The sequence below is a fragment of the Hemitrygon akajei genome, chromosome 19 (genome assembly GCF_048418815.1).
Source record: "Hemitrygon akajei chromosome 19, sHemAka1.3, whole genome shotgun sequence".
Taxonomy (NCBI): Eukaryota; Metazoa; Chordata; class Chondrichthyes; order Myliobatiformes; family Dasyatidae; genus Hemitrygon; species Hemitrygon akajei.
In genome coordinates, this window is record NC_133142.1 from 63,762,254 (window position 1) to 64,338,969 (window position 576,716).

At 41.6% G+C, this 576,716-nt stretch overlaps 2 protein-coding genes across 6 annotated transcripts; both read right to left on the reverse strand.

Annotated features, from left to right (window-relative positions):
- Positions 1-2,299: 2,299 nt before the first annotated feature.
- Positions 2,300-75,074, reverse strand: traip (TRAF-interacting protein). Its single transcript, XM_073072651.1, has 16 exons — positions 74,950-75,074; positions 73,689-73,840; positions 70,996-71,053; positions 70,577-70,657; positions 60,518-60,557; positions 57,518-57,645; positions 57,306-57,400; positions 52,566-52,679; positions 44,109-44,196; positions 40,258-40,347; positions 35,363-35,451; positions 32,113-32,268; positions 28,087-28,132; positions 20,315-20,428; positions 12,800-12,850; positions 2,300-5,146 (listed from the first exon to the last, which is right to left on the reverse strand). Exons 2-16 carry the CDS (start codon positions 73,784-73,786, stop codon positions 5,030-5,032), a joined length of 1,365 nt encoding a protein of 454 aa, XP_072928752.1. The 5' UTR covers positions 73,787-73,840; positions 74,950-75,074; the 3' UTR covers positions 2,300-5,029.
- Positions 75,075-85,269: 10,195 nt separating this feature from the next.
- LOC140741998 (caM kinase-like vesicle-associated protein) lies at positions 85,270-290,820 on the reverse strand. 5 transcript variants are annotated; one of them, XM_073072652.1, is made up of 11 exons: positions 290,365-290,817; positions 201,212-201,325; positions 195,183-195,314; positions 180,617-180,691; positions 139,061-139,199; positions 128,250-128,370; positions 113,428-113,503; positions 102,312-102,448; positions 95,539-95,617; positions 95,359-95,455; positions 85,270-87,333 (listed from the first exon to the last, which is right to left on the reverse strand). In XM_073072652.1, exons 2-11 carry the CDS (start codon positions 201,304-201,306, stop codon positions 87,073-87,075), a joined length of 1,212 nt encoding a protein of 403 aa, XP_072928753.1. In that variant the 5' UTR covers positions 201,307-201,325; positions 290,365-290,817; the 3' UTR covers positions 85,270-87,072. The 5 variants fall into 5 exon arrangements, with proteins under 5 accessions (XP_072928753.1, XP_072928755.1, XP_072928754.1 ...); XM_073072654.1 differs by having other exon boundaries at positions 95,368-95,455; positions 290,365-290,815; XM_073072653.1 differs by lacking the exon at positions 290,365-290,817 and adding an exon at positions 290,234-290,305.
- Positions 290,821-576,716: the final 285,896 nt, after the last annotated feature.

The window sequence follows — 576,716 nt, forward strand, 5'->3', positions numbered from 1 at the left end:
GCCTACTTCCCAGTTCTGTTATCATCTAAGATAACCTCCTTCACTATCTTATTGAATAGTGGAGCAGGCCTGAGAGAACATATAGACCACATTTTAAAAATATATATATTAGAGATATTCATATTTTATGAACATCTTGGCATAAGTTTTATTCATATTTACCATACTGTGCTCCACCCTTTCATCCATATTTACACTGTCATTTTGAGTTTGAAAGTAGCCTTGATTTTAACTGGAGGGAACAGGGCAGATTTAAATCAGAATACTCAATTGGGATGGAGGTACAGAGGCCTGAAGACCTACACACTTTAGAAACAGCTTCTTTCCCTCCAAATCTTGGTCTTCTAAGAAGAGAGTTCCCAATATGTGCTTTATAAATTGTATTTGGAAGCTAAAAGTTACACATATTTGACTCCCTGAAATTTTAAATTGTAAAAGTTCACATTGAACTGTAAAGTGCTGTTCATCGTGCACCTTTAAATTGAAAGCAGCACCTACCCAATGTCCCAACAAATGCATCCTGCCAGTTCTGATCTCTTTTATGTCACAAATCATATACATCTTCCAGTACAGTGCAGTTTTGTCTCCTAACCCAAGAAAGGGTACAGCATCCATCATCAGGATTCCCACTATCTGGGCTAGGCTATCTCCTTGCAGGTATCAAGGAGCAGGAGGTACAGAAGTCCCACAATACAAAGAACCCCTACTTTCCTTCAGATATCTTGATCCAAATTACACAACCCTAATCACTACCTAAGTATAGCAACACAATGAACTCTGCATTATAATTGTCTTGAGTGCTAATGTATTCTATCTTGTAAAACTTGTGTATAATTTGTTTTTCTTGTGAATATTACGTATCTGATGATGTACCCATGATGCTGCTGCAAGTAAGTTTTTCATTGCACGAGGCCTGTACTTGCACATGACAATAGACCCGACTTTGATTGTGAGAGACAGGCGGTCCTGAGAAAATTCATGAGGCTAATTTCAGATAAGAGGATGGCCTATCAAGTGACACTAATAGGCATCCGTTAGTCTCGAGAGACCATGGTTTTGCACCTTGGAAAGTTTCCAGGGTGCAGGCCTGGGCAGGGTTTTATGGGAGACCGGCAGTTGCCATGCTGCAAGTCTCCCCTCTCCACATCACCGATGTTGTCCAAGGGCTGATACAGCTTGGCACTGGTGTTGTCGCAGAGCAATGTGTGGTTAAGTGCCTTGCTCAAGGACACAACATGCTGCCTTAGCTGAGGCTCGAACTACTGACCTTCAAATCACTAGACCAATGCTGCTGGTTAGAAAACTAAGTGATCTTATTGAAACATACAAAATACTAAGGTGGATTGACAAGAGAAGATGCCAAGATATTTTCATTAGTGGGAGAGTCTTGATCAAGGGGGCACAATTATATGATAAATAGCTTATCATTTGAAGGGAGAGGGGAGGTTATATAGAACTTTCATCCTTAAGAGGGTAGTGAGTCTTTGGAATTCTCTACCCTAGAGAGTTCCAGAGGCCAGACCATTAACAGTATTTAAAGTGCAAATAGATAATGGTTTTGAAAGATCAGAGGAATATGGGGATCTGGGTTTGAAAAGTTGATGCTGGGACAGATAAGCCATAAACACATTGAATGAGGAACATGGCAGGGTGGAGGGTGGCTGACTCCTTTTTTTTCCTTGTGCCTTTGGCTGTCTAAGTCCTAACCTTTGAAGTTCAACCCCAGTCCTTGTAGCCACATGCTCTCTATTCCTCCTTGACTCTACACTAACAAGCCAATCTTGTCAACACTTCGGATAACAGCCCTATGAAGATTGTTGGGACATACACTCAGTACACCTGCTTGTTAATGCAAATATCTAATCAGCCAATCATGTAGCAGCAACTCAATACATAAAAGCATGCAGAAATGGTTAAGTGGTTCAGTAGTTGTTCAGACCAAACATCAAATGGGGAAGAAATATGATCTAAGTGATTTTGACCATGGAATGATTGCTGGTGCCATTCAGCGTGGATTAAGTATCTCAGAAACTGCTGATCTCCAAATTTCTAGAATTTACAGAGGATGGTGCAAAAAATTTAAAAAAAAACATTTAGTGAGCCGCATTTCTGTGGGCAAATACACCTTGTTAATGTCAGAAGTCAGAAGAGAATAGCAAGACTGTTTCAAGCTGACAGGAAGAAGGCAGTAACTCAAATAACCACGTGTTACAACAGTGGCATGAAGAACAGCATCTCTGAATGAACAGTACATAGAACCTTGAAGTGGATGGCCTACAGCAACAAAAGACCATGAACATACATTCAGTGACCACTTTATTAGATACAGGAGGTAGCTAACTCAGAAGAAAAAAATTATCACCACTTCGCAAAGTAAAAAAACTGATGGAGAGAAACTTAACTGAGTCCACCAATTTCAACCTGCTGATCTTCACATTTCAGAATCCATAGCCACACACATGAAAGCCCAGAACAATTATAAATCCAAAATGGGAGGTTTTGCTCATTAATTGACACACAAAGTCTTGCCAAGATCCACTTCACGGTATTAGGAGATTATCAATATTGATGATTTTCCACATTTTAATTGCTTACAAACAAACCCACTTAAAAATCTTTGTGTCAGACTGCAATTATTTTTTGTTGCTGTAGCAAGATCTTGATAAATGTCTAATCTTTCTAGCTGTAATAGCTCTGGATTTGGAGAATGAATTATTGAAATGCAAGACTATAAAACAAAGTGATAAAGTGTGGAGGAAAAGGCATTGCTTGTTCCAAAAGTTGACACCCTATTTAGCTAGCTATTTCTCTACACAGTCAAGAGGGAAGTAGTAAACAGTGACTGGTACAGGAACAATGGCCTGAATAGCGTAATTTGACTGCAGTAGCATTCTATATATTAAGGCAAGATTGTCAAAATAAGAAGCATTCTTTGATTTGCAATCCACTACAAGGTTCCCCTAAAGTACTCAAAATAGCACCCTCAGGAGCCTGCAAGGGCACATGCTCATTTAACTGGTCACCATCAGCTTAACAGATGGGATGTCTCAGTTTGGAAGAAGAAACCAGGTTGATAGCTTGGACAATATTACACAGAGGTAAAACATTTTAAAACCTTATCCTGCCCATACATTAAATTGGAAGGGGTAAGGGAGATGGGTAATTGCAAAACAGATAAATTTAATTTCATTAAAAACAACAGCAAACTCATTGTGCTCCCAATAAGTTGGGCCTCTAGATTTCCATTGTGACAATAATGGAACATTTCGGAAACAATTCATGGTTAATAAACAGGTAGATTCTTATTTTCCTAACTGCACTTTGGATAAGTGCTCTTTTATATGCAGTATATACAAATATTTAGTCTTCCACACATTTGCCATCAACTTGAAGGTTTCAGTTCAGTCTCTGGAATTCAATTAGTTTAACACTTTTAACATTAGAGGTGGGTTTTGAAAAACTCTTAAAGAGTGGTCAAGCTCAAGTTAAATCTTATGATGTTTTATAAATGCCCAGCAATGCTTAAAGTTAGTTGAAAGAATACTTCAAGTCAACAGATTAAAGAAATTGCAAGACTATGTACACATAATTAGTTACAAGGTTGTTAAACCCCTATTCCCACTACCAGAGGTATTGAGTTACGCCAAGAATGTTTTGCTTGTTTATGCACACCATCTAATCTCCGTTAATGCCATTGACTGTCACATTTAAGGAAAAAGAGAGCAAAAACAAATGAAGATCCTTTGTAGGTTATAAACAAGCTCTTCTTTTGAATTTGCTGAAGGCTTTTAAAAATAGACTTAAAGATCAAATGCAAAGATAAGGTACCGATCAACATACATGGACAAGACTTTTGTTTGATTATGTGGATCACTGTGCATCATGAGAACTAGTGCTTCTGCTGTGACACTGTACTCAAATATCTTACAAATTCAAACTCCTATATCACTGACACCCACAGTAATTGATGGGAGATTGGATATCAACACAAATTGTGGAGATGTCAAGACATAAAAAACTGCATTCAAAAAGTTATCAACTTTATAGTCAATAACAGGAATTTGAAGAATTCAGTTTGAGTGTTTCAATTCAACTTTTTCAATATGTAGCACTGTTTAAAGTATGAGAAGAATAATTAGGCCATTTCTAGGAATGACTTGAATGGTCAGGATAGTGTAGTCCAGAGAAAACTAGACTGAAGGAAACACGTATCTGAATAATTAGTTAAATATCAGTATTTCAAATCCAGCCTAGAACTGAAATGAAATCTTCTATTTGGTGGCAGCATGAGTGAAATAAAGTAGGGCTGAGTACAAGATGTTCAATACAATGGTGTTCAGTAATTCTTGCTTAGTCTCTAAAAATATGTGGGCTCAACCCAAGTTGTTGCTAAAAGGCCAAATATATTTAGTGAAGTATGTCTGATGAAAACAGAAAAAAGTAGTATATGATGCTTGACAGTGTAAAAGCAGTTTCAAAGGTGCAAAGATTTATTCGACAACTAATGTGCCTTGGAATATTTTACTCTGATGCTGAGCGGGTAAAATATTACCATCTCTTAGCTTGAAGAGGCGAAGTCAAGGATATCTGTCACTTGTCACAATACAAGAGTTAATTTCATTTGAAGTCTTCCCCCTCCTTTCATTCCCTCTTCTCCTGTCCATGATAGTTTAAAATAATATCACATTGCTCCTTTCTCTCGGTATTGCCATGTGGTTTCTACTCTCGATGTCCAAGGCAGCATCAGTGGCCTACCTACTGCTGAAAGAATTCAATTGCCCTGGTGAACATGAAAAGCCTTTCTGTTTTTAAGATCATGTGTTTGATCATTTGTCATACTGGATGTACTACTGCTCCTGCTATGACACATTGTACAGGCCATCTTCACCCTTCCTGAAAGGATCAATCAGTGCTATCAACACCAACAGACGACTGCTGCTAATACAAGATATTACCTGGCACTCATTTCAGTTCTAGTTCATCCCATTCCAGTGCCTCATATCCCTGAAATTTGGGGATCATTTTTGGTTCATTTAAGGAAATCTTTCAGTTTAGGCTGATTACAGATGGACCTTTTAACCGTTACTCGTGTAACTTTCTTTCTCTTTGTTTTTAATGGCAGTGGACGTATTTCCGTCATTTTAGTCTGAAGGAAGTAATGTCAAGGATGAACTTAAAACAAATGGCAATATTTAAAACAAAATTTTTCTTATAGTTGTGAAGTCACATCTGTGATGGACAACGTTGTGGACACTGATGTACAATTCATGGTGGAACACAAACACTGAAAATGTAACCATGAACTTTGATTTTTAAAATATGTTATGCTGTAAGCAGACAAATCTTAAGATTGTACAGTATCACTAAAACATTTTTTGATAATAAATGTATTTTGAATTTTGAATCTCTGTCCATTCTTAACTCTCCGATAGTAACAAAATTTTCCAGCACTTACTTATACCTGCTTTATGCCTCTGAACTTCCCCCAACTCTATTCCTTGGTCCTTATTCTCATCTACAAGCTTTTCCAGTGATGTGACCTACCCCTGTCTGGCTCTACGGACTACTTGTGTGACACGCAGTTTTCAATAAAATCTGACTTCTATATAACCGTAATTCTAATACACCATTGCCTCTGATTGTACATGTTCTCCCAGCTACTGTTTTGGTTAAAGCAGAGAGGGTGTGGCCTCAAAGTCTCATCCAACTTTGAGCCAAGTTTGACTCAATAACCTTTACAATGCAAGACCTTTAACATTTATGGTATCTTCTTCTTAAGCTAAAGTCCCCAGTTATTTTTCCCAATTTTAGAAAAACATAGAAAGCCCTTTATAACAACATAAGCCCTTTGGCCCACAATGCCGTGTCAAACATGTATGTATCAAACAATTACCTAGGGTTACCCATAGCCCCCTATTTTTCTAAGCTCCATGTACCTATCCAGGAGTCTCTTAAAAGACCCAATCATATCTACTTCCACCACTGTTTCCGGCAGCCGATTCCACGCACTCAGCTCTCTGTAAAAAAAACTTAGTCCTGATATCTCCTCTGTACCTACTTCCAAGCACCATAAAACTGTGCCCTCTTGTGTTAGCCATTTCAGCCCTGGGAAAAAGCCTCTAACTATCCACACAATCAATGCCTCTTATCATCTTATACACCTCTCATCCTCCGCCACTCCAAGCAGCACATGCTCCACAATCCAGGCAACATCCTTGTAAATGTCTTCTGCACCCTTTCTATAGTTTCCATATCCTTCCTGCCTCTCAGGTGACCAGAACTGAGTGCAGTACTCCAAGTGGGGTCTGACCAGGGTCCTATATAGCTATAACATTACCTCTCGGCTCTTAAACTCAATCCCATGGTTGATGTAGGCCAATGTATGCCTTTTTAACCACAGAGTCAACGCGCAGCAGCTTTGAGTGTCCTATGGACTCGGACCCAAGATCCCTCTGATCCTCCACACTGCCAAAGAGTCTTACAATTAATAATATAGTCTGCCATCATATTTGACCTACCAAAATGAACCACCTCACATTTATCTGGGTTGAACTTCATCTGCCACTTCTCTGCCCAGTTTTGTATCCTATCGACATCCCACTGTAAACTCTACAGCCCTCCACACTATCCACAACACCCCCAACATTTCTGATATCAGCAAATTTACTAACCCATCCTTCCACTTCCTCATCCAGGTCATTTATAAAAATCACGAAGAGAAAGGGTCCCAGAACAGATCCCTGAAGCACATCACTGGTCACCGACCTCCATGCAGAACATGACCCATCTACAACCACTCTTTGCCTTCTGTGGGCAAGCCAATTTTGGATCCACAAAGCAAAGTCCCCTTGGATCCCATGCCTCCTAATCTAATCTAATATTCCTAATTGTATTATGCCTCTACAAATGTTCATAAATCCTGCCTCTCAGGATCTTTTCCATCAATTTACCAACCGCTGAAATAAGACTCACTGGTCTATAATTTCCTGGGCTATCTCTACTCCCTTTCTTGAATAAAGGAACAACATCTGCAAACCTCCAATCCTCTGGAACCTCTCTCATTCTTCTTGATGATGCAAAGATTATTGCCAGAGGCTCAACAATCTCCTCCCTCGCCTCCCACAGTAGCTGGCGGTACATCTAATCCACTCCCACAGAGTTAACCAACATGATTTCTTTCAAAAGAAAGAAATTTCGTCTAGCGAAGCAGCCATCGTCAGAGCTTGAGAAGGAGAGGATTTATCAGTTTTTTTAAACAGCCAACCAATTGGGAGCGGAGGAGCTGAAGACAGCCAGTCAGCTAGCGCACTATAAAAGAAGTTTCCTCTAGTGAAGTGGCCATTGTCGGAGTGGACTGAGTCAGAGTGGTACGGCTTTGGCTCAACAGGCTTCAGTGTGAACAGGCAGAGGCGAGGGTAGGTTCTGGTAAGTTGTTGTTTTCTTTTCTCATTCGATATCTTTTTTAACTAGTAAGTTCAGAGAGAATGCCAGGCAGGATGTTGGAATGCTCCTCTTGCAGGATGTGGGAAGTCAGGGTGACTTCCGGTGTCCCTGACAACAACACCTGCAGGAAGTGCATCCAGCTGCAGCTCCTAACAAACCGCGTTAGGGAACTGGAGCAGGAGCTGGATGACCTCCAGATCATTTGGGAGAATGAGGAATTTATAGATAGTAGTTTCAGGGAGGTAGCTACGCCAAAGGAGCAAGGCACAGGTAATTGGGTAACCGTCAGGCGAGGGAAGGGGAAAGGGCAGGCAGAGCAGGCCCGTGGCCATTCCCCTCAACAACAAGTACACCGATTTGGATACTGTTGGGGGGGGGGGATAATTTACCTGGGACAAGCTGCAGCAGCCACATCTCTGGCACTGAGTCGGGTTCTGCAGTGCAGAAGGGCGGGGGGGAGGGGGGGGGGGAGAAAAGAGCGGTAGTGATAGGGGACTCGATAGTTAGAGGTACAGACAGGAGGTTCTGTGGTCATGACAGAGACTCCCGGATGGTTTGTTACCTCCTGGGTGCCAGGGTCAGGGATGTCTCTGATTGCTTGCACAGCAATTCTGAAGTGGGAGGATGAGCAGCCAGATGTCATGGTACACATTGGTACCAATGATGAAGGAAGAAAGAGTGAGGAGGTCCTGAAGAATGAGTGTAGAGAGCTTGGTAGGAAGTTAAAAAGCAGGATCTCGAGGGTAGTAATCTCAGGATTGTTACCTGTGCCACGTGCCAGTGAAGGTAAGTGTAAGAGACTAGTGTTGAAATTGCAGGGACCCTGGCAGATATATTTAAAATGCTGGTATCCACGGGTGAGGTGCCGGAGGATTGGAGGATAGCTCATGTTATTCCATTGTTTAAAAAAGGCTCTTAAAGTAATCCAGGAAATTATAGGCCGGTAACTTTGGCATCAGTAGTAGGTAAATTATTGGAAGGAGTACTAAGAGATAGGATCTACAAGTATTTGGATAGACAGGGACTTTTTGGGAGAGTCAACATGGCTTTGTGCGTGGTAGGTCATGTTTAACCAATCTATTAGAGTTTTTCGAGGAAGTTACCAGGAAAGTGGATGAAGGGAAGGCAGTGGAGGTTCTATACATGGACTTCAGAAAGGCCTTTGACAAGGTCCCGCATGGGAAGATAGTTAGGAAGATTCAGTCGCTAGGTATACATGGTGAGGTAGTAAATTGGATTAGACTTTGGCTCAATGCGAGAAGCCAGAGAGTGGTAGTAGAGGCCTGTGACTAGTGGTGTGCCACAGGGATCAGTGCTGGGTCCATCGTTATTTGTCATCTATATCAATGATCTGGATGATAGTGTGGTAAATTGGATCAGCAAATTTACTGATGATACAAAGATTGGAGGTGTATGGACAGTGAGGAAGGTTTTCAAAGCTTGCAGAGGGAATTGGACCAGCTGGAAAAAATGGGCTGAAAAATGGCAGACAGAGTTTAATACAGACAAGTGTGAGATATTGCACTTTGGAAGGACAAACCAAGGTAGAACATACAAGGTAAATGGTAGGACACGGAGGAGTGCAGTCGAACAGAGGGATCTGGGAATACAGATACATAATTCCCTAAAAGTGACGTCACAGGTAGATAGGGTCGTAAAGAGAGCTTTTGGTACATTGGCCTTTATAAATCAAAGTACTGAGTATAAGAGTTGGAATGTTATGGTGAGGTTGTATAAGACATTGGTGAGACTGAATTTGGAGTATTGTGTGCAGTTTTGGTCACCTAATAACAGGAATGTTATTAATAATGTTGAAAGAATGCAGAGGAGGTTTACAAGGATGTTGCCAGGACTTGCGAAACTGAATTACAGAGAAAGGTTGAATAGGTTAGGACTTTATTCCCTGGAGCGTAGAACAATGAGCGAAGATTTGATAGCAGTGTATAAAATTGTGATGGGTATAGATAGAGTGAATGCAAGCAGGCTTTTCCCACTGAGGCTAGGGGAGGTTAAAAAAAACCCAGAGGAAATGGGTTAAGGGTGAAGGGGGAAAAGTTTAAAGGGAACATTAGAAGGGGGCTTCTTCAGACAGAGAGTAGTGGGAGTGTGGAATGAGCTGCCAGTTGAAGTGGTGAATGCAGGCTCACTTTTAACATTTAAGAAAAACTTGGACATGTACATGGATGAGAGGTGTATGGAGGGATATGGTCTAGGTGCAGGTCAGTGGGACTAGGCAAAAAAATGATTCAGTATAGCCAAGAAGTGCCAAAATGCCTGTTTCTGTGCTGTAATGTTCTATGGGTCTATGATGATTTCCAAAAGCTCTAGCATATGCTCTTTCTTAATGTCAATGTGCTCAAGCTTTTCAATCCGCTGTAAATCATCCCTACAATCGCCAAGATCCTTTTCCATAGTGAATACTGAAGTAAAGTATTCATTAAATACCTCTGCTATATCCTCCGGTTCCATACACACTTTTCCACTGTCACACTTGATTGGTCCTATTCTCTCATGTCTTATCCTTTTGTTCTTCACATACTTGTAGAATGCCTTGGGGTTTTCTTTAATCGTGCTTGCCAAGGCCTTCTCGTGGCCCCTTCTGGCTCTCCTAATTTCATTCTTAAGCTCCTTCTGCTCGCCTTATAATCCTCTAGATCTCTATCATTACCTAGTTTTTTGAACTCTTCTTTTCTCCTTGACTAGATTTTCAACAGCCTTTGTACACCACAGTTCCTGTACCCTGTCATCCTTTCTGTCTCATTGGAACGTACCTATGTAGAACGCCACGCAAATATCCCCAAACATTTGCCACATTTCTGCTGTACATTTCCAAGAACATCTGTTCCCAATTTATGCTTCCAACTTCCTGCCTGATAGCTTCATATTTCCCCTTACTCCAATTAAATGTTTTTCTAACTTGTCTGGTCCTATCCCTCTCCAATGCTATGGTAAAGAAGGTAGAATTGTGATCACTTCTCCAAAATGCTCTCCCACTGAGAGATCTGACACCTGACCAGGTTCATTTCCCAATACCAGATCAAGTACAGCCTCTCCTCTTGTAGGGCTATCTACAAACTGTGTCAAGAAACCTTTCTGAATACACCTAACATACTCCACCCCATCTTAACCCATTGCTCTAGGGAGATGCCAATCAATATTTGGGAAATTACTATCTCCCACCATGACAATCCTGTTATTATTACACCATTCCAGAATCTGTCTCCCTATCTGCTCCTCGAGGACCCTGTTACTACTGGGTGGTCTATAAAAAAAAAACCCAGTAAAGTTATTGACCTCTTCCTGTTTCTAACTTCCACCCACAGAGACTCAGTAGACAATCCCTCCATGACTTGGCAGCATATATAAGGAGAAGCACTGTCGATGTTTCGAGCCGAGACCCTTCCTCAGGACTAACCAAAAGGAAAGATAGTAAGAGATTTGAAAGTAATGGGGGGAGGGGGAAATGCGAAATGATAGGAGAAGACCGGAGGGGGTGGGATGAAGCTAAGAGCTGGAAAGGTGATTGGCGAAAGTGATACAGAGCTGGAGAAGGGAAAGGATCATGGGACAGGAGGCCTCGGGAGAACGAAACGGGGGGGTAGCACCAGAGGGAGATGGAGAACAGGCAGAGTGATGGGCAGAGAGAGAGAGAAAAAAAACCAACTAAATATGTCAGAGATGGGGTAAGAAGGGGCATTAACGAAAGTTAGAGAAGTCAATGTTCATACCATCAGGTTGGAGGCTACTCAGCCGGTATATAAGGTGTTGTTCCTCCTACCTGAGTTTGGATTCATTTTTACAGTAGAGGAGGCCATGGATAGACATATCAGAATGGGAATGGGACGTGGAATTAAAATGTATGGCCACTCGGAGATCCTGCTTTCTCTGGCGGACCGAGCGTAGGTGTTCAGCGAAATAGTCCCAGTCTGCGTCGGGTCTCACCAATATATAAAAGGCCACACCGGGAGCACCAGATGCAGTATACCACACCAGCCGACTCACAGGTGAAGTGTCGCCTCACCTGGAAGGACTGTCTGGGGCCCTGAATGGTGGTGAGGGAGGAAGTGTAAGGGCAGGTGTAGCACTTGCTCCGCTTACAAGGGTAAGTGCTAGGAGAGATATCGGTGGGAAGGGATGGGGGGGACGAGTGGACAAGGGAGTCATGTAGGGAGCGACCCCTGTGGAAAGCAGAAAGGGGGGGGGGGGGGAAGGGAAAGATGTGCTTGGTAGTGGGATCCCGTGGGATCTCGGCCCGAAACGTCGACAGTGCTTCTCCTTATAGATGCTGCCTGGCCTGCTGTGTTCCACCAGCATTTTGTGTGTGTTGTTTGAATTTCCAGCATCTGCAGATTTCTTCGTGTTTGCCCTCCATGACTTCCTCCTTTTCTGCAGCAGTGACACTATCTCTGACCATCAGTGCCACGCCCCCACCTTTTTTGCTTCCCTCCCTGTCCTTTCTGAAACATCTAAAGCCTGGCACTCTAAGTAATCAATCCTGCCCCTGAGCCATCCTAGTATCTGTATTGGCCACAACATCATAGTTCCAAGTACTGATCCATGCTCTGAGCTCATCTGCTTTGTTCATGATGCTTCTTGCACTAAAATAGACACATCTCAAACCATCAGTCTGAGCTCATCCCTTCTCTATCACCTGCCAATCTTCCCTCTCGCACTGTCTTCAAGCTTTCTCTATTTGTTAGCCACCAGCTCCTTCTTCCATCTCTTCAGTTCGGTTCCCCCCCTCCCCCCCCCCCCCCCCCCCCCCCCCAGCAATTCCAGTTTAAGTTCTCCCCAACAGCCTTAGCAAACTTCCCTGCCAGGATATTGGACCCCTCGGATTCAAGTGCAACCTGTCCTTTTTGTACAGGTCACACCTGCCTCAAAAGAGGTCCCAATAATCCAGAAATCTGAATATCTGCCCCCTGCTCCAATCCCTCAGCCACGCATTTATCTTCCACCTCAACTCTATTCCTATACTCACTGTCGCGTGACACAGGCAGTAACCCTGAGATTACTACCTTTGCGGTCCTGCTTCTCAACTTCCTTCCTAACTCCCTGTAGTCTGTTTTCGGGACCTCCTCCCTTTTCCTACCTATGTCACTGGTACCAATATGTACCACGACCTTTGGCTGTTCACCTTCCCACTTCAGGATATCGTGGACATGATCAGAAACATCCTGGACCCTGGCAACTGGGATGCAAACAACCATCCATGTTTCTTTCCTGCATACACAGAATCGCCTGCCTGACCCCCTAATTATAGAGTCCCCAAGTACTGTTGCCTTCTTCCTTTCCCTATCCTTCTGAGCCACAGAATATTTCACCAAACAGAATTTCTAAATCCAGCAAAAGATACAGGTTCAATGAACTTGGTTCTTCCTCCCAATCCATCGAAGCCCGTTCGCACCTAAGGAAACAAAAAGATTAATGAAAGTTAGCAGCCTGAACTCTGCACAAGGGTGAGGCTATTGATGCATACTGCAATTAAGGAATAAACTGAACAGCAGCGACCCAACATGGTGATTTTCAGCTGAAAGTCAGAATAACACACACAAAATGCTGGAGGAACTCAGTAGGTCAGGTAGCATCCATAGAGAGGAATAAACAGTTGATGATTCAGGCTGAAACCCTTCTTTCTACAGGACTAGAAAGGAAGGGGGAAGATGCCAGAATAAAAAGATGGGGGGAGGGGCAGGAGTACAAGCTAGAAGGTTATAGGTGAGGCTAGGTGAGTGGGAAAGGTAAAGGGCTGGAGAAGAAGGAATCTGATAGAGGAGGAGAGTGGACCATGAGAGAAAGGGAAGGAGAAGGGGCACCAGGGGAAAGGCAAATGAGGAGAGGTAAGAGGTTGGAATGGGGAACAGAAGAGAGAAGGGGAGAGGAAAAGAAAAATGAAAGTATGTTGCAACCTGATCTGCTCTGTTGCTCCACAAATTCAGGTGGATTGGCGCATCACCACATGACTGACCAGTGTGTATTTCTCGCCTTGCCATCACCAGCTAAAGTCAGCACTCAATGCAAGTGAATTTTTTAAACACGGCAAGCCTTAATTATTTTATTTAGCAATACAAGTCCTTCTGGGCCCCTGGTTCAACCCTAACTTAATCACAATACAATTTACAATGACAAATTAACTTACTAACTAATACGTTTTGACTATGGGAGGAAACCAGAGCATCTGAAAAAAAATCTAAGGGGAGGATATATAGAGACTCCTTACAGAAGATGCCAGGAATGAACTCCAAACTCCAACACCCAGAGTTGTAATACAGTCACACGAACCACTACATTACCGTTACACCCAATTACTGCTAAACAACCACTTTTTGTTTACTGTGACTCATTCCATAACATATGGTACGCTGCAAGGTTGTTACAAAGGCTTTGTTATCCCTTCTTTTCAATGTCCCTTCTCGTATTTGGTGATGGGACTGAGTGTCAGCATCTATGATACTAAAGAATGTTGATGAACTGAGACCTAGGGGTCCAAGTACACAGCTTTCTGAAAGTGGTAACATAGGTGGACATGGTGATGAAGAAAGCATATGGCATACTTTCCTTCATACATTGAGTGATGAGTTGATAGTTATGCTGCAACTTTACAAGGCCACACTATAGAAAGGAGGTTATTGCACGGGATGAAGTGCAGAGCAGATTCAACAGGATATTGTCCGGACTTTAGTTATGGAATGAAATTTGGCCTTGTTCTTGTTGGAGTAAAGAAGACAGATAGAAAGAGACAAGAGTGTGAGTGGCATATACAGGTACTTAGATGTGGATGATATTCACACTTGGAATATAAAAAAAAGACAGCATTTGTGCCATCAAGCTTATGCAGCTCTTATACACCAAAACAAATACTTGGACTTCTCATTAGGGCAGAGTGGAGTCAGACCCAAAGTGGAGTACTCTGTAATAGCCATAGCTCAGTTATAAACACAAGAGACTCTGCAGATGTTAAGGGGTCAGACAGGCGATTCTGTGGACACAGGTAAGAAACTCAGATGGTAGTTTGCCTCCCAGGTGCCAGGGCCCGGGATGTTTCAGATCGCGTCCAAGATATCCTGCAGTGCGATGGACAACAGCCAGAGGTTGTGGTTCATATTGGTATCAATGACATAGGCAGGAAAAGGGAAGAGGTCCTGAAAAAAGACTACAGGAAGTTAGGAAGGAAGTTGAGAAGCAGGACCACAAAGGTAGTAATTTTGGGATTACTGCCTGTGCCACACGACAGTGAGAATAGGAATAGGATGAGGTGGAAGATAAATGCGTGGCTGAGGGATTAGAGCAGGGGGCAGGGATTCAGATTTCTGGATCATTGTGACCTCTTTTGGGGTAGGTGTGACCTGTACAAAAAGGACGGGTTTCATTTGAATCCCAGGGAGACCAATATCCTGGCGGGGAGGTTCGCTAAGGCTACTGGGGAGAGATTAAACTAGAATTGTTGGGGGTGGGAACCAAACTGAAGAGACTGGAGAAGAGGAGGTTGGCTCACAAATAGAGAAAGCTTGTAGGCAGTGAGAGAGGGAGGACAGGCAGGTGATAGAGAAGAGACACGCTCAGACTGATGGTTTGAGATGTGTCTATTTTAACGCAGGGAGTATTGTGAACAAAGTGGATGAGCTTAGAGCGTGGATTAGTACTTCGAGCTGTGATGTGGTGGCCATTACAGAGACTTGGATGGCTCAGGGATAGGAATGGTTATATCAAGTGCCGGGTTTTAGATGTTTCAGAAAGGACAGGGAGGGAGGCAAAAGAGGTGGGGGGGGTGTGGCACTATTGATCAGAGATAGTGTCACAGCTGCAGGAAAGGTGGACGCCATGGAGGGATTGTCTACGGAGTCTCTGTGGGTGGAGGTAAGGAACAGGAAAGGGTCAATAACTTTACTGGGTGTTTTTTATAGGCTGCCCAACAGTAACAGGGATATTGAGGAGCAGATAGGGAAACAGATCCTGGAAAGGTGTAATAATAACAGAGTTGTTATGATGGGAGATTTTAATTTCCCAAATATCAATTGGCATCTCCCTAGAGTTAGGGGTTCAGATGGGGGTGGAGTTTGTTAGGTGTGTTCAGGAAGGTTTCTTGACACAATATGAAGGTAAACCTACAAGAGGAGAGGCTTTACTTCATTTGGTATTGGAAAATTAACCTGGTCAGGTGCCAGATCTCTTAATGGGAGAGCATTTTGGAGATAGCGATCATAATTCTATCTCCTTTACCATAGCATTGGAGAGAGATAGGAACAGACAAGTTAGAAAAGCGCTTAATTGGAGTAAGAGGAATTATGAGGCTATCAGGCAGGAAATTGGAAGCTTAAATTGGAAACAGATGTTCTCAGGGAAAAGTACAGAAGAAATGTGGCAAATGTTCAGGGGAGTTCTTCATAGGTACGTTTAATGAGACAGGGAAGTTATGGTAGGGTACAGGAACCGTGATGTACAAAGGCTGTAATAAATCTAGTCAAGAAGAAAAGATTACAAAAGGTTCAGAGAGCTAGGTAATGTTAGAGATCTACAAGATTATAAGGCTAATAGGAAGGAGCTTAAGAAGGAAATTAGGAGAGCCAGAAGGGGCCATGAGAGGGCCTTGGCGGGCAGGATTAAGGAAAACCCCAAGGCATTCTACAAGTATGTGAAGAGCAAGAGGATAAGACGTGAAAGAAAAGGACCTATCAAGTGTGACAGTGGGAAAGAGTGTATGGAACCAGAGGAAACAGCAGAGGTAATGAATACTTTACCTCAATATTCACTATGGAAAAGGACCTTGGTGATTGTAGTGATGACTTGCAGCAGACAGTAAAGCTTGAGCATGAAGATATTAAGAAAGAGGTTGTGGTGGAGTTTTTGGAAAGCATCAAGTTGGATAAATCGCTGGGACCACATGAGATGTACCCCAGGCTACTGTGGAAGGTGAGGGAGGAGATTGCTGAGCCTCTGGCAATGATCTTTGCATCATCAATGGGGATGGGAGAGGTTCCGGAGGATTAGAAGGTTGCGGATGTTGTTCCTTTATTCAAGAAAGGGAGTAGAGATAGCCCAGGAAATTATAGACCAGTGAGTCTTACCTCAGTGGTTGGTAAGTTCATGGAGAAGATCCTGAAAGGCAGGATTTACGAACATTTGGAGAGGTATAATATGATTAGGAATAGTCAGCATGGCTTTGTCAAGGGCAGGTCATGCCTTACGAGCCTGACTGGATTTTTTGAGGATGTGACTAAACACATTGATGAAGGAAGAGCAGTAGATGTGGTGTATATGGATTTCAGCAAGGCATTTGATAAGGTACCCCATGCAAGGCTTATTGAGAAAGTTAGGAGGCATGGGATCCAAGGGGACATTGCTCAGTGGATCCAGAACTGGCTTGCCCACAGACGGCAAAGAGTGGTTGTATACGGGCCATATTCTGCATGGAGGTCAGTGATCAGTGGAGTGCCTCATGGATCTGTTCTGGGACCCTTAATCTTTATTATTTTTATAAATGACTTGGATGAGGAAGTGGAGGGAGGGGTTAGTAAGTTTGCTGATGACACAAAGGTTGGAGGTGTTGTGGACAGTGTGGAGGGATGTCAGAGGTTACAATGGGACATTGATAGGTTGTAAAACTGGGCTGAGAAGTGGCAGATAGACTTCAACCCAGATAAGTGTGAAGTGGATCATTTGGTAGATCAAATATCATGGCAGATATAGTATTAATGGTAAGACTCTTGGCAGCGTGGAGGATCAGAGGGATCTTGGGGTCTGAGCCCATAGGACGCTCAAAGCAGCTGTGCATGTCAAAACCATAGAACATTACAGCACAGAAACAGGCCTTTTGGCCCTTCTTGGCTGTGCTGAACCATTTTTCTGCCTAGTCCCACAAACTGCACCTGGACCATATCCCTCCATACATCTCTCATCCATGTACCTCTCCAAGTTTTTCTTAAATGTTAAAAGTGAGCCCGCATTTACCACTTCATCTGGCAGCTCATTCCACACTCCCACTACTCTCTGTGTGAAGAATGTTCCCTTTAAATTTTCCCCCCTTTACCTTTAACCCATGTCCTCTGGTTTTTTTCTCCCCTAGCCTCAGTGGAAAAAGCCTGCTCGCATTCACTCTATCTATACCCATCATAATTTTATATACTTCTATCAAGTCTCCCCTCATTCTTCTACGCTCCAGGGAATAAAGTCCTAACCTATTCAACCTTTCTCTGTAACTCAGTTTCTCAAGTCCCAGCAACATCCTTGTAAACTTTCTCTGCCCTCTTTCAACCTTATTAATATCCTTCCTGTAATTCAGTGACCAAAACTGCACATAATACTCCAAATTCGGCCTTATACAACCTCACCAAAAGATTCCAACTCTTATACTCAATACATTGATTTATAAAGGCCAATGTACCAAAAGCTCACTTTACTACACTATCTACCTGTGATGCCACTTTTAGGGAATTTTGTATCTGTGTTCCCAGATCCCTCTGTTCTACTGCACCCCTCAGTGCCCTACCATTTGCCTTGTTTTCTTCCTTGGTTTTTCCTTCCAAAATGCAATACCTCACACTTGTCTGTATTAAACTCCATCTGCCATTTTTCAGCCCATTTTTCCAGCTGGTCCAGATCCCTCTGCAAGCTTTGAAAACCTTCCTCATTGTCCACTACACCTCCAATCTTTGTATCATCAGCAAATTTGCTGATCCAATTTACCACATTATCATCCAGATCATTGATATAGATGATAAATAACAATGGACCCAGCACTGATCCCTGTGGCACACCACTAGTCACAGGCCTCCACGCAGAGAAGCAATCCTCCACTACCACTCTCTGACTTCTCCCATTGAGCCAATATCTAATCCAATTTACTACCTCACCATGTATACCTAGCAATGGAATCTTCCTAACTAACCTCCCATGCGGGACCTTGTCAAAGGCCTTACTGAAGTTCATGTAGACAACATCCACTTTCCTTGTAACCTCCTCGAAAAATTCTAATAAGTCCCTGTCTATCTAGTACTCCTTCTAATAATTTACCTACTACTGACGTCAAACTTACCGGCCTATAATTTCCCGGATTACTTTTAGAGCCTTTTTTAAACAACGGAACAACATGAGCTATCCTCCAATCCTCCATTGACTCTTTGCTTAAGAAGGCATACGGTGAATTGGCCTTCATCAATCGTGGAATTGAATTTAAGAGCTGAGAGGTAATGTTGCAGCTAGGACCCTGGTCAGACCCCACTTGAAGTACTGTGCTCCGTTCTGGTCCTAGAGGAAGGATATGGAAGCCATAGAAAGAGTGCAGAGGAGATTTACAAGGATGTTGCCTGGATTAGGGAGCATGCCTTCTGAGAGTAGGTTGAATGAACTCAGACTTTTCTCCTTGGAGCGACGAAGGATGAGAGGTAACCTGATAGAGGTGTATTAGATGATGAGGTGTATTAGATGATGAGGGGAATTGATCGTGTGGAAAGTCAGAGGCATTTTCCCAGGGCTGCAGTGGTTGCCACAAGAGGACACAGGTTTAAGGTGCTGGGGAGTAGGTACAGAGGGTTAGGGGTAAGTTTTTTACTCAGAGAGTGGTGAGTGCGTGGAATGGGCAACGGTGGTGGAGGCAGTTATGATAGGGTCTTTTAAGAGACTCCTGGATAGGTACATGGAGCTTAGAAAAATAGAGGGCTATAGGTAAGCCCAGTAATTTCTAAGGTAGGGACATGTTTGGCACAACTTTGTAGGCCGAAGGGCCTGTACTGTGCTGTAGGTTTTCTATGTTTCTATGTTACTAAATCCAGAGCAACACAAACATAATATTGAGAAACTCAGCAGGTCAGGCAACAACTATGGAAATGAATAAATAGTCAACTTTTTAAGACTGAGACCTTTCATCAGGACTGGAAAAGAAGGGGGAAGATGACAGAATAAGGAAGTGGGGAGAGGGGAATGGGTACAGCTGGAAGGTGATAGGCGAAACCAGGTGATAAAGTGATAGGCGGGAAAGTTAAAAGGCTATAAAAGGAAACAGATAGGGGAGGGGAAGGGAGGGGAGGAGAGGAAATTGGAGAAATGGAAGGAGGAGGGGCACCAGAGGGATGTGATAGGCAGGTAAAGAGAATAGAAGGGGTAAGAGAGAGTCAGAATGATGAATGGAAAACAGAGAATGGGTAGGGGTTGGAATTTCTAGAAGTTAGAGAAATCAATGTTCATGCCATCTTATTGGAGGGTACCCAGAGATATGAAATATTGCTCCTCCAACCCAAGAGTGGCTTCATCATGGCAGTAGATGCCATAGACTGGCATGTCTGAATGGGAATGGGAATTGGAATTAAAATAGATGACCACCAGGAAATCCTTCTTGTTGTGGATGACAGAAGGTGCCTAAAAAGCAGTTGCCCAATCTATGTCCGGTTTCACCGGTAGAGAGGAGGCCACACCTGGAGCACAGATATAGATTTTTAACCAAGCCAGAAATCTGTGCATTCAAATTCAATGCTAGAAACTTGAGCACCAAATTCTAGGCTGACACTTCAGCAAAGTACTGATCTACAAAACTACTGAACTACCAGAAGCACAATTTTTATTAAAGATAGATCAAACCAACACAGTTTCCTTTCTCAGATGGATGCAAGAAATCCATTGTACCAATTTGTAAAGGAGTCATGGAAGTATGACAGTATCCTGGACATAATTTATCCATCAAGAATACAGTAGATTATCCAATCGATAACACATTGCTGCGTTGTCTAGTGTACAACTCTGACTAAAGTTCTTTCATTGTTGTGAAGTAGTTTGACATCTCACAAGGTTGTGGAAAGTGTCAAATGAAGGTTATAATTTTTTTCCCCTTTACATCATTGTATTGTTTTGGAAATTATGCCTCCTACTGAGGCACACTCACTGATCCCTGGTTTCTGTGTGGATCCATGCAGCTTCCACATGATTTCTTTTGGAATAACAAGGAATTTCGGAGGAATGTTGGGAGAATATTGTCATCCTCATCTCGGTTTGTCATCTTAAGGATAAAAAAAAAATACAGATTACAATTCATATACTTAATACTCACGTTAATATGAATTGAAAGTATAAATTTCCTATAAAAATCCCTGTCCTGACTGTAACCTATACACACCTGCCAATTCTTGGGATCTGTAAAGTTAGCTTTGTGAATCTGAACTAGATCTGCCTGACTAGTAGCAGGTTAGAATTTTATTCCAGATACACAGAGCAGCAGAACAGCCCAATAAATTCAAAAAAGCTTCTTTTGTACTAATATTTTAAATAGTTTTTCATGACATTCATTAGGAATTATTGTTTATGAACCTACAAAACTGTGGGGACATACAGGTAGCAAGACTATCAGACTATGCAAGAGAGAACTTCTTGTAACATTAATTTTAATTAATAACCATAAATGGACAAATCATCATATAACTATGGAAGTAAATCAAATAATGGATCTTTGTAAGTGTTAATACATTCAGTTTGAAAGCTCCAGTGACAAGTACATGTCACAGGTATTTTTATTAGATAGAACTACAATTTCAGCACTGAATTATCACGTTGGCAACAAAGCTCCAAGAGGGTGACTCAAGAGGCAGAGGCAAGCAGGATTGTCATCTATTTCTCTCCCACACACATTTATTCAGATCAAAAACTAATGGCAAGAGAAGAAAAATTGAGGGTGGTGTTTTAACTGTTACAGGTGTAATCAGGGAGTGAGCTGCACCAGAAAGATCATGGTTTGGAATTGATTTTACACTTAATCAAAGTATGTGATCAAGTAAGAAATCAATTCCAAAATAGTTTCTAAAATTATAATCAAGAACCAGTGAGGAACTTCACAGTTCCATTACTAGAGGAAGTAGCCGAAGCAGGTACTATAACAATGTTTAAAATGCACTTGGGCAAACACATGGATTGGAAAGGCAGAGGCATATGGGCCAAATGCAAGCAAATGGGACCGGATTCAGTGGGAATCTTGAATGGCATGGTCTTGATGGGCCAAAGGGCCATTTCTGTGCAACACACACAGTGGTCACTTTATTAGGTATACTTGGACATTCGTTTGTTATTGCAATATCTAAATCAGCCAAACATGTGGCAGCAACTCAATGCATAAAAATATGCAGACATGGTCAAGAGGTACAGTTGTTGCCCAGACCAAACATCAGAATGGGAAAAAATGTGATTCAATTGACTTTGATCATAAAATAATTGTTGGTGGTTTGAGTATCTCACAAACTCCTGGACTCCTGGGAGTTCACAGTGTTCTGTAGAGTTCACAGAGAAAGGTGCAAAAATACCAAAAAGCATCCAGTGAGCAGCAGTTCTGTGGGCTAAAGCACCTTGTTAATGAGAACTCAGAGGAGAATGACCAGATTGGTTTGAGCTGACAGGAGGGAGACAGTAACTTGAATAGAAACATAGAACACAGAAACATAGAAAATATAGAAAAGGCATGCTCCCCAATCCAGGCAACATCCTTGTAAATCTTCTCTGCACACTTTCTATGACTTCCACATCCTTCCTTTAGTGAGGCGACCAGAACTGAGCACAGTACTCCAAGTGGGGTCTGACCAGGGTCCTATATACCGTAGATTCCGGATTTTAAGCCGCTACTTTTTTCCCACATTTTGAACAGCTTTGAACTTTGCGGCCAATAATCCAGAGCGGCTAATACATTATTTTTTTCATGCCGCCTCGTAAACATTTTGCCTCGTAACAGTAGACCAATAAAATTGATGAGTAGTTCACAGAGGTCCAATGAAATTGTACGATAAATCAAGCGCACTTTCACAATTAAATTATTGTAAATCAGTCATTTGTACTCACCCTCATCAACATGGAAAACACTCGAAGCATTGTGCTACCTACCCTACTTAGTTTAAACTATATTTGTTTTCTGTACTACATCGCGGGATGCTATGACGTCACACCCGGTTTCGCGGCGTCTTGTGGGAAAATGCCGTTTGCGATGAAACGGAAAGGAGGGGGTCGAGCGGCGGAGCGGCTTTGGATCTGAGCGAAATCTGCTTTTAAATGCCGTTTGCGATGAAACGGAAAGGAGGGGGGGAGCGGATTACGCGAGCGGCTTTGGATCCGAGCGAAATCTGCTTTTAAGTTAAAGGTATCAATAACTTTTCCTGGTAGGCTGCAGTATATATATTTTTTACCAGTCGTTAGGAGATATTGGAATGTTGTTCAGTAAAGAAGTATACGCAACGTATATTTAAAAGTAGCCGCGTACGGGCACGGTTCGAAAAAAAGCATTTGCAATATGTATTTGTTTTTGTTACCATATGGATTTAATTAAAAGTTAAAAAAATCCTCACGTGTAATATCTTTCTGTGTAAATATCTCATATTACAACGTGGGACACCTGCGGCCGAAAATCCGGTGCGGCCTAAAATCCGGTGCGGCCTTTACAATTAAAAAAATGATTTTATTTCTAAAATTAGTGCCAGCGGCTTAAAATCAGGTGCGCTCTGTAGTCCGGAATCTATGGTAGTTGCAACATTACCCCTTGGTTCTTAAACTCAAACCCATGATTGATGATTGATGTATGCCTTCTTAACCACAGAGTCAACCTGCGCAGCAGCTTTGAGCGTCCTATGGACTCGGACCCCAAGATCCCTCTGATCCTCCACACTGCCAAGAGTCTTACCATTAATACTATACTCTGCCATCATATTTGACCTACCAAAATGAACCACTTCACACTTACCTGGGTTAAACTCCATCTGCCACTTCTCAGCCAGTTTTGCATCCTATCAATGTCCCGCTGTAACCTCTGACAGCCCTCCACACTATCCACAACACTTCCAACCTTTGTGTCATCAGCAAACTTACTAACCCATCCCTCCACTTCCTCATCCAGGTCATTTATAAAAATCATAAAGATTAAGGGTCCCAGAACAGATCCCTGAGGTACTCCACTGCTGACTGACCTCCAATGCAGAATATGACCCATTACGACAGTGATGTTGACAGTGAACATTATGACAGTGGTGTGCAGAAGAGCATCTCTGAATGCACAACACTTTGAAACTTGAAGCAGATGGGCTACAGCAACAGAGACCACACTGGGTTCCACTCATGTGGTCATTTTATTAAATACACTCCTGTGCTTAATAAACTAGCCACTGAGTTGAACTTGATTTTTGAACATGCTCACTATATTATTAAACATACAGGTAGCATATAGCATGGGACAGGAGGGTGAAAATTGCCAGACTATATTGCTGCTTGATAAAACTTCAGGAAAGGGAAGTCAAGGGAACACACTTCCTTTTCAAGGGATCAGAAGGGGTGAGCAGGTTCAAGTTTCTGGGTGTCAAAATCTCTGAAGATCTATCCTGGGCCAAATATATTGGTGCAATTAAGAAGAAAGCTCAACAGCAGCTATACTTCATTAAGAGTTTGAGGAGAATTGGCATGTCATGAAAAATACCAGCAAATTTCTACAGATGCATCGTATAGAGCATTCTAACTAGTTGCATCACTGTCTGGTACGGAGGGGCCATTGCACACGATCAGAAAAAGCTACAGAAAGTTGTAAACGCATCCAGCTCAATCATGGGTACTAGCCTCCCCAAAACCCAAGGCCTTCAAAAGACGATGCCTTAAAAAGGCAGCATCTGTCATTAAGGACTCACATCATCTAGGACATGCCCTCTTCTTATTGCTACCATTAAGGAGGTGACACAAAGACACACACTCAACATTTCAGGAACAGTGTTATGTATGTCAGAGTTCACATAATATGGCTCAGCTACCAGAGGTGAAAGACATTTACTGTATTGGTGAGTGGACCATACATCAGTGATGATGGCTGAAACATGTCTATAAGGACAAAATTACAACCACAGTATTCAGCACGGAATGGCCACTGAGTGTCTAGTCCAAGTTATAAATTTACGATGAGCTCTCTAGATGTCACCCCTTAGAATATGCCATTTAACTTCTTCAAAATACATCCAAATACCCTTTTCATTTTCTTTACAGCACACTTGGCAGGTGGTTTTCATAACATTATGTACAAATGTTTGTATATAATCTTAAGAGATTTAAAAAAAAATGTACTTAAAAGTTATCCACTTACAGAATCTGGCATTGAAAGTCTGAACCTCATATGCATTGCAGCACTGAAATACAAACCCCATTTCCAGAAAAGTTGGGATATTTTCCAAAATGCAATAAAAACAAAAATCTGTGATATGTTAATTCACGTGAACCTTTACTTAACTGACAAAAGTACAAAGAAAAGATTTTCAATAGTTTTACTGACCAACTTAATTGTATTTTGTAAATTTACACAAATTTAGAATTTGATGGCTGCAACACACTCAACAAAAGTTGGGACAGAGGCATGTTTACCATTGTGTTACATCACCTTTCCTTTTAATAACACTTTTTAATCGTTTTGGAACTGAGGATACTAATTGTAGTAGATTTATAATTGGAAATTTTATCCATTCTTGCTTGATATAAGATTTCAGCTGCTCAACAGTCTGTGGTCTCCGTTGTCTGATTCTCCTCTTCATGATTCACCATACATTTTCAATAGGAGATAGATCTGGACTGGCAGTAGGCCAGTCAAGCACACACACTCTGTGTCTACAAAGCCACGCTGTTGTAGCCCGTACAGAATGTGGTCTGGCATTGTCCTGCTGAAATAAGCATGGATGTCCCAGGAAGAGATGTCGCCTTGATGGCAATATATGTCTCTCTAAAATCCTAATATAAGCCTCAAAGTCAGTGGTACCTTCACAAACATACAACTCACTCATGCCATGGGCACTGATGCACCCCCATACCATCACAGATGCTGGCTTTTGCACCTTTCGCTGATAACAATCAGAATGGTCGTTTTCATCTTTGGCACAGAGAACTCAACGCCCGTTTTTTCCGAAAACTAGCTGAAATGTGGACTCATCTGACCACAGCACACAGTTTTCGGCCCATCTGAAATGAGCTCAGGCCCAGAGAACTCGCCGGCGTTTCTGCATAGAGTTGATGTATGGCTTCCTCCTTGCGTAGTACAGTTTCAAGTTGCATTTCTGGATGCAGCGACGGACTGTGTTTAGTGACAATGGTTTTCCGAAGTACTCCAGAGCCCAGGTGGCTATAATTGTTACAATAGCATGACGGTTTCTTAGGCAGTGCTGCCTGAGGGCTCGAAGATCACGCACATTCAACAGTGGTTTCCAACCTTGCCCTTTACACACTGAGATGTCTCTGAATTCTCTGAATCTTTCCACAATATTATGTACTGTAGACGTTGAAAGACCTAAATTCTCTGCAATCTTGCATTGGGAAATGTTCCTTTTGAACTGACTAATAATTCTCTCACGAATTTTGGCACAAAGGGGTGAGCCACAACCCATCCTTGCTTGCAAAGACTGAGCCTTTGACGGACGCTACTTTTATACCCAGTCATGATACCTCACCGGCGACCAATTAGCCTGCTTAACGTGGAGTCTTCCAAACCGATGTTACTTGAATATTCTGTGCACTTTTCAATCTTATTTTAACTCTGTCCCAACTTTCGTTGAGTGTGTTGCAGCCATCAAATTCTAAATTTGTGTATATTTACAAAATACAACTAAGTTGGTCAGTAAAACTATTGAAAATCTTTTCTTTGTACTTTTGTCAGTTAAATAAAGGTTCATGTGAATTAACATATCACAGATTTTTGTTTTTATTGCATTTTGGAAAATATCCCAACTTTCTGGAAATGGGGTTTGTATATATCTGATTAAGGAAAGTGCATGATAATTTAATGATCAGAGTTCACAAGTGACCCAACATCCACTCAAAATGGAGAAATAATCAGCATATTGGGTAGAATCCATTCCTCTCTTAAATTTAAAATCTAACAACTTGAAAAGAAAGTTATATAGGACCCTGGTCAGACCCCACTTGGAGTACTGAGCTCAGTTCTGGTCGCCTCATTACAGGAAGGATGTGGAAGCCATAGAAAGGGTGCAGAGGACATTTACAAAGATGTTGCTTGGATTGGGGAGCATGCCTTATGAAAACAGGCTGAGTGAACTCGGTCTTTTCTCCTTGGAGCAACTGAGGATGAGAGTTGACCTGTTAGAGGTGTATAAGATGATGAGAGGCATTGATCGTGTGGATAGTCAGAGGCTTTTTCCCAGGGTTGAAATGGTTGCCACAAGAGGACACAGGCTTAAGGTGCTGGGGAGTAAGTACAGAGGTGATGTCAGGGGTAAGTTTTTTACTCAGAGAGTTGTGAGTGTATGGAATGGGCTGCTGGCAACGGTGATGGAGGTGGATATGAAGGGTCTTTTAAGAGACTTTTGGATAGATACATGAAGCTTAGAAAAATAGAGGACTCTGGGGAAGTCTAGTAATTTCTAAGGTAGGGACATGTTCGGTACAACTTCGTGGGTCGAAGGGCCTGTATTGCGCTCTAGGTTTTCTATGTTTCTATGTTAAAGCATGGAAATTTATGGAGAAAATAGGCAATTTACAGTTTTTGACATGCTTAAAATATTGCTTAGCTTTTGGATGGTGGGGTGGAGATACATCTCTACCAAAGGAAGTCTAAGGCACTTCTTCCCTTGCTAGCCTATAGGTCACCCTTGGACAAGGTGTATCACGAGCTTAGCTACCCCAATCAGGGTCATGTGAACCCACGGGTGCAGTTAGTGCACAATTATGAGATGGTCGTATGAGTAGTTGGTGCATATCACAAATCCTGGTTACGCGACCACTGACGCTAGGCAGACAATCTCTGAAGAGTATTGATAATGGCTGGGGTCATGTGTCTTGTAAAGACACTGTCCAAAAGGTAATGGCAAACCACTTCTACAGATAAATTTGCCAAGGACAATCATGATCATGAGACCATGATAGCCTAACATCATATGACAAGGCATTTAATGAACAAAACTATTGCTTAGGGTTTGGAGATAAGGCTGGGAATACTGTGCAGACCGAGGGCAAGAACAGGGCTAAGCAATGCAAGAATCTATCTCCCTCCCTTGTTTGGACTAAGAAACAAGAGCAAAACAAAAGCTCTGATCAAACATTGGTGTAAAAAATCTGTCACAAAAATTTATTCTGGCTCAGTATATTTCCCAGACATTGACAGCTTATTGATAAATGGGACGTAATGTTTATGGGTTTACTGAAAATCAACTATGATCAGTAAACAGACCAACAGAAAAATGCGATATTGTGGCGACCCAGTGCACTCGAACCGGCTCACAAAGTGGCGTGGGCCAGTATTGAGGCCAGTCCCAAAGAGGGCGCCAAGCCTGCTTCACCAGCAAGGGGAAAAGCCCGCGCGCGGGACGGGACTGTGAATACAGCATTCTAGGGCGGGAACAGGAAGGCTTTAAAGCGAGGCTGCGAAGTTTGAATAAATCTCTTTTGCAACTGCAACTCACCAACTGCGTGTCGTTATTTCAGCGCTGTGTGTAGCACACCGCTACAATATCACAGTATAATTAAAATTAACACTAGAAGATTACAAGGAGGCAGTTTGATCATTGAATATTCTGAATTCCATGTAATTTGGCATAAACTGAAACTGCTGACTGGGTTACGTGCAAATTTTGTTTATTTTTCAATAATTTAGAGAATTCAGTCTTTAATGCCAGCATTAGTACGATTAGCTACAGAAAGGTTGAAAGTACTCACCTTTGAGTTACTCAGAAGTTTAGAGGATCGATTTGGCGTGGATGACCTATAAAAGAGGGGAAAAACAGGTTTGTAACAAATAAGGTTATTTTAATCTCACAAGTTCCAATAAGAATTACTTCTCAGAAAACACTACTTTCAGGTCAATGCACCGTCTGTAAGATATTAAGGTGCTGCACAATGTTGAGTAGAAACTGATCCAAAAAATTCATCACTTGTATAGTTCTGTTATTATTTCCTGTACCAATAACACTGCGCTCATTCTGAGCATGATGACCAGAATTTGAACTACTTTAATAGCATGAAACAGCAGCCCCTCAAGGTTTACCAGTCCTTTCTGAGTACAGAGAGATGGGGTAGAAGTGCAGTATTGCCAGTGTTAATGTTACAAATGGGAGGTAAATTAAAAGAGCACGGTAGGTCTTTGATTCTCAATATTCCTGGATTTCAGTGCTTTGAAAGGGATAGAGAGGGGAGAAAAAGGGGAGGACAGTTGGTAATACTGGTCAGGGATACTATTACACCTACAGAAAGGGTGGGTAATGTAGTAGGATCCTCTTTTGAGTCAGTATGGGTGGAAGTCAGGAACAGGAATGGAGCAGTTACTCTATTGGGAGTATTCTATAGGCCCCCTGGACCAGCAGAGATAGCGCGGAGCAGATTGGGATGCAGATTTCGGAAAGGTACAAAAATAACAGGGTTGTTATTATGGGTGACTTTAACTTCCCTAATACTGATTGGCACCTGATTAGTTCCAATAGTTTAGATGGTACAGAGTTTGTTAAGTGTGACCAAGACGGATTCCCGTCACAGTATGTTGACAGGCCAACTAGGGAAAATGCCATACGAGATGTAGTATTATGCAACAAACTGGGTCAGGTCACAGATCTGTCAGTGGGTGAGTATCTGGGGGACAGTGACCACCACTCCCTGGCCTTTAGCATTATTATGGAAAAGGATAGAATCAGAGAGGACAGGAAAATTTTTAATTGGGGAAGGGCAAATTATGAGGCTATAAGGCTAAAACTTGCGACTGTGAATTGGGATGTTTTTGCAGGGAAATGTACTATGGACATGTGGTTGATGTTTAGGGATCTCTTGCAGGATGTTAGGGATAAATTTGTCCCAGTGAGGAAGGTAAAGAATGGTAGGGTGAAGGAACCATAGGTGACAAGTGAGATGGAAAATCTAGTCAGGTGGAAGAAGGCAGCATACATGAGGTTCAGGAAGCAAGGATCAGATGGAGCTATTGAGGAATATAGGGTAGCAAGAAAGGAGCTTAAGAAGGGACAGAGGAGAACAAGAAGGGGACATGAGGCCTTGGCAAGTAGGGTAAATGAAAACCCCAAGGCATTCTTCAATTATGTGAAGAACAAAAGGATGACAGGAGTGAAAGTGGGACTGATTAGAGATAAAGGTGGGAAGATGTGCCTGGAGGCTGTGGAGGTGAGCGAGGTCCTCAATGAATACTGCTCTTTGGTATTAACCAATGAGAGGGAACTTGATGATGGTGAGGACAATATGAGTGAGACTGAAGTTCTGGAGCATGTTTATATTAAGGGAGAGGAGGTGTTGGAGTTGTTAAAATACATTAGAACGGATAAGTCCCTGGGGCCTGATGGAATATTCCCCAGGCTGCTCCACAAGGCGAGGGAAGAGATTGCTGAGTCTCTGGCTAGGATCTTTATGTCCTCATTGTCCACGAGAATGGTACCGGAGGATTGGAGGGAGGTGAATGTTGTCCCCTTGTTCAAAAAAGGTAGTAGGGAGAGTCCGGGTATTTATAGACCAGTGAGCCTTATGTCTGTGGAAAAGCTGTTGGAAAAGATACTTAGAGATAGGATCTATAGGCACTTAGAGAATCATAGTCTGATCAGGGACAGTCAACATGGCTTTGTGAAGGGCAGATCATGTCTAACAAGCCTGTTCTTTGAGGAGGTGACCAGGCATGGATTTTAATAAGGCATTTGATAAGATTCCACACATAAGGCTTTTTCAGAAAGTCAGAAGGCATGGGATCCAGGGAAGCTTGGCCAGGTGGATTCAGAATTGGCTTGCCTGCAGAAAGCAGAAGGTCATGGTGGAGGGAGTACATTCGGATTGGAGAATTCTGACTAGTGGAGTCCCACAAGGATCGGTTCTGGGACCAGTACTTTGCGTGATTTTTATTAACGACCTGGATGTGGGGATAGAAGGGTGGGTTGGCAAGTTTGCAGATGACACAAAGGTTGGTGGTGTTGTGGATAGTGTAGAGGATTGTCAAAGATTGCAGAGAGACATTGATAGGATGCAGAAGTGGGATGAGAAGTGGCAGACGGAGTTCAACCCGGAGAAGTGTGAGGTGGTACACTTTGAAAGGACAAATTCCAAGGCAGAATACAAAGTAAATGGCAGGATACTTGGTAGTGTGGTGGAGCAGAGGGATCTGGGGGTACATGTCCACAGATCCCTGAAAGTTGTCTCACAGGTAGATAGGGTAGTTAAGAAAGCTTATGGGGTGTTAGCTTTCATAAGTCGAGGGATAGAGTTTAAGAGTCACTATGTAATGATGCAGCTCTATAAAACTCTGGTTCGGCCACACTTGGAGTACTGTGTCCAGTTCTGGTCACCTCACTATAGGAAGGATGTGGAAGCACTGGAAAGGGTACAGAGGAGATTTACCAGGATGCTGCCTGGTTTAGAGAGTATGGATTATGATCAGAGATTAAGGGAGCTGGAGCCTTACTCTTTGGAGAGGAGACATGATAGAGGTATACAAGATATTAAGAGGACTAGATAGAGTGGACAGCTAGTGTCTCTTCCCCAGGGCACCACTGCTCAGTACAAGAGGATATGGCTTTAAGGTAAGGGGTGGGAAGTTCAAGGGGGATATTAGAGGAAGATTTTTTACTCAGAGAGTGGTTGGTGTGTAGAATGCACTGCCTCAGTCAGTGGTGGAGGCAGATACACTAGTGAAATTTAAGAGACTACTAGACAGGTATATGGAGGAATTTAAGGTGGGGGGGATATATGGGAGTCAGGGTTTAAGGGTTGGTACAACACTGTGGGCCGAAGGGCTGTACTGTGCTGTACTATCCTATGTTCTATGTTTTATGTTCTCTATTCTGGATCATGATTCACTGATTGATGTTGGGTAGTGACAGTCATCAGAGGTTTACTTTTGGAAACTATTACAAATTTTTTGCTGAACTGAGGTAATAAATTAGTATATGAATCAAGCAGGCAGAAAGATATTGTGCTAATGGTGTGACTCATGATGAAATTTATAAGAGTACATAATCACAAAATCTCCACCATGGACAATCCCAAGCCCAGCTGAGAAAGGAGGAGGGTTGGGCACAGGGGCAGCAACACCATCACATAAAAACCCAGAGCTACCGAAACGCCAGCAGAAGTTCCAAAGACCTCATCCCTGAGAGAAGAAGGACCTTTGATGGGCTACACATTGAATGACTGTAAGACTGACCCAGGACAGAGGACTCTTTCTGCTGCTGTTAGCGGTATATACCCCAGTGGGGCAATGGACTAAATAAGAATGATCACAAAGGCTTAGACTGACTTGCAAAATATATTCGAGATTGATCGTGTGGTTAGTCAAGAGGCTTATTCCCAGGGCTGAAATGGCTGCCACAAGAGGACACAGGTTTAAGGTGCTTGAGAGTAGGTACAGAGGAGATGTCAGGGGTAAGTTTTTTTTTATGCAGAGAGTGGTGAGTGCGTGGAATGGGCTGCCAGCAACAGTGGTGGAGGCGGATACGATAGGGTCTTTTAAGAGACTTTTGGATAGGCACATGGAGCTTAGAAAAGTACAGGGCTATAGATAACCCTAGTAATTTCTAAGGTAGGGACATGTTCGGCACAACTTCGTGGGCTGAAGGGCCTGAATTGTGCTGCAGGTTTTCCATATCTATGTTTCTAACCAAATGAAATTAATTAGAACTCCAGAAAATAGCATAGAAAGAAAAGTCAGTCTGTTGTTCATAAATATTCTGCAAGATCCAGCCTTTGATGAGCTTCTGCACTTACCCAGCTGTGTCCAGTCTTATTTTCTTAGATGTGGTACAGATAGATGTTGGAGGAATGCAGTCAGGTGTGTTGAAATCATACATCTGACAAAGTTCGATATCCTCCCCAGTGGCCGGCTTGTGAAGTTTAGGGAACTGTAAATCCACAGGAGCAGGGCTAGAAACACAACAATTATTTCTGTCTATATTGCAAACAAAGTATAGCATTGTACCCATGTGACCAAAGAGGATCCACAGAAAGTTCATGAGAATGATCCCAGGAATTAAAGGATTAATGTACAAGAGCAATTGATGGCTCTGGACCTGTGTTTGCTGGAGTTTATAAGAATAGGGTGGGGGCAGGATATAACTAAGACCTACTGAAGGCCATTCAGTATTCAATAGGTTTTAGTAATATACTGCCCCTCCCACCCTATTCTTATAAACTTCAGTGAGCACAGCTCTGAAGCCTTCGTTCCTATAATTGGGGACTCTCAGACCAGAGGGCACAGCCTTAGAATACAAGTTTGTCCCTTTAAAACAGAGATGAGGAAGAATTTCCTCAGCCTGACAGTGGTGAATCTGTGGAATTCATTGCCACAGATAGTTGTGGAGGTCAAGTAATTTGGTATATTTAAAACGGAGATTGATAGGTTCTTGATTAGCAAGGGCTTCAAAGGTTATAGGGAGAAGGCAGAAGAATGGGGTTGAAAAGGATAATAAATCAGTCATGATTAAATAGCAGAGCCGATTCGGTGGACCAAATGGCCTAATTCTCCTCCTATGTCTTATGACAAATAATCTACTTTGCTGATTAATCAAAATTATTTCAAATAAATGCCATTTCATTTGCATGACAGGACTTTGAAACAAACCAGTTCTTTAAATGCAGGTATTTCCAAGTTCACACAAAAGGGAAAGGGCTAACATTTTGAGGTGGTGATTAAGGAGGCAACAGGTTGCAATAGTGTTGAAACAAGGATACTGCGCAATTGTACTGCAGGGGAAATCCATTTTGATTGTCCTGTAGGTACAGGCCCTTGCAAAGAGCTATCCAGTTTATCCCCCCTTCTCCTCACATGTTGCTCTAGATTTTCACTCCCCTGTTAAACCTTGCTACTGTGACGTTTTTTATTTTTTTGTGCAAGTCTCAGAATCAAGGAACTTTGATGGATCAAGTAAACAGTATTTTCAATTGCAGATACAAGTTCAAGTGGTGAAATTGTTTCCATAGGAACATTGGTAAAAGGAGAAGGGGAACTGTGGAAAAATACTGTGTTTGATAATATTTACATGGACATCATTGCCAAGCCCAGGGAAAACGGTAGGCGCCATGGCACTATACTGGTTAGTGAGACACTATTACAGCTTAGGACATCAGAGTTTGAAGTTCAATTCCGATGAAAACTGTTAGGGGCCTGTACATCCTCCCTGTGGAATGCATGGGTTTCTTCAGGATACTCTGGTTTCCTCCCACCGTCCAAAGACATACCAGTCAGTCGTTTCATTGATCATTGAAAATAGTCCCATAATTAGGCTCGTGCTAAGTGGGTGGTGCTGCTCGAAGACCTAGACGGGCCAGTTCTGTAATGTATCTCAAAATAGAAATAAAAGGACATAAGATGTGACATCTTGAGAAATATCAGGAGTAGTCTATTTGGCCTCTCTGCCTGCTCTGCTATTCAATAAGATCATGGCTGGTCTTTCACCTACCATCATTAACCCACTACACTCGCAAGCATCCTTAGTCTTTCAATAGAAAATTCCATTACCACTTGAGTAAAGACATTTTTTTTCTACCTATGACCTGAAAGCCAACTTTTATTGTGAGACTGATTCCTGGTTTTAAATATCCTGACAAGTTTGAATAAAATCGCCTCTAACTCTTGTAAATCCATGAGAATGTAGGCCTTGTCTGCTTAATCTCTTTTCATAATACAAACCCGCTGTCCTAGGAATCAATCTGGCTAACTTTGATGCATTCCTTGCATGGCAAGTTATCCTTCCAAAGGTAGGGAGACTAGAGCAACATAATATTCCAGATCTGGTTCCACAAGGGCCCTTTATAACTGGAGCAATATGTGTCTGATCTTGTACTCAAATTCTCTTGAAATAAAAACCAATAGAGTGGATTCTGGTTAATCAAGGCATCTACTGGGATAAATCTTAAAGAACAAAAAACTAATTGAGAAAATAACTGGGATTTTAATCATTTATTTGAGACCCTACTGTGGTTAAATGGGATAGGAGACTGTTTTCAAACAGTTTCTGAGTCAGTCGCATAAACTGACGCATGCTCATTAGATACTACACCTTGCTTAGAGTGATCAGTTTTAAATAGAGTCAGATATGTGTGTTTGTGTTCAAAAAGCAAGGATTTTTGTCACTGATAGTTGGTGACAAATAAGCAGCAAAATAATTCAGAACCATTTTGTTCACTGCAGTTTCAAGTATTCAAGCTTAGAGATGCCAGAAATGAGTGGGAGTCAAAATGAAATGATTTCACTACTTCACAAATTAGGAACTACAAAGAATTTGAAGGTATCAAAAATTGTCTTGAATGTTACAATGAAAATGAAGATTTGGAGGTTGTAAACATCAAAAGCACTAGATGTCTGCACTGAATTTGTTCATTTACAGTCTATCAAAAGAAAACGGCAGTACGTATGCAATGGCTAAATTCCTACATTGATAACCATTAGGAACTAAAGCACAATTTTATAATACAGTAGTATTGGTAGTGCTCTAATTTGTTCTGTACTTCATTTAAATACATTAATTTGTTACTCAGTTTGTCTTTTTTTATACCTTTTAAACTGATTTCATTAAGCTTTGACTAATTGTGGCAGCTGCTTAACTGGACCAAAATGTACTGGTCCTGAGGTGTCTAAATTAATCAGAATCTATTATATATGGTCTCTCTTCCTAAATTCTTGCTGGACCTCATGTTAACATTCAGTGATTTATGTGAAAGGATAGTCAGGACTCTCTGAACATTAGCACCCCCCCACCATTAAAACAAAAGCCTTTCTATTCATTTGCCAAAAGGGATGACCTCACCTGGTTTCACCTGCAATGTTATTCCATCTGCAATGTCCTCTATTCAATTAACTTATAATCCCTTGAAGCCTCTCTGTATTCTCATAGCCCACTCTGCCATCTAGTTTTTAAATCAACACTTGAAGAAAAATGAATTTTAAAACATTTATTCATACAGTCTATAGAATATTTATAAATACTATGCCACAAGGTGGGAGAGCTAGGTCACCCACCTCTCAAAGATTAGACGGCTGATTGCTTCATTGGTTCGATTTGGTGTACTCAGGGACTTCTGTAGGAATTCCACCTTCTTCTTCAAGTTCTGTAAAACCAATATTGAATGCACTGATGAGACGAGAATCTCAGATGTCAGGAGCAGAGAAGATGACTGTTAAGGGCAAAGGCACACTATAGCTCCTCATAAAATAGGAGACAGCCATTTGGTTAGCTCTCAAAGCAATGCCATCTAGCCATTTCTTTCACTTATCTCCATGTGATCTTAACAGCGACTCCTTCAAGTTCATCTGCAGAAACAGCTTAATTTCTTCATTTTCCTCTCTTTTTCCTTTTCGGGGTAGGCAGGGTTATATTGGAGACCCTAACCTGGAGTTACACTCATACTTCGGTTCCTTGTGGTGGTTAGACCTGCTCCCAGGGACTCACATCTGGCCACTTTTCAAAATCCCAAGGATGCGGCCTAGAAGATGAGCATGCCTTTGGGGTTCCAAGTCCTTGCCGTCCCGTGGAGAGCTGTTTCAATGTTGGTGCCGCTGAATGAAGCGCCATGGGAGAAAACAGAACATTAGGGTGATCTCCTTTTCCATCTTTCTCATTGGTGGGAAAGAGTTTGCTGCTGATTACCGAGAACTTGGGGGGAGGAAAAAAAACAATGCAACAGACTTTAGCATCGCAAATCAGCAAGCTGTTTAGTTATATCTCCCCTCCCGCTGTGAAAGGGGGACACCTGTCTTTCCCTCTATTAGGGAGAGAGAGCCTGTGGTATGTCGGATTATTGGGTGAATGATTAATTTTCGTTGTACTGTAGATCACTGTCTTTCTCAGGGGCCTTGCTACTGCTTGCCTGGTGGGCGGAGGGTGCAGGTGCTTTTTTGTGGAAGTAAGTGGGGGTGGGGAGGGTTGTTGCTTTGCTGCTGCTAGTGTGTGGGGGGGAGTAAGGGGGCTTTTGGGGTTCTAACATTTTTACTGTCACTCATTTTTCAGGGCACTCTTCTGTTTTATGGATGTCTGTGAAGAACAAGAATTTCAGTATATATATTATATGCATTTCTCTGATGTTAAATGGAACTATTGAACTATTTCCTTGCAGATACTTATCAACTCCACCCTGATAACCACCTACATCAATGAAATTTAAAGTGACCATTTATACAAACCAGCAAGTGTTTGGGATGTGGGAGAAAACCAGAGCACCTAGGAAAACCCAAGTGGTCACAGGGAGAAGGTGCAAATTTCAGATGGCTTGAGCCTGGGTCAGTGGAGCTGTGAGCCACAGTACTGTAAAGAAGGGAAAGGGTGAATAATTTCTGGTGCATTCGATGAACAACATGAACAAATGAGCAAGCATAATATACAGCTTCAGAGTGCAGAGAAAATTTACCAGGATGTTGAGGACCTGAGTTATAGGGAAAGGATCAAAAGGTTAGGACTTCATTCTCTGGAGCATAGGAGAATGAGAGATTTGATAGAGGTATACAAAATATTGAGGGGCATACCTGTAAATAAAGTAAATTCCACTGAGATTAGGTGAGACTACAAATAGAGGTCATGGGTTAAGGGTGAAAGGTGAAACATTTAAGGGGAGAACATGAGAAGTAACGTCTTCACTCAGAGGGTGGTGAGAGCGTGGAACGAGCTGCCAGTGCAAGTGGTGGATGCTGGTTTGATTTCAACATTTGACAGAAGTTTGGAAAAGTACTGTACATGGATGGGAGGGGTATGGATAGCTATGGTCTAGGTGCAGAGTAATAGTTCAGCATGGACTGGATGGGCCTAACAACCTGTTTCTGTGCTGTAGTGCTCCATGACTCCATCCTACACCAACATAATTAGCTGCTGGTGAATTACTGGAAGACACCATTCTGCAGTACAAGTCCCTAGAGCACATTAGCTGATATTCTATTAATAATGAGCTCAAAAGCATTGTAGCACAGATTGTGGTCTATGCTTCAAATCAATACTCACATATAATATTTCATAACAAGGTATGGAATAGAAAGAGTAATAATTGTAGCTTCTATTCTCAGTATTAATTTTTTTTAAGTAGACAGGAATTAGAGTACAATATACAGCAGATACTGCAAACTGCCATACAGTCCTGATGCAGAGAGTCCACCCCAATGTCCTGTTTTTGTACTACGATGGGGGTAAAACCTCTTCAACAATTTGATGCTTCGAACTGCTTCTAGAAACATAGAAAACCTACAGCACAATACTGGCCCTTTGGCCCACAAAGCTGTGCCAAACATGTCCTTACCTTAGAAATTACATAGGGTTACCCATAGACCTCTATTTTTCTGAGCTCCATGTGCCTATCCAGGAGTCTCTTAAAAGACCCTATCATTTCTGCCTCCACCACCATTGCCCACAGCCCATTCCATGCACTCACCACTCTCTGTGTAACAAATTTACCCGTTATCTCCTCTGTACCTACTTCCAAGCACTTTAAATGTGCCCCTTCATGCTAGCCATTTCAGCCCTGGGGAAAAACCTCTGACTATCCACATGATCAATGCCTCTCATCATCTTGTACACTTCTATCAGGTCACCTCTCATCCTCTGTCAGTCCAGGAGAAAAGGCCGAGTTCACTCAGCCTATTCTCATGAGGCATGCTCCCCAATCCAGGACTCCTCTGCACCCTTTCTAAGGTTTCCTCATCCTTCCTGTAGTGAGGCCACCCAAACTGAGCACAATACTCCAAGTGGGGTCTGACCAGGGTCCTATATAGCTGTAATGTTACCTGTAGGCTCTTAAACTCAATCCCATGATTGATGATGGCCAATGCACTGTATGCCTTCTTAACTACAGAGTCAACCTGTGCAGCAGCTTTCAGTGTCCTATGGATTCAGGCCCCAAGATCTATCTGATCCTCCACACTGCCAAGAGTCTTACCACTAATACTATATTCTGCCATCACATTTGACCTACCAAAATGAACCACCTCACACTTAACTGGGTTAAAGTATACTATTTTTCATTTTATCGATAGATACTAAAAGTACTTCTCTTTGGTTGCATATTTTCACTTTTGAATATCTTTCCAGTATGACCTTTGAGGCTCAGCATCAATTTTTTTCAATATTCCTCTTGAGTTTTGCAACTTTAAAGGCACAAGGTTACAAAATAAACAATGTGGCATGCTGGTCCACATTAGTGAGTAATTTTCCTCATGGTCATCATGGCAATGTAGCAGCTAGCTTAATGTTTTTCAGCACCAGTGGCTGGGGTTCAATTCCCACCGCTGACTGCAAAGAATTTGCATGTTCTCCCCATGATCACATGGGTTTCCTCTCACATTCCAAAGACATGAGGGTTAGTGGATTAATTAGTAGTATTGATGTAGTATTAATGAAGTAGTAAAATGGATTCAACAGTGGCTGGATGGGAGATGCTAGAGAGTAGTGGTGGATAACTGTTTGTCAGGTTGGAGGCCGGTGACTAGTGGTGTGCCTCAGGGACCTGTACTGGGTCCAATGTTGTTTGTCATTTACATTAATGATCTGGATGATGGGGTGGTAAATTGGATTAGTAAGTATGCAGATGATACTAAGGTAGGTGGCGTTGTGGATAATGAAGTAGGTTTTCAAAGCTTGCAGAAAGATTTAGGCCAGTTAGAAGAGTGGGCTGTACGATGGCAGATGGAGTTTAATGCTGTTAAGTGTGAGATGCTACATTTTGGTAGGAATAATCCAAATAGGACATACATCTTAAATGGTAGGCATTGAAGAACAGAGTGATCTAGGAATAATGGTGCATAGTTCCCTGAAGGTGGAATCTCATGTGGATAGGGTGGTGAAGAAAGCTTTTGGTATGCTAGTCTTTATAAATCAGAGCGTTGAGTATAGGAGTTGGGATGTAATGTTAAAATTGTACAAGGCTTTGGTAAGGCCAAATTTGGAGTATTGTGTACGGTTCTGGTCACCAAATTATAGGAAAGATATCAACAAAATAGAGAGAGTACAGAGAAGATTTACTGGAATGTTACCTGGGATACAGGGAAAAGTTGAACAAGTTAGGTCCTTATTCTTTGGAGTGTAGAAGGTTGAGGGGGGACTGGATAGAGGTATTTAAAATTATGAAGGGGATAGATAGAGTTGACATGGATGGGCTTTTTCCATTGAGAGTAGGGGAGATTCAAACAAGAGGACATGAGTTGAGAATTAGGGGGCAAACACGAGGGGGAATTTCTTTATTCAGAGAGTGGTAGCTGTGTGGAACGAGCTTCCAGTAGAAGTGGTAGAGGCAGGTTCGGTATTGTCATTTAAAGTAAAATTGGATAGGTATATGGAACTGAAAGGAATGGAAGGTTATGGGCTGAGTACAGGCCGGTGGGACTAGGTGACAGTAAGCGTTCGGCACGGACTAGAAGGGCCGAGATGGCCTGTTTCCATGCTGTAATTGTTATATGGTTACATAATTAGTCTATCACATGAGTGTAACTGGGCAGCGCAGGCTCGTTGGACTGGAAGGGCCTGTTACCCATGCTGTAAATAAGTAAATTTCAAACAACAAGTTCTCTTTTACTGTTTCTGCTGTTGGATTCAAACACATGTATTTGAATTGACAGGGAGGCCAACACCTGCTTGCTTCTAACAGTGTTATCCAGCTCTGCAGTTCTAATAAATCAGCTGGATTTGGCACAAAATTTAATGACAATATTAATTAGACACCAAAATTATTACCCAAGTCTTCAATTGTATTAATTATTTCCAGGAGATGCAGATTTAAAGCAGTCAGAGTTATCAACCTGAAGTTGGTTCACAGAAACGCCTTAGAAATAAAATATCTTTTATGTTAAAATGAAACTTGATAAGAATATAGTGTTGTAAATCAATTTAGTACAATTTGGATCTAGTACTCAAAGTCACAATGCACTAAAGCCAAACGTACCATAATTTCCCTGTCTGCATTTTGCAATTCCTCCTGTGATGACTGCAGTTCGCCTTTCAGGTTCTTCAGTTGTGACATATACTTTTGCAACTAAATTAAAACAGAAACAGCAATTTCAAACTCAATACAGCATATACACTAGCTAAAGGAATTCAACAATAAAAGGGACTAGGAAAACAAATCAAGGAACATATTCAGCTTTTGAGGTTACCCTCACAATTCCTCTTAAAATATTGAATGTTTTAAAAAAAATTTGTTCTACCCACATTGAAAGCAAATTTCTAAATATCTCCTTTTTAGGCCATAGATGTACAAAAGCCTGAAGAGACACACGTTTCAGGAACAGCTTAATCCTCTCCGCCATCAGATTTCTAAACTGTCAATGAACCTATGAACACTATCCCTTGCTTTCTGTACTACTTATTTATTTAAATTTGTACACATACACACACCCACGCACACAGCAGTGTACAAAAGTCTTGGGATATATATTTGCAATTTTAAAAGGTAAAGGGTCATCATACCAAATATTGATCTTTTACTATTTACTGCTCTTTACGGTATTTTTTAATATTTAGAAACATTTAGTTATTTTTGAAACATCATTGCTTTACAGAATGTTTTACCAAGTGCCTAAGACTTTTGCACAGTACTGTACTTATTGCAATCTAGTTTTTATTATTACAATGTATTGCTGCTAACAAAACAACAAATTTCACGATATATGCCAGTGATTTTAAATCTGATTCTGATATTGCTAATTTGAAGTTTCATTTATCTTAGTTGCTCAGGTGCACTGATTTGATAGTTGTCTATCAAAGAGGAGCAACATTAGAAGTAGTTTTTACCAAACCTCGGGAGACAACAGTAGTAGTTTTTAACCAAACCTTCAAGATCAAGAAATTTCAACAGGGCCAACCAGATATTAGAAATGTGATCAGAGAGAGGATTCATCAGCTTCCTACAGGTGCATGTAGCCATGAAGTCCTGAGGCCAACTTTAGAGTAGCTGATTGCTCTGTGAGGAAATTGTATTCAATATGCCAATCATGCCCTAAGTGTTCTGGTCATGATGGCTTAATATCAAAACAGTATAGGTAAAAATATATCAGTGAAAGTTGTTCCTTAACAATTCCTACCATTTGAAACATTATGTAATTCTCAACTGAACAGATCTCTCATTATTTTGTTTCAAAAAGAGGGTGTATTGAGATATAATCAGCTATAATTGACTTGGAGAGGTACAACAAAGTTAGGTATACTATTGGCAAGAAAAATAGGAATAGTGGATTCCAGTTAACTGGGCCATCAGTTAATCAGAGCATCCGATTATCACTCTTAAAGAACAAAACCTAATCAGGAAAATAGCTGGATTTCCCTTTGTTTATTTGGGCCACTTAATTGCGATACGAGACTGTTGCCTATCAGTTTCTAACCTGTCAGTCGCAGGGCCATTAAGACAGTACACTGTGCTTAGAGTGAGGAGTTTTAAAAATAGTGTCAGTTATGTTTAAAAAGCAGTGATTTGTGTCACTGATAATTGGTGAGAAATAAGCAGTAAGACAATTCAGAAATGTTTTGCTCAATGAGGTTTTAAGCATTCAGGCTTGGAGATGCCAGAAATGGCCAGGAGTGAAAATGAAATGGATTTTACTAATTCAACAATGAAGAATTTGAAGGCATCAACAATCACCTTGATCATTAAAACGAAAATGAAGATTTGGAAGATGCAATCATCAAAAGGATTGTATCCTTTATCTACACTAGGTGCTTGTTCATTTCCAGTTAATCAAACGAACAGCAGAGTACACTGAATTCCTCTGCTGATAAATATTAGGACCTAAAACAATTTTATAGTACTGTAGTAATATTGATAGTGTTTTAATTTGTTCTGTTTTTCATTTAAATCCAATTTTTTTAATACCTTTTTAACTACTTCCTTGAAACTTCAGCTAATTGGAGCAGCCGCTTAATTGGGCCAAAACTGTCTGTTCTTGATGTGTCCCAATTATCTGCAATCCTTTGTATTCTCCTTCCTAATGTGGGGGCCTCTGCCTATCTAACTTGATTAGATATGAGACTAGTTCTGCTCAATTTTAACAACACAAGACTCTGTCCAGTTAAAAAGACAGTAGGATAAATTTCAAGGTCATCATCTTTGAACGAGGAAGAAAATCTTTAAGCAGAGTCACAGAGAACATCTTCTGTTTTTATATTTGGAGTTTGGAAGGTGAAAGGCAATGAACAAATTGTTATCTTTCTAACACAGGACTTTACCTGCATGATATCTGAAAGAATTGTGTAAACAGATTTAATAGCTGCCTACTTATAGAAATTAGTTAAAGACAACATAGAAAGAGCAGGTCATGGGATTAATACAAGTCTTTTGAAGCATTGGCATAGGCAAATTGACCTAATGAAGAAAGAAAGATATTTTCTAAGCTTTTTTACTAAATCATTTTAATAAAACTGAACTGTTATGATTGATAGGAAGTATTTCCTAGATTCTAAAATCCATGAAAGAATATATTTTGTGTATTTTGTAAACTGAAGAGATAAGAAATAGAAGACCAGTGATTTGCAAACACGAGGAAACCTGCAGATACTGGAAATTCAAGCAACACACACAAAATGCTGGTGGGACACAGCAGGCCAGGCAGCATCTATAGGAAGAAGTACGGTCGACGTTTCGGGCTGAGACCCTTCGTCAGGACTAACTGAAAGAAAAGTTAGTAAGAGATTTGAAAGTGGGAGGGGGAAATCCGAAATGATAGGAAAAGACAGGAGGGGGAGGAGCTGAAAAGGTGATTGGCAAAAGGAATACATATCTGGAGAAGGGAAAGGATCATGGAACAGGAGGCCTAGGGAGAAAGAAAGGGGGAAGGGAGCACCAGAGAGAGATGGAAAACAGGCAAGGAGTGATTGTGAGAGGGGCAGAGAGAGAGGAAAAAAAGAGAAAAAGTGGGGGGGATAATAAATAAGGGATGGGGTAAGAAGGGGAGGAGGGGCATTAACAGAAGTTAGAGAAATCAATGTTCATGCCATCAGGTTGGAGGCTACCCAGACGGAATACAAGGTTCCTCCAACCTGAGTGTGGCTTCATCTTGACAGTACAGGAGGCCATGGATAAACATATCAGAATGGGAATGGGACGTGGAATTAAAATGTGTGGCCACTGGGAGACCCTGCTTTCTCTGACGGACTGAGCAGGATCTCCCAGTGGCCACACATTTTAACTCCACGTCCCATTCCCATTCTGATATGTCTATCCATGGCCTCCTCTGCTGTCAAGATGAAGCCACATTCAGGTTGGAGGAACAACACCTTATATTCTATCTGGGTAGCCTCCAACCTGATGGCATGAACACTGATTTTTCTAACTTCCGTTAATGCCCCTCCTCCCCTTCTTACACCAACCATTATTATTTATTAATCCTCATCCCCCTTTTTCCTCACTCTCTGCCCCTCTCACAATCAGACCTTGCCTGCTCTCCACCTCCCTCTGGTGCTCCCCTCCCCCTTTCTTTCTCCCTAGACCTCTCGTCCCATGATCCTTTCCCTTCTCCAGCTGTGTATCCCTTTTGCCAATCAACCTTCCAGCTCTTAGCTTCATCCCTCCCCCTCTAGTCTTCTCTTATCATTTCGGACTTCCAGGTCCCCCTCCCACTTTCAAATCTCTTACCATCTTTTCTTTCAATTAGTCCTGACGAAGGGTCTCGGCTCGAAATGTCAACTGTACTTCTTCTTATAGATGCTGCCTGGCCTGCTGCGTTCCACCAGCATTTTGTGTGTGTTGCTTGAAAACCAGTGATTGAAGCTTTCCATCTATTAATCTTGAGGTATAACACTAACCTTGCAGTTGGAGGCAAAATTTTCTTTCTTGAGCTTCTCAGACGTATCAACAAAGGATTTAAATGTCTCCTTCAGGTTTTCATATTCCCTGCAGAAAATTTACATAATGACAAGGTGGGTCACTGAGGATAGCTCCCTGCACCTCATAAGGTGGACAGGGATTTTATGAAATAAGATTATAATTTATCTTAACATCCACAACAAATTTCTTTCATCAGGCTATTCAGTTGAAATAGAAGAATGCTTTTCAACACAGTTATTTGCCAGTTTGACACCAATGTAGATGTATTATGAACATTTTATCTTCAACCAACTACAATTTCTGGCCAGGCATTGAGAGACCATAATGGTTCAATCTGCAGATTATGCTAATTTAACCAAACTAAGCTGCAGTATTTTTTCAAATTGAATTTAGATACAGCATGGTAACAGGCTCTCCTGGCCCTACAGGTCTGCACCACCCAATTACACCCATGTGACATTGATCTACCAACCCATAAGTCTTTGGTATGTGGGAGGAAACCAGATCACCTGGAGAAAATCCACAAGAATGTATAAATTCCTCTCTGACAGCTGTGGAATTATACACAGATCACTGGCACTGTAATCTTATTCTTCTACATGTCAATCAAACCCCCTTTGATTCATCCCACTATTCACCTAAGTTAAGAGGCAATTTATACAGGTTGGGTACCTCTCATCCAACATACCAAAATCTGCAAATCTACAATATCAAAAAAATTTTTGAGCACTAACATTAAATCATGAATGGAAAATTCCACAAGGCGCTGCAAATATTCCCAAGCAATGCACAGCCCTCTGCGTACCATAGACAGTTCTGAGAAGTAATCCTCACATATGCAATGACCAGAAGTTAGTGAAAAATAGAATAAAGCGATAAGTGAAGATCTTGATTGTGGATTGAGTGAATTCAGTAGTGTCGGAGTGAACATATGCTGCTTAATCAAGAAACAAAGATCAATCATGATCAACTGAAAATTGAACGCAATTGTGAATATTCAGCAGACTTGTTGCAGAACTTGCAACAAGAAAATGCACTTTCTTAATCAGAAATTATTACTGCAAACAGTAGCCAATAACTTCGTTTTTAGAGCTAAGCTTTAGAACTCCCTGTATGACCTGGCATTTTTGTGGTGTGAACTGAAATCTTGAAGAATGGTGGGTACGTACTGAATTGAGGCAAGTGGGTCCGGGCCCAAGAGCGGGGAATGATCCAATGTTTGGCTACCGCTGGAGTGGACTTGGGAGCAATTCAATGTAGCAGAACCGAGGTGAAGCAGAGTCAAGGCGGTGGAGCCTGGGTCCGAGAGCGAGGAATGACCTGTTGTTTGGATGATTTTGGAAAGATCAGGTATGGGTCAAATTGAGACAGCAGGTTCCTGGCTCAAGAGCGCATCGAAGCGTCAGGGCCTAGGCTTGAAAGTAAGGAATGACCTGAGGTTTGGTCAATTTAAGCATTGGAACAAGCCAGTGTTCAGCTTGCTACTCTGTGAGGTTTACTCATCTCTGTGCTGAAATGAGGCTGTGGTCTGCAAATAATGGGCTCCTGGATCAGATGCAACTGGCTTCTTGGCTGTGGACTCATGTTCGTAAACTTTGGTTCTGAATGTCATTTGTTTACTTATACTGTTTACATGATTTGTTTTTTTTACACTTTGGGTATTTGATGGTCTTTTTTAAAAAATGGCTTCCATTGGATTTATTTGTTTTGTGGCTGCCTGTAAGGAGATGAATTTCAAAGTTGTAACAGTATACATACTTTGATAGTAAATGTACTTTGTCTTTCACTTGTTCATCGCACTAATGTTCAAATACTGCTTACTGACAGCACACAAACGCAGAGTTGGGAACGATGGTGATACCAAACAGCCACTGACTATCCAACTGGGTGGCCGATGTAGTGATAACTTACCTTTGTGATGGTTCAAATTATCAATTATATGCCCATTGAACCACAAAATATTACATTAAACTAACTTCAAAGTATATGTATCTAAAACTATCTTCAGGTTTATGTATAAGCTGTATATGTAATACAAATAGATTTTGTATTTAGACTTGGGTCCCATCCCCAAGGTACCTCAGTATAACAAATATTCCAAAATCCACAACACTTCTGGCTCCAAGTATTTCAGATAAGGGGTGCTCAACCTGTAGTAACATTAATTTGCCTAACAGCACATCAAAGGAGTGCATTTAGGAAATGCATGATGTTCTGCAGTCTCTACTTCCTGAGGAGATGAGGTCCTTTAACATCTGCCGGACGATGCTGAGGATGTTCTACGAGTCTGTGGTGGCCAGTGCTATCAAGTTTGCTGTTGTGTGCTGGGGCAGCAGGCTGAGTGTAGCAGACACCAACAGAATCAAAAAACTCATTCATAAGGCCAGTGATGTTGTGGGGGTGGAACTGGACTCTCTGACGATGGTGTCTGAAAAGAGGATGCTGTCCAAGTTGCATGCCATCTTGGACAATGTCTCCCATCCACTCCATAACGTACTGGCTAGGCACAGGAGTACGTTCAGCCAGAGACTCATTCCACTGAGATGCAACACTGAGCGTCATAGGAAGTCATTCCTACCTGTGGCCATCAAACTTTACAACTCCTCCCTTGGAGTGTCAGACACCCTGAGTCAATAGGCTGGTCCTGGACTTATTTCCACTTGGAATAATTTGCTTATTATTTAATTATTAATGGTTTTATATTGCTTTATTTCTACACTATTCTTCGTTGGTGTGACTATTGATTCCCTTGGGATCAATAAAGTATGTCTGTCTGTCTGTCTGTCTATCAAAGTACAAACTCAGCAGACAGCACCTGAGGTTGGGTTTGGATCTGAATCCCTGAGGCAACAGCATTACTGTGCTTAGCTCTGCTAAAAACTGTGTCTTTGAGTACGTTCTGGCTCACATGCGGTAATGTTCAAAAGCAATGGTTAAAAGGCCTTTATTACTAAATTATGTTTAATTGATGTTTTTCCCATGAATACTGTGTCTTAGTGCCATGTGCTTGTGATGCTGCTGCAAATAAGGTTTTCAATGCACCTATGCATTGTGCAAATGACAGTAAACTTGACTATGGCTATATTAACTGGATGCATAAGTTAAAAACAGGTATCATGGACAGATCCAAGACTGTGCAGTTGGATTTAGTATTTTGCGGAAAAAGGAATATAAAAATCCTGTGTAGGCACATGTGGAAATGTAGAAAAGCAGTGGTTATCTTAACTATAGATTCCCACAGCCACTATTAATTCAATGCCACATCAGCATTTCTGTACTTAAGCATTCACTATCAGATCTTGAATTTTGCCCAATAAAAATGTACACATTTTAGAGATTTCAAAGGGAGTTAGAATAATTTAGGATACTTAGATGCAACTGTAATGTATGTGTTGATCTAACTGAAGCAAAGAAATACATTACAAGTCAGAAGGTGCTCCAATGACAGTGAAGAACATTAATCCACTTTTATAATGCAGGAAGTACAATAGCCAATTAACAGCAAGGGAATACTGAATATTTATTAATTTACTGAGATACAGCATGGAATAGGCCCTCCTGGCTCTTCGAGCCATGCTGCCCTGCAATCCCTGATTAATAGAAACATAGAACATAGAAAACCTACAGCACAATACAGGCTCTTCGGCCCACAATGCTGTGCCAAGCATGTACTTACTTTAAAACTTATCTAGGGTTACCCATAGCCCTCTATTTTTCTAAGCTCCATGTACCTTAACCTTAGTCTAACCATGGGACAATTTACAATGAGCAATTAACCTACTAACCGGTATGTCTTTGGACTGTGGGAGGAAACCGGAGAAAATCCACACATTCCACGGACTCCTTATCAAGGACATCAGAATTGAACTCTGACACCCTGAGCTGCAATAGTGTCATTTTAACCGCTAAAAATGTGTTTATGACATTCATTATGGAACAACCAGCAGCCTGGCATTGATTAGATTTGAATAGGCTGGGCAGGGTGCCCAGGTCAACACTGATGTTGGGATATTGTAACTATGAGAGCAGATTGTTTGAGTCTGAGTAGTTTTTAATGGATAAGAGACTAAAGTGAATAAAATAATGACTCGAGACAGAATTAATAGGAAGTGTCTATTCCCTTCAACAGAGGGGTCAAAAAGTAGAAGGTTAATGGTGGGAAGATGGAGGCATCTTTCTATAACCTGAGTAGAAGAGATCTGGAACTTGCTGCTGAAAGAGTGGCAGACACAGATATCTTCATCACATTTAAAACATGTTTGTTTGCCTTCTTGAAGCGCTGAGATCTTCAGGGCTATAGCTATTGTTGTGGAAGGGATTAGACTGGAGAGCTTTTTTGACCAGCATAGTGACAATGGGTTGAATAATTCCTTCTGTATCATAAATTTTCTTTCATTCTATAACTCCACTTGATCCCTAAAACAGGCTGATGGGAAATTTTTTATATGACCATTTGGGGAAGCAGACAGGGCTTTGATTTAATATCTCACCTGAAAGATTACCTCAATGACAGTATGGCATTAACCCAACTTTGCAGAGAACTATCCATTTAGATATCTATGCTTTAGTCTCTGGACAGCAATTTGAACCTACAGTGCTCCGAGGAAAATATCAGCAATTACACCACAGCTGTACACTTTTAACATAGTCAGTGTTAGTTATCCATATTTCTACAGCTACTTCAATGTTTTCAAGGAACTATGAAAGATGTAATCCCTAGTACGCACTGTAATGATTCTCTGGCTCTCTTCTTATGACAGGTAATCTAATTCCAAGTTAATTTCTTAGCCATTCTGTGTAAGAACTATTGATCCCAATAATAATGGCTGTCAGTGCATTAAATGCACTTTCATAAAGAATCTCCTCTCACCTCAAAGGTGTTTCTACTCAACTAGCTCTAAAATGCCAGCAAAGACTATCGATAAGTTTTATTCAAATAGTCATCACTCTTTTGTCATCCCAATTAAAATACAGATTTGTTCATTTATTATGCTAATTATTTAGTTAAATATTTATTGGTCAGCTTTATTGTATTGATAGTTATGGTGCTTTCTCTTACAATACCTGGTCAATATAAAAAGATTGAAGGAAATGTCATGTTTGACAAATCTTATTGAATTTTTTGAAGAGGTTACTAGGAAAGTTGACGAGGGTAAAGCAGTGGATGTTGCCTATATGGACTTCAGTAAGGCCTTTGACAAGGTTCCACACGGAAGGTTAGTTTGGAAGGTTCATTCGTTAGGTATTAAAATTGAAGTAGTAAAATGGATTCAACAGTGGCTGGATGGAAGATGCCAGAGAGTAGTGGTGGAAACTGTTTATCAGGTTGGAGGCCGGTGACTAGTGGTGTGCCCCAGGGATCTGTTCTGGGTCCAATGTTGTTTGTCATATACATTAATGATCTGGATGATGGGGTGGTAAATTGGATTAGTAAGTATGCAGATGATACTAAGGTAGGTGGCATTGTGGATAATGAAGTAGGTTTTCAAAGTTTGCAGAGAGATTTAGGCCAGTTAGAAGAATGGGCTGAAAGATGGCAAATGGAGTTTAATGCTGATAAGTGTGTGGTGCTACATTTTGGTAGGAATAATCAAAATAGGACATACATGGTAAATGGTAGGGCAATGAGGAATGCAGTAGAACAGAGTGATCAAGGAATAATGGTGCATAATTCCCTGAAGGTAGAATCTCATGTGGATAGGGTGGTGAAGAAAGCTTTTGGTATGCTGGCCTTTATAAATAAGAGCATTGAGTATAGGAGTTGGGATGTAATGTTAAAATTGTATAAGGCATTGGTGAGGCCAAATTTGGAGTATTATGTACATTTCTGGTCACCAAATTATAGGAAAGATGTCAACAAATTAGAGAGAGTACAGAGGAGATTTACGAGAATGTTACCTGGGTTTCAGCACCTAAGTTACAGAGAAAGGTTGAACAAGTTAGGTCTTTATTCTTTGGAGCGTAGAAGGTTGAGGGGTGACTTGATAGAGGTATTTAAAATCACGAGGGGATTAGATAGAGTTAACGTGGATAGGCTTTTTCCATTGAGAGTAGGGGTGATTCAAACAAGAGAATTAAGGAGCAAAAGTTTAGGGGTAACACGAGGGGGAACTTCTTTACTCAGAGAGTGGTAGCTGTGTGGAACAAGCTTCCAGTAGAAGTGGTACAGGCAGGTTCGATTTTGTCACTTAAAAAAAATTGGATAGGTATACAGACAGGAAATGAATGGAGGGTTATGGGCTGAGTGCAGGTAGGTGGGACTAGGTGAGAGTAAGCGTTCAGCACAGACTAGAAGGGCTGAGATGGCCTGTTTCCGTGCTGTAATTGTTATATGGTTATATATGGAATATTAAAATATTAAATTGGAGCACAAGGATTTTTTGAGAACATTTAACTGTATCTTTCCATAAAAATACCGCATTGTGATCAATTCCATTTGTCTATATATTTGACTACTTATATATATTGTATATTGCTCATACTTCAAAGAGCAACATATGCTGAATTAATTTTGAGATTCAGAAAACAGCACGGGAAAAGGCCCTTTGGACCCAGGATATTGTGCAGAACTAATTAAATGTAATTAAAAGCCTAATAAACTGGGCCATTCTACCTACACAGGTCCATATCCTTCCATCTCTGCACATTCACGTGCTTATCTAAGAGCTTCCGCAGTGCACAGCACACTTCTTCCAGGCACTCTTATTCTCTGTGTAAAAAACTTGCCTTGCATATCTCCTTTTAACCTGTCTCACCCTAAATGCATGCCAGTTAGTATTAGACATTCTTCAACTCTGGGGAAAAGATATTGGATGTCTGTCCCATCTAATCCCTTCAAAATCTGATAAACTTCTATCAGGTTTCCCCTTTGTTCCTACCACTCCAGAAAAAACCCAAGTTTGTCCAACTGCCCTGGCGGCATCCTGTAAACATGCTCAGCACCCTCTCCAAAGCCTCCACATCCTTCTTTTACGTCAAATACCAGGAGGCACAATTTTAAGGTGATTGGCGAGAAGTATGGGGGGGGTGGGGGATGTCTGAGGCAAGTTCTTTATATACAGAATGTGATGGATGCTTGGAACACGCTGCCAGGTGTGGTAGATTGGTAGGGACATTTTAAGAAACTCTTAGATAGGCATATAGATAATAAGAAAATGGAGGGCAATGTAGGAGGGAAGGGTTAGATTTATCTTAAAGTAGATTAAAAGTTTGGCACATTGTGGGCCGAAAGATTTGTACTGTGTTCTAGTTTACCAAGTTCTATGTTCTAATGGGGTAACCAGAACTGACTGTCAAATCCAGAGCTCTATAAAGCTGCAAAAAGAATCAAATTCTCATTATTAAAAACAATGTGACTGTTCAACTTAAAATGACTGACTGCTAATGTGCTAAGTAGAGTGATACAGTATACTGCTACATTCATTCATAGGCTCCATTGAGAGACTAGGATTTGTACCCTAAACAGTGTTTCCAATCTGCTGGATAATAGCACTGTACAGTTTTGGAGACCTGCATGGCAACAGCAGACCCTGTTGTATCTGTAAATGGAATTAACAGTGTATGTACATTGTTCTTCTCTTCCTTTAAGTGCTTACTTCTCTCCATATTGTTTGGAGGTCTCTGCAGAGATTTTTAGGTTGTACTATGATCCTAAGGCATGGGAAGTTCAGTCATCTTTGTTTCTGAAGAGTCTCAGCTCAGGAAAGTATAAATACTTTTCAAAATTTACTAGTGTTGTCCAAATGAAAGGAGATCTATTATCAAAGTTTATTTAATGCACTGACAGGCATTATTATTAGTAACCTTTCTAAACTCAAATAGCCGCATTAGAACCTTTTTTTTTCTTGTTTCTCTTTCGTGCATCTGAAATAAGCTCATTAAATTAAAACATAACTACCACACATGATCCTTTTAAGAGTTTGAGGATCTTGTTGGTGGACACTTGGACTGTTATATCTTTTATTCTCCAAGTCCTTCCACTTTATACTTTGAGGGCATAGGTTTACATGGGCAAAGATAATGTGTGTTTCTCCAAAGTTTAAGGAACAATTTTGTTGAACAAGACAATTGCATTGATGATTGAATCTCCTTCAATCCCCATAAACAAGTGTTCTTAGTTTGTTTATAGTCAAGGTAAGATCCCCCAAGAACAACTTTTTCAAATCCGTTTTAACCACCTGCCTTACCTCACTCCAAGGTGAAGCACAATGACATTTCCTACAGCAACTTTCACTGCAGATTCTGGCTGAAGATTTCCTTAATGTATCAGAGCTGGTAAAAAAAATAGTAGACTGCATGGATTCGTTTTAGTGAGGAACTGCATTGTATGGACTCAAAACTTAGGGTCTGCCACAGCTTAAAAAAATAGATTCTCCATCCTTAGTCTGCTGACTAAACCATTCGTATTATTTGAAATAGAAAACTTTCTTTCTTACTTTTTTAAGGAAATACAGTAAATGGACAGCTGCTCTATTGCGGATTGTCCTACTCCAACTTCCCGGATCATTTCTTCAACTTCTGGCCTCTGGGTTTGAAGCAACAGCTGAATACTGGAAAAACAAACATTGGCCAGGTTACGATTTCATGATTTGACAGTTGATTTCACCAGCACAAATAAAAGTGGAGAAAGTTACTCAATTTTGTCTGTCAAATGTTACTTAACCGTATTGACATGCAGATTCTCAAGTTAGAATTTTGGGCCACACTGGATTAGCTTATCTTATGAATAAATGGGAGCTGCCAGCATTCCTAAATTGCATGTCACCTGAGCCTCTTATTCTTGATTTAAGATTTTGTCTATGAGAATAATCATAGATACAAGGGAAGAGGTCAGCAATCAGGATGGTAGCTCACACCATTATGCGCGGAACATGTGGGTTTTCTGGCCATGAACAAGGCTTTAAGTCTTCAGAATAAAATGGGGAAAAGTTGATAAAGAACCGGATAATAGGTGGAGCATTGTTCTAACTGGGAGCAAGAAATAAACTTAAGACACCTGACCTGTCTCAAGATTTAGGTTTACTTATTCAGTCTATTCTACTGTGCATTATTAATTATTTAGCAGTTACAATAATTTCTTTTTATATAAAATTAACCTCCACATATAAACCCTCCTCTAAAGTGCTTAATTTACAAGGTGCTTACACCGCTGACACACACTTGTCCTTCTCAACCTCATACTCCTGCCTTTTATCCATAACCTTTGACACCCTCATTATCAAGAATCTATCAACCCCCTCATTACATATACCCAATTACCCTGGCCTTACCTGAGGTAATGAATTTCACAGATTTACCACCCTCTCACTAAAGGAATTTCTCTGCATCACTCTTCTAAAGCGATAGCCTTATATTCTAAGGCTATGTGAGAATTGTTTTATGTGCTTAACAAAAGCTGCAGCTTTTTACTTCCATTATGAACAGACCAAAAAAGCAGTATCCTTACACTGACATGTCAGACATTGTCTCTTAAAGTGAACACAACAACTCAATGACAATGTTTGTGAATCATGTAGAACAGTTTCTATGATGAACAATAGGTTTCATCTGTCACCCATTCATTCCCCAACACCCTCTGTCCAACACTCCGCCACTACAGGAAACATCCTCTCCCATCCACTTTATATTTGATAAGTTTCAATGAGATCTCCCCTCATTCTTTGAAATTCTAGTGAGTAAAGGCCCATCAACTGCACTTCATACATTAACCCTTTCATTCCCAAGATCATTCTTGTGAACTTCCTCTGGACCCTCCCTAATGCCAACACATTCATTTGTAGATATGGGGCCCAAAACTGCTCACAATACTTCACATCACCATGTCTTACAATTTGCCAATAAAAAGGGCACAAAAATACGCTTCATTATTTTGTGACAATAAAGACCAACATACATTCCTATAGTATGTCACAATCTAATGTGCCTCACAGCTGTAAATGATGTTACTGCTGTAATATAGGACACAAGACAATTGACACACTGCAATCTCCAGCAGAGCAGTTTAATAACAACTGCATGAGCTGTTTATCAGACACTGATGTACCAGGGAGAGCTCCCATGATCTTTTTCAAATTATTGCTGCACGATCTTGTACATCAGAGAGCAGATGGTGCCTCAGTTTAAAGTGGTTTTGATAATTATTGTAAAAAAAATTAACTTAATTATTCTAAAACTTTCCTCACTCTTATTTTTGGCAGAGGAAAAAAATTCATAGCATTTTGAAACAGGAACAGAAAATCATGGCAACACTCAGTAGATTAGACAGCACCTGTGGAGAGAAAAACAGAATAAATCTTTCAGAGATATGATCTATTGTCAAACTAAGAAAAGTTAGAAACCAAGCACAGATTAATTGAAGCAGTAGAGAGAACAAAGATGATGTTTGTGATACACTGGAGATGAAGAATGGGACAAAAGGCAGCAGAGACAGCTGAGAATGGTGATTTGTTTGATTTACCTGAATAAAGACAAAGAAAAAGAACTAGGATGGAACTATGTGATACAAGATCTTGCAGTTGCCAGATGACAGAGAATACTTTCACTATCCCGTAGTTCACATAGCATTTTCAGAGAAAGTAAAATAAACATTAGTGGAGAGATAGAGAACTGAAGTGAAACAAGTAGAAGCTAAGGATTATCCTTGCAAAGCAAGCAGAGGTACTTTACAAACTGCCATCTGACGTGTTCAGTTTTTCCAATGTAGGGCAACCAACATTATAAGCACTGAATTCAGTACACTAATTTGGAAGAGATTCAAGTGAATCTGTCTCTTACCTGGAAGGAACATTCAAGGTAAAGGGGGATTTGATATTTAGAGAAAACAGAAAATGTTTGGAAACTCAGTAGTTCAGGCAGCATAAGCAGAAAATGAAACAGGTACCATTTCAGGTCTGAGGCCCTTCACTTGAACTGAGGAAGAGAGAAATGTGTTAGTCTAGGTAATAGGGAAGCCAGGAGAGGCCAATGAGAAGAAAAAGGATTTTGTTGTTGGTGAAGAATGAAGCATGAACCAGGGTGTCACAGAGAGAACCAGCCCTATGGAATGTTAAAAGGGGAGAAGGAATGATACAAATGCTGGTGATATTGTATTGAATGTGGCAGAAATTAATGAGGACTGCATGGGGAGGCTGGTGGGATGGAAGATAAAGACATGGAAAACTCTATCCTTGAACTCAGCGCAAGAACAGTGAATGGTATAGCCAGTACAGGCCCATCGGTTTTGTGCTGAACCTTTAACCTACTCCAAAATCAATCTAACACTTCCCTCCCTCATTTCCCTCCATTTTTCTTTCATTCATGTGTCCATCTCAGAGTCTCTTAAATTTTCCTAATATATTTTCTTCTACCAACACCTCTGGTGCTCTGTGCACCAACTTGTGTAAAAAAACCGACCTCTGACATCTCCCCTACAATTCCTCCCGACACCTTAAAGTTATGCCTCATTGTATTAGACATTTCAGCTCTGGGAAAAAAAAATCTCTGAATGCCCACTTGATTTTTGCCTCATGTCAATTTATAAACTTCTATCAAGTCACCTTTCATCCTCCTCTTCGCCAAAGAGAAAAGTCCTAGCTTGCTCAACCCTTCCTCATAAGATATGCTTTTTAGTCCAGGCATCATCCTGGTAAAACATGTCTCTACCCTTCCTAAAGCTTCTACATCTTTCCAATAATGAGGTAACCAGAACTGAACACATTACTCCAAGTAAGGTCTAAACACAGTTTTATAGAGCTGCAACATTACCTCCTAGGTCTTTAACTCAATCCCCTGACTAATAAAGGCACCATATGCCTTCTTAACCACCCTATCATACCTTCAGTTCTAATCAAAAAGCTCCAAAGCCTCCTTACTTCCCTCTGCAACTGGATCCTTGACTTATTCATCAGGAGACTTACAGCCTTTGCAGATCAGAAATAACACCTCCTCGCTGAAAGTCAACACTGGTACCCTCAAGGATGTATGCTTAGCCTACTGCTCTACTCTGTCTACACCCATGATTGTGTGGCTAGGCACAGCTCAAATACCATCCCTAAATTTGAAAATGACACAAGTATTGCAGGTAGAATTTCAAATGCTGAGGAGGCATACAGGAGCAAAACAGATCAACTGATTGAGTGATCACAGCAACAACTTCAGTAAGACTAAGAAGGGATTTATGGACTTCAAGAAGTAGTAAAGGGAACATGCATCAATCCTCATCGAGGGATCAGAAACAGAAAGTGTGAGCAGTTTCAAATTCCTGGGTGTCAACATCTCTTAGAATCTATCCTGGACCAAAAATATTGATGTGATTACAAAGAAGGCATGGCAACAACTATATTTCATAAGGAGCTTAAGAAGAATTGGTATGTCATCAAAAATACTCTCAAACTTCTACAGATGAACCATGGAGAGCATTCTAACTGGTTGCATCACAGCATGGTATAGAGGGGCCACTGCACAGGATCAAAAAAAGCAGCAGAAATTTGTTAACTCAGCCAGCTCCTTCACGTGCATTAGCCTCCCCCAGCATCCAGGACACCTTCGAAAGGCGATGCCTTAAAAAGAAGCATCTATCATTAAGGACCCCCATCACCCAGGACATATCCTCTTCTCATTGCTACCATCAAAGTGGTGGCACAGGAGCCTGAATAGCTTCTTCCCCTCCACTATCAGATTTATGAATGGACAATGAACTTATGAATGCTACCTCTCTTTTTGCATTATTTATTTCCATTTTTTATATATACTAAGTACAATTTTTATTATTAAGCATTGCAATGTACTACTGCCGCAAAACAACAAATTTCACGACTACGCCAGTGATAGCAAACCTGATTTTGATCTTGATATCAAATTGCACTTCAACTTTGAACAACATCTAAGGACATGGACCACAAGACCCTTCTTAATAAAATCACTACTCAATGTGACTTTGAATTCAAAGTGATTTACAAGCAATGCATAATAACAAACTTCAAATGCTTAATTAATAAATTAATATGAAGCTAGACAACTGTAAGGGGGAAATTAGTCAAGAACTGAGCCGAAAAAAAATTGATAGAATGATGGGAGAGTCCATGTCCACCATAAATACAAGCAAAACCTGTTGAAGATAATGAGGATAATATGCTGTATGTTTGGCACAATTAACCAAAATAATCTACAAAGCTGTTATAAAAATTGTGTCTCCGTACTTCTGCACAGTTTTCAATTTCTGTTGAAGCCTGCGTGCCTCCTCCTTTGCAGATTTTGAGTCATCTCCCTGCTGTTCCAGCTTTCTCACCTGCTTCTGTGAAAATAAAACCCTTTGTCAATGTAAAGAAAGATTAATGCACCAATGAATCAGTGCATGCAGGTGGATCACAGTCCAATAAGGCAAGTGAAAACAAATGTACGTATAGAATACCTTGAGAGTTGAACACAGTATTTCTGCCTCATTCAGTTCCTTGGTTAAAGACTCTATTTTTTCATTGCGTGTATCCAGTGTGCTCCTCAGTGTATCAATAATTGATTGTTGGTCCTTCTTTTCTTTCCCTGAAACCAAATGTGAAGGTCAAGAGCAGACAAATACTCTAACTTTCCTAATGCAAAACACAAATAATATCATTTACACAATGAACTTTACTTAGGACACACCATTTAACACATCCCTTGAAGGCAATCCTTACAAATTCAAAAGAGCTTTCGGGTATCTGCTCTAATCTCTAGCAAGTCAAATTTTATTTGATATCACTCCTGCAAAGTGCCCTCGTTGTTGTTGCATTAAAGATGTTGTAGAAATATGAGTTGTATGCAACAATACCATAGCACTATTAAAAAAAAGTGCACAAGATTGTTTGGTATCTTGAACTGACGCCCGTATCTCAAACAACGTTACCAGAGCTATCTCATGTTATTTCCTGTCTTAGGGATATTTAATTTCCTTTTAGTATAATTTGAAAAATAATTTAGTGTTTTGAGGCAAAATGAGTTCACCACCACAAAAAGATCAACTGTATGTAAATTCAATCTATTTTTATTCCTCAGATCATCGCTAAGATATCAAACTAGACATTGCTAATTCACTGCTCAAGAATCACAAAGGCTGGGTGTCCCAAGATTTAGAATAGAAAAGTACCAGATCAGAAGATAATGAATGAAGATTTATGTATTCATGATGCCAATCACAGAATGGGAAATCTTTTTCATTTACAAGGACAGTGTCCAATTTTCAGTGCACCAATAAAAACATGTCAAAAGCATTACAATGGTTATGAAATATTTCAGAACACCATTGGAACAAGAAATGGGCTTTATGAATAAAATAACCCTCTTTGATGAAACAACATTGCATATAGATTCTGATCAGCCTTCTTTGTGCCTAAACTACAAAGAGCCAGTTGTCAAATTCGAAGTAAAAATGCAAATTCAAAGTAAATTTATTATCAGAGTATGTATATGTTACCATATACGGCAACACCTTTGCTTGCATCTTTGGAAACAGCTCATTTAATATCTCTATTTTTCCCTTTTAGGGTTCCTTTGAAGACCCTGACCTGGAGTTACACGCTGACTATGGTTCTTTGCGGGAATGGGACCTGTTCTTGGGGTTTCACAACTGGCCATTGTTCGGCATGCCAAGGGCTCAGCCTAAGAGCTCCACTGGCCTTCAGAAGACTGATTTTTCGTGGCTCTGAAGATGGGAGAATCGGAGGTCAGTGTCCTACAGAAGACTGGCATGTCGTGGGAGATAGAAGATCTAAGGCTGTGAGCTCAGAGACCCATGATATTTGGGCACAGAGTTGGGAAAAAGCGACACAATGAGCTTTTAATGTCGTAAACCAGTGATTTGTTTGTTAAATTTCCCCTCACGCTGTGAAATGGAGACACCTCTTTCTCCCTTATTAGGGAGAGAGAGGGAGAGCCTGTGGTATGTCAAATACCAGGTGAACAATGTAGTCTTTGGAATACTGCAAGTCTGTGTCTTTGCTGTTGCCTTGCTCACACTTGAGTGCTCGGTGGCGGGTGCTGATGCCTTTTTTTTTGCCGGTGGGAGAGAAGGGAGATTGTTGCTTGCTGCCACTTACGCACGGGAGGGAGGGGAGCTGGGGGGGGGGGGGGGGACTTTGGGGTTCTAACGTTTAACTGTCATTCATTCTTTGGGGGCACTCCACTGTTTTTGTGGATAGTTGCAAAGAAAAACTATTTCTGGATGTATACTGTATACATTTCTCTGACATTAAATGTACCTTTGAAACCACTGAGATTCATTTTCATGCAGGCATTTACAGGAAAAAATATAATAAAATTTTATGAAAAACTATACAACAATGGACAACGACTGACAAACTGTGTAAATAAAAATAATACTGGGTTGTAAATGAGTTGTGAAGAGTCCTTGAAGGTGAGTCTGTAGCATGTAGAACCAGTTTAGAACAATGGTTAATGAAGTTTCGAAACCTGATGGTTGTACAGTAACAACTGACGAAACTATGAGACAAAATTTGAATTGTTAGGTTATCAATTAAAGCTAAAGCATTTGGAATTTGGAATAACTCTTGGAAATATATAGAAGTCCCTGAATGGTTGAAATCTATCGGTATTTGTCAAACTTAGGGATGGGTTATAAATATTAAATTGGGTTTTCTCAGGATTATTGTTTCTAATGTGAAAGTCTGATTGTTCTTACTGAGTTCAAAATGACCAACTGAAATAGAAATTAAATCAATAGAACCAATACTATATGATATTATGTGGTCAAGCTCAAGAACACAAATCAGAGAAGATCATAATTAAACTGCAATGCCAGGTCCAGATTACGCTTTGAGTACCATACTCTTCTTTGACTGCTGTTTTATACCCTACTCCTTGCAAATCAGAAAATAAATATTAGTAGGGATCTGCCACTTATGCACAGATAGAGCATATCAGAAAAGTGGTTCAAGCTCACCATTCTCCACATGGCAAGATTAAGATGTGACATTTGTCATTTGACGGAGTGTACTGGACAGATGGAACTTCCTACATTTTAAAGCCAGTAACATCAACAGTATTATCGGGTTGCATTATCAGCCTTTTGAAATACTAACAAGTAGCATATTAAATAAATAAATGCAGAAGCAGTAATTAAATATAGGTTAAAGGCTTCAAAGATTTAAGGTGCATTCTATACGTCATAACTTTTCATCATTTTTAGTCAACGTACCATATGTAAAGACAAATCAGTCTTTAAAAAAATCAACTTAAATGGTCACTATGTTTAGATAGACATACCTCTGTAGATGTCATATCCGTATTACTTAAAACTTAAAAAGCATGTGGCACAATTTACTGGATACTGTAGCCCATTCTATTTTGTATTTGTTGTACATTTCACAATTATGCTTCAACATACTGAAGAACATAATACAACAAAATGTGAGCTCACCTTTCAGTAACAGCTGAGTTTTGACACTGTCCAGCTCATTCTGAAAGTTTACAAGAATTAAGATTTCAGTCAATACACAGAACACATCAGTAAGGATTTCACAAACTACATATTAACTTTGAAAACACAAATCAAATTACCGTATATGCTGTAAGTGCTTGATGACACCATGCTGTCACATTGGTCCAAGTAAAACTGACAACCAGGCCTTAATTTATATTCAGCAAATTATTTCAGATTTTATATAAAAATTGTTACATGTCTCTACAACAATTAAATTGAGAAATAAAATATAATAGGGACATTTTCATTATGCACAGCTACTATTTCTTTATTATTTAAAAATCTGAATACTGAAAAATCACAAATTAAAATAACTTCTAACCAAGTTGACAAACGAGAAAATCTCCAGATGCTGGAAATCCAAGCAACACACACAAACTACTGGAGGAACTTAGTAGGCCAGGCAGCATCTATGGAAGAAAGTACAGTTGACGTTTTGGGCCAAAACCCTTCGGCAGGACTGGAGGAAAAAAGCTGAACAGTAGATCTGAAAGATCGGGGGAGGGCAGAGAGTAACACCTTATATTCCGTTTGGATAGCCTCCAACCTGATGGCATGAGCATCAATTTCTCAAGCTTCCAGTAATGTCCCTCCCTCAACATTTCCCATCTCCTTGTCCCTCTTGGTTATCTCCTTGCTTGTCCATTGCCTCCCTCTGATACTCCCCCTCCTCCTCTTTCTTCCATGGGCTTCTGTCTCTTTCACCAATCAACTTCCTAGATCTTTGCTTCATCCCTCCCCCTCCAAGTTTCACCTAGCGCCTGGCATTTCTCTCTTCCTCCCCCAGCCTCCTCAGCTTTTTTCTCCAGTCCTGCTGAAGGGTTTCGGCCCAAAAACGTTGACAGTACTTTTTTTTCCATAGATGAGGCCTGGCCTGCTGAGTTTCTCCAGCATTTTGTATGTGTTGCTCTAACCAAGTTGAGTGTGCTAGGCAGCACCTGCACACTTTTCAGTAAAACTAAATCAAATTCCGAGTCATTGACTCAGTTTCTCTAGCCATTTGATATTTCCAGCAATAACAGTTTATATTTCAGGTTTTCAGCATTTGCCAGGTGTTCAATTTATTACTTAGTTTTAATTAAAAATTCCCAATATTCACATTTATTGCTTCAACATTAGACCTCAACAATTATTATTTGATTTCCTTGCAATAAATGTACTTAAAAGCTAATGTATAGAAATCACTACGTGGCCATTTATTTTCACTCCTGCATCCATCCTTTGAATTGATCCATGTACAGTTCACAGCTCTATGGAATCAATCCAGTTAGAAGCAGTGACCTTTCCTGTAAAGTGGACCAAATGGTGCCCAGGCCTTTGATGCACATCCACAAACATTGTCAAATATCTTTAAATCTTTTTACTTCTCTTTGATGACCAGAGATGTTTAGAAGCAATTCAGATTAATAGAAAAATAAATAAAAAATGTGCTTAAATAAATAATTAGTTTAAAAACAGAACTAGTGAAATAAATAAACCCCAATACCTGCACCTGTGGTCTCTTTTAAATGAATGAGACCATGGTACTTCTACCATCTCAGCACATTTGAGCTTTGTGGCTGGATAATATGTGTGGAGGAGCAGACACCTTTTATGTTTCAATGTATAGACTCAGTAGTCAGATACAAGCTGACCTGCAAAGAGGACATCACCAACCAACTTCTATGGAAATTTCAACTGGGGGGGGGGGGGGGGAGGGGGGGTCAAGTAGATATTTTCCCAAACTGCCCATTGGAAAACAAATTAATTAAAATCAACTAAAATTTGAAATGAATACCAGAACCCTTTTCTGGTCACTGCAGGATTGTCACTACATCAATCTTACAACAATATGCTGATTTCTATTTCTTGAACATTAGGGTTCCTTAATTGTAAATTTTTGCCAGTGTAAAATCAATAAACTTGACTTTGAAAATCAGTTAGTTTAATTATTTAGTAAACTATTTACACGGAAAGACACTTTCTTAAATTCTTAAAAGGTAATTTTAACATAAAAATAGCATAGCTGATCCAAACAAAAGTGGCACCTTGCAAGTTGATCTTTACAGAATTTATTGAAAGTTAGTCATAGAACACTAGTACAGAAACCAGCCTTTTAGCCCATCTAGTCAAGGCCAAACTATTAATCTGCCTATTCCCATCGAATGCACCAGGACACAGAGCCCTACATACCTCTACCTATCCAAATTTCTCTTAAATTTTGAAATTGCCCTGAATCCACTGGCAGCTTGTTCCACACTCTCACAACTCTGAGTGAAGTTTCCCCTCATGATCCCCTTAAACATTTCACCTTTCACCCTTAATTCATGAACTCTAGTTGTAGTCTTACCCAATCTCAGTAGAAAAAGCCTGCTTGCATTTACCCTGTCTACACCCCTCATAATTTTGTGTACTTCTATCAAATCTCCCCTCAATCTTCTATGTTCTAGGGAATAAAAACTTAACCTATTTAACCTTTCTCTATAACTCAGGTCTTCAAGCCCCAGCAACATAAAATTTTCTCTGCATTCTTTCAACCTTATTTACATCTTTCCTTTTAGGTAAATAGGAAACTGCAAAACTGCATATAATACTCCAAGTACAGCCTCACCAATGTCTTTTACAATTTTGACATAACAACCCAACTCCTGCACTCAATACATTCATGAAGGGCAAAAACTTTCTTTACAATGCTTTCTAACTGTAACATCACTTTCAAAGAATTATGGATTTGTATTCCCAGATCCCTCTGTTCTACCATACTCCTCATTCCCTACCTCTCGCCATACCCTGGTTGGTCCTCCCCAAGTGTAACATTTCACACTTGTCTGCATTAAATTTCATCTGCCATTTCTCTTTCTTTTTAAATCTTTTTATTAAATTTCAAACAAACATAAGAAGAAAATCAGCAAATACAGAGAGCTTGAGAGTACATAATTAATAAGGCTGGAATGCAAATACAAACAGTTAATAACCCAAATATAATAACCTCCCAAACTCATAGTGTATTACAAAAATGGAAAAAAAACAAAAGAAAGTGCTAACCTAACCGACAAGGGCTATTGTATCATATCAGGTATACACAGTAGTGTCAAAAACTCCACACCTCTATCCAAATAACTAAAGGTGATGAGAAAAAGGTTCGGGAAAGGTCAGTTTAACTCATATGAAAATGTTGAATAAATGGTCTCCAGGTTTCTTCAAATTTGACCGAAAAGTCAAAAATGATGCATCTGATTTTTTCTAAACTCGAACAAGATATAGTTTGGGAAAACCATTGAAATGTAGTTGGGGGATTAGTTTTTTTCCAGTTCAGTAGACTGGATCTTCTAGCCGTTAGCATGACAAATGCAATCATCTGCCGAGCTGAGGGGGATAAACAACTGTTATCCACCATTGGTAAGCAAAAAATTGCAGTAAATGGATGAGGTTTCAAATTAATACTCAGAACTGTTGAAATGATACCAAAAATATCTTTCCAGTATTTTTGCAAGCAAGGGCAAGACCAAAACATGTGGATCAAAGAGCCTACTTCAGAATGGCATCTATCACAGATTGGATTAACATGAGAATAAAATCGAGCGAGTTTGTCCTTGGACTATGTACCACCTTGAATTGTATTAAGGTATGTTTGGCACAAATAGAAGAAGAGTTAACTAATTGTAAAATTTTCTCCCATTGCTCTGTAGGTAAGGGACATTGAAGTTCTTTTTCCCATTCCTTCTTAATTTTATCTGACATCACTGGCTGTATTTTCATGATCATATTATAAATGACGGCTATTAAACCCTTCTGATAGGGATTTAAACCTAGAATTTTTTCTGTAATGTCAATTGGGCATGAATTTGGAAAGGACTGTAACATATTATTCAAAAAATTTCTAATTTGTAAATTTCTAAAAATTTACAAATTAAAAAATGGGCTCTAGACAAATTATATTTATTAGACAACTGTTCAAAGGACATGGAACAATTATCTGAAAATAAGTCACGAAAACACATTATACCCCTCATTTTCCACAGCACAAAGGCTTGGTCCATAAGAGAAGGCTGAAAAAGAAAGTTAGATATAATAGGGCTTGATAAGATGAACTTATTCAAACCAAAAAATTTACGGAATTGAAACCATATTCGTAACGTATATTTAACTATAGGGTTAGTCATTATTGTTTATTCAGTTTAGAGAGGACAAAGGGAAGTGAAGATCCTAAAATAGAGAACAATGAAAAACCTTGTACAGATTTAGACTCCAAATTTACCCATTGTGGGATTTGTATTGCCACTGAGTCTTGTGTCCAAAATATTAAATATCAGATGTTAACTGCCCAATAATAAAGTCTTAGGTTTGGCAAAGCCAAACCACCTTTCTTCTTAGACTTCTGTAAATATTTTTTACTTAATCTAGGATTTTTATTCTGCCATACGAGGATATTTTGGAGTCAATAATATCAAAGAAGGATTCAGGAATAAAAATTGGTAATGCTTGAAATAAATATAAAAAATTTAGGTAAAACTATCATCTTAATAGCAGTGATTCAACCAACCAATGACAAAGGCAATGGGACCATCTAGTAACAAGTTGCTTAATCTGGTCAATTAAAGGTAAAAGTTAAATAAATCCTTATGTTTCTTGGTAATTTTAATACCTAAATAAATAAAGTTATCTGTAACTACTTTAAATGGTAGATGTTTATAAATTGGAACTTGTGTATTTAATGGGAATAATTCACTTTCATTAAAATTCAGTTTATAGCCAGAAAAGCTACTAAACTGAGCAAGCAAAGATAAAACAACAGGAATAGATCTCTCAGGATCAGAGATATATAGTAACAAATCATCAGCATATAGTGATAGCTTATATGTCCCTTCCCCACGGGTAATACCAAAAATGTTAGGTGAATCACGAATAGCAATGGCTAAGGGTTCCAAAGCAATATCAAATAGTAGAGGACTTAAAGGACAGCCTTGCCTCATGCCACAAAACTACTGAAAAAAGGGAGATCTTTGATTATTGGTAAGAATTAGAGAAATGGAGGCTTCATAAAAAGATTGTGTTAATTTACCTACAGTTAATGCGTCCTTAAAAATTTTACATAACCAAGGAGAGAGTATAGAAGAAAAGGATTTAAAAAATTCTGCAGTATAACCATCCGAACCAGGGGCTTTACCTGAATTCATTGAAAAAAATAGCCTCTTTTATTTCAGCTTCCGTAATGGGTGCATCTAATGATACACAACCCTCGGCTGTTAATTTCAGGATATTCAGTTTCCTTAAAAATTCATCCATTATGGAAGAATCATCAGAAAATTCTGATTGATATAAAGAGTTATAAAATTCTTGAAAGACTTTATTTATAATCTTTTTATGATCAATCATCAAAGTACTATCTCGTTTACGGATCTTAATGATCAGACGTTTAACTGAAGCAGTTTTCAATTGATTAGCCAATAATTTACCAGATTTATCCCCATTATATAAAACTGAGTCCTAGATTTATTTAATTGATTTTCAATCAAAGAGGATAATAGCAAACTGTGCTCCATTTGAAGTTCAACTCTCTTTTTATAAAGCTCTTTACTAGGAGTCACAGAGTAAGTCTTATCAATTTCTTTAATCTTATCAACCAACATAAGTATTTCAGTGTTAATTTGTTTTCTGACCCCATCAGAGTATGAAATAATTTGTCCACGAATAAATGCTTTAAAAGTGTCCCATAATATTCCACTAGAAATCTCTTCTGTAAAGTTTACGGAAAAGACAAATCAATTTGTTGTTTAATAAAGTTGAGAAAGTCTGAATCCTGAAGAACAGTAGAGTTGAACCGCCATGGTTTAACACTTGAGGATGAATCTGTTGTCTTAATAGATAGTTTCAAAGGTGCATGGTCAGAGATAGTAATAGAGTCATAGTTACAGTCAATAACGTCTGTAAGTAAACGATGATCAATAAAGAAATAGTCAATTCTTGAGTAATTATGATAAACATGAGAGAAATATGAAAATTCTTTATCCTTAGGATGTAGAAATCGCCAAATTTCAGAAATTCCAGAATCAACCATAAACGAGTTAATGAGAGAGGCCGATTTATTCCGAAGAACCTAAATAGACTTAGATCTATCCATTGAGGGATTTAAACAACAGTTAAAATCTCCACCCATTATCAGCATATGCTCATTTAAATTAGGAAGGGATGTGAATAAACACTTAAAAAATTCAGGACAGTCAATATTCAGAGCATAAACATTAACTAAAACAACTTTTTGGTTAAAAAGTAAACCAGTGAGAAGCAAAAATCTACCTTGTGGATCTGAAATTGGTTTATAATGAATGAAAGAGGTTGAAGAGTCTATAAAAATAGAAATGTCTCTTACTTTAGCTTGAGAATTTGAATGGTACTGTTGGCCCTTCCAAAACCTAAAAAAAGTTGACTATCCTCTTTCCTCACAAGTCTCTTGTGCAAAAATAATATTAGCATTCAATCTATGAAATACTTTAAATATTTTTTTCCGTTTAATCGGATGGTTTAGACCATTTGTATTCCAAGAAACAAAGTTAATAGTCTTATCCATATTGTTAATATTTATCGTAGTAAACGCACAAGGCTAAACAAAAAGTAAACTCATGAATCCGGAAGAGGAGAGCAGGTTCAAAGAGGAACCGGAAGTTACGACCCTTCGGACATTTTGGTAGTTTCAAGTCAGCCCATGAAGGAAAAACTAAGCAAAAAGCAAAAGCAAAAGAGAAACCCCCTCCCCACACCCACAAAAACCCAAGAAAAAGCCAGAGAAAGGCAAGCAAACAAACTAACAGTAATTTTACCCCCATCTCTCAAGACGGCAGCTCAAAAAAAAAAGAAAAGGCACAAACCTTCTTAAAAAAAACACAAAGGGTTAGTATAACAGGAAAAAGACTATAAAATTAATATTAAAAAAAGACAAGATTAAAAGAGAAAAAAAACTAAGCTGTTAGAACCTAAAACAGGGTAGCATTATACTAATATTTCGATAAGACACCAGCACTCTTGTTCAGAAACACCCAAACGGATGTGACGTGTTCAAGAAATTAAGGTCTTATGGAAAGAAGAAACGACATCTTGAAAAAAGAAATTTTAAAAAAAGACTGACTGCTTCAGCATAAAAGATATTTTAAAAAATTCAAACTTAAAAACATTTAATTACAACACAAGTGAATCTGCAGATGCTGGAAATAAATAAAAACACAAAATGTTGGCAGAACTCAGCAGGCCAGACAGCATCTATGGGAGGAGGTAGTGACGACGTTTCGAGCCGAAACCCTTCATCAGGAGTGAAGTAACATGGGATGGTCGAGGGGGGATAAGAAGTGAGGGGAGGGATGAAGTAGAGAGCTAGGAAGTGATAGGCTGGAGGGAAATGGGCTAGGGGGAAGGTGGAGAATTATGGGAAATAAAAGAGAAAGAATGGTAGGGCTGGGGGGAGATTATAGAGAGGGGGGAAAAAAGAGAGAGAAAGAGAACCAGACTAAAATAATAGATAGGGATGGGGGTAAGGGGCAGGGGTATCAACGGAGGTCTGTGAGTTGAATGTTCATGCCGGCAGATAGGAGGCTACCTAGGCGGGAGATAAGGTATTGCTCCATCGACCTGCATGTGGCCTCATCTTGACGGTAGAGGAGGCCATGGACAGACATTTTGGAGTGGGAGTGGTCTGTGGAATTTAAGTGTGTGGCCACAGGGAGATCCTGCCACCGCTGGAGGACTGAGTGCCGGTGTTCGGCGAAACAGTCTCCCAGTCTGCGGCAGGTCTCCCCAATGTATAAATGGCCACATCAGGAGCACCGGATACAGTATATCACCCCAGTTGACTCGCAGGTGAAGTGGTGCCTCACCTGAAACATTTAATTAGTAGCTTTTGAAATCAAAAGAATGATAATAAAAAAAGTCTCAAAAGAAACCGAAAACAAACCTTTACTTGAACATGTAAAAAGTAGTTACATTGTCAGTCATCACATACGGATCTTCAAATTATGAGAGATCTGAATCTATAAGCTAATTGTTAGCTTAAAAGAAAGAGCAAAGACAATAAAAAACCATTAAAGACAGATAATAAAAATACAATACGTTAATCAACTCGTAGCAGAAAGATGATGTTCCTCGAGAAATCTTTGGGCATCAGCTGGAGATTTAAACAGCTGACTAGAATTATCGGGAAGAACAACTCTCAGATGCGCTGGGAATAACAGCACTTGTTTGAAGCCTTTCTGATTGAATTCCGACATCACTGGTTTAAAAGCCATTCTTTCCCTCAAAACTTCAGGACTAAAATCTTCCACGATAAGAAATTTGAATTCTTGAAAGTTGATCATGCCCTTCTGTTGGGCAACTCGAATCAGGCGATCTTTAATATGAGCATAGTGAAGCCGGAGGATTACTGGCCGTGGTTTTTCACCTGGAGCTGGTTTTAAGCGAGAGATGCCATGCACGCGGTCGATCATTGGAGGGGTATCCAGAACATTTGAGCCGAACACATCCATTAAGAATTTAGAGACAAATTCAACTGGATCTCCCTTCTTGACATTTTCCGGAAGCCCGATTATCCGCAGGTTCTGTCTTCGAGATCGATTTTCAAGATCAATAATTTTGGATTTGTAGCGTTCCAGCACTTGAGAAGTCGAAGACAGTTTTTGTTCCAAAGTTTCAATTTTATGATCCCTTTGACAAGCGGCTTCTTCAAGAGCTGAAATTCTTGCTTCTTGTTGTTGAATTTCCGACTTAAATGATTGAAGATTTACGTCGACCGTCTTTGAAGTTTCATCAAGCAGGAAAACATTTTGGGCTAAGTTTATCCTCCAGTCTCTCATCCATAAGTTTCCCGATTGCATCCAGAGTTAACAGTTCTTTAGCTGCTCTCACTTCCTTAGTTTCTTGTGGTCTCCCAGTCATTTTAACAAGTTGAAAATATAACTCAAAAAGTATATCTTAAATATCAACTCCTTTAGTGTAGGTATAAATAAGTTAGTTAGGGGGTGATTGCAGGTGAAAGTAGTAAAAGGATTGGAGCGAAGCCTAATTCAGCCTCACACCATGAGCGCCATCTTGAGAGTTCCTCATCTGCCATTTCTCAGTCCATATTTCCAGCCATTCCAGATCCTGCTGCAAGCTTTGATACTAATCCTCGCTGTTCACTACACCCCAATCTTGATGTCATCCACAAATTTGCTGATCCAGTTTATCCCATTATCATCAAGTCATTGATATAGATGACAAACAAAAATGGACCCAGCACCAATTTCCACAGCACAAAACTGGATTCCAGGCAGACACACAACCATTTTCTGGGTTCTTCTGCAAAGCCAATGTCTAATCCAATTTACTACCACATCTTGAATACCAAGTTACTAAACCTTCCTGACAAACCTTCCATGCAGGATCTTGGCAAAGGCCTTGCTAAAGTCCACATAGATAACATCCACTGTCTTGCCTTCATCAATCTTCCTGGTAACTTCCTCAAAACCTCTATTAGATTGGTTAAGCACTACTATCTATGTTGACTATCCTTAATCAGTCCCTGTCTATCCAAATACTTAGACTATATATACAGTTCCTTAGAATACCTTCCAATAACTTACCCATAACCGACGACAGGTTCCCTGGCCTATTATTTCCTGGCTAATTTTTAAAGCTTTTCTTAAACAACGGAACAATATTAGCTATCCTCTAACACCTCACTCATGGCTAAAGATGTTTTAAATATCTCTGCTAGGGCCCCTGCAATTTCTGCACTAGCCTCTCACAGGGTATGAGAGAACAGCTTGTCAGACACTGGGGATTTACCTTATTTTATGTTACTATTTAAATGTCTATTTTAAGTAAATTATGTTAAACATTTCATCAATTCATTTCAAGAAATTACCTTAAGTGTCTTTAGTGAAGAACACTTGTTAAACATAAAAAGACTTGGTAACATAGGACCATAGAAGTTTTCTGCAAATGTAATCTGCTTAACAAAATCTAAAATACTGAACAAAAAGGCAAGCTTACCTGGAGAGTTTCTGCGTCTAGGACTTGCTCACTCTCACCTATGTCAAAGAAGAGCTTGTTGATGATGTATCTTCCACTGACCTATCAGAAACAAGAACTCATTATGCCATAATTAATAAATGATGTCCACATCCTCTCTGTGACTGAAAGGAATTTCACTAAAGTGAGAAAATAAAATAGCAACACAATAAGAACATATACCTGAACACAGTATTTCTGTTGTGAACACTATCATAACAATATTTTTTTACTGAAAATCCATAGATAAGTGTCTTTTCATTCAAACTAAATGCCTACAAGTGTTAAAGACTGTAGTGAAGAAAATATCTTTTAAAAAGTTCTCCCTCATGTTACCCCTAAACTTTTGCCCCTTAACTCTCAACTCAGTTAAAATTAGTTAAAATTATCAGTTACAGTACCTGTATTCTACATTGAGGGCAGGTCCGAGAAGGAGCACTGTGGAACCACTGAGCAAGACTATGAAAATTATAAAAATGAAAGGCAATCAGCTAAAAATAAACACTTTGAAATGATAACTATATACTCTGATGTGTAATTAATTAATTCCTTCCAATAGCTGTAATACTGTTCTTTATAAAATTTATTTTAAATTGATTAATGGAATGCTACTGTTATCGACAAGACCAGCATTTAATCCCCATCCCCACGGACCTTGATCTCCGGTCAAGAACAGTACTGATGTAAGAGATGACATCTTATTGCACTCAAGAATTGAAATACAGGCAGTCCCCGGGTTACGTACGAGTTCCGTTCCTGGGTCCGTCTTTAAGTCGGATTTGTATGTAAGTTGGAACAAGTACATCTGGTATTATTTAGCGTCAGTTAGTCAAACGTTTGTCTTAGTTTACAGTATTTATTTCACCTTTCTATGCATATAAAACACTTAAGAAACATATGTATTCCAAGAATTAAACCACTGCATTGCTTAGTAATAATTGTAGCTTTCATCGGGGCAGGGCCTTTCATATGCTCCATTATTCTCACTTTATCCGTTATCCTTTAAAATTGTTCTGATTGTTGACTGACTATAGCCTAATGATTTTCCAATGATGAATGGCATTTCACCTCTTTCCAAACGCTTTATTATTTCCACTTTAATTTCAATCGCGATCACTTCCCATCAATGGAACAGAAACACAGTGGGCTGCAGGTCCCGAGGTCCGCTGGGTCCTAAGGACCACCACACTGAGACAGACTAAATGGGACAAGTGGGAGCTGTACTGGGATTGGGTATTTGATCCTCCACAATATTCTGCGTGGGAATTTAAACTGGAGGTGGCAGTGTTTTTTTTTAACGAGGTTGAGTTGCGAGCTCGACATCAACCCAGCATGGATGGTACGGGAGTCACTGGATTGACATCAACCTGGCACGGGAGCAGTCTCTTGCTGGATTGAACTCGGGAACCTCCGTTCTCCAGCCCGGCTCTGATCTTACTGCGCCACCAGCCGACCGGAACAGTGGGAGGTGGGGTCAGCGTGAATCTTACTAAGAAAAATTTAAGCCAAATACAAAGTTACACACTCAACACAGTGTCAACGGTAACGACTTAAAATGGCCGACGGCATCGTGATCTGACTTAAAATGGCAGACGGCGTTCTCCTTCCTCAGTTCGTAAGTACGAGTTGTCCGTAAGTCGGACGTTCGTAACTCGGGGACTACCTGTATATACAATTTACACATGGCTGTTAATCTCCCATTGAAACAAGCTCATCATTTGATTCACATAGAGTATTACAAAAGTAATTACAAATAACAACTGATTCACATTACTTTTAAACAGGTTGCACATCAGTGGAATAAGGGAACTTTGAGAATCTGATGGTACAAGCTATTAGAATGAGGATTTAACTAATTTTCAAAGCTAGACACTCCTGATACTACAGATAATTGCACCGCAAGATATTTGTAAATCCTCAATTTTTACATTTTGTAAGTAACAACCCTACCACCTGAAGTTCCCCTCTCCCATCTCCACCTGTAAAATGGTAAGCAGCAAAGATAAAAGCACCTGGTCAGGAGATATACCAACTTAATTTCCTTTTCATCTTCTCTCCGCTGGCCATGCAGCAGCTGTGTTCAGGAAGAGACTTGCCCTTCATCTCACTATTGTTCAATCAATAATAAAACTGGGATACCTTTATCTCTCCAAGCTGACAGGAAGAATATGGATCTCAGTGGCTTCTCTAAGAATAAACTCTAGTATTCCCTTACTGAAATGGGGAACATTGTAGACTGATGGGAATCAACCTTTCACCACTGTACTATGCACTATGCTGCAATACACTGCATCATGTGGGAATGTAACACCATCCTTGAAAACATTATATACACAATGCATATCCATGAAATTGTCTAGGAAGATTTAGGGGCAAGGGCATGGGGGAGTTAGAGGTCAGGCCAGAGTCTAAGCTTCTGCTCTGCATTTGAAGGTCAGCAACGTGGATGCACGGCAAAGGGCATATTGCACATGGACAGATGTCAGACTGGCAAGAACTGTGAAGGAAGAGCACAGACAATACTTGAAGGCTGCCACTAGCACATCTTTAGGTTGTGTTGGTTGTTAATACAAATGACGTATTTCACTGTACAGTATGTTTCAATGCACGTGTGGTAAATAAATGAATCTGAAGACAATTATATTAAATCTTATAATAAAGAACTAAGCCAATAAACGCTGAGCTCCATTGAAATCTCCATTACAGTACCATTAAAGAATGGATCTCCACTGGTGTGGTTTGCACTGTGTCAGTATATACAATGGCTGTATTTTGAAAATACAAAGTGAATCAAAAAGCTTTACTAATAACCCACTTAGAATGGAGAACTCGGTGTGTTCCTTTTCATGTTCTGTTCCAAGCTCTTTAAACAATCCTGACTGTCAACTGTGAGCCCAGATATACAACTGATCTTCATTTAACTTAGTGGATAACACAAAGCTGTTGATAAAGAGTGTGTCTAATATTAGTGGACTCTAACTTATCAAGCTGAATAATGCAGATTGTAAAACAACACAAATCCTCATTTCAAGAGTTACTTTCTACAGCTTGTCTCAAAGTCAACGTATAAAACAATTTTTTTTTCAGTACTCACCACTCGCTGTGAAAAGTGTGTCCACAATGAATGGCTGCCACATCCTTGTAATTATTAAAGTAATCAGAGCAAATTGTACAATAGGCACGAATTGGCATACTCTCCCCCCTACATTAACAATTCTGTTTATCTGTCTTTGCTGTGGTCCTATCCTGTCAGTTCAAAGACAAAAAAATGAGGCTTTAGTGGACAAGAGGTCACAGACTGAAGGTAACACACATTCCTCATCTGGGACAATAATGTAAAGATCTTAAAATTGTTTTATGTGCTAATGCTTAAAGAAGATGAAGGATCTAATTTTCACAAGGAACAATTAATTCACAAATTATTTTTTAAATGTTGAATACCAGTGGGTTAAGGAAATATTAGGAATTTGATGAATGAAGAAATGATCAACATTTCAGAAGATCTATCCTAGACCCAATGCATTGATGCAATTATGATAAAAGGCACACCAGCAGCTCTACTTAAATAGTTCGAGGAGTTTTGTTCCGTCACCAAAAACATATTTCCACAGATATACACTGGAGTGCATTCTGAAAGGTCACATCACCTCCTGGTTTGAAAACTCCAAAGCACAGGATCACAAGATGCTGCAGAGGGCTGCAGTTAGCTACCTGCATCACAGGCACAGCGTCCTTTACCAGCAGGGACATCACTCCTATCTCAAGCAGCCGGTATCCATCAATACCGACTCTCACCAAATCGAGCAGGGCTGCCGGATTTCCCTGCCTGAAGTGCACTATTGAACCAGATCTGCTTTTACAACAATTTGGTAGTTTAACAGTTATCTTAAGTATCTGCTTTCTAATTCCAGCTTCATGTAATTAATTGAATTTAAATTCTCCAGTTACCATGGCAGGAACTGAACTCTTGTTTCTCGATCAATCATCACACTGTTTAACCACCACACTGCCAAAACCCTTCATGAACACTTAATTTACTCTTTGACTGATCATACACAGCTCTTGGAGGAAGAGATGCAGACAGATCAGGCTGCAATCAACTATAAATTCGAGGAGCCCAATATTCTAATTCTGTTTGCCTTCACTGTGCAGCATGAACTCTGAAAGCCTCCAAATATGAAACTTGTTACAACAGCCTGTTTGCGAGCAGAGAAGGGCGAAAGGGGAAAAGGGGAAGGGGAACTGGTGAGGAAAAAGGAGGATGGAGGAGGCGAGAGCAAGGGCAGCATGGAGCTAATGTGAGAGACAACGCACCTCATGACAATTATCTACACTAGAGAAATAAATGCACCGACCTGAGGTTGTCCGAACCCCTCTCTTCCGTCCGCCCTTTCCCGGCACTCAGCAGCCGCCGGGCGGTTTGAAATCTTCCCGTCACTTCCGGCCGGGCTGCGCGGTACTTCCGGTTGCTGAGGGGGAAGTTGTGAGTGGCGGAGGAAAGAGATACAATCGTTGGCCAGACTTTCTTCAGCTGTTGAAGCTTGTGTATCCAGTTTTTTATGGGTCTCTGCTCATGTTGGAGTGACAGACATTCTAGCCAAGCAATCATTTAATATCAAGGTTATTGGGAAGAGCTAGACGAGGGAACACACACCAATCCTCATAGAGGGACCAGAAGTGGAGTAAGCAGTTTCATGTTCCTGGGTGTCAGGATCTCTGAGGACCTAATCAGGTCCCAACATATCGATGCAGTTATAAAGAAGGCAAGACAGCGGCTATACTTCATTAGAAGTTTGAGGCATTCTGACAGGCTGCATCACGTGTGTGTGTGTAAAAGTGTGTGTGGGTGGGGCTACTGCATAGCACCGAAAGATACTGCAGAGGGTTGTGAATTCAGTCGGCTCCATCTTGGGTACTAAGCTACAAAGTACCCAGGACATCTTCAAGGAGCGGTGTCTCAGAAAGGCAGTGTCCATTATTAAGGACCTCCAGCACCCAGAGTATGGATTTTTTCCACTGTTACAATCAGGTAGGAGGTACAGAAGCCTGAAGGCACTCACTCAGCGATTCAGGAACAGCTTCTTCCCCTCTGCCATCCGATTCCCAAATGGACATTGAACCCGTGAAGACTACCTCACTTTTTAAATGTACATTATTTCTGTTTTTGCACGATTTTAATCTATTCAATATACGTATGCTGTAAGTTGATTTACTTATTCATTGGTATTTTTTCTGCTATATTATGTATTGCATTAAACTGCTGCTGAGTTAACAAAATTCACTACATATGCTGGTGATAATAAACCTGATTCTGATTCTAAATGTCTCGACCAGAAATGTCGACTCTATTCATTTCCATAGATGCTGCCTGACTTGCTGAGTTCCACCAGTATTTTGTGTGTGTTGCTCTGGATTAACAAATGCAGAACCTCTTGTGTTTATTGCAGAAGGAGGTGAAAGTCATAATTAAAACGTCTATTCGATAACTCTGGCAACAAAATTGGGATAAGAAAAAGAAAGGACGGTATTTATATAAAATTCAGAGAATAGTGGGAATTCATCTGGGAGACGGGTATAATAGGAGGGAAAAAGTTACACTTACATGCGTACATATTGGACATACTAGGTTGAATAATTCCTTGTTCAGAATTAATATTCCATAAGGCATTTGTAGGGAGTGCATTTGTCAAGAAAGGGTGCAGCAAGTATTGTTTGAATACAGTCCCTTTGAGGTGCAAAGGGAACATCTAATTGCTAAATTGAGATCCTTGAGACACACAGTTTAACATAGAAAATTTGTTGAGATATCACTGCCTTATAAGTGCATATTTGACTTTCCAAAAAGCATTAGACTTTTTGATATTACTAGAGTTTTCTGGGAGGGGGAATTTAGTGGGTCTACTTCATGTCTCTTTGCTGTACACTCCAAACCAGTAGGTGGTGGTAATGTATCTTATTTGGTCTGCCAACTGCCATTAAACATTAGTTGTAGTCGTAGTAGAAGTAGTGGAAGAAGGGAGTGGGGAGTGGGAAGGGTTTGGAGAGGAGGAAGGTTTGGGGAGGGAAGGGTTTTGTGGGATGTGGTTGGGGGTATGGGTGAGGGTGGAGGATTCTGGGGGATGGGGATATGAAGGGGAGAGAAATCTTTGAGATGGGGGTTTAGGGGTTGAGGATGGGAAAAAGGAGGTTTCAGGGTGAGGAGGAGGGAATTTGAGGGGAGGGGTTTTGAGTGTGAAGGAGAGGGATTAACAGTCAGGAAGTGATGAGGATTGGAGAGAAGCCGGGCAAGATTTGAGAGTGAGTGAGGGCAGGGGAAAGTTTTAACTCCATTATCTGAAGAAAGGAATTCGGCCTGATGGCCTCGCCTCCAATCACCTGTCCTTTCAGTCTTTCGTAGAGAATGGGATTAGGTAGAAGGGAGAGGATAAAACAGAGGGATGAGAGTGGGGATGATAATGAGGTATTTAGGTGGGGGGGGGGTCAGTAAGAGCTCTCATGGTGGGGTTGCTCTTATGGGTTAATGATAGAGATAGTGAGCTTTCGAGAAGGATATTAGGGCAATAATGGTGTAGAGTGCAATGACAGTGGCGCACCAGAGTGGATCAATAATAAGACAATGGAGAAATTTTTGAGAGCAAGAGATTGCAGATGCTGGAATCTGAGACCGAAAAACAAAGGAATTCAGCCAATTGAGCAGCATCTTGTGGGGTAAATACAGGGAAAATACAGTCCCAATGCAGTTAATAATGTCAGTAATACTTTCCTCCTGCAGATGATGCTGAGCCCACCAAATTTGTCCAATAGTTTTCTTTGTTAACTGAAAGCTGCCTTGGGGTATTCTGAAAGGGACATAAAAGTTGCTATATAGATACAAAGCTGCAGAACACTTTTTTCTCAAACCCATCAACCTACTGACAACACCTCGCCAGAGTCCTTTATCCTTTGTCCTTCAGTCTTTCATTGAAGATTCTTCTTCTCCCAGGAATAGGGTCTTTGGAAAACTTTTGTTGGCTTTTCTGTAGCTCTGGGATGGGATGGCATTGCTAGCCACATGCTCAACCTTCCTCCTTTCAAATCCAGATTTAGGACTTAGACCTACAGAATACAGAATCCTGAATTCAGCCTTTCCGTCCCAAGAAGTCTTTTCTCAACTTCTTAACTAGACAATGATCCCTGCTCCACAACAATGAGATGAACTGTCATTCTCTGCCCTGCCCTGCCCCAGGCTATGCTCAGACCTGCACTTCAAATACAGGCTCCATACTACTAGACACAGCAGTAGGATATGCTTGTTTATTTTAGCTCAGAATGGCAAAGGCTTTAATTAGATTTTTTTTGTGTTTGCTTTAAAATTTGAATTCCACTTAAGAGTTTGAATAAAAGGTCAGGGATTATAGTTTTTTATATAAAATATAAACAGATTAGGCAGTTGAAATCAAAGAAGCAATGCATTTATACCTAGACTGAAAAGATTAAAAATACAATGACTAGTAACCATAACAACTGCTGTGAAGGTTGAAGCTGAATCATCCCTTCACTGGGGTATTAGATTTTATTTGGTTGCTATGGGACAGGTTGTTTCCAAGGCAGCTTTCAATGCATTTTGTTGGATAATATCTTAATAATTGAGCCTCTTCACCCCTCCCCCTATTTCTACAAAACAAAACCCATAACGTCTTTTTTTGTATTTGTAATTAAATTCAACTTCCCAATGTGCTTTATACCAATGAAAACAAATAACTGGAGGCAGAGGAAGGGTAGAAGAAAGTACAATAATGCTGATCAAGGCAGGTAATTCTATTCAAGAATGAATTTTTGTATTAGTTCCAAGGATAATGAAAACAAACTTGTCACGGAAGCACTGTCAGTACTAATTTATGCAGCTACTTGAAAATGGCAAGAATTTTTTCCTTAGTTAGCAAGTATGCAAGATAGTAGAAGTTATGTAGCCTACTATAATCATAGAGTTAAACATCATGGAATAGACCCTTCATTCCCACTGAGTTGCCCACCTGAGCTGGTCCTATTTACCTGCATTTGTCCCAGATGCTTCTAAACCTTTCATATCCATGTGCTTAACTACATGTAAATATAAGTGGAAAAACCAGTTCCCTCGCTTACCTACCTTCCACCTCACCTGGACTCACCTATCACCTGCCAGCTTGTATTCCATCTTCTCAACCAGCCTTCATATTCTGGCTTCTGCCCCTTTCCTTTCCAGTCATGATGAAGATCCTCAACCTGAAATATTGACTGTTTATTCCTCTCCATAGATGCCTCCTGACCTGCTGAGTTCCTCCAGCACTTTGTGCTCAAGATTTCTAGCATCTACAGAATCTCATGTTTATAATATCATCTTGCAGTTTTTTACAAAGAGAAACTAGAAGAGACAGGATTATTTCAATTGTCACGTGTTCAAGTTTGTTTTTAATAAAGAAATTTTTAAAAAAGGATTTTAAAAATAGATGCTGTCATCTTTGTGGTTTCCCTCAGCACTGTGTTTTGCATCATTCTTTGGCTGAGAGAGCAGGCAGTCTCATTAGCGTAGCTTTTAAGAGACAATAATGGTGATCAAAACACTATTGATGGATGCTTCTTTCATTTTGCGTATTCATTTCCTATTTCTACTTTGTTTATTCTACGTCAATGAATTTTGCCTCGGTGAGTGAATAAATTCAGTCCTTGCTGGGCTTTTCCACTGGTTTGGTGACATATCAAACAATATTCCAGCTGATATTGTTGTGTTCGATCAGGAGAATCACACACATTCAAATATTACCTTGGCTGTGTGGAATACTTGGAGAATTTTGGGGACCACATTCTATCATTTGGCCCATTTTATTCCCATGTCTCCAAAGGGATGGAGCCAGTCAAGCTTTTCCAAGACATAATGGATTGAGTGAGTTAGATTGAAAGCCTGAGTTATAGACAGGTTCATCCTTTTTCAGCATTCATGGTCCTCCTCCTTTCACATTCATGTCCTTTCCTCCCATAGGCTGGCTCTATTTATCTGTCCTGAATTCATCGTCTTTCACCAGTAAGGTCTCTTCATTATTTACCAGAGTTCATATATATTGTCATATATACCTTGATAATCATTTTCTTGTAGGCAATTACAAGAGAAAGAAAGAAATGAAGTAGATATTATGAAAAACTGTACATAAACAGAGACTGACAAATAAGCAATGTGCAAAAGGAAGGCAAACTGTGTAAATAAATAAAAGTACTGAACATAAGTTCATAACAGTGTTCTTGAAATTAGTCTATCGGTTGTAGAAGCAGGTGGTGGATCATTCACTTCAGTCAACATCCTCAACTCCCCCCCCCCCCCCCCACAATACAATTCATGTCCTTCGTGTTGTTTCAACTGTTTCAACCTACATGTCTGTGATGCTGCTGCAAGCAGGTTCTCATTGTACCTGTACTTCACCGTACTTATACACATACCTTGTCCTGCCTTTGACTCCCTGAATAATCAAGAACCTATCAACCTCCACTTTAAATATACCCAATGCCTTGGCCTCCACAGCCGCCTATGGCAAAGGATTTCACAGATTCACCACCTTCTGACTAAAGAAATTCCTCCTCACCTCTGTTCTAAAGGCATTTATGCCTCTTCTCCTATGCACTTCAAAGCTATAACTTGATCTGGATTAAAATACAAAGTATGAAAAACTATTTTTGATTAGTTTATTAGACAGATAATGAAAAGAGCATCTTACAATATAGTAACACAGCAGGACTTTCTTCATTGGAACAAGAATTTTGAAAATCTTGCTGCAGTGCGAGCTGCTTTATGGTGTCTTTCCCTTTCATTTTCCAGAGAAAGTCTCAGCTGCTTGGTCATATCTGAGGCAGATAAATCTCTTCACGTCCCTGAAGGAGGCCGGTGACCTTTTAGAAAATTTTGTTTTCATACTTCAGGATCTCCTATTGCCTGTACACTGGCAATCATTCCTCATACTGATACCAGTATTGTGACTCCATCACCAAAGGCAATCTTCATGCAGAGCTGTGCTCCCACAATCTCTCCAGGACTTTTCAGGTATTATTGTGGTGTTCACAACAGTAAGTGAAGAAAAATAAACAGCTATTAGATTTGAATGCCATCTTATACATGAGGGGGAACTCTTCAGCATGTAACAAAGAAAATCCATTTTGCAAATGTCAAACTGAACCGACTTTCCTTGTTATGATACTTTACCTGTCAAACATGAAGATACCACTTTTACCTTGTCCCTTCTCGCCTTCCAGATACTCAAGCAATCCTCATGAGTTTGTTTAACTTGTTCACCATCCAGACACCCAAGCAATCTTCAGAAGCTTGCAGCCAACACGTGGTTTTTGACAGATCAGGGTCAGGGTCCAGTGGCATGGAATGCAAGACAGCTGGGAACCCTTCACTGCTGCAGCCTTCCTCCACCTTTACTTCTATTGTTATGTGCTATCATCTTCTGCCATCTTCACCGTTGAGATCATTGCTTGATCATTCTTTCGCTGGAACCTCCCCCTTGTCAGTCTTTGTTAGTGTGAGTTTTTCATTGATTCAATTGTATTTCTTTGTGGTACTGTAAATGCCTGCTAAAATGAATCTCAAAGTAGTATATAGTAACATATGTGTACTTTGATAATAAATTTACTCTGAACTTTGAACTTCCAGTGAACCAGTGAAGATGTCCTGATGCAGGGTGTAAATCTGAAACTTCAGCAGTTCCTTTCCTCCCACAGATGCTGCTCGACCCGCTGAATTCCTCGCTGCACCAGATTTTGGTGTCTGTGTCCAATCTAGTCTAATGCATTCAACTCAAATGATGTCATCTCCACTACGCTGAAGAAGCCGAATGTAGAATAGGTATCACTTTGTGAAGCACCATGTTCAGTCCGCAAGGATGACCTTGAACTTCCATACATCTTTCACTTTTCTCTTCCATCTTATCCCCCACACTGATCCAATATGGTAGTCATATTGTGATCATTGCACTCAAGTATGATGTTCTCCTAAAAGCTTGTCTATTGGTCTTTAGGTGGCTGTAGAGTCTGATCCAGTGAAGGGTGCCCAGTTATTCTGCATTCCATGCCTCTGGACCCTGATCCCAATCTGTCAAGGAATATGTGGTGGCTGCCTATGCATCAGTCTCCCTACATTAAACAAAGTCATGCACAGGCATACTCCATTCAGTGATTCCACCCAAAATAGACAACCACAAGCGAACATCATACTCAACTCAAGTGATCTCACTACTAGTACTACCTTCCATGTACACTATATATGATTTACAGTAACTAATTAACCAACCCACCAGGGCACCTTTAGGTGTAGGAGGAAATCAAAGCAGCCAGGGGAAACTCTCACAGCCACTATTTAATTAGGGCTCAAAGTCCAAATTAAACTCTTATCTCTGGAAAAATAACGCACCAGCACTACCTTCTTGTGTCATCCAATTGCTGTGTCTTTCACTTGAGGTGAGGTGGTTGTAAATGGTCCAGTGGTGTTGTTTTGAAGAAAACAGGAGAATTTTCACTATACTTGTTACACCTCTCAAATTCCAACCTTGCAACTTCTCCTTATACCAGCTTTAATATTTTTCCATGTTGGTTCGTGACTCATTTGATAAAACTCACATGAAGTGTTTAACTGGTATTGCTAACTATAATGAAAAGGGAAAAGACGTCGCAGATTTGTGGGAATCTGCACTAAAAATGGAAAATATATTGTGGACATGCTATATTGGCACCGGAATGTATGGCAACACTTGCAGACTGCCCCCACCATACTGTAAGGTTGCATTGGTTGTTAATGCAACCTACACATTTCACTGTATGTTTCAACGTACTTGTAATAAATAAATAAAGAAACAAATAAATAAAAACATACATACAGACAGCTTTTGCAAAGTTCATAGATTCCTGAAATGTCAACTCTATTTCCCTCTGCATAGATGCTGCCCGACCTGCTGAGTATTTCGTGTTGATGTTCCTCATCCAACGATATTACGTGCAGTGTGAAAAATGTCTTCCCTATTTCCTTATGGAGACATATAAAGTACTTCTGGATGTGTTCTGATTAGGAAAGACTACATAAAAACACAAATCCAATCTTTCTCATAAGAAGTACAACACCATCTGTCACTTCAGTTGCCTTACATTTAGGGAGAGTTGGCACACTTCACAGATCAAAACATGGGTAAAAGGTGGAAGTGTCAAATGCCAGAGGGCACAGATTTAAGGAGATCGAGGCAATTTTATTTTACATGAAGAGTAGGCATCTGAAATACACCACCAGGAGAAATGGTAGAAGCAGATGCGAGAGGAATATTTAAAAGGAATTTAGGCAAATAGGGAACAAATACAGAGTGGCAAATCACTTCCGTAGAAAAATTTGCCAAGAACAATGATGGTCCCACAGCATACAACATGGCACATAATATGATGAGGGAACGGAGGGATGCAGACCACATACAGTCTGCTGGGATTTGATTTGCATCAAGGTTGGCACAGGCTTAGTCGGCTGACCAAGAATACAGTTCCATTTTTGGTGATGTTTTCAGGACTTATTTTTGGTAAAAAATATTTTCAACAATGAAAAATCCTTTTTTGGATATAGTCTGGAATTTACTATTAGAGGTGTTTTAAACAAAATCAGTAAGCACTTGGAAATTGGAAGTGCACTTCAATAAATAATTGGCATAGGTATGGGTCAAAAGCAGAGAAATGGAACTTACAAAATTGCTCTGCTGGGATTTGGCAAAGTCACAATAGGTTCAAGTGTGTCTTAATTCTACAATTCTTTTTCACACTATATCATAAATGAAGTTATTCCATCCAAAATAGAACAGACTAAGACTGCTATCTTCAAAATCATTTGTATTATGTATTGCATTGAACTGCTGCTGCTAAGTTAACGAATTTCACGTCACATGCCAGTGATAATAAACCTGATTCTGATTTGTAGTATTTAGGTTCTTAGGTATCTCCACAGAGGAGAGTGTTAATAATAAGGATTTGATTTCCCTTTGCCCATTAGGTTCTGTGTGCATGAAATTTATTTTGCAACAGCATTGTAAAACAGCATTTTGGTAGGAATAATCCAAATAGGACATACTTCCTAAGAAGGTACTTCCTAAGAAGGTTGGTGTCATTCAATGTCTGTAGTGAGATGCTGAAGATGTTCTATAGGTCAGTTGTGGAGAGCGCCCTCTTCTTTGTGGTGGCGTGTTGGGGAGGAAGCATTAAGAAGAGGGACGCCTCACGTCTTAATAAGCTGGTAAGGAAGGCGGGCTCTGTCATGGGCAAAGTACTGGAGAGTTTAACATCGGTAGCTGAGCGAAGGGCACTGAGTAGGCTACGGTCAATTATGGATAACTCTGAACATCCCCTACATAGCACCATCCAGAGACAGAGAAGCAGTTTCAGTGACAGGTTACTATCGATGCAATGCTCCTCAGACAGGATGAAGAGGTCAATACTCCCCAATGCCATTAGGCTTTACAATTCTACCGCCAGGACTTAAGAACTTTTTAAAAGCTATTATTAATGCTTTTTGAGACGGTGATTTAGATGCATATCATATTTTTTTACTGAGTTAAGTATTGTATGTAATTAGTTTTGCTACAACAAGTGTATGGGACATTGGAAAAAAAGTTGAATTTCCCCATGGGGATGAATAAAGTATCTATCTATCTATCTATCTATCTACATGGTAAATGGTAGGGCATTGAAGAATGCAGTAGAACAGAGTGATCTAGGAGTAATGGTGCATAGTTCCCTGAAGGTGGAATCTCATGTGGATAGGGTGGTGAAGAAAGCTTTTGGTATGCTGGCCTTTATAAATCAGAGCATTGAGTATAGGAGTTGGGATGTAATGTTAAAATTGTACAAGGCATTGGTGAGGCCAAATTTGAAGTATTGTGTACAGTTCTGGTCATCGAATTATAGGAAAAATGTCAACAAAATAGAGAGAGTACAGAGGAGATATACTAGAATGTTACCTGGGTTTCAGTACCTAAGTTACAGAGAAAGGTTGAACAAGTTAGGTCTTTATTCTTTGGAGCGTAGAAGGTTGAGGGGGGACCTGATAGAGGTATTTAAAATTATGAGGGGGATAGACAGAGTTGACGTGGATAGGCTTTTTCCATTGAGAGTAGGGGAGATTCAAACAAGAGGACATGAGTTGAGAGTTAAGGGGCAAAAGTTTAGGGGTAACACGAGGGAGAACTTCTTTACTCAGAGAGTGGTAGCTGTGTGGAACGAGCTTCCAGTGGAAGTGGTAGAGGCAGGTTTGATTTTGTCATTTAAAAAAAATTGGATAGGTATATGGACAGGAAAGGAATGGAGGGTTATGGGCTGAGTGCGGGTAGGTGGGACTAGGTGAGAGTAAGCATTCGGCACGGACTAGAAGGGCTGAGATGGCCTGTTTCCGTGCTGTAATTGTTATATGGTAAAGGGAGTGGGAAGTGGTAGACGTACTGAATGTGACAGTTCAACTACTCAAGCCCATGTTTACACTTCCCTTGGCCTTTTGTATTCCCAGTTGAGAATGAGGGTCAAACTCTAAACAGGTTCTTCTTAGTTCAAGGTAAATGTAGCATCAGAGCAAAAGGCAGCAGGGAAGGGGAAAGAATGAAATTGTGTGGGAATCCAGCATGTGTCTCAAGTGAAGAAATAATACACATCAAAAATTTTCTTTTGTTTATTTTTTAAGAGCCAAAATACCTTTTCTTCAAACAGCAGTTGTTCAAATTACAGGCTTAAGTTCTTCAGCAAATTTTAAACCATCTTTTAAAATTGACCTGATTTATTTTACATGTTACAGCACAATAAATTACACCATGTTAACCCCACTGTATTTGTGTGACAAAATATAAGCATGCAACTACTTGTACATGTTACAAATTGGCTCGCATGCAACAGACTTTCTCTGTGTGCTTTGACTTCTCTGCAACACAGAAGAATCTGCACATATCTGCCACTGATATTTTTAATCTCTTAACAAATATATTTCCAAATACATACACATTCTTACAAATTTAGTTTTTTTTTAAATTTTTTAAATGCTTTTATTCCCATTATTCTGCAGTTTACCTGTTTGGAAATAACTTTGAGCAGTTTCTAATCTGTGTGCCTTCAGTCTGTGCCAGCAGTTTTTAAGGTACTCCAAGCAAGCCATCTATGGATTTTTACACAAAAGAACTGCATTGCTAAAAATAATGTTCTACTATAGCCAGCGTATAAAGCTAACACTAGAAAGTACTGAATGCCCTTCCTGCCTCTGTCTACCTACACCATCCCAAAACTTTCAAAATAAATATAATTTAAATCATAGAACATCTGCCAAACTATTGCCTTTGTAATCTGCATTGCAGGGCATGAATTCAAGGACAGTTGGGACGTGGGAACATGGTATTACGTACTGGTGTCTTAAATACTAGTAACACAATATTAGGTTCTATGTCTAATGCTATGAACTCTATGTCACTCATGTCAGTGGTAAACAAAGCTGAGAGACAATTGGGGTCCAGCTAGTTTTGGCACTGAGCATTTGACAAAATGATACAGTGGAAGAAGCAATGAATAATAATTCAAACAACAAGAAAACATGCTTTTGATTTTATTGGGAAAGCAGATGAGTTTAAAACCCATAATAAACTCTCCCATACTTGTTGGTTGTACAAATTCTGATGGGGATAATGGTGCATATTGTAACAAGGAGCTGTTTAAAACTGTAAAACTTAAAGTCAGCTGAAATCTTGCTGATTGCCTTTGGTTGGTGATTCTGATAGGAGACTAATGTACATTTATCTTCTACAGGCCATTTATCAATGTTGTAATGTTTAGGAGGCCTTCATGGCTACGTTTGGGCGCATTACCAGCTAACTATGGAGATCAGGAAACTGAGAACAAAGTCGCTTATGTGATTCCTCGGTGGGAAATCACAGACACTGCACCTGTCTTTTTTAGCACAGGAGGCAGAAGGTAAATTTCCCAAACAGAAACACAACCTAAAAAAAAATGGATGGCAGGTCTACTTAAAGCAAACAGATACCAAACAGCTCAAGCAAGGTGTGACCGCAGACTGCACTGAAGTGGGATTCGATGCGTTGCAAGAAGCCAATATGTAGCATGTGGTTTCAAAGTAAAAGTTGTTATGCAGGTACTTTTTTCTAACACAATAAATAGTCCGTGTAGCAAACACGATGAGTGGCACATAGAAGGTTTGGCCATAGTTCTTTCTCCTGCTTTTTCCATTTTTGCAAAAATAGTACCCACGGATGCCAATTATTGCTTCAGAATTTCACAAACCTATTAACACATGCCTTGCTGGATTTTACCGCGGCAATTGTCGCATCCGAATAACACTTTAATTTTTTTTATTAATGTATATGATCAGTTTGGATCATGCCTGCCATTTTAATAATATTTAAAAATTTTTAGCTACTTTTTATTTTACACGGTAAGTTCACTGTGCAGGCCAGTAAGTCTCAGCCATTTTGTTCCTCCCAAGCTTCAGCGGCAGGTTTGTGAGGGCTGGCTGCTTCTCCGTTACACCTGGGGGAGGCTGTAGCTGTTATGCCGATCTTTGCAGAGTTGTCTGTCAGACTGTCCGGGGCAGGAGCACTACTGGCGGCCTTGTTCTCGGGCTCCCCTTGAGGAGTGGGTGCTGAGGCTGGTGAGGCATTGGCTGTCTCACTCTGTTCAGGTGCCCGAAGGCGTTTCATGATTGTCGTTACTCTCACCGCTTTCTGCATGTCAGAAGTATTAAAGGGTAACAGAGATTAATCTAGGGAGTTGGTGTGATGAGCAATGGATTAGTGGGATGGTGGGTGGAAGAATGGGGATGAGATGGAGTATTGCACTGGAGTACAGAAGTACTTAGCTAAGATATTGGCTTGTAACCAATTTTCATTTCAGTGGCTTCATTTCAACACTGGACAATCATTATTGCAGAGTTGTGAATACAACTCAATTATTCACACATACCAGCCTCCTCTTCATGGACTCTGTCTACACTGCCCGCTGCCTCAAGAAAACAGCCAATGTTATCAAGGACCCCACCCTTCCTGTTCATTCTCTCTTCTTCACTTGGGCAGGAATACCTGAGATCACATACTCTGACTCAAGGGCAGCTTCCATCTCACTGTTATTAAGCTCTCAAACAGGCCTCCCACATGCTAAAAGATGAACTGTTGAACTCTTAAATTAAATAGTACAGCATTGGACAGGTCATTTGACCCACAAAGTTGTGTCAATTTTGATGCCAATTTATACAAAATGCCCTTTTTCTCTGTATCATCTATATCTCTGTTCTTTTCATATTGATGAGTCGATAAAATCACTGTCAATAAAGAGATAGTGAGGAGCAAACTAGAGGGCCTGAAGGTAGATAAGTCCCCTGGTCCTGATGGGATGCATTCCAGGGTGCTGAAGGAATTGGCGGAGATTATAGTAGACGCATTGGTAATCATTTATCAAAACTCTCTAGGCACTGGCCAGGTCCCAGTGGATTGGAAGACCGCAAATGTCACGCTACTTTTTTAAAAAGGATGCAGGCAAAAGACAGGCAACTATAGGCCAGTTAGCTTAACATCTGTAGTCGGGAAAATCCTTGAAGCTGTCATTAAGGAAGAAATAGCGAAAGATTTAGAAAGGAGTGGTTCCATTAGACAGATGCATGGATTCAGAAAGGGTAGGTCCTGTTTGACAAACTTACTAGAGTTCTTTGAGGACATAATGAGTGCAGTGGATAGAGGGGAACAGGTGGATGTCATATACTTGGATTTCCAGAAGGCGTTCAATAAGGTGCCGCACAAGAGACTTATAAATAAGATACGATGCATGGAGTCAGATGAAGTGTATTGGCATGGATAATGGATCGGTTAACCAATAGAAGACAGAGAATTGGTATAAATGGGTATTTCTCTGGTTGGCAGTCTGTGGTGAGTGGAGTGTCGCAGGGGTCGGTGCTGGGCCCGCAGCTGTTTACCATTTACATTGATGATTTGGATGAGGGGCTGAGTGTAGCATAGCAAAATTTGCCGATGACACTAAGCTGAGTGGAAAAGCAAATTGTACAGAGGAAGTGAAGAGTCTGCAGAGGGATATAGATAGGTTAAGTGGGCCAAGGTCTGGCAGATGGAATACAATGTTGGTAAATGCGAGATCATCCACTTTGGAAGGAATAATAGAAGAACAGACTATTATTTAAATGGTGAAAGATTGCAGCATGCTGTTGTGCAGAGGGACTTGCGAGTGCTTGAAGTTGGCTTGCAGGTACAACAGGTTATTAAGAAGGCAAATGGAATGTCGGCCTTTATTGCTAGAGGGATTGAATTCAAGAGCAGGGAGGTCATGCTGCAACTATATAGGGTACTGGTGAGGCCACACTTGGAGTACTGTGTGCCATTCTGGTCTCCATACTTGAGGAAAGATATACTGGCTTTGGAGGCAGTGCAGAGAAGGTTCACCAGGTTGATTCCAGGGATGAAGGGGTTAACCTATGAGGAGAGATTGAGTTGCCTGGGACTGTACTCACTGGAGTTCAGAAGAATGAGAGGGAATCTGATAGAAACATACAAAATTTTGAAAGGGATAGATAAGATAGAAGTAGGAAAATTGTTTCCATTGGTAGGTGAGACTAGAACTTGGGCACATTGCCTCACCATTCAGGGAAGAAGATTTAGGATGGAGATGAGGAGAAACTGTTTTTCCCAGAGAATGGGAAATCTGTGGAATTCTCTGCCCAGGGAAGCAGTTGAGGCTTCTTCACTAAATACATTTAAGAAACAGTTACATAGGTTTTTCATAATAGGGATATTAAGGGCTATGGGGAAAAGGCAGGTAGATGGAGCTGAGTTTACGGACAGATCAGCCATGATCTTATTGAATGGCGAGGCAGGCCCGATGGGCTGGATGGCCTACTCCTGCTCCTTTATCTTGTGTTTTTGTGTATTTGAAAGCCTCAAACTCTACCAAATCGCTTCACTACTACCCCTGGTAACACATTCTAGGCCCTTTACATTCTTTATGTAAAAAACTTCCCCCTCATGTTGCCTTTAAGCTTGCTCCCTCTAATATTAAAAGCATGTCCTTTGGTATTGTTCATTTAAAAATCTGATAGCAGAGGGAAAGAAGTTTTTGCTGAAATGTTGAGTGTTTCTCTTCAGGGTCCTGTATCACCTCCTTGATGGTAGCAATGAGAAGAGGGCATGTCCTGGGTGATGAAGGTCCATAATGATGGGTGCCCCTTTTTGAGGAGTCCTGGATGCTGGGGAGACTAGTGCCCATGATGGAGCTGGCTAAGGTTACAATTCTTTGAGGAAATAACAGGCAGGAAAGACAAAAGAGGGTTGGTGGATGTTGTTTACCTGGATTCTCAGAAGGCCATTGACAAAGAGCCACATGTGAGACTACTTAACAAGGTACTACAGGAAAGATATTAACATGGATAGAAGATCGGCTGACTGGTAGTAAGTGAAGAGTCAGAATAAAGGGGGGCAATTCTGGTTGGCTGCCAGTGACAAGTGATGTTCTGCAGAGACTGGTATTGGGTACGGTTCTTTTCATGTTATATGTCAACGATTTGGATGGCAGAATTGATGGCTTTGTGGCCAAGTTTGCAGACAAGACAAAAGACAGGTGGACGGACAGGTACGTTGTGAAAGTAGGGAGTCTGTAGAAGGTCTTAGACAGATTGGGAGAATGGGCAAAGAAGTGGCAGATGGAATATAGTGTTGGGAAACGTATGGTCATGAACTTGGTAGAAGGAATAAAAGCATAGGTTATTTTCTAAATGAGGAAGAAGTTAAAAAATCAGAGATGTAAAGGGATTTGGGAATGCTTGTGCAGGATTACCTAAAGGTTAAGTTAGTGGTATCGCAAGGAAGGTAAATGCAATGAATGCAATGTTAGCATTCATTTCAAGAGGCTTTATAAAGCATTGGTTAGACTGCACTTGGAGTATTGGGAGCAGTTTTGGACCCCTTATGTAAGAAAAGATGTGCTGGCAGTGGAGAAGGTCAAAAAGGTTCATGAGAATGATTCCAGGAATGAAAGGTTTAAGGTATGAGGAATGTATGATGGCTCTGGGCCTATACATGTTGGAGTTTAGAAGAATGAGAGGGGATCTCATTGAAACTTATGAAATATTGAAAGGCTTAGACAGAGTGGATGTGGACTGGATGTTTCCTATACTGGAGGAGTCTAGGACCACATCCATTTAGAACAGAGATGAAAAAGAATTTCTTATGCCAGAGGGCGTTGAATCTGTAGAATTCTTTCCAATGGATGACTGTGGGGCCAAGTCATTGAGTATATTTAAAACAGATGTTGAGAGATTCTTGGTTAGTCTGTATGTCAAAGGTTGTAGGAAGATGGCAGGGTAATAGGGTTGAGACAGATAATAAATAAGCCATGATAGAATAGCGGAGCAAGTTCGATGGGCTGAGTGGCTTAATTCTGCTCCTGTGTCTTATGGTCTCCAATCCTGTACCTAATAAAGAGGCCTCTGTGTATATTCTGCTTTCTGGCAGGAATAAATGTTGGTGCATTGATGGATGATCCATTTAAGCAGATAAATTGGCTTATTATTTGTTATTATGTGTACTGATCACATCAGAACATTTAGATAGTACAAGGGGAAAGTAATAAAAAATACCAAATAAAGTGTTACAGAACAGGAAAAGTGCAGTACAGGCAAGCAACAAGGTGCAAGACCATGACAATCTAGATTGTGAGGCCAAGACTCCCATTTTATCATACAGGGATATCTGTTCAATAATCATAATAGTGGGATAGAGTGTGTTGCTACATGCCTTCAGGCTTTTGTATCTCCTGCCTGATAGAATGTGGGGGAGGGGGTAGAAGAGGGAATGTCCAGGGTAAGAGGGGTTTTTTGCTGAATTATGTTGGCTGTTTACTGGAGTAGCACAGAAGATGGTCCAATCCCTGGCTGTGAAAGGAGGAGGGTTGGGCATGGGAATAGCAGCCTCCTCCTGTAAAACTCCAGAGCTACAGAAATACCAACAGAAACTCTAAAGACCTTATCCCTGGGAGAGGAAGGATACACCAAGAAGATGGGCTCACACCTGTAGACAAAGTAAAAGACTGGCCTAGGATAGAGGACCCTGGCGAGATATACTGTCGGCACCCTATTCTCCAGTAGGGGTGATGAGGCTTAAGAAGGTGATGATGTTGGTTGTTTTACTGAGTATTGAGAAGTGTAGACAGTGTTGTTAGCGGGAAAGCTGGTTTCCATGCTGTACTGAGCTACATCCATAAGCCTCAATAGTTTCTTGCTCTCAAGCAGAGCAGTTGCTGTACCAAGCTGAGATGTATCCAGGTCGGATGCTTTCTATGGTACATCTATAAAAACAATAAGGATGAAAGGTGAAATGTTGAATCATTTGGATTTGTGAGGAATTAGAAGCTCTGGAGTGTTTTTTTTTGGGCCATGGCATCTACAGTTGTACCAGGATGGGCTACTGTGATGTTCACTCTTAAGAACTTGAATTCAAGTTTTTAAACTCAGCATCATTGACATACATAAGAGCATAAGAAATAGAAGCAGGGGTAGCCATCTGGCCCATTGTGTTTGCTCCACTATTCAATAAGATCATGGCTAATCAGGCCATAGACTCAGCTACATCTATGCGCTTTTTACTCATAACCCTTCATTCCCCCATATTCAAGAATCTAACTGTGTCTTAAATATACTTTCAATGTACATTTATTATACAGGAGTGGAAGCTGGTGTGGTCTTCTGCTGCTGTAGACAATCCTCTTCAAGGTTCGATGTATTATGCATTCACAGATACTGTTATAGTTTGTGGTTATTTGGGTTACAGTCACCTTTCTATAGCATGAACCAGTTTGGCAGTTTTCCTCTGACCTCTCTCATTAACAAGATGTTTTTGCCCACCAAACTTCTATTCACTGGATATTTTTGTTTTGTGCACCATTCCGGTGTGTGTGAAAATCCCAGGAGATCGCAGCTCCTGAGATATTCAAACCTCCCCCGTCTGAACCAGCGATCATTTAGATCACATTTCTTCCCCATTCTGATGTTTCATCTGAACAACAACTGAACCTCTTGACCATGTCTGCATGCTTTTATGCTTTGAGTTACTACAACATGATTGGGTGATTAGATATTTGCATTAACAGACAGATGTACCTAATAAAGTGGCCTCTGTGTACTTAACGAGGTAGCCTGTACAGTCGGCCCTCCTTATCCGCGGATTCAACCAACCGCGGATCGGGAAAACCCGGAAGTTCTCTCTCCAGCACTTGTTGTTTGAGCATGTACAGACTATTTTTTCTTGTAATTTTTCCCTAAACAATACAGTATACCAACTATTTACATAGTATTTACATTGTGTTAAGTATTATAAGTAATCTAGAGATGATTTAAAAGTACAGGCAGTCCCCGGGTTATGAAGGAGTTCCGTTCCTGAGTCCATTTTTAAAACGGATTTGAAGTTGGAACAGGTACATCTGGTTTATTTACCGTCAGTTAGTCAAATATTTGTCTTAGTATATAGTATATATTTTACCTTTCTATGCATATAAAACACTTAAGAAACATATATATTTCAATAATTAAACCACTGTGTTGCTTAGTAATAATTGTAGCTTTCATCGGGCCAGGGCCTTTCACATGCTCCATTAAAATAGTTCCGATCGTTGACCGACTGTAGCCTAAAGCTTTTCCAATGATGTTTCACCTCTTACTGATCACTTTATTATTTCCACTTTATTTTCAATCGTGATCGTGATTATTTTCGTGAACAGAAACACTGCGGATTCAGAGCTGCACCACCAGGTCCTAAAGACCACTGCACTAAGACGGGTTAAATAAGGTCTGGGGTTCCGCTGGGTCCTAAGATCCATCGCATTGAGACAGGTTAAATAAGGGACGAGCATCTGCACTTTTTGGTATCCGTGAGGGGTCCAAGAACCAATCCCCCGCGGATAAGGAGGGCTGACTGTACTCCCATCTCCTTCTGCACAACAGCATGCTGCAATCTTTCCCCATTTTAAATAATAAAGTGTGTGCACTGTTCCCCCTTGATCAACTTATTGTTGCCATGACAACACACCTCTAGACTCTATCTTCTTGAACATATAGGCTCTCCATTTATTGAACATATCAATCTATTATTCATTAACACCGTTTATGATCTTTCAGACATGCAACAGATGCAATGCAAATATTCATTAATCCTTTTGGTGATGATTAATAGAACATTTTCAGTATAGCTGGCTGGTGCTATAGATTGTGGATCCAGATAACACTGTGCACTCCAAACTGATACTCCAGTGCAAGATGGTGTCAAGTGTCAACCTGCCTGGTTTCTAGACCATTACTTAAAAATGGTAGCCCCTCTGCCAATAACTTCTTAAAGGAACAATGTGATAAAAGTACTGGAGAGTTTAACATCGGTAGCTGAGCGAAGGGCGCTGAGTAGGCTACGGTCAATTATGGATAACTCTGAACATCCTCTACATAGCACCATCCAGAGACAGAGAAGCAGTTTCAGCGACAGGTTACTATCGATGCAATGCTCCTCAGACAGGATGAAGAGGTCAATACTCCCCAATGCCATTAGGCTTTACAATTCTACCGCCAGGACTTAAGAACTTTTTAAAAGCTATTATTAATGCTTTTTGAGATAGTGATTTAGATGCATATCATATTTTTTACTGAGTTAAGTATTGTATGTAATTAGTTCTGCTACAACAAGTGTATGGGACATTGGAAAAAAAGTTGAATTTCCCCATGGGGATGAATAAAGTATCTATCTATCTATCTAAAGTTACTTAGCTTTTAAGACCATAAGATATAGGAGCTGAATTATGCCATTTGGCCCGTTGAGTTGCTCTGCCATTCCATCATGGCCGATTTATTTTTTCTCTCAACCACATTCCCCTGTGTTTTCCCCATAATCTTTGACTTGGCCTCCAGAGCTGTCATTGGCAATGAATTCCTCAGATTCACTAACCTCTAGCTAAAGAAATTCCTTCTCATTTGTGTTTTAAAGGGACAATCTTGTATTCTGAGGCTGTGCCCTCTGATCTTAGACTCCCCTATTATAGGAAACATCCTCTCCAAATTCACTCTATTCTAGGCCTTTCATTATTTGCTAGGTTTCAATGAGATCCCCCTTGTTGGGATCAGTGAACACTTTGTTTGTACTGCATTACAATATGTGATCATACCACTGGATTGCTTTATCCATATATATTCTTCACTTATGTACATGAACTATTCAGCAGCTTGTACCCCAGTAATTTATTATCCTGTTCACTTCAAGTTTTTGTTATTGTTTGAGTTATTACTTTACTTTCTGCCAAAATATTTTTCTGATGGAATTATTTAAGGGAAGAATGTAAGCTTGGATGCCATGTGAATTCTTTCGTTATCTACTGTGAATACTTCAACATTTATCTGAATCTATGCAATAGTCAATGTCTCATCCAAAGGGTGAGATTCCCTCAGTAATAAATTTCAATTGGTAATCAACTCATTATGTTATGAATCCCTTTACATTATACATATATAGAAAAGAACTAAACTTGATTACTCATACTGTGGGAATGGACTGCTTTGTTAAGTTTCTAATATTGGTTTTCTTGGTGTTCCTGCTTTTCCAGGTAATTGAGGCAATAGAATGAATAAAATGGAGAAATGTGTAATTACGAACACACTCACAATGATATGATTAGAGTTCATGCAACAAATAATTAGAGCCAGTAAAAGTGGTATTTACTTCAAGTACCTTCCATTTCGCTTTGGCAAAGTTCTTTTCAATTTGAGCACAGACACCGTCCTTTATGTTCTTGTCTGAAGCAGCATTTCCTGAAATCCTGAGAAGGAAAGTATAATCAGGGTTCTTAAATGTAAACCAGCATATTCTGAAAGGCCTTGAACATTCTCACTTCACACTCACCATTCATGATTAATGGCTTCTTGAGCTGTTATCCTGGAATCCTGATCGACCTCCATTAAACGGCTCACCAGATCTTTTGCTGGTTAGGAATAAAATATATCTTTAGATTAACCAAGCTTACATCTGTGATAAATCCTTACAGTTTGTTGCCTTATTTTGCCAGGATTTGGCAATAATTTTAGTCCTATTAAAGTTATGTTTTTTCAATCAAAGTTTTCACCCTTCTGTACTGTATATGCTTCAAAAATATATGCTTCAAACTTGTATTTTTGAATTTAATTATACATATTTGTTAACAAATCAAGTATCATAAGAACAAGAAAAATGTCTTAAAAGGGGATTGAATTACATTGATGCACCATGATCAAATTATTTGTTGCTTGCTCTTTTATGTCAATGAACAACAATCATGGAACAACAATCTGTTGGAAGAACTCAGCAGGTTGAGCAATTTCTACGACAGGAAAAGAATTGTTGCTCTTTCAGTTTGAAACCCTGCAATAAGACTGAGAGTGGAGAGGTGAGATGGCCAGTTTAGAGAGAAGGGATGTGGCAAGCATTTGTAGACTGAGGAACGGTGTAAGATGACAGGCAGATAGTGCCCAGACGAGGAGAGCTCACAACTCACTAACCCTAACTATATGTCTTTAGAATGTTGGAGGGAACTAGAAGACCCAGAGGAAACCAATACAGTCTTTGGAGAAACATACAAACACCTTACAGGTAATGATGAGAATTGATCCCTGATCTTAATGCAGGCTGCTATAAATTGTTAGACCATAAGACCATAAGACAAAGGAGCAGAAGTCAGCCATTCGGCCCATCAAGTCTGCTCCGCCATTTCATCATGAGCTGATCCAATCTCCCCTTTCTCCCATTCCCCCCCCCCCTTCTCACCATAACCTTTGATGCCCTGACTACTCAGATACCTAACAACCTCTGCCTTAAATACACCCAATGACTTGGCCTCCACTGCCGCTCGTGGCAACAAATTCCATAGATTCACCACCCTCTGGCTAAAATTTTTTTTTCACATCTCTGTTCTAAATGGGCGCCCTGCAATCCTCAAGTCACATCCTCTCGTACTAGACTCCCCCACCATGGGAAACAACTTGGTCACATCCACTCTGTCCATGCCTTTCAACATTCAAAATGTTTCTGAGGTCCCCCCTCATTCTTCTAAACTCCAAGGAGTACAGTCCAAGAGCAGACAAACATTCCTCATATGTTAACACTCTCATTCCCAGAATCATTCTGGTGAATCTTCTCTGAACCCTCTCCAACGTCAGCACATCCTTTCTTAAATAAGGAGCCCAAAACTGCTCACAGTTTTCCAAATGAGGTCTTACCAGTGCTTTATAGAGCCTCAACATCACATCCCTGCTCCTATACTCTATTCCTCTAGAAATGAATGCCAACATTACATTTGCCGTCTTCACCACCGACTCAGCCTGGAGGTTAACCTTAAGGGTATTCTGCACGAGGACTCCCAAGTCCCATTGCATCTCAGAACTTTGAGTTCTCTCCCCATTTAAATAATAGTCTGCCCGTTTATTTCTTCTACCAAAGTGCATGACCGTACACTTTCCGACATAGTAATTCATTTGCCACTTCTTTTCCCATTCCCCCAATCTATCCAAGTCTCTCTGCAGACTCTCTGTTTCCTCAGCACTACCGGCCCCTCACCTATCTTTGTATCATCAGCAAACTTAGCCACAAAGCCATCTATTCCATAATCCAAATCGTTGATATACAATGTAAAAAGAAGCGGCCCCAACACGGACCCCTGTGGAACACCATTGGTAACCGGCAGCCAACAAGAACGGGATCCCTTTATTCCCACTCTCTGTTTCCTGCCAATCAACCAATGCTCTATCCACGTATGTAACTTTCCCGTAATTCCATGGGCTCTTATCTTGTTTAGCAGCCTCATGTGCGGCACCTTGTCAAAGGCCTTCTGAAAATCCAAACACACATCATCCACTGCATCTCCCTTGTCTAGCCTACTTGTAATTTCCTCAAAAAATTGCACTAGGTTTGTCAGGCAGGATTTTCCTTTAAGGAAACCATGCTGAGTTCTGCCTATCTTGTCATATGCCTCCAGGTACTCTGTAACCTCATCCTTGACAATCGACTCCAACAACTTCCCAATTACCGATGTCAAGCTAACAGGTCTATAAATTCCTTTTTGCTTCCTTGCCCCCTTCTTAAATAGCGGGATGACATTTGCAATCTTCCAGTCCTCCGGAACCAGGCCAGAATCTATTGACTTTTGAAAGATCATTGCTAATGCCTCCGCAATCTCCACTGCTACTTCCTTCAGAACACGAGGGTGCATTCCATCTGGTCCAGGAGATTTATCTACTCTTAGACTATTCAGCTTCCTGAGTACTTTCTCTGTTATAATTGTGATTGTGCATATTTCTCTTCCCTGACACCCTTGAATGTCCGGTATATTGCTGATGTCTTCCTCAGTGAATTCTGATGCAAAATACTCGTTCAGTTCCTCTGCCATCTCCTTATCTTCCATTACAATTTCTACAGCATCATTTTCTATTGGTCCTATATCTACTCTCACCTGTCTTTTACTCTTTATACACTTGAAAAAGCTTTTAGTATCCTCTTTGATATTATTTGCTAGCTTCCTTTCATAGTTCATCTTCTCCCTCTTAATGACCTTTTTAGTTTCCTTTTGTAAGTTTTTAAAAACTTCCCAATCCTCTGTCTTCCCACTAATTTTTGCTTCCTTGTATGCCCTCTGCTTTGCTTTTACTTTGGCTTTGACTTCTGTTGTCAGCCATGGTTGCATCCTTTTTCCATTCAAAAATTTCTTCTTCTTTGGAATATATCTGTCTTGCACCTTCCTCACTTCTCGCATAAACTCCAGCCACTGCTGCTCTGCCGTCCTTCCCGCTAGTGTCCCTTTCCAGTCGACTTTGGCCAGTTCCTCTCTCATGCCACTGTAATTTCCTTTACTCCACTGAAATACTGACACATCGGATTTTGGCTTCTCTTTCTCAAATTTCACCGTGAATTCAATCATGTTGTGATCACTGCCTCCTAAAGGTTCCTTCACTTCCATCTATCTAGTCACTTCTGGTTCATTACACAATACTCAATCCAGTACAGCCAATCCCCTAGTGGGCTCAACAACAAGCTGTTCTAAAAAGCCATCTCGTAGACATTCTACATATTCTCTCTCTTGAGATCCAGTGCCGACCTGATTTTCCCAATCCATTCACATGTTAAAATCCCCTGCAATTATCATAACACTGCCCTTCTGGCAAGCTTTTTCTATTTCCTGTTGTAATTTGTAGTAATTTGGGCCATCACTGCAGCTGTTTGGAGGCCTGTAGATAACTGCCATCAGGGTCCTTTTACCCCTGCGATTTCTTAGCTCAACCCATAAAGATTCTGTACCTTCCGATCCTATGTCAACTCTTTCCAATGATTTTATATCATTTCTTACCATTAAAGCCACACCACCCTCTCTACCTACCTGCCTATCCTTCCGATATACCGTGTATCCTTGGACGTTCAGCTCCCAGAGACATGCATCCTTTAGCCATGTCTCAGTGATGGCCACAATATCATACCTGCCAATCTGTAACTGTACAACAAGATCATCTACCTTATTCCTTATGCTGCGTACATTTAAGTATAACCACCTTTAAGTCCAGTATTTGGTACTTTTTGCATTGATTGCACTGTAACTTTATTGCACTGTAACTCATCCCAATGGCTGAAAATTTGCTCCATCACCTGCCTGTCCTTCCTGACATCCTTACTGCTCACTACCTTAGATCTATTTCTGTTTTCCCTCTCTTCCACTCTATCATTTTGGCTCCCCTCCCCCTGCCAAATTAGTTTAAACCCTCCCTTACAGCTCTATTAAACCTTCCTGCCAGGATATTGGTCCCCCTAGGATTCAAGTGTAACCCGTCTTTTTGTACAGGTCACACCTGCCCCAAAAGAGGTCCCAATGATCCAGAAACTTGAATCCCTGCCCCCTGCTCCAATCCCTCAGCCACGTATTTATCCTCCACCTCATTCCATTCCTACTCTCACTGTCGTATGGCACAGACAGTAATCCCGAGATTACTACCTTTGCGGTCCTTCTTCTCAACTGCCTTCCTAACTCCCTATATTCTCCTTTCAGGACCTCTTCCCTTTTCCTACCTATGTCATTGGTACCTATATGTACCACGACCTCTGGCTCCTCACCCTCCCACTTCAGGATATCTTGGACGCGATCAGAAACATCCCGGACCCTGGCACCAGGGAGGCAAACGACCATCCGGGTCTCCTGATCGCATCCACAGAATCGCCTATCTGACCCCCTAACTATCGAGTCCCCTATTACTACTGCCTTCCTCTTCCCTTCCCTACCCTTCTGAGCTACAGGGCCGGACTCCGTGCCGGAGGCACGGCCACTGTTGCTTCCCCCAGGTAGGCCGTCCCCCCCCCCAACAGTACCCAAACAGGCGTACTTATTGTCAAGGGGTACAGCCACTGGCGTACTCTCTAGTACCTTCCCCCTGCTAACCGTGACCCACCTGTCTGCCTCCCATGGCCCCTGTGTGACCACCTGCCTGTAACTCCTTTCTATCAACTCCTCACTCTCCCTGACCAGATGAAGGTCATCAAGCTGAAGCTCCAGTTCCCTAACACGGTCCCTTAGGAGCTGCAGCTCAGTGCACCTGGCGCAGACGTGGACGTCCAGGAGGCTAAGAGACTCCAGGACATCCCACATCCGACACCAAGAACAACAAGCTGCCCTCACACTCATACTTACCCTTTCCTCAAATAGCAGGAAAAACTGAAACCTAAACCTACCTTGCCTCGCCCACTTCCGCCTAAGCCCGTTGAGCCAAAACCCTTAAGCCTACACTCTGCTCCCGGCTCACTCCACTGCCTGAAAATGACGCTGCTCGCGGTTTAAGGCTTTTTAAATCTTTCCCACTTCACTGCCTGACATCACACGCCTGTGCAGTCCCGACTCTCTTAACTCCGATGAGAATAAGAAAAAATCAAAATGGCTCCCACCGCACTCCCGTTCTGCTCCTCCGACTTCCTTCTCCAAAAATTGTGCTAACCACTATGTTGATGGTCCACTCTCATTCCCAATTCAGGGTTTTGACCTGAAATATTGACTACTGCCCCTTTCCCTTACAGAAGCTGCTTCACCCACTGAATTCATTAGAGCAGATTGTCTTTTGCTCCATCTTCTGGCACCTGTGGTCTATTGTGTCTCAATTATTAATCATTGCTCCCCAATGGCATGACCAATGAATTAAGTCAAAGATGACCCATAATCCTACTGAGGGTTCTGCTACTACACCAATTTCCAACCTTAAGCCACATAAGAAGATATTAGGATTGATTAACGAAAGTTCGTTTAGATTGGTAGATGTTATTAAAGGAGGAAGAGAAGTTTAAGAAGGAGGTTTTAGTGCTTAGGGCCTGGGCTGCTGAAAGTTTGGCTGTCAGTGGCTTAATGAATATAATGCAGGTTAACCGAAGGGCCAGAACCAGAGGAAGTCAGATTTTTGAAGACTTGAAATAAAATCAGTAAGTTTTGGGGATTTCTCAGCAGGTTGAGCAGCACCTGTGAAAAGAGAAACAGATTTAATGTTTCAGACCAATGACCTTTCATCAAAGCTGGGGAAAGTTTTGGGATTCAGAGAAGGAGAGGAAAGGAGAGAACACAGAGGAAGGTCATAGAGTCATAGTCATAAAATCATAGAACACTACAGCACAGTATCAGGCCCATCTAGTCTGTGCTGAACTGTTATTCTCCTAGTGCCATGGACCTGAATGTGGACCATAGCCCTCCATATCCCTTTTGTTCTTGTACCCAACTTCTTATGTATTGCAGTCATACCTACATCCACTACTTGGCTTCGTTTTGCATACCATCCTTTCAGATGAAATCATTTCAGCAATGCATTGAGGTAGTACAAGGTAAAACAATAACAGTGCAGAACAAAGTGATACAGTTCCAGAGAAAGTGCTGTGCAGGCAGACAATAAGGTGAAGGTCACAATGAGGTAGATTGTGAGGTCAATATCCCATTTTATCGGTCTAGGGAACCACTTAATGGTATAATAACAATGAGATAGAAGCTGTCCTTGAGCCTGGTAATTGTGCTTTCAAACTTTTCTATCTTCTGCCTGATGGGAGGGAGGAAGAGGAGAGAATGTCTGGGTAGGAGACATCTCTGATTATACTGGCTGCTTTACCAAGTGCCATCTGAATTTGGAAACCAGCATTCCTTAAGTAAATTAGAGAATGGTGGAGATCCTAATTCATTCAAGAGGTTGAAAAGGCGATGTCAAGAGACAGTGTCGCAGGAATTGCCAGTCAGCATTAAACACAAGGACTGCCTTCGGACTACAGCTCTGGATTTTTCCATCGGGGTTTACTCCCAAAGTCTTCCCCAGGAGTGGGTACAGCTGCAAGGCAGTGGAGGTTTGAGATCAGTTTTCCTTCTGCTAGATGAGCTGACAAGCCACATCTACCTGAAGTGCCTGGTTTTAATGCACACTTTTGCCCCTTCTCCTGTCAGTAGTCATGGTTCCACTAGGAGCTGGATTTGGTTGTCAGAGGATCTTTCAGGTGCATGCCATTGGAAGCATTTAATAGGTAGTGGGAGCTTGTCCCCATTACCACCCCCCCCCCAGCTATAACATTGACCAGATATAATTTATCTAAAATGGTGGAGCAGGCTCAGGGCCAGAACCTGAGTTCCCTAGCACAGACTTAATGCTCACCTGCATCTGAAATGTCATCCCAATATGGGGAATCAAATTCATAGTCTCCAGCCAGAATTTTTCGGAATAGGTTTTTGTCGTGGTTTTCATAATCCTCATCGTCATTTTCATCATAGAAAGGTGGGTTCCCTGATAATCTGAGAGAAAAGAGGCACAGACTGAGGACTGAACCAGACTCCACAAGATTTAAAATTAATTTATTTACCAGTTAGCATGAACAGTTTCCACTACAGGAGTTGAGCATTTAATCTATACTGTACTTCAGTGTGAGAGTGAGGAATACCACCATGTTCTGGCATGGAGGAGTGGGGGCAGTACTGTGATGGTGGGGAGGCATCTCCTGAAAAGGGGATTCTTATTGTCAGAAGAGCTGGGGGGAAGGTGGGGGTCCTTCACATCAACACTCGATATTGGCAATAGCCACATTATTTATTTATTTATTTGGAGATACAGAGTGGAATAGGCTTTTCTGGCCCTTTGAGCGATGCCACCCAGCAACCCCCGATTTAACCCTAACTGCATCATGGGACAATTTACAATAACCGATAAACCTACCAATCAGTACATCTTTGGAATATGGGACAAAACAGGAGTATCTGGGAAAAACAGACACATTCCATGGGGAGAACCTGCAGATGGCATCGGAATTGAACTCTGAACTCCAAAGCCCTGAGCTGTAATAGTAATGTGCTATGTTACTTTGGTGCCCAAAAATCTAGTGTTACAGGCTGAGTTTTTCAGTGGTTTCATATGGCTCTGGGTTTTATTATACCTGGGGCAAGATCCTGGTGCAGTCATTGGTCATTCCCTTTACCCTAACCACTTTACGTGAATGGATGAGGTTCGGGCATTCCTCCAATTGATGAGGAACCTGAATGTGATTTTTTTGAGAAGCGTTGTCCTCGTGGGATTTATTTATTTAGAGATACTGCGTGCAATGCCACCCAGCAAGCCACCTATTTAACCCCAGCCTAATCACAGGACAAGTTACAAAGACCAATTGACCTATGTCTTTAGACTGTGGGAAGAAACTGGAAACACACAGAATAAACCCACGCACACACAGGGAGTACAAACTTGCTACAGGTGGCAGAATTGAACTCTGAACTCCAATGCCCGACGCTATAACAGCACTAACTGCTATGCTGTCGTGGTATCCCAATCTTGAAGTGCCTTCTGGAGAAGTTCACCTGGCATTTGAAGAAATCACCTTCTTATAAATTAAATTGGAATAAACATACTACCCCAGCAGATTGATTGTTAATGCAAACTATGTATTCCACTGTTATGTTTCGATGTTCACATGATAAATAAACTTGAAATTTGAATCAGCATATTCTGTACTAATTGACCTTAAGCGGGCAGGTCCATAGTTTCTTTCTTTTCTCTCATTTCTTTGGCAGTTATGGGACTACTTTCTGAACGGTGGGAACATTCTATGGGAACAATATGGATTCTGGAAGGTGGCAACCATTGTTCTTGCCATCTCCTGAGCCACCATTTTTCAAAACGTTGCCATGCAAGGATGAAGTATCACTGTTCAATGCTATTTATATCTCTAGTATTACTATTTTCATGAATGGTAATTAATTTCAATGCCTTATTCACTCCAGAGTACAAGGCATTTTAAACTTTTTTGAGGTATAAAAATGATTAGTTAACATCTGTGCTATTATTCTGCATAGTATTTAATTTTGGCTTATTTCTAAGCTTTGAAAGTTAAAAGGAAAAGATCATACAAACTGAATTTATTTTTTTAGGTGATTATTTTTGTATTCTACTTCCCCTTGTCAATGAATCATACATTCTTTGCTGATTTCTGATTTACTTTCCCCATCCCCAGTCTTACTGTTTTCTTTGTCAACACTTTAAGCCTTTCCTTTTGACTTAATACTATCATCTACTTCTTTTTCTGCCCACACATGGAGAATTTTCCTGTTGAGCTTTAGACATCATTATATACACTCAGTGGCCAGGTTATTAGGTACCTCTTGTTCACGGTCTTTTGTTACTGTAGCCCATACACTTCAAGGTTCAATGTGTTGTGCATTCAGAGATGCTCTCTGCGCACCATATGGTTATTAGAGTTACTGTCACCTTCCTGTTAGTTTGAACCAGTCTGGCCACTCACATATGACCTTTCTCATTAACAAGACACTTTCAACCACTAAACTGACGCCAACTGGATGCTTTTTGTTATCTGCACCATTCTCTGTAAATTCTAGAGGCTGTTGTGTGTGAAGATCCCAGGAGATCAGCAGTTTTTAAGATGCTCAAAGCACCCTGTCTGGCACCACCAATCATTCTACAGTCAAAGTCACTTAGACAATATTTCTTCCCCATTCTGATGTTTGGTCTGAACAACAACTGAACCTCTTGACCATGTCTACATGCTTTAATGCTTTGAGTTGCTGCCTCAAAATTGACTGATTAGATATTTTCATTAACAAGTAGGAGTACAGGTGTACCTAATAAAGCGGCTAGAGTGTATTTGTTGTAAACTATTGTTGGCCCAGAAAGAACTACTGTTTACAAATAAGCAAATTTGAATGAATCAAGACAGTAGAGGCAGACAGACCAATTAACTTTGTTTTTGCCATGAGGGAGAAGATTTTATTAAGAGACTCTGTGTTCTCCATTTTGTAAGCTAAAGCCACTCAATGTTTTAAAGTAGACACAGTGATGCTGAACTGGGGATCATTTTCAAATAAGAAGTTATCTGTGAGGTGCTCTTTGGCTGGATATACTGTAGGTTTTTGACAGTCAGGGTCTGTATCTGTTCAGCGTGACCAAGCTGGTTGCTGATTCAGAACAAAGAGCCATAAATTACAGATTGTCACTTGCTGGGAAGAGGGCAATAAATGGAAGTAGCCTGGAGCAGAGCCAATAAAAAGGTGTTAAAGGTCAGACACATGACCTACAGCCAATGACAATGGAACGTAATATTTGAATTGATAAGGAATAAATACAAAAGCAGATGTTTCAAGTGTGCTGCAGGGTTGACTCAGTAAGAGGTTCACCATCGTGAATGTGAGTTGGCCCATAGATATGTGGACATGGGATTACATGGGATTACAAATTTTCTGTACTCTATCTGTTCACAGAAGGTCAGAAAAACTTAATAGGTGTGCACACAGGTACTTAGTTGTGTAAGTCCTTGTGCTTTTCCATGGAGACAATAAAGGTACTTATCGGTAATTACAGATACTCTCCGTGCCTCCCTGATTATTATTACAAGGGGTGGTTATTGTCGCACAATGCATTAATTTGTCAAATGTGGGCCATTGCTTGTCTATTGCTATAACTTTTAAGAAAAGGTTCTCAGCTTCTTAGCTACATCATATGTCATTCATAGTCATAGTCATTCATATCTTTGGGACTCTCGTCCGGATACTCTGAACAATTATGGTATAAAAATTCCTGTCTATTGGCCCATTCCAGTTTCAATATACTCAGTTATTATTATCTGGATTGACATTTATGAAATGATATAGAAGGAAGCTGTCTTGGCCCAATAAGTCAATGCAAGTTTACAGAGCTACCTCTTTAACTTTGTAACTCTGTCAACTAATTTAATTTCATGAATTTTACTATCTATCTACACTATGAGCATTTTACAGTGGCCAGTTAACCTAGCAACCCACATGAATGTGGGAAGAAATTGAAATGGCTGGAAAAAGCCACGAGGTCACAGGGAGAATCTGCTGACTCCACATGGAGTGCAGCTGAGCTTGGAAATGAAGTTGGATTAATGGAGTTGTGAGGCAGTGGCTCCAGTAACTTCGTTGCTATCACTTTAGAAAGTTTTCTTTGTTTTGGTCTATCTACAACGTTTGTAATAGAATGTGGAAAACAGTATCGCACGTGGACCATTGTGAGCAATTTTGGGTCCCTTATCTATGAAAGGATGAGCTGACATTGGAGAGGGCCAAGAGGAGGGTCACGAGAATTATCGCTGGAATGAAAGTGTTAACGTACGTGGAGCGTTTGACGACTCTGGGTCTGTAGTCGCTGGAATGTAGAAGAATAAAGCCTATCATATCTCATTGAAACCTATCATATATTGAAATCCCTAGTGTGGACATGGAGAGGATATTTCCTATAGCAAGGGAGTCCAGGACCGAGGCATAGCCTCAAAATAGGCTTTCTCTTTAGAACAGAGATGAGATTCTAAGATGAGGAATTTCTAGAATGCCTACAAGATGGCTTTTTAGAGCAGCTCATAGTTGAGCCCACTAGGGAATCAGCTATTCTAGATTGGGTGTTATGTTATGAACCAGATTTGATTAGAGACTTCAAGGTAAATAAACTCCTAGGGGCAAGTTAATCATAATATGATCGAATTCACACTGAAATTTGAGAAGGAAAGCTAAAGTCAGATGAATCAGTATTACAGCGAGTAAAGGGAATTACCCAGGCATTAGAGAGGAATTGGCCAAGATTGGTTGGGAAAGAACACTGCCAGGGATGATGGCAGAACAGGAACAGCTGGAATTTCTGGAAGCAATTTGAAAGGCAGAGAATATATATCAAAGGGGAAAAAGTATTGTAAAAGGCAAAATGACACAACTGTGTCTAACGAGAGAAGTGAAAGTCAACATCAAAGTCAAAGAGAGGGCAAATAATAAGTCAAAAATTAGTAGGAAGTTAGAGAATTCGAAAACTTTTAAAAACCAACAGAAGGCAACGAAAAAGTCATGAAGATAAAGATTGAATATCAAAGTAAGCTAGTTAATAATATTAAAAATGGCTACCAACCGTTCCTTCAGATACATAAAGTGTGACAGAGAGGCGAGAATAGATATCAGGCTGCTGGAAAATGATGGTGGAGAGGTAGTAATGGGGGACAACAAAATAGTGGATGAACTGAATAAGTATTTTGCATCAGTCATCACTGTGGATGATACGAGTAGTTTTTGTTTAAATATACAGTATTTCTGTTTTTGCACATTTTTTAAACCTATTCAATATATGCAATTGATTTACTTATTTATTTATTATGTTTTGTTTTATTTATTTATTTTCTCTCTGCTAGATTATGTATTGCATTGAACTGCTGCTGCTAAATTAACAAATATCACATCACATGCCAGTGATAATAAACCTGATTCTGATTCTGGTAGAAGGTCCAGGTGTCAGGGGTCTTGAAGTGTGTGAAGTTATCTGTTCTAGAGAGAAGATTCTTGAGAAACTGAAAGGTCTGAAGGTAGATAAGTCACCTGTACCAGATGGTGTACACCCCAGAGTTCTGAAAGAGGTGACTGAAGAGATTATGGAGGCATTAGTAATGATCTTTCAAGAATCACTAGATTCTGGAATGGTTCTAGAAGACTGGAAAATTACAAATGTCAACCACATTTTAAGAAGAGAGAGAGGCAGATGAAAGAAAACTATTGGCCAGTTAGTCTGACACCTGTGGTTGGGAAGATGTTGAAGTCGATATTTAAGGACGAAGTCTCAAGCTATTTAAAGGCATATGATAAAATAGGCTGTAGTCAGCATGGTTTCCTCAAGGAAAAAAATTGTCTGACAAAGGGGGATAGAGAAATGGGTCACAGTCAGGAGGGTGAAGGAGAAGAGTCAGGTACTAGAGAGTACTCTTGTGGCTGTACCCCTTGACAATAAGTACTCCTGTTTGAGTACTGTTGGGGGGAACAGCCTACCTGGGGCAAGCGACAGTGGCAGTGCCTCTGGCACAGAGTCTGGCCCTGTGGCTCAGAAGGGTAGGGAAAGGATGAGGAAGGCAGTAGTGATAGGGGGCTCTATAGTCAGGGGGTCAGACAGGCGATTCTGTGGACGCAGGAAAGAAACTCAGATGGTAGTTTGCCTCCCAGGTGCCAGGGTCCGGGATGTTTCTGATCTTGTCCAAGAGATCCTGTGGTGGGAGGGAGAACAGCCAGAGGTCGTGGTACATATTGGAAAAGGGAAGAGGTCCTGAAAGAACAGTACAGGGAGTTAGGAAGGAAGTTGAAAAGCAGGACCTCAAAGGTAGTAATCTCGGGATTACTGCCTGTGCCACGTGACAGTGAGAATAGGAATAGAATGAGGTGGAGGATAAATGCGTGGCTGAGGGATTGGAGCAGGGGACAGGGATTCAGATTTCTGGATCATTGGGACCTCTTTTGGGGCGGGTGTGACCTGTACAAAAAGGACGGGTTGCACTTGAATCCCAGGGGGACCAATATCCTGGCGGGCAGGTTTGATAGAGCTGTTGGGGAGGGTTTAAACTAGTTTGGCAGTGGGGTGGGAATCAGAATGTGAGTGCAGGGATTAAGGTAGAAGGACAAGGGCATGATGCTAAGAGTTCTGAGTTGATGAGGAAGGACAGGCAGGGGACAGAACATAATTGTAGCCAGTTAAAGGGGTTGAAATGTGTCTACTTCAATGCTAGGAGTATTAGGAACAAGGAGGATGAACTTAGCGCATGGATTAGTACGTGGAACTATGATGTTGTGGCCGTTACTGAAACTTGGTTGGATGAAGGGCAGGATTGGATGATGCAGGTCCCGGGGTTCAGGTGTTTTAAAAGGAATAGGATGGGGGGTAGAAAAGGGGGAGTGGCATTGCTGGTCAGGGATAGTATCACGGCTATAGAAAGGGAGGACGCTGCAGAAGGAGTGTCCACGGAGTCAGTCTGGGTGGAAGTCAGGAATAGGAAGGGATCAATCACTGTGCTGGGAGTAGTCTATAGGCCCCCAAATAGCCCTTGGGACACCGAGGAGCAGATAAGCAGGCAGATTTTAGAATGGTGCAGGAAATACAGGGTAGTAGTTATGGGTGATTTCAACTTCCCTCATATTGACTGGCACCTCCTGAGTGCAAGGGGGATACATGGGGCTGAATTTGTCAGGTGTGTTTAAGAAGGATTCCTGACACAGTATGTGGACTGGCTGACGAGAGGAGAGGCTATACTGGATCTAGTTCTGGGTAATGAACCTGGTCAGGTGACAGACCTCTTGGTGGGGGAGCATTTTGGTGAGAGTGACCACAACTCCCTTAGCTTCAGCATAGCTATGGAAAGGGATAAAATCAGATGAAATGGTGAAGTGCTTAACTGGGGAAGGGCTAACTTTGAAGGGATGAGGCAGGAACTAGCGAGAGTAAATTGGAAACAGATGTTCAAAGGGGAAAGCACAGAAGTAATGTGGGAGAAATTTAGGGACCACTTGAGCTGGGTTCAGGATAGATTTGTCCCACTGAGGCAAGGAAAAAATGGTAGGAAAAGGGAACCGTGGCTGAAGAAACATATGAGGCAACTCGTCAAGAGGAAAATGGATGCATATGTTAGATATAAGAAGCAGAAAGTAGGAGGGGCTTATGAGAAATATAGGGTAGCCAGGAAGGAGGTAAAGAAAGGACTTAGGAGAGCTCGAAGGGGGCATAAGAAGGCCTTGGCATGCAGAATTAAGGAGAACCCCAAGGCGTTCTATGTGTATGTGAAGAATAGGAGGATGACAAGAACGAAGGTGGGAGCACTAAAGGATAAAGAGGGCAACATGTGCCTGGAGGCGGAGGAGGCTGGTGAGGTCCTAAATGAATACTTTGCTTCAGTATTCACAAGTGAAAAGGATCTTGATCAGGATGAGGTTGAAGTAGAGTGGGCCTGTGTGCTGGACAATGTGGAGATTAAGGAAGAAGAAGTGCTAGATCTTTTTAAAAACATTAAGATTGATAAATCTCCAGGGCCGGATATGATACACCCCAGGTTGTTGTGGGAATTGAGAGAAGAGATCGCAGGAGCATTAGCTATGATCTTTGAATCCTCTTTGGCTGCAGGGGAAGTGCTGGAGGACTGGAGAATAGCAAATGTAGTTCCCTTGTTTAAAAAAGGTAATAGGGAGACACCTGGGAACTATAGACTGGTGAGTCTTACGTTGGTGGTCTGCAAACTACTGGAAAGGGTTCTTAAGGATAGGATCTACAAGCATTTGGAGAAGTACAGTCTACTCATGGATTGTCAACATGGTTTTGTGAAGGGAAGATTGTGCCCCACGAGCCTGATTGAGTTTTTTGAAGAGGTAACAAAAGAGATTGATGAGGGTAGGGCAGTGGATGTGGTCTACATGGACTTTAGCAAAGCATTTGACAAGGTCCCTCATGAGAGACTCATCCAGAAAGTCATGAGGCATGGGATAAGTGGAACCTTGGCTGTTTGGATAAAAAATTGGCTTAAAGGAAGAAAGCAGAGGGTAGTTGTGGAAGGAAAGTATTCTGCCTGGAGGTCGGTGACTAGTGGAGTGCCGTAGGGATCTGTCCTGGGACCCCTGCTATTTGTGATTTTTATAAATGACCTGGATGTAGAGGTGGAAGGATGGGTGAGTAAGTTTGCGGATGACATGAAGATTGGAGGAGTTGTGGATGGAGCTGTAGGTGGTTGAAGGTTACAAGAGGATATAGACAGGCTGCAGAGTTGGGCAGAAAAATGGCAGATGGAGTTCAATCCGGACAAGTGTGAGGTGATGCATTTTGGAAGGACAAACCAGAAGACTGAGTACAGGATTAATGGTCAGTTACTTAAAAGTGTGGATGAACAAAGGGACCTTGGGGTTCAAATCCATACATCCCTCAAGGTCGCTGCACAGGTTGATAGGGTAGTTAAGAAGGCCTATGGGTTGCTAGGCTTCATTAACAGGGGGATTGAGTTCAAGAGTAGAGAGGCCATGTTGCAACTCTACAAATCTCTGGTGAGACCACACTTAGAGTTCAATTCTGGTCACCTCATTATAGGAAGGATGTGGAAGCTATGGAGAGGGTGCAGAGGAGATTTACCAGGATGTTGCCTGGATTGGAGAACAAGTGCTGGGACTTTTCTCTTTGGAGCGTAGAAGAATGAGAAGGGATTTGATAGAGGTCTACAAGATTATGACAGTCATAGATAGGGTGGATAGTCAGTACCTGTTTCCCAGGGCACCAATAGCAAACACCAGAGGGCAGATGTACAAAATTTAGGGGAGACATAAGGGGTAAGGTTTTTACACAGAGGGTTGTGAATGCCTGGAATGACTTGCCAGGGATGGTGGTGGAGGCTAAAACATTAGGGGTATTTAAGATCCTCTTGGACAGGCACATGGATGAAAGAAAAATGGAGGGTTATGAGGTAGTGTGGGTTTAGTACTTTTTTTTAAAGGATTATATGGGTCGGCACAACATGGAGGGCTGAAGGGCTTGTACTGTGCTGTAGTGTTCTATGGTTCTATGGTTAAATCTGTTGGAATTCTTTGAAGAAATAACAAGTACAAAGGAGAATTGGTTGATGTTGTGTACTTGGATTTTCAGAAGGCTTTTGTCAAGGTACCACATATGAGTCTGCTTAACGAGCTATGAGCTCATAGTATTATGGGAAAGGTTCTAGCATGGATAAATTAGCAGGTGGCAATGAGTGGGAATAAAGGAAGGCTTTTCTGGTTTGCTGCTGGTGACTAGTGGTGTTCTACAGAGTCTGTGTTGAGACTGAAACTTTTTACGTTCCATGTTAATGATTTGGATGATGGAATTCATGACTTTGTTGCATAGTTTGCAGATGATATGAGGATAGGTAGAGGGGCAGGTAGGTTTGAGGAAGTAGAGAGACTACAGAAAGATTAGGAGAATGGGCATAGAAGTGGCAGATGGAATGCAATGTTGGAAAGTGTATAGACATGCACTTCAGTAAAAGAAATAAAAGGGCTGACTATTTTCTAAATGGAGAGAAAATATAAAAAACTGAGGCACAAGGGGACTTAGGAGTCCTTGTGCAGGGTTCCCTAATGTTAACTTGCAGGTTGTATCTGTGCTGAGGAAGGCAAATGCGGTTTCAAGAGGACTAGAATATAAATGCAAGGATATAATGTTGGTAACTATAAAGCATGGGTGAGGCCTCACTTTGAGTACTGAGAACAATGTTGGGGCCCCTCATTTTAGAAAGGATATGCTGAAACTGGAGAGGGTTCAAAGGAGGTTCATGAAAATGATTCCAGGATGAATGGCTTAAAGAACATTTGATGACTCTGGGCTTGTATTCACTAGAATTCAGAAGAATGAGGGGTTATCTAATTGATAGTACAGCACATGAGCAGACCCTTTAATGTATGGAGTCTACACTGACCATGATGTCAATTTAATTAATTCCATTCACTTCCACATGGTCGATATCCCTCTATTCCTTTTCACCATATGATTGTCTAAATGCCTCTTAAATATTGCTAATGTGTCTACTTATAACATTTTCGGTGCCAAAAAAAAAAACCTTATGAATGTTCTTAAAACTTTCCCTTTCTCGCTTTAAACCTATGCCCTTCAGTCTTTGACATTTCCATCCCGAGATTGAGTGAGCTGGGCTTTTCTCTTTTGAAAAGTTGAAGAGAAGGAAGATGAGAGGTGACTTGATAGAGGTACATAAAATGGTAGACAGAGATAAAGCCAATGCTTTCTCCCCCCAAGGTGCAAATGGCTAATACAAGAGGACATAATTTTAAGGTGATTGAAGGAAAGCATAGGAGGAGATGTCAGAAGTAGGATTTTTATATAGAGAGGCATTGCCAAAGGTGGTGGTAGAGGCAGATACATTATGGGCATTTAAGAGACTCTTAGAAAGGCACATGGATGATAGAGAAATGAAGCCTATTTAGGAGGGAAGGGTTGGATTGATTTTGGAGACAGTTAAAAGGTTGGCACAATATTGTGGGCCGAAGAACCTGTATTGTACTGTACTGTTCTATGATCTATGTCTTTGCCTCTCTTAATTTTATATACTTAAAGTTCTTGAGAAAACAATCAAAGTTTGTTCAACCTATCCTTATGGGTTAATGCTCTTCAGTCCAGGGAACATCCTGCTGAACTTCTGCTGCATCTTCTCCAAAGTCTCCACATCCCTTTTGTTGTGTGGCAACCAGAACAACACACAGTGCTCAGATATGACCGGACTAAATTTTTATACATCTGTAGCTTGAACAACATTCAAACTAAGATAGCACAAAGGTGGGGATGATCAAAAATAAAATTAAATTGGCAATATTGCTATTTTAACTTGTGAAGGTCTTCCTGGGAAGCTTTATACACCTCACTACTAAATGCTAGCAATTAAAAACCATTTCCCATTCCCTCCTCTAATGATGAATCTAAGTGATGTCATACGTACAGTATATACATGATCACTCCAATAGCCCAGCAGTCCACTGGTCGTCCATATTTCTGTCGTCCAACTACCTCAGGAGCTGCAAATAGACATAACACATATAAAACTCTGAGCAGTTTGGGGGAAGAAGTACCTCTACACTACTTATGAACGTGTTCAAGACCCTTCACTTAACAAAGCACTCTTACCAATTGTAACCTTTGAATCAGCACATTGATAAAATAATTAATTCATTAAAATTATGAATTGTATTTACAGACAACATTCACTCTGTATGTTTTTGGTCTTCATCCACTTCAAGGTTCAATGTGTTGTGCTTTTCTAAACACCACTGTTGTAAAACGTTTATTTGAGTTATAGTTGTCTTCCCGTCAGTTTGAACGAGCCTGGCCATTCTCTTTTAACCTCTCTCATTAACAAGGAATCTTTGCCGACAGAACTACTACTCACTGGATATCTTTTTGTTTTTTGCAACATTCTCTGTAAACTCTAGAGACTGTTGTGCATGAAAATCTCAGGAGATCAGCAGTTTCTGAGACACTCAAACTATACTGTCTGGCACCAATAATCATTCCACAGTCAATGTTACTAAGATCATATTTCTTCCCCATTCTGGTGTTTTTCTGAACAACAAATGAACCTCTTGACCATGTCTGCATGCTTTACTACAATGAGTTGCTGCCCCATGATTGGCTAATCAGATATCTGCATTAATGAGCAGGTGTGCCTAATCTTGACTTATTAGGTACACTTAATCCATGTACCGGTAGTTTGTGTAGGTAGAGAGAAATTATCTCCATTTGCAGAGTGTTATTGGATTCAAGTTATAGCTTTAAGCTTTGGGCAGAACGTACGAGGTGATTGTAAAGAAAGGTACAAAGTGGTCATGAGCTGGATCACTCCCCCTATGGTTAAAAGAGAGTCAGTCAAGGATTTCCAATGGGAATTGGACAGGCAACCGGAAAAAAAAAACAGGGCCGTGGGTGAAGAGAAGAGCAAGGGAATGGATAGGATCACTCCTCTAGGAGCTAGACTAGTTTTGATAAGTAGAGCAGCCTGTAATGCCATAAAAAAATCCATGCTTTTATGTTAAGGTTCCTATGTTCTGCAGCTGGCCACCAAAATAAGTATTGGTTAATGTTTAAAGAGGAGTTCATTCTAACATTTATAATAGGAATTCAAAAAGATTAGGACAAGGATAAAAATATTTCATCTGTCACATCAATGCTGACAGGTGACGTGACTCACCAGCTCAGTTTGTTGCTCTTGTGCACACAGGCACCTGATGGGAAATAATTTGGAAAAATGAGAGGGAAAGAGCAGAAAAATGGGACCTTGCTTGGGACTAGCACAGACTTGATGGACTGAACAGCCTCACGTGCTGGAGTGATTCTTTTATTTAGTGATTCACTAATCATAGAAAACATCTCCAGAAGTAGAGTGACAGAAGAAGAATCAAAAAGATGACATCTATCATTAAGGACCTCCATCACCCAGGACATGCCCCCTTCTCATTGCTACCATCAATGAGGAGGTACAGGAGCCTGAAGACCCACTCAATATTTCAGAAACAGCTTCTTCTCCTCTGCTGTCAGATTTCTGAATGGACAATGAATCCATGAATACTACATATTTAAATTATAAATATACAATACAGTATATTTCTTATTGTAATTTATAGTTTATTGTGGATTGCAATGTACTGCTGCCGCAATACAACAAATTTCATGACATATGCCAGTGATATTAAATCTGATTCTGATTCTGGTAACACAGTGGCTCTGATCTGCAAGTCACTTCTGGAACACATTTACATGGAACCATTGAGCACATCTACATGGAGCACTGCCACAAGAAAGAAAGAAGCATCCATCATCATGGACCTCCACCACCCAGGCCATGCTCTCTTCTCATTACTAGCATCTGGAAGGCAGTACAGGACCCACCAAGAACTACCAGGTTCAGGAATGGTTATTACCCCTCAACCATTGTGGATAACTTCGCTCAGCACAGATTCCACAACCTATGGATTCACTTTCAAGATCTCCACAACTCATGATCTCAGTATTATTTATTTTTTATTTGCACAATTTGTCTCCTTTTGCACATTGGTTGTCAGTCTTTGCTTATGTAGAATATTTCATAAATTCAATCTTTTTCCATATTTTCCTGTATATGCCTGCAAGCAAATGAGTCTCAAAGTAGAACAATGCAACATATTCGTAATTTGCTAATGAATATACTTTGACTTTTAAAGAGTAGTAGTACCAGATTCATTTATAACTTTTGAAGATAAAATAGCTAAATATGTAAAAGAAAAAAGTAAGTTAAGTAGAGCTAAGGTGAAAGGGTGTAAATACTTGGCATTTTCAAAGGGCTGGCACAAGTATAATGGCAGCCTTCTTTTATGCTGAATCACTTATGATATTATCTAGATCCATTCTACTGAAGATATAATGTGCAGTTAACAGAACTCTGTTGGATGGGGTAGAGTTGGTAATGCACAAAGGTCCAAGGTTACCAACAGTTTTCATCGAGTGGTCAGCAGTGGGAAGAGTGAACAGGTTCAAGTTCCTGGACGTCAACACCTCTGAAGATCTATCCTGGGCCCAACATATTAATGTAATTACAGCAATTACAGCACTTACATTGCATTAGGAGTTTGAGAAGATTCGTCACAAGCAAATATCTACAGATATACCATGGAGAGCATTCTGACTGGTTGCATCACTGGCTGGTATGGATGCACTAATATACAGGAGCGAAAAAACTGTAGAGAGTTGTAAACTCACCTATCTAGAGTTGTAAACTCTACCGTGGGCATTATCCAGCATTGAGGACATCCTCAAAAGGCGATGCCTCAAGAAAGTAGCATCCACCATGAAGCACCTAACCATCCAGGACATGCCCTCTTCTCATTACTACCATCTAAGAGGTGGTACAGGAGCCCAGAGACACACACTGAACATTTTTAGGAAATCTGCCATCATATTTCTGAATGGACAATGAATGTATGCATGCTCCCTCACTATTTTGCTCTTTTTCAAGTATTTTAAAAAATATTCTTTTTGTAATTTACAGTTTAGGGTTACTCTGCACTACTGCTGCAAAACAAAAAAGTTCATGCCATAATGTCAGCAGCAATAAACCTTATTTTGATTCTAAATCAGGTTAATAGGGACACAAAGTTCACAAGAAAGGGTGATATTGCTGATATTAATGTTGGTCACATTTGTATGTTTTTTTTAAATTTCCTGTCGTACAGCCAATCAGATGAAATTGCCAGGTATTGAGGAGTGAATACCATGACATTTTTGGACTTCACAACAAGGAGGACGAGCCTTCACTGCAAGGAGATTGTGACAATGAGGAAGGATTTGGGTGTAGGATATGCAGGCATATTGGTAAGAGATTGGCACATTGGTAGGAGTGCATAGTTGTTGGAAGCAATTGAGGGGATCAGAGTAAGGAAATTGCTGGATATAGTCGAAGGGCTGAATGTCTTCCAGTGTAGAGTTTTTGAAATGATGACAATTAGTTAGCCTGAAATAATAGCTCTGTTCTTTTCTCCACGGGTGCTCCCTGACCTGCTGAGTATTTCTAGCGTTCTATGCAATTACAGGATTATCCTTTTGGCATCCTGATTTACTTCAGTAAGGCTTCACAAAGATCATCACATGAAATTTGTTATTAATCCCCAGTCTTTGTATATCTTCATTTCTGAGTGCTGTATGTGACAATTAAACTCTCCCTACATCTAGGAGATCTCAGTCAATGCACAAAATGTGGATCTTTCCCTGAAATTTATTTTAAAGTGAGATATGATAGGCTTTAAATGTTTTTCATCCATGTTTTACAATCCTGCCTTAAAAAAACATCAGTTAGTTGAAATCTCCCAGTAAGCAGAGAACAACAATGTTAAAAACACGTGTTTTCAGTTCAGTCCACCATCTGCTCCCTCAGAAAATGAACTGTAACAACACATACAGAATGCCGGAGGAACCCAGCAGGCCAGGCAACATGTGCAGTTGACATTTCAGGCTGAAACCCTTTGGCAGGACTGGGGGAAAAAAAGGCTGAGGAGTAGATTTGAAAGGTGGGGGAAGGGGAGAGAGAAACATCAGGCAATATGTGAAGCATGGAGGGGAAGGGATGAAGCAAAGAGCTATGAAGTTGATTGGTGAAAGAGACAGAAGGCCATAGAAGAAAGAAAAAAGTGGGAGGGGGAGACCACTAAAAAGAGGCAATGGGGTGGAGGGGCAAGGAGATAACATGAGAGGGGGAAAAGGGGGTGGGAAATGGTGAAGGCGGGGGAGGCATTAGAGGAAGTTTGAGAAATCGATGTTCATGCCATCAGGTTGGAGGCTACCCAAATGGAATATAATATTCCTCCAACCCAAATGTGGCCTCATCACGACAGTGGAGGAGGCCATGGATGGACAAATTGGAATGGGAATGGGAAGTGGAATTAAAAGTGGTCTCCCAATCTACGTCAGGTCTTCGCTGAGCATCAATGCTCCGACCGCCAGAACAAGCGGCATCTCCCAGTGGCTACACATTTTAATTTCACCTCCCATTTCCGTTCACTTGCCTCACCGCTAAACTAACTCTACAGCCTGTAGACTCACTTTTAGGAACTCTGCCTTTGCTATGTGTGTTTTTTCATGGATGTTATTGTATTTCTTTATTTACCTGTCACTGCTTGCAAGAAAATTAATCTCAAGGTTATATATGGTATACCCACTTTGATAATAAATGTAGTTTGAACTTTGAACATCCTTTAACATTTAAGAAAATTATTTTGGATCCAGTGATCCTAATTTTCTCAATCTGTTCATTACTGTGAATGTTGGGAGCCACGGAATCTAAAGGTTCTGATGCAGATTTGTCCCATCAATTTTTTTTGCCAGCTGTTTTGAGGAGCATCCAGTTATTCTATTCTGCTGCTTTGTCTCTGCATCTGAAGTTATTCTGAATAATACAGTTATTCCATTCCGCTGCTTTCCCTCTGTACCTCTGAAAGTTACTCTCTTTCATGTATTTTTACGGCTCCTTTCTGAAACTCCTCTTGAAGCTCAAGATTTTTTTTGTAAATTGCTGAAGAGGTGGGCACCAGCCTTAAGATAAAGGGTGAAAATTAGCTTTCTCTGTCACATGTACATCAAACCATACAGTGAAATGTGTTATTTGAGTCAAATCAAATCAGTGAAGATTGTGCTGGCAGTCTCAAGTGTCACCATATATCTGGCACCAGTGTAGCATGCCCATAACTCACTAACCTTAACCCCTATGTTTTTGGAAGGTACGTGGAAACTGGAGCATCCAGAGGAAACCCATGTGGGAAACATACAGACTCCTTAAAGGCAACGGTGGGAATTGAACCCCGATCTTATAGCTGCTGCTGTAAAATACTGCAGTAACCACATCACTACTGTGACACCGATTTTGTATGGTAATAGAAAAAAGGCCACAAAGGAGTGAAGTGTCAGTATTCTCAAAAATAGTGAAACAAGGTTACATAGGGACAAATGAGAGACTGAGAGAAATACAAAGACAGGTTTAGGAACTACCCGTGTAAATGCACAGAGTGGCAAGTAAGGTCAGTGAACTGCATTCAGAACTCGTCCTGTGGGATTATGATGTAGAGACAATCACAGAAGAGTTTGTGGAATAGAATCAATCTGGCCTTTCAAAAGAGAATTGGCTAAGCTTTTGGGAAAGAGGCATAGAATACAACTAAGAGACGTTCTGTTGGAAGCTGCAATGGGCTGAATGGTACAGAATCAGAACGAGGTTTAATATCCCTGGCATATATCATGAAATTTTCTGCTTAGCAGCAGCAGTACATTAGAGTACATAATCATAAACTATAAATTACAACATATTGTATATTAATCATATTATTAATATAGGAATAGAAAATATATAAATTAAATAAAGTAAGTAGTGTAAGAAGAGAGCAAAAATAATTAATGGACCATTCAGCAATCTGATGGCAGAGAGGAAGAAACTGTTCCTAAAATGCTGAGTGTGTGTTTTCAAGCTCCTGTACTTCCTCCCTCATGGTAGTAATGAGAAGAAAGCATGTCCTGGATGATGAGGATCCTTAATGATGGATGCCATCTCTTTAAGGCATAGCCTTTTGACGATGTCCTTGATGCAGGGGAGGATAGTGTCCATGAGGGAGCTGGCTGAGTGTATGAATTTCTACAGATTTTTCTGATCTTGTGCAGTGTTCCCCCCTCCATACCAGTTGGTGATGAAACTAGTTAGAATGCTCTCCACAGTACACCTGTAGAAATTTGCTTGAGTCATTGGTGACATACCAATTCTCCTCAAACTCCTAATGAAATATAGTTGCTGTTGTGTCCTTTTGTAATTACATCAATATGTTGGGCTCAGGATAGATCTTGTGAGATGCTTACACCCAGGAAATTGAAACTGCTCACTCTTTCCACTTCTGATCCTTTAATGAGAACTGGTGCGTGTTTCCTCAACTTCCCCTTCCTATGGTCCACAATCATTTCCTTGGTCTTACTGACATTGAATGCAAGGTTATTGCAACACCATTCAACCAGCCAATTTACCCCACTCTATGATATGATATAATCAGATTAATGATATAACCATATAACATATAACAATTACAGCATGGAAACAGGCCATCTCGGCGCATCTAGTCCGTGCTGAATGCTTACTCTCACCTAGTCCCACCGACCTGCACTCAGCCCATAACCCTCCATTCCATTCCTGTCCATATACCTATCCAATTTTACTTTAAATGACAATATCAAACCTGCCTCTACCACTTCTACTGGAAGCTCATTCCACACAGCTACCACTCTCTGGGTAAAGAAGTTCCCCCTCGTGTTACCCCTAAACTTTTGCCTCTTAACTCTCAACTCATGTCCTCTTGTTTGAATCTCCCCTACTCTCAATGGAAAAAGCCTATCCATGTCAACTCTGTCTATCCCCCACATAATTTTAAATATCTCTATCAAGTCCCCCCTCAACCTTCTACGCTCCAAAGAATAAAGACCTAACTTGTTCAATCTTTCCCTGTAACTTAGGTGCTGAAACCCAGGTAACATTCTAGTAAATCTCCTCTATACTCTCTCTATTTTGTTGACATCTTTCCTATAATTCAGTGACCAGAACTGTACACAATACTCCAAATTTTGCCTCACCAATGCCTTGTATAATTTTAACATTACATCCCAACTTCTATACTCAATGCTCTGATTTATAAAGGCCAGCATACCAAAAGCTTTCTTCACCACCCTATCCACATGAGATTCCACCTTCAGGGAACTATGCACCATTATTCCTAGATCACTCTGTTCTACTGCATTCCTCAAAGCCCTGCCATTTACCATGTATGTCCTATTTTGATTATTCCTACCAAAATGTAGCACCACACACTTATCAGCATTAAACTCCATCTGCCATCTTTCAGCCCACTCTTCTAACTGGCCTAAATCTCTCTGCAAGCTTTGAAAACCTACTTCATTATCCACAACGCCACCTACCTTAGTATCATCTGCATACTTACGAATCCAATTTACCACCCCATCATCCAGATCATTAATGTATATGACAAACAACATTGGACCCAGTACAGATCCCTGAAGCACACCACTAGTCACCAGCCTCCGACCTGACAAACAGTTATCCACCACTACTCTCTGGCATCTCCCATCCAGCCACTGTTGAATCCATTTTACTACTTCAATATTAATACCTAATGATTCAACCTTCCTAACTAACCTTCCGTGCGGAACCTTGTCAAAGGCCTTACTGAAATCCATATAGACAACATCCACTGCTTTACCCTCGTCAACTTTCCTAGTAACCTCTTCAAAAAATTCAATAAGTTTTGTCAAACATGACCTTCCATGCACAAATCCATGTTGACTGTTCCTAATCAGACCCTGTCTATCCAGATAATTATATACACCATCTCTAAGAATACTTTCCATTAATTTACCCATCACTGACGTCAAACTTACAGGCTGATAATTGCTAGGTTTACTCTTAGAACCCATTTTAAACAATGGAACCACATGAGCAATACGCCAATCTCCGTTTCTAATGACATTTGAAATATTTCTGTCAGAGCTCCTGCTATTTCTACACTAACTTCCCTCAAGGTCCGAGGGAATATCCTGTCAGGACTGGGAGACTTATCCACTTTTATATTCTTTAAAAGCTCTAGTACTTCCTCTTCTTTAATCATCATAGTTTCCATAACTACCCTACTTGTTTCCCTTACCTTACACAATTCAATATCCTTCTCCTTAGTGAATACCGAAGAAAAGAAATTGTTCAAAATCTCCCCCATCTCTTTTGGCTCCGCACATAGCTGTCCACTCTGATTCCCTAAGGGACCAATTTTATCCCTCACTATCCTTTTGCTATTAATATAACTGTAGAAACCCTTTGGATTGATTTTCACCTTACTTGCCAAAGCAACCTCATATCTTCTTTTAGCTTTTCTAATTTCTTTCTTAAGATTCTTCTTACATTCTTTATATTCCTCGAGTACCTCATTTACTCCATGCTGCCTATATTTATTGTAGATCTCTCTCTTTTTCCTAACCAAGTTTCCAACATCCCTTGAAAACCATGGCTCTCTCAAACTTTTAACCTTTCCTTTCAACCTAACAGGAACATAAAGATTCTGTACCCTCAAAAGTTCACCTTTAAATGACCTCCATTTCTCTATTACATCCTTCCCATAAAACAAACTGTCCCAATCCACTCCTTCTAAATCCTTTCGCATCTCCACAAAGTTAGCCTTTCTCCAATCAAAAATCTGAACCCTGAGTCCAAACCTATCCTTTTCCATAATTATATTGAAGCTAAATGAATATCTAAATATCTAAATGATCTAATGAATATACTTCTAACTTCCAGTGAGGAAGTACTGTGCATTCCAATTCAAGTTCAAGTTTAATTGTCATTCAGAGACACATGAATACCTATGAGTACAGCCAAACAAAACAGTGTCACTCCAGAGCTAAGGCACGAAACACAGAATCAACAGTCACACACAGCACAAGGCATATGCAGTAAACATACAGTCACACAAAAAAAGGTAATTTAGCCCAAGTCCCTGAATTCATGAGGCCTAATTCGCACTACAAAAGAGGCCATGGTCTTTCCAATAAACCATTGAACTTGCACTACGTTACCAATATTCAACAAGGTCTTGTGATCACCAGAAAAATGTCCAAGACCATCACTTGCTGTTATACCTGTCCCTACACCTCCTCTCTTCCCACCATTCAGGGCTCCAAACAGTCTTTCCAGGTGAGGCAACACTTCACTTGTGAGTCTGTTGGAGTCATCTATTGCATCCGGTGCTCCCAGTGTGACCTACTCTACATCGGCGAGACCCGACGCAGATTGGGGGACCGCTTCGTCGAGCACCTCCGCTCCGTCCGCCACAACAGACAGGATCTCCCGGTTGTCACCCACTTCAACTCTGCTTCACAGTCCCATTCGGATATGTCCATACATGGCCTCCTCTACTGCCATGATGAAGCCAAACTCAGGTTGCAGGAGCAACACCTCATATACCGTCTGGGTAGTCTCCAGCCCCTTGGCATGAACATTGAATTCTCCAACTTCGGGTAATTCCCTTCCCCCATCCCGGTTTCACTCTGCCTCCTCTTCCAGCTGCCTATCACCCCTGATGATTCTGCCTTCTACTACTACCCATAGTGCTTTCCCCTTACATTCCTTCTTCACCTTTCCTGCCTATCCCCTCCCTGTTTCCCCTCCCCCACCCCTTGATCTTTCCTCTGATTGATTTTTAACCTGACACCTACCAGCCTTCTCCTTCCCACCCTCCCCCCACCTTCTTTATAGGGCCCCTGCCCCCTCCCTCTTCAGTCCTGACGAAGGGTCTTGGCCCGAAACGTTGACTGCTCATTTCCAGGGATGCTGCCCAACCTGCTGAGCTCTTCCAGTGTGTTATACATGTTGATTTGACCACAGCATCTGCAGTGTATTTTATGTTTACCACTCGCTGTTAGACTGGTACTTGCTGAGACTCTTTGCCAATGAGTAATCACCTCTTACTGCAATTGTCCATCCATTAGTTAATTGGATTGACAGGGTCAACTTTGGAGCCTGATAGACTGGTAGTATCTAATAAAAACTCATCTCTAGTGCTCAGTGCATCATTTAAGTGGATGGGAACACCTGTGATATATGTAGATATTACGACCAAATTCCTGGTATACATTTCTAGTTCAAGTTCTTTAAGGTTGTCGTAGCCAAGGATTGGGGGGGGGGGGCAGGTGGTAGTGGGGGAAGCTCCCGCGACCTATTAAATACTCTGAATGGCATGCATCTCAAATAGCCTCTGACAACCTAGTCCAACTCCTGGCCTTTACTTGTGACTTAGCTACTAAGCCCTGTGGAACTGTTTCTACTGACAGAAGGGGCAAAGGCAGATTACTGGCACCTTAAAATTAGTTGTTCCTGACAGATGGGGCTCATTGGCCATGGTTGGCAGCTCATCTAAGAGAAGGAAAACTTTGAACTTAAACCTCCACTGCCTTGTGTCCATACCTATTCATAGGGAAGGCTTCATGAGTAAGCCCCGAGGGAAAATCCAGAGCTGGAGTTCCTAAGACAGTCCTACGTTGAGATCAACACTGACTGACAACTCTTGTAACACTGCTGGTGCCAAACTGTATCAGTCTCTGCTGTTCCTTTGGATTCATCAGGTGCATGGAGAGGGGGAGCCTGCTACACGGGCAATAGCTTGCTCTCCATATTGCATTGCCCTGGCTTGCATATCACATAGCTTGTACGTCACATCCATTATCAAACCCAACCAATGGAGACCTTAATTTCCAGTACACAGAGGTCTGTGCTCCTAGAGGACCACAACCTTGTTGTGGTTTGGAGGTTTGTGTGCCTCAGTGACCAAGAGTCAGGGACTTATGCTTTGGCTCTTGGCAGGGTCATACAAAAACAGGACAAAGGGTAGAGGACAGACTAAGAGTGGTCCACCAGTCCTCCAGGTTCAGGTGTTCACCTTGGATAAAAACCCTGACTAGTCAAAGAGTTATGGAAACAGCAGTGAAGAATCCTTCTTCATCTACTGTATGTGCAGCAGCATTCTTGAGTCTCCATGACTGACAGTAGTGAAAACTGAGGGGAAGCTCAGCATTTTGACGAAGCACTGAACATGTCAGAGATGGAACACCTTCATTGCTGCCCTAAACACCAGCGGCATAACAGGTAGTAAGTAAGTAAGAGCTCTGTGCAGGACATGTGACTACTTGTAAACCGTTCCAAGGACTTGATCAAGGCATTCACTGAGAAGGTTTATGAAAGAGAAAATTGGAATACCATTGCAACTAAAAGTCAAGTCTGGAATATTTTTATGTATCCTAGAGGATAAAAATATAATAGAAGGAGATAAGTATGTCAAAACAAAAGAGACGGTGGTGAAAGTGAAACCCGACCATAACAACACAAAAAAGTGAGGGTAAATCAAAATATCCTTGTACATCCTGTGTAATAAATTTAATTTTCTTAAGAATTTACAGAAAATTAGGACAGTGTACAAAATAATACACATTTGAGCCAATGTTAAATTTAACCTGAGATCCAAAATCTGCTGACCAGCCCTGAAAATATGTGGACAAAATGGCGGAGAGGCTTTGAATATAGATCAGTGCTGTTGGAGATGGTGATATTTCATGATAATGGAAAATTTCCATCAGGTCGCAGCTTAGATTTCCGACTGAAGATCTTGACTGACACTTGAGTGCAAGCCTTTTGGCTGAGGCACTAGACCAAGATCTTACAGTTGAAGTCATAGAGTCGGATGGGATACAAACGGGAACTTCAGTCCGTCAAGTCCATGCTGATCATCAACCATCCTTTACACTAATCCTACAATAATTACATCATTCTTTTCCCCATACCATACCCCCCAAGTTCTATCACATTCCTATACATTAGGAGCTTTTTACCTATGGCTGATTAGCCTACTTACCTGCACTATTGAGATTATCTTTTAAAATTTTATTTAGAGATACAGCGCAGAACAGGCCCTTGTATCCCTTCAAGCTGCGATGCCTAGTGACACACCAATTTAACCCTAGCCTAATCATGGTACAATTTATAACAACCAATTAACCTATGTCTTTGGACTGTGGGTGGAAACCCACACATTAGACGAGAAGCTTGACTGGACTGCCAACACAGATGCCTTGTGCAGGAAGGCACAGAGTCGAATGTACTTCCTAAGAAGGTTGGCGTCATTCAATGTCTGTAGTGAGATGCTGAAGATGTTCTATAGGTCAGTTGTGGAGAGCGCCCTCTTCTTTGTGGTGGCGTGTTGGGGAGGAAGCATTAAGAAGAGGGACGCCTCACGTCTTAATAAGCTGGTAAGGAAGGCGGGCTCTGTCGTGGGCAAAGTACTGGAGAGTTTAACATCGGTAGCTGAGCGAAGGGCGCTGAGTAGGCTACGGTCAATTATGGATAACTCTGAACATCCTCTACATAGCACCATCCAGAGACAGAGCAGCAGTTTCAGCGACAGGTTACTATCGATGCAATGCTCCTCAGACAGGATGAAGAGGTCAATACTCCCCTGTGCCATTAGGCTTTACAATTCTATCGCCAGGACTTAAGAACTTTTTAAAAGCTATTATTAATGCTTTTTGAGACGGTGATTTAGATGCATATCATATTTTTTTACTGAGTTAAGTATTGTATGTAATTAGTTTTGCTACAACAAGTGTATGGGACATTGGAAAAAAAGTTGAATTTCCCCATGGGGATGAATAAAGTATCTATCTATCTATCTATCTATCTATCTATCATTTCATGGGAAGGATGTACAAACTTCTTACAGAGGATGCTGGGATTAAAGTCCGAACTCCGATGCCCTGAGCTGTAATAGCATCGCGTTAACTGCCACTGTGAGTGAGGAAACTGGTGCACCTGGAGGAAACCCACATCATCACAAGGAAAACATGCAGACTCCACACTGACAGCAGCCAAGGTCAAGAGTGAACCCGGGTCTCTGACGTTGTGAGGCAACAGCTCTCTCAGCCTGACATGAATGATCACATGGGATTGCTTTAAAGATCAGAGTGATCCCTGTTCAGGACCAGTGCATCCTCAACTAACCTCACTCACTGATTATTTATTTGTTTGTTTAAAGATACAGTGCAGAATAGGCCTTTCTGCTCTTTCTAGCCATGCTACTCAGCTACCGCCGTCAACCCTTGATTTAACCCTAACCTAATCACAGGAAACTTACAATGACCAATTAACATACCCGGTAGGTGTTTGGACTGAGGAAGGAAACCAGAGCACCTAGAGAAAACCCATGCATTCCACAGGGTGGACATACAGAGACTCCTCACAGCTATGCCAGGATGGAACTCCAAACTCCGATGCCCCGAGCTGTAATAGCATCATGCTAACCATTACACGACCATGGTGCCCTGCTTTTCCACTGTTATTTATATGTACAAGTTACTGGCTGTGTTGAAATCTATTTATTTATTTTGAGGTACAGTACAGTAACAGGCCCGTGTGGCACAACAAGCCTGCACTGCCCAATAATACTCATGTGGTCAATTAACCTACTGTGAGAGGAAAGCAGAGCACCCTGAGTCATGGTGAGAACATACAATCTTCTTACAGACAGCAGTGGAATTGAACTCCAATCAATAGTCACACACACAAAATGCTGGTGGAACACAGCAGGCCAGGCAGCATCTATAGGAGAAGCACTGTCGACGTTTTGGGCCAAGACCCTTCGTCAGGACTAACCAAAAGGAAAGATAATAAGAGATTTGAAAGTAGTGGGGGGAGGGGGAAATGCGAAATAATAGGAGAAGACAGGAGGGGGTGGGATGAAGCTAAGAGCTGGAAAGGTGATTGGCGAAAGTGATACAGAGCTGGAGAAGGGAAAGGATCATGGGACGAGAGGCCTCGGGAGAAAGAGGGGGGGGGGGAAGCACCAGAGGGAGATGGAGAACAGGCAAACAACTAAATATGTCAGGGATGGGGTAACTTCCATTAATGCCCCTCCTCCCCTTCTTACCCCAGCTGCCTGGCCTGCTGTGTGTTGTTGTTTGAATTTCCAGCATCTGCAGATTTCCTCGTGTTTGCTCCGATCAATAGTGCTGTAATGGAGTTACTGTATACTAACCACTACTTTACCATGCCACCAAATTAAGTGAGTATTTCGTTGGTTTGTGAGGTGCTTAAGAAACACCTGAATAGCCCTCCTGACCATTAAGCACATCTACATGGAGCGCTGTCTCATCAGTATCTATCAAGGGCCCCCGCCACCCAGGCCATGCTCTCTTCTCACCGCTACCGTCAGGAAGGTGGTACATGAGCCTCAGGATGTGTATCACCAGGTTCAGGAACAGTCATTACCCCTCAACCATCAGGTTCCTAAACCAGAGGGGTTAACTTCACTCACTCTATCACTGAACTGCTCCCACAACCTATGGACTCACTTTGAGGAACTATCTCATCTTCTCTTTTTGTTTTGCTTACTTATTTATTACTATTACTTTCTTTCAGTATTTGTATAGATTTTGTCTTTTATGCATTGGTTGTCCATCCATCCTGTTGGGTCCAGTCTTGCATTGATTCTATTGTGTTTCTTGTATTTACTGTGAATGCCCACAAGAAAATGAATCTCAGAGTTGTATATAGTGATGTATATGAACTTTGATAATAAATTTACTTTGCACTTTGAAAATTTACATCAAAGATGTTAGGTAAACACATTATTACCTCTCGCATCTTTACCTACGAGATCTCACCTAGATACTCCGGAGTGCCACAAGGCTCTTTAATCAGCCCGTTCTCCATCTTTGCCAGGTGAAAGTCGCTTATTACAATCTTGGAGTTTTTTAGGCGATTGAAATAAACTAAGTTCTCCAACTGAAAGAAGCAGGGGAAGAAAACAGATTCAAAATTGATGGAGAGAATGGATAATTATTGTTAGTAGTCACAGGATGTCATGCACATCAGCTGTTTGGCTCCAGCTAAGGCTGAGAGCCACCACATAACACCACACTGACAATTTAAAGACAACATCAGAAGAATAACAAAAATGGATTTTTTTCCTGGGTTAATGACCTGAGTTACCCAAACATTGGTGGAAAATGTTGTGCACCCTCTTTTCATTGTTACCATCAATGAGGAGCTACAGGTGCCTGAAGATACACACTCAATGTTTCAGAAACAGCTTCTCCCCCAAAAACCATCAGATTTCTGAATGGATATTGAACCCATGAATACTACCTCACTATTTTTTCTTACTGTAACACATTTTATTGTAATTTATAGTTTTTATTACTATGTATTGCAATGTACTGCTGCCACAAAACAATAAAATACACTACATATGCTAGTGATATTAAGCCTGAATCTGATTCTAGGAAAAATAACAATCTATTAAAAGCAGTCAAAATGTTCTGGGTGCAGTCAATCTGGCAATTTGACTGTACTGGGAAAGGATGTTGGTGGAGGTGGGGTTGTTAGGGGCTGGGGTTTAGGAAGGAATTTGTAGCTAATGTAAATAACTGTTAAAGGCAGTTCCACCCCCCCACCCCCTTTTAAAGACATATACTCATAGTCAAGAGAGCATTTCAAAATGGAATCAATCCCTTTGGCCCATCTAGTCCATGCTAAACTGTTATTAACTGTTGACCTACACCTGGACCACAGCCCTCCATACTCCTCCCATCCATGTACTTATCAAAACTTAATTGTTGAAATTAAACCTGTATCCACACTTCTGCTGGCAGCTCATTCTGCACTCTCAACACCCTCTGAATGAAGAAGTTACCACTCAGGTTTCACTTAAATATTTCACCTTTCAGCCTTAACTCATGACTTCTAATTCTAGACTCACCCAACCTCAGTGGTAAAAGCCTATCTGGAAAATCACTGGGATGACCCTATCTATATCCTTCAATGTATTGTATAACTCCATCAAATCTCCCCTCATTCTCCTTCACTCCAGGGAATAAAGCCCTAACCTATTCAACCTTTCCCTAGAAATTGGGTCCTCAAGTCCCAGTAATTTCCTTATGAATCTCAAGAAGGTTTAAAATTGGACCTTTAAAACAATTTAAACACGCTGTAGAGAGGCTGTCACTTAACAATCTTAGGATACTAAGACCATAGACCATAAGACAAAGGAGCAGATGTCGGCCATTCGGCCTATCGAGTCTGCTCAGCCATTTCATCATGAGCTGATCCAATCTCCCCTTTAGTCCCATTCCCCCGCCTTCTCACCATTACCTTTGATGCCCTGTCTACTCAGATACCTATCAATCTCTGCCTTAAATACACCCAATGATGGCCTCCACTGCCGCCTGTGGCAACAAATTCCATAGATTCACCACCCTCTGGCTAAAATTTTTTTTTTGCATCTCTATTCTGAATGGGCGCCCTGCAATCCTCAAGTCATGTCCTCTCGTACCAGACCCCCCCACCATGGGAAACAACTTTGCCACATCCACTCTGTCCATGCCTTTCAACATTCGAAATGTTTCTACTTCTAATGATATTTAAAATTAAATTTAAATTTAAATTTAAATTTTTGCATTCTCACCAGCCCAGGCAACAAATGAAACTAAAGAGTCCAAGAGGAAGTACATTCTTCTTGGCATTTTATAAAATGGAAGTTATTTTATTATTTCTCCTGTCTCTTTATCCAGTGTTTTTGATATAACTTTGCTGTATCTTCCAGGATTTCAGTAAGGTCATGACTCTTTCTAACTTCCCAGATAATTCACTTTCATTACAGTGCAGTTTCCCAGATAGTTTCCTTATAGATTGATTTCTTTAGTGTCCAGAAGCATGATACTGACATTACTGAGCATAAACTATCTGAGTTGAGAACTTCAAAAATACACATTGATCTAAACAACAAAAGTTTTAATCTCACAATGTGATAAACTATTTTCTCCATTAATCCTAAAGGTCCCAGTTATCTCTTAGCTTCAAAGGTGCTTCCAGCAATTTATCAGGCAAAAAATTTACGTTTACTATGAGTTACTTCAACTCACACAACCATAGTGATTCATATGTTGGAGAATACCATATGACAAAGGAGTAGGATTAGGCTATACAGCCAGTCAAGTCTGTTCCACCATTCCATCATGGTTGACTTATTATCCCTTTCAACCCCATTCTCCTGTCTGCCTGCCATAACCTTTGATGCCCTTACTAATCAGGAAGCTACCAACCTTTGCTTTAAATATACCAAATGAATTAGCTGCTACAGATGTCTGTAGCAATTAATTCCACAGATTCACAACCCCATGGCTAAAAGAATTCCTCCTTATTTCTATTTTAAAGAGACATCCTTCTATTCTGAGGCTGTGCCCTCTGGTCCAAGACTCTTCAACATTTGAAACATCCTCTCCTCATCCACTCTATCTCGGCCTTTCAATATTCGATAGGTTTCAATGAGATCCCCCCCCTCATTCTTCTAAACTCCAGTGAGTACAGGGCCAGAGCCATCAAATACTCCTCATATGTTAACCCCTTTATTAAACAGAAAATGCAGCTCAAAATGCCTCTATGAAGTAGAAGATTAATAGAGCCATAGAACAGTTCGGTACAGAAACAGGCTCTTCAGCCCATATAGTCCATGCCGAATCATTTAAGCTATCTACTCCCATCAACCTGTACTGGGACCATAGCCCTACATATACCTACCCAAACCTCTTTTGAATGTTGAAATTGAGCTCGCTTGCACCACTTGCTCTGGCAGCTTGTTTCACACTCTCATGATCCTCTGAGTGAAGAAGATTCCCCTCATGTTCCCCTTAAACTTTTCATGTTTCACATTTAACCCATGACCTCTAGTTGTAGATCCACCTAACCTCGGTGGAAAATTCCTGCTTAAATTTACCCTAACTATACCCTTTATAATTTTGTACACCTCTATCAAAACTCCCCTCAATCTTCTATGTTCCAAGGAATAAAGTCCTAACGTATTCAATCTTTCCTTATAACTCAGATCCTCCAATCCCAGCAACATCCTTGTAAATTTTCTCTGCACTCTTTTAACCTTATTTTAAATCTTTCCTGTAGGTAGGTGACCAAAACTGCACACAGTACTCCAAATTAGGCCTCACCAATGTCTTATACAACTTCAGCAGAACAGCCCATCTCCTGTACATTGATTTATGAAGGCCAAATGTGCCAAAAGCTTTCTTTATGGCCTTATCTGCCTATGACACAGTCTTCAATGAATTATGGACCTGTATTCCCAGATCCCTTTGTTCTACAGCATTTTTCAGTGCTCTACCATTCACTGTGTAAGTCCTACCTGGTTAGTCCTACCAAAGCTTTTCAGACTGTTTTTCCTGCTGGTTCAATTCCAAATGCAAGGTTTGGTAGTCTTCCTCACTGTCCACTGCATGCCCAATCTTGTCATCCACGTATGTGCTGATCCAGTTAACCACATTATCCAGATCATTGATGTAGATGACAAACAACAGTGGACCCAGCACTGATCCCTGCAGTACTCCACCAGTCACAGGCCTCCAGTCAGAGAGCCAATCACTCTCTGGCTTCTCCCACAAAGCCAATATCTAATGTTTTCAGTTAAAAAAAGCACTTCGTTGGAACAGATTAAGCTGCCAGACTTGATACACCAGGGCTGTTGACCCAAAGACAGGAAAAAGGTACTAAAAATGCAAAGAAATTTAAATAAATTGAGAATAAAAAATTGGAATTAAAGCAGAAAATGCCAGAGGCACTGAGCAGGTCCTGCAGCATTTAAGGAGCAGGAAACTGAGTTAATTTTTCACCTGTTGACTCTTCTTCAGATCTCCTGTACATAGGACAGTACTGCACAGTACAGGCCCTTCAGCCCACAATGTTGTGCTCACCTTTTAACCTACTTTAAGATCACATAGCCCCCCCATTTCTGATTTTATTTCAGATTTCCATGTTCCAGGGTACTTTTAATAAATAATTAATTTTGCTATGATTACTAATACATAATTGTGAACTGCTCTGAAAATTCTGTTTTAACATCAATCATATATCACAGCAAGAATACAAAATTGGAGGATCAAAGGAATATCTTTCAAGAAGTTCTTGTTTACGCCAGTGCGAGGGTTAAGTGGGCTGAGAATTTCAGGTTGCTGGAAGTGAATGTCACCAATAGCCTGTCTTGGTCAGAACGTAGATGCCACAGCCAAGAAACCTCACCAGTACCTCTGTTTCCTCGGGATGCTAAAGGCATATGTCATGTCCCTGTTGACCTTCACCAATTTTTATTGATCCTCACCAGTAGAGGGCATCACAGCTTGATATGTCAACTACTCTGCTCAAGAGTAAAGAGTCGTGGAAGCCGCTCAGAACATTGTGGAAACCAAACTTCTCTCCATGGACTCTTGTCTACACTTCTCACTGCCTTGGTAAAGTCAGCCCACATAATCAACCCCACCCCCTCCCTTGAAGATTTTATTTTTTCCTCCTTCCCACAGAGCAGCAGTTATAAAATCCAGGAAGCACATAAGAATAAGCTCAAGGACAGCTCTACCCTAGAGTTCTAAAGTTATTTAACAGTCCCTTATTATGACAAGATGTACTCTTGACAGCGTCTACCTTATGACCAAGAACTTTACTGAAGTGATCTATATAGATGGCATACAAAGCAAATACTTTCACTGTACCTCGGTACATGTGACAGTAGTAAACCAATTTACCAATTTAAATTGATGATCTTATAAACTGTTAACTAGTTCTGGATATAGAAGGAAGGATGTAGAAGCCTTAGAGAGGGTGCAGAGGTGATTTACCAGGATGTTGCCTGGATTAGAGAGCATGTCTTAGGTTGACATAGGTTGAGTGAGCTCGGGCTTTTCTCTTTGGAGCGAAGAAGGATGAGAGGTGACTTGACAGAGATGTACAAGATGATGAGAGGCATAGATTGAGTGGATAGCTAGAGACTTCTTGCCCCAGGGTGGAAATGGCTAGGAGGCATAATTTGATGTTGATTGAAGGAAAATATTGGGGGGGGATGTCAAAGTTAAGTTCTTTACACAAAGAGTGGTGAGTGCATAAAATACCCAGCCAAGGGTGGTGGTAGAGGCAGATACATCAAGGGCATTTAAGAAACTCTTAAATAGGCATGTGGATGATAGAAAAATGCAGGGCGATGTAAGGGGGAAAAGTTAAATTAATAGGTTGGCACAACATCACGGGTCAAAAGACCAGTACTGTACTGTGTTGGAATATTCTGTGTTCTATGTTCTAACTGCAAAATGGGATAAAATATTCTGGGCCACTGTGCATACTGTGCAATGCTTATACACCAAAGCATGGGTTAAGGCTCCTGCATCATCACTGTGTGTAGCATATGGAGCTCTTGATTATACAGAAGAGTGAGATTTAGAGCTAGTCATAGCACTTGTTGTGTAGACATATGGAGTTCTCGTTTATCGAGTTGGGTATATTTTGAATGCTTTTGTTTAAATCATGAGCATTCTGACGACAATGCAGATTGGCTTGAAAGAGCTTTGAACAGAAAGCTGGTGGTCTGAATAAAAAAAAATGCATGGCTCGAACATTTGTTATAAGTTTCTGAATAAATATCTTCACTGATGTCACAAAATCTCTGTAACCGTGGGCTTGGCAACCTGCCAATCTCTTTCTGTCATCAACACCTACCACATACAAAAATAATTGGGGAGAAAGTCTACAAATAGAAAGTCGATGTTAATATTCATCTTAAAGAATTACTCATCATGAGGACCCATCAAAAGGACATATTTTAAACCCACCATTTAATAACCATCTCTTTAGCTGACACTATGTGCCTGTGATGTTGTTGCAAGTAAGCTTTTCATTTACCTATGCATACATGTACTTGTGTGTATGATAATAAACTTGACTTTGATTTTGATTGGGTAACCAGATCATTTCAGAAGCACCTGATAGTCACAGAGTGAAAGTAATACAGGACAGGAACAGCTCAACTCGTCCATGCCAACCAAAGGGGCCCACCTAAGTTGATGCCATTCACCTGTGTTTGGCCCATAGTGCCCTAAACCTTTCCTATTTATTTACTTATCTAGGTCTTTTAAATGTCACAATTATATCTGCCTCAACTACTTTCTCTGGCTACCACACTGAATCTGGAGTTACATATATGTCAGACCAAGTAAGGATAGTGGATTTCATAAAGTCATAGATTAATAGTGTTATTTACTTCCCTTAGTGGACACCTACTGAATATTGATAGACCTAGATAGAATGGATGTAGAGAGAACGTTGCCTATAGTGGGCAAGTCCAGGATCAGAGGGCGCGGCCTCAGAATAGAAGGATGTCCCTTTAGAGCAGAGATGAAAGGATTTTTTTTTAACCAGAGGGTGATGAATCTGAGGAATCCATTGCCACAGATGGCTGTAGAACAGTGGTTCCCAACGTGGGGCGTACGCCCCACAGGGGGGTAATTTGATTTTTAAGGGGGGCAATTCGAGAATGAGTTATTAACAGTGAATTTTTTCTAGTAAGTCTGTGTGAGTATGAGTGTGTGTGCGAGTTAATACATATGTGTATTTACAGTATGCATACATAAAAATACTTGTGTGTATGTACATGTGTAATTGCGTATGTACTGTGTATATATAGTGTATCACCATCATTACAACCATCAAATGGCTTTCATAATTAAATTAATGAATTGACTGATGTAGGAAGGAACGAATGAACAAGTCCAAACGCGTAAGAAACTCGTACGAGGTCGCGCCAATGCTGCTTTTTGCAGTAGCTTTCGGTTCTTGGTGGTGTGAAGGTGTGTACATTGCGTCATCTCTTTTAAACGGTGTATCTGTCTTTGTATGCTGTAGAAATGAATCGGCATTGTTTTATTTATTTATTATTATTATTATTTTAATATCACTTAATGTTCTTTTTTTTTACAATTTCTTAGTAATTTCTTCCTCAGAACTTTAACAGTACTTTGGTTCTTTTATTTTTCTCTTTCATGAATGCCATGTTCTTTGGAAGCTTGTTTAAACCAAGTTAATGGTCTTTTAGGCTTCCTCCAGGTGAATAGGAGTTCACTCTTTGAATAATAAGAATTATATATCACCACAGGGGGCATCAGGATTTTAGAGGTGATTAGGTGGGGCATGGCCAAAAAAAAGGTTGGGAACCACTGCTGTAGAGGCTAAGTTATTGTTTATATTTAAAGAAGAGATTGATGGGTTTTTGATTACTAAAGGCATCAAAGGAAGAAGGGGGAGAATAGGGTTGAGAGGGAAAATATATCAGCCATGGTTGGATAACAGAGTGGATTTTATGGGCCAAATGGTATAATTCTCCCTCTGTGTCTCATGGACTTTTAAAGATAATACTCAGCATTTAGAAACATAGAAAACCTACAGCACAATACAAGCCCTTCAGCCCACAATGCCGTGCTGAAATGTACTGACTTTAGAAATTACCCAAGGTTACCCATACCCCTTTATTTTTCTAAGCTCCATGTAGCTATCCAGGAGCCTCTTAAAAGACTCTATCGTTTCCGCCTCCACCACAGTCACCAGCAGCCCATTCAACACACTCACCACTCTCCATGTAAAAAACTTACCCCTTACCCCTTACCTCTGTACTTACTTCCAAGCACCTTAAAACTGTGCCCTCTTGTATTAGTCATCTCAGCCCTGAGAAAAAGCCCTGACTATCCACACGATCAATGCCTCTCATCATTTTATGCACCTCTATCAGGTTACCTCTTATCCGCCATTGCTCCAAGGAGAAAAGGCCAAGTTCACTCAACCTATCTTCATAAGGCATGCTCCCCAATCCAGGCAACATCCTTGTAAATCTCCTCTGTGCCCTTTCTATAATTTCTACATTCTTCCTGTAGTGAGGTGACCAGAACTGAGCACAGTACTCCAAGTGGGGTCTGACCAGGATCCTATAAAGCTGTAACATTACCTTTTGGCTCTTGACCTCAATCCCACAGTTGATGAAGGCCAATGCACTGTATGCCTTCTCAACCACAGAGTCAACCTGTGCAGCTGCTTTGAGCGTCCTATGGACACGAACTCCAAGATCCCCCTGATCCTCCACACTGCCAAGGGTCTTACCATTAATACTATATTCTGCCATCATATTTGACCTACCAAAATGAACCACCTCACACTTACCTGTGCTGAACTCCATCTGCCACTTCTCAGCCTAGTTTTGCATCCTATTGATGTCCCACTGTAACCTCTGACAGCCCTCCACACCATCTACAACACCCCCAACCTTTGTATCCTCAGCAAGTTTACTAACCCAACCCACCCAGGTTTCTTGTGGGTTGCTGGCAAGTAGAAAGTAATCCTTCACTTTGCCGACTTGTCCTTGAACCAGATCAAAAGGCTTTGGGAACTCAATAGAGGATATCCAACCTCTGAGCTCTTCTTTTAGCCACAGCTGTGTGTCTGATCAACAGGGGCCCTCAGTATATGGAGGACTGGGGGCATTCCCCTAGAATGTGAGGGATTGGCTAAGGGAATGTTAAGGCTAGGTGGTTCCATTTTCTCTTGTAGTTGATGGTCATTATCTGAGACATTTGTGGCATAAGACCTATACCCACATCACCACTAGCCTGAACACTGTTCACATTTTGCATCAAGCTAGCTCTTGCACTGTTTCAGTTGCGGAGAAATTGCACATGGAGCTGAACGTTGTGTGGCCAACAATGATCACCTGACCTTCTGATGGATGAAGATTATTAATGAGGCAGTTAAAGGTGATGGGGCAAGGGTTTGGCCTGAAGAACTCTGCAGTCATGCGGTAGGGCTGGAAAGATCGAATTCTAACAATGGCAACCATCTTCTTTTGTGCAAAGTGTGACTTCTGACCTTGATGTCGACAAACATCAGTTTAAACTGTGCTCCATGATGATGCGCACAGTCAAATGGTGCCTCATTGTCAAGGGCAGTAACTCCAGGAGTTATAGAACACTACAGCACAGAAACAGGCCTTTGGCTCATCTAGTCTGTGCTGAACTGTTATTCTGCCAAGTCCCATTGACCTGTTCCTGCACCCGAGCACTCTATGCCCCTCCCATCCTTGTACTTAACCAATCTTCTCTTAAATGTTACAGTTGAACCTATACCCACCACTTTCATTAGGAACTCATTCCATACTCTTACCACCCTTTGGAGTGAAGAAGTTCCCTGTCAACTTGCCCTTAAATATTTCACCTTTCACCCTGAACTTATGACCTTTCGTTGTAATCTCACCCAATCTCAGTGGAAATAATCTCCTTGCATTTACCCCAACTACACCATAATTGTGTACATCTCTATCAAATATCCCCATATTTTACCATGCTCCAGGGAATGAAGTCCCAACCTATTCAACCTTTCCCTGTAACTCAGGTCCTCAAGTCCCAGAAACATTCTTGTAAATTTTCTCTGTACTCTGTCAATCTTATTTATATCTATCCTGTAGGTCGGTGGCCAGAATTGCACACAATCCTCCAAATTAGGCCTCACCAACATCTTATACAACGTCACATAAAATCCTAACTCTTACATTCAATACTCTGATTTATGAAGGCCAATGTTATCTTACCCATTCACTATCAGAGATCCAGGCCTACAACATAGGAATATTAATTAGCATAGGAATAGGCCACTCATCCCCTTCAGCCTGGCCTTGTACTCTAAAATATTGCGATTGTTCTTCCAACTCAGTAGTGTTCGTTTTGCACTATCACCTTATCCTTCAATTTGTCTAACATCCAAGAAAACTGATCAATCTTTGTTGTGAACAATTGACCCTCCACAACTTTTTGGCATAAGGAATTCCTTTTGTTCACCAACCTTTGATTGATTCTCTTTTCAATGTGCAAGATTTCTTAAAAGGGCAGTGAGCAATGTGCCAAGAGTCTCATAGAATCACAGAGCATGACAGCACAGAAACAGGCCCTTTAGCCCATCTTGTCCATTCTGGCTTGTTTTTCTGCCCAGTCCCATCTTCCTGCACACGGATCATAGCCCTCTATACCTCTCTCCTCCATCTACCTATCTAAACTTCTCTTAAACTGAACCTGTATCGACCACTTCCACTGGCAACTTATTCCATACTCACATGTCCCTGTGAGTGAAAAACATTTCCCTTAAACAGTTCACCTTTCACTGTATACCTATGATCTCTAGTTCCAGTGCCATCCAACCTGAGGAGGCTTATGTGTTTTGTTGGGTAAGCAACCAAGTGACATGAGCAAAGATAGTTTAAGGAGGTACAGGTTAGCCCTGTTCTAACTGAATACTTGAACAGGACAAAGGAGCTGAGTGGATAACTCATCTACTGGATTTCTTACCTTCAGTTGAGGCAGCTGGTTGTGAGATAACACTGGCTAATTGTAAGGTAGTATGGTTGTAGAGTTACCACACAGAGTTCAGAGGCACAAGTTTGAATCCACTCTACATTATCACTAACAATGCAGTGAGGATGGTTGGAAGGGATTTGAACATTAGTCTCTTAAGGGACAGTCATACTGAGGCTCTTCTTACTGGTGAAAATAAGTTAATGCAAATCCACTTTAGTAAAGGACAGTGAGAGGCACTGGTTAATTTAGACATCCGTTACCTTCAGATTTCTGTGCACAATCTTGAGGGAATGCAGGTAGGCAACAGCCTCCAGTACTTGTCTGATCACGTTGCTGGTATCCCGTTCTGAATAATATCCTTGGTCCAGAATCCAGTCAAAAACCTCCCGACCTGTGGCACTGAAGTAAATACTAAGAGTTAATAATGGACTTCAACCAAAATTTTGAAAGTGGCATCAGGGGATGTGTTCCAAATTTCCTGCATGCTGTATGCACTTTCAAAAAGAAATCTCAATAGTTAATATTTATTTCGGCACTTTTGATAACCACTTAAAAGAAAATTAAAACAAGGATAAAAATAATTAATCCATCACACCGGTTGTGACAGGTGACATGACTCACCAGCTCTGTCAATGTGTCATTCCTTTGCACACATCATTGAGTATCATGTAGATTTTGTTTCCATGACAACACCTGCCCTTTCAAAATCACCAGTGTCATTAACAGTAGCTGAGCAACAAAGGGTAGAGCTTTATTCCACATACAAAATGCTATAGGAACTCAGCAGGTCAAACAGCATCTATGGAAAGGAATAAAGAGTTGATATTTCAGTCTTTTCAAAATTTAAGAGAAATTTGCTTAGGTACTTGGATGGGAGAGGTATGGAGACCTGTGACCTGGGTGCAGGTCAATGGGACTAGGCAGATTAATAGATCAGAAGGACCTGTTTATTTGCTGTAGTGTTCTATGTCTCTGATATATTCTTTATAAACACAAGATATTCTGCAGATGCAGAAAATACAGAATAGCACACTCAAAGTGCTGGAGGAACTCAGCAAGTCAGGCAGCAGCCACGGAGGGGAATTAACAGTCAACATTTCGGGCTGAGACCCTTTGACAGTACTGGAAGGTAAAGGGGAAGAAGCTAGAATAAGAAGGTGGGGGGAGGGGAGGGTGGAAGGAGAATAAAGTGAGAAGCTGGGAGGTGATAGGTGGAAAAGTTAGAGTTGAAGAAGAAGGAATCTGAAAGGAGAGGAGAGTTGACTATGGGAAAAAGGGAAGGGGGAGGGGCACTCGGGAGAGGTGATGGCCAGGTGAGGAGAAGGGAAGGGGTAAGAGGGGAACCAGAATAGGAAATGGAAAAAGAGAGGTACAGAGAGGGGTGAAATAACTGAAGTCAGAGCTTAGCTCAAGTGAACATTGCAGTAGCTTAAAAGGTGCCAATCATCCACCAGCCAGTGACATTATTTACATTTATAAGGTATGGGCATTGCTGACAAGGCCAGCATTTAATCCCTAATTACCCCTAAGAAGGTGGTGGTGGGTGGCATGTAGAATGCACGCTTTACACCACGAGATTCAATTCCCACTCTTCCCTCTTACTGTGTGGATTCCCTCTGGATGCTCTGGCTTCCTCCCACATTCCAAAAGTGTACTGATTAGGGTTAGTGAGTAGTGGGGATGCTAGGATGACTAAATCTCAGTTGTTACACGTGTGAAAATAAATTATTGTTGCTGGCCCATATCCTGACCTTTGGAGAACAGTAGTGATAGGAGGCTCAGCAGTCAGAGGAACAGACAGGAGAGTTTGTGGATGTGAACAGGACACCCAGATGGCATTTTGCCTCTCAGGTGCCAGGGTCAGGGATGGCTCGGATCACGTCCCTAGCATTTTAGAGAGGGAGGAAGAGCAGCCAGACGTCTTGGCACATATTGGCACCAATGATACAGGAAGGAAAACAATGATAAAGAGAGAATTTAGAGAGCTAGGCAGAAAAACGAGAAGCAACGCCATCAGGATAGTACTTTTTGGATTTCTATATGTGCCACTTGTTAGTGATTTGGCAGATAAATGTGTGGCTGAGAAGCTGGTGCAGAGAGGCCGGGCTTCAGGTTCTTGGATCATTGGCATCTCTTCTGGGGGTGGTACAACCTGTACAAAAGGGGCAGGTTACACCTGAACCAGAGGGGAACCAATATTCTCATGGGCAGGTTTGTTAGAGCTGTTGATGAGGGTTTAAACTAATTTGGCAGGGGGTGGGAAGCAGAGTGAAGGGACTCAAGATAGGACAGATGGTAAAAAAAAGCAAAGATAGCCTGCAGTCAGACTGTCAGGAAGGGCAGGCAGATGACAGGACAAAATGGCAGCCAGCAGGGTGAGTATCAGTGCATTAAGGATGAAGAATCAAAAAGGGTAGGAAATACAGTACTCAAAGTGTTATATCTGATGCACCATCAATAACTCTCGGAGACTGGAAGTGAACGATAGGCTTTTATTAACAGCAAAAGGGAGCACGACATCTCGAAGACTGAGGGAGGAGTAGTGCCCCAATCGCCTTTATACAGGGGTCTGTGGGAGGAGCCACAGGAGCAGTCAGCAGAGGGGCGTGTCCAGACAGGTATGCATAGTTTACCACATTCACCCCTCCTTTGTTTTAAAAGAGAGTCCCACGGGATGAAGACCAAAGTACACATTGCGGTCGGTGGAGGGAAGGGGGCCCTTCAAGTCGACACTCAGTCGCTCAAAGCCTTGATAAGCTGTGCCTTTTCAGGACAGTAGAAGTGTGGTTTGCACTTAGCAAAGACTTGGCAGTCCCTGGTCATCGTCCTGATTTCCTCAAGGGAGTAAGGCAGGTTCTGGGCTTTCACGAAATGGAAAAGCTGGGTGACCCCCGGGTGGCAAAGATCTGCATGGAGGGTGTATAGCTGGTCGAGCTGTGCGCTGGCACATGTTCCCCGAGATAGGGCATCAGGGGGCTCATTAAGCCTACCAGGCCAGTACAGGATGTCATAGTTGTAGGTGGAGAGTTCAATTCTCCACCTCAAAATTTTATCATTTTTTGATTTTGCCCCACTGTTGGTTGCTAAACATGAACACAACTGAGCGCTCGTCGGTCAGCAAGGTGAACCTTTTGCCGGCGAGATAGTGCCTCCAGTGTCTAATCGCTTCCACTATGGCCTGGGCTTCTTTCTCCACCGCGGAGTGCCGAATTTCAGGGCCTTGAAGGGTACGAGAGAAGAATGCTACCAGCCTTCCTGCCTGATTGAGGGTAGCAGCCAGCGCAAAGTCGGAGGCGTCACTCTCTACTTGGAAGGGAATGGTCTCGTCCACCGCATGCATCGTTGCTTTGGCAATGTCCCCTTTAAAGCGGCTGAAGGTGGACTTGACCAGGGGGCGGGCCTTGTCTGCGTAGTGAGGGACCCATTGGGTGTAATAGGAAAAGAAGCCCAGGCACCGTTTGAGGGCTCTGAGGGTGTTGGGAAGAGGGTGTTCCAAAAGGGGGCACATACGGTTGGGGTCAGGACTTGTTATAGGTAAGGTTAAGAGCTTTGGCCACTTGGAAAAATTGTTGGAGGTTGGTGTCGTGATCCTGCCAGTCGTGACTGCAGATGGTGATGTTATCCAGATATGGGAACATGGCCTTCAGTTGGCACTGGTCCACCATCCGGTCCATTTCCCTCTGGAAGACAGAAACACCATTTGTGACACCGAAGGGGACGCACAGGAAGTGATAGAGCCTGCCGCCTGCCTCGGTGGTGTAGGGGCGGTCCTCAAGGCAGATGGGGAGCTGATGGTAAGCGGATTTCAGGTCTATGGTTGAGTACACCTTGTACTGAGCTATCTGATTGACCATATCCGTGATGCGGGGTAGGGGGTACGTGTCAAGCTGTGTGAACCTATTGATGGTCTGGCTGTAGTCCACAACCATCCTATTTTTCTGCTCAGTCCGAACAACGATCACCTGGGCCCTCCAAGGATTTGTGCTTGGCTCAATGATCCCCTCCCTGAGCAGCCGCTGCACCTCCGACTTAATGAAGGCCCTGTCCCCCGCGCTGTACCTCCTGCTTTTAGTTGCCACAGGTTTACAGTCGGGGGTCAGGTTGGCGAACAGCGTTGGGGGAGGGATCTTGAGGGTGGAGAGGCTGCAAGTGGTGTCCGTAGCACGGAGGTTGGCATGATGTTGGGTGGTCAGTAGCGGGGTATGTGATGAATTCCCACAGAACTGAGGATTTCTGACAGTGAGTGGTGGGAGGGGCCTGTCATACTCCATTGTCACACTTTTCAGGTTGCTCTGAAAGTCGAGCCCCAATAGCACAGGGGCACACAGTTGAGGCATGACCAGTAAGACAAAGTCCTGATACTCTGTGCCCTGTACCACTAGTGTCACTACACATTCCCCCGGATGTCTGTTGTATGCGACCCAGAAGCTATGGTGACCTTCTGGCTTACTGGCCGTGTCACGAGTCCGCAGCATTGCACTGTGTCCGGGTGAATAAAACACTCAGTGCTGCCCGTGTCAAACAGGCAGCTGGTCCTGTGCCCCTCCACCAGGATGTCCATCATTGACCTTGCAAGGCGGTGTGGAGCACTTTGGTTGAGGGTCACGGAGGCGAGGGTTGAATCGCTGTCTTGGTGCCCGGTAAGCACCCGTGGGTCAGAGGTGGGGCAAGGTGGCACCGACAAAGATGGCCACCCCATGCCACGCACGCGGCGGGCAGGCAAGGTGGTGGCGACCAAGATGGCTGCTCCTGTGCCTCGCACGTGGCGGGGAGGCAAGATGACGACCCCCATGCCTCGCATGCGGCGCTCGTGGTTTGGACTTACAGGCCTTGGCGAAGTGGCCCTTTTTTCTGCGGCTGGAGCAGATAGCTTCTCGGGACGGGCAGCGTTTTCAGGGGTGCTTCTAGAGTCCGCAGAAGTAACACTTCGCGGACTTGCGACTGGCAGCAGCCGAGGTCGATTCGCCAGCGGGTTGCGGGGACTTCACGGACTCGTGACTGGTAGCAGTCGAGGTTGATTCGCTGGCGGGTTGCGGGGTCTGCGGCATCCATGAGGTCAGCGGGAGATCGCGTATCTGGAGAGCATCAGCGTTGTGCAGAGCGGCCTCCAGCGTGTCGGCCAGCTCGATCGCTGAATGTAATGTAAGATCGGTGTGTTCCAGCAGTCGCTGGCGCACGTTCACTGACCTGATCCCCGTAACGAAGGCATCTCTTACTAGCAGCTCCGCATGCTGTTCCGCCGTCAGTCCCCTGCAGTCACAGGCCTGAACGAGTGTCTGTAGGGCCCGGACAAACTCAGCGCTCGACTCTCCGGCCCGCTGCTGCCGTGTCGCTAAGCGATGTCTTGTGTAGACTGTGTTCACCAGCCACAGGTATTGTCTTTTGAGGGCATCCAGCATGCCCTGGTAGTTCGGTTGGTTCCTGATCATGGAGTAGACCCGTGGACTGACCCTGGAGAGGAGAACTCTGCGCATTGTGGCAGGCTCGGTCACTTGAATCTCCTCCAGGTACAATTCGAAGCATGCTAGCCAGAGTTCGAAAGCATTGCTGGCTTCCTGGGATTGAGGGTCGAGATCCAATCTGTTGGGTCGTAAAATGCTCTCCATGTTTTACCACAATATCTCGATGTACAGAGTATAAGAAATAAGGTGGATGATATTGTTGCACTATTATAGATTGTCAGGTATGATGTTGTGGCCATCACTGAATCATGGCTGAAGGATGGTTGTAGCTGGGAGCTGAATGTTCAGGGTTACATGTGTATTGAAGGGATAGGAAGGTAGCATGGGGGTGGCGTGGCTCTGCTGTTAAATATCAAATCAGTAGAAAAATGTTACATAGGATCGGAAGATGTTGAATCCTTGTGGGTCGAGTTAAGAAACTGCAAGGGTAAAAGGACCCTGACTGTAATTATATACAGGTCTCCCAACAGTAGCTGGGATGTGGACCACAGATTACAACAGGAAATCAAAAAGGCGTGTCAAAAGGGCAATATTATGATTGTCAAGGGAGATTTTAACATGCAGATTGTTTGGGAAAATTAGCTTGGTAATGGATCTCAAGAATTTGTTGAATGCCTACAAGATGGCTTTTTAGAGCAGTTTGTCGAAGATCCCACTAGAGGATCAGCTATACTGGATTGGGTATTATGTAATGAAATAGAGGCAGTTAGGGAGCTTAAGGTAAAGGAGCTCTTAGGAAACAGTGATCACAATATGATTGAGTTCAACTTGAAAGCTGAAGGGAGAAAGTAAAATCTGATGTAGCAGTATTTCAGTGGAGTAAAGGAAATTACAGTGGTATGAGAGAGGAGGTGACTAACGTAAATTGGAAGGAGCTACTGGCAGGGGTGGTAACAGAGCAGCAATGGCGTGAGTTTCTGGGAAAAATGAGGAGGTGCAGACAGATGTATTCCAAAAACAAAGAAATTCTCAAATTGCAAAATAGTATAACCATGGATGACGAGGAAAGTCAAAGCTAATGTAAATACAACAAAGCAAAAATTAGTGGGAAGATAGAGGATTGGGAAGCTTTTAAAAACCTACAGAGAGCAACTAAACGAATCATTAGAAAGGAAAAGACAAAATATGAAACCAAGCTAGCAAACAATATAAAAGTGGATGTTAAAAGCATTTTCAAGTAACGTAAAAAAATAAAAGGGTGATGAGACTGGATATTGGACTGTTAGTAAATGAGGCCAGAGAAATAATAATGGTGGACAAGGAGGTGGCAGATAAACTAAATGAGTATTTTGCATCGGTCTTCTCTGTGGAAGACACTAGCAATGTGCCAGATTTTGTACTGTGTGAAGGAAGAGAAGTGGGTGCAGTTACTATTATAAGGGAGAAGGTGCTCAAAAAACTGGAGCCCTAAGGTTAAATAACTCACCCAGACCAGAGGAACGGCACCCTAGGGTTCTAAAAGAGGTGGCGGTAGAGATTGTGGTGGCATTAGCAATGAACTATAAATCATTGGATTCTGACATGGTGCCAGAGGACTGGAAAATTGCAAATGTCACTCCAATCTTTAAGAATAAGAGAAAGGCAGTGGAAAGGAAATTATAGACCAGTTAGCCTGACCTTAGTGATTGGGAAGATGTTAGAGACAATTGATAAGGATGAGTTTATGAAGTACTTGATGAGACAGGACAAGATAGAACAAAGCCAGCATGGTTTCCTTCAGGGAAAATCCTGCCTGACAAACCTGTTAGAATTATAACCATATAACCATATAACAATCACAGCACGGAAACAGGCCATTCCGGCCCTCCTAGTCCGTGCCGAACTCTTAATCTCACCTAGTCCCACCTACCCGCACTCAGCCCATAACCCTCCACTCCTTTCCTATCCATATACCTATCCAATTTTACCTTAAATGACACAACTGATCTGGCCTCTACTACTTCTACAGGAAGCTCATTCCACACAGCTATCACTCTCTGAGTAAAGAAATACCCCCTCGTGTTTCCCTTAAACTTTTGCCCCCTAACTCTCAAATCATGTCCTCTCGTTTGAATCTCCCCTACTCTCAATGGAAACAGCCTATTCACGTCAACTCTATCTATCCCTCTCAACATTTTAAATACCTCGATCAAATCCCCCCTCAACCTTCTACGCTCCAATGAATAGAGACCTAACTTGTTCAACCTTTCTCTGTAACTTAAGTGCTGAAACCCTGGTAACATCCTAGCAATTCTTTGAGGAGATTACAAATAAGATAGATAAAGGGGATGCAAGGTATCACACATGATGCTGCTTATCAAGTATTATAGGAAAGTTACTAACATGGTTAGAGTATTGGCTGATTGGTAGGAGGAAATGAGTAGGAATAAAAAGATCCTTGTCAAGTTAGCTGCCAGTGACTAGTGTTGTTCCACAGGGGTCAGTGTTGGGACTGCTTCTTTTTTTTTCTGTATATCAATGACTTAGATGATGGATTAGATAGCTTTATTTTTCAGTTTGCAGATGATAACAAAGATTTGGTGGAGGGCCAGGCACGATTGAGGAAATAGATAGGCTGCAGAAGGACTTAGACTGATTAAGAGAATGGGTAAGAAAGTGGCAAATGAAATGTAATGTATGATCATGCACCTTGGTAGTAGAAATAAATGTGCAGACTATTTTCTAAACAGGGAGAAAATCCAAAAATCTGAGATGCAAGGGGACTTGGAAGCCCTTGTGCAGAACATCCTATAGATTAACCTGTAGGTAGAGTCAGTGGTGACGAAGGCAAGTGCAATGTTAGCATTCATATCAAAATGTCTTGATTGCAAGAGCAGGGATGTGATGCTGAGGTTTTATAAAGCATTGGTGAGGCTTCACTGAGTATTGTGAACAGTTTTGGGCTCTTCATCTAGGAAAAGATGTGCTGGCATTGGACAGTGTCCAGAGGTGGTTCACAAGGATGATTCCAGGAATGAAAGGGTTATCATACGAGGAACGTTTGATGGCTCTGTGTCTGTATGCTGGAATTCAGAAGGATGAGGGGGGATCTCATTGAAACCTTTCGAATGTTGAAAGGCCTAGACAGAGTAGATGTGGGAAGAACTTTTCCTATTCAATTTGATATTATTTGCTAGCTTGCTTTTAGATTTCATCTTTTCCCTTCTAATGATTTTTTTAGTTGCTCTCTGTAGATATCTAAAAACTTCCCAATCTTCTACCTTCCCACTATTTTTTGTTTTGTTGCATGCCCTTTCTTTTGCTTTTACATTAGCTTTGACTTACCTTGTCAGCCATGGTTGTACTATTTTTACCATTTGATTATTTCTTCATTTTTGGAATACACATGTCCTGTACCTTCTTCATTTCCCCCCAGAAACGCAAGCCATTGCTGTTCTGCTGACATCCCTGCTCCTTCCAATTTACTTTGGCCACCTCCTCTCTCATACCACTGTAATTTCCCTTACTCTACTGAAATACGGCTATATCAGACTTTACGTTCTCTCTGTCAAAGTTCAAGTTAAACTCAACCATATTGTGATCACTGGTTCCTAAGGGTTCTTTTACATTAAGCTCCCTAATCGCCTCCGGTTCATTACATAACACCCAATCCAGTATAGCTGATCCCCTAGTAGTCTCAATAACAAACTGCTCTAAAAAGCCATCTCATAGGTATTCAACAAACTTACTCTCTTGAGATCCATTATCAACCTGATTTTCCCAATCAACCTGCATGTTAAAATCTCTCATGACTACCATAACATAGGCCTTTTGACTCACCTTTTCTGTTCCACTGCTCTATTCTCTCTATAGCCATGACTGTGTGGCTAGGCATAGCTCAGATACCATCTATAAATTTGCTGATGATACAACCATTGTTGGTAGAATCTCAGGTGGTGACGAGAGGGCATACAGGAGTGAGATATGCCAGCTAGTGGAGTGGTGTTGCAGCAACAACCTGGCACTCAACATCAGTATGACAAAAGAGCTGATTGTGGACTTCAGGAAGGGTAAGATGAAGGAACACATACCAATCCTCATAGAGGGATCAGAAGTGGAGAGTGAGCAGCATCAAGTTCCTGGGTGTCAGGATCTCCGAGGATCTAACCTGCTCCCAACATATCGGTGCAGTTATAAAGAAGGCAAGATAGTGACTGTACTTCATTTGGAGTTTGAAGAGATTTGGTATGTCAACAAACACACCCAAAAACTTCTATAGATGTACCTTGGAGAGTATTCTGACAGGCTGCATTACTGTCTGGTAATGGGAATGGGGGCTACCGCACAGGACCGAAAGAAGCTGCAGAGGGTTGTAAATTTAGTGGGCTCCTTCTTGGGTACTAGTGTACAAAGTACCCAGGATATCTTCAGGGAGCGGTGTCTCAGAAAGGTAGCTTCCATTATGAAGGACCTCCAGCAGCCAGGGCATGCCCTTTTCCCACTGTTACCATCAGGCAGGAGGTACAGAAGCCTGAAGGCACACACTCAGTGATTCAGGAACAGTTTCTATCCCCCTGCCATCCAATTTCTAAATGGACATTGAACCCTTGAACACTATCTCACTTTTTAAATATATATTATTTCTGTTTTTGCACAATTTTTGATCTATTCAATATACATATACTGCAATTGATTTATTTATTATTATTATTTTAGTTTTTTTCTTCTATATTATGCATTGCATTGAATTGCTGCTGCTAAGTTAACAAATTTCACAACACATGCCAGTGATAATAAACCTGATTCTGATTCTTGTTGTAATCTGCGGTCCACCTCCCAGCCAGTGTTGGGAGACCTGTATATAACTGCCATCAATGTCCTTTTACCCTTGCAGTTTTTTAACTCAATCCACAAGGATTCAACATCTTCCGATCCTATGTCACATCTTTCTACTGATTTGATGCCATTCTTTACCAGCAGAGCCACATCACCTACTCTGCCTACTTTCCTATCCCTCCGATACAACATGTAACCTTGGACATTCAGCTTCCAACTACAACCATGATTTAGTGATGGCTACAACATCATACCTGGCAACCTGTAATAGTGCAACAAGATCATCCACCTTATTTCTTATACAACGCGCATTTAGATACAACACCTTGAGTACCATATTTGCTATCCTTTCTGATTCTGCATCCCTAATGTTTTGATACTCACCCTTTTGGCTGAAACTAAGTCCCATCACCTGTCTTTGTCTTTTTTTTTTGCACTGAAGACTTTTTTTTTGTAGTCTTATTTTCACTTAATGGTCTAATTTATATTCCATGAGTTGTCTGTACTAAATTGTGTGTGATGCTGCTGCAGGCAAGTTTTTCAGTAAACACGAGGAGTTTTCAGTATACTGTACCTCACTATGCTTGTGCACAGGGCAGTAATAAATGGTAGTGTAGTAATAAATAGTTAGTGTAACGCTATTCAGCACCAGCAATCCAGGTTCAATTTCTGCTGCCACCTGTAATGAATTCGTACATTCTTTCCATGAGCGCATGGGATAGATATACAGGTTACCATTAGTAAGTTGTGGGCAAGCCATGTGTGTGCCAGAAGTGTAGTGACATTTAAGGGCTGCTCCCCAGAACATCAACAGACTGTGTTGATTAATGACACAAATGATACATTTCACAGTATGTTTCAATACTTCAATGTACATGTGACAAATAAAGCTCATGTCTTTAAACATGACTTAAATTGACTTAACTGTCATGATAACATCTGTCTACTTGGGCATAGCTGCAACTGTTTGGAAGTCAGAATTTTCTCCCCTGTTTCTTCTGTTTAGTGTATAAATGGGATTTCCAGCCACTATCATTTCTGTTGCCTGTACAGTATAAATACACTTGCACATGATTTTTTGTATCTGTTAATGTAAAAGTAATTGTTACAATTGTACACACAAAATGTACAATTTTGTGTAGGTCAGGCAGTATCTATGGAGAATGATAAAGAATCGATGTTTCAGGCCGCGTCCCTTCTCAGGACTTAATAAATGTATAATAGTTACAAGTAATTGTTTTTTCTTCAGCATCTTCCAAAAGGCTATGTGAGCATGCAGTACATGTTCTATACACCTGTAGACTGCCTGTTACAACTCTATATGGCACAGATTATGTTTTTAATGATGTGCATCATTTATAGACAATTTATTTGTGAGAAATTGACTCTACCATCAAAGGAGGATCACTTAAACAATTTAACTTATAGCCCAGTGTAAATAAAGTCTTTGACCTTTACTCTCAGCACTTATCACAGTTCTGTTTGGCAATGTAATTCATTTGAAAGGTTAAGCTGTGGCACACTATATGAATGTTCACTTTGAGTTGATGGAGAAGTATACTGTTGGGGCACATCTCTGTCCATTAGGAAGTGATTTAGATAATTTAGTATTTATAGCACTGCACTGGTGTTAATAGTGTGTTATAAAACATTGCCTAAGAGTGAATTGTCTTCAGTTCATTGCTTATTATTGGTAAGTTATAACAACAAAACTTCTTCCCACAATGCCTCTATGTAGGGCAGGTTAGCACTTCAACCAGGAATGAATTTCAAGGCAGTTGATTTTGGAACTGTGGTCCCTTCACTCATGTCAATTGCATTGAGGTTGACACAATAATTAATTCCATTATCATTAAACCACATGATTACCAGGATAGTAAAACTGGATAGTTTTTATTCTTTATTTATCATTAAGTGATGTGTCTCGTAGTCACGTGGCTTAAATGATAATCAGAATCATAGTTTTTACACAGATATACAGTATTTTGTGAAATTTGTTGTTTTGCTGCAGCAATACATGGCATATGTAAAACATACCATAAATTACAATGAGCAATATATATTGTTGTTGTAGATATAGTCCAGATCCAGTCTTAGAAGCGTCTTAACAACATTACATAATGCCAAACTCAGAAATTCTTTAGTATCATGGACATCTGATTTTAACAGCTTCAGAGTTCTCCAATTACTGGTGTCAGAACAAGAGGCTGAATGGTCAAATGCTGTTCAGTTCCTTATGTCTTATTATCTACATTATGTTTCAATCATTAATAACCTGTCTGCTTATTTCCATACATTCACCCTTGCTTTACATTCAGATTCATATCTATCACATGTACATTGAACACATATATACATACTAGTTTCGGCACCTAGGTGCAAAAAGAAACAACTACTTGCAATAAATAGCTGGCATTGCAGGTGGGACAACGTGCAGACCACCAAGTGAATCCAGCTGGTGCTGGCAATACACAGCGATGTTTAGCAAGCATCTCACAAAATACTTAGATATGTTTCTTCTGAACTACTTGGTTCAGAAGATTGTTAATTGGTTGTTTGTCCATTTTCATTTGTAGTTTTTCATTGATTCTATTGTGTTTCATTTTTATCTACTGTGAGATCCCACAAGAAAATGAATCTCAGGGTGGTATATGGTGACATATGTGTACTTTGATAATAAACTTACTTTGAACTTTTTCTTTCACCATCATCACTAGTGAGCTAAGCTGTCTTATTCAGCAAAGAACTTACAATCTGATGAAAAGGATCTAGTGTTGTCCTGATGTATAAGACTAATAATGACTAAAAAAATTTTGTGACTCCACATGCCCAGGCCTCATCCCCGATGAAGATGGCAGAGTTGGTCATTGAAATGTCAGTTATAATTGATATCTGTACCCAGCTGGAAGTCTAAGAAGAGTTTATTCATCTTAACTTACAAACTATTTTTGACAATTCATCAGAAAAATAGGCTAAACTGTGAATAGTAATGCTATTAACTATTGATCTGTAACAATCACCAACAGTAGTTTTTGTGCTTTTGTAGCTTGAACTGGCTTTAAATACACACAGTGGCTACTTTATTAGATACTGCCTAAAGTGGCAACTGAGTGTATGTTCATAGGCTTTTGCTGCTGTAGCCCATCCATTTCAAGGTTCAACATGTTGTGCATTCAGAGATGCTCTTCTGCACACCACTGTTGTAATGTGTGGTTATTTGAGTTACTGTCGCCTTCCTGTCAGCTTGAACCAGTCTGGCCATTCTTGTCTACAGAACTGGATGTTTTTTTTTGTTTTTCACACCATTCTCTGTAAACTCTAGAGATTGTTGTATGTGAAAATACCAGGAGATCAACAATTTCTGAGGTACTCAATCCACCCCATCTAGCACCAATAATCATTCCACAGTCAAATCACCTAGATCACAGTTCTTCCCCATTGTGATGTTTTGTGTAAACAACAACTGAACCTCTTGAGCATGTCTGAATGCTTTTCTGTATTGAGTTTCTATCACATGATTGTCTGATTAGCTATTTGCATTAATGAGCAGGTACTGTATACAAGTGTATCTAATAGAAACATAGAAAATAGGTGCAGGAGTAGGCCATTCGGCCCTTCGAGCCTGTACTACCATTCATTCTGATCATCCAACTCAGAACCCTGTACCTGCTTTCTCTCCATACCCCCTGATCCCTTTAGCCACAAGGGCCATATCTAACTTCCTCTTAAATATAGCCAATGAACCGGCCTCAACTGTTTCCTGTGGCAGAGAATTCCACAGATTCACCACTCTCTGTGTAAAGAAGTTTTTCCTCATCTCGGTCCTAAAAGGCTTCCCCTTTATCCTTAAACTGTGACCCCTCGTTCTGGACTTCCCCAACATTGGAAACAATCTTCCTGCATCTAGCCTGTCCAATCCCTTTAGAATTTTATACGTTTCAATAAGATCCCCCCTCAATCTTCTAAATTCCAGTGAGTATAAGCCTAGTCGATCCAGTCTTTCTTCATATGAAAGTCCTGCCATCCCAGGAATCAATCTGGTGAACCTTCTCTGTACTCCCTCTATGGCAAGAATGTCTTTCCTCAGATTTGGGGACCAAAACTGCATACAATATTCTAGGTGCGGTCTCACCAAGGCCTTGTAGAACTGCAGTAGAACCTCCCTGCTCCTGTACTCAAATCCTTTTGCTATGAATGCCAACGTACCATTTGCCTTTTTCACCGCCTGCTGTACCTGCATGCCCACCTTCAATGACTGGTGTACAATGACACCCAGGTCTCGTTGCATCTCCCCTTTTCCTAATCGGCCACCGTTCAGATAATAATCTGTTTTCCTGTTCTTGCAACCAAAGTGGATAACCTCACATTTATCCACATTAAATTGCATCTGCCATGAAGTGCCACTGAGTGTAAATTTTTTCTGGAATTGAATTGGAAGCTTATACTCACACAAAATATTTTTAGGAACACTTTCTCCCTCACACCATTAGATTTCTAAAGGATCCATGCAGTCATTAATACTACCTCATTCTTCATCTTTTGCAATATCTTTCGATGTTTCAATGTATATGTGCCAAATAAAGTAATTCTTTATTTTTCATCCAGAGAATTAGGGCAAAGCACAAATTTATGTCTCAAGAGTAATACCCACATTCCTTAAATGAATTAAAATAATACCTTCCAAATACTGTTTTAATCATTTAATCTTTAATTCATTCAACTGGAGGGTATCTGTTTCCACAGTAACTCACTGTCTGTGAATTATGGCAACATTTTTATATAAGTTAAGCTCTTACAGCTTGGCCTCCTCTCATGGTCTTCCATTAATCCACTCCATCTGTTCCATTGCATTTTTGGAAATCTTCAACAATACCTTCCAAATCGATTTGAAATAAATGCTGCCAGCAACCAACACTCCATCCCCATGGCAACATGATAATTTTAGCTCTTGAGAAAATATTACTTCCCAAATTTACATTTTGTCCTCATTAAGATGACGGATGTCAGTCGTGAGAGAGGGAGCATATATCTTCAAGTATCGTAGGCTAACTTGGGCTATCATTGAACACACAAGACAGAAACACAAAAATGTTGACAACAGCTTTGGCACTCCTGAAACAATCATCTTTACCATGGAGTGAGATTGGCTATTTATTCTGAGCTGAAACTGGTCTGACCTACATTTCTGGCTCTTGGTAGGTAGGACAGCACAATGGCATAGTGGTAGAGTACTCCCTTACAGCTCCAGAGACAGGGCTCAGTTCTGATCTCTGGTGCTGTCTATGTTGAGTTTGCATGTTCTCCCTGTGACTGCATGATTTTCCTCTATGTTCTCTGGTTTCCTTCCATCTCCTAAATATGTGTGGCTTAGTACTTGAATAAGTGAGTGATAGAATCATGTGGGAGCTTATGGGAATGACGGGACAATAGAATCAGTGTAAACAGATACTTGATTGTCAAAATGGTTCAAGCAGCTTATTTCCATGCTGTATGGCACTATGGTTGATTCCTGCAATCTCCTGAAATTGCTATGTAACCCACTCAACTGTACAACTGGAGTTGTCTCAATATGAATTCTCATAAGATAAAAATATTCAGATTCAGAATCAGAATCAGGTTTGACATCACAGGATATGTTGTGAAATTTGATAACTTAGTGGTAGCACGACATTACAATACATAATATATAGAGAAAACAAAAGTAAATCAATTACAGTAAGTGTATGTATATTAAATAGTTAAATTAAAAATTTCAGGTAGATAGAGCTCGCCAGCCTGGGAAGGCAGTCCATCTAAGAGAGGAAAAACTCTGATTCCAAACCTCTGCTGCCTTGCGGCCATACCCACTTATGGGAAAGGCTTCGGGAGTAAACCCTGAGGACAAGTCCGGAGCTGGAGTCCCTAAGGCAGTCTTCAACCTCGTTCTGGCAACTCCAGCGACGTCACTGGTGCCAAGCTGTATCGGCCCTTGCCCTTCCCTTGGACAACATTGGTGGCGTGGAGAGGGGAGACTTGCTGCTTGGGTAACAGCCAGTCTTCCATACAACCTTGCCCAGGGCTGCGCCCCGGAGAAGACTTTCCAGGTGCAGATCCATGGTCTGGCGAGACTAACGGATGCCATACATACAAATTAAAAATAGTGAAAAACAAATAATAAAAGTGAGGTAGTGTTCATGGGTTCAATATCCATTCAGGAATCGGATTTCAGAGGGGAAGAAGCAGTTCCTGAATCACTAAGTGTGTGCCTCCTACCTGAAGGTAACAATGAGAAGTGGGTATGTCCTGGGTAATGGGAGTCCTTAATGATAGATGCCACCTTTCCGAGGTACTGTTTCTTGAAGGTCTCTTGGATACGGATACTATGGAGGCTAGAACCCAAGAAAGAGCTGACTGATTTTTCAACTTTCTGTAGCTTCTTTTGATCCCGTAGTCATATGCCTCCCCACCCCCTGCCATACCAGACAGTGATGCAGCTTGAGAGAATGCTTTACACAGTACATCTGTAGAAGTTTTTGAGTGTTCTAGGTGACAAACCAGATCTCCTCAAACTCTGAATGAAAGATAGCTGCTGTTTTGCCTTCTTTATAGCTGCATTGATATGTTGGGACTAGGTTAGATCCTCAGAGATCCTGACATCCAGGAACTTGAAATTGCTTACTCTCCCCACTTCTAATCCTTCTTTGAGGATTGGTTCATGTTCCCTCATCCTACCCTTTCTGAAGTCCACAATCAGCTCTTTGGTCTTACTGACGTTGAGTTGAGCAAGGTTGTTACTGTAACACCACTCAGCTAGCTAGTATATCTCACTCCTGTATGTCCTCTCATCTCCATTTGAGATTCTGCCAACTATGGTTGTATCATCTGCAAATCTGAGCTATGCCTAGCCACACAGTCATGGGTATAGAGAGAGTAGAGGAGTGGGCTAAGCACACATTCCTGAGGTGCTCCAGTGTTGATTGTCAGCAAGAAGGAGATATTATTACCAATCCACACAGACTGTGATCTTCCAGTTAGGAAGTCAAGGATCTAGTTGCAGAGGGAGGTACAGAGGCCCAGGTTCTGTAGTTTATTGATCAGAACTGTGGGAATGATGGTGTTAAACACTGAGCTATAATCAACAAACAGCATCCTGATATAGGTGTTTGTATTGTCCAGGTGATCTAAGGCCATGTGAAGAGCCACTGAGATTGTGTCTGCCACAGACTTATTGTGGCAATAGGCAAATTGCTGTGGGTCCAAGTCCCTGCTGAAGCAGGAGTTGATTCTAGCCATGACCAACCTCTTAAAAACATTTCATTACCATAGATACTAAGCCCTTTCCAACAGTATATGCCACTTGAATTCAGTTCAATGACTTGGATGCACCTGTAAGTAGGTACATCTGTAAACCTACTTGTTAATGCAGATATCTGATCAGCCAATTATGTGACAGTAACTCAATGCATAAAAAGCTTGCAGACATAGTCAAGTAATTCAGTTGTTGTTTAGACCAAACATCAGAATGGGGAAGAAATATGATCTAAGTAACTTTGACCCTGGTGCCAGAAGGGGTGACTTGAGTAACTCAGAAACTATTGATCTCCTGGGATTTTCATGCACAACAGTCTCTAGAATTTACAGAGAATGGTGTGAGAAACAAAAAACATCCAGTGAGTGGCAGTTCTGTGGGTGAGAAAGCCTTGTTAATGAGAGGTTGGAGAGAATGGCTTGACTGGTTCAAGTTGACAAGAAGGTGGCAGTAACTCAAATAACTACACGTTACTACAGTAGTGTCCATAAGAGCATTTCTGAACCATCAAAACTTGAAGTGGATGGGCTACAGCAGCAAAAGACCATGAGTAAACACTCAGTGGTCACTTTATTAGGTACAGGAGGCAGCTAATACTGTGGTCACTGAGCATAATTTTCAATAAAATGTAGCTTTCAATAGTGCATGGTTTTTAATGTCGGGAGTACTCTTATACAGTTGATTAATATTTAGGAGGTTTAATACTTGACCACACAATTGAACCTTAGGTTTTTTAAAATTTAAGTTAAGGTAAATCCCAGGAGAAACAGATTCAGAACAGTGGAAGGTGTACTGCTAAACCAGTAGGTGGCAATATACATACCTATCATATCAATGTACAAGGGCAGAACTCTCCTGACCCATAAGAAACTATCTCTATTCCTTCTTACTGGCAACAATCCAAAGATTTTTTGGAGTTCCTGGAAATTAATCTTCAGGCTGCTGCAAGTAACACAGAAGGCTTAAAACATGCTGTAGATGCTTCTGTCTTACAAAGCCAAATAGAATCACTAGCAGTGAGATAATGCTCTGAGGATTATAGTGTGTTAGGTATGGGATGGATGTGTTGGCTGACTAATGGCTAATATGAGGGGGCATAAGTTTAAGCTGACTGGAGGAAAAGTACAGGAGTGATGTCTAGAGTACAATTTTTACAGAGAGTGGTGGGTGGTGGAATACCTTGCCAGGAGTAGTAGTAGAGACATATACATTAGGGACATTTAAGAGACTCTTAGATAGGCACAAGAAAGATGGAAAATGGAGGTTATGTAGGAGGGAAGGGTTAGATTGGACATAGGGGCCAAAGGACCTGTATTGTGTGCAGTGTTTTATCTTCTATGTTCTTGGTATCGGTGGGGGAAAACTGGAAGAGAAGATGATGTGGGTTGAAAGTCCAAACAAACACCATCAGGCTTATCATGAGTCATTGAATCATAAAGGTAAAATATACCTTTTCTTCCAGTGATTGACATGGAAAACACTGTTAACAATTTGCAGCTTATTATTTAAAATGGGACAGGCTAAATACTCCTGTACTGAGAAATATGTCCAAGGGTTTCCCTGTGTCTCAGCCGGGAGACCAATCATTATGTATCTCAGTCAGTAGGCAGAACAAATCCTAGTACAGGATGTATGCAGAAGAGCCTCAGAAGGTGAGGTCAGTTGCTGTTCCTCAAATCTCCAAGGCCGAGTTCAATCTCGACTTCAGAAGTTGTCTGTGAAGAGTTTGCTCATTCTGTCTGTGACTGTATGGGTTCACATCCATGTCCTGAAAATGTGAGGGCTTAATTAGGCACTGTAAATTGTCTCTAACCTGTAGATGAGTGGTTAAGTCTGTGGAGAGTTAAGGCAATGTCTGAAGAATAAAGCCGAATGGAAATGGATTGCGGCTCATTTGTTAATGTGGACTCAGTCTGCTGGTTTGTTTCTGTGCAGGATCTCCCTATGACTCCAATTGCAAAGCAACAGCAATTCCAACAACTATTTAGCGATGGGTATGTTGGTGCTGTGACAATGTTACTGGGATAAAATACAGAGACCTGGACCAGTGCCCTAGAGACATGAGTTGGAATCCCATCACAGCAGGGAGTTTAGTCAGATAAATCTACACAATCCATCATTAGTGACGGTGACCACAGAGTGTTATTAAAACTCGGCTGCTTCACTAACATATCATCCCTGTCCCACATTGCACTCCAGGTCACTACAAATATTGGGCTCCAGATCCCTACCCTATGTTGAGCTCCATATCCCCAACCTACATTGGACTTCAGATCTCTGCCCCACATTGGAATCCAGATCCCTATTCTCCATTAGACTCCATATCCCCGCCCATATTGGAACTCCAGATCCCTGCCCGATATTGAACTCCAGATCCCTGCCCCACATTGGAATCCAGATCCCTATTCTCCATTAGACTCCATATCCCTGCCCATATTGGAACTCCAGATCCCTGCCCGATATTGGACTTCAGATCCCTGCCCCATATTGCACTCCAGAACCCACCATCTCTGCCCTACATTGGACTTCAGAATCCTATCCTATGTTGGACTCCAAATTACACTATCCTTGCTGTACATTGAACTCCAGATCCCACCATCCCATTCCGACATCAGACTTTAGATCCCACAATCCCTGTCCTACATTGGACTTCAGGCCCACCATCAATTTCTACACTGAACTCTAAATTCTACCATCTCTGTCCTACACCAGGTTCCACCATACATGACCTACATTGGCACCAGGTCCCAATATCCCTGCCCTGCATTGGACATCTGACCCAACAACCCTGCCCTGCACTGGATTTCCAATTCCATCATCCTTGCTCTACACTGGACCACAGATTCCTGCCCTGTATTGGACTTCAGACCCACCATCCCTGACCTACATTGATTATGTATGGGCAATAAGTATCAGCCATCTTTGTGATCTTCATATCTAGTACTAAATAGAATGAGTCAGCCATTTGATTCCTAAGCCTACTCTCTCATTCAAAAAGATCATTGTTGATCGACTTCTGTACCATTTTCTTGACTAAACTTTTGATTCCTGTCATATCCAGAAATCTATCACCGAGTGTCAGGTTCTCTGGAACAGGAACTTAGAAAGATTCATCAGCCTCTGTGTGGAGAAATTTCTCCTTATATTGGTTCAAAATAGTAAACCCCTTATTTAGAGACAGTAACCACTAGTTGCAGTTAATGGTCAATATTCTTCTTGGGTCTACTGTAAGGAGCTTTTGAAGAATGTTGCATGTGTATGTTTCAATATGGTCATGTCTTATTCTTTTGTCACTGGTCTACACGGTCTCTGAGCAGCATGTTAGTGTTGTGATTAACATAATGTTTTACAACGCCAACTGTAAGATTGGGTTTCAATTCCAGCTGCTGTCTGTAAGGAGTTCTCCCTGCGACCATGTCAGTTTCCTTCAGGTGCTTTGGTTTTCTCCCACATTCCAAAGACATACGGGTTAGGGTCAGTAAGCTGTGGGCATGGTCTTTTGGCACTGGAAGCATGGCGACACTTAGAGGCGACCCCAGCACATCCTTGACACAAACAACACATTTCACTGTATGTTTTGATGTTTCAATGTACGTGTAACAAATTAAGTTAATAAGACCAGAAAACATAGGAGCCATTCAGCCCATTCAGTCTGCTCCACCATTCCAGCATGGCTGATCCCGGATCCCATTCAAACTTATGCGCCTGCCTTCTCCCCATATCCTTTGATGCCCTACCAATTGGGGAAACTATCAACTTCAACTTTAAGTATACCCACAGATCTGGCCTTCACCACAGTCTGTAGCAGAACATTCCACAGATTCATTACTCTCTGGCTAAAAAATCCTCCTTACCTCTGTTCTAAAAGGTTGCCCCTCAGTTTTGAGGCTGTGCTTTCTAGTTTTGGATACCCCCACCATAGGAAACATCCTCTCCACATCCACCTTATCTAGTGCTTTCTAGATTTGGTAGGTTTCATTGAGATCCCCCTGCATTCTTCTAAATTCCTGTGAGTACAGGCCCAAAACTGTCAAATGTTCCTCATATGTTAACCCCCCAAATCATCCTGGTGAACCTCCTCTGGACTCGCTCCAATGACAATACATTCTTTCTGAGATATGGGGCCCAAAACTGTTGACAATACTCTAAGTGCAGCCTGACTAGTGTCTTATAAAACATCAGCATTATCTCCTTGCTTTTATATTCTATTCCCCTTGAAATAAATGCCAACATTGCATTTGCTTTTTTTACTTAACCACAGACTCAACCTGTAAAGACTTCTTGCACAAGGACTCCTCTGCACCTCTGTTCCCCATTTAGACAATAGTCTGCACTGTTGTTCCTTTTACCAAAACGCATCATATATTTCCCAACAGTGTATTCCATCTGCTACGTTTTTGCCCATTCTTTCAATTTGTCTAACTCGTGCTGTGATCACATTGCTTCCTCAGCACTACCGACCCCTCCACCTATCCTCATATCATCCACAAACTTGGCCACAAAGCCATCAATTCTATTCTCTAAGTCATTGACAAACAATGTGAAAAGTAGCGGTCCCAATACTGAGCCTTGACGAAAACCACTAGTCACTGGCGGCCAACTAGAAAAGGCCCCCTTTATTCCTACTTGCTCCCTCCTGCCTGTCAGTCATTCCTCTATCCATGCCAGTATCTCTCCTGTAGCGCCATTAACCAATCCCTCCTCTTATGGCAGATCTGGTGAGTCTACATTACACTTTCTCTATAAACTCCCTTTATAGCAAGTGTATTGTTTTTCATTGTGAGAGTCCAATATGGTACAAAGTATTCCAGGTTTAGTCTAACTAATTTAATTATAGATATCTCTCCTCTACTGAAATCACCTTGTGCTAATTTAAAAATAAAGCTATTGTGATAAATAGCAAACTCCCAGAAACAAAAATGAAATAAATTGCTGGTTGTAGTTTAATTATCGGTACATTTATTTAGTTGTTGAGATAAAGCATGGTATAGGCTCTTCTGGGCTTTCAAGTTGTGCCACCTAGCAACCACTGATTTAACCCTAACTTAAACACAGGACAGTTTACAATGAATCTACTAACCTGTGTATCTTTGGACTATGGGAGGAAACTGGAACACCCAGAGGAAACCCACACATTCCACTGGGAGGACGTACTTTCCTTACACTGTTTCCGTACACTGTTCCTTATCGAACAGCACTGGAATTGAACTCCAAACTTTGGAACGCCACAAGCTGTAATAGTATCACACTAGCCACTATAGTGTACGTGGCCTATCAGCAGCGTCAACACAGCTCTACCAAGAGGCATTTCTTGCAGGTTGGCAGCGGTTATTTAAAAAGGGAGCTTCGAGGACGTTTGTCCATTGTACGTGGCCTATCAGCAGTGTCAACAGAGCTCTGCAAACGAAATGAAAGTACAGAAAGGATAAGTGGAGTGGCCCTTGTCGGGAGTAAGCCAGTGGTGAGAGTAGAAGTGACAAGCTTTGGCTCGGAAGAGGCATCGGCTCTGTGTTAAGATCTGTTAAGGTTTCCTTTTTTTTAATCTTTTTTTCCTCTCTTACTGTAGCATTTAACTGGCTGTGGTGTGTTCTTTGTGTGGATGTTGGAGTCCCAGAATCTCCCAGGGAACTAAATCTGTGTGAAGTGCATCTGGCTGCAGCTTGTTGAAGTCCATGTTAAGGATTTGGAACAGCAACTGGATGATGTTTGGCTTGTACGGGAGAGCAAGGATATAATTGATCAAAGTTACAGGGAAGTAGTTACCCCAAAGTTGCAGGAGGTAAGTAGCTGTGTGACTGTCAGGAGAAATGGAAATAGGCAGTTAGAGCAGAGCACCCCTGTGGCCATTCCCCTCAAAAACAAGTATACTTCTTTGGATACTTTTGTGGGGGATAACCTCCTGGGAAAATGCCATTGCAACTGGGTTACAGGCACCGAACATGGGTATGTGGTGCAGAAAGGACAGAGAGAGAAGAGAGAGTGGTAGTGATAGGGGACTTGATAGTGAGGGAAACAGACAGGAGATTCTGTGGATGTGAACAGGACACCTGGATGTTATGTTGCCTCCCAGGTTCCAGGGTCAGGGATGTCTCAGATCGTGTCCACAGCATTTTGGAGAGGGAGGGGGAGCAGCCAGATGTCTTGGTACATATTGGTACCAATGACATAGGAAGGACAAGCAATGAGATCCTGAAAAGAGAATTCAGAGAGCTAGGTAGAAGGCTGAGAAGCAGGACCTCCCAGGTAGTAATTTTTGGATTGCCGCCTGTGCCACGTGCCAGTGAGGGTAGAAACAGGATGATTTGGCAGATAAATGTGTAGCAGAGAAGCTGGTGCAGAGGGCAGGACTTCAGGTTCTTGGCTAATTAGCATCTCTTCTGGGGGAGGTATGACCTGTTTAAAAGTGACGGGTTGCATCTGAACCCGTGGACGACCAATATTCTTGTGGGCAGGTTTGTTAGAGCTGTTAGGGAGGGTTTAAATTAACTTAGCATGGGGGTGGGAACTGGATTGAAGGGACTCAGGAAAGAATGGATGGTAAAAAGGTAAAGATAACAAGCAGTCAGATTGTCAGGAAGGGCAGGCAGTTGATGGGACTTAGTTACAGCCAACAGGCTAAGCATCAAATCATTAGGGATGCAGAATTAGAAAGGATAGCAAATATGGTACTCAAGGTGTTGTATCTAAATGCGCATAGAATAAGAAATAAGGTGGATGATTTTGTTGCAATATTTCAGATTGCCAGGTATGATGTTGTGGCCATCACTGAATCGTGGTTGAAGGATGGTTGTAGTTGGGAGCTGAATGTCCAAGGCTACACATTATATTGGAGGGATAGGAGGGTAGGCAGAGGGGGTGGTGTGGCTCTACTGGTAAAGAATGGCATCAAATCAGTCGAAAGATGTGACATAGGATAAATGTTGAATCCTTGTGGGTTGAGTTAACAAACTGCAAGGGTAAAAGGATGTTGATGGCAGTTATATCCAGGCCTCCCAAAAGAGGCTGGAAGGTGGACCACACGTTACAACAGGAAATAGAAAAGGTGAGTCAAAAGAGCAATGTTATGGTAGTCATGAGAGATTTTAACATGCTGGTTGTTTGGCAAAATTAGGTTAGTAATGGATCTCAAGTGAGTGAGTTTGTTGAATGACTAAGAGATGGCTTTTTAGAGCAGTTTATCATTGAGACTACTAGAGGATCAGCTATACTGGATTGGGTGTTATGTAATGAACTGGAGGCTTAAGGTAAAAGAGCCCTTAGGAACTTACGATCACAATATGATTGTGTTCAATGTGAAATTTGATAGGGAGAAAGTAAAGTCTGATGTATCAGTATTTCAGTGGAGTAAGGGTAATTATAGTGGTATGAGAGAGGAATTGGACAAAGTAAATTGGAAGGAGCTGCTGGCAGGGATGTCAGCATAGCAGCAATGGTGTGTGTTTCTGGGGAAAAATGAGGAAGATGCAGGACATGTGTATTCCAAAAGTGAATAAATACTCAAATGGTAAAATACTACAGTCCTGGCTGACAAGGGAAGTCAAAGCCATTATAAAAGCAAAAGAAAGGGCACACAAGAAAGCAAAAATCAGTGGGAAGATAGAGGAGTGGGAAGTTTTTAAAAAGCTGCAAAGAGCAACTAAAAAATCACTAGAAGGGAAAACATAAAAAATATGAAAGCAAGCTAGCAAATAATATCAATTTGGATAGGAAAAGTTTTTTTCATGTATGTTAATATAAATGAGAAATGAGAGTGGATATAGGACCACTAGAAAATGAGGTAGGAGAAATAATAAGAGGGGACAAGGAGATGGCTGGAGAATTAAATAAGTATTTTGCATCAGTCTTCACTGTGGAAGACACTAGCAGTATGCCTGATGTTGTAATGTGTGAAGGAAGAGAAGTGGGTGCAGTTACTGTTACAAGAGAGAAGGTGCTCAAAAATCTGAATGACCTAAGATACACAAGTCACTCTGACCAGAGGAACTGCATCCTAGGGTTCTGAAAGAGATAGCATTAGAGACTGTGGTGGCATTAGAAATGATCTTTCCAAAATCATTGGACTCTGGCGTGGTGCCAGGGGACTGGAAAATTGCAAATATTACTCCACTCTTTAAGAAAGGAGGAAGGCAGCAGAAAGGAAATTATAGACCAGTTAGCCTGGCCTCTGTGGTTGGGAAGATGTGGGAGTCAATTATTAAGGATGAGGTGATGGAGTACTTGGTGAGACGGGACAAGATAGTACACAGTCAGCATGGTTTCCTTCAGGAAAAATCCTGCCTGACAAACCACCTTTGAGGAGATTACAAGTAGGATAGATAAAGGGGATGTAGTGGATGTTGTATATTTGGACTTTCAAAAGGCCTTTGACAAAGCGCCACACATGAGGCTGCTTAAAAAGTTAAGAGCCCATTGTATGACAGAAAAGTTATGAACATAGTTAGAGCATTGGATTATTGGTAAGAGGCAGTGAGTGGGTATTAAGAGATCCTTTCCTGGTCGGCTGCCAGTGACTAGTGGTATTCTGCAGGGGTCAGAGTTGGGACTGCTTCTTTTTATGCTGTATATAAATGATTTAGATGATGGAATAGATTGCTTTGTTGCCAAGCTTGCAGATGACACAAAGATTTGTGGAGAGGTGGATAGTGTTGATGAAACAGGTAGGATGCAGAAGGATTTAGACAGATTAGGAGAATGGGCAAGAAAGTGGCAAATGAAATACAATGTGGGAAAATGCATGGTCATACACTTTGGTCGTAGAAATAAATGTGCGGACTATTTCTAAAACAGGGAGAAAATCAAGGAATCTGAGATGCAAAGGGACTTGGGAGTCCTTGTGCAGAACACCCTAAAGGTTAACTTGCAGGTTGAATAGGTGGTGAGGAAGGCAACTACAATGTTAGCATTCATTTCAAGAGGTTTAGAATAAAAGAGCAAAGATGTGATGCTGAGGTCTTATAAGGCACAGGTGAGGCCTCACCTTGAGTATTGTGAACAGTTTTGGGCCCTTCATCTTAGAAAAGATGAGCTGGCATTGGACAGTGTTCAGAGGAGGTTCACAAGGATGATTGCAGGAATGAAAGGGTTATCATATGAGGAGCATTTGATGGCTCTGGGTCTGTACTTGCTGGAATTCATGAGGGGGAATCTCATTGAAACTGTTCAAATTTTGAAAGGCCTAGACAGATGTGGAAAGGAGGTTTCCCATGGTGGGAGAGTCTAGGAGAAGAGGGCACAGCCTCAGGATAGAGGGGTGCCCTTCCAAAACAGATGCGGAGAAATTTCTTTAGCCAGAGGGTGGTGAACCTGTGGAATTTGTTGCCACATGTATCTGTGGAGGCCAAGTCATTGGGTGTTTTGATAGGTTCTTGATTGGATGTAGCATCAAAAGTTATGGGGAGAAGGCTGGTTACTGGGGTCGAGGAGGATATTAAAGAAAAAAGGATCAGCCATGATTGAATGGCGGAGCAGACTTGATAAGCCAGATGGCCTAATTCTGCTCCTATGTCTTGTGGTCTTACACTACAATGGCAATTAGTGTGACATGTACTGTGAATTCTCTTCTGATCTCCTTCAAAATAACACTGTGGTATCTTACACATGTGCCCAAGAGTCTACGGGTGGCTTTATTGATTGTCTTATATTAATATGGTACCTCTGTCATGGTTGTATTCTCTCAGCTATTCAGTGGAGATATATTTGAGATAGAACTTCCTAGGAAAAGATTAAAATTGGGTGCAATTTATACTTATGTCTCTGTCAAATGCAAGAAGCAACTCTGTACTTCACAGAGTTCCAGACTCGAGATTTGAGGTAATTTATTATTTGCGGAAGCAAATCTTTCTGGAAGGAAGAACAATAAAGCATTTTGACAGATTAACACAAAATGCTGGAGGTGCTCATCAGGTCAGGCAGTATCTATGGAAAGAAATATAAAATCTTGCACCTCACCCTTCTCTCTTTTTCCATTCCTCATTCTGGCTTCCCTTCTCTGCTTTTCTGCTCACCTGTCTATCACCTCTCTCTGGTGCCCCAATCTCCCTTTCTCCTATTGTCCACCCTCCTCTCCTATCAGATTACTTCCTTTCCAGTCCTTTACTTCTCCCACCTATCACTTCCCAGCTTCTCACTTCATCCCCTTACCCCATCTTTCCTCTCACCTGGTTTCGCCTGTCACCTTCTAGATTATACTCCTTTCCCTCCCCACCTTCTTGTTTTGGCTTCTGCCCTCTTTCTTTCCCATCTTGCTAAAGGGTCTCAACCAAAATGTTAACTCTTTATTCCTTTCCATTACCTGACCTGCTGAGTTCTTCCAGCATTTATTTGCTTTGCTCTGGGTTTCCAACATCTGCAGAATCACCTGTTTATATTTTAACATCTGGGGCTTAACTTCTGCAGAGGAATTGCTTGGTATGGGAGGAAGACTAAATTTCAGAATGTATTTCAGTATTAACTGCACAGATTGGAACCTAGAAAAAAAAGTAAGATAATAACCAGAAGAGATTCTGCAGATGCTGGAAATCCAGGTGGGAGAGGGGAAGGAGTACAAGCTAAAAGGTGAGAGGTGAAGCCAGGGAAAGACTGAAGAAGAAGGCATCTGATAAAGAGAGGAGTGGACCATGGAGAAAAGGAAGAAAGGGCACCAGTGGGAGGTGATAGGCAGGTGAGGAGAAGAGATATGAGGCCAGAGTGGGGAATTAAAATAAGATAATGTTCTCAATCTGGTATTGGTAGTGTTTTCTCAGAAGCAGATGTTTTAATGAAAGACTGAGGCAAGGAAACAGATCCTGGAAACATTGGAACAGAAGCACTTTGAACTTGCAATGAATCATACATCAAGACTGTCAGACTGAAGCTGCCTCCGTATTCTTGCTGTAAACAAGCAACTTCAAAAGCTTTCCTGTGCTTTCATTGCTCTGACACTCTGGGACTTCATTTGTACTAACGTAAGCCACTGCACAACAAGTGCAAGTTACGAGTCAGACCAGATTTATCTCTCACTCTCATGAACCTATTTCAGTATGGCCCCTTGGGCAGTTTTCAGTACTGGAGGAAGCTATCTGCAATACAGAACTTATTCAGCAAATATTTAATCAAGCCAGATGGCTGTGAGAAATTAAATAAAGATGAGTCAAGACCTGGCATCTGAAAGAACAATAAAGTACAGGTCCAGTGTCAGTAGTTACATTTGGCTGCATCCTCACCTCAGAATAGCTGTAAATTCTAGTCCCATTCAAGTCATACAGTCCATCAGCCCATTTATTCAGTCCATTTAGAGAGAGTACAGAGGAGATTTACTAGAATGTTACCTGGGTTTCAGCACCTAAGTTACAGAGAAAGGTTGAACAAGTTAGGTCTTTATTCTTTGGAGCGTAGAAGGTTGAGGGGGGACTTGATAGAGGTATTTAAAATTATGAGGGGCATAGATAGAGTTGACATGGATAGGCTTTTTCCATTGAGAGTAGGGGAGATTCAAACAAGAGGACATGAGTTGAGAGTTAAGGGGCAAAAGTTTAGGGGTAACATGAGGGGGAACTTCTTTACTCAGAGAGTGGTAGCTGTGTGGAACGAGCTTCCAGTAGAGGCAGGTTTGATATTGTCATTTAAGAAAAAATTGGATAGGTATATGGACAGGAAATGAATGGAGAGTTATGGGCTGAGTGCAGGTTGGTGGGACTAGGTGAGAGTAAGCGTTCGGCACAGATTAGAAGGGCTGAGATGGCCTGTTTCCATGCTGTAATTGTTATATGGTTATATTCATAGAAACATAGAACTCTGTCAAATCATGGAGTGGATGGGCTACAGAAGCAGAAGACCACACCAGTATCCACTCCTGCAGTTAAATGGAGGCCATTGAGTGTATATTCCAAGTGAATATACAGCAACAGAATACCACAAACACACTCTGACAACTTTATAAGGTACAGGAAGTATACTGTATAATAAAGTGGCCATTGAGTTTATTCTCAGATTCTGAAGGTGGTCATTTGGCCCCTTAAGTTCTCAGGAGATGTCAGAACAATCCCATCAATCCCACTTACTTCCCAACAACCTATTCTCTCTCACATGTCCCTCAACTTCCTCGGAGTGTATTATTTACAGTGAACAATTAACTTAACTACCAGAATCCTTTTTTTTGCGTGTGGGAAGACATCTATGTTCATCTCATGTGGTCATGTGGAGAACATGCAAACTCCACACAGACAGCAGCTGGGAACCTGGGACCCTGCTGGGATGAGGCAACAGTCCTACTAGCTTTGCCACTATTCTGTACCATTGCTGAGGCTTCAGTGTACTCAGAGTGAGGGCAGTCGGCTGGTGGCATCAGCATGTGTTATCTTTGGGAGAGGCACTATGCCAGGCCATGCCCTCTTCTCACTACTACCATCAGTCAGGAGGTACAGAAACCTTGGATCGCACTCCACTAGGTTCAGGAGCAGTTTTTACACTTCAACCATCAGGCTCTTGAACCAGTGTGGATAGTCACTCACTATCCTGAACTGAATCTACAACCTGCAGATCCACTTTCAAGGACTTATTACAATAAGTATTATTTTTATTTGCACAGTTTGCCTTCTTTTGCACATTGGGGTTGTTTGTCAGTTTGTGTGTAGTTTTTTTGTAAAAGTCTATTGTATTTTATTTTTCCTGTAAATGCCTGCAAAAAATGAAGCTCATTCCATGAAACACCCTATACTGCTTGTGTTTTGCTTTGTGATGGGTGTGATATAAGTGAACCCTATTTCATTATTGCATCAGAGTAGTGCATTCAAAAATCCCATAGCAAAAGGGCAGGAAACATTTTCCCAACACTGTGATCAATGTTCTTCCATGAATTCTAATACCAGAGGACATGCTTGTAAGATGAGAGGGGATAAACTCAAAGGAGATGTGAGAGGCACATTTTTGACAGGCACAAGTTGTAGGTGTCTGGAATTTATTGCCTGGGATGGTAGTAGAGGAAGATACATTAAGGACTTTTAAGGGATGTTTAGATAGGCACATGAATGTGAATGAAATGGTAGGAGATGGACATTATATATGCAGGAGGGATTCGCTTAGTTGACCATTTGAGTACTAATTTAATTATTTCAGCACAATATTGTGGGTTGAAGGATCTGTTCCTGTGCTGTACAGTTCTATGTTCTAATTTGTTACATGTTGTACTTCATGGGAGCTTGCTATGCACAAACAGGCTCTTTGCTTTTCTCATGAAAAACTATAGCTATGCTTTGAAAACATCTCATTGCGAGAGAAGTGCAGTGGGAGATATGGATTGTTCAGTAAACCTAGAATACATAGCTTCTTGGATATTGTCCACAATTGGCTTTTCTCTTCGGGGCCGATAGAGAGTAGAGCTGTCCCCAAAGACAAGTACCTGGTAGCAGAATGATGGCATGGTCATAGACCTGGTGAAGTGGTAGAGTGATGACCTCTTCTGGTTGAAGACCTCCAGCAAGTCTGAATTTTCTGGGGGACCTTGAGACAAATGTGATGCACTGAGATTAGAGGTGGAAGGTTCAAAAGCTAATTCGGGTGGAATCCAGGGGTACTCTCAGAAGTAAACTCATGAGGTAATTCAGAGACATTTCTTTCTGCACTGCCTTGATCCACTCAGAATAACACCAGCACTTCAATTGACTCTAGGGTTGTGGGATGACAACCAGGGATGACCCAGAACGAGTGATATTCTTGGGAAGCAAATGAGATGGAGCTGAATTGCTGGCCAGTCTTAAGCTTAAGTAGCGTTGTTTGATTGTTGATCTGCTCTGATACCAAAAGTCTTCCATCCAGGGCCATGGCAACGAGCCGCTGGTTGAGATGTGAACAGAGCATTTTAATCAGTCTGAGGTCCAAAAAACTTCCCGCTGCATCTGAGCCAATAAAGGCATATAGGGAATGTTTTTGATCTCTCCATGAAAGTGACACATGGAGCACCACTCCACCACGGAGGGAGATGAAATGGGAGTGAGGCCAGCAACCATCACCAAACTTCCTATGCTGGATGGTCCCAGGAGTTTCCTGGCAGCTTGGGACAAGAGGTACAATAATGTTCGGCCTCTCCACAGTAAGTGGAGTAACCTCTCCCTCCTTCACTCCTGCAGCTCGAGTGAGCTTGGTCCAGCCTGATTGCATAGGCTCCTCAGAGGCTGGGATCAGCAGTGGTCAAGGAGCAGTCCTAGCCCGGGGGATTGGAGAGGACAAAGTATAGTCAGGGGCAAGAATCTTCAGCATGTTACTGAACCTACAAGGGAGTGTGCTATCTTTAATCTGGTCCTGTGCAATGAGAAAGGTAAAATTAGTGATCACAGTACAATTAAATTTCTCATACAAATGGAGGCTGTAATAGCTCAATCTAAAATCAGTGTATTATGCCTAAACAATGAGATTACAATGGGATGAGGGAGGATTTGGCTGGTGTAGACTGGGAACACAGGCTATATCAAGTCAAGTCAAGTCAAATCAAGGCAAGGAAAGTCAACTTTTATTGTCATTTCGACCATAACTTCTGGTACAGTGCATAGTAAAAATGAGACAACGTTTTTCAGGACCATGGTGTTACATGACACAGTACATAAAACTAGACTGAACTACGTAATTAAAAAAACAGAGAAAGCTACAATAGACTACAGACCTACACTGCATAAAGTGCACAAAAAACAGTGCAGGCATTACAATAAATAATAAACAGGACAGTAGGGCAAGGTGTTAGTCCAGGCTTCGGGTATTGAGGAGTTTGATAGCTTGGGGGAAGAAACTGTTACATAGTCTGGTCGTGAGAGCCCGAATGCTTCGGAGCCTTTTCTCAGACAGCAGGAGGGAGAAGAGATTGTATGAGGGGTGCGTGGGGTCCTTCATAATGCTGTTTCCTTTGCGGATGCAGTATGTAGTGTGAATGTCCGTGATGGCAGGAAGAGAGACCCCGATGATCTTCTCAGCTGACCTCACTATCCGCTGCAGAGTCTTGCGATCCAGGATGGTACAATTTCCGAACCAGGCAGTGATGCAGTTGCTCAGGATGCTCTCGATACAACCCCTGTAGAATGTGATGAGGATGGGGGTGGGAGATGGACTTTCCTCAGCCTTCGCAAAAAGTAGAGATGCTGCTGGGCTTTCTTTGCTATGGAGCTGGTGTTGAGGGACCAGGTGAGATTCTCCATCAGGTGAACACCAAGAAATTTGGTGCTGTTTACGATCTCTACTGAGGTGCCATCGATGTTCAGCGGGGAGTGGTCGCTCCATGCCCTCCTGAAGTCATCAACCATCTCCTTTGTTTTGTTCACATTAAGAGATAGGTTGTTGGCTCTGCACCAGTCCGTTAGCCATTGCACCTCCTCTCTGTAAGCTGACTCGTCGTTCTTGCTGATGGGACCCACCACGGTCATGTCATCGGCGAACTTGATGATGTGGTTCGAGCTGTGTGTTGCAGCACAGTCGTGGGTCAGCAGAGTGAACAGTAGTGGACTGAGCACGCAGCCCTGGGGAGCCCCCGTGCTCTGTGTGATGGTGTTGGAGATGCTGCCTCCGATCCGGACTGATTGAGGTCTCCCAGTCAGGAAGTCTAGGATCCAGTTGCAGAGGGAGGTGTTCAGGCCCAGTAGGCTCAGCTTTCCAATCAGTTTCTGAGGGATGATTGTGTTGAATGCTGAACTGAAGTCTATATGGTGGGACAGTTGAGGAACAGTTGAAGACTTTCATAGAGATTTTTTACAGTCCTCAACAAAAATGTATTCCAGTTAAAAGCAAGTTCAGTAAAGGTGGGGAGAGTCAGCCTTGAATAACTAAGGAAATAAAAGAAGGCATCAGAGTAAAAGCTCATGCATACAAAGTTGCCAAGAGTAGTGGGAAACTGGAAGATTGGGAAAACTTTAAAAAGCAGCAAAGTACCACTAAATGAGCAATAAAGGAAGGGAAGCTAGAACAACATATAAACTAGCACAACATATAAAAACAGATAGTAAAACTATTTATACTTATATAAAGCAGAAAAGGGTGGCTAAAGTGAATATAAGTCCCTTGGAAGATAAGGAGGGGGAATTGATATAGGGTAATGAGGAAATAGCAGAGGCTTTGAATGACTATTTTGTGTCAGTCTTCACAGTGGAGGACACATCTAACATACCAAAGAGAGATGCTATGTATGCGATGGGAGGTGAGGACCTCAGCACAATAGCTATCACTAAAGAAGTAGAGCTGAGCAAACTTGTGGGCCCGAAGATAGATAAGTCCCCTGGTCCTGATGGAATGCATCCCAGGGTACTGAAAGAAATGGCAGATGTTATAGTAAAGACTTTGGTGATGATTTACCAAAATTCGCTGAACTCTGGGTATGTCCTGGTAGAGTGGAAGATGCGAATGTCACTCCACTGTTCAAAAAAGGATGTAGGCAAAAAGCAGGTAAATATAGGCCAGTTAGTTTAACATCTGTAGTTGCGAAAATGCTTGAAGCTATCATTAAAGAAGAAATAGTGAGGCACCTGAAAAGAAATGGAATTTCCAGAAGGCGTTCGATAAGGTGTCACACAAAAGACTTATTCATAAGATAAGGGTAGTATCCCCTTATGAGTTGGTAGTGTATTAACATGGACAGAGGATTGGTTAACTAATTGAAAATAGAAAGTCGGGATACATGGGTGTTACTCTGGTTGGCAATCAGTGGTGAGCGGTCTGCCACAGGGGTCGGCGCTGGACCCGCAACTGTTCGTGATATAAATTAATGATCTGGAAGAGGGGACCGAGTGTAGTGTATCTAAGTTTGATGATGATACTAAATTGGGTGGAAAAGCAAATTCTGCAGAAGATACGGATGGTCTGCAGAGAGATATGGTTAGGTTGTGAGCAGGCAAGGGTCTGGCAGATGAAGTACAATGTTGGTAAATGCTAGGTTATCTACTTTGGAAAGAAAAATGAAAGAGCAGATTATCAAAAAATTGCAGCATGCTGCTATGCAGAGGGACTTGGGAGTGCTTGTGCATGAATCACAAAAGGTTGGTTTGCAGGTGCAGCAGGCTATCAAGAAGGCAAATGAATGCTGACCTTCATTGCTAGAGGGATTGAATTGAAGAGCAGGGAGATTATGCTGCAACTGTACAGGGTACTAGTGAGGCCGAACCTAAAGTATTGTGTGCAGTTCTGACCTCCTTACTTGAGGAAGGATATACTGGCTTTGGAGGTGGTACAGAGGAGATGCACCAGGTTGATGCCAGAGATGAGGGGGTTAGACTATGAGGAGAGATTGAGTTGCCTGGGTGTAGTCTCTGGAATTCAGAAGAATGAGAGAAGATCTTGAAGAAATGTATAAACTTATGAAAGGGATAGATAAGAAAGAGACAGGAAAGTTCTTTCCACTATTATGTGAGAATAGAACTATGAAACATAACCTCAAGATTTGGGGAAGTAGATTTAGGATAGAGATGAGGAGGAACTACTTTTCCAAGAGAGTGGTGAGTCTGTGGAATTCTCTGCCCAGTGAAGCAGTGGGAGCTACCTCTGTAAATATATTTAAGACAAGGTTGGATAGATTTTTGTATAGTAGGGGAATTAGGATTATGGGGAAAAGGCAGGTAGGTGGAGGTGAGTCCATGGCCAGATCAGCCATGATCTTATGGAATGGCCTACTCTTGCTCCTATTTCTTATGTAATAATCTCCTTCATCTATCCCTTCTCTTTACTGTTACTCACTTATCGAGTCACATCACCAGATCCAGAACACCCTCTAGATCCTCCACAAGGTCTTGGGCACAAGGGCATCCTTTAGATTGTCACTCGATACATTATGGAATAGAGCATTTTGTGCTTCCATATTCCAACCTTTGTGGTCAAGGAACAAAATTCTATGGAATCATTGACCACAGACCAATTCCCCTGAATAAGTTGTCCCATGTCCTCCAGTGGGATGATAGAACACCCTCTTCGAAGTCTCTGAGAAAAGTCTCTGCACTGGCATAGATGCGTGAACCCTTTTGCCAAGGCAAGGTCTCTTACAGTAGGGAGCCAGATGATATAGGCTGTCTTACTGCATTCCAACAGGTACTTGGATGGCTGTAACTTAAAGGCTAAGGATTATTGTACCATATATCCTTGGCATTCTTTGGAGTTACCATTATACCTCTCGGGAGTTGTATGTGTAGTGATCCTTCATGAGTATTGACAGAGTCTCCAGCTTGAACATGCCAGGAACTGGCGCCCCTCTGGCTGAACCTGAATCCTGCCTACTGGAGTTGGAGTGTTTCTAGAGGCTAGAGAGGATCTCCTGAAGCATGTTGTCATGTCTGCCAACAGTTGTTTCCTGGTAGCCCAAGGCAGGCACAAACTTTTATACTCTGCTGGGTTCATGAGGGCTTAGTCATGCTGTAACAAGAGAGCTATGGATGGAGATAAACCCAAATGCAGAGTAAGATCTAGAATTGACTCAGACTCAAAATAAACAAGATGACAAATAGTAGTACCAGAAATAGAACACAGCACAAGGCTTTTAAGTACAGAGTTTCCATGCAGGAATGTGGCAGGTGATAACTGACAGTCTAAGTTTTAAAGGGACAGCGGCTCCTAACCATAACTCCAGGGAATTGGAGAGCCAAAACTTGGATGCCTGCCACTGTTCAATTGGGACCGTGACACCTTATGTACATCGTAGCATCACTTTATGAACATGCAATCAATCTATGTATATAAGCTATCTTGTGAATTTATTCTTACTGTGTGTATTATTATTGTTGTTGTTCTTTATCTTTGTGTTTTATTTGTGCTGCACTGGATCCAAAGTAACAATTATTTCATTCTCCTTTACACTTGTGTACTGGAAATGACATTAAACAATCTTGAATCTTGAATAAAAGATGGGATGAATGTACGATTAGAGTAAATGATTGATGTGAGGATGGACTTTGACAGGTCAAGGGACCTGTGTCAATGTTTATTTTTCAATAAACACAGGATTGTTGAAGATTGTCTGCACTCATTATGCTTGAGTTGAAAGCACTTTATGGATTCAATTCCTGTAACATGTGTACACTCATAATGAAAGTAACTGATGTGATGGGATGAACAAAGGAAGCCCCCTATGCTATTAGTACAGTGCTGCCAACGCATGTCAACTGGCACTAAAGTCTGTGCATCAGCAAAGACAATTAAAGCTGCAATAAGATGCTGACATCTCTTGGGTTCTGGCCAGTGCCAATTCTCAACTAATCTTGTGATCAGAATGGTGATTAAGAAACTAGGCAGTGAGCAATCCCTGAAAATCCTTTCAGCTAAATGTTGACAGACTCTCAGCCACTAAGCACCCTGCAGTCTTGTCCAAATACAATATACAGCTTTGCTTCAGGTGCTGCTGTTTCTTCCAGCTTCCTTAATGCAAAGGATTATGAGCTCTTGGTTGCCTTCCAGAGTGATGACTGCATCAAAGCCTCCTCCGGGACGTTGGCCTATGCTAAATATTCCTCCTACAGAATCAAACCCTGGAGTTTTTAATACCAGCCAGTGAAACTGCAGAGTACAAAGTGTCAGACTAAATACATTTCATCTATTGGACTGCAACTCTGTTCTTGATATTCATCACATTAGTGGCCAGTAGGGGCACAACCCACTACTCACATAGATATCCAGCAGAACCTTAAACTTCAAATTATTAAATAATGTATTGACAACCTCTTCACATTAACCTCTTCAACTTCTTGATGTGACAATCAAGAAAGCTCACCAATACCTCTAAAGAAATTTGCCATGTATCCTTTGACCCTTACCTGTGTTTATAAATTTATCATAGCAAGCATCCTACTTGGACACATAACAACTTGAAATGGCAACTGTTATGCCTGTGATATGCAATAAACTGCAGAGCGCTGTGAACACAGCTCTGCACATCATGGGAACCAGCCTTTCTCTCTGTGTACTGTCTATACTACACACTGCCTCAGTAAAGCAGCCAGCATAAACAATGACCCCCACCCACCCAGGACATGCTCTTTTCTCCCCCTCTCCTATCAGGTAGAAGATACACAAACCTGAAAGCATGTACCACCAAGCTTAAGGACTGCTTCTATCCCACTTTTATCAGACTCTTGAATGGATCTCTTGTATAGTAAAATGGATTCTTGATCTCATAATCCACCTCGTTACAATCCTGCGCTTTATTGCTTACCTGTGCTGCACTTTCTCTGTAGCTGTAACACTTTATTCTGCATTGTTATTGTTTTACCTTGCACTGTGTAATGATTTAAACAGCATGCAAGACAAGCCTTTCACTATAGCTTGGTACATGGGTAACACCGACAAGTAGTTACTGATATTAAAGGAATGTATAAAATGACTGTAACACTAAAAGATGCAGTCTGGATTGTCAAGTCTGTGGTGGCTCCTTGTTGAGTGATTGATATCAGTTAGTTGCAAATTATTTTCCAATATGCCTGTTCAGTTCCCCTGTGAAAGTCCTAATGATGGTATGGTGATAGAGCTAATAGAGCTGCTGCCTCACAGTTCCAGTGCATTCTGTGCGGAGTTTGCACGTAAACACTAATAAATGCTTTCACAGGAACAAAAGTGAAGGAGATTGACTTGGAGTTGCTCAATCACCTTCTGTAATACTTACACATCATAACAAACTTGCACGCCATTTGATATGTCACCAAAGACTAGCAAATTTGTACAGATGTACTGTGGAGCACATTCCAACTGGTCACATCACCATCTGGTATTGAGGCTCCAATGCATAGAGTGTAAGAGGTTTCAGTGGGTTGTAGACTGAGCCAACTCTATCACGGGCACGCCTCCCCCATATCAAGGGCACCTTCAAAAAGACATGCCTTGAAGAGACAGCATCCATTACTAAGGATCGCATTCACCCAAGACATGCCCTCTTTTCATTTCTACCATCAGGAAGGAGGTATAGGAACCTGAAGACACACACTCAATGATTTGGGACCAGCTTCTTCTCCTCCACCATCAGATTTCTAAACAGTTCACGAACCCATGAACACAACTTCATTATTTGTGTTTTGCACTGTTTATATAGTATTGTACATTATGGTAATTTGTTATGCCAGCATATACTGCTCAACAAGACAACAAATTTCACAACTAATATCAGTGACAATAAATCTGATTCTGATTCAGAAACCTGAGTATAAAACCCTTGTGCTCACTGCTGATTCTTAGCACAAAGAATTCATTTATGTGGAAATTCGGAACTGGTCAAAGCAACCTGTAATTAATGAAGAGGATTTGAAGCAACAATCTTAGAATCAGAATCAGAATCAGATTTAATGTCACTGGCTTGTGTCATGAATTTGTTGTTTTGTGGCAGTAGTACATTGTAATACATAATAATACATTGCCACAGTAGCATGATACTGTTACAGCTTGGTGTTCTGGAGTTTGGAGTTCAATTTTGACATCACCTGTAAGGAGTCTGTATGACCTCCCCATGGAATTCATGAGTATTCGCCAAATGTTCCATTTCCTCCCACAGTTCAAAGATGTACCCTGTAGGGTAATTTGTCACTGAAGACTCAGAAGGACCTACTCAATGCTACATCACTAAATAAATAATAAATAAATAAAAATAAGTAATAAAAACTACAAATTATGATGGACTTTACATTGTCTCCATGGACTTTAGCAAGACCTTTGACAAGGTCCTGCATGGGAGGTTGATTAAGAAGGTTTAGTCACTTGGTACTCAAGATAAGGTAGTAAATTAAATTAGACATGTGGAAGAAACCAGAGAGTGGTTGTAAATGGTTGCCTCTCTGTCCGGAGGCTTGTGACTAGTGGCGTGCTGCAGGGATCAGTGCCGGGTCTATTGTTCGTTGTATTTCTATATCAACAATCTTGATGATAATGTGATAAACTAGATCAACAAATTTGCTGATGACACCAAGATTGGGGGTGTAGTGGATAGTAAGGAAGACTATCAGAGCTTGCACGGGAGCTGGACCAGCTGGAAAAATGGCTGATGTGATTTGAGGTCTTTGGGAGGACCAACCAGAGTAGGTCTTACACGGTGAGCAGTATGGCACTGAGGAGTATGGTAGAACAAAGGAATATGGGAATACAGGTCAATAATTAATTGAAAGTGACATCACAGGAATATCTGTTTGTAAAGAAATCTGGTGGCACATTGGCCTTCATTATCAATGTATTGAGTATAGGAGTTACGATGTTATGTTGAAATTGTATAAGTCTTTGGTGAGGCCTAATTGGGAGTGCTGTGTGCAGATTCAGTCATTTATCTACAGGAAAGATGTAAATAAGATTGAAGAAAATTTACAAGGATGTTGTCAGCGCTTGAGGACCTAATTAAGGGAAATGTTGAATAGGTTAGGACTTTACTCCTTAGAACATGGAAGACAGAGAGGAGATTATGAGGGAAATAGATAGGGTAAATGCAAGCAGGCTCTTTCCTCTGAGGCTGGGTGAAACTACAACTAGAGGTCATGGGTTAAGAGAAAAGGTAAAATAATTAAGGGGAAAAGAGGTGGAACTTCTTTTCTCAGAGTGTGGTGAAAGTGTGGAACGAGTTGCTAGCACAAGTGGTGGATGAAGGGTTGATTTCAGTATTTAAGAGAAATTTCAATAGGTACATGAATAGTAAGGGTATTGAGGGCTGGGACAAAGTAGATTAATGGCTTCGCACAGACTCGATGAGCTGAAGGCTCATTTCTGTGCTCTGGTGTTCTATGACTCTATGACACTATGTACAGCCTAGCATCACTTAAGCACATACAATCAATCTATGCATGAAAGCTATCTTATATATTTATATTTATTGCATTTTTATCATTAATATTTTGTTCTTTACTATTGTCTTCTTTTTGTGCTGATCGAATCTGGAGTAACAATTACTTTGTTCTTCTTACACTTGTGTAAAGGAAATGACATTGAACAATCTCCAACAATTTTAAACAATCTTAATGTATTGGTACTTGACACCCATTTTGAACAGACCATATGATCTCTCACCCTACCACCCCAATTTCTGATACAGTTCATTCAAAGATGATCTCCCCCATTCTCCCACCCCACTCTCTGATACAATACAATCACAGGTGATCTCCCTCACTCTCCCACCTCTGTCTCTGATACAATTCCCTCACAGGTGATTTCCACCCCCCCCCTCCCAGACCTGAATATGTTGCAATTCACTCACAGGTGATCTCCCCCACTCTCCCCACCCTTCTCTGATACAATCCACTCACAGGTGATCTCCCCCACTCTCCCACCTGTCTATGATCACAGGTGATCTCCCTCATTCTCCCACCCCTGTCTCTGTTACAATTCGCTCACAGGTGATCTCCCTTACTCCCCCACCCCTGTGTCTATTACAATTCATGCACAGGCAATCTCCCTCACTCTTCCACCCGTCTCTGATACAATTCACTCACAGGTGATCTCCACCCCACCTTTCTATAGAAACATAGAAAACCTACAGCACACCACAGGCCCTTTGGCCCACAAAGCTGTGCCAAACATGTCCTTACCTTATAAATTACCTAGGGTTACCCATAGCCCTCTATTTTTCTGAGCTCCATGTACCTGTCAAGAGTCTCTTAAAAGACCCTATTGTATTTGCCTCCACCACCGTCACCGACAGCCCATTCCACGCACTCACCACTCTCTGTGTAAAACAATTTACACCTGACATCTCCTCTGTACCTACTTCCAAGCACCTTAAAACTGTGCCCTCTCATGCTAGCCATTCCAGCCCTGGGAAAAAGCCTCTGACTATCCACACAATCAATGCTTCTCATCATCTTATACACCTCTATCAGGTCACCTCTCATCCTCCTTCACTCCAAGGAAGAAAGGCCGAGTTCACTCAACCTATTCTCATAAGGCATGCTCCCCAATTCAGGTAACATCCTTGTAAATCTCTTCCGCACCCTTTCTATGGTTTCCACATCCTTCCTGTAGTGAGGCGACCAGAACTGAGCACAGTACTCCAAATGGGGTCTGACCAGGGTTCTAGATAGCTGCAACAGTATCTCTTGGCTCCTAAACTCAATCCCACGATTGATGAAGGCCAATGCACTGTATGCCTTCTTAACCACAGAGTCAACCTACACAGCTGCTTTGAGTTTCCTATGGACTTGGACCCCAAGATCACTCTGATCCTCCACACTGCCAAGAGTCTTACCATTAAAACTCTATTCTGCCATCATACTTAACTTACCAACCCTGAATTCCACCCCTGAATCTGTTACAGTTCAATCACAGGTGATCTCCCCCACTCTCCCACCCATCTCTGATACAATTCACTCACGGTTGATCTCCACCCCACCTTTCCACCACTGAATCTGTTACAGTTCACTCACAGTTCCAGGAAGATGAAATATTCCTTGCGCGTTTCGAAGACATCCACCAGTTGCAGTATGTTAGGATGCTTCACCCTGGGAGAGAGAACAAAGGTTTGAGGATTGTCTGATGACACAGAAAGCAGGAATCTTATGTTCCTTAAGGACAGAAAGAGACAAATAAGTAGGGGAGGATATAAAACAGTACCTGAGGGGCAACTTTTTTGCACTGATGAGTCTGTGGAATGAGCTGCCTAAGTTAATGGTTAAGGCTGATATAATAGTATCATTAGTTGGCACTGGAATGAATGGGAATGTGTTGTCTATGCTTTATGCTGCACCGAAACAGGCTCTTTGGTCCACCTAGTCCGTGCTGATCTATTAATTTGCCCAGTCCCATCAACCTGAACCTGAACCAAAGCCTTCTGTACCTCTCCTATCTGTGTACCTATCCAACTTCCTCTTAAACGTTGAAATCAAACTGGCATACACCACTTGTTCCACACTCCACCGCCCTCTGAGTGAAGAGGTGTGCCCTCATGTTCCCCTTTCACCCTTAACCCATGACCTCTAGTTGTAGTCCCACCCAACTATGGAAAAAGCCTGTTGTCATTTACTCTATCTATATCTCTCATAATTTTGTATAGCTCTATCAAATTTCCTCTCAATCTATTCACTCTTTCCCTGTAAGTCAGGTCCTCAGATCCTGGCAACATCCTTGTAAATTTTCTCTGCGCTCTTTCAGTCTTATTTTCATATTTCCTGTAGGAAGGTGCCCAAAACTGCACACATACTCCAAACTAGGCCTCACCAATGTCTTATATAACTTCAACATAACATCCCAACTACTGTACTCAGTACAGTGATTTATGAAGGGCAATGTATCAAAAGCTTTCTTTATGACCCTATAAATCTGTGATGCCACTTTCAAGGAATTATGGAACTGTATTCCCAGATTTCTTTGTTCTACCAGACACCTCCATGCCCTACTGTGTAAATCCAACTCTGGTTTGTCTTCTGAAACTGCACACCTGGCTGCATTAAATTCCATCTGCCCTTTTCAGCCCTTTATTCCAATAATGTAAGAAAGGATACCAAAAGGTTTTTCAGATATATAAAGAGTAAAAGAGACATGACGGGATATCAGACCACTGGAAAATGATGCTGGATAGGTAGTAATGGGGGATAAAGAAATGGCAGATGAACTGAAGTATTTTGCATTAGTCATTATTGTGGAAGACAGTATGCAGAAATTTCAGAGAGTCGGGACAGAAGTGAGTGTTGTTGCTATTACTAAGGAAAAGATGCTTGGGAAACTGACAGGGCTGAAGGCACAGTGCTGAGAGAACATTTCTGAACCCTGTAGAATTTTCTCTATTTCTGCATAAATATGGCCTAATATGTGATCAGACCTTCAAGTAAGTCCTAAAACTAGACAAAGGCAACCCAATTAAATAAATACACAAAAACTTTATGCTTGTTCATTTAAATCGAGAAAATGTTCCAATATTACATGTATTTGTTGGAAAAAGTATGTGAACCTTGGCTTTCAGTAACTGGTGTGACCCACTTGTACAGCAATAACTTCAACCAACTGTTTGCATTAACTGTTGATCAGTCATGCACATCGGCTTGGAGGAATTTTCGGCCATTCCTCTTTACAAAACTGCTTCAACTCTGGGATGTTGGTGGGCTTCCTTGCATGAACTGCTTGCTTCAGGTCCTTCCCCAACATTTCTATAGGATTAAGGTCAGGACTTTGACTCGGCCATTGCAACAGGCTATTTTTCTTCTTTTTAAACCATTCTGTTGTTGATTTACTCTTATCTTTTGGATCATTCTCTTAATGCATTATCCAACTTCTATAAAGCTTCAGGTGATGTTTCTCTTGTAAAATGTCTTGATACAATTTTGAATTCATTCTTCCCTTAACGATTGCAAGCTGTTCAGGCCCTGAGGCAGCAAAGCAGCCCCAAACCAAAATGCTCCTTCCACTGTGCTTCACAGTTGGGATGAGGTTTTGGTGTTGGTGTGCAGTGCCCCTTTTCCTCCAAACATAGCAATGTACATTTCTGCCAAAAGTTCAACTTTTGTCTCAGCAGTCCACAGAACATTGTCTCAGAAGCATTTGTAGTGCATCCAGGTGGTCTTTTGCAAACTTGAAAAGTGCAGGAAAGTTTTTATTTGGAGAACAGTGGTTTCCTCCATGGTGTCCTTCCATGAATACCATTCTAGTTCAGTGCTTTTCTTATAAGGATGTATGAACAGAGACTTTAACAAGTTCTAGAGATTTCTATAGGTTTCTGCTCTGACCTTTAGGTGCTTTTTCATCTCCTTCAGCAATGCATGTTGTGCTCTTGGTGTGATCTTTGCAGGATGCCCACTCCTAGAGAAATTTTCCTCCATTTGTAGACAATTTCTCTTTCTGTGGACTAATGAACACTCAAATCTTTAGAAATGCTTTTGTAGCCTTTTCCAGCTTCATGCATCTCTACAATTCTAAGGTCCTCTGAAAGTTGTTTTGATCATACACAGATATTTATTGAGAAGAGCAGGTTCTGACAGTAATCTGACTTGGTGTGAATTTTTGATTTTCTGCTTCCCAAGTATAGCCCGGTCATTAAACGTGTGAAACCCACAATGAAGACTATTAAGATCTGGCTGGGAGGATTCTCTTGGGGAACTAGAGGGAGTAAGTCATATTTTGGCTTTTCTCCATTCAGTTTTCAATTTTTTTACCACCCTTTCACTATTTATATTAAAGTGTTTATAACACTTTTATATGCCTGAACTTTGATTTTTAATTGCTGAAAATGAATACCAGAGAGCAAAAGGCATCAGCTGAAGGCAAGGAAGCTGGTAATGAACGTGGAAGAAAAAAAGGAGATTCTAAACAACTTAAACAGTCTCCACTCACTTTGGAAGCTATGTCGAAGCTCCTGGATGATAAATTTGATAAAAAATGTTCTACTTTGGAGGTAGTTTTAAAGGAGATCGAAAGCAAACTGGGAGCTCTTAAGCAGGAGAGTGAGAAAAACAGAGGCAAATAGCTGAACTCGATGAAGCTGGAAGACAGAGAGCTCACAGATTGGATGCGCTGGAAAAGAATTTAACTTTGACTACTCAGACACTGGAACAGTATAAAGTCAAGATTATTGACCTGGAGTTGCAGTCGTAGACAGAACCTGCGAATAATAGGGCTCGGTGAAGATGTTGAGAGTGGTGAGCTTACTAATTTTTTTTCTCAATTTTTAATGGACGTGTTTGGCTCTGAAGCTTTTTCTACTACCCCATACTTGACCGCATGCATCGCACTCTGAGAGTCAAACCCCCTAATGAGCTGAAGCCCTGACCTGTTATACTTCAATTCCACTATGTGCAAACCAAGAAGCATTTAATTTGAATTGCCTGTCGGAAAGGGGTTATTGTACATGGGGACCTCAAGTTTTGACTGGTTGAAGACTAAAATCGCGAGGTGATGCGAGAAAGATTGCTTTTTAAACCGGTGATGTCCAAGCTTTATCAAAGAAATTTTCAACCAGCTCTGCTATTCCAGTTTGTTTAAGGGTTGTTCTGCCTGACAAATCACATAAATGGTTTAAATCCATGGAAGAAGCTCAACAATTCCTTGACGACCAACGTTCGATCCCAGCTGTCTAATAAATTGAATATCTCTTCATGTCTGTATTCATTTGGTTTATAAGTTAATAATCAGTTCAAAGATTTAGACTTTTGAAGTTTGGAGATTTTTGCCATTGGTTTGATAACACTCGTATTCTGTTTCAGAATATGGATGTTTATTATGCTTTTATGTTTAAGTTTCTTTTTTTTCCATTACTTTATTATTTTCAATTGTTTGTCTTTTGAAAATAATTAAGAAATTGATTTGGTGGTTGACTTTTTTTTCTCTGAAATATTAATAAGATTGTATTCCGGTGTTGTTTCTAGCATTCCTTTCTCAATGCTTTGACTAAGGTAGAAGCTTGCATTTTTCTCAATTTTTTCATGTCTGTATTCATTTAGTTTATAGTTCTGACTGTTAGGGTTTGAAGATTTTTCTGATCTGGTGACTGAATGTTTTTTTTCCTGAAATATTAATAAGATTGTATTCTGTTTTACCTTTTTAAGATTTCGCTTCTCAAAATGTTTTGCAAATATGGCATTCCTTTATCAATGTTTTGAGTGGGTGGTATTTTAAATCATTTTTTCAATTTTGGAGACTTGCCATCAAGAGAGTGGGGGTAAGGGATTTCTAGTTATCTTTCTGCTGTCTGTTGGCCAGTTTTCAGGTCTTTGTGGGTGGGAGGTGGACTATCTTTAATTTACTTTTTTTCATTTGGGCTGAACTGAAACTACAAACATATTTGAATTGTTGTAACTTTTGGTTCCCCTTTAAACCTTTTTCCCTCTTCCTGATTCCTGAGTTTCCTATGCAGGAAGGTTAACCCTTTACATACCATATGGTTTATTCAAATAAAATGGATAATATTACTAACTTTGTTTCATGGAATATGAATGGTTTGAACCATCTGATTAAACAAAAGAAGATTTTTAAAGTTTTTCATAGATTGAATGCTCAGATTATCTTTGCCCAGGAAACTCATGTGAGGAAGGAAGATAAACAGCGTTTCTTAAGGTTTTGAAAGGGACAGAAATTTCATTTTAATTCACAGGCTAAGGTGAAAGGTGTATCTATTTTTATAGACTCCTTGATTTCATTTGTTCACTATGAAACAATCTCAGACCAGAATGGTAGATTTCTATTAATTACTGGTTTACTTTATAACCAAAAAGTTGTTATGGTTAATATCTATGTACCAAATGTCGACTATCCTGAATTCTTTAAACATTTATTTGCATCTCTTCCTAATTTAAATGAATATATGTTGATAATGGGAGGGGATTTTAACTGTTGTTTGAATCCTTCAATGGACAGGTCTGCATCCAATCAGGTACCACTAAACAAATCCGCTATTCTTATTTGTTCCTTTTTAGTTGACTCTGGAATTTTAGATATCTGGAGGCTTTTACATCCTAACGATAAAGGGAGTTCTCATTCTTTTCTCATGTATATCATGATTATTCTAGAATTGACTACTTTTTTATTAGTTCTACTTCTTGATTAGTTCCATCTGTTAATGCCTGTGAGTACGATGCAATCGCCGTTTCCGATCATGTGCCCTTGAAACTATCAATCAAATTAACTGATGTAACTTTTAAAAGCAATGGTGGTTCAATTCTACTCTACTTCAGGACTTAAACTTTGTTAACTTTATTAAAGAACAGATTGCCTTTTTCTTTTCAACTAACTTTACAGAAGAAATTTCCAGTGGGATATTATGGGATACTTTTGAAGTATACATCCGTGGTCAAATTATATCATATTCTGCTGGATTTAAAAAATGAATTAATAATGAAATATGTACATTGGTTGATAAGATTAAAGAAATTGATCAAAAATATTCTGTTGCTCCTAATCTGGAGCTTTATAGAAAGAGAGTTGATCTTCAGATGCAACACAGTTTGTAGTTAACATACCCGATTGAAAATCAATTACTTAAAACTAAGAGTCAATTTTATAATCATGGTAATAAATCGGGTAAATTATTGGCCAACCAATTGAAAATTGCTTCAGCTAAACGTCAGATTATTAAAGTTCATAAACAGGATGGTAGTTTGATGGTTGACCATGACAAAATTAAAAAATCTTTTCAAGAATTCTATACCTCTTTATACCAATCAGAATTTCCTGATGATTCTACCATAATGCATGAATTTTTAAGGAAATTGAATATTCCGAAATTACCACTTAATGAATGTTCAGCATTATATGCACCCATCATGGAAGAAGAAATAAATAAAGCAATTTCTTTGATTAATTCTGGTAAAGCACCTGGTTTGGATGGGTATACAGTAGGATTTTTCAAATCTTTTTCAAATCTACTTTCTCCTTGGTTATGTAGAATCTTTAAGGATGCGTTATCTGTAGGTAAATTACCACAATCCTTTTATGAAGCATCTATTTCTTTAATTCCTAAAAAAGATAACAGACCCCACTGAATGTGCATCATATAGACCTATATCCTTGTTGAATGTGGACTCTGAAATCTTTTCCAAAATATTGGCAATTTGATTGGAAAATGTATTGCCACAAATTGTCTCTGATGACCAGACAGGATTTATTAAAAATCGTTATTCTTATTTTAATGTTAGGAGGTTAATGAATATTGTATATACCCCTTCATCTGAAACCCCAGAATGTGTTATTTCACTTGATGCCAAGAAGGCATTTGATAGAGTTGAATGGGAATATTTATTTAATATGCTTGAGAAATTTAATTTTAGCCCAAAGTTTATATCTTGGATTAAATTGATATATCATACCCCTTTGGCTTCTGTACTTACCAATAATCAGAGATTGCCCCTTTTTCGCGGTACTAGATAGGGCTGTCCTTTAAGTTCCTTACTATTTGATATTACCTTGGAGCCCTTGGCAGTCGCTGTTTGTGATTCACCCAATATATTTGGCATTATTCGTGGGAATGGGATACATAAGGTATCACTATATGCAGATGACTAGTTATGATATATCCCTAACCCAGAGAAATCATTCCCTGCAATAATATCACTACTTGCTCAGTTTAGTACTTTTTCTGGTTATAAATTGAATCTTAATAAGAATGATCTTTTTCCAATAAATATGCAAGCTCCAATCTATAGACAATCACCATTCAGACTGGTTACGGAATACTTTACTTATTTGGGCATTAAAATTACTAAGAAGCATAAGGATCTATTTAAAGTTAACTTTTTACCCTTAATTGATCATGTTAAACAACTGCTTCCTAAATGGTCCTCATTATCCTTATCATTGATTGGTAGAATTAATAATATTAAGATGATTATTTTACCTAAATTTCTGTATCTATTTCAGGTGGTACCAATTTTCATTCCTAAATCCTTTTCATATATATGGCAAAATAAAAATCCTAGATTAAGTAAGAAATACTTACAGAAATCAAAAAACGAGGGCGGTTTGGCAATGTCGAATTTTAGATTCTATTATTGGGTAATTAATATTCAATATTTAACATTTTGGACACAAGATCTGGATGAAATTCATTGTCCATGATGGGTGAACCTCGAGCGCGAGTCTGTACAGGGGTTTTCATTGGCTTCTGTCTTAAGGGCCTCGCTTCCCTTTGCACTTACTAAACTGAATAAACAAATGACTAATCCAATAACTAAACATACAATATGAATACGGTTTCAATTTCGTAAATTTTTTTGGATTGAATAAATTTATCCTATCAAGTCCTATTATATCTAATTTTTTCCTCCCAGAATTAATCAAGCTTTTCCTTCCAGAATTAATCAAGCTTTTCTTTTATGGAGAACGAAGGACAAATGTTTTTGTGACTTATTCATGGATAACTATCTTTTGAACAGTTGTCTAATAAATATAGTTTGCCTAGATCACATTTTTTAGATATTTACAGATTAGAAATTTTTTGAATATTATGTTACCTATTTTTCCGGTGTCACATCAAACTGAAATTACAGAAAAAAATTAGGTTTAAACTCCTATCAGAAGAGTTTAATAGCAATTATTTATGATCTGATTATGAAAATATGTCTAGGTACATCTGATAAAATTAAGAATGAATGGTAAAGAGAACGGCAGGTACCTTTACCTATAGAGAAATGGAAGAAAATTCTCCAAATAGTTAATACTTCTTCAATGTGTGCTAGACACTCCTTGATACAATTTAAGTTAGCTTGTTTTTATTGCCATATAAATCCTGTCTGTGACAGATGAAAGTCTGAGGTAGCTTCTTTGACACATATGTTCTGGCCTTGCCCTCTTTTGGAAAAATATTGGAAAGATATCTTTGATACTATTTCAGCAGTTTTGCATATTGATTTACAACCTCATCCTATTACCGAAATTTTTGGATTACCGGTGATGGACTCTAATCAATCACCCTCTTCAGCTTGCCGTTTGATTGCATTTGTTACGTTAGTAGCCAGAAGATCCATTTTATTTAAATGGAAAGATTCTAATCCCCCTACTACATTTCAATGGTATTCCCAAACTATAACATGCTTAAACTTGGAAAAAATTAGGAGTGACTCTATCGACCTTTCGGTTAAATTTGAAGAAACTTGGAGATCATTTATTCAACATTTTCATATGATGTAAGCTGACCTTTTCTGAATCCTTCTCAATAACTTTTTGTTCATGTATAGAGGAGTGGAGTTAATGACAAATAATGATTTTAACCGATGAAACATGGAAGCCCAGCTTTTGTTTTACTTTGTTTTTATTCTGTTTTTTTTTTGTTAGTTTAGGGTTTTTTTTCTTATAAAAGTCTTTTTTCTTTGAATCTTTCTCATGCTTAGTTACTAAGAGATTGGGAGGCTTAGATTATACATGTTACTCAGAGTCTGTTTATGTATACGTTAACCGTTATTAATGAAATCCCAATCTTTTTGTATCACTATCATTATTATGTTTATCTATTTGAAACTTAATAAAAAGGATTGATAAAGAAAGATCTGGCTGGAGGGTGCTGACTCTGCTCTTCAGCACCAATTCCAGCACACAGACTGGAGCACATTTGTTGCCTATGCCACCACAGACTCTCAGATTAACATTGATTTATATACCAACTCTGTCCTTGACCCCATCAACAAGTGTGTAGATAGAGTAACATCACAAAAACAAATACAAATTTTCCCCAACCAGAAACCATGGATGAACAGAGAGGTTCACCTCCTGCTCAAAGCCAGAGATTCAGCCTTCAAGTCTGGAGACCAGGAGGCTTACAGCTCAGTCAGGGCCAACCTGAGGAGGGGAATCTCTCAGGCTAAACACATATACAAACAGAAAATCGAGGAGCAATTCAACTCCTTGGACCCCCAGCGCATGTGGCATGGCATACAGGTCATTACAGACTTCAAACCACCTAGTACTGTGCCCCCTTCCAGCTCTGCTTCCCTCCCTGATGAGCTCAATTACTTCTATGCTCACTTTGACTGAGAGAACAAGGAGATCACCCTCAAAGTGGATCTCCCACCTGGTGAATTGTCTCTCTCACTTCCCATCTCCGATGTTTGTGCCACCCTGAGCAAGGTGAACGTACGGAAGGCAGCTGGTCCAGATGGAATACCTGGCCGTGTGCTCAGAGTCTGTGCAGGGCAGTTGGCCGGGGTCTTCACGGACATTTTCAATCTGTCCCCGGCCCAGGCAGTTGTCCCCACAAGCTTCAAGATCACCACCATCGTGCCAGTACCGAAGCATTCCACTGCCACCGGCCTGAATGATTTCCGCCCTGTTGCATTCACCCCCATCATTGCACAGTGCTTTGACAGACTGGTTCTATCACATCTGAAAACCTGACTGCTCACTACCCTGGATCCCCATCAATTTGCCTATTGGCCCAACAGGTCAACAGAGGATGCCATCTCCACAGCACTTCACTCTGCCCTGACCCACTTGGACAGCTCCAACTTTTACGTCAGAATACCGTTCAGAACTTTAGTTCGGCATTTAATACTGTGATCCCCTCCAAGCTGATTGCCAAACTTCGCCAGCTTGGTATCAGCTCATCCCTCTGCAAATGGACCTTGGACTTTCTGACTAACAGACCCCAATCTGTTAATTTAGCCAACCTCTCCTCCTCCACTCTCACCTTGAACACCGGCGTGCCTCAAGGCTGTGTGCTGAGCTCTCTTCTGTACTCCTTTTTCATCTATAACTGCGTTCCTGTACATGGTTCTAACTCCATAATCAAGTTCGCAGACGACACCATGGTGGTTGGCCTGATCAGAAGGAATGATGAGTTGGCCTACAGGGACGAAGTCCAGCACCTGGCTGCATGGTGTGCCTACAACAACCTGGCCCTTAACACCCAGAAGACCAAGGAGATCATTGTGGATTTCAGGCATGCTAGAAGCCACACTCACATCCCCATCCACATCAATGGAGTTGTAGTGGAGTGTGTATCAAGCCATTAAATTCCTTGGTGTCCACATTTCCAAAGATCTCACCTGGTCCCTGAACTCCTCCATCCTCCTCCATCGCAACAGAGCCTTTATTACCTGCAAAGCATCAAGAAAGCTCACCTCTGTCCCAGGATACTGACGGGCTTTTACCGCTGTACCATTGAAAGCATACTCACTAACTGCATCTCAGTGTGGTATGGCAATTGTCCCATATCGGACCACAAAGCACTCCAGCGTGTGGTGAAAACTGCCCAGCTGATTATCGGCACCCAATTGCCCACCATTGAGAACGTCTACCATAAACGCTGCCTGGGCAGGATGAAAAGCATTATCAAGGATGCATCTCACCCTAACCATGGACTTTTTACTCTACTCCCATCCAGTAGGCACTACAGGAGCCTCCGCTCCCGCACCAGCAAGCACAGGAAGATCTTCTTCGCTGAGGCTGTGACCCTGCTGAACCTCACATCACAGCGCTAAGCAGTATTGCACCCATATTGTACTGTCTCAGTACTTTTATATTTGTGTGCTGTAGCATTTAATTTTTATTCGCAGTTATTTGGTAAGTAACAGTATTCTTTGCATTTCATTTGGTTTTGTATCTGTACTCGGCACAATGACAATAAAATTGGATCTAATCTAATCTAATCTAATCTCTACAACCTACACCTCCAATCTCATCTCCTTGATTGGAACTTCTATCTCCAAACAATTTTTGTAAAGGCATTACCCCAGAGGTCATGTACTTCTCTAACAAATACATGTAATATTGGATCATTTTTCTTAATAAATAAATTAACAAGTATCACATTTTTGTGTTTTTTAATGTAATCGGGTTCTCTTTATTTAGTTTTAGAACTTAAATGAATATCTGATCACATTTTAGGTCATATTTATGCAGAAATAGAGAAAATTCTACAGGGTTCACAAACTTTCTATCCCCACTGTAGATAAGTCGTGTGGACCCAATGGACTGCACCCCAGAGTTCTGAAAGAGGTAGCTGAAGAGACTGTGGAGGCCTTAATAATGATCTTTCAAGAATCAGTAGATTCCAGCATGGTTCGGGAAGACTGAAAAATTGAAAATGTCACTCCTCTCTTTAAGAAGGCAGGGAGGCAGAAGAAAGGAAATTATAGACCAGTCAGCCTGATTTGAATGGTTCAGAAAATGTTGGAGAGCTGAAGGATGAGATTTTGGGGTACTTGGAGGCACAAGATAAAATAGGGCAAAGTCAGCATGGTTTCCTTAAGGGGAAATATTGCCTGACAAATATGTTGAAATTCTTTGAGGAGATAACAAGCAGGATAGAGAAAAGAGAATCAGTGGATGTTGTTTACTTGGATTTTCAGAAAATGGACATTGCTGTTTCAGGTCAGGACTCTTCATCTGAACTGAATATGTGGCTGTGGGACTCGGCAGGTTTGCAGTAAATGCCTGTGGATAGTCAGTCTTTTGAGATGGAGACAAATCAGAAAGGAGAGAGTTGTGTTGGCAATGTACCAAGTGAATTTGAGGGTGAGGTTGGAAGTTAATTGAATTAATGAGCTCTGTGTGGGTGTAGGTCAGCATGTGAGAGCCAACCCTTCATACACTACAATGTGCATTCTCCTGGTGAACTTGTGTGAGAATTGATCTTTGGGCATGTAATTTGTTGTAGAATCCTTCTCGTGTAGCTTTTTACTTCTGTAACACTTATAGAATATCATAGATAAAAATGCCACCTCTCCCCAGAATGCATATCAATTAGCATAATAACAAGTGACCTCTGAGTGGGATGAATGCTGGTGATTATCCTTCATAACAACTTGACTATGTTGTACCTCAACACACTGAGAGCAAGAATTTGTCTTAACTTAGTAACGATCCATTAAGATGGCGTAGTACCTGAATTAGCCTTGATGGTAAGTTATTACTTATACAACATAGTCTTCATAATATTCAATCGGTTTCATCCCAAGCTCCAAGGAGTCTTGGTATTTAAGTAAAATATGCACCACAATATTATTTAATATTCATTAAAGGTATTGAGAAAAAAAGAATAGAAATGGTACCAGATGATTGGACCTGCCATTGCAAATGGCCTAGAAATTCATCCTGGAATTCGCCCTTGAGGTGCTTTATACTCTAACCTCTTAAAGTCTCTCTAATGAGTTCAGTGCTTGAGATAGAAGATGCACACTGATGCTATCATTTAGCCCAGTAATGATGTCAAGTCTCAGGATTTACATAGCATGTTTAACTTGGCTTACGAATGTGGTATCAGACACAAATTAACACCAGTTCAGAGATGGAGACAACTAGAAAGGTTAACTTTGAATAAGTGAATCAAAGAAGGAGAGATGGTCTGAAACATAGAGGGTTCAAAGGAGGGGGTTCTAAAGCTTTAGTCTGGATGTCTGAAGGCAATAGAGGACTATTAGAGGACAGAAAAGGTCACAAGAGTAGTGCACAAGAGCCTGGAAGTGGCAGAATGCAGAATGTTCAGAGGTTTGTAGGACCAGAGAACGCTGCAAAGAACTGGCTGGGGGTGAGGGGTCAGTTGTGTGTCAATAATAAGGTTTGCATGCAAATAGACAATTGGTGTATTTATTCATGAAGTTTTATTTAAACACAGTCTTTAGTAGGCGGAGCTTAGGAGGGATAATGGCGCCTAATGGCGACTCCTTTGCTTGCATCTTTGGAAACAGCTCTATTTCCATCTTTGATACCTCTATTTTTCCCTTTCAGGGTTCTTTTAAAGACCCTGACCTGGAGTTACACGCTGACTATGGTTCTTTGTGGGAATGGGACCCACTCTTGGGGTTTCACAACTGGCCATTGTTTAGCATGCCAAGGGCTCGGCCTAAGAACTCCACTTGCCTTTGGAGGCTCGGGATCCTGTGGCTCTGGAGATGGGGGGATTGGAGGTCGGTGCCTCTGCAGGAGATTGGTATGTTGTTGGATCTGAGATCTTTGGGCACAGAGCTTGGAGAAAGTGATGCAATGGACTTTTAACATCGTAAACCAGCAAGTTGTTTGTTATGTCTCCCTTCTCGCTGCGAAATAGAGACATCTCTTTCTCCCTTATTAGAGAGGGAGAGAGAGAGAGAGCCTGTGGTATGTTGAATGCCAGGTGAACAATGTAGTTTTTGGGGTACTACAAATCTGAATCTTTGCTGTTTCCTTGCTCACGCTTGAGTGCTTGGTGGCGAGTGCTGATGCTTTATTTGCTGGTGGGGAGAGGGGGTTTATTGCTTGTTGTCGTTTATGCACAGGAGGGAGGGGAGCTGGGGGGGAACTTTGTGGTTCTAACATTTAACTGTCATCCATTCTTTTGGGGCACTCCTCTGTTTTTGTGGATGGTTGCAGAGAAAAAGCATTTCAGGATGTATATTGTATACATTTCTCTGACATTAAATATACCTTTGAAACCTTTGAGTATTAGCTAGTGATGGTGGTAAAAGAAAAAGAAATTGAAAAGAGGTGGGGTTCCAAGCCCTTATGTTGTTTCCTTGTTCCTATGAATAGTGATATTACCTTCTCTAAGGTTAAATATTGTTGGTCTTACACATGGATTTGGGAGAGTGGATGGCAAGAACTGAATTGGAACACTACAACACAGCTGAATATTTCAAATTGTTGGCTGTGAACATCATCAATACCCTGTCCTGGTCCAACCGCAGAGACACCATGGCAAAGAGAGCACACCAGCGCCTGTACTTCCTCAGGAACCTGAAGAAATATGCAAGTCCCTTTTGTCCCCTCCAATGTTTATACATGCAGTATAGAAAACATACTATCCAAATACATCATAGCTTGCTATGTCCAAGTGCTCAAGAAAATTTTGAGAGCTGTGGCACCAGTTTAGCCCATCACAGTAATCAGCCTGCCCACAATGGACACTGTCTACACTTCTTGCTACCTCAGTAAAGCAGCCAATATAATCAAAGACCCTACCCACTGCAGACATTTTCTCTTCCTCTCCCCTTTAGCTGGGCAGAAAATATAAAAGCTTGAAACCCATACCACCAGGCTTAAGGACAGCTTATACCCTATTGTAATAAGACCATTGAATGGTTCCCCGGTGCAATAAGATGGATTCTTGACTTAAGAACATACCAGGGGACCATTCAAGAGTTGTATGGTTTTAGAGAAACTGTAATAGAGGCAGACAGACATATGACCTTTCACCTTATTGTGCTTTGACTGCACTTTCTTTGTAACTGTGAGCCCTTATTCTGTAGTCTGCTATTGTTTTATCTTGTACAACCTTAATATACTGTTGTAATGACACTATCTGTATGGATGGCATGCAAAACTAAGTTTTCCACTGTACCTTGGTGCATGTGACAATAGTAAACCAATCTACTAAGTTTTATTCTTTCATATTGTAGCTAAAAAGAGCATGGTCTTTGCTTTTTAAGCCTATTCAACATTCATTCTGAACTACAAAGAAAAGAATGTAATGTTGGCTCTTCTTATACTGGGCTCAATATTAGGCAAGCAAGTTCAAATGGATATTGCATATATCTTAAATATTGTATGACGGTGAGGGATTAACTCCACAAAGGAAGTGATGACACGATTGTAGGGACTTACATGTTCAAAATCATGATTTCATTTTTAGCCGCCTTTCTAACTTTTCTTCCATCTTTCTTTAAAAACTTCTTGCAGGTGTACATTTTCCCTGTAGACTTCTCTTTTGCCCGTAATATTTCGCAGAACTCCTCCCTGTTTTAAAGAGAGAGAGAGAGAGAGAGAGAGATGAGAGAGAGAGAGGGAGAGAGAGTGAGAGAGATAGAGAGAGAGAGAGAGAGAGAGAAAGAGAGAGAGAAATAAAGTGAGAAACCATATTATCTCAGCAGTTAATTTCTGGGTTTCTCTAAATAATTCAGCTTCATAAAATCAATGCTGCCAGAACAATGCATTCATCAGAATTTATAAGCAACCTGTGCGTGGGTCTTGGTGAAAACTTATGAAACTTGTTGAAGTGGTAAATGTTGAGGAATTAGTAATTGAGTTTGAGCCACAATGTCATAGAGCAATACGCATGGAAATGGGCCCTTTGGCCCAACTCATCCATGCTGACCATCTAAGCTTGTCCATTTATACATATCAGGCTCATATGCCTCTCAACATTTTCTATCCATGTATTGAACCGAATGTCTTTTAAATTGGGTGATTGCACTACTTTAACACCCACCGCTCTGTGTGAAGAATTTGGTACTCAATCCTCTTTAAGTTTTTCCTCTCTCACCTTAATCCTATGTCCTCTAATTTTTGATTCCCTCTCTTGGAAATCCAAGATGGCGGCGTGACGCAGCTTGCAGCGGCCACTCCGGAACTGATTATCTGTTATTTGTGAAGTGGGGTGCCGTGCGCAATCATAATCAATTGAAAACAGACGTGGGAGCACGGAGGAACATCGGGAACATCTCCAGGAAGACCTTCTTCATTGCTGCTGCTGCTGTGAGGTCCGGGACTCTGCTGGGAAGAACAGGCCCCCAGTCCTCGGGGTCGCGTTGCCGATGGCCGTTGGCGGGGCCGTCTTAATACGCTCGGCAGAGGATGGTGCTCGGAGAAGCTGTGCCGGAGGGGATGGTCGTCGGCTCGGAGGTTCAACGGACTCCGAGTCCGCTGCGGTCAGGTCGCTTTTGGTGTGTGCTGCGTCAGCGAGGCTGAGTCGGGTGGCGCCTTGGAAGTCCATAGCGGGGGTATTCTCTTATGCCGCCGCCATGGGATGGCGAGTCTGTCGGAACCCTGGGGACTTGTGGAAACTGTGTGGTGATTTCTTTTGAACTTATAGTCCTTTAACATCTTTGGACTATTTTTACTGTGCCCATGTTCTGTTTTTTATCAATTATGCTATTGTTTGCACTGTTGTAACTATATGTTGTAATTATGTGGTTTTGTAGCTTTAGTTTTTGGTCTTGTTTTTGTCTGGTGGATTTGGAGCTCCTTTCCGGGGAACGCACTAGACGGTAGCGTGATATTAATATGCAGCAGCCTCTCCGGACTCTGGATTGGGGATTGCCAAACATTATGTGGATTTTCTGGTGTAGTTTGTTTTATCATATGCTTTTGTGATATCATTCTGGGGGAACGTTGTCTCATTTTTTAACTGCATTGCATTAGTGGTTTCTAAATGACAATAAACTGAATCTGAATCTGATTCTTGTGAAAAACTGTATGCATCCTATCGATGCCCAACATGATTTTATACACATGAATTAGAATCAAAATCAGGTTGAATACCCTTAACTCTGAACTGATTCCACGGCCTATGGAATCACTTTCCAGATCTCTACAACTCATGTTCTCATATTATTTATTTATTTGATATTTATTTTATTTTCCACATTGGTTACTTGTCAGTCTTTCCATGCATAGTTTTTCATTAATTCTGTTGGATTTCTTTGTTCTACTGTGAATGCCTGCTGGAAAACTAATCTTAGGTTTGTATATGGTGACATATACATACTTTGATAATAAATTTACTTAGAACTTTGAACTGTGATTCCCACTATCTGAACATGAATTGATGGAAGCCTTGACCGAGTGCCATCTCCATTACTGTTATCTGTTGTGGTACAATGGCCTTGAAGCTCCTTCTCCACTCATGCTCTACACTGTCATGAATTAGCCTCCGTCTCAGAAGTTCATGAGACAGACTACTGCAGAACTTGCTCATTCACAAGTCAGGAGTTAAGGGTCAGGTCTATGACACCTAACAAAATGCTTTGATTTCCATTTCAGATCCCCGATATTTGTGGATTTCTTTTTCTTTTTACTTTATTCCGATATAGTGTGGAATAGGCCCTTCCAGCCCTTCGAGCCGTGCTGCCCAGCAACCCCTGACAACCCCAATTTAACCCTAGCCTAATCATGGGACAATTTGCAATGACCAATTAACCATTAAATCAGTGTGTCTTTGGACTGTTGGAGGAAACTGGAGCACCTGGAGAAAACTCACAATTCTACAGGTTGTACGTGCTCTTTACAGAGGATCCTGGGATTAAACTCTGAATTATGGCACCCTGAGCTGTCAAAGCATTGCGCTAATTGCTACACTACCGTGGCACTCAAAAAGCTAAATTGGGATAGGGAGTAATGAGAAGCCAAGTGAAATTCTACTCTTCTCCAGTCTGAATTTCAAGCAGATTTCCTCAGGTTATCATTCCTTTACAAAGGATAAAGAAGACAATAGGTAGCCTATAAAAGTCAATTGTTGAGTAACATTAGAAATTTTACTAATCAGTGAGTTCAGTGGAATTTCCAAAATGGTTCTGAATTTAAATTTAGATTTGCATTGTACATATCAATTGGAATTTCCATTAACCTTTGCTTTTCAGAGATGTATGTTTATGCAGGTAATATTTCCATTTTCAAAATCAGTGGGTTAGAAAATCCATACTGGAACAAGAAATTTAACAACTGGAGCCCGCATTCCTTTGCTGCATCTTTTTTTATACAGATTGAAAAAGGATTAATTTTTAAGAACAAAAAGCCATTGATTTGGAATTCATCATTCCAGTCAGTCAGGAGTTGACAATTCTTTCTTGGAATCAATGTAGCTATTTCTGACAGAGGCACCTCAACAGCCCCCTCTATTAAATTATTTCACAGTACTTTTGCCATTGAGAGCAAAACTTAGTTTCTGAAACTTCTAATTCCTTCCAATTTTTGATTGGAAGCTTTCATCATAATAAAAACTCTGAATTTAGCGAGGGATCTTTCTGATTTATTAAAAACATTTTAATGGGATCACTTTTTCCACAGGTAATAACTTTTTTCTTTTATAATTAATATCCTTCATACTAGAATCTTGCTGATTGCCGCTGTGATCTCTATGGGGCAATAATTTTGCTTCTATGATCAGACAACTGAAACTTCATTAAATAGTCTACAGCAATAGTTCAGCCCCTTATCCATCTTTTTTCTTACACAGTCTTAAGTCCTAACTTTATGCTGGAAATACTCAGTAGACAAATTGAGTTAATAGAAACATAGAAAACCTACAGCACAATACAGGCCCTTCGACCCACAATATGTCAGGCTGATCATTTTTGCCATTAGAACTAGAAGAAATATAAATAAACAGTTTAAGATACGGAGAAGGGAGAAGGGTGGAGTGAAGAATGAGAACCTCTGTGATAGGGCAAGGATCAAGGGAGACAGTATCATGAAGTGGATCTGGCTGAACATGCTGCTTGTTCAAAGCAAGATATTTCTGGGACAAATAGACATAGAGGGGTTCTCTATGTGCTATGACTGCCAGAGGACGTGGTCGAAGCATGTACATTAACAATACTTAAAAGACTCTTGGCTAGATACATAGATAGAATTGGAAAAGGCTGCAGAAGATTATAAACTCAGCTAGCACCATCATGGGTACAAGTCTCCTCAGCTTCAAAAGGTAGGTGATGCCTCAAAAAGGTGGCATTCATCATTAAGGACCTTTCATCGCTCAAGACATGCTCTCTTGTCTACCATCAGGAGATACAGACTCAAACTCAATGTTTTAGAAAAGGCTTCTTCAGCTTTGTGTCAGATTTCTGAACGATGAACCAATGAGTACTACTGGGGTAGCTGGGGGGCAGGGACTCCAAACCTAACCTGAGCTGCTTTTAAACAGCCTTATGTGCTGCACCTTGTCAAAGGCCTTCTGAAAATCCAAATAAACAACATCCACTGATTCTCCTTTATTTATCCTGCCTTGTTATTTCCTCAAAGAATTCCAACAGATTTGTCAGACAAGATTTCCCATTTAGAAAACCATGCTGACTTTGGCCTATTTTATCATGTGCCTCCAGGTACCCCAAAACCTCATCCTGATAATGGACTTCAGCATCATCCCAACCACTGAAGTTGGGCTAACTAGACTATAGTTAACTTTCTTCTGCCTCACCCCCTTCTTAAAGAGTGGAGTGACATTTGCAAATTTCTATTCCTCAGGAACAATTCCAGAATGTAGTGATTCTTGAATGCCTCTACGATCTCTTTAGCTACCCCTTAACATTCCACCTTTCCCCATTAGCTCATGGCCTACATTGTGAGCAACAAATCTTGAATAACGAAAGGTACAATCATAATCATGGTCTCCATTTTGTATCAGGACAGGCCAGTTGGAAATTAGTTTCTCTCTCTCTCTGCCTGACCTGTTTAATATTTCTGACATTCAGCACAGAAACAGGCCATTCAGCTCAATTGATCCATGTTAACCAAGATTCCCATCTAAGCAAGTCCTATTTTGCCCAGATTCCTAAACCTTTCCTGTTCATGTATCTGTCCAAGAGTGTTTTAAATTTTGTAATGTACCCACCTCAACCACATCTTCTGGCAGCTCATTTCAAATATGGATCACCATCTGGGTGAAAACGTTGTCCTTTGGGTTCCTATTAGATCTCTTACCTTTAAATCTCTCTAGTTCTTGGTTCCTCGCCCTGGGAAAAAAGATAATGTGCACTGACCCTGTTAATTCTGAGGGGCATAATTCAGACAACTTTATGATATCACTGCTTATCCTTCTACAGTCAGAGAATAAAGTCCCAGTCTGTTTAATCTCTCTCCATAACTCAGTCTTTTAGCAACATCCTTGTAAATGTCCTCTGCACTCTTTCTAGCTTAACGACACCATACTATTCTCTTTTACTTCATATTTCTATTGACTGTGTCTCTTACAGATTGTATTTCCCTCTGCTCAGTTCCAATTCATCTCCCTTGATTTATTCATCCTCCACTCAGAACAGCTACGAATAACATATCTTCCACACTCATTCATCCGGCACCACTACTTGTATCACTCAAACTCTCTCGGTCTCCACCCATTGCAGAAATCTTTCTCTCTCTGTTCTCTCCCCATCTGAAATATAAATGCTGTTTCATCCACCAGCAACATTGCCCAACCTCCTGAGCAATTTGTACACCTTCTGTTTTAGCCTGTTTGTAGCTCTTTTATGCTTTTCAATATCTCACTTGTCTTTTTCACTGTTCAATGAAACCAATCATCTCTTTTTATGTCTGCATGCCTTAATATGTTTCTTCACCAGTAATAGCTGCAGAAGCAGTAATTGTCTAAAACAAGCCCTTTATAATTGGTAGACAAAAAGGACTTTCACTTCATTGACTGGATTTAACCGAACAGGCCAGGAGTGAAGGAACATATTCTACATTCACCACGTCTTGTTCAATTATCAGTGTTACATCCTAATAAAACCACATTACATCTTAATAAAACTCTGCTACCAAATATCATTCACGTTCACCTACCTCTGAGCTCCAACAGCCAAGCTTTGTAACATGCAATGATTACACTGATTTCTGCATATTAATTAAACCCAGGACATTAGAGTTTGGAGTTCAATTCCCACATCATCTGTAAGCTGTTTGTACATCCTTCCTGTGGAATGTGTGTGTTTCCTCCGGGTGCTACAGTTTACTCCCACAGTCCAAAGCCTAGTAGGTTAATTGGTTATTGTAAATTGTTCCGTGAATAGGTTAGGGTTAAATCGGAGGTTGCTGGGGCTGTGCAGCTCCAGGGGCCTTTTCCGTACTGTACTTCTAAATAAAATAAATTAATTAAAGTGGACCTAATATTTATAACCTCATTGAGAAAAGTGTGTACTTACGTCTTGACTGTCTGTCCCAAATCATATTTGTCTGTTACATCTGAAGGGTTGTTATAATCCTTTTTGTCACCAAGGGTTATGCAGCCAAAAGGCATCGCTGATGTTTGCCTTTGCCTGTGTGGGAAGCAAAACAAAGACATTTGGTTAAAACGTGTAGTCCTACCAAGGTCCATGTAGATGTAGGGTGGCACTTCAGATTCACCATCTAGAGAAAAGCATCGAGGCCATGCCAGCCCAGGTCTTTGCTTGGTGGATCAAGCAGCCCAGAGCTGGAATGTGGCATCCAGCATCTTGGAGAGCAGTTGGGTCAGGGAGATTTCCTACTGCTGTGGTGTCCTACTACAATGTTTGTACATTTGTAATACTGTGATATTTATTTAGAGATACAGTATAGTAACAGGCCCTTCTGGCCCAAATAGCCTGAGACACCCAATGAACTTACTAGCCCATATGTTGCTGGAATGAGGGAGGAAAGAGAGGAATCCTACATGATCTTGGGGAGAATGTACAAACTCCTTACAGACAGCAGTGGAATTGAACCGGGGAGAATGTACGAACTCCTTACAGACGGTGGTGGAATTGAACAAGGGAGAATGTACGAACTCCTTACAGACAGCGGTGGAACTGAACCGGGGAGAATGTACAAACTCCTTACAGACGGCGGTGGAATTGAACAAGGGAGAATGTACGAACTCCTTACAGACAGCGGTGGAACTGAACCGGGGAGAATGTACAAACTCCTTACAGACAGCGGTGGAATTGAACCCAGGTTGCTGATGTTGTAAAGTGTTTTAGAAAATATAAAGTGTTTTCTAATATTAGAAATATTTCCTAATATAGGTGGCCAGTTTCATGGCTTGCAGAACTGAATCAGAATGAAAATCTCCAGCTTTTTGGCAAAAATACCAAGGAACCCAATTTGCTGACACAGTGATGTCAAGTGGCAATGGATGATTTGATGCCACAGTGTATTGCAGCCTGAATATGGCATTGCTCAGTCCCACTGAGCACTCTCAGTGCTGGTGTTAGCTGGGGGATGGGGACTCCAAACCTAACCTGAGCTGCTTTTGATCCTCTCCACCCTCCCAGTTTCCAGCCAACAATGCTAATCACGTTTCTGCTCGTATCTTAGGCTGGCCTCCAGCTCGACCACCTACAGCCAATCACAACTTTACCTAACACCTCATCTCTTGTAAGAACAGTTACATTTTGGGGACAAGATTTTTTTACACTAGAGAGTAGTAGGTACCTGGAATTGGTGAAATGGTGAAAGCAGATACAACAGTATCTGCATTTAAGAAGCTGTTAGATAGACACATGATCATCCAGAGAATGGAGGGATATGGATTATGTACAGCAAGATGTGAAATAGGTTAATTCTACATTGTGATGTGCACAGATATGATGGGTTGAATGTTCTATGTTCTATGCTGCTCCACTCTGTGCCTCTAAGTAGGGAAATGGAATTGATGGGATTGCTTTTAGAGCTGACACAGACTTGAAGGGCCAGTTGGCATCCTTCTCTGTTGTAAGACAATGTAAGAAAAACTTGAGAATATTACCAAAAGTAAATGACTCCCTGAACCAGCTTATTTGTTAGCTTGAATATAACATGAGAATGTGGCTTCTATCGATGCCTACATCCTTAATCCAGTCAAATACTCCAGAGAAGAATAAAAGAAGATTTACAGATTTGTGCAGTGTCACCCATTACTTAATAATGAAAATCTAAATCATGCTTGTGACAGAAAGATTGCCACTCGCAAAGCCAGTACACGACAAGGTTATATTCATTCTGCAGAACAAGACAACCCACAATTGATTGCTTGTAAAATGGGCAACATCAAATTGAGCTATGATTGTTTGCCGAATAGAGCATTCTCCACTTTTAGTTTTGCCTGGTCAGCAAACAGGTGCTGATAGAGGCACTGCTCGGATGAAAAGTGTCAGGCCAGGCTTCACTAAATGTCCACTTCTACTGCGCTGACTTTCCTCACAGTATTTCAGACTGGCCACCATCTCCTTCAGGAGATCTTCAAGTTTCAAGATTGTTTCAAGTAATTTCCTGTACACAAATGTAAGGAGAATGAAATAATTGTTACTCTAGATCCAGAGCAGCACAAAAAAAAACACACAAAGGATAAAGAGCACAATAATAATACTAAAGCACAGAATATATATAAATACATAAGATATTTTAAATCCATAGATTGAATATGTCCATAAAGTGATGCTAGACTGTACATAAGGTGAGGCCCTCTGTTGGTTAGGGTCGACCATGGATATTGCATCCCGGCTGTCTACGTGATATGCAAGCCAGTGCAGTACAATATGGAGAGCAAGCTGTTACCCATGCTCATGCCCCCCCCCCCCCCCACACACATCTGATGAATCCAAAGGAACAGCAGAGTTCGGCACCAGCAGCATCACAGGAGTTGCCAGTCAGTGCTCAATTCAACGGCCTTAGGGACTCCAACTCTGGACTTTTCCTCAGCGCTTACTTCCAAAGACTTCCCCATGAGTGAGGATTGCCCCAAGGCAATGGAGGTTTGAAATCAGAGTTTTCCTTCTCTCAGATGAGCTACCAACCATGGCTGATGAGCCCCATCTGTCCAAAGCAACTGGTTTTAAGACATCAGTAACCTGTCTTTTCCCCTTCTCCTGTCAGTAGAAACATTTCCACTGGGTTTAGTAGCTAAGGCACACATGCAGGCCAGGAGGAGGACTTGGTTGTCAGAGACTATTTGAGACACATGTCATTGGGAGCATTTATTAGGTCATGCGAGCCTTTGACAACCTTAAGGACCCATAAGGTGGCTGACAGGAAATAATAGTGTAGTGGTGGAATTAGCAGGTGGAGATGCTGATCAGTCTTACTGCTTGGGGAATGTAACTGTTTTTGAGTCTGGTGGTCCTGATGTGGATGCTATATAGTCTTCTCTGTGATGCGAATGGGGCAAACAGTCCTTGAACAGGGTGGATGGGATCCTTCTTGTCTTGTCTTGTCCATACAGCACCAACTGCCACCACTGGGCTATAAACGTACAGGAGCAATGTGTGGTTAAGTGCCTTGCTCAAGGACACACACGCTGCCTCGGCTGAGGCTCGAACTAGCGACCTTCAGATCGCTAGCCCAAAGCCTTAACCACTTGGCCATGTGCCAATGATTTTACTAGCCCTTTACTGGCACTTTTCTGAATATATATACTTGATGGTGGGTAGGTTGGTGCCAGAGATGCACTAGCAGTTTTAACTATGTGTCGTAAAGCCTCTTGTATAGAGGTATACAAAATTACAGTGGATGGATCGGATGTCGGCAGGTCTTTTCACCATAGGCTGGGTGGGATGAGAACTAGAGGTCATAGGTTTAGGGTTCCTCAGGTGGTCTGCCCTGCCAAAAGAAGGTATAGTCCTTCTCCCGCAGCACGCTGTCTGCAGCAAGCCTGGTCTCTTGCAGTGCTGCTATATCGATGTCCAGCCTCCTCAGCTCAGAGTCAATGATTGCTGTTTTCCCGCTGTCGCTGATCTGCTGCAGGTCATCTGAGAGGCCAGGGCACATGGTCCTAACGTTCCTGCTGGCCAGTCGCATGACTGGTGGTTTCTTCTTTCTTCTCTGTAGTTTGCCTGGTGCAGTGATAGCTGTCTGCTTTCCGATGCAAATCTAAGCTCCAAGCACCCATTGAAGCAGGCAGACAGTGGCGGATCAGCACCCAATTGTCCGGGGGCTGCCCGGATTGAGGCGGGTGGTAGCTGATCAGTGAGATGCAATGACCTCTCCCACCGTCGGAGGCAACCCCTTAGTGCCCGTACCTTATGCCAGTCAGGTTGGGCTTATAACTCATAACTGCTGCCTCCCGTGTTGGTTTTGCTGCTTTGCAGCAGCACCGGAGTGACCTCTCTGGGCACAGACCTGGGCGATGAATATGGAGATCCTGGGCTGCCCAGACATTGAGATCCCCCTCTCGGCCTTGCGGATGTGGTCCAAAGGAATGCAAAGCAGTACATTTGGCATCAGCTTGGCTGCAAGAGCAGCCGGGAGGTAATATGATCCAACCACTTTAGGGGCTCCACTCTGGATTTGTGTAGGGTTTATTCCTTAGCCTTCACTTCTCCCGAAGATACCCACAAAGCAGTGGGATCCATAACACTGGATAGGGGCCCATACAGGGTACTGTCGGCTGGAGCCAGCTGAGCCTGGGACTCGTGTAAGGCAGGGTTGTCACACCCTGTAGTAGTGACGTTTGGAGCCACTACCCACTACCCACAGATTTAGGGTGAAAGGTGAAATATTTAAGGGGAACTGAGGGGGAACTATTTCACTAAGACTTTGGTGCAAGTGTGGAACAAGCTGCCACTGAAAGCGGTAGATATAGGTTCAATTACACCACTTAAAAGAAATCTGGATGGGTACATAGATTAGAGGGGAGTGGAGAGGAAGTTCAATGAGATTAGGCAGAAAAGCAGGTTGGCACAGAATCGATGAACAAAGGGGCTTTTCTCTGTGCTGCAGTGCTCTGTGACTCTATGACTAAATAGTTTGCATTGACAGGAGGGATGTTAACCACAGGACACATGATGAAGAGCAACACACACAAAATGCTAGAGGAGCTCAACAAGTCAGACAGCATCTATGGAGGGAACGTTTGTAATTCTAAGGACAGAGAGAATGAAAAGTCCTTTGTGAAATTTTATGATTTGGTCGAATCTGCCTCAAAAGTTGGTAGATGCTGGTGCAATCTCATAAAGAAACTGAACTTCCAAAAGAAAATGTTTGCATTATGGTGTGAAAGATCAGGGGGTGACACAGCCTTGACAGGGTGAATGGATTGCCTTCAACACTCTACTGGGTGGAATAATGACATAGATAGTGAGCTTCATAGCGCAACCACTCAAGTTCAATCCTGCCCTCTGCTGCTGTTAGAGCAGAGCTCGCACATATTCCCCGTGACCTTGTGCATTTCTCCCCTGTGCTCTGGTTTCTTACTGGCCACTATAAATTGTCCTTAGTTTAGAGGTAAATGATAGAATCTGGGAAGGAGTTGATGGGAATGGGAATAAAATTGGATTTTAATAGGAGAAGTTCCAAGGAACTGGACTCACATTCAAGGACTCTACAATCCATGTTGTCAGTACTATTTGTTTATTTATTTATCTATCTATCTACAGTATCTATCTATTTATTGTTTTTGAAGTTTGTCTTCTTTTGCACATTGTTTGTCAATCTTTGTGTTAGTTTTCCACTGATTCTATTGCATTTATTTCCTCTAGCTGAAAGACCTAAAGGTACATAGTTCACCGAAACCAGATGAACTGCACCCGAGGGTTCCGAAGGAGGTACCGTTAGAGACTGTGGAAGTCTTAGTAATGACCTTTCAAGAATTATTGGATTCTGGCATGGTTCTGGTGGACAGGAAAATTGCAAATGTCACTCCACTCTTTAAGAAAGGTTGGAGGCAGCAGAAAGGAAATTATAGACCAGTTAGCCTGACCTCAGTGGTTAGGAAGACGTTGGAGTCAATTGTTAAGTCTGAGGTTATGGAGTACTTAGTGACACAGGACAAGATAGGACAAAGGAAAATTGTGCCTGACAAACCTGTTGGAATTCTTTGAGGAGATTACAATTAGGATGGATAAAGGGGACGCAGTGGATATCGTATATCTGGATATTTGGAAGGCCTTTGAAAAGATGTCACACATGAGGCTGCTCACCAAGTTAATAGCCTATTACATTACAGGAAAGTTACTAGCATGGTTGGAGCATTGGTAGGAGTGACTAGCAGGGGCCAGTGTTGGGACTGCTTCTTTTTATGCTGTATATCAATGATTTCCATGATAGATTTCCAAGTTTGCAGATGATACTAAGATTGGTGGAGGGATAGGTAGTGTTGAGGAAACAGGTAGGATGGAGAGAAGGACTTAGACAGATTAGGAGAATGGGCAACAAAGTGGCAAATGAAATATAATGTTGGAAAATACACGGTCATGCATTTTGGTAATAGAAATAAATGTGCAGACTATTTTCTAAACGGGGAGAAAATCCAGAAATCAGAGATGCAAAAGGACTTGGGAATCCTTGTGCAGAACACCCTAAAAGCTAACTTGCATGTGGAGTCGGTGGTGAGGAAGGCAAATGCAATGTTAGCATTCATTTCAAGAGGTCTAGAATACAAGAGCAGAGATGTGATACTGAGGCTTTATAATGCACTGGTGAGGCCTCACCTTGAGTATTCTGAACAGTTTTGGATTCCTTATCTAAGAAAAGATGTGCTGGCATTGGAGAGGGTTCAGGGGAGGTTCACAAGGATGTTTCCAGGAATGAAAAGGGTTTTGAATGTTGAATGACATAAACAGAGTAGATATGGAAAGGATATTTTCCATGATGGGAGAATCTAGGACAAGAGGGCACAGCCTCAGGATAGAGGGATGTCCAATTAAAACAGAGATATGGAGAAATTTCTTTAGCCAAAGGGCGGTGAATTTATGGAATTTGTTACTACAAGCAGCTATGGAGGCCAGGTTGTTGGGTGTATTTAAGGCAGAGATTGATACATTCCTGACTGGTCCAGGGCTACTGCACAGGACCGAAAGAAGCTGCAGAAGATTGTAAATCTAGTCAGCTCCATCTTGGGCACTAGCCTACAGAGTACCCAGGACATCTTTAGGGAGCAGTGTCTCAGAAAGGCAGTGCCCATTATTAAGGACCTCCAGCACCCAGGGCATGCCCTTTTCTCACTGTTAACATCAGGTAGGAGGTACAGAAGCCTGAAGGTACACACTCAGTGATTCAGTAACAGCTTCTTCCCCTCTGCCATCCAATTCCTATTGAAGCTTTGGACAGTACCTCACTTTTTTTTAATATGCATTATATCTGTTTTTACATGTTTTTTTAATCTATTCAATATACGTAATTTATTTACTTGTTTATTTATTGTTACTATGTTTTATTTTATTTTTTTCTCTGCTAGATTATGTATTGCATTGAACTGCTGCTGCTAAGTTAACAAATTTCACATCACATGCCAATGAAAATAAACCTGATTCTGATTCTGATTCAAAGGTTATGGGAAGAAGGGTGGGGATTGGGGCTGAAGAGGGAAAAGGGAACATCAGTCATGATTGAATGACAGAGCAGATTTAGTGGGTCAAATGGCCTAATTCTGCCCTGATGTCTTATGGTCTTATTGTGTCTACCATGAATGCCTGCAAGTAATGACTCTCAGGATAGTAAATGGTGACATATTTGTACTTAGATAATAAACTTACTTTGAACATTGAACTCTGAAGTGTAAGCAGGTAATTGACAGTCAATGTGGACCAGTTTGCCCAAACAACCTGTCTCCTTGTTGGACTCTACAACTTTATTCCAAACACAGGCAATATTGGAAATACTCAGCTGGTCAGGCAGCATCTCTAGATGGAGAAATAGGGAGAATAAAGACTCTTCATGAGAACTGGGAAAGAGGGAAGTTCATTTTAAGTTCAAGGGGGAGAACACTGGACAGGACAAAGGGAATATCTCTAACAGGGGGAGGCCAGCATTGTCAGAATCAGAATCAAAATCAATTTTATTGTCACTGTCATATATGATGCAAAATTTGTTGTTCTGCAGCAGCAGTATAATACAAAGACATAAAATTACTATAAATCACAAAATAAATAAATATTGCAGAAAAAGTTAATAATGGGGTAATGTTAATAGCTTCAAAAATTCGTGGACAGTTCCAAGAACCCATGAACACTTCATAGTTGATATGAAGTGTTCCTCAGCATTTCATAAGTTCAGCTTCTACCCCTTCCCAATTGCCGTTGCTATCAAATTAGACAAAAGGGTTAGTTACAACAGCCATTTAGTTCACCAGCAGATTCTAGGGAACTATGAAGAAAACCAGAACATGGAAGAAATCCTCCTGATGTGTGAGCGAACTGCATACAGATCATAACCACAGTTGGGATCGTACCTGAACCCCTGGAATTGTGAGGCAGCTCTAATTACTGCTGTACCGTTGTACTGCTGTCCTCCTTCTGTGGTTTCTTTGAATTAATAAACAAACCATCACAACTGTCATTATTGGATCAATGTGATTTGTTATAATTAGAATTGCCTTGTAATAAATCGGTTTTGTGTCAAAATGTTACACACACAGACATGCTGAATACCCAGAAGGAAATCAGAGGAGGTGTTAACAGATAGGGTACAAGGCCTTCTTTTAAACTCCTGAGATAAATGATATAGCCCGCTGCTCCTTGCTGTGCATCATTTTCCATTTTTATGAAGAGTTCTGCAACGGGAATTGTGTAACGTTATAAATTATGCATGATGAATCACAATTTCAAAGTTTTTATTACATATTAGTAGATAGGCTGTCTTCATACTTTCGGGTTTTGGTTGGTGGATCATGGCAGATACCTTACATCTCATTTCCAAAGCCTTAGTGGATCAGTGAATATTCCCCATAGGACGTTCTTTATCTTATTTTCTGACCTGTCTAAATATATGAAAACTCACAATGAGTATTATTAAAAATTAAAGAAAGAGCTCATACTTATGTAGAATCTACAACAAGCTGAGGTTTTATCTGATTGTTATAAAGCCATTGAGAAGTCATAGAGTCCTATGGCATAGAAACAGACCACTTGGCCCATCCTATCTGTACTGACTGTCAAAGTCCAAGTCAAAGTTGAGTTTATTTTCACATGCGCAAGTACACAAGTGCAATGAAAAACTTGCTTGAAGCAACATCATGGGCATGAAAAACAACTTAAACATAAGTTATGCAGTATCTCTTCCAAGAAACAACTAAATTAGACCATAACCATAAGACCATAAGACACAGGAGCTGAATTATGCCACTCAGCTCATCATGGCTGATTCATTATTCCTCTCAACCCCTTTCTCCTGCCTTCTTCCCAAAACCAAGAACCTATCAACCTCCGCTTTAAATATACTGAATGACTTAGGTTCCACAGTCATCCATGGCAATGAATTCCAGAGATTCACCACCCTCTGGCTAAAGAAATTCCTTCTGAATTCTCATCTATATAGATGTCCCTCAAGTCTGAGGCTGTGGCCTTTGGTACTAGACTCACCCACTGTAGTAAATATCTTCTGCATCTCCACTCTTTCTAAGCCTTTCAATATTCTTCTAAACTCCAGTGAATACAGACCCAGAGCAGTCAAACGGTTCTCGTATGTTAACCCTTTCATTCCCAGAATCATTCTCATGAACCCCCTCTTAATCCTCTTCAATGCCAGCACATCTTTTTTTTTAGATAAGGGGACCAAAACTGCTCACAATACTCTAAGTTCAGTCTGACCAATGCCTTGTAAAGGCTCAGTATCACATTCTTGCTCCTATATTCTAGTCCTCTCAAAATAATTGCTAACATTGCATTTACCTTCTTTACCACTGACTTAACCTTTAGGGAATCCTGACAAGGATGCCCAATTCCCTCTGCACCTCAGATTTTTGAATTGTCTCACTGTTTAGAAAATAGTTTATGTCTTTATTCCTTCTAGCTAAATGCATGACCGTATACTTCCCTACACTATATTCCATCTGCCACTTAGCCTATTCTCTTAATCTGAAGTCTTTCTGCAGAATCCCTGCTTCATTACTCTTTACATATTTGAAAAAAATTATAGTATCCTCTTTTATATTATTGGCAAGCTTACCTTCATATTTCATCTTTTCTCCCTTATCATTTTAGAATACTTCTTCACCTTTGGGATGTATCTATACCTCACCTTCCAAATTTCCCCCAAAAACCCCAGTCATTGCTGTTCTGCTGTCATTCCTGATAGTGTCCCCTTCCAATCAACTTTGGCCAGCTCCTCCCTCATGCTTTTGTAATTCCCTTTACTTCACTGTAATACTGATACACTTGACTTTATCTTCTCCTTTTCAAACTGCAGAGTGAATTCCATTATATTATAATATCTGTCTCCTAATGGTTCCTTGATCTTAAACTCCTTATGCAAATCAAGTTCATTACACAATACCCAATCTAAAATTGCCTTTCCCCTAGTGGGTTCAATCACAAACTGCTGTAAAAAGCTATATTGTACGTATTCTACAAATACCCTCTCTTGGGATCTAGCACCAACTTGATTTTTCCTATTTACCTACATATTGAAATCCCCTATGATTATCGTTACATTGCCCTTAGTACAGCCCTTTTCTATCTCCCATTGTAATTGATATCCCACATCCTGGCTACTATTTGGAAGCTGTATGTGACTTCCATCAGGGTCTTTTTATCCTTGCAATTTCTGAACTCTACCCACATCTTCTGATAGTGATAGGTCTGAGGATGGGGTTGTTGGTTTACAAGCAGAGGCAGTGTGCAGTGAGACTGCCAGGCAGATGACAGGATACAATTGTAGTCAATAGGCTGAGGTGCAGTATAAAAGGGAGACAAAATCGGAAAGGGCACTGAATAATGCAGGCAATATGTGGAATAGAATTGATGGTTTTGTAAGACAGTTACAGATTAGCATGTATGATGTAGCGGGCTTCACTAAATAATGATTGTTAGGAGCATAACAAAAAAGGATATAGAAAGGACAGAGGAGGTGGTGTGGCTCTGTTGGTAAAAAATGAAATCCAGACTTTAGAAAGAGGTGACATAGGCTTGGAAGATGTAGAATCCTTGTCAGTAGAATTGAGTAGAATTAAGAAAAAGCAAGGGTAAAAAGACCCTGATGGGAGTTACATATAGGCATCTGAACAGTAGCCAGGCTACAAATTATAATGGGAGAGAGAAATGGCAGAATAGAGGGATGTCCATTTAGAATGGAGAGGAGGAGGAATTTCTTTAGCTAGAGTGTTGTGAATCTGTGGAATTTGTTGCCAAAGCTGGCTGTGGAGGCCAGATTATTGGGTGGAGGTTTATAGGTTCTTAATTAGCTAGGGTATGAAGGGATGTGGTGAGAAGGCAGAAGATGAGAAGATGAATTGGATCATCCATGATGAAATGGTGGAGCAGACTTGATGGGCCAAATGGCCTAATTCTGCTCCTCTATCTTATGGTCCTATGATCCTATGTCACCTAATAGGATCAAAGAAAAGCCCATTTTAATACAAAGTTTAGTGAATTTATGAATCAGGTTATTGTTACTGTGTAACAAAATACCACACACAAAAACAAAATAAATGACCAATGGATAGTTTAGGTGAAACAAGAAGTGAGATGCTGGAAGAACTCTGCTGGTCAAGCAACATCTGTGGGAGGAGAAACCAGTCAACATTTTGGATCAGTATCCCTATTTCAGAACTGGGTGGGGGGAATAGGGTGGAGTGGCTGCAGTTTTCATTTTTGTTTCAGGTTCTCATAACTGTAGCTTAATCTGTTTTCCTTGATAGTTCAGGCAATGGCCAGGGTATGTTGAAAAGTTGATGAAGGGTCTCAACCTGAAATGTGGGCTCTTTATTCCTCTCCATAGATCCTGCCTGACCAGCTGAATTCCTCCAGCATTTTATGTGCATTGTTTTAGGTTTCCAGCATCTGCAGAACCTCTTGTGTTTACGATAAAAATTTGGCTGACTTTCAACTGCCAACAGATCTTGCTCCTTTTACAAGAACCATAGCTCCAAAACAATATCTCCGAAGCTCCAGCACGCAATCAGTGTAATATTGAGGACTGTTGTATGAAGCACATTATCTGGCTTATTATTACACTCAAACCATGTGGAAAGACATTTTGAAGACCCATTTTAAGGATCTGAGCATAATTAGCAAGGCCTGCATTTTTTGCCAGACCTAACTGGACTTACGTATGCTGTGATAAGCCCCCTATTTGAATTACTGCAGTCCTTATAGTGAAGGGACTCCCACAGTGCTGAAGGGGAGGCTGTTTCAGGATATAGAACCAGTGACATTGAAGTTCCGGTGTTATATGGTATTTCTAAGCCTGGACGGTGTGCGGCTTAGAGCTAAACCTATACACTACAATTTTCATTACCTTAGGATAATCCTAAAGCACTTCACAGTCAATGGAACACTTTTGAAAGTGTAGTTGCCCTTGCACTGTTGGAAATGCAGACCAAGCTTCCATAGACAACAATGTGATCTGTGACTGATAGAACACCAGAATGCTGCTCTTTCTGAAATGGGGAATTTCTTAAATGGGTAGAGGCAGGTTCGATTTTGTCATTAAAAAAAAATTAGACAGGTATATGGACAGGAAAGGAATGGAGGGTTATGGGCTGAGTGCAGCTTGGTGGGACTAGGTGAGAGTAAGCGTTCGGCACGGACTAGAAGGGCTGAGATGGTCTGTTTCTGTGCTGTAATTGTTATATGGTTATATATTGATGCTTTCCTACAGTACTGTAGCAGTTAGAACAACACATTTACAGCTTGGGATGTCAGAGTTTGGAATTCTATCCCAGAGCCTTCCATAAGGAGTTTCTATATTTCCCCCCATGGAATGTTGGGCTCTCAGGTAATCTGGTTTTCCCCCCATAGTCGAAAAACATAGTAGATAGATGTAAATTGCCCTGTGATTAGGTTAGGGTTAAATGGTGGTTGTCAAGGGTTGCTAGGCCTATCCTGCACTGTATCTCTAAATAAACAAATAAATAAATTTTTTATCATTACACCACAGACAACATTCTGTCTGGAATGGCAACTGATCTGTACGTAACCAAAAAAGACAGCAGAGTGTTGTGGACCCAGCTCAGCATATCACAAAAATATCCTCGATGGACTCTGTCTACAAGCATCCAGTATAATCAAAGATTCCATTCACCCTGGATTCTGCACCTCTATCCCATTGGGCAGAAGGTACAAAACCTACCACCAAGCCTAAGGACAGCTTCTACCCTAATGCTATTAGATTCTTGAATGGATCTCTTATAGGATAAGATGGACTCTAGACCTCACAATCTACCTCATTATGATCCTGCACTTTGACGTTTACCTGCACTGCACTTTTATATTAGCTTTTTCACTGTTTTTGTTTTACATTGTTTTTGTTTTACCCTATTTTACCTCAATGTACTATGTAATGAATTGGTCTGTATGAACAGTAGACAAGACAAGCTTTTCTCTGTATCTTGCGACACTTCCAATAATAAACCAATGTCAATGCCATTTCAGTTGAATGCTTCACCTGAAGGATAGCAACTCTCACAGTGTAGCACACTGTATTGAACTACCTGTGTAGATTTTTCACTGAAGTCTGCTGTGGGAGTTGAGCTAGCAACCTTCCCACTCTGAGGTGAGAGAACTTGCATCTACTAGAAATCTCAGCTTTCCATTAACAATCGTTCAAAAACATGGTTCAATCAGTTCTTACCAGATACAATGGCAAAATAGGTGCCATAGTAGCATAGTGGTTAGTGCAATGCTATTTCAGCTCAAAGCGTTGGAGTTCGGAGTTAAATCCCGGCATACCCCATAAGGAGTCTGTGATTAGGCTAGGGTTAAATTAGGGTTTGTTGGGGGGGGGGGGGGGGGTGCAGTGCTAGGTGGCATGGCTTGAAGAGCAGCATAGAGCTCAAACTCGAGGTGCATTTAAGAATCTGCTGCTGGTGACATTTATTTATTTATTTCGAGATACAGCATGGAAAAGGCCCTTTTGGACCTTCGAGCCGCATCACCCAGCAAGCTCCAACAACTCAAATTTCATGCTAACCCAACAACAAGACAATTTACAATGACCAGCTGACCTACCCCAAAGACCAAAGTCTTTGGACTGCGGGAGAAAACCTGTGCATTCCACAAGTTGTTCATAAAGAACATTGGGATTGAACTCCGAACTTTGACACCCCAAGTTGTAATAGCATCATGCTAACAACTTCTTTACCATGGTACTCGCAGCACTGAGCTTTCAAATTGCTTTTCCTATTCAGCATACAAGAGGAGAATGGATTGTTCCTCAACTTGGTTGCCCAGCTGACATTCTCTTACAGTTAAGGAGTCATACAGTGAGAAAGCACCTCCTTTTGCCTATCATGTCTGCGTTGACCATCAAACATCCACTTGCACTAATCCTGAATTTTATTCACCCCACATCCTCAAAAACTTTCCCAATTCTACCCCTCACCTGCACACTAGGGGCAATTTACAAAGGGTAATTAACATTCCAAACCACACAGCTCTGGAATGCGTTAGGAAACAGGAGTAAATCCACACAGTTAGCGATGGAAGTTAGTTATTGAATCTGGGTCACACAGTTACACTAACAATGTGCAAACTCCACATGGTTAACGATGGAAGTTAGTTATTAAATCTGGGTCACTGGAACTATTTGGCATCAGCTTTATTGACAGTGTTGCTCCACAAAGGAAAGATATTTCATATTTCCTAATTATATAGAAGTCCATTTGGCCCATTGAGTCAATGCTGGCCCTCAGAGCAATCATATTTTCCCACTTATTTCTCTGTAACCTGTCCACTCTCATAAGCCCATCAACTCCGTCCTGACTGTCCCACTACCAACCTGGTGGGCAGCATCAGTATTAACTGTGTCACAGAGCTGCACAAACTATCATCTAAATAACACTAAATATCACCAATGTACAAATAGCAGTTTGTCATTTCAAAGGTCATTTGATTTTTTGATAAGTTCACTCGTATTGACTCAAAGTTTTGAGTTGACTTGTTCAATACAGCTAAAATATGTCAAGCCAACAAGTGTTGGACATGCACTGTATTTTTGCATGATGCTACCTTTAAATAAAATGTGGATAATCCTCCAGTGGATGTGGAAATGTGCAGACTGACACTCTGGAATGGACACTTAGAATATTTTAGCTGCTCACTATATCATGAAAAAAACATTTCATGTTGTTAATTTTTCTTTACAATTACTCAACAATTTTTCAAAAATTTGTCCATCTCTGCTGGACTTTTGAAATTCATTTGTAATCACACGTCTCTTTGATATACACTTGTACATCTCTTGTCAGAATTAAATATTTCACATGGCCACTTCATGTTCCTGATACTTATTGCTTATTTATTAATTATTATTATTATTATTATTATTATCTTTTGTTTTGTATTTGCATAGTTTGATGTGTTTTCTAACTATATAACCATATAACAATTACAGCACAGAAACAGGCCATCTCAGTCCTTCTAGTCAGTGCCAAACACTTACTCTCACCTAGTCCCACTGACCTGCACTCAGTCCATAACCCTCCATTCCTTTCCTGTCCATATATATTATCCAATTTTACTTTAAATGACAATATCAAACCTGCCTCTACCACTTCTACTGGAAACTCGTTCCACACAGCTACCACTCTCTGAGTAAAGAAATTCCCCCTTGTGTTACCCCTAAACTTCTGCCCCCTAACTCTCAACTCATGTCCTCTTGTTTGAATCTCCCCTACTCTCAATGGAAAAAGCCTATCAATGTCAACTCTATCTATCCCCCTCATAATTTTAAATACCTCTATCAAGTCCCCCCTCAACCTTCTACGCTCCAAAGAATAAAGATCTACCTTGTTCAACCTTTCCCTCTAACTTAGGTGCTGAAACCCAAAACCCAGGTTTTGCACATTGGTTAGTTGCCTGTCCTGTTGGGTGCACTCTTGCAGTCTTTCATTGATTCTATTGAGCTCCTTGTATTTACTGCAAATGCCCACAAGAAAAAGAATCTCAGGGTTGTATATGGTGACATATATATGCAGTTTGATAATAAATTTTGTATTCTACAGTTCTGCAATCACTCCATGAACCGATTACCAAGTGTCACATTTGTTCAGTAGTGTTAATGCACAAGCTCGGTCATGTTGTTTGAATGCATAATTCAGTGATTTGAGTCATAACTTTGCTTCTGCCTCCATTTCACCTGTTCTAGTCTCTTAAGATTTGGCTTGATTGTGTTCTGAGTCATCGATAAATGAGTTAGTCAGCAGGAGTATAAACTGTTGTGGAACGTGATGTTTTTCTCTAGTTGAGTGAGAACTAAAGCCTCTCCAGTACAATTACAGTTCTCACTGATCTGTCAGCCATTAGATGATATAAGATGCTCAATTCCATTTTGTTTCATAAAACCTTTTGTTGAGTTGGGTGTAGAATTGTTATTTTTCTTGTAGTTAACTCCTATTTTTGCTTGCATTTTTATTTAATCACCTATATACATGCAAATATGCAGTAAATTTTCCAGTAATCACAGTACAGTTGCTTCTGCAATTTTCTAGAAACTTCTTAGTTTTCCGTAGCAGGGGTCACGCCACTTGAATTTAGCTATTTTATTATCTAGTTGCTATCACTGGAATTTTTGATATCTCTGGTATGAGACAGCTACCACAACTTTTTCCTTTGTTCTCTCAGTTCCTCCTTCTTGTTCGTTTCCACTCTTGTAACACTTAATAAATCAAATGTAATCAATAAATTTTATGCCTCATTCTTGTCTTCTGAAGAATCTTGGAGCACGGAAGTATCAGGATTCAACACTGCTGAAGACTGTTGAAGTTTTGGTCCCCTAATCTGAGGAAAGACATTCTTGCCATAGAGGGAGTAGAGAGAAGGTTTACCAGATTGATTCCTGGGATGGCAGGACTTTCATATGAAGAAAGACTGGATTGACTAGGCTTATACTCACTGGAATTTAGAAGATTGAGGGGGGATCTTATTGAAACGTATAAAATTCTAAAGGGATTGGACAGGCTAGATGCAGGAAGATTGTTTCCGATGTTGGGGAAGTCCAGAATGAGGGGTCACAGTTTAAGGATAAAGGGGAAGCCTTTTAGGACTGAGATGAGGAAAAGCTTCTTCACACAGAGAGTGGTGAATCTGTGGAATTCTCTGCCACAGGAAACAGTTGAGGCCGGTTCATTGGCTATATTGAAGAGGAAGTTAGATATGGCCCTTGTGGCTAAAGGGATCAGGGGGTATGGAGAGAAAGCAGGTACAGGGTTCTGAGTTGGATGATCAACCATGATCATACAGAATGGCGGTGCAGGCTCGAAGGGCCGAAGGGCCCACTCCTGCACCTATTCTCTATGTTTCTATATTAGAAGGAATGAAGTGTGGTACTATTGACTGAGACCAGTTGTTCTGGTAAACTGTGGTGAGAGGGAATGGATTCCATTCCTTCAACAGTACAGTCCAAATGATACGGGGTCATTCACCTTGAGCTATCAATCTCGTTCTCATTAAAAATCAATATGTATTCTTTGGGACGGTCATGACTGGCTCTACTTTATAAACCTAACAGTCAGTGCATCTTTCTACCAACTCTGTAGGATCTTAAACACGAGAGTCTGCAGATGCTAGAAATTCAAAGCAGCACAAAGATAATGCTGGAGGAACTCAGGTCAGGTCAGTCAGCATCTATGGAAATAAATAAACTGTTGATGTTTCAGGCCGAGACCCTTCTTCAGGACTGAAAAGGAAGGGGGAAGATGTTAGACTAAAACGGTGGGGGGTGGGGAAGAAGGACTAGCTAGAAGATGATAGGTGAAGTCAGGTGGGTGGGAAAGGTAAAGGGCTGGAGAAGAAGGAATCTGATAGGAGAAGAGAGTGGACCATAGGAGAAAGGGAATTAGGAGGTTACCCATGGGGAGGTGAAAAGAGGTATGAGATGGGTAGAGAAATAATTTTTTTACTGGAAGGAAAAATTGATATTAATGCCATCAAGTTGGAGACTACCCAGATGGAATATAAGGTGTTGCTCATCCGCCCTGAGGGTGGCCTCATCTTGGCATAAGAGGAAGCTATAGACCAACAAGTTGGAACAGGAATGGGAATTAAAATGTTTGGTCATTGGGAAATTCCATTTTTGGTGGATGGAGCGGAGGTGATCGAAGCAGTGAACCCCAATTTACAATGGGTTTCACCAATGTAGCGGAGGTCACATCGGGAGCACCAAAAACAATAGACAACTCCAAAAGATTCACAGGTGAAGTGTTGTCTGACCTGGGTGGACTATTTGGGGCCCTAAATGCAGATGAGAGAGGAGGTGAATGGACAGATATAGCAGTTATGATGACGCTTTGCTGCAACTTTGGTGCTCGGTGGGGGACGTTAGTGTTTTTTTGCTGGTGCTGGGGGGAGGGTTATTGCCTTGCTGCTGCTTGTACGTGGGAGGTGGGAGCTGGGGAGGGGCTTTGGCAGTTCTAACATTTAACTGTCATTCATTCTTTGGGGTACTCTGCTTTGGTAGATATTAGTGAAGAACAAGAATTTCAGGATGTACATTGTATACATTTCTCTGACATGGACTGAAACATTTGAGCATATAGACATTAAGAAAGAGGATGTGCTGGTGCTTTTGAAAAGCTTTCAGTTGGGTAAGTCACTAGGGACTAGATGAGATATACCACAGGTTACAATGTGAGGTGAGGGAGGAGATTGCTGAGCCTCTTGCAATGATCTTTGCGTCATCAATAGGAGCGGGAGAAGTACCAGAGGATTGGAGGGTTGCAAATGTTCCTTTGTTCAAGAAAGGGAGTAGAGGTAACCCGGGAAATTATAGACTAGTAAGTTTGACTTCAGTGGTGGGCAAATTGTTGGAGACAATCCTGAGAGGCAGGAATTATGAGCATTTTGAGAGACGTAATCTGATTAGGGATGGTCAATGTGGCTTTGTCAAGTGAAGGTTGTGCCTTATGAGCCTGATTGAATTCTTTGAGGATGAAATAAAACATATTAATGAAGGTAGGGCAGTGGATCTAGTGTATATGGATTTTAGTAAGGCAGATAAGGCTCCCCATGTAAGGCTCCTTCAGAATGTAAGGAGGCATAGAATTCAAGGAGACCTTGCTTTGTGGTTCCAGAAGTGGCTTGCCCACAGTAGGTACAGAGGAGATGTTGGGGGTAAGTTTTTACACAGAGAGTGGTGAGTGTGCGGAATGGGCTGCCGGTGGCGGCCGTGGAGGCGGAAACGGTAGGGTCTTTTAAGAGACTCCTGGATGGCTGCATGGAGCTTAGAAAAATAGAGGGCTATGGGTAAAGCCTAGGTAGTTCTAAGGTAGGGACATGTTCGGCACAGCTTTGTGGGCCGAAGGGCCTGTATTGTGCTGTATGTTTTCTATGTTTCTGTGTTTCTATGTTTCCGAAGGCAAAGGGTGGTTGCAGATGGTTTGTATTCTAAATGAAGGTTGATGACCAGTGGTGTTCCACAGGGATCTGTTCTGGGACTCCTCTTCTTCCCTGTGATTTTTATAAATGACCTGATGAAGCAGTAGAAGAGTGGGTTAGTAAGTTTGCTGATGACACAAAGGTTGGGGGTGTTGTGGATAGTGTGGAGGGTTGTCAGAGGTTACAGCAGGATATGAATCGGATGCAGAACTGGGCTGAGAAGTGGCAGATGGACTTCAACACAGATAAGTATGAACTGGTTCATTTTGGAAGGTCCAGTTCGAATACAGAATAAAAAATAAATGTTAAGATTCTTGGCAGTGTACAGGATCTGAGAGATCTTGGAGTCCATGTCGATAGGACACTCAAAGCTGCTGCGTTGGTTGACAGTGTTGTTAAGAAGGTGTATGGTGTGTTGGAGTTCATCAACCATGGGATCGAGTTCAAGAGCTGTGAAGTAATGTTATAGCTATATAAGACCTTGATCAGACCCTATTTGGAGTACTAGGTTCTTTCCTGGTCACCCCACTACAGGAAGGATGTGGAAGCCATAGAAAGGGTGCAGAGGAGATTTACAAGGATGTTGTCTGAATTGGAGAGCATGCATGCCTATGAGAATAGGTTGAGTGTACTTGACCTTTACTCCTTGGAGCAATGGAGGATGAGAGGTGACCTGATAGAGGTATACAACATGATGAGGGGCATTGATTGTGTAGCTAGCCAGAGGCTGTTTCCCAGGGCTGAAATGGCTAACACAAGGGGGCAGAGTTTTAAGGTACTTGGAAATAGGTACAAGCTGGAGGAACTCAGCAGGTTGGACAGCATCCCTTGATATGAGCAGTCAATGTTTCAGGCCAAGGGGCCCTATACCGAAGGTGGGGGAGGAGGGTGGAAGGTTCCAGGTGAAAAACCAATCAGAGGAAAGATCAATGGGTGGGGGAGGGGAAGCAGGGAGGGGATAGGCAGGAAAAGTGAAGAAGGAATGTAAGGGAAAAGCACTATGGGTTGTAGAAGAAGGCAGAATCATGAGAGAGGTGATAGACAGCTAGAAGAGGAGGCAGAGTGGAAGTGGGATGGGGGAAGGGAGAGGGAGGAAATTACTGGAAGTTGGAGAATTCGATGTTCATTCTAAGGGGCTGGAGACTACCCAGACGGTATATGAGGTGTTGCTCCTCCAACCTGAGTTTGGCCTCATCATGGCAGTAGAGGAGGCCATGTATGGACATACCCAAATGGGAATGTGAAGCAGAGTTGAAGTGGGTGGCAACCGGGAGATCCTGTCTGTTGTTGTGGATGGAGAGGAGGTGCTCGACGAAGCGGTCCGAAACGTTGACTGCTCGTTTCAATGGATGCTGTCTGACCTGCTGAGTTCCTCCAGCTTGTTTGTATGTGTTGATTTGACCACAGCAACTGCAGTGTACTTTGTGGAAATAGGTATGTCAGGGGTAAGTTTTTCACACAGAGAGTGGTGGGTGCATGGAATACTCTGCTGGCAGTGGCGGTGGAAGTGGATACAATAGGGTCTTTTAAGAACCTCTGAGATAGGTAAATGGAGCTTAGAAAAACAGAGGGCTCGAGATAGTTTCTAGAGTAGGTTTCATGGTTGGTACAACATAGTGGGCCGAAGGGCCTGTAATGTGCTGTAAATTTCTATTTTCTATTAAATGTACCTATTAACTTAGGCCGCTTGCAGGGATATGCCAGGAGGGAGATTACTGGGGAGGCATGAAGGCACAAGGGAGTCATGGAGGGAGTGATCCCTGCGGAAGGTGGAGGGGCCGGGGCTCTGCTGGTATGATTCCTTTGGAGATGGTGAAAGATGAGGAGAATGATGTGTTGGATGTAGAGGCTCATGGGGTGGTAGATTATGATAAGAGGAACTCTTAACACTGTTAAGGCAGTGATCTGGAAATGGAGGAGTTGCAAATGAGGACAGCATCAATAGTGGAGGAAGGAAAACCCTATTCTTTGAAGAAGGAAGATGTTTCTGATGTCAAGGAAAGGGAACAGATGCGGCAGAGACAAAGGAACTGAGACAAGAGAATTGCATTTTTACAAGAGATGGGGTGGGAAGAGGTATAGTCAAGATAATCATGGGAATCAGTAGTTTATAAAAGATGTCAGTGACAAATAAACTCTACTTGGGCATCCAGCCAGGTGCAGGTATTGATTATTCAGCGAGGAAGATGGCAGAATTTTTCATTGAAGTGTCAATTATAATCAATACCTGTACCCGACTGGAAGCCTGAAAAGAATTTATTTATCATATACACTGGGAAAGTACGAGATTGTTTGCTGGTTGACAGTTTGTCTCCAGAGATAGAAACTGAGAGATCGAAAAAGGGGAGGGAGGTGTCAGAAATGGACCAAAAGAAGTTAAGGGCAGGGTGGAAATGAGGGCAGCATAAGACCTTCTTGATGGGGCATAGAAGTGTATAGGGACTGGACATCAATAGTGAAAATGAGGCTGTCTGGGGCATGGAATTGAAAATTACTAAGGAGATCAGGAGCATGTGATGTACCACAGATATAGATGAGAAGGGACTGACACAAGGGGGATAGAATGGAGTATCAGGACATGAGTTCAGTAGGGCAGGAGCAGGCAGAGACAATGGGTCTACTCAGACAGATAGAGGAAGGTGGTGTAGGATCTTTATCTCCTCAAGATCAAGTTCAAGTTAATTTTCATTGAACCATACAAATGTACGCAGCTTAACAAAACATCATTCATCTGGGACCAAGGTGCAAGACACAGTAGAAGATTCAGAACTGTCACCCTGTGGGTTATTAAACCTCTTAGCACCCTGCTACCACTCGGTACACATGTACACTATGTCTGAATGCCCTGCCGCCCCCTAAACTCTCATCCTGCACTGGTTACTTCTCACCTTTTATTGCTGCTGTTTCACATATTTTCTGTAGGTCAACAGACAAAACCTTTGGATAATATTTTCATCACAAAGCTTTTAAAATGGTGAATTGATTTGGCTTATTGTCGCATGTACTGGCGTACAATGACAACCTTTATTTTGCAGTCTGTGCCTATTCATTTCATCACATTGATGTTATACTGTAAACACAAGAGATTCTGCTGATGCTGGAAATCCAGAGTAACACACATAAAATGCCAGAGGAACTCAGCAGGTCAGCCAGCATCCATTGAAATGAATGAGTAAAAAGACATTTCAGGATGAGAGCATTCATCAGGTCTAGAAAGGAAGGGGGAAGGAGACAGAATAAGATGGAGGGGTAGTGGAAGGAGGACAAGCTGACCGGTGAAAGGTGAAACCAGGTGAGAGGGAAGGGTGGTGGGTGGGGGAGAGGGAGATGATAAGTGGAAGAGCTGAAGGACTGAAGAAGGAGGAATCTGATAGGAGAGGACATCAAGGTCATATAAAGGAAGACCAATAACCGAAAACAGAATACAGTGTTAGTTACAGAGAAAGTGCTGTAGACTTTAGGATGCAAGGCTATGATGAGGTAGATTAATATCAACAGCGGTGTAGAAATTCACCTTGAGCTTGGTGGCATGTGCTTTCAGGCTTTTCTATCTTCTGCCCGATGAGAGGGGAGGAGAAGAGAGGGTATCCAGGGTGGGTGGAGTGCTGGATGCTTTACCAGGACAATGAGAAGTGTAAACAGAGTCTACAGAGGAAAGTCTAGTTTTCATAATGCGTGATTTGTTTATTAAAAATAATTGGTACACATCAATCTCCTTTTGTTGACATTCCATTTCACAGCTTATAATGTGTTAAAATGTCTTCTGCCTTTTTTCTAATTCAGTCCATCCTTTTATCTCACAGACTTGCTTCAGGACAACATTTTTGTGTTTTCTCTCTGTAGCTGTTGTCTACTTTCTTTTGTTGGAGGATCGTGCTTTCACAGTGTCTGAATTCAAATGTGGTAACTCTGACAACTGATCTGTAATTACAATTAGTTTCAAGCTTCTGTATTAGACTGTGGAGTCATATTGAAAAGAAGCGACAGCCCACATTCACACTCTCCTCTGCACCTTTTTGTTTATGTTAACTACAGTTAAAAATTGTTTCTACAGGTTTATAGTTTGTGACCAAAATAACATTCCTGTCCAAAAGGAGTTGATGTATACCTTTTACTTCAAAGATAATTTCTCAGAACTCTTCTCAAATTTCTCTTACCTTTTTAACAAATTGAATGAAGCCCAATTCACGCTGCCTTAATGAAGCAGCCAGAATAATCAAAGAACCCTGCTGCCCTGGATATTCTCACTTCTTCTCTTTCCTCAAAGACTGCTTCTATCCTGCTATTGGAAAATGCATGGTCATGCACTTTGGTAGTCAGAATCAGAATCAGGTTTATTATCACTGGCATGTGACGTGAAATTTGTTAACTTAGCAGCAGCAGTTCAATGCAATACATAACCTCGCAGAGAGAGAAAAAAGTAATAATAATTATTAATAAAATAAAACATAGTAAATAAACAAGTAAATCAATTACGTATATTGAATAGATTATTTAAAAATGTGCCAAAACAGAAATACTGTATATTAAAAAAGTGAGGTAGTGTCCAAAGTTTCAAAGTCCATTTAGGAATCGGATGGCAGAGGGGAAGAAGCTGGTCCTGAATCACTGAGTGTGTACCTTCAGGCTTCTGTATCTCCTACCTGATGGTAACAGTGAGAAAAGGGCATGCCTTGGGTGCTAGATGTCTTTAATAATGGATGCTGCCTTTCTGAGACACCGCTTCCTAAAGATGTCCTGGGTACTTTGTAGGCTAGTGCCCAAGATGGAACTGACTAGATTTACAACCTTCTGCAGCTTCTTTCAGTCCTGTGCAGTAGACCCTCTATACCAAACAGTGATGCAGCCTGTCAGAATGCTCTCCACGTTAGAACTATAGAAGTTTTTGAGCTTTTTTGTTGACATGCCAAATTGCTTCAAACTCCTAATAAAATATAGCCACTGTCTTGCCTTCTTTATGACTACATCAATATGCTGGGACCAGGTTAGAGATAAATGTACAGATTATTTTCTAAATGGGGAGAAAATCCAAAATTCTGAGGTGCAAAGGGATTTGGGAGTCCTTGTGCAGAACACCCTAAAGGTTAATTTGCAGGTTGAGTTGGTGGAGAGGAAGGCAAATGCAATGTTAGCATTCATTTCAAGAGGTCATGAATACAAGAGAAGGGATGTGATGCTGAGGTTTTATAAGGCACTGGTGAAGCCTCTCCTTGAGTATTGTGAACAATTTTGGGCACCTCTCATTTAAAAAAAGATGTGCTGGCATTGGAGAGGGTTCAGAGGAGGTTCACAAGTATGATTCCTGGAATGAAAGGGCTCTGGGTCGAATTTGCTGGAATTTTGAAGGATGAGGAGTGGGCGAGGTTCTCATTGAGATCTTCCAAATGTTGAAAGGCCTAGACATGGTAGATGTAGAAAGGATGTTTCTCATGATAGGGGAGTTGAGGACAAGAGGGCACAGCCTCAGGATAGAGAGGTGTCCATTTAAAACAGAGATGCGGAGAATTTTTTTTAGCCAGAGGATGATGAATTTGTGGAAGATATTAGCACAGGCAGCTGTGGAGGCCAGGTCATTGGGTGTATTTAAGACAGAGCTTCATTGATTCTTGATTGGATACAGCATCAAAGGTTACAGGGAGGAGGCTGCGAAGTGGGCTGAGGAGGGGATAAAAGGATCAGCCATGATTGAATGGCAGAGCAGACTTGATGGGTCAGATGGTCTAATTCTGCTCTTACGTTTTATGGTCTTATATTCTTATTAGAATATTGAAAGGTCCCTCTAGTATGATAAGAGGGACTCGACCTCATAATACACTTAATTATGAGCTTGCACTTATTGTGTACCTGCACTGCACTTTCTTTGTAACTGTAATCTTTAATTCTGCACTCTCTTGTTAATACCTTTACTACGTTATTTCATTGTTGTAATGAATTGTTCTGTATGATATGTAAGATAAGTTTTTCACCATATCCTGGGAATGAAAGAGTTAGGCGTGAGGAGTGTTTGATGGCCTTGTGTCTGTACTCACTAGAATTCAGAAGAAAGAGGGGGGATCACATTGAAATCTACCAAATGTTGAAAGGCCTAGATAGAATGGATGTGGAAAGTAAGTTTCCTATAGTGAGAGAGTTTAGGACCAGAATGCATAGACTCAGAATAGAGGGATGTCTTATGGTCTTATGATGTCTATTTAGAACAGGGACGAGAAAGAATTTCTTTTAGCCACAGGGAGGTGAATCTGTGGAATTTATTGCCACAGACAGCTGTCAAAGCCAGATCATTGGGTATATTTAAATCAGAGGTTGATAAGTTCTTGATTAGTCAGGGTGTCAAAGGTTAAAGTAGGTAGAGAATGGGGTTGAGAGGGATAATAAATCAGCCATGATGGGATAGCGGAGCAGAAGACTCAATGGGCCAAATTGCTTAATTCTGCTCCTCTGGCCTTACAATGGTGACAATAATAAACTAATTTACCAATTTACCATTTTCACCAATTTGCTATGCAGCGCTCTGAGTCTATGCTAGCTCTTAATTCTGATTTCCACACTTATTTTTCTGTAATCTCTACTTGAACGTTTGATGCGTTGTGCATTCACAAATGCTCTTCTGCATACCAGTGTTGAAGCACATGGTTATTTGAGTTACTGTCACCTTCCTATCAGTCTGAACCAGTCTGGCTTCTGACCTCTCTCATTAACAAGGCGTTTTCACCTACAGAACTGTTGATTACCGGATTTTTTTTTTGTTTTTCCACAGCATTCTCTGCAAGATTTAAAGACTGCTGTGCATGAACATCCCAGAAGATCAGGAGATTCTGAGATACTCAAGCCACCCCATCTTGCAGCAGCAATCATTCCACAATCAAAGTTACTTAGATCACCTTTCTTCTCCATTCTGATGTTTGGTCTGAACAAGAACTGAATTGCTTGACCATGTCTGAATGATTTTATGCTTTGAGTTGCTGCCACATGATCGGCTGAATAGATATTTGTATTAATGAGCGGGTGTACAGCTGTACCTAATAACGTGGCCACTGAGTGTATGTATGGCATGAACCATCTGGATGGCAATCAAACCATGTTTCCTAGTCTATCTTGGTACACATTAAAGTAACGACCCAATTCTATATCCAGTCAATGTTATGTGCTGGATGGTTTCTACTGCATCTCAAGATTCAAGAGTCAAGATTTTTTAATGTCATTTCCAGTACACAAGTGTAAGGAGAATGAAATAATTTTTATTCTGGATTTGACACAGAATATGAAAAACACAATAAGATTAAGAACACAATAATAAGAATCGCACAATAAATATAAATACGTAAGACATATATGTCAAACTCAAGGCCCGCGGGCCAAATCCGGCCCGCGGTGGAATTATCTTTGGCCCGCGAGATAATATCTAATTACTATTAAAGCTGGCCCCAGTAATCGAAGCGCCTATGGCGTATGATATGGCTAATGCTGAGTTTATTCAGGTACCAGGTTTTTAGGGTTTTTAGTGTTTATTCGGCAGTCTTGCTCGGCAGTCTTCTTCATAAGAAACGGAATTTGTAAAGTGAAACACTTTGTAGTTATAGCAGAGACTGAGACACATGAGAGCAGGCTGAAAAAACGGAGGCAACGAAAGCTGCGTGACCTAAAATGAGTTTGACACCCCTGAAAGATATCTTTTATGTATAGAGTTTTTGTGTGTCTATAAAGTGATGCTAGGCACAGGAGTGTCTGTATATAAAGTGACTGACAGAAAATGATAAAGTAGTGGTGGATCAGCCATACTGCTTGGGGAAAGTAATTGAGTCTAGTGGTCCTGGTGTGGATGCTTCCTAGCCTCCTCCCAGATGAGAATGGGACAAAATGCTTATGAGCAGGGTGTGTTGGATTCTTCATGATATTGCTGGCCTTTTTCTAGCATCTTTCTGTATATACGTCCTTGAAGGTGGGTGCCAGTGATGCTTCGGGCAGTTGTAGAGCTCTCCTGTCCACTGCAGAGCAGTTCTCATGCAGTGATTGTTAGGATGCTCCCTACTGTGCATCTGTTGAAGGTCCTGAATAGTAGCTCTTTGCATCACTCTCACCCATGTGCTTTTTCTTCTTTGGAACTCTTGTCTCAAGAGTTTTATGACTATAAAATACACATAAATTTGTTTCTTGAATGGACAAAATTCATTGGCATTTTGACTTGCTGTCTCAGAAGCAATGCTGAAGCAAGACAGAATATGAGGCTATATGTATTTAATCACTTTAATTAAATTCGCCCTTGATTAAACTATAAATAAAATTTATCATAGACAGAACAGTGCAGAGAAACATCTCCAAGTCAGACAGATCCTTTAACTCTGTGATATAATTGATTATAGTCTCCAAGTTGTCTGAATCCCGGATTCAGTATGCTTTGTTTAATGAATTGTCCACAATCTGATGATCATTTCAATCATAACCTTTCAAAGTTACAGAAATTGTCCATTTTGGAAATGGAGTCATAGAGTCATAGAGTTCTACCTGTGCCCAGACCATGGCCCTCCATAATCCTCTCATCTAAAATTCTCTTAAATGTTACAATTGAACCCATATCCACCACTTCTTCTGGAAGCTCATTCCACTCCTGCGCCTCCCTCTAAGTGAAATAGTTTAACTGCAGATCTTTTCAAAGAGTGGCAAGGTTGCACAGCTGTTAGCGTAACACTTTAGAGCACCAGCTATCACCAACCAGGGTTCAATTCCTGCCGCTGTCTGTATGGAGTTTGTAACTTCTCCCCGAAACTGCTTGAATTTGCTCTGGGTGCTCCAGTTTCCTCCAACATTTCAAAGGTAAGTTGTCGCATGCTGTATTGGTGGGGTAGCATGGTGACACTTGAGGGCTGACCCCAGCACAATCCTTGGATTGCATTGGTCATGTGATGGTGTTCAATGTTCATCCCAGAAGGTTCATCAGTGGTTCACTCGATGAAACTAGTCTGTCTAAATACTTTATGTGAGCAAATTAATTTTGTAGGGTTAAAGTAAGATTTTGTGAAATTAAGTAGGCAGCCTACTAATGCAAAGAAAACTGAAAATGATAGAAGTACTCAGTAGGTTAGGCAGCATATGTGGTAAAAAAAAAAACAAGTCAGGCCTCCACAGACAAGCAACTCCCAGTCTCCACCCTACTAACAGGACTCACTTGTCACTCATTTCCAACTCATCACCTGCAACCTATTTAAACCCAATTTTCATCCACAGTCCTTGATCACTCATCAAACCAGATTGCTGCAATCATTTGCTCCTAGCCTTCAATTACCTTGTCATGTTAAGTATCTGTTGTCTCTTGTTTTGTTCCCCTCGTGGCTTGTTATTTAGTAGTTTACTATTAAAGTGATCACTCATCGCTAAATCATCTCCATTGCTCTGTGTTTGGGTTAAGCCTCCTCTACGTTTCCTGACATCAAAAGATTATGCTTTAGGCTATTGAGCCATTGTCAGGATACAGTACCCAATGGAAGGTGTGATTAACTTCTTTTGAAGGTTTTGGATCTGAGGATGATATTGTACAGAAAGTTCTTTGGATGTTCCCGTTAGTACAGGTCAGACAGAATCATCCATTACCAACAAGGCAAGTAACACAACAGCAAGTACTATAGCTAAAGAGAAAAGTCAAGTAAAATGGACTGGACTCCTTCATATTGCAAACTAGAATAAGTTGGTTAGATAAGTGATTTTACTCTGTTAAGAACAGTCGGTGAAACAAATACAGCCTTGATTTACCATGACATCTTAGGCTCACAAAGAAAATATATGTGCAGAACCAATTATGCCACAAACTACTGAAAATCTACTCAAAATTTACAGACAAACTGGCGATTATGCAAAGAAAGTAAAACTACAAGGAAAGTAACTACGGTATTTAAGTAGCAATTCAGAGCCTAATCCAACAAAGGGTTGCAACCTGAAGCATAAATTCTGTTTCTCTCTTTGCAAATGCTGCCTCATCTGATGAGTATTTCCAGCCTTCTGTGTTTTAATTTCAGATTTCTAGCATTTACAATTTCTTGCTTTTTATCACATCAATGAATATTTATTGGGTAACACACACAAAATGCTGGAGGAACTCAGCAAGTCAGACGGCATCCATGGAGAGGGGTAAACAATTAGCATTTTAGGGCAAGGCTCTTCATCAGGACTGGCAAGAAAGGGGGCAGAAGCAAGATTTCTGAATGTTCCATCAACTCATCAATACTATCTCGCTATTCCTTTTTTACATAAAGTCTTTATTTATTCTTTGTAACTTATAGTAATTTTATATCTTGCACTTTGCTGCCACCAATCATCAAATTTCACAACATATGTCACTGATAATAAACCTGATTCAAAGCTCTTGGTCCGGAGTTTTGCTGGTTACAATACTTGAAGCTGAAAGAACCAAATCTTTTAGAATCTTTCACCTACTCACACAGAGTGCCTGATCCTCACCACATTCTGAGTGAAAATGGAAACTTTATTTATTTATACACAGAGTGCAGAACAGATCCTTTGGCTCAATGAGCCTCACCACTGGACAACCCACTTATTTAACTCTAGCCTAATCATGGGATAACACAATGACCTATTAACCTACTAACCAGTATGTCTTTGGACTATGGGACCCATATGTTCACACCCGTATGTACGAATTCCTTACAGGCGATGTCGGAATTGAACTCTGAATTCTGATGTAATAGTGTTGCACTAACTGCTGTGTTGCAATGGTTCCCATAAGTATTTCTCCCTGTTTCTGTCCATTACTTTCAATATACGCTTGTGGTTATTGATGTCTCTGCAAAGAGAGATGTCTTTCATTTTCATATTAATTAAATCTCACAGTCTCTTCTGCTGCAAAGAAAACAACTTAAACTTATCCAGGGCTTCCTCATAGTTATTATTCTACATTCCCGTCAGCATCGTCATAAATCTTCCCAGAAATCATATCCTTCCATACAACAGTGTTGAGAACTGGATTGTGGTCTAATTGTCACATAATAAGTCTCCAATATTCTTCCATCAGTGGGATGGGTGGGAAATTCACAGGAGTAAAGGTGGACTGAAATTGTGTGTTAAATTTTCAATGTTCCATTGACAAAAAGTCATTCAGATTAAAGTAAAAGATGTGTAAAATGTAACAGAATAGATTCTTTTGAACTTGGGTGAATTAAAATGATAGATTTATGCCGGTTAGAAGAATGGGCTGAACGTTGGCAGATGGAGTTTAATGCTGAGAAGTGTGAGGTTCTACATTTTGGCAGGAATAATCCAAATAGAACATACAGGGTAAATGGCAGGGCATTGAGGAATGCAGTGGAACAGAGAGATCTAGGAATAACAGTGCATAGTTCCCTGAAGGTGGAGTCTCATGTAGACAGGGTGGTGAAGAAGGCTTTTGGAACGCTGGCCTTTATAAATCAGAGCATTGAGTACAGAAGTTGGGATGTAATGTTAAAATTGTACAAGGCATTGGTAAGGCCAAATTTGGAATATTGTGTACAGTTCTGGTCACCGAATTATAGGAAAGATATCAATAAATTAGAGAGAGTGCAGAGACGATTTACTAGGATGTTACCTGGGTTTCAGCACTTAAGTTACAGAGAAAGGTTGAACAAGTTAGGTCTCTATTCATTGGAGCGTAGAAGGTTGAGGGGGGATTTGATCGAGGTATTTAAAATGTTGAGAGGGATAGATAGAGTTGACGTGAATAGGCTGTTTCCATTGAGAGTAGGGGAGATTCAAACGAGAGGACATGATTTGAGAGTTAGGGGGCAAAAGTTTAAGGGAAACACAAGGGGGTATTTCTTTACTCAGAGAGTGATAGCTGTGTGGAATGAGCTTCCTGTAGAAGTAGTAGAGGCCAGTTCAGTTGTGTCATTTAAGGTAAAATTGGATAGGTATATGGACAGGAAAGGAGTGGAGGGTTATGGGCTGAGTGCGGGTAGGTGGGACTAGGTGAGATTAAGAGTTCGGCACGGACTAGGAGGGCCGGAATGGCCTGTTTCTGTGCTGTGATTGTTATATGGTTATATGGATCAGATGAGGGAAGAGGATTGTTATGTTTCAAATATGTTGATACCTTTTAGTAAATTACATCACCACACCATTTTAAAAAAAATCTCCATACTTTTATAATGCTCACTTCAGCAATCAGCATTTGTTATCCCTATTACAGTATATCCAATTGTCTACAAACACTAGGAGAGTGAGAAATCCTGTCACACACTCAATAATACTGCTGCTTTGATCTATACTCAATGACAGCTTTCCATCAAGGCAAGCACAGCTTGAAACCTAATAGTTGTTTTTCAACGAAGACAAACCTGATTCGCTTTCTGCTGGCAGCATAACAATCTAGCTCCATAAAATTATCTACTCTAGATGATCGTGGAGGCTCAGTTATTGTGTTAATTTAGTGGCAGCATGGTAGCATAGTGGTTAGCACAACAATTCACAGGAACAATGACCTGGGTTCAATTCCCACTTTTGACTGTAAGCAGTCTGTATGTTCTCCCCGTGACCACATAGGTTTCCTCCGGGTTCTCTGGTTTCCTTCTACAATCCAAAGACGTACCAGTTAGTTAGTTAACTGGTCATTGTAAACTTTCTCATGATTACGCTAGGGTTTGAAATGTTGGAAGGGCCTATTCCACACTGTATCTTAATCAATAAATAAAGAGAGATCAATAGATTTCTGAGCATTCCAGAAACTGGGGGATGATTCTCTTCATGTCCAGAGTTTTGTTGGATGTGCCTGGGAAATGGTCACAAGCTAAATAAGTGACATGGGGCCAGATGGTCAATACACACTTCTACAATCAGTGGCCACTTTATTGGATACCTCCTCTACCTAATAAAGTGGCCATTGAGTGCATGTTCATGGTCTTCTGCTGCTATAGCCCATCCACTTCAAAATTTGACTTATTGTGTGTTCAGAGATGCTCTTATGCACACCACTGTTGTAATGTGTGGTTACTGTCACTTTTCTGTCAGCTTGAACCAGTCTGGCCATTCTGCTCTGACCTCTCTCATTAACAAGCCATTTTCACTCACAGAAATGCCAGCCACTGGATGTTTTTTTGTTTTCGCAACATTCTCTGGAAACTAGGGACTGTTGGCCAGCATTGAGGGGAATAAATAGCTGGTATTCTGGCCGTTTTTAAAATATCAGGATTGGAAAGGAAAGGGGAAGAATTCAGAGTAAGGAGATAGGTAGAGGAGAAGGTGTACAAGCTGGCGGTGAGAGGTGAAACCAGGAGAGGGGGAAGGTGGGTGGGTGGGATAAAGTGAGAAGCTGGGAGGTGATGCATGAGAAAGGTAAATTGTTGAAGAAGTAGGAATCTGATAGGGGAGGACAGTGGACCAGGAAGGTGGAGTTCCAGAGGGAGGTGATGGACAAGTCATGATAGTGGGGAGGAGAAGAGAAGGGGTGAGAGAGCAACCAGAATGGGGAAATGGAAAAATATAAAAGTAGGAGACAGACAGATTATCCAAAATTAGAGAAATCGATGTTCATCCTATCAGGCTGGAGGCCACACAGTGAAGATTCTTGGCCTGAAATGTTGTGTTGTTACTCCTGTTCATAGATGCAGATTAACCTGCCAATTCTGCTTCTATTTCTCATGTTCCCTGAACAACAATTGGCACATTTTCAGTTTCAGAAAATAGTTTTGATAGTATTTTGTATCAGCATAGAAACTGGTTGGCCAAAGTTGGATCAGGAGTTGGATTTGGAATCATCTAGTTTCTCTTGATCAGATCCACACAAACTACCAACCCTACCATGATCTAAAATTCACTTTAATATGAAGAACAGGAATAAATTGAAAACACTGGGTGCCAGCTGATGAAGGTAACAATATTAGAAGAGCTATTTAAAAGTAACTTGGCTGAGAAGCTAGTTCCCTGCTGTAACACAATCTGTCACAGGACCAAATTGCATGCAAGAAATGGATCTTTTCATTTCAATGTGGTCTTGAGCCTTGACATTGTTCCTTTCTATGCAACCAAGGCCTTTGCAATGTAGGCTCCAGAATACAGTATTGCTTTCCAGAGGTGCATCCAGAACTGGATTGCTGAGGGTCATTGAACTGACATAATTCGTCCTCTCATTTTTACTGTGATAATATTGCTCCACAGAAATCTGTGTTTCCAATTGCTTCAGATGGAGTTGTGAACTTAGTTACTGCACTACAGATGCTCTGTCAGTTGTCAATGGTGGAGAAAAATTTTAATTGCTGCTCCCAGCTTTATTCAAAGGAAATAAGACCATAATGCATAGAAGGAGAATTAGACCATTTGGCCCATTGAGTCTTCTCCACCATTTGGTCATAGCTGTTTTAATTTTCCTTTTAACCCCATGATCTTGCACTTTATTGTTGTGATTTTCTGATATCTACACTGTGTCTGATTCCCCTCATATGTTCAACATGGTAGCATGGTGGTTAGTGTAATGCTTTACAGCATCAGTGACATGGCTTTAATTCTGCCATTATCCAAAAGGAGTTTGTACATTCTCCCTGTGTCCTGAGTTTCCTTGGGTGCTCCGGTTTCCTCCCACATTCCAAAGATTTATGATTAGGGTTAGTAAGTTGTGAACATACTATGTTGGCGTCGGAAGTGTGGCAACACTTGTGGGCAATCTGCAGCACATCCTCTGACTGTGTTGGTGGTTGACTAAAATGACAGATTTCACCATGTTTCAATTTTCAATGTATGTGTGATGAACAAAGCTAATCTTTATCTTTACCTGTAGTATTTTCTGATGATCAGCACTTGTGTCCCTGACATCCCAGTAGATGCAGAGTCTGATCCTCACAAAAAGATGGTAGATTGGTAACTGGTAAATTGGTAACTATTATTGTCTCATTCAATAACAGTAGAAAACTTGTCTTGCATACTGTTCACACAGATCAGTTCATTACAATGCTGCACTGAGATAGTGCAAGGTAAAACAATAACAGAGTGCACAATAAAGTGTACCAGTTACAGAGAATGTGCAATGCTGGTAGACAGGAAGGCACAAGGTCACAATGAAGTAGATAGCACTGCATTTTATGATCCCCCTGATCTACTGTGTGTCTGATTTCCTCATAACTACAGTCTCTGGAAGTGTGACTGTGATTTCTCCATTACTGCAGTGTTTGTGTTAATTTCCAATTATCCAGATATCCAGTACATCCATAACTGTGGCGAGTGTCCGATTCCCTGACACGTGCAGTGCATCTGATTTCCCAAAGTCAGCACTGGGGCTTGCTCTCTCATATGTGCAGTGTTCCTGTGCTTTTATATGTGAGGCAGAACGATAAGAATCATTGCCAGAAATGCACACTCTGAAGAGTCACAGAGCTTTTTAAAAGTAGGGCACTCTATGCTATGAGAGCAAACTTTAAACCATTGTTGTTAAATAGTTGTAGAATACACCTTCTGGTGCTACTTAGACATGTCTTCAGTGATGAACCCGGGGTTGTAGGATGTTTCGGGTCTTTAATCATCAGACAACCTTGCCCGGGCGACCCAGCCGGGGGTGATCAGCCCCCGACTTGTGTCCAGGTGGCACACTAATCCACGGATCCCCTCTCCAGGTCCACAGCCACTGTGAGGCCTTTTCACCGTTGTATCTCTCTGCTCTTTTTCTGTCTCTTCAATAGTTTACTCTGCATAATTCACTCAGGTGAGAGTGTGGAATGAGCTTTCAGCAGAAGTGTTGGATATGGGTTTGAATTTATCATTTAAGAGAAGTTGTGATAATACATGGTTGGGAGAGGTATGGAGGGCTATATCCAGGTGCAGGTCAATGGGACTAGGCCGAATAATAGTTCAGCAAGGACTAGATAGGCTGAAGGTCCTGTTTCAGAATCAAAATCGCTTAAATCTTATTGGCATATGTTGTGAAATTTGTTGTTTTGTGGCAATACTAGAGTGCAATACAAAAGGTAAACTATAAATTATAATAAGAAATAAACCTGTATATTAAAAAATTAAATTAAATAAGTAGTGCAAAAAGAGAGCAAAAAAACTATAAGGCACTATACGCCATTTGATTGTCTATTCACAAATGTTATGGCCGAGGGGAAGAAGTTGTTCCTGAAATGTTGAGTGTGTGTCTTCAGGCTCCTGTACCATTTCCTCAATGGCAGCAATGAGAAAAGGCCACACAGTTTTTTGAAGCATTGCTTTTTGAAGGTGTCCTCAATGCTGGGGAGGCTAGTGCCCTTGCTGGAGCTGGCCGTTTACAACCTCTGCAGCTTTTTCTGATCCTGTGCAGTGGCCATACCTGATGGTAATGCAACCAGTTAGTATGCTGTCCATAATAGACAATTATGAGAGTCTTTTGTGACTCACCAAGTCTTTTTAAACTCCAAATGAAGTGTAGCAGCTATCATGCCTTCTATGTAATTGCATCAATATGTTGGACCTAGGACAGATCTTCAGAGATGTTGACATCCAGGAACTTGGTTCCTAGTGCCTCTCTACTGTTGATCCCTCATTGAGGATCAATGTTTTCCCTCAACTTCCCTTCAGAAAGTCCACGAACAATACTTTGGTTTTACTGATGTTGAGTGCAATGTTGTTGCTGTGACACAACTCAGCCAGCTGATCTGTATCACTGACTGTTTTGTGCTGTAGCGCTCTATGATTCTATGACTAATCCCTTTTAAAATCCTGTCAGTCAGCTACCTTAAAGTATTCAAAATCAGTGAAGATATTGCATAAGAAAAGCTTCTTCCAACTTCAGCACTTTTGCTCATAATATTAAACACAAACTTCTGATAAGTTGCTTCTGATTCTCTGGGCTTGGAAATAATATTTCATCATAAACCATCTGAGATTTGTGAAGGATCCTACCCTTTTAACCTTTGTTTCAACATATGGTGTCACATATATACATAGAGAACATGAAATGACGAGTCCTTGAAAGTGAGTCCATAGTTTATGGGAACAGTTCAGTGATGGGATCAGTGAAGTTGAGTTGGTAACTGCAAGTTTTAATGACAATTTCACTTATTTTGATGTCCATAAGTTTTAGATTTTTTTTACCCATTCATGGATATGGGACATCATTATTGATGTCATGATTTATTCTGTATCTTGAATTTTCATGGGTAAATATTCAATATTCAGTCACAGAGGTGAAAGTGCTTACCAGTGGTGGTGAACTGCCTCCTTCAACCAGTCCCAGACATGGAAGTGTCCACAGTGGGAGGGAGGCTGAGGATCTACACCCAGCCATGAAGAAGTAAGGATGGTGTGGGATTTATCAGGTTACTTGGAGGCTGTGGTCCTCACATAAGGTCCTAACTCTTACAATTCTAGGTTCTAGTGATTATAGTTTTGGAAGACGTTGTCAAGATGGTGTCAGCAAGTCTCTGATCTGACTCTTGAAGTTAGTGTTGTAGCAGCTACTGTGTAGCATTAATACAAAGATCAAAGTTCAAAGTAAATGTATTAACAAAGTACATTTATGTCACCATATGCAAACCTGTGACTCATTTTCTTGTGGGCATTCACAGTAAATCCCAGAAACACAATAGAATCAATTGTCTATATCCAGCCTTTCGTGACAGCACATGCCCTCTAAACCAGGTAGCATCCTGGTAAACCTCTTCTGCACCCTCTCCAGAGCTTCAGCATCCTTCCTGTAGTGGGGTGACTGGAACTGTATGTAATACTCCAGATATGGCCTAAGCAGAGTTTTATAAAGTTGCAAAATAACCTTCTGACTTTCTGAAGTCAATGCCTCAATTAATATAAACAAGTATTTCATAAGCCTTCTTAACCATCTTACCAACCTGTGTAGCCCCTTTCAAGGAGTTCTAATGCTAAAGTACCTCCTGCCTGATGGCATAGGAATAATTAGCACTAAGAATCACCAGTTCTGTTCTATTGCTAAATTAAGGGGGCTAAATTTTAAAAGGTTAATATGAGGGGCATAATTTTAAGTTATTTGGAGGAAAGTATTGGGGCAATGTCACAGGTGGGTTTTTTACACAGAGAGTGGTGGGTGCATGGATGCACTGTCAGGTGTGGTAGTACAGGCAGAGACTCTGAGGGGGTATATTATCACTCTCGATCCTATTCTCCGGCCTATATTCAGGATTATTCAGGGTACAAAGAAAGGCGGCAATGGAACAAAATAAAATACAAAACCAAAATAGGGAGGAAAGTCTATGGCTAATGGATTCTCACTTTAGGCATATATGAGGTCTTTCAACCTGGATTGAAAGGAAAGAAAAATGTATTTTCTAAATGCTGAAAAGCAAAACACAGAGCACATCAAAAAAACCTTGAAAGCCCACGTATATAGAAATGAAATGACAAGGACATAATATAACAATAAATATGAATGGAATGGCAGCCATTGTTTCGGAAGGATTGAAGGGCAAAGGGAGAAATGTTCTGCCTCAGCTTGAACAATGTCCTGTTTACATCGCACCTGTGACCAGATCTGGGCATCACAGTGGAGAGAGTGCAGAGGAGGTTTACTTTGCACTGGTATCTTATGCTCATTAATTATTCTCAGGTATCAGTGCTAAAAAGGGGGTGTTCTTTGATCATTGGGATCTCTTCTGGGGGAGGCATGACCTGTACAAAGGAGATGGGTTGCACCTGAACCCCGGGGAGACCAATATTTTGTGGGCAGGCTTGTTAGAGCTGTTTGGGATGGTTTAAACTAACTTGTCATGGGGTTGTGAACTGGAATGAAGGGGCTCAGTACAGGACTGATGGTTAAAAAGCAAAGGTAGCAAGCAGTCAGACTGTCAGGGAAGGCAGACAGATGATAGGACAGAATTGCAGCCAGCAGGGTGAGTATCAATGCATTAGGGATACAGAATTAAAAAGGGTAGTCAATACAATGTTTAAAGTATTATATCTCAGTGCACAGAGTATAAGAACTAAGGTGAATAATCTTGTTGCACTTTTACAGATTGTCAGGTTTGATGTTGTGGCCAGCACTGAATCATGGCTGAAGGTTAGTTGTAGTTGAAAGCTGAATGTCCAAGGTTATACAATGTATTGGAAGGATAGGAAAGTAGGCAGAGGCAGTGGAGTGGCTCTGCAGGTAAAGAATGGCATCAAATCGGATCGGTAGGAAGATGTGACATAGGATTAGTGTCACGGTCCCATCTGGCAATCTCCCATCTTGCTATTATCTCCTTGATTGTGCCTTAATCCCCTCGTCTGATTTCCAATTGCTCCCAGCTCCATTAGTTACAGCACACCTGCTTTCCATCAGTGAATGCAGGATAAAAGCCCTAGAGTCACAGCAATGGGCTGCCAGTTTGTTGGTTGATTCTAGTTTCCTGATTCCTTAGGACTGGCATTTCTAAGCTCTGCATTGTTTCCTGGATATTCTATGTAAACCTTGTCTCCGTGTAAAGACTCTCCTGGATACCTGTTCCACGTTCGCGATGGTGCTAACACCTCACGACTCTGTCTCTGTGCCTGTGTCCTGCACTTGGGCACTGGGTTTGTCCTCAGTCTCGTCCTTGCAACAGAATGAACTGGCCAAGAAAGAACCCAGCGGACACGGACCCAGTGCAACAGGCACTCATCAGCCAGGGTTCCCTACTGGGCATACATGATCAGCTGCCCAGAGGAATCATGAAAAATCTTCGAGCCCTGTCCGAGGATGTAAAGAAGGTCAGTGAGCAAGTTGACTGGGTGTCCACTCCCCTTACTCCGTCCCTTCCAAGAACCCAGTCTGACCAAACCGTATAGCCTGGTATGGCTACGCCCCTTGGATCGGCAACACAATCACCTCGCGAGCTGTATGTACCCGAACCGAAACCCTACGCTGGGGACCTAAGTGCTGGGCCTTCTTACTACAACGCTCTGTGGTTTTCCAGCATAGGTACAGCTTGGACAGATTAAAAATTGCGTACATCATGGGGCTGTTACGAGGGGATGCCTTATCATGGGCCACCGCGATCTGGGACAACCGGCCAGAGGTCTGTTCCTCCTTCTCCACCTTCGTCTCCGAAATGAGGAAGGTTTTTGAACAGTCCACTTGTGGTAAGGACGCCGCTATGTGCCTACTGACTCTGTCAAGGCTTGCAAAGCGTAGCGAAATACTCTATAGAGTTCCGAACATTAGTGGCTGACTCTGGATGGAAGGATGAGGCACTATGGGAAGTGTTTTGATGCGGTCTCTCTGACAAGATAAAAGATGAATTAGTGGCAAGGGATGACGCAGACAGCCTGGACTCTTTGGTCTCTCTAGCCACCAGGGTAGATAATCGACTTCAAGAGTGTTTGAGAGAAAAGACTGGATGTCCCACTCCTCGAGTCATCCCATGGCCCACCTTGCCATCTTCAACCAGCCATAACCTCTCTCCCTTCTGTTCTTCGCAGAGCTCCCACTCTTACTGTTCTGGTGAGTCAGACAACACTCCCTTCAGTTCCCCAAACCTGGATGCAGATCCTGGCTACCGAGACCTATCAACAGCAGTCCCTACCCTATCCGCCTTGGTGGATTCTCATGCCGAGGGAAATTTGCTGGACGAGGACATAGCCTCCCGGGCCAGAATACCTTGGGAACCAAAGTACCCCTCTGGAGGCCGGGGCACTGGATGGAAAACTTCTGGCTCAGGTCACCCACTGTACCTTGATTCTGTCCGGAAACCATGGAGAGAAGGTATGATTTAATCTCATCCATTCTCCTCAAGCCCTTATAGTTCTGGGTAATCGCTGGTTGAACCACCACAACCCCCGCATCAACTGGTCTACCGGGAGGATAGCCAGCTGGAGCCCATTTTGCCACGCCACCTCTCTGCAGTCGGCTCCATCCCCTAGGGAGGCTACTGCAACCTCGCCTGCCTTGGAACCCCTCAACTTAACCAGAGTTTCCACGGAGTACCATGACCTGGGACAGGTATTCAGCAAACAATGAGCTCTTTCCTTGCTTCTGCACCGGCCGTATGACTGCGCTATCGACCTTTTCCCCGGGGCCTCATTACCCCACAGTCGCCTATGTCCTAACCTGAGAGAGAGGCCATGGAGAAATACATTAGTGAATCCCTCGCAGTGGGCATTATCCTCCCCGGTGGATGCCAGTTTCCCCTTTGTAGAGAAAAAGGATGGGTTGCTTTGCCCCTCTATTAGTTACTGAGGCCTCAACAAGATAACCGTTTAAAAATAATTACTCACTGCCCTTCATTAACTCGTCATTTGAACCACTTCACGGAGCCACCATCTTCTCGAAGTTGGACCTTCGTAGTGCCTACCATCTAGTCAGGATAAGGGAGGGAGACGAGTGGAAGACGGCATTTAATACACCATTAGACCACTTTGAATACTTGGTCATGCCGCTTGGCCTCACCAATGCCCCCGTCATTTTTCAAGCCTTAATCAATGACGTGCTGAGGGACATTATTAACCACTTTGTGTTCGTTTACCTAGATGACATCTTGATATCCTGAGGCATATTAAGACCCTGCTGCCCACCTCACTGGACCCCGCTGCAGTTTGCGTACCGTCCCAACCGCTCAACAGATGACGCCATTGCCATCACCCTCCACCTGGCCCTAACCCACCTGGACAAAAAAGACACATACATTCAAATGCTGTTCATATTTCAGCATTCAACACAATCATCCCTCAGAAACTGATTGGAAAGCTGAACCTACTGGGCCTGAACACCTCCCTCTGTAACTGGATCCTAGACTTCCTGACTGGGAGACCTCAGTCAGTCCAGGTCGAGAGCAGCATCTCCAACACCATCACACTGAGCATGGGGGCCCCCCAGGGCTGTGTGCTCAGTCCACTGCTGTTCACTCTGCTGACCCACGACTGTGCTTCAACACACAGCTCGAACCACATCATCAAGTTCGCCGATGACACGACTGTGGTGGGTCTCATCAGCAAGAACGACGAGTCAGCATACAGAGAGAAGATGCAGCGGCTAACGGACTGGTGCAGAGCCAACAACCTGTCTCTGAATGTGAACAAAACAAAAGAGATGGTTGTTGACTTCAGGAGGACACAGAGAGACCACTCCCTGCTGAACATCGAAGGCTCCTCGGTAGAGATTGTTAAAAGCACCATATTTCTCGGTGTTCACCTGGTCCCTCAACACCAGCTCCATAGCAAAGAAAGCCCAGCAGCATCTCTACTTTCTGTGAAGACTGAGGAAAGTCCATCTCCCACCCACCATCCTCATCACATTCTCACATTCTACAGGGGTTGTATTGAGAGCATCCTGAGCAACTGCCTGGTTCAGAAATTGCACCATCTCAGATTGCAGGACCCTGCAGCGGATAGTGAGATCAGCTGAGAAGATCATTGGGGTCTCTCTTTCCGCCATCATGGACATTTACACTACACACTGCATCCGCTAAGCAAACAGCATTATGAAGGACCCCACACACCCCCATACAAGCTCTGCTCCCTCCTGCGTCTGGGAAAAGGCACCGAAGCATTCGGGCTCTCACGACCAGACTATATAACAGTTTCTTTCCCCAAGCCATCAGACTCATCAATACCCGGAGCCTGGACTGACACCTTACTGCTCTATTGTCTTGTTTATTATTTATTGTAATGCCTACACTGTTTTGTGCACTTTTTGCAGTCCTGAGTAGGTCTGTAGTCTAGTGCAGTTGTTTTTTTTCTCTGTGTTTTTAACGTAGTTCAGTCTAGTTTTTGTACTGTGTCATGTAGCATCATGGTCCTGAAAAACGTTGTCTCAGTTTTGCTATGTACTGTACATAGCAGTTATGGTTGAAATGAAAATAAAAGTGACTTGACTTGACTTGATATTGTCCAGCAGCCTCCAGAAACGCGTTCGGCATGTCCGTCTAGTCCTCCAGCGACTGTGGGAGGCGGAGAAGTGTGAGTTCCACGTCTCTTCGGTCAGCTTTCTGGGCTACATCTTCGAGAGCAGGCACGTGAGGGCAGATCCCGAGAAGATCCAGGCAGTGGAAGAATGTCCCAGACCCATGACCCGCAAGCAACTTCAGACATTTTTGGGGTTTGCAAACTTTTATTGCCCATTTATCAGGGATTACAGACATGTGGCGGTGCCCCTTACCCAACTTACCCTCGCCTACAACATTTTTGTTGGGACTCTGAGGCTGATTCGGCATTCACTGACCTGAAGAGGCGTTTCACGACCGCTCCCATCCTGGTCCAATCGGACCCCTCCCGCCAATTCATTGTAGAGGTTGATGCCTTCAAGTCTGGGATGGAAGCAGTTCTGTGCCACCGATCAAGTCCGGATGAGAAGCTTCATCCCTGTGCCGCCTTTTTCGCCGGCTGTTCCCCGCCGAACGGAATTACGACGTGGGGAACCGGGAGCTACTGGCGGTTAAGATGGCGTTGGAGGAATGGAGGTACTGGCTGGAGGGGGCAGAACACCCGTTAATTGTTTGGACTGATCATAAGAACCTTGGATATATCCAGACCGCCAAACGTTTGAACTCCCGCCAAGCCCATTGGGCATTATTCTTTGGCTGGTTCAGGTTTTCTCACACCTACTGGCCGGGGTCCAAGAGCGGGAAACCTGACGCGCTTTCCCACCAATACAACTCTAAGGAGGACACTTCCAGCCCAGAGACCATCCTCCCACCATCCTGTGTGGTGGCAGCCCCACTTGGGAGATTGAGTCCATAGTAAAAGAAGCCCAACAGGATGACCCTGACCCCGGCAATTGCCTTTCTGTGCCCGATTCCGTCAGGTCTCAGGTTCTCCAGTGGGGGAACACATCTCGGTTCGCCTGCCACCCCGGGAGTGATCGGACACTGTCTCTCCTGAAAAGACACTTTTGGTGGCCGTCCATGGAGGCGGATACCCGTTCCTATGTCTCTGCATGCTCCGTCTGTGCCTGTGGAAAAGCCTCCCACTGGCCACCTGCTGGATTACTCTGTCCCCTACATGTCTTTGGCCGCACATCGCCCTGAGGATAAAGCCACAACTACACGGGAATGGCTTAAAAACAACAAAGACAATGTCCTGGAGTGACCAAGTCAGAGTCCAGACCTCAATCCAACTGAGAATTTCTGGCTGGACTTGAAAAGGGTTGTTCACTCACTATCCCCATGCAATATGACAGAGCTTTAGCAGTTTTGTAAAGAATGGGAAAAGATTGCAGTGTCCAGATGTGCAAAGCTGATAGAGACCTGTTCACATAGAGTGAAGGCTGCAATTGTTGCCAAAGGTGCATCTTCAACAGACCCGAAGAGGGTGAGTAATCATACAATCAATTATTTTGTGTTTTATAATTGTAATTAATTTAGATCACTTTGTATAGATCTGTTTTCACTTTCGCTCAAAAGAGTCTTTTTCCGTTGGTCGGTGTCAAAAAGCCAAATTAAATCCACTGTGATTCAGTGTTGCAGAAATCTGCATGAAGAGGCTAGTGTTGAGTAGTGCTGAGACGAGCAGCCCAGTGCTACACCCAAGTTTGTCTGGTGCGTGTGGGCATTGCTGAGTGCTCCATGTGATGACAGAGTGCCTGAATGCTACCGTCATTCTATCATCTACTGTCATCACTCTCTGGTTTGGTTCAGCAACATCTCACAATATATGAAAACTACAGCAAACTGTCAGGTCAGCAGAAAAGGTCATTGGCTGCAGTCTACCACCACAGTAGGACTTCTATGTGTCCGGGATAAAGAAAATCAGGAAAACATCATTGTTGAACTGTGCACCTACAAACTGTCCTTTTGGGAAGTGTTAAAACAAGTGCAAAATTCACACCATTTTAAACGTTTTCCCCCCCAGGCAGTTAATCTGATCAACCACTCTAGTTAATCCCCTCCCACCTCCCTCTGTCCATTACCCCACTCACTTCATTGCACTGTAAACACTTCAAACATCGAAAATTATGGAGGATTGTGCTGTGGGAAGCCTGCAAGTGTCACCAAGTTTTCAGCACCAACATAACATGCCCATCTAACCCAGTCTTATTTGCCCACATTTAGCTCATGTCCCCCTCAACCTTTTCTGTCCATGTAACTGACCAAATGTCTTTTAAATGTTGCTAATAGTAGTACTGCCATCACTTGAGTTGAGTATGATGTTCTCCCAAGAGGTTTTCTCTTAATGGAGAATGTCTGTGCATGCCTTTGTTTAATGCGGGGGTGCTGATGCACAAGCAGCCTTCCTTCGCCTTCGCTGACATTGTGATGCATCATCATCTTCCACGAGCTCCACTCGGTAGGTCCCGGTTGGATTGCTTTTTATCGGAAACCTTCCCCTTGACCTTAGTGCCATGGGTAACCCTACCAGGAGCTAAACTCCAGACAGTATTCCTCTTGGGATCTCAGGAGCTCTCAAGCCTCTCCACCCAACTTTAATGATCCGAGGAGAAGGATCTGAGCTGTTAATGTAGCTGCCTCAACTACTTCCTCAGTTCGTTCCATATACAGACCACCCTCTGGTGAAAAAGTTGCCCATCAGGTTCCTAATAAATCCTTCCCTCTAACCCTAAACCTATACCTAGTTCTTGATTCTTTATTCTTCATAATTGTTGAATGTTGTTGTTTTTTGTTGCATGTTGCACCCTGACCAACAAACCACAGCAGATTCCTAATACATATAAATATAATTGGCAAATAAAGTTGAGCCTTGACCAGTGTATCCTCTCAGCTGCATGGATGCACGGCTATGCAGTAACTGAAATGTTTCCACACGCATTGCCTTTGTTGCCACGCAACTGGAATTTTCTTCTATGTAATGTTAATATAATTTTGAAATCTATGTTAACATAATTGTGTAATTAATGATGTATTAATGAATATAATCCATAAATTTTCTAAATAAATGTATCATAACCTTTATTTTGAATCCTTTAAGAGCTTCAATGGATTTACATTGTCAGTATTTCAAGTTAGAACACCATTAGAAATTGTAACAATAAACACAGAATAGAAGTCAGTAGCCTTTTGTTAATAAACCGTCAGTCCACTGAACGCCGACACTACCTGAAAACTACATGGCACTTTAAATATGTTTCTTTTGTAATTAAAAAATCATTTAAAGTGCTGGGTGGTTTTCAGGTAATGTAAAAATTTCTATGCAGCTATAAAAACTTTAGAGGGAACGTTGATCCTTGATTCTCTATCTCAGTGCATTCATCCTCTCTGTGTTCCTCAGGACTTAGTAAGTAAACCATGGAAATGAACAGCCCTGCTAAAGGTAGTTAATATTTGTAACTTTTTTACAAATGAATACTGATGATCAGGCAATTTGTAATTTTAACTTTGAAAATTTGAACATTTTAGTTAATTAAAGGTGTTAAGGGATGGGGAGTCGGGTCACAGATCAGTCATGATCTCACTGCATGGCAGAGAAGACTCAAGAGACTGCTCTTGCTTTTGGGTCCTTACAGTATATTCATCTATTGTATTAGCTGTCAGTGACTATTGAAAATTTCTGGTCTGAGTTAGCTTTATGTTTCCAAAAAAAAGTATAAGATTGACAGCAGTGCTCTGGTAAAGTGTATGTCTTGAAATTCACCCATTCTGAGTCTAATTATTACAATGTCAAATGTAACTTCCATTTTCCAGAGGATTGAACTACATTTACCACCATGCCATTCAATTCAATTTCAGACCCAGAAATCAAACACAACCAATATACTCTCCATGATTTCTATGCTCTCTGAACTGTATAAACAACACTTTAAACATCCATCACACTTTAGAGTGTCAAAAGAATGTATTTTTAAAAAATCAAGTGTACTGTATTTCTCAACTCCATGAACTGGTTCGTTCCCAAGTGACAGGTCTATTGAGAGGTTCCTATGGATAACTAGACTCTAACTGACTTCACTGTACCCAGTGGAGGCCACTCATTCAGACTGAATACCTTCCCTTCAGCCAGATGAAGCATGGTTATATTTTAACAATCAAATAAGTCAATTACACTGCAGTAATGCTGGACACCAACCCTCCTGTGTATTTCCAGCATTTTAGTACAGAGAAATCAAGTATTACAGCATAGGAACAGGCTTTTTGGCCCACCATTTCCACTGGTAGCTTGCTCCACGTTCTCACCACTCTCTGAATGAAGAAGTTCCTCCTCAAGTATTTCACCTTTCACCCTTAACCCATGATCTCTAGTTTTAGCCTCACCCAGTCTCCGTGGAAAAAGCCTGGTATACCCCTCATAATTTTGCATACCTCTATCACTTCTCCCCTCATTCTCCTACACTCCAGGAAATAAAGTCCTAACCTATTTAACCTTTCTCTATAGCTCAGCTCCTCCTTAAAGCTTGATAGATCAGTGCAATATTTAGAAAATCTGTATTTTTCTTTAATTAATTTTCCAGGATCTGAGTTTTGCTGAGTGTGTTCCTTACTGGCTTTGACTCAAAGTTCAATGTTTCTGTAGAATGAAGTGCAAAGTGGTACTGGAGCTACATAGCTTGTAGGTTGAGTGTAGAATGAGGTGACTGTTCCACATACATCCCTGTAAAAGTCCAATAGAGAGATTGTTCTCAGAGTGGGTACACAGTATTTATTTATTTAAATATACAGCACAGTAATAGACCCTTTCTAGACCAATGATCCTGCACCACCAAATTACACATGTGACCAATTAAGCTACTAAACTACAGGCCTTTGGAGCACTCAGAAGAAACTCCTGCAGTCGTGGAGAGAATGTACAGACTTCTTAGAGAGAGTGGTGGGATTGAACCTGGATCACTACCACTGTAATAGTATCACCCTAACCGTTACGCTACCCTGCTGCATGAACCTGATGGGCAAATTGTACACCCAGAAGGTGGTCCGTATATGGAATGAACTGCCAGAGAATTTGGTCGAGGCAGGTATATTGACAACATTTAAAAGCGATTTGGACAGCTGCATGATCAGGAAAGAGATTTATTTATTTAGACTTACAGCACTGAATAGGCCCTTCAAGCTGTGCCACTCCTGCAACCCCTGACAACTTTGATTTAACTAACCAGCCTAGTATCTCATTAGATACAGGAGAAAACAGGAGTACCCGGGGAAAAGTCGTGCACTCCACAGGTAGGACGTACAGAGGTCACCAGAACTGGACTCTGAATTCTGTAATAATGTCGGACTAATCACTCCCTACCGTGGTGCGCATTTAGAGAGATATGGACAAATGTGGGTAAATAAGAATGGGTTAGATGGATATCTTGGTCCATGCAGACTGGGTTGACTTGTAAATCATTTTCCTATCCTTCTATTATCAAAGTTTCATACACTCCAAGATTGATTAGAGAGCAAAATTATTTCTAGAACTCAGTAGAATGTACTGAGTTTGTGAAAGGCACACATAAATCATGTCTTCCTTCTACTCTGATGAATGGTCTTGGGCCTAAACAATTACCTTTGCGTCTCATTGCACAAATGCTGCCCAACCCGCAAAGTGCTTGCAGAAGCTTCTATTTACACTACCATTGGGTTGTTCTTTCTGTAACTAATATTCCCTTTTATAGTGATACAGCTTCTGGCTTGAAATTGCTTCCTTCATTTACACAACAATAACCTCTTGACTAGTATACCAGCTTGCAATTCCAAATACTAAATAACCCACATCCAAAATTGTCCACTCAATATTTCCAAAGCAGTTGTTATTCAAGTCCAGGTTCACAATCCGTTCCAGTCTCATAAACTGGTTTTGGAATTGGTTTATTATTGTCATGATACAGTGAAAAGCTTGTTTTGCATACTATTTATACTGATCAAATCATTGCATGGTACATTGAGCTAGAATAAGATAAAACCTTCTCTAGTCTTCTCCCTGTAACTTTTCACACCCTGACTAATCAAGAACCTATCAAATGGCACTTTAAATATACCAATGACTTGGCCTCCACAATAATTTCTGGCAATGAATTTCACAGATTCACTACCCATTAGCTGAAGAAATACCTCTTCATCTCTGTCTCTCTATTGTGACGTTGTGCCTTTGGGTCCTAGACTCACCCACTCAAAATCCACTCTAGGGCCTTTCAATAGCTTTCAATTAGCTCCCATCTCATTCTTCTAAGCTCCAATGAGTACAGACCCAGAATCTTCAATGGGCTTCATATGTTAACCCTTTCATTCCCAGAATCATTCTCATGAACCTCCTCTGAAGTCTCTCCAAAACCAGCACACCTTTTCTTAGATAAAGGGCCCAAAACTGCTCATAATACTCCAAGTGCTGTCTGTCCAATGCCTTATAATGCATTAGCATTATATCCTTGCTTTTATATTCTGGTTCTGTTGAAATAAATGCTAATGTTGTAATTGCCTTCCTCACCACCAACTCAAGCTGCAAGTTAATCTTTAGGGGATTTTTTCCTTGTTTAGAAAATAGTCTATACTTTTATTTTTTCTACCAAAATACATGACCATACACTTCTCTTCACTATATTCCATCTGCCACTTCTTTGACCATTCTTCAATCTAAGTCCTTCTGAAGACACCTTGCTACCTCAACACCACCTGCTCCTCCACCTATCATCCACCAACTTGGCCATACAGCCATCAGTTCTGCCATCCAAATCATCGACATACTAAGTAAGAAGAAGCGGTCCCAACACAGACCTTTGCAGAACACTACTAGTCACCATCACCAATCCAAAAATGACCTCTTTCTTTCCACTCTTTGCCTTCTGCTAGTCATTCTTCTATCCATGCCACTGTGTTTTCTATAATACTACGGGATCCTGTTAAGCAGCCTTATATGCAACAGCTTGTTGAAGTTCTTCTGAAAATCCAAGAACACAACATCCATCAATTCTCCTTTGTCTATCCTGCTTGTTAGTTTTTCAAAGAATGCCAGCAGATCTGTCAGGCAAGATTTCCTCTTAAGAAAACCATGCTGCCTTTGGCCTATTTTATCACATGCCTTCATGTACCCTGAAACCAAATCCTTAATAATGGACTCCAATACCTTCCCAACAACTGAAGTAAAGCTAACTGGCCTATAATTTCCTTACTTCTACTCCTTCCCTTCTCAAAGAGTAGAGTGACATTGGCAATTTTCAAGTCCTCCAGAACCATTCCAGAATGTTGTGATTCTTGAAAGATCCATAATCTCTTCAGCTACCTCTTTCAGAACCCTGTGGTCCAGATGATTTATCTACCTTCAGACCTTTTGCTTTCCAGTGGTCCGATATCCACTCTCACCTCTCTTTTATTCTTTATGCAGTATATTAAAAAAACACCTGGTATCATCTTATTTTATTGGCTAGCATATATAATTTTTCTCTTCTTATGGATTTTAGCTGCCTTCTATTAGCTTTTAAAAGCATTCCAATCCTCTACCTTCCCACTAATATTTATTATATTATAGGCCAGAAATGGTGGATGAGCTTAATGAGTAGTTTGATTCTGTCTTCGCTATGGAAGATACTAGCAGTGTGCCAGAGGTCTGTGAGTGCCATTGCTATCACAAAGGTAAAAGTGCTAGGCAAACTCAAAGATCTTCAGGCGGATAAATCACCTGGACCAGATGGACTACATCCCAGAGTCCTGAGAAAAGGTGCTGAAGAGATAATGGATGCATTGGTCATGGTCTTTCAAGAATTATTTGATTCTGGCATGGTCCTGGAGGATAAGAAGATTGCAAATGCCACTCCACTCTTTAAGAAGGGAGGAAGGTTAAAGAAACAAAATGATAGGCCAGTTAGCCAAACTTCAGTGGTTGGGAGAGTGTTGGAGTCTATTATTAAGGATGAAGTTTCGGGGTATCTGGAGACTAATGATAAAATAAGTCAGTCAGCATGGTTTCTGTAAAGGGAAACCATGGTTTCTGCCTGACAAACCTGTTAGAGTTCTTTGAGGAAGTAACAAGCAGGGTGGACAAAGAGGAAGCAATGGATGTCATTTTCTTGAATTTTCAGAAGGCATTTGATAAGGTGCCACACATAAGGCTGCTTAACAAGATAAAATCCTATGGCGTTATAGGAAAGATGCTGGCATGGATAGAGGAATGCCTGACAGACAGGAGGCAGCGAGTGGGAATAAAAGGGGCATTTTCTTGTTGGCTACCAGTGACTAGTGGTGTTCCTCAGGGGTCAGTAATGGGAATGCTACTTTTCACATTGGGATTGGGATAACACAATGGATGGCTTTGTGGCAAAATTTGTGGATTTTATGAAGATAGGTGGAGGGGTACGTAGTGCTGAGTAAGCAATGTGATTGCAGCAGGACTTAGCTAAATTGCAAGAATGGGCAGAAATGTGGCAGATGAAATACAGTGTTGGGAAATGTATGATAATGTTTTGGTAAAAGGAATAATAATGTAGACTATTATCCAAATGCAGAGAAAATTCAAACATTAGAGGTGCAGAGGGACTTGGAAATCCATGTGCAAGACTCCCAGAAGGCTAATTTGTAAGCTGAGTCTGTGGTAAAGGCAAATGCAATGTTGGCATTTATTTCAAGGGGAATTGAATATAAAAGTCAAGGGATAATGCTGAGGTTTTATAAGATCCTGATCAGGCTGCACTTTGAGTATTGTCAACAGTTTTGGGCCCTATATCTCAGAAAGAATGTGTTGTCATTGGAGAGAGGCCAGAGGAGGTTCACGAGGATTATTCCAGGAATGAAGGAGTTAACAAATGAGGAGTGTTTGGCAGCTTTGGGTCTGTACTCACCGGAATTCAGAAGAATATGGGGAGGGAGGGAGGGATCTCATTGAAACCTACTGAATGTTGAAAAGATTAGATAAAGTGGATGTGGAGAGGATGTTTCCTGTGGTGAGGGTATTCAGAACTAGAGGGAACAGCCTCAAAATTGAGGGGTAACCTTTTAGAACAGAGGTAAGGAGGAATTTTATTAGCCAGAGAGTAGTGAATCTATGGAATGCTCTGCCACAGACTGCAGTGAGTGGGATCAGCTATGGTGAGAAGGCAGGTAATGAGGTTGAATGGGATAGGGGATTAGCCATGGTAGAATGGCAGAGCAGTCTCGAAGGGCTGAATAGCCTAATTCTGCTCCTGTCTTATGGTCTGATGCCCTCTCATTTTCTTTTATGCTATCCTTGACTTTCCTTGTTACCACACTTGATGCATCCTCGCTTTAGAACATTTCTCCATCTTGGGATGCATCTATGCTGGCCCTTACGACCTGCCCTCTGAAACTCCAGCCATTGCTGTTCTGCTATTATCCCTCTCATGATCCCATCCATTCGCCATCTTCTGGTGGCATATATACATACAGTGGCCTCGCAGCGGCCAACCAGAAGTGCTTTTTCCCTTTTTAAGCGTGTCTTTATACACAGTAAGACGATTCTTTACTCTCATAACTACCTGTACAACAGATCCACTGCATCAGTGAGCTGCTCATTGTTCGGGGTAGCCAGCCGAGGTGTTGTAAGAGCTGGCTGGTGGTTTGGAGAAGGTGAGTCCGGCTGTCAAGCCACGGATGATGAGATGGGCTATTGGGTCTGGGGATTCAAATGGTGCTTTTGGGCCCAGGGTTTTAAGTTGGGCTGTCAGGCCTGGGGATTTGAGTTAGGCCATTGGGCTGGGGGATCTGAGCTGGGCTATCAGGCCTGAGGATTTGGGCAAGGTTGCAGAAGAAGCCAGAATGGATTCCGAAGAGCAGACCATGCTGCTGTGTGCTGCTCGGAGGCTCTGGAGTTGGCGCAAAGGCGACATGCAATGAAACTGTGAGAGACTGTCTCGGATGATTCTTTTGTGATTGCAAAACCCTTTTGGACATGGATTGCCACAGGCCTGCTTCCCTTGTCTGGTGGTGAGACAGGTGGCAAGGCAGCAGTGTCATCTCAGTTGTAGCTGGATTGGGCCTCATTCCTTGTGCTTGTATTGCAGTGTGGCATCCCGGCTCAAATGGGAGTGGCCTCTCCCATTGGTGTTGCCCTCCAGAGTTGGATTGGTGTAATCACAGGCTGGACTGCTGGGAACCGTCAATTTGAGGGACCTGTCGTTCAGGGACACGGACTAAAAATTTGTTGTCTTACATTACTATCTGCTTTTAATTTTTCCTTTCATTATTTTGAAACACGTATATTTTTGCACCTTGGTCACAGAGGAACGCTGTCTCATTTGGCTGTATCCACTTAAGGTCTGAATGACAATTAAACTTGACTTGATTTGATTCTTGATTTGATTTCAAGGTATAGCTGGCTCCCTTCTATGCCTCTATTTCCCTTTACTCCCCTGTAATACTGACCTTGCCATCCAGGAGTCTCTTTAAAGACCCTATCGTTTCCACCTCCACCATTGCCGCCAGCAGCCCATTCCACGCACTCACCACTCTCTGCGTAAAAAAAAACTTACCCCTGATATATCCTCTGTTCCTACTTCCAAGTGCCTTAAAACTATGCCCTCTCGTGCTAGCCATTTCAGCCCTGGGGAAAATCCTCTGACTGTCCACATGATCAATGCCTCACATCAACTTATACACCTTTATCAGGTCACCTCTCACCCTCCGTCGGTCCAAGGTGAAAAGGCCAAGTTCACTCAACCTATTCTCATAAGGCATGCTCCCCAATCTAGGCAACATCCTTGTTAATCTCCTCTGCACCCTTTCTATGGTTTCCACGTCCTTTAGTGAGGCAACGAGAATTGAGCATAGAACTTCAAGTGGGGTCTGACCAGGGTCCTACATAGCTGTAACATTACCTCTCGGCTCTTAAACTCAGTCCCATGATTGATGAAGATCAATGCACTGTATGCCTTCTTAACCACTGAGTCAACCTGCATAGCAGCTTTGAGTGTCCTATGGACTCGGAGCCCAAGATCCCTCTGATCCTCCACACTGCCTGGAGTCTTACCATTAATGCTATATTCTGCCATCATATTTGACCTACCAAAACGAAACACTTAATACTTATCTGGGTTGAACTCTATCTGCCACTTCTCAGCCCAGTTTTGCATCCTATCAATGTCCTGTTGTAACTCTGACAGCCCTCCACACTATCCACAACATACCCAACCTTAGAGTCATCAGCAAATTTACTAACCCATCCCTCCACTTCCTCATGCAGGTCATTTATAAAAATCACAGAGTAAGGGCACCAGAACTGATCACTGAGGCACACCACTGGTCACCAGCTTCTATGCAGAATATGACCCACCTATAACCACTCTTAGCCTTCTGTGGGCAAGCCAGTTCTGGATCCACAAAGCAATGTCCCCTTGGATCTCCTGCCTCCTTACTTTCTCAATAAGCCTTGTATGGGGTATCTTATCAAATGCCTTGCTGAAATCTATATATATTACATCTGTGGCTCTACCTTCATCAATGTGTTTAGTCACATCCTCAAAAAATTTAATCAGGCTCATAAGGCATGACCTGCCTTTGACAAAGCCATGCTGACTGTTCCTAATCATATTATACTTCTTCAAATGTACATAAATCCTCCTTCTCAGGATCTTCTCCATTAACTTACCAACCACTGAAGTAAGACTCACTGGCTTATAATTTCCTGGGCTATCTCTACTCCCTTTCTTGGATAAGAGAACAACATCCGCAACCCTCCAATCCTCTGGAACCTCTCCCGTCAGAGGCTCAGCAATCTCCTCCCTCGCTTCCCACAGTGGCCTGGGGTACATCCCATCCGGTCCCGCTGACTAACCCAACTTGATGCTTTTCAAAAGCTCCAGCACATCCTCTACCTTAATATCTAGATGCTCAAGCTTTTCAGTCCACTGCAAGTAATCCCTGTAATCACCAAGATCCTTTTCCATAGTGAATACTGAAGCAAAGTATTCATTAAGTACCTCAAACAACACACACAAAATGCTGGTGGAACTCAGCAGGCCAGGCAGCATCTATAAGGAGAAGCACTGCCGACGTTTTGGGCCGAGACCCTTTGTCAGGACTAACTGAAGGGAAAGATACTAAGAGATTTGCAAGTAGCAGGGGGAGGGGGAAATATGAAATGATAGGAGAAGACCGGAGGGGGTGGGATGAAGCTAAGAGCTGGAAAGGTGATTGGCAAAAGTGATACAGAGCTGGAGAAGGGAAAGGATCATGGGATGGGAGGTGTCGGGAGAAAGAATGGGGGGGGGAGCACCAGAGGGAGATGGAGAACAGGCAGAGTGATGGGCAGAGAGAGAGAAAAAGACAAACAACTAAATATGTCAGGGATGGGGTAAGAAGGGGAGGAGGGACATTAACGGAAGTTAGAGAAGTCAATGTTCATACCATCAGGTTGGAGGCTACCCAGTATATAAGGTGTTGTTCCTCCAACCTGAGTGTGGCTTCATCTTGATAGTAGAGGAGGCCATGGATAGACATATCAGAATGGGAATGGGACTTGGAATTAAAATGTGTGGCCACTGGGAGATCCTGCTTTCTCTGGTGGACTGAGCATAGGTGTTCGGCGAAACAGTCTCCCAGTTTGCATTAAGTACCTCTGCTATTTCCTCCGGTTCCATACACACTTTTCCACTGTCACACTCAATTGGTCCTATTCTCTCACGTCTTATCCTCTTGCTCTTAACATACTTGTAGAATACCTTGGGGTTTTCCTTAATCCTGTCTGCCAAGGCCTTCTCATGGCACCTTCTGGATCCCCTAATTTCATTCTTAAGCTCCTTCCTGCTAGCCTTATAATCGATATGATTATAATTATGATAGATTCCTATCATTACCTAGTTTTTTGAACCTTTTGTAAGCTCTTCTTTTCCTCTTGACTAGATTTACAACAGCCTTTGTACACCACATTTCCTGTACCCTACCATCCTTTCCATGTCTCATTGGAATGTACCTACTCAGAACCCCACGCAAATATCCCCTGAACATTTGCCACATTTCTTCCGTATGTTTCCCTGAGAACATCTGTTTCCAATTTATGCTTCCAAATTCCTGCCTGATAGCCTCATATTTCCCTTTACTCCAATTAAACGTTTCCCTATCTTGTCTGTTCCTATCTCTCTCCAATGCTATTGTAAAGGAGATAGAATTGTGAAAAACTATCTTCAAAATGCTCTCCCACAAAGAGACCTGACACCTGACCAGGTTCATTTCCCAATACCAGATCAAGTACAGCCTTTCCTCTTGTAGGCTTATCTACCTATTGTGTCAAGAAACTTTCCTGAACACACCTAACAAACTTCACCCCATCTAAACCCCTCACTCTAGGGAGATGCCAATCAATATTTGGGAGATTAAAATCTCCCACCGCAACAACACTGTTATTATTACTCCTTTCCAGAATCTGTCTCCCTACCTGCTCCTCGATGTTCCTGTTACTATTGGATGGTCTATAAAAAAACCCAGTAGAGTTATTGACCCCTTCCTATTCCTAACTTCCATCCACAGAGACACTGTAGGCAACCCCTCCATGACTTCCTCATTTTTTGCAGTCGTGACACTATCTCTGATCAACAGTGCCACTCCCCCACCTCTTTTGCCTTCCTCACTGTCCTTTCTGAAACATCTAAAGCCTGGCACTTGAAGTAGCCATTCCTGCCCCTGCTCCATTCAAGTCTCTGTAATGGCCACAACATCATAGCTCCAAGTGCTGATCCACACTCTAAGCTCATAACACTCCTTGCATTAAAATAGAAACATCTCAAACCATTGGTCTGATCGCGTCCCTTCTCTATCACCTGCCTATCCTCCCTTTTTCACTGTCTCCAAGCTTTCTCCATTTGTGAGCCAACCTCCCTTTCATCCATCACTTCAGTTCGGTTCCCACCCTCCAGCAATTCTAGTTTAAACACTCCCCAGTAGTCTTAGCAATCTCCCTGCCAGGATATTGGTCCCTCTCAGATTAAAGTGCAACCCGTCCTTTTTGTACAGGTCACAACTGCCCCAGAACAGGTCCCAATGAAATAGAAATCTGAATTCCTGTCCCCTGCTCCAATTCCTCAGCCAAGCATTTATCCTCCATCTCATTCTATTCCTATACTCACTGTCATGTGGCATAGGCAGTAATCCTGAGATTACTACCTTTGACATCCTGCTTCTCAATTTCCTTCCTAACTCCCTGTAGTCTGTTTTCAGAACCTCCTCCCTTTTCCTACCTATGCTGTTGGTACCAATATGTACCACGACCTCTGGCTGTTCTCCTTCCTACTTCAAGATATTGTGGATGCGATCTGAAACATCACAGACCCTGGCACCTGGGAGACAAACTACCATCTGTGTTTATTTCCTTCATCCACAGAATCGCCTATCTGATCCCCTAATTATAGTGTCCCCTATCACTGCTGCCATCCTCTTCCTTTCTCTACCCTTCTGAGCCACAGGCCCAGACTCTGTGCCAGAGATGCAATCACTGTTGCTTCCCCCAGGTAGGCCATCTCCCCCAACAGTACTCAAGCATGAGTACTTATTGTTAAGGGGTACAGCCACTGGGGTACTCTCTAGAATCTGCCTCTGCCCTTCCCTCTCCTGACTGTTACCCATTTCTCAGTCTCCTGGGGTCCCAGGGTGACTACCTGCCTATAGCTCCTCTCTATCAACTCCTCACTCTCCCTGACCAGATGAAGGTTATCGAGCTGCATCTCCAATCCCCTAACGCGGTTCTTAAGGAGCTGCAGTTCGACGCACCTGGTGCAGATGTGGATGTCTGGGAGGCTGAGAGTCTCCAGGACCTCCCACATCTGACACCAAGCACAGAAAACTGGCCTCACACACATACTTTGTCTGTATTCTAAACAGATAACCTACCTCATCTCAACCCTTTATCACCTAAGCCCCGTTGAGCCGAAGCCTTCTTACTCAGTCTCTCTCTACTACGTTGCCCACTCTGTAAATCTGTCTTCATTTTAAACTCTTCCCGCTGTTTTCATTGGCTGACCTCCACACGCTTGCGCAGTCGTGCCCTGTTCAAACCATTGAAGAAATAACCGTCACCTTTTAAACTCTGCTCGCTTATAAACTCTTCCAGCTGTTCTCACTGGCTGACCTCCACTCACTTGCGCAGTCGTGCCCCGTTCAAACTGCTGAAGAAATAACTGTCACATTTTAAAGGACTATTTTAGTGTTCAGAATTGTGGCTTTCTGCAGTTTTATGTAGGTATTACTGTGTAGGCCTAATTCTTTAATGCTATTGCTTCAGGATGACACCAGTTCTAGATATTACTTTTGGGACAATCTATATTCTGTTCATGTGCCATAGTCTTTCAATTTCCTCTTTTAATTCAGCATATTTCTTATGTTTTTCACTTATTGATTTCTGTGTGTTACGTGTGTTTGGAATGGCTATAATCTATTAAGTAAATTGTTCTTGCTTGTTTAACCTGTAATATTATACCTGGATAGTTATTCTGGATGATCCTATCTGTAATCATGTATTGGTCATAATATAATTTGTAGGACTCTGATTCTAAAACTGGATCAGGGTTGTATTTGTACTAATGTCTGGTGTCCTTTATGAGTTTGTATTTTAAAGCAAGATTTTGGTGAATGATGTTTGCCACTTGACTGTGCTGGTGTAAGTAATCAGATTAAGTTAAACTACTGCAGGAACCTGTAATGTGTTGGATTGCTTCTGGTTTCTCTTGGCTTTTTCTAAATTTCTTGTATTTGTTGGTCTTGTATTATGTATTTCTGATAATTTGTCTGTTAACTGCCTGGTCCCCTCAAGGAGCCTCTCTGTTTCTGTGAAGAGGTCAACTCTGAGCCAGGCATTCCACACTTCCTTGTCGACAACTAGTCTACTCAGATTGTGCAAATGTCTTCCATGGAGGGTCATGCTCTTCCATTAGCAGGGGTTCCCAATCTTTTTTTTAATGACATAGACCAATACCATTAAGCAAGAGATCAGTGGACCCTAGGTTGGGAGCTCCTGCTCTATAATGATAATTTCTTCATTTTCCTGGTCATACTCTCATTTAAGTTTAGTAGTGTATACTTCTTATCAAAATTGTACACGCTTGCATGGAGTGCTGAATCCTGTTTTCATTGATGAAAGTATACCTTAGAAGTTTTGCCTACTGTTGTGTAGTTGTGCCATAGTCATACAAATATACAAGACAGAAAGAGGCTTTTCAGCCAAGCTGGTCCATAACAAACAAATTGTCTGTCTGAGCCAGCCCCACTTGTCTGTGTTTTGGCCCATATCCCTTTAAATATTTCCTAATCATGTCCTTATCCAAATCATAAACACAAAAGATTCTGCAGGTGCTGTAAATCCAGAGCAGCACACACAAAATGCTGGAGGACATCAGCAGGTCAGGCAATATCTATTGACGTTTTGGGCCAAAACTTTTCATCAGAACTGGAAAAGAAAGGGGTAGATGCCAGAATATAAAGGTAGGGGGAGGAGAAGAAGGTCAAGCTGGAAGGTGATAGGACAGATATCTTTTAAACATTGTACTTGTACCCACGACTACCTGTTTGAAAAACATGTCCCTCAAGCCCTCTTTAGATTTTTCCCCTCTCACCTTAAACCTATGCCTTCTTGGTTTTAGATCCTGGGAAAAAAGACTGTGACTGCCCACCCTATTTATATTTTTCATGATTTTATAAACCCCTATAAAGCCACATCTCAGCTTCCTGCACTGTAGGAAAACAGCCCCAGCTTATTCAATCTAGGATAAAAATTCTGCCACCTTTACCTGGCCAGGTCTATATTGTGCTTCAGATGAGATAACAAACTAAGGCACCACAGTAGTACAGCGTCAACATCATGCTATTACAGCTTGGGGTATATGAGTTCGGAGATCAATCCTGATATCTGTAAGGAATTTGTACATCCTACGTAAGGAATGCATGGGTTTTCTCCGGGTGCTCTGATTTCCTCTTACAGTCCAAGGACATACCGGTTAATAGGTTAATTGGTTAATGTAAATAGTCCCGTGATTAGGCTCATGTTAAATTGGAGGTTGCTAGGCAGTGTGGCTAGAAGGGCCTGTTCCACATTGTAGCTTGTATTACCTAGAATGTATGAAAAAAAAACAAGGGGAGTGCCCTCTGGCCAATATTTATCAGCTAGATCAACAAACTAGTTATTTCACCACAGTCACTGCCACCATGTTTCTCTGCTTTACCAGTGACTGCACTTGAAAAGGGTGGTGGGCTGGAGATATGTCACTATCAAAGGCATTCCTTCCCTCTGCCAGCCTGCAGGTCACCCTTGGGCAAGATGTAGCACCTGCCTACTTCCCTGATCAGGGTCACGTGAAGCCATGGCGGCAGGTGGTGAATGGTAGTATGAGCAGCTGGTACATATCACAAATCCTAGTTATGTGACCACTGACACCAGCCAGATAATCTCTGAAGGGTATTGATAGTGGCTGTGGTCACCCGCCTTGTAAAGACACTGGCCAGAAAAAGGTAATGGCAAACCACTTCTGTAGAAAAATTTGCCAAGGACAACCATAGTCATGAGACATACGACACGGCACATAATGATGATGTTGATGTCACTTGACAAATTACTTAATCGGTTGTGAAAGTTTGACAATGCCCTCCTATTCGTATCCCCCTCAACGCACCAGACTAGGTGCTGAGGCACCCAATGCTTCTTCAGCACCAACACCTCCCCTCCTCGCTTCTTCCCCCTCTAGTTCAACATGTGCATGGTTAACACAGGCTACCACTGTCCACATCCCCTCTTTGTCCTGCACCTACCTTCCACACAAGAATTGCTATGGTCCCCATCTTCATATCTCCCAGCCCCCACCTCCCACCAACTTCCCAATCATCGTAGACTCATCTTCACCACTGAGCAGATGAGAAAGGCTCACGGGAAACTCAGACACGGCAAAGCTTTAGGACTGGATGGCGCAAACACCAAGGTCCTGAAGGAGTATGCTGGGCATCTTTGTGGAGTTCTCCAGTGCATTTTCAACCTGGAAAGGGTCCCATCTGTGTGGAAAATGACGTGTGGTCCCAGTACCCAAGAAGGGCCGACCAAAAGTCTTGAATGACTACCGTCCAGTGGCCATGACCTCACAGATCATGAAGACCCTAAGGAGGCTAGTCCTGGCTCACCTCCAATCCCTGGCCAGATCAGTCCTTGATCCCCTGCAGTTTGCGTACCAGGAGCACATTGGAGTCGACGATGCTGTCATCTACCTGCGGAACAGAGTCTACTCCCATTTGGATAAGCAGGGCGGCTCGGTGAGGATCGTGTTTTTGGATTTCTCAATATCATACAGCCCTCATTGCTGGAGGAAAGCATGATTCAATGCAGATTGACACTTCCATTGTATCCTGGATAATGGACTACCTGACTGGCAGACCACAGTTTGTGCAGCTTCAGAGCTGTGTGTCAGATATGGCTATAAGCAGCACTGAGGCCTCACAGGGGACTGTATAGGCTCTCTTCCTGTTTACCTTGTATACCTCAGACTTCAGATACAACTCTGTTGAGATTCTCTGATGACTCAGCAATAGTTGGGTGTATAAAGGTAGGATGGAAGGATAAATACAGGGCCCTGGTGGAGGACTTTGTCAAATGGTGCAAGCTGAATCATTTGCAGCTTAAACTCAGTAAGTCAAAGGAGATGGTGATGGTCTTCAGTAAGACTTAGCCTGCACTGCTCCCTGTTACTATTGATGGTGAGCAAGTGGATGTGCTGAGGACCTACAAGCACCTGGGGGTGCAGCTGGATGACAAGCTTAAGTGGAGCAGCAACACGGAGGCTGAGTATACGAAGGGCCAGAGTTGCCTCTACTTCCTGAGGAGACTGAGGTCCTTTGCAGACCTCTCCTTCACATGTTCTACAAGTCTGTTGTCGCTAGTACAATCTTCTATGTGGTGGTGTGCTGGGGCAATGGCATCAACATGGGTGATGCCAACAGGCTCAATAAACTCTTTAGAAAGGCTGGCTCTGTTCTAGGAATCAAACTGGACACACTAGAGGCTGAGGTAGAACAAAGGACCTTCCGGATAATCCTGGCAATTCTGGCAACGTTTTTCACCCTCTGCATGCCACCTTGGCTGAACAGAGGAGCTCTTTTAATAATAGACTAAGACAAATGCTCTACTCCAAAGAACGCTATATGAGGTCATTCTTAACCTTGGCCATTAGACTCTATAATGAGTCAACCTACAGCTAGGAAAGTGATGACCCCTCCTGTTAGAGGTAACTTATTTTTTTATTCTTTCTTACTTCTCTTCTAATATTTGAGTGAAGAGTGAGATATGCCAACTAGTAGAATGATACCGCAGCAACAACCTGGCACTCAACGTCAGTAAGACGAAAGAACTGATTGTGGACTTCAGGAAGGGTAAGACAAAGGAGCACATACCAATCCTCATAGAGGGATCAGAAGTGGAGAGAGTGAGCAGTTTCAAGTTCCTGGGTGTCAAGATTCCTGAGTTTCTAACCTGGTCCCAACATATTGATGTAGTTATAAAGAAGGCAAAACTGCGACTATATTAGGAGTTTGAAGAGATTTGGCATGTCAACAAATACACTCAAAAACTTCTATAGATGTACAGTGGAGAGTATTCTGACAGGCTGCATCACTGTCTGGTATGGAGGGGCTACTGCACAGGACCGAAAGAAGCTGCAGAAGGTTGTAAATCTAGTCAGCTCCATATTGGGCACTAGCCTACAAAGTACCCAGGACATCTTTAGGGAGCGGTGTCTCAGAAAGGCAGCATCCATTATTAATGATCTTCAACACCCAGGGCATGCCCTTTTCTCACTGTTACCATCAGGTAGGAGGTATAGAAGCCTGAAGGCACACACTCAGTGATTTAGGAACAGCTTCTTCCCCTCTGCCATCTGATTCCTAAATGGACATTGAAGCTTTGGACGCTACCTCACTTTAAAAAAAATACAGTATTTCTGTTTCTGCATGTTTTAAAAAATCTATTCAATATACATAATTGATTTACTTGTTTATTTATTATTATTATTTTTTTCTCTCTGCTAGATTATGTATTGCATTGAACTGTTGCTGCTAAGTTAACAAATTTCACGTCACATGCCTGTGATAATAAACCTGGTTCTGATTTTGATTTATATATTTGTATATCTGTAGCACTTGTAATGCTACTGCGACACTGTAATTTCCTTTGGGATCAATAAAGTATCTATCTATCTAAACACCTGATGATATTTGGAGTTGTGAAAAGTATAACATAAGCACAAGGTCTTCTTAGATCTTGCATGTTAGTCATGTTTCTTCTGCATTGCTCATTTGTTCTACCTTGATAAATTCAGAATCATGGAGCACTAAGGAGAGAAAAAGGCCCTTCAGTCCATCTAGCCCATACCTAATTGTTCCATTGACCTGCACCTGGACCATAGACTTCCATACCCCTCATATCCATGTAGTTATCCAAACTTTTCTTCAATGTTGTTATTGAACCTGCATCCACCACTTTCTCTGGCAGCTTGTTCCACACTCTCACCACTCTCAGCACTCTTAAGTGGGTTCTAAGATAAAACATTCTACAAACATAATATAGCAGATGATTTTAATGTTTTAAAACATTTTTAAAACTGTCTCTCTCCTTTAAGAGTTTGTCACACCAAGAAACAAAAACTCCCCCAGCCTTTTGCCGTTTACTGCAGTTAATAAAATTAAATATTAAATACTGCAATTTCCTGTTCTCCCTTAATTTAGACAGGACACTAGCAGTTATAGTTTAATTATCATCATGGTTGATGTAGATTTAAAATTTCTGATTTTATACAACTAAATTAATTAAGATACCCTGTAATCTTGATCTCTGGGTGGAGGCCAGGTCATTGGGTGTATTTAAGGCAGAGATTGATAGGTTCTTGATTGGACATGGCATCAAAGGTTATGGGAAGAAGGCTGGGAAGTGAGGTTGAGGAGGAGATAGCAAAACGGATCAGCCATGATTGAATGGCAGAGCCAACTTGATGGGCCAGATAGCCTTATTCTGCTCCTATGTCTTATGGTCTAAAATCAAAGTCAGGTCAAGTTTTTGACATGTGCATGGTCCCTTGCTCTCTGTGGCTTCATAGGCACGTGGGGGTAGATAACACCCAGAATATAGATTATATATAATACTATACTATACACTGTGGAAAAAAAAAATCTGTGCAAAAAACAAACCTTAGCGCACAACATCAAAGACAGGTCTGCTGTTGTGCAATGCAGTCAAAGCGACCATAATGTTGCTGTACTGACATCGTGATTAGGGTTGTGCTGGATGGTTCAAGAACTGAATAGTTGTAGGAAAGTAGTTGTTTCTGAACCTGTGAAACTTCGAAGTTGAAAGCTCAAGGTAAACTTATTATCAAATTATATGTATGTCACCATATTCAACCCTGAGTTTCATCTGTTTGCGGACATTTATTGTAGATAAAATAAACACAATAGAATCAATGGAAGACTGCATTTAACAGGATGGAGAAGCAACCAATGTGCAAAAGACAATAAACCGTGCAAATACAAAAAAAAGAAACAATTATAATAATAAAGAGTCTGTGAAAGAGAGGCTAGAGGTTGTGAGAAGGAACAAGTGAAGTTATCCTCACTGGTTCAAGAGCCTGATGGTTGAGGGGTAATAATTGTTACTGAACCTGGTGCTGTGGCACCTGAACTCCTATACCTTCCTTCTTGTGACAGCAGTGAGAAGAGACCATGGACTGGGTGGTGGGGGTCCTTGATGATGCATGTTGCTTTCCTGAGATAACGCTTTGCATTGAGTGGTGGAGAGAATTTTACCCATGATGAACAGGACTCTATCCACTACTATTTGGTATGCTTTTCCATTCAAAGGCATTGGTGTTTCCATTCCAGCCCATTATGCAACAGGTTAACAAACTCTCCACCACACATCTGTAGAAGTTTGTCAAAGTTTAAGTTGACATGTTAAATCTTTGCAGGCTTCTGTATCTTCAGGGTTCTGAGGTCAAATACTCTTGTGCTTGAGAGTCAATGAATACTTCTGCATCAAGTTGCATTCCTCTAGATGACTGCTTCAGTATCTTAATCACTGCTCTCCATATGTATGTAATAGTGGTTTAATTGGATGGTTCATGTTGTTCGTGGTTGACAATGGATCTTGCATCCTAGCTGTCAAAGTTGACATGCAAGCCGTGGCAGTACGATATGGAGAGCAAGCTGTTACCCGTGCAGCAGGCTCCCCCTCTCCGTGCACCTGATGAATCCAAAGGAATGGCAAAGACCGATACAGTCTGGCACCAGTGACATTACAAGAGTCGGCATTCAGTGTTAAACTACTGGATCCTTGTGATTCTGCCCAATTCACATGATCAGAAAAAGTTGCAGGAGGTTATAAACTCAGCCAGCTCCATTATGGACACTAGCCTCCCCAGCATTCAGGACACCTTCAAAAGGCGATGCCTCAAAATTCAACATCCATCATCTTTAATGACCCCTCACCACCCAGGACATGCTCTCAGGAGCCTGTAGGTACACACTTAATGTTTTAGGAACAGCTTCTTTCCCTCTAGTATGAAATTTCTGTACAGTCTATGAACCCCTGAGTACTACTTCACTATTATGCTCTCTTTCTGAATTACTTTATCTTTTATATATTTATTATTGTAACTTGTAGTATTTTTCATGTATTGCACTTCACGGCTGCTGCAAAACAACAAATTTCTCAACATATGTCAGTGATGATAAACCTGATTCTGATTCTGAAAACCCCTTCTGGTTCATGGATGTGAACCATGCGTCCTTCTCGAACTGGCCTATAGATGGCTCCACACTCAGCAGTGTTTTTGTACTGCCCTGTTAAGAACAATCATCTTTGGACAAAAAATAAACTGTTGTCCACAAGTAAAGTAAATTCTACTGCTCTCTACTCAAAATGTAGCATTATAAGCTATCAAAAGTCTTGGAGTGATTTTAAACTCCCTTTAACACAAAATACCCATACAATTTCCTATATATACCGGAGGGTAAAGAAATTTGGTATGTCCCCTTTGATCCTCATCAATTTTTACGATTAGTGACAGTTAGCATAGCAGTTAGCACAAATCTATTACAGCTCAGGGCATTGGAGTTCGGAGTTCGAACATAGGTGCCCCTCAGGGCTGTGTACTAAGCCCCCTCCTTTATTCTCTGTATACCCATGACTATGTTGCCACTGACAGCTCCAATCTGCTAATTAAATTTGCTGACAATACACCACTGATTGGCCTAATCTCAAACAATAATGAGGCAACCTACAGAGAAGAAGTCATCGCCCTGACACAGTGGTGTCAAAAAAACAACCTCTCCCTCAATGTCACAAAAACAAAGGAGCTGGTTGTGGACTTCAGGAGGAATGGAGTCATGCTAGCCCCTATTGACATCAATGGATCTGGGGTTGAGAGGGTGAACAGCTTCAAGTTACTCAGCATTCACATCACTGAGGATCTCACGTGATCTGTACATACCAGCTGTGTGGTGAAAAAGGCACAACAGTGCTTCTTTTACCTCATACAGTTGAAGAAATTTGATATAGGCACCCAAATCCTAAGAACTTTCTGCAGGGGCACAAATGAGAGCATCCTGACTGGCTGCATCACTGCCTGGTATGGGAACTGTACCTCTCCCTTAATCGCAGGACTCTGCAGAAAGTGGTGCGGATAGCCCAGCGGATCTGTAGATGTGAACTTCCCACTATTCAGGACATTTACAAAGACAGGTGTGTAAAAAGGGTCCGAAGGATCAGTGGGGACCTGAGTCACTCTAACCACAAACTGTTCTTGCTGCTACCATCCGGGAAATGGCATAAAAGCCAGGACCAACAGGCTCTGGGACAGCTTCTTCCACCAGGCCATCAGACTGCTTAATTCATGCTAACGCTACTGAATTTCTATGCTATATTGACTATTCCTGTTGTACATAATATTTATTATAAATGACTAATTTGCACATTGCACATTTAGACAGAGACGTAAAGATTTTTACTCCTCATGTATATGAAGGATGTCAATTCAATTCAATTCTGATGTCATCTGTAAGAAGTCTGTATGTACTCCCCATGAATATATGGGTTTCTTCCGGGAGCCCTGGTTTCCTCCCACAGTCCAAAGATGTATCAGTTAGTAGGTTAATTTGTCATTGTAAACTGTCCCATGATTAGGCTAGGATCAGGGATTGCTGACATCACAGCTCAAAAGGACGGAAGAGCCTGTTCTGCACTGTATCTGTAAATAAATAAATAGCATTTATCGATCACTGCAGAAAGTAATTGCCCAAGATGGCAAGAAACTGCAGGAAGTTTTGGGATCAGCTCAGCATATCATGGAGTGAAGCCTCCCCTCAATAAATACTGCCTACCCCATTACAGCCAACATAATCAAAGATCTACTCACCTCAGATATTCTCTCTTCTCTTCCCCTCCCACTGGGTAGAATATACAAATTCAAAATGCATGTTCCAGGCTCAAAGACACTTCATTCCCACTGTTAAAAGACTGTTGAATAGCTCCTCATATGATATGGTATATCAAATGAGAGGCGTCGATCATGTGGATAGTCAACGGCTTTTTCCCAGGGCTGAAATGGCTAACACGAGAGGACACAGTTTTAAGGTGCTTGGAAGTAGGTACAGAGGGGATGTCAGAGGTAAGTTTTTTACACAAAGAGTGGTGAGTGAGTAGAATGGGCTACCGGTGACGGTGGAGAAGATAGATACGAAACGGTCTTTTAAGAGACTCCTGGATAGGTACAAGGAACTTAGAAAAATAGAGGGCTATGGGTAACTCTAGGTAATTTCTAAAGTAGGTACATGTTCGGCACAGCATTATAGGCTGAAGGGCCTGTGTTGTGCTGTAGGTTTTCTAGGTTTCTATGAATCTTGACCTCACAATCTACTTCGTTAAGGCCTTACACTTTACTATCGATTTGCACTGCACATTCCCTGTAATACTTTATTCTATGTTATTTTATTGTCTTTTCTTTTATTACCTCAGCCCACTGTTATAATCAAAATATCTGTATGGCTGTTCACATGTGACAATAATAAACTGATTTACCAATTTTAGCCTTTCATCTGATTTTCAAAATGATCATATTTCAGAGGGACAGAGCTAGAAAAAGCAGTTGTTAAAAACAAGAAAATGCTCTTCCTTGGAAGGCAAGCATAATTCAGTCTCTTGGGAATTCATTTGGCTATTGTGTGGTACCAGGATATATTGATGCTCTAATAATACATTACTAGAATAATAGCACAGGGTTTAGCTAGAAGATTTGTCATATGAAATGGATTTCACTGCTGCAATAAAAAATGATCTGCTTTAATTTCAGTTTTGATGCTTCATCTTCCACAAACTGAAAAGTGATGTGGTAACATTCTAAAATACTTATGAAGATCCGAATTCAGAGCAAGAGTAGTCCACCATCTATTTCAAGCTTGCAAGACAATTTCATAAATTTATGGCAAATCTGACTGTAACTTGAACTGTAACAGGTTCACACCTACATTGCAGTAACTTTTCAAACCTGTTGAGGAGCTCCATTGGTCAAGTTTGACCATGGATGTTGTGTCCCAGCTGTGTACTTGATACCCAAGCTAGTACACAAGCCAGGGCAGCACGATATGGAGAGCAAGCCCATTTAACAAGCTCCCCCTCTGCACACATCTGATGAATCCAAAGGAACGGCAGAAACCAATACAGTTTCACACCAGCAGTGTCGCAGGAGTTGCCAGTAGGTGTTGAACTCAACTTTGCACTTTCTTTGGGGTTTAGTCCTGAAGCTTTCCCCATGAGTAAGTATAGCCACAAGACAGCAGAGGTTTGAGTTTTCCTTCTCCTGATGACTCCTAACTGCTCTAAGTGACTGGTTTTAAGGTACCAGTATCCCGCCTTTGCCCTTTCTTCCTGTAAGTAGAAACAGTTTTGCTGGGCTTAGAAGCTAAGCCACACATAAAAACCAGGAGCTGAACTTGCTTGTCAGAAGCTATTTCAGATGCATGTTATTGGGAGCATTTAATAGGAAGTGGGAATTTATCCCCACTGCCAACTGTACCGCCTCAGCTATAACAACCTTAAGAAACCACATAAACCTGAGCCTTAAAGATATTCAAAGACTGCCTCCATCATTCTTTGAAAGCAATACAAAAGCACATGGCTCATAGTACTTTACACCTGATCTTAGCCAAAAGGCCAAGATGCAACAGACTCTTAGAACACAGAAACAGGCCTTTTGGCCCATCCAGAATGAGCCAAACCAATAATCTGCAGAGTCCAATCAACTTGCACCTGGACCATAGCTCTCTGTACCCATCCCATCCATGTACCTATCCAAATTTCTCTTAAATGCTGAAATCGACCATGCATCCACCACTTGCATTGGCAGCTTGTTCCACACTGTCACCGCCCTGTGAATGAAGAAGTTCTCCCTCATCTTCCCAGGAACATGGACCCCAGGATTCCTCTGCACCTCAATGCTATTAAGGTCTATCATTAACTGTATACTTTTTCCTTTTGTTTGACCTCTCAAATTGCAACACACTGCACTTGCTTGATTCAAACACCATCTGCTAATTTTCTGCCCATATCAATAACTGGTCAACATCTAATTACATTCTAATGATTGTCCTTTACACTGTCCACAACTCCACCAATCTTGTTGTCATCCACCCATCTGCATTTTTGTCTAGATCATTGATATATATCATAAACAAGATCAAACAGCACCACATACGACTGCAATGCAAGATATTAGAATCTGGAGCAACAACCAATCTGCTGGCAGAAGTGGGCAAATTGAGCCACATTTGTTGGGTGCATTGGTATTGGCTTGTTCTTGTCAATTTTACGATATTCAGTGAAAAGTTATAGTGTTGGGTAGGTAGATCATCCCATACGTAATTATATCAAGGTAATAAAAGCCCTCAGCTATCAGGCTCTTGAATCAGAGGGGATAACTTCATTCAACTTCACCCACTCCAATAATGAACTGTTACGACAACCTATAGACTCATTTTCAATAATTCTTTGTATTTGTGGTTTGTTGTCTTTTGCACATTTATGCTGGCATTGGAGAGGGTCCAGAGGAGGTTCATAGGGATGATTCCGGGAATGAAAGGGTTATCATATGAAGAACATTTGATGGCTCTGGGTCTATATACGCTCAAAATCCGAGGATGAGGGGGGAATTTCATTGAAACCATTTGAATGTTGAAAGGCCTAGACAGAGTAGAGGGGTGCCCTTTCAAAACAGAGATATGGAGAAATATCTTTGGCAAAAGGGTAGTGAGCTTGTGGAATTTGTTGCCACATACAGCTGTGGAGGCCAGGTCGTTGGGTGTATTTAAAGCAGAGATTGATAGGTTCTTGATTGGACATGGCATCAAAGGTTACGGGGAGAAGGCTGGGAACTGGGGTTGAGGAGGAGGTAGAAAAAAATGATCCACCGTGATTGAATGCTGGAGCAGACTCGATGGCCAGATGGCCTAATTCTGCTCCTATCTCTTATGGTCCATCCAGTGTCGAATGCTGGACAGACATTAACAGGCAGAGTGGTTAAGGAAGGTTATGCACTTGAGAGCATTGTTGGAACTCAAATACAAAAAGACACTGTTTATGTGATTATGGATCAACAGACAGAATGCCAGGGACAAGTCTTGTGTATTGCTGTCAGTAGTTACAGTGAATGGAATGAATGAACACATGCCCATGCCGCTGAAGCTGACCTGACGTGGTAAGATATAACACCAGTGATTCAGATATGCTGGAGGTCCAGAGCAGCGCATGTGGAGTGCTGGAGGAACTCAGCAGGTTGATCAGTATTCATGGGAATTAATAAACAGTTAATGTTTTGGGCTGAGGCCCTTCATCCTTAGATGCATGATGAGGGATCAAATTGACACCTATTGAATATTGATACAGTGGATGTGGAGAGGATGTTCCATACAGTGGAGGAGTCTAGGACCAAAGGGCACAGCCTCAGAATAGAAGGATGTCCATTTGGAACGGAGATGAGGAGGAATTTCTTCAGCCAGAGGGTGGTAAATCTTTGCAATTCATTGCCACAGATGCCCGTGGAGGCCTAGTCATTGAGTATACTTAAGGTGGCGTTTGATAAGTTCTAGGTTAGTCAGAGTGTCAAAATGTCAAAGGATGGTGCAGAGACAGGAGTGGCTATTTCAAGTGCCAGGCTTTAGATGATTCAGAAAGGACAGGGAGGGAGACAAAAGAGGTGGGGGTGTGGCACTGTTGATCAGAGATAGTGTCATGGCTGCAGAAAAGGAAGAAGTCATGGAGGGGTTGTCTATGGAGTCTCTATGGGTAGAAGTTAGGAATAGGATAGACTATTCAATAGTAACAGGAACATCGAGGAGCAGGTAGGGAGACAGATTCTGGAAAGGAGTAATAACAGGGTCGTTGTGGTGGGAGATTTTAATTGCCCAGATATTGATTGGCATCTTCCTAGAGTGAGGGGTTTAGATGGGGTAGAGTTTGTTAGGTGTGTTCAGGAAGGTTTCTTGACACAATATGTAGATAAACCTACAAGAGGAGAGGCTGTAGTTGATCTGGTATTGGGAAATGAACCTGGTCAGGTGTCAGGTCTCTCAGTGGGAGAGCATTTTGGAGATAGTGATCACAATTCTATCTCCTTTACCAAAGCATCGGAGAGGGATAGGAACAGACAAGTTAGGGAAACATTTAATTGGAGTAAGGGGAAATATGAGGCTATTAAGCAGGAACTTGGATGCATACATTGGAAACAGATGTCTTCAGGGAAATGTACGGAATAAATGTTGCAAATGTTCAGGGGATATTTGCGTGGGGTTCTGAGTAGGTGAGACATGGAGACAATGAGACATGGAAAGGATGTACAAGATCCGTGGTGTATAAAGGCTGTTGTAAATCTAGTCAAGAAGAAAAGAAGAGCTTATGAAAGGTTCAGAAAACCAGGTAATGATAGGAATCTAGAAGATTATAAGGGTAACAGGGAGGATCTTAAGAATGAAATTAAGAGAGCCAGAAGGTGCCATGAGAAGGCCTTGGTGGACAGGATTAAGGAAAACTACAAGGCATTCTACAAGTATGTGAAGAGCAAGAGGATAAGACATGAGAGAATAGGACCAATCAAGTGTGACAGTGGAAAAGTGTGTATGGAACCAGAGGAAATAGCGGAGGTAATTAATGAATACTTTGCTTCAGTATTCACTACGGAAAAGGACTTTGGCGATTGTGGGGATGACTTACAGCAGACTAAAAAGCTTGAGCATGTAGATATTAAGGAAGAGGATGTGCTGGAGCTTTCGGAAAGCATCAAGTTGGATAAGTCACTGGGCTACTGTGGGAAGTGAGGGAGGAGATTGCTGAGCCTCTGGCATCATCAACGAAGACGGGAGAGATTCTGGAGGATTGGAGGGTTGCGGATGTTGTTCCCTTATTCAAGAAAGGGAGTAGGGATAGCCCAGGAAATTATAGGCCAGTGAGTCTTACTTCAGTGGTTGGTAAGTTGATGGAGAAGATCCTGAGAGGCAGAATTTATGAACAATTGGAGAGGCATAATATGATTAGGAATAGTTAGCATGGCTTTGTCAAAGGCAGGTCATGCTTTACGAGCCTGATTGAATTTTTTGGGGATGTGACTAAACACATTGATGAAGGAAGAGCAGTAGATATAGTGTATATGGATTTCAGCAAGGCATTTGATAAGGTACCCCATGCAAGGCTTAATGAGAAAGTAAGGAGGCATGGGATCCAAGGGGACATTGCTTTGTGGATTCAGAACTGGCTTCCCCACAGAAGACAAAGAGTAGTTATAGACGGGTCATATTCTACATGACTGGTGACCAGTGGTGTGCCTCAGGGATCTGTTCTGGGAACCCTACTCTTCGTGATTTTTATAAATTACCTGGATGAAGAAGTGGAGAGTTGGGTTAGTAAATTTGCTGATGACACAAAGGTTGGGGATATTGTGGATAGTGTGGAGGCCTGTCAGAGGTTACAACGGGACATTGATAGGATGCAAAACTGGGCTGAGAAGTGACAGATGGAGTTCAACCCAAATAAGTGTGAGGTGGTTCATTTTGGTAAGTCAAATATGATGACAGAATATAGCATTAATGGTAAGATTCTTGGCAGTGTGGAGGATCAGAGGGATCTTGGGGTTTGAGTCCATAGGACACTCATAGCTGCTAAGCAAGTTGACTCAGTGGTTAAGAAGGCATACAGTGCATTGACCTTCATCAAGATTGAGTTTAAGAGCCGAGAGGTAATATTGCAGCTATATAGGACCCTGTCAGACCCCATTTGGAGTACTATGCTTAATCCTTGTTGCCTCACTACAGGAAGGATGTAGAAACCATAGAAAGGGTACAGAGGAGATTTACAACGATGTTGTCTGGATTGGGGAGCATGCCTTATGAGAATATGTTGAGTGAACTTGGCCTATTCTCCTTGGAGCGACAGAGGATGAGAGGTGACCTGATAGAGGTGTACAAGACAATGAGAGTCATTGATCGTGTGGATAGTCAGAGGCTTTTCCCCAGTGCTGAAATGGCTAGCACGAGAGGGCACAGTTTTAAGGTGCTTGGAAGTAGGTACATAGGAGATGTCGGGAGTAAGTTTTTTACGCAGAGAGTGGTGAGTACGTGGAATGGGAGGCCGGCGGTGGTGGTGGAGGCAGAAACGATAGGGTCCTTTAAGAGCCGCCTGGATGGCTATGTGGAACTTAGAAAAACAGAGGGCTATGGGCAAAGCCTACGTAGTTCTAAGGTAGGGATGTGTTCGGCACAACTTTGTGGGCCGAAGGACCTGTATTGTGCTGTAGTATTTCTATGTTTCTATGTTACGGGGAGAAGGCAAGAGAATGGGATCAAGAGAGATAATAAATCAGCCATGATGAAATCGCGGAGCAGACTAATTCTAATTCTGCCTAATTCTGCTCCTATGTCTTATGGTCTTAGGGAATTATGTTTAGTATCATTCCTACAGTGCATTTATGTAATACTCCATGGAAACAAATTCCAGATTCACATAATTTTTTTGACAAAGAATTGTTCTGACAAAGATCTCTAATTTCATTTTGGAACATTGCATACCACAAGCAGCTCTTCAAAACATTATTATTGAATGTTCTGCCCAACAACGACCTCCAAGAACAGACCTGCTGTCATCCATCTCATTACTGCTTTGCTAATTTACTTAAATAACAACAAGCACTACAAGTAAAAATAACTGTGTGTATGTAGAGTTCACTGAGCTGATTCTGGGAAGCAATGAGCCCCCAGTTAAAAAAAAGAAGCCTTTGTTCCTTTGGAAGAAATGAAGTACCCACCAGAAAACGTCGAGTTGACACAACATTATTATTCTCTCCTCTTTAATCAGTTTGATTTTTAATCTATGTTGTCATTGCAATTCTATTTTGTTATATACAATTGAATCAATATAGTATATCTCGGTTGAGCCTGACCATGATAACACACTATATCTCTGACTTCTGGTATGTCTACAATAAACAAACGAGTATGCTACAATTTTCTAAAGCTAAATGTAGGTAAAACTGGAATACTTCTGGTTGTTCCAAAAGTCAAAAGAAATTAACTTCTTGATAAACTTGGGAACTTGACTCCCTTCTGGATGTGCTATAGGGCAATTAAAACAGAAAAAAAATCTTCACACCATCTTAAAAGTTTCTTCCACCCTGCAGTTAATCTGATCAACAATCCTAATTAGCCTCCAATCCATCCCCCTCTATCCATTACCCTCAACCCCTGTTACTGCATTGTGCTTTAGATACTTTAAACTGCTTTTTATAATGCTGTAAACACATGCTGGCACTTGTGTATTTATGTACATTTATTTATTTATTTAGAGATACAGTGTGGTTCTGGTCCTTCCTGTGCAACAAGCCACATTGCCAGCAACCCACTGATTTAACAGGACAACTTACAATGACCAGTTAACCTATGAACCAGTATGTCTCTGAACTGTGGGAGAAAACTGGAGCATCAGGAGATAATCCATGCTGTCACGGGAAAGATGCACAAACTTTTTACAGATAGTGTCGGATTTGAACTCCCAGCTCCAATGCTCTGAGCTGTCACAGTGTTGTGCTAACCACTATGCTACTCTGGCATGGTCCTTTAACCTCTAACTTTACTTTTTATGCAATTACTTATCCTTTATAATTGTCATATGTTGTTTTCCTGTCACACCCTGACCAACACACCGCAGCAAATCAACATGTAAATGCAATTGGCAAATAAAGATGATCCTTAATCACACTGGTGGCTCCAGAGTCAGGCATTGTTTTTGATCATGTAAGAAGGGCAGATTTACTTCCTTGAAGGACACCAGAAGGATTGTTTTCTCTTACAATGGTTTTCGTGATGTCATGGTTATCATCTATAATGCATTTTTTTAAATGCCTTCAATAACTTCTCGATATAGTCTTGACAAAGTTTGAACTCTTGGCTCTAGATCCATAATCTAGGACTTTAGATGCTGTCCAGCAACATAATTAACATAGTTAATATGTCACTCCATTAGAGAAGTAACAATTCTTTAAGTGTGAATCCTCATGGAAATTGAGGGGCTATTCCACCTCAAAGCCCAGTCAGTGCCTGGAGGTGCAGACACAGTCAGGTCCCAATTGAGTAGCGGTGGCCGCTATCTACTCCCGAGCCAAATGTCATCGCAGCCAATTCTGGGACCCATGATTGTTGGGATGGTTGGAATTATCTAAGCAAGTTTGACTGAACTTCAGGCTTCCTGGTGTGAAGTGTTTTACTTCCATTAAACCTTGGACACTCTCTCACAACCAGCTTAATCTGTTAATAATGTTGTTACTCTGTCAGAGCTTCATACCAACAGCTCCATTTTGAATGTAGCAGATATGTGAGAGTAGATTTCAACCTATTCTGATTTGATATACATTTAGTGGCCACATTATTAGATACCTCCTGTAACTCATAAGGTAGTTCTTGAGTGTATATTTGTGGTCTTCCACTGCTGTAGCCCATCCACTTCAAGGTTCGATGTGTTGTGTGTTCAGAGATGCTCTTCTGCACACATTACTGTTGTAATGTGTAGTTATTTGAATTACTGTCACGCTCCTGTCATCTTGAACCAGTTTGGCCATTCTCCTCTGACCTCTCCCATTAACAAGGTGCTTTCCTCCACAGAACTGCTGTTCACTTGATGATTTTTGCACCATTTTCTGTAAATCTAGAAATGTGTGCGAAATTCCTAGGAAATCGGCAGTTTTTGAGATACTCAAACCACGCCATCAAACCAACGATTATTCCATTGTCAAGGTCACTTAAACAAGTATCAGAATCAGGTTTAATATCACTGGCATATGATGTGTTGTTTTGCAGCGGCAGTACAATGCAATACATGATAATAATAATAAATGTAAATGACAGTAAAAAGTATATGATAAATGTTAAATTAAATAAGTTTGTAAATAGTGCAAAAAGAGAAAAAGAATAATGAGGTAGTATTCATTGTCTATTCAGATGTTGGATGGCAGAGGGGATAAATCTGTTCTTAAATTGTTGCATGTATGTCTTCAGGTCTCTGATAGGAGCAAAGAGAACAGGACGTGTCCTGGGTGATGGGGGTCCTTAATGATGGATGTCACCTTTTTGAGGCATCATCCCTTGAAGATGTCCTAGATGCTGGAGAGGCAGGTCTCCATGATGGAACTGATTGAATTTACAACTTTCTGTAGCTTGTTTTGATCCTGGGCAGTGGTCCCTCCATACCAGAATGTGATGCAGCTAGTTAGAATGCCTTCCACAATACACCTGTAGAAATTTACGAGTCTTTGCTGACATACCAAATCTCCTCAAACTCCTAATGGAATATAGCTGCTGTCGTGTCTTCTTTGTAACTGCATTGATATATTGGGCCCAGGATAAATCCTCAGCAATGAAAGAAATCACAAAGAAATCACATATCTTCTCATTCTGCTGTTGGTTCCAAACAACAACTGAACCTGTTTGGCCATGTTTGCATGCTTTTATGTATTGAGTAGCTGCCACATGATTGACTGATTATCAGTATCAGAATCAGGTTTATTATCACCAGCATGTGACGTGAAATTTGTTAACTTAGCAGCAGCAGTTATATACATAATATAGAAGAAAAAAACAAAATAAAATAAAAATAAGTAAATCAATTACAGTATACATATATTGAATAGATTAAAAATTGTGCAAAAAACAGAAATAATATATATTAAAAAAGTGAGGTAGTGTCCAAGGATTCAATCTTCATTTAGGAATTGGATGGCAGAGGGGAAGAAGCTGTTCCTGAATCACTGAGTGTGTGCCTTCAGGCTTCTGTACCTCTTACCTGATGGTAACAGTGCAAAGGGGCATGCCCTGGGTGCTGGAGGTCCTTAAAAATGGGTGCTGCCTTTCTGAGACACCGCTCCTTGAAGATGTCCTGGTTAGTACCCAAGATGGAGCGAACTAAATTTATAACCCTCTGCAGCTTCTTTTGGTTATCTGCAGCAGCTCCCCCCCCCCCCCCCCCCATACCAGATAGTGATGCAGCCTGTCAGAATGATCTCCATGGTACATCTAAAGAAGTTTTTGAGTGTATTTGTTGACATACCAAATCTCTTCAGACTCCTAATGAAATAGAGCCACTGTCTTGCCTTCTTTATAATTACATTGATATTTTGGGACCAGGTTAGATCCTCAGAGATCTTGACACGCAGGTACTTGAAACTGCTCACTCTCTCCATTTCTGATCCCTCTATGAGGATTGGTATGTGTTCCTTCGTCTTACCCTTCCTGAAATCCACAATCAACTCTTTTGTCATACTGATGTTGAGTGCCAGGTTGTTGCTGTGACACCACTCCACTAGTTGGCATATCTCGCTCTTGTATGCCCTCTCGTCACCATCTGAGATACGCCTAGCCACACAGCCATGGGTATATAGAGAGTAGAGCAGTGGGCTAATGCACACTCCTGAGGTGCACCAGAGTTGATTGTCAGCAAGGAGGAGATGTTATCACCAATCTGCACAGATTGTGATCTTCCGGTTAGGAAGTCGAGGGTCCAATTGCAGAGGAAGGTACATAGGTGTTAGTGTTGTCCAGGTGGTCTAAAGCCATGTGAAAGCCATTGTGATTGCATCTGCCGTTGACCTATTGTGGCAATAGGCAAATTGCAATGGGTCAGGAGTTCAGTTTAGTCAAGACCAACTTCTCAAAGCATTTCATCACTGTCAATGTGAGTGCTACTGGGCGATAGTCATTAAGGCAGCTCACATTTTTCTTAGACACTGGTATAATTATTGCCTTTTTGAAGCAAGCGGAAACTTCCACCCATAGCAGTGAGAGGTTGAAAATGTCCTTGAATACTCCCTCCAGTTAGTTGGCGCACATTTTCAGAGCCTTACCAGGTACTCTATGGGGACCTTCCACCTTGTGAGGGTTCACTCTCTTTAAAAACAGCCTGACATGGGCCACTGAGGCAGAGATCACAGGGTCATCAGGTGCAGCAAGCATATGCACAGCTGTAGATATTTACATTAATGAGCAGGTGTACAGATGTACCTAATAAAGTGGTCACTGAGTGTATTTCAAAGCAAAATAATTTTAAAAGGCAACCAAAACTTTATTATATATAAAAATTTAACGTACAGATTTAGCTTATTAACATCTTTTCAATTTTCATGAATGAAAATTCTGAGATTTCATTACAGTGTCTCTGGACACAAATAAAGCATTATAAACGGTCTTAGCTTCCGCCAAATAGCAAGGTATGTATTTGTTGATGAAGATCCTTCACACTTATATTTTGAATGCAATTGCTGGAAGGCAAGCGTGTGAAATCCTCCATGTAGTAATAATTAAGTTCTGTTGAAAAAATACTGATCAGAATTATGTTTAACATTCTGATGTTTAAATAATGATACCCAGAGTAAGCCAATCGAACACTTCTCCATCCCCATTCTTGTAGAGTAGATGTAAGAAAAAGCTCTGTGTAACCATATCAATCACAGGCTTAACAATGAATTCAGAAAAACAACAGTAAGGAACTTCAGTTCCCCAAACTTGCCTTGCTACAGGGTTGTGCTGCATTTTCTTTTTTGTAATTTATTTTTTTATTGAAGTTCATCAAACAAACATTTCCATAAGATGTATTCCAGACATTGTACATATACATCATATAATCATATATATCACAAAATCTCCACAAAGTATTTATCTGGGGTATACACTTATAGAAAAGAGTGGAAAGAAAAAACAAGCAAAAAGAAAGAACTATGTACAAGTAGGGAGTGATCTTTTTTTTTACAACAGATTCATTGATTTGTGAGAATAAAATCAGGCCTATGAGGCATTATGTAGTTAAACCATTTTTCCCAGTATGAATCAAATTGTTCCAACTTATGATTAACAGATGCTGTTATCTTCTCCATTTTGTAAATGTCCATTGTAATTTCCATCCATGTATTTAAAGTTGGGCTCTCCTGTGATAACCATTTCCTAGTAAGAGTCTTTTTTACCAGCCACCAACAGTATATTCATTAAATATTTATCTCTTTTCAACCATTCTTGAGGTATATATCCAAAATATATGGTCTTACTCTCCAAGGGTATTTCACATTTAAAGATGTCTTGTAGGGCATTGTATATCCCCCTCCAATAGATTTTGATAACAGGGCAGTCCCAAAAAATATGATAATGATTTGCATTTTGATTTCCACAATTTCTCCAGCAAACAGGGAGGTTACTATCATAATGGGATTTCTGAGAGGGTGTAATAAAATATCTTATCAAGCTTTTCCATCCAAACTCCCTCCATTTCTGTGAATTGGTACACTTCCATTGATATCTCCATATTGTTGTCCATTCTTCCTCAGATATAATTATCCCTCCTTCCTTCTCCCATTTTGCTTTAATGTATGAGGTCGAATGTGTTTTAAGATTTGACAACCCCTTATACATGCTTGAAATGATTCCCCTACCATTATCTTATTTATTTTCTTTTCTAAAGAGCTCTATCAAGCATGTATTTGCCTTGGTTACATTTTTAAGCACCTTATTAACATATTGTCGTATCTGTAAATACCGATAAAAATCTTGTTTTTCTAAAAGTGTTTCTCTTTAAGCATTTCAAAACTGAACAGTGTTCCTTCTTTCATTATGTGCTGCATTTTCAAAAGTTTACTTCTCTGATGTTAATGAACATGGAGTTAATTATCATAGAGTTATACAGACCAATTTGCTCCTGCCTGCCAAGGTGCTGACTTAATGCGTTTTCCAGCATTTGGCCCATAATGCTACCAATTACCTGTCTGAACATGGAGGTATGATTCAACTTTATGATATATTGGTTAATTTGCAGCTGGAGAACCACATGCAGTCCTGATGACTACAATATGGAATGGATGTGAGTGCACTGAAGTGTGTTTAGAGAAAATTCAACACTATGTTGCCTAGAATAGACTGCTTCAGTAATAAGCAGAGACGGGTGGGGTGGGCTTTTTTCCACAGCGTGGAGGAAACCCTTGGGTAGAATTAACAGATGTACTTTAAATTATGTAGGAACATTGACGGGATAAATTAGGAAATCTTTTTCCTTTGCACAGGCATCGAGAGCTAGACAGCATAAGTTTAGAAGGTTTAGAAGGGATTTGTGGAAGATTTTTTACACCCAGAGGGCATTTGGAATCTGCGGGTGCACCGCTTCACATCATTTAAAAAGTATCTAAAGATGAGTATTTAATTACTGAAGCATCCAAGAGCTGGTAAATGTGATTTGCATAGATCGGTAATCAATGGTGCCCTTGGAAATGGCGTGCTGAAAGGCCTGTACCTGCGCTGAATGATCCTATCATTCTGTTGAGTCACTTTATGACAAACTTAATTTTAATAATCTTATTGGTACTGGATTGTTTGGAGTTTATTTGTTTATTTAGAGATACGGCATGGCAACAGGCCCCTCCAGCCCAATGACCCCGCACTGCCAAATTACACCCATTGTGACCAATTAACTCACCAACCGGTACATCTTTAGAATGTGAGAGGAAACCAAAGTATCCAAAGGAAACCCACAGAGTGACAGAGAGACTGTAGAAACCCCTGACAGATAGCAGTGGCAATCGAATCCTGATCACTGGTGCTGGAATCGTGCTGGAAACCCACAGAGTCACAGAGAGACTGTACAAACCCGACAGACAGCAGTGGCAATCGAATCCTGATCACTGGTGCTGGAATCGTGCTGGAAACCCACAGAGTCACAGAGAGACTGTACAAACCCCTGACAGACAGCAGTGGCAATCGAATCCTGATCACTGGTGCTGGAATCGTGCTGGAAACCCACAGAGTCACAGAGAGACTGTACAAACCCCTGACAGACAGCAGTGGCAATCGAATCCTGATCACTGGTGCTGGAATCGTGCTGGAAACCCACAGAGTCACAGAGAGACTGTACAAACCCCTGACAGACAGCAGTGGCAATCACTGGTGCTGGAATCATGTTACACTAACTGCTACACTCCCATGCCACCAAGCTGAGCACAGGTGAAAGGGTACTTTATCAAGTTATTCAGTTAGGCATGTATAGACATAAATTGGAAAGGTTTGAATATAATAAATTGGAATAGTATCTGAAGGTAGTTCCCTTATTTAGTCTTGTCATATTTCATCTACACAGTGTTTTAATTCACTGCTCTCAGCATTCTTAGCTAACAAACTCTTTTATTCAATCTTGAAAGCTCTGATTGTCCCAGCAATGACAGCAATACGGTGACAGTTACCGATGCCAACTCTTTCTGTGATATGCTTCCCAAGTTCCTCATTTATGCTGGATTTTTGAAGTTTTAAAGGGTTTACATCAATTATATAACACTTTCATTTATATCAAAATCAGAATCAGGTTTAATATCAATGACATATGTCATGAAATTTGGTGTTATGTGGCAGCAGTACATTGCAATACATAAAATAAAAAACTGTGAATTACAGGAAAATTTATTTATATATTTATATAAATTAATTAAGTAGATCAAAAAGAGAGAAAAAAGTAGTGAGATTGTGTTCATGGGTTTAATGTCCATTCAGAAATCTGATGGCAGAGAAAAAAAGGCTGATCCTGAATCGCTAAATGTGTGCCTTCAGGTTCCTGTACCTCCTCCCTGATGACAGCAATGAGAAAAGATCATGTCCTGCGTGATGAGGGTCCTTAATGATGGATGCCGCCTTTCTGAGGCATCACTCCTTGAAGATGTCCTGGATGCTGGGGAGGCTAGTGCTCACCATGGAGCAGACTGAGTTTACAACTTTCTGCAGCTTATTTTGATCCTGTACAATGGCCCCTCCATACCAGACAATAATGTAACCAGTTGGAATGCTCTCCATGTTACATCTGTAGAAATTTGCAAGTGACTTCAGTGACATGCCAAATTTCCTCAAACTCCTGCTGAAATATAGCTGCTGTCATGCCTTCTTTGTAACTGCATTGATATGCTGGGCCCAGGATAGATACTCAGAGATTTCAACACACAGAAACTTGAAATTGGGTCACTCTTTCCACTTCTGATCCCTCTATGAAGACTGGTGTGTGCTCACCTTTCATCATTGTGAGATGCCTCAAAGTAAGTTACAGCATACCCAATAATGTCTTTTTTCATTAATTACCAAGTTATCCTCTGAACATAGCGGTCTGCTGGACTATTTCAGAAGGTAATTAAAAAAACAACATTAGTGGGTCAGGATCCAATAGGATCCAATTAGTGGGTTCAATAGACCCAAAAATTCTATTCCTGTTGGATTTTTATAACTGCTTATTATGGTCACCAATGTTTTATACCAGATTATATTTAATTATTTGAATCGAAATTCTCCAACTGCAGAGATGGAATTCAAACTCATGTTTTTTTCCAGACTAATCCAGTAATTTAACGATATGCAATTTGTAAACTTGCCATAATTGTAACACAGGAAATATTGCAATCACTACCTTCCACAATTACTTGATTACAATTTATTTAAAATATATTTAAATCAAATGCTAAAAAATAAAATCTTGTTCTCCCAATTTATCTCATCATGGCCTTTGTGCTTTATTTGTCGACATCCTTTGCACTTCCTCGATAACTGTAACACTACAATTGTATTTTTTTACTTTCTCAATGCCCTTTTGTATGGAATGATGTTTGGATAGTACGCAAACAAAAGATTTTCACTGCATCACGACACACGTGACAATAAATAAATAACTCATTCTAATTCCAATTTAAAAATGTGGATTGATGAATGTACTACTTCAAAGTAGTAACATTTATACATGGTAACATCTACGATGTTGAATTCCCTCACTACAGCAATGGAACATCAGCCTTTGACTCTCAGTTTCAGGAGGTCGACTTGAACATCCAAACAAATGACAGAAGTAAAGTTCAAGTTTAATTATCATTCAACCATACATGAAAATCCATGAATACAGCCAAATGGTACAATGTTCCTCCAGGATGAAAGTGCAGAACACAGGACCAACAGTCACACACAGCATAAGGCACATATAGCACACATAAGATAGCAGTGAGCAAACTGTCACACAAAAATACATAATATAGCCCAAGTCCCTGAGTGTCATGTCCTGTAACAGCATGGATGTTGTCAGCAAGAACGAGCCTTCAGCTCGTGCACACGCAATCCAATTTCTGTTCTATTGAGCGAACATTGGAGAGTAGCACCAATGAGAGGGCCCAGCCTTCAATCCAGCAGAGACACTATTAACTGAGCCATAGATAAGTCTTCATCCATTCCGCTGAAATATTATGATTCAAGCTCCATTAATCACTAAGCATGATGAATAATATACATTGTTTGGCGTCATTATTTACATTTCAGTTACCTGAGGGAAATAACAAGAACCATGGTCTATCAAGAAAGAAATATAGCAATTTAAAAATCTGCCATTTCATTCCCACTGACAATTTCATCTGTAGTCATTCCTCAAATAAAATATATTTATAATCTCTTACTCTTTTAATTCTCTATTGCAGTTTGTAGCAGGCCAAATTGAAAAAAAACAATCCACAAGGTTATTTTTTCATAAATTCTCAAAAAGGATTCTGATAAAGCAAAATAAAGTATTTAATTTATAAAAAAAGTAGTCTCATGCATTATTCTTTCAATTTATCATGCATGAACAACAATGATCTTGGTACTCTATCATAAGATCAGGAGATGAACCAACGGTTTACAAACATGAACCAGTCTAACACTAAGTGAGGGAGTACTGTCATGTGTGAAGTAGCTCATTCTGATCACATAGTAAACTATTCACTTCTTTTGAAGGGTGAGATGCAAGTTATTATCCCTTTATGCAGCGAAGGGAGGTTTTGGGGTGCTGTGACACTGAGGGAAGCTGAAATTTCTATTTTAAAAATAAGTCAATCACACGCAATAGAATTATGCATGTAAATACAAATGATTTTATCAACGACAATCCTACAATTCAATGTAATTCATGGTGTACAAGATAATAAAAATGATAATGTTTTATGGAAATAAAACACAACCTTCTCAATGATGTTCTGGTACAAGAATATTTCCAGCCCTTCACTAAATTTTGTTTTATGTAAATGAAGTTTGACAATGACACCCTCAGCTGAACAATGAACAAGAATCAAATTATGGTTTTTCAGCTCTACATCATATTGGGGAAAAAATCCTAAATGCTTATCAGTCTTAGTATAAAAAATGGGCAGGGTTTCTGCAACTACCACTAAAGCAACTATTTTTGAACAAGAAGGTAAATCAACCTCTGATAGATTTTCTGTTTAATTTGCTCTACTTATATGCTTTGTTATATTAACCCACCCATTATTCCTTTCAAGTTGTCTGTCCTCTATGATGATGCTACCCTGTTGTGAGAAGAGGAACATATGCAGAGCATAACGTAGAACAAACTCATAGTGTGGAAGAGATTCTTAGCCAAAATGTACACCATAAAATGTAATTAATAGATTTTTAAAAATGACTATTTTGCCATTAAAACCTATCACATGGACAATTATTTCACAATTGGAAGTTTGTAACTTAATGTACATATAGTGAGTTTCAGATTCCAAACGGGCATAATATTGAATAAAGTGTTGAAAAGAGATCGGGCATTTTCTTAATCTTGCTGACAGGGAGCACAGCAAAGGTTGGCATAAATTTTTACACACTTCAGTCTGCGGCTTCGTGTAGAGACATTCAAGAGAAGAAATCTCCTACCTGCAAATATATGAATGATTTCAATAGATTGCAGTAACAGTACTATCAGCTCTTTTCCAATTCCAAATATATTCACAAATAACCCTGTTGACTTTGCCATTAATAAACCTGTACATAATAAACAGCCATAGCTTGGAGCTATTTATCATTATTCATATCATCTTTGCCAGATACTTTATTGGTTATATTATGTCTCTTCCAGACATTATTCTCAATTAAAATCTTGAAGCCACTGTGCAAAAGAAGTCACTAATACTTTGTTCACCCCAAAACACAATTTTATCCTCTGTGGAAACAAAGTACCGATAAAAATGTCACAGATATTTTTCCTCTTCCTACCTCCTTGCTAAAGCCTGGTAATTTGAAAGAGGTAACGATAATTAATTCCTTAATGTGAAAATGCTAAATATAATCAGTTTCATCCAAGGCAATATTGTTTGATAAACCTTTATCTAACCCAGTGGAAATCAAATTCACTGGAGACACAATGTTTCCTACTGATGTGTTTGAAAGTTAGAATGGTTAACATTTTAAATACTTCCAGTTACTTATTTAAAAATAGGGAAAATTAAAGGTATTCAGTAAAAGTTAATTTTCAGAAATGTGGCTGGTTTCACTCCATGAGTGCAGTGTGACCAAATTAAAAGACTAAATTAGTTCTAAGTATTATATATCTGAGTTTGCTAATTTACTAATTGTTCAATTAAATGAGCCACCCAGTCTCTGTAGCCTTGACTGCTATATAGGTCATCTAAAATAATAACCTCCTAACCTGCTACAACTAACAGAAGCTGTCTAAATATATTCAGAACATGCACTGGGTTAGTATTTAGATTGTACTTGAACACAGAGACAAGGGAAGGAAGATTTGTTGCCTAATTTAAAAGTATGCAGATACAAATTGCAGTTGTGTTAGACTGCAACTAATTGTTCAGTCTGGAAAAATACCACCAAACAAAATATAAAGCTTATTAAAACACTGCAACATTAACACAAATAAAACCACATCTATTAAATGTGAATTAAATGTCAATTTTAAATGTGCAGACTACAGCATTTCTGGAGCTTGATATGATGGTTGTGGAGAATTCACTGTTGGTCTGGTTCGGAAATCTTTCTGTAATTGGCAAACAAATTGATGAACCTATGAGGGCTGGTTAAGATCCACACCGCACATCAAGGAAAGGATGCTTTATGTGATCTCAATTTGTAGTGCTGTCGGAAGAATCATCTAAGGGATAACTGTGTGAAAAATTAATACACATTCACATACAAGTGTAATAGGAGTGTATGATTGCTCACCCTGCCCTGATCATAGGCTGTGGCACAATTGACAACACTTTCCTCTTCAATCATTGTTTAGGTGACTGATGTGGAAGCAAATGCCTTTCTTACCTATCAAATGGCAGGAGTTACAAATATTCTAATTATAGTGATCAATGGAATTATCAATGCTAATATAGTTCTGGGGGTTTTGCTTGCATTTTGGGTTGAGACTTTTCATCAGTCAAGTGAAAGGTTTCTTTCAACAGATGCTGCCTGACCTTCTGTGTTTTTCCAGCATCTTGCTGTTTGCTGTATACAATCTTTTACCTTGACTGTGATTCTGGTGGCCCAGTAATCTGCCCTTGTCTCTTTCCTATGATTCAGCAACAGGCTGTTCCTCAATCCACCATTGAGTGGAAGTGGATGCTACTAATGACAGGATCTCTTACAATCCACTAATGTCAATCACCAGACATTCCAAACCCAAGGGGGTACAAAGTTTCCCTAAGTAAATATTGGTAAAAGTGAAGTAGTTTATAAGCTGCTGCCACTTCTGTTCCCTAGTTGCCTCTCCTCATCCATCCAATACACTAGGAACTTTCCAAGGTTGAATCTGACTCTTCACAGTCAAGGTGCCAAATCTGACCTTAGAATGATCTTCAGGTTGTTTCTGTGTCATCAATAATGCTGCGTATTCCACTTTAAGTGATGTCTTTACTGAAATCCCCAGCCATACCTGCACCTCTGCTCTCAACCAATTTCAGTCCAGTCCTGTCCTGGAGCCTGTGTTCCACCTCCTGTAAAACCTACAACCCCACAAAACTATGCTGTCCTGGTCCTAACTTCCTCTAACTCCCACTTACCCTGTCGCTGGCTCGCTGGCTCAGACTTGAAAAATCAATAGTCCACTTCCCTCCACAGATGCTGCTTGACCCACTGAGTAAATTCAGCAACTTGTATTTTGTTCCCGGTTCCAGTATTTGCCCTCTCTTTTGTCTCCACTGGGTCTTTGTTATGGGACATTTTGTCCTTATTAACTGGACCCCCATAATTCCCTGTGGCCATCCACAGAAAACCAACATGGCTCCAGTTAGGCTTCTTAAGCAATCCTGAAGTGAACTGTTCACCACCTCTGCCCACTTCCAAATCTTCATCCTTACAACTGCCACCACCCTCGGAATGTCTTTACAACCTGTCTGGTTGGGAAGCTTTGTTTCAGATGTTATTGGATGGCACTTCCACCAGATCTGTTGTTAAGTTCAAAGTTCATAAAAAACTTTATTATCAAAGTACGTATATATTATCATATACCACCTTGGGATTCATTTTCTTGCAGGTGTTCACAGTAGAACAAGAAATGCGATAGTGTCATTGAAAATCTATGTACAAAGCAATCAGTGTGCGAAAGAAGACAATCTGAATAAATACAACAATAATAAATACATAAATAAATAGTGGCACAGTAGGTAGTGGTTGGCACACCACTTTACACCACTGCTGCAGCTGCCTGTGAGGAGATTTTCACTTTCTCCCTGTGACCACGTGGGGTTCCTCTGGGTTTCCTCCCGTAGTCCAAAGGTAGGCTAATTGGTCATTGTAAATTGTCCCTTGAAGGGTTGAATTGGGTCCCTTGAAGGGTTGAATTGGGCACTTATCTCAATAAAACAAAACAAAAATTGAGAATGTGAGTTGTAGAGTTATTGGAAGTGAGTCCAGAGGTTGTGTCAGTGATCATTTTAGTGTTAAGTTGAGTAAAGTTATCTACAATGCAAGTTGCACACAGACAACGCATCTTAAACAACCCCAATCTGGATCCTCCTCACAGTTTAATACCTATTCCGATCACGACAGTGATCAAAACCTCCTCTAATGCAAAGAAGAGATCTACACCTACATTTATCGCAGGGTTGGAGATTGGTGTTGGCGGCACTCCGAGGCGGGGCGGGGGGTGGTTGAGAGTGAGAGCAAGGTGCGGCGAGGCAAATATGATCCAACACGAAGCCACATGCAGGGGTGCGGATTTGGAGGGAGGTGCCGGGCATGCAAAAAGAAACTGCACTTTCCACAGTACATCTCTAACAATTTGCTCGCCAGATCAGCCTCCATGTCACAACAGGCAAATATTTTGCACAGTGTGGTATATCTTCTTCGGCGAGGATTCAGATCTCAGGGCAGATCACAACCGACGAGGCAGAATTCATGAGGATCTAAATGTGTGAATTTACAAAACTGCGCACATTAATAAAAGATTTCAAAACGCATAATACATTTATCTCCTTGTTTCGACGATTCTACTAGCAGCAGAAAGTTGTAAATTCAGCCAGCACAATCACGGGCACTAGCCTCCCTAGCATGGAGGACAAATTCAAACGGCGACATGAACCTTTAAGGACCCCCATCACCCAGGACATGTCCTCTTCTCATTGCTACCATCAGGGAAGAGGTTCAATAGGCTGAAGGCAAGCATTTCAGTAAAATCTCCGCCATCAGATTTCTGAATGTGCAATGAACCTATGAATCTAATTATTTTTCCGCGTTTGCACGAATTCTTTAGTTTATTATATATGTGGTAATTTATAGATTTTATAATTTATGTATTGCAGTGCACTGCTATCGCAAAACAGCAATTTTCACGACATATTCTAGCAATTTTAATTCTGATTTAGATTAACTTGAAACTATCCACGACCGAGTTAAGTCAAGTTACTTTAGAATGGAATCGAGTAAAACTGAACTGTAAGAAAGTGGCGGTGCCAAGCGAAACAGCAGTGAGGCAGGCGTACGATATTTTGTAACTCCCACTGATATTTCGCAAAGTCAAATATAATTGATAACGTGCGTGTTTTAAACTGGAATTCACATCACCGGCGTATCTCTTCCACGTTGGGGTTAACATCTTGCCCTCGAGTCAAAGGCGAAGCGATATCTCGGACGCGTTGAACTTGCGCGGGTCTTGGCGTAGTGCGCGGATGGTCAAACGTAGCCGTGACTTCCAGTCTCTATAATCTCTGCAAAATCAAACCCCTCTATCCTTGGACCAAACCCAAGGGGTGGTCAAAGCACTCCCCACATCAAATTTCCGCAGTCTTATGCAATAAGGGGGAACGAATCAGTCTCGACATTGTTTTAAATTACTGAGGTGACCAGAGATAACGGCACCAAACTGAAAACACAAACGCGTATCTTGGCGGGATTGTAAAACAATTACCACGAAAGAAGATTAAACTCGCACCAACTGCACTGTATGTGCACACTGGCGAATTCTGCGTGGAATATTTGAGAGATGCGAACAGCCACTTTTGGCAGACGGTGGTGCTGTTTCGTGGGTTTAAGTTGGAAGCTTTAAAATCCCCTCGTTACCGTTTTTATAAGAAGCACTGCTTAAACCCACATGAGCAGAAGTTGCTCATTTTTCAAAGTCTGCTTCCGCCAATTCCGTTACTAGATGAATCAAAACAGCACTCTTATCTCCGAATCTATAAACTCCACATATCTACCGAGTACGGTTGGCTGCTAAATCTCCACCCCGTCTCAAATTAACCTTTACATGAAAGTGGGGGCAGACCCAATCTTCATTTTCAAATCGCAAGTCTGTTTTCTCTCCGTGGCAGTTCTAAAGATATAACTAACAACGCTAACAAAACCCTCTGTACCGGAATCACATGGGAGTAATCCTGTACACGGCACCACGAGGAGAGCTTGAAGCAGTTTGGGAAACGAACCATAATTGACAGAGAACAATAAAATAGGTTTGCCCCAAACTGACCTGAAAGGGGTCAGATTGCATTTACTCCGCCGGCCTTACACCAAACGGCCCTGACCAAATCTCAATGCCATGTTCACTCATCAAATAGCCCCAATATGCAATATTCCACGCTGGGAGTGTATAGTACTCACTGAATCCTCGTTGCGTTGTGAAACGGGTTGTCTAATCCCGCTGCGCTGATTCGACTCACGGTGAATGTACCTCAGGGTGGCCTTTTTGCAGAAGATAAGATGCCCTAGCGAAGGGAAGGTGTAGGGCTCGGTAGAGTTGGCAGCCTTGTTGGGAAAGGTGAGAGGCGCCGAATGGCAGGCGAGACACCGACCCTGGTGTCCGCGAGGTGCCACATGGATAGCGCGGAACCCGCACGCTTCACCCGCAGTTTGCTAGTGCAACTGGGGAGAGAGGCAGTTCATACACACCCGGAGCGAGTCTGAGAGAAATAGCGCAGAGTGACGGAGAGCGGAGGAGCAGCGGAGATGGGAGGGGAGGTTTCACCACACACACACACACACACACACTCACCCACTCTCTCTCTCTCTCTCTCTCTCTCACTCACACACACACACACACACACACACACACACACACATACACACTCACACACTCACTCACCCACTCTCTCTCTCTCTCTCTCTCTCTCTCTCTCTCTCTCACACACACACACACACACACACATACACACTCACACACTCACTCACCCACTCTCTCTCTCTCTCACACACACACACTCACACACTCTCTCTCTCACACACACACACACTCACCCTCTCTCTCTCTCTCTCTCTCTCTCTCTCTCTCACACACACACATACACACTCACACACTCACTCTGACACAAACATACACACACTCACCCACTCTCTCTCTCTCTCTCACACATACACACACACACACACACACTCTGACACAAACATACACACACACTCACCCACTCTCTCTCTCTCTCACACACACATACACACTCACACACTCACTCTGACACAAACATACACACACTCAGCCACTTTCTCTCTCTCTCTCTCTCTCTCACACACACACACACACACACACACACACACACACACACACACACACACACACACACACACACACACACCCCCCCCCCCCCCCCCCACTGGAGTGGAGGCTTCACTATACAATCGGTATTAGGACATCATTCAACAAACTCCTTTATGTCTAACACCCCCAGGCTAGATCTTTTATCTTACCAAATTTCTTAAGACATCCAAGTTTGAGCCAGCTCTCTCTTGTTTCTTGGTACTAGACAGTTCAAAGTTCAAGTTCAAAGTAAATTTATTTTCGAAGTACATATATGTCACCGTATACAACCCTGAGATTCATTTTCTTAAGGGCATACACAATAAATACAAGAATTACAATAGAATCAATGAAAGACTACACCCAACAGGTCAAACAACTACAGTGTAAAAGGCAACAAACTGCAAATAGAAAATAAAGAAAATTATAAATAATAATAACAAAAGAATAAGCAAAAAACACCAAGAACATGGGATGAAGAGTCTTTGAAAGTGAGTCCATAGGCTGCGGGAATAATTCAGTGATGGAGCAGGCGGTTTAGTGTAGTTATCCCCTCTGGTTCAAGGGCCTGATGGTTGAGGGGTAATAACTGTTCCTGAACCTGGTGGTGTGGGTCCTGAGGCTCCTGTACCTTCTTCTGGATGGCTGCAGTGAGAAGGAAGCATGACTTGAGTGGCGGGGATCCCTGATGATGGATGCTGCTTTCCTGCAACAACGCTTCGTGTAGATATACTCAATGGTTGGGAGGGCTTTATGTACAATGGACTGGGCAATAGCCACTACTTTTTGAAGGATCTTCCATTCAGACAGGAATGAGTGTTCCCTGTAACTTATTGACACATGAGAACAGGAGCTGGAGTAGGCCACACGGCCCTTCAATTCTGCCGGACCATTCCATGTGATCAAGCCTGATCTGCCCCTGCCTCATCTCTTCTGTTCCAGTTACCCATTGCCCTCAATAACAATGATAGAGCACCACTGCAACCTTTGGCCCATCTAGTCCATGCTGAAATATTATTCTATCTAGTCCCATTGAAATGCACCCTCCATAACCATGCCCCTATCCATGTACCTCTTTCAAGCCTCTCTTAATATATTTCCACTTCCCATTATATCAGTGATTTAGGGTCTCTAACTCCTTGGCACAGATAACTCCAGAGATTCACTACCCCCTGCGAGAAGAAATTTTTACATGCCTTGGTTTTAACTGATAGCCCTTTATATTGTCCGTTTGTCCCCTCGTTTGAGACACCCCCACTAATGGAAACATCATGTTATGTCCCCTTAAGATCCAAGATGTTTCAATAAAATTACCAGTCATTCTCCTAATCTGTATCAAATAGCTAACCAATTGCTTTAGCTTGTGATAGGATAACACTTTGAGAGGCTTTATCTGTTGTCAGGAAGGGATTCACCACAAACTTTGCACTGGCATTAGATTCAACACAGTCAGTATTGGAGTAGGTTACCAATAATTTCCTTTCTTCTGTCTCTTTCCCTTCCTGAAGAGTAGAGTGACATTTGCAATTTTCCTGTCTTCTGGAACTGTTCCTGAATCTATTGTTTCTTGAAAAATCATTACTAATTCCTCCACAGTCTCTTTAGCTACCTGTTTCAGAAGGATCATCTACCTCAAGACCTCTCAGTTTCCCATGAACTTTCTCCCTAGAACTTCACACACTTCATAACCCCAACACTTGCAACTTCCATCATATTGCTAGTGTTTGCCACAGTGAAGACTGATGCAAAATACTTATTCAGTTTATCTGCCAGTTCCTTGTCTTCTGTTACTAGGAGGAATGCAGGCCAGGCAGCATCTATGAAAGAAAGTACAGCTCAAAATGTCGACTGTACTTTTTTCCATAGATACAGCCTGGCTTGCTGAGTTCTTCCAGCATTTTGTGTGTGCTCTTAATATTATTACATATACCACAGAACGTAGAAATTTACAGCACATTATAGTCCCTTTGGCCCACAATGTTGTGCCAAGCATATAACATACACTAGATACTGCCTAAAATTTCCCTTGCACATAGCCCTCTATTTTTCTAAGCTCCATGTACCTATCTAAGTGTCTCTTAAAAGACCCTATTATATTCACTTCCACCACCGCTACTGGCAGCCCATTCCATGCACCCACCACTCTCTGTGTGAAAAATTACCCCTGACATCCCCTCTGTACCTATTTCCAAGCACCTTAAAATGATGCACTGTTGTGGCAGCCATTTCAGCCCTGGAAAAAAGCCTTTGGTTATTCCACCCGATCAATGCCTCTCATCATCTTATACACCTCTATCAGCTCACCTCTTATCCTCCATCACTCCAAGGAGAAAAGGCCAAGTTTCACTCAACCTACTCTCATACGGCATGCTCCCCAATCCAGGCAACATCCTTGTAAATCTCCTCTGACTCTCTCTATAGTATCCACATCCTTCCTGTAGTGAGGTGACCAGAACTGGACACAGTACTCCAAGTGGGGTCTGACCAAGGTCTTATATAGCTGTAACATTACCTCTTGGCTCTTGAACTCAGTCCCACAGTTGATGAATGCCAACACATCATATGCACTCTTAACAACACTGTCAACCTGTGCAGCAGCTTTGAGTGTCCTGTGGACATGAACCCCACGATCTCTCAGATCCTCCACACTGTCTTATCATTTATAATATATTCTGTCTTCAAACTGGACCTACCAAAATGAACTACTTCACACTTATCTGGTTTGAAGTCCATTCTGCCACTTTTCAGCCCAGTTCTGCATCCTATTGATGTCCTGCTGTAACCTCTGACAACCCTCCAGACTATCCACAGCACCCCCAACCTTTGTATCATCAGCAAACTTACTAACCTACCCTTTTACTTCTTCATCCAGATTATTTATAAAAATCAGAAAGAAGAGGGGGTCCCAGAATAGATCCCTGTTGTACACCACTGGTCATCGACCTCCATGCAGAATATGAACCACCCTTTGCCTTCTGTTGGTAAGCCATTCTGGATCGACAAAGCAAGGTCTCCTCGGATCCCATGTCTCCTTACTTTCTGAAGGAGCCTTGCATGGGGAACCTTATCAATTACCTTACTGAAATCCATAGTGTGTACCACTAGTCTACCTTCATCACTCTGTTTTGTAACACCCTCAAAGAATTCGATTAGGCTTGTAAAGCATGACCTAGCTTGACAAAGACATGCTGACTATCCCGAAATAAATTATGTCTCTCCAAATGCTCATAAATCCTGCCTTTCAGGATCTTCTCCAACAACTTGCCCACTACTGAAGTAAGACTCATTGGTCTATAATTTCCTGGGTTATCTCTACTCCCTTTCTTGATCAAGAGAACAACATTTGCAACCCTGCAATCCTCTGGTACTTCCCCCGTTCCTATTGATGATGCAAAGATGATTGCAAGAGGCTCAGCAATCTCCTCCCTCGCTTCCCACAGTAGCCTGGGGTACATCTCATCTGGGGTTGGTGACTTATCTAACAATGCCTTTCAAAAGCTCCAGCACATCCTCTTTCTTAATGTCTATACGCTCAAATGTAAGTCAACCCCACAACTGCCAAGGTCTTTTTCCCTGATAAATACTGAAGTAAAGTATTCATTAAATACCTCTGCTACCTCCTCTGACTCCATGCACACGTTTCCACTATCACACCTGATTGGTCCTATTCTCACATGGCTCATCCTCTTGCTCTTCATATACTTGTAGAATGCCTTCGGTTGTCCTTAATCCTGCTCACCAAGGCCTTCTCATGACTCCTTCTAGCTCCCCTAATTCCATTCTTAAGCTCTTTCTTAGCAACCTTGTAATTTTCTAGAGCTCTAACAGTACCTAATTTCTTGAACCTTTCATAAGCTTTTCTTCTTAACTAGATTTTCTGCATACTTTGTACACCATATTGTCTAGTTTACTTTTATATTCCATCTTTACTTTCTTAATGACTTTTTAGTTGCCTTCTATAGAGAGGAATATTTTTTCCTTTTTGGGATGTATTCTGTATATCCTGTGTCTTTCGAATTACTTCCAGAAAGACCAGCTATTGCTGCCCTGCCGTCATCCCTGCCAGTGTTCTTTTCCAATCAATTCTGGCCCACTCCTCTCTCATGCTTCTGTAATTCCGTTTACTTCATGGTAATACTAATACATATGACTTTAGTTTTTCTTCTGAAATTTCAGGGTGAATTCACTCATATTATGATCCCTTGCCCCTAAGGATTCCTTTATCTTAAGCTCCCTAACCAATTCTGGTGCATTGCACAATACCCAATCCGGAATAGCTGATCCCCTAGTGGGGATAACCATGAGTTGCTCTAAAAAACTTCCCCTCTTAGAATCCAGCATTCTAGAAACTTCCCCTCTTGGAATCCAGCACCAACCCGATTTTCCCAATCTGCCTGCATATTGAAATCCCTCAAGACCATTGTAACATTGCCCTTTTGACATGCATTTTCTATCTTCCTTTGTAATTTGCAGATCACATCTTTACTACTGTTTAGGGGTCTGTACATAACTCCCATCAAGCTCTTTTTACCCTTGCAGTCCCCTTTAGCTCTATCCACAATGATTCAACATCTTCTGACCATCTGTCACTTCTTTCTAATGATTTGCTTTCATTTTTTTATCAACAGAGCTAATAGAGGTACTCAGATGACAAAACAAATGAAAGGCAAAATAGGAGGGAAGGGTTAGATTGGTTTAGGACAAACATGAATTCCTCCAGTATTTTATGAGTGGAGAGTGATTTAAAGCATTGGCACAACATAATGGGCTGAAGGGCCTGTATTATGCTTCACTATTGATGATCTGAAGCTATGAAGTATTCCCTTCACAATTTGTAATTGGTGTATCGCTAATACAAATGTGAATTTGGCACAACTATCCAAGGCCCATTTTCTCTTATGCTCCAGTGAATTTCTTGAAGGTAATTTAGTGAGCTCACAATGTGTGTAGATGCAAGCCTCATCTGAGTTCTCTGATGTGAGGGACAAGGGTGGAGTGACCTAGGGTTCCTGAGTGTAGGACAGTAACTTTGACCAATATCCCATTGATTAGCTCCATTCCTACTTGAGGCTTATTGGAAGCTTACTGCAACAGGAGCTTCATGGTAAAGTACAGTGATAAAGAAGACTGAGAAAATCATATGGGCAATTATTCAAAATAAATTTATTATCAAGGTACACATATGTCACCATATACTATCCTAAGATTCATTTTCTTGCTGGCATTCACAGTTGAACAAAGAATTACAATAGAATCAAGGAGCTTAGGAGGATGATGGCGCCTAGTGGTGACTCCTTTGCTTGCATCTTTGGAAATAGCTCTATTTCTATCTTTAATATCTCTATCTTTCCTTTTCAGGGTTCTCTTGAAGACTCTGACCTGGAGTTACACGCTGACTTCGGTTCTTTGCGGGAATGGGACCCGCTCTCGGATTCTAATGACTGGCCGCTATTCGATATACCAAATGTGCCTTCAGGGTTCAGGGATTTCATAGCTCTGGAGGCTGGGGGACTCAAGGCCAGTGCCTCTGCAGGAAATTGCTGTGGTGCAGGAGAAGGAAGATTGAAAGCAGAAAGCTGGTTGCTGGTTTTGTGCCCAGAGATCCCAGTTCTTCGAGCACAGTGCTCGGAAACAGCAAAGGAACAGACTTTTAGCATCACAAATCAGCGAGTTGTTTGTTATGTCTCCCCTCTTGTTGTGAAATGGGGACACCTTTTTTCCCTTATTAGGGAAAAAGAGAGCCTGTGGTATGTCGAATTGCCGGGTGTTCGAGTAGTCTTTGGGATACTGCAAGTCTGTATCTTTATTGATGCTTTGCTGCACGCTTAGTTCTTGGTGGAGGGCTCCGATGCTTTTTTTTACTGACGGGAAACTGAGGAGTTGGAGAGGGGCTTTGAGGTTCTAATATTTAACTGGCATTCATTCTTTGGGACATTCCTTTTAAATTGAAGCTAGAAGTGGAGAGTGAAGAAGTAAAGGCATCTTGGAGAGAAACCGTTTTTTAAAAAACTGATCGGGGCAAAGAGGCTTGACTGTGCAGGTGCGTGACGTAGCACGCCAAAGGCTTAAAAAAACAAGACCGCCATATACAGCGGCCATAATCGGACTGAGTCAGAGTGAGATGGCTTTGGCTCAACAGGCTTCAGTGTGAACAGGCAGAGGCGAGGGTAGGTTCCGGTAAGTTTTGTTTTGTTTGTTTAGAGTAGAGAGAATGCCAGGCAGGATGTTGGAATGCTCCTCTTGCAGGATGTGGGAAGTCAGGGAGACCGGAGGTCTCCCTGACAGCGACACCTGCAAGAAGTGCATCCAGCTGCAGCTCCTAACAAACCACATTAGAGAACTGGAGCAGGTGACCTCTGGATCATTCGGGAGAATGAGTTTATAGATAGTAGCTACAGGGAGGCAGTTACGCCAAAGGTAATTACGCACAGGTAATTGGGTTACCGTCAGGCGAGGGAAGGGGAAAGGGCAGGCAGAGCAGGGCTCCCCTGTGGCCATTCCCTTCAATAACAAGTATACTGATTTGGATACTGTTGGGGGGGATGACTTACCTGGGACAAGCTGTGGAAGCCAGATCTCTGGCACTGAGTCTGGTTCTGCAGTACCAGAAGGGAGGGGGAAGAAGAGGAGAGCGGTAGTGATGGGGACTTGATAGAGGTACGGACAGGAGGTTCTGTGGTCGTGACAGAGACTCCCGGATGGTTTGTTGCCTCCCAGGTGCCAGGGTCAGGGATGTCTCTGATCATGTGCACAGCATTCTGAAATGGAAGGGTGAGCAGCCAGATATCATGGTACACATCGGTACCAATGATGTAGGAAGAAAGTGTGAGGAGGTCCTGAAGAGTGAGTATAGAGAGCTTGGTAGGAAGTTAAAAAGCAGGACCTCAAGAGTGGTAATCTCAGGATTGCTACCTGTGCCACATGCCAGTGAGGGTAAGAATAGGATGCTCTGGAGGATGAACATGTGGCTGAGGAACTGGTGTGGGGGCAGGGTTTCAGATTTCAGGATCATTGGGACCTTTTCTGGGGCAGGTGGGACCTGTACAAGAGAGACGGGTTACACCTGAACTACAAGGGGACCAATATCCTTGCAGGGAGATTTGTTAGTGCTATTGGAGGGGGGTTTAAACTAGATTTGCAGGGGGATAGGAACCAGAGTGCCAGAGTAGATAGTGGAGCGGGGGTGAAAATAAATGATGCTAAAGTTTCATGCAAAGTCACAAATAGAAGGGTTGCGTGTGGTGGTAATAATCTTCTGAGGTGTGTCTATTTCAATGCGAGGAGTACTGTGGGGAAGGCTGATGAGCTGAAGGCATGGATTGTCACGTGGAATTATGACATTGTAGCCATTAGTGAAACTTGGCTACAGGAGGGGCAGGACTGGCAGCTTAATGTTCTGGGGTTCCAATGTTTCAGACGTGATAGAGGCAGAGAGATGAAGGGTGGGGTGCTGGCATTGCTAGTCAGGGAAAATGTTACAGCAGTGCTCAGGCAGGACAGATTACAGGGCTTGTTTACTGAGGCCATATGGGTGGAGCTGAGAAACAGGAAAGGTATGACCACATTAATAGGGTTGTATTATAGACCACCCAATAGTCAGCAAGAATTGGAGGAGCAAATCTGCAGAGAGATAGCAGACAACTGCAGGAAACATAAAGCTGTGATAGTAGGGGATTTTAATTTTCCACATACTGATTGGGACTCCCATACTGTTAAAGGTCTAGATGGGTTAGAGTTTGTAAAATATGTCCAGGAAAGTTTTCTAAATCAATATATAGAGGTACTGACGAGAGAGGATGCAATATTAGATCTCTTATTAGGAAATGAGTTAGGACAGGTGATGGAAGTGTGTGTAGGGGAACACTTTGGTTCCACTGATCACAACACCATTAGTTTCAACTTGATCATGGATAAAGATAGATCTGGTCCTCAGTTTGAGGTTCTAAACTGGAAAAAGGCCAAATTTAAAGAAATGATAAAGGATCTAAAAAGCGTGGGTTGGGACAGGTTGTTCTCTGGCAAGGATGTCGTTGGTAAGTGGGAGGCCTTCAAAGGAGAAATTCTGAGAGTGCAGAGTTTGTATGTTCCTGTCAGGATTAAAGGCAAAGTGAATAAGAATAAAGAACCTTGGTTCTCTAGGGATATTGGAACTCTGATAAAGTAGAAGAGAGAGATATATGACATGTATAGGAAACAGGGAGCAAATAAGGTACTTGAGGAGTATAAAAAGTGCAAAAAAATACTTAAGAAATAAATCAGGAGGGCTAAAGGAAGACATGAGGTAGCTTTGGCAGTCAAGGTGAAGGATAATCCAAAGAGCTTCTACAGGTATATTAATAGCAAAAGGATAGTAAGGGATAAAATTGGTCCTCTTGAAGATCAGAGTGGTCGGCTATGTATGGAACCAAAAGTGATGGGGAAGATCTTAAATGGGTTTTTTGTGTCTGTATTTACTAAGGAAACTGGTATGGAGTCAATGGAAATAAGTCAAACAAGTAGTGAGGTCATGGAACCTATACAGATTGAAGAGGAGGAGGTGCTTGCTATCTTGAGGAAAATCAGAGTAGATAAATCCCCAGGACCTGACAGGGTATTCCCTCGGACCTTGAAGGAGACTAGTTTTGAAATTGCAGGGCTCTGGCAGATATATTTAAAATGTCGGTATCTATGGGTGAGGTGCCGGAGGATTGGAGGATAGTTCACGTTGTTCCGTTGTTTAAAAAAGGCTCTAAAAGTAATCCGGGAAACTATAGGCCGGTAAGGTTGATGTCGGTAGTAGGTAAATTATTGGAAGGAGAACTAAGAGATAGGATCTACAAGTATTTAGATAGACAGGGACTTATTAGGGAGAACTCAACACGGCTTTGTGTGGTAGGTCATGTTTAACAAATCTGTTAGAGTTTTTTGAGGAGGTTACAAGGAAAGTGGATGTAGGGAAGGCAGTGGATGTTGTCTACATGGACTTCAGTAAGGTCTTTGACAAAGTCCCGCATGGGAGGTTAGTTAGGAAGATTCAGTCGCTAGGTATACATGATGAGGTAGTAAATTGGATTAGACATTGGCTCAATGGGAGAAGCCAGAGAGTGGTAGTGGAGGATTGCTTCTCTGCGAGGAGGCCTGTGACTAGTGGTGTGCCACAGGGATCAGTGCTGGGTTCATTGTTATTTGTCATCTATATCAATGATCTGGATGATAATGTGGTAAATTGGATCAGCAAATGTGCTGAAGATACAAAGACTGGAGGTGCAGTGGGCAGTGAAGAAGGTTTTCAAAGCTTACAGAGGGATTTGGACCAGCTGGAAAAATGGGCTGAAAAATGGCAGATGGAGTTTAATACAGACAAGTGTGAGGTATTGCACTTATAATACCAAGGTAGGACACTGAGGAGTGCAGTAGAACAGAGGGATCTCGGAATACAGATACAAAATTCCATAAAAGTGGCATCACAGGTAGATAGGGTAGTAAAGAGAGCTTTTGGTACATTGGCCTTTATAAATCAAAGTATTGAGTATAAGAGTTGGAATGTTATGGTGAGGTCGTATAAGGCATTGGTGAGGCTGAATTTGGAGTATTGTGTTCAGTTTTGGTCAGCGAATTACAGGAAGGATATTAATAAGGTTGAAAGAGTGCAGAGAAGGTTTACAAGGATGTTGCCAGGACTTGAGAAACTGAGTAACCGAAAAAGGTTGAATAGGTTAGGACTTTATTCCCTGGAGCGTAGAAGAATGAGGGGAGACTTGATAGAAGCATATAAAATTATGATGGGTATAGATAGAATGAATGAAAGCAGGCCTTTTCCACTGAGGCTAGGTGAGAAAAAAACCAGAGGACATTGGTTAAGGGTAAAGGGGGAAAAGTTTAAAGGGAACATTGGGGGGGGGGTTTCTTCACATAGAGAGTGGTGGGTGTGTGGAATGAGCTACCAGATGAAGTCATAAATGTGGGTTGACTTTTAATGTTTAAGAGAAACTTGGAGAGGTACATGGATGAGGGGTGTATGGGCCAGGTGCAGGTCAGTGGGACTAGGCAGAAAAATGGTTTGGCACAGCCAAGAAAGGCCAGAAGGCCTGTTCTTGTGCTGTAATGTTCTATGGTTCTATGTTCCATGGTCCTCTGTTCTTGTGGATGGTTGTGAAGAAAAAGAATTTCAGGATGTATATGTACACATTTCTCAGACATTAAATGTACCTTTGAAACCTTTGAAAAAACTGCACATAAAGAGAACAAACAACCAATGTGTAAAAGAAGACAAACTGCAAATAGCACCCCTAAATAAATATATTACTGTGAATATGAGATGTAGGGTCCTTTAAGGTGAGTCTGTAGGTTGTAGAATCCATTCACAGTTGAGGCTAGTGAAGTTATCCATGCTACTCCAGGAGTCGGATGGTTGAAGACTTTGTGTGACTTAAAGGTGCATGTACCTCATTCTTAATGGCAGCAGTGAGAAGACAGCATGGCCTTTCTAGTGTGGGTCCTTGACGATAGTTGCTGCATTGTTGTGGCAGTTTTCCTTGTAGATGTGCTCAGTAGTGGGGAGGGTTTTGCCACTACTGAGACAATGATGCAACCAGTCAGGATACTCTCCACTGTGCATGTATAGCAGTTTGTTAGAGTTTTAGTTGACACACTGAACCTGTGCAAACAGTAGAAGCATTTTTGTGTCTTCTTTGTGGTGGCACTTACATACAATATTGTTTGATACCACCCTAGGCACATGTCCAGATCTGTCCTCTATTTAAAATTAGTATTTTAAGCTGTCTGTACATTCTATTTTCAGCAGGATTCTTCCCCCAAACCTCTCTACCTTCTTACCTCTCTACCTCTTCACTAATGATGCTGTTAAAATTAATCTTCGTCTTTGATATTGTCTCCTTTGAGTCTTAGACTCACTCTTTCTTTGATAACAGTTCTTTGGAGGTTAAGAATGAGGCATAAAACTTGTTGCTTATGATTGTTTTATTATCTGTTACAAGAACAAAGATGAAGGGATAAGAAGCACGAGGAGAGAGAATGAAGGGTGGGGGAGGAGGAAAGAGCCAATAAAGATGTCAGGTCTTTTTACACCAGATCATCACAGCAGTAAATTCCATGGAAACTCCAACAGATACCAGTTAACAAATTAAACTGCCAGATTCAAGTAATGTGACACCCTCCACTGAAACCAAGAAATTTCCAGAAAAATACAGTAGAGACTGTAATCACTGAACAATCCCATACATAGAGGTGATTATATAAAAACGCAAACAAGCATAAGAATGTTAAACAAGAAAAATCACAAGTCTATTGAATTCAATATTAATGTGGAGTTTAAATGCAAGTTGTTGCTGAAGTCCATTATCAAATCCCCACACTTATTGAGATCTTCCCATTCCTGGCAATGACTGGCTATTCAACACAAAGATTATAAAGTTCTGCAGAAAGTGTTGGTATATACATGGAACTGAAATATATGCCATTACATATCAAACAGATTACATAAAGATAATCTAACCATCTAAGTAAATTGATGAATTGTGTACAGGATGTCTCACTTTCCACAATTGCACCCAAAATAATAGAATATTTGACACAAGAGATCCTGCAGATGCTGGAAATCCAAATACAAAATGCTAGAAACCTCAGCAGGTCAGGTAGCATCTGTGGTGAGAAATAAACAGTTGATGTTTCGAGCCAAGACCCTTCATAACAACTGGAAAGGAAGGTAGAAGGAGCCAGAAAAAGAAGGTAAGGGGAGGGGAAGGAGTACAAGTTGGCAAAGGTGATAGGAGAAACTTTAACGTGCATTGGTAATTCAACAGATCAGCAGTTTCTACCTTGGGGTCAAATAAACTGCAGACAAGTCTACTTAAGATACAAAGACAGGCATGAAAATAAATTGTAAGGAGGTCACAAAATAATTGTAGAGGCACAGAGACAAGTTGAAAGATTGATTATATAGTGAAAGGAAGTGGGGGTAAAGCACTTGGGAAGAAAGAATATGATAAAACAGAATTGTATAAAATGACAATCAAAAATGCAGATACTGGAAATCTGAAATAAAAACAGAATATGCTGGAAGCACTCACTATGGCATGCCGCATCTGTGGAAGGAGAAACAGAGTTAATGTTTTAGGTTAAAGAATCACAGAGAATTGTGAATACAGACTTGTTTTATTGAAGGTTTTTGTAAGTAAATATTTGACAGAACAATATAGGAATATGGGATTATGGGATTATGGGACTAAGGCAGGAAAAGGTTTATAGGGAATGTGGAGTTACTTAAATTAGGTTAGGATCAGATCAACAATGATCTGGGTAAATGGCAAAGCAGAGTCGAGCATGCAGTAAGTACCTGCAATCCCAAATTTATGGTTTAGTAACATAGTGGTTAGCACAATGCTTTAAAGTACGGGTGACCTGGGTTCAATTCCCACTGTAAGGAGTTGTATTCTGTGACAGTGTGGATTCCCTCCGGGTGCTCCTGTTTCCTCCCACAGTCCAAATACGTATCGGTTGGTAGGTTAATTGGTCATTGTAAATTGTCCAATGATTAGGCTGGGGTTAAATGGGGGAGGGGGTTGCTGGGTGGCGTGGCTCAAAGGGCTGGAAGGACCTGCTCTGTGCTATATCTCAATAAATAAATAAATAAGCCCTTTCAGCACTTCAAACAACTCTCAATTTAACCTCAGCTATTCATGGGACAATTTACAATGACCAATTAACTTACTAGATGGCCAGTGGTGTAGTGGCATCCACACCAGTCTTCAAGGTGAGTTGTCCTGGGTTCGAATCTGGCCGGCTCCTAACACACTTTGTATCCATGCTGGGTTTAGAATCGAGCTAGCAACTTAGCCTTGTTAACAAAAAAACAGACAAAAATGTTAAAGAAATGGGCAGGTTGACACCTAATGCGCCACAAGATGATGAGAGGAATGATAACAACAACAACTAACCTACTAACCAATATGTCTTTGGACTCTGGGAGGTAATCAGAGCACCTGGTGAAAACATACACATTCCACAGCGAGGATATACAGACTGCTTACAGATAACAACAGAATTGAATTCTGAACTCTGATGACCTGAGCTGTAATAGTGTTGTGCCGACTGTTACGTGACTATGGTCTCTCGATGACACAACTGAAGTATTTTCTGGGGTCTAATCTTATGAATTAGAAATATTCCTGCTGGGAAGATTTCATCAGAACAGTTCCACTTTATCTGTCTGTGGAACACTTGGTCTCATGGAGGTAGTGTGGAGTGCTATGTAAAACTCCTTCTTTTGATGTAAAACAGAATTTCTGAAGAAGGTTATCAGAAGTAAAAGAGAGCTGAGAGGTAGAAGAGAAACAGGAGACCTGTTCGACCACATATCTCAGATATTATTGGAAGAAGGAGACCTGTTCGTCCACATATCTCAGATATTATTGGAAGATAGAAACATAGAAACATAGAAAATAGGTGCAGGAGTAGGCCCTTCGAGCCTGCACTGCCATTCAGTATGATCATGGCTGATCATCCAACTCAGAACCTGCTTTCTCTCCATACCCCCTGATCCCTTTAGCCACAAGGGCCATATCTAACTTCCTCTTAAATATAGCCAATGAACCGACCTCAACTGTTTCCTGTGGCAGAGAATTCCACAGATTCACCACTCTCTGTGTGCAGAAGTTTTTCCTCATCTCGATCCTAAAAGGCTTCCCCTTTATCCTTAAACTGTGACCCCTCGTTCTGGACTTCCCCAACATCGGAAACAATCTTCCTGCATCTAGCCTGTCCAATCCCTTTAGAATTTTATACGTTTCAATAAGATCCCCCCTCAATCTTCTAAATTCCAGTGAGTATAAGCCTAGTCGATCCAATCTTTCTTCATATGAAAGTCCTGCCATCCCAGGAATCAATCTGGTGAACCTTCTCTGTACTCCCTCTATGGCAAGAATTTCTTTCCTCAGATTAGGGGACCAAAACTGCACACAATATTCTAGGTGCGGTCTCACCAAGACCTTGTACAACTGCAGTAGAACCTCCCTGCTCCTGTACTCAATTCCTTTTGCTATGAATGCCAACATACCATTTTCCTTTTTCACTGCCTGCTGTACCTGCATGCCCACCTTCAATGACTGTACAATGATACCCAGGTCTTGTTGCATCTCCCCTTTTCCTAATCGGCCACCATTCAGATAATAATCTGTTTTCCTGCTCTTGCAACCAAAGTGGATAACCTCACATTTATCCACATTAAATTGCATCTGCCATGAATTTGCCCACTCACCTAACCTATCCAAGTCACCCTGCATCCTCTTAGCATCCTCCTCACAGCTAACACCGCCACCCAGCTTCGTGTCATCCGCAAACTTGGAGATGCTGCATTTAATTCCCTCGTCTAAATCATTAATATATATTGTAAACAACTGGGGTCCCAGCACTGAGCCTTGCGGTACCCCACTAGTCACTGCCTGCCATTCTGAAAAGGTCCCGTTTACTCCCACTCTTTGCTTCCTGTCTGCCAACCAATTCTCTATCTACATCAATACCATACCCCCAATACCGTGTGCTTTAAGTTTGCACACTAATCTCCTGTATGGGACCTTGTCAAAAGCATTTTGAAAATCTAAATATACCACATCCACTGGCTCTCCCTTATCCACTCTACTAGTTACATCTTCAAAAAATTCTATAAGATTCGTCAGACATGATTTTCCTTTCACAAATCCATGCTGACTTTGTCCGATGATTTCACCTCTTTCCAAATGTGCTGTTATCACATCTTTGATAACCGACTCTAGCATTTTCCCCACCACCGATGTCAGACTAACCGGTCTATAATTCCCCGGTTTCTCTCTCCCTCCTTTTTTAAAAAGTGGGGTTACATTAGCCACCCTCCAATCCTCGGGAACTAATCCAGAATCTAAGGAGTTTTGAAAAGTTATCACTAATGCATCCACTATTTCTTGGGCTACTTCCTTAAGCACTCTGGGATGCAGACCATCTGGCCCTGGGGATTTATCTGCCTTTAATCCCTTCAATTTACCTAACACCACTTCCCTACTAACATGTATTTCCCTCAGTTCCTCCATCTCACTAGACCATCGGTCCCTTACTATTTCCAGAAGATTATTTATGTCCTCCTTAGTGAAGTCAAGACCAAAGTAGTTATTCAATTGGTCTGCCATGTCTTTGTTCCCTATGATCAATTCGCCTGTTTCTGACTGTAAAGGACCTACATTTGTCTTGACCAATCTTTTTCTTTTCACTTATCTATAAAAGCTTTTGCAGTCAGTTTTTATGTTCCCTGCCAGCTTTCTCTCATAATCTTTTTTCCCTTTCCTAATTAAGCCCTTTGTCCTCCTCTGCTGGTCTCTGAATTTCTCCCAGTCCTCAGGTGTGCCGCTTTTTTTGCTAATTTTTATGCTTCTTCTTTGGACTTGATACTATCCCTAATTTCTCTTGTCAGCCACAGGTGCACTACCTTCCCTGGTTTATTCTTTTGCCAAACTGGGATGAACAATTGTTGTAGTTCATCATGTGATCTTTAAATGCTTGCCATTGCATATCCACCGTCAACCCTTTAAGTATCATTTGCCAGTCTATCTTAGCTAATTCACGTCTCATACCTTCAAAGTTACCCTTCTTTAAGTTCAGAACCTTTGTTTCTGAATTAACTATGTCACTCTCCATCTTAATGAAGAATTCCACCATATTATGGTCCCTCTTACCCAAGGGGCCTCGCACGACAAGATTGCTAACTAACCCTTCCTCATTGCTCAATACCCAATCTAGAATGGCCTGCTCTCTAGTTGGGTCCTCGACATGTTGGTTCAGAAAACCATCCCGCATACGTTCCAAGAAATTCTCTTCCTCAGCACCCTTACCAATTTGGTTCACCCAATCTATATGTAGATTGAAGTCACCCATTATAACTACTGTTCCTTTATTGCACGCATTTCTAATTTCCTGTTTAATGCCATCCCCAACCTCACTACTACTGGTAGGTGGCCTGTACACAACTGCCACCAGCGTTTTCTGCCCCTTAGTGTTATGCAGCTCTACCCATATCGATTCCACATCCTCCAGGCTAATGTCCTTCCTTTCTATTGTGTTAATCTCCTCTCTAACCAGCAATGCTACCCCACCTCCTTTTCTTTCCTGTCTATCCCTCCTGAATATTGAATATCCCTGGATGTTGAGCTCCCATCCTTGGTCACCCTGGAACCATGTCTCTGTGATCCCAACTACATCATATTCATTAATAACTATCTGCACATTCAATTCATCCACCTTGTTACGAATGCTCCTCGCATTGACACACAAAGCCTTCAGGCTTGTTTTTACAACACTCTTAGCCCTGAAACAATTATGTTGAAAAGTGGCTCTTTTTGCTTTTTGCCCTGGATTTGCCTGCCTGCCACTTTTACTTTTCACCTTACTACTTTTTGCTTTTACCCTCATTTTACACCCCTCTGTCTCTCTGCACTTGTTCCCATCCCCCTGCCACATTAGTTTAAAGCCCCCTGAACAGCAGTAGCAAACGCTCCCCCTAGGACATTGGTTCCAGTCCAGCCCAGGTGCAGACCGTCCTGTTTATACCAGTCCCATCTCCCCCAGAACTGATTCCAATGCCCCAGAAATTTGAATCCCTCCCCCTTGCACCATTTTTCAAGCCATGTATTCAACTGAAATATCCTCCTATTTCTACTCTGACTAGCATGTGGCACTGGTAGTAATCCAGAGATTTTTACCTTTGTGGTCCTACTTTTTAGTTTATCTCTTAACTCCCTAAATTCACCTTGTAGGACCTCATCCCGTTTTTTACCTATATCGTTGGTACCTATGTGCACCATGACCACTGGCTGTTCACCCTCCCATTCCAGAATGTCCTACAGCCGCTCAGAGACATCCTTGACCCTTGCACCAGGGAGGCAACATACCATCCTGGAGTCTTGTTTGTGGCCGCAGAAACGCCTATCTATTCCCCTTACAATCGAATTCCCTATCACTATAGCTCTCCCACTCCTTTCCCTTCCCTCCTGTGCCGCAGAGCCACCCATGGTGCAATGAACTCGGCTGCTGCTGCCTTCCCCTGATGAGACATCTCCGCCAACAGTATCCAAAACAGTATATCTGTTTAGGAGGGAGATGACCTCAGGGGACTCCTGCACTACCTGCCTACTGCTACGCTGTCTAGTGGCCACCCCTTCCCTTTCTGCCTGTGTAGACTTTACCTGCGGTGTGGCCAACTCATTGAATGTGCTATTCATGACTTTCTCAGCATCGCGGATGCTCCAGTATGAATCCAATCACAGCTCCAGGCGCTCAATGCGGTCTGCCAGAATCTGCAGTTGGACACACTTCCTGCACACATAGTCGTCAGGGACACTGGAAGTATCCCTGATTTCCCACATGCTGCAGGATGAACAAACTACAGGGCCGATCTCAGCTGCCATGACCTACCCAATACTTGCCTCAACTTTTGAAACTTTCTCCTTTGAAAGGAACTTACCCGGCCTTACCTCACTTGGAGTGAAGCACGTCCTCAGCCTCTTCTCGTCGAAGCCTCTCGAGTCAAAGCCTCAAATCTCCACTCCTTCACTGGCCCACTCACTCACAGATGGAGACCTGTTCAACTACATATCTCAGATATTACTGGAAAATGGAGACCTGTTTATCCACATATCTCAGAGCATTATTGGAAGATGGAGACCTGTTTAACCACATATCTCAGATATTATTGGAAGAAGGCTTTTAAAAAACTAGATTAAACAGTATCGCACAATGTGCAGCTAGAAAAATTGCTGTTTCAGAGGCTCTGAAGTCAAAGTAAAATTAATTATCAAAGTACATATATATTATCATATACCTTGAGATTCATTTTCTAGCAGGCATTTACAAAAATTAAAAAAACCAATAGAATTTACAATAAAAACTACACATAAACAAAGATCGACAAACAACCAATGTGCAAAAGAAGACAAGTTGTACAGATAAAAAGTAATACAGTACTGAGAACATGAACTGTGGAGCCAATGAAAGTGAGTTTGCTGGTTGTATTGTGGAATCGGTTCAAAGTGGAGATGAGTGAAATTACCCACACTAGTTCAGGAGCCTGATGGTTGAAGGGTAATAACTGTTCTGGAACGTGGTGGTGTGGGAACCTAAGGCTCCTGTATCTCCTTCCTGATGGCAGCACTGAGAAGAAAGCATAGCCTGGATGTTGAGGGTGTTCGATGATACGTGCTATTGTTTTGTGGCAGTGCACCATATAGTTGTGGTCCAAGGCAAGGAGAGCTTTGCCTATGATGGACTGGGCTGTATCCACCATTTTCTGTAGACTTTTCCATTCCTGGGCATTAGAACATACATATTTCTGACATAGGAGCAGAATTAGGCCATTCGTCCTTATGAATTTGCATCACCATCCCATCATGGCTAACATTATCCCTCTAAACCACATTTTTCTGCCTTCTCCCTGTAACCTTTGATACTCTGATTAATCAAGAACCTAGCAACCACTGCTTTAAATATACTCAATGACTTGGCCTTCACAGCTGCTGGTGACAATGAATTCCATGGATTTACCACCATCTGGCTAAAGAAATCCCTCCCCTTCTCTGCTGTAAAGAGATATTCTTGTATTCTGAGGCTGTGCCCTCTGGTCATAGACTCACTCACAAAAGGAAACAAAAGGAAACATCCTCTCCACATAGGGATGGATTCTGAGGTTTGTGTCACTGTTTGCATTTTGTGGCTGGTTAAAGGAGCTTTGATAAACATCAGTGATTCTGTAGATGCTGGACACACACAGAAAGCTGGAAGAACTCAGCGGATCAGACAGCATCTATGCAGGATGGATGTTCGTGCTGTCAAGTTGTGGTGGCCTCCTGCCTGATGGCATGAACATCGATTTCTCCAACTTCTGGTTCCTCCTCCTCCCCTCCTGTCCCCCCCACTTTTCCATTCCCCTTTCTGGTTCCCCTCTCACCCTTCATCTTTTCCTCACCTGCCTGTGACCTCCCTCTAGTGTTCCTTCTCTTCCCCTGTCTCCCATGGTTCACTCCACTCTGAAGTCAGATTCCTTCTTCTTTAGCTCTTTTAGCTTTTCCACCTATCACCACCTAGCTTCTCACTTCTTCCCTCCTTCCCCACCACCAACCCACCCCCTCAGCTGGCTTCACGTCACCTGTCAGCTTGTATTCCTTCCTCTCCCCTCACCTTCTTATTCTGGCTTCTTCCCTCTTCCTTTCCAATCTTGATGAAGGGTCTTGGCTCAAAATATCGTTGGTTTATTTCTCCCATAGATTCTGCCTGACCTCCTGAGCTCCTCCAGCATTTTGTGTGTGTTAAAGGAGCATTGTTTGTTTCTTATTTTCTAAGCCAGGCGCTTGGGGGAACAGTTGGATTTACCTTGAAGCTGTGCCACTAATCTCTGTGAATTGTGAGACTGCCTGCAAGCGCTTGGCTAACCTGCATTGTACAGAACAAGGTTTCTATGACACTGACTCTCTGTGGTAACACCATGTATCTTAAAAACCTACAGAAGAATCCAATTTGCTTGCCTGGGTTCCCAGATTTATATTGACGTGGCCAGTAACTGGGGCTGGAGTTAGGCATTGAGTCATAAAGTCCAGAAGTAGGCCCTTTAGCCCATTGTGCCCATCCTAAGCTTTTTGCTCATCTACATTAACCACATTAGGAGTACATCCTTTGTGCCTTGCTTAGTTAAGTATCATTCTAAATGCCTCTTAAATGTATCAATTACACAATTAGTATACTTAAGAGGCATTTACAAAAGGTTTGGAGGGATAATTAACAGGAAAGATAGGGAGACATAGGTAAAAAGTAGGCAAAAGGAACTAGCTTAGAAGGGCATCTTGGTTGGCATAGATAAGTTGGACCAAAGGGCTTGTTTCTATGCTGTATATCTCTATGACTTCCTTTGGCCTCAATTTTCAGATATCACTTAATTCATTTACCTCACAGATTCCCTTTAAGACTCCTTCCTCTCACTTTAAATTTCTACCACGGGAGAACAATTTGATCTACTCTATTTATGTTTGAAATAATGGGTATTTATAATGAGAGGCTCAGCTAGCCCTCCTTCATGCTAGGGGAAAAAAACACAGCTATCAAATCCTTCCCTATAACCAAAATCCTCCAATTCTGGTAACATTCTGGTGAATCTCCACCATACGTTTACAGAAATTTTACAACTCCCTTTAGTGGCAAACTAAATCTCCTTAAACTCCGAATGAAGCAGAGCCACTGGTGTGCCTGTATCATGATTGCATCAATGTCAATGTGTTGGGCCCAAGCAGTGGCGTATCTAAGGTATGCCAGGTATGGCACGTGCCCCGGGTGCCGCTTGAGGGGGGTGCCACTGAGCAGTTTCTATTAAAGTCAGAAAAGCCATCCTCGGATAGTGAAAAAAGAATTTGCTTCAGATGTATGATCTGTCTTTGATTATCATGGATGAGAAGCTCTAGGATGGCCTTATTTCAGAGCATTGTGTAATAAGACCATGAAATGTTTCTTCACGAAGAAGGAGGAAAGTGGAGCTGAAGGATGGAAAAGATGAAAGTTAGAGGCGGAGGAAGCCAAGAGGTCGAGCAAGTTCTTCATGCCCTTCTTTGGAAAGCCCGGAATAAGTAGTTCGACACGTTCCATGGAGTCACCTGCATCTGCTACAAGTTTGTTAGAATCTGAAGGTGGATCAAGTATAAATGCGTCACAAGCCAAGAAGGAAGTCAAGTCAGATAAATCCAAGTATGACGAGATTAAGAGTGAGGCTGCCACAGAGAACGTGGACATGACAGGAGGGGAAGACCATGGTGGTGATGGTGATGTTGAGTTTATTGTCGAGATTTTACCTGACGAGATTGAACCGGACAACACTGAACCTAGTGAACTGGATGGTGTCAAAGTGCCTTGAACTGTCATACCAGAAGTGATTGAACAGCATGACATTGGATTTCTGAAGTTCAACAAGGATACTGGAAAAGCAATTCTGCGTGACGTGTTGAGAACAGAAATAATAAAGCTGGGTTCGAAGTATTTCCAGAACAGTGAGGGGCCTTTCCTACCAACAAATAACCACTGAATGAATAAAACTTGGTTCAAGAGGAAATTGGGAAATGATCATGATGAGGAAGTGACTCACTCATGACTGGTCTATTCCCCTTCTAAAATGTCTGCATTTTGTATCTGTTGTCTTCTCTATTCCCGGTCAGACCATCAATCCTTATTGGAGCAGGAAAGTGGATTCAACCAGTGGAAAGCACCTGAAAGGATTAGTGTTCATGAAAATGCCAAGAATCATCAAGAATGGTTCACACAGTGGAAAGAAATGGAAAGAAATTTAGCTGGAAACAGAGGAATTATTGACGCGGTATTTCAGTCACAGATTGAGAAGGAAAAGCAGAAGTGTCATGATATCTTGATGAAAATCCTTCACTGCATAAAATTCCTTGCGACTCAGAACCTGGCTTTGCGAGGATACAGGGAGTCACTTCAGCTAGATGATGACTCCAACGTGGGAAATTTCCTTGGCTTGTTGAAACTACTGGCCATCTTTGACCCTGTCATAAAAGAATACCTCACTCATTTGGAAAGTTATTCTGGATCCACATCTTTCACTGGGTGTCCAGAACGAATTCATCCACATGATGGCATCCACTGTTCGCCAGAGTTTACTGAGAAGCATTTGTAAAGCCAAGTGCTATGGTCTCATTTTTGACTTGACTCCTGATCAGGCACACCATGAGCAGATGTCAGAAGTAGTGAGGTATGTGGAAGTTAATTTTGAGAGGAAAACAGTCCATGTTAGAGAGTCCTTCCTTAGTTTTATCCAGATAAGCCAGAAGGCTGCTGAGAGCTTGGTTGAAGACATCTTGAAACAGCTAGAGAAGGACGAAATGGAACTACAAGATTGTCGGTCACAATGCTATGACAAGACTGTTGTGATGGCTGGACACAGAAGTGGTGTTCATCAAAGAATAAGTGAGAAAAACAACCTGGCAGTGTTTGTGTATTGTGATAATCACTCACTCAATTTGGTCGGTGTACATGCAGCCAAGCAGGATACAATGATGGTCACGTTTTTTGGAACCATTGAGGCTCTCTATGTGTTTTTCTCTTGTTCAACACAGCACTGGGAAAAACTCAAAAATGCTGTGCCTGTGGTTGTTAAGCTGGTGTCCGAAACCAGGTGGAGTGCAAGGACAGAAGCAGTGAAGCCCGTTAACAAGTACCTTGAGGAGATATTTCAAGTTCTCCAGGACATGATAGACAATGAAAACGAGACCAGTGAAGCAAGAAGTGACACAAGGCAGCTGTACAACTGCATGTTGAGATACGATTTTCTGATGTTGCTAGGAATTTGGAACAAAGTACTTATTCACATTGACCGTGTTCAAAAGAGGCTGCAGGATCCTCGCATGAACTTCCACGATACTGCCCTGGATTTGAAAGTCCTCTGAGATCATTTTTATGATGAAAGAGAAGTGTTGGTCTGTGAGCCACTTGAAGAAGGAGTCAGTCTCTGTCAAGAATGGAATATTGAAATTGAAAGATGTCAGAGACGAAAGAAACGAATGGCTGATGAGAACTTGAGAGACGCTGGGTTAACAGCTAAGGAGGAAATGGAAAGAGTCATGAAGGGAAAACTCCACCGTCTTCACAGAGAAATGGACGAAAGGTTCGCTCATTTGCGTGGCACTGACGCCAAGTTTGGGTTCCTTCTTGATGTGTTACGGCGCCGACAGTAACGACCTAAAGAAGAAGTGTGAAAATTTGGGTGACTTGTACAGCTCTGATGTTGATGGACAGCAGCTATATGAAGAAATTTTGGATCGCAGAATGTTGCTATCAAGGCGGGTCAACATGAAAATATCAAGACCTGAAGAGTTTCTTGAATTTATTGTTCAGTATGGAGTTGAGAGCATCTTCCCCAATCTTCGCATTGCAATTCAGATGCTAACCATCACAGTTTCCATTGCCAGCTGTGAGAGATCATTCAGCAAGTTTAAACTAATACTTTTATATTTGAGAGCCTCCATGGGTCAAGGCAGACTCTGTGATCTTGCTCTGCTGAGTGTAGAAAGAGAAGAAACTGAAAAAACTGACTTAGATCACATCATAGACCAATTTGCATCAGTGAAAGCAAGGAAGGTGCAGTTATAATTTTCATGTAGTACCATAATTTGTTAATTAAAAGATTAACAAGCTTGACTTGTATGTTTGAGGCTGGTGACTAGTGGTGTGCCTCAGGGATCTGTACTGGGTCCAATGTTGTTTGTTATACACATTAATGATCTGGATGATGGGGTGGTAAATTAGGTTAGTAAGTATGCAGATGATACTAAGATAAGTGACATTGTGGATAATGAAGTAGGTTTTCAAAGCTTGCAGAGAGATTTAGGCCAGTTAGATGATTGGTCTGAAAGATGGCAGATGGAGATTAATGCTGACAAGTGTGAGGTGCTACATTTTGGTAGGAATAATCCAAATAGGACATACATGGTAAATGGTAGGGCATTGAGGAATGCAGTAGAACAGAGTGATTTAGGAATAATGGTGCATAGTTCCCTGAAGGTGGAATCAAATGTGGATAGGGTGGTGAAGAAAGCTTTTGGTATGCTGGCCTTTATAAATCAGAGCATTGAGTATAGGAGTTGGGATGTAATGTTAAAATTGTACAAGGCATTGATGAAGCCAAATTTGGAGTATTGTGTACAGTTCTGGTCACCAAATTATAGGAAAGATGTCAACAAAATAGAGAGAGTACAGAGGAGATTTACTAGAATGTTACCTGGGTTTCAGAACTTAAGTTACAGAGAAAGGTTGAACAAGTTAGGTCTTCATTCTTTAGAGCATAGAAGGTTGAGGGGGGACTTGATAGAGGTATTTAATAATAATAAGGGGGATAGATAGAGTTGACGTGGATAGGCTTTTTCCATTGAAAGAAGGGGAGATTCAAACAAGAGGGCATGAGTTGAGAGTTAAGGGGCAAAAGTTTAGGGGTAACACAAAGGGGAACTTCTTTACTCAGAGAGTGGTAGCTGTGTGGAACGAGCTTCCAGTAGAAGTGGTAGAGGCAGGTTCGATATTGTTATTTTAAAAAAATTAGATAGGTATATGGACAGGAAAGGAATGGAGGGTTATGGGCTGAGTGCAGGTCAGTGGGACCAGGTGAGAGTAAGCGTTCGGCACAGATTAGAAAGGCTGAGATGGCCTGTTTCCGTGCTGTAATTGTTATATGGTTATATGATAATGGTAAAGTTATCTAAAAGATGGGTGTCAGATGTTTGGACAGGGGTGCAATTTCAGAGCTTGCCATAGGTGCTATTTTCCTTAGATATGCCCCTGGACCCAAGGTAGACCCATTTTGCACTGCTGTGGAAACAGTGATCATTTTCAAGTTTCTGCATTCAGCATCTGGGAATTCAGTGTGGAATTTGTTGCCCCAGAATGCTGTGGAGGCCAAGTCATTGAGTGTATGAAGGCAGAGATTGATAGGTTCTTGAATGGTAAGGGGGTTAAGGTGGAAGGTTGTAGTTGAGAGAAAAGAAAGTAAGCCATGATTGAAAGGAGGAGCAGAACTGATGGACCAAATATCCTAATTTTGTTCCTGTATTTTATGATGTTATGGTCTTCTGGCCACTGTGGTTTGCCCAAATGGGTGAGTGATCAAATGTAAGGGAAATACATTACAGGGAAAATTAGTGGTGATTGTTATTGGTCTGTGAGCTGGTATAAACTAGATAAAAATGGTTTCTTTTAATTTGTAAGAAAATTTGAAAATTAGAAACATTTAAAGTTGATGCAAAAAAACTCGTTAAAATTATAAATCATGAGTTTCAAATCATAAAAATCATTAAGCAAGATACTTAAAAAGGGTAATAACTTCTTAATTCCATGGGCTAAGAATCCCATTCAGTTCAATAGGGTCACTGCCTCAGTATGTTAAGGTGACCAATGTCCCTGGTCAGGGCAAATTATAGTGGATTGGGACGTCTGTCAGCTGACATACTCTTGGTAGCCAAAATGTTTTATTTTAATTTAATAAAATTTGGAATATCTAAATCCTTGGACAGGATTTAAGATGTGAATTTTTAACATAATTCTGGCTCCAGCCTTGTACTTCAGGTGGATTCAAGAGGCAAAATGCAGTGACAGTTGCCTTGACAACATTGACAACTTTGCCTTGACAACTGTCACTCAGCAAATTCCAGAGGAACAGCAAGATCCTGAGAAACCAGCAGCCATAACCTAAAAGATTGTGTCACAAAATGAAATTGGCTTCACTTTTGTATTGATATGCAGAAGTGTTGAATTTTGATAATGGTGGACACCCTACCCATCCTGAGAATGAACAAAGGAATGTAAGGAACTTGTATCAGAAAGGAAGAAATTGCAGGGAGTTATGACACAGCCCAGGTGAACACGCAAACCAGCCTTTCCTCTGTTGGCTCCATTTATGTTTCCTGCTGCCTCGGGAAAGCAGCCAACATGAGGGAAAGTATGCAGTCAGACAGGCAATACACACAAAATGCTGAAGGAGCTCTGGAGGTCAGATAGCATCTATGGAGATGTTTCTTTGTATTCCCAGCACCTGCAGAATCTCTTGTGTTTATAGTCAGCCAGGAGAGTCATTATAAGAAACTCAATAGTGAGAGGGCCAGACAAGCCGTCCTGTGGCCACAGAAAAGATGCCAAGGTTTGTACCTCACCTCTGTGGCATTCAAGACCAATGATTCAAAGCTATTTAAAAGTCCAAGTATGATCTATGGAAGGGTCTTTTAAGAGCAAAGAAGAACAATTCCGCTTGAGGTTAGAGATGGGATCAGATGCACATCTGCTGGTAGTGTTTGCAGATCATTACTTCCTACAAAGCAAAACCTAATATCATGAATGGCTGTGATAATTCACTCACAGATGAGTTCAATGTCTTTTATGCAGACTTTGAAAGGGAGAATAAACAATCCCTGTAGCATCCAGTTACACAATGATCTCTGTCTTGGAGGCCGATGTCAGAACATCTTTCAAGAGGCACTGATGATGTATCTGGTAGGGCTCTGGAAACCTGTGCCAACCAATTAGTAGGAGTGTTTAAGGACATCTTCAATCTCAAACAGCGTGAGTGTGAGGTTCCATCCTGCTTCATACCAGTGCTCAAGAAGAGCAAGGTGACCTGCCTTAACGACTATCACTCAGTGGCACTCACATCTACTGTGATGCAGTCCTTTGAGAGGTTGATCATGGCTAGAGTCAACTCTTTTTATGTAAGGACCTGGACCCACTACAATTTGCCTATCACCACAATAGGTCTATGGATGCAAACTCCCTGGCTCTCCACTCTCCTTGGATCACCTGGACAATAGTAAGCTTGCTGTTTATTGATTACAGCTCAGAATTCAATACAATAATACCCTCAGTTCTCATCAACCAGCTCCAAAGCCTGGGTCTCTGTATCTCTCTCTGCCACTGGATCTTGACTTCTTCACCAGGAGACCAGGATCTGTGCAGATCGGAAATAATATCATCTGCTCAGTGATGATCAACACCCCTTGGATCCCATGTCTCCTTACTTTTTCAATAAGCCTTGCATGGGGTACCTTGTCAAATGCCTTGCTGAAATCCATATACACTACATCTACAGCTCTACAATCATCAATGTGTTTAGTCACATCCTCAAAAAATTCGATCAGACTCTTAAGGCATGACCTGCCTTTGACAAAGCCATGCTGACTATTCCTAATCATATTATGCCTCTCCAAATGTTCATAAATCCTACCTCTCAGGATCTTCTTGATCAACTTACCAACCACTGAAGAATATATTCTTCAAATATATTACTGTTTATTTTATTTACTTAGATGTACAGCGTGGAAAGACCTTTCCAGCCCAATGAGCTGTCCCACCCAGCAACCCCAAATTTTAACCACTGCCTAATCACAATGACCAATTAACCTAATAACCAGTACATCTTTGCACTTTGGGAGGAAACTGGAGCAAACCCCACATGCTTACAGGAAGATTGTACAGACTTTCTTATAGAAGACACCAGAATTCCAAAACCTGATGCTCCAAACCATAAGTATACTGAGAATTTGGAGAATGAAGCCAAAGTTAATTATTAGTCCTGTTGCTCTATTGAGGAGAAGGTCTTTGTTTGATGTTTAGTAACTGAATTGATGATGTCAACAGGGTGAAATGTCAGAAAGCTGCCATCTTCCAGCCATAATAGATAATGGAACCACCTAATCATCAGTGACTAATCAAGGTCAGATCAAATCAGATAAGATTTTTGTCATATGAGGTACACAGAATTAACAATGTATGTGCCAATAATAACTGCAACAATAAATAAACAATGAGCACGAAACAGCAGAATGGTGCAAAGATTGTAGTGCAATCTGAGAGAGTGTGAAAAGAAATGCTGAAGTGATTGTAACAGAATAACCAAGAGAGATAGTGTTAGAAGTATAAGCATGTTGTTCTGAAAGAGGTGAATGGCTCAGAAGTCTGTAGGAGTGGGGAAGAAGCTATACTTGAGTCTGGTCTTCTGGGCTTTCAAGCCTTTGTATCTTCTTGGAGGTAGAAGAGAGGGAAGTGAATGGCCAGTGTGACAATACTGTTAGCCTTCCTGAAGCAAGGTCCCATGTAGAAATAATGGATGGAATGAAGTGACATGCCATTGACAGATGAGGCAGTATTTAACACACTCTGCCAGTTCAAGTCTGTGCATTCAAGGCTGGTGACCCAGATATGATTGCCAAGGGTAATTTTAAGGGTGAGGAGACATTTTCAAATGAGTTTAGAGGCGACACCAGATGTACAACAATTCTGGCAGGGTTTGCAAGACATTACTTCCTACAAAAGTGAAACACAATAGCACGAATTGCCCCGATGCTTCACTACCAGATGAACTCAACGCCTTCTACACCCGCTTTGAAAGGAAGAATATAACTACAGCTGTGAAAATCCCTGCTGCACCTGATGACCCTGTGATCTCTGTCTCAGAGGCTGATGTTAGACTGTCTTTAAAGAGAGGGAACCCTCTCAAGTTGGAATGTCCCGATGGAGTGCCTGGTAAGGCTCTGAAAACCTGTGCCAACCAGCTGGTGGGAGTATTCAAGAACATTTTCAACCTCTCACTGCTACGGGCGGAAGTTCCCACTTGCTTCAAAAAGGCAACAATTATACCAGTGCCTAAGAAGAATAATGTGGGCTGCCTTAATGACTATCGCCCAGTAGCACTCATATCTACAGTAATGAAATGCTTTGAGAGGTTGGTCATGACTAGATTGAACTCCTGTCTCAGCAAGGACTTGGACCCATTGCAATTTGCCTATCGCCACAATAGGTCAATGGAAGATGCAATCTCAATGGCTCTTCACACAGCTTTAGACCACCTGGACAACACTAACACCTATGTTCATCAGCATTTAATACCATCATTCCCACAAACTTGACTGAGAAGTTACAGAACCTGGGCCACTCTACCTCTCTCTGCAATTGGATCCTCGACTTCCTAACTGGAAGACCACAATCTGTGCGGATTGGTGATAACATCTCCTCCTCACTGACGATCAACACTGGTACACCTCAGGGGTGTGTGCTTAGCCCACTGCTCTACTCTCTATGTACTCATGACTGTGTGGCTAGGCACGGCTCGAATACCATATGTGAATTTGCTGATGATACAACCATTGTTGATAGAACCTCAGATGGTGATGAAAGAGGGTACAGGAATGAGATATGCCAACTAGTGGAGTGATGTCACAGCTACAACCTGGCACTCAACATCAGTAAGATGAAAGAGCAGATTGTGGACTTCAGGAAGGGTGAGACAACGGAACTCATACCAGTTCCCATAGAGGGATCAGAAGTGGGGAGAGTGAGCAGCTTCAAGTTCCTGGGTGTCAAGATCTCTGAAAATCTAACCTGGTTCCAACATATTGATGCAGCTATAAAGAAGGCAAGACAGTGACTATACTTCATTAGGAGTCTGAAGAGATTTGGTATGTCAACAAATACACTCAAAAATTTCCATAGATGTACCATGGAGAGCACACTGACAGGCTACATCATTGTCTGGTATGGGGGGGGTGAGGGAATGAGGGGCAACTGCACTGGACCAAAAATGCTGCAGAGGGTTGTAAATTTAGTCGGCTCCATCTTGGGTACTAGCCTACAAAGTACCCAGGACATCTTCAAGGAGTAGTGTCTCAGAAAGGCAGTGTCCATTATTAAGGACCTCCAGAACCCCAGGGCATGCTCTTTTCTCACTGTTACTATCAACAAGGAGGTACAGAAGCCTGAAGTCAGACACTCAGCAATTCAAGAACAGCTTCTTCCCCTTTGCCATCTGATTCCTAAATGGACTTTGAATCTTTGAATACTACCTCACTTTTAAAATATATATTATTTCTGTTTTTTGCATGTTTTTAATCTATTCAATATAGGTAAACAGTAATTTATTTATTTATTATTTTGATTTTGATTTTTCTTCTTCTATTTTATGTATTGCATTGAACAGCTGCTGCTAAGTTAACAAATTTCACGACACATGCCGGTGATAATAAACCTGATTCTGATTCAGTGGGTCAAGAACAAAGCAGTTTCCATAGCAACCTGAGATGCAACCCATTAGAACAGTTTTTATGTTGCATCAATGGAAGTTCAAGAGAATCCATGTGAGCATGACAAATCTTCTCAGCTGCCACTAAAGGAAATTCCCTAATGTGCTTTCTTGACCACTGTATCACTGTAAAGTGACCAGGTGAGGCTACTATTGATATGATGATATGATGCTGAGGAACTTCAAGTTATTGTCTCAGGATCAGAATCAAACTCAGGTTTAATATTACTGGCATATGCCATAAAATTTGTTGTTTTATGGCAGCAGTACATTGCAATGCATAATAATAAAAATTTAAATTACATTAAGAAAAACAATGTGTGTGTGTATATACATATATATATTTCATTAAATAAGTAGTGCAAAAAGAGAGGAAAAAATAGTGAGGCAGTGTTGATGGGCTCATTGTTCATTCAGAATTCTGATAGTGGAGGGGAAGAAACCGTTCCTGAAGCATTGAGTGAATCTGATTGAGATCAGATTCAGATTTATTTATCTGAAATTACATTGAAATATACAGTGCAATATGTTGCTTGCATGAACAACCAATACACACAAGGATGTACAGGGAGCAGCCAGCAAAAGTGCCACCACATATTCCAGGGACAAGACAGTGTGCCCACAGTGTTTGGCAGAACAACACAAGACACAGCAATAACAGCAAAGCAAAACAAGACAACAATGTCAAACATGCCCCTTTCCCACCATCTCTGCCATTCACATACACAGATAGGTCTCCAACCCCAGGACAGATAGCCTCATGGTCTCCAGTCCTTGGTCCTAGACTTTCAGACTTGTGGACATTGGGCCTCCAACTCCACCTCATTGTTATCGTTGATCCTTTTGATACCAGAGGCCACCCTCTCTAGATGAAGAGATTGACTGCATGGTCACCTACAGCCCTTGATACAAGGTCACTTACTTTAGAGTAAGCTCTCTCCCCTAAGGTGCTACACAGTGGGTTTTGAGCCTCAGACTCAATGTAATGTATAATGGTCGGTGTAGGGACACACAAGGTGATCGCTGTTGTATGTGTTGCCCTTTGGTGAATTGTCAAGGCACCAGTTAGAACATTCTTTCTCTCCCTTTTCTCCCAGTGGTCCTGAACCCATAACTTGGGCACCACAGTAGCGTAGTGGTTAGCACAATGCTATTACTGCTCAGAGCTCTATTCTGACATCACTGGGACCACTTCCCTTTTCATTACGTATCAATAATTTGGATGATGGAATTGATAGCTTTGTGGCCAAGTTTGTAGATGATACAAAGATAGGTAGAGGGGCAGGTAGTGTTCAGCAATCCAGGAGACTGCAGAAGGACTTCGACAAATTAGGAGAATGGGCAAGGAAGTGGCAGATGGAATACAATATTCAGAAATGTACGGTCATGCACTTTGGTAGAAGAAATAAAAGCATAAACCATTTTCTTAATGGAGAGAAATTTCAAAATCCAAGGTGCAAAGGGACTTGGGAATCCTTGTGCAGAATTCTGTAAAGGTTAGTGTTCAAGTTGAGCCTGTGGCGAGGAGAGTAAATGCAATGTCAGTTGTCAATGTCAACGAGAGCATAACATATAAAAGCAAGCATGTAACGCTAAGACTTTACAAAGAACTAGTAAGGCCTAACATGGAGTATTGTGAGCAGCTTTTGGCCCCATATCTAAGAATGAATGCGTTGACATTGGAAAGGGTTCAGGGAAGGTTCAAGAGAATAATTCTGGGAATGAAAGGGTCAAATATAAAGAGTGTTTGATGGTTCTGGACTATTCACTGGAATTCAGAAGAATGGGGGGGAGGGGAATCTCTTTGAAACCTATCAAAGGTGGATGTGGAGAGGATCCCCCTATGGTGGGGGAGTCTAGTACTAGAGGGCACAGCCTTAGAATAGAGGAATGTCCATTTGGCACGGAGATGAGAAGGAATTTCTCCAGCCAGAGATGGTGAATTTGTGGAATCCGTTGCCACAGGCAGCTGTGGAGGCCAAGTCAATGGGTATATTTAAGGCAGAGATTGATAAATTCTTGATTAGTCAGGGCTTGAAGGTTTACAGAGAGAAGACAGGAAACTGGGGCTGAGAGGGAAATGCATCAGCCATGATGAAATGGCAGAGCAGACTTGATGGGCCAAATTGCCTAATTCTGTTCTAATATCTTATGGCCTTATAATCTGTAAGGAGTTTTGTACGTTCTCCCTGTGGAATGCATGGCTTTTCTCTGGGTGCTCTGGTTTTCTCCTACAGCTCAAAGACGTGTTGGACAATAGTTTAATTGGTCAATGTAAATTGTCTCATGATTAGGTCAGGTTAAGTTTGGGGTTGTTGGGCGGCACGACTCTGAAGGCTGGAAGGGCCTTCTCTAAATAAATAAATAAATATCTCTCTATTCCAACATCCTAGCTGATCTGACAAACACAAATTTGTACCCTTCCAGTACTTGCCCATTAGTGGCAGAGCTCTCAACTCTGTTCTCTGTCACCCTTAGCTCCACACCTGTCCTCTCAGGGATTATACTTTCAAGTTATGCTCCAAAGATTTATGCACATAATCTAGGCTGATGCTATGAAGCACTTTAGAGAGAACTTCGTTCTGAATGGAGATGAAAATTAAATTGAAGCCCTATCTGCCCTCTCAGGTGTACATAAAATAATCACATGATGTTATGTAAGTTAAAGCACACTGGATCTTCCAATGTATTAGGACCACCATAAACAAAACATGTTATTCCTTAGCATCACACACAAAACGCTGGAGGAACACAGCAGGTCAGGCAGCATCCATGGAAGTGAATAAACAGTTGATGTTTCTAACTGAAAAGGAAGGGGGGAAGATGCCAGAATAAGAAGGTGAAGGGAGAGAAAGAAGGGCAAGCTAGAAGCTGACAGGTGAAGCCAGGTAATGGGATAGGGGAGGTGGAGATAAAGTAAGAAGCTGGGAGGTGATATGTGGAAAAGCCAAGGGATTGGAGAAGAAAGAATATGATAGAAGAGGCGGTGGATCATGGGAGAAAAAAAAGGATGAGGGTATCAGGTGGAGGTGATAGTCAGGCGAAGAGAAGAAGTAAGAGGATAGACCCCTTTCATTTTCAGGAAATTGGGATTAAGGATCTCAGCCCAAAATGCTGGAGGAAATCAATAGGTCAGGCAGCATCTATGGAGATGATTAAACCGTTGATGTTTCAGACTTAGACCCTTAGGACCCCCCCCCCCTCATTTTCTTTCTCCCGTGGTAACAAAAGGTCTCAGACCGAAACATTGAATCTTTATTCCACTCCATAGATGTTGCCTGACCTGATGTATTGTATCTCCAGCACTGTATCGCTCTAGATTTCCAGCATTCCAGCATTCCAGCATCTGTAGAATCTGTTGTGTTTATGTTATATTTTAATCTCTCCATATTGTGGCAGAGTGCTGTGTACTAATAGCTAAGTTGTGATTGGACTGATTGGAACAAAAAGTCTTAGAAATTCAATATAATTCCATGCAAGCTTGAGCTACACACACAAAATGGTGGAGGGATTGAGCAGGTCAGGCAATGGGAATAAAGAGTCGATGTTTCAGGGTGAGACCCTTCTTTGGGACTGGAAAGGAAGGGGGAAGATACCAGATTAAGAAGACGGGGGTGGGGGGTGGCAAGCAGGACTACAATCTGGCAGGTTGATGGGTGAAAGCTGGTGAGGGGGTAAGCGGGTGAGTGGGGGAGAGGGGAGAAAGTAAGCTGGCAGGTGAGAAGTAGAAGAGGTCAAGGGCTGAAGAAGAACGAATCTGAGAGGAAATGAAAGTGAACCATTGGAGAAAGGGAAGAAGGAGAGGCACCAGAGGGAGAGGATGGGCATGGAAAGAGGGAAGAGAAGCGAAGAGGTAAGAGGGGAATCAGATTTGGGGGTTGACAACGGAGAGAAGGGGAAGAGGGAGAAATGACCAGATATTAGAGAAATTGATGTTCATGCTGTCGGGTTGGAGGCTGCACCAACTGGATGGCATGGGTAGCCTCCATGTAAGCAGTTCCCTGCAAATTAACAACGAAGACCACAAATACGTTAAATATAAGGATGTATCGAAGTCAGACGAGGCACCGTATAAATGAATGATCCAGCTTTTATCCCATTTATTTCAAATGAGTTTGCGGTGCTGCGACCACCTGTTATAGCTTTCCTTCTGAGACTCCTTTCACCAACACCAATTGTCAGACAACTGGAAGCCATAAGTGAGTGAAATAATGCCCATTAATGAGGGGATGTTACACTGCTTAAATATCTGGCTGCTTTGTGCGAATTGGAACTATTAAGAAGGAATCAGTGCAGAATTACATTGTCACAGAACTGTCACAAGAGAATACAATCTTGTGGCAGGTACACTGAGTTCAGGGCAATCATTTGAAATTAAGTTGCACGGAGGTAAAAGGTCTCAATTTTTCATCAGCTTGTTGATCCTGACACTAGTGGCCCGTAGTTAACAGCCATTCAAGATTTCTGTCTCTTCTGAAGGAATACAAAGAACATTTTCTTGTCTAGAAGCACATTATAAAAATAATGAAATAGATTATTTTTAGCACATAGGTATAATATGCGCATGTGAATTATAAACCATTTTTCCTGGCATCCAGTTTAAACTCGACACAATGATGGATAATCCATTGGCAGAAAAGGAAAAATAAAAAAAATAATTGTATCTTGTTGATTAATGGCAACGTTTACCATGGAGCTAATTTCAGGAACTGATAGGATGTGGATATCGGGCATTATATCATTACTGTCAACATTAGACATGTGTTGCCCCTGACGATGGCTGGAGAGGAAAAGATAAATGCTGTTGCAGTGATAAGGCTGCTGAGCTTGTGCTGAGCTCAGGCTGCTGTCAGTGGCCGCTTCCCATGAGATCTCTGTGACCTGGCAGAAGTTGCTGCAAGATGGTGCACTTGGCATCAGTGGGCTCCCAACTGAGCTCAACTCTCTCACATGGGTGAAGTTCAGAGTTCATTCTCAAGCGTCGTTACTGAGAGTGGTCAAAGTCATTTGAAATCTATTATCAAACTACCTGTACATCACTATATACTACGTTCAGATTCATTTTCTTTCATGCATTTACAGGAAAATAAAGAAATACAATAGAATTTAAGAAAAACTATACATAAACAAAGACTGATAATTATCCAATGTGAAAAGAAAACAGATTATGCAAATATAAAAAGTTAACACTTTTATATTTGTATAAAGAGTTGTAGGATCCTTGAAAGTGAGTCCATAGGTTGTAGAATCAATTTGGTGTTGAGGTTGTCCATGATGGTTCAGAAGCCTGAGGGCTGAAGGGAAATAACAGTCCCTGAACCTGGCAGTGTGGGACCTGATAAGAGTATTTGATGATGCATGCTGCTTTCTTGGGGCAGTACTCTGTGTAAATATGCTCAATGCAGAGCTTTGAATCATACCTGGTACTGAGAAGGTCTGATGGTTTCGCTCCTTTCGTAGACTTGGAATGTATACACGTTATTTCTTTATTACCTTGCTGTAGCCAGTCCACAGGGTCACAGCTCTACATACACTCCATCCCAGACACAATTACAGAGGACAACATCACAATGTTGTCAATTGCTTTTTATTTTGTGTTATTTATTTTATCAGAGATACACTGCAGAGTAAGCCTTTCTGGTCCTTCAAGCCGCACAGCCCCAGTAACCTCTGATTTAACCTTAGCCTAACCATGGGACAATTTACAATAACCAGTAAACCTACTAATTGAATCATCTTTGGACTGTGGGAGGAAACTGCAGGACTCAGAGGAAAGCCACACATTCTACTGGGAAGACATACAGACTCCTTACAGATGCTGCTGGAATTAAACTCTGAACTCCAATGCCCTGAACTGTAATAGCATCATGCTACTTTGATAATAAATTTACTTTAAAGCTTGAAATTCAGTTTGCTCAGGATCACAATCACAATTTAAGCCCCATTTATTCTGATTAGTACTTTTTTTCCCCAAGCAGAAAATGGATAGAAGTCATAGAGTTGGGCTTGTCAAACCATGCTGTGGATTAAAGGCTGATCCCCATAGATGCTGCCTTACCTGCTAAGTTCCTCCAGCATTCTGTGTGTGTGTTGATTTACCCTAATCGTGTATTAATACTATTTTATTCTGTTCACATCCTTATCAGCTCATACCAGATTCCACCACTCACCTTAGTGGCAATTTAGAGGACAACTAATCTTCTAAGCTGCATGTCTTTGGAAGAAAAATACAAGCTGTTAGAAAAACTGAGTGGTCTCATCCCAGAACATCCACCATCCTTATGCTTCCACAGATGCTGTTCGATCTTCTGAAAATTGTTCATCTCTGTCACCACAGATGCTGTGCGATCTGTTGAACATCCACCATCCCTCTATTTCCACGGATGCTGCTCAATCTGCTGATTGTTTTTTTTTGTACCAGATTCCAGCACCTGCAGTCTCTTGTGTTTGCATATCCTCGGGAATGAGAGGGAACTGGGTCATCCAGGAAAACCAAAGTGGCCCCAGAAAGAAACCGCACACGGGTAACACTGGAGATCAGGCGTGTACCTGGCTCACCTGAGTTGTGAGGCACTGAATCTATTAGCTGTAGCATTATGTTGCTCCAAAAGATATATGTCTAGCCTTAGGGCTGTTTTCCAGTCAACAATTTTGTCCTGTGACTTACACAAAAGCAAAACAAAAAACTGCAGATGCTGGAAATCTGAAATAAAAGCATAAAATTCTGGAATTACTTAGCAGGTCAGGCAGCATTTATGGAGAGTGGAATAGCTTAGATCATCCTTGGTGGGGTCTACCAACTGTACAGTCCACATTCTCCTTAATTTATCTAGATATGGAAATCATATCTTGTTGCTCAAGTTAATTCTTGGAAGAATTCTGAATGAATGCAGTCTCTAATGATAGACTGCCATATGGGTGAGTCTGAATAAGTCCCATCCACAAAACTCCTCTTAAAACCTTTGACACCTACCAAAGTCTGGCCTACAGCTTTTGCCTATTTCCATGAAGTTTTCCAGAAGATGTGACTGTTTCTGGCATTCAGAAGCAATTAACTTCAATAAGAAATTAATAGAAAAACTAAAACATTTAAAAGGTTTGAAAAGTAAAAATAAATGCAACTAAATAATTAAGTATTTAAATTTATTTTAATAATTTGAAAATTAAACTATACACAAGAAATTAATGAAAATTTAACTTTCTCTTCCTCACAGTCCTGAAGCTCTCTCAGTAGGGAGTGGGATTGTGATCTGTGCAGACTGAATTTGGTGTAGAATTTGTTAACATATTCCTCGGCTGTTGGTCTGTGGACCATGCCCTACATATGCTGTCCCTCATGGTCACACACCTCTTTGCAGAATTTGAATTTGCTCAGAGTGTGGAGGAGGTAAAGTCCTTGTCTCAGTTCATCCCCAGCTGCTGATAATGCCGATGATATCTCTGACCAGGGACAGATATCAAGAGCTGTTGCAACATCATTGACTCAGTAAAGTACACACCTTGGTCTGCCTGAAATGTATTGGTCTTCCAGTATAATGTGATGTCAGTAAAAGAATGCACTACATTGCAGGAGTGCATGTTGTGGTATGCACTGAAGCTCGGTACAGCCAATACAAAGCCTCTGTGGGGAAGAACCACAGCCTAGGCTGCTTCCATTTCCACTAAGATGATCTTTGGGGTCCACCTTCCAGCCTTTGGAGATATTTATCAAGAGCACTGTGTACACAGGGCCCTTAGCTTTGTCAGTGATCCCTCCTATCCAGCCAACAAACTCTTTCACCACCTACCTTAGAGAGGTGACAGACAGACAGACATACTTTATTGATCCCGAGGGAAATTGGGTTTCATTACAGTCGCACCAACCAAGAATAGTATAGAAATATAGTAATATAAAACCATAAATATTTAAATAATAATAAGTAAATTATTCCAAGTGGAAATAAGTCCAGGACCAGCCTGTTGGCTCAGGGTGTCTGACACTCCGAGGGAGGAGTTGTAAAGTTTGATGGCCACAGGCAGGAATGACTTCCTATGATGCTCAGTGTTGCATCTCGGTGGAATGAGTCTCTGGCTGAACGTACTCCTGTGCCTAACCAGTACATTATGGAGTGGATGGGAGACATTGTTCAAGATAGCATGCAACTTGGACAGCATCCTCTTTTCAGACACCACCGTCAGAGAGTCCAGTTCCACCCCCACAACATCACTGACTTATGAATGAGTTTATTGATTCTGTTGGTGTCTGCTACCCTCAGCCTGCTGCCCCAGCACTCAACAGCAAACATGATAGCACTGGCCACTACAGACTCGTAGAACATCCTCAGCATCGTCCAGCAGATGTTAAAGGACCTCAGTCTCCCCAGGAAGTAGAGTTGGCCCTGACCCTTCTTGTAGACATCCTCAGTGTTCTTTGACCAGTCCAGTTTATTGTCAATTCATATCCCCAGGTATCTGTAATCCTCCACCATGTCCACACTGACCCCTTGGATGGAAACAGGGGTCACCGGTGCCTTAGCCCTCCTCAGGTCCACCATCAGCTCCTTATTCATTTTCACATTAAGCTGCAGATGATTCTGCTCACACCATGTGACAAAGTTTCCCACCGTAGCCCTGTACTCAGCCTCATCTCCCTTGCTGATGCATCCAACTATAGCAGCTTTACCACAGCTTTAGGACAAGAACTATTAGGATGGGAAACAGCTTCTTCCCTGGCTGTGAAACTACAGAACTCCTTGCCATCACCCAGGTTTCATCATGTATGAAGTGCCAGTAGCGTTATACTGTTTACTTCTTAACTTGTGTCATAAATGTACCTTATTATTTGTTAATTTATTTGTGGTAATATTACTTTATGTGTTATGTGTGTGAGTTATATCTACTATGTTGTGCACCATGGTCCAGAGGAACATTGTTTTGTTTGGTGCTATACAGGTATGCATTTGAATGACAATAAACTGAATTTGACTGAAAATGAACATCGACCATTTAACATTACATCAGCTTACATTTGCTCCTCAATGAAGTATCTTGGAAATATAGTTCTTCTATAATGCAGGAACTATAGTAGACTATTTATGCACAACTTCCATCAATAGTAACATAATAATGATTAGATAAACATAGGAGGTTCTGCAGATGCTGGAAATCCAGAGTAACACACACACGCAATATGATGGAGGAACTCACCAGGTCAGGCAGCTTCCAAGGTAAAGAATAAACAGTTGATGCTTTGGGCTGAGATCCTTCACCAGTACTGGAAAGGAAAGGGGAAGACACCAGACAGTGATAGGTGAAGCCAGGAGGTTAGGAGAGGTAAAGGGCTGGAGAAGAATATTAGGAGAGGCGAATTCACCATGGGAGGTCAGAGATGAGAATGTGGAATAGAAGAAGAGGGAATCGGAAGGGAAAAAATACTGAAAAGAGAAATCGATGTTCTTGTCATCAGGTTGGAGACTACCTAGACTGAAAATTAGGTGTTGCTCCTCCACCTGGAGAGTGGACTCATCATGGCACAAGAGGGAGAATGAAAATGTTTGGCCACTGTAAATTCCACTTTTGGTGGATGGAGCGGAGGTGTTCAACAAAGTGTCCCCAAGTTTACGTCAGAGGAGGCTGCTTTGGAAGCACCGGATACAATAGACAACCCAACAGGTGAAGTGTTGCCTCACCTGGAAGGACTGTTTGGGGCCCTGAATGGAGGTGATGGAGGAGGTGAATGGGCAGATATAGCACTTCTCTTGCTTGCAGGATTTAGTATGAGCCAGGAGGGAGATTAGTGGGTAAGGATGAATGGATAGGAGAATCATGGAGGAAATAATCCCCGCTGGAAGAGTTGGGGGGGGGGTGGGGAGGTAAGTATGTGTTTGTTTGTAGGATCCTGTTAATGATAGTGACCTGGCAGAAGTTGCTGCAAGATGGTACACTTGGCATCAGTGGGAGAACAATGTGTTGGATGTGGAGGTGAGGACAAGAGGGACTCCATCACTGCAAAGATGGCAGATAGTGGACGAGTGTAGATGTTCAGGAAATGGAGGAGATGTGGGTGAGGGCAGCATCAATGGTAGAGGAAAGGAAACCTTATTCATTGAAAAAAGAGGACATCTTTGATATCCTGGAAAGGAAAGTCTCATCCTGGAAACAGATGCAGCGGAGATGAAGAAACTGTAAAGAGGGAACAACATCTTTATAGGAGACAAGGTGGGAAGAAGTAGAGTCAAGATAGCTGTGGGAATTGGTATGTTTGTAAAAGATATTGGTAGGCAGTTTGTCTCTAGAGATCGAGATAGAGAGATTGAGAAAAGGGAGAGAGGTGTCAGAAATGGACCAAATGAATATAAGTGTGGAAGTTGGAGGCAAAGTTGATGAAATTGATGATCTCAGTATGGGTGTATGAAGTAGCACCAATGCAGTCATCAGTGTAGTGGAGGAAGAGTGTGAAGCATAACCAGGGAAGGTTTGGAACATGGATTGTTCCACGTAACCAATGAAGAGGCAGGCATAGCTGAGGCTCATGAGGGCGCCTGTGGCTATCTCTCAAGACTGGAAAAAGTGGGAGGAGCCAAAGGAGAAATTGTTGAGGGTGAGGACCACTCTATCAGAGGGAGAAGGTCAGTAGTGGGGGTGGCTGGGTCTTCTGTTGGGAAAGAAGCAGTGAGTTTTAAGACCTTCTTGATCGGGTATAAAAGTATAAAGGGTCTGGACATCCTTGGTGAAACTGAGATAGTCAGGGCAAGTGAACTGAAAGTTAGTGAGGAAAATGAGAGCATGTAAGGTGTGCAGATGGAGGTGGAAAGGGACTGAAGCAAGGAGGATAGAATTAGAGTCAAGGAATGTGGACATGAGATCAGTGGGGCAGGAGCAGGCAGAAACAGTGGGTCTATCTGGACAGTCAGGTTTGTGGATCTTGGGTAGGATGTAGAAATGAGTACTATGGGGTAAGGGAAATATGAGGTTGGAGGCAGGGTTTGGGAGTTCAAAGTTGATGGGGTCAGTGATGGTGTTGGAGACAATTTTCTGGTGGTTCAGGGGGAGGGGTTTTCTTTAAGGGGTAGGTACGAGGAGGTGTCTGAAAGTTGCTGCCTGGTCTTAGCAAGGTAGAGATCAGTCTGCCACACTACTACCGCACCACCTTTGTCTGCATGCTTGATGGTATGGTTGGGATTGGAATGGAGAGAGTGGAGGGCAGTGTGTTCAGAGGGGTTAAGGTTAGAGGAGGAGACAGGAGTACTGAAGTTGAGACAATTGATATCTCATCAGCATTTGGAGATGTACAGATCCAGAGTAGGTAGACAACCAGATCGGGATGTCCAAGAAAAGAGAAGGGTTGGAGACAGGAGAAGAGGTTATCTCCTCAGAAATTAGTTCATGTGAAAGAGTATGCTACAGATGGTCATGATTTCACTCGAGGAGTCCGCTGCATCTTGGATGGCAAAGGTATTGCAGATCATTCTGTAGTGCCTACGTAATGTATGCCCGCCATGTAAGTGGAATCTAATTCTATGGCCACCTTCAGTACAACTGGCTGTGTTTCTTTCAATGTTAGTTAAGCTGTTGCTGTAGAGACTTCCCACCATTGATCACAGTTGCATGGAGTGCTGTTGCAGGAAAGCAGTAACCATTATCAAGGACCCCACCATCCAGGCCATGTTCTCCTCTCGTTGCTGTCAGAAAGAAGGTACAGGAGCCTCAGGACACAGATTACCAGATTTAGGAACAGTTATTTACCAATCAACCTTGAACTCTTGAACTCGAGGGATACATTCACTCAACTGCATTTGCCCCATCACTGAACTGTTCCCACAACTCATGGACTCACTTTTAAAGCTCTTCATCTCATGTTCTCAATATTTATTGCTTATTTCTTTCTTTATGTATTTGCAGTTTGTTGTCTTTTACACAATGGTTGACTGCCCAGGTTGGTCTGGTTTTTCATTGATTCTATTATCATTATTATTATTCTATTATGTATTTATTGAGAATGCCCACAAGAAAATGAATCTCAGTATTGTATATGGTGACATAAATGTACTTCAATAATAAATTTACTTTGCACTTTGGACAGAGTCTGCATCTACACATCTTTTCTATAAAAGAACATCAAAAAGGTTTGGCAGATCTCACTGACAGGAGTATAGTCCTTGACCTGCTGTTTCATTTGGGATGCAATGAAGATGGAAGCCAGAATGGAAAATGGAAAAAGAAAGAAACAGGAGGGGGTAAATTACTGAAAGTTTGAGAAATTGATGTTCATGCTTTTGGGTTGGGGCTGCTCAAACAGAATTTATGGTGTTGCTCCTCCAACCTGAGAGTGGCTTTATCGTAGCATTAATCAAAGTGAAGTTCACAGGTAGTACAACGGCAGTAAGGAGTAAGGTGTGAATGAGCCCTAGGTACATGGAGCAAGATGTTGTTTCCAATGATACTAGCACTATATTCATTGAATGCTTGGGGAGTCTTGTCTTTGTTCAAGTGACATCACTGAAGGCTTTACAGAGCTCCAGTGGTGGAAGTGAGGGCAGACGGGTCATAGAATCACACAGCGTGGAAACAGACTATTCGGCCCATCACATCCATGCAACTATAAGACTCCCATCTGTATTAGTCTCAAAAGCACTGCAATTTCTCTGTAGCTTCAACACATTATTCTGCATTGCCATTGTTTTATCTTGTTCTACCTCAATGTATTGAGTAATTATTTGAGCTGTATGAACAGTAAGGCAAGATTTTCACTGTATATATGACAACAATAAACCAATACTAATCTTCCAGCACTTGAAGCATAGTTTTCTATGCCTAGGGATTCAACTGCTCATTTCTATGGTGGAAAGGTCCCCCTCATAACCCATCGACTTCCCTTAAATCTATGTCCTCTAGTTTTAACTACATTTGGTGTAGGGAAAACCTTTCAGGGTAGGGAAAACCTACCCTATTTATATGCCTCATAATATCATCTATCTCAATCATGACCTTCTTAACCCCATCCTTTCCAGGAAGAAGAGACCTAGTCTCTCCATTCTCTACTGGACTCATGGACACCAATACACTATGATATAGTATTATTCATTGTCACTCAGGCCATGCCCTCTTCTCATTACTACCATCAGGAAGGAGGCACAGGAGCCTGAAGACACATACTCAAAGCTTAGGAACAGCTTCTTCCCTTTTGTCATCAGTTTTCTGAATGGTCAATGAATTCATAAACACTACCTCATTAGTTGCGCTCTCTTTTTGTACAACTTATTTAACATATATATAGATATCTTTTTGTCTTATTGTAATTTATAGTATATTTATGCATTGCACTGTACTGCAAAAAAAATTTCATGACAATTGTCAGTGATAATAAACTTAATTTTGGTTCTGTGCTGTATGACACTATACTGATATTCAGCAGAAACTTAAAATGCTTTATCATTATATTTAATGCTGATCAATACCCCCACTTCATGGTATACCATTGAATCTCCTACAACAAACTCATATCAACAGCCCATTACATGAACTTTCATTGCCTTTCATTCAAGTAACAGAGACTAACACCCCAATTTCACAATGTACATACATATAACTAACCCAATCTTAGCTCTGTCAATTTATATATAGAACAGTGCAATTCAGATAGTATCCTGTCCGTAACATAATACAGAGGGCTATGGTCTGGTGCAGATTGATGGGTCTAAGCAGAATAATAAATTGGCACAGCCTAGATGGGCCAAAAGGTTCCAAGACTCTATGACTCTATAATAAACTATGAAAGGTTTCTGATCTGATCTGAATGTTTCTGCCAGTTTTTTCTGTTTGTACTTCACAATGCAGTGAAGTACACTGTCACTCCACTCCACTACACTTCCACTCTGTCAGCCAGGTAGTCGTAACAAGTCATTAGACCATAGTCATGCACCATTGTAACTCTTTGTATTCTGGACAGAACCTGTGTGTTGTTTGAGCTACCTGGGAATTCTTCTTCGCTCACAGAATTGATCAAAGGCAGCTGTAAGAGCTGATTATTAATATGTCACAGTTGGCACCAGATTCACAAAGATTTCTGAACCTGCATTTAATGTGGAACATCAGCAATCAAGGATCAACTTTATTCATCAAATACATTTACATGTATTAGGAATTTGCTGTGGTGTGTTGGTCAGGGTGTGACATGTGACAAAAACAACAACATTCAACAACTATAAGCAATTATATAAAAATAAAGAATTATGTAACAAAATCTAATAAAGTTAGAGGTTAAAGGGTTGATATGGAATAAAATGTGCATAGATACATGTATTTTCAATGTAAACAACATTGTAAACAGTGATTTAAAGTGTCTATCGTGCAGACATGTGATGAAGGCTATATGGTGAAATACAAGACGGCAATATATAGAGGTGGGAGGGAAAAATATAGAGGAGGAAAGGCCTTCTGCAGAATTCTCTTGTGGACAAAATCTTTCCTGGCCAACTTGGACTTCTTTATGTTCTATGTTTTCCCACCAAGAGGCAGCCATTGCAGGTGAGATTGCCAAAGCAAAGATCTTCTACCAACTCTATCACTTATAATGAATGACATATAATCTCTCATTTTATATCAAATGATATACAACTTATTACCACAGAACTTTGTTGAGGAAAATAACAGGATAATATCAGGATAAACACATGAGCAAGCAAGGAATAAAAACATGATGAGGTCTGGGAGGATGGACATGGACACCAGCATAAAAACTGCTGGCCCTTTTCATTCAAGGGAATAAATTTCAGTAAGACCAGAAAGTGCTGGAAACTTCATGGTTCAATGCCTTTTATCTTTTCCATCTATCACCTCCCAAGTTATTACTTCAACCCCACTTTCTCCCCTCATCTGGTCTCACCTATCGCCTGCCAGCCTGTACTCCTCCTCTCCTCCCACCTACTTAGTCTGGCTTCTGTCCCCTTCATGGAATGGATGGTGGGGATCATGGCTCATTCCGAACTTTGGATCCACTTTCCCGCCTGATTCCCAAATAAACCATTATCCTTTGTTGCTAAGAAACATGTCACTGTTTATTTTTGGAGGCAGCTGCTCTACTGCTGAGACATGACATGTAATGTGTACAGAAGTGTTGTTGCTAAGCTACAGAGTTAGCAATCCAGAAGCCTGCACCTTCCACACTGGCAATTTGAATTATGTTTTTTTTTAAATTTTAAATGCTGCTACAAGTAATAATGTCCACAAAGCTGCCAGATTCATCCATAACTACAAACAAGATTTTGAAATTTAGGCAAGGAAACATTTCATTCTTGCATGGCACTCTGTGGTCAAGAAAAGCATCCCTCAATGGGCAGAAGAAATAAAACCTTGAGAAAACACACCAGTAAGCTCAATGACAGCTTCTTCCCCACTGTTATAAGATACTTGAATGTCCCACCTTACGATTATGATGATCATGATCTCTCAATCTACCTCATCATGACCCTTGCCTCCATTTGTCTGCCTCTACTGTGCTTTCCCTGTAGATGTAATGCTAGATTCTGCACTCTTTTTATTTTCCCCTTTTCTACCATAGTGATGTACTTGTACTTGGAATGATCTGTTTGGATGACGTACCAATAAAAGCTGTTCATTGTATCTTGGCACATGTGTAAATAATAGACCTATTTCTAAATATAAAACCTATAAACGTAGGACCATCAACAACCCTCTGGAGGAACTCATTAGGTCGAACATCATCTGTGGGAGGAATTCAGATTTACTACTCACACGTACATTGATACATACAGTGAAATGTGTCATTTGTGTTAACAGCAAACATAGCCAAGCATCTCCTGGGTGCAGCCAACAGGTGCCTCCATGCACGTTCTGGCACCAACACTGTTAATATTTCAGGTTGAAATCCTGAATCAGAAGCTGTAACAAATGAACCCAATCTTCAATACTCAGTTGATGTATAATCCTCACTAGTTAATTATTAGGAACTGGAATTCTGATTATTTTCCTGAATACTGAGAGCTGCTATTTATTTATTTAGAGATACTGTGCAGAACAGGCTCTCCCAGCCCAAAAAGCTGTGCAACAACCGACCTATTCAACCCTAGCCTTACCACAGGACAATTTACAATGACCAATTAACCTACTGACTGGTACACATTTAGACTGTGGAAGGAGATCGGAGCACCTGGAGGAAACCCACGTAGTCACAGGGAGAACTTGCAGGCTCTTTACAGAGGGCACAGGAATTGTACTGTGAACTCTGACACTCCAAGCTGTAATGGTGTCACACTTATTGCTATTCCACCATGGCGACAGATGACACCATGGGAGATGAAGGAATTTGATAGGAGGGGAAAGTGGACCATAGGAGAAAGGGAAACAATCATCACCTGCCTTCTCCGTAACTCAGTTAGCTCTAGCAATTGGTTAGTCTGAGCTAGAGAGGAAGGTAAAGTATTTCAGTCAAGGGTTCACTGCTGAAAATGCAACTATGGTCTTGATGTTTCCAAACCACGTTTTTAATTACAGGCTTAGACTCAGAACTATGATTTTCATTGTGTTTATTTTCAGACTGCAGGCCAAATGCTGCCAACGTGTGCATTTTATATAGAACAAAATGCACCAGTGAGAGATGCAGTTGTTGGATTAGAATGCTTAATTGTTATTTTCTTTGCAGCTTAACAAATTACCTGCTAGTATTTTTATAACTACTTTTATACATATAACTGTTTAGTATATTTCCTAGTGGACACTGTATGTATATGCTATTGTTCAGTGTGTCCTATAATTATTACAGTTGCATGTTTTGGAAGCTTCTCTTGGTATTGCATTGTTTGAATAGATGCTATCTGATTGGTTGACTCTTATCTATGACTTTGAATGGAATGTTTCTTATCTATGGGGTATAAAAAGAGCGGACTACAAGGCTCTGCTATCTCTTTGCTTCCATCCCTTACTAGACCTCCATCACTGTCCGTTTTCAATTTTCTTTGTTATCTTTGAACTTAATAAAATGATTGTGAAACAAGTTTTGTACCTCTTTCCTGACATCTGAAAGAACCTTGCATTAAAAATATCAGCATCCAACACAATGTGATATGTGCAAATAAAGTACTTGCTCCCACGATAATATTGGTCTCTACTCATTCTTTCAAAGATATTTCTCTGCTCATTTTCTGAAGATCTTTAATGGAATAATCTATTTTTAAACCTATTACTTGTAAAGTCTCATTAATAGTATCTCTCAGATATTGAGATATTGTGCCTTGATTTCATGGACCTGTATAGAACTATCCTGTGGCGCGATACATTTGAGTGTTGTGACGGTGCTACGATACCTTCTGCTCCTGTGGCAAAAGATAGTCTAGATGCTGCCAGTGTTATGCTGAAGTGAAGAAATGTCTTCTTTTTTCTGTCTAAAGTGGCCTCGCTCTTACTTTAAAGTTCAAAGTAAACTTATCATCGAAGTATGTATATGTTATGATATACTACCTTGATATTCATTTTCTTGCTGGCATTTACAGTAAAACAAAGAAAACACAGTGAATGAAAAACTATAAAGACTGACAAATGACCAAAGTGCAAAAAAAAAGCCAAGCTACACATGCTAACAAGCAAGCAAAGACATAAATAAATAACATTGAGAACATGAGTTGCAGCACCCTTGAAAGTGAGCCCATAGGCTGTGGAATCAGTTCAGTGTTGATGTAAGTGATGTTATCAGAAGCCTGATGGTTGAAGGGTAATAACTGTTCCTGAACCTGATAGAGTGGGATCTAAGGCTCCTGTACCTTCTTACAGATGATATCAGCATGAAGAGAGCATGGCCTGGATGGTGGGGTCCCTGATGATGGATGCTGCTTTCCTGTGCTGCCCTCCTTGTAGATGGGCTCAGTGGTAGGGAGGACTTTTCCTGTGTTGGACTGGTGTATATCTACTATTGTATATCTAGTTTTAGACGCCTCAGCTAAGGAAAATATTCTTCCCATGTCTTTCCCATTAAGCCTACTGAGGATTTTGTATGCTCCATTGAGGTAGAATCTCATTCTCCTAAACTCCAAAATACAGAGACCTCGTCTGCTTAACCTATCCTTCTATGACAGTCTTGTCATCCCAAGAACCAATTTTGCCTCATTGCCTCTGCACCAAAACTATCCTTTCAAGGGAAAGGGGACCAAAATTTTATGGTATATGCCAGAAAGCAGAGTGATGCAGCTAGTAGAGCTGCTTCCTCGCAGTGCTGGCAATCCAGGTTCAATCCTGATCTCAGGTACTCTCTGAGTGAATTCTCTGTAACTGCGTGCTCTTCCTCTAGGTTCTTCCATTTCCTCCCACACTGCAATTTGAGAGGGAGAAACGTAAGTTATATTTATCAGTATCACAATGGAATAAAAGGAGTTACAAAGGCATGAGAGAGGAGCTTTCCCAGGTGGATTGGAGGAGGATACTGACGGGGATGACGGCACAATAAGGTGGCTGAAGTTTCTGGGAATCATTCACAAGGCACAGTTTAGAAAGGTCACACAGAAGAAGAAGTTCTCAAATGGCAGGGGTAGACAACTGTGGCTGACAAGGGAAGTTAAGGACTCCATAAAAGCCAAGGAATCCAACACTTCAGTTCTGGTTGCCTCACTACAGGAAGGATGTGGAAACCATATAAAGGGTGCAGAGGAGATTTACAAGGATGTTGCCTGGATTGGGGGGCATATGCCTTATGAAGACAGGTTGAGTGAACTCAACCTTTTCTCCTTGGAGTGTTGGAGGATGAGAGGTGACCTGATAGAGGTGTATAAGATGATGAGAGGCATTGATCGTGTGGTTAGTCAGAGGCTTTTTCCCAGGGCTGAAATGGCTGCCTCAAGAGGACACAGGTTTAAGGTGCTTGGGAGTAGGTACAGAGGAGATGTCAGGGGTAAGTTTTTTATGCAGACCGGTGAGTGCATGGAATGGGCTGCCAGCAATAGTGGTGGAGGCGGATATGATAGGATCTTTTAAGAGACTTTTGTATAGGTACATGGAACTTAGAAAAATAGAGGACTATGGGTAGCCCTAGTAATTTCTAAGGTAGGGACATATTCAGCACAACTTTGTGGACCGAAGGGCCTGTATTGTGCTGTAGATTTTCTATGTTTCTAAAATCCAACAAAAGGCAACTAAAAAAGTTATAAGAAGGGAAAAGATGAAATATGGGGGAAACTGTTCAATAAGTATACTAAAAGTGAGTGCAGTGTGATTCCAGTGAGTACAGACCCAAAGCTGAGTACAGGCCAAATGGTTCTCATATGGAACACAAAGTACACTGCAGATGCTGTGGTCAAATCAACATGTACAGCATGCTGGAGGAACTCAGCAGGTCAGGCAGCATTGTTGAAACAAGCAGTCAACGTTTTGGGCTGAGACCCTTCATCAGGACTGAAGAGGGAGGGGGCAGGGGTCCTATAAAGAAGGTGGGGGAAGGGTGGGAAGGAGAAGGCTGGTGGGTGCCAGGTGAAAAACCAATCAGAGGGAAGATCAAGGGGTGGGGGAGGGGATAGGTAGGAAAGGTGAAGGAGGAATGTAAGGGGAAAGCACTATGGGTAGTAGAAGAAGGCAGAATCATGAGAGACAGACAGACAGACAGACATACTTTATTGATCCCGAGGGAAATTGGGTTTTGTTACAGCCGCACCAACCAAGAGTAGTGAAGAAATATAGCAATATAAAACCATAAATAATTAAATAATAATGTTAATCATGCCGTGGAAATAAGTCCAGGACCAGCCTATTGGCTCAGGGTGTCTGACACTCTGAGGGAGGAGTTGTAAAGTTTCATGGACACAGGCAGGAATGACTTCCTATGATGCTCAGTGTTACATCTCAGTGGAATGAGTCTCTGGCTGAATGTACTCCTGTGCCTAACCAGTACATTATGGAGTGGATGGGAGTCATTGTCCAAGATGGCATGCAACTTGGACAGCATCCTCTTTTCAGACACCACCGTCAGAGAGTCCAGTTCCACCCCCACAACATCACTGGCCTTACGAATGAGTTTGTTGATTCTGTTGGTGTCTGCTACCCTCAGCCTGCTGCCCCAGCACACAACAGCAAACATGATAGCACTGGCCACCACAGACTCGTAGAACATCCTCAGCATCGTCCAGCAGATGTTAAAGGACCTCAGTCTCCTCAGGAAATAGAGACGGCTCTGACCCTTCTTGTAGACAGCCTCAGTGTTCTTTGACCAGTCCAGTTTATTGTCCATTCATATCCCCAGGTATTTGTAATCCTCCACTATGTCCACACTGACCGCTTGGATGGAAACAGGGGTCACTGGTACCTTAGCCCTCCTCAGGTCCACCACCAGCTCCTTAGTCTTTTTCACATTAAGCTGCAGATGATTCTGCTCACACCATGTGACAAAGTTTCCCACCGTAGCCCTGTATTCAGCCTTATCTCCCTTGCTGATGCATCCAACTATGGCTGAGTCATCAGAAAACTTCTGAAGATGGCAAGACTCTGTGTTGTAGTTGAAGTCCGAGGTGTAGATGGTGAAGAGAAAGGGAGACAGGACAGTCCCCTGTGGAGCCCCAGTGCTGCTGACCACTCTGTCTGACACACAGTATTACAAGCGCACGTACTGTGGTCTGCCAGTCAGGTAATCAATAATCCATGACACCAGGGAAGCATCCACCTGCATCACCGTCAGCTTCTCACCCAGCAGAGCAGGGCGGATGGTGTTGAACGCACTGGAGAAGTCAAAAAACATGACCCTCATAGTGCTCGCTGGCTTGTCCAGGTGGGCATAGACACGGTTCAGCAGGTAGACGATGGCATCCTCAACTCCTAGACGGGGCTGATAGGTGAACTGGAGGGGGTCTAAGTGTGGCCTAACCATAGGCTGGAGCTGCTCTAGAACAAGTCTCTCCAGGGTCTTCATGATGTGGGAGGTCAATGCCACCGGTCTGTAGTCATTGGAGCAACTGGGGCGCGGCGTCTTCCGTACAGGAACGAGGCAGGATGTCTTCCACAGCACAGGAACCCTCTGGAGACTCAGGCTCAGGTTGAAGCCTGGGGGGCACAGCTATGAGAGGTGATAGGCAGCTGGAAGAGGAGGCAGAGTGAAAATAGGATGGGGGAAGGGAATTACCAGAAGTTGGAGAATTCAATGTTCATACCAAGGGGCTGGAGACTACCCAGACGGTATATGAGGTGTTGCTCCTCCATCCTGAGTTTGGCCTCATCATGGCACATATCTGAATGGGAATGTGAAGGAGGGTTGAAGTGGGTGGCAACCGGGAGATCCTGTCAGTTGTGACGGACAGAGTGAAGGTGCTCGACGAAGCGGTCCCTCAACCTGCGTCGGGTCTCACCGATGTAGAGGAGGCCGCATCTGGAGCACCGGATGCCATAGATGACCCCAACAGACTCACAAGTGAACTGTTGCCTCACCTGGAAGGACTGTTTGGGGCCTTAAATGGTGGTAAGAGGGGAGGTGTAGGGACAGGTGTAGCACTTATGCTTGCAGGGATAAGTACCAGGTGGGAGTTCTGTGGGGAGGGACATGTGGACCAGGCAGTCGCGGAGGGAACGATCTCTGCGAAAAGCGAAGAGGGGTAGAGAGGGAAAGATGTACTTAGTGGTGGGGTCCTGTTGAAGGTGGCGGAAGTTGCGGAGGATAATATGCTGGATCCAGAGGCTGGTGGGGTGGTAGGTGAGGACAAGGGAAACATGGTCCCTGTTGTGGTGACGGGAGGATAGGGTGAGGGCCGAAGTGCGGGAAATGGAGGAGATGCGGGTGAGGGCATCATTGATGACGGCAAAAGGGAAACCATGATTCTTAAAGAAAGAGGACATTTGAGATGTCCTGGAACAGAAAGTCTCATCCTGGGAGCAGATGCGGCAGAGACAGAGGAACTGGGAATAGGGAATAGCATTTTTACATTTGGCAGGGTGGGAAGAGGTATAGTCGAGGTAGTTATGAGAGTCAGTTGGTTTGTAGAAGATGTCAGTGGACAGTCTGTCTCCAGAGATGGAGACCGAGAGATCGAGAAAGGGGAGAGAAGTGTCTGAGATGGACCAAGTGAATTTAAGGGCTGGGTGAAAGTTAGAAGCAATGTTGATGAAATTGATGAGCTCAGCATGGGTGCAGGAATTCCTCATATGGAATTCCTGGAATCATCCATGTGAACCTCCTCCTTCATGGTAGCAATGAGAAAAGGGCATGTCCTGGGTAATGGGGGTCCTTAGTGATGGATGCCACCTTTTGAAAATGTCCTCGATCCTGTGGAGACTAGTGCCTGTGATAGAGTTGGCTGAGTTTATGACTTTCTGATGGCCTGCATGGACTTGATGGGCTGAAGGGCCTAGTTCTGTGTTGAATAATACTGTAACATGATTTCAACAAAACTTCGCACAATCTCTTTACCCTTGTACTCAAGACCTGTGATATTTACAGGACATGACTTCCTCTCACAAGTTGTCCACCATTCTGAAGCACTGGCATTTCCTCAACCCTTACAAAGTACTTCTCAGCTTTCAGCTACTTCTTTCCATCAAAGCTGAGTGCTTTGTCATCTGCTTTGTGCATCTGGGTGTCGTCTGCTGTGCCTTCTGCTCCCTTGCATTCTGTAGGCCCTGTCTGGTTTCTGCAGAAACTCATGCTGGCTTACATTACATGATATTGGAACTTTATTGTACATCATTAAAAATGTGCCCAAGTCTTTTGTGACGTCTTGATGAAAGCTTTGGGCTCTGCCAATAAGACATCACTTTCTTTTTCCGCAGCTCATTTTGGGTTGTGGTTGTGTTTAATTGTTTCAGGTTGAGTCCCATTCTCATCTCTGTGGAGTTAACTAATCAGTAGCTTCAGCAACTTCAAATATAAGTTTAATTGTCATTGACAATTAATACGAATATCCATGAACCACACACAAAGTTCTGGAGGAACTCAGCAGGCCAGGCAGCATCTATGGAAAAAAGTATAGTTGCCGTTTTGGGCTGAGTCCCTTCCAGCATTTTGTGTGTGTTGCTTGAATTTCCAGAATCTGCAAATTTCTCTTGTTTATGAATATCTATGAATACAGCCAAATGAAACAGTGTTTCTCTAGGGCCAAGGTGCAAAACACAGTCATACACAGCACAAAACACAAACAGCATATATAAGACAGCAGTAAAATACAGTCACACACAAAAATATAGACCAAGTCCCTGAGTCCATGAATGTTGCAGCAGTCTGCAGCCGAACACATTAAATCTTATCTTCTGACAAGTGAACACCAGAGGGCAGCATGGACACCAGACCACAGTGCCTCCAGAACTCCAGCGGAGTGCACTGACTCTGTTGCCTCTCTCCTGGCGAGCTGCTATCAGGCGACACTGCTGTGAGAGGCCTCATCCTCACAACATAGCTCCCCCTCTGTTCATCAATACAACAGTGAATCTGATTTGCAGTGTTCCACGTTACTACACAAGAAAAGTGATGAAGATAATCACTCGCTGTAGACTCCTCACCATCTTCGCACATTGATAGCTCTCAGACACAGGCAGACGCTTGATCCTCACCAAGTCCAGCTCCTTCAGTTTCTCTGTCAAAAGCTGATGGGGTAGAGATGCAGTACTTTAATGTCCAGCAGGGTCATGCAATCATAACAAATACATTTAAAAAGACAATAACACCATTGGTCAGACCCATAGAAGCCACTGCACCATGTGTGCCACCATCTTACCAGGTGTTCTGATAAAGCTTTTGGAATTCATCTTCACACTTTCTATTCATTTTCCCTAGTGCCATGGGTTGAACAGTGAAATGATAGTCAAAATCCTCAAAGCATTTAGCTGCTTTATGTAGACAGTAGATTAGACTTAAACATCAGCAAGTCTACAGATGCTGGAAATCCAGAGCAACACACACATGGTTAAGGCAGCAAGAAAATGGGCTGAGCGCAGATGTTTTGGAAAGGGAGGAGATTCGGGTGAGGGCAGCATCAATAGTGGAGGAAAAGAAATGCCATTCCTTGGAGAAGGAGGACATCTCTGATGGGTATTCCATAGTGATGCATGGTTCCAAAATTCAGTTTGTCCTTACACTCTCTGTCACCTTCCACATTTGGATTCCTTTGATTGTAAATTTTTCACTCCCTTTGGCATTGTGTCTTCAATTGCTACTTGCACAGCTTTTCCATTGATTGAGTTTGCCACAATATCTTCCCATAAGACACTATCTTTACCTGAACTCATTCAGCCATCTACAGTTCCTGTATTTACCTTCTCAAAGTCAAAGCCAAAGTAGCTTACACTTAGTGGCCACTTTATTAGCTACCTCCTATACCTAATAAAGTGGCCACTGAATGTACATTTGTGGTCTTCTACTGCTTAGCCCATCCACTTCAAAGTTCAATGAGTTGTGTGTTCAGAGATGCTTTTCTGCACACCACTGTTGTAATATGTGGTTATTTGAGTTACTGTCACCTCCCTGACAGCTTGAACCAGTCTGTCCTCTCTCAATAATAAAGAACTGCTGCTCTGGATGTTTTTGCTTTTAACATCATTCTCTGTAACCTCTAGAGACTGTTGTGTACTGTATTAAAATTTCAGGAGATTAGAGGTTTCTGAGACAATCAAAGATCCCATCTGGCATCTGGCACCAATAGTCATTCCACATTCAAAGTCACTTAAATCACATTTCTTCCCCATTCTGGACCTCTTGACCATGTCTGTATACTTTTATCTATTGAGTTGCTGCCCCATGATTGGCTGATTGGATGTTTCCATTATTGAGCTGGTGTACAAGTGTGCTTACTTTAGTTGCCACTGAGTGTATACTCCTTTGAGATTTATTTTCTTGCAGGCATCTACAGGAAAATAAATACAATAGAATTGATGACATAAACTATACATAGACTGTCAGTCTGGTTTTCTTTCTGTTGTTTAACAGCACTGATCATACTTCATTCCATAGCTAAATAGACAGCATCTTTATTTTATACAAAAAGGTAAGCCAAAAATTGCTGAAAATATTAAGTAGGCTAGACAACATCTCTGGTAGAGAAAATAGAAAAGGTTCAGAAACAAAGCCTAATCTGTCACGTGATTCCAACATTTTCTGCATTTATTTCAGATTTCCAGTTTTAATTTTTCTCATCTTCTTCTGTCCATTTGTGGCTTCTGTGCTGTAGTAAGTGCTTGCTTGTAGCTAAACCCCATTCTAGTGGATTCCTCTTTTCAGAACATGACTCAGGCTACTGACCCCCACAGTAACTGCCTTTCAACCATTCAGTTTAATGAGTATTTACTGGCCACTTTGTCAAGAAATCACCTGGTTCTTACCTCAAACACTTGAGTTCCTATCAATGGACTTGGTGATTACATTTCAACTTCAGCTATGTATAGATTGTATCAAATGTCTTGCTGGGACTTTTTTCTCTGATTCAGCCATGGAAAAGATCAAGTCCCTTCATTCCTGTTTAAAAAGGTCATGGTTGACCTTCTGAGCTGTAGCAGTGCAATCTTCACACTTAACTTTCTCACACTTGCTACACACAGTCATATGTTGGTGTTGATTTTAAGGTTAAACTTAGCAATTCCTTTGCCTATGTGTTATGGAACAATTTCACAAGCCCGTAGCCATCTAAATGTTCCCAGATCTCCGTTCACAATTATAGATTAAGGCTCAAATCTGTTAAGATTTACATCCTGTTTATATTCAGGCTGCAGGCAATGTGCTGCTGAGAGATACACTGTGTGTTCGACACAGATTGTATGCAGTGCATTACTAAATGGAGTGGAACAATAGCCAAGTATTCATCCATAACAATATAGATCTTTTTCATTCTTAAAATGATATTATAAGCTGCATCATATCTGAACCTTATTTTGTCTTTTGTCACAACTTGTGCTCAAGGATCAAGGGTCAGCTTTATTCACCATATACTATGCATTTACATGTATTCAGAATTTGCTGTGCTGTGTGGGTCAGGGCACAGCATACGATTAAAAAAGCGTTCAACAATTATAAAGAATAAAAAGAAATATAAGTAAAGTTAGAGGTTAAAGTACAGCTACGGAATAAAATGTGCATAGATACATAAATACCAGCATGTATTTACAATATAAACAACACTATAAAAGGTGGTCTAAATTGTTTATAGTGCAATGCAGTGACACGGGGGCAATGGATAGTGGAGGTGGGTGGTGTATCAATAATGGTTGATCAATAATTGCCCGGGGGAAGAAACTTTCATGATGGTGCAAAGTCTTTGTTTTAATAGCCCTATAGGGTTCCAGGACAGTTTGTTGGGTGGGTAGTGTCTGCAATGATTTTCATGCCCACTTTGTCCTGGACACATCCAAGTCCTGCAGTGATGGTGGACTACAGCCAATGTCCTCACTGTAAAATTGGGTGCTCTTTCGTTATTGTTCATGGGAAGCATTACAACTGTCTTTTTTGGTACGCCTGGATAAATGAATTTCCAGTGGTAGTTGTATAATATTTTATTTCCTAGGGAAGCCAGTTCACCATCTCTATCTGAAGGGGCAGTAAGGAGCACTTGATGTGCACAGTAACAGTGAATGCTTTTGGAGGGCTTCACTGAGTTTGGCAAATGTAGCGAGGGATGAATGCTTCTCAGAAATTAACCTTTGCTAGAATATAAATTGACAGAACATTGAGCACTGGCTGTGAAATGTGCTAATTGGAAAGCCTGACCATGTATTTTGTAGAATAGAAATGTTTGACCAGAAAATTATCACTTCAATATATTATAGGATTATAAAGCCAAATTATTTTAAGAATCTCATGAAATTTTTGATTTCTAAAGCAGGGATGATTGGCCACAAATAATTGGCTGGAGGTATTCAGCCTCTGTGGGAGGAAAGGAATTCTCAGATTGAAATCCTGCACCATGATTCCTTTTCCTTCCTCAGATGATTTCTCAGGTAGATTGTTTGTTGCTCCAGCTTCCAGCATCTGCCGTCTCTTGTGATTTTGCAGTCATGAACACATTTATTATATTAATTGTGTTTTTTGACTGTTTAGAGTTAAAAAACACTACAGCACAGAAACAGGCTCTTCAGCCCATCTGGTCTGTGTTCAACCATTAATCTGCCTAATCCTTTGACCTGCACCCTGCATCCTCCATACACCATGCACCCCCGCATCAACCCCGCATTCACCAATTTCACTGGCAGCTTGTTCTCTTACCACCCTCTGAGGAAGAAGTTTCTCCTCATATTCCCCTTAAACATTTCACCTTTCACCCTTAACCCAAGACCTCTAGTTGTAGTCTCACCCAACCTCAGTGGAAAAGGCCTGCTTGCATTTACCCTATTTATACCCCTCATAATTTTGTATATTGTGCCTCTATCAAACCTCCCTTCAATCTTCTACTGTACACTCTATGGAATAAAGTCTTAACCTATTCAACCTTTCCCTAAAACTCAGGTCTTCAAGTCTCAGCAGCATCCTTGTAAATTTTCTCTGTAATCTTTCAACCTTATTTATATCCATCCTGTAGGTAGTTGACCAAAACTGCACACAATACCCCAAATCAGGCCTCAGCAATGTTTTATACAATTTCAACATAACATCCCAACTTCTGTACAATGCAGTGATTTATGAAGGCCAAAGTGCCAAAAGCTTTATTTATGACCCTATCTACCTGTGATGCCACTTTCACAGGAATTATGGACCTCGATCCCTTTGTTCTTCAACATTCCTCAGTGCCCTGCCTCTCACAGTGTAATACCTACCCTAGTTGGTCCTACCAAAGTGCAACACCTCACACTTGCCTGCATGAAGTTACATATAACTGGCGCACCAAACTTGAGTTGGAGAGCTGAGAGAGGAGACGGCGCACAGGTCTGGGAGCGAAGTTTAACAGGGGAAAGCTTCACGGGAACTTGGACATAACCGGAACTCTAATCGTGAGTTGGAGAGCGGAGAAGGTTCAGCCATAAAAGGGAGACACTGCCTAGCGGAGCAGTCATTGTCGGAGTGGTCTGAGTCTGAATGTAGGGCTTTGGCTCATTCGGGCTTCAGCGATGTAAGTGGGCAAGTGGACTTCGTTTTTTCCTTGCTTTTTTTTTGGAGGAATAGAGAGCGTGCCTGTAGGGTTGGTACTTTACTCTAGGTGTCAGATGTGGGAATCCTGGGAATCTTCCAGTCTCCCAGATGGCCTCATCTGCTCCAGGTGCTCCGAGATGCAGCTTCTGAGAGAACGTGTTAGGGATCTGAAGCCACAGCTTGAGGATCTACAGCTTATTAGGGAAAGTGAGCAGGAAATAGAAAGGAGCTACAAGGAATTAGTTACCCCAAAGTTGTAGGAGCTAGATAAGTGGGTGACTGTCAGGGAAGGGATGGGAAGAGCTCAGATAGTAGAGAGCACCCCCCTCAGTAATCGTTATTTGTTTCGGATGCTGTTGAGGGGGGTAACCTGACACAGGACAACCACGGCAATCAGTTCTCTGGCACTGAGCCTGGTTCCATGGCACAGAAGGGAGAGAGGAAAATGAGGAATGTGGTAGTCATAGGGGATTACATAGTGAGGGGAACAGACAGGAGGTTCAGTCAGCCTGATAGAGATACTCGCATGGTGTGTTGCCTCCCAGGTGCCAGGGTACGAGATGTCTCGGATCGGGTGCAGAGTCCTTCAGGGAGAGGGTGAACAGCCAGAAGTCTTGGTACATGTTGGTACCAATGACATAGGTAGAAAAAGGGAGGAGGTGCTGAAGAGAGAATTCAGGGAGTTGGGTAGGAAGCTGAAAAGCAGGACCTCCAGGGTAGTTATCTCAGGATTGCTGCCTGTGCCATGTGCTAACGAGCAGAAGAATAGCATGATCAGGCATGTTAATGCGTGGCTGAGAGACTGGTGTAGGGGACAGTGCTTTGGGTTCCTGGATCACTGGGGACTCTTCTGGGGGAGGCACGACCTGTACAAAAAGGATGGGTTACACCTGAACCCAAATGGATCCAATATCCCAGCAAGCAGGTTTAATAGAGCTGTTTGGGAGGGTTTAAACTAATTTGGCAGGGAATGGGAACCGGAGTGATAGGGCTGAGGAAGGGGAAAACAGAAATAAATCAAAGATAGCGTTCAACAGTGATGGTAAGAAAGGACAGGCAGGAGATGTAGCATAATCATAGCCAGTGGGATGTAGGCAGAGAGGGTGGTGTGGCCCTTTGTATAAGAAATAATACTAATTTATTAGAAAAGGGATGACATAGGATTGGAAGGTGTGGAGTCTCTATGGGTTGAGTGAAGAAATGACAAGGGTAAAAGGACCCTAGTGGCAGTTGTATACAGGCCTTCAAACAGCAGCTGGGATGTGGATTACAAACTACAGCAGGAGATAGAAAAGACATGTCAGAAGGGCAATGTCATGATAATTGTTAGGGATTTTAACATGAAAGTGGATTGGGAAAACCAGGCCAGTACTGAACCTCAAGAGAGAGAATTTGTAGAATGTCTAAGGAATGGCTTTTTAGAACAGCTTGTTGTAGATCCCACAAGGGGATCAGCTGTGCTGGATTGGGTGTTATGCAATGATCTGGAGATGATAAGAGGGCTTATGGTTAAGGAACCCTAAGGGAACAGTGATCACAATATGATCGAGTTCACTTTGAAATTTGAGTAGGAGAAACTAAATTCCAATGTGTCAGTATTTTAGTGGAATAAAGGAAATTACAGTGGCATGAGAGGGGAACTAGCCAAGGTTGACTGGAAAGGGACACTAGCAGGAAGAACAGCAGAGCAATGCTCCTCAGACAGGATGAAGAGATCAATACTCCCCAATGCCATTCGGCTTTACAATTCAACCGCCAGGAGTAAGATATGTTAAAGTGCCGGGGTTAGGACTCAATGTATTTAAGTAAACTACTTAAGAACTTTTTAAAAGCTATTATTAATGCTTTTTGAGAGGGTGATTTTAGATGCATATCATATTTTTACTGAGTTAAGTATTGTATGTAATTAGTTTTGCTACAATAAGTGTATGGGACATTGGAAAAAATGTTGAATTTCCCCATGGGGATGAATAAAGTATCTATCTATCTATCTATCTATCTATCTATCTATCTATCTATCTATCTATCTATCTATCTATCTATCTATCTATCTATCTATCTATCTAAATTGTATGGTCATGCACTTTGGTGGAAGAATTAAATGGGCAGACTATTATTTAGATGGGGAGAGAATTCAAAATGCCGAGATGCAAAGCGACTTGGGAGTCCTAGTGCAGGATACTCTAAAGGTTAACCTCCAGGTTGAGTCAGTAGTGAAGAAGGTAAATGCAATGTTGCCATTTATTTGTAGAGGTATAGAATATAAGAGCAGAGATGTGATGTTGGCACTGGTGAGACCAGCACACAGTTGGAGTATTGCGTACAGTTTTGGGGTCCTTATTTTAGAAAGGATATACTGACATTGGAGAGGGTTCAGGGAAGATTCACGAGAATGATTCCAGGAATGAAAGGTTTATTGTGTGAGGCGAGTCTGGCAGCTCTTGGGCTGTTTTCTCTAGAGTTCAGGAGAATGAGGGGAGATCTTATTGAAACATTCCAAATTGTAAAAGGCCTGAACAGATTAGATATGGCAAAATTATTTCCCATGGTAAGGGAGTCCAGGACAAGAGGGCACAAATTATTCTGCTCAGTCACCTCAACCCACACTTAGACCATAGCCCTCCATATATCTCCCATTCATGTCATTATCTAAGCTTCTCTTAAACATTGCAATTGAACTCATATCCACCACTCCCTCTGGCAGCTGGTTCCACACTCTCACCACTCTCTGAGTGAAGAAGTTTCCCCTCATGTTCTCCTTAAAGATTTGACCCTTCACCCTTAACTCATGACGTCTAGTTCTAGTATCACCAAACCTCAGTGGAAAAAAACATGCTTGCATTAAACCTATCAATTGCCCTCACAAAGATGGAAGATATCAGCCATCTCTGTCTCAAACTACTTACTGGAGGAAGAGAGATGATTCAAGCATATCTATATCTGTTCACTACTGGAGAGCAATGCCCAACCTTTAATTCCTCTCTGACTGTAAGCCAACTAGGTCATTAAATCCTTCTTAAAACCTTTCTGCTTCTCCATAGTGTCATAACTTCTCTAAGCCTATTCCTCAGCTAATCATTTCTCTTCAAATCTCTGAAAGTGACAAGGCATCATATTCTGATAATATTTATATGAATTGTCTTTCAATTGAATTGACTTTATTTCTTACATCCTTCACATACATGAGGAGTAAAAATCTTCATGTCTCTGTCTAAATGTGCAATCATAGTAATTTATAATAAATAGAACAGTCAATGTAACACAGAAATACACTCAAATCAGCGTGAGTTCATCAGTCTGATGACCTGGCGGAAGAAGCTGTCCTGGAGCATTGTGGTCCTGGCTTTTATGCTGCGGTACCGTTTTCCGGATGGTATCAGCTGGAATAGGTTGTGGTTGGGGTGACTCAGGTCCCCAATGATCCTTCAGGTCCTTTCTGCATACCTGTCTTTGTAAATGTCCTGAATCATGGGAAGTTCACAACTACAGATGTGCTGGGCTGTCAGCATCACTCTCTGCAGAATCCTACAATTAAGGGAGGTACAGTTCCCATACCAGGCAGTGATCAGTGATGCAGCCAGTCAGGATGCTCTCAATCGTGCCCCTGTGGAAAGTTCTTAGGATTTGGGGGCCCGTACCAAACTTCCTAAATCATCTGAGGTGAAAGAGGCGCTGTTGTGCCTTTGTCACCATACAGCTGGTGTGTATAGACCACGTGAGGTCCTCAGTGATGTGGATGCCAAGAAACTTAAAGCTGTTTACCCTGTCAACTCCAGATCCATTGATGTCAATAGGGATTAGCTGGTCTCCATTCCTCCTGTAGTCCACAACCAGCTCCTTTGTTTTTGCGACACTGAGAGAGAGGTTGTTTTCTTGACACCACTGTGTCAAAGAGATGGCTTTTTCCCTGTAGGCCACCTCATTATTGTTTGAGATTAGGCCAATCACTTTAGTGTCATCAGCAAATTTAATTAGCAGATTAGAGCTGTGGGTGGTGACACCTTCATGGGTATACACAGGTAATGGAGGGGACTTAGTACACAGCCCTGAGGAGCTCCTGTGTTTAGATTCAAGGGGTGGAGGTGAGGGAGCCCACTCCTACGACTTGCTGGCGATCTGATAGGAAGCCAAGGATCCAGCTGCATAAGGCAGGGTCAAGGCCGAGGTCTCTGAGCTTCCTGTTGAGTCTGGATAGAGTTGTGGTGTTGAATGCTGAACTGTTATCCTCTCACATAAGCATCCTTCTTCTGCTGATGTGTAAGGACAGTTTGTAGAGCAGTGGCAATTGCGTTGTCTGTTTATCAGTTGTGTCGGTAGGCGAATTGTAGGGGTCCATTGTGGGTGGTAGCATGCTGCAGATGTAGTCCTTGACCAGCCTCTCAAAGCATTTCTTATTATTGAGGTGAGTGTGACAGGACGCCTGTTGTTCAGACATGTTACCTTGGTCTTTTTTTATACAGGAACAATGGTGGATATTTTGAAGCAGGAGGGCACTCTACACTGGGAGAGGGAGAGATTAAAAAATGTCTGTAAACACACCTGTCAGTACTTACCCTGGGATGCCATCTGGTTCAGCAATCTTGCAGCTTGTTGGAAACGCCTGTGTACCTCAGCCTCAGAGATGACCAGGTTGCAGGTTGTAGTAGTGGCTTTCCTTGGAGGCTCTGAGTTTGCGACATCGAACCGAACGTAAAAGTGATTGAGCTCGTCTGGGAGAGAGGCCGTGATGTTGGCGGCACCACAACATTTGGCTTTGAAGTCTGCGATGGTATGCAGCTCTCACCACAAGTCACGTGTGCTATTCATTGTGAATCTTGACTCTATCTTGTCCCTGTATTGTTGTTTCGCAGCCTTGATAGCTTTGTGCAGATCATAGCTGCATTTTTTGAGCTCCTGCTGACTGCCGGCAGCGTAACCTCTGTGTCATGCAGTTTGGGAAGACCCCGACTGACTTCTGGGAGATAACATCTTCGATGAACATCCGGATGAGACATGTGACTCCATCTGTGAAATCGGAGACATCCTCATCATGGAAGACATTCCAGTCGACATCATCAAAGCAGTCCTGCAGCATGGAGACCAGTTGGTCGGACCAACGGTGGATGGTTTTATGGCTACCTCTTGTTTCAGCTTCTGCCTGTACGTTGGCAAAAGCAGGATCGAAGAGTGATCTGATTTTCCAAAAGCTGGGGGAAGGAGAGCTTTGTGGGCATTGCGGAAGGGAGTGTAGCAGTGGTCAAGTGTTTTATCTCCACAAGTGCTCACCTGGATGTGCTCATAAAACTTGGGAGAGATTTTCATCAGTGACACTCAATTAAAGTCACTGGCGACTGTGAAGGCAGCCTCTGGGTGTGCAGTCTCCATTGTGTTGATGGTCCCATACAGTTCCTTGAGAGCCAGGTCAGTATCAGCCTGTGATGGAATATACACCGCTGTGATGATAACAGCCGTGAATTCCCTAGGCAGCCAGTAGGGTCTGCACAGCAGCACCAGGTATACCACTTCTGGGGAACAAAAGGATTTGAGTGCACGCACATTCTGGGGGTCACACCAAGCATTGTTGACCATGAAGCTTACCCCTCCTCCTTTACTCTTCCCAGAGAGGTTTTTACACCTCTCCACCCGGAACAGGGAGAACCCAGAGGGCTCGATAGCGTGGTCTGGTATCTCCTCCATCAGCCAGGTCTCCACGAAGCACAAAACATTACATTCCTTTGTTTCCTGCTGATAGGAGATTCTGGCTCTCAGTTCATACAGCTTGTTGTCCAGGGACTGAACTTTAGCCAGGAGTATGCCAGAGAGTGGCGGCCGATTAGTACACCGTCTCAGCCTCACCAGGATGCTGGCCCTTCTCCCTCACCTCTGGCACTTCTTCTGAGGTAGTGGCAGTGTAAGAGATGAATCTCCCATGGATTGCACAAGCAGCAGTTCCCCATGTTTGAAAGGTGGCACATAGTGGGTAAATGCTGTCTTTCTGATGTTCAGAAGGGTCTTTGGCCCTTTAGTATGTTAAAGGTGTTATGTAAATACAAATTGTTGCCCTGAGAACTTGTATTCCTTTGGCTAAAGTGTGTCAGAATCTGCAAGGCCTGTCATATTGATGAACTGTAACCACACATTTTCAGAATACATGCTCTAATTAAAGTTGTCTATAGAGTATATCTTCCTCCTTGTATCTCTGAAAATGTGCAGATTCCCTGGGGAATGGATTATTGGCAAACTATACACTCTAAGTCTTTTATGAAAGTTAAAGAGGCAAGGGAGAGCTGAGCGGTTATAATGGAGGAGATATTTCTTATTACTGACATGTTCTGTGGGAGAAAGCTCAAAACTGAGAACAACAACTTAATGGAGTTAAAAAGATACATCTATTGAAAGCCAGAGGCAATGAAATTATTCTAGGAAGATGGTTGTTTGCTGAATGACTTTGATATTAATCTGTGAAGGTTTTAAACCTAGTTCTTCATCAGAATACTGTATAGCTATTCTGACCTAGGATCTCCTAGTTTAAGCCAAAATATGACTGAACCAGAGAACACTTTCACTATGAGGCTCCAATGAGATTATCAAGGCATCTGCTTGAGATGTTGTCAACAAGAACCAAAGTTCAATATGAATGAATCCCTGATGATTACTTTATCCTCTATCCTGAATACCATAAAGAACAACTCTTATCCTCCCAATCTATCTTGTCAAAGCTCTAGCACCTGTCTGTCTAATTGCACTGCATTTTCTCAAAGTTCAAAGTACATTTATTATTGAAGTATATCTACCATATACAACCTTGAGACTCATCTTCTTGCAGGCAGCCACAAAACAAATACATTAGAAACCACTATAAAGAAACTGTCTCTATAGTTTATAGAGAATAGTGTGATAAACAACAAAAAATCCAATGAGTGGTAGTTCTGTGGGTGAAAAGGCCTTTTAAAAAGAGAGAGGTCGGAGGAGAATGGTTCAAGCTGATGGGAAGGTGACAACAACTCAAATAACCACATTTTACAACAGTGGTGTGCAGAATGTGCAGAAAAGCTCCTCTCAAGACACAACACATTGAACCTTCAACCGGATGGGCTACACCAGCAGAAGACCATGAACAACCACTCGGTGGCCACTTCTGACTGTGATGTGCTGAGCTGCAATACTGCCGTGCTAACTGCTACGTTACAGTGGCGTGTGAAATGTTTTCATTTGTAACTATTAATTTTTTTCAGATATATTAAAAGTGGCAGATTGAGGCCACAGCCTCTCGTGCCAGGGAGCTGCTTAGAAGGCCTGAGGAAAATACAAAAGTATTTTTGATTATTTTATATTTTTTAAAATTCCTAGCCAGTCACCATTGCTGAAATATTTTTTGAAGAGGTAACAAAGTATATTGATCAGGGTGACACAGTCAATGTGATCTCCATGGACTTGAGCCAGGCTTTTGACAAGGTCCCATTGATGTAAAAACTTTGAGCCCATGGGATTTGTGAAATTTCTTTAGGCAGAATGTGATGAATCTGAAATTATTTCCACAGACAGCTGGAGGCCAAGACATTGGATATATTTAAAATGGATGGTCAGCTACCCTCACCACCTTGGGTTACCATCCTGCTAGGACTGCTCAAGAGTTTCAAGAGTGCAAAATTAACTCCTGAACATTAATGCAAACAATAACCAAGAGGAAATTAATCACATAATTAAAAAATAATGTGAAAAAGTCTGGATAACTTCTCACCTCAAAACTAAACTGATCTACAGCCAATGGACTCACTTTCAAGGAGTTAGCATTATTCCTTCATTCATTCATTCCTGTATTTTCACAGTTTGCCTTCTTTTGCTCATTGGTTATTCATCAGTCTTTATGCGTAATTTTTTTTTTCTGATTACATTAGATGTCTGTTCTACTGTGAAAGCCTGCAAGGAAATAAATCTTAGGATAGTATATTGTGACATATTTATATTTTGATAATTAATTTGCTTTGAACTTTGAACTTTAAATATGTGTTTTCTTTGCACATAGATGGTTATTAACATTTGAATAGTGGAGACGGATAAAAGAAGTTGCTTAACAGAACTGGATGGGCAGTGGATCAATGGTTACTGTGCCACTTAGAGCTGACATTGCTGATAATCAGCAGGAGCTCAAAAAAAGCAGCTATGATCTGCGCAAAGCTATCAAGGCTGTGAAACAACAATACAGGAACAACATTGAGTCAAGATTGACAGCACGTGATTTGTGGCGAGGGTTGCATACCATCGCAGACTTCAAAGCCAAATGAGGTGGGGCTGCCAACATTGCGGCCTGTCTTCCAGATGAGTTCAATCGCTTTTACGCTCGGTTTGATGTCGCTAAATCTGAGCCTTCGAGGAAAGCCACTGCTACAACCTGCAACCTGGTCATCTCCAAAGCTGAGGTACACAGATGTTTCCAATGAATGGACAGTCACAAGTCTGCGGGACTAGACGGCATCCCAGGGCAAGTACTCAGGATGCGTGCAGCATAACTGGCAGGTGTGTTTATAGCCATTTTTAATATCTCCCTCTCCCAGTATAGAGTGTCCTCCTGCTTCAAGTTATACACCATTGTCCCTGGACCAAAAAAGACCAAGGTAACATGCCTGAATGACTGGCGTCTTGTCACACTCACCTCAATAATAAGCAAATGCTTTGAGAAACTAGTCAAGGACTACATCTGTAGCATACTACCACCCAAACTGGACCCCCTACAATTCGCCTACCGACACAACCGATCGACAGATGACGCTTTAGCCACTGCTCTACATACCATCCTTACACATCTGGAGAAGAAGGATGCTTATGTGAGAATGCTGTTCTTGGACTGCAATTCACATTCAACACCATAATTCTATCCAGGCTCGACAGGAGGCTTAGAGACCTCGGTCTTGACCCTGCCTTGTGCAGCTGGATCCTTGACTTCCTGACAGATCGCCAGCAGGTGGTAAGAGTGGGCTCCCTCACCTCCTCCCCTCTGACTCTCAACACAGGAGCCCCTCAGGGCTGTGTACTAAGTCCCCTCCTTTCCTCCCTGTATAACCATGACTGTGTTGCCACCCACAGCTCTCATCAGCTAATTAAATTTGCTGTTGATTCTACATTGATTGGCCTAATCTCAAACAATAACGAGGTGGCCTACAGGGAAGAAGTCATCTCTCTGACACAGTGGTATCAAGAAAACAACCACTCCCTCAATGTCGCAAAAACAAAGGAGCTGGTTGTGGATTACAGGAGGAATGGAGACGGGCTAAACACTATTGACATCAATGGATCTGGGGTTGAGAGGGTAAACAGCTTTAAGTTCCTCAGCATCCACATCACTGAGGACTTCACGTGGTCTGTACACACCAGCTGTGTGGTGAAAAAGGCACAACATAGATAGATAGATAGATAGATAGATAGATACTTTATTCATCCCCATGGGGAAATCCAACATTTTTTCCAATGTCCCATACACTTGTTTTAGCAAAACTAATTACATAAAATTACTCAGTAAAAATATGATATGCATCTAAATCACTCTCTCAAAAAGCATTAATAATAGCTTTTAAAATGTTCTTAAGTAGTTTACTTAGATACATTAAATACAATCAACCCCGGCACTTTAACATATCTTACTCCTGGCGGTTGAATTGTAAAGCCTAATGGCATTGGGGAGTATTGACCTCTTCATCCTGTCTGAGGAGCATTGCATTGATAGCAACCTGTCGCTGAAACTGCTTCTCTGTCTCTGGATGGTGCTATGTAGAGGATGTTCAGGGTTTTCCATAATTGACCGTAGCCTACTCAGCGCCCTTCGCTCAGCTACCGATGTTATACTCTCCAGTACTTTGCCCACGACAGAGTCTGCCTTCCTTACCAGCTTATTAAGATGTGAGGCGTCCCTCTTCTTAATGCTGCCTCCCCAACACGCCACCACAAAGAAGAGGGCGCTCTCCACAACTGACCTATAGAACATCTTCAGCATCTCACTACAGACATTGAATGACGCCAACCTTCTAAGGAAGTACAGTCGACTCTGTGCCTTCCTGCACAAGGCATCTGTGTTGGCAGTCCAGTCTAGCTTCTCGTCTAACTGTACTCCCAGATACTTGTAGGTCTTAACCTGCTCCACACATTCTCCATTAATGATCACTGGCTCCATATGAGGCCTAGGTCTCCTAAAGTCCACCACCATCTCCTTGGTCTTGGTGATATTGAGACGCAGGTAGTTTGAGTTGCACCATATCACAAAGTCCTGTATCAGTTTCCTATACTCCTCCTCCTGTCCATTCCTGACACACCCCACTATGGCCGTGTCGTCAGCAAACTTCTGCACATGGCAGGACTCCGAGTTATATTGGAAGTCTGATGTGTACAGGGTGAACAGGACCGGAGAGAGCACGGTCCCCTGCGGCGCTCCTGTGCTGCTGACCACCGTGTCAGACCTATAGTCTCCCAACCGCACATGCTGAGGTCTCTCAGTCAAGTAGTCCACTATCCAATCCACCATGTGAGAGTCTACTCCCATCTCCGTTAGTTTGTGCCTTAAGATCTTGGGCCGGATGGTGTTAAAGGCACTAGAGAAGTCCAGGAATGTAATCCTCACAGCACCACTGACCCCATCTAGGTGAGAGAGTGATTTGTGCAGCAAATACGTGATAGCATCCTCCACTCCCACCTTCTCCTTATACGCAAACTGAAGAGGATCCCGGGCGTGCCTGGTTTGTGGCCTCAGATTCTGTATTATCAGCCGCTCCATGGTCTTCATCACGTGCGATGTCAAGGCAACAGGTCTGAAGTCATTCAACTCCTTTGGTTGTGGTTTCTTCGGTACCAGGACAATACAGGATGTTTTCCACTGTCTGGGTACTCTTCTCTGCTCCAGGCTCATGTTGAAGATGCGCTGTAGTGGTTCTCCCAGCTCAGTCGCACAGGCCCTCAGTAATCGTGGGGAAACTCCATCCGGTCTCGCTGCCTTGCTGGTACAGCACCTCTTTCACCTCAGATGGTTGAGGAAGTTTGGTACGGGCCCCCAAATCCAAAGAACTTTATACAGGGGCACGATTGAGAGCAACCTGGCTGGCTGCATCACTGATCACTGCCTGGTATGGGAAATGTACCTCCTTTAATCGCAGCTTTCTGCAGAGAGTGTTGTGGACAGCCCAGCACATCTGTAGTTGTGAACTTCCCATGATTCAGGGCATTTACAAAGCCAGGTATGAGAAAAGGGCCCAAAGAATCATTGGGGATGTGAGTCATCCCAACTATAATCTATTCCAGCTGCTACCATCTGGAAAACAGTACCACAGCATCAAAGCCAGGACCAACAGGCTCCAGGACAGTTTCTTCCACCAGGCCATCAGACTAATTTGAGTGTATTACTATGTTACATTGACTTTTCTATTTATTATAAATTACTATGATTGCAAATTGCACATTTAAACGGAAATGTAACATAAAGATTTTTACTCCTCATGTATGTAAAGGATGTAAGAAATAAGGTCAATTCAATTCAATTCATTTAATAAAAGATCTAGGAAAATATCCAACTAGAGCTGAAAAGCCATTTGGTGCAATGCAGTGTTGGGGAATTGGCATAAGCTAATGTGTTCCTTGAGAGTGTTTTGGGGCACTATAGCTTTAAGAGAAGTGCCGAGGCACAAAAAAAAAACTGAATTGATTTGGAAAAATGCTCCCTTATATTTACAATAATAGTACTGTTTAGGGAGCACTCAGAGTGTGATATGTACACCAGCTCGACTCGAGTGGATAACTGAATAATTAACCAATTACCATTTACAACGGGGAGGGTGGGGGCGTGAGTTGAAAAGCCTTATACTTATCAGAAAATTACCCTTATTAATTTATACTTAACTGTACAGGCTTCTGAAGAGGTGGAATAGAGGGTGGGTGCTGAAAATTCACACCACTGCAGCCTTAAGTGGACTAAACTGTAATCATATTTTACCAAACATACCTCCCACATAAAACACCTCTACCACGTGGTTGCTAGCTGCACAGATTTTGTCTGCATGCTTGGACATGTTGGGCACATGATGTGCAAACAATTTCTCTCTACCACCTCAAGTTGCGAGGAATGTGGAGGAATCTCTTTAGCCAGAGGGTGGTGAATCTGTAGAATTCGTTGCCGCCAACAGTTGTGGAGGCCAAGACACTGAGTATACTTAAATTGGAGGATGATAGGTTCTTCATTAATAAGGGCATCATAGGTTATGGAATGAAGGCAGGAGAATGGGTTGAGAGGGAAAATAAATCTGCCATGATGGAATGGCTCATCGAGTCTGTCCTGCCATTCTTATGGTCTTTATAAATACACTCAGAGGCCACTTCATTACGTACATCTGTACACCTGCTTGTTAGTGCAATATCTAATTAGCCAATCATGCGGCAGCAGCTCTGTGCATAAAAGCTTGCAGACATGGTCAAGAGGTTCAGTCATTGATCAGATCAAATATCAGAATGGAGAAGGAATCTGATCTAAGTGACCTTGACCATGGAATATTAGTGCCAGACAGGGTGGTTTGAGTATTTCAGAAACTGCTGATGTCCTCGGATTTTCATGCACAGCAGTCTCTAGAGTTTACAGAAAATGGTACAAACATTATTAAGTAAGTGACAGTTCTGTGGGTGAAAGTGTCTTGTTAATGAGAGAGGCCAGAGGAGAATGGCCAGACTGGCTCAAGTTGACAGGAAGATGAGAGTAACTCAGATAACCATGTGTTACAACAGTAGTGTGTTGAAGAGTATCTTGCAACACATAACACATCGAATCTTGAAGTGGATAAGCTACAGCAGCAGAAGATCACGAACATATACTAAGTGGCCAATTTATTAGATACAAGTGGTATCTCATAAAGTGGCCACTGAGTGTATATATCACATCCTTAGCAGCCTGGACTTTTGTATTGATTACTTTAATTGATCTAGGATCCTTTTCATAGTAGCATTAAAAGATAATGTGAGTTTTAATTCACTTTATATTTTAATGCAACAATGATATTTCTAAATAAAACTTGTAAGAAAATCATTTGCACATCAATTCTTACACTTCAATGTCTCAAAATAACAGATAAATCATCTTGTCAGTGCTGGAGCTGGAAATTTAAAAGCATTTATCAATCTACAAACCTGATTCACTGATCTTAATCAACTTCACTGGACCACCTGATCATAACAATGAGAAGATGGAGCATCAGACCGACAGCTCTGAGTTAAACACAGCGCTGGCTTGGCAGCAGTATAAAACATGAAGTGTTATATGGTTCACTTCCCCTGTGATTATTAAGTGCCAAGAGAGATCTGTGGGGGATGTACAGATGATTTGTAACTGTCACTGTCTATGGGGTAATACGTCAATCTAGGGTAGGGTGCATAGAGCGTAAACATACACTTCAAGATGCTAATGGTTACGCTCTTTGTAAGTCTATTGTCTTTTTACACTCAGCTTGTGCTATCCTTATACATCTTATTTATTTTTATTTACTTAGAGATACAGCACTGTAATAGGCCCTTCCAGCCCAACAATCTGCACCACCTAATTACATCTACGTGATCCCAGTGATCTATACCTCTTTGGAATGTGGGAGGAAGATTCAAGTTTGCTTAATGTCATTTCCTGTACAGAAGTGTAAAGGAGAACAAAATAATTGTTACTCTGGATCTGATGCAGTACAGAAAAAAACTCAATAAGATAAAGAACACAATACTAATAAAAACACACTATAAATATAAATATGGAAGATACCTTATATACAGTAAAGTAATGGTAGGCAGGGGAGTGTCTGTACATAAGGTGACTGACAGGAAATAATAAAGTAGTGGTGCTTGGGAGTGTGGAGGGGTGACTTAGTGGGTAGAGGTGTTGATCAGCCTTGGGGAAAGCAACTGTTTTCGAGACTGGTGGTCTGGTGTGGGATCTGATGTAGCTTCCTCCCTGAGCATCCAGAGCAGGGGTGGCCAACCTTTTACATTCCATGCATCAATTTTTTCAAGCACGATTTCAGATGCACCATACAACTCTTGTACCCCTATTCAATTTGTGTAAAAATATGTTAATATAGATATATTCAGCATTTTACATGATATATTGATTTAATATAAAAACAAGATAAATATTACTTACCTTAATGAGACTTATAACAAATATATTTTGTCTCCTCTTGATTTCTCCCTTTTTCTTAATCACATAATCTTTCCGTAACTCAAACCCAAGCACTAGCTTCAGTTTTCCTTCTGTTTCAGTCTGATGTTGTGTTTTATAGTGTCTATTAAGATCATGTCTTCTATTATGTGAGAAAGTGTTTTCACAAACAATGCACAACAGTTTTCCTGATGGACCCGCTATAAATAAGAATTCATTTTCCCACTGTTCATTGAATTCACACTTACTATCACTTACTGCTTTTCTTTTGTTCATTTTCTTTTGCACTGTGATGGGTAACTGAATATAAAAACAAGGCTTTATTTTTGAAGAAGTACAAAACTGCAAATGTTCGTAAAGGACAAACAAAGCACAACTCTGTAGTGCACGAGTGTCAATTGTAAACTGACTGGCAAAAACCTGCGACACACCGCTAGTGCAGATGCCTGGCCCCTCAGGATCAAACGTGTATTGAACAGTTATGGAAAGACTACAGAACAAAAGTCCTTCTTTTCTAGTTTGACTCATTGAAAATTTTTTAAAAAATTGAAAACAGATTAATGTGAAAGATAACATTTGTCAAAAGATGTGCACGAAATAATAAAATCACTAAAAATAATTGCTAAGTTTTAGATTTATTCTCAGTAAAACCCATTTCTAACTCTAAGCTACTTGAGTTCCTGTTATAGATATTTTTTCTACAAATAGGTTTTTGGTTAATACTTTTTGCATGAGTAAGCTTACTTTTTTATTATTATCACAGGGGTGCAATGCGCCACTTCTTATCATCCAATGTACCAATTTTGGTTGGCCATCCCAGACTCAGAGGATACTCAGTCATGGGAAGAACATACAAACTCCTTAAAGACAGCAGAGGGGAAATGAACCAAGGTTTCTGGTTCTGTAGTAGGGTAACATAATTGGGAGAATTTACAACCACCATCATTGAATTGGGGTTTCAATCTAAGAGACAACTCTGATGTGATGATGTTATTACATAAAGACTTTTAGCCCACATTTGTGTTTAGGTTTTGGAGTTCAATAAAATGTGCTATGGGTTTCATGAAACATTAAATGCCTCACTTTTATTTATTTGTGAAAACCTGCATTGGTGACCCTGATGCTCTAGGATGGTTTAGAGTTATTAAGTATGTCGACCAGCGTAGTTGCTTTAAAACTGTCGGAGTTTTGGGAACAAAATGCCATCATATGGTATGTACAAGCTTGAGGTCCAATTTGCTCTGCGACAACTCACCACTGATTACACCAAATTATACTATGCGGTATTGTTGCACATTAACTCCCTGGCGGCAAGAGTGGTGAGTCTGCTTGGACACCTGGCAGAACACGATAAATACCGATCACTGAAAACTCACCTTTTACGCACTTTTGGGTTATTGGAGAGTGAGTGTGCCAGACAGGTGCTCTCCTTGCCAGGCCTTGATGATGCTAGGTCTTTGGAGCTAGTGGACTATGTACTGTCACACCTGGGAAATCACCATCCTTGATTTTTTTTAAAGAACTCTTCAAGTTGCAAATACCTGATCAAGTTTGCATAGCCCTGGCTAATGCACCTGTGAAGGACTATAGGGAGCTTCCTAAAATGGCTGATAGTTTACATTCATCCAAGCAGTGGTGCAACATTCTTTCTCCTTTCTCCACTTCAATAAGCCCAGTCAGCAAGGTACCCAACACACTAGCACCTGTGGCTGTGAAACAGATGATGCTGGGCCTGTGTTTTTACCGTGCTCACTTTGGTATGGTTACCAGGACAGAGCCAGTGTATCAGGACATCAGAGGTCTGAGAACACCAGCTGCCAGGGTCATTTACTATTCATTACTGACACCCTTTCAGGGTGACACAGGTGCTCATGTGAGTGTGCTGCCAGCATCACCTATTGATGAGAAGGTAAAGAGTGGCAAAACCTCGCTGGAGGCTGCTAATGGCGGTAGGATCCAGACTTACGGGACACATAGTTTCAGTGGGCAAAGTTACACATGGGACTTTGTCCTGGCTAAGGTGGCTAGACCTCTGATTGGAGCAGACTTCCTGTGCATCCAAGGACTGCTAGTTGACCTTAAGAACTGCCAGCTTGTGAATGTCAGGGAGTTTGGGTTATTACCCCACTCCCCCAGGAAGTTCCCCACAACGACTCTGACAAGCACATGCACCGCTGTATGTGAGTTTACTTGACTGCTGGATGACTTCCCAAGGCTCACCAAGCCCACATGCTCCACTGCAGTCACAAAACATGGAGGTGAGCACCACATTTCTATAATTGGCTCACCAGTCCATGCCTGTGTGCGTAGACTGGACCCAGAAAAGCTGGCAACTGTGAAGGCTGAGTTTGCCAACATGAAAAGACTTGGCATTGTATGCCAGTCGAATAGCCCCTGGGCTTCACCCCTTCATATAGTCTCCAAGCTTGATGGTGTGATACTTCACACTGTACTGTATCACCACTGCTCTGAGGGCAAGCCTGACCAATGAGTGTTGGCAGACCATTTCCCACGGGTCTTGCTGGGGCTCAGAACTGTACCAAAAGCAGGTCTGCAGTTATCCATGGTTGAGACGGAATACGGACAGCCATTACAAGTGCCAGGTGATTTCATTCATGACACTACGACCACCTGGTTGGCCTCTCAGCACCATTCCAGCCTTCACAGTAAATTCAGTTCCTTTTCACCTTTTCCTACCACCAGTCATGGTGTACAGCACTCCTGGGTTCCTGTTGACCTACATTCCACCTGTGTTGTTTTCGTCCACCAAGATGCACACCAACACCCCCTTAGACCCCTTTATGATGGCCCGTTCTGCATTTTGCAACAGGGAGAAAAGACTTTTATCATATATAAAAGGGGTAAACCTGAACTTATTTCAGTAGATTGCCTTAAATTGGCTCACCATGATTTGGAGTATTCCACTGCCATGCCCCTGGGATCATGACACTCCTCTGGACGAGCCAACACCCACTGATCCTCCACTCATGGAACTCAGGCCTCGATCCAGGTTGCTCATCTGAGCTGCAGACAGGCTTACAATGTCGGTTTTAATGAACTCTGGGGGAGGGGGGTAGTAATGTAATTGGGAGAAATGTACATAATTCACAAGCATTGACATCGAGTTGGGGTTCATTTTAAGAGGCTGGTCTGATGTGATGACATTGTTGCGTAAAGATTTTTAGCATGTGTTTAGTTTCAGGAGTTCAATAAAATGTGTTAAGGGTTTCATTCATCATAAAGCACCTTGCTTCATTTTATTTGTGAAAACGTACACTGTAAAGCATTATGCTGAGTGCAGTACGACTGAGTCACCTCAAATCTTTCCAGTTTCTGTCCACCCTTTGGCATTCTATCCATTTATTAGACTGGATTGTGTTTCATTCAACTAGCTGCCAGTGTTGTTTGCTTGTTCCAGAGCTATTGAGCTGGGTAAGCCAAAGTTCAAAGTTCAATATAAATTTTATTATCAAAGTACATATATGTCACCTTATACAACCTTGAGATTCATTTTCTTGAGGGCATATTCAGCAAATCTATAACAGAATCAATGAAAGATCATCCAGAGTGTAGAAGACAACAAACTGTGCAAATGCAGATATAAATAAATGGCAATAAAAGATTTGAACATGAGATGAAGGGTCTTTGAAAGTGAGTGCATAGGTTGTGGGAAAAGTTCAATGATGGGGCAAGTGAAGTTGAGTGAAGTTATCCATTTCTATTTAAAAACCAGCCTCCCCACCCAAGGCAGAGTGTGTTCCAACTGGCAACTAAGCCTCTTGTGCGAGGTAGGGCCTGGGGTTGATGGGTTGAATGGCCTAATACTGCTTCTATATCTTATGGTCTAATGGGTAACCATGCTTTGAGAGCACCCTGTCAGCCTTATATGGGTAGCTGGCATCGAAAGTCTTTGAACAATTTTTAATAGGTTTGTACAGTAAGAACTCTTTAAAAAGAATTCAAAAGAAGTTAAAAGAAAGCCTGAATTATCAAACATGCCTCATTCTCCACAGATGCTGCTGACTTACTGAGTTCTTGTACTCCCGCTTAAAGCTTCTGCTTTAATGGGAAGCATGGTAGGTAGCTAAGGATATTACAGCGCCAGAATCTGAGGTCAATTCTAGCACTGTCTGTAAAGAGTTTGTATGTCCTTCCTGTGATTACGAGTTTCCTTTGGGTGTTCCAGTTTCTTCCCACATGCCAAAGGCATATGGGTTAGTCGGTCAATTGGCCACATGGGTGTAATTAGGCAGCACTGGGCCGGAAGGGCCTGCTACTATGCTGTTTCTCCAAATAAATATAATTTAAAAGAACAACAAATTACAGTGGGAGCCACAGTAACGTAGCGGTGGGATGGCACTACTATCTGTGACCTGGGTTCAGTTTTGCTGCAGTCTGTAAGGAGTTTGTATGTTCTCCCTGTAACCATGTGGTTTCTTCCCACATTCAAAGGATAGTGGGTGAATTGGTCATATGGGAGTATTGGGTGACACAGGCTCATTGATCTGGAAGGGTTTGTTACCATGTTATATCTCCAAATAAATCAATTTGTAGTTTCTTGTGTCCCCTCTTCAACATGTTTTAAGAGTCCTGTACCCATTTTTAACGTTTGTCCCAGTTAATGTTGAGGGTGTGGAAAGAGGAAGAATGAGATAACCCATATTTACAGAGAACCTTTTATGATTTTTGGATTTCACAGATAATGAGGTATGTCAGCAGTTTTGTTTGTTGTGTAAGTCAGTCTTTAGTTTCTGCACCCTGGGGAGAGGGAACGAATGACAAGCTGGGAGGTGATAGGAAAAGGTGAAGCATTCAAGAAGGAGGAATCTGATAGGAGAGGAGAGTGGACCATTGGAAAATGTGATAATTATATGACAGGAATGATAAATATTGGCAAGGGTATTGCAGTAACCTTCATCCTCTTCAGATTGATGAGTTCAAATCTTTTGAATTCACCTGAGATAGTCAATGAAAATGCTCATTTGAAAAGCAATGTATCCATTAGTAGAGAGCTCTCTCAGCATAGCATTCCAGTAGCAAAATTTCCTGTGAGTTGTGAACCAACAATTCTCTGACTCAGACCCAGGAGAGCAACTTGCTGAGATCAGGAAGAAAGGTCAGATCATGCCACTGCTTTTCATGTCTTCAGCCTCAACCACTGCTTTCTTATGAACTGTGCCCAAGTGGCACTGGATCATGTTGGACAGTGAAAGAACTTAATTGCAATATCTATCACACAGATCATAATTGTCACCCTGCTTTGCTTTCCATAGAAAGACTGAGTGTTTCTAATGTTTTCTAGTTTTATAATAGAAGGAATGGATGCCAGTCTCTGCAAAGGCATCCTCTCTGGGTGCATCACTGCTTGGTATGGCAACTACTCTAACTGTGACTGCAAGAAATGTAGAGATCAGTGGACATAATTCAGCATGTCATGGACTCTGTCCACACTTCTTACTGCCTCAGTGAGCATATTCAAAGACCCGACCAATCCCAGACTCTCTCTCTTCTGTCTTTTCCCATCAGAAGATCCAAAAGCCTGAAAGCGTGTACCAACAGGTTCAACAGCAACTTCATACCCCAATGATACACTTTTTGCTATAAGGGAATGGATGGATATCAGTTCTGATGATCAGGTTATTGGGAGAATATTCTGCCAAGAAAGTACCACACAAGGACAACCTGACCTATTGAGTTCTTCCAGCATTTTGTTTGTGCTGCTCTGGATTTCCAGCATCTGCAGAATCTCTAGTGCTTATGAAAACAACATTGATTCCACTGATGGAAAATAATTGAAGGTCTGTCTAACCTCCTCCTGCATCTAATCCAGGGGTCCCCAAGCTGGGGTCCATGGACCCCTTGGTTAATGGTAAAGTTCCATGGCATGAGAAAGATTTGAACTCTGATCTAATTTCTACTTTATACTTTAATAATAAACTTGACAGAGTCCAGGGATAGAAACTTATTCTGTATGACTCAATCTTACATTTAGCCACCGGTGTGAAATGAGTAAAAGTAACAGGCTATATTTATATAGAATTTTTAACATAAAAAGACCCAAGGAAGTTAACAAGAAAAATAATCACGTTGATAGGATGTTTCCGCTTGTGGGATAATTTAGAACTAGGATCATTGTTTAAAAATTAAGAGTTACTGATTTAAGGCAGAAATGAGCAAATGTTATTTTTTAAAAATTTTATTTAGAGATACAGTGTGCAATAGGCCCTTCCAGCCCTTCAAGCTGCACAGCAAACCCCAACAACCCTGATTTAACCCTAACCTAATATAGGAAAATTTACAATGATCAATTAACCTAAATTTTTTACTCTCAGAGTATCTGTGAAACTCTATTTACTCACACACTGGAAACAGTCTTTGAATGTTTAATTTAGAAGTTGTCCAATAAGCAGAAGGCTGAAAAATTACCTGGGGTAGGTGGAAATGCAGTGTTGATATTACAGTCTGTCCAGCCATGATTACAGGTGATGCCATGTTACGAGAGATTTTTTAATAAGACCGTAAGACCATAAGATAAAAGAGCAGAAGCAGGCTGTTTGGCCCATCAAGTCTGCTCTGCCATTCAATCATGGGCTGATCCAATTCTTCCAGTCACCCCCACTCCCCTGCCTTCTCCCCATACCCTTTGATGCCCTGGCTAATCAAGAACCTATCTATCTCTGCCTTAAATGCACCCATGACCCACAGCCACTCATGGCAACAAATTCCACAGATTTACCACCCCCTGATTAAAGTAATTTCTCCACGTCTCTGTTCTAAATGGATGTCTTTCAATCCTGAAGTTGTGCCCTCTTGTCCTAGACTCCCCTACCATGGGAAATAACTTTGCCATATCTAATCTGTTCAGGCCTTTTAACATTCAGAATGTTTCAATAAGGTCTCCCCTCATTCTCCTGAACTCCAGGGAATACAGCCCAAGAGCTGCCAGATGTTCCTCATATATATGTTCCTCACCCTTTCATTCCTGGATTCATTATCGTGAATCTTCTCTGAATCCTCTCCAATGTCATTATATTCTCTCTAAAATAAAAAGCCCAACACTGCACACAAATGTGGTCTCACGAGTGCCTTATAGAGCCTCAACATCACATCCCTGCTCTTATATTCTATACCTCTAGAAATGAAAGCCAACATTGCATTTGCCTTCTTCACCACCGACTCAACCTGGAGGCTAACCTTTAGGATATCCTGCACAAGGACTCCCAAGTCTCTTTGCATCTCTGCATTTTGAATTCTCTCCCCATCGAAATAATAGTCTGCCTGTTTATTTCTTCCATCAAAGGGCATGACCATACAATTTCCAGCATTGTATTTCATTTGCCATTTCTTTGTCCATTCCCCTAAACTATCTAAGTCTATCTGTAGTTTCTCTGTTTCCTCAACACTACCCGATCCTCCACCTATCTTTGTGTCATCAGCAAATTTAGCCACAAATCCATTAATCAATATAGTCCAAATCATTGACATATATCGTAAAAAGCAGCGGTCCAAACACCAACCCCTGTGGAACTCCACTGGTAACTGGCAGCCAGCCAGAATAGGATCCCTTTATTCCCACTCTCTGTTTTCTGCCAACCAGCCAATGCTCCACCCATGCTAGTAACTTCCCTGTAATTCCATGGGCTCTTATCTTGCTAAACAGCTGTATGTGCGGCACCTTGTCAAAGGCCTTCTGAAAATCCAAGTACACCACATCCACTTTGCCTACCCTGCTTGTAATTGCCTCAAAAAATTGCAGTGGGTTAGGCAGGCAGGAATTTCCTTTCAGGAAATCATGCTGACTTTGGCCTATCTTGTCATGTGCCTCCAGGTACTCCGTAATCTCATGCCTAACAATCAATTCCAACAACTTCCCAACCACTGATGTCAGGCTAACAGGTCTATAGTTTCCTTTCTGCTGTCTTGCACCCTTCTTAAATAGTGGAGTATCATTTACAATTTTCCAGTCATCTGGTACAATGCCAGAATCTATCAATTCTTGAAAGATCATTATTAATACCTCTGCAATCTCTCCAGCTACTTCCTTCGGGACCCAAGGGTGCATTCCATCAGGTCCAGGAGATTTTCTACCCTCAGATCATTAAGCTTCCTGAGCACTTCCTCAGTCATAATTTTCACTGCACATAATTCACTTCCTTGACACTCTTGAATCTCCGGTATACTGCAGATGTCTTTCACTGTGAAGACTGATGCAAAATATGCATTCAGTTCCTCTGCCATCTCTGTGTCTCTCATTACAATATCTCCAGCATCATTTTGCCATCTCCGTGTCTCTCATTACAATATCTCCAGCATCATTTTGCCATCTCCGTGTCTCTCATTACAATATCTCCAGCATCATTTTCTATTGGTCCTTTATGTGTTGTCAACTCTCTTTTACCCTTTATATACTTAAAAATGCTTTTAGTATCTTCTTTGACATTAGTCACCAGCTTCCTTTTGTAATTCATCTTTTCCTTCTTGATGACCTTCTCAGTTTCCTTCTGCAAGTTTTTAAAAGCTTCCCAATCCTCTATTTTCCCACCAACTTTGGCTTCCTGTATGACCTCTCTTTTGCTTTCACTTGTCAGCCACGGTAGTGTCCTTCTTCCTTTCGAAAATTTCTTCTTATTTGGAATATATCTATCTTGCACTTCACTTATTTTTTGCAGGAACTCAAGCCATTGCTGCTCTGCTGTCCTTCCTGCAAGCTTCTTTTTCCAGTCAACTTTGGCCAGTTCCCCTCTCATGCCACTGTCATTTCCTCTATTCCATTGAAATATCAACACATTGGAATTTAGTTTTTCCCTCTCAAATTTCAATGTGAACTCGATCATATTGTGATCACTGTTCCCTAAGGGTTTCTTAACCTTAAGATCTCTTATCATCTCTGGATCATTGCACAACACCCAATCCAGTACAGCCAATCTCCTAGTGGGCTCTACAACAAGCTGTTCTAAAAAGCTATCCTTTGGATATTCTACAATTTCTCTCTCTTGAGGTCCAGTACTGACCTGGTTTTCCCAATCCACTTTCATGTTAAAATCCTCAATGATTATCATGACATTGCCCTTCTGACACATCTTTTATATCTCCTGCTGTAATTTGTAATCCACATCCCGGCATGTTTTGGAGGCCTGTATACAGCCACCATTAGTATCCTTTTCTTAATTCAACCCATTTCTTAACTCAATCCATAGAGGCTCTATACCTTCCGATCCTATGTCATTGCTTTCTTGTTTTTATAATGTATTTTTTTTGTTTTATGTGAACAGTCTTGGAAAAACTAACAAAAAAACTAATAAAAAATACAGCACAACCACAAAAACCACAACCATAGCAAAATCAAATTAAATATTGAGCAGCAAAAGAAAGAAAAAAATATAAAGGCAAAAAGTAAACATACCCAGCAGAGGTGCACTGCACCAAAAAACTTCGGTCCTCACCCTGTCAGAAAGTCCAATACAGGGCCCCATATCCTTTCAAAGATGTCCCCTCTGTCCTCATTACATGGTCTCAGTCTCTCCAAATGTAAAGTGTTTGCAAGTTCTCTCAGCCACAGATCGTACGTAGGCACTGAATCCATTTTCCACATTTGCAGGATTAACTTCTTAGCGATCACCATTCCAAACAATACAGCCACATTTTCATACATATTGGCTGAAGATAAGGAGCTTGTTGCTCCAAGGATGGTTATGAGTGGGTCCGGTTCCCACTGCTTCCCAAAAGCCTCAGAGAAACAATAGGCATAAAGCTTACAACATGACCAGAATGAACGTGACAAGTTACTGTTCACAGATTTACATCTATTACAAACTGGTGAAACATCTGGGTAGAAGCTATGCAACTGTTCTTTAGAATACTGGAGTCTATGCAATGTTTTAATCTGTATGAGCTTGTGTCTAACGTTGACTGAACAATCATGTATACTCTTTAAACACTCATCCCAGACCTCCTCTGTCAGTTTTATACCCAATTCATCCATTCATGCCTGTTTAAGACCTGCAGTATTCACCCGAGCACCATTATGTAGGATCTGATAAAAGTAGGATACTGCACTACGAGTAACAGGATCAAATTTACTTATTGCCTCCAGGGACTCATGTTTGTCTAAAACCTCGAAGTTAGGTATATACTTCCTAACGTAATCCCGAATTTGTAAATATCTAAAAAAATTAGATGCAGGATATTGTGAACTGCTTCTAACTGCACAAATGAGGCAAAGTTTCCATTAATATATAGGACATCCCTTTCTAATGATTTAAATTTATTTCTTATATACAGGGCCACACCACCCCCTCAGCCTACTAACCTATCTTTCCGATACACTGTATATCCTTGGACGTTCAGATCACTATGGCAGCCGTCAACTTTAAAGCCCTCCTTTCAGAGATGGCCACAATGTCATACTTGCCAATCTGTGCCTGAATTTCAAGATTGTCCATTTTATTTCTTATGCTGTGTGCATTCAAATATAACACTTCCAATCCAGTACTCGTTGCTTTCTGTTTTAATTGCAAAACACCTGTATTGCCCTGTAAATCATCCCACTGCCTGTGATCAGGTCTCATCTCCTGCCTGTCTTTTCTGTCATCTCTGTTGCAAGGCTATCTTTGATTTATTTCTGTTTCCCCCTTCCTCAGCCCTATCACTCCAGTTTTCATCCCCTTGCCAAATTAGTTTAAACCCTCCCGAACAGCTCTATTACATGTGCCTGCTAGGATATTGGACCCCTTTGCGTTCAGGTGTAACCTGTCCTTTTTGTACAGGTCATACTTCCCCCAGAAGAGGCCCCAGTGATGCAAAAAACCAAAGTCCTGCCTCCTACACCAGTCTCTCAGCCACACATTAATATGCCTGATCATGCTACTCTTGTGCTCGTCAGCACGTGACACGTAATCTGCTGATTAAATTTGCCGATGACACAACATTGATTGGTCTAATCTCAAACAATAATGATGTGGCCTACAGGATGAAGTAATCTCTCTGACACAATGGTGTCAAGTAAACAACCTTTCCCGCAATGTCGCAAAAACAAAGGAGCTGGTTGTGGATTACAGGAGGAATGGAGACGGGCTAACCACTATTGACATCAATGGATCTGGGGTTGAGAGGGTATACAGCTTTAAATTCCTCGGCATCCACATCACCTAGGACCTCATGTGGTCTATACGGACCAGCTGTGTGGTTAAAAGGGCACAACAGTGCCTCATTCACCTCAGATAGTTAAGAAAGTTTGGCATGGGCTGCATCACTGCCTGGTATGAGAACTGTACCTCCCTCAATTGCAGCATTCTGCAGAGAGTGGTACAGACAGCCCAGCACATCTGTAGTTGTGAACTTCCCATGATTCAGGATATTTACAAAGACATGTGAAAAAAGAGCCCGAAGGATCGTTGAGGGCCTGAGTCACCCCAACCACAAATTGTTCCAGCTGCTACCATCCAGAAACAGTACTGCAGCATAAAAGCCAGGACCACCAGGCTGCGGGACAGCTTCATCCACCAGGCCATCAGACTGATGAACTCACGCTGATTTGAGTGTATTTCTATATTACATTGACTGTTCTATTTATTATAAATTATAAATTACTATGATTGCACATTACACATTTAGTCAGAGACATAATGTAAAGATTTTTACTTACTTATGTGAAGGATGTAAGAAATAAAGAATAGTGTTCCTAGTAAATGGTCTGTATTGTGATTTTCCATAGTGCAAAGACTTGTGGTGCATCAAGACTTGCAAGTTGGGAAAAAATTGTGTGTATTTATTTCGTACTTTTACATAAATTGTGTGTGTGTGTGTGTGGCTGTGCCTCAACAAGTGCACAGCTTGTTTCCTGACAAACACTGACACTCAGCTTGGTCAACAAAACACTCACCATGGAGAGCAAGTGCCTACTCAGATTAAAGCAGCTTCATTTGTCACAAGTACATTGAAACAAAGTCGTCACTTGTGAATTTCAATATATTTTTGTACCATAACCAATCCTAAATTCAGAATAATATTCCATTGAATTCTATTGATTATAGGAAGCAGATAGTTTGTTTCATATTACAGACCAATTGTGTATTAATAATAGTCTGCAATGTTTCAATCAATCAGTCAATTGTATCCAGTTGTTTTGTTTGTCTCCTAGTGACTTGTATAGTGTATCGTATCTTGACCAGCTGCATAACCATCAGGTATGGGAATCGCAAGGCATCTGACCACAAGTCCCTACAGAGGATTGTGAGGACTGCTGAGAAGAGCATTGGGATCGCTCTTCCCCCCATCAGAGATATTTATCATGAGCGCTGCAGATGCAGGGCCTTTAGATGGTGCAGCAAATTATTGCACAGAACTCAGGGGCATTTGCAAGGCATGAGCATGACTGTGGAAAGATGGCTGGCAGCGTGTCCATACAAGGTCCAGACCCTAAACCACAATATGGGTTTCTGCAAAAAGCAGAGGAAGATATAGGTAAGGTAATACAGAGTTTGGTACAACAAGGTCTACTGAGGCCAGTAGTATCCACTAACAACTCACTATATGGCCAGTAAGGAAGCCAGATAGTAGTTGGAGGTTTACTGTAGAAAATTGAGAGCTGAATCAAGTAATCCCGTTAACAACTAATTGTAACAACTAACCCGGAAACAGTGGTCAAACAGAATGAAAGAGCGCAATGGTTCATAGTTTTGGACATAAGCAATGGATTTTGGTCCATCCCACTAGAAAGAAAATGTCAATAAAAGTTAGCATTTACCTTTCAGGGACAGCAGTATAAATGGACTGCCCTACCACGGCGTTCCATGATTCCATGTCCATATTTCACCAGTGCTTAGGGGAAGGGTTAAAATGGTTTTTAAAACCCAAGTGCTTGATACAATAGATAGATGATCTACTCCTGCAGACTGAAACTAAACAGGAATGTTCCCTAGGACCTTGAGGGAAGTTAGTGCAGAAATAGCAGGGGTTCTGACAGAAATATTTCAAATGTCATTAGAAATGGGGATGGTGCCAGAGGATTGGCATATTGCTCATGTTGTTCCATTGTTTAAAAAGTTTTCTAAGAGTAAACCTAGCAATTATAGGCCTGTAAGTTTGACATCAGTGGTGGGTAAATTAATGGAAAGTATTCTTAGAGATGGTATATATAATTATCTAGATAGACAGGGTCTGATTAGGACCAGTCAACATGGATTTGTGCGTGGAAGGTCATGTTTGACAAATCTTGTTGAATTTTTTGAAGAGGTTACTAGGAAAGTTGATGAGGGTAATGCAGTGGATGTTGTCTATATGGACTTCAGTAAGGCCTTTGACAAGGTTCTGCACGGAAGGTTAGTTAGGAAGGTTCAATCGTTAGGTATTAATATTGAAGTAGTAAAATGGATTCAACAGTGGCTGGATGGGAGATGCCAGAGAGTAGTGGTGGATAACTGTTTGTCAGATTGGAGGCTGGTGACTAATGGTGTGTCTCAGGGATCTGTACTGGGTCCAATGTTGTTTGTCATATACATTAATGATCTGGTTGATGGAGTGGTAAATTGGATTAGTAAGTATGTAGATGATACTAAGATAAATGTCGTTGTGGATAATGAAGTAGGTTTTCAAAGCTTGCAGAATGGAGTTTAATGCTGATATGTGTGAGGTGCTACATTTTGGTAGGACTAACCAAAATAGGACATACATGGTAAATGGTAGGGCATTGAAGAATGCAGTAGAACAGAGTGATCTAGGAATAATGGTGCATAGTTTCCTGAAGGTGGAATCTCATGTGGATAGGGTGGTGAAGAAAGCTTTTGGTATGCCGGCCTTTATAAATCAGAGCATCGAGTATAGGAGTTGGGATGTAATGTTAAAATTGTACAAGGCATTGGACTCTCTGACAGTGGTGTCTGAAAAGAGGATGCTGTCCAAGTTGCATGCCATCTTGGACAATGACTCCCATCCACTCCATAATGTACTGGTTAGGCACAGGAGTACATTCCACCGAGATGTAACACTGAGCATCATAGGAAGTCATTCCTACCTGTGGCCATCAAACTTTACAACTCCTCCCCCAGAGTGTCAGACACCCTGAGCCAATAGGCTGGTCCCAATAGGCTTACTTCCACTTGGCATGATTAACTTATTATTATTTAATTATTTATGGTTTTATATTGCTATATTTCTTCACTATTCTTGGTTGGTGCGGCTGTAATGAAACCCAATTTCCCTCGGGATCAATAAAGCATGTCTGTTTGTCTGTCTGTCTAAGGCCAAATTTTGAGTATTGTGTACAGTTCTGGTCACTGAATTATAGGAAAGATGTCAACAAAATAGAGAGAGTACAGAGAAGATTTACTAGAACGTTACCTGGGTTTCAGCACCTAAGTTAGAGAGAAAGGTTGAACAAGTTAGGTCTTTATTCTTTGGAGCTTAGAAGGTTGAGGAGGGACTTGATAGAGGGACTTAAAATTATGAGAGGGATAGATAGAATTGACGTGGATAGGCTTTTTCCATTGAGAGTAGGGGAGATTCAAACAAGAGGACATGAGTTGAGAGTTGGGGGCAAAAGTTTAGGGGTAACACAAGGGGGAATTTCTTTACTCAGAGAGTGGTAGCTGTGTGGAATGAGCTTCCAGTAGAAGTGGTAGAGGCAGGTTTGATATTGTCATTTAAAGTAAAATTGGATAGGTATATGGACAGGAAAGGAATGGAGGGTTATGGGCTGAGTGCAGGTCGGTGGGACCAGGTGAGAGTAAGCGTTTGGCACGGACTAGAAGGGCCGAGATGGCCTGCTTCCATGCTGTAATTGTTATAAGGTTATGGTTATATTTTCAGCTATTGACAGAACTGTGCAATTATTACTTGCATTTGGACTAAAGGTAAACCCTAAAAAAGCACAGGTAATGAAACAAGAAGTTGGTTATTTGGGAATGATCTTGACACCGGGAAAAAGAGAAATTGATAAGCGAAGTGTAGAATCAGTTATGAAACTGCCTATTCCCCAAGATGTGAATGGGCTGAGGTCCTTTCTGGTGCAGGTAGGATACTGTAGGAATCACATTGATGGATTTTTCACTAAGGTAGCTCCTTTAACGGAGTTAGTGAAAAAGAATATGGCTGCTACGAAATCAGTTGTGGCCACCTCCAATGAGAATGGCTCATTCAGCCACAGTCCTGAATCAAGCACTGGCCACTGCGCCTGATCTAAAAAACCCAAATATGAATGAGCTATTCTCATTGGAGGTGGTCACAACTGATACCATCCTCTCAGCAGTGCTATTACAGGAGACACAGGGAAAGCTAAGACCAGTAGCATATGTTTCACACATGCTCTTACCAGTAGAAAAGGAGTATACTGTATGTGAAAAACACTTGTTAGAGGTTTTCTGGGTGGTACAAAATTTCACCTACATAATGGGACTTAATCCAATTACAATAGTGACAGAACACCCCCCCCCCCATACAATTATTGCTAGATGGAAGGATTGAAGATGGTTCAGTAAGCTGAAATAGATTTACTAGAGGGACATTGCTGTTGTAAGGGAGAAATATAACTGTAAAACAAATAAGTACCACCACTACGTTAGCTGACAACCTGGTGTACCAAGGTGGCAAATGTGAGTGTCAGGTTATGATAGCAAGTGATCCCGAGGGACCATTTGTATCAAAGTGAAAAGGAATGGGTAGAGGTAAATCATAAAAAGTAATGCTTGAGAACAAAGATACAAAGGAGAAGGGAAAACCCTATGTTAAAAGTTTTGTAGATGGTTCCTCAACAGTACAGGATGGTGAGAGGAGATCTAGGTGTGGGATATATGCAGAGACTGAGTTTCACAGGTACACCTCGGGACTGGAGTAGAACTTAGAAAACTTATCTTGACATGGAGAGATGAGTTTCACAGGTAGATCTTGGTACTGAAGCAAAACTTAGAACACTGCGTCTAAGCGTCTGGGAAACGTTAATTACTACACAGGCAAAACCAACGATCTGGCAACTAGTGGGTGCAAAGCCGGGGTTCTTATACTGTGGGTTTTGATGAGAACCAGGTGCACCGCTATCAAAGTGAATTAGGAGAAAATGGGGAATTAACAGTCGGGACTGTGACAAACACAGCCAAAGCCCAGATAATGCAAGATGTCATGACACTTTTAGGGATTAAGCAGAGACGTCATATATCATATAGACCACAGCGGAATTGCAGAAAGGATGAACTGAACATTAAAAAATCTGATGGCCAAAATGGTGCAACAACATGGAACAAGGCAAGTAGTTTTGCCTTAAGTACTGATGATGTTAAGGAATACAATGACATAATAAGGAATTGAATGAGGTGGAGGATAAATGCGTGGCTGAGGGATTGGAGCAGGGGTCAGAGATTCAGATTTTTGGATCATTGGAACCTCTTTTGGGGCAGGTGTGACCTGTACAAAAAGGATGGGTTGCACTTGAATTCCAGGGGGATGAATATCCTGGTGGGGTGGTTTGCTAAGGCTTCTGGGGAGAGTTTAAACTAGAATTGCTGGGGGGTGGGAACTGAACTGAAGTGTTGCGGAAAGGGAGGTTGGCTTACAAATAGAGAAAGCTTGGAGACAGTGCGAAAGGGAGGATAGGCAGGTGATAGAGAAGGGATCTGATTAGACTGATGATTTGAGATGTGAACAAAGCTGATGAGCTTGGAGCGTGGATCAGCACTTGGAGCTATGATGTTGTGGCCATTACAGAGACTTAGATGGTACAGGGGCAGGAATGGCTACTTCAAGAGAAAGGCTTCAGATGTCTCAGAAAGGATAGAGAGGGAGGCTAAAAGAGGTGGGGGGGACGTGACACTGTCGATCAGAGATAGTGTCACGGCTGCAGAAAAGGAGGAAGTCATGAGGGGGTTGTTACAGTGTCTCTGTGGATGAAAGTTAGGAATAGGAAGGGGTCAATAACTCTACTGGATGTTTTTTTATAGACTACCCAATTGTAAGAGGGACATCGAGGAGCAGATAGGGAGAGAGATTCTCCAAAGGTGTATTAATAACAGGTTTGTTGCGGTGGGAGATTTTAATTTCCCAAATATTGATTGATGGGGTAGAGTTTGTTAGGTGTGTTCAGGAAGGTTTCTTGACACAAGCCTACAAGAGGGGCTGTACTTGATCAGGTATTGGAAAGTGAACCTGGTCAAGTGTGAGATCTCTCAGTGGGAGATCATTTTGGAGATAGTGATCACAATTCTATCTTCTTTACCATAGCATTGGAGAGGGATGGGAACAGACAAGTTAGGGAAACATTAATTGGAGTTAGGGGAGATATGAGGCTATCAGACAGGAACCTGGAAGCATAAATTGGAAACAGATGTTCTCAGGGAAATGTAAGGAAGAAATGTGGCAAATGTTCAGGGGATATTTGCATGGGGCTCTGCATAGGTACCTTCCAATGAGACAAGGAAAGCGTGGTAGGGTACAGGAACTGTGGTGTACAAATGCTGTTGTAAAGCTAGTCAAGAAGAAAAGAATTATTTGACATAGGCCAGGGCACACAAGGGCATCCTCTGTCTCCTTCAATTTTTACTATATCTATTGAACCGCTTGCATATTTAATTAGAAACTCTCCTCAGATCTCCCCTATTACAATAGGTACAATATCACACTTGATATCACTTTACATGGACGACACACTAGTTAAAATGGCAAATGTTCGACAAACTCTCCCCTATGTTTTAAAAACGCTGGAGCAATTTGGGTTTCTTTGAGGATACAAAGTTAATTTGTCAAAATCAGCACTGATGCTGATTAATACAGATAAAAGTAAAGTGTCTCTCCCTCCCCAGATTAAGGTTACAAAAGAGGTCCTCTACTTCGGTATTAAAGTTAATACTTCTCTATCATCTGTGGCTAAAACAAATTACTCTTTAATTTTGAAAAAAATGGGAGAAGATATTAATAGATGGAGACACCTGCCAGCATCAGTCCCAGCCCGTATATTGGTCATTAAAATGAACATCTTAGCCTGCATTAATTTTATCAGCTCAATGATCCCACTTGCGCCTCCAGCAGGATATTGGCAAAAACTGGACTCTTCACAACAATGCTATGTTTGGAACAGTAAACAACCCAATATAAAGTGGTCAACTCTACAATTGAAGAAGTTAGATGGGGGATTGTCATGTCCAAATTTTAAACTGTATCACTAGGCATTTGTATTAAAAAGTCTTAGCTATTGGATGGAGGAGGATAAAGTTTTGTCATGGAAAAAATAGCATCAATAAGGTTGAAGGAGCTTTCTCCTTATAGGTATGTCTACCAAAAAATGTGATTTGTATTCCAGTCCAATTTTAACCCATATGCTACAAGTGTTTAGAGCAGCAGAAAAAATCCTAAAATTTAAAAGCGTATGGTGCAAATCATCTCTATTATGGAACAATAGTCATCTTCTATCTGGGGGGAAACCATTCACTAACAGAACTTGGGAGGATAAAGGTATTACTACTCTTCAAGATATTAATGGGGCAAGTACTATCCTTAGCTTTCAAGAACTGATATCTTGATATAATATTGATAAACACTCTCTTTTCTTCTACTCCAGAGTAAGATCAGCTTGTAAAGCCTATGGCGTTCCTTGGGGGTCAGATTTAAAGGACCATCCCATTTTAAGTTGGATACAGAGTGCTCCAAGACAGATAGTGTCATACATCTATGATAAATTAAACTACCAGAAATATATGCCCACATCAGGAATGAAAGCCTGGGATAGGGACATATCTGAATTGGGACAAGACTTAGACTGGGATGCGATTTGGGATAACGCTGCCGGTGCTTCGAAAAACCCAAATCATCGGTATATACACTTGAAATTTTGTCATAGAGAATATCTAACACCGAGAATTAGACATCAAATGGGACTGGTTCCTGACCCATATTGCTCATTTTGTTCCCACGGAACCGTTGGCTCTTTTATACATGTCGTATGGGAATGTCCAGGGGTTTTTGATTTGTGGGGGAAGGTTTTCAGTACTTTTACAGAACTAGTGGGGGTACAATTACCAATGGATCCCACTGTACATCTTCTAAATGATAACTCCCACCTTTCCCTTATGGAAAAAAAACACGCAAAGTCTGGCTGGCAGGCCTGACTGTAGCTAAGAAGATTGTAGTCCAGCGTTGGAAACCTCCTCATGATATTTCAAGTACTCACTGGCTTCGGAGCTTTTTGGACATTTCTTATCTGGAATTATCATCAGCAAGAGTAAATGATGCACGACCAAACACAATCTTAATGTGGACAGATTTGATATCTAACTTTAAAGATCTTCAGTTAAAATAGGAATGCTTTGTCTGTGTATGCACTGCTATTCAGTTGGTTGGTGGAGGGGAGGGAGGTGGGGGGGAGAGAGAGGGGTGGAGTGGGGGGATGGGTTAAACAGTCAAAATAATCGGCAACTGGTTGTATTGAATGTAATTTGTTGGTGTTGCAAAAAAAATTAGTCATAAAAAAAAGAAGAAAAGAAGAGCTTATGAAAAGTTCAAAAAACTAGGCAATGATAGAGATCTAGAAAATTATAAGGCTAGCAGGAAGGAGCTTAAGGATGAAATTAGGAGAACCAGATATGGAACCGGAAGAGATAGCAGAGGCACTTAATGAATACTTTGCTTCAGTATTCACTATGGAAAAGGATCTTGGCAATTGTAGGGATGACTTGCAGCAGACTGAAAATCTTGAGCATGTAGATATTAAGGAAGAGGATGTGTTGAAGCTTTTGGAAAGCATTAAGTTGGATAAGTCAGTGGGACCAGATGAGATATACCCTAGGCTACTGTGGGAGGTGAGGGACGAGATTGCTGAGCCTCTGGCAATGATCTTTGCATCATCAATGGGGATGGAGAGGTTCCAGAGGATTGGAGGGTTGTGTATGTTGTTCCCTTATTCAAGAAAGGGAGTAGAGATAGCCCAGGAAATTATGGACCAGTGAGTCTTACTTCAGTGGTTGGTAAGTTGATGGAGAAGATCCTGAGAGGCAGGATTTATGAACATTTGGAGAAGTATATGATTAGGAATAGTCAGCGTGCCTTTGTCAAAGGCAGGTCGTGCCTTACAAGCCTAACTGAATTTTTTGAGGATGTGACTAAACACATTGATGAAGACAGAGCCATAGATGTAGTGTATATGGATTTCAGCAAGGCATTTGATAAGGTACCCCATGCAAGGCTTATTGAGAAAGTAAGGAGGCATGGGATCCAAGGGGACATTGCTTTGTGGACTGGCTTGTCCACAGAAGGCAACGAGTGGTTGTAGATGAATCATTTTCTGCATGGAGGTTGGTGACCAGTGGTGTACCTCAGGGATATGTTCTGGGACCCCTACACTTTGCAATTTTTATAAATGACCTGGATGAGGAAGTGGAGGGATGCGTTAGTAAGTTTGCTGATGACAAAGGTTGGAGGTATTGTGGATAATGTGGAGGGCTGTCAGAGGTTACAGTGGGACTTTGATAGGATTCAAAACTGGGCTTTGAAGTGGCAGATGGAGTTCAACCCAGTTAAGTGCGAGGTGGTTCGTTTTGTTAGGTCAAATATTACGGCAGAATATAACATTAATGGTAAGACTCTTGGCAATGTTGAGGATCAGAGGGATCTTGGAGTCTGACTCAAAGCTGTTAAGCAGGTTGACACTGTGGTTAAGAAGGCATTGGCCTTCAACAACCATGTGATTGAGTTTAAGAGCCGAGAGGTAATGTTGCAGCTGTGTAGGACCTTGGTCAGACCCCACTTGGAGTACTGTGCTCATTTCTGTTCACCTTACTACAGGACGGACATGGAAGCCATAGAAAGGGTGCAGAGGAGATTTACAAGGATGCTGCCTGGATTGGGGAGCCTGCCTTATGTGAATAAGTTGAGTGAACTTGGCCTTTTCTTCTTGGAGTGATGGAGGATGAGAGGTGACCTGATAGAGGTGTACAAGATAATGAGAGGCATTGATGGTGTGGATAGTCAGAGGCTTTTCCCCAGGGCTGAAATGGCTAGCATGATAGGGCACAGGTTTAAGGTGCTTGTGAGTAGGTACAGAGGAGATGTCAGGGGTAAGTTTTTTTTTTACGCAGAGAGTGGTGAGTGTGCGGTATGAGCTGCCAGCAGCAGTGGTGGAGGCGGATAGGGTTTTTAAGAGACTCTTGGATAGATATATGGAGCTTAGAAAAATAGAGGACTATGGGTGACCCTAGTATTTTCTAAGGTAGGGACATGTCCGAAGGGCCTGTATTGTGCTGTTGGTTTTCTATGTTCCTAAAATAGAGAGCTATGGGTAAGCCTAGGCAGTTCTAAGGTAAGGACATGTTTGGTACAGCTTTGAGGGCTGAAGTGTCTGTATTGTGCCGTAGGTTTTCTATGTTTCTATGTTGACGGGTTACACCCCTTATAAACTCATGTCTGGAAGAAACGAGAGGGTTGGAGGAGTTGTTAGGATTAGGTTTGTCAGAACCCAAAATCGATGGGATTGTGTCAGAAAAGTGGGTACAACAGTTGGTAGAGAGAGTGAAAGAGGCCAATTATGTGGCAGCCTATCAAATAGGAAAGAAGAAGCAACAGAGTAAAGCCTACTCTGACTCAAAAGTCAGTCCCTTTGAATTAAGCCCAGGACAAAGAGTGACACCAACCCACTTCATTTTGAAATCCAAGGTTTGCAGGGTCCTACAAAATCATAGACAAAGCAAGTCCATCAGTATACAAGGTATTAATTTCTCCAGATAGCAGTGGATGGTACCACATCAACCAATTGAAATTGGAGGGTAGAAACAGGAAAATTATCATCATTGGCATGTAACAGTTGATGTATATGATGGTCCTAATTCTGGAGACTTGACAATTGATGTACATGATAGTTCTGATTTGGAAGATCTGAGTTTGGAACAGTTGTTCCAAGAAGATAGCAACAGATCTGACCATGGAGTAGATTTTCCATTTTCTCAGTCTGAGAATCAGGGGAGTATTGTAAAGAAAATAAATAGAAGAAGAATTATATCAGTCCCTGTCTGCCCTATCCTGAAATGAAACTGGGTGAGAAAAGTCGGACGGCTTGAGTCCAAACACAATTGGGAGCCTAGGTTCGATGGGTTAGAGAAACAGATAGAAAATATGGACTTAATGTAATTTAAAAACTGGAACTGGAAATAAGAGCAGATAGTATCCTTGTGTATTTACAGATTTAATTTGGCATGAAGAGAATAAAGTACTTTGTTTGTGATGGAATTTACCACGACTGGGGCTATGGTTGGTTGTGTTTCAGAACCATGACAGAGGATAAATGTGTCATCAACAACTTAGTTTGGACCAAAACAATTTTTTTCAATGGGCATGTGTAATATGGGTATATGTGGAAGAAATATAAGTCTTGAATTTGTATTATGCTGGGGTAGATAGTTTGATGTGCATGGATAAAACATTAAATATTTCAGAGAGTACAAAGGTACAATTCCTATGTAATAAAATTTTAGAGGTGACATTGTTTAGTAACCCAGGGGTTAGTTTTTAGGCCCAATTATTGAGTAACCTTCAGGTGATGATGGCCACAGTAAGATTACAGTTCTGTCGGATCACTCTCATGCGAATATTGAGTGGGGTAGTGATCTGCACAAGAGATATATCGATTGGGGTGGCCACATCAAGTGTTTCACAAAGATTGTTTCTATTGTTATAAACTGTCCACAGAAGGATATTGGACATGGGGAGAGTAGAATGGAAAGGACACCAAGGGACATGGGTAACAGTTTCTGTCAGGGCCCAGATCCTTTCAGGGTTTTCAAAACTAATAGGAAATTGACCACTCCACAACCCCACTTAACTAAAACTACACCAGAGCCTAAATGTGTAACACAAATGGGGTAGGATTAGTGTTAGAAATACAGGGGAGTTTGTCACTTTGGTACCAGGGTACAGCAATTTTTAATCAACTAAAGTAACGGTGCTGACCTATAACAAAAGAATCATTTACACACCTTCTTGGCCGACAAATAAGCAGGTCTGAGTTTAGGCCAGTCAAAAATAGAAGGAAGAGAGTTTTATTGGAGAGTTTTAGTGGGAGCAGGTTACTCATCAGGAGTAGCAATGGTCAATACTATATAGCAGAGTTGGAAAATCAGATACAGTCTCTTCAGCTAAAGTGTGAGACATTACTGGAGAAAATTATTGGGATCAGATGCAAACTAGTCAAATTGGTCAGACTCCACACAGGTAATGCCGGATTCACAAAATTTCTGAAGCCCTTTCAGGATACCACAAATTTGATAATTAACCGCATAGACCTCCTATCTAAAGGAACACATAAAGCAGAGATCTGTGCTACCTGTACTAGTTGGTTGCTCGCGATAGTTGGTATGAATTTCTTACAACTTGATGTACATCAAGTACCAAATTGGTTATCAGATGAGCAATTAATAGAATAAGTTGGGGAAGAGGTTTTTTTATATCATATTAGAAGTCTTACACTAACCAATAGAGTACTGGATACTTGTGATGATAGTAAAGTGAGGTTTTATGTTGGTGCAGTATTTCTCATTCCCTGTCATGGAAATAATTTAATATATTCCTTGAAAAGGATTCGCAATGCAGGTAAACATTAAGAGAATTCTTGGATATCCTTAAGCATCCCACCAAAACATGCTATTATTTTGAATGGTATCGGAAAAGGGATAGATTTATTGAATCTATCGAGCGTAGAAGGTTGAGGGGGGAATTGATAGAGGTATTTTAAATTATGGGGTGGATAGATAGAGTTGATGTGGATAGGTTTTTTCCATTGAGAGTAGGGGAGATTCAAACAAGAGGACATAAGTGAGAATTAAGGGGCAAAAGTTTAGGGGTAACACGAGGGGGAACTTCTTTACTCAGAGAGTGGTAGCTGTGTGGAACGAGCTTCCAGTAGAAGTGGTAGAGGCAGGCTCAATATTGTCATTTAAAAAAAAATTGGATAGGTATATGGACAGGAATGGAATGGAGGGTTATGGGCTAGTGCAGGTCAGTGGGACTAGGTGAGAGTAAATGTTCAGCATGGACTAGAAGGGCTGAGATGGCCTGTTTCCGTGCTGTAATTGTTATATGATTATATGGTTATATGAAATGTCATCGATGGGGAAAACAGTGGGTTTGTCCAGAAGAGATGACAAGACAGAAACTTGTGGATTGTGCTTTTAATACTTATGAGAATTGTTCGTTGTCTATTTCACTTCTGAATAATGATTCTTTTCTGTAGTACATAGTGGTGGGACAAACATATTATATAGCAAAATCAGCCATGAATTATACCAAGGGATGGAAAGAGTGTCCTTTGGAAACTCACAATGTTGCAGTTGGGGATGTGACTTTAAATTTGATTATTGGAGGACAAACTTTGCCTCAATCAGCAGTGGAGAAGGTGGTGGAGGAAAACCTTGCAATGAACTGATACGGATCGATATTTGTGGGACTATGTTGTAACTGAGTTGCCACCAATTCCTCATTTGACTGCAGACTGGACACAAGTTGTGAAGGAGGCAAAAGAGATAATTCATCAATGGACTGAACATACAAAAGTTATTAAGACACATGCTGCTAAGGCAAATGAAATACTGAGTTACTCAGACATTTGGGATAAGTTCTGGAATCGGGGATCAAATGCATCCATGGATAATCTCACACGCTGCTGTAATATTAATTTTATGTACACTGATAATTATATTGTTTAATGTGTATTAACTTAGAAGGTGGAAGGCTGAAATTATGCAAAAGGTAGAGGGTGATGATTTTGCAATACTGAGAAAACGATGGCTGGTATAAAAATTGTATGAATTTAGTAAGTAAATGTTATAATGTAAGTGCAGCACACCTGCTGGGGATCCATGGCAATTCAATGGATAGTCAACAGAGTAGTGGAGGATAGTGATCCTAAGATAAATATCTTTGGCTCAAGAGGAGGGAGATGTTGGCCAGAAAGAATGACAGTCTACAAATCAGTGAATTCAAATGAATCAAGGACAGTGGAAGCAGACAGATTAATTGCCTTTGTTCTTACCGTGTGCTTGGGGACGGAGGCTGCCATTTTCTGAAGACACTCTATTCTTCATTTTGTGAGCTTGACATGCTGGGTTTGATCAATGTTTTAAGGAAGACACAATGATACTTCAGGTAGTGTGCTAGACTGGAGATAATTTCCAAATAAGCAGTTATTTGTGAGATGTTCTTTGGTTGGATATAACATGCAGGTTTGTGAATGTTGGTGTTGATGCCTGCCTGGAGTGATTCAATCTCATTGCTGATTGAGAACAAATACCCATAAATTATCAGCTGTCACTTGATGGGAAGAGGGCAATAAATTGATCCTGGCTTGAAGCAGAGCCGATAACAAGGTGTTAAAGGACAGATGACACTGGAATGCGATATTTGAATTGATAAGGAATGGATATAAATGTGGATGCTTTGTGTGTGCTAGCAGCAGTAACTTTGAGGAATAACCATCACAGATACAAGCGTCAGCAACCTTACGTGAAAAATGTGGTGAGTGAATCAAGAACATGAGGAATGCCTGGCCAGCGTAAACTCCTTTACCCAGGTTATTCCTTTGCTATTCTTTGATTATTCAGGAGAGTCAGGGATACCTAACGAGTGCTATTTAGTGTATGAATTCATGTACTTGTTAGTTTAAACAATAAAGGTACTTGTCAGTAAATACCAATCCCTCTGTGCTCACTAATCATCATTATAAAAAGTATTTCTTTTACAAGTCCAACTTGTCCATGCTGACCAAGGTGCCTTCCTGAGCTAGCCCTATTTGTCTGTATTTGGCCCATAAACCTCTAAATTTTTCCTGTCCATGACCTGCCCAAATGTTCTATTAATGTTGTAATAGTACCTTCCTCTGCCACTACCACTGGCAGCTCGTTCCGTATACCCATGATGATGAAGGTTAATGATGATGATGAGAACCTGATGAAGGATCTCAGCCTGAAATGTCGACTATACTTATTTCCATGGATGCTGCCTGGCCTGCTGCATTCCCCAGCATTTTGTGTGTGTTGCTTGGATTTCCAATATCTGCAGATTTTCTCTTGTTTGTGGAAGGTCACTCCTCAACCTCCTTTGGTCCAGGTAAAACAGCCTCATCCTTTCTGGTCTCTCTTTATAACTCAAACCCTTCAATCCCACTTCCTTGTGAATCTTGTCAAATGTTTAGAATATTCTTTAAGGACTGGAGGAAAAGATAAACAAAATTAATAATGAGGGGACATAGGAGTAGAATTGGTTCATCAAATCTGTTCCGCTATTCAATCATAGAAGAAGAAGAAAGCCCTTAACTCCAAGTGGAGTCATCAGGACGCCATGATGATGGAGTCTTTTTAGCAGGCTTTCTTATTTTTATGAGGGCAAGTTACTAGCTCAGCACTCAACCCAGCACGGTTGGAAAGTGTGCAAAGGAGCCAGCTGGATTTGAACTCAGGTGCCATGGTTCTGAAGTCCAGCACTGATGCCACTACACCACCAGCCAGCTATTCAATCATGGCTGATCCTACTTTACCTTCTCAGCCCTGCTCCCCAGCTGTAACCTTTGATATCATGTTCAATCAAGAACCTATCAAATTCTGCCTTAACTACACCCAATGACACAGCGGTCTGTGGTAATATATTCCACTCTTTGGCCAAAGAAGTTTCTCCTCATCTGTTTTAAGTGGATGCCTCTCTATCCTGAGACTATGTCCTCTTGTCCTAGACTCCCCCACTGTGGGAAACATCCTTTCCACATATACTCCGTTCAGGCATTTCAACATTTGAAAGATTTCAATGAGATCCCCCCCATCCTTCTAAATTCCAGCAAGTACAGACCCAGAGACATCAATCTTTCCTCATATGATAACCCTTTCATTCCCAGAATCATCTTTGTGAACTGCTTCTGAACTCTCACTTTGACTGTAGAATAATTGTTGATGCCAAACTGTGTGGTTTGAGTATCTTTGAAACTGCTGAATGTCTGTGATTTTCATGCACAATGGCCTCTAGAGTTTACAGAGAATAGTGAGAAAAGCAAATGAAAACAATGAAAGGGAACTCTGTGGGCAAAAACACCTTGTTAATGAGAGAGGTCAGAGGAGAATGGCCAGACTGGTTCAAGCTGACAGTAACTCAGAAAACTATGCATTACAATGATGGTGTGTAGAAAAACACCTTTGAGTGCTATACCTTGAAGTGGATGGGATAAATCAGCAGAAGACCATGAACATACACTCAATGGACACTTTTTTTAGCTATAGAAGATGTCTAATGAAGTGGCCACTGAGTGTATAGAGGTTTTGTTGCAAGGACGTGGCGGTGGAACGAACCCAAGTGCTGAACACGGGCGCGGAGGCTGAGCCAGGAGGTTTTACTGTCGTAGTGAATGTGGAATTGGTGTCAAGGGAATCTTTACCCAGAGTCTTGGTTTTAGTAGAGAATTCAGGAATGATGCTAGACTGAGAACTGACAGTCCTAAGAACCATGGAACAAGGTTGCTCATACACAAGTCAACCAACAAACTGGCAGCTCCTTGTTGTGGTCATGGGGTTTTTATACTGCATTTGCTGATGGAAAGTAGGTGTTTGTAGTTAGTGGAACCTGAGAATGATTGGCAACTAAGCGAGGTGATTGAGGCCCAATTCCTGAGGAAAATAACCAGGTGGGCGATTGCCAGAAGGGACCATGACAGGTTTAGTGATGAGAAAGGACTGGTGATATATTACAAATAAAAGCTCAGAGTAAACTTATTATCAAAGGACATATATACAACGCTGAGATTTACTTTCTTGTGAGCATTCACAGTAAATACAAGAAACACAATTAAAGACTGCACAAAACAGAATGGACAAACAACTAATGTGCAAAAGATAACAAACTGTGTAAATACAAAAAAAAGGAAATAAATAGATATATAGATAGAGAGATAGATAGATAAATATATGAACAAACAAATAAATAAATAAGATGAAGAGTCCCTGAAAGTGAGTCCATAGGTTTTGGGAACAGTTCAGTGATGGGGCGAGTGAAATTGAGCAAAATTGGGTCGTGTGTGAACTGGAGGTGGCATTGCCATGCACCTGCTGCCTTTTTCAATATCCTGGAACTCATTGGGAGGTAGTGTTTGAGTAGGCTTGAAAAGTCATTGCATTGAAGGGAAATGCTAAAGCAAGGGAGCTCTGTTGAATGGAGCCAATTAAATGGGTTGATTTATCCTGGTTTAAAGATTATGCCTTTGCACTCAGTCTTGTGAGTCATGTTACTGATTGAATAACAATATTCAATATTCATGAAGGAATATTTATAATTAGAGGAAAGAAACATGAATCCCACTCAGTTACAGTGAGCTTAAAACCTTCACAGAGAAAATATCTTTTACCAATGACGACAATAGAATTCTGGTTAATTTCTGTCCTTTTGATATCTGTCAAGCTGCCCTTCATGCTGAAAGTCCTTCATTTGAGCCAACTTACATAAAACCTTTTTGATTTTTCCATTTATAAAAGAATTCTAGCAATGATAAAATACAAATATTAGCTGCGATGAATTTAGACTTAATGTCACAAGGTGAAAGACACGCTTGAAGTTGAATGAAGGACTAAAACTTGTCCTTCACTACTGAGACCTGCACAGATTTTTGGAGTTGAACTACAGACAGTAAAATGCTCCTCATGAGCTTTCTTCCAAACGGAAGTGTACAAGATGATAAGAGGCGTAAATCATGTGGAAAGCCAGAGAATTTTCCCCATGGTGGGAATGGCTATTTGGTAGGGGGCATAATTTTAAGATGATTGGAGGAAAGTATGGGGGGGATTTTAGAGTTAAGTATTTTTACACAGAAAATGGTGGGTGCATGGAATGTGCTGATATGGAAGTCAAGGTAAGGCAAGGATAGCTTGGAGCATTTGAAATGAAGCGAACATTCTCCGGAATAGCTGTCAAGGATTTGTATATCTCCTTAGATGGGCAGAGAAATTGGGCATGTAGTGTTTCATTTATGGTTTTTATAATGTGCTATTCAGTTGCTGGAAGACAACGCTTACATTCAATTGACCATGTAATAAATTTCCACACATTTTTCCTTTGTTTAGTTTCCTTGGTTATGCTTGAAAGAGCTCAAAAATAGGCAGAAAGTGTTCAGTCTGTTGCAGGTCTAAATGAAGACTAAATTCTCATGTACTTATTTGGTGCAACTAATTTGACTTCCAATAATCTTCTGTGTAACTTAACTGATGACAGAACCAATTCATAGTTATATTCCCATCTTTATTGAACTAATCTTTTTCTGTAATTATAACATACACTCTGATCACTTTATTAGGTACACCTGCTTATTAATGTAAATACATAATCAGACAATCATGTGGTAGCAATACAATGCATAAAAACAGGCAGACATGGTCAAAAGATTCAGTTGTTGTTCAGAGCAAATATCAGAATGGGGAAGAAATGTGATGTAAATGACTTTGATCGTGGAATGATTGTCGGTACCAGATGGGGTGATTTTAGTGTCTCAGAAATTACTGATCTCCTGGATTTTCATGCAGAACAGTCTCTAGATGTTAAACAGAGAATGGTGCGAAAAACGAAAAACATCCGGGCTGATCTATGAGCAAAAAGATCATTTTTAAGGAGAGAGAATAGAGGAGAATAGCTAGAGTAGTTTAAGCTGACAGGAGGGTTCAGTAACTCAAATAACCAATGGTTACAACAATGATGTGTGCAGAAGAGCGTCTCTTAAAGTGGCGGTGCTCCAGCAATAGAAGACCATGAACATACTCAGTGGCAACTTTATTAGATACAGGACCATTTGTGAATAGTCCAGCATCTTAAAAACTTCCTTGTCTATATTTGCTTCAAGTATTGCAGAATAAGAGCTCAATGTATGGAATCAACATGTATTTTATGTCAGGTACAATTGTTAAAACAAGCTTATGTTTGAGTGCTTAGACAACAATTTTGCTCTGAAATCCTATGCTTCATTTTGAGGAAACTTCATGTAACCACATTTTTAATCCTGAATTATTTTACCATTTAGGGTGCTCCCTATAATCCAGAGTACACCTAATATTTTACCTTAGATTATCACTGCTAACAGGACAAACTTGGTGTATTGTGTACAGTTCAAGTCATCTACCTGAGGGTGCTCCATTGGTCAGGATCAACCATGGATGTTGCGTCCCAGCTGCGTACGTGTCAATACAGAAGCTAGAATGCAGGCCAGGGCAGTACCATATAGATAACAAGCTGTTGCCCATGCAGCAGACTCCCCTCTCCACACAGCTGATGAATCCAAAGGAACAGCAGAGACCGATACAGTTTAGCACCAGCGGCATCGCAGCAAATGCCAATCACTGCTGAACTCAACATAGGACTGCCTTAGGGACTCTAGAACCATAGAACTATAAAATATTACAGCACGGTACAGGCCCTTCAGCCTTCCATGTTGTGACGACCCATATAATCCTTAAAAAAAAGTACTAAACACACACTATCCCATAACCCTCCATTTTTCTATCCATGTGCCTGTCCAAGAGGTTCTTAAATACCCCTAATGTTTTAGCCTCCACCACCATCCCTGGCAAATCATTCCAGGCACTCACAACCCTCTGTGTAAAAAACTTACCCCTGATGTCTCCCCTAAACTTCCCTCCCTTAATTTTGTACATATGCCCGCTAGTTCTGGATTTTTCCTTGGGATTTCTCTCGAAGCCTTACCCATGAGTGGGTATAGCCACAAGGCAGAAGAGATTTAAGATCAGAGTTTTCCTTCTCTGGATAAGCTGTCAACCATGGTGAATGAGCCCCACCTGCCTAAATCATCTATCTACAGGGAAGATTCCTTAAGATTGATCAAATACAGAAATAATTTACGAGGATGTTGCCAGGTCTTGAGGATCTGAGTTATAGGTTAAGACTTTATTCCCTAGAACATAGAAGATAGTGGGGGTTGGATTTGATAGAGGTATACAAAATTATGAGGCGTATAGATAAGGTAAATGCAAGCAGACCTTTTCCACTGAGGTTGGGTAAGTCTAGAACTAGAGGTCATAGGTTAAGGGTGAAAAGTGAAGTATTTAAGGAGAACCTGAGGGGAAACCTCTTCACTTCTTCAGAGGGTGGTGCAAATGTGCATTGAGCCACTAATGGAAGCGGCGGATGGAAGTTTGATTGTAATATTTAAGATGTTTTGGTAAGTATATGGGTGGGAGAGGTTTGGAATGCTATGGTCCAGGTGCAGATTGATGTGACAAGGCAGAATAACAGTTTGGTGAGACTAGATGGGTCGAATGGTTTGTTTCTGCTTCTGAACGAGTGCTCTATGACTACTTGGGGAACACTACAAACAACATCCCCACAAATGTATTCAAACTACAGTTCCTATGAATATTTTTAAGGCAGAAATGATAGGTCCCATGCCATACCCTTTCTTCACCTTCCTGTCAGCATTCTCTGGGAACTATGCACTTGTACCCCATGATTTATCTGTTCAGCCACACTTTTCACAGTCCTACCATTCACTGTGAATATCCTGTCCTAGTCAAACTTCCAAAAATGTATCACACTACACTTTTTAAAATATTTTATTACTTAGAGATGCAGCATGGAACAAGCCCTTCCGGCCCATTCAGTTGCACTGCCCAACAACCCACTGATTTAACCCAAGCCTAATCATGGGACAATTTACAATGACCTAATAACTTTCTAACCAGTGTGTCTTTGAACTGTCAGAGTAAACAGAAACACCCAGAGGAAACCCATGTGGTCTCAGGAGGAACGTACAAACTCCTTACAGACAGCGTTGAAACTGAACTCTGACCACCTGAGCTATAATAGCATCATGCTAATTGCTACGCTACTCTGGTGCTGACTTGTCTGATTTAAGTTCTGTCTGCCCTTTCTTGTCCACTTTCCCAATTGGCCTCAACATCGATGTAACCAGAGACAACCTTTCTTACTGCCTGCTCTTCCACCAGTTTTAGTGTTGTCTGCAAATGATTAATCATGCCACCTTGAGTCATTATGACTTTCTGTGGAAGCACAAAGGGAATATTTTTAAGGCAGAGACATATTGTCTCTTGATAGGCAAGAGGGTGTGTCACAGTAACACCCTCGGTTTTACATTATAGTGCCAGTGATTCGAAGATCAGTGTTCGATTCCCACTGCTGTCTGCAAGGAGTTTATACATTCTAAACATGACCATGTGGGTTTCCTAAACACAGGCTTCTGCAGATGCTAGAAATCCAAAAATTATTTTCTGCCTGAGTTCCACCAGCATTTTGTATGTGTCATGTGGGTTTCCTTTGAGTGCTCCAGTTTCTTCCTATATTCCAAAGGATTAGTAAATTGTGGGATGGACAGTTGCAGACTGCTCCCAGCACATGATGCAAACAATGCATTTCACTGTACATTTCGATGTACACATGACAAATAAAGCTAACCTTTTATGTTTTTAGAGCCTGAAATGTTGGCACAGGTAGATGGAATGCAGAAGTGAACATTATCAGGTTAGTCATGATCATATTAAATAGCAGACTAGGCTTGAGGGGATGATTGGCCTGCCCCTGCCCCCATTTTGTTTGTTCATACACACCTAGTGGCCACCTCCTGTCCCTAATAAAGTGGACACTGAGTATATGTTCATGGTCTTCTGCTGCTGTAGCCCAGTCCACTTCAAGGTTCAACATATGTGTTCAGAAATGCTCTTCTACACACTGCTGTTGTAACACGTGGTTATTTGAATTACTGTTGCTTTCCTGTAGGCCTGACCAAACTGACCATTCACTCCTGACCTCTCTCATTTACAAGGTGTTTTTGCCCACAGAACTTTTGCTCACTGGATGTTATATATTGTTCACACCACTCTCTGTAAACTTTAGAGACTGTTGTGTGTGAAAATCGCAGAAAATCAGCAGTTTGTGAGATACTCAAACCATCCCATCTGTCACCAGCAATTATTCCATGGTCAGGGTCAATACAATCACATTTCTTCCCCATTCTGATGTTTGTTCTGAGCAACAACCGGAACTCTCAACCATATCTGCATGCTTTTATACATTGAGTTAATCTGCCACATGATTGGCTGATTAGAGATATTTGGATTAACAAGCATGTGTACAGATGTACCACATGATTGGCTGATTAGAGATATTTTCATTAACAAGCATGTGTACAGATGTACCAAGAAAGATCTCCAATCATGCCCTACTCCTTCAGTGACATCAAGAGGACACGGCTACATCATAATGAGGAAACGTTGGGGACGGATTGGGCACATGCTGAGAAGAGAGGCCAACTCCATTATCAAGCCAACACTTCATTTGACCCCTGAAGGGCAGAGGAATTGCAGGAGACCAAAGACAATGACACCATTCTATAGAAGCAGAAATGAGTATCATGAACCACACCTGGGGCACAATAGAGAAGATGGCCAAGGACAGATAGAGGTAGAGGACGTTGATTGCTGCCTGTGGTGAACTACATATACCCGTCTGGACACCCCCCCCCGCTGACTGCTCCTGTGGCTCCTCCCACAGACCCCAATATAAAGGTGATTGGAGGCACTGCTCCTCCCTCAGTCTCCAGGATGTTGTGTGGTGGGCTCTTGCTGCTGACGGTGCTTTCTTCCAGTTAATAAAAGCCTATCTCGACTCACGTCTCCGAGAGTTATTGATAGTGCATCACTGCCCTAAGTACCAGTGGGGTAATGGGCAGTAAGTAAGCAAAGTAATCACTACTTAACCTATTAACTAGTACAGCCTTGGACTGTGGGAGGAAACAGAGGAACTTCATGCATACCATGGGGAGAAATCCTTACAGTGACGTCAGAATTGAACTCCAAACTCCAAACTGTAATACTGTTGCACTAAGCGCCATGCTACTGTATGTGGGGGAGTTAGATGTCTGGTGTCTGCTTTGCATTCGAAGGCCAGTGACTTGGGCAGGTGACAAGGGCATTCATGGATGTCGGACACTGTAAGATTCATGGGTTCTGGATTAGGATGTCTGTGGAAGCAGGATGCATGAGGAGACACCAGAGCTGTTTGGTCAGTGTACCTGGAGTTCAGGGCCTGTCATTGGCTAGTCTGGGGTCAATACCGAAACATGAAGTCCAAAGTTTGATCAGAAGTCCAGAAGTCAAAACCTGGAGATTGGAGGGGCAGAGGCCTGTCCTGGAGATGGAGGCCTGTCCTGGAGATGGACTGTCCTAGAGATGGAGGCCTGTCCTGGAGATGGAGGACTGTCATATGTATGGGAGAGTGGGAGGGAGAAAAGGGGCTTGTTTAGCTGTTGTTCTTTTCTTGCTTACAGGGCTTTGTTTTGTTATGTTCTGAGCTGTTCTGCTGAAAATTGTGGGCACACTATGTTTTATTTTAATTTAATTTTATTTCAAGACATAGAGCAGAAGAGACCCTCCCGGCACAATGGATTAGATTGCCTCTAGCACATCCCTAGGTTGTGTTGGTCACTAATGTAAACAACGCTTTCACTGTATATTTCCATGTACATGTGATAAATAAATCTGAATTGATTCAATTTCCTCAGAGAGTATTTGTCTTTGAAACCTTTCTTCTATGCCCAGAGATCAGGAAGGGACTATTTGTTCTTTACATTGGTGGGATATGACTGCTCCAGGCATTGGGGGAGAATTTTTGGTTCCACTGGGATTGGTAGAGTAGCGGGGATGGAGGTGGGAGAGGAATTGAGAAGATGATAAAACCAAGCTGTGAGCCTCCCTATCATCTACCAGCATTTCCATCTGGCGGCAAGCATATATTGAAAAGCAAACAGGCTATAATGTTTGCTTGTTGATAAATTTTGCATGGGAGCATTAATAATAGATGCCTTTACAATATTAAACACATGTGGGTGAAAATAAAAGTGAAAGTAGATCTCTTAGCTTCAGAGCATCCATTTCAGAGATGTTTGAAAAGTAAATCATTGTCTTGGTGAAATTGCCTCACAATGTTTTCATACTCAGGGTAACAATATTCTGTTCAGCAGCTATGAAGGAACTCAGGGCCAGAGGAGGAGGTGGCACAGAGAGCGGAGCTGCTGCCTCACAGTCCTGTCCTATGTGGAGTTTGTATATTCTTATGGAAATCATGTATACTTTCCTTAAGTGTTAATTTATTTTTATTTTTATTTAGAGATATGGTACAGTACCGGACCCTTCCAGCCCTATGGGCCCACACTGCTCAATTAGACCCATGTGACCTATTTATCTACTAAACCGTGTGTCTTTGGAATGTGGGAGGAAACACACGCAGTCACAGGGAGAACATACAAATTCCTTACAGACAGTGGCAGAAATGAAGCTGTCACAAGCCCAGTAATAGTGTTATGCTACAGAGCTCCTCACCCTCCCCTCTTCCATGTTACGGTTTGCAGGTATCAAAATATAGGTTGGCAAGTTAATTGGCCATTGTGAATACCACTTCTCTGCAGCTGATTGGTGAAATCTGGAGGCAATTGTAAGGAATATGTAGAAAATAAAATAGTTCAGAAGCACTAGAGATTCTACAGATGCTGGAAATCCAGAACAACACACACAAAATGCTGGAGGAACTCAGCAGGTCAGGCAGGATCAATGGAGGGGAAGAAACAGTTGATATTTTGGGTCAAATCTCTTCATCAGGATTCAAAAGGAAGAAGGAAAGCCAGAATAAGAAGGTGTAGAGAGGTTAAGGAGTACAAGCTGGCAGGTGTTCAGTGAGACCAGGTGAGGGGGAAGGTTGGTTGGTAGGTGGGGAAGGAGGAATGAGGTGAAAAGCTGGGAGGTGATAGGTGAAAAATGAAAAGGGCAGAAGAAGAAAGAATCTGATAGGAGAGGAGATGGATGAAGGAGGGGAACTGGAGGCTGGGGATTGGCAGGTGAGGAGAAGAGGAGGTGCAAGAGGATTACCAGAATTGCGAATGGAATAAGAGGGAAGTGATTTCCGCATCTGCACAAACTATGGACTCACTTTTAAGAACTTTTCATGTCATGTTCCCGATATTTTTTGTTTATTTATTATTATTATTTCTTTCCTTTTTTGTATTTGAACAGGTTGTTGTCTTTCGCACATTGCCTGCTTGTCCTGTTGGGTGCAGTCTTTCATTGATCCTATTGTAGTATTTGGAATGACTGTGAATGCCCACAAGAAAAGGAATTTCGTGGCTGTATATGGTGACTTGCATGTACTTTGATAATAAATTTACTTCAAATTCTGAACTTTGAATAAGGTGAAAGAAATCTTACAATAGTTGTCTAAACAATCACAAGCTTTGCTATTGGCGATGTTATTGAAAGTTACAAGCATTATATACTGTAGGTTACAGAACAATCCTGTTGTATCTGCTTCTATCCCCAACAGACTTCCAAAAGTGCTAAACACCAGAATAAACACAAGGTATTCTACAAAGTTCAAAGTATAGTATATACAAGTCACCATATACAACCATGAGATTCCTTTTCTTGCAGGCATTCACAGTAAGGCATTCTATCACAATAGAATCAATGAAAGACCACACCTAACAGAACAGATAAATAACCAATGTGCAAATGATAACAAACTGCAAATATAAAAAAGTGAAAAGAATAATATTAATAAATAAGCAATAAATATTGAGAACATGAGATGAAGAGTCCTTGAAAGTGAGTCCATGGGTTGTGAGAACAGTTCAGTGATGGGGCGAGTGGAATTGAGTGAAGTTATTACCACTGGTTCAGGGTGTGATGGTTAAGGGGTATGAACCTGGTGGCATAACCTGCTTGAGAAGTTCAGCACTGAGTACCTGAAGTTGACATGACCATTATTGGTTAGTTTTGGTTCACTGTGGGCTAAACCTATTTTGTTGATATTTGACTAAATACACAGGAAAAGAACTTCCACGTATACAAATGCTTCCTTTCTCTTATGTTCTGCTGATGAAGAAGGCGACAATTATGACTTTGTGCATCACATAATATCATAAAGTTTAAAAAGTGGTTGGCAATGAGAGGTATTCCAAATCTAAGAGTATTTATTTATTATTTAGTGGAGCAATTAATTAATTAATTAATTAATTAATTAATTAATTAATTAATTCACTGAAGTTTTAATGCAAGTCTCTTCCAGTAATCTCTTCAGTGAAAGGGTCAATTCTTCAAATACTGAGCAGATTGTTTTACACAGTAGAATTAATTACTAATGAGCATAATGAGCTATCCTATTTACGCTTACAGACCCATTTAGAATACAATTGCTTTGCTAAAGATTAAATCTGAGGGAATCAAATACTTAACATGTTTCTGTCCTCATTAAGAAACACTTCCCAGTATGATCCATTGTTGCCTAGTTATATAACAAATCTTGTTGTAAGTCGACACAAATGGCATTCTTCAGAGAGAAATCATAAGCTGTAACATTGTAGTGGAGAGGTATTACTGTATGTGGTAGAAAGGAGATTTTGATTACAGGTTTTCTACAGATGTTCTGTGAAGAGCATTTTAACTGGTGAAATCACCTTCTAGTGTTGGTGGCCACTGCACAGGATTGGAAAAAGCTGCTGAAAGTTGTAAACTCAGCCAGTTCCATCATGGGCACTAGCCTCCCCAGCATCAAGAACACCTTCAAAAAGGTGGCATCCGTCACTGAGAATCCTCATCACCCAGGACATGCCCTCTTCTCATTGCTACCATCATGGAGAAGGTACAGGAGTCTGAAGACACACACTCAATGTTTTAAGAACAGCTGCTTACCCTCCACTATCAGATTTCTAAATGGAGAATGAATCCATGAACACTATCTCACTTTTTTTTATTTGTTTCTTCTCCAGTCTTTTACCTTTACCACCCACATGGCTTCACCTATCACCTTCTAGCAAATCCTTCTTCCCTTCCTCCCATCTTTGTCTTCAGGCTTCTTTCCCTTTTCTCTCCAGTCCTGATAAAACATCATTGCTGCCATCACAGAGGGACCCTGAAGACACATGTTGAACATTTCAGGAACAGCTTCTTCTCCACCATTATCAGATTTCTGAATTGACAATGAATCCATGTATACTGCATCACTATTTTTGTGCTTTTTCCACTATTTAATTCATATTTTTATATGTATTGTAATTTATAGTATTTTTATATGTATTGTAATTTATAGTGTTTTTATATGTATTGTAATTTATAGTGTTTTTATATGCATTGTAATTTATAGTATTTTCATTATGTATCGTAATTTATAGTATTTTTATTATGTATTGCACTGTAATGCTGTCACAAAGCAACAGATTTCATGATATTTGCAAATGATATAAAAGCAGAATCTGATTCTGAGGTACCGATATAGTCACTGAGAATCGCAGCACAGAAAAAGGCCCTTCTGTTCAACTCATCCACGTCAGTCAAGTTGTCCACTGAGCTAGTCCCATTTCCTCACATTTGGCCCATATCCCTCTGAACTTTTCCTATCCATGTACCTGTCTAACTGTCTTTTAAACATTGTAAATGTTTGGTTCATTCTGAAGAGTAGAGCAGTGGTGCAGACTGTGCAAATTCTGCTTTATTACTCCTGTGATCTAGGTACAATGCTGACCTCCCGTGCTATCTGTGTGGAGTTTGCATGTTCAAAGTTCAAAGTTCAAAGAACATATATGTTACCATATATAACCCTGAGATTAATTTTCTTTGGGCCATTGACAGTAAATACAAGAAGTACAATAGAATCAATGAAAGACTGTACACAACAGGATGGACAAACAAGCAATGTGCAAAAAGCAATAAACTGCACAAATACAAAAAGAAAACAAAAAAGAAATAATAGTAAAAATAAATATGAAGAAATTGTCACAACAGAAGAAAAAGTTAACCAATGGAAGAGCATGACCCTCCATGGAAGACCTCCCAACAATCTGAGCAGACTAGATGTCAATAAGGAAGTGTTGAATACCAGGCTCGGATTTGGAGACCTCTTCCCAGAAACACAAGAGTTCCTTGTGGCAATACAGAACCATGTATCTAACAGAAAAAAATATCAAGAATACATAATAAAAGACCAACAAATTCAAGATAATAAATGCAGCAAATGACAAGAGAAACCAGAAACTATCCAACTCATTACAGGATGCTGCAGCAGTTTAACTCAATCTGAATACTTACACAGGCACAATCAAGTGGCAAACATCATTCATCAAAATCTTGCTTTAAAATACAAACTCAACTGTAAATACAAGCCTGATCCAGTTTATAGAGTCAGAGTCCTACAAATTATAGAAACATACAAGACTTTCGGCCCACAAAGTTGTGCCAAACATGTCCCTACCTTAGAAATTACTAGGGTTACCCATAGCCCTCTATTTTTCTAAGCTCCATGTACCTATCCAAAAGTCTCTTAAAAGACCCTATTGTATCTGCCTCCACTGTTGCCGGCAGCCCATTCCATGCACTCACCACTCTCTGCGTAAAAAACTTACCCCTGATATCTCCACTGTACCTACTCCCAAGCACCTTAAACCTGTGCCCTCTTGTGGCAGCCATTTCAACCCTGGGAAAAAGCCTCTGACTTTCCACACGATCAATGCCTCTCATCATCTTATACACCTCTATCAGGTCATCTCTCATCCTCTTTCACTCCAAGGAGAAAAAGCCGAGTTCACTCAACCTGTCTTCATATGGCATGCTCCCCAATCCAGGCAAATTATACGATGCCCTATCCATTATTACAGATAGTAAATCCATAATAACTGTCTGGGTATAATAATACAGGATAAACAAGCAGGAGCAATATACTTAATAGATATAGTCATTCCAAACAAACATAGCATACGAAATACTGTAAATCAGTGGAAAAAGACAGAAAAGGTGAAGAGTCCTTGAAAGTGAGTTCATAGGTTGAGGAAACCTTTCAGTGAAGTTATCCCCTACCCTGGTTCAAGAGCCTAATGCTTAAATCCAGGGAGCGAAGGTATGAATTTTCAAATCTGGAACTTCAAAAAACAGCATAGTAGGCCTGTACAATAAAGACTTGTCTGGTTTATGAATGTCACCCAGGAGAGCAAATCTGGTTTAACTGTGACTCCAGCCCTATCCTATGTGACTAATCTTTTACTGTACTCTGTAGCGTACAACTCAGTAGTAGTCTATATTTCAGTCTTATTTATTTACTTTTACTATTATTTGCTGAACTTGCCTTCTTTTGTACATTGGTTGTTTCTCAGTCATAGTAATCTATAGTTTCTCAACTATAAAAACTATTTATAGTTTTTCAAAAATTATATTCTACATATCCACTCAGTGGCCACTTTATTGGGTATCACCTGTACCTAATAAATTTGCCACTAAGTGCATGTTCATGGTCTTCTGCTGCTTCAAGAATGTTCTTCTGCACCACTGTTGTAATATCTGGCTATTTGAGTTACTTTTGCCTTCCTTACAGCTTGAGCCGGTCTGGCCATTCTCCTCTGATCTCCTTCATTAAAAAAGGGTTTTCACCCGCAGAACTGATACTTGATGTGTTTTTTTTTGTTATTTGCAACATTCTCTGTAAACTCTAGAGACTGTTGTGTGTAAAAATCCCAGGAGATCAGTAGTTTCTGAGATACTCAAGTAACTCTGTCTGGTACCAACAATCATTCCATGGTCAAAGTCACTTAGATCACATTTCTTCCCCATTCTGATATTTAGTCTGAGTAACAACTGAGCCTCTTGACCATGTCTACATGCTTTTTTGTATTATGTTACTGCCGCATGATTGGCTGATTAGATATTTCCACTAATGAGCAGGTGTACAGGTGTAAAATTATTTGCTTATTTGCTGATCGAACATTGTTCTAAAAGTTATTTCCGCCGTGCTGATTATTGATGGTGAATATTTAAGGTATGTCAATGCCTTCCCAGTAGTTAGCTCCTGTGCACTGGGGCACCAGTTTCTGGTCCCAGGGCAAGTGCCGTGGAACCTGCCACTTGTTTCTGGTCTTCAGGTACACGTGCGCTCTCTCTCTCTCTTGATCCTGAACCACTCCAGGCTGTGAGCCATGGACAGCACTGGGAAGGTGGACAGCACTTAGTTAAGTAGTTGTTATCACTTGTTTAATCTCGTTGTGTAACTTGGACAGATTTAACAACTGTATGAGTGTTCAGTATTGTAGTTTCAATCATCCGAGTGACTTGGATGAATGCTTGTTTGACTTACATGTGAGAAAAATGGCTCATTGCTTGTTTGTGATTAAGCAAATGTTGTATTTATCTGTAATCACTCTCTGCTATTTCATTTACCAAACCCATCAATCTGCTTCCGACCAACAACAGGTATACCTAATAAAGTGGCCACTGAGTGTCCACACTTTGTTAATAAATTTACTTTGAACGTATTGAAGTTGAAATTTATGTGCAACTAAGGACTGTAGTGGACCTGCCACCATCTTATTTGGGGCATTAAGAATGTGCAATAAAGGCCGACCTTGACAATGATCACCAATTCCTCGGGGTAACATACACAAAAATCTCACAGATTCGTTATGCACGGCACATCGGAGGTGAATGTTCATCTTGTGCGTGACACTAAAATAAAAACTGAATGTACAGGATTTTTTCAGCAGTGCAGGCAAATTTGTGAACAGAGAAAGAGAGGTGACACTTCATATTGATAACCTTTACCTGAGCTTGAAGAAGACACATTTTAAAACAACGCAGAGGTCCAGAGGTGATGGGGTCTGAGGAAAGGTTAAGCATGAAGGGGTCTCTAATTGAACAAAAATACAGGTCTGATGAATGATGGGGGAAGGATTGAAGAACAATGGCAGAAGATGAGATGAATGGTAGATGATGGTGGAAGACAAATGTATGTCAGAGGAATGCAGATAAGACCTTAAAATATAGGAGGAAAGTAGGCCATTCAGCCCATTGAGTCTGTTCTGCCATTTAATCATGGGCTGATCCAATTCTTTCACTCATCCTCACTCCCCTTCCTTCACCCCATACCCTTTGATGCCCTGGCTAATCAAGAACCTATCTATCTCTGTCTTAAATGCACCCAATGACTTGGCCTCCATAGCTGTTCATGGTAGCAAATTCCACAGATTTACCACCCTCTGACTAAAGTAATTTCTCTGCATCTTTGTTCTAAATGGATGTCCTTCAATCCTGAAGTTGTGTCTTCTGTCCTGGACCCCCCTATCATGGGAAGTAACTTTGCCATATCTAATCTGCTCTGGCCTTTTAACATTCAGGATGTTTCTATGAGATCCCCCTCATTTTCCTGAACTCCAAGAGTTGCCAGATGTTCCTCATAAGGTAACACTTACATTCCTGGAGTCATTCTCGTGAATCGTCTTTGAACCCTTTCCAATGTCAGTATATCCTTTCTAAAATAAGGAGCCCAAAACTGCAAGTGTGGTCTCATGAGTGACTTATACAGCCTCAACATCACATCCTTACTCTTATATTCTCTCCCCATCTAAATAATAATCTGCCCTTTTATTTCTTCCACCAAAGTGCATGACCATACACTTCCCAACATTGTATTTCATTTGCACTTCTTTGCCCATTCCCCTAAACTATCTAAGTCTCTCTGTTTCCTCAACACTACCCGCTCCTCCACCTATCTTTGTATCATCAGCAAATTTAGCCTCAAATCCATTAATCCCATAGTTCAAATCATTGACATACATGAATTTGATATAGATGTATTGACATTTACATAGATGAATAACAGCGGAAGGCAGAAGAACCAAAGTTGAAGATGTAATGATCGTGGAGAACAGATGAAGAATACAAGGATATGTGCTGAATGATACTGGAATGCAAATGAACGACAGTGGAAGGAGTGATGAGTGACAGAGGAAGGAGTGATGAATGACAGAGGAAGGAGTGATGAATGATGGAGGAAGGAGTGATGAACGATAGAGGAAGGAGTGATGAATGACAGAAGAAGGAGTGATGATGATAGAGGAAGGAGTGATGAATGACAGAGGAAGGAGTGATGAATGATAGAGGAAGGAGTGATGATTGATGGAGGAAGGTGTCATGAATGACAGATGAAGGAGCAAATATTCATTGAGGAAGGAGTGATGAACTACAGAGGACAGTGTGATGAACATTAGAAACAGGTGTATAAATGATAGAAGAAGGAGTAATGAATAGAAACATAGAAACATAGAAAACCTACAGCACAATACGGGCCCTTCAACCCACAAAGCTGTGCCGAACATGTCCTTACCTGAGAAATTACCTAGGGTTTACCTATAGCCCACTATTTTTCTGAGCTCCTGTCCTGTCCTGGAGTCTCTTAAAAGATCCTATGGTATCCACCTCCACCACCACCACCATCAGCCCATTGCAGCATTGCCGGCAGCACATTCCACGCACTCACCACTCTCTGCATAAAAAACTTAACCCTGATATCTCCATTGTACCTACTTCCAAGCGCCTTAAAACTGTGCCCTCTAGTGCTAGTCATTTCAGCCCTGGGAAAAAGCATCTGACTATCCACACGATCAATGCCTCTCAGTCACACCACGGAGAAAAGGCCGAGTTCACTCAACCTATTCTCATATGGCATGCTCCCTAATCCAGGCAACATCCTTGTAAATCTCCTCTGCAGCCTTTCTATGGTTTCCACATCTTTCCTGTAGTGAGGCGACAGAACTAAGCACAGTAATCCAGGTGGGGTCTGACCAGGATCCTATATAACTGCAACATTACCTCTCAGCTCCTAAACTCAATCCCACAATTGATGAAGGCCAATGCACTGTATGCTTTCTTAACCACAGAGTCAACCTGTGCAGCAGCTTTGAGTGTCCTATGAACTCGATCCACAAGATCCCTTTGATCCTCCACACTGCCAAGAGTCTTACTGTTAATACTATGTTTTGTCATCATATTTGACCTACCAAAATGAACCACCTCACACTTACCTGGGTTGTACTCCATCTGCCACTTCTCAGCCCATTTTTGCATCCTATGAGTGTCCCGCTGTAACCTCTGACAGCCCTCCACACTGTCCATAACACCTCTAACCTTTGTGTCATCAGCAAATTTACTAACCCATCCCTCCACTTCCTCATCCAGGTCATTTATAAAAATCACAAAGAGTAAGGGTCCCAGAAGATATCCCTGAGACACACCACTGGTCACCGACCTCCATTCAGAATATGACCCGTCTAAAACCACTCTTTGCCTTCTGTGGGCAAGCCAGTTCTGGATCTACAAAGCAATTTCCCCATGTATCCCATGCCTTCTTACTTTCTCAATAAGCTTTGCATGGGGTTCCTTGTCAAATACCTTGCTGAAATCCATATACACTACATCTACTGCTCTACCTCCATCAATGTGTTTAGTCACATCCTCAAAATAATCAATCGAGCTCATAAGGCATGACCTGCCTATGACAAAGCCATGCTGACTATTCCTAATCATATTATGCCTCTCCAAATGTTCATAAATCCTGCCTCTCAGGATCTTCTCCATCAACTTACCAACCACTGAAGTAAGACACACTAGCTTGTAACTTCCTGGGCTATCTCTGTTCCCTTTCTTGAATAAAGGAACAACATCCACAACCCTCCAGTCCTCCGGAGCCTCTCCCGTCCCCATTGCTGATGCAAAGATCATCGCCAGAGGCTCAGCAATTAACCCCCTCACCTCCCACAGTAGCCTAGGGTATATCTCGTCCGGTCCCGGTAACTCATCCAACCTGATGCTTTCCAAAAGCTCCTGCATATCCTTTTCCTTAATATCTGCATGCTCAAGTTTTTCAGTCCACTGCAAGTCATCCTAATAATTGCCAAAATCCTTTTCCATAGTGAATACTGAAACAAAGTACTAATTAAGTACCTCTGCTATCTCATCCGATTCCATACACACTTTTCACTGTTACACTTGATTGGTCCTATTCTCTCATATCTTATCCTCTTGCTCTTAACATACGTAGAATACCTTGGGGTTTTACTTAATCCTGTCTGCCAAGGCCTTCTCATGCCCCTTCTGGCTCTCCTAATTTCTTTCTTGAGCTCCTTCCTGCTAGCCTTATAATCTCCTAGCTCTCTATCATTGCCTAGCTTTTTGAACCTTTTATAAGCTCTTCTTTTATTCTTGACTAGATTTACAACAGCCTTTGTACACCATGGTTCCTGTACCCTACCATCATTTCTTTGTCTCATTAGAACGTACCTATGCAGAACTCCATGCAAATATCCCCTGAACATTTGCCACATTTCTGCTCTACATTTCCCTGAGAACATCTGTTCCCAATGTAAGTTTCCAATTTCCTGCCTGATAGCCTCATAATTCCCCTTTCTCCAATTAAACGCTTTTCTAACTTGTCTGTTCCTATCTCTCTCCACCACTATTGCAAAGGAGATAGAATTGTGATCACTATATCCAAAATGTTCTCCTACTGAGAGACCTAACACCTGACCAGGCTCATTTCCCAACACCAGATCAAGTACAGCCTCTCCTCTTGTAGAATTATCTATACATTGTGTCAAGAAACCTTTCTGAACACACCTAACAAACTCTACCCCATCTAAAACCCTTGCTCTAGGGACATGCCAACCAATATTTGGGAAATTAAAATCTCTCACCACGACAACCTTGTTCTTACTACACCTTTGCAGAATCTGTCTCCCTATCTGCTCCTCGATGTCACTGTTACTATAGGGCGGTATATAAAAATCACCCAGTAGAGTTATTGACCCCATCCTATTCCTAACTTCCACCCACAGAGACTCCAGAGACATCCATGTCTTCCTACTTTTCTACAGCTGTGACACTGTCTGATCAACAGTGCCATGCCTCTTTTGCCTCCCTCCCTGTCCTTTCTGAAATATCTAAAGCTTGGAAGTCAAAGTAACCAATCCTGCCCCTGAGCCATCCAAGTCTCTGTAATGGCCACAACATCATAGCTCCTAGTATTGATCCACACTCTAAGCTCATCCACTTTGTTCATAATACTCCTTGCATTAAAATAGACACATCTCAACCCATCAATCTGAGCGTATCCTTTCTCTATCACCTGCCTATCCTCCCTATTGCACTGTCTCCAAGCTTTCTCTGGATGATGGAAGAAGTTGTGACAAACAACAGCGAAAGGTGAGATGAACAATAGTGGAAGGAGCGATGAATGACAGAGGAAGGAGCAATGAACGACTGAGGAAGGAGCGATGAATGACAGAGGAAGTAGCGATGAATGACAGAGGAAGGAGCGATGAATGACAGAGGAAGGAGCGATGAACCACAGAGGAAGGAGCGATGAATGACAGAGGAAGGAGCGATGAACCACAGAGGAAGGAGCGATGAATGACAGAGGAAGGAGCGATGAACCACAGAGGAAGGAGCGATGAACCACAGAGGAAGGAGCGATGAATGACAGAGGAAGGAGCGATGAACCACAGAGGAAGGAGCGATGAATGACAGAGGAAGGAGCGATGAATGACAGAGGAAGGAGCGATGAACCACAGAGGAAGGAGCGATGAATGACAGAGGAAGGAGTGATGAACAATTGAGGAAGGAGTGATGAATGACAGAGGAAGGAGTGATGAACAATTGAGGAAGGAACGATGAATGACAGAGGAAGGAGTGATGAACAATTGAGGAAGGAGCGATGAATGACAGAGGAAGGAGCGATGAACGATTGAGGAAGGAACGATGAATGACAGAGGAAGGAGTGATGAACAATTGAGGAAGGAGCGATGAATGACAGAGGAAGGAGCGATGAACGATTGAGGAAGGAGCGATGAATGACAGAGGAAGGAGCGATGAACGACTGAGGAAGGAGCGATGAATGACAGAGGAAGGAGCGATGAATGACAGAGGAAGGAGTGATGAACAATTGAGGAAGGAGCGATGAATGACAGAGGAAGGAGTGATGAACAATTGAGGAAGGAGTGATGAATGACAGAGGAAGGAGTGATGAACAATTGAGGAATGAGTAATGAATGACAGGAAAAAGCAAAGTTAAGATGGCACTAAATGGTGAATCCTTTTCCTGCAGTTTTGGAAACAGCTCTAATCTTTGTTATGTCTTTTTTCCCTTTTCAAGGTTCTTTTGAAGACCCTAACCTGGAGTTACACTCTGGCTTCAGTTTTTTGTGGGAATGGGACCCGCTCTCAGAGACTCACGGCTGGAAGTGTTTTGATATCCCAAGGACACAGCTTGAAAGGTGAGCATGCCTTCAGGGTTCTGGATTTTCTTGACTTTAGAGAACTGCTGATTCTAGGCCGGTGGCCTTGACTGAAGTGTTGTGGGAGAACACACAACATCAGGAGAAGGGGATTAGATGTCGGGGGTTGTGTGTCCGGAGAGCTGCACCTTTGTTATTTGTTTGTTATGTCTCCCCTCTTGTTGTGAAACAGGGACACCTCTTTCTCCTTTATTAGGGAGAGACAGAGAGTCTGTGGTATGTCAAATTACCTGGTGAATCAGTAGTCTTCGAGGTACTGCAAGTCTGTGTCTTTATTGACACTTGCTGAACTCTTCAGTGCTCGGTGGAGGGTGCTGATGCTTCTTTGCTGTTAAGGGTGGGGGTGTTGTTGCTTTGATGCTGCTTGTGCATGGGAGGGGAGAGCTTTGGGAGGGCTTTGAGGATCTAACATTTTAACTTTGGGGCATTCCTCTGTTTTCATGGATGTTTGTGAAGAAAAAGAATTTCAGGATGTATACATTTCTCTGATATTAAATGTACCTATTGACCTATTGAACCTAATGAACGACAGAGGAATGAGTGATGAACAACAGAGGAAGGACTGATGAATGACAGAGGAAGAAGTGATAAATGACAGAGGAATGAGTGTTGAACGACAGAGGAAGGACTGATGAACGACAGGGGAATGAGTGATGAATGACAGAGGAAGGAGTGATGAAGGACCGAGGAAGGAGTGATGAACGTTGAGGAATTTGATGATCCAATTGCACAAGGAGGTATTGAGACCAAGGTCTTGGAGCTAATGATTCATTTTGAGATGGTATGGAATGTTAAGCTGTAGTCGATAAAGAACATTCTGATGTATGCATCTTAGCTGTCCAGATGTTCTACAGTTGAGTGAAGACCCAATGAAATTCAATTCGATTCAATTCAATTCAAGTTTAATTGTCATTCAACTATACATGAATACCCATGAATACAGCCAATTGAGACAGCATTAATCTGGACCAAGGTACCTACAGTCAGACAGCACACACAGGATTGCAAGCACATAAAGATATCAGTAAGATACACCCACACAAAAAAAATACCCCCAAGGAATGATTGCTGCAGAAATCTGCAGTCAACCTTGAATACAGCTTGTTGTTTTCAAGGCAAACACTGGGGACAGCACCAACTACAGTCTGGATGGCATGTCATACCACCCCCCGATGCCTCTCTCCTGGTGGACAAAGAGGTGAGACCACAGCTTAATGCCTAGTACTCACTATGACCAAGGCCACGTGGCTCCCCCATTATCCGGCCCTGCTCTCAGCCAATAAATCAGTGAATCGGAATTGAGGCATTCAACATTAACAATTTCAAAAAGGGTCTACAATCCACAAGAAAAACAACCAAAATGATTACTCGCTTTTTAACTGTATGCTTTTTAGACGCTGGCAGCAGCTAGATGCACAACTCCTTTACTTTCTCCACCAATGAGCAACACGCTGATGGGTTAGACCTGCAGTACTTTAAGTTCTTAATATCTTGCAGGATCTTGTGGTCATAAAAAACATGTTTAGAAAGGCCAGTAAAACCTTTTAGTAACCCAGTAGAAGCCAATGCGATCGAATGTACTGCTATCTTACCAGAACTGGAAATGGCATCTGTTGTGGACCTGTTGTGCTGGTAGGCAAAGTGGAGTAGATCTATGTCACTTCTCAGGCAGGAATTGATATGTTTCATCACAAACCTCTCAATTCACTTCATAACAGTGGATGTAAGTGTTGCTGGATGAAAGTTATTGAGGCAGATTACCATGATCTTCATTGTCGCTGGTATGATTGAGGCCTGTTTGAAGCAGGTTGGTAACTCTGTCTGCCAAATCAAGAGGATAAAGATCTTAATGAAAGTTCAGCCATTTGTTCAGCCATTTGGACTCTTGAGTTAGTGGTGGAGAGAAGGTCACTAAACAAACTGTTATCCGTTATGGACAATCAGGAACATCCTCTCCATGACCTACTGAATAAGCAACTGAGCACCCTTTAGAACAGGCTCATTCACTTCCATAGAACCATAGAACATTACAGCACAGTATAGGCCCTTCAGCCTTCCACATTGTGCTGACCCATATAATCCCTAAAAAGAAAGTACTAAACCCACACTACCCCATAACCCTCCATTTTTCTGTCATCCATGTGCCTGTCCAAGAGGCTCTTAAATACCCCTAATGTTTTAGCCTCCACCACCATCCCTGGCAAGTCATTCCAGGCACTCACAACCCTCTGTGTAAAAAAACTTACCCCTGATGTCTCCCCTAAACTTCCCTCCCTTAATTTGTACATAAGCCCTCTGGTGTTTGCTATTGGTGCCCTGGGAAACAGGTACTGACTATTCACCCTATCTATGCCTCTCATAATCTTGTAGACTTCTATCAAGTCCCCTCTCATTCTTCTATGCTCCAAAGAGAAAAGTCCCAGCTCTGCTAACCTTGCTTCATATGACTTGTTCTCCAAACCAGGAAACACCTTGGTAAATCTCCTCTGCACCCTCTCCATAGCTTCCACATTCTTCCTATAATGAGGTGACCAGAATTGAACACAATACTCTAAGTGCGGTCTCACTAGAGATTTGTAGAGTTGCAACATGACCTCTCTACTCTTGAACTCCATCCCCCTGTTAATGAAGCCTAACATCCCACAGGCCTTCTTAACTACCCCATCAACCTGTGCAGCAACCTTGAGGAATGTATGAATTTGAAATCCAAGGTCCCTTTGTTCATCCACACTCTTAAGTAACTGACCATTAATCCTGTACTCAGTCTTCTGGTTTGTCCTTCCAAAATGCATCACCTCACACTTATCCGGATTGAACTCCATCTGCCATTTTTCTGCTCAATTCTGCAGCCTGTCTATATCCTCTTGTAACCTTCAACCACCTACAGCTCCATCCACAACTCCTCCAATCTTCATGTCATCCGTAAACTTACTCACCCATCCTTCCACCTCTACATCCAGGTCATTTATAAAAATCACAAATAGCAGGGGTCCCAGGACAGATCCCTGTGGCACTCCACTAGTCACTGACCTCCAGGTAGAATACTTTCCTTCCTCAACTACCCTCTGCTTTCTTCCTTTAAGCCAATTTTTTATCCAAACAGCCAAGGTTCCACTTATCCCATGCCTCATAACTTTCTGGATGAGTCTCTCATGAGGGACCTTGTCAAATGCTTTGCTAAAGTCCATGTAGACCACATCCACTGCCCTACCCTCATCAATTTCTTTTGTTACCTCTTCAAAAAACTCAATCAGGCTTGTGAGGCATGATCTTCCCTTCATAAAGCCATGTTGACTATCCATGAGTAGACTGTACTTCTCCAAATGCTCATTGATCCTATCCTTAAGAATCCTTTCCAGTAGTTTGCAGACCACTGACATAAGACTCACCAGTCTATAGTTCCCAGGTGTCTCCCTATTACCTTTTTTAAACAAGGGAACTACATTTGCCGTTCTTCAGTCCTCCGGCACATCCCTTGTAGCCAAAGAGGATTCAAAGATCATAGCTAATGCTCCAGCGATTTCTTCTCTCAATTCCTACAACAAGCTGGGGTGTATCATATCGGGCCCTGGGGATTTATCAATCTTAATGTTTTTAAGAAGATCCAGCACTTCTTATTCCTTAATCTCTACATTGACCAGCACACTGGCCCGCTCTACTTCGACCTCATCCTGATCAAGATCCTTTTCACTTGTGAATACTGAAGCAAAGTATTCATTTAGGACCTCCCCAACCTCCTCCGCTTTCAGGCACATGTTGCCCTCTTTATCCTTTAGTGCTCCCACCTTCGTTGTCATCATCCTCCTATTTTTCACATACACATAGAACGCCTTGGGGTTCTCCTTAATCCTACATGCCAAGGCCTTCTCATGTCCCCTTTGAGCTCTCCTAAATCCTTTCTTTAGTTCTTTCCTGGCTACCCTATATTTGTCATGAACCCCTCCTACTTCCTGCTTCTTATATCTAACATATGCTTCCTTTTTCTGCTTGGCGAGTTGCCTCACATGTTTCGTCAGCCACGGTTCCCTTTTCCTATCATTTTTTCCTTGCCTCAGTGGGACAAAACTATCCTGAACCCAGCTCAAGTGGTCCCTAAATTTCTCCAACATTACTTCTGTTCTTTCCCCTTTGAACATCTATTTCCAATTTACTCTCGCTAGTTCCTGCCTCATCCCTTCAAAGTTAGCCCTTCCCCAGTTAAGCACTTTACCATTTCGTCTGATTTTATCCCTTTCCATAGCTATGCTGAAGCTAAGGGAGTTGTGGTCACTCTCACCAAAATGCTCCCCCACCAAGAGGTCTGTCACCTGACCAGGTTCATTACCCAGAACTAGATCCAGTATAGCCTCTCCTCCTGTCGGCTGGTCCATATACTGTGTCAGGAATCCTTCTTGAACACACCTGACAAATTCAGCCCCATGTATCCCCCTTGCACTCAGGAGGTGCCAGTCAATATGAGGGAAGTTGAAATCACCCATAATTACTACCCTGTATTTCCTGCATCTTTCTAAAATCTGCCTGCTTATCTGCTCCTCGGTGTTCCAAGGGCTATTTGGGGGCCTATAGACTACTCCCAGCACAGTGATTGATCCCTTCCTATTTCTGACTTCCATGGACACTCCTTCTGCAGCGTCCTCCCTTTCTATAGCCGTGATACTATCCCTGACCAGCAATGCCACTCCCCCCCCCTTTTCTACCTCCCATCCTATTCCTTTTAAAACACCTGAACCCTGGGACCTGCATCATCCAATCCTGCCCTTCCTCCAACCAAGTTTCAGTAACAGCCACAACATCGTAGTTCCATGTACTGATCCATGCTCTAAGTTCATCCTCCTTGTTCCTAATACTCCTAGCATTGAAATAGACACATTTCAACCCCTTTAACTGGCTACAATTATGTTCTGTCCCCGGCCTGTCCTTCCTCATCAACTCAGAACTCTTAGCATCATGCCCTTGTCCTTCTACCTTAATCCCTGCACTCACATTCTGATTCCCACCCCACTGCCAAACTAGTTTAAACCCTCCCCAACAGCTCTATCAAACCTGCCCGCCAGGATATTGGTGCCCCTGGGATTCAAGTCACACCTGCCCCAAAAGAGTTGTCTCAAGGATTGTTGCAGGAATCTTTTCTACAAAATGCAATAAGCATATACAACAGTTCATCTTGACAGGAGAACACACATCATAGTACTATGGTCTCTGATGTATTATTTTGTACATTAATATTGCACATTGGTAAATTATTATTGTGTATATTATTCTTCTGTATGTTATTATTAGTTAAGTCTGCACGCTGATAAATGCGCTTTTAAAGTTTGTTGCTGTAACGAAAATAATTCCCACTTGGGATCAATAAAGTACTTATTATCATTATTATTAATTCATTATGGGTTATACATAAAAACACATGAATTGCATATGTCATACAGCTTACCGTGTAAAATTAAGTTACACTCACATTTTGGACTCCTGTTTTTTCCTTTTAATTAGTTTAATGTTTTGGAGTTACAAAGCATAACATAGCCAACTAACTCGAAGCAATACCTTAGCTGCTCCTCAACCACCCATGATCAAATCTTCATTGTCCTTATCTCTGGAGCTTTTCTCTTTGCCTGTATGAAGGCAGGAGAAAGACAGCCAGGTGATCAGATTTCCTGAAATATGGTCTGGGCTTTGAATGACAGGCATTCCTTATGATAGTATAGCAGTGGTCTAGCACCTCTGGTGCTATAGATTATACGTTGAAAGAAATTGCAGAGATTTCTCCTGGTTGAAGCCCTGAACTATGATTTAACATGCATTGGGGTAGACTGCTTCTTATTTGGTGACAGCAGAATGCAGTTTCTCAAGTGCTTGAATATGTTGGCTGATGGTGATATGTAAACTGCAGTCAGAATCACGAAGAACTCTTTTGTGTAATGCCCTGGTTGAGATTTTTTACCTATGCTGCAGGTATTTTATTTTAGCAGTTCTGTAAGAGCAGTCTGTTCAGCTCTCAGCCTGTTTGGGTTTGAGCTGAAATAAGAGGCTTGTTATTCAATTTAGGAATGCAGTGTCAGCCAATCAGGATGGTAGAACTGGGAGAAGATTCTAGAGTATGCGAGGTGGAGAGTTCTTGGTTGGAGGGAGCTGAGAGAAGACAGGAGGGAAGATCGTGGAGAATGCCATTCCTGTTGCACAAGGTGCTTTGTGCAGATGAATGACTTCAAGAAGAAAGGACCAAAACTCCCGTGGGAGAACCCACTTTTTCAAGATGGATTTTGAATGACCTTTGGAAAGTGCTGTGTGGTGCTTTCACTCAGATCTAGAGTCCAGTGCGTGAGTTAGAGACAGGTTTAAGATTTGAGCTGCACCACACACCACTGTGACTGTTTAAGTATAATGGGTCATTTTTGTTTTTTCCTTTTTTTCCTTTAAGAACTGTTTGCTTAACTTAACATTCTTAAATATACTTGTTAATTATTTGCAGTGTATGATCTGTTATGTTTTGCCAGTGGGTTATTTGCTGTGGGGGGGAGGGTGTTGGGAGTGCAGTAAATTACACAGCTTTCACACAAACTGGGGTTTGGTGGGTGAGACATCGCAACCTCACAGATTTGGCAGGACCAAAGTTGTATACACCTTAGACATACAAAGCTTGAGAAAGGTGTGCGTTTCACTGCAGAATCCAGTGGCTGTTAGCGAGGGGCTAACGAGCTGCATTTCCAGAGATGTCCAGTAAAAGGGGGTTTTACTTGGTAAGTAGAAAGGTCAGCACTTGATCATTAGGCTTTCAAGGTCAGGGGTCACAAGTTCGGTAAAACTGCCACATCAGAGTACTACTGAGAGTTTACCATGAAACACGTACTCTACATTTTACCTTTTCTGAATCAGCAGTTCAGTGCATCTTGTATATCAAGAAGCCTTCAGCAGGACTGAAGGTACTGCCTCAGGAAGGCAACCTGCATCATCAAAGATCCTCACCATCCAGACCATTCATTTCTCCTAGTTATCATTAAACAGGAGGTACAGAAGCCTGAAATCATACACAGTCAGTTTCAAGAGCAGCTACTTCCCTTTGACCATTTCATTCTTAAACCAACTGACGTGACTACAATCACTACCTCTATATAGTAAAGCTATGAAGACCTGACATTAAAATTGGTAAATAGGTTTATTATTGTCACTTGTAATGAGTTACTCAGAAAAAATGGTCTTGCATACCATCCATACAGATCAATGCTTACAACAATGCATTGAGGTAGTTAACAATAACAGAGTGCAGAATAAAGTGTTACAGTACAGAATAAATGTAGAGAAAGCAAAAAGTAAGGTGCAAGATCATAACAAGGTAGATTGTGGGGTTGTCCATTTCATCGTACGAGAGAATCATTCAGCAGGATAGCAGTGTCCTTGAGGCTGGTGTATGTACTTTCAGGCTTTTATACTGAATAATCTGCTCGATGGAAGGGGGGGAAAGAGAGAATGCTTAGAGTGGCTGGAATGTTTTGAAAATGCTAACTGAAGCAGTGAGACCATGGAGGGGAAATTGGTTTCTGTGGACTTGTTTTTGTTCTAATGGTGTTCTTTCTTGTAAAACTTGTGTGTAGCTTATGCTTAACATATGGTTTTCTTGTGAATGTTTGTTTCTGATGCAATGTGGGCACATAGACACAACTAAGATTTCCATTGCACCTGTACATATATTTACTTGTGTATATGACAATAAACTTGACTTTTACTTCTTCCACTCTCACACTAACTCTACATCTTCTAGTTTTGGTCTCCCCTACCCTGGGGAAAAGACTGTATCCATTCACCTTATGTCTGCCTCTCCTAATTTTCAACATTTCTATAAGATCATCCCTTGTTCTTCTATGCCCCACTGAATAAAGAACTAGCCTGCTAGCAACATCGCTATAAATCTTCTTTGCACACTCCATTTTAACCATGCTTTTTCTATACCAGGGGACCAAAGCTGCACAGACTACTCTAAGTGTAGTATCAATAACAACTTATACAACTGTAACATAATGTTCCAACTCAGTGACCTGACTGATGAAGGCCAGTGTGCCACTGTTTTCAGTGAAGTATTTCATGTGTACACCTCAGTTCCTCTGTTCCATTACACTCGCTAGTACTCTTACCATTCATAGTATAGGTGCTGCACAGATCTGATTTTCCAAAATGCATTACCTCGCACTTATTTGCATTGAGATCCTTTTTGAATAACTCTTAATTTTGTGTCATCTGCAAACTTACTGATCGAGCCTTATGTATTTGCATCCAAATCATTTATTTAAATGTCATACAGGAAGTATGTGGGTGAGGCTGGTGTTCTGCACTGGATGTCAGATGTGGGAAGTCTGGGGGATTCCCAGCCTCCCGGTTGGCCACATCTGTACCAGATGCGTTGAGCTGAAGCTCCTTAGGGACAGCGTTAGGGAACTGGAGATGCAGCTCGATGATCTTTGTCTGGTCAGGGAGAGTGAAGAGGTGATAGAGAGGAGCTTTAGGCAGGTAGTCACACCGGGGCTTCAGGAGACAGATAAGTGGGTAACAGTCAGAAGAGGGAAGGGCAAGAGTCAAATACTAGAGAGTACCTCTGTGGCTGTCCCCCTTAACAATAAGTACTCCTGTTTGAGTACTTTTGGGGGGGGGGCTACCTGGGGGAAGTAACAGTGGCGGCGCCTCTGGCACAGAGTTTGGCCCTGTGGCTCAGAAGGGTAGGGAAAGGAAGAGGATGGCAGTAGTGATAGGGGACTCTATAGTTATGGGGTCAGACAGGCGATTCTGTGGATGCAGGAAAGAAACACGGATGGTAGTTTGCCTCCCAGGTGCCAGGGTCTGGGATGTTTCTGATCGCGTCCACGATATCCTGAAATGGGAAGGAGAACAGCCAGGGGTCATGGTACGTATTGGTACCAACAGCATAGGTAGGAAAAGGGAAGAGGTCCTTAAAACAGACTACAGGGTGCTAGGAAGGAAGTTGAGAAGCAGGACGTCACTGTGCCACGCGACAGTGAGTACAGGAATAGAATGAGATGGAGGATAATTGTGTGGCTCAGGGATTGGAGCAGGGGGCAGGGATTCAGATTTCTGGATCATTAGAACCTCTTCTGGGGCAGGTGGGACCTGTACAAAAAGGACAGATTGCACTTGAATCCCAGGGGAGCCAATCTATGCTACAGTTATTGGGGAGACTTTAAACTAAAAATGTTGGTGTGTGGTAGCCAAACTAAAGAGACAGAGGAAGAAGCGATTGGCTCACAAATAGAGAAAGCTCGTAGACAGTGAGAGAGGGAGGATAGGCAGCTGATAGAGAAGGGACACACTCAGACTGATGGTTTGAGATGTGTCTATTTTAATGCAAAGAGTATTTATGAACAAAGCAGATGAGCTTAGAGACCTGGATGGCTCAGGGGCAGGAATGGTTACTTCAAGTGCCAGGCTATAAATGTTTCAGAAAGGACAGGGAGGGAGGCAAAAAAGGTGGGGGTGTGGCACTGCTGATCAGAGATAGTGTCATGGCTGCAGAAAAGGAGGAAGTCATGGAGGGATTGTCCATGAAGTCTCTGTGGGTGGAAGTTAAGAACAGGAAGGGGTCAATTACTCTACTGGGTGTTTTTTTACAAATCACCCAATAGTAACAGGGACATCAGGGAGCAGATAGGGAGACAGATTCTGGAATGGTGTAATAATAACAGGGTTGTCATGGTGGGAGATTTTAATTTCCCAAATATTGATTGACATCTCCCAAGAGCAAGGGGTTTAGATGATGAGGAGTTTGTTAGGCATATTCAGGAAGGTTTCTTGACACAATGTGTAGATAAGACTACAAGAGGAGAGTCTGTACTTGATCTGGTATTGGGAAATGAACCTGGTCAGGTGTCAGTTCTCTCAGAGGGAGAGTATTTTGGAGATAGTGATCATAATTCTATCTCCTTTACCATAGCATTGGAGAGTGATAGGAACAGACAAGTTAGGAAAGCGTTTAATTGGAGTCAGGGGAAATATGAAGCTATCAGGCAGGATCTTGGAGGCATAAATTGGAAACAGATGTTCTCAGGGAAATGTACGGCAGTAATGTGGCAAATGTTCAGGGGATATTTGCGTGGAGTTCTGCATAGGCATGTTCCAATAAGATAGGGAAAGGATGGTAGGGTACAGGAACCTTGGTGTACAAAGGCTGGTGTAAATGTAGAAGGGGCTATGAGAAATGCCTTGGCAGACAGGATTATGGAAAACCCCATGGAATTCTACAAGTATGTGAAGAGCAAGAGGGTAAGACATGAGAGAATAGGACCAATCAATTGTGACAGTGGAAAAGTGTGTATGGAATTGGAGGAGATAGCAGAGGTACTTAATGAATACTTTGCTTTAGTATTCACTACAGAAAATGCTGGTGATTGTAGGGATGACTTAGAGTGGACTGAAAAGCTTGAGCATGAAGATATTAAGGAAGAGGATGTGTAAATATGAAACAACGTATAATTCTCCGTAACTTCTGCCACCTCCAACGGGATCCCACTACCAAGCACATTTTTCCCTCCCGACCTCTTTCTGCTTTCCGCAGGGATCGCTCCCTACACGACTCCCTTGTCCACTCGTCCCCCTCATCCCTTCCCACTGATCTCCCTCCTGGCACTTATCCTTGCAAGCAGAACAAGTGCTACTTGCCCTTACATTTCCTCCCTCACCACCATTCAGGGTCCCAAACAGTCCTTCCAGGTGAGGCAACACTTCACCTGTGAGTCGGCTGGTGTGGTATACTGCATCCGGTGCTCCCGGTGTGGCCTTTTATATATTGGTGAGACCCGACGCAGACTGGGAGACCGTTTTGCTGAACACCTACGCTCTGTCTGCCAGAGAAAGCAGGATCTCCCAGTGGCCACGCATTTTAATTCCACGTCCCATTCCCATTCTGATATGTCTATCCATGGCCTCCTCTACTGTCAAGATGAAGCCACACTCAGGTTCGAGGAACAACACCTTATATACCGGCTGGGTAGCCTCCAACCTGATGGCATGAACATTGACTTCTCTAACTTCCATTAATGCCCCTCCTCCCCTTCTAACACCATCCCTGATATATTTAGTTTTTTTTCCCTTCTCTTTTTTACTTTCTCTCTCTGCCCATCACTCTGCCTGTTCTCCATCTCTCTTTGGTGCTCCCCTCCCCCTTTCTTTCTCCCTAGGCCTCCCGTCTCATGATCCTTTCCCTTCTCCAGTTCTGTATCTCTCTTGCCAATCACCTTTCCAGCTCTCAGCTTCACCGCCACCCCCTCCAGTCTTCTCCTATCATTTGGCATTTTCCCCTCCCCCTCCTACTTTCAAATCTCTTACTATCTTTCCTTTCAGTTAGTCCTGACAAAGGGCCTCGGCCCGAAACGTCGACAGCGCTTCTCCCTATAGATGCTACCTGGCCTGTTGTGTTCCACTAGCATTTTGTGCGAATTAAGGGGATGTGTAGGAGCTTTTGGAAAGCATCAAGTTGGATAATTCACTGGGACTGGACAAGATGTACCCTAGGTACTGTGGGAGGTGAGGGTGGAGATTGCTGAGCCTCTGGCGATGATCTTTGCATCATCAATGGGAACGGGAGAGGTTCCCGAGGATTGGAGGGTTGTGTATGTTGTTCCCTTATTCAAGAAAGGGAGCAGAGTCAGCCCAGGAAATTTTAGACCAGAGTGTCTTACTTCAGTGGTTGGTAAGTTGATGGAGAAGATCCTGAGAGGCAGGATTTATGAACATTTGGAGAGTCATAATATGATTAGGAATAGTCAGCATGGCTTTGTCAAAGGCAGGTCATGCCTTACGAGCATGATTGAATTTTCTGAGTAAGTGACTAAACACATTGATGAAGGTAGAGCAGTAGATGTAGTGTATATGGATTTCAGCAAGGCATTTGATAAGGTACCCCATGCAAGACTTATTGAGAAAGTAAGGAGGCATGGGATCCAAGGGGACATCGCTTTGTGGATCCAGAACTGGCTTGCCCACAGAAGGCAAAGAGTGGTTGTAGATGGGTCATATTCTGCATGGAGGTCGGTGACCAGTGGTGTGCCTCAGGGATCTGTTCTGAGAACCTTACTCTTTGTGATTTTTATAAATGACCTGGATGAGGAAGTGGAAGGATGGGTTAGGAAATTTGCTGAAGACACAAAGGTTGGAGGTGTTGTGGATAGTGTGGAGGGTTGTCAGAGTTTACAGCGGGACATTGGTAGGATGCAAACTGGGCTGAGAAGTGGCAGATGGAGTTCAACCTAGATAAGTGTGAGGTGGTTAGTTTTGATAGGTCAAGTATGATGGCAGAATACAGCATTAATGGTAAGACTCTTGGCAGTGTGGAGGATCAAAGGGATCTTGGGGTGCGAGTCCATAGGACACTCAAAGCTGCTACGCAGGTTGACTCTGTGGTTAAGAAGGCATATGGTGCATTGGCCTTCATCAATTGGAGGATTGAGTTTAGGAGGCAAGAAATAATGTGGCAGGACCCTGGTCAGACCCCACTAGGAATAGGTTGCCTCACTACAGGAAGGATGTGGAAACTATAGAAAAGGTGCAGAGGAGATCTACAGGGATGTTGCCTGGATTGAGGAGCATACCTTATGAGAATAGGTTGAGTGAACTTGGCCTTTTTCCTTGGAGTGACAGAGGATGAGGGGTGACCTGATGGAGGTGTATAAGATGATGAGAGGCAATGATTGTGTGGATCATCAGAGGCTTTTTCCTCAGGGCTGAAATGGCTAGCACGAGAGGGTACAGTTTTAAGGTGCTTGGAAGTAGGTACAGAGGAAGTATTTTACTCAGAGGGTGGTAAGTGCGTGGAATGGGCTGCTGGTGATGGTGGTGGAGGCAGATACAATCGGGTCTTTTAAGAGTCTCCTGGACAGGTACATGGAGTTTAGAAATATAGAGAACTATGGGTAACTCTAGGTAATTTCTTTAGTAAGGATATGTTCAGCATAGCTTTGTGGGCCGAAGGACCTGTATAATGCTGTAGGCTTTCTATGTTTCTAAATAACAAATAACAAGAGTCCCAACACAGACCCTTGCAGCATAACACTACTCACGGGCCTCCATTGCAAGAAACAATTTCAACCGCCTTCCTCTGCTTCCTATCTCCGAGTCAATTTTGAATCCACTGGCATCAAAGTGTTTCTTGACTCTCAGAGTACCATTTTTGATTCTGAGGTAGAAGCCTGTAATTACTCCAGAGGGGTGGAGTAAGTGTTGAACAGAGGGAATATGCCATTGGGAGCAGTCCTCTCTGAGAGGACTAGTATAACCAGCTAGGATATCCTGTAAACCTAAGGGTTTATAAGGCTTTGGTCAGACCGCACTTTGAGTTTTGTGAGTGGTTTTGGGCCACTTTTTTAAGTAAGTATCTGCTGGCATTGGAGAGGGTCCAGATGAGGTTCATGAGAATGATCCCAAGAATTAATGGGTTAATGTAAGAGGAGCCTTTGATGGCTCTGGTCCTGGAATCATGGGGGTTTAGAAGAATGAGTTGGGATCTCAATGAAACCTATTGAATCGTGAAAAACCTGCATACAGTGGATGTAGGGAGGATTTTCCTAAAGTGGGGGAGTCTAGGACCCGAGGGCACACCCTCAGAATAGAGGGATGCCCAGTTAGAACTGAGTTGATTAGGAATTTCTTTAGCCAGAGTGTGTTGAGTCTGTGGAATTCATTGCCACTGACAGCTGTGGAAGCCAAGTCATTGGGTATACTTAAAGCAGAGGGTTATAGGTTTTTGATTAGTCAGAGCATCAGTTATGGGGACAAGGCAGGTGAATGGGATGAAAGGGCTAATAAATCATCCATCATGGAATGGAGGAGAAAATTCACTGGACTAAGTGGCTTAATTCTGCTCCTGTGGTTCATGGATTTATTGCCATAGGTACTGTCTTTTGGTCTTAGATACTCAATGTGACAGCCTCTGAACTTCTACCCGATTCTCTGGGTTTACACAGATGGGAATATTCTCCAAACAAGTGGTCCATTTTAATGTTTCATTACAAGTAATGGGGTCATTTGTCTGTTTGAGGGAGTTTGTGGGAGTTTGAGGTGTACAAACTAGCTACAGTATGGTACATCTACTTAATGGAGCTGACTGTTCTTCAAAGGTGTTTAGTTTCCTACGAAGCCTTTTGGGAAACCCCGAGATCACAGAGAGTGCTATATAAATGCAACCAGTTTCTTTTATTAATAAAAAACTCAATAAAGACATTTGGGTCACCAGTTAGCTTCAGAGATTAAGTAATGATGTTCATCTCTAGCTATGTAATTTTAGAACCATTAACTGTGGAGTGTTTTGACAACTTTTCAGGAGCATCAAAGCATGCAATTAAAGCCTTACATCCTTGAAGTTCCCTAATGAATCTTTACTTCCGTGCAAGCTGATAGCACATGCTGGGAAACGCATTGGTCTTGCATTCATGTGTCTCTATGTTTAATTTTTTTTAAATAAAGTTGTCCTTTTTATCATTAGTTAAGCCTTTTACAGTTTAAAATAAAAACATCTAGTTGTTTGACTTCCTTTTCTATATGATCTGATCTATTGTTGGTGACAATTAATCATAATTAAAGTTGTTTCTTTGCAGGGTATCCTGTTGACGGAGAATGACCCCTGATTGAATGTTACAATGAGAACTTCAGAGACCCAGGGAATATATAAAAAAACTGAACATTCATAGATAGAATGGAGTACAGAGTCAGACTTACTACAATAAATATCAAAGATAAATATTTCATAATTGTTCTTGAGGCATCACCCAACAGACACAGAAAACAAATAACATCTTCAATGCTTATTCAACTCAGTGTTTTAGGAACAAATCCTTCCCCTCCACCATCAGATTTCTGAATGGACAATGAACCCACAAACACCACCTCAACAATTTTTCCCTCTCTTTTTGCATTACTTATTTAATTTACTTTTTTTATATATACTTACTGTAATCTATAACTTTTATTCTTATTTGGAATGTAGTGCTGCCACAAAACAACAAATTTCATGAACATATGCCAGTAATATGAAACTTGATTCTGATTATTTTTTAATTTTTTGGTTCATGGAGTACGTTAGTCAGCATTTCCTGAACATCTCCAAATGGGCTTGGTAAGTAAAACATGAGCTGGGTTCAGCAATGCCAAACCAAAAGGTTGTTAATCCATGGGGGTGGGAAGATCTAAAGGAGAAATGTGATATTCTTTCACAGTACAAAGTAAATTTATCAGTACCACATACTACCCACAGATTAATTTCTTTGCGGGCGTTAACAGTAGAACAAAGAAATACATCAGAATCAACGAAAAACTTCTCAGAAACAAAGTAACATATATAAAATGAGTGACATATGGACGGACATAAAAATAATAGTATTGATATTATGAATGGCATTAAACAGGAAATGATGAGGCCCTTCATTGGGCAGGATTGATTGTGGATGTTGCATCCTAGCTGCCTATAAGCCAATACTTGCCCAGTATGGAAGCCAGGGCAATTAGATATGGAGAGCAAGTTGTTACCCATGAATCAGATTCACCCTCTCCACGTAGCTGATGAATCCAAAGGAACAGCAGAGACTGATACAGTTTGGCACCAGCGGCGTTGCAGGAGTTGCCAGGCAGCATTGAACTCAACGTAGAACAGCCTTAGGGCTCCAGCTCCAAATTTGTTTTTGGGATTTACTCCTGAAGCTTTCACCATGAGTGGATAAAGCCACAAGACAGTGGAGGTTTGAGATCAGAGTTTTCTTTCTCCTGGATGAGCTTCCAATCACAGGTGATGAGCTTACCTTCTCGAAGCGACTGGTTTTAAGGTGCCAGTAACCTGCCTTTTCCCCTTCTGTCAATAGAAACTGTTCCAAGGGCTTAGTAGCTAAGCCACAAGTGAAGGGCACAAACTGGATTTGGTTGTCAGAGGCTATTTGATACACATGCTTCTGGGAGCGCTTAATAGGTAGCAGGAGCTTATCCCCATTACCACCCCCTATGAGATGTGTGCAATATAGGAATGTGATGGAATTTCATCCAGACATAGACTGGACAAACAAAATTGTTAAAAATATTGTGGAGGGGAATTTCCTGCTTTATAAAGAACCTAGAATCCACTGAAAAAAATCAATACTAGTAAGGAAATGACATTAGCAAAACTGTGATTGAAGGTTGATAAATTCTTAGCCCCCAGATAGTTTTCATCCCAGAGTTCATCCCCACCAATCAGCATGTTGTTTGGGTGGAAACTGGAGCAGCTAGGGGAAACCCAGCTAACAAGTTGCATCACATCTGGTGTGATGGGGCCACTGCACAGGATCAGAAAATAAGTGCAGAAAGTTATAAACTCAGCCAGCTTTACCACGTGCACTAGCCTTCCCAGCATTGAGGACATCTTCAAAAGGCAATGCCTCAAAAAGTTGGCATCCATCACTCAGGCCATTCCCCCTTCTCATTGCTACCATCAAGGAGGAGGTACAGGACCCTGAAGCCACACACTGAATGTTCCAGGCACAGGTTCTTCCCTTCCATCATGAGATTTCTGTACAGTCTATGAAACCCTGAACATGACCTCACTGTTTTTACCTCTTTGTTTCACTACTTATTTAATTTAACTTTCTATTTTTATATAAAGGGGTTGTTGTAATTTATAGACTTTTTATGTACTGCACCATACTGCTGCCACAGAGCAACAACGCCCATGACACATGCCAGTGATACAAATGCTGGTTCTGATTCTGAAACACAGAGTCACAGGGAGAACAAGAAACAGAGAGCACCAGAAGGCAGGACCGATCGGGGGTCACTGGAGCTAGAGGCAGCAGCTGCGCCACCCTGTACTGGAACTGGAATTGTTGGATGTACTCTGATACAGTGAAAAGCTTGTCCTGCAGAGTGTTTATACAGATCAGGACATTATACAGGTAGAACAAGGGGAAACAATAACAATGAAGAATAAAGTGCAACAGCTACAGAGGGAATGCAGTGCAAGTTAACAAAGTGTGCGAGATCATAACAAGGTAAACTGCAAAGACAAGAATCCATCTTATAATACTATGGAACCATTTAATAGTCTTATTACAGTGGGGTGGAGGTCCCTGAGCTGGTGGTATGTTCAGTTTACAATTGTGAACATGCTAGAGGGCAAAGAATAAGTTTACTTTTTTCCCTTATTTTTGTATTTTCAATGTTTTTTTGTGTTTTATGTGCAATTCTTTTTGTGTGACTCTATGTGTACTGCACTGTTATATATGCTATATTTGCCTTGTGCTGCGTATGACTCATGGCTCTACTGTGCTTTGCACCATGACCCTGGAGGAATGCTTTTCATTTGGCTGTATTCATGTATGGCTGAGTGAAAATTAAACTTGAACTTGAAGTTGAACTTGCTTATATTTATAATAACCTGTAAATCTTTTTATCTTGCTACAAAATAGGAATGTCAAAAACATTCATTCAACACTGAGTAATATCAACAATTAGTGATCACTTTTGAGTCCGGAGTCAGAGTTTCTCTGGCTGTCACAGCCATTCTGTGAGTGCAGCGGGCTTTATTAGACTATAAGATATAGGAACAGGATTAGGCCACTCGACCCATTAAGTTTTCTCCACCATTCCATTATGGCTGATTTACTATCCCTCTCTATCCCAGTCTCCTGCCTTCTCACTGTAATCTTTGACACACTGATTAATTGAGAATCTATCAACTTCTGCTTTAATTATATTCAATGACTTGGCCTCCACAGCCACCTGCACAGATTCACCACCCACTGGTGAAAGATTCTAGAAGGAAGTCTTTCTCATTTGAGGCTGTGACACTATTGAGCAAGGTCACACGGAAGAGCTGGACACAAAACACTGGAGGAACTCTACAGATCAGGCAGCATCAATACCTGCCCTGGTAAATGCTGCCTGCACAATTGGGTTCCTCCAGAATGCTGTGTGTTGTGCTGTATATTGAAAACCAGTTGAAGTATTAATCCAAAGGGTCTTGGCTCGAAATGTCGACTGTACTCTGTTCCACAGATGCAGCCTGGCCTGCTGAGTTCCTCCAGGATTTGTGTGTGTTGCTTGGAATTCCAGCATATGCAGATTTTCTCCTGTATGTAATTAGTAGCACAAGTTTAAAACAATCCATTGTTATTTGCAGTTAAACTTCCACTGCATTCAAATATTTGATTATGATCATAAGACCATAAAACATAGGAGCAGAATTAGGCCATTTGGCTCATCGAGTCTGCTCTGCCATTCAATCATGGCTCACACCCACTCCCCGGCCCTCTCCCTGTAACCTTTAATGCCATGTCCAATCAAGAACCTATCAAGCCCTGCCTTCAATATACCCAACGATCTGGCCTCCACAGCTGTCTGTGATAATAAATTCCAAAAATCCACTACCCTCTGGCTAAATAAATTACTCTGCATCTCTGTTTTAAATGGACGCCCTTCTAGTCTGAGGCTGCACCCCCTTGCCCTAGACTCCTCAACCCTGGGAAATATCCTTTACCCATCTACTCTGTCTAGGCCTTTCAACATCTGAAAGGTTTCATGAGATCCCCCCTCATCCATCTAAATTCCAGCAAGTACAGACCCAGAGCCATCAAATGTTCCTCATATGACAACCTGGTATCATCCTTGTGAACTTCCTCTGGACCCTCTCCAATGTCAGCACATCTTTTCTTAGCTGAGGAGACCAAAACTGTTCACAATACTCAAGGTGAGGCCTCGCTAGTGCCTTATAAAGCCTCTGCATCACATCTCTACTCTTGAAATTAATGTTAACATTGCATTTGCCTTCCTCACCACTGACTCTACCTGCAAGTTCACCTTTAGGATATTCTACACAAGGACTCCAAAGTATTTTTGCATCACAGATTTTTGGATTTTCTCCGCATTTAGAAAATAGTCTTCACAATTATTTATTTTACCAAAGTGCATGACCTTATATTTTCCAGCATTGTATTTCATTTGCCACTCTCTTGCCCTTTCTCTTAATCTAAGTCTTTCTGCAGCCTACCTTTTCCCTCAACATTACCTGTCCCTCCACCAATATTCATAACATCTTTAAAGTTGGCAACAAAGCCACTTATCCCATCATCTAAATCATCGATAAAAAGAAGCAGTCCCAACACTGCCCCCTGCTAGTCACTCACAGCCAACCAGAAAAGGATCCTTTTATTCCCTCTCACTGACTCTTCCAATCAGCTAATGCTCTAACCATGCTAGTAACTTTCCTGCAATAACATGGGCCCTTAACTTGATAAGCAGCCTCATGTGTGGCACCTTGGCAAAGGCCTTTTGAAAGTCCAAATATACACCATCCACAACATCACCTTTATCTATCCTATGTGTAATCTCCTCAAAGAATTCCAACAGGTTCATCAGGCAAGATTTTTCCATAAGGAAACCATGCTGACTTTGTCCTATCTTGTCCTGTATCACCAAGTATTCCATAACCTCATCTTTAACAATTTAGTCTAACGTTTTCCTAACCAAAGAGGTCTGGCTAACTAGTCTATAATTTCCTTTCTACTGCCTTTCTTCTTTCTTATTGAAAGGAGTGACATTTGCAATTTTCTGGTCCTCTGGCACCATGCCAGTGTCCAATGATTTTGGAAGATCATTGCTCTACTCACAATCTCTGCTGCTACCACTTTCAGAACCCAAGATACAGTTCATCTGGTCTGGATGACTTATGTACCCTTAGGTCTTTCAGCTTTTTAAGCACCTTCTTCCTTGTAATAGTAACTGCACTCTCTTCTCTTCCCTCACACCCATCAACATCTAGTACAATGCTAGTGTCTTCCACAGTGAAAATTGTTGCAAAATTCTCATTTAATTCATCTGCCATCTCCTTGGTCCACATTATTATTTCTGCAGCTTCATTTTCTAGTGGTCCTATATCCACTCTAATCTCTTTTTTTGTTTTTTACCTACTTGAAAAAGCTTTTACTATCCACTTTGATATTGTTTGCTGGTTTTATTTTATATTTCATCTTTTCCCACCTAATGATTCTTTTAGTTGCTCTGTGTAGGTTTTTTAAAAGCTTCCCAATCCTCTATCTTCCCATTAATGTTTGTTTTGTTGAATGCCCTCTCTTCTGTTTTTACATTAACTTTGACTTCCCTTGTCAGCCACGGTTGTACTATTTTGCCATTTGAGTATTTCTTCAATTTTTGGAATACATCTATCCTACACGTTCCTCATTTTCCCCAGAAACTCACACAATTGCTGTTCTGCTATCATCCCTGTCAGCTTCTCCTTCCAATTTACTTTGGCCAACTCCTCTCTCATACCACTGTAATTTCCTTTACTTCATTGAAATACTGCCACATCAGACATTACTTTCTCCCTATCAAATTTGAGTTCAACTTCAATCAGTCAATCAGTTTGACTGGCTCCTAAGGATTCTTTTACCTTAAGCTCCCTAATTACCTCTTTTTCATTATGTAACACCCAATCTAGAATAGCTGATCCCCTAGTAGGCTCAACGACAAACTGCTCTAAAAAGCCATCTCATAGGAGTTCAACAAACTCTTGAGATCCACTACCGATGCGATTTTCCCAATCAACCTGCATGTTGAAATCTCCCATGATTATCATAATATCATCCTTTTGACAAGAGGTGGTTGTTGTCTTCAGAAAGGCACGGAGCCACCACTCTCCGCTGAACATCGATGGCTCCTCAATAGAGATTGTTAAGAGCACCAAATTTCTTGGTGTTCACCTGGTGGAGAATCTCAGATGGTCTCTCAACACCAGCTCCATAGCAAGGAAAGCCCAGCAGTGTCACTACTTTCTGAGAAGGCTAAGGAAAGTCCATCTCCCACCCCCCACCCTCACCATATTCTACGGAGGTTGTATCGAGAGCATCCTGAGCAGCTGCATCACTGCCTGGTTCGTAAACTGCACCATTTCGGATCGGAAGACCCTGCAGTGGATAGTGAGGTCAGCTGAGAAGATCATCAGGGTCTCTCTTCCCGCCATTACAGACATTTACACCACACGCTGCATCCACAAAGCAATCAGCATTATGAAGAACCCCACGCACCCCTCATACAATCTCTTCTCCCTCCTGCCATCTGGAAAAAGGCACCAAAGCATTCCGGCTCTCACAACCAGACTTTGTAACACTTTCTTCCCTCAAGCCATCAAGACTCCTCAATACCCAGAGTCTGGACTGACACCAACTTACTGCCTTCTAATGTGCCTATTGTCTTGTTTATTATTTATTGTACTGCACTGTTTTGTGCACTTTATGCAGTCCTGTGTAGGTCTATTGTCTAGTGTAGTTTTTTGTGTTGTTTTATGTAGTTCAGTGTAGTTTTTGTATTGTTCCATGTAGCACCATGGTCCTGAAAAATGTTGTCTCATCTTTACTGTGTACTGTACCAGCAGTTATGGTCAAAATGACAATAAAAAGTGACTTAACTTGACATCCTTTCCATTTCCCATTGTAATCCACGGTTCATATCCCAGCTACTATTTGGAGGTCTGTATATAACTGCCATCAGGGTCCTTTTACCCTGCAGTTTCTTAACTCAACCTACAAGGATTCAACATCTTCTGATCTTATGTCACATCTTTCTACAGATTTGATGCCATTCTTTACCAATAAAGCCACACCTCCCCCTCTGCCTACCTTCCTATCCCTCCAATACAGCATGTAACCTTGGGCTGAATAGCTCCCAGCTACAACCATCCTTGTGCCATGATTCAGTGATAGTTAAATTGGTTAATTACACATCGCAATATGGAAAACTGAGCAAAAAGCTCATAATTATGTACATTGTTCGCAATTTACAACAATGTGCACTATCTGACATTCCTTTCACATTAAACTCTATCATTAGTCCATATCTGTGAAATATTCAGAATTCCCACTTGAATCATTACTGAACTAGCTGGGTTGCTATACATCAGATTGATGGAGAAGAATAAAAAACCTCAAAAAGAAATGATAAAAATAAAAAAAGATGCTCGAACTGTAAATAAAAACAGAAAATGCTGAAAATATTTTGACAGTCAGCTCACATCAGTGTGAAAAGAAACAGAGTTAATGTTTCAGATGAAAGATTATCCAAGTTCAAGTTTAATTGTACTTCAACTACACACATGAATACAGCTAAGCGAAACGTCATTCCTCCGGGACCAAGGTGCAAAATACAGTACATACAGTCGTATACAGCACTCAGCACAAATAGTCACAATAGCACAAGTGGTCACTAAATTATATTAGAACAAGTCCCTAAGTGGCATGGGCTAAAGAATGATGGTGCATGTGATGTTGTCCTGCAGCCATGTTTCTGCAAGAACAAGCACGTAGCAGTTCCACATCTCATGCTCAGTCAGCTGATATGAAGGCAATCTTGCTTGTTTTCCAGGCAGCAAACACTGGAGTGCAGGACTGATGAAAGAGCCAGCCTTTAGGAGCCAGACTCCAACTGGCATGGATTTCAGTATACCCACTGGGTGTTCTCTCCCACACCACCACCCATGCTGGCTCCTCTTCCTCCCATGGGTGGCTGAAATAGGTGATATCATGGCATGAAGGTCAGGCCAAAACGAAGGCCATGCAACTCCACCACCATCGACCTCACCAGTAAACCAATGAAATGAACTCATAGTATGTTGTATCACCGATGTCCAACAGGTCTCGAGATCACAAGAAAAATCCTTAAAATAAAAAAATTGCACCTTTTGTTAGACTTAGAGAGGTTGCTGCACCAAGTGCACTGGCAGTTTAATGGATTAAATCAGAATGTCCGATGCTGGCATTGTTTCTTTCTCCACTGACCTGCAAGTATTTTCACCAGTTTACGTTTTTACTCTGAGGGACTTAAACCTATTGAGACCAGTAAAACAACTACTGCTCATTGTTAACAAGAAGATAAACTATTAATTTAATGCCAGTCTGTCTCCTTTAAAAGCTTCAGGTGGAGAAACAATGTCTTTGGATAAAAATCCAAGGAAGTTATATTTATCTTTGTCAATTAACTTAATAATTCAAGAAATTTATGATTCATGACTGCTGCATCTAAATCCTATATAGACTCCATGCACTTTAGATCAATATTGATACAGTCTGGTAAAAGTGTTTGCAAATACGACTGATGTTAAATAATTGATCAGCAATTGCCTTACTCATGCCTTTAGTTCTTCAAAATTACAATTGCTAAGCCCCAGTACAGAGGCAAAAGCTTTATTTTTAAGGCTGCTTAAAAGTATTATCCACAGTGTCATCTCTTTCATTATTCATTCTCTTAAAGAACCAGTCCCTGAAGGTGGTAAAATAAACAACCTATTTCTAAGCATATACACTGACAGAGTGTTGTGAGATGGTGCATTGTCTGAGAAACAGAGGCTGCAGATCCTGAGGCAAATGAATTACCAAAGCCCTTCCATCATCGTTGGAATATGACGGGAATTGTGTCTGATGGGGAGGGCGTGTAGTTGAAGGAGAGTAAAATGGGTTAGGGTAGGATTGATCTAAATATTTGCCTGTTGGTCAGTATGGTCTCAATGGGCTGTTCCTATGCTGCGTTAATCCATGACTCTAATTGCCTGGATGAATGAATCCCATCATCAGCAGGAATACAGAATAGATGCAGCCCAAACCTTGTCTTCCTCAGCTCTCCAACAACAATCTTTTCTACCAAAACAGACCAGAACTAAGTGCATTTGGGAACTACACCATCTGCTGTCTTCCCCCCGCCAAGCCTCACAACATATCTGTCTTGGTCCCAAATGAACAGTGGCAGGCATCCAAGTTGTGACACTCCAGTTCCCCAGTATATGGTTAGCTGCCGCTGTCTCACTAAGCCTCAGACTGCCAGTATTGCTTGCTGTATTCCTTCGTGGATAGTCTTTACTTAAAAGCCTTATGCTGAGCACCCATTATGCTATTGTAGGAGTTTTATTTCCAGTACTGTTTGTGATTTCACCTTTGCATTTTGTTTGTCATCTTGTTTATTTTGAGTCTGAGTCAATTCTAGACCTTACTCTGCATTTGGGTTTACCTCCATCCATAGCTCTCTTGTTACAGCATGATTGAGCCATCGTGAACCCAACAGAGTATGAAAGTCTGTAAACTGCCTTGGCCTACCAGGGAGCAACTGCAGGCAGACACAACAACATGCTTCAGGAGATCCTCAATAGAAACATAGAAAGCTTACAGCATAATATAGGCTCTTAGGCCCACAAAGATGTGCTGAACATGTCCTTACCTGAAAAGTTACCTAGGGTTACCCATAGCCCTCTATGCTTCTGAGCTCCATATACCTGTCCAGGAGTCTCTTAAAAGACCTTATCATTTCTGCCTACACCACTGTCATTGGCAGCCCATTCCACGCACTCACCACTCCTCACATAAAAAACTTACCCCTGACACGTCCTCTGTACCTATTTCTAAGCATCTTAAAACTGTACCCTCTTGTGCTAGCCATTTCAGCCCTGGGAAAAAGCCTCTGACTATCCATACGATCAATACCTCTCATCATCTTATACACTTCTATCAGGTCACCTCTCATCCTCCGTCACTCCAAGGAGAAAAGAACGTGTTCACTCAACCTGTTCTCATAAGGCATGCTCCCAAATCCAGGCAACATTCTTGTAAATCTCCTCTGCACCCTTTCTAAGGCTTCCACATCCTTCCTGTAGTGAGGCGACCAGAACTGAGCACAGTACTCCAAGTGGGGTCTGACCAAGGTCCTATATAGCTGCAACATTACCTCTCTGCTCCTAAACTCAATTCCACGATTGATAAAGGCCAATGAACTGTACGCCTTCTTAATCACAGACTCAACCTGCACAGCATTTTTAAGTAGAGTACTCTCCAGAAACTCTCCAGCTCCAGTAGGCAGGATTCAGGTTTGGCCAGAGTGGCTGTCAGTTCCCGGCATGTTCAAGCTGGAGACTCTGTCAATACACATGGAGGATCACTGCATCTGGTTCCCGAGAGGTATAATGGTAAACCCAAAGAATGCCGAGGATACATGGTACAATAATCCTTGGCCTTTAAGTTGCAGTCATCCAAGTACCGTTGGAATGCAGTAAGATAGCCCATATTAACTTGCTCCCTACTGTAAGAGCCCTTGCCTTGGTCACCACACACTGGCAAAAGGGAGAGCTACAGGGAAGCAGTCACCCCGAAGTTGCAGGAGGCGAGTATCTGCGTGACTATCAGGAGAAATGGAAATAGGCAGTTAGAGCGGGATACACCTGTAGCCATTCTCCTCAAAAACAAGTATACTGCTTTAAGTACTTTTGTGGAGGATGACCTCCCAGGAGAATGCCATCGTAACTGGGTTACAGGCACTGAACGTGGGCCTGTAGTGCAGAAGGGAGTGGTAGTGATAGGGGACTCAGTAGTGAAGAGACTGGCAGGAGACTTCGTGGACATGAACAAGACACCCTGATAGTATGTTGCCTCACAGGTGCCAGGGTCAGGGATATCTCAGATTGCGTCCAAAACATTTTGGAGAGGGAGGGAGAGCAGCCAGATGTCTTGGTACATATTGGTACCAATGACATTGGAAGGAAAAGCAAAGAGGTCCTGAAAAGAGAATTCAGAGAGCTAGGTAGAAGGCTGAGCAGCAGGACCTCCCAGGTAGTAATTTCTAGATTGCCACCTGTGCCACACGCCAGTGAGGGTAGAAACAGGATGATTTGGCAGATAGATGCTTGGCTGAGAAGCTGGTGCAGGGGATAGGGCTTCAGGTTCTTGGATCATTGGAATCTCTTCTGGGGGAGGTATGACCTGTACAAAAGTGACGGATTGCACCTGAACCTGACGGGGACCAATATTCTTGCAGGCAGGTTTTTTAGAGCTGTTGGGGAGGTTTTAAACTAACTTGACATGGGCTGGGAGTGGACCAGGTTACAATAGGAAACAGAAAAGGCAAGTCAAAAGGGCAATGTTCTGGTAGTCATGGGAGATTTTAACATACAAGTCGACTGGGAAAATTAGTTTGGTAATGGATCTCAAGAGAGTGAATTTGTTGAATGCCTACAAGATGGCTTTTTAGAGCAGTTTGTCATTGAGCCTACTAGGGGATCAGCTATACTGGATTGGGTGTTATGTAATGAACCAGAGGCAATTAGGGAGCTTAATGTAAAAGAACCCTTAGGAACCAGTGATCACAATATGATCGTGTTTAACTTGAAATTTGGTAGAGAGAAAGTAAAGTCTGATGTAGCAATATTTCAGGAGAGTAAAGGAAATTACAGAGGTATGAGAGAGGAGTTGGCCAAAGGAAGGCGCTGCTGGCAGGGACATCAGCAGAGCAGCAATGGCGTGCGTCTCCGGGAAAAATGAGGAAGGTGCAGGTCATCTGTATTCCAAAAATGAAGAAATACTCAAATGGTAAAATAGTACAACCATGGCTGACAAGGGAAGTCAAAGCTATTGTCAACGCAAAATTGTACAAGGCATTGGTAAGGCCAAATTTGGAATATTGTGTACAGTTCTGGTCACCGAATTATAGGAAAGATATCAATAAATTAGAGAGAGTGCAGAGACGATTTACTAGGATGTTACCTGGGTTTCAGCACTTAAGTTACAGAGAAAGGTTGAACAAGTTAGGTCTCTATTCATTGGAGCGTAGAAGGTTGAGGGGGGATTTGATCGAGGTATTTAAAATGTTGAGAGGGATAGATAGAGTTGACGTGAATAGGCTGTTTCCATTGAGAGTAGGGGAGATTCAAACGAGAGGACATGATTTGAGAGTTAGGGGGCAAAAGTTTAAGGGAAACACGAGGGGGTATTTCTTTACTCAGAGAGTGATAGCTGTGTGGAATGAGCTTCCTGTAGAAGTAGTAGAGGCCAGTTCAGTTGTGTCATTTAAGGTAAAATTGGATAGGTATATGGACAGGAAAGGAGTGGAGGGTTATGGGCTGAGTGCGGGTAGGTGGGACTAGGTGAGATTAAGAGTTCGGCACGGACAAGGAGGGCCGGAATGACCTGTTTCCGTGCTGTGATTGTTATATGGTTATATATAAAAGAAAGGGCATACAACAAAGCAAAAATTAGTGGGAAGATGGAGGATTAGAAGTTTTTAAAAACCTACAGGGAGCAACTAAAAAAATCGTTAGAAGGGAAAAGATGAAATATGAAAGCAGCTAGCAAATAATATCAAAGCAGATGGTAAAAGTTTTTCAAGTATGTTAAAAATAGAACAGAAATGAGAGGGGATACACGGAGTGCTAGAAATGAGGCAGGAGAACTAATAACAGGGGACAAGGAGATGGCCAATGAATTAAATGAGTATTTTGCATCAGTCTTCACTGTGGAAGAAGGATGCGGTGATGGAGTACTTGGTAACACAGGAAAAGATAGTACAAATTAAGCATAGTTTCCTTCAGGAAAATCCTGTCTGACAAATCTTTGATGAGATTACAAATAGGATAGATAAAGGGGATGCAGTGGATGTTGTATATTTGGACTTTCTGAAGGCCTCTTACCAAGTTAAGAGCCCAAGTATTACAGAAAAGTTACGAACGTAGTTAGCGTATTGGCCGACTGGTAGGAGGCAGTGAGTGGGAATAAATGGATCCTTTTCTGGTCGGCTGCCAGTGACTAGTGGTATTCTGCAGGGGTCAGTGTTGGGACTGCTTCTTTTTATGCTGTATTTAAATGATTTAGATGATGGAATAGATGGGTTTGTTGCCAAGTTTGCAGATGATATGAAGATTGGGGGAGGGGTAGGTAGTGTTGAGGAAGGAGGTAAGATGTAGAAGGACTTAGATAGATTAGAGAATGGGCAAGTAGTAGAAATAAATGTGCAGACTATTTTCTAAATGGGGAGAAAATCCAAAAATCTGAGATGCAGAGGGACTTGGGAGCCTTTCTGCAGAACACCCTGAAGGTTAACTTGCAGGTTTCAAAGGTTTCAAAGGTACATTTAATGTTAGAGAAATGTATACAATATATAGCCTGAAATTCTTTTTCTTCACAAACAGCCATGAAAACAGAGGGGTGCCCCAAAGAATGAATAACAGTTAAATGTTAGAACCCCAGAGTCCCACCAGCTCCCCCTCCCATGCATGAGCAGCAACAAAGTAATGATTCTCCCTCCCCCGCTAGCAAAAATTGCATTGGTGCCCCCACCGAACACTCAAGTGTGCAGCAAAACATTAATAAAGACACAGATTTGCAGTACCCCAAAGGTTACTCGTTCACCCAGTAATTCAGCATACTACAGGCTCTCTCTCTCCCTAATGAGGGAAAAAGAGGTGTCCCTGTTTCACAGCAAGAGGGGAAGCGTAACAAACAACTTGCTGATTTACGATGTTAAAAGTCTGTTGTGTCGCTTCTTCCGAGCTCTGTGTTTGCTGATTTTGATCTTCCATCTCCAAGACACACCAGTTTCCTGAAGCGGCACTGTCCGCCCACCTCCAGAGCCATGAAAACCCAGAACCCTGAAGGCGTCTTAGTCTTCTAGGACATGACCTTGGCCTATCGAACAGCAGCCAGTCGTGAGACACCAAGAGCGGGTCCCATTCCCACAAAGAACCATAGGTAACGTGGAACTCCAGGTCAAGATCTTCAAAAGAATCTGGGAAGGGAAAAATAGAGATATTAAAGATAGAAATAGAGCTGTTGAGTCGGTGGTGAGGAAGGCAAATGTTATGTTAGCATCCATTTCAAGAGGTCTGGTATACCTCTCAAGAATGTGATGCTGAGGCTTTATAAGGCACTGGTGAGATCTCACCTTGAGTATTGTGAACAGTTTTGGGCCCCTCATCTTAGAAAAGATGTGCTGGCATTGGAGAGGGTCCAGAGGAGGTTCACAAGGATGATTCCAGGAATGAAAGGGTTTTCACTAAAAGAACGTTTGATGGCTCTGGGCCTGTACTCACTGGAGTTCAGAAGGTTAAGGGGGGGATCTTATTGAAACATTTTGAATGTTGAAAGGTCTAGACAGAGTAGATGTGGAAAGGATGTTTTCCATGGTGGGTGAGTCTAGGACAAGAGGGCACAACCTCAGGATAGAGGGGCACCCTTTCAACACAGAGTTGCAGGTGAAATTTCTTTAGCCAAAGGGTGGTGAATTTGTAGAATTTATTGCCACATGCAGCTGTGGAGGCCAGGTCATTGGATGTATTTAAGGCAGAGATCGATAGGTTTTTGATTGGACATGGCATCAAAGGTTACAGGGAGAAGGCCAGGAACTGGGGTTGAGGAGAATAATAAAAAGGATCACCTATAATTGAATGGCGGAGCAGACTCAATGGGCCAGATGGCCTAGTTCTGCTTTTGTGTCTTATGGGATTATGGTCTAATGGTCATCCCAGAACCTGAAAGTCAATTGGACTACTGGTGTTATTTTGGGCTAGTCAAACTACTGCAAAAAGAAAACTAATGCAAAAGGGGCCTAAGACAGCTCCCAAGACAATTTCCAACATGCCCCCTGAATTATCTGTTGAACTTTCCACCTCTGACCCCAGTGCATCTGGTATGTCTAAAGGACCTTCAGAATATTCAGATCTACTGGAGGTCTTCAGCAAGAAAAAAAGCCACCATTTTACCACCTCATCAGGACTATAACTGTGCAATCAATGTGCTACCAGGTACTTATCCTGATCGGGGGAAAATAAGATCACTGTTAAACTCTCACTCTCATAAACACAACCTTTGAGATTCTCCAGAGAACCACAGTATTTACCAAATTGGACCTGACTAGTGCCGACAACAAAGAATTAATGACATATGAAAAATTATAGTTCAAGAGAAAGTTAGCCAGAAATGAAAAAAATATGGATTCAAGGGATTCTAAGGATCATAAAAATCCAGAGAACAAGAAGTCAGGCAGCATCTATGGTGAGGAATAATTAATTGACATTTTGGGCTGAGATCCTTCAATGGCTTCTGATTAAATGTCTCAGCCTGAAACATCAACTATTTATTTCCCTCTAAAGATGCTGCCTGTCTTACTGAGTTCCTCCAGCATTTTGTGTAAAAACATAGCGAGTGTTTCTAAAGATATTTTAAAAATATGTTTATAAAGGCAGCATTGGTCCTATATAAAGTAAATCTGGAGAATTAACAATAATGAAGAGATGGAAGTTTAATTAAATACGCATTTTGCATTGGCCTTCATTATAGACTGTACCGGTAACCTCCAAGAATTCACTATATATCCTGAACCAAAAAGAAGGAAGGAAATAGAGAGAAGAGAAGTGTTACCAAGTGAATGGTTGGAGCTGCAGCTGACTAGTCTTCAGGGCTAGATGGACTTCAGCTTTAAAAAGAGTGGTTATTGAGACAGGTAATGCATTGGCTTTAAATTTCCAAAGCTCATTAGATTAATGAAACAGTCATAAAATTGGACAATAACAAAGACATTACCCCACATTTCAACATCTTCATATTCTTGTGTCGCTGAGGATTATTCCCCATTTTGCTCTCTTCAGCCTGTACTAAATGAAGAAAGGAAAGAGTTTTGTTTACCTTCCGATCTATGGAAACTGTTGCAGGACCTGTGGAATGTTGGTAGATGACAACCGGTGTCTCCGTAAACATAATCCTTGTACCTAATACAGTGGCCATTGAGTGTATGTTTTGGTCGTCTACTGTTGTAATCCAGATTAATGTCAAGGTTCGACATGTGCTTTCAGAAATGCTCTTCTGCACTCCATTGTTGCCACACATTTTTGTTACAGTTTCTGTCTCCACCCCTTCTCCATTTCCTATCTCCTTTTCCCTCTCTCACTTCATCTTCTTGCCCATCCATTGCCTCCCCCGGTGCTTCTTCTCCTTTTTTCTTTCTTCCATGGCCTTCTTTCTCTTTCATCGTTCAACTTCCCAGCTCTTTGCTTCATCCCTCCACCTCCAGGTTTCACCTATCACCTGGTGCTTATCTCTCCTCTCCCCCAACTTTTAAATCTATTCCTCAGCTTTTTTTCTCCAGTCCTGCCGAAGGGTTTCAGCCTGAAACATCAACTGTACTTTTTCCCCCAGAGATACTGCCTGGCCTTGTCATGGTCCAGTCCGTGAAATCCGCAGTCCATGTTCCTTATTTCAGGTTTTCCCGGTTTCCCCAGCTTCTGTTTAGGCAGCTGATTCTTGTTTGGGTTGGCCTCATAAATAGCTTTGGGCTGCTGGATTGTTCCTGTCCATATTCCTTCTTGCCTGGAGCCTTGCCCTGTTTGGAACTGTCTGTCCATGCCTTTGCTAGGTAGGTCTGGCTGTTTTGCCACTACCTAGCATTGGGAACTGTCTTGTTGTGTTTGGTGTTCTGTGTAATGAGTCCTGGCTCTATGTCCTGTATCCAAGGAAGGGTCCTGGCTTGGTGTTCCATGTCCCTGTCTCTCTGTGTCCTTGTCATGTCCATGTGCCTTGCCCAGCCTGGTGCTGGGATTCTCTTGTCCTGTGCTGGGGTGCCCTTGTCCAGGAGTCTCATGTCCAATCCTGTTGTCTCTCCCTTGTGTCCTCGTCCTGTAACCTTGTCATGTGCTTGCCTAGTTCTGGACTTTGACCCTGAGTCAAGACCCAGATTCTGGGTCCTTGTCCAGTCTCTGGCTCTGAATCCAAGCCCAGGCTCCCAGTTCACAGTTCCATGTCCTGGTTCCCTATCCTAGTCAGGTCCTAGCCCAAGTCCTGGAGACCTTGTCTCGTCTGGAGCCGGTGCCATGTCCAGTGTCCTTTTTTCCCCACTTTCCTTGCTTCCTTCTCATGCCTAGTCCTGTTCCTGGTACTTCAGTGTCTGTGTCTTGCATTTGGGTCTGCACCCAATGCCCCCCTTTATGGCAGGCCTGCTGAGTTCATCCAGCATTTTGTGTTTGTTGCTGGACTTTCAGCATCTGCAGATTTTCTTCTGTTGCCTTCCTGTAGCTTGAATTAGTCTGGCCATTCTCCTCTGACCTCTTATTCTGCCCACAGGACTGTCACTCACTGGATTTTTTTTTGTTTTTCCACACTATTCTCTGTAAACTCTAGAGACTATTGTGTGTGAAAGTGTCAGGAGATCAGCAGTTTCTGAGATGCTCAAATCACCTCATCTGGCAGTAATAAACATTCCACTGTCAAGGTCACTTTGGTCACATTTCTTCCCCATTCTGGTGGTTGGTCTGAACAACTCTTAATCATGTAAGCATGCATTTATGCATTGAGATGCTCTCACATGATTGGCTGATAAGATATTTGTATTAATGAGCAGGTGTACGGTTGTACTTAATAAAGTGGCCATTGAGTGTAATATTTTACTTTCTGATTTATGGAAACTACTCCAGGATCTATGGAATGTTGGATGATGGCAAATGAGGGGGAGTTGTGTTTTTTTAAGTGTCATCATTAATTAAGTTACCTGATTAGGTCACTTAAAACTGAGGTGTGTGGGAAATATTTCTTGAAGGTGAATCTGAAATCTCTACCTCAGAGTTGTGGAGACTAGGTCAGTGGGGGTAGCTAAAGGGCAAGTATATAAACTTTGGCAAGATCAGGGACCTGAGGATTACAGGGAATTAGTTCAAAAGAAGAAATGAGGTCTGGGGCAGATTAACAATGATTTTATTGAAAGGTGGGGCAGGTCCCACCTTTCAACATTTATTGAAATGTTGAATGGCATCGTCCTCCCCCCCATTTCCTTGCGTCTATGGTTTTGATGAAATAGTTTTGATATACACATTGGAGTTCAGGAGAATTAGAAATTATGCATTTAAGTATAGGTTTTAAAAGGAGATGTGGTGTTGACAACTATAGTATTGAGGCAGAAATAATCTCTGGGTAAAGAGTTTTAAAAAAAAACCCAAAAATGTTACAGAACTCAGTAGGTCAAGCAGTATCTGTGGAAGGAAAGGGATGGGGGACTTTGAGTTGAAAACCTGTGTCAGGTTCAGTGCCTATAAAAAGTATTTATCCCCCCTTGGAAGTTTACATGTTTTTTACAACATTAAAATGGATTTAATTTGCCATTTTTGACACTGATCAACAGAAAGACTTCCCGGTCAAAGTGAAAACAAATCTCTACAAAGTGATCTAAATTAATTACAAATATAAAACACAAAATCGTTGATTCCATAAGTATTCACCCCCTTCAAGTCAGTATCAGAATCAGGATCAGGTTTATTATCTCCGGCATGTGTCATGAAATTTGTTAACTTAGCAACAGCAATTCAATGCAATACATAATATAGAAGAAAAAAATATAATAATATATAATCAATTACAGTATACATACACTGAATAGATCAAAAACCATGCAAAAACCAGAAATAATATATATTTAAATGTGAGGTAGTGTTCAAGGGTTCAATGTCCATTTAGGAATAGGATGGCAGAGGGAAAGAAGCTGTTTCTGAATTGCTGAGTGTGTGCCTTTAGGCTTCTATACCTCCTACCTGATGGTAACAGTGAGAAAAGGGTATGCCCTGGGTGCTGGAGGTCCTTAATAATTTGCGCTACCTTTCTGAGACACTGCTCTTTGAAGATGTCCTGGGTACTTTGTAGGCTATTACCCAAGAGGGATCTGACTAAATTTACAGCCCTCTCCAGCTTCTTTTGGTCCTGTGCAATAGCCCCCTCATACCAGACAGTGGTGTAGCCTGTCAGAATGCTCTCCACGGTACAACTGTAGTATTTAGTAGATGCACCTTTGACAGCAATTATAGCTTTGAATCTGTGTAGATAGGTCTCTATCAGCTTTGCACATCCGTTTACTGCAATTTCAACCCATTCTTCTTTACAAAACTGCTCAAGCTCTGTCAGATTGCACGGGGATCATGAGTAAACAGCTCTTTTCAAGTACAGCCAGAAATTCTCAATTAGACTGAGGTCTGGACTTTGACTTGGCCACTCCAGTACATTAAATTGTTGTTTTAAATCCATTCCTGGGAAGCTTTGGCTTTATTCTTGGTGTCATTGTCTTGCTGGAAAACAAATATTCTCCGAAGTCGCAGTTCTCTTGCCTACTGCATCAGGAAGCAGAATTTTCTCCAGATTTGCCTGTATTTGCTGCATTCATTGTACCCTCTACCTTAACAAGTCTTCCAGGGCCTTCTACAGTGAAGCATCTCCACAGAAAGATGCAACCACCACCATGCTTCATGGTAGGATGGTGTGTTTTTGATGATGTGCAGTGTTTGGTTTACACCAAACATAGCATTAAGTCTGATGGCCAAGAAGCTCAATATTGGTTTCATCAGACCACGGATCCTTCTTCCATTTGATTTCAACCTGATTTCTCCATTCCCTCTGCATTTGAAGTCCCCTATTACGATGGCAATATTACCCTTATTACATGTCCTTTCTAGCTCTCTTTGCAGTCTTTACTAATATATGACTACCATTTGGAGGCTTGTATATGATTCGCATAATTTTTTTTTACTCTTGCAGTTTCTTAACTCCACCCACAAAGACTCAACATTCTCTGACCCTATGTCATCTCTTTCTAAAAATGTAATTCTATCTCTTAACAACAGAACCACACCATTGCCTATGCCTTCTTGTCTTTCCTTTTGATACAAAGTATATACTTTGATGCTATGCACCCAATTGTGGCTTTCTTTCAGCCATGACTCAGTGTTACCCACAACATCATAATGACCAATCTCTAACTTGAGGGAATTGAAAGGAAGGTGGTGAGGATATAAAAGATGGGGTTAATGTAGAATTAATGTAAATAGTGTTATGAGTGATGAACAGACCTGATGGACAATGGGGTGAAGGGTTAACCATTCCCAACCCCCCCCCCGAGAACCACGAACTATTACTCTTGTTATGCTGACCATGAGAAAGAGAGACAAAAAACCGGCAAGAACATCTGCAACAGATAAGAGAGAGGGGGAAATTGCTGATTAACTGTATTGTGACTCCTTTTGAATTATTTACTGTTTCGTGGCAAGGACAATAGTTTGCTCAATAACATTCCTCAGTGGACTGCAGGAGTGGCCTGATTTGATGGACACAGTCATTCAGAATTGATGGATAGCTGAGACCCTGTTAGTAGGGATAAAAAGACAGGTCTGGAGAGACACCCTCCAGACATGCCAGTGGACACTGATTGAATGTTGGAACCCACAAGAAAGGTGGGGGCTTCGAAGACCGAACAAGGAGGTTGCTCAGTAAGGCTATCAGTGTAAAAGCAGGGCCGGTGGGGGCTTGTGTGCATGTCCACTCATGCCAAAGTGATGAGTCCACCACAGAAGAACGGTCTAGCAGAAGGACGGAGAGGTCATAACTGAATGAACACAACAATACGACGGATTAAGAAAGCAAAGGAAGGTTTGGCTGCTGAAGCTGTTACATATCTCTCTCTCTCTCTCTCTCACACACACACACACACACACTTACAATACAACAACCATAACTACATCAGCACTCATGAACTGAACTTTATACTTTTCTATGACAATTTATTTACCCCTAGACATCCATAGAAATTGTTTATTATTGATTATTATTATTCCTACACTTTTAGGTTTATTACTGCTAACTTGTTTTATATGTATATTTGCATTATTGATATGGTTTTGCTTATTTTTATTAATAAACACCTTTTGTTTGGTACCACCAGACTCCAACGGATTCTTCTTTCTCTGCTGGTTAGACACCCAGTTACAGGGTACATAACAATAGCTGCTTTGTGTTTGGCATGTAGTGGGTTGAAGAGCCTGTTTCCATGTGCATCTAACCATTGCTAATTCCCTGAAATTAGGAGCTTCCCACACAAGTGGCGATGATTCATCTTACAGGTCTGAGGTAGAAGACAAGGTTAAGTGGTGCCACCATCCTGGCCGTGCCATCTTCTTGCAGCTACCATGAAGCAGAAAGGACAAAGGCCTGAAGTACTACACCAGCAGGCAACTTCCTTTGAACCATTCGGTTCTTGACCAACCTAAAAAACCTAAATCACTAATATTAGCAATACTATGACTATTTTGATCACTTTGCATAAAACCTTACTATATGTTTTTGTCCTAATTGTGTTCTTTCTTGTAGAATTTACATTAATTTATGTTTTTTATTGTGAACATTGTGTATGATACTGCTGTAAATATATAGTTATGTATATGATAATAAACTTGACTTTGACTTTGCTAGTCATTGTCTCCAATAAGTCATAAGGAACTGCTAACCATTCTCTCTCATCCAGAGTAAGAATTTGGCAATCATTAAGTCATAGAGTCAAACATCAGGGAAACAGGTTTTCTGGCCCACCAAGCCCACACACATCATTAGGCACACATTTACATTCATCCTAATGTTAACCTCATTTTGCCTCTTAAATGTTGCAAAGAGCTGTTGCTGTGCCATCATCAGGATGGACTTGCTCACTGTTGTCTCGTTTCTGATGGAAAGAACACAGATGGTTGAAATAAAGTTGAAATTTGGAATTCGAGGAAAGGAGTCTTTAATACACAGACAAAATGTTGGAGGAAGTCAGAAAGTCAGGCAGCATCTATGGAGGAAAACAAACATCTACATTTTGGGGCAAGATCCTTCATCGGATGAAGGGTCTTTATGAAGGATCTCAGCTGAAACTTAGACTGTTTATTTCCCTCCATAGAATTTCCCTGAGTTCCTGCAGAACTTTGTGTGTGTGTTGCTCAGGATTTCCAGCATCTGCAGAATATTTTGTCTTTAATATGGTTCCCTTAGAAATTACTTTTCTTTTCAGCACATCAAAACTAAGAAAGAACTTGTTAGCATGCTGTTTTCCAAGCCAATGTTGTTGATGTAACAGGTCATTTCCTGCTTGGGGCAAAGATTGGCTATATAAGCTGTTGGTCTTTCTGCACTTTTACATAGGCCCATGAAATTTGTAATTACTTTGTTTAGAATGGCAGGAAAAAAATAATAAACCATTGCTTATAAAACCATTGCTTACTAAACCTGTAAAATATCAAAACTTGAGTCAGTGTATTTTTCTGTTGAAATAACCTCATATTAATATCAATGACTGTTTGCTGGATATTATTTCTCATATCATGTCAACATAAACAAGAGCAAGAACCATTCAGTGATATAATTAATCATGGTAGAATATAGGAGCCAGACAAAGTCATGAGCAACTGAGAAAACTTGCTTAGATGTTGAACTTCCATTTCATCTTCAAATTATTGTTCCAGTTATGCAATAATTAATCTATTCTTTAAAAATAAATCTTAATTAGTGATGCAAGTAATGAAATATATTTGAATTTCTTGTTTTATATCACATAAACAAACTTTGTGAAAAACTATTGGCTCTTCTGACAGTCGTGTCCATTGGCACAGATAACTCTCCATGGGTCACTGACAATATTTACAAATATTACAGATAACAGGTGTAGGTATTGCTGAATGTAACATTGAATGGAAGATGAGGCTGAGATTAAGTGCACTGAAATACAAATGATCATGTCTCCATTATCCATAGCAGGGCTATAGTCTAAGCCTTGGAGTATAGCTCTGCAGTCCACTCAAGAAACTTGGACTGTGATGGATCATGAAGACTAATTCACATGCCTTTAGAGCAGTTGTCCATTTCCTAATGGAGGCACAAGAGAATACAGATAATGGAATCTAGAGCAACACACAAAATGCTAAGGAACTCACCTGGTCATGTAGCACTGTGGAGGGGAATGGACAGTTGACATCTCAGGTCAAGACCTCTCTTGTGAAGATGAAGGGCCTCAACCTGAAAAATCGACTGTCTATTTCCACCCATAGATGCTACTTGATCAGTTGGTTCTCATTTCAGCCACCTTTGTCAGCCTTTGTCACTTAAAGATTGGAGTTAACTTCCTCTTAGTTGCATTTGGATTTGTTGAAGTAACTGGGGAAGTATGAAAGGTGACTACACAGAAGGTTATGCCACCCATTGTATCTCTGCTGACTTATTGCTGCAACAATCTGTGACTATACTGTCACATTCTCATTCCAGTCCATATATCTTTTGTGCTCTAACTTGGCCTTAAGCTTCTGGCCTGGGCCATCTTGTGGAAAAGCATATTGACTGTTAGTAACATAAAGAAATTCCTCCTAAATTCCCTTTTTATTCTTTCCTGACAGGCTAGATATAATCAGAATCAATATCACTGGCACATGTTGAAAAGTTTATTGTTTTGCAGCAGCAGTACATTATGATACATAATAAAAATATAAATCACAATTAGTATAGATATTTTAAAAAATAAGTTAAATAAGTAGTGTAAAAAGAGAGGAAAACCTAGTCAGGAAGTGTTCATGGGTTCATTGTCAAAGTTATGCTGTTTCTCAATATCAAAACAGTGTTTGCAATATGAAATAAGACAGGTGTACCTCCTATTGTGTCTCCTGTATTAAGTTCTGCTTTTATTAAAAACAGAATCAAAATGATGAGCTTCTGAGATTGAAAACAGCTATCAATGAACATGTTATTATGTCCTTGTCTACTGATAGGCATTATACTGTGCCATTGAAGACATTTTCCCAATAAATATTTCTTTTTTAAATTACAATGCATATAACTTGGGGAAAAAACTGCATTCATTATAGGTCTAATTCAGAAGCTTAAATAAAGGAATGTGTCATATGTAGCAAATAAACAATAATCAGGTTTAATATTACTGGCATATGTCTTGAAATTCATTTTTCTGCAGCAACAGTACATTGCAACACCCAATAATAAAAAATGTATAAATTACAAAAAGAAATACATTTTAAAATAATTTAATTAAGTAGTGCAAAAAGAGAGCAAAAAATATTGAGCTAGTGTACATTAGTTCATTATCCATTTAGAAAACTGAAGGCAGAGGGGAAGAGCCATTCCTGAAACATCGACTGTGTGCTTTTAAGCTCCTGTAGCTTCTCCCTGATGGTAGCAATGAGAAGAGGGCATATTCTGAGTGATGGGGGTCCTGAATGATGGATGCTGTCTTTTTGAGACAACACCTTTTGAAAGTGTCCTCGATGCTGGACAGGCTAGTGCACATGATGGAACTGGTTGAGTTCATAAATTACTGTGCTTTTTCCAATCCTATGCAGTGGCCCCTCCATACCAGATCATTGGAGTTCTCTATCTCGGGGTACTGACTAATTAGGTGTACTGGGTATGTTTGAAGTTTATAGTTTAGAGCATACATGCAAAGCAAGAGTTACAGACTCAGACAGAAACGTTGGTGAAGGTCAAAGTAAAGTTATTATTAAAGTACATCTATGTTACCATATAGCACCCTGAGATTCATTTTTTGTGGGCATTCTGAGTAAAACAAAGTAGAATCAATAAAAAACTACACACAAAGATTGACAAACAACCAAAATGCAAAATAAGACAAACTGTGCAAACAAGAAATTAAATGTAAATAAATAATACTGAGAACATGAGTTGTTCAGTGCTTGAAAGTGAATCCATAGGCTGTGGAATCAGCTTAGAGTTGAGGCAAATGACGTTATCCATGCTAGTTCAGGAACCTGATGGTTTAAGGCTAATAACTGTTCCAGAACCTGGTGGTGTGGAACCCAGGTCTCCTATACCTCCTTCCTGATGGCAGCAGCATGAACAGAGGTTCAGGGTCCTTGATAGTGGATGCTGCTTTCTTGTGGCAGTGCTCTATGTAGATGTGCTCAGTGGTGGGTTGATTTTGGCTGTGCCAAAATTAGAACAAGTATGATTTTACTGAATGGCTGAGGGCCACATCTTTTCCTACTTTGTAATGCATCTAACTATTTTTCACCAGCACACAGCAAATTCATATTGCAACAGCAAATTTGTACTGCATGTAAATGTATATGGCAAATAAAGTTGTTCCTTGATCCTGGATCCTTTCTGTGGAATTCAGCTGGGGTGGCTACAGTTTTAGGGCTACAAAGCCATGTCCCTGCCCCTACCCTTGCTCCTGTTTCTCAGGATTAAGGTTTTTAAAAAGATTCAGTGGATTTAATTGGGCTTTTTTCACACTGTTCAACAGAAAAGACTCTTTTGTGTCAAACTGAACACAAACTTCTACAAATTGGTCTAAATTTATTACAATCATTAAACAGAAAATTGATTGCATAATTGCTCAGACCCTTCAAGTCAGTATTTAGTAGATGCCTTTTGGCAGCAATTACAGCCTTGAATCTGTGTGGATAGGTCTCTATCAGCTTTGCATATCTGGACAATGCAATTTTTCCCCATTCCTTTTTACAGAACTGCACAAGCTCTGTCAGATTGCATGGGGATTGTGTGTGAACAGCCCATGGATTGAGGTCTGGACTCTGACTTGCCACTCAATCACATTAATGTTATTGTTTTTAAGCCATTTTTGTGTAGCTTTGGCTTTATGCTTGGGATCATTGTCTTGCTGGAAAACGAATCTTCTCCCAAGTCAATTTCTTGCAGACTGCATCAGGTTTTCCCTGTATTTTGTATTTTCCCTGTATTTTCATTTTATCCTCTACCATCACAAGCTTTCCAGGGCCTGCTGCAGTAAAGCATCCCCACAGAATGATACAGCCACCACCATGCTCACAGTAGGAATGGTGTGTTTTTAATAATGTGTGGTGTTTGGCTTACACCAAACATAGCATTTACTCTGATGAGCAAAAAGCTCATTTGGTTTCATCAGAACATAGAACCTTCTTATAGCTGACTTTGGAATCTCCCATGTGCCTTCTGGCAAACTCTAGGTAAGATTTCATGACAGTTTTTTTTTTCCCAATAGTGGCTTTCTCTTTTCCACTCTCCCATAAAGGTACAACTGGTGAAGCACCCAGGCAACAGTTGTAGGTGCAGTCTCTCCCATCTCAGCCACTGAAGCTTGTAACTTCTCCATAGTTGTCATAGGTCTCTTGGTGACCTCCCTTATTAGTCCCTTTCTTACATGGTCAATCAATTTTTGAGGATGGCCTACTCTAGGCAGATTTACAGCTGTGCCACATTCTTCCCATTTCTTGATGATTGACTTAACTGTACTCCAAGGGATATTCAGTGACTTGAGATTTTCTTGTATCTATCTCCTGACTTGTGCTTTTCAATAACCTTTCTGCAGAGCTGCTTGGAGTGTTCTTTTGTCTTCATGGTGTAGTTTTTGCCAGGATACTGACTTGCCAGCAGTTGGACCTTCCTAATAAAGGTGTATGTTCACTCCAGTCAATTGAAACACCTTGATTGCACACAGGTGATCTCCATTTAATCAATTATGTGATTTCAAAGACCAACTGGCTGTACTAGTGATGATTTGGTGTATGACTTGTTCAGTGTTTCTTTTATACTGGGCACATGAACAGAGACTTCAGCAAGCTCTAGAGGTATTTGCAGGTCTTTTGCTGTTGCTGGTGTGATCTTTGCAGGATGCACACTCCTAGGGAGAGTAGCAACAGTCTTGAGTTTCCTCCATTTGTAGACAATTTCTGTTACTGTGTACTGATGAACACTCAGGTCTTTAGAAATGCTTTTGTAGCCTTTTCCGGTATCATGCATCTCTACAATTCTTCTTATAAAGTCCACTGAAAGTTGTTTTGATCGAGGCTTGGTGCACATAAAGAGATCTTTTGTGGGAAGAGCAGCCTCTGTCAGTAACCTGACTTTGTGTGCCTTTTTTACAGGGCAGGATACCTTTACAACCCACCCCTCCAATCTCATCTCATTGACTGGAATGCCTGACTCCAATAGCTTTTGTAGAAGCCATTACCCCAACAATTCACACACTTTTCCCAATGAATACATGTAATATTGGATAATTTTTCTCAATACATAAATTAACAAGTATAATACTTTTTGTGTTATTTATTTAATTGGGTTCTCTTTATCTAGTTTTAGGACTTGTGTGAAGATCTGATTACATTTAAGGTCATATTCATGCAGAAATAGAGAAAATTCTACAGCGTTCACAGCACTAAAGTACTGCTTGGAATAGAGGATGTATCTTATGAAGAAAGGTTGAGTGAGTCAGGGTTTTTGTCTTTGGAGTGAAGGAAGATCAGATGTGACTTGATAGAGGTGATAAGATGCATAGATCAAATGGACAGCAGAGACATTGCTAAGGGTGGAAATTGCTAAGACAAGGGGTCATAATTTTGAAGTAAACTATAGGGGGTATTATATTTTGTAACTTTAAGATATTAAACCAATTCAAAGGAAGACACAGGAGTCTGGGAATGTGGGTCTAACTTTGCGTTTACGTTGAGTGAAGGTGCACAAGTATTGCATAATGACGTATGCACCTAGGTAATTTCTCAGGTAAGGACATGATTGGTGCAGTTTTGTGAGCCGAAGGGCCTGTATGATGTTGTAGGTTTTCTATGTTTCTATGTATGCAGTTCACACATTGTTACATATAAGCCATAATGAATTATTTAAATAAACAGGAATGCTTAATCAAACAATATACATAGAAGATTACTCAAATAAAATTGTATTAAATGCACAACACTCCTCACTGCTTAACTGTAAACTCCATGTTAATATAGAATGCATCCCAACTATATACACAGTATACTACGTAACTACGATATACAGACATCCACAGCATAGTAAATTTTAAATTGTCTCATTCAAACAAGAGAGTTAATCGCTGTGGAGGACTTTTTACTCTTGTGGGATGTCATCTTTCCTGACAAAAGGGTGAGACTTGCGACTGTGAAAACAGTCTCAGGTTGTCAGGCCTCCTCTGTGTGGTTGTAGGAGCTCAGTCTGAGACTGCAGGCAATGGTTCTGGCAGCAGTAGCCAACTTTCTTCTCTGGCAATTGACTCTGCTCTCCCCAACTGATTTATGCGTTATCTTCAGATGATATCAGGCACAATCTCCACAGTATAAGCGAGTGGTTTAATTCTGTAACAAAGCTCTCCAAGTACACACTTCAGTTCACATCTGGAGTCCCTTGCCAGGACTGCTTGTCCAGGAGTGAAACATCTAATGTCCTTTTTGAAGAAACTTCAATTTGTCTCAGTTCTTTGTCCCGCATGCTCCTTTCAAGATCTGGTTGAGGAGATCCAAGTGTGAAGGCAGGGATGACCCAGGAACAGCATAACTGGTGAGTTGTTGGTTGTGGAGTAGTTGGATGAGGACATGCAAGGAGAAAATTGGGAGCTTCTGATTCAGTGTCAGTGTAGCGTGTTCTGCTGACATTGCTTGCAGTGTGTTCTTTAGACTCTGGACAAACCTTTCTGCCAAGCCATTTGTAGCTGGGTGGTACAGTGCAGATATAATATGTCATATTCCACTGACTGTGATGCATTGGAACACCAGTCCTTCCAAAGAGGCTTCTTAGCACATCAACAGTGTGTGAAGCTTTAGTAGGGGCTATTGGGAACACTTCTGGCTACTTCGTAGCTGCATCCACTACTACCAAGAAATTAGTGTCCAGGAATAGTCTGGCAAAATTCACATGATTCCTCTGAAGGGTAACGTAGGCTATTCCAGGGCTGGAGAGGTATGCTCTTGGCATCTTCTGGACATGTTGCCATCCCGTACAGTGCATGCAAGCTGCTCCATCTGCTGATCTATGCCAAGCCACCAGACAAAGTTTTGAGCCAATGCTTTCATTTTGACCATGCCTAGATTACCAGCATGTAGCTCCTCCAACAGGTTTAGCTCTTATTCTCCAAATAAGGCAACTTCTGTCAAGGGCAAGTTCATCTCAGTGAATTGAATTGAATTGACTTTATTTCTTACATATTTCACATAGATGAGTAAAAATCTTTACATCTCAGTCTGAATGTGCAATGTGTAAATTACAGTAATTTGTGATAAATAGTAAGTACAGTAAGATTACAACAGAAAAGATGATGGTAAAAATGAGGAATCTGTAGTTTCTGTTATACATTCCAGCCATTTTGGGTGGCCACATAGACCTGAAACAACGTGAGATCTTTTCTGGTTTCCCTTTGGATCATCTCTGCTGTAATAGTGAGACTTTTGATTTTTGTTAGGGAGAATATGTCAAGAGCAGTGTCTTCTTTCAATAAATTTTTTCTGTTACTTCCTTTTCCAAGGGTAAACAGGATGATCCATCAGCACTTCCATGATTAATCATCCTCCTGAATGCAATTTTGTCATTGTGGCCTCCAAGAAACAGACCCATCTCTGCATTTGTGCTACTGCTGTGAGTGGAACACCCTTCTGTAGATTGAAAATGGACAATAGTGGTTGATGATCAGTAATGTAGGTAAATTCTCTCCCATGCAAGTACTGTTTGGAATGTTTTACACCCCAACCAGACTCAAAGCATCTCTGTTGATCTGTGCATAATTTTTTTCTTCATCAGTAAGGGACCATGATAGGAAGGTTATGGGGCATTTGCTTCCATCACTCATCATATGTGACATGACTGTATCTATTCCATGAGTCAAGTCAAGTCAAATCAAGTCACTTTTATTGTCATTTTGACCATAGCTGCTGGTACAGTGTATAGTAAAAATGAGACAACATTTTTCAGGACCACGGTGTTACATGACACAGTACAAAAACTAGACTGAACTACCTAATAAGAAACAACACAGAGAAAGCTACACTAGACTACAGACCTACACTGGACTGCATAAAGTGCACAAAAATAGTGCAGGCATTTACAATAAATAATAAACAAGACAATAGGGCAAGATGTCAGTACAGGCTTTGGGTATTGAGGAGTCTGAAAGCTTGGGGGAAGAAACTGTTACATAGTCTGGTCTTGACAGCCCAAATGCTTCGAAGCCTTTTCCCAGACGGCAGAAGGGAGAAGAGATTGTATGAGGGGTGCATGGGGTTCTTCATAATGCTGTTTCCTTTGCAGATGCAGAATGTAGTGTAAATGTCCGTGATGGCAGGAAGAGAGACCCCGATGATCCTCTCAGCTGACCTCACTATCCGCTGCAGGGTCTTGCGGTCCGAGATGGTGCAATTTCTGAACCAGGCAGTGATGCAGCTGCTCAGGATGCTCTCAATACAACCCCTATAGAATGTGATGAGGATGGGGGGTGGGAGATGGACTTTCCTCAGCCTTCACAAAAAGTAGAGACGCTGCTGGGCTTTCTTTGCTATGGAACTGGTGTTGAGGGACCAGGTGAAATTCTCCCTCAGGTGAACACCAAGAAAATTGGTGCTCTTAACGATCTCTACCGAGGAGCCGTCGATGTTCAGCTGGGAGTGGTCGCTCTGTGCCCTCCTGAAGTCAACAACCATCTCTTTTGTTTTGTTCACATTAAGAGACAGGTTGTTGGCTCTGCACCAGTCCGTTAGCCGCTGCACCTCCTCTCTGTAAGCTGACTCGTCGTTCTTGCTGATGAGACCCACCACGGTTGTGTCATCAGCAAACTTGATGATGTGGTTCGAGCTGTGTGTTGCAGCACAGTTGGGGGCAGCAGGGTCTTGATATGCCTCATGACGAGCCTCTCGAAACACTTCATGATGATGGATGTGAGTGCAATGGGACGGTAGTCATTTAGGCAGGACACTGAAGACTTCTTCGGCAAGGGGACGATGGTGGCGGCCTTGAAGCACGTTGGAATGGTGGTGCTGCTCAGGGAGATGTTGAAGATGTCAGTGAGAACATCTGCTAGCTGGTCTGAACATCCTCTGAGCACTCTACCAGGGATGTTGTCTGGTCCAGCAGCCTTCCATGGGTTGACCCTGCTCAGGGTTCTTCTCACATCAGCCACGGTGAGACACAGCACCTGGTCATTTGTAGGAGGGGTGGACTTTCTCGCCGCCACATCGTTTTCTGCCTCAAACCAGGCATAGAAGTTATTCCGCGCATTTGGGAGGGAGGCATCACCTGCACAGTCAGGTGATGTTGTCTTGTAATTGGTGATGTCCTGGATGCCCTTCCACATGCGCCGCGTGTCGCCACTGTCCTGGAAGTGGCTGTGGATTTGCTGGGCGTGTGCACACTTTGCCTCTCTGATGGCCCAGGACAGTTTGGCCCTTGCTGTTGTTAGGGCTGCCTTGTCACCTGCTCTGAAGGCGGAGTTGCGGGACCTCAGCAGCGCACGCACCTCCGCGGTCATCCATGGCTTCTGGTTAGCACGTATAGTGATGGTCTTGGACAGAGTAACATCATCAATACACTTGCTGATGTAGCTGGTCACTGATGCTTTCTTTTTAAATCTTTTTATTAATTTTTAAACAAACATAAATGAAACATGAATACAAAGTGTTTGAGAGTACATAATTGATAGTTTAAGTAGACATTCAAATATATAATAATCAATATATATAGCCTCCCAAACTCATAGTATTTATGAACAAAAGAAACAAAAAGAAAAAAAAACCCAAAAAAGAGAAAAAAAAACACTAACCAACATGGGCCGTTGCATAATGTTAAATACATACAGTAGTGCCAATAACTCCGAACCTCCATCCAAATAATTAAGGATAATAAAAGTAAGGTTTAGGAAAAGACAATTTAACTCATATGAAAATGTTGAATAAATGGCCTCCAAGTTTCTTCAAATTTAACTGAAGGATCAAAAACAACACTTCTAATTTTTTCTAAGCTCAAACAAGAGATAGTTTGAGAAAACCACTGAAATATAGTTGGAGGATTAATTTATTTCCAATTCAATAAAATAGATCTTCTAGCCATTAATGTAACAAATGCAATCATTCGTCGAGATGAAGAGGATAAATGACTATTATCCACCATTGGTAAACCAAAAATTGCAGTAAAAGGATGCGGTTGGAAATTGATATTCAGAACTCTTGAAATAATACTGAAAATATCTTTCCAGTAATTTTGTAAACAAGGGCAAGACCAAAACATATGGGTCAATGAAGCAACATCAGAATGACATCTGTCACAGGTTGGATTAACATGAGAATAAAATCGAGCAAGTTTATCCTTAGACATATGAGCTCTATGTACAACCTTAAATTGTATTAGAGCATGTTTAGCACAAATAGAGGACGAATTGACTAATAGTAAAATTTTCTCCCACTGCTCAGTGTATATAAGACAATGAAGTTCTTCTTCCCATTCCTTCTTAATTTTTTCTGATACTTCTGGCTGTATTTTCATGATCATATTATAAATGACAGCTACTAAACCCTTTTGACAAGGATTCAGAGCTAAAATTCTTTCCGTAATGTCCAATGGACATAGTTTCGGAAAAGACTGTAACTCATTATACAAAAAATTTCTAACTTGCAAATATCTAAAAAAATGGGTTTTAGGTAAATTATATTTATTAGATAGCTGTTCAAAGGACATAACGCTATCATCCAAAAACAAATCACGAAAACATGTTATACCTTTTGTTTTCCATAAAAGAAAAGCTTGATCCATAAAAGAGGGCCGAAATAAATAGTTAGATGTTATAGGGCATGATAAAATAAACTTATTCAAACCAAAAAATTTACGAAATTGAAACCAAATTTGCAATGTGTATTTGACTATAGGATTAGTTATTTGTTTATTCAATTTAGATAAAGAAAAAGGAAGTGAAAATCCTAAGATTGAAAACAATGAAAAGTCTTGTACAGATTTACATTCCAAATTTACCCATTGTGGGCAAGCAGCTGTAGTCAATTCTTGTGTCCAAAATATTAAATATCGAATATTAACTGCCCAATAATAAAATCTCAAGTTTGGCAAAGCCAAACCGCCCTCCTTCTTAGGCTTCTGTAAATATTTTTTGCCTAGTCTAGGATTTTTATTCTGCCACAGATAAGAAGATATTTTGGAGTCAATAATATCAAAAAAAGATTTAGGAATAAAAATTGGTAATGCTTGAAATAAATATAAGAATTTGGGTAATACCATCATCTTAATAGCATTAATTCGACCAATCAATGACAAAGATAGTGGAGACCACCTGATAGCAAGTTGCTTAATTTGGTCAATTAAGGGTAAAAAGTTAGCTTTAAATAAATCTTTATGTTTTTTAGTAATTTTAATACCTAAATAAGTAAAATAATCTATAACAACTTTAAATGGTAAATGTTTATAAATTGGAACTTGCATATTTAATGGAAATAATTCGCTCTTATTAAAATTCAATTTATAACCAGAAAAGTTACTAAACTGAGCAAGCAAGGACGAAATAGCAGGAATAGATCTTTCAGGGTCAGATATGTATAGTAACAAATCATCAGCATATAATGATAACTTATACGTCCCCTCCCCACGAGTAATACCCAAAATATTAGGTGATTCACGAATGGCTATAGCCAAAGGTTCCAAAGCGATGTCAAATAGTAAAGGACTTAAAGGACAACCTTGCCTTGTACCACGGAATAACTGAAAAAAAGGAGATCTTTGATTATTGGTAAAAACCGAAGCCAAGGGTTTATGGTATATTAATTTAATCCATGATTAAATTTTGAACTAAAATTAAAATGCTGCATCATATTAAATAAATATGGCCATTCAACTCTATCAAATGCTTTTTCAGCATCTAAAGAAATGACACATTCTGGTATTTTGGGTGAAGGAGTATAAATAATATTAATTAATTTTCTAATGTTAAAAGATGAATAGTGATTTTTAATAAATCCAGTCTGATATTCAGAAATGATACGAGGTAATATATTTTCTAATCTAGTAGCCAAAATTTTACTAGAAATCTTAAAATCCGTATTCAGCAAGGATATAGGCCGATAGGATGCACATTCAATAGGGTCTTTATCTTTTTTAAGAATTAAAGAAATAGAAGCTTCATAAAAAGATTGTGGCAATTTGCCTATAATTAACGCATCTTTAAAAATTTTACAAAGCCAAGGAGAAAGTATAGAGGAAAAAGATTTTAAAAATTCTGCAGAATAACCATCTGGACCAGAAGCTTTACTGGAATTCATTGAAAAAATAGCCTTTTTTATTTCAGTTTCCGTGATAGGTGTATCTAAGAATACACTATCCTCTACTGTTAATTTTGGAATATTCAATTTCCTTAAAAATTCATCTATTATAGAAGAATCCTCAGCAAATTCTGATTGATATAAGGAATTATAAAACTCTTGAAAGGCTTTATTTATCTCTTTATGGTCGATCGTCAGAGTGCCATCTTGTTTACGAATCCTAGTAATCTGTAGTTTAACCGAAGCAGTTTTCAATTGATTAGCCAATAATTTACCAGACTTATCTCCATATACATAAAACTGGGTTCTAGATTTAATTAACTGATTTTCAATTGAAGAGGATAATAACAAACTATGCTCCATTTGAAGTTCCACTCTTTCTTTATAGAGTTCTTTGCTGGGGGTCACTGAATAAATCTTATCAATTGCTTTGATTTTATCAACCAATGTTAATATTTTAGAATTAGTTCATTTCCTAACTCCAGCAGAGTATGAAATAATCCGTCCATGAATAAATGCTTTAAAAGTGTCCCATAAAATTCCACTAGAGATCTCTGCTGTAGAATTCGTTGAGAAAAACAAATCAATTTGTTGTTTGATAAAATTCACAAAGTCTAAGTCCTGCAATAAAATAGAGTTGAACCTCCAAGATTTAGCATTAATAGATGAATCCATTATCTTAATAGATAACTTCAAAGGTGCATGATCAGAAATGGTAATAGAGTCATATTTACAATCGATAACATCTGTAAGTAAACAGTGATCAATGAAAAAGTAAGCAATTCTTGAATAATTATGATGAACATGAGAAAAGTATGAAAACTCTTTGTCATTGGGGTGTAAAAAAGGTCAAATTTCAAAAATTGCTGAATCAGTCATGAAGGAGTTGATAAGAGAGGCCGATTTATTCGGAAGAACTTGGGTGGGCTTGGATCTATCCATCGAAGGGTTTAAACAACAGTTAAAATCCCCACCCATTATCAGTCTGTACTGATTCAAATTGGGAAAGGATGTAAAGAGACACTTAAAAAATTCAGGACAATCAGTGTTTGGAGCATAAACATTAACTAAAACAACTTTTTGATTAAAAAGTAGACAAGTAATAAGCAAAAATCTACCTTGTGGATCTGAAATTGTTTCATGATGTATAAAGGAGGTTGAAGAATCTATAAAAATGGAAATGCCTCTTACTTTGGCTTGAGAATTCGAGTGATATTGTTGGCCCTTCCAAAACCTAAAAAAGCATTGACTATCCACCTTCCTTACATGAGTCTCTTGTACAAAGATAACATTAGCATTTATTCTATGGAATACTTTGAATATTTTTTTCCATTTGATCAGATGATTTAAACCATTAGTATTCCAAGAAACAAAATTAATGACCCTATCCATATTGACAACATTTATTACAATTAACACATAAGGTTAAAAAAAAGATGAACTCATGAATCCGGAAGAGGGAAGTAAGTTCAAGGAGAAACTGGAAGTCATGGCACTGCAACCATTTTTGTAGTTTCATATGAGCCCATGAAGTAAAACTAAGCATAAAGCAAGCAAAAAGAAAAGAAAGAAGAAAAATCCCCCTCCCTCCACCCTCAAAACCCCAGGAAAAAAGCTAAAAAGAGGCAAGCAAGCCATCTAACACTAAAATTACCCCCATGTCTCAAGACGGCAACTCAAACAAAAAAAAAGTTGAATAAAAGATACAAACCACCCATATTATAAGAAAGGGTTGGTATAACAAAAATTAAAATATAAAATTAGTATTATATATATATAAAACAAAAGGATTTTAAAAAAATGATAAAACCCATAAATGAATAATACTGAATTAGTGTTTTAAAAGAGAGTTTAAAACTTATTCAAACACATCAAAACGGATGTGACGTTCCAAGCACTAAAGTCTTTCGGGAAGAAGAAATGACATTTTATTTTAAAAAAAATCTTAATATTTAAACATTAAAAATATAAAAACGTGTATACGAACTTAAAAGAAAACCCTAATAAATTACTTTCAAAACTAACAGATTAATAATATGAAAAAATAACAAACTCAGAATAAACCAAAAATGAATTTTTACCACGTATAAAAAATACATGTAAACCATACATAAAAAAACATAATTTTATAAAAGATCCAAATCTTATAAACTAATTATTACATTAGTCAACCCGATAAAATGTTATTCTTCCAGAAATCTTTGAGCATCCGCTGGAGATTTAAACAGCCGATAAGTTCCGTCTTCGAGAGTAACTCTCAAATGTGCTGGAAATAACAACGCTTGCTTGTAGCCTTTCTGATGAATTTCCGACATAACTGATTTAAAAGCCATTCTTGCCCTTAAAACTTTGGGACTGTAGTCTTCCAGAATACGGAATTTAAAATCTTGAAAGCTGATCATACCCTTTTTCTGTGCAGCCCGAATCAAACGCTCTTTGGTATGAGGATAATAGATCCGGAGAGTTACTTGTTGTGGTTTCAAACTTGAATCTGAATGAAAACGAGAAATGCGATGTGCACGGTCGATTATTAGAGGGGAATCCAGTACTTCTGAGCCAAAGACATCCATTAAAAATTTGGAGAAAAAAACAGTGAGATCGCCATTCTCAAATTTTTCCGGAATCCCAATTAACCAAAGATTTTGTCTTCGAGAGCGATTTTCAAGATCAGTAATTTTAGAATTATAACGATCCATCTGTTGAGAAGTCGAAGTTTGTTGTTGCGAAGTTTCAATTATACGATCTCTCTGGCGAGCGGCTTCTTCAAGAACTAAAATACTTGCTTGTTGTTTTTGTGACTCCAGTGTAAGTGCTTGAAGTTTTGCGTCAAATGTCTTTAACATTTCATCGAACGTAGAAAGCTTTGCGGTTAATTTACTCTCCAGTTTTCCAAGTCTGTCGTCCATAAGATTCGCAATTGCTTCTAAAGTTACCAGTTTTTTCGTCTGTTTCGATTCCTTTGCTTTAGACATTTCAGCGAGTTGAAAATGATTCAAACAGTTGAAAAAATTTCATATAGATAGATAGATAGATAGATACTTTATTCATCCCCATGGGGAAATTCAACTTTTTTCCAATGTCCCATACACTTGTTGTAGCAAAACTAATTACATACAATACTTAACTCAGTAAAAAATATGATATGCATCTAAATCACTATCTCAAAAAGCATTAATAATAGCTTTTAAAAAGTTCTTAAGTCCTGGCGGTAGAATTGTAAAGCCTAATGGCATTGGGGAGAATTGACCTCTTCATCCTGTCTGAGGAGCATTGCATCGATAGTAACCTGTCGCTGAAACTGCTTCTCTGTCTCTGGATGGTCTATGTTTAAACCCCTTTAGAATAGGTATAAAAGGATCAATTAGGGGGTGTTTGTAGGTTAAAAAAAAGTAAAAGGTTTGGAGCAAAGCCTAAAACCGCTTCACTCCATAAGCACCATCTTGAGCGTCACTGATGCTATGTACTCCTCTAAGTTGGTAGAGTCACCATCGGTTGCAGCCTCCCTGAACATGTGCCAGTCAGTGTGCTCAAAGCAGTCTTGGAGAGCAGAGATGGCTCCTGCTGACCTGCTTCCGAACTGGTCTGTAGCGCCTGACGAGCGGTCTGTATGCTGGGATTAGCATAACAGAGATGTGGTCTGAGTATCCGAGGTGGGGGCGGGGCTCTGCCCAGTACACGTCGGGGATGTTTGTGTAAACCAGGTCCAATGTGTTCTCCCCCCTCGTTGCAAAGTCCACATACTGATGGAATTTAGGGAGCACTGACTTAAGGTTCACATGGTTAAAATCACGCGAGGTATCCCAGGAAAGCTTCACTGGATGATGTGGATCATAATGAGTCAGTACAGTGTCTGATGTCATAATTTCTTTTATGTTCTTGAAAGTCATCTCGCTCTGCTTTGTCCATTGCCATTTCTTACCGATCTGCAGTAATGAGTTCAAGGGGTGGAGCACAGTAGTCAGGTTTGGCAGGAACCTAAGACAAATCCTAAAAAGTACCACAATTATGACATGTCCTTTGGCCTTGGGGCATCCAACACTGCTTGAATTTTCTCAACACACTTGTGTAATCCTGTTCATCATCCACGTGACCACAGTAAGTGATGTTTGGTTTAAAGAATTCACACTTCTTGGCCATGCTCTAAGCCCATAATCTTCTAACCTTTTTAACACTGTCTTAAGATTTTGCAGATATTCCTTGTCATCCATAACAGTAACAATGATACCATCCAGGTAACACTGAGTGCCTGGACAGCCTTGCTTTCAGCCAGAGTGCAGGTGTCGATGCCTGTAGACTCTTCTTTCATCTCCATCTGCATGTAGGCCTCCGCTAAATCCACTTTACTGAATTGTTTTCCTCCAGAAATATTTACAAAGATATCCTCTATCCTGGGCAGAGGGTATTGATCTACTTTCAGTACTGGGCTGATGATGGCCTTAAAATCATGACGGATCCTGAACAATGTTCCCTCTACTTTGTAATAACCAGTATTCACAAAAATCTTGTGCTGTGCAATTTGTTGCCCAGTGACAACAACATGTGCACACTGAATTTTACATATAGAAGTACTTATTTTAACAGCTTGCAAAGCACTGTCAATAAGAACTTTGATCTCCTCTGGATTTGATCATTTTCGCTCTCATTCAACTGCACTCTCACAACATATACGTAGCATGCCTATAGCAAGTAATGTAGGATTTTCTCGCTGAAGCTTTTGTACACTGTCCATCTGTGACTTGCTTGCTAAATGACACTTTACAAAGTCAAGTTTCCAAATATCACTCCACTTCTTCCTACTTGTAAATTCTCCAGCAACTTTTGCATCACAACACAGCACGCAGGTATCACTAGTTTCTGCATTATACATAAATATTTCTCGAAGCTGCACATTCTTGATCTCATGAGCTTTCAGTGTAGCAGTTTCCATGATTTCATTAAGCTATTTTGCAATAAACTAGCAGTTCTTTTGTGTTTCACACCCTTTACTTTTTTGGAATTCTTTGGTGACAACTTTTATTGTGCAGTTTAAGTTCCTTTGGGTGCTAATAGCAAAATATGTGTACGCACACACATATACACACCTTAGAAGGAATATTAATCCTGACATCCATTCTTCTTGGCTACTGGACCACTGTCATTGCACATAGGCTCCACTCAACCTTGGAAAGAATTCCTTCAGCCTCCATGTGACCTAGCTCATTAGCTCCTTATACAGATGGTATAAGGAACAGGATGGAATTTGCAAAATTCAGGTGGAGAATTTTCACTTAACACCATTTTAGCCTTGATATGTTCAAATTTTCCAATGTCATCCTTGAACACTGCTGTAGCATCATTCAGCATACAAATTGTGGATGGATCTCCAATCAAATTGTAGTTGTATCAGCCAAGCACGCTTCCACAATGTTGGTCGTCCCATTTTTACCACATACAAGCCCATTGTGGCTTGATGATTATTGTATTTCACTGTTACGGATGACATTGATTCAAGTATTGTCTTTTCTCCAGTATAAGTTTAAATCACAGCAAGAGGCGGAGAGGGAAGAGATAAAAGAAGCTTGGAAAGAAGCTTTTTTTTTAACTGATCGCGGCAAAGAGGCTAGACTGCGCAGGTGTGTGACATAGCGCGCCAAAAGTTTAAAAAGGAGAAGAAGTTTTCAATGGTCATTTCAATCACAGCAAGAGGCGGAGAGGGAAGAGGTAAAAGAAGCCTGGGGAGAAGCTGTTGTTTTTAACTGATCGCGGCAAAGAGGCTAGACTGCGCAGGCGCCTGACGTAGCGCGCCAAAGGTTTAAAAAGAAAGACCGCCATAGACAGCGGCCATTGTTAGAATGGACTGAGGCAGAGTGGGTTGGCTTTGGCTCAATCAGGCTTCGGAGTGAACAGGCAGAGGCGAGGTTGAACGTGGCATGACTGCGCAAGCGCGTGAAAGTCGGGCAGCGGGAGAATTTAAATAGCGAACAGAGGCTGAGTACGTGCCTCCAGTTGAGGTAAGGCTGGGTAAGCTCCTTTAATTAATCTAATTAGATTAGGAGCAGGTAATGGAGGCAGCAGTTAGGGCAGTTGAGTGCTCCGTTTGCAGTATGTGGGGAGTCAGGGACAGCACAATTGTCCCTGATGACTACACCTGCAAAAGGTGCATCCAGCTGCAGCTCCTGACAAACCGTGTTAGGGAACTGGAGCTGGAGCTGGATGAACTTCAGATCATTCAGGAGGCAGAGGCAGAAATAGACAGGAGTTTCAGGGAGATAGTCACCCCTAAGAGTCAGGAGACAGGTAGCTGGGTGACTGTCAGGAGAGGGAAGGGGAATAGACAGGAAGAGCAGAGCACTCCTGTGGCCGTTCCCATCAGCAATAAGTATACCGTTTTGGATACTGTTGGTGGGGACAACCTATCAGGGACAAGTTGCAGTGGTTGCGTCTCTGGCATCGAGACTGGACCCTCAGCTCAGAAGTGAAGGAGGGAAAAGAGGAGAGCAGTAGTGATAGGGGATTCGATAGTTAGGGGGACAGATAGGAGGTTCTGTAGAAGAGATCGAGAATCCCGGAATGTCTGTTGCCTCCCTGGTGCCAGGGTCCGTGATATCTCGGATCGAGTTCTCAGTATTCTCAAGAGGGAGAGTGAGCAGCCGGATGTCGTGGTCCATGTAGGGACCAATGACATGGGTAGGAAGAGTGAGGAGGTCCTGAAAGGTGAGTTTAGGGAGCTAGGTGCCAAATCAAAGGACAGAACCTCCAGGATAGCAATCTCAAGATTGCTACCAGTGCCACATGCAGTGGGGTTAGAAATAATAAGATGGTGCAGATCAGCACGTGGCTGAAGATGTGGTGCAGGAGGGAGGGCTTCAGATTTATAGATAATTGGGCAGTTTTCCAGGGAAGGTGGGACCTGTTCCGGCAGGACGGTTTACATCTGAACAAATATTCTTGCAGGTAGGTTTGCTAAAGAGGTTCCAGTGGATTTAAACTAGATATGAGGAGGAAGGGGAACCAGAGTGTAGGAGCAGATGTATGGGAGAAGGAAGAAAAAGAAGACAGTAAAGTTTGTTGTACTGTTAGAGATAAACAGAGAGGAAGAGGTGGAGAATTTCTTAAATGCATTTATTTTAATGCTAGGAGCATTGTGAGAAAGGTGGATGAGCTTAGAGCATGGATTGATACCTGGAAATATGATGTTGTAGCTATTAGTGAAACATGGTTGCAGGAGGGGTGTGATTGGCAACTAAATATTCCTGGATTTTGTTGCTTCAGGTGTGATAGAATCGGAGGGACAAGAGGGGGAAGTGTTGCATTGCTTGTCAGAGAAAATATTACAGCGGTGCTCTGGCAGGATAGATTAGAGGGCTCATCTAGGGAGGCTATTTGGGTGGAATTGAGGAATGGGAAAGGTGTAGTAACACTTGTAGGGGTGTATTATAGACCACCTAATGGGGAGCGAGAATTGGAGGAGCAAATTTGCAAGGAGATAGCAGATATTTGTAGTAAGCACAGGGCTGTGATTGTGGGAGATTTTAATTTTCCACACATAGACTGGGAAGCCCATACTGTAAAAGGGATGGATGGTTTGGAGTTTGTAACATGGGTGCAGGATAGTTTTTTGCAGCAATACATAGAGGTACCAACTAGAGAAGGGGCAGTGTTGGATCTTCTGTTACGGAATGAAATAGGTCAGGTGACGGAGGTATGTGTTGGGGAGCACTTCGGGTGCAGTGATCACGATGCTATTAGTTTCAATATTGATAAGCGATCTCACAGTAAAGGAGCCATTAGGAGGTAGTGATCACAATATGATAAGCTTTTATCTGCAATTTGAGAAGGATAAGGGCAGCTCGGAGGTGTCAGTGTTGCAGATGAACAGGGGAAACTATGGAGCCATGAGGGAGGAGCTGGCCAAAGTTGACTTGACGGATAGCCTAGCAGAAAAGACAGTGGAACAGCAATGGCAGGTATTCTTGGGAATGATGCACAAGGTGCAAAATCAGTTCATCCCCCAGAGAAGGAAGGATTCAAAGGGGGGAAAGGGGCCTCAGTGGTTGACAAAGGAAGTCAGAGACTGCATAGCATTAAAAAAAAGGAAATATGACAGAGCTAAGGTGAGTGGGAGGACAGATGATTGGGAAGTTTTTAAGGAACAACAGAACTTAACTAAAAAGACAATACGAGGAGAAAAAATGAGGTACGAACGCAAGCTAGCCAGGAATATAAAGGAAGATAGCAAAAGCTTTTTTAGGTATGTGAAGAGAAAGAAGATAGTTAAGAACAATGTTGGGCCCTTGAAGAATGAATTGGATGAAATTGTTAAGGGAAACAGAGAAATGGCAGAAGAATTTAATGAGTACTTTAGATCTATTTTCACTAAGGAAGACACAAGCAATCTCCCAGATGTATGGATGGGCCAAGGACATAGGGTAACAGAGGAAATGAAACAGATTGACATTCGGAAGGAAACGGTGATGAGAAGACTGATGGGACTGAAGGCTGACAAATCCCCAGGTCCAGATGGTCTGCACCCTAGGGTACTAAAGGAGGTGGCCCTGGAAATTGCGGATGCATTGGTAATAATTTTCCAATGTTCCTTAGATTCAGGATCAGTTCCTGAGGATTGGAGAATGGCTAATGTTATCCCACTTTTTAAGAAAGGAGGGAGGGAGAAAACAGAGAACTATCGACCTGTCAGCCTGACGTCGGTGGTGGGAAAGATGCTAGAGTCCATTATTAAGGATGAAATAGTGGCATATCTAGATAGCAGTGATAGGATTGGGCCGAGCCAGCATGGAATTACCAAGGGTAAATCATGCTTGACTAATCTGTTGGAGTTTTTCGAGGATGTAACCAGGAAGTTAGACGGGGGAGATCCAGTGGATGTAGTGTACCTCGATTTTCAGAAGGCATTTGATAAGGTCCCACATAGAAGATTGGTGGGTAAAATCAAAGGTCAGGGCATCGGGGGGAAGGTATTGACATGGATAGAAAACTGGTTGGCAGATAGAAAGCAAAGGGTAGCGGTGAATGGGTGTTTCTCGGAATGGCAGGTGGTGACTAGTGGGGTGCCACAGGGCTCGGTATTGGGACCACAGCTGTTTACCATTTACGTTAACGATTTGGATGAAGGCATAGAAAATACCATCAGCAAATTTGCTGATGATACTAAGCTGGGTGGCAGTGTGACATGTGATGAGGATGTTAGGAGAATTCAGGGTGACTTGGATAGGCTGGGTGAGTGGGCAGATACTTGGCAGATGATGTTTAATGTGAATAAGTGTGAGCTTATCCACTTTGGGAGTAAGAACAGGAAGGCAGATTATTATCTGAACAGTGTAAAGTTGGGTAAGGGAGTAATACAAAGAGATCTTGGAGTCCTTGTTCATCAGTCACTGAAGGTGAATGAGCAAGTGCAGCAGGCAGTGAAGAAGGCTAATGGAATGTTGGCCTTTATTATAAAGGGAATTGAGTACAAGAGCAAGGAAATCCTCTTGCATTTGTACAGAGCCCTGGTGAGACCACACCTGGAGTATTGTGTACAGTTTTGGTCTCCAGGGTTAAGGAAGGACATCCTGGCTGTAGAGGAAGTGCAGCGTAGATTCACGAGGTTAATTCCTGGGATGTCTGGACTGTCTTACGCAGAGAGGTTAGAGAGACTGGGCTTGTACACGCTGGAATTAAGGAGATTGAGAGGGGATCTGATTGAAACATATAAGATTATTAAGGGATTGGACAAGAAAGAGGCAGGAAATATGTTCCAGATGCTGGGAGAGTCCAGTACCAGAGGGCATGGTTTGAGAATAAGGGGTAGGTCATTTAGGACAGAGTTAAGGAAAAACTCCTTCTCCCAGAGAGTTGTGGGGGTCTGGAATGCACTGCCTCGGAAGGTAGTGGAGGCCAATTCTCTGGATACTTTCAAGAAGGAGCTAGATAGGTATCTTATGGATAGGGGAATCAAGGGATATGGGGACAAGGCAGGAACTGGGTATTGATAGGAATTGATCAGCCATGATCTCAAAATGGTGGTGCAGGCTCGAAGGGCTGAATGGTGTACTAAAAAAATATTTAATTATGGAGAAGAATAGGACTGGACCCAGGTTGAGATTTTTGATTGGAGAAAGGCTAACTTTGAGGAGATGCGAAAGGATTTAGAAGTGGATTGGGACAATTTGTTTAATGGGAAGGATTTAATAGAGAAATGGAGGTCATTTAAAGGTGAAATTTTGAGGGTACAGAGTCTTTATGTTCCTGTTAGGTTTGAAAGGAAAGGTTAAAAATTTGAGAGAGCCAAGGTTTTCAAGGGATATTCAAAACTTGGTTAGGAAACAGAGAGATATCTACAATAAATATAGGCAGCATGGAGTAAATGAGGTGCTCGAGGAATATAAAGAATGTAAGAAGAATCTTAAGAAAGAAATTGGAAAAGCTAAAAGGAGATACGAGGTTGCTTTGGCAAGTAAGGTGAAAATAAATCCGAAGGGTTTCTACAGTTATATTAATAGCAAATGGACAGTGAGGGATAAAATTGATCCCTTAGAGAATCAGAGTGGACAGCTATGTGTGGAGCCGAAAGAGATGGGGGAGATCTTGAACAATTTCTTTTCTTCGGTATTCACTAAGGAGAAGGATATTGAATTGTGTAAGGTAAGAGAAACAAGTAGGGAAGTTATGGAAACTTTGATGATTAAAGAGGAGGAAGTACTGGCGCTTTTAAGGAATATAAAAATGGATAAATCTCCAGGTCCTGACAGGATGTTCCATAGGACCTTGAGGGAAGTTAATATAGAAATAGCAGGGGCTCTGACAGAAATATTTCAAATGTCATTAGAAACGGGGATGGTGCTGGAGGATTGGTGTATTGCTCATGTGGTTCCATTGTTTAAAAAGGGTTCTAAGAGTAAACCTAGCAATTATAGGCATGTCAGTTTGATGTTAGTGGTGGGTAAATTAATGGAAAATGTTCTTAGAGATGGTATATATAGTTATTTGGATTGACAAGGTCTGAGTAGGAACAGTCAACATGGATTTGTGTGTGGAAGGTCATGTTTGACAAATCTTATTGAATTTTTTGAAGAGGTTACGAGGAAAGTTGACAAGGGTAAAGCAGTGGATGCTGTCTATATGCACTTCAGTAAGGCCTTTGACAAGGTTCAGCACGGAAGGTTAGTTAGGAAGGTTCAATCGTTAGGTATTAATATTGAAGTAGTAAAACGGATTCAACAGTGGCTGGATGGGAGATGCCAGAGAGTAGTGGTGGATAACTGTTTGTCAGGTTGGAGGCTGGTGCCTAGTGGTGTGCTTCACGGATATGTACTGGGTCCAATGTTGTTTGTCATATACATTAATGATCTGGATGATAGGGTTGTAAATTGGATTAGTAAGTATACATAGTTAGGTGGTGTTGTGGATAATGAAGTAGGTTTTCAACATTTGCAGAGAGATTTAGGCCAGTTAGAAGAGTGGGCTGAATGATGTCAAATGGATTTTAATGCTGACAAGTGTGAGGTGCTACATTTTGGTAGGAATAATCCAAATAGGACATACATGGTAAATGGTAGGGCATTGAAGAATGCAGTAGAACAGAGTGATCTAGGAATAATGGTGCATAGTTCCCTGAAGGTGGAATCTCATGTGGATAGGGTGGTGAAGAAAGCTTTTGGTATGTTGGCCTTTATAAATCAGAGCATTGAGTAGAGGAGTTGGGATGTAATGTTAAAATTGTACAAGGCATTGGTAAAGCCGAATTTGGAGTATTGTGTACAGTTCTGGTCACTGAATTATAGGGAAGATGTCAACAAAATAGAGAGAGTACAGAGAAGATTTACTAGAATGTTACCTGGGTTTCAGCACCTAAGTTACAGGAAAAGATTGAACAAGTTAGTCCTTTATTCTTTGGAGAATTGAAGGTTGAGGGGGGACTTGATAGAGGTATTTAAAATTATGAGGGGGATAGATAGAGTTGACATGGATAGGCTTTTTCCATTGAGAGTAGGGGAGATTCAAACAAGAGGACATGAGTTGAGAGTTAGGGGGCAAAAGTTTAAGGGTAACATGAGGGGGAATTACTTTACTCAGACAGTGGTAGCTGTATGGAATGAGCTTCCAGTAAAAGTGGTAGAGGCAGGTTCGGTATTGTCATTTAAAGTAAAATTGGATAGGTATATGGACAGGAAAGGAATGGAGGGTTATAGGCTGTGTGCAGGTTGGTGGGACTAGGTGAGAGTAAGTGTTTGGCATGGACTAGAAGGGCCGAGATGGCCTGTTTCCATGCTGTAATTGTTATATGGTTATGGTTAAGATCTGCAGGCTTCAGTTCAATATCTTTGAAATGCCATTCAAACTAATTTTGTTGAATAACTGAAACATCTGAACCGGTGTCTAATTCTGTTTTAATTAATTTGCCATTCTCTTCTGCTGTAAGCCATATTGTTAGTCTCTTGTTAATTTTCACAATGTAAATCTCAAGGCAGAACATCAAGCTAGCAACTCAGCCCCGTAAAAAAACAGATGAAAATGCTAAAGAAATGGCAAAGTTGCTTTTCTTTGGCCACAAGGTGCAGGAATTAACAAACAATTTTAAAGGCTAGTCAGTCTTGTATCACTCTCATCATCGGATTTTTCATCAACAGCATGTCAATTAGTCGCCTCTGTGAAAATGAAACCTGACTTTTTCTCTTTTTTCTCCTTCCAGTAGAGCCCATTTATTTTTGTCTGCCAGGCATGTTCTTTGTATGTGTCCTACGTTGTTGAATGTTTTGCAGATTTCATCCTCAAATCTGCATTGGTCTGGCCCTTCTACAACAACATGACTTGCTCAGCTAGGCTGGTTTCCATTTAAACGCTGCAATTTTATTCAAGCTCATTTTCATTCCTGACTGCAACTCAATTGTGTCTCTGTCTGCAGTTTCCATTGAAACAGTGATTCCAACTGCTCTCTTAAATGTAAGTATGTTTCAGTTAGAAGCCATTTCTGAATGTTTTCTTGTAGGATTCTACAAACTAAATGATTCCTTAGTGCATTATTAAGTCCATTACTAAACTGAGAATGCTCAATCTTTTCAATTCATCAACATACGGTAAAATAGTCTCCCCTTCTTTTTGATTCCACTTATGAAACCTCAAGCATTCTGCAATCAACAATAGTTTTGGTTCTAAATGCTCCTGCATTACTTTCATAATATCAGCAAAGCATTATTCAGCTAGTTTGGTAGTTATAGTTCAACTTCATGCTTTTAAACTCACTTGACTCAGCAGAATTGGTTCTTGTTTCTCACTGGCAATTTCATTTGCTTTAAAACTGCTCAATTTGCTCCATATATAGAATCCAATGATTTGTAATGTAATAAAAGGTGCCAATCTTTCTGATGTAGCCAGCTATTTCAACTTTTTATATGATTATTATTACTCACTCTTCATGATCCCTCAGAGTTCTTACATTTTCTGACTTTTTATTAAAAAAACTCAATCCACCTTCCCTTCCAAAGAACATGTATTGCACAGCTTAAAAAAAAACTCGACTGTCTCTTCACGTGCTGAGCTAAGTTTTTATTGGCCATGTTTATTTTAGTTCAAATGGCTCACTGCTCTTCAACAGGTCGATAGCCGCTTCATAACCTTGTCGCTGATGTTATGTTTTGTAACTGCAAAATGTTAAACTGATTCAAAGAAAGACACAGGAGTCCAAATATGTGGGTCTAACTTCTTATTTACTTAAAGCCGACTGCATACATATCATGCGGTAGCATAATAATATACGTAATTCACATAGTTTTACATATGACCATAAGATATAGGAACAAAATTAGGCCATTTGGCCTATCGACTCTGCTCCACAATTTCATCATGGCTGATCCAATTTTCCTCTCAGCTCCAGTCTCCTGTCTTCTCCCCATATCCCTTCATGCCCTGACCAATCAAGAATCTATCAACTTCTGCCTTAAATATAGACAATAGACAATAGGTGCAGAAGTAGACCATTCGGCCCTTCGAGCCGAATTTTGAGATCATGGCTGATCAATTCCTATCAATACCCAGTTCCTGCCTTGTCCCCATATCCCTTGATTCCCCTATCCATAAGATACCTATCTAGCTCCTTCTTGAAAGCATCCAGAGAATTGGCCTCCACTACCTTCCGAGGCAGTGCATTCCAGACCCCCACAACTCTCTGGGAGAAGAAGTTTTTCCTTAACTCTGTCCTAAATGACCTACCCCTTATTCTCAAACCATACCCTCTGGTACTGGACTCTCCCAGCATCTGGAACATATTTCCTGCCTCTTTCTTGTCCAATCCCTTAATAATCTTATATGTTTCAATCAGATCCCCTCTCAATCTCCTTAATTCCAGCGTGTACAAGCCCAGTCTCTCTAACCTCTCTGCGTAAGACAGTCCAGACATCCCAGGAATTAACCTCGTGAATCTACGCTGCACTTCCTCTACAGCCAGGATGTCCTTCCTTAACCCTGGAGACCAAAACTGTGCACAATACTCCAGGTGTGGTCTCACCAGGGCTCTGTACAAATGCAAGAGGATTTCCTTGCTCTTGTACTCAATTCCCTTTGTAATAAAGGCCAACATTCCATTAGCCTTCTTCACTGCCTGCTGCACTTGCTCATTCACTTTCAGTGACTGATGAACAAGGACTCCGAGATCTCTTTGTATTTCTCCCTTACCCAACTTTACACCATTCAGATAATAATCTGCCTTCCTGTTCTTACTCCCAAAGTGGATAACCTCACACTTATTCACATTTAACGCCATCTGCCAAGTATCTGCCCACTCACCCAGCCTATCCAAGTCACCCTGAATTCTCCTACCATCCTCATCACATGTCACACTGCCACCCAGCTTAGTATCATCAGCAAATTTGCTGATGTTATTTTCTATGCCTTCATCCAAATCATTAACATAAATGGTAAACAGCTGTGGTCCCAATACCGAGCCCTGTGGCACCCCACTAGTCACCACCTGCCATTCCGAGAAACACCCATTCACCGCTACCCTTTGCTTTCTATCTGCCAACCAGTTTTCTATCCATGTCAATGCCTTCCCCCCGATGCCCTGAGATTTGATTTTACCCACCAATCTTCTATGTGGGACCTTATCAAATGCCTTCTGAAAATAGACATAAAGACTTGACCTCCACAGCTGCCTGTGACAAAAAGTTCCACAGATTTACCATTCTCTGGCGAAGGAAATTCTGACTCATCATTCTAAAAAGATGCCGATCTATTTTGAGGTTGTGTCCCCTGGTCTTAGACTCTCCCACCACAGGAAACATCCTCTCCACATCCACTCTATCAAGGCCTTTCACATATCACCTGTAATGAATAAGAATGCTTAATCAAACAATATATATATACAAGATTACTCAAATATTGAAATAATAAATACACAACAGGGGTATGTAAGAGATCCAGTTGGATAAGTCGCCGGGACAGGATGAGCTGTACCCCAGGCTACTGTGGGAGGTGAGAGAGGAGATTGTTGAGCATCTGGCAATGATCTCTGAATCATCAATGGGGATAGGGAAGGTTCCAGAGGATTGGAGGGTTGCAGATATTGTTCCCTTATTCAAGAAAGGGAGTAGAGATAGCCCAGGAAATTATAGACTGGAGAGTCCTACCTCAGTAGTTGGTAAGTTGATGGAGAAGACCCTGAGAGGCAGGATTTATGAATATTTGGAGAGGAATAATATGATTAGGAATAGTCAGCATGGCTTTGTCAAAGGCAGGTCATGCCTTATGAGCCTGAGTAAATTTTTTGAGGATGTGACTAAACACATTGATGAAGGAAGAGTAGTAGATGTAGTGTATATGGATTTCAGCAAGGCATTTGATAAGGTACCCCATGCAAGACTTATTGAGAAAGTAAGGAGGCATGGGATCCAAGGGGACATTGCTTTGTGGATCCAGAACTGGCTTGCCCACAGAAGACAAAGAGTGGTTGTAGACTGGTCATATTTTGCATGGAGGTCGGTGACCAGTGGTATGCATCAGGGATCTGTTCTGGGACCCTTACTGTTCGTGATTTTTATAAATGACCTGGATGAGGAAGTAAGAGGGATAGGTTAGTAAGTTTGCTGATGACACAAACTTTGGAGGTGTTGTGGATAGTGTGGAGGGCTGTCAGAGGTTACAGTGGGACATCGATAGGATGCAAAACTGGGCTGAGAAGTGGCAGATGGAGCTCAACCCAGATAAGTGTGAAGTGGTTCATTTTGGTAGGTCAAATATGATGGCAGATCATCGTCAGAGGGTCAACAATCTCCTCCCTTGCCTCCCACAGTAGCCTGGGGTATTTCTCATCCTGTCCCGGTGACTTATCCAACTTGATGCTTTCCAAAAGCTCCAGCTTTCTTATCCACTTTCTTAATATCTACATGCTCAAACTTTTCAGTCTGCTGCAAGTCATCACTACAATCACCAAGATCCTTTTCCATAGTGAATACTGAAGTAAAGTACTCATTAAGTACCTCTGCTATCTCCTCCGGTTCCATACTCACTTTTCCACTGTCACACTTGATAGGTCCTATTCCTTCACGTCTTATCCTCTTGCTCTTCATATAATTGTAGAATGCCTTGGGGTTTTCCTTAATCCTGCCCACCAAGGCCTTCTCTTGGCCCCTTCTGGCTCTCCTAATTTCCTTCTTAAGCTCCTTTCTGTTAGCCTTATAATCTTCTAGATCTTTAACATTTCCACACAATTGTGAATGTAGAGAGAGTAGAGCAGGGTCTGTGTATGCATCCTTGAGGTGCATTAGTGTTGATTTCAACAAGGAGGAGATATTATCTCTTGTCCTTACAGACTGTGGTCCCCCAGTGAGAGAGTCGAGGATCTATTTGCCAAGGGAGGTACAGCGGGCCAGGAGCTTGTTGATTAGAACACCTTGTGTCTAATCAATTAAATAAGGACTGTAAAAAAAGGCTCTTTTTATACATATGTAGATTGATTCTTGATGAAAAATGCAGGCAGAGTTTACTGTGCTTAGTTGGGAATACATAATTGAAATCACAATCAAATCAGCCAAGATCTTATTGAGTTGTGGTACATAAGAAAGGGGCCACGTGTCTATGCCAGCTCTTAATTTATATAATTGCAAACCAACTTTGTGGATATTAATGAATTCTATTAGCAGAAGTCTTTGAGAAATAACCTTGATTAGAAAACTTATTGTAACAAAGGACTTACAATTACATAACATTTGTGTGTTGCAAAACATTACAGGCACCCTACAGATATAAAAAGTGGTTTTGGGCCTGAAATGACCAGAGCGAAGTGGAGAGGTGGAGTGGTTTAAAGGCAGGTTCCAGACTTTGGACAACATTAAAGGTAGGTAGTCATCATCAATTTTAGTCAGCAATACAAAACAGGCCAGAAGTGAAGTAATGCGGAGCTCACAGAAGATTGTGGGAGGTCTCAGGGTAAATCTCAGGCACAAGAGATTCTTCAGATGCTGGAAATTTTGAGCAAGATGCACAAAATGCTGGATAAACTCAGCAGGTCAGGCAGCATCTACGTAATGGAATGAACAGTCAATGTTTTGGGCCAAGATGAAAGGTCTCATCCCAAAACATCAACTGTGTATTGCTGACCACTGATGCTGCTTGACATACTGAGTTCCTCCAGCATTTTGAGAGAGTGAATCTGCTCTCTAAGGAATAAAAGCTTATACATCGCAGCTCTCTCTCTCTCTCTCCCTCTCCCTCTCCTTCCACTGAAGATTAATATGTCCCATCCGTAATATCAAAGATGCAATTACAATTAACTACCTTGACCAGTTTCAAAGGATGTACCATCTTGTTCAAATGCTTGCTGTCAAGTTCCTCAAACAGGCAATCTACTCTGAGCTCAATGTATATGTTGTAATGTATCTATTATTAAAAGTGAGTTAACACTAATCGGAAGATGTTGGTAACAAGCGGCTGGTTCCGGGGTTGGCGGGGTCTTACTCCCAGTATGCATCGTATATAGTTCCACCACCCAGGCCGCACGAGGTGCCTGGAAGCCTCTGTATTGTAAATAATTTGCCGTCCCAGATAAAGATGTTCTTTTGGCCATGCAATTGTCGAGTGGTCCTTTTGTAAAGTAGAAGTTGCCACATATTTTTGGCGATGAAGTGAAATGGTTTTGTGGATGTGTCGGCCCGTTTTGAACAGAAGCTGTGAGAGTACGGGCAGCCTCGCATTTGGATGGCTACGTTTGGGACAATCAGTGAATTCGTGGAGGGAATCCAGGACTGGCTGGAGTACGAGGAAAGGTTGGAACACTTTTTCTGTGCTAATGGAATTACTGAGGACGCTAAGAAACGCTCTATTCTCTTGAGTGTGTGTGGGGCAAAGACTTACAAACTGATAAGGAACTTAGCTACACCGCGGAAACCGGGAGAAATTCCATATGACAAACTGGTCAAGCTCGTGGGGAACCACCACAATCCGAAGCCTTCGGTGATAGTCCAACGGTTCAAGTTTCACAGCCATGTCCGGAAGCCAGGTCAGTCTGTGGGTGGTTTTGTGGCCGAGCTTCGGCAGCTGTCGGAGCATTGCGATTTCGGAGCCGTGTTGGATGACATGCTCCGTGATAGATTAGTATGCAGCATTAATAATGACGCCGTACAACGCCGCTTGTTGGGGGAAACCCCACCGTTGACTTTCACAACAGCCTTAGAGATTGCCCAAGGCATGGATATGGCTGCTAATAATGCTAAGGATATCCAGAAAGGGCATGGGGAGTCGCAGTCGGTGGCAGTGCTCCAAGTCAGGAGGGAGACTGGTAAACAGGCAAAGCCGGCGGAATGTTTTCGGTGTGGAGGGACGCACTATGCAAATGTTTGCAAATTCAAAGATGCTGTCTGCCATGCTTGTAGCAAAAAGGGACATTTAGCTAAAAAGTGCAGTATCTTAAAGGGTAAGGTTAAGCCTGGGCAGGGGAAAGCTCAACAGACTCAGGCAGCCACACACCACCTAGGAGAAGCAGACGAAGAGGCAGCGTGTGCCTACAACATGTTTGGGGTGGAAACAGTTGAGGAACCACCTGAACCATATTATGCCACAGTTACTGTCAAGGGAAAGGACATTAAGTTTGAGATTGATTCAGGGGCTACTGCATTGGTCATTAGCGAAGAGACCTACAGGAGGACATGGGGGTCCAACCTGCCTCCCATCAGACCATCTAAGCTCCAACTCAGGACCTATATGGGGCAGCCCATACCTCATTTAGGGGTGTTCTATATGGATATTTCAACCGGGGGTCAGAAGGCTGAAGCCAGGCTGGTGATAGCTAAGGGCAGTGGGCCCAGTCTTTTGAGCTGCAATTGGCTTTGCAAAATCCAGCTCAACTGGCATGAAACACACATGTGACGGAGGACATTCTGCAGTGGTATAGTGATGCTTTCAGGGACGAGCTGGGCACACTGAAGGGCTTAACCTTGAAACTCCATGTCGACCCTGAGGCCACACCATGTTTTTTTAAGCCCAGGTCAGTGCCCTATACCATGAAAGGCAAAGTCAAGCCGGAGCTGGTACATTTACAAGGGCTGGCATCATTGAGCCCGTCCAGTTTTCAAGGTGGGCAGCTCCCATTGTTCCAGTTTTGAAGGCAGATAAAATGGTGAGGATATGTGGGGGCTATAAGCTTACGGTGAATTGGGTCTCTAAGCTGGAGGAGTACCCATTGCCACGGGTGGATGACCTGTTTGTGACCTTGTCAGGGGGTAAGCTGTTCACAAAGCTGGACCTGAGCCACACCTACCAACAGCTGCTGCTCGATGAGGATTCAAAGGAGTGCGTCACAATCAATACGCACAAGGGATTATTCAAATACAATCGCCTGGTGTTTGGAGTGGCGTCTAGCCCCACCATTTTCCAAAGGACAATGGACTCTTTGCTGTAGGGGATTCCGCATGTAGCAGTGTATCTTGATGATATTTTGATCACGGGAACCACGGAGGGGAAGCATCTGGCTAATTTAGAACAGGTGCTGAAGAGACTCTCCGACGCAGGGCTGCGATTTAAACATGGAAAATGTATGTTCCTGGCTCCGAGTGTGACCTACCTGGGACACAAAATTACAGCTGAGGGGCTTTGCCTAGTGGAGGACAAAGTGAGAGCTATCAAGGAGGCCCCAAGCCCCAAGAGTGTCACTGAACTCAGATCATTTTTGGGCACGGTGAATTATTATGGCAGGTTTCTTCCTGACCTCTCAAAGGTTTTGGCCCCACTGTATAAGCTGCTTCACAATGACACTAAGTGGCGGTGGGGTGAAGAGTAGGAAGAAGCTTTCAAGGAAGTGAAAGAACTCCTCCATTCAGCGAAGCTGCTTGTTCACTATGACCCAGACTAGGAGATCACCCTTTCATGCGATACTTCGCCCTATGGAGCTGGGGCAGTTCTCTCATATGTAATGGAGGACCGTTCAGAGAAGCCTATTGGTTTTGCTTCATGTACCTTGATGGCTACTGAGAAGGGATATTCACAGCTAGACAAAGAAGGCCTGGCCGTTGTTTTTGTGGTCAAATGCTTTAATCAGTACCTCTATGGATGTGTATTCACAATTTATACGGACCATAAACCACTGAAGAGCCTTCTTAGTGAGACCAGATGCATCCCACCACTAGCCTCAGCCAGGATACAGCGTTGGGCACTCACATTGTCAGCCTACCAGTATACTATCGTGTACAGAGCGGGTGGGGATAATGCAAACGCCGATGCGCTGTCGACTCCCTTTACCTGAGACGCCTGTTACTACATATGTGCCTCCAGAGACTGTGCTTTCATTGAAGAAGCTGTCCATGACACCTGTAAAGGCGACCCAGATCAAGCAATGGACAGAGAGGGACCCAGTCCTGTCTCAAATCAAGAATTTTCTTTTACAAGGTTGGCCCAGAGTCGTGGAAGGAGAGGAACTGAGACCTTATGCCAAACACAAGACAGAACTGAGTTTGCAGGATGGCTGCATTTTCTGGGGGAGGGGGTGGGGGTGGTGAGGGTCATTGTGCCTCCCCCTGGCCGTTCACAGATTGTGGAGGAAATTCATGAGACTCATCCTGGGGTGTCTCAAATGAAAAGCCTTGCAAGATCCTACGTCTGGTGGCCAAGAATGGATCAGGATCTGGAGAACAAGGTAAAATCATGCACGCAATGTCAGACCAATCAGAACATGCCACCACCAGCTCCTTTGCACTCATGGGAGTGGCCAGTCTACCCCTGGTCTAGGCTACATTTGGACTTTGCTGGCCCCTTTATGGGGCAGATGTTTCTTGTAATGGTAGATGCGCACCAAATGGATCGAAGCTCACATCATGAGCAACATCACAGCCCCCTCAACCATAGACAAACTCAGGCAAGTGTTTGCAGTCCACGGGTTGCCTGACACTCTGGTCACTGATAATGGCCCGACATTCACCAGTGAGCTGTTCGGTGAGTTCATGTGGCAGAATGGCATTCATCACATTTGGACGGCCCCTTTCCACCCAGCCTCAAATGGTTTGGCTGAGCGGGCTGTTCAGACAGTGAAGGAGGGCCTGAAGTGGATGGCAGGGGAATCTCTTAGTACCCGGCTTTCACGTTTCCTGTTTAAATACCGCATCATGCCACAGCAGAGATGCTGATGGGGCATAAGCCCAAGTCAAAATTGGACCTGCTGTGCCCAGACATGAAGGCAAAAATGGAGAGAAAGCAGGAAAAGCAGAAGGAGGGACATAACAATATGCACGAGAGAGACAGTTAAAACCAGAGGACAATGTCTATGTGAGAAGCTTCAGCAGTAGCAACAATCAGCAATGGCTACCTGGGGTTATTCTTGAGCAGAGTGGTCCAGTCTCCTATGTTTGTTAAGCTGACTGATGGGCGTGTTTTCCGCAGACATCAGGACCATGTGCGCCTGCGTCATGATACAAGCTCAGAGGTAGACAGTTCCATGGTGTTTCCAATGGTGAGACAGACTACTGGGGAAGCATGTCCACCAGTGACTTTGCCAGAAAGAGAGACGCTGGCAGAGGGGGCAGAGTCTCCTGAGGAGGATGGACATTCTCATGCGGACACACAGACCCCTCTCATGTCCCCAACACCAGAACCACCCAAAACATTCTCACCAGAGGTGCCTGCTGGGTCACCGGAGGTAGTGCGTAGATTGTAGCGCCCTTGCAAACCTCCTGACAGATTGAATCTTTGATTGGATAGTTTTTTTTGTTGTTAGATTGAATGTTGAATTTGCCATTTTTTTTAGGTGTTTTTGTATTGGTAACCTGTTGCTAATGATACCACTGTTTCTGTTTCCCAGTTCTTCTATATTTGGATTTTAAAGGGGGAGAAGTGTTGTAATGTGAGTATTATTAACAGTAAGTTAATACTAATCGGAAGCTGTTGGTAACAAGCGGCTGGTTCCGGGGTCAGCAGGGTCTTTACTCCCAGTATGCATCGTATATAGTTCCTCCACCCATGCCGCACGAGGTACCTGGAAGCCTCTGTATTGTGAATATCATTTGCCGTCCTAGATAAAGATGCTCTTTTGGCCATCAAGTTGTCGAGTGGTCTTTTTGTAAAGTAGAAGTTACCACAGTATACATATTTATTGAGGTACAGTTTAGGAAAGGTCCATAGCGCCAAGCAATGTCTGATTAACACCAGCCTAATCACAAGAAAATTTACAATGATCAATTAATCTACCAACCAATACGTATTTAGTCTGTGGGAGAAAACTGGAGTACCTGGAAGAAACAGGGAAGAATGTACAAGCTTTCTTATAGATAGCACCGGAATTGAACTTTGAACTCTGACACCCCAAGCTGTAATACCATTGTTCCACCCATTATGCTACCATGGTGATTAGCTTACCATCTCTCAGAAGAATCAGAAGCACAATCAGATTGTCAGGTATGATGTTGTGGACATCACTGAATCATGGCTGAAGGAAGGTTGTAGTTGGGAGCTGAATGTCCAAGATTACACATTGTATCACAGGGTTAGGAAGGTAGGCAGAAGGGCTGGCATGGCCCTGCTGGTAAAGAATGACATCAATCAGTAGGAAGACGTGACATAAGATCGGAAGATGTTGAATCCTTCTGGGTGGAGTTAAGAAGCTGCAAGTGTAAAAGGACCCTGATGGCAGTTATAAACAGGCCTCCAAACAGTAGCTGGGATGTGGACCACCAATTACAAAAGGAAATAGAAAAGGTGTGTCAAAAAGGCAATGTTATGATATTAATAGGAGATTTCAACATGCAGGTGGATTGGGAAAAATCAGGTTGGTAATGGATCTCAAGAGAGTGAATTTGTTGAATGCCTGCGAGGTGACTTTTTAGAGCAGTTGTTCATTGAGCCTACAAGGGCATTAGTTATACTGCATTGGGTGTTATGTAACAAACCAGGGGTGATTAGGGAGTTTAAGGTAAAAGGACCCTTAAGGCTGATTTATACTTGTGCGTCGCATCTACGCCGTACCCTACGCTGTAGGGTGACGTGTACCTCCCCAAAAAACTCACTCATGCGTTGTGGCGATGCAGACCGCAACAACCGTGATTGGTCTGCTTGATAGCATTGCATTTCCTCCTATGCATTTCCAGTTGCTTCACCTCTGCCATGTCTGTACACCATTGCGAAATAGATGAACCAAATCGTCAAATCTACCTGCCAACATGTGAAAATGCTTGAAATGCATTTCTTCGCCAATGTCTCTCAAGAAGAAACTCAGCACAGTGGCATAGAAACCCCACCGCCAACTAGCGTTTTGGCACACACCAATGCATGCTCGCTATGGCGTAGAATGATGCAGAAGTGAAAATCAGGACTACGGCGTAGCCCGTACACATAAGTATAAATCAGCCTCCAGGAGGCAGTGATCACAATATGATTGAATTCAACTTGAAATTTGATAGGGAGAAAGTAAAGTCTGACATAGCAGGACCTCAGTAGAGTAAAGGAAATTACAGTGGTATGAGAGAGAAGTTGGCCAAAGTAAATTGGAAAGAGATGCTGGCAGGGTTGTCAGCAGAATAGCAATGGTGTGAGTTTCTGGGAAAAATGAGAAGGTGCAGGATAGACAAATTCCAAAAACAAAGAAATGTTAACATGACAAAATAGAACAAACCATAGCTGACAAGAGAATTCAAAGCTGATGTAAAAGCAGAAGACAATGCATATAACAAAGCAAAAATTAGTAGGAAGATAGAGGATTGGGAAGCTTTTAAAAACCTACAGAGAGCAACTAAAAGAATCATTAGGAGAGAAAAGATGAAAAGCTAGCAAACAATATCAAAGTGGATAGTGAAAGTTTTTTCAAGTATACAAAAATTAAAAGAGAGTGGATACAGGGCCATTAGAAAATGAGGCCCCGAAAATAATAACGGGGGCCAAGGAGATGGCAGAAGAACTGAATGAGTATTTTGCCTCAGTTTTCATTGTGCCAGATGTTGAAGGGTGTGAGGGAAGAGAAGTGAGTGCAGTTACTATTACAAGGGAGAAGGTGCTCAAAAGTCTGAAAGACCTAAGGGAACACAAGTCACACAGACCAGATAAACTGCACTCTTGAGTTCTGAAAGAGGTAGTGGTAGAGATTGTGGAGGCATTAGTAATGCTCTTTCATGGAGCTTAGAAAAATAGAGGGCTATGGTTAAAGCCTAAGGTAGGGACATGTTTGGCATAGCTTTGTGGGCCGAAGGGCCTGTATTGTGCTGTATGTTTTCTTTGTTTTCTAAAAATCATTGGACTCTGGCATGGTGCCAAAGGACTGGAGAATTGCAAATGTCACTCCACTCTTTAAAGAAGGAGGAAGGCAGCAGAAAGGAAATTATAGACCAGTGATCCTGACCTCAGTGGTTGGGAAGATGTTGGAGTCAATTATTAAGGATGAGGTTACGGTGTACTTGGTGACACAGGACAAGATACGACAAAGTCAGTATGGTTTCCTTAAGAGAAAATCTTGCCTGATGATCCCATTGGAATTCTTTAAGGAGATTAAGCATAGGATAGATAACGAGGCTGCTGTGGATTTTGTATATTTAGACTTACAAAAGCCCTTTGTTAAGGTGCCACACATGAGCCTGCTTAGCAAGTCAAGAGCCCATTGTATTGAAGGAAAGTTACTGGCATGGTTAGAGCATTAGTTGATTAGAGGAGGCAGTGAGAAGGAGCAAATGGATCCTTTTCTGCCAGTGACTAGTGGTGTTCCACAGGGGTCCATGTTGGGACTACTTTTTATTCTGTATATCGATTATTTAGATAATGGAATAGATAGCTTTGTTGCCAACTTTAAAGATGTTATGAAGATTGGTGGAAGGGCAGGTAGCATTGAGGAAAATGGTACGTTGCAGAAGGACTTAGATTAGGAGAATGGGCAAGAGAATAGCAAATGAATTACAATGTTGGAAAATGCATGGTCATGCATTTTGGTAGTAGAAATATATGTGCAGACTATTTTCTAAGCAGGGAGAAAATCCAAAAACCTGAGATGTGAAGGAACTTGGGAGTCCTTGTGCAGAACATCCTAATGGTTAACTTGCAGGTAGAACCAGTGGTGAGGAAGGCAAATGCAATGTTCGCATTCATTTCAAGAGGAATCGAATACAAGAGCAGGGATATGATGCTAAAGCTTTATAAGGCACTGGTGAGACAGTACCTTGAGTATTGTGAACAGTTTTGGGCTCCTCATTGAAGAAAAGATGTGTTGGCATTGGAGAGAATTCAGAGGTGGTTCACAAGGATGATTCTGGGATTGCAAGGGTTACCATACATGGAACATTTGATGGCCTTGGCTCTGTACTCACTGGAATTTGGAAGGATGAGGGGGGTTCTCATTGAAACCTTTTGAACGTTGAAAGGCATAGACAGAGTAAATGTGGAAAGAACATTTCCCATTGTGGGGGAGTCTAAGACAATATACACAGTACAGTATATATAAAATTTAAATTAAAAACGTAGTGCAAATAGAGAGCAAGAAAGAATAGAAGAACACTGAGGTGGTGTACGTGGATTCATTGTCCATTCAGAAACCTGATGGCGATGGGGAAGAAGTTGTTCCTGAAATAGAAACATAGAAAACCTACAGCCCAATACAGACCCTTCGGCCCACAATGTTGAGTGTGTCTTCAGGTTCCTGTACCTCTTCATTAATTGTAGCAATTAAGAGGGCAAAAGCTTGAGACTCAATGACAACCCCTATATCACGGTTACCAGACTCTTGAATGGACCTCTGATATACTAAAGGATGAATTTTTGATCTCCCAGTTACTGTAGTGTAGCCTGTGCACTTTATTTCTCCACCTGCACTGCATTTCTTCTGTAATAGCATCTCAATATTCCACACTCTATTCATTGCTACTGGCTCAGTGTAATTTTATAAAGTATGATCTTTCTGGATGACATGCAAAACAAAAGATTTTCACTGCATTTTTAAAAATTCCTTGGTGTTATCATTTCATAGGATCTCTCCTGGACCCAACATTTAAATGCAATTATGAAGAAAGTATGGCAGCACCTATACCTTCGTAGAGGTAAACTTAAACAAACTTCTATAGATGCAGGATGGAGAGTAATTTGCCTGCTTGCATCACAGTCCAGTATGGAAATACCAATGCTCTTGAATGGAAAAGCCAACAAAAAAATAGTGGCCTCGCCACCATTGATTGCATCTACATGGAACGTTGTCGCAGGAAAACAGCATCCATCATCGAGTAAATCCACCTTCCAGGTCAAACTCTCTTCCACCTGCTACCATCAGCAAGGTGGTACTGGAGCCTCAGGACCCATACCACCAGGTGAGGAACAGTTATTACCCCTCAACTGGCAGGCTCTTGAACCAATAGGGATAACTTCACTCGCCCCATCACAGAATAGTTCCCACAGCCTATGGATTCACTTTCAAGGACTCTATCTCATGTTCTTGATATTTATTGAGTATTTATTTGATATTATTTCTTCTTTTTCTTTATTTTTGTATTTGCACAGTTTGTTGGCTTTTGCACTCTGGTTGTTTGTCTGTCCTGTTGGGTATTGTCTTTCATTGATTGTATTGTGCTTCTTGTATTTACTGTCAATACCTGCAGGAAAATAAATGTCAGCATTTTATATGATGATGTATATGTAATTTGATAATAAATTTACTTTAAACTTTGAATTTGAAGTGACAATAATAAACCAATACTAAAACACATGCTTGTGTGCACACTCTCACTTGTGCACATGTAAGCTTAGAGACACTTGCGCACACCCATCACATGTCCACTGTCACAACACACATGAATTAGCTGCATGATTCACTCAGTGGGGTGGGTGCCAGTTCCTCTTTAGTGCAGGCACTAATTACATGCTTCGACATTACCCTCTTTATCTATATAAAACTTACACTTTCAAAAAAAATGGTTGAGATTGATCACCAAAAGACACCTGCAACTTAATAATCACGGTAATTCTTAGCATTTGGGAACATGCATAACGTAAATGAAGTCATTGTGCCACACTTCACTCTTTCAAGCATAGTATTGTCACTGGCAATTTGTTATGTACCGATGAAAGCCTCTCATTAAGGTTTCTAACGTGTCATTATCAACTTAATGAAACACTATTGACCCTGCCCCTGCTGTGACAGCATTTACCACTCTTACCTATGTAAAGTAACATAATGAATCATAGAATGTCACTTTAAAATGTTAACTCTTGACTTCATTTTTGTTAATTCTTCTGGTTTTACCATGTATCCTGGATTGAGTCACAGAGCTTTGGCATGGAATGACACCATTCCACCTTAGATTGCCTGGTGGTGCAGTAACATCAGCGCCGGACTCCGGAACGGAAGTTCCTGGGTTCGAATTCAGTTGGGCCGCTCCTGAGTATGCTTTCCATCCGTGCCGGGTTGAGTGTTGAGCTCTCAACTCGACCTCGTAAAATAAAGAAAAATATAGACAAAATGTCTGTGTGAGGAGTGGCACGCCACCCAGTCTTTCGTTCCACGCCTTGTAAGGCATGAAAATGCCTGACGCTGGCCTCTCAGGTCTGAGTTGACGTCATCATCATCATCATCCACCTAGTGTGACCATGATGGATTGAGCCTCTGAGTACTTTCTAAAGGAGGGAGAAAGTAAATTTTATTAAAGCACCTATCTGTCACCATATACAGCTCTGAGATTCATTCTCTTGTAGGCATACTCAATAAATCCAATAACCATAATAGAATCAATGAAAGACCGTACCTGCCATCTGAACAACCACTGTGCAAAAGACAAACACAAAATGAAAGAAACAAAAAGTAATAATAATAATAAATAAATAAGCAATAAACATATGATGAAGAGTCCTTGAAAGAGAGTCTATAGGTTGTGGGGGTGTTTCAGTGATGAGACAAATAAAGTTGAGTGATTTCTTTGGTTGATGGTTGAGGGGAAATGATTGGTACTAAACCTGGAGGTGTGGGCCCGAAGGCTCCTGCACCTTCTTCCTGATGGCAGCAGTGAGAAGAGAGCATAATCTGGGTGGTGGGGGTCCTTGATGATGGATTCTGCTTTTCTGCTCAGTGTAGATGTGCTCAATGACTGAGAGGGATTTACCCGTAATGGTCTGGGCCATGTCCACTACTTTTTGTAGACATATCTGTTCAAGGGCTTTGGTGTTTCCATACCAGGCAGTGATGCAGCCAGTCAATATGCTCTCCACTACACAACTAATATGCAAGTTTAAAAAAACCCACCATAATAAATAAATAAATAATACTGAAAACATGAGTTGTACTGCAATCACAAACAAGAGAAAATCTGCAGATGCTGGAAATCCAAGCAACACACACAAAATGCTGAAGAAACTCTGCAGGCCAAGCAGCAACTACGGAAAAGAGTATAGTCTATGTTTCAGGCTGAGACCCTTCATCAGGACTGGAGAAAAACAGATGAGGAGTCAATGTAAGAAGAGCTGGGAAGTTGATTGCTGCAAGAGATATAGGGCTGGATAAGGGGGAATCTGATAGGAGAGGACAGAAGGCCAAGGAAGAAAGAAAAGCAGGGGGAGCATTAGAAAGAGGTGAGGCCAAGTAAGGAGATAAGGTGAGAGAGGGAATGGTGAAAGGGGGCATTACTGGAAGTTTGAGAAATCAATGTTCATACCATCAGGTTGGTGGCTACCCAAATGGAATATAGTGTTCCTCCTCCAACCTTATTGTGGCCTTATCACGACAGTGGAGGAGACCATGGATTGATATGTTGGATTAGGAATGTTGTGGAATTAAAATGTGTGGCACTGGGAGGTCCTGGTTTTTCTGGTGGATGGAGTGTAGGTGCTGAGCAAAGCAATCTCCTATTCTACATCAGGTCTCACCCACAGACAGGATGCCACACCGGGAGCACTGAACACAGTATATGACCCCAACAGACTCACAGGTGAAGTGTCACCTCACCTGGAAGGACAATTTGGGGCCCTGAATGGTAGTGAGGGAGAGGTGTAGGACTTGTTCACTTGCAAAAATAAGTGTAAGGAGGGAGATCAGTGGGTAGGACCGAATAGACAAAGGAGTTGTGTAGGGAGCAATCCTTGTGGAAAGTAGAAAGTCGGGGGTGGAGAAGGAAAAATATACTTGGTGGTGGGATCCTGTTAGACATGTTGGAGGAGAATTATGTGCTGGACATGAAGAAGGGTGCAGTCGTAGGTGAGGACAAGAGGAACTGTATCCTTGGTGGGGTGGTGGGAGGATAGGTGACAGCAGATGTGCATGAAATGAAAGAGATATGGTTGAGGGCAGCATTGATGGTGAAGGAAGGGAAGCCCCTTTCTTTGAAAGCAGAGGACACCTTCGTTCTGAAATGAAAAGTGTCATCCTGAGAGCAGATGCAGTGAAGACATAGGAATTGAGAGAAGCGGATGGCATTTTGACAAGTAACAGGGTGGGAAGAGGCATAGTTCAGGTCTCTGTGATTGTCAGTGGGTTTATAATAGACATCATAGATAAGCTGTCTCCAGAGATAGACACTGGGAGATTGAGAAAGGGGAGGGAGGAGTGCGGGCAGGAAGTAGCACAAATGCAGTCATCAATGCAGCGTAGAAGTAGTGGGGGTGTGACACCAGTGTAGGCTTGGAGCATAGACTATCCCCAGTGGTTGGTAAGTTGATGGAGAAGATCCTGAGAGGCAGGATTTATGAACATTTGGAGAGGTATAATATGATTAGGAATAGTCAGCATGGCTTTGTCAAAGGCAGGTCATGCCTTACGAGCCTGATTGAATTTTTTGAGGATGTGACTAAACACGTTGATGAAGGAAGAGCAGTAGGTGTGGTGTATATGGATTTCAGCAAGGCATTTGATAAGGTACCCCATGCAAGGCTTACTGAGAATGTAAGGAGGCATGGGATCCAAGGGAACATTGCTTTGTGGATCCAGAACTGGCTTGCCCACAGAAGGCAAAGAGTGGTTGTAGATGGGTCATATTTTGCATGGAGGTCGGTGACCAGTGGTGTGCCTCAGGGATCTGTTCTGGGACCGTTACTCTTCATGATTTTTATAAATGACCTGGATGAGGAAGTGGAGGGATGGGTTTGTAAGTTTGCTGATGACACAAAGGTTGGAGGTGTTGTGGATAGTATAGAGGGCTATCAGAGGTTACAGCGGGACACTGATAGGATGCAAAACTGGGCTGAGAAGTGGCAGATGGAGTTCAACCCAAATAACTGAAGTGGTTCATTTTGGTATTCATCAAATATGATGGCAGAATATAGTATTAATGGTAAGACTCTTGGCAGTGTGGAGGTTCAGAGGGATCTTGGGTCCGAGTTCATAGGACGCTCAAAGCAGCTGAGCAGGTTGACTCTGTGGTTACAAAGGAGTATGGTGTATTGGCTTTCATCAGTCGTGGAATTGAAATTAGGAGCCGAGAGGTAATGTTGCAGCTATATATGACCCTGGGCAGACCCCACTTGGAGTACTGTGCTTAGTTCTGGTCACCTCACTACAGGAAGGATGTGGAAGCCATAGAAAGGGTGCAGAGGAGATTTTCAAGGATGTTGCCTGCATTGGGGAGCATGCCTTATGAGAATAGGTTGAGTGAATTTGGCCTTTTCTCCTTGGAGCGACGCAAGATGAGAGGTGACCTGATAGAGGTGTACAAGATGATGAGAGGCATTGATCATGTGGATAGTCAAGGCTTTTTCCCAGGGCTGAAATGTGTTGGCCAGGAAGAATGACAATCTTCAAATCAGTGAATTCAAATGAATCAAAGACATTGGAAGCAGTCTTTGTTCTTGCCTTGTGCTTGGGGGGATGAAGGCTGCCATTTTGTGAAGACACTCGATTCTCCATTTTGTGAGCTTGACATCCAGGACTTGATTAATGTTTTAAAGAAGGCACAAAGACTCTTCAGGTAATCTGCTGGACTGGAGGTCATTTCCAAATAAGGAGTTGTTTGTGAGGTGTTCTTTGGTTGGCTATAACATGCAGACTTGTGAATGCCTGAGGTGATTCGAGCTCATTGCTGACTGAGAACAAAGAGCCATGAGTCAGCAACTGTCCCTTGATGGGAAGAGGACAATAGATGGAGGCTGCTTGGACCAGAGCCAATGACCAGGTGCTAAAGGCCAGACACATGACCTGCGGCCAATGACACGGGAATGCGACATTTGAATTAATAAGCAATGGATATAAAAGTGGATGCTTTGTGTGCGCCGGTGGCGGTAACTTCGAAGAATAACCATCGCAGACACAAGCGAGAAGAACCCTGCGTGAAGCACGTGGAGAGTGAGTCGGGACCACGAGGAACAAGGAGCGCCTGGCCAGCGCAAATTCCTCCACCTGGGTAATACCTTTGCTATTCTTTGACTATCCAGGAGAGTCAGGGGTACTTAGCAGGTGTGCGCACAAGGTATTTAGTGTATGAATTCACGTATTTGTTAGTTTGAACAATAAAGGTAATTGTCAGTAAATAAAGATCTCTCTGTGCCTCACTCAGAATCATTGGAAGAGGTAGAAGTGGTATCTCTCTCTCTCTCTCTCTCTCTCTTTTCCAACAGACTGATCATAAGAACCTGGGGTATATTCAGACCGCCAAACAATTGAACTCCCGCCAGGCCTGTTGGGCATTGTTTTTTGGACGGTTCAAGTTTACCCTCAAGTATTGTCCAGGATCCAAGAACGGGAAGCCGGACGCGCTATCCCACCAACATGACTCCAAGGATGACACCTCCAGTCCCGAGACTACCCTCCCACCATCCTGCGTGGTGGCCACCCTCACTTGGGAGATCGAGGCTAAAGTAAAGGACCCCGACCCTGGCAATGGACCCAGTGCTCGCTTGTACGTGCCCATCTCCGTCAGGTCTCAGGTTCTCCAAAGGGGGCACATGTCTCTGTTCGCCTGCCACCCCGGGAGTGATCGGACCCTGGCTCCCCAGAGGAAGCACTGTTGGTGGCCGTCCATGGAGGGGGACACCGTTCTTATGTCTCGGTTTGTTCCATCTGTGCCCGGGGAAAGGTCTCTCATCGACCACCTGCGGGTCTGCTTTGTCCTCTACCTGTCCCTGGTCGTTCCTGTTCACACATCAGCCTAGATTTCATCACCGGTCTACCCCTTTCCTGCGGAAACACCACTGTCCTCACTGTGGTAGACCTATTCTCCAAGGCGGTGCACTTTGTGGCCCTCCCTAAACTCCCTTCTTCTCAAGAAACCGCAGATCTTTTCATCTGCCATGTCTTCTGCCTCCACGGAATCCCTGTGGACATTGTCTCCGATCGAGATCCCCAGCTCATCTCGCAGGGATGGAAGGCCTTCTGTCAAGCCTTAGGTGCATCAGTCAGCCTGTCATCCGGCTTCCACCCCGGACGAAGGGGCAGACGGAATGGGTCAACCAAGACCTGGAGGCGATGCTACGTTGTGTAATGGCAAACAACCCGTCGACCTGGATCGACCACCTCCCGTGGGTTGAGTATGCCCGCAACTCTCTGGTGAGCTCTGCCATTGGGAGGTCTCTGTTCCGGTGCTCCCTTGGGTACCAACCCCCGCTGTACCCCACGCAGCAAGAGGAGATTGCGGTACTGTTGGTTCAGGACCATATTGATTGGTGCCTTAAGATTTGGGAGGAAATGCGCACAGCCCTACCCCATTCAACAAATCGAAATAAGAAGACAGCCGACCGTCACCGGACTCCAGCACTGGAGTACCAACCTGGGCAGATGGTGAGGCTTTCCTCCAAGGACATCCCGCTCAAAAACGAACCTAGGAAACTCACCCCTCGCTTCCTGGGACCATTCAAGGTCGAAAGGAATATCAATCTCACAGCGGTCCGCCTAAAGCTGCCAAGGTCCATGCGCATCCACCCAACTTTTTATGTGTCTCAGTTAAAGCCAGTTTCAGTCAGCCCCTTGTGTCCCCTGGCTGAGACTCCCCCACCTGCCCGTATCATCGACAACCAACCGGCATACACCGTCCGAAGACTACTGGATGTGCGCCGTAGGGGCAGGGGTTTCCAATACCTGGTAGATTGGGAAGGGTACGATCCAAAAGAGCATTCCTGGGTCCCCCGCTCCTTCAACTTAGACCCTTCCCTCATCCAGGAATTTCATTGGGACCATCCAGACAGACCAGGAGGCTCCTGTTGAGGGAGGGGTACTGTCATGGTCCCTTCTGGCAATCCCCCACCTTGCTATTTACCTCAGGAGTTGGGACTCAATCACCTCATTTAGCTTCCAATCATTCTCAGGTTCCACTAACTACAAACACCTGCTTTCCATCAGCAAATGCAGTATAAAATCCTTGTGACTACAACAAGGAGCAGCCAGTTTGTTGGTTGATTCCAGTGTGAGTAACCTTGTTTCATGGTTCTTAGGACTACCAGTTCTAGGTCAAGCATCACTCCTGGAGACCGACTCCATGCTCGCTGCGTTAATAATGCCTCCTGACTCTGCCTCCACGCCCGTGTTCTGCTCTTGGGTTCGTTTCCCCCACCACGTCCTTGTAACAGCTTCACTGCTTCTGTCCTTGCACTCCACCTGGTTTCGGACACCGACTTAACAAACACAGTCACGGCTCTTCTGAGTTTTTCCCAGTGCTGTGTTGGACAAGAGAAAAACACGTAGAGAGCTTCGATGGTTCCAAAAACCATAACCATCATTGTATCCTGCTTGGCTGCATGTACACCCACCAAGTTGATTGAGTGATTGTCACAATTCACAAACACCACCAGGTTGTTTTCCTCAGTTATTCTTTGATGAACACCACTTCTGTGTCCAGCCATCACAGCAGCGTTGTCATAGCACTGTGCCGACTGTGTTGTAGCTCCATTTTGTCCTTCCCTAGCTGTTTCAAGATGTCTTCAACCAAGCTCTCAGCATCCTTCTGGCTTATCTGGATAAAACCAAGGAAGGACTCTCTAACACGGATTGCTTTCCTTTTGAGATCAACTTCCACGTACCTCACTACTTCTGACATCTGCTCACATTGTGCCTGATCAGGAGTTGAGTTGAACATGAGACCATAGTACTTGGCTTTACAAATACTTCTCAGTAAACTCTGGTGAACAGTGGATGTCATCATGTGGATGAATTCGTTCTGGAAACCCCATGAAAGATAAGACGTGGATCTAGGATGACTTTCCAAATGAGTGATGTGTTCTTTTATGACAGGGTCAAAGATGGCCAGTAGTTTCAATCAGCCAAGGAAATTTCCCACATTGGTGTCATTGTCTAGCTGAAGTGCCTCCCTGTGTCTTTGCAAAGCCAGGTTCTGAGTCGCAAGGATTTCTATGCAGTGAAGGATTGTCGTCAAGATACCACGCCACTTCTGCTTTTCCTTCTCAATCTGTGACTGAAATACCATGTCAATAACTCCTCTGTTTTCAGCTAAATTTCTTTCCATTTCTTTCCACTGTGTGAAGCATTCCTGATGATTCTTGGCATTTTCATGAACACTAATCCTGTCAGGTGCTTTCCACTGGTTGAATCCACTTTCCTGCTCCAATGAGGATTGATGGTCTGACTTGGAATAGCTAAGATAACAGATACAAATGCAGAATTTTTAGAAGGGGAATAGACCAGCCATGAGTGTGTCACTTCCTCACCATGACCATTTCCCAATTTCCTCTTGAACCAAGCCACAACAAGGTTACTTGTTGGTAGGAAAGGCCCCTCACTATTCTGGAAATACATCAAACCCAGCTTTATTATTTCTGTTCTCAACACATCAGGCAGAATTGCTTTTCCAGTATCCTTGCTGAACCTCAAAAGTCCAATGTCATGCTGTTCAATCACTTCTGGTATGACAGTTCGAGGCTCTTTGACACCATCCAGTTCACTAGGTTCAGTGTTGTCCGGTTCAATCTCGTCAGGTAAAATCTCGTCAATAAACTCAACATCACCACCACCACCACCAAAGTCCTGTCATGTCCACGTACTCTGTGGCAGCCTCACTCTTAATCTCATCATATCATATCTCATCATATCTGACTTGACTTCCTCCTTGGCTTGTGATGCATTTGTACTTGATCCACCTTGGGATTCTAACAAACTTGTAGCAGGTACAGGCGACTCCATGGAACATGTCAAACTACTTATTCTGGGCTTTTCAAAGAAGGGCATGAAGAACTTGCTTGATTCTTGGCTTCCTCCGCCTCTAACTTTCGTCTCTTCTGTCCTTTAGCTCCACTTTCCTCCTCCTTCATGAAGAAACATTTCATGGTCTTCTTACACAATGCTTTTGAAATAAGGCTATCTTAGTGCTTCTCACCCATGATAATCAAAGACAGATCATACATCTGAAGAAAATTCTTTTTTCACTATCTGAGGATAGCTTGTCTAACTTTAATAGAAACTGCTCAGTGGCGTCCCCTTCAAGTGGCACCCAGGGCACATGCCATGCCTGCCATATCTTAGATACACCACTGTGCAAGTGGTGTCAGGGTTGAATTGTAATTCTTCCAAAGATCAATCAGGAAAGTGGGTCATGTTCTATATTAGGAAGAGGTGACATGCTGAGAGGACGGAGTCTCATCATTAAAAGGCAACAGTGAGGTTATTAATAGAACAATATCTTTTTTATATTTAATTGATAAGTATGGAGGAAATAAAACCATAAAATGTTGGAAATACAGCAGTAGATGTTTAGGATACAGATGGTGTACAAGTAGTGGAGTCTGAAACAAATAAGTTGAGTTGCTGGTAAGGAAGGCAAATGCAATGTTTGCATTCACTGCGAAAGGACTAGAATACAAGAACAAGGATATAAAACCTCAGTATTATAAATCACTGGTTAGACCACACTTGGAGTATTGTGAGACATTTTGGGTCCCTTATTTAAGAAAAGATGTGCTGGCATTGGAGAAGGTCCAGAGGAGGTTCATGAAAATGATTTTGAGAATGAAAGGGTTGGACAATAGACAATAGATGAAGGAGTAGGCCATTCGGCCCTTTGAGCCAGCACCGCCATTCAATGTGATCATGGCTGATCATGCACAATCAGTACCCCATTCTTGCCTTCTCCCCATATCCCTTGACTCTGCTATCTTTAAGAGCTCTATCTAACTCTTTCTTGAAAGCATCCAGAGAATTGGCCTCCACTGCCTTCTGGGGCAGAGCATTCCACAGATCCACAACTCTGGGTGAAAATGTTTTTCTTCAACTCCGTTCTAAATGGCCTACCCCTTATTCTTAAACTGTGGCCTCTGGTTCTGGACTCCCCCAACATCTGGAACATGTTTCCTGCCTCTAGCGCGTCCAATCCCTTAATAATCTTATATGTTTCAATCAGATCCCCTCTCATCCTTCTAAATTCCAGTGTATACAAGCCCAGTCGCTCCAATCTTTCAACATATGACAGTCCTACCATCCCGGGAATTAACCTCGCGAACCTACGCTGCACTCCCTCAATAGAAATAATGTCCTTCCTCAAATTTGGAGACCAAAACTGAACATAATACTCCAGGTGTGGTCTCACCAGGGCCCTGTACAACTGCAGAAGGACCTCTTTGCTCCTGTACTTAACTCCCCTTGTTATGAAGGCCAACATGCCATTAGCTTTCTTCACTGTCTGCTGTACTTGCATGCTTACTTTTAGTGACTGATGTATAAGAACAGCTAGATCTCATTGTACTTCCCCTTTTCCTAACTTGACACCATTCAGATAGTAATCTGCCTTCCTGTTCTTGCCACCAAAGTGGATAACCTCACATTTATCCACATTAAACTGCATCTGCCATGCATCTGCCCACTCACCCAACCTGTCCAAGTCACCCTGTATTCTCCTAACATCCTTCTCATATTTCACACTGCCACCCAGCTTTGTGTCATCTGCAAATTTGCTAATTTTACTTTTAATCTCTTCATCTGAATCATTAATGCCTGTGTGTATATATATATATATACACACACATTAATTATTTAGATGAAGGTTAATACAAGAAGAGTGTTTGATAGCTCTGGGCCAGTCCTAGCTGAAATTTAGAAGAAAGAGGGGGGATCTCATTGAAATCTATAAATATTGAAAGGCCTACATAGACTGAATATGGTGAGAATGTTTCCAACGGCAGAGGGGTTTAGTGCTAGAGGGCACAGCCTCAGAATAGAAGGACATCCATTTAGAAACATAGAAAACCTCCACCACAATACAGGCCCTTCAGCCCACAAAGCTGTGCTGAACGTGTCCCTACCTTATAAATTACTAGGCATACCCATAGCTCTCTATTTTTCTAAGGTCCATGTACCTATCCAAAAGTCTATTAAAAGACTGTCATATCCGCCTCCACCACCATTGCCGGCAGCCCATTCCACGCACCCACCACTCTCTGCATAAAAAACTTACCCCTGATATCTCCTCTGTACCTACTCCCCAGCACCTTAAACCTGTGTCCTCTTGTGGTAACCATTTCAGCCCTGGGAAAAAGCCCCTGACTATCCACATGATTATCTTATATACATCTATCAGGTCACCTCTCATCCTCTGTCAATCATAATAACAATCTCATTACCCCGTATTCATAGGGAGAAGCGCTGTCAACGTTTTGGGCCGAGACCCTTCATCAGGTCTCAGCCCGAAACGTCGGCAGCACTTCTCCCTATAGATGCTGCCTGGCCTGCTGTGTTCCACCAGCATTTTGTGTGTGCTGTTTGAATTTCCAGCATCTGCAGATTTTGTTGTGTTTACCCCGTATTCATGTAAGTCAATCAATAGTTATATTGAAATATACTAATTTATTACCAAAAAAATGAATCTAACCCCTACCAAGACTGAAGCTGTTTATTAAGGAGAAAAGAAGGTAAAATACCTTCTCATATAATAAAAATTAATAATAGCCAACATCTGAGTTTAAACAACGAATTGAAGATTTTGAAAATAATTCAGAAAAGGTCTCCACAATGTTTGAAAGTCTTGACGAGATTCAGAAATTGAACAACGAATCTTCTCTAAATCTAAACATGACATAACGTCGCATAACCATTGAGCATGAGTAGGGCCGTCAGAGGGTTAGGCTTAAAATTGACTTTAAAAAGTAAGGAAAAAGTTTGAGTAACTCAACACGTGCAAACACGCTGGAGGAACTCAGCAGGTCGGGCAGCATCCATGCTGCCCGACCTGCTGAGTTCCTCCAGCATGTTTGTACATTTTGATTTGACCACAGCATCTGCAGTGTACTTTGTGTTTAAGTTCGAAAAACTTCCTTCCAATATTTTTCAAGATTCAGACAAGTCCAAAACATATGAATTAATGAAGCTTTCCTATTATTACATCTGACACAGTAGGGAGATATATCTGAATAAAAACAAGATAGCTTATCCTTAGTCATATGAGCTCTATGCACCACCTTAAATTGTATGAGGGAATGACGAGCACATTACGATGAAGTATTAACCAATTAAAAAATTTTATTCCAAATTTCCTCAGATATTGATGTCTGTAAATCTTGTTCCCAGAGATTCTTAATTTTGTCTAAAGAACATTTCTCATCTCCAGTAACATACCATAAATATTAGATTTTGAACCATTAGGTGTCAAACTAAAAATTATGTCTGGTAAGTTCTTAACTGAGCTTATAGAAAATGTGCATAATTGAGATCTTAAAAAGTCTCTGACTTGTAAATAGCTAAAAAAGTGAGTTTTGGGTAAGCTATATTTAGCTGACAATTGCTCAAATGTAAAAAGGTTTACTCCAACAAACAGATGCCAAAAACATTTACTAACCATCCTGTCCCATTCTTTAAAAACTGAATTAGTCATGGAGGGTTTCAGAAAAATCGGAATAAATGGGACTTGAAAAAGAAAATCTCAATAAACCAAAGTGTTTTCTAAATTGTATCCAGATCCTCAGAGTATGTTTAACTATTAAATTATCAGTTAGTTTACTTACAAATAAAGGAAGTGAGGATCCAAGAAGAAAAATAATAGAAAATTTATTAACAGAGTTAGCTTCTAAACAGACCCCATACCAGACAGTCTACATGATTAATATAATTTAGCCAAAACATAAAATATCGTATATTAACTGCCCAGTAATAAAACCTAAAATTAGGTAAGGCTAAACCTCCAGACTACTTAGATTTTTGAAGATGAACTTTATTTAAATGTGGATGTTTGTTTTTCCATATATAAGAGGATAAAATAGAATCAAGAGAGTCAAAAAGGGATTCAGGAATAAAAACGGGTAAAGCCTGCAAAAGATATATAAATTTAGGTAAAATATTCATTTTAATAGAATTAATTCATCCAATCAACAATATTGAAAGAGGTGACCAATTTAATGATATCCTTTTTACATGGTTCAATAAAGTAAGAAAGTTTTCTTTAAACAGGTGTCTGTAAGTCTTAGTGACTGTTACACCCAAATAAGTAAATTGATTCCTTACAACTTTAAAAGGGAGATTAATATTAATTGATTCAAATTATTTAAAGGAAATAATTCCCTCTTATGTAGGTTCAATTTATATTCTGAAAACTGGCTAAAACGGAAGAGTAAAGGAAGTACGCAAGGTAATGAGGTCTCAACATTAGAGATAAACAGCAATATATCATCAGCGTAAAGCAAAGTCTTATGAGTAATACCACTCCTTAAAATACCACAGATATCATTAGATTCTCAAAAAGCAATGGAAAGGGGTTCTAAAGCTAGATCAAAGAACAAGGGGCTCAACGGGCAGCCTTGTCTAGTTCCATGATGAAATTTAAATGGTTTGGAATTTTGAAAATTAGTAACAACCTGAACAGAAGGAGATAGATAAAGTAATTTAATCCATTGAATAAAATCTGGTCCAAAGTTAAATTTTTCTAAGGTTTTAAATAAATAATTCCATTCAACCCGATCGAAGGCCTTCTCAGCATCTAAGAATATCACACATTCTGATATCTCCTGTGAGGGAGAGTAAATAACATTTAATACACGGCGTATATTAAAATGGGAATGTTGGTTTTTTTAATAAATCCAGTCTGATCATCAGAAATAATAAAAGGTAGAATATTTTCAATCTTACGAGCCAGAACTTTAGAAAGAATTTTAGTATCAACATTGAGTAATGAAATTGGCCTATATGAAGTGCATTCAGTTGGGTCCTTGTTCTTCTTTAGGATAAGTGAAATAGAGGCTTCATAGAAAGATTAAGGCAAGCTTCCCAATTTGAAAGAATCCAAAAAGACTAAGAGTAACTGCAGTATAATTAATGAAGCCTATAAATTTCTCCAGAAAATCCATCTGGACCCAGAGCCTTCCCCAAGTGTAATGAATGTATAGCCTCGGCAATTTCCTCATAAGAAATAGGTTGATCCATCTGTTTACAATTATCTGCAGAAAGTTCAGGGATATTTAATTGATCTAGAAAATTATTCATTACAGTATTATCTTTAGGGGAATCAGAAATATAAAGTTTAGAATAGAATTCTCTAAAGGTAACATTTATTCCAGAGTGATCAATTGTCCTGTCACCATTAGTTTTGCAAATTTCTTTAATTTGTCATTTAACTACAGAAGTTTTTAATTGGTTGGCCAATACTTTGCCTAATTTATCTCCGTGAATGTAAAATTGAGTTTTATCTTTAACAAGTTGAGTTTCAATTGGATATGTTAACAGAAGATCATATTTAGTTTTAACTTCAACACGTCTTTTATATGAAATAGGATCTGGAGCTATAGCATATTTTTGATCTAATTGTTTCAATTGATTGGCTAATTCAATTCTTTCTTTATTAACTTTATTCTTAACACTTGCAGTATAAGAAATAATTTGTCCTCTAATATTGGCCTTGAAAGTATCCCATACAATAAGATTAGAAGTCTCTTCCTTTTTATTCTCTTCAAAAAACAAAATAATATGCCTCTCTAGAAATTCTAAAAATTCCTTATCAGATTACAAAGTTGTACCAAAATGCCAAAATCTGTTTGTTTGAGGAAGACCAGGGAGATTTAAAGATAGAAATACAGGAGCATGATCTAAAACAGCAATCTCTTTATTGCCAAACTGATGAAATCATTTGACTATCAATAAAAATTAATCAATCCTGGAATATGTACGATCAACATGGGAAAAAAACGAGTACTCCCCATCTAAAGGATGTAAGAAACACCAAATATCAACAGTATCCCATTTAAATAAAAAATCTTGAATAAACAAAGCTAATTTATTAAGAGATGCTGGTTTAGAAGATGACCAGTCTAAAATTGGGTCTAGCCAGCAGTTAAAATCTCCTCCCATCATCGAAGAATAAAGACTCAGATCTGGTAAAAATGAAAAACAAAACGTTCAAAGAATCCTGGATCATCTACATTTGGGGCATATACATTGTCAAATACTATTAATTTATTATTTAGTTTTCCTGAAACTATAACAAAATGTCCATTAGTATCAGACACTACTTTATGTTGGACAAAGGAAAATGTATTATCTATAAGAATCGAAACTCCTCTAGATTTGGTCTGAAAAGATGAATGAAAACAAAGTCCATTCCAACGGCTAAAGAAACGTAGATTCTCACATTTGTGTATGTGAGTTTCTTGTAAAAGAAAAGTAATAGAGACCTTAAATTTCCTAATATAAGCAAAAATCTTATTATGTTTAATAGGGTGATTTAACCCTTTCACGTTAAAACTGAATAAATTAATAGTTTAGTCCATTTTTAATATTATTTAAAGGAAGGGAAAAAATGTAAGTTAAAACCAATCCATAAACCTTGAGAAATGGTAACCAAGCAACAAGTTGGCTAGAAAAAATTTGAAAACAGCTTCTGAGAAAAAAAACCATACCCCCCCGCCCACCTCCCAAAGAAAGAATACCGACCAATAGAAAGCCGGCATCTACAACTACAGATGACCCCCCCCCAAAAAAAAACCTGCTGATCGCTCCAATTAGTTTCAAGGTTATTTATATTCCAACCTAGACTAAACAATATCCAAACAAGAAATTCAATTCTCATATATCAAAAATACAGTATTAAAAATACAAAAGGAAATGAGTTACCAAAAGTAAAAGATACAATTATTCATACAGAAAGACATTAAACATTTAATCTTATATCTTCATGAAAAATCAGGCTAAGCAGTTAGCTTTCACATTAAAAAAATCTTTATGCTTCAGCATTCAAACAAAACCATTCGAATGATCCATCTTTAATGAGATTCTCAGTCAAACTGGGTAGCCAAGGGATGAGCTAAAACCCTTGTTAAAATATTCCAACAAAGCTTGTTTAAACTTAGCACATTCCTGCATAACCTCAAGCGAATTGTCTTCAAGAATCTTAATATTCCACCCTATAATGAATCATGCCCCTTTGAGGGGATTTGCGAACTAAAAGTTTCTCACTTAATCTTGTATCTTCATGTAAGGACAAACTAAACAGCTAGTCTTTGGATTTTAAAAACCTTTGTGCTTCAGCAGTCGAACGAAACCATTCAAAAGAACCATTTTTAAGAGTGATTCTGAGATGAGCTGGGTAGCGAAGGGAGGGCTTGAAACCCTTGTTAAAAAACTTGGACATAACTTCTTTGAAGGTTAGCACGTTCCTACATAACCTCAGGCGAGTAAACTTCAACAACTCTAATCTTGCAACCATGATAGTCAATCATGCCTCTTCGACGAGATTCACGTATTAACAGTTGCTTTGTTTTAAATTCATGAAAACAAATTATTACTGATCTTGGTCTATCTCTGTTAGGAGGTCTAAACACGGGAGACTTATGAACTCGATCAATCATAGGCAAAGACGCCAAAATTTCTGGAAATAATTCCTGCAGAAAGTTTGTAAAGAATTCCATAGGATGATTACCTTTGATTAATTCTTCGAGACCCAGAAACAGTAGGTTGTTCCTCCTACTTCTATTTTCTATGTTGATAATCTTCTGCTTTAACTTTTGATTGGACTTCGACTGCTTTTCACAAAGCTTTTGCAATTCATACACTTCTGTTTCCAGAGACAACAAAATTGTTTCATTATTTTTTATATGTTTATCATGTTCATTAAGAGTTTGCTGAATAGAATCCAATTTACTATCTATTTGTTTAAATTCAGAGCTGGATTGTTGAAACTTCTTAGTGGTTTCTTGTGTATGACTTTGCAGCAAATCCATAATAGAATCCAAAGAAGCAGGGGGAGTCATCCTTTTTAGTACCTCTGCCACCCCTTAATGTAACCATAATGAAAAAATATCACACTTAAAAAAGAAGCTTCAAGACAGGTTGGAAATAGTAAGATAATTAGAGTTGGAGCAATGGGAGATTGCTGTTACTCCATCAGCCACCACCAGGAAATCTCCACACTGCCAAGAGTCTTACCGTTAGTACTATATTCAGCCATTATATTTGACCTACCAAAATTTAGAACAAAAATGAGGAGGAATTTCTTTAGCCAGAGTGTGGTGAATCTGTGGAATTCATTGTTACAGATCGCTTTTGAGGTCAAGTCGCTGAGCATTTTGAAAGTGGAGAATGACAGATTTCTTGATTAGTAAGAGTTATGGATAGAAGGCAAAAGAATTGGGTTGAGAAGTGGAGCAGAGTCAATGGGCCAATTGCCTTAATTCTTCTCCTATGTTTTCTGGTCTTAATAAGACAGGACTAAGCAAAAGCTGGAGCCTTAATTAAATGGCATGGCACTGATGTAGCAAACCACATGAACTTTTAAAAAAACTGATTCACCAATCCCCAAGACAGTATGCAGCTGGATAAGATGCTTAAATGGGTACATGGGTTTGAAGAGATTTGGTACATCAAGAAGACTCCAGTAAATTTCTACAGATGTACTGTGAAGTTGCATTCTAACTGGTTGCATCACAGTCAAAAAACAGATGATGCAACCAGTCAAAATGCACTTCACAGTACATCTGTACAGTTCAGTTATATTAGATTAAATTTATTTACAGTATTAATGCACATCGAAACATAGTGAAATTTGTCATTTGTGTTAACAACCAAAACACCATAAGAAAATGCTAAGGGCAGCCCGCAAATTTTGCCACGCATTCCACTGCCAACATAGCATGCCCATAATGATCATCAGAACAACACACAACAAACAGCAGCAGAACTGGAGAGTAAAAGCAGGATTGGATGGTTTAACATATGAAGAGCGTTTAATGGCTCTGCGTCTGTATTCACTAGAAATCTGAAATCTGGGTAACCTCATTGAAACCCATCAAATGGTGAAAGGCCTTGATAGAATGAATGTGGAGAAGATGTTTCCTCTACTGGGAGAGTCTAAGAGCAGAGGACACAGCTTCAGAATAAACCACAAGACACAGGAGCAGAATGTAGCCATTCAGCCCATCGAGTCTGTTCCGCCATTCCATCATGGCTGATACCAGATCCCACTCAACTCCATGCACCTGCATTCTCACCATTTCCTTTGCTGTCCTGATCAATCAGGAAACTATCGACTTCCACCTTAAATATACCCAGGGACTTGGCCTCCACTTTAGTCTGTTGCAACACATTCCACAGATTCACATGGCTAAAAAAAAATTCCTCCTTAGCTCTGTTCTAAAAGATCATCCCTCAATTTTGAGGTTGTGCTCACTAGTTCTAGATACCCCTGCCGCAGGACACATCCTCTCCACATCCACCCTTTCTAGTTCTTTCAACATTCTGTAGGTTTCAATGAGATCTCCAAGCATTCTTCTGAACTCCAGTTATTCCAGGTCCAAAGCTGCCAAATGCTCCTCACGTGTTAACCCTTTTTATTCCCAGAATCATTCTTGTGAACCTCCACTAGACTCTCTCCAATGACAACACATCCTTTCTGAGATATGGGGCCAAAAACTGTTGAGGATACTCCAAGTGTGGCCTGACTAGTGTTTTATGAAGCTTCAGCATTATCTCCTTGGTTTTATATTCTATTCCCCTTGAAATAAATGCCAACATTGCATTTGCCTTCTTTACCACAGACTCAATCTGTAAATTAACCTTCTGGGAGTCTTGTATGAGGACTCCCAATTCCCTTTGCACCTCTGATGTTTGAATTTTCTTTCTATTTAGATAATAGTTTGCACCATCATTTCTTTTACCAAAATGCATTATCATACATTTACCAAAACTGTATTCCTTCTGTCACTTTTTTGCCCATTCTTCCAATTTGTCTACATACCCCTCTTTGTATCATCTGCAAACTTTCCCATAAAGACAGTAATTCCATTATCCAAATCATTGACAATCAATGTGAAAAGAAGTGATTCCAATACTGACTCCTGAGGAACACCACTATTCACTAGCAGCCAACCAGCAAAGACCCCTTTTATTCCTACTTGCTGCCTCCTACCTGTCAGTCATTCCTCTCTCCATGCTATAATATTTCTTGTAATACCATAGGATTTTATTTTGTTAAGCAGCCTCCTGTGTGGCACCCTATCAAATGACTTCTGAAAATCCAAGTAAATGACATCCATTGCCACTTCTGTATCTACCCTGCTTGTTACTACCTCAAAGTACTCAACCAGATTTGTCAGACAAGATTTCTCTTTATTAGAAACCATTGCTTACTTTGATTTATTTTATCATTAGTCTCCATGTACCACAAAATCGCACCCTTAATAATAGATTCCAACACTTTCCCAGCCACTGAGGTTAGGCCAACTGGACTATAATTTCCTTTCTTTTGCATTTCTCCCTTCTTAAAGAGTAGAGTGGTATTCGCAATCTTCCAGTTTTCCGGGAGCATGCCAGAATCATGTGATTCTTGAAAAATCATGACCAATGTATCTGTTATCTCTTCAGCAACCTCTCCCAGCACCAGAAGAGCATCCTTTTATAATGGAGATGAGGAGGAATCTTTGGAATTCTTTGCTACAGGCAGCTGTGGTGGTCAAGTCTTTATGTATATTTAAGGAAGAAGTTGGTTCTTAATTGTTTAGGGCATGAAGGGATACAGGAAGTAGATAGGGGATTGGGGCGGAGGAGAAAATTGGATCAGATGTGATGAAATTGTGTAGCAGAATTGACAGGCCAAATGTCCTAATTCTGCTGCAATATCTTATGGTCAAAACGAACTCCATTTTCTGATTCTGGGAAGGTGAGTTTTATACAGTTTATTCCTTGAAAGACCGGTGGAATTCTGAGCCATGAACAAGCTGGTTATAGGAGGGACCCTCTTTCCACGTCGTGAAATGCACAAACTGATATGGTGCTCATCCAGTGGATGCAACAACAGGATCAATGGTACGTAGAGATAATTTTTGCAGGATGTAAAGGTGAAGAGAGGAGCCAATACGGGAAGTGATCATTACTTCATTGTAGCAATGATGAAACTCAAGCTGAGAAGGTCTGGGACCAGAGTATATGTTTTGATGTTGAGGAGCTCAAGGATAGTAGTGTGAGATCTACATTCACCATACAGCTCAAGAACAGATTTCAGACCTTGATGAGGATGTGTCAGTAAACAAGATTGACACAATGTGAAAATGCATTGCTTCAGTCTTCAAGAGCAGTGAGGCTTGTCTAGATATACAGAGCTGGAAGGAAGAACAAAGAATGGATACAGCAGGAAGCATGAACAGCCTTAGAAGAAAGACAAAATTAAGAAGCAAACACGAGGAAATCTGCAGATGCTGGAAATTCAAGCAACACACACAAAACACTGGTGGAACACAGCAGGCCAGGCAGCATCCATAGGAAGAAGTACAGTCAACGTTTTGGGCTGAACCTTTCGTCAGGACTAACTGAAAGAAAAGATAGAAAGAGATATGAAAGTGGGAGGGGGAGGGCGAAGACAGGAGGAGGAGGAATAAACCTAAGAGCTGGAAAGTTGATTGGCAAAAGGGATGAACACCTGGAGAAAGGAAAGGATCATGTGATGGGAGGCCTAGGGAGAAAGAAAGGGGGAGGGGAGCACCAGAGGGAGATGTAGAACAGGCAAGGAGTGAATGATTGTGAGAGGGGCAGAGAGAGAAAAAAAGTGGAATAATAACTAAATAAGGGATGGGGTAAGAAGGGGAGGAGGGGCATTAACGGAAGTTAGAGAAATCAATGTTCATGCCATCAGGTTGGAGGTTACCCAGATGGAATATCAGATGTTGTTCCTCCAACCCGAATGTGGCTTCATCTTGACAGTAGAGGAGGCCATGGATAGACTTATCAGAATGGGAATGGGACATGGAATTAAAATGTGTGGCCACTGGGAGATCCTGCTTTCTCTGGCAGACAGAGCGTAGGTGTTCAGCGAAACGGTCTCCCAGTCTGCGTTGCGTCTCACCAATATATAGAAGGCCACACCGGGAGCACCGGACGCAGTATACCACACCAGCCGGCTCACAGGTGAAGTGTCACCTCACCTGGAAGGACTGTCTGGGGCCCTGAATAGTGGTGAGGGAGGAAGTGTAAGGGCAGGTGTAGCACTTATTCCGCTTACAAGGATAAGTGCCAGGAGGGAGATTGGTGGGAAGGGATGGGGCGGGGGGGGGGGGACAAATGGACAAGGGAGTCGCATAGGCAGCGATCCTTGCGGAAAGCAGAAAGGGGGTGGGAGGGAAAGATGTGCTTGGTAGTGGGATCCTGTTGGAGGTGGTGGAAGTTACGGAAGCTGGTGAGGTGGTAGGTGAGGACAAGGGGAACCCTATCCCGAGTGGGATGGCAGGAGAATGGGGTGAGAGCAGATGTGCGTGAAAAGGGAGAGATGCATTTAAGAGCAGCGTTGATGGTGGAGGAAAGGAAGCCCTTTTCTTTAAAAAAGGAAGACATCTCCTTCATCCTGGAATGAAAAGCCTCATCCTGAGAGCAGATGCGGCGGAGACGGAGGAATTCTTTTGAACTTACAGTCCTTTAACATCTTGGACTATTTTTACTGTGCCCATAGTCTGTTTTTTTATCAATTATGCTATTGTTTGCATTGTTGTAACTATATGTTTTAATTATATGGTTTTGTGCAGGTCTTGTAGCTTTAGTTTTTGGTCTTGTTTTTGTCTGGTGGATTTGGAGCTCCTTTTCGGGGAACGCGCTAGACGGTAGCGCGATATTAATACACAGCAGCCTCTCCGGACTCTGGATTGGGGATTGCCAAATGTTACGTGGATTTTCTGGTGTAGTCTGTTTTGTCATATGCTTTTGTGATATAATTCTGGGGGAAAGATATCTCATTTTTTAACTGCATTGCATTTGTGATTTCTAAATGACAATAAACTGAGTCTGAATCTGAATTGTGAGAAGGGGATGGCATTTTTGCAAGAGACAGGGTGGGAAGAGGAATAGTCCAGGTAGCTGTGAGAGTCCGTAGGCTTATTGTAGATATCAGTAGATAAGTCGTCTCCAGAGAAAGATACTGAAAGATCAAGAAAGGGGAGGGAGTTGTCAGAAATGGACCAGGTAAATTTGAGGGCAGGGTGAAAGTTGGAGACAAAGTTAATGAAGTCAACGAGCTCAGCATGTGTGCAGGAGGCAGCGCCAATGCAGTCGTCAATGTAGCGAAGGAAAGGTGGGGCACGAATACCCGTATAGACTTGGAACATGGACTGTTCCACAAAGCCAACAGAAAGGCAGGCATAACTGGACCCATGCGGGTGTCCATGGCTACACCTTTGGTTTGGAGGAAGTGGGAGGAGCCAAAGGAGAAATTATTGAGAGTAAGGACTAATTCCGCTAGACGGAGGAGAGTGGTGGTAGAGAGGAACTGATTAGGTCTGGAATCTAAAAAGAAGTGGAGAGCTTTGAGACCTTCCTGGTGGGGGATAGAGGTATATAGGGACTGGACATCCATAGTGAAAATAAGGCAGTGGGGACCGGGGAACTTAAAATCCTTGAAAAAATGCAAAGCATGAGAAGTGTCATGAACATAGCTGGGAAGTGATTGAACAAGGGGGTATAAAACAGTGTCGAGGTTTGCAGAAATGAGTTTGGTGGGGCAGGAGCAAGCTGAGACAATTGGTCTACCTGGACAGGCAGGTTTTGGATCTTGGGTAGGAGGTAGAAATGGGAAGTGCGGGGTGTGGGAACTATGAGGTTGGTGGCAGTGGATGGGAGATCCCCAGAGCTGATAAGGTTGGTGATGGTGTGGGAGACAGTGGCCTGGTGCTCCATAGAGGGGTCATGATTGAGTGGTAAATAACAGGAGATATCAGTGAGTTGTCTCTGTGCCTCAGCAAGGTGGAGGTTAGTACGTCAGACTACAACAGCGCTCCCCCTTATCAGCAGGTTTTATAGTAAGGTTGGGATTGGTGCAGTGGGAGTGAAGAGCAGGAAGGAGTGAGGCTGGAATTGGAACAAGGTGTGGTGAAGTCAATTCGGCTGATGTCCCATTGGCAGTTTGCAATAAAGAGATCCAGAGCAGGCAGAAGACCAGAACGGGGTATCCATGAAGAGGAGGAGGGTTGAAGATGGGAGAAGGAGACTAAAGAAAACTTGGCGGCATTCCATAGAGGCAGAAATAATGACCCTGAACCACACCTGGAGTGCAATAGAGAAGATTTCCAAGGAGACAGATGCCCTGAAGACCAGCGGCAGTAAGCGTTGCATTTGTACAACTACGTATCAATTAAATAAAAACATGTACGTGAAGGTGAGGTTAACAGGTGTGTTCACTTTGCAATGAGAGTAAACAACAGATGAATGTGCATGGGTAAGTTATCAGTCAACAAGTAGTGTTAAGGGCAGTCATTGAAATAACAGAAATAGATCCATACATTACTCTTCCTCTCCCTTTTAGATTAATGTAGCATAAACTGTATATGTAACAAAACATTCAATCTCCCTTTAACAAACCATATTCAAATAAATGTGCTTTCTCAATAACAATCCATAACTTCACTCCACTAAAGGTTCAGTCTTTTGGGTGGCGCTCTGTTTCTTTCAGGATAGCACCTCTGGACCTGTGGAGTGGTATCAGGTTTGGCTGGTATCTTGTCAAAAACGTGCTCTGTTGTGGGTGTCATGTTGCTGTTAGTGATATGGTCATCACTGAGAAGCAAGACCAGTGGCTGTAACTATTCTGTCTTATTGGATGAAGTCAACTCAGGTGTGTTCTTCAGCTGAGCATTCAATATCAGGAACACATAATGACTCCATGTATGATCGCAAGCATCCACTATGTAGATCAGTGGTCCAGTTCCTTCAGCTATCCACTTGTTCTCCTGCAAATCCTGTGGTAGGACTTCCTGCCCAACCTGGAAGTTCCTTGTTGATTCACTTGACAACTGGCTGAACTGTTTATTCTGCACTTTCCTCCTGAGATCTGGTTTCAGGAGGTCTATGCAAGATCTCAGATTCCTGTCCATGAACACCATTGCAGCTGTTTGCTTTGTCATTGAATGAACAGAGTTTTGATACACAAAAAGTAGGTTGTCCACTTTATGCTGCAGAGAAGTGTCCTCCTTGTCCATAGCTTTAATGGACTTCAAAGGTTCAAAAGGTTCAAAGATCCAATTTAATTTCAAAGAAATGTATACAATATACATCATAAAATGCTTTTTCTTCGGAACCATCCATGAAAATAGAGGAGTGCCTCAAAGAATGAATGACAGTTAAACACGAGAAGTCCCTCCTAGCTCCCCTCCCTCCCATGCATAAGCGACAGCAAGCGATGATCCCCCTCTCCCCTTCAGTAAAATAAAGCATCAGCACCCACCACTGAGCACTCAAGCGTGAACAAAGCAATAGCAAAGACACAGACTTGCAGTTACCACAAAGATTTTGTGTTTCACCCAGCATTCAACATACCACAGGTTCTGTCTCCCTAATAAGGGAGAAGGAAGTGTCTCCGTTTTTCCCCAGCTAACGGGGAGACATAACAAACAACTTGCTGGTTTATGATGTTAAAAGTCCATTACGTCACTTTTTCTGAGCTCTGTTCCCAAAGATCCCAGGTTTTGGGCACACAGCAGTAGATATTCCGACTCCCCCAATGACACACGGGGATCCTGCCGTGACACTACCCTCAATCCACCCATCTCCAGAGCCCTGAGATCCTAGGTTTCCAAATCCAAGCCGGGCTCTCAGAAACCCTTGGTGTGCCAAACAATGGCCAGTCCTGGAACCCCGAGAACAGCTCCCATTTCCGCAAAGAACTGAAGTCAGTGTGCTGCTCCAGGTCAGGGTCTTCAAAAGACTTCAGAGGTTTTTGCAACAGAAAACTACATGATTAGTTTTATAAACCCATTTAGAAAGTGAAATTACCTGACATGATGCACACAACAGTCCTCCGTCATGGGTTACAGCTGGTGGATAACTCACCACTCCATTAAGGAAATTTAAAGAAAGGAGAAATAACTAAAAACTGTAAAATGGTTTTTGTAAATGCTATATTTCTAACAGAAATTCATAAATTTCCTTGTTGGATTCTAATATTGTTGTAATCCATATGATTTTGCAATCTGCTTTTGGAATGCTATACAGTTCTAGGCATGATAGCTCACCTTTGTCAGACTCAGTTGTCTGATTCAGTTTTACATTCAGATACTTCATGCATTTGTTTAGTTCATATTGAAATGTTTCACTCTGTGCAGTTTTTCTTTGCTTGTGCTTTTTATCTGACTTGTGCATTCTGTCTATGTGGCCTCGTCTGCTACATTTTCTGTAAATTTTTTCTTTGAACCAACAGTCATTTGCATCATGTGAAGATTTGGCACATCTATAACATTTTTGGCTTTTTGCACCATTCAGGGACATTTTGTGTGTTTCACATTCTTTTCTATAGTTCTGATGCAACTTTTCTGCATTCTCTACCAATATTGCAATTATCAATGCACATTTTAAGGCCTGGTCTCTCTGACATTATCCTCTTTTGAGTGCTTTGACTATGCATGCCACATACAAGACTGTCCGTTAATGCATCAGAAAGACACTCTCCAAAGCACAGTACTGGGAAAGTTTATGCAGATCTGCAATTTATTCAGAAATGCTTCCATCCTTTGACTGGTTCCTTTTGTGAAATCTAAATCTTTCAGCTATTACTAGCCAATTAGTGCTCAAGTGATGTTGTAAAATGTCAACAATTACATCGAACATTTTGCTTGCCGGCTTTTCTGAGGTTACTAAGTTGCATAAGAGCCTTTACGTTTTAGCACTCTTCGAGCTGAGAAGCGTGGAGGCTTTCTTTTCCTCATCCATATTGTTTGTGTTATAATACAGTTGATTATGATTCCCAGTCCTCATTAGCACTATCAAATTCATCAACTTTCCCAACTAATATCATCGTCATGTTATTTTCACTTTAACCACACTGGTTGTGCGCCTCTCCCTATGTACTGTACACTATTACTCATGCATTCTTCTGTTAGCATTTGTGATGGCTGATCCATACTGTTTCACATTTCCCTTTCACTATCTCTCTTCCTTCCTCCAAATTCTATCGTCTTGTAACTATCAGTGCACTTGGTGATATCTGCTGATGTTCAGGCTCGTACTCATTGCCAATATGTTGTGTCTGTAGAACTACATATCAATTCAATGAAAGCACACACTCAGAGGTAGGTTCACTTTGTAGATAGAGCGAACAACGAATCAAAGCACCTGGGAAAGTTACCAGTCAATAAGTAGTGCTAAAGAGAGTCATTGCACTAAAGAAGTAGATCCATACAAGGTATTCTTCAGTCTATCTATATTTTATGAATAAAGTTTAGTTTTGAAATAAAGAAAGTTATGGTCAATAACCGACCTCGTCGGAACATTTGCCACTGAAGTCAATGTAGATCTATCAAGACAGATATGCTTTATTAACCTTCTGAAATAAAAATCTTAGAATTCACAGCAGGGAAGGAGGTCACTGGTGTTAGTTATGTTCCCTTTCCTTCCATTATATATTGAAGGATGGTGTTATTATTTATTTAGAGATACAGCACGGTAACAGGCCCTTCCAGCCCAACAAGCCCACCCTGCTCAATTATACTGTGTGACCAATTAACTTAGCCCATCCGTCTTTGGAATATGGAAGGAAACCAGTGCATTTGGAGGAAATCCACATGGTCACAGGTCATACAAGTTCCCTACAGACAGTGGTGGAAATTGAACCTGGGTCCATGGTGCTGCAATATCATTGTGCTTACCATGGTGTGGTAAAGTCCAGAGTTTAGAGGAAATTCCAGAGCCCTGACCAAGGTGACTAATTCAGAAGCATAATGCTACAAAAAGCTTAATGTTGTAAAATTATTGCTGCCAATTAACGACTCATCTTGCACTCATTGCTCAAATACATTTTATTTACTTATACACAAGGAGTACCGCATGGCACCTGTCAGAACACTGTTTCAAAGTTTGAACAAGCAGATGCCATTTTTTTTCTAAAACAACAATTGACTAGCTGGATACACAGATTGGACTCAGTGATAGAGCAGTACAGCACAGAAATGGGCTCTTGGCACATCTAGTCTATGTTGAACTATCCTTCTATCTAGTCCCATTGACTGATAGTCCCAAAGTTGCTGATGATACTAAGCTGGGTGGCAGTGTGACATGTGATGAGGATGTTAGGAGAATTCAGGGTGACTTGGATAGGCTGAGTGAGTGCGCAGATACTTGGCAGATGGTGTTTAATGTGAATAAGTGTGAGGTTATCCACTTTGGGAGTAAGAACAGGAAGGCAGATTATTATCTGAATGGTGTAGAGTTAGGTAAGGGAGAAATACAAAGAGATCTAGGAGTCCTTGTTCATCAGTCACTGAAGGTGAATGAGCAAGTGCAGCAGGCAGTGAAGAAGGCTAATGGAATGTTGGCCTTTATTACAAAGGGAATTGAGTACAAGAGCAAGGAAATCCTCTTGCATTTGTACAGAGCCCTGGCGAGACCACACCTGGAGTATTGTGTACAGTTTTGGTCTCCAGGGTTAAGGAAGGACATCCTGGCTGTAGAGGAAGTGCAGCGTAGATTCACGAGGTTAATTCCTGGGATGTCTGGACTGTCTTACTCAGAGAGGTTAGAGAGACTGGGTTAGAGAGACACGCTTGGAATTAAGGAGATTGAGAGGGGATCTGATTGAAACATATAAGATTATTAAGGGATTGGACAATATAGAGGCAGGAAATATGTTCCAGATGCTGGGAGAGTCCAGTATCAGAGGGCATGGTTTGAGAATAAGGGGTAGGTCATTTAGGACAGAGTTAAGGAAAAACTTCTTCTCCCAGAGAGTTGTGGGGGTCTGGAATGCACTGCCTCGGAAGGTAGTGGAGGCCAATTCTCTGGATGCTTTCAAGAAGGAGCTAGATGGGTATCTTATGGATAGGGGAATCAAGGGATATGGGGACAAGGCAGGAACCGGGTATTGATAGTAGATGATCAGCCATGATCTCAGAATGGCTCGAGGGGCCGAATGGTCTACTTCTGCACCTATTGTCTATTGACTTGCACCTGAACCATTATATTGACTAATTGTTAATTTTTTGTATGTTCAAATTTCTTATTAACATTGTATTTTCCTTTCCAGTGGGAATAGTAACCAGAGTACAAAACATAATGGGAGGAAGATTGGAGGGGAAGAGTAGCAGGTGTCTAGAAATGTAATAGATGGAGCATATATATTGTTATTGAAAAGTAGTTGGATGTAACAACAGTACAGACCAAACACTCATTCTCAGCCAGTCTAGATATACTGAAGGTTACTGTCTAAAAGCCATCTATCAAGATTCCATAACTAATCATTCAGGACAAAATGCCAATAACTTCTTGGTGCTTGCATTGACAATTAGTTTCAACCCACTGTATGTGCCTCATATCTGTGTCACATGAAAGTAATAGCTGAAAATAAAGAAACCTGCAGATACTTCAAATCTGATACAAAAAAAGAGAAAATGTTGTAAACACTCAGGAAACATTTGGGGTAAGAGGAAGAGATTTCACATATCAGGTAAAAAAAAACCCATCAGAACTGGGAACAAAGAACAAATTGGTGGGAGGTGGGATGGATAGGAAAAAGGGAATATCTCTGACAGGGCAAAGCTATGGTCACTATTTAAAAAGCTACCTGTTTGAGAGATTAGTGAGGAAGTTATGGAGAGAGGAAATAAACAAGGGACACACCAAAGCTGTGAAATGCAAGTTCAAGCTATGGATGTACCTTAAACCAATTGGAAGATATTGGTACTACCTCACGGATCAAACAGTATTTGTGGAGAAAGAAAAACTGACTGATATTGTGGAAGGATATCTTTCTGAAGAATGTTTACGGAGGAACTCTGCGGGCAGGAAGCATCTATGGAGGGAAATAAACAGTTAATATTCCAAGCCAAAAACTTTCATCAGTTCTGGAAGGGAACAGGGCAGAAGCCAAAAATAAGGAAATGAGAGGTGGGGCAATTACAAACTGGTAGATAATGGGCAAGACCAGATGAAGGGATGGTTACAGAGGAACTGGACTATTCTAACACAAACAGGAATAGAAAGGTTTCTGAAATTATTGAAATCAATATTGAGCCTCAAAGTGTGCAGCATGATGATGATGATTCTTACAGTCTGGAGTTTATTATGAACAGAGAGGAAAGAGTAGATTGAGTAAGATAGTGAAAATGTCTGAGATGGAGGAAAATAGGAAACTTAAAATAAAAGAAAATGGAAGATTAATATTAGAATCCAACAAGGAAATTTATGAATTTCTGTAAGAAATATAGCATTTACAAAAACCATTTTACAGTTTTTAGTTATTTCTCCTTTCTTTAAATTTCCTTAATGGAGTGGTGAGTTATCCACCAGCTGTAACCCATGACGGAGGACTGTTGTGTGCATCATGTCAGGTAATTTCACTTTCTAAATGGGTTTATAAAACTAATCATGTAGTTTCCATGATCAGCATTAGTAGCATTAGCTTTCCTTTTAAAAATGATGCCTGATTTATTTAATGAACTGAATTTAAATATTCCAGCCAGCCAAATGGGATTTGAACCTGCATACTCCAGATCATTAGCCCATTTCTCTGGATTAACAGTCCAAAACATAATCACTGTGATATCAACCCCCATTGCTTCCCCAAGAAAGGACAGCGACAAATGATTGTGGACTTCAGTTCAAAACCCCTCCTTTCCACATCAATGGCTCTGCCGTGGAGAGAGTGAAGAGCACAAAGCTCCTTGGTGCTCTAACCTGGACCCACAACAATCCTCACTATTCAAGAAGCCACAGCAGTTTTGAGCCCCCCTCTCTCAATCTAACAACTTTCTACAGGAGCACCATCAAGGGTGTCCTGTCTGGCTACATCATTGTGAGGTATGGAAGCTGCAAGGCATCAGACTGAAGACCCTACAAAGGACAGAAAAAAATAGTCTCCCTACCCCCCCCCCCCCAGATGTGACATTTACTGGGAGCTTGGTAGATGAAGGGCGCAAGCATTGAGGATTCCCACCAACAATCTCTTTGACACACTACTGACAGGAAGGAGGTACAGAAGCATCAGGATTTGGACTGCTGGTCTGGGTAATAGCTTCTTTCCACAGGCTGTAAGACTAATGAATACCCTGCCACCACAAAGGCCTCATCACTAGTTCAGTGAGCTGTTAACTGTATACATGTACAGTCAGATAACCATAAACTTGAACTTGAAAAAAAGACGATAATTAAGATTAACTTTATTTGTCACTTGTATATTGAAACATTGCAACATACAGCGAAAAGTGTTGTTGTGTCAATGACCACACTCCAAGAGTTATGCTTCTGGTGCCAACATAGTATACCCGCATCTTACTATCTCTAACCCATACATCTCTGGAAATGAGAGAAGAAACCGAAGCACCCAGTGGAAAGAAGCATGGTCACGAGGAGAAGATAGCAATTCCTTACAGACAGTGGCAGTAATTGAACTCTGATCTTCCAATGGCTGGCACTGTAATACATTAATCTAACCACCACTATGCTACTGTGCCACTCTCACTAGGCAAGTTACAGCTGGGATAATTGCTTCACACATATACACACCTGTATCAGGCACAGCAATTTCCACTGTAGTTTATTTGAAAGACTCATTGCTATGGAGAGATTCTGGGGAGGATATTTATTGTAAATATAATTAAGGTTCAGGAGAAGTTTAAACACTAGAAGAAAATAATCGGCTCCGCCAGTTCAGAGTGACAGAATTGTGACGCACACAGGAGAAGCCAGTAATTGCTATTGCCAGTGACAACATCACCACCTCCACCAATGCCTTCTTACCCAGCTGCTCCAGCCTGCCTGACACAAGAATAAATGTGCAGTCTTCAACCTCATCATTATAAACCCCACAATGCCAGCAAGTGTGTTTTTGCAGGTTCCAAAGTAATCAACAATGATTTTGGGATCACAATCTGATAATTCCATCCATCACCCAGCCTCCATCAAGAGATTCTAGTTCATCAGGAGAACGATCGAAATAAATAAGGGAAATGCTGGTACTACATTGGGCTTTGTATGTATGGAGGAAAGGAAAGAAGGAAGGGAGGAGAGTAGAGAATGAAAGAAAACATCCATTCAATATTTATCAGTTAGGCTTGAGACCCTCAGTGGCAGAAACAGGAAGCTGTGCACAGGTCACCTCATTACTTTTTATGTAACTATCTATTGTTTTTAACGATTGACTTTACGTTTTGACTGCCCTCCTCAATAAGAGTTTCTGGTTTGATATTCTTCCATGAATATAATAGGACTGGGAGATGCTAATCAGACTCTTGAGGCTATTTCACAATTTAACATAACGTCGTAGCTAATTTAATCTTGACCCCAATGGCTTTCTCTGTTGTTAATTGCACCTTGAATTTTTACACTGACTCCTCTCTAGCGACAGTTCTCTAGCGAAGAGACTTCCAAGGTCCTCAGCCCACTTAAGAGAAAAAGTTCCTCCTGACAACCAATTAAATGGGCAATCCCATATTCTAAAACTACATGACCAAGTTCTGGATTCCAGCCTCCTTTCCACTTACCAGGAAAACATTCTTTCATCTCCACCCAGTCAGACCCTTCAGACTCTACAGGTCTCAGTCCCATACTCTCTCGTCTTTTGATAGCTAATGGAGTCACTTAATTCTTTGGATTTCAATGGGCCTGGTCTTAACCTGCTCAGACTTTCTTCATCAGAGCTTTCTTCCCAGGACTCAACCAAGTGAAACTTCCTGGCACTGCCTCCAAATCGAGAGTACTTAAATATACTTAAAATCACTTAAATATTCACCTTCAAGGGCTCTACAACTCACGTTCTCAGCATTCTTTATTTATAATGCTTCTATATAATATGCATCTTTTGCACATTGGTTGTTTGCCACTCCTTATTAATGTACAGTTTTCATAACCTATTATTTTTCCTTACGGTTCCACGTGGTAGGCTTATTCAGAAAGTCAGAAGGCATGGGATCCAGGGAAGTTTGGTCAGGTGGATTCAGAAGGTCATGATGGAAGGAGTACATTTGGATTGGAGGGTTGTGACTAGTGGTGTTCCAGAAGGATCAGTTCTGGGACCTCTACTTTTCATGATTTTTATTAACGACCTGGATGTGGGGGTAGAAGGGTGGGTTGGCAAGTTTGCAGATGACGTGAAGGTTGGTGGTGTTGATTGTCGAAGATTGCAGAGGGACATTGATAGGATGCAGAAGTGGCAGATGGAGTTCAACCCGGAGAAGTGTGAGATGGTACACTTTGGAAAGACAAACTCCAAGGCAGAGTACAAGGTAAATGGCAGGATACTTGGTAGTCTGGAGGTGCAGAGGGATCTGGGGGTACATGTCCACAGATCCCTGAAAGCTGTCTCACAGGTAGATAGGGTAGATAAGAAAGCTTATGGAGTGTTAGCTTTCATAAGTCGAGGGATAGAGTCACGAGTCACGAGTCACGAGGTAATGATGTAGCTCTATAAAGCTCTGGTTAGGCCACACTTGGAGTACTGTGTCTAGTTCTGGTCGCCTCAGTATAGGAAGGCTGTGGAAGCATTCGAAAGGGTACAGAGGAGATTTACCAGGATGCTGCTTGGTTTAGAGAGTATGTATTATGATTAGAGATTAAGGGAGCTAGGACTTTACTCTTTGGAGAGAAGGAGGATGAGAGGAGACATGATAGAGGTATACAAGATATTAAGATGAATAAATAGAGTGGTCAGCCAGTGTCTCTTCCCCAGGGCACCACTGCTCAATACAAGAGGACATGGCATTAAGGTAAGGGGTGGGAATTTCAAGGGGGTTATTAAAGGAAGGTTCTTTACTCAGAGAGTGGTTGGTGCATGGAATGCACTGCCTGAGTCAGTGGTGGAGGCAGATACATTAGTGAAATTTAAGAGGCTACTAGACAGGTATATGGGGGAATTTAAGGTGGGCGGTTATATTGGAGGCAGGGTTTAAGAGTCGGCACAACATTGTGGGATGAAGGGCCTGTACTGTGCTGTACTACTCTATGCTCTATGTTTATGTTCCTGTAAATGTCTGCAAGAAAATTAATCTAGCGGTAGTACATTGTGCCATACAAATACTTCAACGTCCTTTGATAATAAATTTACTTTGACCTCGATTTTGACTTGGAGATCAAAACCATATGAAGTACTCCAGTGCAGTGTGTACCTGTGCAACAGTATTTTGTGTTTCATGTACAAGGGCCAGGATCAATTTGTACAGTCACATATCATGTTATCATTTCATTCAAGTAATAATTTCCTTTTCCATTCTTCCTTCTTAACCTCATGCTTACCCACATTATACTCCATTTTACTCCAACTTCTTGCAGAACATATTATAATATGATCTTGTGTAGGCTCTTTTGTCCTCATCTTGCTAAGTTCCATCTTTGAACTGTTAGCAACTTTGGACACGAGGCACTTTGCCTTGGATCACAAGAATAGTTGAGGTGGTAGCAACATTCCTGCGGCACCTTGTTAACTACTGTAAATAATCCACATCCCAAATCCGTCAGTTAACTACTCTGCTTTTCCATTCTAATGCACAATACCCAACTTTGTATATCACTTTGTACAGTAATTGTTTATGTAGCATTTTTCTGAGTGAATGCTTGTTTGTTTAGAGAATTGGCACAGAATAGGCCCATCTAGGCCTAATGAGCCAACCATCTAGCAACCCACCTAGTTATACATAGCTTAATCACAGACCAATTTACAGTGACAAATTGACCTACTAACCAGTAAGCCTTGTGGAGAGCAAAACCAACTTGTGTAAGAATGAATGATTGATAATTGATATGGGTTTGGTGGGGTGTACTACTTTGCTATATATCATGAAGTTTTGCTTGTTGCTTTCTGAAAATCTAGATATGCAGCACGCACTGGCTGTACATTATCTACCCTGTTTATTACATCCTGGTTTTCACAGAACCATTCCCACAACCTATAGACTCACTTTCAAGGACTCTTCATCTCATTTTCTCAATATTTATTGCTTATTTATTATTACTATCTCTTCACCCCCCTCTTTTTGTCCTTGCACAGTTTGTTGTCTTTTGCACCTTTGTTATTAGTCCATCCTGTTGTATGCAGTCTTCCACGGATTCTATTGTGTTTCTTGAATTTACTGTGAATGCCTGCAAGAAAATGCATCTACTTTGGACTTTGAAAAGTATCCAGAAAATTTTTAAAGACGTGGAAGAATAGGACCTATCAAGTGTGACAGTGGTAAAGTGCTTATGGAACTGAAGGAAATAGCAGAGGTACTTAATAAATACTTTACTTCAGTATTCACAATGGAAAAGGATCTTGGTGATTGTAGTGATGTCTTGCACTGGACTGAAAAGCTTGAGCATGTAGATATTAAGAAAGAGGATGTGCTGGAGGTTTTGGAAAGCATCAAGTTGGATAAATCACGGAGACCGGACCAAATGTACTCCAGGCCACTGTGGGAGGCAAGGGAGGAGATTGCTGAGCCTCTGGTGATGATCTTTGCATCATCAATGGGGATGGGAGAGGTTCTGGAGGATTGGAGAGTTGTGGAGGTTGTTCCTTCATTCCAGAAAGGGAGTAGAAATAGCGCAGGAATTTATAGACCAGTGAGTCTCACTTTAGTGGTTGGTAAGATAATGGAGAAGATCCTGAGAGGCAGGATTTATGAACATTTGGAGAGGTATAATATGATTAGGAATAGTCAGCATGGCTTTGTCAAGGGAAGGTCATGCCTTACGAGCCTGATTGAATTTTTTGAGGGTGTGACTAAACACATTGATGAAGGAAGAGCAGTGGATGTAGTGTATATGGATTTCAGCAAGGCATTTGATAAGGTACCCCATGCAAGGCTTATTGAGAAACTAAGGAGGCATGGGAACATTGCTTTCTGGATCCAGACCTAGCTTGCCCAGTGGCCTATGACCAGTGGTGTGCTTCAGGGATCTGTTCTGGGACCCTTATTCTTTGTGATTTTTATAAATGACCTGGATGAGGAAGTGAAGGGATGGGTTAGTAAGTTTGCTAATGACACAAAGGTTGGGGGTGTTGTGGAGGGCTGTCAGAGGTTACAGCAGGACATTGATACGATGCAAAAATGGGCTGAGAAGTGGCAGATGGAGTTCAACCCAGATAAGTGTGAAGTGGTTCATTTTGGTAGGTCAAATATGATGGCAGAATATAGTATTAATGGTAAGACTCTTGGCAGTGTGTAGGATCAGAGGGATCTTGTGGTCCGAGTCCATAGGACGTTCAAAGCAGCTGCACAGGTTGACTCTGTGGTTAAGAAAGCGTACGGTGTATTGGCCTTCATCAATTGTGGAATTGAATTTAGAAGCCGAGAGATAATGTTGCAACTATATAGGCCCCCTGGCCACTTGGAGTACTGTGCTCAGTTCTGGTTGCCTCACTACAGGAAGCATGTGGAAACCATAGAAAGGGTGCAGAGGAGATCTACATGGATGTTGCCTGGATTGGGGAGCATGCCTTATGAAAACAGGTTGAGTGAACTCGGCCTTTTCTCCTTGGAGTGACGGAAGATGAGAGGTGACCTGATAGAGGTGTATAAAATGATGAGAGGCATTGATTATGTGGATAGTCAGAAGCTTTTTCCCAGGGCTGAACTGGTTGCCACAAGAGGACACAGGTTTAAGATGCTGGGGAGTAGGTATAGAGTAGGTATCTGGGGTAAGTTTTTTACTCAGAGAGTGGTGAGTGCGTGGAATGGGCTGCCAGCAATGGTGGTGGAGGCGGATACGATAGGGTATTTTAAAAGACTTTTGGACAGGTACATGGAGCTTAGAAAAATAGAGGGCTATGGGTAACCCAAGGTAATTTCTAAGGTAGGGACATGTTTGGCATAACTTTGTGGGCCAAAAGGCCTGTATTATGCTGTAGGTTTTCAATGTTTCTTCCTTCCCTTTCATAAGAGCACATTGACGTGGTTTGATTGTCCATGAACATCTAAATATCGATCTGCTTTCTCCTTAGTAATGAATTCTAGCACTTTCCCAGTGATACATGTGAGGTGAACAATCCTCATTTCCCTCTTTCCACTTTCCATCCCTTCTTAAAGAGTGACAATGCAGTTGCTGTTTCTCAATATACTGAGACTGCTCCTGAATCCAGGGACCCGTGGTAAATTACAAACTTCACATCCACTATCTACACAACTACTTCCTTTAAGATTCTAGGGATAAGATGACATCCACTGCACATGGTGGCCTACAGTAGGTCTGATTTTTTTAAAGAAGAAAATGAGCTATGAAGAGTTTTTGGGTCTATACCCATTAATTTTCCCATTAAGTTAATGAATCAAAGCAAAATTTGGTGTTTTGCATGCCAAACAGCCTAGTATACTGCAAATGAAATGAAAACACACAAAATGCTGGAGGAACTCAGCAGGTGAAGCTGCAACTGTAGAGGGGAATAAACAGTCAGCATTTCTATAGATGCTAACTGACCTGCTGAGTTTCTCCAGCATTTTGTGAGTGTTGCTCTGGATTTCCAGCATCTGCAGAACCTCTTGTATGAATGAAAACAAAAAATTCTGCAGGCACCAGATATTTGAGATAAAAGCTGGAAACATTTAGCAGATCAGGCAGCATCTGCTAAAAGAGAAACAAAATTAAATATCCAGGTCAAAGAACAAGGAAACTCTGCCACTGATGAAAGTACTTGTCTCCTTGAACAAGGTGACCCAAACTATACACAGAATTACAGCTGAGACCCTACCAAAGCCCTAGACCATTGAAACAAGACTTTTTACTTTTGTACACTACTTACCTTACAGTAAAACTGACATTCCATCTGATCTTCTAATTACTTTATGGCTTTTTGTGATAACTTTCTGTTTTTAATCTTGATAGAGCTCAAACCTGACAGTGTCCTTGGCCATACTCCCGCAGAGCTGAATATCAGGTAATTACCTTGTGACCCCACCCCTTACAAACCTAGTGGCACTGACATTAATTACAATTCCCTGTCATACTCCTGAAGTCCATATTGGGCATATTTGTATATTTATAGCAGAGGTTGATAGGTTCTTGATTAGTCAGGGCATCAAAGGTTATCGGGAGAAAGTAGGAGAATGAGGTTGAGGGGGATCATGATGGAGCAGACTTGATGGGCTGAATGGCCCAACTCTGCTACTATTTGTTATGATCGTATGGAGTAAGCTACTTCTGGAAGTCAGACAGTGAACTTTCCCAAACCAATTGGTTCATTTTTGTCTAGACTAACACCTTGAAAGGAATTACGATCAACTTAATGTAATATTATTTATTATTTATTTAGAGATACATTGTAGAACAGGCTCCCCTGGCCCAATAAACCACATCACTCGGCAACCCCATCTTTGGACTGAGAGTGTAAACTGGAGCACCCAGTGGAAACCCATACAGTTATGGGGAGGACGTACAAACTTCTTAGAAGATGTGTGAATTGAACTATGAACTCCTACACCCTGAGCTGTAATAGTATCACGCTAACCGCTATGCTACCATGGAGCCAAAAGTGATTAGAAACCTTCAACAATTGTGGATGAATCAGTGCTGGAACTAGTTGCAAAGTGAAAGCATTTGGTAAATATATTTGGTTAAAAATGTTGGCATGGTGCCTTTGTTTATATTATGTAATGCAAATTGAAAAGGCACTTGTGGTAATTGTAGGGAGAGAACATTGCATTCACGGCAACCTCCAATTTGAGAGCTGCTTAACTACATGCTAATATCTGTTATTGCCCGTATATCAAATAGAGCTGAAATAATAACAGGCTTCTCACAGTGCAGAGAACTCCAATCAGCCTATATTCTGTAAATTATGTTTAGCCTGCTACTTAAATTAAATCACTAGCAAAAGAAATAAATAAGATTCTAGACAAGGTGTTGAATGTCGTTTCATCTTTTCTGAACAACTCAGTTTAGGAATTTATCCATGGCTGTAGCAGCAAATGACTCCTCATGGCATTGGATTAAGGCGCACTGTGTAAGGTCACTGCTGCTTTAATTAGAATTTGGATTAATGCAGAACCCAAATACTGAAGTTAAAAGACTGGGATTTAAGTCTATGTACCTAGAAGAAACTGAAAGTTTTCCTGGTTGGCTACTTACCCAGATGCTGGGATCTTGCTGGTTTTTGATCAGAAGACCATAAGATATAGAGAAGAATTAGGCTATTTGGCTCATCAACTCTCCTCTGCCAGCCAATCATGGCTGAGTATTTTTTCCTCAGTCCTATTCTCTGACTCTCTATTACCCTTACCAATAAAGAATCTATCAATAGCTGCCTTAAATAGACCTAGTGACTTGCCCTCCACAGCCCCCTGTGGCAAATTCACCATCCTCTGGCTGAAGAAACTCCTCCTCATCTACATTCTAAGGGGACATGCATTTATTCTGAGGCTGTGTCTTAAAATCCAAGACTTTCCTACTAGTGGGAACATCCTCTCCACATCTACTCTAGTCAGCAAAAGCTGGAAAGACTCAGGAAGCCAGGCAGCATACGAAGAAAGAGAAACAGTTAATGTTTCAGGTCTGAAACCCGATGTAAGAACATTGTTGTCCCATCACTTCTGCCTGATTAAGGCCCGGAGTGAACTCCTGAGCAAGAGAAGAAATGTCCAGTTTAATTTGGGAACATCATTCTGGGCTGAAGGGCCTGTTCCTGATTGGAATTTGATGTGTGGCACTGGCATGGAAGAATACAGAAGAAAGTTCCAGCATATGGGAGCCATTTTGTAGCTGGAGGAAGGAGAGAAGTGGATCCAACTTCAAAATGTCTTCCACAGTTTCTGCCCTGAGCCATGAAATGATTTTTTCACTGGATGTGTCAAATCTCTATTTATTGGTGTAATTATTCTTCCTTCTCTGTTTCCTCTTTATTGTGACTAATACATAGATTCTGAAAATTTATGTATGGCCATTGTTGGTACCACAGGCTCACATTAAGTGGTTTACTACTTTAGAGGGTAATTAGAAGTCAAGAGTCATAAATAAGTAAGCGTGGCAAAGAATGTCAATTACTTCCTCTACAGGTGATTGCTCAATGATAACTTCACAATTCATATTTATTTTTACATGTAATTATGTAAGTGAATTTGAATTCCTCAGCTACAGCAGTGGACTTCCACTGTTGAAACATTTGTCTAAATATGAGGAGTGTTAATCCACAAAACATCTTAGTGTAATGAAAGGAGCAAGGAGCGATGACACAAGAAAGCAGCATCCATCATCAAGGATCCCTACTACCTAGGCCATGCTCTCTTCTCACCACTGCCTCAGGACCACCAGGTTCAGTTATTACCCCTCAGCCATCAGGCTCTTGAACCAGAGGGAATAACTTTACTCATCTTCACTCACACATCACTGAACTGTTTCCATAACCTATGGACTCACTTTAAAGACTCTTCTTCTCATGTTCTTGATGGTTTTTGTTTATTTATTTATTGTTTATATTTTGTCTGTCTTTTTTTCTTATTTTGTTTTTGCAGTTTGTTTTCCTTGGCACATTGGCTGTTTGTCCATCCTGTTGGGTGCAGTTTTTCATTCATTCTATTGTGTTTCTTGTATTTACTGTGAATGCCCACAAGAAAATAAGTCCCACTATAGTATATGGTGACATATATGCACTTTGATAATAAATTTACTTTGATCTTTGAACTTGGAAGAAAATAGACTTGGTTTGACTTGTTCACCTTCCTTTTATTTGATATCCTTGTTTGATGCCAAGTCACAGCTCTAAAACCCTGGTTGGACCACACTTGGAAAATTCTGTTCAGTTCTGTTTGCCTCATTATAAGAAGGATGTGGAGGCTTTAGAGGGCACAGAGGAGATTTACCAGGATGCTGCCTGGATTAGAGAGCACGTCTTATGAAATTCAATTGAGAAAGCTAGGGCTTTTCTATTTGGAACAAAGGAGGCTGAGAGGTGACTTGATAGAGGTGTACAAGACGATAGGAGGATAGTTGGAGACTTCCCCCCCCCAGGGTGGAAATAGGGCATAATACAGAGGTTATTGATGTCAGAGGTACATTCTGTATACGGAGAATGGTGGGACATAGAAAGAGGCAAATACATTAGGAGCAATTAAAAATCTTTTAGTACAGGGATGATAGAAAAATGGAGGGATATGTAGGAGGGAAGGGTTAGATTGATCTTAAAGTATGTTAAAGTTTTGGAACAACGTCATAGGTTGAACGGCCTGTACTATGCTGTAGTGTTCTATATTTTATGTTTTTCCAAACTACGTGGTTTGTGATTAAAACTTAAGTCACCATAAGCTGTTTCTTCAATAGAAACAGAAAATACTGGAGATACACCGCAGATCAGGGAACAGGGACATTCAAATTCTGGTAGGATAAGTAGACCTTAGGAGCATTAATGTCCATAGCTCACCGAAGGTGGTGTCATAAGTGAATAGTAGTCCAGGCAGCATTTGATGTGCTTGTCTTCACTGGTGCAAGAGTTGGGATGCAAGCTATAGCTGTAGAAAACTTTGGCTAGACCACATTTGGATTATTGGGTAGAGTTCTAGTCACTACACTGTGTGGTAGTGACAGAGAGAATGCAGGTCAGATTGATGAACATGTTACTTTGAATGGAGGGATGTGGTTATAAGGAGAGATTGGACAGGTTGTCTTTAGTCTCATTCAAAGAAAGGATTTTGAGTGGTGCCCATACAGAAGATTGCAGGATTTTGAAGGTCACAGGATACATAGAGACTTTTACCTAGGAGCAGCAATATCTAGAATTAGATGGCATAGTTTTAAGGTGAGAGGACAGAAAGTAAATGCAAATCAGAGAGGTAAGATTTTCACACAGACAGTGGTAATTATCTGGCATTAGCTGCTAGAGATTGTGGTAGAAGCAGATACTATTATGTTTAATAGGCAATTGGATAAGAAGTTCTTAAAGGGATACAGGCCTAAAGCAGAAAAATGGAATAAACATGAGGACTGGTGTGGCAGAAAGAGCCCATTTCTAAGCTGTACCATTGCATGATTCTCCCCATGGAGAAAGAAGTACATTCTCTCCTCACCTATCAGAATCCTTCTTCAGCCATTTACCTCTTCCACCTATCAGCTCCCAGCCTATCCTCCCGTTCCCTCACCTTGTCTCAGCCATCACCTGCCAGCTTATTTTTCTTTCTCTCCCTTGAACTTCTTATTTTTGTTTCTTCCCCTTTCCTCTCCAGACGTCTGAAGTGTGTGTGTGTGTGCGTGCGTGCGCGCACACACCTTTAACTCCTGGTGGAGTCATTGGGGTGACAAGCTTTTTGCACCGATCTTTCTGGTGATTGCTCATCATACGGTGTGTCTTGGGCATCTGAAACCTGGCAAAGCTCACCCCTCTCCAGGTTTTTTTTTATGAGATTGAATTGCTCGCTTGACACTCAACCCGGGCACAGATGGAGAGCGTGCAAGGGAGCCGGCCGGATTTGAACTCTGGATCTCTCGCCCCGAAGTCCTGCGCTGATGCTACTTTGCTACCAGTCAAAACGTTGACTGTTTATTCCCCTCCATAGATCCTGGCTGACATGAGAGTTTTACTCTGGATTTTCAGCATCTGCACAGTCTTGTGTTTAAGCAAAGTTAGTTTTTCAGGTCCACAAGGTTTCTGATGGAGGGCCATTGATCTGCAACATCGCCTTTATCTATCTCTCCCAAGACACTATCTAACCTGCTAAACAGCACCAGTATCTTCTGACTTTATTTCAGTCAGTTTGTCATCTTTGGCTGCTTTTTAGGGTTTGGTTTGTCAGCCTAGATTATTGCCAATTTAGTTGCAAACGGTTACAAACTGAACTGATTCCTAGTGATTGACAAATTGACATTTTACCACGTAGATTGTAAGCACAGCAACTCAGTGCCCTGACGCACACTGCACAGAATGACAGCTGGGATAAATGATTTGATTAATGGGGATGGGTCTCTGCACAAACCACTGACAGCCCACTGGTAATGGTCAGAACTTAACTTCCCTGAGCAGGTGGCTGAATCATCCACGTCTCATGGGAGGCTGGAGCACTTATAATTCCCACACAATATGCAATTACACACGCAGGCATACTTTATGCAGTCAAACCACTCACCCACCAATAAGCAAACCTTTCCTCTTAATTGGTAACAGCATGAAACACTAAAAGGGATGGAAATTATTCGGCTTCCTCCTCTGCCTGTCACAGAGGAGTCACAGCTGCAAGTAGTTTTGGGCTTATTTACTTATTTCTGAGATACAGCATGGAACAGGCCCTCCAGCCCTTGGAGCTGCCCCCGATTTAACCTTAGCCTATCATGGGACAACTTACACTGACCAATTAGCCAACCAGCTGGTACATCTTTGGACTCTGGGTGGAAACCACTGCACCCACAGAAAACCAATGCATTCTACAGGGAGGACATACAGACTCCTTAGAGAAGATGTAAAATGGAACTCCAAGCTCCAATGCACAAGCTAGTGTCATACTAACCAAGGCACTACTGTGGCACCCAACTTCGGTGGCTGTCGCAGCACATACCCCAAGGATATAAGAAATTCTGAGGCTTCTCCAGCACATTTCAGAGGGATTGCTGTAAAATGAAACAAAGTGCTGTAAATTCTCAGCAGGGCAGGCAGCATCTGTAGAGAAAAACCCAGTTAATGATTCAGGTCAATCAGTATATTAGGGGAATTGTGACAATGCCTGAGGATGAGACATTCAACTGAGGCTCTGCCCGAGACAGTCTTAAAAGATGTAAGGGTATACTTCAAAGAAGCAGTGGGATTTTCCTTAGGATCTGACCAAACTGCTTCCTCTGTCAGTTTCTTCAATCACCTTTTCTTTTCTCCTCCCTCTGTTTCCCCTGCTCCTTCCCTTTATTCCATGATTCGCCAAGCTCATTTTTCCTCTGCCCATTACCTCTTCTACCCATCACCTACTAAATTTTCATTCCCTTTCAATAGCCCCCTCACCTACCTTCCTCCTTACCTGATGTCACCCATCATCTGCCAGTTTGTAGTCCTTTTCCCTCCCCCACCTCTTTTTGACTTCTGCTCCCTTCCTTTCCAGTTCTAATGAATAGTCTAAGCCCAAAACATTGACTTTTTATTTTCTTACACAGATGTTGTCTGACTTGCTGAGTTCCTTTAGCATTGTGTGTTCATCAATAAGCCTTAAAAAAAGGATTTGTTTTTTGTGGGATCTTCATCTAACTGATGGTGCTTATTGGCTGTGAGGCCTCTTGGGCAGTCTGAGGACGTATGAATACAAGCATTTCTGCACCACATTTGATTGACTGAACGGATGGATGGATAATCCAGTTGGCTCTGTTTGGTACATTACTGACTCTCCTCTTACAATCTCAATGTGAATTGTGATTAAATACAACCAGAAATGCCGGAGGGATAGATTCTCAATCTTACTCAGTAGCACCAATTGACAAGATAATGTTGACTTCTAACATTTCTCTATTGAAAACAAAGCAATCAAATGAGGAGAACAGAGTCATGGAGAATTACAGCACAGAAACATCTGGTCCTTTCTGAACTATTTACTGCCTAATCCCATTGACCTGTACCCAAACCGTAGCCCTCTATCCTCTCCCATCTATGCACCTATCCAAATTTCTCTTAAATGTTGTAATTGAACCACTTCCATTGGCAGCTTGTTTCACGTTCTCATCACCCTCTGAGTGAAGAATTTCCACTTAAATACAGTTCACCCTTATCCTATGACCAGCAGTTCTCACCCGACCTCAGTGGGGAGGAAAAGCCTGCTTGTATTTGGATGATATTGTAACATTCTTTCAGAGCCACAGACTAAAAATGAAATAGTGTACATTCCTCAAGGAATTCTAGAAATCAACTTACAGATCTTTAATTCAAGCTTTCAATTTATTCAAATTTACTTACCAATTCACAAATGCTAGAAAAATAGTGTTTGTTTTGAGAATTTGAAGTGGCAAATGCTTTTTTTCTGCAAAATGCTTAAGTTCCACTGCTGTTTTTACCAATGCTGCTGTTATGTACCCCTAGGGTTCATATTTTCTGTGGACTATTACTTTGAAATGTCGGGAGAATGAGACCGGCTTTTGGACACTGTTTGAGCTGTTATTAAGAGAGAGAGGGAGGCATCCAACGCAGTGAGAGAGAGAGAGAGAGAGAGAGAGAGAGAGAGAGAGAGAGAGAGAGAGAGAGAGAGAGAGAGAGAGAGAGAGAGAGAGAGAGAGAGAGAGAGAGAGAGAGGAGAGAGAGAGAGAGAGAGAGAGAGAGAGAGAGAGAGGCAGAAACTGCTCGAAAGATTGATGTTATGGTTTCTCTACAAGTTGTTTACCTTTCCACAAGGACACTTGCCTGCTTGCAAAGTTCTTGCAGAGAGAGCAGGTTGATGGACAGCTGGTGTCCAACATGTGGGGATAAAAACCAGGTCCGCTGTTACACAGACAGACACACGGTTTCGGACACTGAATGAGCTTTGTTGCACCCACAGGAAGGTAGGGTTTTGGGGGATCGATTCAGGGAAATCGATCAGTGGCTCCAGCAGTGTGAAAAGGTGCGACCGGTGGGGAATTATTTGTGTGTCCACCCTTGCCTGGGTGTTAATTCCATCACTGAAGAACGGCCGTACATGTTATGGTCATAGTCGGTGACTACAATAGGATTTCAGAAGACAACGGGAAGATCGACGGCATCAGCTCACCTCTCACCTCTCTCTCTCTCCAATGTTACTCAACTAACTACATCGAACTGAACTCTCTTCATCATTGTAAGACTATATTCATCCACCCCTAGGTTTGAAAGAGCCTAGTTTTGATCATTTCCACACGTGTGTGTGTATATATATATATATATATATATATATATATATAAAATTCCTAACCTGTTTGATATATCTGCATTTATAGTACTGTATTGCATAGTTACTAATAAACACTATTAGTTATTAGCAATACCAGACTCCAATGTGTTTTCCATTTCTGCTGGTTCTTTAACCTGTCATGGGGTACGTGACACTGCTGAGAAGTGGAGATTTGACGTAGATGTACAGGGATCATAACTAGCATGGACAGGGTCAGTGAGCATGCTTCTGCTGGATAGTTCATATGGCAAGGATTCAAATGTTGGGTCAAAAGACAAAAGGGAGGCACTATCTGCCTGTCAGGGTGGTGAAATAAGGTCAGAAAATTGACATGGAAATTTAATAGCAATTAGAAAAATATGCCCAGACACAAGGTGGATACACATTGACTGCTTTGAAGATACCATGTGGATGACTTCACTCACTCCAATTTGTGAACCAATTCCACAACTTCTGGACTCACTTTCAATGCTCTACAACTCACATTCTTTGTATTATTTAATTTCCACATATCATCTTCTTTTGCATATTGGTTGTTTGTCATTGACCAGATTATATTTATTTGTTCTACTGTTCTCAAAAGTGAATCTCATGGTAATATATTGACATACATGTACTTTGAAAATAAACTGATGTTGCACTTCAAAGAGTTGCTCCAGTGACAGGATTCATTTTGTGATTCTACAACCCCATAATTCTGTTCCAATGAAATCCTCGTTCTCATGTACAATTGGTTAGACCACACTTGGAGTATCGCAGACAGTTTTTGGCCCCTCATCCAAGAAAAGGTGTGCTATAGCATTGGAGAGGGACAAGAGGATGTTCACGAGAATGATTCCAAGAAGGAAAGGATTATCATATGAGAAGCTCTGGGCCTATACTTGCTGGAGTTTAGAAGGATGAGGGAAGATGTTGAATATTGAAAGGGCTAGATAGAGTGGATATGGAGAGAATGTTTCTTAAAGTGGGGAGCCTAGGATCAGAAAGCACAGCCTCAGGATAGAAGTAAGTCCCTTTAGAACAGAGACAAGAAATAATTTTTTTAGCCAAAGGGTGGCGAGTCTGTGGAATTCATTGCCACAGGTGGTTGTGGAGGCCAAGTAATTGCGTATATTTAAAATGGAGGCTGATACTTTTTGATTAGTCAGGGCATCAAAGGTTACAGAGTGAAGGCAGGAGAATGGGGTTTGAGATCAACCATGATGAAATGGTAGAAAATACTTGATGGGCAGAATGGCCCATTTCTGTTCCCATGTCTTATGGTCTTAATGTTGTAGGATAAATCAATCTGAATCTGCACTATAGACCTGAGACATGTTTCCAGCTGTCTGTGTTCTTCTTTGGTTTGGATGTCAGATGCTAGTGATGATAGCTGCAGGCCAGCTGGCATTAACAGATGTTACTGAAGTCACAGCCTATTAGTATCTCAGTTGGCCTGTGTGCATTTAGTGCCTGGAGTGTCAGGTGAACAGAATGCTCACTTCAGCAGTAATCATCTTCAGATCAGAGCAGTTCATTCAAAGGAAAAAGTTTCTCTTTCCATTCAGACTGTTTCCAGCATCATCTGGTACAGAGAGGTCACTGCACAAGATCAGAAAAAGCTGCAGAGGGTTGCAAACTCAATGCTAACCTCTCCAGCATTGAGGACATCGTCACAAGGTGAAGCTTTAGAAAGGACCCCCATCACCCAGGGCATGGCCTCTTATTACTATCAGAGAGGAGCTACAGGAACCTGAACACATTTTAGGAGCAGCTTCTTCCACTCTGCCATCATACTTCTGACTGGACAATTTCAGTATTTTTACTTTTTTTGCACTACTAATTTATTTCATATTCATTTCCTATTGTAATTTAGTGTTTTACATATTGCACTGTACTACTGCCACAACACAATAAATTTCACAATATATAGTGCCTAAGAAAGTATTCACCCCACCCTCCTGGATGCTTTCATGTTTTATTGTTTTACAATATTGAATCACAGTGGATTAATTTGGCTTTTTTGATGCTGTAATAGAAAAGACTCCTTTGTGTCAAAGAGAAAACAAATTTCTAAAAATTGGTCTAAATTTATTACAATTATTAAACAGAAAATAACTGATTGCACAATTACTCATCCCCTTCAAGTCAGTAGATGCACCTTTGGCAGCAATTACAGCCTTGAGTCTGTGTGGATAGGTCTCTACCAGCTTTGCATATCTGGACAATGCAATTTTTCCCCATTCTTCTTTACAGAACTGCACATGCTCTGTGAGATTGCATGTGGATAATTAGTGAACAGCCACCTTCAAATCCAGCCAGAAATTCTCAAATGGATTGAGGTCTGGACTCTGACTTCCCCATTTCAGGACATTAACTTGGTTGTTTTTAAGCTATTTCTACATAGCTTTGGCTTTATGCTTGGGGTCATTGTTTTGTTAGAGAACAAATCTTCTTCCAAGTCACAGTTCTTTTGCAAACTGCATCAGATTTTCCTCCAGGATTTTCCTACATGTTGCTGCATGATGCAGCCACCACCATCCTTCATGGTAAAGATGGTGTGTTTTTGATGATGTGCAGTGTTTGGCTTACACCAAACATAGCATTTAGTTTGATGGCCAAAAAGATCAATTATAATTTCATCAGACCATAGAACCTTCCTCCAGCTGACTTCAGAGTCTCCCACAGGCCCTCTGGCAAACTCTAGCCAATATTTTTTTTCAACAGTGGCCTTTTCTTTACCACTGTCCGGTAAAGCTGTGACTTGTGAAGCACCCAATCAGTCTCTCCCATCTCAGTCACTGAATCTTGTAACTCCCCTAGTGTTATCATGGGTCTCTTGGTGGCCTCCCTCACTAGTTCCCTTCTTGCACAGTCACTCAGTTTTAGAGGACAGGCACTACCACACTTGTTTTTTTAAAACATACAGTAGTTTTGATTTTGCACATTTTAAAAAAATCTATTCACTATACATAATTGATCTACTTGTTTATTTATTATTGTTTTTTTATTATTTTTTTCTCTCTGTTAGATTAGGTATTGCATTGAACTGCTGCTGCTAAGTTAACAAATTTCATGTCACATGCCAGTGATAATAAACCTGATTCTGACTGCTGTTAGCAGCTTTACATCTGTGCCATATTCTTTCCATTTCTTGATAACTGACTGAACTGTACTCTATGGTATATTCAGTGATTTGGAAATTTCCTTGTATCCATCTTCTGCTATGCTTTTCAATAACCTTTCCACAGAGCTGCTTGAAACGTTACTATGTCTCCATTCTGTAGTTTTTACCAGAATACTGACTCACCAGCAGTTGGACCTTCCAGATATAGGTGTGTTTTTACTACAATCAATTGAAAAACCATGACTGCACGCAGGTGATTTCCATTTAACTAATTATGTGATTTCTAAAACCAATTGGCTGCGGCAGTGATTTGGTGTGTCATATTAAAGAGGGTGAACACTTATGCAATCAATTATTTTGTTTTTTTTATATATGTATGTATGTAAATAATTTAGATCACTTTGCAGAGATCTGTTTTCACTGTGACACGAAAGAGTCTTTTCCTGTTGATCAGAGTCAAAAAAAGCCAAATTCAATCCACTGTGATTCTATATTGTAAAACAATAAAACAGAAAACCTTCATGGGGGTGAATACTTTTTATGGGCACTGTATGTCAGGGGTATTAAACCTGATTCTGACAGGTCCTTTTTTTCATGTTGCCCATTTAAGGCCATTTAACTCAGTTCAATAGATAAACTGTTCACATGATCATTTTACAAACACCAGAATATTTCAGTTGCTAGAAATCCAGAGTAACACATACAAAATGCTGGAGGAACTCAGCAGATCAAGCAACATCAATGGAAAAGAGTAAACAGTCAATGTTTTGGGCTGAGACCCTTCATCAGGTCCTGAAACATTGACTGTTACTCTTTTCCACAGATATTGCCTGGCCTGCAGAATTCCTACTTTTTTTGTGTGTGTTACGTGATCATTTTAAATGCTTTTGAATACTTTCTGGCCATGCCACAAACTAAACTTAAAGGTGGCCCTTTAAGATCTGACAGATGAGAGTTTGTGATAATGAGAAACCTTGGCTCATCAGCTCTCTGCTGAACTCAGGTGTGTATAGAGTTGCATCAGCTGGGAGCCTGAGAACTTCTGTTCAACCATGTTTATTCAGGGAATGATGATGCCACAGGGATTTATTGTCTATCATTAACTCATCTGGCAGCTTTAGGGGGCAGTTACAAGTTGTCTACTGATGGGCGTAGAATAGAATGAAAGTGTTAAGTGAGAAAAAGTAAGTGCTCTTTCATAGAATCTAAATCAGAATCAGCTTTAATACCATTGGTATATGTGGTGAAACTTGCTGTTTTGCTGCAGCAGTACAGTATAACACATAATAAAATGTACAAATTAGAATAAGAATATATTAAAAAAATTAAGTATTGCAAAAAAGAGAAAAAAATAGTGAGGCAGTGTTCATGGATCTATTGTCCATTCAGAAATCTGATGGTGGAGGGGAAGAAGCTGTGATGAAAGGGCATACAGGAGAGAGATATACCAGTTAGTTGAGTGGTATCACAGCAACAACCTTGTACTCTGTCAGTAAGACCAAAGAGCTGATTGTGGACTTTAGAAAGGGTAAGAAGAGGGACCACAAACCAATCCTTATAGTGGGATCAGAAGTGGAGAGAGTGAGCAATTTCAAGTTCCTGCATCTCAATATCTCTGATTACCTAACCTGAACACAATATATTGATGCAGTTTTAAAGAAGGCAAGACAGTGGCTAAAATTCATTAGGAGTTTGAGAAGATTTGGTTTGTTAACTGTGATACTTGAAAACTTCTACAAATGTACTGTAGAGAGCATTCTGACTGGCTGCATGACCAGCTGGTATTGGGGGGGGGGGGGGGCTCATGCACAAGATTAAGGTAAGTTGCAGAAATTTGTAAAATTATTCAGCTCCATCATGGGTACAAGCCTCCATAGAATCCAAGATATCTCAAGGAGCGATGCCTTAGGAAGGCAGCATCCATTCCCACCACCCAGGACATGCCATCTTTGCACCGTTACCATCGGGAAAAGGAGATACAGAAGCCTGAAGGCACACACTCAGCGATTCAGGAACAGCTTCTTCCCCTCTGCCATCCGATTCCTAATTGTACATTGAACCCATGAACACTACCTCACTATTTTTCTTTCTATTATTTTGCACTATTTATTTTAACTTAACTATTTAATACATTTTTTTATATATTTTACATACACACACATGCTTAATGTAACAGTTCTTTTCTCTGTATTTATTTATCATGTATTTCATTGTAATGCTGCTGTAACATTAACAAATTCCACAATATATGCCAATGATATTAAATCTGATTTTGAAATATTGAGTATGTGTCTTCAGGCTCCTGTGCCTCCACCTTGATAGTGGCAATGAGAAGAGGGCATGTCCTGATTGATGGGAGTCCTAATGCTTCCTTTTTGAGGCAATACCTTTTGAAGGTGTCCTTAATGCTAGGGATTCTAGTACACATGATGCAGCTGGCTGAGTTTACAACTTTCTGTAGCTTTTTCCAATCCTGTGTAACAGCAGCATAGCAATTAGAACAATCATTATATAGTGCCGCTGTCACTGATCGAGGTTCAATTCTGCCGTTGTCTGTAAGGAGATTGTACATTCTCCCAGTGACTTTGTGAGTTTTCTCCAGACGCTCCAGTTTCCTCCCACAGTTAGGGTTAAAACATGGTGGGCGTGCTCTATTGCCACTGGAAGCGTGGCACACTTGCAGGCCATCCCAGAACAATTCTTGATGATTTAATTTGACACATTTTACTGTATTTATTAATGTATTTGTGACAAATAAAGCTCTTTGAATTCAGTGACCAAGGTCATAGTGGGGGCAGATTCAATGGAAGTCTTCTGAAGAGTGTGAAAGGAAAGAATTTTCAGGGCAGTGGGGAGAGAGTTGTGGAAGAAGGACTAGTTAGTTACCTCCAAAAATCAAGTGAGGAATGGCCGCCTTCTGCAGTGATATCATTTTGTGTTTCCAAGAGACTGGTGAATCTTGGGCCACATTTAGTCCTGAATGGAGAAAGATGCTGGTTTCTTCCAATCCAGAATATTAGTGAATTGGGAAGGCTCTCATGGTAATCTGCTAGTTCAATGGTCACATCCGTCCCTGATGTTAGATCTTTTTAATTTTTGATATTGGTTTATTATTGTCACAGGTATGAAATTTAATGAAAAACTTTTATTTAGCAACAGAGCCTTTACTTTCTTAGATGTTTGTGTAGGTTTGGCATCTCACCAAAGGCTTTGATAGATTCCTATTTCTACAGTGGAGAGTATCCTAACTGATTGCATCATGGCCTGGTATGGAAACATAAGTGCCCAGGAATGGAAAAGTCTACAGAAAGTGTTGAACACACCCTAGTCCATCACAGGCAAAGCCCTCCCCACCATTGAGCATATTTACATGGAGCACTGCTAAAATGAAAGCAGCATCCATCATTAAAGACCCCCACCATCCAGGCCATGCCCTCTTCTCACTACTACGATTGGGCAAGAGTTATAGAACCCTTGGCCCAACACCAGCAGGTTCAGGGACAACTATTACCCTACAAACATCTGACTCTAGAACCTCTGTGAATAACTTCATTCATCACTACTCTGTACCAATTCTACGATCTACAGACTCACCTCTTATTTGCATTTGCACAGTTCGTCTTCTTTTACATGTTGGTTGTGTGTCAGTCTTTGTTTTTAGTAAAGTTCTATAGTATTTCTTATTTTATGTAAATACCTGCAAGAAAATGAATCTCAAGGTAGTACATTCATGATAATCCATTTACCCTGAACTTTGAAGTTTGAATCCAGACAGAATTACATCAAGGTGGTAAAAAGAGAATGAAAAGAAAAATTAGAATTGGAATTGGATTTGATTTATTATTGTCACATGTACCAAAAACTTGTCTTGCATACTGTTCGTTCATTATACAGTAAAACTACAGTGCAAGATCATAAGAGGTAGATTGTGAGGTAAAAAATCCATCTAGGGAAATATTTTAAAGAATTTAAAAGAGTAGAGTGATTATAATAAATTTAATGAATGAAACCATCTCTCAAAGAGTTGCCACATACTGGCACCATCTTGGAAACCTATGGTAGGATTCCAACTCATGTCTCTTTCAGTTTGTTGAGTACTAGCAGTTATGGAGACCTTGAATTACAGAGTATGGAGACTGGCCTGTGCTCCACTATGTCCACGCCAGCCCAACAATACTCAACCTATTGACCAGCTTTTGTCCATAGTTGTCTATGCTTTGGTAAAAGAGCAGAGTGAATTGATCACACTTTCAGTATAAACTTGAGTCATGTCAATGACAAGTAGGAGAAATTTCCAAAAGAAGGTACCCAACACTTTTCCTTATTTCCACCACCGTCATTAACATGATTCCCCACCAGCAATGGCTTGGGGATTGCCACTGACATTAAAGCTCACCTATCATATCAACACAAGGGCTTCAGCATCATGATGAGGATGCGGGATACATGATCTTGGTAATTGTCACATGTACGCTACTGTGAAAAACGTTGAAAGCTAGTATTTCCATGCAGAAGTGCACGTGTGTGTGTGTGTGTGTGCATGCATGTGCATATATGTGAGTGTGTTTGTGTGTATTTGAAGAAGGAAGTCTGAGAATCAGAACGGGAGTGTGGTGGGAGCCATTTTGATTTTTTCTTCTTCTCATCAGAGTTAAGAGAGGCGGGACTGCGCAGGCATGTGATGTCGGGCAGTGAGGAGTGGAAGATTTAAAAGGAACACAGCCTTCATACATTGGAAAAAATGTTGGATTTCCCCATGGGGATGAATAAAGTATCTATCTATCTATCTATCTATCTATCTATCTATCTTATACAGCGGGCAGCGGAGTGAGCTGGGAACAGAGTGAAGGCTTAAGGGCTTGGGCTCAACGGGCTTAGGCGGAAGCGAGCGAGGCAAGGTAGGTTTAGGTTTCAGTTTTTCCTGTTATTTGAGGAAAGGGGGAATTATGAGTGTGAGGGCAGCTTGTTGTTCTTGGTGTCGGATGTGGGAGGTCCTGGACTCTCCTAGCCTCCCAGACATCTACATCTGCGCCAGGTGCGCTGAGCTGCAGCTCCTAAGGGACCGTGTTAGGGAACTGGAGCTGCAGCTCGATGACCTTCGTCTGGTCAGGGAGAGTGAAGAGTTGATAGAGAGGAGTTACAGGCAGGTGGTCACACCAGGGCCACAGGAGGCAGAAAAGTGGGTCACAGTTAGGAGAGGGATGTGGAAGAGTCAGGTACTAGAGAGTACCCCAGTGGCTGTACCCCTTGACAATAAGTACTCCTGTTTGAGTACTGTTGGGGGGAACAGCCTACCTGGGGGAAGCAACAATGGCCATGCCTTTGGCACAGAGTCCGGCCCTGTGGCTCAGAAAGGTATGGAAAGGAAGAGGAAGGCAGTAGTAATAGGGGACTCGATAATTAGGAGGTCAGATAGGCAATTCTGTGGACGCAGTCAGGAGACCCGGATGGTCGTTTGCCTCCCTGGTGCCAGGGTCCATGATGTTTCTGATTGCATCCAAGATATCCTGAAGTGGGAGGGTGAGGAGCCAGAGGTCATGGTACATATAGGTACCAATGACATAGGTAGGAAAAGGGAAGATGTCTGGAAAGGAGAATATAGGGAGTTAGGACGGCAGTTGAGAAGAAGGACCGCAAAAGTAGTAATCTCGGGATTACTGCCTGTGCCACGCGACAGTGAGAGTAGGAACGGAATGAGGTGGAGGATAAATGCGTGGCTGAGGGATTGGAGCAGGGGGCAGGGATTCAAGTTTCTGGATCATTAGACCTCTTTTGGGGCAGTTGTAACCTGTACAAAAAGGATGGGTTACACTTGAATCCTAGGGGTCCAATATCCTGGCAGGGAGGTTTGCTAAGGCTACTGGGGAGACTTCAAACTAGAATGGTTGGGGGGGTGGAAATCAATTTGAAGAGACTAGGGGAGAGGAGGTTAGATCACAAATAGAGAAAGCTAGTAGACAGTGTGTAAGGGAGGATAGGCAGATGTTAGAGAAGGGGAGTGCTCAGTCCAAAGATGTAGGGGAGAAGGACGAAAAAGATAATAAAGTTGTTTGCACTATTAGGGATAAACAGAGAGTAAGAGGTGGAGAATTTCTTAATGCTAGGAGCATTGTAAGAAAGGTGGATGAGCTTAGAGCATGGATTGATACCTGGAAATATGATGTTGTAGCTATTACGCTATTATGTTGCGCCTTTACTTCCTGAGAAAGCTGAAGAAATTTGGCCTGTCCCCTAAAACCCTCACTAATTTTTATAAGTGCACCGTAGAAAGCATTCTTCAAGGGTGCATCACAACCTGGTATGGAAGTTGTCCTGTCCAAGACCGGAAGAAGCTGCAGAAGATCGTGAACATAGTCCAGCACATCACACAAACCAATCTTCCATCCTTGGACTCAATTTACACCACACACTGTTGGAGCAGTGCTGCCAGGATAATCAAGGACAAGACCCACCCAGCCAACACACTTTTTGTCCCACTTCCCTCCAGGAGAAGGTTCAGGAGCATGAAGATTCGTACGGCCAGATTTAGGAACAATTTCTTTCCAACTGTGATAAGACTGCTAAACAGATCCTGACCTGGATCTGGGCCGTACCTTCCAAATATCTGGACCTGACTTGCACTACCTTACTTTCCCTTTTCTATTTTCTAATTACGGTTTCTAATTTGAATTTTTATTATATTTACTTTGATTTCTTCTGGGAAAGCGATGTGCAGAAACAAATATCACTGTGCCGATTGTACGCTCTAGTATCAATTGTTTGGTGACAATAAAGTATAATGGTAATGGTAGTGAAACATGGTTGCAGGAGGAGTGTGATTGGTAACTAAATATTCCTGGATTTCATTGCTTCAGGTGTGATAGAATCGGAGCGGCAAGAGGGGGAGGTGTTGCATTGCTTGTCAGAGAAAATATTACAGCGGTGCTTTGGCAGGATAGATTAGAGGGTTCGTCCAGGGAAACTATTTGGGTGGAACTGAGGAATGGGAAAGGTGTAGTAACACTTATAGGGGTGTATTATAGACCACCTAATGGGGAGTGAGAATTGGAGGAGCAAATTTGTAAGGAAATAGCAGATATTTGTAGTAAGCACAAGGTTGTGATTGTGGGAGATTTTAATTTTCCACACATAGACTGGGAAGCCCATTCTGTAAAAGGGCTGAATGGTTTGGAGTTTGCAAAATGTGTGCAGGATAGTTTTTTGCAGCAATCCATAGAGGTACCAACAAGAGAAGGGGCAGTGTTGGATCTCCTGTTAGGGAATGAGATAGGTCAGGTGATGCATTGGGGAGCACTTAGGGTCCAGTGATCACAATGCCATTAGTTTCAATATAATTATGGAGAAGGATAGGACTGGACCAAGGGTTGAGATTTTTGATTGGAGAAAGGCTAACTTTGAGGAGATGTGAAAGGATTTAGAAGGAGTGGATTGGGACAATTTGTTTTATGGGAAGGATGTAATAGAGAAATGGAGGTCATTTAAAGGTTAAATTTTGAGGGTACAGAATCTTTATGTTCCAGTTAGGTTGAAAGGAAAGGTTAAAAATTTGAGAGAGCAATGGTTTTCAAGGGATATTGGAAACTTGGTTGAGAAAAAGAGAGAGATCTACAATAAATATATGCAGCATGGAGTAAATGAGGTGCTCGAGGAATATAAAGAATGTAAAAAGAATCTTAAGAAAGAAATTAGAAAAGCTAAAAGAAGATACAAGGTTGCTTTGGCAAGTAAGATGAAAATAAATCTGAAGGGTTTCTACAGTTATATTAATAGCAAAAGGATAGTGAGGGATAAAATTGGTCCCTTAGAGAATCAGAGTGGACAGCTATGTGTGGAGCCAAAAGAGATGGAGGAGATTTTGAACAATTTCTTTTCTTCAGTATTCACTAAGGAGAAGGATATTGAATTGTGTAAGGTAAGGGAAACAAGCAGGGTAGTTATGGAAAATATGATGATTAAAGAAGAGGAAGTACTGGTGCTTTTAAAGAATATAAAAGTGGATAAGTCTCCAGATCCTGGCAGGATATTCCCTAGGACCTTGAGGGAAGTTAGTGTAGAAATAGCAGGGGCTCTGACAGAAATATTTCAAATGTCATTAGAAATGGGGATGGTGCCGGAGGATTATTGCTCATGTGGTTCCATTGTTTAAAAAGGGTTCTAAGAGTAAACCTAGCAATTATTGGCTTGTAAGTTTGATGTCAGTGGTGGGTAAATTAATGGAAAGTATTCTTAGAGATGGTATATATAATTATCTGATAGACAGGGTCTGATTAGGAAAAGTCAACATGGATTTGTGTGTGGAAGGTCATGTTTGACAAATCTTATTGAATTTTTTGAAGAGGTTACGAGGAAAGTTGACGAGGGTAAAGCAGTGGATGTTGTCTATATGGACTTCAGTAAGGCCTTTGACCAGGTTCCACACGGAAGGTTAGTTAGGAAGGTTCAATTGTTAGGTATTAATATTGAAGTAGTAAAATGGATTCAACAGTGGCTGGATGGGAGATACCAGAGAGTAGTGGTGGATAACTGTTTGTCAGGTTGGAGGCCGGTGACTAGTGGTGTGCCTCAGGGATATCTGTACTGGATCCAATGTTGTTTGTCATATACATTAATGATCTGGATGATGGGGTGGTAAATTGGATTAGTAAGTATGCAGATGATACTAAGATAGGTGGTGTTGTGGATAATGAAGTAGGTTTTCAAAGCTTGCAGAGAGATTTAGGCCAGTTAGAACAGTGGGCTGAAAGATGGCAGATGGAGTTTAATGCTGATAAGTGTAAAGTGCTACATTTTGGTAAGACTAATCAAAATAGGATATACATGGTAAATGGTAGGGCATTGAGGAATGCAGTAGAACAGAGTGATCTAGGAATAATGGTACATAGTTATGTGGATAGGTGGTGAAGAAAGCTTTTGGTATGCTGGCCTTTATAAATCAGAGCATTGAGTATAGGAGTTGGGATGTAATGTTAAAATTATACAAGGCATTCGTGAGGCCAAATTTGGAGTATTGTGTACAGTTCTGGTCACCGAATTATAGGAAAATAGAGAGTGTACAGAGGAAATTTGCTAGAATGTTACCTGGGTTTCAGCACCTGAGTTACAGAGAAAGGTTGAACAAGTTAGGTCTTTATTCTTTGGAGCGTAGAAGGTTGAGGGGGGACTTGATAGAGGTATTTAAAATGATGAGGGGGATAGATAGAGTTGACGTGGATAGGCTTTTTCCATTGAGAGTAGGGGAGGTTCAAACAAGAGGACAAAAGTTTAAGGGTAACACGAGGGGGAACTTCTTTACTCAGAGAGTGGTAGCTGTATGGAACGAGCTTCCAGTAGAAGTGGTAGAGGCAGGTTTGATATTGTCATTTAAAAAAAAGTTGGATAGGTATATGGACAGGAAAGGATAGGGGCTGATTGCAGGTCGGTGGGACTAGGTGAGAGTAAGCGTTCGGCACGGACTAGAAGGGCTGAGATGGCCTGTTTCCGTGCTCTAATTGTTATATGGTTATATGTATGTGACTGTATGGTGTGTCTGTGTGTGTTGCAATGTGTGTGCATTGTCTGTGTGCATGTGTTTGTCTATGTGTATGTGTGAGTTTGTTTGTGTGAGTGTTTATCTGTCTTTGTGGTGTCTCTCTGTGTGTATGTGTGTGTGGTGTGGTGTGTGTGTGATATTTGTATGTGTATGGTGTGTCTGTGTGTGTGCTTCTGTGCATATGTGTTTATGTGTGTATGTGTATGTGTATTTGTGTGTATATCTGCGTGATGTGTGTGTGTGCGCTTCTGTGCATGTGTGTTTGTGTGCTTGTCTATGTATGTTTGTGTGTGGTGTATTTATATGTGTGTGTGTATTTGTGTCTGTGTATATGTGTGTGAGTGTGCGTGATTTGTGTGCGTGATCTGTGTGCGTGATCTGTGTGTGTGCATTTGTGTGTATTTGGGTGTTTGTCTGTGTGTGTGGTTCCTGTGTGTGTATGTATGTGTGTGGCTGTGTCTATTTGTGTGTGTGTGTGTGTGTGTGTGTGTGTGTGTGTGTGTGTGTGTGTGTGTGTGTGTGTGTGAGTGTGTGTGTGTGTGTGGTGTATATATGTGTGTGTGTGTGTTGGTGTGTTTATGTGTGTGTGTAGTGTGCCTGTGTGTGTGTGTTGGTGTGTTTATGTGTGTGTGTAGTGTGCCTGTGTGTGTGGCGTATATATGTGTGTGTATGTGTTGTATATATGTGTGTGTGTTGGTGTGTTTATGTGTGTGTGTGGTGTATATATGTGTGTGTGTATGTGTGTGTGGTGTATATATGTGTGTGTGTGTGTGTGTGTGTGTGTGTGTGTGTGTGTGTGTGTGTGTGTGTGTGTGTGTGTGTAGTGTGTAGTGTGTCTGTGTGTGTATGTGAGCATTTCACCAATGTTTGATAACATACTACTGTGACTTTTATTTTCAAGATGGAATTTATCAATGTTTATTTTGGAAGATCGGAAAATAAGGACATTTGGATGAGTAGAATTCTCTCTGGAAGTATTAAATCTGGCAGATTTCCTTGAAATCATGAGCCTGTGCTCTGATATAATCTGTAAAGCACTGAAAGTTTTGCTAACAAAATTAACTCTATAACAATTATCAAGAGGCCACTGCACCTATCACTGCTGCCCCCAGATCCAATGCCAAACTAACACAGCAAAAATGTAATCTGAAGAGATGATGAGATGCTTAAACTGCTAGTATCTCTCTTGAATATGTTGCAACTGCAATGGTTTAGATTCATAGAGTCATAGATAATACAGCACAGAAACAGGCCTTTCAGCCCATCTAGTCCAAGCCAAAACTACTTAAACTGCCTACTCCCCTCAACCTGCACCAGAACCATAGCCCTCCTTACCCTACTGTCCATGTATCTATCCAAACTTCTCTTAAACGTTGAAATTGAGCTCACTTGCACCACTTGTGTTGGCAGCTCATTCCGCACTCACAAGACCCTCTGAGTGAAGAAGTTTCCCCTCATGTTTCCTTTAACCTCACCTTTCACCCTTAACCTATGACTTCTGGTGGTTCCACCCATCCTCAGTGGCAAAAGCCTGCTTGCATTTACCCTATCTGTACCCTTCATAATTTTTGACCCTATCAACTGTCCCCTCAATCTTCTACATTCTAAAGAATACAGTTGAAACTGTATTCTTTCTTTCCTATATTTTTCCTTATAATCTATCCTTATTTCAATCTTTCCTTATCACTCAGGTCCTCCAGATCTGGCAACATCTTTGTAAAATTTCTCTGTACTCTTTCAACCTTATTTACATCTTTCCTGTAGGTAGATAGGTACCTCTGTGCTTTTGAAACTGGACCATGACTGTTCAACCAATAACTTATTAGTACTGTGAACACAGGGGAATTAGGCTATTTGGCCCATTGAGTCTGTTCCACCATTTGGTCATGGCTGATTTATTTTCCCTCTCTATCCCATTCTCCTGCCTTCTCCGCATAGCCTTTGGCACCCGACTAATTAAGAACCTATTAACCTCTGACCCAATGACTTGGCCGCTTTGTCCTCCATCCCTGACCTGCTCCCAGCATTGCTCTGTTCCTGAGGCAATCAGTTCTGTCAGGCCCTGCCATTAATCAGGTCACTGTTCTCTTCGGTCCTTCTCATTAAAACAATACACCCCATATCTGACCCTAATCCTCAACTGTAACAGCTGAATGTATTTAGCTGTCTGAAAAATCAGGGGTGGCACCAGTGTAGCAACTGGCTAATGCTTTGATAGCACTTGTGATCTGGATCTAGTTCCACTGCTTTTTGTAAAGAGTTTGTACATTCTGCCTGTGACCAAATGGGTTTCCTCTGGTGCTCCGGTTTCCTCCTGTATTCCAGCAACATCTGGGTTAGTGGATTAATTGGACACATGGGTGTAAGTTGGGTGGCTCAGGCTTATTGGGCTAGAAGGGCCTGTTACCATGCTGTATCTCTAAATAGAATAAAAATCATTCAAGACAGAGATAGCATGTGGGCTATCGTTGGCTGCAAAATTGTTGCTGCCAATTACAGAGCTCACATTTCGAAGACGCACTTCCTCCAATTTTGTTGGCAGCTTGTTAACTTGAGAGAAAAACAGTTGGTTGTTCTATTTGTTATGGCAAGAAGAAGGTGAGGCCACTACTAATTAATGCAAGGTGCTGGCAGAGAAGCCTTATTCAATGCATTTGCTAATGGAAACTGCTTGCCAACATTAGTGTTAGGGCTAACAAGGAAGTGTTTAATTCTGTTCCTTCTGGCTGAAGGTTTATGTGGGCACCAGCTGTCAGAAAGTTCTACAGTTAATTCCTCAAGTTCCAAATTTATGTAGAGGCTGTATGATCACTCGAGTCGAGTATGACGTTCAACACCATCATACCTCAGAAACTGGTGGGGAAACTGTCCTTGTTGGGTCTCAACACCTCCCTCTACAATTGGATACTGGACTTCTTAACAGTCAGTCTGTGCAGGCAGCAAGATCTCTTGCCCCATTATGCTAAACACTGACGCTCCCCAGGGCTGTGCTCTCAACCCACTGCTGTTCACACTGCTGATGCATGACTGTGTCACAGGATCCAGCTAAAATCGTGTCACCAAGTTTGTAGATGACACAACAGTGGTTGGCCTTATCAAGAATGATGACAGGACAGAGTACAGAGGAGAAGTGGAGTGGCTGGTGAATTGGTGTGAGCAAAACAACCTATGACTGAACGTGTTTGAGTGAACTCGGCCTTTTCTCCTTGGAGTGACGGAGGATGAGAGGTGACCTGATAGAGGTGTACAAGATAATGAGAGGCATTGATCATGTGGATAGTCAGAGGCTTTTTCCCAGGGCTGAGATGGCTAACATGAGGGGGCATAGTTTTAAGGTGCTTGGAAATAGGTACAGAGGGGATGTCAGGGGTAAGTTTTTTACATATAGAGTGGTGGGTATGTGGAATGCACTGCCAGTGATGGTGGTAGAGACGGATATAATAGGGTCTTTTAAGATACTCTTAGATAGGTACATGCTTAGAAAAATAGAGGGCTATGCAGTAGGGTATTTCTAGGCAGTTTCTAGAATAGGTAATGTGTTTGGCAAAATATTGTGGGCCAAAGGGCCTGTAATATGCTGCAGATTTCTATGTTCTATGTTTTATGTGGAGAAGACAAAGGAAATCTTTGTAGACTTCAGGAAATTGTACATAAACCATCACAGATGACCTCCCCTGGTCCCTTAATGTCATCTCCTTAAACAAGAAGGCACAGTGGTGCCTTCACTTCTTAAGAACATTGAGGCAAGCAAGGTTCCCACCACCCATCTTAACTGCGTTTTACAGGAGCACCATTGAGAATATCCTGACAAGTTGCATCTCCATCTGGTATGGGAGCAGTTCAGTATCATACCTGAAGTCTCTACAAAGGACTGTGAGAACAGCTGAGAGGATCATAGGGGTCTCCCTACCATCCATTGGGGACATTTATTAGGAGCGCTGTATATGCAGAATATTATTAAGGATCACACCCATCCATCCGGCATCCTCTTTGACTTTCTACAATCAGGCAGGAGACTACGATGCATAAAACAAGAATGGTGAGGATGAGAAACAGTTTCTTCCCCCAGGTGATGAGACTTCTGAACCCCGGCCGCATCATATTCGAGGTGTCACTGATTAATCTATTCTGTACCTTACAATAGTTAATATTAATGCACTTTATTTTGTTATTTATGTGTGGTTCATCTATAGATTTTATCCATAAGTTATTGTGTGTTATGTATGTATGTGTATTAACGTGCTTTACACCCTGGTTCGAAGAAACATCTCATTTCTATATACTGTACATTATGGTTATATATGTTATATACGTGTATGGAGTTAATTGACAATAAACTTGATTTGACTTGATGTTCTCCTAAGAAGTTGTCTATTGCTGGTTGTGTAGAGGCTGAACTACACACACAAAATGCTGGAGGAACTCAGCAGACCATGCAGTATCTATGGAAAAAAAGTACAGTCGACATTTCAAGCTCCTACTTGAACAGATTTCCTCCAGGTGTATCTATTGAGTGTAATGTCTTCCTAGGTATTAGACACAATCTTCAATTTCTTCAGGTAGATTTTGATGTTATTTCTGAAAGGCTTTCTTTGCCTACCAGAGACTCACTGAATTTACATGCATCCTTCACTAAAGGTGGCTCAGATTCCAACCACCATGATCTACAGTTCTCTTTGACACTACCACCAGGAAGGATAAGAGCAGTGGGCACTTGCAAACAGCACCACTAACAGAGTCCTCCATAAGACATATCGCATCCGAGAAGATGAACTGTTTGTGTGAGGGGGTGGTAGGGAAGGAGGAATGGAGCCTGTTTTGTTGCTCATTCTGCTCTGTGTTGTTCTGCTGTGCATTGTGGACATAATACAGTATCACTGGAGGACTTCCCCACCAGACCCGAGGGTGTGTTCGCTGTTCACTATATGTTTTGATATATGCATGCTAAATAAGTTTCAATCTCGAACCTTGATTCATGGGTAATTGAAAATGGGCAATTACCTGTAACATTGAAAGTGAATAAATTTAATAAAATCTTTAAGATTCTTTTTTGCTCTGCTTTTACATAAGGTCAATTAAAATCTACCCTTTGACCAAACACTGTCAAATATCCCATTACCTCCCTTTTTTAGGGTGTTTTAGTATTTTAAGGACATTTAAGTTACTGTTCTCATCAAAGTCTAAGAAGCATTCATCAATTGCTTTTAATATGAATATATTCTAGACTTCTCCACCCTATCATATGCACTCCACTCTAAGCTGATACCAAAGATAAGACAACTATCATTATGAGGAGAGAAGCCAAAGAAAAAAATTCTTCTATAAAGAGAAAGCCTGAAAAAGATTTTTGGAGATAATTTTTATTTATGTTTGATTACAGTATGGGGCAGGAAACAATGACTTTCATTTTGCCCTCTCAAGGATGTTCTGAATGGGCAATGCTACCATTTCCAAAACTTATGTTCTCAGTGAAGTTACGGAGGCAATGAGGCAGATGATCTTGTGCTGACAAGCCCAGTCTCATTTGGAGGAACAGGTATCATCCCGAGCTGCAACTGTTCAACAGCTGAATGCAGACAATTGGACTCGGGTGTCTGCGATTTCTGCACTCACGGCCGCTGTCCACGAACTGGCTGTGAACAGCCAGCATCAGCTGACAGCCATTAACGTTCTTGCCAACACAACTGAGCAGCCTCAGGACACCTCAGTCCCACTCCCAGCATCTCGCAGGTCCTCCTTTTCTGCTGTCCCGACAATATCTGCTACTAATGCTCCCGCTCCTGCGGCCGGACCAGAGCCGACTCCTGCATTTGGACCCCCACAGACACCTGAGTTCGTACAGCAACTGAGTATGCCACCTTCAGGCAGATATTCTGGTGATCCTGATGGCTGCAGGAATTTTATTACCCAATGTGAGCTGACATTCCAAGTGTAGACTGGTCATTTTGGTGATGATGCGCAAAAACTGGCGTACATGGTCAATCTTCTGATGGACCTTCACTCAGCCTGTTCAACGCTTTACAGGAGGAAAGATATCCGCAGCCCAGTCATCCGGGACGAGCAGGATAGTCTGGATGACCTGATTAATCTGGCTATTCGAGTGGGTGACTGTGTGGTGCAGGGAAAGAATGTTTCAAACTTCCTACTGTCATTATCTTTCCTTGCCCTTTCGCCCTCCCTCAGCACCGGCGCCCAGCCCACAGACGCGGAGGAGCCTATGCAAGTGCACCAGTATCAGGAGGAATGAGAGTGATGCTGGGTTCCTGCCTTTATTGTGGTGACACAATTCAGGACACCTCCGGGCGGCATGTTCCATGTGTCCAGTAGAATACCCGTCAGCAGGGATGGGAAACCTGATGGGTCGGTTCTCTCTTCGGTCAGCTTTGCCTAATTCAGTAATGCTCGCAGCTTCCTTGTCGTGGAGGTCTCAGACCCATGAACTTAAGGAGTTTATTGACTCTGGTGCAGCTGGGAATCTCATGGACATCTCTCTCACTCAAAGATGGGGAGTTCCAACTCAGGAATGAAGAAAAAAGGTCAATGTCAAGGAGCTGGACGGTCGATCTCTGGTCTGGCCAGATCCACTTTGGTACTTGGTGTCCCGTGGTTATCCTGACATAACCCACGGATCAACTGGTCTTTGTCTGGGTTCGGCTCAAGCTCCATCCATGAATCCCCTCCTGTGTCAGCTGATGATGTGGACCTGTCTGGGATTCCTCGAGTTTTCAGTAAAAGAAAGGCCACCACCCTGCCCCCACACCGGCCATACGATTGCCATAGACCTCCTACCTGACACTAGTCCTCCCTGGAGTCGGCTCTTCTCCCTCTCTCGGTGGTCATGGAGGGATACATTAAGGAGGCATTGAACATGGGGTTTATCCGTCTGTCAACTTCACCGGCAGGAGCAGGCTTCTCTTTTGTGAACAAGAAAGATGGCAAGCTCCATCTCTGCATCGATTATCGGCCCCTGAACAACATCACTGTGAAGAACCACTCCCTCTTCCTTTGCTGGTGTCTGTGTTTCAACATCTCCAGGGAGTAACAATATTTTCCAAATTGATCTGCGCAATGCTTACAATCTGATTCGCATAAGAGAACTGGATGAGTGGAAAACGGCTTTCAACACCTCTAAAGGCCACTATGAGTACCCGTTGATGTATTTTGGTCTGTATTCCAGGCCTTGGTTAACGATGTGCTCAGGGATGTGTTGAACCAGTTCGTGTTTGTGTAATTAGATGACATCCTTATCTATTCCCGCTCTCATCAGGAGCATGTCCAGTATGTCTGGAGACCACTCAGACACTTGAAAATAACCTGAAAAAATGTGAATTCCATAAAGACCAGGAGTCGTTGTTGGGCTATATACTTACCCCATCCAGTGTTGAAATGGACCCTCATAAAGTTCAGGCATTTGCAGAGTGGCCCAAACCACCTACAGTCAAACAGCTACGGGGCTTCTTGGGGTTTGTGAACTTTTATCGCCACTTCATCCGGAATTTCGGCTCTATCGCGGCTCCAATTCATGCACTCACCAGGAAGACCACGGCAGGATTCCACTGGACGGACGATACCGACCAAGCATTTTCCGAGCTAAAGCAACGTTTCACCACTGCCCCTCTGCTGCGACACCCAGACCCGTCTCAGCCATTCATCGTCGAGGTGGATGCATCCGATGTCGGCATTGGAGCTGTCCTCTCTCAGCGGATAGCCGGCTGCACCTTCATGCCTTTCTTTCCCGTCACTTGACTCCAGCCGAGAGGAATTATGATGTTGGGAACCGGGAGCTTCTGGCTGTCAAGAAGGCCCTGGAGGAATGGCGACACTGGCTGGAGAGGGCAGAGCATCCATTCTTGGTCTGGACAGATCACAGGAACCTGTCCTATACTCAGGATGCAGACAGACTCAACTCTCATCAAGCCCGGTGGGCTCTTTTCTTCACATGGTTTAATTTCATCCTCACTTATCGTCCTGGCCGATAAGAGTACAAAGGCTGATGCTCTCTCTTGACAGGTTGATGGATCTGAGAACAAAGCCGATCCAGAGCCCATTTTTCCTTGTTAGTGCATCACAGGTCTGGTGATCTGGGGAATAGAGGCAGAGGTGAGGGCTGTCCAACAATCAGATCCAGGCCCGGATGGGGAACATCCCAACCAGCTGTTTATCCCATCTGCGGTGTGTTCCGAAGAGTTGGAATGGGGTCACTCCTTACATCTGGCTGGACATCTGGGAATTCAACAGACTCAGGAGTTTATAAAGGAACAATTTTGGTGGCCATCTATGTCCCAGGATGTCCACGACTTTGTATCTGCCTGTCCCACCTGCGCTCGGAACAAGACATCTCACCAACGTCCAGCGGGTCTGTTGTGTCCACTGCCTTTGCCCCATCGGCTCTGATCCCACCTCTCAGTAGATTTCATCACTGGTCTGCCCCCGTCTAATGGAAACACCACCATTTTGGTCATTGTGGATTGATTTTCCAAGGCTGCCCACTTCCAAGCTCCCATCGGCTCATGATTCAACATGTGTTCAGGCTCCATGGCTTTCCTCAAGACACAGTATCTGATCGTGGACCACAGTTTGCTTCCTGCTTTTGGAAGGTTTTCTGCTCTCTTGGAGGAACCACAACTAGCCTCTCGTCTGGTTTCCACCTGCAATCTAATGGCCAGACTGAGAGAGTGAACCAGGAGTTGGAGACAGCCCTGCGCTGTCTTGCCTCTTCCAATCCCACATCCTGGAGCTCCCAATTGGTTTGGGCAGAGATCACCCACAATAACCTCCAGTCGTCCTCCATGGGTATGTCCCCCTTTGAATGCCAGAAGGGATTCCAGCCCCCGCTCTTCCCTGATCAGGAGATCGCTGTAGGATTCCTGCTGCTGAACAGCTGATCCAGTGCTACAAGCACACGTGGAGACGAGCCGGAGCTTCTCTGTTGTGCGCCCAGAAACAGCGTTCCCGGCTGATCGGCTCCGTCGACAGGTGAGGCCATTCAAGCCAGGAGAGGAGGTCTGGTTGGCATCGAGGGATCTTCCCCGGAAAGTCCTGGGCTGCAAATTGGCACCACACTATATGGGGCCGTTTGTAGTGGAAAAGGCTGCGAACAAGATGTCCTATAGATTGCATATACCAAGCATCACTGAAGATCCATCCAGGGTAGATAAGTCCCCTGGTCCTGATGGGATGCATCTCAGGGTACTGAAGGAATTGGTGGAGGTTATAGTAGACGCATTGGTAATCATTTATCAAAACTCTCTAGACTCTGGGCAGGTCCCGGTGGATTGGAAGACAGCAAATGTCACACCACTTTTTAAAAAAGGATGTAGCCAAAAGACAGGCAACTATAGGCCAGTTAGCTTAACACCTGTAGTCAGGAAAATGCTTGAAGCTGTCATTAAGAAAGAAATAGTCAAACATTTAGAAAGGAGTCGTTCCATTAGACAGACGCAGCATTGATTTAGAAAGGGCAGGTCCTGAGTGGTAAATCTGTGGAATTCTCTGTCCAGGGAAGCAGTTGAGGCTTCTTCACTAAATATATTTAAGAAACAGTTAGATAGATTTTTACATAGTAAGGGAATTAAGGGTTATGGGGAAAAGGCAGGTAGATGGAGCTGAGATCAGCCATGATCTTATTGAATGGTGGGGCAGGCTCAATGGGCCGGATGGCTTACTACTGCTCCTATTTCTTATGTTCTTAAGTTTTTAAGTATTCCACGTTTCCCAGCTCAAGCTGGTTACTACCTCTCCCCTGACCCCAGTCACCCCACCTCCCCCTCCTCCCCACCTGGTAGATGGTTCCCTTGTCTATATGGTGCGGCGCCTCTTGGCATCTTGCCGGATACGTGGTTATGTCCAGTACCTTGTGGACTGGGAAGGGTATGGTCCAGAAGAACGTACTTGGATCCTGGCAAAGGACATTTTGGACAAGTCGCTGATCCGGGACCTCCAGTGGACAAAGGTCTGTGGCCTGGAGAGGGGGCCCCTGTCACAACCACAGATTCGGCAGCACAGTAGAGACGGCAAATGCACTTGTGAATATGCACGAGTCAGCATTATTTCATTGTGATAGTATTTCACTCCATAATTGTCATCATAGTGCTTGTCGAGACTTGGACACAACACAGCAATGCTTCACTGCCTGTTTGCATTCAGCTTTGTCTGAGAAATTGGATTGTCGATTCAACTGACTCTGAAGATCAGCGGTAGTCATTTTATATTTTAGTAGTTCTTTTCAGCTGCAGTGTCGGCTTCATTTTTTCTATTTGAGAGTTTTAGTTAGCGGCCCTGTTTGGCCTAGCATTTATTGTTTCCTTTCCCCTTTAACAGTGTTCGCTTTAAAGTCTGTGAACTATCAACCCGCTTCATTGTCTCTCACTCTGCACTTAGGCCATATCCCAACCTGGTGGCAGCCTGACCGTCACCTCACTTTGGTGCTTCTCTTTCTTTTCTTTCTTCCATGGTGTTCAGTCCTCTCAAATGAGATTCCCCCTTCCTCAGCCTTCTAATTCTTTCACCAATTGACTTCCCAGCTCTTTACTTCACCACTTCTCCCGGTTTCTTCCTCCACTCTCCCTACCTTCTTACTCTAACTCCATCTTCTTTTTTCCAGTCATGATGAAGGGTCTTGGCTTGAAATCATATTTCTTTTCTATAGATGTCACCTGACCTGTTGAATTTCTCCAGCATTTTGCGTGTGTTGCTTGGATTTCCAGCATCTGCCGATATTCTCTAGTTTCTGACATAATCACATCCCTGCTGTGTTTTCATTTGTCCTTATGTCAGGAGTCACTTTGACACTTTTTATCAATTCCTGTCAGTCACCTTATGTACAGATACTCCTGCACCCAATATCCCTGTATGAATACACAGTCTATGTATGTTAACTGGTCTTGTGTATATATGATCACACTTAATTAGTTTCACATTGTTCTCTTTAGGATTTTTTTTTGTATTTTCATCATGTTCCTTATGCTTATTGTGTTTTGTATACTGTATCAGATCTAGAGTAACAATCATTCTGTTCTCCTTTACACTCAGGTACTGAAGAATGACAATAAATGATCTTGAATCTTGAGTCTATGCACCTCAGATATAAATGATTGGCCCCTTATTTTGTAGCACTTATTTGCAGAGGCTCCCTCATAAATAATGCCCTTGTAATGGTCGGCACAGTATGACAGAGGTCACTGCCTTTGCCTTAGGCTTGTCCACCTCTGAATTCTTACTGCTGATACTGAAGAATCTGAGGACTGCGGTGAAAATTGTGTTCCAGAGGGAAAACCAAGCAACGCACACAAAATGCTGGAGGAACTCAGCAGGCCAGGCAGCATCTATGGGAAATAGTACAGTCGATGTTTCGGGCTGAGATCCTTCGTCAGGACTTCATAACCAGTTTATTTTCTTTGAAGAACTTTTTCATTCAATGGCTTTTTAAATATAAATTCTTCATTCATAGAAAGTAACAGGAAAACACGATCTGCATACTTGAAAGAAATGGGTCAATGGATTAAAGAATTTGTCAGTCTGCTGAAGTAGGTAAGATTTCTGCATGGTTCATCATTCTTCAGACTTGAAAGACTCACACAGGACTGTTTAATGATTTCAATGAAGAAGCCATTTCTGCAAATTATTGCACAGTTTCTACTTGCACTACCAGAATTTAAATCTGATTTGAAATGCTGAGTGCACTCAGTCATATCAATGGCAATTTGTTATAGATGGAATCTTCTCAATACTGTAATTCACTTTCATATTCTGAGCTTATGTAATTACCACTGACTTGTATATTCTATAAAAGACACATTGGATTTAATATTCAGCATTCAATGTTTTTTAAAAATTACAAATTAATTTTCAACACTGCATCAGTACAGCATAAGCCACTTTCAAAAATAACTCTGTTTTGCTCCATAAGCCATAGGAGCAAAATTAGGCCAGTTAGCCCATCGTGTCTGCCCTGCCATTCCATCATGGCTGATTTATTATCCCTCTCAACCCCACTCTCCTGCCTTGTCCCTATAACCTTTGATGAACCTATCTACCTTTGCTTTAAATAAACCCAATGACATGACCCCTACAGCCATATGTGGCAATGGATTCCACATATTCACCATCGATTGGCTAAAGAAATTCTTCCTCTGTTCCAAAAGGATGTCCTTCTGTTCTGAGGCTGTGCCCTCTGCTCCTAGACCCCCCATTATAGGAAACATCCTCCACACATCCATTCCATCTAGACCTTTGATAGGTTTCAATGAGTTACCAGTGCCAAAGAAGAATAATGTGAACTGCCTTAATGACTATTACCCAGCAGTACTCACATCTACAGTGATGAAATGCTTTGAGAGGCTGGTCATGACTAGACTACACTCCTGCCTCAGCAAGAACCTGGACCCATTGCAATTTGCCTATCGCCACAATAGGTCAACAACAGATGCAATCTCAATGGCCCTTCACACAACTTAGACCACCTGGACAACACGAATACCTATGTCAGGATGCTGTTCATCAACTATAACTCAGCATTTAATACAATCTTTCCCACAATCCTGATTGAGAAGTTGCAGAACCTGGGCTTCCGTACCTCCCTCTGCAATTGGATCCTCGACTTTCTAATCAGAAGACCACAATCTGTACGGATTGGTGATTATATCTCCTCCTTGCTGATGATCAACACTGGTGCACCTCAGGGGTGTGTGCTTAGCCTACTACTCTACTCTCTGTATACACATTACTGTGTGGCTAGGCATAGCTCAAGTACCATCTATAAATCTGCTGATGATACAACCATTGTTGGTAGAATCTCAGGTGGTGTCGAGAGGGCGTATAGGAGTGAGATATGCCAACTAGTGGAATGGCGCCGCAGCAACAACCTGGCACTCAACATCAGTAAGACAGAAGAGTTGATTGTGGATCTCAGGAAGGGTAGAATGAAGGTGCACGTACCAATCATCATAACATGATCAAAAGTGGAGAGAGTGAGCAGTTTCAATTTCCTGGGTGTCAAGATCTCTGAGGATCTAACCTGCTCCCAACATATCAATGCAGTTATAAAGAAGGCAAAATAGCGGCTATACTACATTAGGAGTCTGAAGAGATTTGGTATGTCAAGAAAATACACTCAAACTTCTATAGATGTACCACGGAGAGCATTCTGATAGGCTGCATCACTGTCTGGTGTGGGGGGAGGGGGGCTACTGCACAGGACCGAAGGAAGCTACAGAGTGTTGTAAATTTTGTTGGCTCCATCTTGGTTACTAACTTACAAAGTACCCAGGGTATCTTCAAGGAGCAGTGTCTCAGAAAGAGATTGTCCATTAACAAGGACCTCCAGCACCCAGGGCATGCCATTTTCTCACTGTTACCATCAGGGAGGAGGTACAGAAGCCTGAAGGCACACACTCAGTAATTCAGTAACAGCTTCTTCCTCTCTGCCATCCGATTCCTAAATGGACATTGAACTCTTGGATACTACCTCATTTTTAAATTTTTTTTCCTGTTTTTGCACTATTTTTAATCTATCCAATATAAGTATACTATAATTGATTTACTTATTGTTATTATTTTACTTTTTTCTTCTACGTTATGTATTGCATTGAACTGCTGCTGCCGGTGATAGTAAACCTGATTCTAATTCATTCTTCTTAATTCCAGTGAGTAGGGCTCAGAGCCATCAAATGCTCCTTATATATTACCCTTTTAATTACCAGAATAATTCTTGTGAACATCCTCTGGACACTCTCTAATGCTAGCACATCCTTTCATAGATGAGGAGCTAAATGCCTGTCTGACCAATGCCTTATAAAGCCTTAGCATTACATCCTTGCTTTTACAATATATTCTTTAATCAAGATCAACTACATATCATTTTCTTATGTGATAATGTCATTTGCAAAGCAGTTGCTGAAACTAACACTTCAGTTCTGCACCTACAGTGGAAGATCTCTAATCTGAATTCATAGGCCCCGGTAGATTCACAGTACATATGTACTTGTATTATCCATACTGATCTTTGGCCTTATATGATTGTAGGATATTTCTGCATTACAAATACAATTTTTAAATTTATTTGAATGGAATGCTGTAAATCCATGCTCTATAAAACTTTTTGTTTTTACAATACAGGACAGGGACAGAAAGTTTTCTGGCAAAGATATACTTGGTAAATGGGAGGCCTTCAAATGCAAAATTTTCAGAATACAAAGCTTGTCAGAATAAAAGGTAAAGGTAACAAGTATAGGGAACCTTGTTTTTCAAGAGATACTCAGGCTATGGTTAAGAGGAAAAGGAGGTGCATAGCAGGTAGGAACAGATAAGGTCCTTATGGAGTATAAGAAATTCAAGAAAGCACTTAAGAAAGAAATCAGGAGGGCTAAAAGAAGGTATAAAGTTACTCTAGCAGACAAGGTAAAGGAGAATCCTAAGGGATTCTACATATATGTTAAGAGCATAAAGATTGCAAGTGACAAAATTGGCCCTCTGAAAGACCAGAATGGTAATCCATGTGTGGAGCCAAAACAGATGTGGGAGATCTTAAATGATTTTTTTTTGCATCTGATTTACCCGGGAGATAGATACAGAGTCGATAGAAGTGAAACAAAGCAGCATCAACTTCATAGCACCTAACCAGATTACAGAGCAGGAGGTGTTTGCTATCCTGAGGCAAATCAGGGTGGATAAATCCCTAGGGCCTGACAAGATGTTCCTTCAGACCCTATGGGAGAGAAGTGCAGAAATTTCCAGCACTCTAGCAACGATACTTAAATCACCCTTAGTGATGGGAGACGTACCAGAGGATAGGAGAATAGCCAATGTTGTTCTGTGGTTTAAACAATGCTCCAAACATAAACTAGGAAATTTTAGGCCAGTGAGTGTGACATCAGTAGAGTGAAAGTTATTGGAAGGTATTCTTAGGGACAGGATATATAAATATTTGGATAGCCAAGGATGGATTAAGGATAGTCATCATGACTTCAAACCAATCTTATAGAATTTCTCGAGGAATTTACCAGGAAAGTGGGTGCTGTCTACATGGACTTTAGTCAGGCATCTGACAAGGTCCCACATGGGAGGTTGGTCAAGAAGGGTCAGTTGCTCAGCATTCAAGATGAGGTTGTGAATTGGATTAGTCATTGGCTTTGTGGGCAAAGCCAGGGAGTGATAGTAGATAGTTGCCTCTCAGACTGGAGGCTTGTGACTAGTGATATGCCACAAGGATTGGTGCTAGATCCTTTGTTGTTTATCATCTATATCAGTGATTTGGATGATAATGTGGTTAATGGATCAACAAGATTAGGAGTGTAGTGGACAGTGAGGAAGGCTATCATGGCTTGCAGAGGGATGTGTATCAGCTGGATAAATGGGTTGAAAAATTGCAGATGGAATTTAACGTAGATAAGTGTGAGGTGTTGCACTTAGATAAGACCAACAAGGGTAGGTCTTATACAGTGAACGATAGGGCACTGAGGAGTGTGGTAGAACAAAGGGATTTGGGAATACAGGTCCATAATTCATTGAAAGTGGTGTCACAGGTAGATAGGGTTGTAAAAAGAGCTTTTGGCAGATTGGCCTTTATAAATCAAAGTATTGAGTACAGGAGGTGGGATGTTATGTTGAAGTTGTGTAAGAAGTTGGTGAGGCCTAATTTGGAGCATTGTGTGTGCCTTTGGTCCTCTACCTACAGGAAAATTGTAAATAAGTTTGAAAGAGTACAGAGAAAATTTACAAGGATTTGGAGGACCTAAGTTATAAGGAAAGATTGAACAGTTTAGGACTGTATTCTTTTGAATGTAGAAGATTCAGTGCTTAAGCATCCAACAATAAGCAGACAGGATTTATGGATTCCAATTGCCCTGGTACAGTTTCTCCATGATCGCAACGTCCTGGTGAAAAATGTCACCATGCTTGTCACTGACAGCACCAAGATTTGCAGGGAAAAGTCTAAACGGGAATGCAGAAAATTAGTCTTTAGTGATATGTTGAACATCATGGTTTTGTTTGCTTGAAGCATGTTGTCAAACAGCTGCATGTAGTTTGGTGCTCTGTCATTGCCAAGAAAATTTTCAGCAACATCCTTGAATGCCTTGCATGTCCCACTAGAAGTTCTTTGAATTGCCTGTCATTGATAACTTGTTTGTTTTGTGGGCCAACAAAAATGTCTTTCTTAATCTTGGCATAAATTATTCTGGGAAACATCTCAAGTATTGAAATCCTTCATGGAAAATTTTGTGCCTGGTGACAGCAGATTCCATCCTTGCAGTCTTGAACCCAGTAATTTCGCTTTTGCCTTTGACAACCCAAGTCTCTGACTAGATCACCTAACACAGACTGTTATCAGGTGAGGTACACTCAACAGTGAGGGTTCAATATCTGTATCAATATCAGTGTCGTTTTCCACTCCTGGCTCGTGCATCATGGCACCTTTGTCTGCCTCCTCTGGACTCCATGTCTCTGGTGGTTTCGGTACTGGAAGACCATCACCATGCAGTACAGGTCTCAGGGCTGAAGGGAGATTGGGGTATTCAGTGGATTTCTTGGTTTTAGCAGAGAAACCAGACACACGGATCAGACAGAAGAAGCAGTATCACATGATCGTTCTGCTCTTGCCATATCATTGGGACAGCGAACGGCGTTGATTTCCGAGTACTTCTGTGCTAAGCTCTAAGATCAACAGTGCATGTTACGCAACAAATCTGTGGAGCCCAGACTTTGTTTTGGTTGCCAATTTTACACCCAAAATAGAGCTTGTAGGCTTTCTTAATAAGAGGGGTCATGCTCAGTCTTTGAGACTTAAGCGTACACCCACTACAAATATAACAGAAAGTGTCACAGCTGTTACAACAGTGTTGAGACACACTGCTATCACAAATACTCCTGAAAATGCAATTACTTTATTATAATGAGTACACACAGTACGCTATGTGTGTTGAGCATGCACACCAATGTGATCACAAACTGATATACCTGTACATGTGAACATAATGCATAGAACGGCGTATTGCGATGCTTTTATTGCCTTTCTAAAACTGTCCTAGCATGCAGCATCCACCCCGCCTAAGCATACCCAGGTGTGCCCGGCCAAGATAGAAGACTTTTCAGCTTACAATTTGGGCAACATTTTAATTGTGAATTATGAATTGATAAAACAAATATCAGTGATTTCAAAAAATGGAGTGTGACAGGGAAATTTCATGGTAACTTTCATGATCAGCAGCCCAAAATCCATAAGATACACCCAAATCCCATAAGATACACTCAAGACTATTCAGGAAGCAAAACCTTTGTTGTTACAACATGCATCCAACTGTGCCAGCCTCTAGGGTTTAGACACTGTAACTCTCCAGAAAATGGATAGCTGGTGTAGTCCTTTAAAAATTCAGGCTCGCCCCACTAATTGGCAGCCAAGTTTTGGCACCAGGATCTTAATATCCAAAGAGCATCTGAACTGAGGTTTGATGCTTAATCATCAGCTCCACTTTGGATTCTTGTCTCACATCTTGCTTAGAACTCTGTCTTTGTTTCAGTCTCATATCATATCTTGATTCTAGTCTCTGATGCTCCAGTACTTGGGCCATATCCATCCTTGCCCAGGTCTCTCATCACAGTATGATTGAGCCGAACCTGGACCCAGTGGGATATCAGAGCCTCTCGTCAGCTTTGGCGAGCAACAGCAAGACAATTTCTAGACAGAGCCTGGAGATACACAACCTCCTGGTTGTCAGGTACCAATTATTGCAAGGGGAAAACCAGAGTTGCTTTGGTGAAGCTGTTGATTGCTCTGCGAAGTCAGTCCATCTTCCAATCCCGGAGCGATTTGGCAGAGACCTGGGCTGTTGCTGCGGCTTCCTCACTCAGTGTTCTTTGGTGTTTGAACTCCAGTCATCTATGGAGCGTAGAAAGGTGGTCTTCATTATCTCTCTCCTGACCAGCGGAGTCCTGGAGGTTGGAGATTTGCTTGGGTTTGGAGGAATTCATGGACACCATGAAGGTGTTCAATCATCCCACCAGTGCAAACCAAGCCTCGGACCATCTGATGAAGGTGTGTCAGGGGAGTTGCTCAGCAGGTGACTATGTTATTGAGTTTCAGAGTTGAGCTCTTGATTCTGGGGAGATCCTGCAGCAGATATTTGTTTTGCAGATGAGGGTAGAGGAACATGCAGAGTTAGACATGCGATAGTATAGTTGCTATACTATTGACTCTTCTCTCATACTCCTGATCCCCTGGTACCCTAGGCTGTCCCAGCATAAATCTTCTGTGAACTGGAAGGAAGGAAGAATCATTGCAAGGGAGTATGTTTCTGGCTTGGTGTTCTGACCTCCAGACTCTCCCAAGACTAGCAACTAATGACAAGGCAGACTTTTGTCTGAGATAATCTGGAGCCAAGGGCACCCATACTGGCTCCAGCCAACAGGTATGTGCAAGTTCTGACACTGTCTAGTCAGGCATGTGCTGGAAATAGGAAGAGAGATTGGTGGAGGGGTTCTCTAGTTCAGGACCAAGCTAAGGAGGTGCCCAAGCCTTCTGGAGATCTAGCAGTGAAGCCTGTGGGATTCAATTTCCAGGTCCCGCCTAAGGGAAAGGCTCCTAAATGTAGACCTGTCAAGCCTAGTCCTAGGAGCAGAAACCATTTGAAGTGCCTTGTTGCCATTGTCTGAGGATTTGGACTTCAACTAAGACTGTAGTGGACCTATGGAGGAGACTTTGAGGTCTGCTGAATCACCCCAACTACCTAAGGAGCCTCAGGAATCATCCTCAGGGGGAGATTCTGGAGTGGCTACAACACTCAGGGTGGTGAAAATCCCTTCCGTCTACAAGGATTTGGAAGAAGTCTTCAGCAAGGAAAAGGCCTTGACACTACGACTGCTATCAATCTACTGTCTGGTACTTCTCCTCCACAGGGTCAATTATACGTGCTCTCAGGCCCAGAGAGAAGCGCTACACATTACATAAAGGAGGCTTTTACCATGGGATTCATTTGGACCTCCAGCTCACTAGCTGGTGCAGGCTTCTTCTCGTACAGAAAGGGGGTGGGAGCCTGTGGCCATGTATCAATTACAGAGAGTTGAATCGCATAACACCCAAAAATTGTTACCCTCTTCCACTAATGAATACTGCCTTTGGATTCTCCAAGGGGAAAGGGTATTCTCAAAGTTAGAATTGCGGAGTGTGTATTACCTAGTCTGCATAAAAGAAGGCAACGAGCGAAGGCTGCATTCAACACACCATCAGGGCACGTCAGTCTCATGAAATCACCAGCAGTTTTCCAGGCCTTTATAAATGACATGTTCCAGAATGCTCTCCGTAAGTATGTCTTCATCAACTTAATAATATCCTCATCTTCTCAACAGACACCTGCGAACAATAAACTGCACCTGTGTGTGTTCTTCGCCAGGCAGTGATCCCCACCAGGGGTGAATTACAACATCAGAAATAGAGAGCTTGTCAAGTTGGCTTTGGATGAATGGCATCACTGAATTGAGGGTGCCAAGAACCCTTTTATTGTATGGACAGACCACAAGAACCTGGCTTCTATTTAGGAAGCCAAAAGGCTGAATTCTAAGCAGGCCAGGTGGTCTCTTTGCTTTAGCATCTTTACTTTCATCCTGAACCTATTTACCGAGGTCAAAGAATCAGAAACCAGATGCCTTGTCTCATCAAATCGACAATCCTGAAAGAGAGGAGCAGCCTAACACTATTTTGCCCCAAGCTAAGGTGATAGAGCCAATTCATTGGGGAATTGACGCAATTCTTTGCAAGGCCCAAGCGCAAGGGGAGATTCCCAAGAATGGCCTACTGGGTTGTCTGTTTGTCCCAAGTTCTGTCAGGTCTCAGGTATGTTAATGACACAAATCAAGAATGACCATTCACCCAGGGATTGCCAAGATCCTTTGAGAAGATCCTGGTGGCCTGGAATGACGAGACAGGTCTGACAATATATGCAGACATGCGAGGTGTGTCCCTGCAACAAGGAGCCCCACACTGAACCTCAAGGGCTCCTTCACCCTCTAACTGTTCCAGACAGACCAATGGCACACATCTCCATGGACTTTGTCATAGGTCATCCACCTTCCAAGGGGAAGATTGTCATCCTGGTAATTGTAGATCATTTTTCAAAGGCCTGCAAATTCATTGCTTTGGGCTATCATTTGCAGTGGAGACGGCCAAAATGATCCTGCACCAGGTCTTCAGGATCCACAGATTTCCGGCAAACATTGTGCTGGATTGTGATCCTCAATTTGTGTCATGCTTTTGGATGGCGTTCTGTATGCTGAGTGGGACAATAGTGATACTTTCTGCTAGATGTCACCCACAGTCCAATGGCCAAATACAGTGTGTGAACTGGGATATGCCGGGCATCAGAAAAACCAGACAAGTGGTGTGACCATTTGATGTGGACCAAGGTCAATCAAGTCAATCAAGATTTGAATAGCTCAGACTCAGCAGAAAGCAGCTGATTGGGCAATCGAGGTCAGGTGACCAAGCAGTTTGAAAAGCTCAAACAAATAAATAAAGGGTTACCTCAAGCGGAGCGGCCTGGGAAAGCGGCCAGTGAAGGAGTGGAGATTTGAGGCTTTGACTCGAGAGGCTTCGACGAGAAGAGGCGGAGGATGAACTTGTTCCCAGTTAGTCTTTACAATGCCTCCTGAGATGGTGATGTGCCTCTTCTGTGAGATGTGGCAGTCTTGGGGGAACTCCCCTCTCCTGCAGAGTCACATCTGCCAGAAGTGCTTGCGACTGGGCGATCTGGAAGACTGTGTGAGGAATCTGGAGCAGCAGCTGGATGACCTTCGACTCATAAGGGAGAATGAGGCAGTCATAGATGAGAGCTACAGGGAGGTAGTCACACCTAGGCTGCTGGAAGCAGGTCTTTCGGTGACAGTCAGAGGGGGGAAAGCGAAGGAGAGTAGACAGGTAGTGCAGAGCACGCCTGTAACCATTCCCCTGAATAATAAGTTTACCATCCTGGATGCTGTTGGTGGGGATGACCCACCAGGTGTGAGCCACGGTGGCAGGGCCTCTGGCACTGATTCTGACCCTATGGTGCAGAAGGATGGGACGGAGAAGAGGAGAGCTGTCGTCATTGGAGACTCTATAGTCAGGGGAGCAGACAGGAAATTTGTGGACGTGAGAAGGACACCCACATGGTTTGTTGCCTCCCGGTGCCAGGGTCTGGGGTGTCTCTGACTGGGTGCATGACATCCTGGTACGAGAGGGAAAGCAACCAGAAGTCGTGATACATGTTGAGACCAACGACATAGGTAGGAAGAGGGATGAGGTCCTGAAGTGTGAGTTTCGGGAACTAGGCAGAAGGCTGAAGAACAGGACCTCATGGGTGGCGTTCTCAGGATTGCTGCCAGTGCTACGTGATAGTGATGGTAAGAATTGGAGGAGATGGCAGTTGAAGGCGTGGCTGAGGAGTTGATGCAGGGGGCAGGGTTTTAGATCTTTGGACCATTGGGATCTCTTCTGGGGAAGGTGGGACCGGTACAGATTGGATGGGTTGCACCTGAACTCAAGGGGGAGCAATATCGTTGCTGGTAGGTTTGCTAGCATGGTTCGGGAGGGTTGAAATTAATTTGCAAGGGGGATGGGATCCGGTGCGATAGAGCAGTGAAAGAAGTGCATGGAGTAAAGCCAGATCTAACATATAGAGAGGCTTTGAGGAAAGAGCAGCAGAATAAAGGGTGTAAAGGTAGAAGGGCTAAAGTGTGTGTACTTCAATGCAAGAAGCATCAGGAACAAAGGTGATGAACTGAGAGCTTGGATACATACATGGAATTATGATGCAGCGGCCATTACAGAGACTTGGCTGGCACCAGGGCAGGAAGAGATTCTCAATATTCCTGGATTTCAGTGCTTTAAAAGGGACAGAGAGGGGGGAGAAGGGGAGGAGGGGTGGCATTACTGGTCAGGGATACTATTACAGCTGCAGAAAGGGTGGGTAATGTAGCAGGATCCTCTTTTGAGTCAGTATGGGTGGAAGTCAGGAACAGGAAGAGAGCAGTTACTCTACTGGGGGTATTCTATAGGCCCCTTGGTAGCAGCAGAGATACCGAGGAGCAGATTGGGAGGCAGATTTTGGAAAGGTGCAAAAATAACAGGGTGACTTTAACTTCCCTAATATTGATTGGCACTTGATTAGTTCCAAGGGTTTAGATGGGGCAAAGTTTGTTAAGTGTGTCCAGGATGGATTCCTGTCACAGTATGTTGACAGACTGACTAGGGGGAATGCCATACTAGCTCTAGTATTAGGTATCGAACTGGGTCAGGTCACAGATCTGTCAGTGGGTGAGCATCTGGGGGACAGTGATCACCGTTCCCTGGCCTTTAGCATTATCATGGAAAAGGATAGAATCAGAGAGGACAGGAAAATTTTTAATTGGGGAAGGGCAAATTATGAGGCTATAAGGCTAGAACTTGCAGGTGTGAATTAGGATGATGTTTTTGCAGGGAAATGTACTATGGACATGTGGTCAATGTTTAAGGATCACTTGCAGGATGTTAGGGATAAATTTGTCCCGGTGAGAAAGATAAAGAATGGTAGGATGAAGGAACCATGGGTGACAAGTGAAGTGGAAAATCTAGTCAGGTGGAAGAAGGCAGCATACATGAGGTTTAGGAAGCAAGGATCAGATGGGTCTATTGAGGAATATAGGGTAGCAAGAAAGGAGCTTAAGAAGGGGCTGAGAAGAGCAAGAAGGGGGCATGAGAAGGCCTTGGCGAGTAGGATAAAGGAAAACCCCAAGGCATTCTTCAATTATGTGAAGAACAAAAGGATGACAGGAGTGAAGGTAGGACCGATTAGAGATAAAAGTGGGAAGATGTGCCTGAAGGCTGTGGAAATGAGCGAGGTCCTCAATGAATACTTCTCTTCGGTATTCACCACTGAGAGGGAACTTGATGACTGTGAGGACAATATGAGTGAGGTTGATGTTCTGGAGCATGTTGATATTAAGGGAGAGGAGGTGTTGGAGTTGTTAAAATACATTAGGACGGATAAGTCCCTGGGGCCTGATGGAATATTCCCCAGGCTGCTCCATGAGGCAAGGGAAGAGATTGCTGAGCCTCTGGCTAGGATCTTTATGTCCTCCTTGTCCATGGGAATGGTACTGGAGGATTGGAGGGAGGCGGATGTTGTCCCCTTGTTCAAAAAAGGTAGTAGGAACAGTCCAGGTAATTATAGACCAGTGAGCCTTACGTCTGTGGTGGGAAAGCTGTTGGAAAAGATTCTTAGAGATATGATCTATGGGCATTTAGAGAATCATGGTCTGACAGGGACAGTCAGCATGGCTTTGTGAAGGGCAGATCATGTCTAACAAGCCTGATAGAGTCCATTGAGGAGGTGACCAGGCATACAGATGAGGGTAGTGCAGTGGATGTGATCTACATGGATTTTAGTAAGGCATTTGACAAGGTTCCACACGGTAGGCTTATTCAGAAAGTCAGAAGGCATGGGATCCAGGGGAGTTTGGCCAGGTGGATTCAGAATTGGCTTGCCTGCAGAAGGCAGAGGGTTGTGGTGGAGGGAGTACATTCAGATTGGAGGGTTGTGACTAGTGGTGTCCCACAAGGATCTGTTCTGGGACCTCTACCTTTTGTGATTTTTATTAACGACCTGGATGTGGGGTTAGAAGGGTGGGTTGGCAAGTTTGCAGATGACACAAAGGTTGGTGGTGTTGTAGATAGTGTAGAGGATTGTCAAAGATTGCAGAGAGACATTAATAGGATGAAGAAGTGGGCTGAGAAGTGGCAGATGGAGTTCAACCCAGAGAAGTGTGAGGTGGTACACTTTGGAAGGACAAACTCCAAGGCAGAGTATAAAGTAAATGGCAGGATACTTGGTAGTGTGGAGGAGCAGAGGGATCTGGGGGTACATGTCCACAGATCCCTGAAAGTTGCCTCACAGGTAGATAGGGTAGTTAAGAAAGCTTATGGGGTGTTAGCTTTCATAAGTCGAGGGATAGAGTTTAAGAGACGCGATGTAATGATGCAGCTCTATAAAACTCTAGTTAGGCCACATTTGGAGTACTGTGTCCAGTTCTGGTCGCCTCAGTATAGGAAGGATGTGGAAGCATTGGAAAGGGTACAGAGGAGATTTACCAGGATGCTGCCTGGTTTAGAGAGTATGGATTATGATCAGAGATTAAGGGAGCTAGGGCTTTACTCTTTGGAGAGAAGGAGGATAAGAAGAGACATGATAGAGGTGTACAAGATATTTCGAGGAATAGACAGAGTGGCCAGCCAGTGCCTCTTCCCCAGGGCACTACTGCTCAATACAAGAGGACATGGCTTTAAGGTAAGAGGAGGGAATTTCAAGGGGGATATTAGAGGAAAGTTTTTCACTCAGAGAGTGGTTGGTGTGTGGAATGCACTGCCTGAGTCAGTGGTGGAGGCAGACACACTAGTGAAGTTTAAGAGACTACTAGACAGGTATATGGAGGAATTTAAGGTAGGGGGTTATATGGGAAGCAGGGTTTGAGGGTCAGCACAACATTGTGGGCCAAAGGGCCTGTACTGTGCTGTACTGTTCTATGTTCTATGTTCTATGTCACTCACAACACTTAACAGCATTCTGTGCATGGTTATCCTCGTTTGAATTCTAATTTGGGTATCCTCTGCCATTCTTCCCTGATCAGGAGGTCAAAGTTGGGCTTCCTGCAGCCGATGATCTCGTCCGATGCTGCAAGGAGAAATGGACTAGGGCAAGAGAGATTTTGTTGGCCTCCACTTGGAAAGCTGAAGTAAAGGCTCAGTGCAAGTGAACACAAGGACCAACGTTCCAGCCTGGGCAATAGATTTGGCTGACTACTCAGAATTTGCTTCTCTGGATGGGGTCTAGGAAATTGGCACCCAAGTTCATTGGACCCTTTAGAATTCTCAAAAGTGTAAACCCAGTGGCTTACACCTTCCAGTGCCTCGAGATCCTCAAGATCAATCCCACCTTCCACATTTCCAAATTAAAACCTGTAAACACCAGTCCTTTCGCCCCACCACCATCAGTCCTGCTTCACCCAGGTTTGTTTTTTCACAGGTCTTTATCATAAAAAGTGAAATTGCGTGAAGTTATTCCCTTTGGGTCAAGAGCCTGATGGTTGAGGGGTTATGACCATTCTTGAACCTGGTGGTGTGAATCCTGAGGCTCCTAAACCTCCTTCCTGAGGCAGCAATGAGAAGTGAGCATGACCTGGGTGATATGGGTCCCTGATGATGGATACTGCTTTCATCTGCTTACTGCTTACTGCTTACTCTATGTAGATGTGCTCAATGGTGAGGAGGCCTTTACTTGTGATGGATGGGCTGTATTCACTATTTTTTGTAGCATTTTCCATTTCATATCTTACCAGGATGTGATGCAGCCAGTCAATACACTCCACCACACATCCATAGATGTTTGTCAGGACTTTTAGTTGTTATTTTCATCTACAGTATGTAGTATATAGACACTAAAGCCCATATATAGTATATAGATGCTAAAACCTATCTCCCCATAATCTTTAAACTATAATCTATATATACTATAACCTATGGACTCACTTTCAAGAACTCTACAAGTCACGTTCTCAGTATTATTTATTTACACTTTATTATTATTTGTATGATTTGTCTTTTATACACTAGTTTCTTTGTCAGTCTTTGTCCATGTATAGTCTTTCCACTGTATTTCTTTATTTTTCTGTAGATACCTTCAAAGATGAATCTCAAGGTAGTATATGGTGACTTTGATAATAAATTTACTTTGAACTATATAAATAATTGTATGAAGTAGTTATCTATGCTACACTGCTATAAAACAAATTAAATAGTAATGTATGGCTGGTGCTCTTGGTTTGGAAGATTACTACCTTGCCAGCTCCTGGACCACTGAGATGACTCACAGTACAGGAACTGTATCCTTTGTGGGATACTCGCCTCATTATTCTCAGCGCAAGTCAGAGATGACATATCAAGAATAGTGTGTGGACTAAAGTGAATGATAATGAAACAATTCGAATAGCGAGCCTCTTTTAAGTACAAACTCATGAGGTTTTATTCAAATATTTCTTTTTAAAGATTTTTTATTTGTCACATGTACATTTACCTCATGAAATGCATCGTTTTGCACAATGACCAACACGGTCTGACGATTATGCTGGGAGCAGGCCGCAAATGTTGCCACATTTCTGGCACTAACATAGAATGCCCACAGCTCATTAACTGTACATCTTTGGAATATGTGAGGTACCTGGAGCACCCATATGGTCACCAGGAGATTATACAAACTCCTTACAGACAGTGATGAGAATGGATCCACAATTGGTGATCACTAGTACTGTAATACTGCTACTATGTATGGATAATTGTGATATATTAAACAGAAACACACAAAATGTGTGTTGAAATGGTGGAGCAAACCCAGTGGGCCAAATAGCCTAATTCTTTTCCTGTGGTTTGTAGACTTAAATATGGCTTGCTTGCAGGACTAGGACTAAACATTGGAGAGTAACACTATCTGAATGTAAAACACCTTTAAAAAGGATCTGCAGGTTCTGAAGCATAAAAGCCGAGCAACCATTGTGTTTTTCAAAGGGTTGACTCCTTAAGAGAGGTTCAAGCTCATCTTCACTTTTCATTTCAGCATGAAAACATTTGGATAATTTGCATCTTTTATCAAATGCACCAAAATATTGACAACTTATGACTAGCTTACGGCAGAGAAAATTTCTTCTTCATAACTCCTTACAGCCAAAATAGCTCAGTTGGGAGAGCATCAGACTGAAGATTGAAAGGTCCCTGGTTCAATCCTAGGTTTCAGAAGAATTTTGGTGCAGACCAGTTAGTGCTTGACTTTATAGAGCCAACAATCATTGATCCATGTTCGATTCCTGCCACTCTCTGTAAGGAGTTTGTATTTTTCCCCATAATCATGTAGGTTTCCCCCGGGTGCTTTATATTTTCCACACATTCTGAAGATGTTTGGTTAGGATTATGGAGTTGTAGACACACTACAATAGTGAGAGAAATGTAGTGAGACTTGCAGAAGCTGTCCAGCATAATTATTGCTAATTTGATTTGATGCAAATAATGCATTTCACCGTATGTTTACATGTTTTGATGTACACGTGACAAATAAAGCCACAAGATTTTGAATTTCAATATTTTATGAATATCGAACAAAATGGAAAACAGAATGTTATTGGACCTTGCTGGGCTAAACCATGGTAAGATTTAGGGGTGCTACAGCAGTGCAGCGGTTAGCCTGATGCTATTGCTGCATGTGGTGTCAGATTTTGGAGTTCAGTGCTGACACTGTCGGCAAGGAATTTTCTGTTCTCTCAGTGACTGTGTAGGTTGTCTCTGGGTGTTGTGGTTTCTTCAAACATTCCAAAGATGCACTGGTTAGTCAGTTAATTGGTTACATGGATGTAATTGGGTGGTGCGGGCTTGTTGGGTGCAAAGACCTGCCAACCACGCTGTAGCTCAAAAGAAGGACAAAAAAAAGTTTACTATTGAGAGATATGATTCAGCTGGTTTTAAACAGGTGGGTTGCTGAACGGCGCTGTTCAGTAATCCAAAAGAACATGTCCCACACTGTATCTCTCAATAAAGATCCAAAGCTTGAGGCCAGAGGAAGAGCTTCCCTTTGCTTGTCACTGAGGTTACTTGTCACTGCAGGTTGCAGACACCGTAGGTTATATGCCTCTGTAGGTCACTGGCCTGCGTAGGTTACTTGTCACTGTAGATCGTCATTGTTGGATTCTTGTCACTGAAGGTCAATTGTCTCTGTACATTGCTTGCCTCTGTAAGTTACTTGCCACTGTGGGTTACTTGTGTCTGTACATTACTTGACTCCGTAGGTCACTTGTTACTGCAGATTACTTGCCTCTGTAGAATACCTGTCTCAAAAGTGTACTTGTCACTGTAGGGTCATGAGTCACTGCAGGCCACTTGTCACTGCAGGTCACTTGTCTCTGGAGGTTACTTCTCTCCATAGGTTACTTGTCACTGTAGGTGATTTGTTATTGTCATTGTTGGATACTTGTCATGTTTGGTTTCTATTCAATCTAAATTACTTGCAACTGCAGATTAATTGTCTCTGTTGGTTATTTGTTTCTGTATGTTGCTTGTTACTGTGTGTTACTTGTCACTGTGGGTTACTTACCGCTGTATGTTACTTGTTACTGGGTGTTACTTGTCACTATGGGTTACTTGTCAGTGCAGATTACTTTATTGAAAATCAGAATAAAACCAGGACAAGCAGAGCAAAAATGCACTATACATGGCACTAATTTTCAACAACATATACAGCAGTTGTAGCAAAAAACAAAAAGAAAGATAATAGTTGCAAGAGAAGAACAAAAGATTTAAAAGAGACCTGAGATATTACAAAGGGTAGAGAACCTAGAAAAACCTGAGTTCTTTTCAGTGCTGATGAAGGATCTCAGCCCAAAATATTGATGGTTACAGATATAATTGCAATGCTTTTTGGAATTTGGGTAGGTATGTGGAGGAGCAGGTTATGGGGGGGTTATGGGCCAAATACAGGTAACTGCAACTAGTCGGAAGGATGCTGTGGTTTGTATGTATCAGTTGGGCTGAAGGCCTTATTTCCATGTTGTATGACTTTATGACCTGCATTTACATAACATCTCTCCAATTACTTTCAAAAGGTTTCAAATTAGTCTCTTGGTAATGAGATACTTTTGAAAGGCAGTCAAAGTTCAAAGTCCAAAGTAAAATTATTATCAAAGTATGTCATCACCATATTATACCCTGTGATTCGTTTTCTAGCAGGTATTCTCACTAGATCAAAGAAATACAATAGAATCAAAGAAAAACTACACACAAAGTCTGACGATGAATGTGCAAAAGAAGACAAACTGTAAATGCAAAAAAATCCAAATATTAATAATAATAAATAAGTAAATATATAGTTCTGAGTACATGAGTTGTAGAATCCTTGAAAGTGAGTCCATAGATTGTTGGATCAGTTCAGTGTTCCTGTGGATGAAGTTTTCCACGCTGGTTCAGGAGCTTGGTGGTTGAGGGATAATAACTGTTCCTGAACTTGGTGGTGTGGGATCTAAGGCTCCTATACCTCCTTTCTGATGGCAGTAGCAAGAAGAGAATATGGCCTGGATGGTGGGGGTCTCTGATAATGGATATGGATTTCCTATGACAGTGCTCCTTATACTATGCTCAATGGTAGGGAGGGCTTTACCTGGGACCAGGCAAGATCCATCACTTTTTGTGGGCTTTTTCATTCTTAGGCATTTTTGATTTCATTTCCAGACCATGAGAAGATTACAAGTAGGATAGACAAAGGAGAGACGGTGGATGTTGTATAGTTAGACTTCCAATAGGGCGTGGACAAGATTCCATACATGAGATTACTTAACAAGTTAAGAACCCATGGTATTACAGGAAAGTTACTGGCAGTGGCTGATCAGTAGGAGGCAGTGAGTGGGAACAAAAGGATCCTTTTTTGGTTGGCTGCCAATGACCAGCGGTACTCCGCAGTGGTAGATGTTGGGACCGTTTCTTTTTATGTTATATATGAATGATTTAGATAATGGAAGAGATGACTTTGTTGCCAAGTTTGCAGATGAATCGAAAACTGCTGGAGGGCAGGTAGTGTTCAGGAAACAGGTAGACTGCACTGACTTGGACAGATTAGGAGAATGGGCAAGAAAGTGGCAAATGAAATACAATGTTGGAAAATGCATGGTCGTGCACTTTGGAGTAAGAAATAAATGTGCAGACTGTTTTCTAAATGGGGAGAATATCCAAAAATATGCAATTCAAAGGGACTTTGTGCAGAACACCCTAAAGTTTAACTTTCAGGTAGAGTCAGTGATGAGGTAGGCATATGTAATGCTAGAATTCATTTCAAGAGGTCCAGAACACAAGAGCACAGATGTGATGCTGAGGCTTTATAAGGCACTGGTGAGGCTTCATCTTGAGTATTGTGAACAGTTCTGGGCTGCTCATATTAGAAAAGATGTGCTGGCATTGGGGAGGGTTCAGAGGAGGTTTACAAGGTTGATTCCAGGAATGAGAGGGTTATTATATGAGGAATGTTTGATGGCTCTGGGTCTGTACTCACTGGAGTTTAGAAGGACGAGGGAGGTATCTCATTGAAACCTTTCGAATGTTGAAAGGCCTAGACAGAATAGATGTGGAAAGGATGCTTCCCATGGGGGGTGAGTCTAGAACACGAGGCAACAGACTCAGGATAGAGGGATTTCTATTTCAAACAGAGATCTGGAAAATTTCTTTAACCAGAGGGTGGTGAATTTGTTGAATTTGTTGTCACAGACAGCTGTGGAGGGTAGGCCATTGGGTGTATTTAAAACATTGAAGACTTGATTGGTCAAATGGCCTAATTCTGCTCCAATGTCTTATGGTCTTATGATATTATGGTGATGCAAACACTCAGGATATTCTTCACTGTACATCAATAGAATTTTGTCAATGTAGGCAGTAAAGTGACACAAAAGGAAATGTGACATTGGCCAGATATATTGAGAAGGAATAAAATTTAACCCTAACTCTTTTACTCTTCTTCAATAGAGAACCTTGGGACAATTTACACCCATAAAACATTTTTGGATATTTTCAGCAACTGTCAGGCTCAACTGCATGCATAGAATTTCCACAGTACCATAGTTACCATGGCAAAATAAAGAACGGCATTAACATAGAACAACACAGGATTATCCCCTTTGGCCCATTATCTCTGAGCATAAATCAATGCCAAATTAAACTAAATCTCTTTTATCCACATGTGATCCATTGCCTCCATTTTTACCAATATATCCACTAGTCTCATTGTAACCTTTTGAATGTTGAAAGGGCTAAACAGCATGTAACTCCAGGTCGGAGGTCTTCAAAAGAACCCTGAAAGGGAAAGATAGAGATATTAAAGATGGAAATAGAGCTGTTTCCGAAGATGCAAACAAAGTAACTCTCCTAAGCTCTGCCTTTAATTCCAATCCCCATTCCCATTCTGCCATATTGACTTTGGGCCTCTTTTACTGACAAGTCATAGTCCATTCTGGGTGGCCTCCAGCCTGAATGCATGAAGATCGATTTCTCTAACTTCCATTAATTTCTCCCCTCCTTCTTCTCTCTTTTTTCCATTCCCCATTCTGGATCCTCCTTTATCCCTTCTCTTTTCCTCCCCTGCCCATCACCTCCCTCTGATGTCCATCATCCTTCCCTTTCTCCCATGGTCCACTCTCCTCTCTTATCAGATTCCTTCTTCAGTCATTTATCTATTCTGCCTATCACCTCCCAGCTTCTGACTTCATCCTCCTCTACCACCCACCTACCTTCCCCCTCACCTGGCTTTACCTATCACCTTCTAGTTTGTACTCCTTCCCTCCCCCTGCCTTCTTATTCTGGCTTCTACCCCCTTCCTTTCCAGTCCTGATAAAGGAATTCAGTCCAAAATGGTGACTGTTTATTCCTTTCCATAGATGCTGTCTGACCTGCTGAGTTCCTGCAGCATATTGTGTGTGTTACTCTGGATTTCCAGCATTTGCAGAATCCCCTGTGTTTATGAGTTCTTCCAGATGCTACTTTTTTGTTCCAGATTCTTGAGTCTCTAAATCAGTCATGATTAAATGGTGGAGCAAACTCGATGGGCCAAATATCAAAATTTGGCTCCTATGTCTTATGTATTATGGTCTTAAATCCTAAGCATATGATCATGTTGAATTAACCATGTGAGTATCAAATACATACAACTGGAGAAAGTTCAGCATGAGAGAGTTCAAATAGCTAAAGGCACTAAATGGATTGGTTATCACTGTCAAACCAACCATGCACTAAATTCTGGGACTTTAAGAATTGTATTTAAATGCCCACTCCCATCAGGGAGGAAGCTATGTAGCATCCACACCAGAACAACCAGACTGAAAGAACACTGATCAACATCTCCACCCACTATCTCCACCACTACTTTGTTATTTCTTGTCAGTCACCTTATGTACAGACTAGTGTCACTTTATGGATGTACAGTCAATTTATGTATATGAGCTTTCTTATGCATTTATATTTATTGTGTATTTTTGAATTATTATTATTTGTTCTTTATTTTTGTGTTTATTGTGCAGCATTGATTCCAGAGTAAAAATTACTTCCTTCTAGATACACTTGTGTACAAGAAATGACATTAAACAATCTTGACTCTTGAATCTGAATGAGTTGTTAAGGAGTACATTTATTATAGAATTCATTTGATTAATCATTTCCTGAGGGGGATAAAAATTAAGTCTGCAGTGGTTATGGTTTCTAAAGAGTGAATTTTATTTTTTAGTGATGTGTTGCTGTACAATGTTGAAATATTTGAGTTCTGATTTAACTTGTTTTGCATATTTGTTCTACTCCTGATCTGGAGTGTTGCTATAAATAGAGCACTCGTGTTCTCACTGCTGTCCCACATTATTCATTAGCGTGACTATACAGCACCATGTTAATGTAAAATGTCCATGCAATAATTGTCTCACAGCTTTGACGGGGAAAAGGCCACAATTAGGACCCACTCACCATTGTACACCAATGTGAAACCTCTTCAGATGGTTTTAACTGAAAATATTTTCAAGTGAAGTAAAGGGAGGCAAGCTTCACTGTAAATGGAAAGGAAGGCCAGGCACAGAGCTGAGGTTGATTTGTCTTTAGGTGTTTCATTAATTTTCAGTGTGTGAACATCATAAGTGTTGGATCCCAATGTTTTTGCATTCCAAAGGTTGTTCGGAAGTCAAGGATGAGGCATAAAATGTGTTGCTTACAGAAATTTTATTAAGTGTTTCAAGAACATAAAAAAGACAATGAAAAAGGAAGTTGTCTCCTACTCAGACCAGTGGTAACAATTCACTTATAAAATAGCCAGATTCAAGGAAGTTAGACAGGGGAGATCCAGTGGATGTAGTGTACCTCGATTTTCAGAAGGCATTTGATAAGGTCCCACATAGAAGATTGGTGGGTAAAATCAAATCTCAGGGCATCGGGGGGAAGGCATTGACATGGATAGAAAACTGGTTGGCAGATAGAAAGCAAAGGGTAGCGGTGAATGGGTGTTTCTCGGAATGGCAGGTGGTGACTAGTGGGGTGCCACAGAGCTCGATATTGGGACCACAGCTGTTTACAATTTACATCAACGATTTAGATGAAGGCATTGAGAATAACATCAGCAAATTTGCTGATGATACTAAGCTGGGTGGCAGTGTGACATGTGATGAGGATGTTAGGAGAATTCAGGGTGACTTGGATAGGCTGGGTGAGTGGGCAGATACTTGGCAGATGACATTTAATGTGAATAAGTGTGAGGTTATCCACTTTGGGAGTAAGAACAGGAAGGCAGATTATTACCTGAACGGTGTAGAGTTAGGTAAGGGAGAAATACAAAGAGATCTAGGAGCCCTTGTTCATCAGTCACTGAAGGTGAATGAGCAAGTGCAGCAGGCAGTGAAGAAGGCTAATGGAATGTTGGCCTTTATTACAAAGGGAATTGAGTACAAGAGCAAGGAAATCCTCTTGCATTTGTATAGAGCCCTGGCGAGACCACACCTGGAGTATTGTGTACAGTTTTGGTCTCCAGGGTTAAGGAAGGACATCCTGGCTGTAGAGGAAGTGCAGCGTAGATTCACGAGGTTAATTCCTGGGATGTCTGGACTGTCTTACGCAGAGAGGTTAGAGACACTGGGCTTGTACATGCTGGAATTAAGGAGATTGAGAGGGGATCTGATTGAAACATATAAGATTATTAAGGGATTGGACAAGATAGAGGCAGGAAATATGTTCTAGATGCTGGGAGAGTCCAGTACCAGAGGGCATGGTTTGAGAATAAGGTGTAGGTCATTTAGGCCAGAGTT

Coding starts and splice junctions, on each gene's coding strand:
- traip (XM_073072651.1), bottom strand. CDS start 73,786: ATGCCAATTCGTGCCTATTGTACAATTTGCTCTGATTACTTTAATAAT. Junction 28,133..32,112: donor ATAAGACTGGACACAGCTGG/GTAAGTGCAGAA, acceptor CCTCTTTTATAG/GTCATCCACGCCAAATCGAT. Junction 5,147..12,799: donor GAACCAAGTTCATTGAACCT/GTATCTTTTGCT, acceptor TACTTCCTTCAG/ACTAAAATGACGGAAATACG.
- LOC140741998 (XM_073072652.1), bottom strand. CDS start 201,306: ATGCCTTTTGGCTGCATAACCCTTGGTGACAAAAAGGATTATAACAAC. Junction 113,504..128,249: donor TGGCACTCCGGAGTATCTAG/GTGAGATCTCGT, acceptor GTCTATTTGCAG/CTCCTGAGGTAGTTGGACGA. Junction 102,449..113,427: donor GGAGTGATCATGTATATACT/GTACGTATGACA, acceptor CTTTTCTCTCAG/ATTATCAGGGAACCCACCTT.